Source organism: Schistocerca piceifrons, chromosome 1, assembly GCF_021461385.2.
Source record: "Schistocerca piceifrons isolate TAMUIC-IGC-003096 chromosome 1, iqSchPice1.1, whole genome shotgun sequence".
Taxonomy (NCBI): Eukaryota; Metazoa; Arthropoda; class Insecta; order Orthoptera; family Acrididae; genus Schistocerca; species Schistocerca piceifrons.
In genome coordinates this window covers 993,016,881-993,593,596 of record NC_060138.1, presented here as the reverse complement: position 1 = coordinate 993,593,596, position 576,716 = coordinate 993,016,881, and the positions used below count along the sequence as shown (strand labels likewise).

Below are 576,716 nucleotides of genomic sequence, written 5' to 3'. Positions count from 1 at the left end.
GTTCTACTAACAGAATTTTTTTGGCAGCTTATACCATTTACATCCTCTTTGTATCTATTACTTCTCTCAATTCTATTAAAGTTTTTTTGTGTGTAGGGTCGAAAACTGTAGTTGTAAACCGAAGCTTAGCACTGTCTTCTCTTCAGCGTTCATCCATTCATTTGCTGTGCTTAGAATGCATTTAGCATAGCGGTATTATCAGAATGCCTACCATCAACGAATGCGTTTTGTTGATGGCAAGTGTCCATACCAGTCGCAAAAACTTTCTGGATGGTGGAACTGTTGCCAGACATACTTGCTAGTGTTATCACTGCAAATAAAACATGATACGCAACCTTGTTTAAATCAACAACTTATCAAGAATATGACAGCATTAAATCGGTTGCCGAGTCGATTTCTGTATAGTTTATCGCTCTACCAAAACAAAATGATCGTTAAACGTACTTATTCAACTCGGTAATGAAAATAAAGACGGTAAACCTACATATCGCGATGCATAGTTGTTCTCCAATGATTCTATTTTATAACATTAATCGAGTATTAGTGATTTTGGTTACAGTTTCATTGTCATCCATGATGAAATGACTCTGGATATATATTTTAAAGTATTATGGAGAAAAATGTCTTGGATTGAGACAAATGCTTTTTCTAGTTTTAACATAATACAAAAGTCACCTTTGCTGGAGTCTGTATTAACAAAGATGGTCAACACCACACCTGTGAGTAATCTTTTTCAGGTAGAGTAGTGATTAAGAGACTACATCCTGCCATTGACCAATATTCCGTTGAAATTACAGTCATATACATTCATACATTGCGTACCCTTACTGGTAGGAAACGTGGCACAGCATTAAACGTCTGAGGAAGTTGCGTGTTAAGAAGGCTGACCTCTTAAAACCGGTTCTTCTCTTCGCCCATTGTGAACACTACTAGTTCACCAACTTAAAGACTAGCGTAATATCTGCCCAATCTCCTTATGCTGCATATGGGTCGCTATGTGCATCACATCAAAAACACTGCCGCTTTTATCAACTGAATTAAACATCTGCGTCTTGGGCAAAGTGACACAAAGGTCAGTTTTGGTGGGCTCTCCCTATTTACGGGCATTCCTGTCAAATACTGTCTAGATCTCCTATCCCAGTTATTCTATAGTACGGTTGTGGGATCGTTTAAGCACACGTTAACATCATCATATTTCCTATATGGCGGCCAGTATTTCGACCAGCTGGACGCCTTGGCGACGAGAAGTCCGTTAGCTCCATCCATAGCCAGACTTTTTATGGAGAAATTTGATGACATTGCTTTGGGCACGGCTCCAGGTAAGCAAAGTTGCTTTTATTGTTATCCCTTATCATCTGGGCCCACGAACGTGAAAAACTGGGAAAATTCTTATAACATCTGGACGACAATCACGATCAAATTAGGTTTACGATGGAAGCAGAGATACATGGCACTTTGCCCTTCCTTCACGTCCTCGTTAGCCAGAAAACCAATGGACACCTCAGCCAAAAGACGTACAGGATACCTACACGCTCTTAGCCACCACCATCCCGCACAAAAACGGGGCATTCTGAACATCCTCGTCCACCGTGTTAAAGTCATCTCAGACGCTGAAAATATGCCACCAGAACTATGTCACCATCGAAAAATCTTCCGGGGAAACGGCTACAATCATCGCCAGGTATAACAGGCTATTTCTGGTGAGAAAAACGGGAAAACACCACCGAAGAAGAGACACATCATGTCATCAGTGTTCAGGCCTCAGCAAAAATGCGACAGGTCATGAGGCCTGTGAAGGGCGATCTAGAGCTTAGAACGCCTGGAGTGTACAAAATACCATGTTAGGGTGGCCAAACAATGCGCACTGTGGAGCAACGCCGGACAGAACACGAGAGGTGCTTACGCCAACGCTATCCTGAAAAATCTGCAGAACACGCTTTAGGATATCGACACCTAATTCTATTCGAAGCAACATCTGTCATTAAGGGGAAATGGAGATTTGAAAACACCATCAACAAAGACGGCGGTTTGCAGGTCAGCACAGCTTTGGCCATTGCGATGTTGAAGCGGACGCGATACATGCGAGACGAAAACATTACCATATTGGGCGAGGAAGAGAGCACCAGCGTCTTGACGGCCAGCAACGTGGCTATGTAGCAGCCAAGCCACGACGACACGGCATGGAGTGACAATGGCCGAGGAGAGATCAGACGAAAGCTCGTGGGATTTTAGCCGTCTGACATGGCTGGAAGCCTGAGAAGATTTTATTAATCCCACACTGATTTTGGAATGTAATTGGCTTATGACGAAAAGCGAGCCCTCCAGCAGAGTAATGTAATCAGATGCAAATGTTAAAACCCTAGGGCAAGCACTAACTGACTGGCTGTTAAGATTTCATTGTTGCTCTGACGTGAGACACATTAAGTGCATGGTAGCATTGGCAGTTTGGTTGATTTGGGAGAGGGGACCAAAGAGTAAGATCATTAGTACCACCGGATTAGGGAAGGATGGGGAAGAAAGTAGACCTTGCCCTTTTAGAGGAACCATCCAAACATTTACCTGAAGCAATTTAGAAAAATCATGGAAAACCTGAATCAGGATAGCTGGACGCGGGTTGAACCATCGTACTCCCGAATGCGAGTCCAGTTTGCCAACCACTGCGTCACCTCGCTTGGTAGCATTGGCAGTCTGACATACCACACACACTGGTGGAATTCACGCAGTGGAGACATGCCTGCGCCATTAGATGTCTCCGAGGAGTCTACAGAATCTACGAAAGCATTACTCTAATCAAATGTAAACCATGCAGAGTATCCAAGACACTAGCTTATCTTCTATGCCCGAAGTATGATGTAAAGACATAAAATAACATATCGTATTGGGGTAGAGGGGGGGGGGGGCTGTAAGGGCCTTAGAAGGCCGCTTGCACTGACAAGTATCTGCAACTGCTGATGTAGGTCGATGCGAGGGTGCTAGAATTACAAACATCACTTGGAAGTGATTCGTTCTGCCTGCCAATATGACAGCATTATGACAGATGTTAGAGATGTTCTGGGTGAAGAATTTTACAATGGATGGAATGAGACCCACTACACGTTCGATACCACCTCTCAAAACTATAAAACTATATTCTTGTAGCGCCTGACTTCTCTAAGGCATCATATTAGTGACATCATTATTTTTAACATAATAATGTTATTTTTATGCCAGTGGAGAGGGTTATTGTTTTTTTAGTGAGACTTTAGTGATGATGTGCTCATTCTTATTTATAAGTCTATTGTATGGGATCTCATCATCATGGTCACTCTTCAGTCACATCACACAATGATAAAGTGTAGAGAATGTAAACTTGGTACTCAGCAAATGCATATTTCATCTTAAATAAAGAAATTGTCAAACATTCAGGCATCTCGTACTTACACTCTGTTTTTGGAATACTATGTGGTGGTCAGGCTTTGGAGTGCTTACAGGAATGCCACGACATCATGTCATTATATTGTAGCATTTCTGCCAATAGGACAATGCATCCATTTTAACACACACATACACACACACACACACACACACACACACACACACACACACACACACACACACAGACATACTCACTTTGAGTCACATACTACTAATGTGAGGCTGGTCAGATTTGATATGTAGCAAGAGTTCGTTTGTTTAAATATCGCAGTGTGGTATTTGTTTAACATTTAAATTGTCAGCAAGAGTTTATACTGTGGTATTTATTTAACATTTAAAGTCTCTATAGGAGCGAGTTTGTTGTTAAATAATACACTGTGGAGATTGTTCGACACATTATATTGGCATAATTTGTTAAATGATATAATCGATAACTGTTTAACGTCATGTTTACATATATCTTAAGATGGAGATTTGGGTATTTGGAAAATTGATAATATTGTAACAAATTACCTAGAAATTGTACATGGCAATTAACTGTGAGAGGATGGGTTAATTGTACTTTCATATCTTCATACTCTTTCTATTCTGCTTGAATGGGGGGGGGGGGGGGGAGGCTGGTCTCTGCTAGCACTCCATGACGATCCTTCCACTACAGCGCACAGGCTTCAAATAACAAGGCTCATGGAATACCAGGGACAATTACGAAAAATAGAAGAAAAGAAAATGAACACTGTGAATACAACACTGACTGTGTGATACGACAAGTAGCAAGAAGTATCCGAATCCGTAAGTCGTGTGTAAGTTCAAGACGTATGCTTAAATCGAAGCTGCTGATTGGATATTATCCACAGCCAAGCGACGCAATCTTCAGTGAAGTCAAGAGGCTTCGCTATGTTCTCCTGGTGTAGCTAATGCTTGGCATTTTTACTCCGCACTCGTACAGTATTTATTCGTCCATAAAATAATCTACTCCAGAATTTTGAGTCATTGCGGATACTGATTCGCCGAATAGCGCCGAAACCCGTTCGAAATGTCAGCATGCCTTGTGTTTCCTGTGCGGCACGCGGCACACATCGTTGGAACTGGTCGCGCAACAGACGGTGGCTTTCTCATACATGCTGTGAAGAGACGGGAATCGGCGCAGCGGAATCTGACGAGGTGAGGAGGCCTAGCTGTTACTCCTACCCCTCCCCCAGCCCCACGACTCTCTCTCTTTCTCTCTCTCTTGCTCGCTCGCTCAATGTCACCGCGATTCTCCGCTCCGTAAGTCGTTGTTCACTTCGCTGTTCATCACTGGCTTTGTGAGACTCAGATAGCTTTCTAAATGGTTCTAATTAATCTGAGCACTATGGGACTTAACATCTGAGGTCATCAGTCCCCTAGAACTTAGAACTGCTTCGGGCATGGATGTGTGTGATGTCCTTAGGTTAGTTAGGTTTAAGTAGTTCTAAGTTCTAGGGGACTGATGACCTCAGATGCTAAGTCCCATAGTGCTCAGAGCCATTTGAACCATTTGTAAGGCTGGCCTCCCAGATCGACTTGCGTCTTGTGTTCGAATCACGACCAGCACGAAACTTGGCGCACCATTCCACAAACGTGGTTTTCGACAGATATGCTGCCACATAGACATTTTTCATTCTGCGATGGATATCTACCGTTGGTCCTGTTAGGCACATTTGGTAATAACATCGCCATAGTTCACATTTCACCATTAGCCTTACGCACGTCGGAAAAACACAAATGCTACGCTAATTCCTTTACTACATGTCAGTGCCTAAATACCCGTATTGGATTATCGCTGCGTTGCATATACGCCGCAGCAACGCCCTCAAACAGAAACTTTATAAATCGTTGACTACAAGCCAAGAGATGATCATACGGAATATCTTCGCAAATATGCCATTGCCTCGAGAAATATTTGGTTAATAGATGCCACTGCGTTATTCTGTGCGGCGTATGTTCTACAGAAACAAAATTAACATCGGATGTATCATATGGATGAGTAGTGGGACCTCTAATGCTTCCAGTGTACGTAAACTGTTTCCCATGTATGGTCAGCAGCGCTGACGATGCTGTTGTCTAGCGGAAAGTATCGTCGTTGGTCGGCAGCAATGAAGTGCAGAAAAACTTGCACAAAATTTCTACCGGTATAATGAATGGCAGCGCTATTTAAATGCGAATAAATGCAAGACAGTGCCTATAACAAAGAGAAAAACGTTTATTATTGGATTACGAGGCTAGTGGCGAACATCTTGAGCATGTCGAGTATTATAAGAATTTAGGGGTAATGCTAATAAACTATATGAAATGGGATCATCATGAAAAATTATTAATGGGGACGGTGAATGTTGCAAGGTTTCTGGGAAGATCCAGCGCATGAGTTAAGAAAATCACATATACTATGCCAATGTGACTAATCCTGGAACATTGTTCCAGTGTGGTGTCCGTGGCATTGGCGTAATGTTATGCATCGAATGATTTCAGAGAGCACATGTCGGTACAACCCATACACCTCACTAGAGGTCCGCATGGGGTGTTGCAACTCATATGGCGGCATGGGGTCTACTCGAATATTTGAAGGAGAAAAATGTGTGTGTGATTTTTCTTTATGAACAGCGCTGCTTCGACTTATATTAATGTTGAACACAGTAATCCTTCTCTTACATACTGTCCAATAAGAATTACTTACCAATACTTACTGAATAAATTGACTGTCTTATTTTACGAGGGTGATTTGAAAAGTTATCGGAATCACCACGAGAGGTCAGCGCTAGCCCAAGGAGTTGTTCACGTGATATTCATGGGACTGTTGCCTGTAAATACACTGGGCGGACTCTGCTCCTTCAAATTCAACTGTTTCCAAGTGGACAAATGAATTTAAATTTGGTCGGGAGAGCTTAGATGATGATCTGCGCAGTGGTCGACCAAGAAATCATTGCAAAAGTGCACAAAATGGTCATCGAGGATCGCCAATTGAAAGTGCGTGAAATTGCTCACGCTTACCAGATGTTATCTGAAAGGGTATATCAAATTTTAACTGAAGAATTAGAAATGAAAAAATTATCTGCAAGATGATTGCCGCGACTCTTGACGCTGGGTCAAAAACGAATGACAATGGACATATGGGAACAATGTTTGGCCCGTTTTAGAAGAAACGAACAAGATTTTTTGCGCCAGTTTGTGGTAGCAGATGAAACTTGAGTGCACTGCTATCCCCGAGAGAACAGTCAAAGCAGTGCAAACATGCTGATCCTCCGCCACCAAAGGCAATTCGTTCGGCAGGAAAGGTCATGGCATCAGTATTCTGGGATTCGAAGGACATTCTGTTTGTAGATTATCTCCCCACTGGGCAAAGAACGACTGTAGAGTACTATGTTCACCTCCTGGACAAGTTGCGGACAATACGCGGAAAAAGGCCAGGTTTAGCAAGGAAGGAAGTCATCTTCCATCATGGCAATGGGCGCCAGCCCACATGTGCCGTCGCCATGGCAAAATTACACGTAGTAAGGTATGAATTGTTGCCACACCCGCCTTGTTCACCTGATATTGCTCCGTCAGACTTCCATATCCTCCCAAAACTGAAAATTTTTCTTGGTGAACGAAGATTCACTTCAAACTAAGAATTGATAGCCGGAGTTGGCAACTATTTTGCAGGTCTAGAAGAAACTCATTTTCGAGATGGGATCAAGGCACTGGAACATCGTTGGACCAAGTGCATTAATCTACAATGAAACTACTTTGAAAAATAAAAAAAAACGTTTCAGTGATGTAAGTACTTCGTATCTAAGAACAAAAATTTATTCAATTTTTACCAGCATTGTCGTCTTGATCCGTGGTCAGGTCATCTTGCCCCAATAAATTACATGTCGTATTGCGCTGTCGGAGTAGAAGTGCTGTAAACGTTTACGCAATCAATTACGTAGCAGCAACGGCTAAAGCTTATTTTTACTAAGAATGAATTTAATAAAAATGAGTTTGCTTGGGTCCTGTTAACTACTATATAACTTTTGAGAAGGAGTTTCATTCATAAAGTTTCTTTAAAACTCCGGAATCATCATGAAGAAATATTAATAATGACAATGACAAATGACATATGTGTCAATAATGGCTGAGTGCCAGATTAAAAATTATTTCAGTTTCAAAATTGCATTAACATTTAGTAACCACAGCATATTATTTAGATGTGGAGAATAATTATTATTATTTGGAGGATAAGGAGGCTTCTTTCACTGACAAGCTATGCTTGCGAATTTTACCTTGAATTCCATCTTCAAGCGCAGCTAAGCCATCTAAACGTCTTCTGGCTATATAAATGAAACGCTATGTTTGCGAATTTAACCTTGAATTCCATCTTCAAGCGCAGCTAAGCCATCTAAATCTCTCCTGGATATATAAATGAAATCAGGCCTTGTGTGCAGTAGGATCTGCCATCACCAACGTGAGGGCAGCGTGACACGTCTTGTGTCTCAGAGCTCTCGACCGACACTACTCTTCCACCCTCGCAGACAGATCTCGTCCCACAACAATACTTAGAATCGTGCTCCCATGTTTCACCGTCAGATTGTTACTATCGACATCTGAGTGTTTACTCAACGGAAATGGAAGAGGTTGTAGATGAAGATGAAATGGGAGATCTGATACTGCATGAAGAGTTTGACACAGCCCTGAAAGGCCTAAGTCGAAACAAGGCCCTGGGAGTAGACAACATTCCACTAGACCTACTGATGGCCTTGGGAGAGCCATAACTGACAAAACACTACCATCTGGTGAGCAAGATACACGAGACAGGCGAAATACACTCAGACTTCAAGAACAATATAATAATATCAATCCCAAAGAAAGCAGGTGTTGACAGGTTAAAAATGACGTAACTATCAGTTTAATAAGTCACGGCTGCAAAATACTAACACGAATTCTTTACAGACAAATGGAAAACTGGTAGAGGCCGACCTCGGGGAAGAGCAGTTTAGATTCCACAGAAATGTTGGAACACGTGAGGCAATACTGACCCTACGACTTATCTTAGAAGATTGATTAAGAAAAGGCAAACCTACGTTTCTAGCGTCTGTAGACTTAAAGAAAGCTTTTGACAGGTGGCAGGGGTAAAATACAGAGAGTGAAAGGCTATTTACAATTTGTACATAAACCAGATGGCAGTTATAAGAGTCGAGGGGCAGGAAAGGGAAGCAGTGGTTGGGAAGGGAGTGAGACAGGGTTATAGCCTATCCCCGATGTTATTCAATCTGTATATTGAGCAAGCAATAAAAGAAACAAGAGAAAAATTTGGAGTAGGAATTAAAATCCATGGAGAAGAAACAAACACTTAGAAGTCGCCGATGACGTTGCAATACTGTCAGAGACAGCAAAAGACCTGGAAGGACAGTTGAACGGAATGGACAGTGTCTTGAAAGGAGGATATAAGATGAACATCAACAAAAGCAAAACAAGGATAATAGAATGTAGTCGAATTAAATCAGATGATGCTGAGGGAATTAGATTTGGAAATGAGCTATTTGCTATTTGGGGAGAAAAATAACTGATGAAGGTCGAAATGGAGAGGATATAATATGTCGACTGGCAATGGCAAGGAAAGCGTTTCTGAAGAAGAGAAATTTGTTAACATCGAGTATAGATTTAAGTGTCAGGAAGTCGATTTTGAAAGTATTTGTATGGAGTGTAGCCATGTATGGAAGTGAAACATGGAAGATAAATAGTTTAGACAAGAAGAGAATAGAAGCTTTCGAAATGTGGTGCTACAGAAGGATGTTGAAAATTAGATGGGTAGATCACATAACTAATGAGGAGGTATCGAATAGAATTGGAGAGAAGAGAAAATTGTGGCCCAACTTGACTAGAAGAAGGGATCGGTTGGTAGGACATGTTCTGAGGCATCAAGGGATCACCAATTTAGTATTGGAGGGTAAAAATCATAGAGGGTGACCAAGAGATGAATACACGAAGCAGATTCAGAAGGATGTAGGTTGCAGTAGGTACTGGGAGATGAAGAAGCTTGCACAGGATGGAGTAGCGTGGAGAGCTGCATAAAACCTGTCTCTGGACTGAAGACCACAACACCAACAACAACACAATGGAAAGAATAGCTTTAAGTTGGATATATTGTTTTATGTAATGGAGAGTTATGACGCACTCTCTACAGTGCCAAGGGCTGGGTCAGCCACTAACTGGAAAAGGATTTTATTCCTCCGCGCACATTGGCCGCTTTTCTTGCGGGCATGAGAGAGTTGTGTCGTATGCGCAGTTGTGGAGTGTAGGTGAGTGTAATGGATGCGTGCATAGTGTATAATTATGTTTGTGTTGAACGATGATGACGAGAGAAGGGAGAGGATGAAACCCGGTCCCGGCACACAACCTACTGTTCTCGGATAGCAGCAAGGGGGTCGCCAAGCTTAATGGCCTCTTCAACGGACGGGTTACCATCAACAGTGTCCCATGCGCTCACTACATGAGACGCAGCAGAAAGGTTTTTGTATTTAAACCAGGACACTGACGCAGAATCTGGCGATCAGGAACTTTACGTCACGACTCCTCTTTCCCTTGCTGCCAAGTACTGGTGTAAGTAGGCTGTTTATGTTTTCTCTATGTAAGTAGGCTGTTTATGTTTTCTTATTGGCAACGTTACGTAGCGCTCAATATGAAAATCACTGGCTGTGCTGTGTGCAGTCTGTGGCTAGTTTACATTGTTGTCTGCCATTGTAGTGTTGGGCAGCGGCAGCTGGATGTGAACAGCGCGTAGCGTTGCGCAGTTGGAGGTGAGCCGCCAGCAGTGGTGGATGTGGGGAGAGAGATGGCGGAGTTTTGAAATTTGTCATGAACTGCTATATTTATATATGATGATATCAAGGTAAATACATTGTTTGTTCTCTATTAATATCTTTCATTTGCTAACTATCCCTATCAGTAGTTAGTGCCTTCCATAGTTTGAATCTTTTATTTAGCTGGCAGTAGTGGCGCTCGCTGTATTGCAGTAGCTTGAGCAGCGAAGATTTTTGTGAGGTAAGTGATTTGTGAAAAGTATAGTTTAATGTTGGTCAGGGCCATTCTTTTGTAGGGAATTTTGAAAGTCAGATTGCGTTGCGCTAACAAAATATTGTGTGTCAGTTTAAGGACAGTCGTGTAAGAATTGTTCAAAAGGGGACGTTTCATATGTCGACCCTTAGCCGAGGATACCTCACTGGAATCTTCTGATTTTTTTCTTGTAGTTTGTGTAATTAGTGTAGATTCTGTTCATTGCTAGCGCGTAATTATAGAGAGAATTTCCTTTGTAGTTGCAGTCTTTCATTGTTGTACAGTAAAACAGTTGTGGCATGCATGTAGATTTGCACCAAGTATTTCGCAGCTGCGCTTGCAATTAACTAGATATTATTTTCAGTGCTATGTTAATGTGTTCTCTTATTTTTGATCTTCAAATTGTGTTTTTCTGTGTTGTCATGTGAAATATTGTGACAATTATGGCGTGTGAAAAACGTAATACTAGGCTCCAAAGTAAACTGAGAAATGACAGTGAAGACGAAGGCAGTGTGTTAGCGCCGCAGAGTAATGAATTAACTAATGTTCAAAGTAGTAATTTGGTAATTGCGCATAGGGAAATGGAGCGGGCGGCAAACAATGGTGTAGACAGTGAAACAGGTAGTGAACAGGGAAGCGTTACCGATCGATTGGTCGGCAACAGCTCGCCTCAGGAATCGGGAATGACAGAACACAATATTGCAAATACTGCAGACTCAGGTTTTGGGTTCTCACCGTTTTCTCAAATGAGTCAAGACACATTTTCCGCTTTTCAAAATGTGAATGGTGCCGGTGCAACTTCACTGCCGAAAAGCACTGAGGAACATGTTTCAGACACCAGTGCATTGTTATTACAATTAATGCAACAAATGGGACAAAAGCTTGAAAAGTTAGACACAATGGAACAACACCAGAGACAAACACAGCAACAGTTAGACACAGTGGAACAAAATCTCAAAAAGTTAGACACAATGGAACAAAATCAGAGACAAACACAGCAAAAGTTAGACACAGTGGAACAAAATCTTAAAAAGTTAGACTCATTGGAACAAACTCTTGAACAAACACGTGAAGATTTAACTACTGAGTTACATAACATTGAATCGAAATGTCAAAAAGTCTGTAATGACGTAAAAACTCAAATTTGTGAGCATTTTCAACCTATTTTTTCGCGGCATGAAAATGCATTACAGAATCACGAAGCAGCCATAAAAGAACTGCAAACTATTGTTCATGAAAATCATGAGACCTTGCAAGCTAAATTTGACTCAGTTGCATCTACCGATTCGGTTACGCAACTTGCAAAAACTCAGGAAAACTTAAAGGACACAGTAGATACTCTAAAACTTGGTTCAGAAAAACACACTGAGGAAATAAGTACACTATCGGATAAAGTAGCCGAACTTTCAGATCAGTTCACTAACTTATCTACAAAGGTAGATGATGATCTGAATGACACAACACCTGTAGCCTTCACAGACACAGAAGAGTATGAACAAATTAGGAAATTCAAACAAAATCAGAATCAAATTAATACGCAACACCAAAGAGAAATCCGGGAAGTACAAGATCAGCTGACACAGGTAATACAAGAATTACGTATTTCAGAGGACACTCGCGCCCCAACACGGGAAGAGGGACTTAGAAATACGGAAAAGACGCAAAATAATAACACAGGGCATTTCGGAAGTTATGAAAGAAACTGGCAATGTGCACCGAATTTCGAGATGGAACGGCCGACACGACCTAACAATGACCGATATGCGACTCGCCGACATGACGATTTTGACTATAAGCTGTTCATGACTACACGTAAATTCAAAACATTTAAGAATTCAGGCAACGACATTCATCCACAAGCATGGCTCCATCAATTCTCTCATTGTTTTCCTCCCAACTGGTCGTTAGAACACAGATTAGAATTTATGTGAGGCTACTTAGAGAATGAACCAGCTGTAAGAATGCGATCGGTCATTCACGATTGTCGCAGTGAAGGAGAATTTTATCATGCCTTCCTCTCAGCATATTGGTCTCAAGCCACACAAGACCGAGTAAAACATAGCATCATAATGATGAAACATTTCGAACAATGTGAATTTTCCAGTCTTGTCAAATATTTTGAAGACATGTTACATAAGAATCAGTATCTTTCAAACCCATACAGCCCCTCAGAACTCATCCGCATTTGCTTAATCAAACTGCCTGAACATTTACGACATATTATTTTGGCAGGACGTTGCAAAGACGACATTGAAGCATTTCAGGGACTCTTACAAGAATTAGAAATTGACACTGACAATCGCGGAACGCGAAACCAGGAACACAACAATTACAGGTCACATCCGTCGCAAATCCGCGATGAAAGAAGTAATAACTGGACACGACAAGGCTATTCTCACAACACAAATCGTGACCAAAACAGACACCACCCGTATGACAACCGTTGGCAGAGTATTAATAATTATAGGGAAAGATCACCTCTCCGTGGTAATGACTATCACAGAGACAATCAGAGAAACAGACAATATGGGAACCAAAATAAATATTATCAGGGGAGACAGAATAACTTTAGACGCAACGGTCCAGCGTGCAGTTTCGATTCAGGGAGAAATTCTCCACCACGTGACCGACAAGACAGAAATTATGGCATCTACCGACATGACGACAGACGATATGATCGTAACGATAGACCTGAACTGCATCAGAACTGGCGGGATTCAAACAGAGCAGGGCCCTCTCGTCACGGTGAATTTGTAGAAGTTAGGTCTCCAAATCCCAATAACGACGCGCGCCAACAAAGAGACAATAGGCAATGACTCACACCGATGACAGCCACAAAACGTACTTATGACACTAACGACGCAGCTGCCGTAGCTAGTAATTACGTAAAAATGGAAGACATTAGGGACATCTTACTCCAAGAACACGACGTAAAACATAACAATATTGCATATCCTGTGATTCACATTACAGTAAATGACGTAAAATTTACGGCAGTACTTGACTCTGGCAGTCCCATTTCAGTAATTAGTGAAACAGCCTTTAGCAAATGTAACAAATCGAACGATTGCCCTACACTTCCGTTACGTAAGATTAAATTACAAGGTGCAATCTTTGGAAAAAGTGTAGATGTACGCCAGCAAACCAATTTAGAATTCTTTTGTCAAAGCCACAGCTTCTCTATGAACTTTCTTATTGTTCCATTATTGTCGACGGAAATTATATTGGGAGTAGACTTTTTGAATGAATACAAAGCAATCTTAAACTTTCACGATGCTGAAATAAGTTTAGAGAAAGAAGGTAAGTCAATAGCTTTGAAATTTGAAGATTGGCTCTCAAACCATGACGAGGAAATTAATCGGCTTTACCTTCTGTTAGACAACAGTTCGGAATTTTCTACAGAACTAGACACTAGCAATCACTCTGCAAGTACTGACAGGGATGATATCGACGGCGCATTTGACATTAATAAGTTAATTCAGAATAAAATTCAAACAATTGAGAATTGTAATGACACTGATAGGCAGGACCTTTTTGAGATTTTACAAGCACATTCCACAGTTTTTACTCATAAAACAGGAACAATCAAGGGATTTCAATACCAATTTCGTGTTCGTGAGCATACTAAATTTTGTGTTAGACCATATGTAATTCCAGCACATTATAGGGACCGTGTTAGAACAGAAATACAATCTATGCTTGACGAGGGCATTATTGAGCCTGCAGTAAGCTCATACAACAATCCATTACATGTTGTTGAAAAGAAAAATGGATCGATCAGACTTGTCTTAGATTCGAGACAAATCAATACTATCATTATTCCTGAAACAGACAGGCCGCAAACGTTGGAAGAACTTCTTCAAAATTTTAATGGTGTAAAAGTGTTGTCTTCCATTGATCTCAGATCCAGCTTTTATCAGATCGAACTTCATCCAGAATGTAGAAAATACACAGCTTTCCTTTGTTTCGGCGTTTGTTATCAGTTTCAGAAACTTCCCTTTGGTTTGAACATTTCTTCAGCAGCATTTATTCGCGGGCTAAATTCCATATTACCTGAGTTCTTAAAACGTCACATCACCTTATATGTGGACGATATTCTAATAGCGGAAGCTTCATGGGAACAACATAATCGCATCCTCAACAGTCTGTTACGTATTTTTGCAGAATCTGGAATTACAGTTAACTTGGAAAAGTCTGAATTCGGTAGGTCAAAGGTGAGGTTTTTGGGACATATTATTTCTTCTGAAGGCATTCAGCCGGATGCTGAAAAGTTAGAAGCAATCAGAGCCATTCCAGTTCCATCCACAAAAAGACAAGTTCGCAGTTTTCTAGGTCTCGTAAATTTTTACCGTCGTTTTCTGAATATGCAAATTCTTGTTACACCAAAACTTTGTTCTCTCACTGGAAAAAACACTATTTGGAACTGGGACGAACAAGCACAGATGGAATTCAATTCTTTGAAAGAATCGCTACTTAACGCGCCAATACTAGCTCATCCAGATCTGTCACAAGATTTCTGCCTTAGCACGGATTCTTCTAAAGTCGGACTTGGTGCCCATTTATTTCAAGAAGCCACAGAAAATGACACTACTGTTCAGAAAACCATTGCTTTTGCTAGCCGAGTGCTAACCAAATCTGAAAAAAATTATTCCGTTACTGAATTAGAAGCTTTAGCTATCGTTTGGGCATTTAACAAATTCCGTTTCTTTCTTTCTGGTAAGCACGTAAAAGTATACAGTGATCATCGTGCATTACAATTTCTTATGTCTTCAAAATTAAATCATGACAGGTTAAAACGCTGGGCATTGTTTCTGCAAGAATTCCACTTCACAATAGTCTACATTCCCGGCAAGGAGAACATTGTTGCGGACGCACTGTCACGCGCACCGGCTGGGCTTGAGAAAAGTAACACAGAAGGCAACCTCGAGAAAAATTTCAGTATTCTTTACATTCAGAAAGTCGCCTTTGAAAACTTCATCACCACATCTTTAAAGGACATTGCTCATGAACAAGATAAAGATCCGATTTGGAAAGACATCAAAAGCAAATGGCATGAAAAGACACACACACAGATTCGGCATTATTATCTGGTTAGAAACAACATACTGTTCAAACGCTGCGCTGTTGATGACAAGCTATGGGTACTTTGCATTCCTGACGATTTTGTTAATAAGCTCATTTGGTACATTCATTTCAGCTATGCACATTTTGGCCCAAGAAAATGTTATCATATTCTTCGAACGACTTGTTATTTTAACAATATGGAAAAGAGAATTCGAAGAGTCTTGTCTATTTGTAAACTTTGTCAAAAGGCGAAACCATCTACTATCTCCCATCGTGCTCCGCTGTTTCCTATCATTCCTTCTAAATTAAAAGAATTTGCTGCTGTTGATCTCTTGGGACCGCTTGTCAGAACATCTAATGGATTTTCGTACGTTCTAGTCGCTGTTGAACTTACTTCAAAATTTGTTTCTTTCACACCGTTACGTAAAGCCACTGGACGGTCTGTATCCAACGCCTTTGTTAAAAATTTCTTACGTGAAGTTGGACACGTTAGTAAAGTCATTTCAGATAACGGACCGCAATTCAGATCTGCTGTTTGGTCACGCATGCTTTGGAATCATAAAATAAAACCTGTTTTTATTTCATTGTACTCACCACATTGTAACCCGTCTGAACGGATTATGAAAGAAATCAATAAGCTTTGCAGACTTTATTGTCACAGGAAGCATCAGCATTGGGACAGATATTTACACTTATTTCAAAACGTGCTGAATGAAATGCCTCACGACTCCACTGCTTTACCACCTACTCTTGTACTGAAGAATGAAGAACCACCGAACAGAATCAGAGAGCTTGTACCTTTCCCGAATACACGTAAACTTCGACACAAAGACATAATTGATTTGGCTCTTAAAAATATAAAATCTGCAGCAGACAAAAGGAGAAAACTACACGGTAAATCAAATGCAAAGAAATTGTATATTGGTCAGAAAGTTCTCATTAAAGCTCATTCATTGTCACATAAGAAGAAACACTTGAGTCACAAATTCTTTCTAGTTTACAATGGACCTTACAGAATCCGACGTATACCACATGATAATTGCGTTGAAATTGAAACTCTGCGTACTAGGAAGAGTAAAGGTTTACACCACATTTCACATGTAAAACCGTTTATTGAAAGATAATCTGCTTTTTAACTTTGTCTTTGCCATATAACTTTTCACTTTACATTGCTAGTAAGCGTTGTCAGACTTAGAATCTGTTAACATACAACAATGTTTGAAGTTAAATATCCAATCAAGAACCAAGAGAACTTATTTAAACAGAAATGACGAATGCATTGTTATAGTGAACAGACGACACAGTGTTGTATTTGTACATTCTTGCTTGTTAGTTGCACGATTACGTAACGACTATCAGGCTTACATACTTGGAACCTATACTGGTACTGCTAATGAGATTTTAATGCAACATTTTGGTTTACGTGAAAATACATTCTGGGTTTAAAGTACTTTCTGTGAGATACCAGACGACACAGTGGTTAGTTTATGTGACAACTACACGGTTTTATCACGACGCTACTAATGAGTGACAATTTACAATGTGGCTTTTGCGGTGTATCTGTTTTATATCTGCACAGTTTTCTGTTTTATTCTGGAAAGAAAAACATGTTTTAGTAGTAACTTTTGTGGTATAGCAATAATGAGACAGCCTTTTTCGTGGCACAACAATACGTTACTGTACAGTACTTTCTTCATCACGCCAATAAGCATAATAACTACGATATCTATACGCAAAGCATTTCACTTTTGTTTATCATGAGGTAAGTACATTGACTTCAGCAGAACTTAGCTTTCAGAGGACGATAACTACGACACTTCCACAGAACTATCTTACAGCAAGACGCACATTTAGCGCTACAGTACACGTATTTGAGTGATCAATTTTATACTTAAAACATTTATTTTTAAAGATTTTTGAATTACAAAGAAAGTTTTCCGTGATATATTTCATTCCATTGGTGTAATCTGTAACACCTGAGGGTATAATTACATTAATCCTCAGGGGAGTACACGCTTACTTTGTGTACCATGTGTGTGGCAACCACAAGGAACCCTAGCTAATATGGTATTTCCTTATACAACTTTACACATCGGTACCATATTTCTCTAACACACAAATTACACAGCTATCTGATCATTTAACTGAGAAATAAACTTTTTTTATTACATCAGTGACACATGTTTACGCAATTACACAGTTGGGTAACTTCACACTTATGAAACTGTATTTTGTCTGTACTTTGTAAACTGATCATATTTTTTCGGACACATTGTGATGCTATGAGAGCTTTGAATGATGTATTTGGTGTGAGATCATGATTTTTAAAGTACGTTTGAGGTAGATGACACTATTGAAATGAGCAGAGAATTTTTTTAGGTTTTGAAATTATTGGAGGAAGCTACGACGATTTTGAGAGTTGACTGAGGTGTTATGATGTTATTATTACGACGACAATGTGTATTATGCTGTTGAGATATGTTTATGATCAACAAGATGATGCTATATGAGGAATTTGGTTATGCTATGTATTTATTATGATGAAATATTGAAGTGTCGTCGCAAGATTGACGTGTCGACGAATATATATATGTGTAATAAGGTAAGGAGTAATGAGTAGTGGGTAGGGACTCTTGACTTGTGAAACAGGATGTTGGAAACCAAGAATCGTACTTTAAGAGTTATGAAATGTGTGTATATGCGTGAATGTATCACAATGCTGGCGAAAATTTTTTGAACACTGTTATATTTACAGGATTTTTTTTCTACACATTTGTTACGCAAATTTTCGACCTGTGAAATGTTTATATGAGACTGTCACTGTAGCGGAAACTGCTGTCATAAATATGTCGGTAAGAAAGGTAAGTGACCGTGACGTAATGCGTTGCGAGCGGCCAGGTGTGCCAGTTGCCTGGAGGAAAAGCCATTATTGCGAGCCCTTTTCAGCGGCACAGGTAAAAAAAAAAAATAATAAAAAAAAAGACGCCATTAACCTCGCTTCTGACATTCCTTTGTAGAAAGCATCGCAAAAACGACACGGTCGAACTTGAAAACATGTGATTACACTGGATGCCTAATGAAATGACGAGAAATATTTTTATGTCTATACACCTGATTATGACTACTGTCTCTCTAGTTGAGAGATTTTTCTACTAACTTATGAAATGCCACATGGCTACTGAACGATGTTCTTATGCTTTGCTGTGTACATAGTTGCTTATTTCATTTGATATCTAGTTTCTAGCTGCACTGCTGCATTGGTTCAAATAAAATTTTATAGATGTACTAATATAAATATTTTCTGTCTACAGATCCAGTAAATAATAGTTTTGTGATATATTTAAAAAAAATGAGGGAGCACAAAAAGATATTTCCCTTCACAGGAACTGCATACATAATTTTCTTTACAATATTTGGTAATTTATTTCATAGAGTAAGTTATCGTGATGCATCACCTTAGTGTTAAGATGTGACATAGGTATTAGACATGGCCATTTTTAGTGTAATATTTTTTCTGCTTGAGCTTTGTCATGTTTAGGTATATCATTTTCTGCTGCTGTTTGCCAGGCATAGTGTTGCTGAATTTTAATTTGTGTTACTCTGCTAAGCCAGATTTTTTTTTTTTTTTTGCGCATTGCCTCATATTAGTTGTAATGTTGAATTGCTTGGTAATTTAGATTTACTGTAGCTTGCTTTGCAACTTTCCATTTTTTTGTCATTGCTGTTTGTGTTAATTGTTTTGTGCTGCTGCATTGCCTCGTCCCTTAGTTTAATATCTGAGCTCAGTAGATTTAAGTTAGCTTATGAGGGGGTAGACTATATAAGAACCTAACTATGGAGAATAGGGAAATAATGCTTTGAAAGTTATATGAAAACGATTTGGGCCTAAATGAGTATTGTACAATGAGCCATATTTATTTTGAAAGAAATATGGTTAGAATACAGAAAAGAGGTACAGATAGGACTTTTTGGGAATAATGATGAACGAAGGGAGATCTCCAAGAACAAAAAAGGTTTTGTTCGCAAAATACTGCAGTACCAAATGTTACACTGAAAACAAACCCTGTCCTTTTCTCCTGTGTTATTCTGGTATGTGTATATGTACCCTTGTGTATTTGTCTTTTTCCTGTCTTTATGTGTTTAGCTAATAAGATTTATGTTGTAGAATTTTTCAAATACTATGTTATTTTCTTTGTAAAGATGTTTAGACATTATTTATTCTGTTCTGATTTAATGCTCATGTGTGAAATTAATGTTTTGAAAACTATTCTCATTATTTTATGTATTCACTTATGTCATAATTCCTGTAACACTGATGTATATGTTATTTCGATTCTTTTGTAAAGTTTGTTACTACAAATGTTATCTGAATTGTTATGTTCTTTAATGATGTATTTTGTACCTTTGTAATTGTATTCTTATGTTATAAAATTGTAATTGACACCAGTTCATCATATTATTAACTTGTAAGTTCCATTTCACTGCACACGTTTCTGTTGGTCATAGTATATGGACAATATGTGAGAAGTTGGGACTGTTAGTGTTTGCACGTGTGTTACTAATTCAGCAAGGGACTGGATAACAGCATTGCTGGTTCTAAGGACAGTTCCGAAAACTTTGTGAGTGCACAAGTGGTGGTTTATGGACTTGCTATATTATCCGCAAGACTCTGCAATGGTGATTGTGCACCTGCACAGTCACAACAGATGGCTGCTGGCTATCTCTACAAGGACTACAGTGGGTCTGCATCTATGATGACCCACCAACGCCATTATTTCTACAAGGACTACAGTGGGTCTGCATCTTTGATGACCCACCAATACCATTATCTCTACAAGGACTACAGTGGGTCTGCACCTCTGGTGGCCCACCAATACCATACTCTCTACCAGGACTACAGTGGGTCTGCTCTGTGATGACCTACCTACCAATATTCTTCCAAACTACGACTGACTCTGCTGTGGGTTTGCTCTGTTGTGGCCCATTATCTGTCAGCATGTCAAGAGTCAGCACTGTCTTTCCGTTGGAAGGACAACGCTACTTCAAGACTGCATGGAAATCCACTACTTCCGTGTGCATTTTCTTTTACTGCTCAGACTTTGAGAAAAACACTGCTATTCTACTGTTATGTGCGATTAGGACTGTCTTTATGGACTGTGAGAAAATTTGAGCTTTTGACCAACGTTGTATCAATAAGTGTGTGCATTTGATATCTTTGTTATTGTAATTATGAAAAAATTTTTCAAATCTGTATTGGGCACTGCCCAAACCAATTTGTAAAATTTTTTGTGGGGAGCATGGGGGCTATGTAAGTAGGCTGTTTATGTTTTCTCTATGTAAGTAGGCTGTTTATGTTTTCTTATTGGCAACGTTACGTAGCGCTCAATATGAAAATCACTGGCTGTGCTGTGTGCAGTCTGTGGCTAGTTTACATTGTTGTCTGCCATTGTAGTGTTGGGCAGCGGGAGCTGGATGTGAACAGCGCGTAGCGTTGCGCAGTTGGAGGTGAGCCGCCAGCAGTGGTGGATGTGGGGAGAGAGATGGCGGAGTTTTGAAATTTGTCATGAACTGCTATATTTATATATGATGATATCAAGGTAAATACATTGTTTGTTCTCTATTAATATCTTTCATTTGCTAACTATCCCTATCAGTAGTTAGTGCCTTCCATAGTTTGAATCTTTTATTTAGCTGGCAGTAGTGGCGCTCGCTGTATTGCAGTAGCTTGAGCAGCGAAGATTTTTGTGAGGTAAGTGATTTGTGAAAAGTATAGTTTAATGTTGGTCAGGGCCATTCTTTTGTAGGGAATTTTGAAAGTCAGATTGCGTTGCGCTAACAAAATATTGTGTGTCAGTTTAAGGACAGTCGTGTAAGAATTGTTCAAAAGGGGACGTTTCACTGGTAGTGAAAATTCCATCTCCCACCAGGATATGAACCAGCTTATCTCCGAGTCGAGCGCCACTGCACTTCTATGCGTTAATCACGCTTCGGAGGCGAATATCATGCCCTAGTAATGAGGCATGACGATTCTTTTACATTAGTATTTAAAAATATGAAAATACCGTAATTGTATAGAAACAGATTTGTATAACTTGGCTCATTGCAATAAAACGCTATTCTATCTCCAAAACCGAATTTACGAAAAACTGTTAACCATTAAACCTGTAACTGTAACATAAAAGAAACAGCTCGTAACAGAATTTAGTATCAAACTTACAGAAAAAGTTATACTAACCATTTTTCCTAGCACGATGCCATCAACCCCGAAAGTGACGAGTTGCTGATTTACGGGGGGAAAAGAAGCTGAAGCCATCCATCACTGAATCTTATAACGTACCGCTGTATACTCTACAGTTTCATTAAGGAGTATCAATAACGTAAGTTTATTTTTAGATACTCCGTAGATTAGTTTCAGGAATTGATCTGTAATTAGAAAGGCTGGTTAGCCAATCTAGCAGACGAATCAAAGCAGCAGCTAATTTATCGTACGTCCTACGAAAAATGTTGTTTCAAAACACCAGCACACTGAGGACATGTCAAAAATGCATCAGCGCTGGTAAAATTCGTTCTAATAAAATGACGATAAATGTAAATAGGTGGTTAAAGATGTCCTTTAATTGAAGACGTTATTCTACGGGAAAGAAGTTTCCTAAAAGAACTGACTTGTAAACTTTCTTTTATGCTTTATAGGTGGCTGGGACTAAATAGCAAATGTGTCACTTTTTTCGGTGCTTTTTATTGTGAGTAGCTAATTGTTTTACGTAGGCGGTAACGCTCCCGCTGCGCTACGGAGGCGGACTTTACCATATTATCAACAAGTTTTGCATATTTATTTCCATTTGCGTGTGACAACTCACTTCTGCGGGACAGACAGAGAGAGAGAGTGCGCACTTTTATATATACATAACATCGTATATTACGGAACGTACTTCTGTTAAATTAATAAATAAGTCCCAGGGTCTTTTAGAAACGCGAAGGCGAAAAAAAAAAGTTTTTGGACACGGAGGACGCGGATCACCCACTCAACTACTGTACTGCGTTAACTCCACGCATTTATCGCTATAACGCAGTAAACTTACAGAATTTCGCCCTTTGTGCTGTAACTTAAATATTATGAGGGCTTTAATCGCCGATATGTCTTTATGTGACGATTAATTATGACGTGTCGTACCAAGAACGACGTGTTTTTTTTATAAACCTTCAATGTGACGTTACCTTGAAACAGCAACGGCAGCATCAGCTTGTTCCAGTCTCCTCCCTTTCCACCAATTCAGTCAAACTTGGCCGAAATTCATAAAAGCCGTGCATTTCACAGACAGTAAATTTGTGTATCTAGCTCATAAATTCCTCCGATTCCAGCGGTCAGGATAAAAGAAGGTGTATTTGGCATCGCACAAAAGAAAAGAGATAACTGGTATGATTAATTAATGTAACAGAAAGTTTCCTTGCAACAAGGGAGAGATACAAAGCGATGGTAAATAATATGATCGAATCAGAACGACAATGAGAATGTAACCTGTTTCTGAAGGAATAGTTGATGGACAACAATCTGGACTACACCACATAAAGTTGTAAAGACGTATTGGAAGAAAATGGTAACAGAGTATGAAGTGGTTACCTTCTTAGAAAACCTCCATGTTAGCGGATTATCGTTAGTGTATGCTATCAGAAGAACTACATTCAGTACAACAGAAAAAGGTAAGGTACATTTTTTGTTGCCTACAAAGATTCGGAGCTAGTGCTATGAGACTGCTGTTTCATGTGTCAACTTTCGACTTCCCTGCATACTGTTAAAGGAACAGCTCAGCGTGTCTTGAAATATAAAGAGATATGATATTGTTCCCACTCTTAAATTATTTTTGATAGAAAACACTGAAAGCTTTGACGTTAGTGCTCAGAGGACAGCTAGGATAATTTTGTTGTAACCCATGAAATACAAGTAAATATTTTTTTGTAGATTAGTGTAACTGATTCCAGTGCATAATCATTGACGTTAGTTTTATAGCAAATAAGGTCTTTTAAGGCCAGTGTGTACAATTTGTGACTTGGAGCCCGTTTTCAAGCAATACAAGCAATGTAAAAGATAGGTACGTCAAAAGAACTCACTACACATTTATCGCTTGAAAACTGTCCAGTCGTTGTGTATTAATAAATTTAGGCTACCTTTCAGGTGGAACCACCGTTTTAAATCTTTTTAACTTTTAACAAGCTCATAACGTCTATGGGAACCTACGTGGAGGAACTGATTGACTTTCTCTACTGAGCATGCGCTGCATGAGTATGCTGTTCCCACATACAGTCTAACGTGACAGCGGCCAGCTAAGACTATTTCGGTGACGCTCGCACGGGGTGAATCGTATCCGAAGCTCATTCCAGAAAATTCGTCTCGCTATGAATCATACCACGTACCCTGCCATTATGTAACAATAAGACAGCAGAAATTCACAAGACCGTGTATGACGGAAATGAGCCACAGAGTCCAAAAGCTTGTCCCTTACTACTTGCCTTTTGTACCTAATATGCTCCAAAACGCCGCGCATAAAAGTGGACTATTCCGGTGCTCATACCTCGGGTTTTATTGGTAATTAAGAGGTAGTCAACTGTATTGGATAGCCCCTGGGCCAGGGACCAGTTGTATACCCAACAGAAGGATCGTCTGTCACTATCCTAGAGTACAGGACTAAAGTATGAATATTACACACTTCCTCCTGCTTAGGCAAATGGAGTAAATCGGTCGGTTCTTCTTCTTTTTGCTTTTGATATGGTCTACGGTGGGCGTCTCCTCAGGAAACCCCCAAAGAGGATTTATTTGCTATATTTTCGCCGTCCCAAACGGACCAAAACCTAGCCGAGGATTCCATGACGTCTATGGTCAGCAATTGTCTGAAGTTCTTACGGTATATTCCTAAGTTCCCAATCTGTAACTACCTGGAAAATTTTCTTGATATTTTTATCCGTTTCCAAGAATCAGAGGTTCAAAGCCGCCTTACTTCTACACGTAAAATCTGGTTTGAGGCGAAATCTACATAATAAATAATAGCAACAAATTGCTCAAATTTCAACGGTGTATTCCCTAGGTATTTTTCTAGAAGAGAGCCATCTCCCCGTTTTAAAAAATCCTTCATCGAGAAACGCCCCAAAAACGTGTTTTTTGGGTACCAAAACCCAGCCGCGAATTTCAAGGCAGCTAGGCACAGAAAATGGCTGTAATTTTTACGATCTGTCCCTCAGGGGGGAAGGGGGGATCAGATAGTGGTACAATAAGTACCCTCCGCCACACACCGTAAGGTGGCTCGCGGAGTATAGATGTAGATGTAGATGTAGATCCCGATCTCGAACAATCTTGAAAATTTTCTTCCTATCTTCATGCGTTTCCGAAATACCGAGATTCAAAGTTATCCTTTTTGTACACGTAAAATACGAACATAAAATCCGGTGTAAAGCAAAAATGCAGTTTGTAAAGTGTCATAGCACGGAGAACTACACTGAAAGTGTCTCTCCGTTATCGTCTGGAAAGCCCATATTGCAGTACTGAAGCACGTGAAAAAGATTTTTTACACGTAGAATCCGATCTGAAGTATAAAATTAGTTTTGCGTTATTTCAGTGTCACATAAGTAAACTATATAAGTTTCACTGACCAATACATTTTTTTTCAGATGAGTGATATGCCCTGGTGGAGCAGGGAAAAGAAGGGAACCAGCGAAAAATGCTCATGTCGGGGCACAAAAAATGCGGATATGTTCCTCTTTAGCTGCGCGGAGTGTCCGCGCGGTTAAGGGCACCATGGCAAGGATTGCGCGGCACCTCCCCCCGGAGGTCGAGTCTTCCCTCGGGCCTGGGTGTGTGTGTGTTGCTCTTAGCATTAGTTAGTGTAAGTTAGTTTAAGTAGCGTGTAAGTCTAGGGACCGATGACCGCAGCAGTTTGGTCCCTTAGGAATTCACACACACTTGAATAATTTTTGCTCCTCTTTATTTAAAAGGCTCTGAAAAGGGTGGTACTAGCTTTCTTATTGTATCATTCTCGGGCCTTTATAAAAGTTTCCCAAAAATTTTGGCATACGAACATATTTGCGCTTTTTTATGCTGAGAGAGAAGAAGACAGTGGCATGGCTCTGAGCACTATGGGACTCAACTTCTAAGGTCATCAGTCCCCTAGAACTTAGAACTACTTAAACCTAACTAACCTAAGGACATCACACACATCCATGCCCGAGGCAGGATTCGAACCTGCGACCGTAGCGGTCACGCGGTTCCAGACTGTAGCGCGTTTAACCGCTTGGCCACACCGGCCGGAGTGGCATGGCAAAGAGACGGAAAAGTAATAAATACCGGAAGATAGTAGACTGTGGTTGCGTTATAGAGGGAGCGAAGGGGACAACGGGAGTGTGAAAGGAGGAAAAGGACAGAGTAATAGTAGAGAATAGGTGACACTGTCAAAACAGTATGAGGCAAGGAGGAAGGAGACAGCGGCGGGGGTAGAGCACTTGTCCGCGGAAGGCAAAGGTCCGGAGCTGGAGTCTTGGTCCGGCACACAATTCTAATCTTCCAGGAAGCTTCAAATTTCGCGATATTAGCATAAATATCAGAGAAACATTCTCAACTACGAGAAAGAGGCTCTCTGCAATCTGAAGTATTCTGAGACATTATTGGGACGAGGGGAAGAAGTGTAGCAGCTGATGGCGAGGACTGACATCTACAGGGTGTTACAAAAAGGTACGGCCAAACTTTCAAGAAACATTCCTCACACACAAATAAAGAAAAGATGCTATGTGGACATGTGTCCGGAAACGCTTAATTTCCATTTTAGAGCTCATTTTAGTTTCATCACCTACGCTTCCACCTACGCTCAATGGAGCACGTTATCATGATTTCATACGGGATACTCTACCTGTGCTGCTAGAACATGTGCCTTTACAAGTACGACACAACATGTGGTTCATGCACGATGGAGCTCCTGCACATTTCAGTCGAAGTGTTTGTACGCTTCTCAATAACAGATTCGGTGACCTATGGATTGGTAGAGGCGGACCAATTCCATGGCCTCCATGCTCTCCTGACCACAACCCTCCTGACTTTCATTTATGGGGGCATTTGAAAGCTCTTGTCTACGCAACCCCGGTACCAAATGTAGAGACTCTTCGTGCTCGTATTGTGGACGGCTGTGATACAATACGTCATGCTCCAGGGCTGCATCAGCGCATCAGGGATTCCATGCGAGGGAGGGTGGATGCATGTATCCTCGCTAACGGAGGACATTTTGAACATTTCCTGTAACAAAGTGTTTGAAGTCACGCTGGTACGTTCTGTTGCTGTGTGTTTCCATTCCATGATTAATGTGATTTGAAGAGAAGTAATAAAATGAGCTCTAAAATGGAAAGTAAGCGTTTCCGGACCCATGTCCACATAACATATTTTCTTTATTTGTGTGTGAGGAATGTTTCCTGAAAGTTTGGCCGTACCTTTTTGTAACACCCTGTATATGGAAAGATAGAAATTTATTTAAACACTAAGACGTGTAAAAGTCAGCTTAAATGTAATTAAATGTTAGTAAAAGCTACAAGAAGATTAAAAGTTCGTTAAAAGGTAAGCTATTTTTCATTCACAACGAACTTTACTGGAATGTGTTAGTGTTCACATGTCACAGTCGTCTCCCCATGAAGGAGTGCCGGTTCGAATCTGCATACGGTCCAGTTCCATCAGAATAGGTCTCCTTTCATAGGTACTATTTTAATTTTACCCGTAATTTTCCCTCAGTCTGACTCCAGCATTCAAAAATCATAGGAATGTACTACTGCACATAGCCCGTAGTCACGTCTCTCAATAGTGGAGCCGTAGACATATAGAACATTACAGAGAATGATTGAGTCTGACGACATCAGAGGCACGGAACAGAAGAGGGCTGCAGTGTTCGAGCGCAATTCTCTTTCGCATTAAGACGACTGGGAAAATTCAAGTAATGTAGAAATACTTTCAAAACTTGCTAGGTAGACTCTGTCCTGATGAAGGATACTTGGGCGTTCAAAAGGCTACACAGACTTTGTAGTATTACACATTCCACATAACAGAAATATTTAAAGTTTATTAATTTATGAGTAGTAAGTAAACGTACAAAACATTAAATGCGGTAGTGACTTCAACCACCAACAGATATCGCAGAAAATCTCTGGGAAGAGATCCACAAGCAGAATACGCACAAGAAACACAGTAAATATCTTGCATTTTTGTCATCCAGAATAATATGTTTTGGCAGAGCCGGAAGACATATATGTGACATAAAATATGTCTTCAGGACCGAGTAAAATTACATGACTAATGTGGCCAGAGAAGCACGATGCAGGAGTTACAATTCTCGGTGTGTATACGATATCGCCTGAGTGTCGATACTATTGCATCAGGTAACAGTGTGAACTGCACAGCAACGCTCGGTAGAAGACGAGAAGCGTTTTCGCCTATGCTTTCGAGAGAAATCAGCTGCATCAGAAAATGCTTCATAAATGGACACCGAATTATATTCAGTGACATCTTTGTTATCAGAGGCGAAAGCGACTGGCGCGGAATGAGCGTTTTACATTACTTGGCTATGGTCAGAGCTCCAGTGATGTTACTTCTGTTAATGCGGATGAGTCATGAACCATACTCGTATGTGAGTGATATATTAGTTGACAAGGACCAAAGATTACCCGGCTGGAAGATCGTAGAAATTTAATCAGTCAATGTGCCTGGAAGCTCAAGAATTTATTCATCATATCTGTTGTTTGTAAATGAGCTCTTTACAAATTGAACTTACTTCTGTAAAACTACTAAAATTCTTGTTTTCGGTAGCAAATACATTTATTATTTTGACAGGGAGCATCGTCTGTAGTCTACGAATTACACAGCGATGAAAAAAAAAAATGTACGAGCGTTTGAATGGCGTTGCTATACAAGAACTTTGAGTATTAGATGAATAAGTCCAGTTCAAATGGCTCTGAGTACTATGGCAACATCTGAGGTCATCAGTCCCGTAGAACTTAGAACTACTTAAACCTAACTAACCTAAGGACATCACACACATCCATGCCCGAGGCAGGATTTGAACCTGCGACCGTAGCGATCGCGCAGTTCCAGACTGAAGCGCCTAGAACCGCTCGGCCACTCCGACCGGCCAATAAATCCAGGAATTAATGGGAACTGAACTGGGGAAAAAGCAGTACTGGGCACAACTTCATTACAAGAAGGGGTCAGTTGATAGGACACGTCTTGTAGCAGGAAGCTCTTCTCAATTTGCCAACAGACGGAAGGGGAGGAGGAACTCGTAGAGAACGCGAAGAGAAGAATACAGCAGACAGCTTCAAATAGATGTAGGCTGTAGTAGTTATTTGGAAAGTAAGAGACTTGAAGAGGATAGAACAGCTATATCAAACCAGTCTCCGGACTGAAAACCACAACAAAAATAACTACGTTGTAAAAGCCTTACAAAGAGAGATAACCACAATATGTGTACGTTGGTGGTCTACTGCTAAAATGCGTATGTGGATATCCAAAGGTCCCGGGATCTAACTCTGGTCTGAGTCCGGAATTTTTTCAGCCTGCCGCCCGGAGTGGCCGAGCGGTTGTAGGCGCTACAGTCTGGAACCGCGCGTCCGCTACGAACGCAGGTTCGAATCCTACCTCAGGCATGGTTGTGTGTGATGTCCTTAGGTTAGTTAGGTTTAAGTAGTTCTAAGTTCTAGGGGACTGATGACCTCAGAAGTTAAGTTCCATAGTGCTCAGAGTCATTTGAACCATTTTTTTTTTCAGCCTGCCTTTAACCTAGTCTTCCCCTCTCAATGGTGTGATGATTCACCAGGAGCGACAACTGGGTCGGATTTCACGTCTGCATAACTACTCTTGTAAGTAGGCTGTTTAGGGTTTTATATTGGTAACGCCACGTAGCGCTCTGTATGAAAATCACTGGCTGTGCTGTGAGCAGTCTGTGGCTGGTTTGCATTGTTGTTGGCCACTGTAGTGTTGGTCAGTCGGCTGTTAACAGCGCGTAGCGTTGCGCAGTTGGAGGTGAGCCGCCAGCAGTGGTGGATGTGGGGAGAGAGATGGCGGAAATTTGAGAGCCGATGATCTTTACGTGTGTCCATCAGAGACAGTACATTTGTAAGACTGGATGTCATGAACTGCTATATATACTATGACTTTTGAACAATATTAAGGTAAATACATTTTTTGTTCTCTATCAAAATCTTTCTTTTGCTAACTGTGCCTATCAGTAGTTAGTGCCTTCCGTAGTTTGAATCTTTTATTTAGCTGGCAGTAGTGGCGCTCGCTGTATTGCAGTAGTTCGAGTAACCAAGATTTTTGTGAGGTAAGTGATTTGTGAAACGTATAGGTTAATGTTAGTCAGGATTGTAGGGATTTTTGAAAGTCAGATTGCGTTGCGCTAAAAATATTGTGTGTCAGTTTAGTGTTGATCAGAATAAGTAAAGAGAGTAATGTCTGAGAACGTTTAGTTTTGCTCAGCTGTTTGAAAAGCAAATAACGTAAGAAGTTTATCAGCACAGTAATTCATTAATTTTTCTAAGGGGACGTTTCATATGGCGACCCTTAGCCGAGGATACCTCACTGGAATCTTCTGATTTTTTCTTGTAGTTTGTGCAATTAGTGCAGCCTTTGTTTATTGCTAGCGCGTAATTGTAGAGAAAATTTCCTTTGTAGTTGTAGTTTTTCATTCTTGTACAGTAAAACAGTTGTGGCATGCATGTAGATTTGCACCAAGTATTTCGCAGCTGCGCTTGCAATTAACGAGATGTTATTTTCAATGCTATGTTAATGTGTTTTCTTATTTTGCTCTTCAAATTGTGCTTTTCTGTGTTGTCGTGTGTAATATTGTGACAATAATGGCGTGTGAAAAACGTAATACTAGGCTTCAAAGTAAACTGAGAAATGACAGTGAAGACGAAAGCAGTGTGTTAGCGCCACCGTGTAATGAATTAACTAATGTTCAAAGTAGTAATTTGGTAATTGTGCAGGGGGAAATGGAGCGGGCTGCAAATAATGGTGTAGGCAGTGAAACAATTAGTGAACAGGGAAGCATTATCGATCGATCGGTCGGCAACAGCTTGCCTCAGGAATCCGAAATGACAGGACACAATCTTGCAAATACTGTAGATTCAGGTTTTGCGTTCTCGCCGTTTTCTCAAATAAGTCAAGACACATTTTCTACTTTTCAAAATGCGAATATTGCCGGTTCAAATGCATTGCCGAATAGCACTGTGGAACATGTTTCAGACACCAGTGCATTGTTATTACAATTAATGCAAAAAATGGGACAAAAGCTTCAAAAGTTAGACACAATGGAACAAAATCTTCAAAAGTCAGACACAATGGAGCAACACCAGAGACAAACACAGCAACAGTTAGACACAATGGAACAAAATCAGAGACAAACACAGGAAAAGCTTCAAAAGTTAGACACCACACTTGAACAAACGCGTGAAGATTTAACTACTGAGTTACATAACATTGAATCGAAATGTCAAAAAGTCTGTAATGACGTAAAAACACAAATTTGTGAGCATTTTCAACCTATTTTTTTGCGGCATGAAAATGCATTACAGAATCACGAAGCAGCCATGAAAGAACTGCAAAACATTGTTCACGAAAATCATGAGACCTTGTGGGCTAAAATTAACTCAGTTGCATCTACCGATTCGGTTACGCTACTTGCAAAAACTAAGGAAAACTTAAAGAACACAGTAGATACGATTTCAACACAAACAGACACTCTGAAACTTGGTTCAGAAAAACATACTGAGGAAATAAGTACACTATCGGAGAAGGTAGCCGAACTTTCGGATCAGTTCACTAACTTATCTGCAGAGGTAGATGATGATCTGAATGACACAAGACCTGTAGCCATCACTGACACAGAAGAGTATGAACAAATTAGGAAATTCAAACAAAATCAGAATCAAATTAACATGCAACACCAAAGAGAAATCTGGGAAGTACAAGATCAATTGACAAAGGTAATATAAGAATTACATATTTCAGAGGACACTCGCGCTCCAATACGGGAAGAGGGACATAGAAATACGGAACAGCCACAAAATAATAATACAGGGCACTTCGGAAATTATGAAAGAAATTGGAAAGCTACACCGAATTTTGAGATGGAACCGCCGAAACGACGTAATAATGACCGACATGCGACTCGCTGACATGATGATTTTGACTATAAGCTGTTCATTACTACACCTAAATTCAAAACATTTAAGAATTCTGGCAACGACATTCATCCACAAGCGTGGCTCCATCAATTCTCTCATTGTTTTCCTCCCAACTGGTTATTAGAGCACAGATTAGAATTTATGTGTGGCTATTTAGAGAATGAACCAACTGTAAGAATGCGATCGGTCATTCACGATTGCCACAGTGAAGGAGAATTTTATCATGCCTTCCTCTCAGCATATTGGTCTCAAGCTACACAAGACTGAGTAAAGCATAGCATCATAATGATGAAACATTTCGAACAATCTGAATTTTCCAGTCTTGTGAAATATTTTGAAGACATGTTACATAAGAATCAGTATCTTTCAAACCCATACAGCCCCTCAGAACTCATCCGCATTTGCTTAATCAAACTGCCTGAACATTTACGACATATTATTTTGGCAGGACGTTGCAAAGACGACATTGAAGCTTTTCAGGGACTCTTGCAAGAATTAGAAATTGACACTGACAATCGCGGAACGCGAAAACAGGAGCACAACAATTACAGGTCACATCCGTCACAGTTCCGAGATGACAGAAATAATAAATGGACACGACAAGGCTATTCTTACAACGTAAATCGTGACCAAAACAGACACCACCCATATGACAACCATTGGCAGAGTAGTAATAATTATAGGGAAAGATCACCTCTCCGTGGTAATGAGTATCACAGAGACAATCAGAGAAACAGACAATTTTGGAACCAAAATAATTATTATCAAGAGAGACAGAATAACTTCAGAAACAACAGTTCAGCGCGCAGTTACGATTCAGGGAGAAATTCTCCACCACGTGACCGACAAGACAGAAATTATGGAATCTACCGACATGACGACAGACGATATAATCGTAACGACAGACCTGAATTCCATCAGAACTGGCGGGATTCAAACAGAGCAGGGCCCTGTCGACAAGGTGAATTTGTAGAAGTTAGGTCTCTAAGTCCCAATAACGACGCGCGCCAACAAAGAGACAGACAATGACTCACACCGCAGGCAGCCACGTGCGCCGGCTGGCTCACAGAAAAATAACATAGACGCTAACCTTGAGAAAAATTCCAGTATTCTTTACCGATGTGTACCGCATGATAATTGCGTTCAAGTTGGAACTCTGCGTACTAGGAAGAGTAAAGGATTGCACCACATTTCACATGTAAAACCGTTTATTGAAAGATAATGTGCTTTTTAACTTGGTCTTCGCTATAAAATTTTTCACTTCACATTACTAGTACGCTTCGTCAGACTTAGCAACTGTTAACATGCAACTATGTTTTAAAGTTAACTATCCAGTCTAGAACCTAGGGAACATATTTAGACAGTAATTACGAATGCATTGTTATAGTGAACAGATGACACAGTGTTATTGTGTGTGTACATTCTTGCTTGTTAGTTGTATGATTACATAACGACTATAAGGCTCACATACTTAGAGCATATACCAGTACAGCTGACGAGATTTTAATGCAACATTTTGGTTTACTTGAGAATACATTCTGGATTTGAAGTACTTTCTGTGAGATTAAACATGACTTAGCATTTGGTTTCTTTGACTTCTACACGATTATATCACGACGCTACTAATGTGTGACACAATTTACATTATTGCTTTTGCGGTGTGTCTGTATTATATCTACACAGTTAATTCTGTATTATTCTGGAAAGTAAAACATGTTTTAGTAGTAACTTTTGTGGTATAGCTACAATGAGACAGCCTTTTCTGTAGAACAACAATACGTTACAGCACAGTACTTTCTGGGTCATGGTACTGTACGTAATAACTACCATATCTCTATGCATAGCATTTCAAAATCTTTCTTTTGCTAACAGTGCCTATCAGTAGTTAGTGCCTTCCGTAGTTTGAATCTTTTATTTAGCTGGCAGTAGTGGCGCTCGCTGTATTGCAGTAGTTCGAGTAACCAAGATTTTTGTGAGGTAAGTGATTTGTGAAACGTATAGGTTAATGTTAGTCAGGATTGTAGGGATTTTTGAAAGTCAGATTGCGTTGCGCTAAAAATATTGTGTGTCAGTTTATGCACAGTCATGTATAATTTTTCTAAGGGGACGTTTCACTCTGCAATTCACAATTAAATGCCTGGCAGAGGGAACGTCGAATCATCTTCAAGCTATTTCTCTTTCATTGTTGACAGCGTGCGTGAAAAACAAAGACAAATCTTTTTGTGCGAGGTCTCACTGCTGTTATTTTGTTACGATTATCAGTTCATCCTGTGTAGGTGGGCGCCAGCGAAAGCATTCTGGGGAGAAAGTTGGTGACTGAAATTTTGTGAAAAGGTCCTGATGCAACGAAAAACACCTTTGTTTTAATGACTGGCACTCCGACTAGCGTATCCTATCCGAGCTACTCTCCCCCCAGTTTTGGGTTAATGCAAAAATTCCTTGAATTTTTGGAATGTCCTCCATAAATTCTGTCTGACGCGAACCCCACACCGTGGCAGCAGTGCTCCACAAGAGGACGGACAAGCGTAGTGTAAGCAGTCCGTTTAGTGGACATGTATCTTTTAAGTGTTCTGCCAGTAAATAGTATTCTTTGGTTAGTTATGCCCACAACATTATCTATTTGATCGTTCCAATTTACGTTATTCCGTACAGTAATCCGAAAGTATTTAGTTGAATTCACAGACTTTAGATTTGTGTGGTTTATGGTGTAATCGGAAATTAGCGGATTCCTATTAGTGCTCATGTGCATGACGTCACACGTTCCATTATTTAGAGTCAATTGCTACTATTCACACCATGCAGGTATCTTGTCTAAATCGTTTTGCAATCGGTTTTGATAATTTGAAGACTTTAATAGATGGTTAATTACAGCACCATACGTAAACGGTCCGCAGCTCATGGTCGTGCGGTAGCGTTCTCGCTTCCCACGCCCGGGTTCCCGGATTCGATTCCCGGCGGGGTCAGGGATTTTCTCTGGCTCGTGATGACTGGGTGTTGTGTGATGTCCTTAGGTTTAATTAGGTTTAAGTAGTTCTAAGTTCTAGGGGACTAACGACCGTAGATGTTAAGTCACATAGTGCTCAGAGCCATACGTAAACAAATTAAGAGGGGTGCTCAGATTGTCTCCTGAATCGTTTATATTGGTTATCAGAGGGCATATAAAATTCTTGTTTTCGATAGCAAATACATCTATTGTTTTGACAGGGAGCATCGTCTGTAGTCTAGGAATTACACAGTGATGGAAAAAAAATTGCAACACCATGAAAGAGTTTTGTGGCATAAACGCAAGTTGGTAGGCTGGCAGCTGTGGTCACAAGAAGACCAGACTCCAGACGGCCATGTAGCATAACCGAAACGGAAGTCCCATCGTGTTCGGCGTATAGTTCCAGCGCATCGTACTGCATCTGCAGCAGCATTTTGAGCAGCTGTTGGCGCTACAGTGACACAACGAACTGTTATAAATCAGCTCAGAGATAGACGCCCTGTAGCGTGCATTTCACTGATCCCAAACCACCATCATTTGCGACTTCAGCGGTGTCAAGCGAGAGCTGATTGGAGGACAGGGTGGAGGTTTGTTTTGCTTTGTGATGAAAAGTTGGTTCTGCCTCGGTGCCAGCGATGGCCACGTATTGCTTAGAATAAGGCCAGCTGAAGACCTGCAACAAACCTGTCTGTAGACACACTGGAGCTACACCTGGACTTATGGTTTGAGGTGCGATGTCGTGTGACTGCCGGAGTTCTCCTGTTGCAAAAGACCGCTGGAATGTTGTTCATGAACGGCAACCCATGGATTTCCCTAACGACTTATTGCCGTAAGCACTAGCGGTAAACGTTCGTCCACATACCGCTATTGTAACACAACGTGCTCTACAGAATGTCGACGTGTTGCCGAGGCCTGCTCGATCATCAGATCTATCTTCTGTCGAGGACATGTGGGACATCTTCGGACGACGACTCCAGCGTCATCTGCAAATAGCATTAACCGTCTCTGTATTGACAAACGGGGTGCAGTAGGCGTGGTACTTCATCACACAAACTGACATCCGAGACCTGTACGACATTGTGCACCCACATTTGCATGCTTGCATTCAACATTCTGACGGTTAAAATGATTGTTAGTTTACCACCATTTCACATTTGCAATGGTTTTCTCGCGCTTACATTAACCCGTGATCTTGCAGTGTAAATCACATAACTATGTCATCTAGACAAATGTACTTCGAAATTTCATTACTCTACTTTAATCAGCATTCGGTGCTGCGATTTTTTTTCGTCAGTGTATGAGCACAGAGGCGAAACAAATACTTACAAAAAGTCTATGTCCCTATAAGATTTTCGTAAAAGCAAAGCAAAATTCACGTAGTTGTTACACGAACCGCAGAAAATGTTGCGACACTTCTCTCGTGTATGGGGGAAATTCGAAATAGCTTACACTGCATCCCATGGATTTCCCTAACGACTTATTGCCGTAAGCACTAGCGGTAAATGAAAGTGACGACTGTCGCATTCCCAACATGCCGTGTACTGGACAAAAGTTTAACCTGCCACATCTATGACAGACAAGGTGAGTCAGAAAAGTTTTGATACAATTTTTATAAAAGTAATACAACAAGCTGGTTACAGGGTTTGTTATATTTTGTCATGTGTGTCAAATTTCTACGACACATTAGGTACTGACATGCGCATAAACAGGAGTAATAAGTCTTAACGTCGAATCGTTAGAGATGGAACACTAGCTCGGATAGGACAAAGGAAATATTGCGGCTTTGGCGTATATCGATTTTGGAAAATAGTGAAAAATCTAAGTATCAATGACGGAACGAGGATTTCAATCCCGCGGTTTCTATTTGTTGTATCCTCTTTGGTGTCCTGCTTCGGAACAGTGGTAGGAAAGTGACGATTCACGGAAAACAATGCTACGTTTCTATATTGTAGGCATGTGCAGCAATTAAGGTCTGAAATACAGTCTTTTATAAACGTTGATCTAGCTTAACTAAATGTTTCCTACGTAATTATTAGCTCTCTGATTTGAAATTTCTCTCCAGGAGAGGGTGAAAGAAAGGGGGGGGGGGGGCACTTTGACTAGTAATCAAAACGTCCAGGGTTCCGGGTTCGATCCCAGGCACTGTTCAAATTTTGATGAAAGTGATCAGGAATGGCGGCCAAAGACTTCCGGCAGAAGACGTCGCCCTCACTCTGCCAACGGATTTGTCGAAGAGGGGCGGACAGAGTTCAGGCCACCCTCTTGCCTTTGTGTTGGGAAGACTTAGCAATGATCAACGACATGAGGACTCAGGAGGCAATGGAACTACCTGCTTTAAAGACGTACAATGTGTATCCACAGAACAAGTGGTCTGTAACCGAAAATGTGTCATGATGGTCACTCCATTGGCAAAAGATTCCGGATTAGTGCCCATTCAGATCTCCATGAGGTCCTGCCAGGGGGTTCAAATGGTTCAAATGGCTCTGAGCACTATGGAACTTAACTTCTGTGGTCATCAGTCCGCTAGAACTTAGAACTATGTAAACCTAACTAATCCTAAGGACATCACACACATCCATGCCCGATGCAGGATTCGAACCTGCGACCGTAGCGGTCGTGCGGTTCCAGACTGAAGCGCCTAGAACTGCTCGGCCACTGCGGCTGGCGACCTGCCAGGGGGGAGGTGGCCATGAGAAAAAAGATGGAATAACCAAGATCAGGACAACAGTCTAAGATTCGGAGCATAAAGTGTCAGAATTTAAACGTAATAGGAAAGCTAGAAAATGTGAATAGGGAAATGCAAATGACAGTGAATCATAGACTGAAGGAAAATCTAAACTGAAGAGAATCGAAGTTTCTGAGACGTGGTGCTGCAGAAGAATGTTGCAAATTAGGTGACTGGTAAGGTAAAGAATTAGGTTGGCCTCCTCAGAATCGAAGAAGAAACAAACATATGGAAAACACTGATGAAAGGAGGAACAGGATGACGGATGTATTAAGACGTCAGGGAATAACTCCCATTGAATTAGATGGAGCTACAGAGGGTATATCTAACTAGTAATTGAGCGTGTAGTGTGCAAGTGCTACTCCGAGATGAAGAGCCACAGGAAAGGAATTAGTTGCTGGCGCCATGAAACCAGTCAGAAGACTGGTGACTCAAAAAAAAAAAAAAATGGTGGTGTTCCATGGGTCCATGTTTACTCTGAAAGGTCATATTACCGCCAAGAATTATGTGATAACTGTGGCTGATCGAGTCCATCCCCTGACATAACATTTGTTCTGTAATGGTGATGCTGTGTTCGAAGACAGCAGGGCTCCTATTCACACAGCTCAAATTGTCTAGAACGGGTTTTGCGAGCACAAGGATGTATTTTCACAACTCCCCTGGTCACCACAGTCACCAGATCCCAACATTATTGAGCCTTTGTGGCGTAATGTGGAGTTAATTGTGCGTGAGCGGTGTCTACCTCCATCGTCATTATCTGACCGTCCCACAATTTTGCAGGAAGAGTGGTAATAAATTCTCTTGAGAACCACACAGAAGCTATATTCATTCATTCCAAGACGACTGAAAGCGGTTTTGAACGTCAACGGTTTTCTTACACAGTATTGGGCACGTTAATGTGTTGTGCTTTAGCATTTCCGTATTTTTGTCCATCCTCTGTACGAGCTTTTGAATGGCGTTGCTATACAAGAATTTTGAGTATTAGATGAATAAATCCAGTAATTAATGGGAACTGAGCTGGGGAAAAAAGCAGTATTGGGCACGACTACAAGAAGGGATCAGCTGATAGGACATGTCTTGTAGCAGGAAGCTCTTCTCAATTTGGTAACAGACGGAAATCGGAAGGGCAGAGGGAACTTGTAGAGAACGCTAAGAAAAGAACACAGCAGACAGCTTCAAATAGATGTAGGTTGTAGTAGTTATTTGGAAAGCAAGAGACTTGAAGAGGATAGAACAGCGTGGAGAGCTATATCAAACCAGTCTCCTGACTGAAGACCACAACAACAAAAGTAACTACATGGTAAAAGCCTTACAAAGAGGGATAAGCACAATATGTGTACGTTGGTGGTCTACTGGTAAAATGCGCATGTGGATATCTGAAGGTCCCAGGATCTAAATATGGTCTGAGTCCGGATTTTTTTCAGCCTGCCTTTAACCTAGTCTTCACCGTTCAATGATGTGATGATTCACCAGGAGCGACAACTGGGTCGGATTTCACGTCTGCATAACTACTCTGCAATTTACAATTAAACGCCTGGCAGAGGGTACATCGAACCATCTTCGAGCTATTTCTCTTTCATTGTTGACAGCGTGCGTGAAAAACAAAGACAAATCCTTTTGTGCGAGGTCTCACTGCTGTTATTTTCTTACGATTATCCTAAGCAGGTGGGCGCCAGCGAAAGCATTCAGGAAAGAAAGTTGGTGACTGAAATTTTGTGAAAAGGTCCTGCTGCAACGAAAAACACCTTTGTTTTAATAATTGCCACTCTAACTAGCGTATCCTATCCGTGCTACTCTCCCCTTGATTTCGATTTAATGCAAAAATTCCTTGAATTTTTGGAATATCCTCCGTAAATCCTGTCTGATGCGGATCCCACACCGGGCAGCAGCGCTCCACAAGAGGACGGACAAGCGTAGTGTAAGCAGTGTGTTTAGTAGACCTGTTGTATCTTTTAAGTGTTCTGGCAGTAAATAGTATTCTTTGGTTAGTTTTAGCCACATTATTATCTATTTGATCGTTCCAATTTAAGGTATTCGGTACAGTAATCCATAGGTATTTAGTTGAATTCACAGCCTTTAGATTTTAGTGATTTATGGTGTAATCGCAAATTAGCGGATTCCTATTAGTGCTCATGTGGATGACGTCACACGTTTCATTATTTAGAGTCAATTGCTACTATTCACACATCTTGTCTAAATCGTTTTGCAATTGGTTTTGATAATTTGATGACTTTACAAGATGGTAAATGACAGCATCATATGAAAACAATTTAAAAGGGCTGCTCAGATTGTCTCCTAAATCGTTTATATTAGCTAGGAGAGGACATATAACATCCCCGAGGTAAATGTCAGATATTACTTCTCTTTGACTCGATGACTTTCCGCCCATTACCACGAACTGTGTCCTTTTTGACAGGAAATGACGAATCCAGTCACACAACTAAGATGATGCTCCGTAGGCACGTTCTTTGATTAGAAGACGTTTATGAGTAACAGTGTCAAAAGCGTTCTGGAAATCCAGAAATATGGAATCAACTTAAGATCCACTGCCGATAGCACTTACTATTTCATGTAAATAAAGAGCTAGATGTGTTTCTAAGATCAATATAATATGATTCTGTTCTATCTATTTGTTATTAGATCGTTTTCTTCTATATAAATCACAACGTTCGATTACAGTATGTGCCCAAAATCCCATTGCAAATAGATGTTACTGATACGAGTCTGTAATTCAGCGGATTACTCCTATTTTCTTTCTTCAATATTGGTTCTATCTGTGCAACATACCAGACACTAGGTACGGATCTGTTGTTGAGTGAATGGTTCTGTATGGCAGCTAAGTAAGGAGCAATTAGGTGAGCATGCTCTGAGGGGAACATAATTTTTGTACAGTCTGAACTGGACGGCCTGCCTTTACTAAGTGCTTTAAGCTGCTTTGCTACACCGAGGATATTTATATCGAAGTCCTGATATTGGCAGCTGTTCCTTATTTGAATTCTGCAATATCTAGTTTATGTTCTCTAGTGAAGGAATTTCTGAAAAACGTATTTAGTAACTCCGCTGTAGTTGCTCTGCTCTCCGTAACATTACCATTGCAATTGCGCAGCGAAGGTATTGATTGTGTGTTGCCGCTGGTGTACTTTACGTACGACCAGAATCTCTTTGGATTTTCTGCCAGATTTCGAGACAGAGACTTCAACAGCATTTCGCTTTTCCGCACAGGATGGAGGTTTTTAGTAAGGAACTTTTGGCTTGTTTCCTGCTTATTCGAGGCAAATTCTTCCGTGGCTGTGTTTATCTGGTGAGGGCGGCTTGCGCGCTGAAAGGCTCGCGCCGCCTGCCTTGCCCGCGCGTGATTCCCGCCTACGTCAGCCGTGCTCGGCTGCGCTTGCCGCTGACTCGCCAGCCCTGCGGCCGTTATCGCTGTCGCCGCCTCTGTGGGCGCAGCCGCCGGCCTCCCAGAAAAGCAGCGATTGCTCTCTCTTAGACTAGCTACGGCCCAACCTGCTGCCCCTAGCGCGCCTTGTGGTCCGTCTGTCTTTCTGATATAAGCTCTTTCTTCCTATGACCTCTGCAGCATTTACGCTGCTTTTCATAGACTTTTCCTTAAGCCGTCGGCACACGGACCGTGCATCCGAAACGGTAACGTTTGACAGCACGGTCCGTGTGCCGACGGCTTTATGCAAGTCACGATACCGTGAAACATACACTGAAGAGCCAAGAAACTGGTACACCTTCCTAATATCCTGTAGGGTCCCCACGAGCTCGCGGAAGTGCCGCAATACGACATGGCATGGACTCGACTAATATCTGAAGTAATGCTAGACGGAATTGACAGCATGGTTCCTGCAGGGCTGTCCATAAGTACGAAAGAGTACGAGGGGATGGAGATCTCACGTTGCAAGGCATCCTAGATATGCTCAATAATATTTACGCCTGGGAAGTTTGGTGGCCAGCGGAAGTGTTTAAGCTCAGAAGAGTGTTTCTGGGGCCACTCTGTAGCAATTCATGACGTGTGGGTTGTCACGTTGTCATGCTGGAATTTCCTAAGTCCGTCGGAATGCACAATGGACATCTATGGATACAGGTGATCATACAGGACACTTCCGTATATGTCACCTGTCAGAGTAGTATCTAGACGTATCAGGGGTCCCATATCGCTCCAACTGCACAAGCCCCAGACCATTACAGAGCCTCCACAAGCTTGAACAATCCCCTGGTGACATACAGGGTCCATGGATTCACGAGGTTGTCTCCATACCCGTACGTGTCCATCCGCTCGATACAATTTGAAACGGGACTCGCCCGCCCCGCGGGATTAGCCAAGCGATCTTCTGCGCTGCAGTCATGGACTGTGCGGCTGGTCCCGGCGAAGGTTCGAGTCCTCCCTCGGGCATGTCCTTAGGATAATTTAGGTTAAGTCGTGTGTAAGCTTAGGGACTGATGACCATAGCAGTCAAGTCCCATACGATTTCACACACATCTGAACATCTGAGACTCGCCCGACCAGGCAACATTTTTGCATTCATCAACAGTCCAATGTCGGCGTTGACGGGCCCAGGCGAGGCGTAAAGCTTTGTATGAATGTGTGACTAGGGCCTCCCGTCGGGTAGACCGTTCGCCGGGTACAAATCTTTCGATTTGACGCCACTTCGACGACATGCGCGTCGATGGGGATGAAATGATGATGATTAGGACAACACAACACCCACTACCTGAGCGGAGAAAATCTCCGACCCAGCCAGGAATCGAACCCGGGCCCTTAGGATTGACATTCTGTCGCGCTGACCACTCAGCTACCGGTGGCGGACGTAAAGCTTTGTGTCGTGCACTCATCAAGAGTACACGAGTGGGCCTTCGGCTCCGAAAGCCCATGTCGATGATGTTTTGTTGAAAGGTTCGTACGCTGACACTTGTTGATGGCCCAACATTGAAATCTGCAGCAATTTGCGGAAGGGTTGCACTTCTGTAACGTTGAACGATTCTCTTCAGCCGTCATTGCTCCCGTTCTTGTAGGATATTTTTCCGGCCGCAGCGACGTCGGAGATTTGATGTTTTACCAGATTCCTGATATTCACGCTTCACTCGAGAAATGGTCGTACGGGAAAATCGCCACTTCGTCGCTACCTCGAAGATGCCGTGTCCCATCGCTCGTGCGCGGACTATAACACCATGTTCAAGCTCACTTAAATCTTGATAACCTGCTATTTCAGCACCAGTAACCGGTCTAACAACTGCTCCAGATATTTGTTGTCTTATGTAGGCGTTGACGACAGCAGCGCCGTATTTTACCTGTTTATATATCTCTGTTCAAATGGCTCTGCGCACTATGGGACTTAACTTCTGTGGTCATCAGTCCCCTAGAACTTAGAACTACTTAAACCTAAGTAATCTAAGGACATCACACACATCCATGCCCGAATCAGGATTCGAACCTGCGACTGTAGCGGTCACGCGGCTCCAGACTGTAGCGACTAGAACCGCTCGGCCACCCCGGCCGGCCCCTGTATTTGGATACGCATTGCCTACACTAGTTTTTTTGGCGCTTCAGTGTATAATTGTACTCTTTTCCCGGTATCTGCCGCTCGAAAAACCACACTGTTACGACTGAAAACAGCTCTAAATACAACATTAAACTCTTCTAACTCTGCATTTATACCTGCTTTGTGCGGCTTCACTGAACTACTAATCGTTAGCAAATTGAAGCAAGTAGCACACCTTATGCATTTTATAACGACACTGTACAAGAATACTTGTTTTCTTATTCGTAAACCAGTCAAAATTCGTAAGAAGGTATTATGTTTACGATAATCTATATCTGTTCTTTGCATGAGGGTCTCGAAAAGAAGATGAAAGAGGGTAGCTGCGCGGCCTTGAAAAGTAGCCAAAAAATTCGACTGCTACAACACAGCACCGTTAAAGATACATACCACACTGCCAGGAAAGCGTCACAGATGTCAACAACTCGTATCCCACTTGGCCCCAAAAACACGGAAGTTCGATCCCTGATCACTGCTTCGTCATCTTGTTCTCGTAGTTCATTCGTATTCCACTTGGCGCTAAAACTGCAAAGGTTCGACCTATGTACAATAACTGCCAGGAGCAGAGCTATCAAACCTGGCAAGAAAAGTATTCGTAAGCTTTCTGTGAGCAAGAATTATTACTCGCAGCTTCTCACTTAATTTTGGCGACACATTCGTGGAGAAAATGTGGCAGGTTAGGTAGACCACTCCACTACTGCAGATCGCGAAATCGAAAGTACACGAAGTAAGATCGATACGTTGCGGATTTTGCTGAGTTATCGTATAAACGTATTGAAAATGCAACTCTGAAAAGTTACGCTTGTCACATCGCTTATCACGCCCGTCAAAACGCAGAGCTCACTTAAAATGACGACCGCCAGCGTCTCCATAGGATCAACGGGTATTCGGTGTAACTCGATTGGCTCTCTGAATTTTATCCATGGTGTTGAACTCCGTGACTGTTCCTTTATAGGGTGTAGAAAAATTTCCGCTACCAGTCACAAAAGATTATTTATTCGTCACACGGAAGGTTTCAGCCTAATGCCTATCCTCAGGTGTTTATACATTCATGTACATGTTTATATTGCTAGTTTATATCATGAGCGCAATAGTGAAATATGCAGCTGAATTTTATAAAACTGGAACATGGATTTCTTCCTGATTCTCTCACATTAAGAAAGGACTACGTCGGATGAAGCTACGAAAAAACAGTGCAACAAATCAGACAACGGGTAGCTAATAAAACAATATTGATATCATCTGATGAAACCACAGACTCTGTGGAAAAATATATTCTTACATTGTCATTGTGGGAACTTTAAAATAAGATGGCCCTGGAGAAAAGTTTCTAATAATGTGTGAGCGTTCAGAAAAATTAATTCTTAACAGCATGGGTAAACTGTTCGACTTATCTTCGTTGTCGTACAGCCCAGAGGTGTGAAGTATGACTATGCACTACTCTTAATAACGGATGCTTATGCTGTGGAAAGTTTACTATTCACTAAGAGTGTTATACAGTAAAACGTTGCATGTGATCTGTCAAGCTCATGTCTAAACCAGAACTGAGAAGAGATGCGTTGTGAATTCACTGATGGAAAATTTACTGGGTGTATCAAAAAGGTATTTTTGAAAGACCCTTCACGTGTTGCAGCATTTCATTTGTTAGATCTAGATATTTCCTTACTACCACTTCCCATTTTGACAATACAGCAACTGCTACTTGCTGTGCAATGAAACCGCTACAATTGAATTAGCCCAAGAATTAATGTCTAATGCTGAAATTCCAGCCAAAATTTCGTACATAAAATCAAATTCTGGGTTTATTTCTGTTGCCGTACCTACTTTGGAGCAATCAGAAGTGCCACTAGTGAGGCAGATGAGACAAGTGGAAAAATTGTGAAAAACTCAGATGTTTGGGCTAAAATGGGAAAAGAAATATCAGAAAAAATGAAAAAAAACGAGTTCAAAAAGAAGTAACTTTTCAAGCACTGTGTTCCATTTATATTATTTTGTTGGGCGAAAAGTTTTCTCTTAATCATTTGGATTTAGTTCCAAAAGAAATTGTTCGATTTAAATATGCTCCTCTTGTGTCATCTGAAGCAGAAAGAAGTTTTTCGAAGTACTAGGCTTTGTTGGATGACAATAGCAAATCTTATTCTTTGAAAATATGTACAAGGTGCTCATTTTATAAACACGGTTGTTCCTCTTATTACAGAAGTTTATTGGCCCAGATCGCATAAAAACACACTATTTTTCGTAAGTCAAATACGCACAAAAAACCGCCAACACTGCTACACTGTGAATCCGATATACGACCTTTCTGACACTAAACGATGATGAACCCAACTGTTACAGGCTACTGTTACTGACCGCGAAGCCAACACCGGTACACACATCCAGCCGCCGGGTAACACCGCTGCACAACGTCAAAGGTATCCGTCTGCATGATACCCACTACTAACAAAGCTCACCCTTGCATGACCTGACCCAGGCAGCAAGAAAATCACTGCTACTCTTACAACCCGACCGAACTATCGCAGAGGTTTTTTCCCTTGGCTCTTGCCAAGGCACATTTTTTCCTCTGCCCTTCAAACCTCTACCCTTCGTTCAACTTTCGACCCAATCTATCTTCAGATGTGCGCGTATTAATGATTTTTTTTCTATTTTTTCTTATGGGACTTAACTGCTAAGGTCATCAGTCTCTAAGCTTACACACTACTTAACCTAAATCATCCTAAGTACAAACACACACACCCACGCCCGAGGGAGGACTCGAACCTCCGCCGGGACCAGCCGCACAGACCATGACTGCAGCGCCCTAGACCGCTCGGCTAATCCCGCGCTATTAATGATTAATCACAGCCATACGTACGCAAACATCGCAGTACCCACATCCTGCGAGACATCACTTAGTGAAAACTAACCAATATACTGAGATGGCAGTAGACCTTTTGTGTTGGCCACAATGCCGGTGTGGGCGTGGAGGGGCTGTAAACCTGCAATAAACTTTATATTGGGCAGACATGGCGTTCATTCTCAACTAGACTCAGAGAGTATAAAACAGCATTTCGATTACACAAGAAGAATACGAAAAGTAAAATCATAGATATCCAACAAAATATGAGAGTGTTGCATAGTGTCCCGAAAGGGAGAAGATTATATATGTTAGAGAACCTACAGATTTATTATAGCAACGAAAGATTGCCCGACAGAATATCAAATGATCAACTAGAAGTCAATCAAAACAGTTTTTTCCATATTTTCGATCACGTAACAAAATGTCACTTTGCCAGTTATATGTCATTACAGCAAGCACTGGACATTTTGTAACACGAAACGAGGTTGTCTGCCAGCTACTCCGTTCATGTCCATAAATGCCAGTTGCTACATATTTTAATAATGTCGATATACGACGGTTGGAACTTAAACAGTGGCAACTATTTATTCACAACTGATACAAGAGAGTCACATGTTTGCACCTGTTACTGTCCTTCAAAGTAGTCACCAGCATTGTGTAGGACCCGTTGCCAGCGATGTGGAAGGCGTAGTATACCGTTAGCAGAGCCTGTTCTGTTCATGGTGAGAATGGAGTGGTCTACTGTCGAATCTCTGGAACAGTTCTGAAGCGAATGCCACGAAGTGGTTCCCTCATCTTCGGAATCAAATCAAAGTCACAAGGACTTAAGTATGGTGGATGGTACAGTTCTTCCCAGTCCCATAGACCGAACAGAGCAGCCACAGCTTGCGCTGTATGCGCCTGCGCATTGTCGTGCAAAATGATGGGTGGGTTGCGCAGAAAGTGTCGCTGCTTCTTTCGAAAAGCTGGTCGCAGGTGGTGCTCCAAAAACGAACAGTAATACTGTGCACTGACGGTCTGCCGTGGAGGAACGTAGAGCGTTAGGATAACACCATCACAGTCGTACACGAGAATCATCATAACTTTCACCATACTGCAGCTCTGACGCACTTGTTGTTCCTATACGGCAGACCGTCAATGCACAGTATTACTTTTAGTTTTTGGCGCATCACCTGCTACCAGCTTTTCGAAAGAAGCAGCGACACTTTCTGCGCAACCCACCCATCATTTTGCACTACAATGCGCAGGTGGTAATAATACATGCTCTACATCCTCGGCGAAGATCGGACTTTGGAATTTAGTGAGCAGCCCCTTCCCTTTAGCGCGTCGTCTATCTGCAAGTGTGTTCCACTTCAAACTTTCTATGGGAATTGTAATGCTCTCGCGATGGCTAAATGTACCAGTCACGAATCGTGCCGGTCTTCTTTGGACCTTCTTAATCTCTTGACTCAGACCCAACTGGCAAGGGTCCCATACAGACGAACAATACTCTTAAGACTGGACGAACTAAACTATTGTAAGCAATTTGCTTTGTTGAAGGACTGCATCGCTTCAGGAGTCTACCAATAACCGCAATCTAGAGTTCGCCTTACCCGTTATTTGTGTAATCTGATCGCTCCATGTGAGATCGTTTCGATTAGTCACACCCACGTACTTGACGGATGTTACCGTTTCCAAAGACTGGGCATTTATTTTGTACTCTTACATTAATGGAGATTTTCGCTTTGTTATACGTGTGAGGTTACACTTACTGATATTGAGAGATAACTGCACCACGCATTTATTTTCTGCAAATTCTCATTGATTTGTTCACAACTTTCGTGTGATACTACTTTACTGTAGACTACAGCATCATCGACAAACAGTCTAATTCCGCCGTCAATACCATCAAACAGACCGTTTACGTAAATCGTAAAAAGCAGCGGATCTATTACGCTGCCTTGGGGCACACCTGATGTTACGCTTGTTTCCGTTGAAGTTTCCCCATTCAGGAAGACATACTGCTCTCTGTCTTTTAGAAAACTTCTATCCAACCGCATATGTCATTAGACAGACCGTAAGCGCACTCTTTTTGGAGCAAGTGGCATTGCGCAACTGAGTCGAATGCTTTTCGAAAGTCGAGGAATATGGCATCAACCTAGGAGCCGGTATCTAGAGCCTGTTGTATATCATGCACAAAGAGGGCCAACTGTGTCTCGCACGACCGCTGTTTCCTAAAACCGTTCTGGTTTCTGTAGATGAGCTTCTCAGAGTCTAGGAAGGTCATTATGTCTGAACACAAAATATGTTACATGATTCTACAACAAATCGATGTCAGTGAAATTGGCCTGTAATTATGTGAATCCGATTCTCTACCTTTTTTATAGATTGCTATGATCTGGGCCTTCTTCCAGTCCCGTGGAACTTTCCCCTGTTCCAATAATATCTGATAGATGATCGATAAGAATGTTGCTATATGTGTAGCACAGACATCTTACGGGAATACCGTCTAGGCCAGATGCCTTCCTGGCGTCTAAGGATCTTAACTGTTTTACAATCCCAGTTACACTAAACACAATGTCAGCCATCCTTGCGTTTGTTCGATAATTGAAAGGGGAATGGTGCTGCAGTTCTCTGCCATAAACGAGTTTTTGAAAGCTAGGTTTAGAATTTCGGCCTTCTATTTATCATTTATCATCATCCGTTACATTACCCGTACTGTCAGGAAGAGAAGGTACTGAATTATTTGAAGCGTTCATAGATTTTACGTACGACCAAAATTTTTTGTGATAACTTTTAGAATCTGCAGATAAAATATTGCTTTCAAATTCGTTAAGAGAATCTCTCACTGACCTTTTGACAGCTGCTTTCATTTCAAATTATTTCTGTTTGTCATTGAGGCAGTGACTACGTTTAAAACGACTGTGCAAAATTCTGTGCTTTCTCAGCAACTTTCTAATATGGAGTAGGTGGCAGCACAATGCACCTAATATGAAAAACGTATATTTTTGGGGGTGTCCGGATACCTTTGATCACACAGTGTATAAGAAAAACTAATGGAAGCTAAAATCAGAAATGTGAATGAAGAAAAATATCCTCATTATGACCGGAAAGTAATTTGGCAAAATATCAGTGCCTATAACTCACCAACAAACGCGAAAGCGTCATGGTACAAGGCAATAAACAGGAAGATCGCAACAAAACCGAGACTTCACGCCATCCACCGTCGCCAACAAGTGAGTAGTGTGGCGTCATAGATAGCGAAGAACATAGATTTGTGTGCACCACAGTGAAGGAAATATGCCAACTCATCACGCAAATTTTAGCCAGGACAAAGCGGTCATCACCCAACAATATCATGACTGCAGACTTTTTGAATGCCAGTAATGTGCCCTACCCATATATTAAAAGGAATGCTGTAAACTGGGTAAAAGGCGGATTGGTACATTACTTCCTGCCCGAAGAAAATTAAGCAGAGAAGATTTCCAGCTATATCTTGGCCTTCGGCATCACAATCTGATGAAGACAAAAGTTTTAAGAAACACTTTGCCAACTTTTTAAAAATTATATTAAACTTAGTAGCCATTAGATCGAAACACCAGACCTAAATAGTAAACCTTTGTCGATTTATTTCTTCTTATATATCGATTTTTTATGGTGTCTGGAAAGGTAATAGACATTACCTATGAAATACTCCGTTCAGAAGGTTTTTAATTTCGTTTTGTAGCTTTCTTAGGGAAAAACTTTGTCCTCACGACAGAAGTCATCAAAATTTTTTTCTGTTCTTATTTTAATTGTGCAAACTTTTCCATCAACCACAATACGTGGTTAACTTAATTTCTACTGTTCTACGATATATTCATTGTCATCCGGAGCAGCACAAATGGTGGTACGGAGCTTTCGGCGAGTGGCGTGCTCAGATTTAAGAGAAGCTAATTTTGTCAAAGAAACCTTGGGAAACCGATGCACCGGATGAGTTACGAACTCATTCTGGAATAAACTGGTAAATAATTCTCCGCGGAGAGGAAATTTGAAGCTATCGCTGAGCCAAGGCTGTTTCCGTGCAGTGACGGTCATCTGGACGAGGCTGACAAACGAAAAAGAGATACGCTTTATTTACCGCACTACCAGGACTGTAAGTTCAACACAAATTAAGAAAACGGCGTCGAAGGTAGGCCGAGAAGGAACGTCTGGCGAGCGAAAGGATGAGTACAAGGCAAGGAAGGAGACCCGGCTCTAATAAATAAAAGAAGAAAATATGGCCAAGTGCAAGTAGGATTCGTGCTCTTAGGGCTCCGCCTTTTTTTTTCTTTCTTTATTGTATTTCAATTCCCGATCGGGGTGGGCTGGCAGCAGCATATGCGCTGCTCTTCAGCCGAAAGACATAGAACAAACAATAGAAGACATTTAAAAAGAACAAAGGAGAGAATATGGTGAACATAGATATAAAAAAGGGGAACATCATGGAAGGCAATAGACAAAAAACTGGGTGACCGTAAAATGGAGATAAAAAACTGTTAAAACTGTTTAAAAGTAGCACACACTGCGACAATTAAAAGAACACAAGGCACAATATGACTGGAGCATAAAAGGTATCGACAGATGGTGCAGCACATAACAAACACTGACGGCGAACCTCAAGGCAGTACACAATTAAAATCACACCTCTTGACGCACAGGAGAAACAGCACTGAACACAACACTGATGTGGCACACTGACGATGATCAATACAGAGGATCTTCCAGGTGCAAGGAGATGAGGGAGACTGGAAGAAGCGAGGGAGGGGAAGAGATGGGGGAGATGAGCGGGGGGCGTGCTGAAGAGGGCCAGGTAGGGAGGGATGTTGGAAGGAAAGAGGCAAGTTTGGGGTTCAGGGTCTCAGGGGAGGGGAGGGGAAGGAGGAAAATCCGCTCTGGGAGGAGGGAAGAGGAAAAAAGGGGGCCCTGGGGAGGGGGGGGGAACAAGGCCAGGTTATAGTTGGAAGGAAGGGTAGATGTCACGGCGAAGTTCGTCATCCGGGAGGGGGAGGCGTTGGAAATTGCCCTGATGAAGGAGATGGAGGGTGTGGAGGTGGAGAGAGGGAGGGATACAGCGATAGAGGCGCGGCAATGGGCGGGAGGTGGAGAGGAAGGAGGAAACCAGAGGGTGGGGGGATCAAGCCTGCAGACAATGTAAAGGACGCAGAGATGGAGGAACAGGAGAAGGTGGGGGAAGGGGATCAGTTCATACAGGAGCCGTATGGGGGAAGGAAGGCAGATATGGAAGGCAAGGCGGAGCGCATGGCGTTCAAGGATTTGGAGGGCCTTGTAAAAGCGGGTGGGGGCGGAGATCCAGGCAATGCTGGCATAACATAGGATAGGATGGATGAGGGATTTGTAGATGTGGAGGATGGTAGAAGAATGCAATCCCCATGTCCGGCCAGACAGGAGTTTCAGAAGGTAGAGGCGGGAATGGGCTTTCTGCTGGACGGTCTGGAGATGAGGGGTCCAGGTGAGGTGTCGGTCGAGGGTGAGGCCAAGGTATTTCAGGGTGGGGGTGAGCTGGATGGGACGACCATAAAGGGTGAGGTAGAGATCATGGAGGCGAAAGGAGCGAGTGGTGCGGCCTATGATGATTGCCTGGTTTTTGGAGGGGTTGAGACGGAGGAACCACTGGTTACACTGAGTGGTGAACTGGTTAAGGTGGGTTTGGAGGGTATGTTGAGACCGTTGAAGGGTAGGATAGAGAACCAGGAAGGCGGTGTCATCAGCATACTGGAGAAGGAGGACTGGTGGTGGTGGCCTGGGCATATCAACTGTGTACAAGAGATAAAGGAGAGGGGAGAGGACAGAACCCTGGGGGACGCCAGCCGTGGGATAAAAGATACGGGAGTTGGTGTTGTGGAGGGTGACATAGGAAGGACGGTGCGAGAGGAAGGAAGCGACCAGACAGACAAAATTGATAGGTAGGGCGTAGGTTTGGAGTTTAAAGAGGAGACCGGGATGCCATACACGGTCATAGGCATTTTGGAGGACAAGGGAAACAACAATGGCGGAGCGACAGGAGTTGAGCTGGAGGGACAGAAGGTGAACAAGGTTGAGGAGTTGGTCTTCAGCAGAGAAGGAGGGTCGGAAGCCACACTGGGTAAGGGGGTGGAGGTGGTGTTGAGCAGGGTGCTGATGGATACGGTGGGAGAGGATGGACTCAAGGACCTTACTGAAGACGGAGGTGAGGCAGATGGGATGATAGGAAGAGGTGGCAGAAGGGGGTTCGTTGGGTTTGAGGAATAAGAGGACATGGGAGGTCTTCCACAGGTCAGGGTAGAAGCCAGTAGAGAGGATAACATTATAGAGATGGGCGAGGACAGTCAGGAAGGAGTAGGGGCTTTCTCGAAGGTGATGGTAGGTGACACAGTCGTGACCAGGGGCCGTGTTGCATTTGGACCAGAGGATAAGTTTAATGTCTTGTGCTGTGATGGGAGTGTTTATGTTGGAGGGGGTCAACTGCCCAAGTACTGGAGACTAGGAGCAAGTGGAGCGACTGAGGTATCGGCACATTCCATGACGGTGGGGAAAAGAGAATAATCAAAGTGGGGATCATCAGGGATGGAGAAGATCTCGGAAAGGTGGGAAGCAATGTGGTTGGCCTTACTGAGGTTGTCAGGAAGGGGGCGATCGTTATGGAGAAGGGGGTAGTGGGGAGTGGAAAGGGAACCAGTAAGGCGATGGATGGCGGACCAGTACTTGGAGGAGTTGATAGGGAGGGTGGTGTTGAGTCGTGTGCAGGTCTGGCGCCAGTCTCCGCATTTCGTTGCTGTAATAAGGTTCCGTACGGGTCGCTGTATTTGCCAGTGGCGTTGGAATGTATCCCTGTCACGAGTGCACAGGAAGGAGCGATAGAGGCGGTGGGATTCACAGAGGAGGAGGACAGCCCGTGGAGGGAGAGTGGGACGGTGTGGGTGGATGGTTTTAGTAGGAACATGGGCCTCCACGGTGTCAGTAATTACCTTCTGAAGGAAGGACAAGGCATGGATGATGTCGTCAGGATGGCGATAGGTAAGAGGGTGGCTTTTGACCTGGGTGGAGATGGAGTCCTGGTAGGCATCCCAGTTGGCACGGTGATAGTTATGGACGACCTTGGGAGGGGGTGCAGGGTGCAGAGCCGGAGGAGGGCAGTGAGCCGATGTTATGGTGAGAAGGACAGGGAGGTGATTGCTACCTGTGGGGTCAAGGACGGCGACAGCGATATGCCCAAGGAGATTGGCGGAGGCAATGACAACATCGGGGGTGGTGTCACTTTCGGGTCGGGTGTGCTGGGGAAGGGGAACAAGGTCACCTTGGATTGTGGATAGGAACTGATGCCACCGCCGAAGGGCAGCAGGAGTGCGGCTATGGATGTTGAGGTCGGCGGCAATCACATAGGTGGAGAAGGTGCGGTCAATGTGCGAGATGAAGTCATAAGGAAGAGGAGCAGTGGAGCGGACACAGATGGTGGCACAGGTAATGGTGAGGGAGGGAAAGAAGACGCTAAAGATAAGGTGTTCAGTGGGGTCATTGAGGAGAGGTTGTGGCTGGACGGGGATATACTTAAGGTGGTCAATCGCGACTCCACCCTGTGCACGAGGACCAGGAGTGTCAGTGTGGTGGAGGATATAGGGAAAGGTGCAGATAGAATCGTGAGGCTGGAGAAAGGTTTCGTTCAAGAGGAAGGTGTCGACCTGGTGGTGGGAGAAGGTGTGCATGAGGAGGTATTTGTTGGAGTGGAAGGAGCGAATGTTCTGGAAGAGGATGCGATACTCGTGCTGTGCCATGGTGGGATGGAGGGGGGGAAGAGAGGGAAGGGAAGAGACTTAAACTAGGGTGTCGAGGCGGGTGAAGGTGAAGTGTGCTTGGTTGTAGGAGTAGGTGGCGAAGGTGTTCAGGTGGAAAATGGAGCGAGTGGCAAGGGAGATTTGTTGGAAGGTGTGGGGGCGCTGAAAAGGGTGAATGTTTTGGAGTACAATGGTAAGGAACTGCATGATGTCCTCGGCCGTGGGGGGTGGACGGAGGGAATTGTTGGGATGGACAGGGGGATCGACGGGACGAATTGGGACTGTAAGCTCAGGGGTGGCTAGAGGGGGTTTAGCTTTACACTTGTGGGAGTAGGTGGGATGGGGGCCATTGCAGGTATTACAGGAAGGAGGAGCAGCGAGGTTGGGGCAGTTCTTAAGAAAGTGAGAGGCCTTGCAATGGGGACAGGTGGGGGGGTTTTTGCAGTTGGGAGTCAGGTGGTCATTGTACATCAGGCACCGCTGGCAATGGTAGGATTGGGGAGGGGATTTGGAGGATTCGACAGGGTGGCGACGGTGGTATATCAGGGCACCCTGGGTGAGGAGATGGTCAATGGATGGGGTGGACTCAGAGAACACCCGCATGAGATAGGTGGGACCAGAGGCATTGTGGATACGGTGGGCAGAGCGGATTTCCAAGTCCGAGTAGGAGTTCAGTTCTGCCAACACTTCATCCTCTGTGATCACCGGGCTGAGCTTGGTGATCACGACGGTGTAGGTGGGGGGGGGGGGGGGGGCGACGGGGAGGCTGGGGCTGACGAGGAGTGGAAGTGGAAAGGAAGGGTGTCAGAGAGGCGTGGGGGCCAAACATAACTCGTGGGAGTTTTCGCAGGAGGTCTGTGTGAAAGGATTGGAACGGGGACTTGATAAGGACTGAGTCCCTGCAGGGGAATGAGTTGGGAAATGGGAGCACCAGGTAAGTACTTTCGTATCTCCATGGTGAGGAACTTACGATCGGGAGTTGACAGGACAAAGGTGTGGAGGGTGGGGGCTGAGGTATGGGTGGCAGGAGGAGGGGTGGTGTCCATGGAGATGGCAGGGGGAGGGGGAGGTGGTGTTGACTTTTTGTGGGAAATGGCGGGAGCAAAGTCGGAAATGACGCGCTTTTGGGGTTTTTTGGAGGCTGGGTGGAGGGGGAGGAACGGGGAGGAGGGGGAGGTGGCGGGTGGCAGATCCCTGTGGTGTAGTGGTGGCACTGGGAGAAGCAGCCGGTTCAGTGGTGGCGATGGTGGCTCGGCGCGACGTGATGCGTGTGGGAGATGCAGATGACAAAGTGACGGGGTGTGTGAGAGAGGGGAAGCCGACCACCTGAGGGGTGGCAGCAGAGGCGGCAACAGAAGCGTACGTGAGGGCGCGGGTAGTAGTGCGAGCTGTTGAGGGTGTGGAGGCTAGAGGAAGGGTGTAGAGGTGTGGGTATACTGCAGGGGAGGAGATAGGGGGATGGGTAAGTGAGGGAAGGGGAGGGGAGGTGTGAGGAGGCAGGCCAGGGGCGGCACTCCAGGAAGTGACTCTGGGAGAGGGGGAGGGGGAGGTGTAGATGACAGTGGAGGTGGGAGTACTCATTGCAGACGAATGGCGAAGGACAGACGGACGGGCAGCAGGCGGCGGCGGCGTCGGCGGCGGCGGCGGCGATGGTCGGTGACGAACAGATGGACGGACAGCAGACAGTAGCGGAGGCGGCGGCAGCGGTTACGGCGACGGCGATGGACAGCGAGCAAGCAGGCGGACGGACGAACAGCTACAGCAGCAAGCGGCGGGCGGGCGGACAGACAGACAGACAGGCAGACACAATCTTCGAAGACAGAGATTCCACCCTGAGAGTAGCCCAGGCTTTGCAATCTGACGCTTTCGAAGGAGGGGATCCAACCCTCTAGATGAGGGTTCCACACAAACTTATTTACTATGTACATACTTCATCCATCTGGGTAACCGAGAATCTCTGCGATTTTTGCCTGTTATCGATATCGATACTGGCAAGATAGTGGTTCCGGTAATTCCAAGACCATATCAAAACCTCTACTGTACTTCTTGAGACTAGCCCGGACACACAAAAAGAAGAGAAGAGGCGACTTCAGCATACATACCGGGTGATCAAAAATTATAAATTTGAAAACCACGGAATAATGTGGATAGAGAGGTAAAAATTGACACACGTGCTTGGAATGACATGGGGTTTTATTAGAACAAAAAAAAAAAAACAAAGATCACAGAATGTCCGACAGATGGCGCTGGACAGCAAAACGTCAGTGACTGCGCATGACAATCGTGTATAAAAGGAGATGTAATGAGAGAGAGAATCAGTGATTTAGTGAAGCGAAGGGCATTTGCGATGTGGACGTTTCAAAAGATGGCGGAAGATGATTGATTGAGTAGCGTGATGTGGACCGACGAAGCTCATTTCACGCTCCGAGGGTCTGTCAACACCCACAACTGCAGAATTTGGGCTACCGAAAATCCTAGAACTGTCTTGGAAACTAGAAAGTCACGGTATGGGTTGGATTTACCACATCTACCTTTATCGGGCCTTTTTCCTTCGAGGAAATGCGTGATTCTGGTTTTGTAACTGCTATCGTGAGGTACGCCGATATGTTACGGAATCGCATCATCCCCAGCCTGGCTGATAAACACATGCAGGAACGTACGATGTTTATGCAGGATGGCGCTCCACCCCATATTGCTAGACGCGTGAAAGATCTCTTGCGCGCGTCGTTTGGTGATGATCGTGTGCTCAGCCGCCACTTTCGTCATGCTTGGCCTCCCAGGTCCGCAGATCTCAGTCCGTGCGATTATTGGCTTTGGGGTTACCTGAAGTCGCAAGTGTATCGTGATCGACCGACATCTCTAGGGATGCTGAAAACAACATCCGACGCCAATGCCTCACCATAACTCCGGACATGCTTTACAGTGTTGTTCACATTATTCCTCGACTACAGCTATTGTTGAGGAACGATAGTGGACATATTGAGCATTTCCTGTAGAGAACATCATCTTTGCTTTGTCTTACTTTGTTATGATAATTATTGCTATTCTGATCAGATGAAGCGCCATCTGTGGGACTTTCTTTGAACTTTTGTAATTTTTTGGTTCTAATAAAACCCCATGTCATTCCAAGCATGTGTGTCAATTTGTACCTCTCTATCTACATTATTCCGTGATTAATTCAGTTTTCAAATTTATACTGACTTTTCGATCACCCGGTATATAGGTAGAGAGGCAAGGAAGGAATATTGGGTTTAACGCCCCGTCGACGGAGACGGAGCACAAGCTCGGATTGTGTCAAGGATGGGGAAGGAAATCCGCCGAGTTCTTTCAAAGCAGCCATCCTGACACTGGCCTGGGGCGATATAGGGAAATAATGGAATACATATGTCTGGATTGCCGGAGGCGGGTTGAACCATCGTCCTCCCGAAGGGGACTCCAGTGTTCTAACCATTGCACCACTTCGCTCGGTAGATCTAATAAAATGTAGTTTATTTTCCTACTGCAACATAAATGCAGCTTACATTTTATGTTTGCATCTAGTAATAATTTTCTTCCGTGCTTTTGACAGATGATAATTAATGTAAGTTCTAATGGCAAAAATATATTTTTATGAGATATAATTACAATTTAATAATTTTCAGATTTTTTTCCCCTTTAGTTGTACTGTGAAAACTTGCTTCTTGCAAAATTTCGTTGTTCTGTGTCAACGGGATCCACCCTATATGTTTTGATGAATGACTTTGCGAGTGTCAAATTATATGACATAAATAGTCTTTTATTTTAATTACATTGTCTTAGAAGATTAAATTTTATACCCCTTGTAGGGACCATAGATCTTAGCATGCGACACAGATTTGATCTTCATGCATCAACTCGTTCCTCGGGAAAATGGGTCTTAACAGACGAACAGACATTCGGATAACAACTGACAAAAAATTTTCTTTGCGTGATATGATTACAGATTAACAATTTCCGGATTTTTTCGTTTACTTGTACTGCGAAACCTTGCTTCTTGCCAGATTTCATGATTCTAGGTAGTAGGAAGTACCCTATAAGTTTTAATGAGTGAGTTTGCGAGTATGAAAACATGTAACGTTAATTGCCGTATTTTTTAATGGCATCGACGTAGAAGCTTATTTCTTTTATTCTACGAAGGGAGTACAGACTTCAGTATATGATATAAATTTAGGTTTGGTAAGTCTACTACTTCCTGAGGAAAAAAAAAAAATCTTAGCAGACTGAGAAACTGACAGACGGATAAAAAATGACAAAAGTATTTTTTAGTTTGACATAATTACAAATTAACAATTTATGGATATTTTTCCGTTACTTGTACTGTGAAACCTTGCTTCTTGCCAAATTTCATGATTTTAGGTCAGTGGGAAATATCGTATAGTTTTTGGTGAGTTTGTTGGCGAAATTTAAAATTGTGACATAAATAGCCGCATCTTTTGGCTGCAGTGATTTAGAAGCTTAAACTTGTTACACCGCCAGATTACCGTATACTTTAGTTGCTACTACCTAGAATCATGAAATTTGGCAAGAAGCAAGGTTTCGCAGTACAAGTAAACGAAAAAATCCGGAAATTGTTAATCTGTAATCATATCACGCAAAGAAAATTTTTGTCAGTTGTTATCCGTTTTAACGGAACCCTGAAAAATTAAAGATGAGCAGTTGCGATAGGCAGAAAATCCGGGTTCGAGTCCCGGTCCGGTACAGATTTTCGTACGCCACAACTGAATAATATTGCAGCTGATGTCACGAAATTCGCATTTAGAGAATAATTTGGAATAAAATCTTCATTATTGAATCACTGATTAACGGCAGAGTTGCGCTCAGGTGGTAGGTCGTTGTCGGGATGTTGATCGATGGCTGTTCATGGAAGCATAATTATTAATCAGACATTTTATTACTCAGTGGTTTACACGATAGTGACGGTACTCGGGCATACCCTCGCCCGCCAGGACGCAGGCTGTTTACGGCGGCAGAGGTGCACCGTCAGGAGATTGCACCGCGGCTACACGCCGCCCAGACGGAAGAGTATCGCTAGCAACAGCACCAAGGCAGCTCATAAGTGTGGACGGGAGACAGACAACCTGGCTGCCCAGAACGAACAGCGCTGGGGTTCCTAGAATGACGCCGATGACGCAACGCAGGGAGAAGGCTTTCAGCTACAATGCCTGCATACGCAAGCAGCAGCGAGCAGCGTCGATGTTTGCCCTGCCCTGGGCCCGAACTGTAGGCCGCCTGTGTAGGAAACCAGCTGCGTCTGATGACTGACCTATTGACAAGGGATTTCAGATCGATTCCGTATTCCTGGATTTCCGGAAGGCTTTTGACACTGTACCACACAAGCGGCTCGTAGTGAAATTGCGTGCTTATGGAATATCATCTCAGTTATGCGACTGAATATGCGATTTCCTCTCAGAGAGGTTACAGTTAGTAGTAATTGACGGAAAGTCATCGAGTAAAACAAAAGTGATTTCAGGCGTTCCCCAAGGTAGTGTTTTAGGCCCTTTGCTGTTCCTTATCTATATAAACCATTTGGGAGACAATCTGAGCAGCCGTCTTCGGTTGTTTCCAGATAACGCTGTCGTTTATCGACTAACAAAGTCATCAGAAGATCAAAAGCAAATTGCAAAACGATTTAGAAAAAATAACTGAATGGTACGAAAAGTGGCAGTTGATCCTAAATAACAAAAAGTGTGAGGTCATCCACATGAGTGCTATAACGAACTCGCTAAACTTCGGTTACACGATAAATCAGTCTAATCTAAAAGCCGTAAATTCAACTAAATACCTAGGCATTACAATTACGAACAACGTAAATCGGAAAGAACACATAGAAAATGTTGTGGGGAAGGCTAACCAAAGACTGCGTTTTATTGGCAGGACACTTAGAAAATTTAACAGATCTAGTAAGGAGACTGCCTGCACTACTCTTGTCCGTCCTCTTCTAGAACACTGCTGCGCGCTGTGGGATCCTTACCAGGTAGGACTGACGGAGTACATCGAAAAAGTTCAAAGAAAGGCAGCACGTGTTGTATTATCGCTAAATATGGGAGAGAATGTCACAGAAATGATATGGGATTTGGGCTGGAAATCATTAAAAGAAAGGCATTTTTCGTTGCGACGGAATCTTCTCACGAAATTCCAATCACCAACTTTCTCCTCCGACTGCGAAAATATTTTGTTGACATCGACCTACATAGGGCGGAACTATCACCACGATAAAATAAAGCAAATCAGAGCTCGTACGGAAAGATGTAAGTGTTCATTCTTTCCACGCGCTATACGAGATTGGAATAATAGAGAATTGTGAAGCTGGTTCGATGAACCCTCTGCCAGGAACTTAAATGTGATTTGCAGAGTATCCATGTAGATGTAGATGTAGATGCAGGAGGCCCACTGCTCAGAAGGCGACAGGTCAGCAAAACTGGACTTGTCACAGCTAGAAGGCCAGCTGATAATGCGAGGGGCGTTCAATACATAGTGCCACACTTTTTTTTCTCGGCCAGTTTCGGTTAAAAAATGCGGGATTTGTTGTGAGACATCGTGGAATATTTCCACTTCGGCCCCTGGAATTTTATGAAGTGGCGGTAATATATGTAGCTTTCCAAAAGGGCTTCTGTAACAGAGGTGCGTTCAAGGCTGAGACCTGTACTGAGTTTCTTTTGGCGGAAAACTAGAGCATCGCATATATTCATATGCATTCGCAGAGTAACACAAACTCCCACGTGCCGGACGGTTCCACATAGCTGTGACGCCTGCAATCATGGAAACTGTGGACGCTCTCATTCGAGGTGATCCGACGGATCTCAATCAAACAACTTGCTGCGTAACTGGACGTCTCTCTTGGCAGTGCCGACACACTCGTCCACCAGTTGGGGTACTCAAAGGTATCTGCCCGCTGGACTCCTCGCCGCCTAGCAGAAGACCATAAACATTAACAATGGACCATATGTGCAGAGTTGCTTACGCATTACGAGGTTGATCGCGACAATTTTTTGTCGAATATCATCACAGACGATGCAATATTGGTTCATCACTTCGAACTACAAAGAAAACGGCAATCCACCAATTGGCACCACTTACCTCTCCTCTGAAGAAAATGTTCAAAACCGCATCCTCAGCCGGTAATGTTATGGTGACGATCTTCTGGTACTCTGAAGGGGTTATTTTGTTTGATGTCTTCCCTTATGGTGCAACAAAAAAATGGTTCAAATGTATCTATGCACTATGCGACTTAACATCTGAGGTCATCAGTCCCTTAGGCTTAGAACTACGTAAACCTGACTAACCTAAGGACATCACACACATCCATGCCCGAGGCAGGATTCGAACCTGCGACCGTAGCAGCAGCGCGGTTCCGGACTGAAGCGCTTAGAACCGCTCGGCCACAGTGGCCGGCTATGGTGCAACGATCCATTCTGGACTGTACTGTGTTACCCTAAGGAGACTGAAGAAAGGGCTTCAGCTTTAATTGTTTTGTAAATAAAACCACCTTTTCTTGCTGCAACTTAATTTATTTTTCCCAGACGCGTTTCGCCTTTTTCTTGCTCTAAGGCATCATCAATGGGATCTGTCCGTTGTTGGGGCCTTATGGTAAATTTCAAACAAATGCTTATTGATTTGTTTTTTGATTGTTGTATCCAGAAAGTTAATTTGGTAATTCCGTTCTCTTTCAATTGCGAATTTTATATTCTTATGTACCTTGTTGATGTCAGTATGTACTTTTTCAATTTTTTTTATGGTTCATATATTAAGCAAAGGAAGTCGTCCATATACCTGAACCAATATAATATATTGTATTCTTTTGCTACTATTTTTATGAAAATCATCTGTTCAATCTGGTTTACAAAAATATTTGCTGAGGCTCCTGAAACTGGGAACTCCATTGGTAATCCATATTCTTGTAAATAAAATCCGTTAATGAATTGGAAGTAATTTTTTTCTGGTATGAGCTTTATTAATGTGCATATTTCCTTAATCTGTTTATTAGGGAGTTGACTATAAGTTCTCAGGTTCTTATCCATGATTTCTATTGTTTCTGATACTGGTATGCTGGAATGCTTGCTTTCTATACCAAATGAGATGAGTGTTGCTGTGCCTGAGATTTTTTTTTAAATCTTTTATTTGTTGTATTAGCTGTGTAGTGTTTTTAGCGGTTCTTTCTTCTTGTACTTTGAAATTTTCAGATCGTAATTTTAACGTGAACCCTGCGAGCTTGTAAGTGGGGAATTTTCTTGAATCCAGTGTTGGTCTCACAGGAAGATTCGGTTTGTGAGTCTTTGGTTGGCTTCGGAAAACGGGTGCAGTGGGATTAATCTGGGTCAAATTGCTTTTCTCCGTGTTATTCAGTACGATGTCTATATTTTTCAGAGTGTTCTTTACTTTTGTCTGCAATCTATTTGTTGGGTCTGATTTTAATTTTGTAATGTTATTTTGTGAGATGAATTCTTGTGTTTTTTCAATGTATTGTTCTGTCTGTGTCAGTACTACTGTGTTCCCCTTGTCTGCTTTTGAAATGACAACATTTTCTTTTTGAAGTTATCTCCTCAGTTTTCTGAGTGTTGCAGATTCTGTGTTTTCGTTGTTTTTGTATTGTTGCGTTTTTATACTGGTTACTATATTATGGATTTCTTTTTTACTAGTTCTCTAGTTAGTCCAATGTTGACATTGCTGTTTTCATTCCTATCTTCGCTTGCCAAAACACTTTCTTCTTCTGTGTAATCTTCATCTATTTCTGGATTTACATTGTATTTTAATCCTTTTTTTCCAACAGTTGTTTTTCCTTACTGTTTAACTGTGTGTCTGTAACGTTCGCTAATCTTGGGTACAATTTGTGTGTTTGTGTTTCTTGGTTGTGTGTTGTGACTGGAGTTTTCTTGAGTTGGTTGATATTTCTTGTATGAAATGTTTCCGTTGTTTTGTGTGCTTTCTTCAGCTTGTTCGTCGCCACAAAATTGCAAGCGAACTACTTCTTCTCCACGACAATGCAAAGTTTCACACAGGACTGCACATCCGAGAGGAGCCTACAAAATTTCATTGGACTGTTCTTCCTCACCCACCCTACAACCTGGATCTAGCACCGTCCGACTTCCATCTGTTTGGCCCAATGAAGTATGCACTCCGCGGGAAGCAATAAGTGGATGATGGGGAGGTTATTGATGCAGCCGCATGTTGATTCCGACGTCCACCAGTAGTGTAGAATCATCGAGACAAACATGACCTCGCAGCGCTGTGGCGTAAGGCTATCGCATTCAACGATTATGTTGAAAAATTGGCTTTGTAGACAAAAGAGTGGGTAAAAATATGGTGTTTTGGACTCCTGAAGAAAACCAACCTCCTTTCAGAAAGATAAATGTATTGCATTGTTTATTGAACGCACGTCGCGGGTTTAGAGTCTGTCAGTGGCAGTTTACAGGCACATGTCGCCTCGTAGGTTGCCATAGCTCTCTCTTCGTAGATGGGGGCGTCATTATAATTAAAGTACCCGTTTCAGAACGCTGTAAGAAAAGAACTACTGCTCAGAATGACCACAAATTTGAACGGAATATTATCGAAATGGGAAAACGTTATGGAAATACAAAATGTATTGAGAATTTTCTCACTAGATGGCGCTGTAAGCCTCATAACGTAAATGGGTTCGACTACAAATGACAGATGTTTTGCAGTACGGTGGCTATAGAGTGAGTTGCACTTTGAACTAACCGAAACATGCATTGTGCATGCCCGCACATGTTTGGCATTAACTAACCGAAACATGCATTGTGCATGCCCGCACAAGTTTGGCATTCAACAGTTGCGTCACTGTTAGTTAGGTAAGCCCATCCACTACGAAAGGTCGTGTCACAATGGATGGGAAAAATCGGTTTTTAATTGTTCTGAGATGAAAAACCACATAAAAAGCAATAATGATATCGGTTTTTAACTGTCGCGAGACTGGTGCAAGACATGTTCAGTATGCTGTCCACATTTTCCGCCACAACCTGCAATCGAGAAACAGCGTCTTCAACAACAGATCGGAGTGTCTCTGGGGACGCGTTCAGAAAGCGCTGCGCAGTGCATGCCTTCTGTTCGGTTACGTTTGTAATCGGAGCCTAAACACATCATCTTCCAGATAACTCGACAGCCAGAAGTCACACGGAGTAACATCAGGTGATCTGGACGGCCAGGCTGCATAGAAATAATAACCTGTATTTTCCAGCTTTTTCAAAATGCCTCTGCAACAGCTGCTTCACTGGCTATTCAATGTGTGCAAAATGTGGAGGAGCGCCATCCTGCATAAAAGTGGTCCTACCCACACATCCACGCTGTTGAATATTTGGAATGATATTGGTGCGCGGAAGACTCTCATAACGTTTACCAGTGAAAGGTACAGGTAACGGGACCTGCAGCACCTATCTCCTAGAAAAAATGTGGCCCTGCGATAAACCATGTCACAAACCGCACCACACATTTACCTTTGCAAAATTTACCGTTTGATGGGCGAGAGGATTTTCCGTTGCCCATAGTGCGCAATTCTGTGTACTGGCTTGTGCTTGGAGATGGAAACTGGCTTCATCTGTCAATAGAATATTCCGTGGCCATTCATTGTCCGCTTCCATGCGAGCAAGAAATTGTAGAAACTTGCATTTGGCCGTCACATGGACGAAGCTGGAAGGAGGGCAGGGCAGAGACTGAGGAGCAGTTACAAGATGCAGACGGACTGTCTAAAACCATGTTGGAGTTTTAATGTAGCAGACAAGTTCGGAAAAGGTGACTCGCTTCACGATATGAGAGTGGCATGAATATGAATTACCAGTTGCTGTAATCATTAAAAGACGTCTCCATATGATCCAAGGCAAGTATGTGGTTGAATGGAGAGAACTGATTTCAAATCGCAGACGGCATTTCTACCAGAATGTGTAACACTGTCAGCGACTTTTGTGTGTGCCTTTAGAACCAAGACCGCTTTTTATGCAGGGTGACAGTAACGTAGTCGTTGTGATCGTGTTTTTAATAGCGCAGTCCTTACGCGAAATGTATGTTGCCGGCGGTAAATCTTTCTGTGGTCAGCTGTAAATGTCGGTTCTCAATAGTGTTCTTCGAAAATATCATCGTCTTCCCCCCATGGATTCCTATTTGAATTACCTGGTGAGTGTAATGCGACTACTGAAAAGGAAAAATTACCCGCTATGCAAAGTGACTCTCATGATCAATTAATTAGCCTGTCATCTTTATATCAGTGTCGTGTCGCCTGGCAGGTGGAAGCGATGGCCAGCACACCACGGATATAATTCTTGACGTGAGGTTTTCTCGTTGTGGCGACATCTTTTAACGATATTTCAGTCTCCCACCTACACTGGGAGAGACAACCATTGTAATAAATTCAGATGTTATAATGAAGTAAGATAAACCTGATCTTTACAACTTCTCTGTGCTGTTACCTTAAGGGGCTCCGGAACGCCCTATACTTGCAATGTTAAAATGACGCTTATAAATTACATCTTTCCTCACAAAGTATTTGAGGTAGGAAGTTGAACTTTTTACAGATTATTTATTGGAATATGGGCTACAACTTAACACAGGGATTTTACAAAATTTTAGTTCAGTTATTAAAGATGATTTTTTTTCAATTGTAATGAAAATTCACAACATTTTTTGCAATTTTTTATTTATATATTCAAAAATATACAGTTTTTTGGAAAAAGGCTGTGTTAAATTATGCAGAAGGTACTGTGTAACATTAACTGAAAGTTTGAAACAAATATGTTTGGAAGATCCTTAGAAAACATGTAATTAGTATGAGAAAATAAAAGTTTTGGGAATCGAGCGACAAAGATTGGATTAACTTTTTAGTGCATTCCAGGTCCATAGGATGGATTATCTTCATCCTCTGCAAACTCCTCCTCCAGCTTCCTCTTGTTCCTCCTCCTGTTTACTCTTGCTTGTATTTCTAGACTCTTTACAGCCCTGTCTGCAGCCCGAACGCGTTCCTTGTCTAAAGCAAGCATCGCTCGTACCATGTTAGAACCTATCTTCATTCCCATATTTCTAAATACCTTGCACCATACAATGTTGCCATCATTGAAAGTCGCAACAGCATCATACACACCAAAGTGAAGTGTTTCTATTCCAACAAATACAGTCTTGGGGATTCTCTACCATATAACACTATTTACACTTTCATTGGGGTTTTGAGTTTTTCCGTGAATACACTTTTTCAACAGTTCAGGTGCTGCTAAGTCTCTGAAAATAGGTTTTATCACCTCCATTATTGCATGAGGCAGACTAAAATGTACCTGATGAACACGGACGTTAATAATAACTCCATTTGACAGCAGTTTAACAGCGCCACAGTGGGTCACGCCCATGTAGAACACATTTCAAAAAAAATTTAAAAATAGTTGTAGTCTTCGGAATTTAATAAATTATATATCTATTAAAAGGTAATAGTCTGCAGATTCAGAAAACACAAAAAAGTAAAAATTGAACTTTCATGATTTTGAGCCTTTCTGGAGCCCCTTAAGAGACTTCCTTTGTGGCGATGCATTTGGTTACCTTATAATAGAGTTAGAAAGTGAGGACGCATCGTGTAACAGTGGTAGATCTTAGCACGCCGGCCGGTGTGGCCGAGTGGTTCTAGGCGCTTCAGTCTGGAACCGCGCGACTGCTACGGTCGCAGGTTCGAATCCTGCCTCGGGCATGGATGTGTGTGATGTCCTTAGGCTAGTTAGGTTTAAGTAGTTCTAAGTTCTAGGGGACTGATGACCTCAGATGTTGAGTCTCATAGTGCTCAGAGCCATTTGAACCATCTTAGCACTCCATCATGGACCGAAAGTGACTTTGATGGTCTAGTCCTGTGATACATGATGTAACACATACGAAAAGATTTTTTTCCTAACTGATGAGAGAATGCTTAGAGGAAATGTAGCCTATGGCATACTGTTACAGGATTTTCACAACAAGAAATGATACCTCAAGCGGTGTGAAAAAGCGTGTATGCCTCGATTTCTTCTGTCTTAAAAAATGATTTGCATTTCCTGTGAGAAATTCGAGGTTTATGGTCAACAACATCGCTGTCTCGGATTGGGTAAAGTGGATTTTGTAAACTGGGGAGGAGGGTCTATGTCGGTGTGGAATTGGTTAGAAGTGCTTTATACATCCAGGCTGCAGCGGCTTGTTTCACAGTGCGCCGTGGCTGCCTGCAAGGGCGGTCATGAGGAGTTGGCGACAGGAAGTAAAGGACTAGCTCAGCCTGTGACAGGTACAAGGAATGCGCCCAACTACCTGATGCTGCCCCAGGCAGGGAGGGCTGGCGAAGTGACCATTGTGCTGAGTGAGCGTGACAGAAGCGGACGTGTGTGCTGCGTGAGAGAAGATTCAAAACGATGGTATTTTTCGCTGGAGGTATTGATAACATCCGAATCCCTACCACTCCAGTCATCTCCTGATGCCCTCCATGGCCGGGGATGCGAAGCAGTTCTGTTTACACGCAGACCGAAACTACTGCGCAAACTTCAACACAGTAGACAGAGAACACTACATACACGCCCAATACGTTTCCGAGAGAAAGTCAGATACCTAGGTGTCTGTCTGGACTGGAAACTCACCCTCAAGGAAGTATCCACAAAACACGCCACACGACTATACAGCAACTCGAGACACTCGAACAATCCATTCATCCTCACTCTGGGAAACTACGATCACAACCATAGGTAGAAGCACAAGCGGCCAAAGACACTACCAGCTAGAGCATAGCCACCTATGGTAAACTAACATACACCAACAAGTGACAAACGTCGGCAAGCCCCAGCATATCAGCAACACTGACTGCCAATTACCAGCTGCTACTAGAGCCGACCAACAGGCCACGGCAGGGACACTGACGAGCTCCGCCACTAACGCACAAACAATTCGCCAACATCACCCTGCACTGTGTATCCGATATATGACCTATTGGACACAGAAACGATGATAAACCTAACTGTTGCAGTTTGCTGAAGCTGAACGAGAGCCCAACACCGGCACCCAGCGGCAGCCTCCGAGCAACATCACCGCACAACGCTTAAGGTATAGACATGCATGATACCCACTACTAACAAAGCCTACCTTTGCACGACCTATCGCAGGCAGAAAGACATCCGCTACTGCTCTTTACCACCCGACATAACTATCGCAGAGGTTTTTTTCCTATGGCTCTTGCCTTGGCACTTTTCTTCCTCTACCCTTCAAACCACTGCCCTTCGTTCGACTTCGACCCAATTTATCTCCAGATGAGCGCGTATTAATGGTTAATCTTAACCAGACGTACGCAGACATCGCAGTACCCACATCCTGCGACACCTCACTTTAGTGAAAACTGACCCATATGCAGAGATGGCAGTAGACCTATTGAGTTGGCCATCATGCCAGTGTGGGCGTGGAGGGGCTCCAACTCTGAAAAAAAAGGGGGTGGAATACTCTGGCATACATGTGTGTCCACAACCGCGGCTGCTATCGCGGCAATAGTTTTGACTGACCCCTAAGCGTTGGCGCTGTACTGCAGCATGGTGCGTGTGGACCTCGGGATCTGAGCGCACGAGATGTGAGAGTGTTTCAACGATCTCCGACATCTACCCATGGCAACTACTGCTGCAGACTGGATCGTGGTGTTTGCTGTTGTCTCTATTCTATCACGCAGTAGAACCTTTCTCCTCCTCCCCCTTCCGGGTGTAGTGGAGAGAAGCAGCTTAGGGACTATATTGTGCTTTAAAAACCGACTCGCGACGTCAAATTTCCGATTGATACGATCTCTGACATCTAGCCATGAACAACTTATTACTGCGGATTAGATCGTCGTGTTTAGTGTTTCTCAATACGTCACAGTGGTATTTGCTGTTGTCTCTATTACGCAGTAGAATCTTCCTCCCCCCTTCCCAATGTAGCGGAGAAAACAAATTTAGGAATTCTGTAGTACTTTTAAAAACTCAATCACGTTTCCAATGGTTGTACAGCGTGCACGCATGCGGTTGATACATGCAGGCATGGCGTACGCGGGTGTGGCTGTCTCCCCCGTCCGGTGCGGACGGAGGATACCCTGGACACTGCGAACGGCGCGCGCATCGCGATCGCTGGTTTGTGTGATCGGCAGGATTTTTTTTTCACCAGATATGTTTAATGGAACGTTATGGTGAAGGAGGTTGTTTATGCTCTCGAACGTTGGTGCTTCCAAGACCTCGGATATATTTGGCACTACGATCTACTTGTGGTGGAAATATCATTACTTGACTTGAGTAATCTTTGTGTGTGGTGCTCAAACGTTGAAAATATGTTTTCTAAAAAGACTTGCAATACGGCGGCCGACCCCTGAAGCGGATATCCCGACCAATAAACGCCATATGATCATTTCATCGTAAGGTGGAGGCGAGTGTTATAAACGATCTGTTTGACTCCTATAAACTGTTAAACAACTATTTTGGTAGGGTAGTGCAAATTTTTGATATCGAAATTGCGCCAGCTCTAATTTGGGTCCAGCATTAGCCAATAGGAACACTGTACTCTGAGGAGAGATGAAAACCACCGTTTGCATGTTTCGCACACAGAAAGACAGAGACTGGAAGCGAGCCTGGAATTTCCCGATCAACAGAATGCCGCCACTTGATGCTTTGTTTGGGGCCGAGACATCAAAGCAGGCCGATATGCGGTCCGTGATCGGTGGCATTTAGTAACTTCATCTGTAATTAGGACAGCGGGTGGTTTTGACAATCGTGGTGGTGCCCTGACGGTAGACACACGCACGGGAGACCTCAAACGGCAGCTACTACACCGCACTTCATTCCATTCATGATCTGTAGTCACCTTCTATAGGGTTTAACTGTCAGTGCAATATGTATGTATGTTTCTCGATCTGTACAAAATATTTTGCTGCTGAAATTCTCGTAATTTGTCCGTTTGCAGAAAGTGGCGGTGGGTTTCGAAATATGTCATGAACTTTTAGATATGTCCTGATTTTTGCCATCTGTGTGGGGAAAATAAAAAAAAATGCAACAGCCTTAACATCCCTGACTCTGGCAGCGTAAACAGTATTGCTTTTACTACAGATAATTCTGGAAAAAATTCTTTAACCAAATAAGGAAACTACATTTCTACACTCCTGGAAATTGAAATAAGAACACCGTGAATTCATTGTCCCAGGAAGGGGAAACTTTATTGACACATTCCTGGGGTCAGATACATCACATGATCACACTGACAGAACCACAGGCACATAGACACAGGCAACAGAGCATGCACAATGTCGGCACTAGTACAGTGTATATCCACCTTCCGCAGCAATGCAGGCTGCTATTCTCCCATGGAGACGATCGTAGAGATGCTGGATGTAGTCCTGTGGAACGGCTTGCCATGCCATTTCCACCTGGCGCCTCAGTTGGACCAGCGTTCGTGCTGGACGTGCAGACCGCGTGAGACGGCGCTTCATCCAGTCCCAAACATGCTCAATGGGGGACAGATCCGGAGATCTTGCTGGCCAGGGTAGCAGGGTAGTTGACTTACACCTTCTAGAGCACGTTGGGTGGCACGGGATACATGCGGACGTGCATTGTCCTGTTGGAACAGCAAGTTCCCTTGCCGGTCTAGGAATGGTAGAACGATGGGTTCGATGACGGTTTGGATGTACCGTGCACTATTCAGTGTCCCCTCGACGATCACCAGTGGTGTACGGCCAGTGTAGGAGATCGCTCCCCACACCATGATGCCAGGTGTTGGCCCTGTGTGCCTCGGTCGTATGCAGTCCTGATTGTGGCGCTCACCTGCACGGCGCCAAACACGCATACGACCATCATTGGCACCAAGGCAGAAGCGACTCTCATCGCTGAAGACGACACGTCTCCATTCGTCCCTCCATTCACGCCTGTCGCGACACCACTGGAGGCGGGCTGCACGATGTTGGGGCGTGAGCGGAAGACGGCCTAACGGTGTGCGGGACCGTAGCCCAGCTTCATGGAGACGGTTGCGAATGGTCCTCGCCGATACCCCAGGAGCAACAGTGTCCCTAATTTGCTGGGAAGTGGCGGTGCGGTCCCCTACGGCACTGCGTAGGATCCTACGGTCTTGGCGTGCATCCGTGCGTCGCTGCGGTCCGGTCCCTGGTCGACGGGCACGTGCACCTTCCGCCGACCACTGGCGACAACATCGATGTACTGTGGAGACCTCACGCCCCACGTGTTGAGCAATTCGGCGGTACGTCCACCCGGCCTCCCGCATGCCCACTATACGCCCTCGCTCAAAGTCCGTCAACTGCACATACGGTTCACGTCCACGCTGTCGCGGCATGCTACCAGTGTTAAAGACTGCGATGGAGCTCCGTATGCCACGGCAAACTGGCTGACACTGACGGCGGCGGTGCACAAATGCTGCGCAGCTAGCGCCATTCGACGGCCAACACCGCGGTTCCTGGTGTGTCCGCTGTGCCGTGCGTGTGATCATTGCTTGTACAGCCCTCTCGCAGTGTCCGGAGCAAGTATGGTGGGTCTGACACACCGGTGTCAATGTGTTCTTTTTTCCATTTCCAGGAGTGTATCACTGGCTTGTAGCCCGTAAGTTGTTTAAATAAGCAATATCCTACATATTATCTGAACTGTTTAAGCAATATTCCAAACTCTGCATTCGATTTCCCACCCAATTCTTTAAATAAATAAATAAATTATATTCCATACATTGCCTTGTATCACATAAATAAACAATAATCCACACATTGTCTAAATTGTTTAAAGAAACTCCATACACTGCAATCAATTTCCTGCCAAATGGCCAATCAACTGAGTCTTTTCCCCACAAATTTTGATTTACGTAAAGTGCTTCGAACTCCATCCGTCTGGAGCTCCATCATGCATAAAAATCACTCGTTTCTTGTTCTTCTTAACCGTCTACTATTACATTACAACACTTTCAAATCTGTTACTGTACACTGATAAGAGCTGCTAACCGCCTCGACATGGGTGCATCTGGAGAAATCTTGCGTGCTTGGATGGGCGAGGACTTAGCTATCTCCATTCATTCACGAGACGTGGAATGTAACGGTCTACTTCTGGTAGGTTGCGGATTGAGTCGGTAATGGTGCTGCAAGGCGGGTTGGTCAATGACAGTGTGAGGGGTCTGTTGTGACTTGGCAAGACAGCAAAGCCACTATGAGATAGCCAAAAGGCACGCGTTTAAGCTCACGCAGGCTGGCGCGAGGTCTGGAACAGTTAAAGGAGTTGAGTCTAGTAAAAAAAGTACGGAGCTTCTGGAATACTTAACTTTAATCCATAATTGGTGAACATCGGTCTGACGGTACATGCATCACAAGATAAATAGCAAATAATAATGGCGCCTTGCTAGGTCGTAGCAAATGACGTAGCTGAAGGCTATGCTAACTATCGTCTCGGCAAATGAGAGCGTAATTTGTCAGTGAACCATCGCTAGCAAAGTCGGCTGTACAACTGGGGCGAGTGCTAGGAAGTGTCTCTAGACCTGCAGTGTGGCGGCGCTCGGTCTGCAATCACTGATAGTGGCGACACGCGGGTCCGACGTATACTTACGGACCGCGGCCGATTTAAAGGCTACCACCTAGCAAGTGTGGTGTCTGGCGGTGACACCACATTCCTCCCCCGCAAATCGGCGTACGGTTGTGTTATAAGGCTTCCGCCCGCCGTGGGGAGGACCCCATGTTGACGTATGCGACGAGGTGGGGAGCCCAACAACAGGCGAGGCTGTGCCACCCGCACCCTGCCATTCGGTCCGAGGGGAGCTGGGAAACGCCTGAAAACCTAGTCCAGGGTGCACGCCAACATGCGGTGTATGCGCCCGTAGAGAGACAGGAGGGACCGAAGGGTCGACCTCCATCGGGTCGGGGCACCCGACGGGCGAAGACGACACATGGTTCGGAGCGGGCAAGAAGTCCATGGTGGAGGACAACTGGTCACGGGAAGCGATCGGCGGCGCGTGACCCAGGGAGGCGCCCGGCGGTTGCAGCGACGCGTCCACGGCGGGCGTCGCCGGCGGGAGAACTGGCGGCGGCGCGTCGCCATGGGGCAAAATGGAAGGCAGCGTCGGTAACACCTGGGGATGAGGCGAGCCAGTAGATGGGTCCCCAGGGCGCTGACCGGACGACACCGTCACTGAAAGCAGACGGGGAGCGGCAGAACCCGTGCGACTACAGAGGCGCAGCTGATTGAGATGCCGACGCACCTCACCAGAGGCCCCCAAAACCAGATACATAGCGCGGCCGAGGCAGCGAAGAATGCGCCCTTCGAGCCAACGCCGTGAACCTCGATAGTTACGATAGTAGACAACGTCGCCTGGGGCAAAAGCAGGTGTCTGCCGCTGCACAGGAACCTGATGCGGCGGATGTAGCAAAGACATCAAGGTGCGATGAGGGCGACCGTGAAGCAACTCAGCCGGCGTGCAACCATCTGGAGGCTGAGAGCGATACGAGGACAAAAAGAGCAATAACGCGTCCTCCCGAGAATGCGACTCTTTAAACTTGAACATCTGGGACTTGAAAGTCCTGACCAAACGTTCAGCGGCACCATTTGACTGTGGCGAAAACGGCGCGGACGTCAGATGTTGAATACCATTGGCCTTGCAGAATGACTGAAATTCTGCGGACATGAATTGTGAGCCATTGTCGGAAACAATAGTCTGTGGAAGACCTTCAATGAAAAAGGTAGCCGATAACGCTTGGATGGTGGCAGAAGACGTCGTGGAAGACATCCGGACAACAAAAGGAAACTTACTGAAGGAATCGACAACAACCAACCATCGAGCATTCCAGAATGGACCAGCAAAATCGATGTGTAAGCGTTGCCAAGGGGAAGTGACTTTTGACCATGCAAAGAATTTCCACGGTGGTGCGGATTGTTGTTCGGCACACGCCATGCAAGAAAAGCACATATGCGTAATCGCAGCATCGATTCCGAACCAAGTACAGTGCTGACGAGCAAGTTGTTTCTTTCGCACCATAGCCCAATGTCCTTGGTGGAGAAGCCGTAAGACAGAGGACTGTAACGAACGTGGGACCACGACCCTGGACTGATCATTATCAGAACGCAACAGCAAAACACCACGTCGAACAAAAAGTCTCTCCTTGTGAGCAAAAAATCGGCGAACCAACGGATCCTCGATCCGTGACTTTGACAAGGGCCATTGCGTAGCAACAAAACGCAGAACGGTAGCAAGGACAGGGTCAGCAGCTGTGGCTATAGCTACACGACGAAAATCAATCGGAAACGATTCGACCACGTCATCGGTTTCCGAATCAATGAACATGCAAGCAAGTTCGGAAGAATCGAATGCTCTATCCTCAGCAACAGGCAAACGGGACAACGCATCGGCGTTTCCGTGCTTAGCAGTGGACCGATACAAGATATCGTAGCGGTACTGCGAGAGGAAAATAGACCAGCGAATGAATTTCTGCGCTGTACGTGGAGGTACAGGCTTGTTCGGATGAAAAAGCGATGTCAAAGGTTTGTGGTCTGTGATGATGGTAAAGTGACGACCATACAATAAATCATGAAACTTAGTAACACCAAATACGAGAGCCAAAGCTTCCTTCTCGATCTGTGAATAATTTCTTTGTGCAGACGAGAGCAATTTGGACGCAAAGGCAATAGGACGATCGTGCGAACCATCTTTGTGCGCAAGCACAGCACCGATCCCGAAATCCGATGCATCCACCATCAACAAAAGGGGCTTCCGGGTATCGAATGCGTAAGGCAAGTATTGGAAAGCAACGCCTATTTCAACTGGCGAAAGGCGCGTTCGCATTCCGTCTTCCAGACGAACGGAACACCTTTACGGCGTAAGCGATGAAGCGGAGCTGAAATGGAAGAGGCGTGGCGCACATAGCGACGATAATAATTGATTTTTCCCAGCACACTCTGTAGCTGCTTCAAATTCTGCGGCGAATGCAAGTCTTGTATGGCACGGAGGTGCTCTGGACTGGGATGTATGCCTTGCGCATTGAGTACATGGCCCAGATAGGGTAAGTCACGAGCAAAAAAAACACACATTTTTCCTTCTGCAAGCGAAGACCATTTTGCCGCAAGACCTGAAATAATGTTCTGAGGTTGGCTAAATGTTCTTCTTCTGTCTTTCCGGAGATCACAGTATCGTCCAGATAGTTTGCTGCAGTAGGGACCGACGCACAAACTGTTTGCAGATATTGCTGAAACAATGCAGGGGCGGATGCACACCCGAATGGCAGTCGTTTGAATTGATACAAACCAAGATGCGTGTTAACCATCAAAACGCGCTGGGATTCTTCGTCCACCGGTATTTGCAAGTACGCATCTGCTAGGTCCAACTTCGAAAAATATTTACCCGGGCACAGTTTGTCAAAAAGATCTTCCGGGCGGGGTAAAGGAAAAGTTGCAGTCACTAGTTGGGGATTCACTGTTGCCTTGAAGTCCACACAAAGTCTCAATTTTCCGGAAGGTTTTTGCAAAATTACTAAGGGTGATGCCCAGAGAGAAGCCTGCACACGTTCAATCACACCTTGTGATTCCAAATCGTGTAATGTTCTTGTGACCTCATCACGCAATGCGTGGGGAACATTGCGCGCTCTGAAAAATTTCGGTTGTGCGTTTACTTTCAGTTCCAAATGTGCTTTATAGTTCTTAGCGCAACCAAAACCCGGTGCAAAAATGTCTGCAAATTCTTCACATAAACGAGAAACACTGTCTGAAGGCACAGTCTGGTTCACTGATAGGACCTGATTGACTATAGACAAGTTAAACAACTGAAACAAATCGAAACCAAACAAGTTCACTGCAGAAGAAGAACGAAGGACGTACAATGACACAAGTTTTGTTTGGCCCTTGTATGTTGCAAGAAGGCTGCACTGTCCTAACACAGGGATTGCTTGTCCTGAATAACTACGTAACTTAACATTTGCGGCACGCAACGGAGGGGTGCCCACCTCTTTGTACATGTCGTGATTGATCACTGAAACTGCAGCTCCGGTATCGAGCTGGAATGGTATCACGTTGCCATTAAGGTCCAAGTCTACAAAAAGTTTATTGTCCTGCTGACGACAAGAGCGACTGTCTCGTGCAACGTGAACTGACACTGGTACAGAATCACTTGCGACTTTACGGGATTTCCGGCGATGTCGAAGCACACTATTTGTGGGACGAACACAGTCACTGTTAGAGAGAGTGGCACTGGGCGGAGTGGAATGAACTACATGAATTCCCATGGGCGACGGTTCACGAGCCTGAGGATTCTTGGTTCGATTCCGATTCTGGCGCGAAGCAAAGGGCCTGGAATGGTTGTGAGTGTCCGTTCTGAGCTTTTTCTGGCAAACACTTTGAACATGTCCTTTTTTATTACAGAAAAAGCAAATAGCCTGGCGTGACGGACAATTCTCACGCGAATCTCTAGTAGCACACCGCGGGCATGATTTTAGCACTGCATTTGCTTGCTTGCGCGGCAGCTGCGCGGACGGGCGCGAGGGCTGTTTACTGTTCCGTGCAGCGCGCCCGGCGGGCCGGTGAATGTGACACACGGCTGGTGAAGTTTCAAATGATTCCTGAGCAAAGTCAAGTGTGTCCTGCTGATCCAATATGTCCAGCACTTGTTGAAGGGAGGGATTGACTAGTTTCAAAATCTGTTCCCATATACGAACATCAGAAACGTTCTGTGCAATTGCATCACGTACCATAGTATCTGAATAAGGAAGTCCACATTGACACTCAAAAGCACAATCCCTAGTAAGACCTTGCAAGGTTGCAACCCACTCTCTATTAGTCTGACCGGCCGTATGTTTTGTATGAAAGAGGGTATACCTTTTTGCAACTACATTGACTGATTCTTTGAAATAAGCATCTAATGTAGACAAAATTTCTTCGTAGGACAGAGTTGTTACGTCACGTCGGGGAAACAATTTGACTATCACACGGTATGTCTTGACGCCTACGGATGCTAACAAAAAAGGCTGCCGCTCATTACCTTGAATTCTGTAGGCGGCGAGATGGAATCCAAATTGGCGTGACCACTCCGTCCAGCTTTCCAGTGCCGCATCAAAAGGACGAAAAGGTGGAGCAACTGCGTGTTGTGGCTGCGGGAGCGGCGGCGGCCGCATCGTTTTGCATTGCACGTTGACCCTGGACGAGCTGTCCAAGGGCATCCAGTAAGGCCTGCGTCTGCTGATTGTGTAAGCGATAAAATTCGGACAGTACATCTGGAGATGGTGGCGAAGCCATTACACAAGTAAATCAGGGCAGAAGGGGTACAAACGCGATTTAGCTCGTCGCCAATCCTCGGCGCCAAACTGTTGTGACTCTTGGCAAGACAGCAAAGCCACTATGAAATAGCCGAAAGGCACGCGTTTAAGCTCACACAGGCTGGCGTGAGGTCTGGAACAGTTAAAGGAGTTGAGTCTAGTAAAAAAAAGTACGGAGCTTCTGGAATACTTAACTTAAATCCATAATTGGTGAACATCGGTCTGACGGTACATGCATCACAAGATAAATAGCAAATGATAATGGCGCCTTGCTAGGTCGTAGCAAATGACGTAGCTGAAGGCTATGCTAACTATCGTCTCGGCAAATGAGAGCGTAATTTGTCAGTGAACCATCGCTAGCAAAGTCGGCTGTACAACTGGGGCGAGTGCTAGGAAGTGTCTCTAGACCTGCCGTGTGGCGGCGCTCGGTCTGCAATCACTGACAGTGGCGACACGCGGGTCCGACGTATACTAACGGACCGCGGCTGATTTAAAGGCTACCACCTAGCAAGTGTGGTGTCTGGCGGTGACACCACAGGGTCTTTCAGTCTCTAATTTTACCCTAAGACTGTGAGAATTTTCTGTGACCCCCATCAGCATAGAGATTGATTGTAAATTAAGCACTATGCTGGAGGTGTTAGAAAAATGTGGAGTGCTGTCGAGTATACTTTTATGATGTATGTGTTCAACAATTAACAATGAATGGTCGTACTGACAGTCATCTATCTACATTCGCGATGATACTCGCAAGAGGGGGGACAGCTTAGCTATGATATTGAAATTGGAAAACATGCTGTCGTAGCACTGCCTGGTGCTGAATTTACAGCAAAATTGTTAAAATTGTTCACACTATCAACTGTGATGCCTATTATTAGAGTAAATTGATGGTGTCTTTTCCACCACATCCGTCCACTGGTACGATGTTGGTTACCACATAATGACTGACTGACATCGCTTGTTTGGGTTGGAGAAAGAGTTTTGGTGGAGGGACAACACTTTCTGGGGATGGATAGCACCGAAACAGCGATCGCGTACATGACTGCCATGTGAGTAATCAGTCGAAACAGAACGAAGAGCCATCATGTATTTTTCTCTGGTGGATGGAATAGAATGTTGAGGTGATAGACGTGAATGGACCCTGAGGGACGTGGCTCTAGAGTACCTGCTTGTAGTTTGGAGAAGCATCACAATGCAGCAGCACAATCCACGTCCTTCCCCCAGTTCCCATGCGAGGTGCCATGGTGGAGAAGAGTTTGTTCCTCTTTAATTCAGACGAATCTTGCATGAGGACGAGACATGCACTCGACCCCTCCTTATCTACCAGCTAATTAATTATGAGCACAACGGTAACGGAAGGAAATGATGGTGGACCCTGCTAGTTGGTAAAATAAGGAGTGCACACTCACAATAATTTAATAAACATCGTAATCTACTCAAAAAAAGAGAACTTTATCATAATAAACAACAGGAAATGGGATTCTGCCTATATCTACGAAATGATGTGCGAATTAAATATTACAATGAGATTTATTATACATCAGGACATAAATGCACATGATCGTCTACACACACAGTAAGTTAAAGGGTAGGGTATACTGAAATATTATGAGAATAACAGTTGGCTCGAGAACAAAGTGCTCCTACTCTCTGGGATGCAATAGATTGACGATAATGACAGGAGGTCCTAATGAATCAAATATTAATCTCCCGATTACATAGCAGTATCGCAATTAGCAGTGAGAGCTCAAATGGGATCACATGGAGAAACAAGCAAGTTGGACTTGTAGGAAAGCGAACGCGCGTGCTGCTGAGGGATTCAGTATAAAATTGATAAGGTCCTATAATGCCGGAGCCGCAAAATACTGAACCAGTACTGAAATCTGCAGCACGTCGTCGGTAGGCAGCGTCCTGATGATGTAGGCGCCGACTTCTGCCGTGCAGCAACTCTGTGTCAAACCGTGGCCGCGAAGGCTGTCCGAGAATTCTAAGTTCTTCCGAAAACGAGCGACCAAGTCGCAAGACCATCCGACTCCGAGGAAGATCAGATCAGATCGCAAATCCTACTCTGTGATGCGAAGCAAGCAGCAAAGCCAGCATTGCTCAACTTCCTACTCTCCTCAAAAACTGCAAATCAGCTTTCAGTTCTGATTCCAAAATTCCCCCACACTGTCTCAGAACATCATTTGCGCCAATAGCGACCGTTCCCCCCAATTTCGAGCAGGGCTTTATGACGTCAACTAGCCTCAGTTTTAAGTTGACCAATCATGCCTCTGCTATTCAGCTGAGGGCACTGAACTTGCCATTTGCCTGACAACAAAAACAACCTGCCTAGACCACCGGCCATCCAGTGCCAGACAGTTGCAACCAGCAGAGCACAGTCCACAAGTATTCTCAGAATCATGAGGACAATGCAGTCAGTCGGTGCCAGGAATCTTCGTTCCGGACACGCTGGAACGGTGAACACATAAATTGCGGCGACACTCAGACGTCTCGCAGGTCGTTTCGCCCTGCATGCAATAGGCGAAACTCGACCGACGTCAGTCGTTCCGCCAGGCGCTTAAGCCTATAGTACGAACCCCTCAGAATTCAGGGAAGTGCAGCTCCCAATCGCCCAGGCCACCCACGGAAGTAAAACAACATGTTTAGGAATCAAGTGAAAAGTATTTTTTGAGCCCTCAGTACAAATACTCTCATTACAATAACCTTTTCGGTCTGTTACTACCGTGCAATGACATAGAACATTAATAAAATTGATAAAAATGAGAGGAGACATACAAAAGAGGGCATGGAACCTCCCACCCATACTGTCTTTTATACTATCTCGTGTTGCAGGAGCAGGCTTTGTTTCTGTCGAATGGTCAAAACACAGTTCTGTCACAGTAACTCAGCTCTGCGTGTTTCTACACAGGGTGCTGAAGGTGGTAGATATAGTTTCCTCCAACCCCTACTCACTTCCGACTTACATTGGAACAATGACATGCGCAAAGCTGAAGTTATCGTAGAGCAGAGTCCGAGGGGCTACTTAAAATGAGGCGGGAAGTTTACTGTAGCAGATAGGTTCGAGAAAGATGACTTGTTTCCAGGTATGAAAGTACCATAAACATGATTCACTAGTGGCTGTAATAATTAAAAGGCTTTTTCATAGCATCCAACACAGGTATGTGCTTGAATGGATGGGGGGGGGGGGGGGGCATTTCTAGTGGCTAGCGTAGCACTAGAGATCTGAAAAGCTAGTGCACATTTCTTACGACCTCAATCATCTCACCATCTACTACTGTTTGTGATCCTTCTCAATAAACCATTGCCTATAGCCCAGTGGATATATCACAGAACCTCTGACATGGTATCAAGACAGAATGCGTTACAAATACTGGAGAAATATCTAGTGGCGACGGCATGGGGGAGATGGAAATACCAGTTTCATACCACATTCCTTAGTCGAATCACTTTCAAAACTAAGCGAGTTTATGATGAGGTTGCATCGTGGGTTATGCGTAACGGGACTGCCAGTCTGATAATATATGCTCCAGCGAACACCATCTCGGTATTTGTCTAGAAAACCACGTGATTCGTAGGTAATCCCATATTTGGATTTATAAAGCAGGTACAGCTTTTAACATGAATACTTGTGTGCACATGCAGAACCAAGACTGCTTGTGATAGTAACATGAAGTAGTTTTTGCGACCGGCTTTTTAACATATGAGATGGTTATGCCTATCTTTCTAAGACACAGTGGTATCACTCACAAGAAAAACTTAGGAGACATTCACACCAATCGTTGATTTTCGGTCAGTATTAATTCGTATCGCCAGTGAACAGTTATTGACGAAGTATTATACTTAGTAGTAGTAGGGGATGTGTTATAGGTTCACCTTGAACATCAGGCTAATAAGTATGTGTTTGTGTTCAGACATTTGCAAAGGAAGGTATGGATTTGACGTCGAGTACTGAGATAGCAAAGGGAAGAGTATGTCAAGCCATGAGAACGGTACAGATATTTCTATTTCCAGAGCCACAGCCATCAACAGGGTGTATTTCCGATAGATCGCTCATTGTCGAATGTCGTTCAACTGAGACTGCGATCGTACGATTTAGTTGTAAGTACAGGGATAAAATATATATGTGACCAATTTCTTAGGATGATGATTCTACCTGTGCATGCTTGGCCTGCAGCGCCGGTGACCTGTACTGCGGTGATTCACATTTCCTGTTAACAGTAGGAGCTGTCAGAATGGAGAGGCCTGTTGGTGTGTAGGAATGTAGATGAATTAACCGTGTTGTTCTCTAGACAACCGAATAGCGAACTAATACTTAGTATGGGTTGGATAGCTATCATGATGGCGTGGAAGTTTGAGAAGGTTGAATATGGAGGTGCATTTACACTGGACCGTTATTCCCTCCCATGTAAATTGTTCAGTTGACTGCTTCTGCACATTTCGCGCCTTTATTTAGTTGAGAGAAGATCATTGTGGTGTGTGCATCTAGACATGAGAAACACCTTAGTTGAACTTGTAAATTATAGGGATGATTTGGAATCTGCTATATCACCGATATCGGAATTCGCGAGTGGAAATATCAGGTTTCTCTATTTTTGCGAGTTTCCGAGTAAATGTCTTAAAAAATGGCTCTGAGCATTATGGGACTTAACTTCTAAGGTCATCAGTCCCCTAGGACTTAGAACTACTTAAACCTAACTAACCTAAGGACATCACACACATCCATGCCCGAGGCAGGATTCGAACCTGCGACCGTAGCGGTCGCGCGGTTCCAGACTGTAGCGCCTAGAACCACTAAGCCATCCCGCCTGGGTAAATGTCGTCACAGAGGTGACAAGTTTCTAGTTAGTCAGTGGTTTACAGCACGCCTCACCTAGCTTAAGTTTAGGGTTTCTAGAGAAATAATTTCTAGTCTATATCTCCGTAATTATATCACGTGAGCGGTACTGCTATGCAGGCGATATTGATATGTGTTTGATATCGAGAAGTACCACGAAATGGTATGATATTCTAGCAAGCCAAGAGAAATTAGACATGTTCTTGTAATCCCAGAGTCTGGAGATGGGTGTAGAAAAGCAAGTAAGCAAGCAAGCAGGTCCAGACCAGAAACAGTAACACGTTAGAGCTGAGGGGGAAACGAGGCCGAATTTGTAGAACAGTTCTGAGAGTGACTTCGATCCACTGAGGGCGCTCTGGCCCCGTGTTGGGGGTGGATGCCCACCCGACCTCGCGGTAAATGTCTAGTGCCGCTAGTATACGTACTGTGCTGTCTGTCTTCGCATTATAAGTATGAATGATGGAAAAGTGCTGACTTTGTATGGTGCAGGATACGAATTGCATGTTTACCTGATCGATACGGTATGTGGTGACATATTGATGGGTCAGAGATCGGTTTCACGATCATCATATTCTAGCTCCTGTCCTTGGTGGGAGAGCAATGTAATTGAGTAGGAGTCTTTCCCTATTTGAGGATATGTAGGGTACGCCATGATATATTGATGGGTCGCAGGTCAGTGTCAATTTGTAATATTCAAGCAGTGTAATTGAGTAAGAGTCTTTCCATATTTGACCATATGTAGGGCACTTTACAAGGTTTAGTTGTCATTGCAATATGGCGATTGTGTAAAATAACCGCTGAAAGTCTGGTCTGCAGAAATAAAAGAAAAGGTGGGCAGTGCTTCCATGCTGGCGGCATCAGTAATTCAGAGGGTAAATTCAATAAGAGCCACTCATAATACCCCATTCATTCACAAGACATCCTTTGTGCTGGGATATAGGAGTCTCTACATAGCGGTGAGAACATTTGTGTATGTTGAAAGCAGGTAGGGTAACGCATTAGGATCGTGAGGAAGATCGAATTCGCATTTTCCTTGTTGTTATATCCATAGTTATGATGAGTACAGTACATCAACCTGCGTCGGTGATGTCTTTCCAAGCATTATGTCCACGAGTGCTAGACGTCTGTCCTTCGTAACACTTGTTTGAGAGAATCTTGGCAGAATGCAACACTTTCCAGAAGCACTGATTGTAAGACTATGTCAGATAATTTTCTAGGACTGAGGAGAATTGAGACACATAGCCATAGTGAGTGTAGGCATACCATAATTTTTTCGGGTGCTGTACAGGTATAAAAGATAACTGCACTGTTTGTATAAAATGTGTATATATTGCAGTGTAAGGTTACTGTGGCTTATGTTGTGGCACGACCAGAGAAGGTGAGTGTGCGTCCTATCGTGAAGGACATATATATTCAACACACTGATAACCGTGAGGGTATGAGTGAGACTTTTTACATGGAAAATTATGTGCACTATAGATACTGAGATTCGTTCCAGGACCACAGCTGTCAAGAAGAGATGGAAATCGATAGGTGTCAGACTGTAGCAGCAATCGTAATATTTAACTGTAGTTACACTGGTAAATATGTTCCTGGCTTCCAACATTCTTGTGAGTCTTGTATGTACTTTTTGATCTGTAGACAACTTTTGCCGGTTTAACTGTCAGTGCAATTTAGCGATATGTGCAAAATAATTTTACTAATGAATGTCCCATCCGCAGAAAACAATGGCGAATGGTGCTCCCACTGGACCCACACAGCAGCTAAGCGTCTTTGCACCAGCAACAGTAAAGACATATGCACGCAGTCCAGGGAATGACTTGGTGCTTATTTAGATAGACATGTGACATTTGTATAACAATGGATGAACTTTCACATGCCATCGGCAGCTGAGTGAGAGTGCTAGCTCATGCTGGCTGGCATCCAATGGTGGCTCGCAACATCGATGCACTCTGCAAATAGGTCTTCACTCCCGTCCAGTGGCGTCAGCAACGGTGCCTAGGTGAACACGTATTTCGAGAGGAATTTCTCATGTACCAAGTATGAAAGAGATGTCGCCGCCACATGCTTGTGGGACCCGAATGGGCATTTGTGCATCACTTCACAGGGGGTGCCAGTGCATTCTGACTTCTGGGAGTGTATGCTGTAGGCTCCTGTATGACCCAATGGACAGAGGGTGGGGGGTGGTGCCTGTGCTGTGCATGTTGTTTGTGTATCTGTTGCATTATTTTGCTAGCAGGTCTGTTGGCTATGCTATGAGTTATTTGGACGGTTTAAGAGTTGATTTCTTGTCTGAAGATCAGTGAACTGTATTATTTAGGAGGAGTTTGCATGTTTGTACTGATATTATTTCACTAATTTAGGAGTTGTTTGCATGTCTTTAGTGCATTATTTAGGTGTAGTTTACATGTGTGTGGGCTGTGTGGTGTGACCCCAAACATGTCAGAGCGTGTGTTTTGTATCAGTGTGATAAATATACTATCTTTCAAAATGCATCCATAAATAAGTTGTTCCAAAATAAATAAAGTACACTCCTTCCTCTCTCTAGCAGCCCACTGCAGGCTGAGTCATTTTCCCCTCCAGACAGTCATCTTGGTTTATGTCACAGAATGGACGACAGTGCCCTCTGGTGGCAGTACTGTGTACTAGGTCCAGACCTTCTCGCGACTACACTGTTTCCCTCAATTTAAGGCCCCTGTCATGGGGTATGTGACGGAATGGACGACAGTGCTACCTGGTGTCAGTACTGTGTACTAGATCCAGACCTCGTTCGTGAACACACTGTTTCCGCCATCTTGGATAACGCTAATTGCGTCATCAACTGGCGTCATGGCAGCCATCTTGGATTTCGTCACAGAACGGACGATTGCGCCCTCTGGTGGTACTGTATACTAGATTAGTTGGAGTCTGGACCTCATGGTGAACATACTGTATGGGTGTACTGCATAAAAAGGTTTAAATAAATAGTGCTTGCAAAAAGTAAAGACTTATGTCTAGCACAGGTAGATTCCTCTCCCAGCCATTTCCTAGGACGAGGTGGTGGTCGGGTATCTTAGGTTAGTGGAGGTAGCCCAAGTGCCCTTTGTTTCCCACCATTTTCTTAGGTTAGTAGAGCTAGCCTAATTGACCTATCTTCCCACCAAAATTCAGACTTCCCACCAATCCCTAGGAAGAGGTGGCAGTGGGATGATTTAGGTTTGTGGAGGTAGCGTAATTGACCTATCTTCCCCCAACATTTAAAGTTCCTGCGAAAATCAGACATCTTGGATGACATCACAGCTGCCATCTTGGATGACGTCATGGCCGCCATCTTGGATGACGTCGTCGCCGCCGTCTTGGATAATGGTACTTTGTGCCAGAACCGCTGTTGTCGCAATACTCGTGTACTGACAAACAGCTGACTGATGAGATTGCACCACATTGGGAGACAATAATTAATTGATTTCAATGACTAAATGAAATCAAACACAAAGGGTACAAAATTAGGTGGTTCATGTATGAATATAAAAGATAGCTAATATGATCAAAACATGATGTAAATGTATTTATTTTTGTGCTGTTTTCACAACCCAAAACAAAATTCTAAATCTCAGGGGCAATTTGACTCGGCATCAACACGACTCAGTTAGTAAGGGGAAGGAGGACGGAATGAATCGTCTCACCATTCTTTGTTATCGTCCGTTGTATACTGCTGTCAGCGGCAGGCATGCATTGGTACGGTGCTTTGCCTCGGAGCTGTGCTGTGCGAGTCGGCTGCCCTCACCGGGAATCGCGGTGTTGCAGTGGGGCCCAGGTGCAATCTCCGCATCGTCTGTCACGTGTTGGTCGCGAGGCCGAAGCTGTGCTATCACAGTGTCAGGAGGTGGATGTTGACGATGGATAGAGGAGCGCCCATGTCCTTCCGCTTCTGAGGTGCCTCTATGACTACCTTTCTCGCTTCTCCCCCACCTCTCGGCTCAACTCCTCTTCGAAATATTCTTCTTTTCGGCGTTGTCACTGGAGGACGAAATTTTCAGTGCAGCCCAATGACAGATGGCCTTTTCATCGCCACGCCTCTCTGTGCAGGGTAGAAATTTCCTATGTGGCGTGGGCTGGCGTGTGTCTCGCGAATTGGCATCTTTCTCACGATTTAATATTTTTAATATTTTTCCCTGCATTCCGAGGCTTTTGGGATAGCAGCTACACAACACTTCTTGATAACCACTCCCTCTGCCTGAGCCCTGGACAGACATGTTGGGGCTTTCTTTCAAAATGTGCCGGCGTCCGTGGTTTATAAAAAAAATGGTTCAAATGGCTCTGAGCACTATGGGACTTAACTTCTGAGGTCATCAGTCCCCTAGAACTTAGAACTACTTAAACCTAACTAACCTAAGGACATCACACACATCCATGCCCGAGGCAGGATTCGAACCTGCGGCCGTAGCAGTTGCGCGGTTCCAGACAGCAGCGCCTAGAACCGCTCGGACACTCCGGCGGGCGTGATTTATAAGGAATGTCCTCGTTGTTGAGAAAAACATCTTCTTAAGAACGCCGCCTTCTTTCACACACCTCACTGCACCAATTCCCCATGCTTTGTGTACATCCTCGCTGCGCCTATGGGGTGTTGGAAATGTTGGCACATTTCTGCTTTCTAATGCAGGTAAAATGACTGCCACCAGGCCTTAAGAACTCAGATGCTTTCATATGTACATTCTTGGCGTTTCGTCCTAATGGCTGCAGGTGTCCATCAGTCCAACAGTACGCTTCTCGTTGTCAGACAGGCCCTTCGCAACGTGTTCCTCCTTGAGCGAGCCGCGGGCGTACGGCCCGGCTTCCTGCTGTGTCCTTCCAGAATGACTGCAGTGTTCTTTCATCGGGGGCGCATTGGCGAAAGTGGCTGCGGTCGGATGTATTACAATGCCAAACTCTTGATTCTAGGCCAACGAGAAATTCCCTGTTGGTTTCGATGAGTGATTTTGCGAGTATCCAAATATTTGAGTAAATAACCGTATCTTTTGATTTCATTGACTTAGAAGGTTAAATTTCTTACACCACCAAGGGACCATAGACCTCAGTATCTGACATCAATCTGAACTCGATATATCTACCTGTCCTGGGAAAAACGGATGCTAACGGACTGACAGACAAACAGTCGAACAACAAAATAATAACAAAAAATATTTTTTCGTTTGATATAATTACAAATTATCGACTTTCAGGTTTTTTCCTTTACCTGTAGAGTGAAACCTTGTTTCTTGCAAAATTTCGTGTCAACGGGAAATAACATGGTTCAAATGGCTCTGAGCACAATGCGACTCAACAGCTATGGTCATCAGTCCCCTAGAACTTAGAACTATTTAAACCTAACTAACCTAAGGACATCACACAACACCCAGTCATCACGAGGCAGAGAAAAGCCCTGACCCCGCCGGGAATCGAACCCGGGAGCCCGGGCGCGGGAAGCGAGAACGCTACCACACGACCACGAGCTGCGGACACAACGGGAAATACCCTACTGGTTTTGACAAGCGATTTTGTGAGTATCCAAATATGTGAGGTAGATGGCCGTATCTTTTCATTTCCATTTACTTATAAGCTTACATTTATTACACAGCCAAAGGACTATAGACCTCAGTATGATGAACACATTTAAACTCGGTACGTCTACCCGTTCCTGAGAAAAAGGATTTATAACAGTCGGACAGACAGACTGACAGACAACAAAGTGATCGTATAACAGTTCAATTTTTACTGACTGACATACGGAACTCTAACAACATTGTAATTGAATGTTGTCTAAGCAAATCAGGTGCAGCTAATGAAATTAGATTAGTAAATTACATAGTAAAAATCATAGATGAAATTTATGTTTGACAGTAAAATAATTGACGATAGATGAAACAGAGAGGATATAAAATCTAAACTGGAAATAACAAGAACATTTCTGAAAACTATTAATTAGTTAACACAGAATATCAATTCAAATGTTAGGACGAATTTTTGAAGGTATTTGTACGGAACATAACATTGTACGGAAGCAAATGTAGACATCAAACAGTTTAAACAGGAAGAGAAAAAAGCCTTTAAATGTCGTGCTACCGAGAATGCTGAAGGTATTTTGGTAGATTGGATAACTAGTGAAGAGTTTTTGAATAGAACTTGACCTAAAAGAAAGGGTTGCTTGATAGAACACATCCTGAGACATCAAAGAATCATCAGTTTGGTGGTGGAGGTAAGGGTGACAGGTAAAATTTGTAGAGGGAGACTTAAGCTTGACTACAGCAAGCAGGTTCAAATGGACGTAGGTTGCAGTCGATTAGTAAATTACACAGTAAAAGTGATAGATAACTTTTATGTTTGACGACAAATAACTGAAGATAGATGAAATAGAGAGGATATAAAATGGAAAGTGGCGACAACAACAAGAACATTTCTCGAAAATATTAAAGAGGCAGACGCTTGCACAAGATAGACTAGCAGTGAGAGCTGCAAGCTGCCATTCCCTGAACCACTCTGAAACCCGAATATTTGCCCACCTTTTTAAGGCAGTATTTCATTATAATAACTGTACACCTGTAAAATATGTGAGGTTACTATTGATATTATCTGTCAAGTAGCTAATGTACAACAAACACAGCAGGGGCCCCATCATACTTTCCCGGGCACATCCGAACCTACATCTACATCAATCAATTATTCTCCATTCGAGATTAAACGCTGCGTCCTCTCTATCAGTAAATCCTCAGTCCAGTCACAGATTTCGTTTTATATCATATATGAACGTACTTCCGTTAATAAGCGTCGTTGTGGTACTGAGTCAAACGAATTTCGTAAACCAAGATGTACTGAATCTACCAACTGCCTCGCCGTTGATTTTCAGGATAGCACGTGAGAAAAGCGTTGTTGAATTTCGCATGACCGATGTTTCTCGAATCCATACTTGTTACCGTGGCGGATGTCGTTCTGTTCGAGATATCTCGTTATGTTTGAGTTTTCGGAACATGTTCAGGAGTTCTACAATAACTGGACAGCTATGACACTGGACAATAGTTTAGTGGATTTTTTCTAATACGCTTCTTGTAGACGGGTGTGACCTGTACTTCCTTTCAACCACTACGCAAAAATATCTACGGTATATCTTGATTAAAAGAGGGACTAAGTTGTATATTCTGTGTAGAGCCTCATAGGAACTGCATCGGGCTCTGGGGCTTTGTTCAATTTTAGTCATTTCAACTGTTTCTCAGCTCCACTGACATTACTATCTATGTGAGTCGTCTTGGCAGTGGTGCGATAATTAAACAGCAGAAGTACTTCTGACTTTTCCTTTGTAATGGAATAATTGAGAATGGAGTTTATCATTTCTGAATTAGTGTTGTGCCATCGATTTCACTCCCTGTGTCACCCGTTAGTGTCTGGACGCTATCTTTGTGCCACTGACACATTTGCATATGACCAGATGTTCTTTGGGATATGTGAGAAATCTTTCGATACAATTCGGCTACAGTTAACAGTGAAGCTTCGCAAATTGCTCTTTTCATGTCCAGGCTAGTTTCTTTTAGTATCTCTGTATCTATAGGCCTACCTAAACTTGAGCTTCGTTCTTCTACTCTCCTCTGCAGAGAGTTAAATCTATTAAGAGCCTCCTGCAGATATGACACTACGGCTTCTTTGTCTAGTTAACAGAATGTGCAGGCCTCTTCTTGTTTTAGCTGCCTTTTGTAGTTAAGTAACCTTTATTGCTACGATGATTACACGGAATAGCAGGATGAGTCAAGCAAGTATGATTTCTGTTTGTGTTTGAAGTTCATTTTACTATCGATAACACTGGGCAAGAGGTCAATTATCTTTACTAAATCCCTCACAGCTTTCTGTGCCCCACTGACAATGAATGATGAATAGTTTAGGTCATTTTTCCTTCTAGTATGACTAACGAAAGTTACTTTTGTCTTCGACCTGTGGTTAACCATTGACAACGGACGTCATAAAGAAGTAAATGTACAGTGACACTATTGTGACCAATGAAATTCAAAAAGTTTAATGAAGCTTGTCCATTATGGATACTATAGAATCCAGTGACTCTATATTGAATGATATGTAAATACAGAGAGTTGCGATCAGTCACTAATGAAATATTTCTTTATTTCCATTTTCCAGGCACATCTTCAGATGAGGCATACAAAACTATAAACTTCTGCAAGCCTCATCTGATGACACAATGCAATGCGGGACTTTAGAATCCCCGAGAAGCTTGTGAGAGTGGTGCAAGCTTGTATGGAGGGGTCAAATTTAGCAGCACGTTTCCGAGGAGCCATATCAGAAACATTCGAGATTGAGACAGGCCTCAGACAAGGGGATGCTCTATCATGTGTTCTGTTCAATGTCATCTTAGAGAAAGTAATAAAAGAGTGTAGGCAACAGGAGGGGGCTGGAGTAGAGATGGACAGTAACTTCAATTGTCTCGCATCTGCAGATGACATAGTACTATTAAGTGAATCAAAGCACAAGTTGAAAGAAATGTACCAGAAAATGGACAATAATGCACAGAAGATAGAGTTCAAAGTGAATCGAGACAAAATAGAGTTCATGCAATTAGGAAGAAGACAAGAGCAGGTAGAATTTCTTGAGACAGATGGCAGGAGGTTCAAGAGAGTAGACCAGTTCAAATACCTGGGATCTTGGTTTACCACAGACAACAATATAAAAATGGACATCAAGGAAATAATAGCAGTGGGAATGAAATGCATGCATTCCCTCAGAGAGACGCTTGGTTCTAAATCTATCCTAGTGTACACTAAGATGAAAATCTACAACGCAGTGATATGCCCAGCAGTAATGTACGGTTCAGAAGAATGGAGCATGGCTAAGCGAGAAAGGGAAAAACTATTAATATTTGAAAGAAGAGTAGTGAGGAAGATATAGGGACCGGTTTTAGTTAACGGAGAATGGAGGAGGAGGAAAAAACGAGGAAATCTACCTTCTGATGCGATAACCAACTATCCTACAGAAGATAAAGAGCAAAAGAATACAATGGGTGGGCCATGTAGCCCGTATGCCAGATGGAAGACAGACAGGGAAACCAAACACAAAAACGCCCCATTGGACGACCAAGACAGCGCTGGATGGACGACCTGGCGAAGGACCTAGCAGGCCTGGAAACTGAAGACACCTGGAGGAACCGGGCATAAAACAGGAAGGGATGGAGGCAGTTTGTGAAAGTAGCGCGTGGTCTGCAGGACCTGTGATCGCTGAATATCTAACTATCTATCATCTGGTCATGTGCCCGAAAAGGATCTGCAACTAGCCCATAGAAATAAAGAAATATTTCATAAGTGATTTGTCGCAGCTATCTGTGTTTACACTTCATCTGAAAATTTATGAGAACAGCTAGGAAACAAATACGTTGGTCAGAGTGTGATCGAGCTATTTTCGGGTTGCAGTAACCAGCGACCCCAGCCGTAAGCTGTACAGTGTTCGTTTTATGAGAGTGTGTTACTGTGCTGCTGCGCTAGCGAACAATATTATCGCGAGGGGATAGCAGCGGCGGAAATCGTATATGAAGGTCACCGTCTCATATGCCACAGCCAGTGGATGAGTTCTCCGTCTGTGGCCTCGGCAACCGGTTCACACCTTCTGGCTCCCGGTACACATTTCGCGTGTACTTGTCTGCTATGCGCTCCCAGAGGCGTTTGAACTGATAATGACGTGATGAGAATGCGTTTTTTAATTATCCGTTGTCCACAAATATCGGTACAACATGTATTAATATGAGATTGTGGGTCCCCCTTGATGCAAAACACTGTTGTTTATTTTCTTCCCCAAACTAGTTTCAGCAAAATGCCGCCATCATCACTGGGCTTTTTCATTCTTCAACAAGCAAAAAGTAGCATCGTTACTAAACATTGCGAAAAAAAGTTAGTAGATATGTACAGTTTGGTTCCAGATACTGTGTCGTGTGATACAGATACTGTATCGCTTTCAAATCTTCTCGCGATGTCGATACATCTGAATGACAAGTTTTTCTGTGTTTTTAGAGGAATAAAAAGCAGACGAACTAACGCGAGTACATGACACGATACTTTATAACCTAGTGTCCATCAAAACTGTATTCACAACTCTACCGCAAATCCCAACAGTAATAACACTGGCATTTGTAAGTTCACATTTCGATATTCGTTATTAAGAGCCGCTCCTGCCTTTCAGAAGTAAGCCGAAATAAAAAACGGCAACAAGCAGAGAAATTATGAAAAGGATATAAAGTAAAAAATGTATTATAAAACTTTTTACACAATACAAATCTGAAACCAAACAGTATACATGTAATAACGTTTTTCGTAATGTTTTGTAACGATGCTAAATTTTGCGTATCCTGGAATAAGAAACCAACTGATGATTGAGATATCTCGCTGAAACTGGTTTTGAGAAGAAAAAAAATAGTGTTTTGCATCTTGTTTTACTCAAACAGAGACCATCAGAAGAATTTCTCAAGTTAAAATGACATTTCTTTTATTTATTTTAAAGCATAATCGTCAGGGACAGTAATAATTATGTTTTTACCTACACTTTGACAGAAACACAAAGCAGTTCATCCGAGTAATTTTAATCTTTGGTGTCCTTGCTGTTAATGATTTCTCATGCACCGCCTAGCATTAACGTCCTTTTATCTACATGATTACTCTGTAATTCACATTTAAGTGCCTAGCAGAGGGTTCATCGAATTATTTTCATGCAATTTTTTTTTACCGTTCCACTCTTGAACGGTGCGCGGGAAAAACGGGCATTTCAATCTTTCCGTGCGAGCTCTGATTTCTCTTATTTTATTATGATGACCATTTATCCCTATGCAGGTGGGCACCCACCAACAAAATATTTTCGCAGTCTGAGGAGAAAGTTGGTGATTGAAATTTCATGAGAAGATCTTGCAGTAACGAAAAATGCCATTGTTTTTTAGTGATTGCCCCCGCGCCCCCTCAATTCGCTTATCGTATTCGTGACCCTCTCTCCCCAATTTCGCCATAATACAAAACGAGCTGCCCTTCTTTGGACTTTTTCGAGGCCTTCGTCCGTCCCATCTAATGCGGCTCCCACACCGCACAACAGTTCTCCAGAAGAGGATAGACCAAGGGTGGTGTAGAAGTCTCTTTAGTAGACCTGTTGCTAGTATATGACAAGTTTACAGGAAAACAAGCATATTCACAAAAGGCTTGTAGGCAACAGCAACAAAGCAAACAAGTTTCCAGTGATAAAAAAAGGAAAGAACCCACATGCATTCACATGGCAAATATAATTGAACTATAAGTTAATATTCTCTCTCTTTCGTTATCTCTCTCTCTCTCTCTCTCCGTCTGAAATGGTCTCGGAAGGCCCAACGGCACCGACCGACCGTCGTGTCAGCCTCAACGACAAGCGTCACTGAATGTGGTCACCATATCGCTCTCCTGGTCGTTCTCAGTTCTCGTGATCGGAACCGCTACCTATCAGTGAAGTTACTCCTCAGTTGGCTTCGCAAGGGCTGAGTGCACCCCACTTGCCAACAGCGCTCGGCAGACCCCAACGGTCATCCATCCAAGTGCTAGCCAAGCTCGACAGTGCTTACCTTCGGTGGTCTTATGGGAACCGTTGTTACCACTGCGGCAAGACGGTTGGTATTAACATAAGTTTAGGACCCTTTACATTCCTGGTCAAAACGGTGGTCAAGTACTTACGGCTTTATGTCGGTCATAAGCTTATGAAGTCACAACACATTAAGTATGTAAGTCAAAAATTCGTAGGTGCCAGAGATATCCTTTGGATACCTTTTGTTGGGGAGCAGACCTCAGGATCTACATTAACATATATCGCGCTTTAATAAGTTTTTATATAGATTACGGCTGCGTCTGCTACGGTTCAGCCAAATAAATTAGCCTAGAGAAGACAGGTAAATGCCAATATAAAGCCTCCAGAGTCTGCACTGGTGCACTCCAAGAAACCCACTGATGATGGTGGTATTTCGCTGAAACTAGTTTGGGGATGAAAACAAACAATAATGGTTTTGCATCAAGGTGGGCGCACAGTTCCAATTTTTTTGCACAGGCAGGAACCAACAGAAGAGTTTTTCAAGTTACAGTTAACTGCTGGTAGTAGCAAATTAAATGGCATTAGAACTCCTCAGGACACACATTATGGCCCAAATTCCTTTCGAAACGTTTGCATGAAAGTTGAAACGTCCCCTTTGCAAATTTAGAAATGACTGAGCTGGTAAACCTCTTACGTCATTTGATTTTCAAACAGCTGAGCAAAACTGAACGTACTCAGACATTCTCCCTTTACTTATTCTGATCATCACTAAACTAACACACAATATTTTTTTTAGCGCAACGCAATCTGACTTTCAATAATCCCTACAAAAGAATGGCCCTGACTAACAATAACCTATACTTTTCATGAATCACTTACCTCACAAAAATCTTCGTTACTCGAACTACTGCAATACAGTGAGCGCCAATACTGCCAGCTAAATAAAAGATTCTAACTACTGAAGGCACTAACTACTGATAGGCACAGTTAGCAAATGAAATATTTTGATAGAGAACAAACAATGTATTTACCTTAATAGTGTTCAAAAGTCATCATATATATATATATATATATATATATATATATATATATATATATATATATATCAATTCATGGCATCCATCTTTACAAATTTCCTTTTTCTGGCGGACACACCACATAAACAACTGCTGGCGACTCACCTCCAACTGCGCAACGCTACGCGCTGTTCATATCCAACTGCCCAACACTACAATAGCGAATATTCCAACAATGCCAACCAGCCACAGACTGCACACAGCACAGTCAGTGATTTTCATACAGAGCGCTACGTGGCGTTACCAACATAAAAACCTAAACAGCCTACTTACGAAGTATATTGACAAAGATTAGAGAACTCATTGCAAAATGCTCTAGTGACAGACGTTGGTTGAAGGACAAACTACCGCCCTTAGCAGATTTTTACTTTGATGCTTTACCTTTGCGTGAATACAGCGTTTCTTCAGTATGCCCTATGCAAACACCTTAGCGAGGCTGAACATTAAGATGAACCTTCCAGTCATCCAAGGCACAGAACATTCCCAGCTCAGTTTTGTCTTCATTCCTCATTTGATTCCACAGACTACAGCCTTTCGTGCGTTTCATAAATTTCGCTTCATTGGCCTGTATACGTGTTCCGTGCCGCGCGGTGTGGCCGTGCGGTTTGAGACGCCATGTCACGGATTGCGCTGCCCCTCCTGCCAGAGGTTCGAGTCCTTCCTCGGGCATGGGTGTAGGTGTTGTTCTTAGTATAAGTTAGTTTAAGTAATGTGTAAGTCTAGGGAACGATGACATCATCAGTTTGGTCCCTTAGGAATAAATACACATTTGAACATTTTTGAACGTGCTCCGCCTTGCTTTCCTACTGTCAAGGACTCTGAGCCATATGTCAAAACAGGTGTAGTTATGTATGTTTCTTTCCGCATTTTCTTTTTTTGGACTCTGTGTAATATACCACTCATAATATTTATTTCATATATTCTGTTTATAGTTTTCAAGCTGATAGTTTACGTCACAACCTAAGAAATTAAAACGTGAAAATTGGTCTGGAATTTGTCTATCCAGAAGTGTTCTGGAACGTACCCAGCCGTTTCCTTTAAGACCGATAATCTTAGTCTTCCTGTGATAGATATCAAAACTGCATTCCTTGCTTGTTTGCATTAACAACACAATATTGATCCTCAAAACTTGTCCCTTTCAAATACTGTGACATGGATACAGGTTTGTTAAGATTCAGTAGTAAGAGAAATCAAATGCCAGTTTCAAAGTTTTTGTAGGACCGTTCTTTTCGATGTTCCTACCCATTCTTTTTTTTTATGAACATACAAAGCTGTCTTTTAGTTGTCCAACATATGCGATTAGCAAATAAAATGTCTACAACTACATCTACATCCATACTCTGCAAACCACTGAAGATCATAGCAGAGTGAACTTCCTACTGTAACAGTTATTAGGACTTCTTCCTGTTTCATTCACTTACGAAGCGCGAAAAGAATGACTGTTTAAAAGCCAGTGTGAACGGCATAATTAATCTTATCTTGTCCTCACGATATCGACTGGATCGATACGTAGCAGGTTGTAGCACACTCGTAGTTTCGCTATATAAAGCTCATTGTCGAACTTTGCAAATAGGCTTTTTCAGGATAGTAAGGCTCTATCTTCAAGTGTCTGCCAGCTGAGCTGCTTCAGCATCTCCGTGACCCTCTCACACGTGTCAAATGAACCTGCGACCATTCGCGCTATCCTTCTCTGGATGTGTTCAACGTTCCCTGTATACGAAATTCGTAATGGTGTAGCAATCGCTGAGGTAATCAGGTTTTGTATGAAATCGAGGTAAGGAATGCCACTCACGTTCTTCCACAGAGAAAGAGGTCCGCCCACGATCCTCGAATGTAATGGCAAGGGGGATATGGTACTCTGTATATTCTCCGGCACATACAATACACTGAATTTCGGAATACATATTGCCGGCTGCGGTGGCCGTGCGGTTCTAGGCGCTACAGTCAGGAACCGCAGGACCGCTACGTTCGCAGATTCGAATCCTGCCTCGGGCATGGATGTGTGTGATGTCCTTAGGTTAGTTAGGTTTAAGTAGTTCTAAGTTCTATGGAACTGATGACCTCAGAAGTTAAGTCCCATAGTGCTCAGAGCCATTTGAACCATTTGAAAAAATGGTTCAAATGGCTCTGAGCACTATGGGACTTAACATCTATGATCATCAGTCCCCTAGAACTTAGAACTACTTAAACCTAACTAACCTAAGGACATCACACAACACCCAGTCATCACGAGGCAGAGAAAACCATTTTTTGAATACGTATGTTGATGTAGATATGTGTGATCCATATTGAGGGTTATGTATTTTGATGTCAATGTCGAAGGTGTTTATTATTTATTTGAATGATTTACGTTTCTAGATTGCATTACCCACTAGCGATGCGCCATTAAGATCACTCTGTAAATTTAGACATATTTCAATGTCGCATGAAATTCAATATATCAAACACATTATCTGTTTCAGTCACTGTTATTATCAAAAATAGTTTGCCACAAAGCGTTTCGGCAGTACACTGTCATCTTCAGAAATATTGTGGTACGTCATTCTCTGTGATACACACTACTCTGAACCTTGCCAACGGCTGTGTCGCGGTGGATACAATACTTCACATCAGATCACCGAAGTTAAGCTGTGTTGAGCGCGACAAATACTTGGATGAATGACCAGCCGGGTACGCCTTCATGACAGAAGGGACAGCAAGGGGGTTGACGCCAAGTACCTGATTACCAGTGTTGTCGCTAATGGCCAGGATTAAATTCCAAACCTTTCCGTAGTATTCCATGAAGTGAGGGCTTGCGACACCTTTGACTGCGAACCGTCAGTCGAATGGGGACGTAGAGAGGTGAAGGCTAGTTTAAAACACAGACTGAAAAGTCCATGGTTCGAATGGGATTCGATCCTGGAAACGCTATTTCCGGGAACGCGCTTTACGGCTTTGTTATTTGTCATCTTTCTTTCGAGCTACTTCTTCCTAGTTTTCTCCGTCAGTGGATCTGCCCAGGTATCGCATGACATACACTACTGGCCATTAAAATTGCTACATCACGAAGATGACGTGCTACAGACGCGAAATTTAACCGACAGGAAGAAGATGCTGCAATATGCAAATGATTAGCTTTTCAGAGCGTTCATACAAGGTTGGCGCCGGTGGCGACACCTACAACGTGCTGACATGAGGAAAGTTTCCAACCGATTTCTCATACACGAACAGCAGTTGACCGACGTTGCCTGGTGAAACGTTGTTGTGATGCCTCGTGTAAGGAGGAGAAATGCGTACCATCACGTTTCCGACTTTGATAAAGGTCGGATTGAAGCCTATCGCGATTGCGGTTTATCGTATCGCGACATTGCTGCTCGCGTTGGTCGAGATCCAATGACTGTTAGCAGAACATGGGGAATCGGTGGGTTCAGGAGGGTAATACGGAACACCGTGCTGGATCCCAACGGCCTCGCATCACTAGCAGTCGAGATGACAGGCATCTTATCCGCATGGCTGTAACGGATCGTGCAGCCACGTCTCGATCCCTGAGTCAACAGATGGGGACGTTTTGCAAGACAACAACTATCTGCACGAACAGTTCGACGACGTTTGCAGCAGCATGGGCTATCAGCTCGGAGACCATGGCTGCGGTTACCCTTGACGCTGCATCACAGACAGGAGTGCCTGCGATGGTGTACTCAACGACGAACCCGGGTGCAGGAATGGCAAAACGTCATCTTTCGGATGAATCCAGGTTCTGTTTACAGCATCATGATGGTCGCATCCGTGTTTGGCGACATCGCGGTGAACGCACATTGGAAGCGTGTATTCGTCATCGCCATACTGGCGTATCACCCGTCGTGATGGTATGGGGTGCCATTGGTTACGTGTCTCGGTCACCTCTTGTTCGCATTGACGGCACTTTGAACAGTGGACGTTACGTTTCAGATGTGTTACGACTAGTGGCTGTACCCTTCATTCGATCCCTGCGAAACTCTACATTTCAGCAGGATAATGTACGACCGCATGTTGCAGGTCCTGTACGGGCCTTTCTGGGTATAGAAAATGTTCGACTGCTGCCCTAGCCAGCACATTCTCCGGATCTCTCACCAACTGAAAACGTCTGGTCAATGGTGGCCGAGCAACTGGCTCGTCACAATTCGCCAGTCACTACTCTTGATGAACTGTGGTATCATGTTGAAGCTGCGTGGGCAGCTGTACCTGTACAAGCCATCCAAGCTCTGTTTGACTCAGTGCCCATGCGTATCACGGCCGTTATTACGGCCAGAGGTGGTTGTTCTGGGTACTGATTTCTCAGGATGTATGCACCCAAATTGCGTGAAAATGTAATCACATGTCAGTTCTAGTATAATATATTCGTCCAATGAATACCCGTTTATGATCTGCAATTCTTCTTGGTGTAGCAATTTTAATGGCCAGTAGTGTATTTCAAATTCCATCTTCGAGAACTTCTCTCAGTTATTAAAGGTGGCCAGTCCCCTGACTGAACACACTGAGCTGCCATGACGGCGCCTCTACACTACCAGACCGGCAAGTAATCACGATAATGACCACACATGGCTCTCATTCTGAAGAGTGAGATTCATACACACGTGCTGTTCGAGAGGAGCAGGCTACTTGGCGGCACTGGATTTCACCGTCTCCCTTCTCTCATCGTTATCCAATTTATACATAACACCACACTACACACACAGCCATTACATTAACCTAAACTTACTAGTTACACTCAAACAAAACACAACGCTCACACTTCGCGATGGAAAGGTACCTACGTGTGCGAAGGATAGAAAACACCTACCTTATTCCAGGCGGCTGTACCTGCCCTTTTGGGGTTTTCCAGTCATTCGTATCATACGACTTTAATTTATGACTCTGAATCGCTATATTCTAATCAGTGTGATAAATTAGATTTCGAAACATTGTAGTGAGGCAACTGTTTCGCCGTACAATCTACCTACGAAAATGCTAAAAAAAAAAAAATCGTTACTGTGAGAGGCACCCACATGCCTTGCTCATACTGTGGCATCAAGCAGTCAGGCCTGCAAGATGAGTGGTCTGCCAAGCGAGTGGACTCATTCTTATTTATCGAGTAACATGAACTCTAGCACTCACAATTAAGTTACAAGTTATTCTCCTGTTTGAATATTACGCAACGGGTACGGAAACGCACATCTGACTATTAGTAATTTACACAACTCTGACTGTTCACTACACACTGGCAATACCACATTTTCTTTCTTATTTAACGGCTTTGATCAACATGTGGCCATCGCACTGAATATGAATGGCGCACACATTATAAATTCTGGGTATCGTGACAACATACTATTCGAAGGAAAAGGCCACCAATCTTTTTCTTTTCACTATCTTATTTATTCCGATAAATTCTATTACCTAAACACACAAATTCTATAACCTACAACAACAACACATGAGAAATTCCGCCCAGCGGGCATGGCTTTACATTGGTGATTCTCTATCTTATGGTCTCGTAATTATTTAACGTTACAGTGCACTTTGTGGATAGGATGGTGGATCTTTTGCTATATCTCACACCCATCATTACGAAAATTTCCTCCAGACCGAGCGGTACAAAAAGGAACATGCATAACCCACTGCCTCTGAAACTAACTTGTTACTCTCCCATGCCAACCACACATACTTAAATTTCATGAAATACATCACACTGGCAACATATAATACAAAGAATAGTCACAACGTTATAATCACATCACTTTCAGCTTTCCCACTTCAATTAGTATTTATCCCAGTTTCACACGACACTGCCCCACTTCGTAATTCTTCTTTCCTACTATGAACTCTGGAGGATATATGCACGTCTTCCTGTGCAATGCAAGCCAAGTGGCGTTGCTGGATAGACGGCTGACTCACCTTGTTTCTCTCTCAGAGTATTATAGTTTGAATCAAGCGTCACACGGAAACATAACACGCAAAGTAATATTAAGAACATATTCATCACACACGCGAGTCCTCAACTGATACCATGGACGAGTACTTCTCTTTATCCTTTGTCTCATACACAGATTGAGACTCACACAGTACTCACCACGTGGAAGTACTCGTCTCTAATTTCAAGTCCTGCACACGCCATTTCTTAAATATTTTCAACTTATAGTACACACGCTAGTAATTCAGTTTAACTTAAGCACTCGGAAGAATTTCAACTTATTGCTACACGTGGTTTCATTGTGACCGTTGGTCACTTCCGAAGATTACTACGATCCCCTTAATATTACCTGCCTGACATTTAATTCTCCCCACAAAAGTTCCTGAAATAGAGAAATTATTATTCCAAACTACTCTTAAGTACTTCACGTGCATACCATGTCTCCACTCTTTTGTCTTTACGGAGCACACCTAAGACAGGTCTTACCAACACTAGATCCAGCGGCAGAGTGCTGAAACATGGCCGTTCTTCAGGTCATCTCGCACCTCCGTCGAGGTGGGGGAAGACCATGCTACCCATTGGTCAACCACATTTCAGGCGCTCAAAGCTCCGGTAAATTTCATCTCTTTGATTCCACCAAAGATGACCAAAAGATCGTCTCAAAGATGATCATATGTTCACATTCACTATCTGTGGTTAGCAGACGACCATACATTCATTCATTTCGCAGATCTCACCAAATTGGATGTAGGGACTTATTTTGTGGGAGTGCACATGTGATCAATTAAATAAATAAATTGTCATTCTTGCCTACACTGGTATCCGGCTTCGGTGTATTAGGTGAAATTGAGTTATTATTAGAAAAATGTGTTGTAGTGACAAGAATAACGACGAATGTTGTACCTATTTTCAATGTCGGGCGGTACTGTACCCTTTCAACTGAAAGAAGTTCGAGCTGCACAGCTTGATGTAGCAACACCACAATATGGCAACGTGATACTGAAACGCGTCTTCCCGAACTCTTTATTGCGGTCAAATTGGCAAATGTACGTAATTTTATAAATACTATCTATTTTTTTCTTGTTTTTATTTCTGTTTTCCTCTAACACCGAGCAGCGGCCAATAAGAGCATGGTGCTGAATACTAGCGGCCGACAAATAGGGGATTAGCCGAAGTTGTTTCTGAGGACTGTGTGCCTAAGATTTCGCAACTGTAAGGCGGCATCCTGCGTCTCCAGAGCCGCACCAGGCTGCATCATGGTTCTTGATAGCTGGAAGGCTTTATCGACTTACCATGACACTTATATAGAATATCATACCCCAAGAGACAACTGATACGTACTAAAAGGCAACTATACAAGCCACGAGAGAAGAAAAACATTGCTACCAACGACACAGATAAGAAAAGTGGTAGTAGCAAACATTTTTAAACATCATCAGGTCATGACCGTTTCCGCGATGCGTCAATGCAAACCAGTCTTCAGGGGTTTCTTGCCATACAAGATCGCACTGTGAGTGCGATGTTTCTGGAAGGTGTAAGGACACAGATGTCGATACAGTTGCTATGTATCACATCTATTCCTTACTCATCTCTGTCGGACCAGCGCAGCACAGGTGACGCAGGGGTGCCCAAAACTATCTGATGAAAACTATCTGCACACCTCTATGCAGCGAGAAATAGATCCCTAGATATCACAAGAGGCGGACCTACCAGTATGAAAGGAGGCGAGATGTGGACTCTTATGTTGTCAGTAAAGAAACGGAAATATCAGAATGGAGTGGTCGGGAGAGCTCAGTGACCTTGAAGTGGATTAGCCGTTGGACGTCACCTGTTTTAAAAATGCCCTAGTCGACTGTTGGTGATGTGACTGCCAAAGAACAACAATAGCTAAACCAAGACCAGACAGACCTCATGTGCAGACGGACAGGTGTTGTATTGCGATGTTTTTTGGAAACCTGATTGGTATTCGTCTGGAAGATTGTTTGTCGTTAAGCAGTTCGTTGGCTGGTCGTGGACTACGTATTCTAAGGCCTTGAATGGTGCCGTACTTTATTTCGGAATGGTTTAATATTCATTGGTATAAGTAGATTTTATTTGTTGTTGAAAGTGTAGTTGTGTGACTGATCACGATAATAATAATAACAGTTTCGTATGGCTCAATGGCCTTGTGCAACTCTTTCAACTGGACGCTACTTCGATGACTTGTGGGTCCCTAACCTTCGCTGTTTTCCAGTGGGGTCAGGGGCTTAACAGTTTAACGTGCAATCCAAACCACGGGTCGTTTCTGGTGATTCCTCGTATCGTTGAGAGGTGAAGGCTAAGTTAAAACACAGACTGAAAAATCCGTGGTTCGAATAGGATTCGATCCTCTATACTCTCAGTTTCTAGACACGCCTTTACCGCTTATTTTATTTTTCATCTTTCTTTCGATCTATTTCTTCGTCGTTTTCTTCGTCATTGGATCTGTGCCGATATTGCATGGCATCTTACAAGTTCCATTTTCGAGAACTTCGCTCAGTCTTTTTTTTTTCTTAGACAGGTGGCCAGTCCCCTGCCCCAACACACTAAGCTACCATGACGGCGCTTCTACGCCACCAGACTCGACACTCATCACGTTTATGACTATACATCGCTCGCATTCGGAAGAGTGGCGATTCATATGCACGTCCGACCATCGTGAGTTGTGTTTTCTATTGTTTCTTTGATGGAGCTCTCCATGCTACTCTACCCTCCGCAAGCCTGTTCATCTCCAAGTAACTACTGCAACCTACATCCTTCTGAATCTGCTTAGTGTATTCATCTCTTGGTCTCCCTCTACGATTTTTACCCTCAACGCTGCCCTCCAATACTATATTGGTGATCCCTTGATGCCTCAGAACATGTCCTGCCAATCGATCCCTTCTTCTAGTAAAGTTGTGCCACAAATTCCTCGTCTCCAGGTGGAATATTCATCCGCATGATCGATGTGATATACTGGTCTCTTGCAACAGGCGTCTTGTTGTATGTGGGCACTCTTTGGAATGTTAGAATATTTCTTGCCTACTTCAAAACAGATCCTGTCTGACGCCATTTTTGGAGTAAGTGTTGCATGGCACTCTTTGCTGGCACATTGACACCATTAAACTTCTCAGCAAACAACTGACCACGCCGTTTTCACGACTCTGTTGTCACGCAACTTTCTCAACAAACATGTGCTGCTCCATCGTGAATACTATAGTCCCCTTTACATTGCTCAACTCACACCCACACAGCCCTCACCTCTACATCAGTGTAGATCACAAGGCAGGTATACATGTGGTGTGCACATCATGGGGTGTGGTTATTGTTGTGGTGAACTTAGGATATATTTTTATAGCAAGAACACAACACTTTTAGGAACAGTGATCCTGAAACTTCCTGGCAGATTAAAACTGTGTGCCGGACCGAGACTCGAACTCGGGACCTTTGCCTTTCGCGGGCAAGCGCTCTACCGACTGAGCTACCCAAGCACGACTCACGCCCCATCCTCCAATCTTTAATTCCGCCAGTACCTCGTCTCTCACCTTCCAAACTTCACACAAGCTCCCCTGCGAACCATGCAGAACTAGCACTCCTAGAAGAAAGGATATTGCGGAGATATGGCTTAGTCACAGCCTGGAGGATGTTTCCAGAAAGAAATTTTCACTCTGCAGCGGAGTGTGCACTGATATGAAACTCCTTTCTCCCAGTGCTAGTTCTGCATGGTTCGCAGGAGAGCTTCTGTGAAGTTTGGAGGTGGGAGACGAGGTACTGTCGGAATTAAAGCTGTGAGGACGGGACGTGAGTCGTGCTTGGGTAGCTCAGTCGGTAGAGCGCTTGCCCGCGAAAGGCAAAGGTCCCGAGTTCGAGTCTCGGTCCGGCACACAGTTTTAATCTGCCAGGAAGTTTCGTATCAGCACACACTCCGCTGCAGAGTGAACATCTCACTCTAGAAACAGTGATCTTCTCACTTTAATATCTAGAAAGATGATACGTAGCAACAAAACTTCATAGTGTAAAAGCATGAAAACGAAACTCTTAGAAGAAAAGAATTTCACACAACATAAAACCAATCACCACCATAGGAGAGGACTGGAAACACACAGTTCTTATTGATTTATTTTAACACTTCTCCCTAATTCAAACTGTGGTGAGCAAAACAACTTTTAAATTAAAAATAAGGGCTCAAAACGCATTAGTTATGATGTCCTATCTTGGTACATCTGTTTGGTTTTAAAAGCTCTGTAAACATATGACCAATCAGATTTTGAGAACGTACATATTCTAAATTGATATCCTCATTTTGATATAGGTCCCGCACAAAATAATATCATAATTAAATGTGCTTAGAGCGTTTGTGGAACTCTGCATTTTTGACTAATTTAATGGCATTTGCTTTGTTGATGAAGGGCATAGGCGTGTTTCTTTCTCCACTCATCACCAACAGCAGTCTGTTAAGCCATACTAATTCCTTGGCTCCTTCACTTGCAGCGACGAACTCCACTTTAGTGGTTAAATAGTGCAATTAATTTCTGCAGCTGAGACGTCCACGATACAGAAATGTCGCCGATCATTGAAACAAAATCATTTGTTGATTGTTCTGTTTTAGTGTTGCCAGTTAAGTCAGCATCAGCATAGGAACAAAGTTAACTGCCAGATTAAGTACAGAAGAGATCCAACTCTGGAGTAGCACGAAAATATCTGAAAATGCGTTTTACAGAGTTCCAATCAGAACAAGTGGGTTTAGCATAGATCGAGCAACTTCTGAAACAGCATAAGCGAGATCTGGACGAGCAGAATATGCCAGTTACATTAATGATCCCGCAGTCGAAAAATAAGGAATATTGCTTGCTGTCCACAGTATTGCTATATTCATTATCATAGGGAGTTTTCAGTGGTTTCGAATCAGTCATGTTAAAATTATGTAGAATCTTCTCTGTATATGTTTGCTGTGAAATAAACAAGGCAGACACTAGTTGCTCTATTTGCATGCCTAAAGATGAGTTTAAAGATCCCACTGTTACTTTGAATTCTGCCTTTAACGTGTCTAGAAATGAATTTAGAGCGCTTTGACTTGTTCCTGCGATAAGCCCATCATCGACATAAAACGCATTCAGCTATTTTTGTGCTTCGCTTCGTCGAATGTAGACGCAAGGATTTGCTATGGAACAAATAAAGCCATTATGTCATGAATGAGTGAAACTTGTTATTCCAGCAACGAGGTGATAGCTTAAGTTCATAGAATGATTTCTTGGGGCGACAAACATAATCTGACCCGTTTTTAAACCCTCTCGTTGAGTTATGTATATTTCTGTATCCAAGTCACCATACAAAAAAGCAAATCTAACGTCTAATTGACCAACTGTTAAAATTTGTTCTGCTGCAATCCCTATTACATCATAATCAAGCCCGGCATGTTGAAACATACCGCTCACAATCAAGTGAGCTCAGTATCGATCAATCGATTCATCAGATCTGTATTTAATACGAAGTACCTGTCGATTATTGATAACATGTTTACCTTTAGGCAGTTCTGCCAAGTCCCAGCTATCATTCTCTTCAAACACCTTTATTTCTTCTTACATCCCATTAAACCATTTATTGGAGTTACTGCTTTACATAGCTTCGCTGAAGCTTGTTGGTGCAAGCTCTTCATGGATTGCTTTTGTCAGGCAAACTAGTGAATTTGCTTCTTGAGACTGGTGACACTGGTGTCCTATTTTGTATCACTAAATTTCATTGCAGGACGCATTTCACGAAGTGGACGTCGATTTGGTAACTCAGACGAATGTTCTTGATCACTAGTCTCAATTTGATCAGCAGTAGATTCACTTTTCTGTCCTACTTTTTCAGGTATGGAATTAAATTCCAGCTCAGTAGAGTTTCCAGTTGTACATAGCTTTTCTGGTTGAAAATCGACATTGCGTGATTTCATCAAGCGATGTTTTGATATAATCCACACTTTCTAACCATCTTTGTCATTGATGTACCCAATAAATGGCCAGATATGTCTTTATCATCGAACTTGGAATGGAATTCGTTAGCAAATAAACACAGATTTTGATTAAAAAATGCATAGATACCTGAAACTATCCGCATATCCTGCCAGTCCACAATACGGAAGGTTTTATACCTTTAACACTTGACTTCCCAGTACGATTGTGTACAAAAACGGCTGTGTCACGTGCATGAGCTCAAAATAATTTAGGTAACTGGCTAGATATTAATACTGAGAGAGTTAATTCAACTATATCTCGATTTGCTTATTAAGCAACATCATTTTGCTCAGAAATGTCTGGACATGTAAGACGAAACTCAGTACCACAGTTTCATAACAGCTACCATGTAACAATTAAACTCTACTCCACTGTCAGGCCGAAACACTTTTAACCTATGACCAACAGCATCACGCTCCTTCAAAATTTTTTTCAAGTTGTCAGCCACTTCAGATTTATTGCACATGAAATATGTCCAAACGAAACAAGAATAATCAGCTTCGAAAATCGCATAGTAATGAAAACCATTTATAGAGTCCACAGACATTGGTCCATTAACATCTGTATTGATCAACTTACTGACAGTTTGTGGACGATCTCTGCGACACCTAAATGGTTTACAGTGGGATCTGTCAATACCACATCCATCACAAATAGATGTGGTATAAGGCACTTACCTGATATACCAAAATAAGGGAGCAAATCTCATGCAGGACATTTATCTTGATGACTGAGTCTCTCATGCCAAGATTGTAGTTGTTCTTCTAAAGTTGCTAACTTCAGCATTGCTTGTGAATCTGGAGGACAATTTCGCATGTTCATAACATACTGAACCAATTAGTCTTCCTGCTGTGACTATTTCACTATGTCGCCAAATGATAACACCTTTGTTGTCATAAGTCACAACATATCCACATTGTGTAGCTTGATGGAGAGAGAAAAGTTGACGTCTGACATCAGGTATATACCAGCCATTTTCAAGCAAAACAGGTGTCCACCTTTCGTTTATGAATATTTCAGTATGAATACTGACAGTCCAAGGTATAAAAATAACTTCGTTGCCAGCTACCTGAAACTTTTCGAAGATAGCGATATGCCATTCTTTTGTTTTTGGTGAAATATGATGTGTTGTATCACAACCCAAAATCCAAGAATCTGCACTATCAAAATTAACATGAAACAACAAGCTAATGGCTAGATATGTATTTGGTTTCCTGCTCACTTTTATACTGGAACTCGCTTTATTGTTGTTGTTAGCTGTCGTTTTTACTTCTTCTGCTGCCATGTGCTTCGACAGTTTGTGATATGTCCAGCTTTCTTGCATTACAAACGTTTATGACTTTCTTTTTTATTCGACTTGTATTCCGCTCTATTATAAATTTCTTCTGTTTTTGATGTTGCTCATCCGATTTTAATTTTCTGTGGAAAGCACCAGCTGCCTGTGTAGTCAGTGAATTCTCAATCGGACACAAATTCTCAATAAGAAGCTTTGTTGTCTGCTCAGATTCAGGAACATGATACCAGGTCGACGTGTAAAACTGGTGTTCAGGTCATAATATTTTGAAAATACGATGGTGAATCAGTGAACGGGGGAAAGTTGCATTTGGATTAATTTTATTCAGTTCAGTGCATAATTCATCGAAAATATCCGCAAGTAGCGATGTGTGTTTTGTCATAGATTTGATGTCATCTTTTTATGTTTTGAAAGAATCTAACAATGTATAAAGCCGCTGCATTGAAATTGTTCATATACTGACGTAGGGTATCCCAAATTTTTCATCAGCCTTCTTTCCTACATGAAAAGTAGGTTCCTCTTCAAGTGCCATTTCAATGATATGTGCTGCCCATTGGTGAACAAATATCATAATCCTCACAATCTTTAGCGTTGAAACCTGGACACATAATCTGTTGTGGTGAACTTAGGATATATATTTATAGCAAGAACGCAACGCTTTTGGGAATAGTTGTCTTTTCCCTTTATTACCTAAACAGTTGATACACAGCGACCAAACTTCATAGAGTTGAAGCATGAAAAAGAAACTCCTAGGAGCAAAGAATTTCACAAGACACAACAAGCACCACCGTGGCAGAGGTCAGGAAAAACACACTTCTGATTTATTCACTTTAACCGTTATATGCATACGAGCACATTAACGTCCAATTATATCCACTTGTCTGTGGCACTTTTTTTGCCCCACCCTGTATAACAGGTAAGTTTTACTTCTTGTATTGTGGTAGTGAATCTCACAGTTCACCTCTAAATCACTCTTGTCAGGAAACACCTAATATGTTAGGAAGTAAGTGAACTGTAATAATAACTATGTCCCTGAATGTACTGATCCAAGATCTTCCACTATCAGCTTAGCACTCTTCTTTAGAACGAATAGGACCTACTTTTCACTTTGCTACGCTGTCACATAAGATTATGGCATAGGACAGTACTGAATGAAAGTATGCTAGCGCCCCCCTGGCACCAGGTCGAACAGATACGTTACTTTGCTTAGCTCTTTGCGGTAAACGTTCCACAACGCATTATTTTTATTACATACCATTTCCCTGTTTGCCAGAGGGTCTCTGTATAAGAATTATAAGCAGCTGCCTTCTGTCCCTATAGCTGTATTCCAAGCTTTCAATTTTCCATGAACATGTATGACTCCTACACATTTCGATAAATTCGCCAATGAACTCTCTGTAACACTGCTAGGTATCTGCCATATTAAAATTCACTATGTACACATGGACAAAAGCCCCTGAGCTGACTCAAACATGTCTTAGCGCCAAATTTGTAGCAATCTCCTGTCCACATACTCCAACTTGTCTGCACAGGTATGATTTTAATTCACAGATTTGAGCTATTTTGCTCAAGCCTCTAACTCCAGCTTCAAAGTTTGTACACATCTCATACCTGCACAAATCTTCTGTTCATATGCAACGATCTGTCTATGCTGATTTCATGTACACAGATATTTGCACAGACAGCACATTGCGTGTAGATGGTCCTTTTCACTGTGTATAAATGAGAACATAACTGATGAAACAATTTTTATTAGAAACCTTCTATTAAGCGAAAAAGTCAGCTTTATTGAAGGTGGCAAATGAAGTTGTTTATGGCGTTATTCGCTATGTAGGGAAAAACAGGTAAGTGTAACATTGTTTAATGTGTTTGTAAGTGCACATTTATGCTGGAAAATAAATGTCGATATTTTGAAATGTAGTTTCACTTCTTTGCAATTTTTCATGCAAAACTGATCAGTACCATTCCTTACGTAACGCTTTAACATATTTTTCTTCTTTAATGTCTGGAGTGTTTGCAGTTTTTCAGTCTGCTGTTTACCATACGATCATTTTGTACTTGTCTAGTGCTATGTTCATGATTTTCTGTATTATGACATGTATATTTCTTAGCTTCTACAGCTAGTACTATTGTTTCAAACATGTATGTAGAATAGATAGTATCTTTTCTGCCTAATATTCTCAAAGCTCTTTTCTGCAGTTTAATTGCTTGATTACTTGAGTTTTGGAAGCCACACCCCATAATACAGGACCAAATGCAAGAAAGGTATGCTGTATACCGAATTACATCTTCCTCACTGCTTGGGTGTTGACATATGGAGCTATTCTTCATGAAACATGTAAGTTAGATGTTGCCAATTTGTTGTGCCCATAATAGTCTGCTACTTATGCATATACCTAAGAATTTACACTCACTGCAGATTTTTCGCCAGCTGTAGTGGCCAGGCGGTTCTAGGTGCTACAGTCTGGAACCGCGCCACTGCTATGGTCGCAGTTTCGAATCCTGCCTAGGGCATGGATGTGTGTGATGTCCTTATGTTAGTTAGGTTTAAGTAGATCTAAGTTCTACGGGATTGATGACCTCAGAAGTTAAGTCCCATAGTGCTCAAAGCCATTTTTTGCAGATTTTTCCTAATGTGTTACTATCTTGAGAATCAATACAATGTTGCAAGTCATCAACATTGATGGAAATTATGTTTGATTTTTGTAAGCTGACCTTTAGACTGTCATTTTCAAACTTTGACTTTGTTATATTTACAATTTTTTACCTCTGTGCCTAGATTAAACATGTAATTTCCTCAACAAATGCCTGACGTATCTTCTGAATACATTGTAATGAAGGTATCATTTTTAAATGCATTTGGGAAGTCATTGACATAGCATATAAACAGGAAGGGACCCATTATCGATACTTGAGGCACACTGAATTTAATATTCCTGACGACTGATGTCTAACTCTTTAAGGTTTCTCCAGTATTGTGTGTGATGGTGTTACACTGTCTTTTTTTTTTTTTTTAAAAAAAAAAAAAGAGGACGTTGTGTAAAAGTTTTCCACTGATGTTATCTCTGATCAGTTTTGATAGGGGTATCTCATGATCAACCCTAAAATAGCCTGTGATAGATCTAGAAAAACTCTAGCTACCTGCATGCCTTCATCAATCTTGTCAAGAACTTCCAGCATAAATTGTAGTGTTGCCGTCATGGTGCTGCGACCACTCCTAAAACCATGCTAAACAATCTTCCAAGAGTCACTGCATATTATAATGTTCTAACACATATTTCAGAATTATTTCTTTCACTTAACTTACTAAAAATGGAAGTTAAAGAGATTGGTCTGTAATTTTCTGCTAGTCATTTATCACCTTTTTTTACAAAGGTTCAACAATGGGTAATTTTAATATATCAGGGACCACTCCTTCTTTTAAGACACTATTTATCAGATGCATCAAATGATATTCTAGATTATGTTGCCATTGTTTAACTAGAAATCGAGAAATTTCATCCCAGTTAGGAGAGTTTTTGTTTTTACATTCTCTGGTGAGCTGCAAAATATCATTGAGTTCAACTTCTAAAAGTTGATCAGGATCAGAGTTGACCTCAGCATGATTTAGCACAAAAGTCAGACTCTAAAAATCTAAGACAGAGTCATTAAAAACGTTGCATATCTCCTGAGGATTGGTGACACTAATGTTATTAGATTTCTGTATGTTGATGTTATTTTTTAGTTTTGTTTTATTGTCTCTTACTATGGACCAGCCTGTCTTTGAGATACAGTCTGAGTGTTGTACTTTCAAGTTATCTTTTCAGCCCTGTTGCAGAACGGATTCTTACATTGTTAGTATTTATCCTGTCCTCTTCGTTTTCATCTCTCTTTATATCATATGCATTTCTTCCATTTTCTCATTCAATTGTCTTGTAAAATTATCAAGTTCTACAGGTCTTAACTGTAGTGCCTTATTTTTATTTATATTTATCTTCCTGATAGGAATAGTCTGATTTAGATTGAAAGATGAAGAAACTAGGAAGGCATCCTTTTATTATTTACTCCTTGGGCTTGTAATACTAAATATTAAGATTCCTGACTAAGGCTGTCTCCCAGCTTAGCAGTGTTGATAACACAGAGAGTTCTTTTGCATTCAAATATTTTCTTTGGTTTTACCAGTATCTCCCTTCAGTCTTAAAAGTTGGCCTAGGAGGTACAGATGTGATCATTTACAGTAGTAGTTGAAATATATCAATGGGACACTAATGTACACAGAGAAACACTGTTGGTGAAACACCAGATTGTCAAATCGTAATTTCTTTCGGTTGACACACTTCCCGGTATGTGTCGATGTATAAGTCAAGCTGTCAAAGTTTTTGTAAGCCTTTGACAGCAACCTGGGTGTAGGGACAGAAGATCTTGGTGCCATCAGGTGAGCCAGTCGGTAGCATCGGCTGACTTCAGGTCTGCAGCTTGTAGCGCTTTATGTTGGCAGACTGCGAAAGCTTACAGACAGTAGTCTTCTGTGTTCTGTTGGCGTGATTTGATTATTGTGCGTTTTTCTGTGTTAAGATAGCTTGCATTTGAAATACGGAAAAATATAGTTTCAGTCTGTGCCCCACAAAATGTGGCATTAATAAAAGCTTATACACTCATGGAAATGGAAAAAAGAACACATTGACACCGGTGTGTCAGACCCACCATACTTGCTCCGGACACTGCGAGAGGGCTGTACAAGCAATGATCACACGCACGGCACAGCGGACACACCAGGAACCGCGGTGTTGGCCGTCGAATGGCGCTAGCTGCGCAGCATTTGTGCACCGCCGCCGTCAGTGTCAGCCAGTTTGCCGTGGCATACGGAGCTCCATGGCAGTCTTTAACACTGGTAGCATGCCGCGACAGCGTGGACGTGAACCGTATGTGCAGTTGACGGACTTTGAGCGAGGGCGTATAGTGGGCATGCGGGAGGCCGGGTGGACGTACCGCCGAATTGCTCAACACGTGGGGCGTGAGGTCTCCACAGTACATCGATGTTGTCGCCAGTGGTCGGCGGAAGGTGCACGTGCCCGTCGACCTGGGACCGGACCGCAGCGACGCACGGATGCACGCCAAGACCGTAGGATCCTACGCAGTGCTGTAGGGGACCGCACCGCCACTTCCCAGCAAATTAGGGACACTGTTGCTCCTGGGGTATCGGCGAGGACCATTCGCAACCGTCTCCATGAAGCTGGGCTACGGTCCCGCACACCATTAGGCCGTCTTCCGCTCACGCCCCAACATCGTGCAGCCCGCCTCCAGTGGTGTCGCGACAGGCGTGAATGGAGGGACGAATGGAGACGTGTCGTCTTCAGCGATGAGAGTCGCTTCTGCCTTGGTGCCAATGATGGTCGTATGCGTGTTTGGCGCCGTGCAGGTGAGCGCCACAATCAGGACTGCATACGACCGAGGCACACAGGGCCAACACCCGGCATCATGGTGTGGGGAGCGATCTCCTACATTGGCCGTACACCACTGGTGATCGTCGAGGGGACACTGAATAGTGCACTGTACATTCAAACCCTCATCGAACCCATCGTTCTACCATTCCTAGACCGGCAAGGGAACTTGCTGTTTCAACAGGACAATGCACGTCCGCATGTATCCAATGCCACCCAACGTGCTCTAGAAGGTGTAAGTCAACTACCCTGGCCAGCAAGATCTCCGGATCTGTCCCGCATTGAGCATGTTTGGGACTGGATGAAGCGTCGTCTCACGCGGTCTGCACGTCCAGCACGAACGCTGGTCCAACTGAGGCGCCAGGTGGAAATGGCATGGCAAGCCGTTCCACAGGACTACATCCAGCATCTCTACGATTGTCTCCATGGGAGAATAGCAGCCTGCATTGCTGCGAAAGGTGGATATACACTGTACTAGTGCCGACATTGTGCATGCTCTGTTGCCTGTGTCTATGTGCCTGTGGTTCTGTCAGTGTGATCATGTGATGTATCTGACCCCAGGAATGTGTCAATAAAGTTTCCCCTTCCTGGGACAATGAATTCACGGTGTTCTTATTTCAATTTCCAGGAGTGTATCAACAAACTGCCCAAGGTAAAGGGATGGTAATCAAAATTTTCGTAATGAATTTTAATCTTGCTAACAGAAATGGAAATGAGTGTTTGGCGTCATTGGGCGGGAGGCCCCTTGCGGGGCAGGTCCGGCCGCCTTGGTGCAGGTCTTACTCCATTCGACGCCACATTGGGCGACCTGTGAGGCGGATGGGGATGAAATGATGATGAAGATAGCATAACACCCAGTCCCTGAGCGAAGAAAATCCCCGACCCAGCTGGGAATCGAACGTGGGCCCATAGATGGCAATCCGTCACACTGACCACTCAGCTATCGGGGCGGACATCTTGCTAACAATAAAATTATGGGAAATACGCTGGTGCGACGACGCCATCCTACTTTCATCCCAAATATTACGCTTCTCGTATATGTAATTTATACCAAATTTCATCAAAATCGAAATATGAAATAAAAATGCTGTGCATTTATTTCAGAAATCTGATATAGAAGTCTCATTTGCCACATGTGCAGTTTAAATCTAATTTCTGAGACATTTGTAAGTTTACAAATTGCACCAAAGAAACATGTTTTCATGTACTTTGTCCTGGTTCTCACCATAAAAGATTTGCTTTTACAATTTGCTTTACCTTTTTATCTCATTGTCATTAGCAGAGACAATTTTGTTTGCTTTTTATCAGCAAAACACTAATCGCAATCAGGCACAACAGGCAGTTTTTATTCAAAACTCACACTATTGTGCAGTACTAAAGTAGTCTTTATAATCAATAATCATGAATATCTGCAGCACAATTTGCACCTACTAGCAACGTCTTCATCCAAAACATCTTTAGAGAGAAAATTTCCAAGGTCAGTACCACTGTGGGAAACGCCATTGCTAGGTGTTTTGCCATCTCAAGCAAAAACTGAAAAATCAGACTCCTTCTTTTTTACTACCATTGGTCTTCTCAACTTCCCACATTCTCTCCTCCATACCAGCAACATCCAGTGGCACAAAAATGCAAATATTCTGTTATATTTCTAATCATTAAATTAAGGCGGCAAGACATCCTCGTTTTCTGGGGACAGCCCTCAATTTTCATGCTTTGTCCTCAATTCCCTTAAAACTGAAGTCCACAATTTCTTATTTCTTGTCCTCAATTTTTGATATTGTTCAAAATAACTGAAATAGGAATAATGTACTGAACGTTTTAAACTAGCATTCAACTAAATATACCAGTGCAACCAAATTGGCATCAATTACTAATTTTATTTTGTTTGATGAAAATGGAAAGATAACTATTTTCTGGTGCAAATGACTTTTTCCTTGGATTTAGAATTATGCTATACTGATGGGAGACATGCTGAAGCATCAAACTAGGTCATCTGGATAATAGTGATGTTATTTCGTTTCTGTTTTACTTGAAATATTTTTAGAATGAGGTATAAATCTCAACTTTTTCAGCCTCTACTTTTTTACGATTAAATAAAAACATGACAACTTGTTTGCATTTACCACTAAGTGTTCTACAACTATAAGAGGCGTTCAAAAAGAAACGAGCCAGATTCTGGAATGCGCAAACCGGTGACAAGAGGGTAATATCGTGACATGTGGAACGAGGTGTGGTTCCAACTAGGTCCTGGAAGTTCACAGCCCATCGCTAGAGGACACGCATGCACGTCATGTGACTATACAGAGCTAGCAGCAGCATGCATCAATCGTCAACGCTGCCAGTCAAATGGCCAACTCTCTTGCTCATCTGCAGCACTATGCTCAGGAAGGGAATGCGTTCCTGGCACAAGTGGTGGTTGGAGATGAGTCATGGTGTCATCGCTTCGAACCAGAATCAAAACGACAAAATCTCCAGTGGAAGCCTCCAGTGTCACCACCGTCAAAAATAGCCAAGGCCACCCACACGAGTTCTTCATTGACCAAGATAGCACCCTTCTGATTCACTTCCTGCAGCACGGTGTCACGAACCCGCTCTACTGTGCAGAAAAAGTTATCTCCATAAGGACACCGTTACGATGTGGCTAATGGCTGTATAGTACTTTCGTAGAGCTGGCCATGATGTCTCCTTTGTTGATGCTGCTGAGTCTGCGTTGTCCAAGTGGCTTCTCGTTGTCAAGGCGATGATTCCTTTGCTGCTCTGGGTCCAAGAAAAGGTGCGGGTTTTTTATTATCGCTGGACTATCGAAATCATGGCGCAGTATTCCACAGTTTCTTTGTATCAAAAACACACTTTTATTGTCAAAACTAGATACACAACTACACTCAACCGCGGCCAACACTCAAGTGGCCGAAATCCCGTTGTAGGCCAAAGATCACGGTCATAAGCTACAAAGAACATACAATTCCAATATCGATTATTGATCGCAACACCTAACTTAGTATTATCTTAAGCAAAAGCTTTTTTAACACGAATTTAGTGTATAATACAATAAACCGATGTCTATTTGTCAGTTCCATTACAACGGGACAACAGTGAATGCCCAGCGCTACTCACAAACCTTAACGACCCTTTGCCAAGCGGTCAAATCAAAACGACCAGCCAGTCTTACTCATGGGGTCATTCTGTATACGGCCAACACAGTCATGGCATTCCTGCAGAAATTCAAATGGGACGTTCTCGGCCACCCTCCATACAGTCAGGACCTCTCTCCCTGTGATTACGCCATTTTTGGTCACCTTAAAGAGGCTCTGAGGGGCAAACGATTCACCTCGGACAACGACGTCCAGCTGTACGTGCGGAACTGGTTAACATTGCAGCCCCGGTAATTTTATAAGACAGCCATTCACCACCTTGTGTCATAGTGGGACAAGTGTCACGACAGCCAGGGTCAATACTTCTAACATAGAGGTATTGGTTTCTGTAATTATGCGTCCAATTCGTTTCTTTTTGAACGCCCTTTATATTATCAGCCGCATTGGTGGCACAGTTGTCTAAGCAATTTCTGTTTCATACTCACAAGGGAACATCGCCATCGCACCCCCCTCAGATTTAGTTGTAAGTTGGCACAGGGGATAGGCCTTGAAAAACTGAACACAGATCAATCGAGAAAACAGGAAGAAGTTGTGTGCAACTATGAAAAAAAGTAAGCAAAATATACAAACTGAGTAGTTCATGTGCAAGATAGGCAACAACAAGGAGCGTCTGAGCTCAGGAGCGCCGTGGTCCCGTGGTTAGCGTGAGCATCTGTGGAATGAGAGGTCCTTGGTTCAAGTCTTCCGTCGAGAAGAAAGTTTACTTTTTTATTTTCGCAAAGTTATGGTCTGTCCGTTCGTTCATAGACGTCTCTGTTCACTGTAATAAGTTTAGTGTCTGTGTTTTGCGACCGCACCGCAAGACCGTGCGATTAGTAGACGAAAGGACTTGCCCCTCCAATGGGAAGCGAAAGCATTTGATCGCAAGGTCATAGGTCAACCGATTCTTCCACAGGAAAACACGTCTGCTATATTCTATACAACACTGGTGACGGCATGTGCGTCACTTGACAGGAATTTGTTGTCGACCCACCTAACTTGTACACTTGGCGAATGGGTAATGACGTCGTGTGTTTCAATGTTCGTTTAGGTGTAGCGTCCCCATACTATGGCGCAGTTACCTCCAATCGGACGGACGGACGGACAGATAATAATGGTCTGAATATAAAAAATTGAAATTTTCACCCAAGGGAAGACTTGAACCAAGGACCTCTCGTTCCGCAGCTGCTCACGCTAACCAAAGGACCACGGCGCTCCTGAGTTCACCGTATCATTGATGCTTGCCTGTCTTGCGCACGGACTGCTCAGTTTGTATATTTTGCTTGTTTTTTTCATAGTTGCACACAACTTCTTCCTGTTTTCTCAATTGATCTGTGTTCAGTTTTTCAAGGCCTATCCACTGTGCCAACTTATAACTAAATCTGAGGGGGGTGCGATGGGGAGGTTCCCTTGTCAGTAGTGGCTGCTTTAGTTTTGAATTAGGTAGAAGCAACGTATTTAATTTTATCAAAGTAAGTAAAGACTTAAGTACCTGAAATAAATCGTTGCAGTTCCTTCGTAAGTTGCATTTTATTTCTTGATGTTGACTAGTTTCGGACACATGTGTCCATTTTCAAACCACTCATATCGTAAGTGTGACAATACAGGTAAAAGCCTGTGTACAAAAATTGCACCTGCACTGACGATCAAAGCGGCACTACGGCGCCGGCCGCGGTGACCGAGCGGTTCTAGGCACTTCAGTCCGGAACCGCGCGATAGCCACGGTCTCAGGTTCGAATCCTGCCTCGGGCATGGATCGGTGTGATGTCCTTGGGTTAGTTAGGTTTAAGTAGTTCTAAGTTCTAGGGGACTAATGACCTCAGATGTTAAGTCCCATAGTGCTCAGACCTATTTTGGCACTACGGCCGACTCAACAACAATAGACAGACCAAACAGGACAGAGGGCGGAGATTTTTCATTTGCAGCATGCTGCAAGTTCGTACTTCGTAAATAATTTGGACAGTGTTTTAATTTTTCTTCGTTTCCTGTTTTCTCCTCATTTGCTCAGTTTTTTTCGCTGCCTGATTTAAAATTATTTCTTTCTGTCCTTTGCCGCCCCTAAAATTTTGCCGTCCCAGGCGGCTGCCTAGTCTTGCCTAACGTTAAAATGGCCCTGACTGAGAACACTATGGAGACAGTTCGACCAATTTTCAAAATGTTTCATACTCTGACAAATACTACATAAATCACTGGTATCGCATAGATCATCCTCTAGTAAAGCCTGTCAGCTGTTTGATTCTCCAGTCCAGTGCAATATAGCAATAAATACCTTTGCACCTCCAGATTTGTGAAATATAATTACAAGTCTTTGTGTTATTGGTAAATTCAATTCACTGAAAGCAATGTTACATAAAAGTACAAAGCTGCTCATAAACTGCTGTAGCTGGATACGAACTTCTCGCAAAAAGTTAATTAAAGGTCAAATTCAGCTACAGGTTAACTAAATAAACACTTGTCCATGACCTTCGTGTAACCATCGGCTATAAACAGAGGGATTCGAACCAACCTATCTGTGTTGACATCTGTAGCCTGGAAGTATAGTGTTAGTCAGTTAAGATAATAGGAACTGAAAGCTTTTCCCGTGAAAAATTACTCGTAGTATATTTTTATTTGTGGGGCATATTTTCGAGACTTTTTTTGTGAAGTCCTTCATTACCGTAAACTATATGTCCTAAACACTGCGTTAATATTCTTGAGGGTATTTTTGTTCTGTCATTGCATCTACAAAAATGCATGATTTTTTTCACCAGACGCGTTTCGCTTTATTAAGGTAAAGCATCATCAGTGGTCTGTAATTCAGTTATTTACATTTTGATTTGCTTTAAGATCGAAAAACAGTTCCTTAAAAATATGTTGATTTGTATTTACGATGATTTTCACTTGATTTCTGTATCACATCGGAAAATGCCGTCTGCTAGCACTTCGTTGACGTTTTTCTCGTTAGACACTGATAATTTTGGTCTAATTTTTAGCTGTTCTGCAGCACTATGCATTTCTTATGGTTTTCCCAGCACACTGTTACACACTTTACTGTTTTCTGTTTCTTTTTGTACTTCTAAGTGCATCAACGATGTGCTATCATACGGCATTTACCGATGTTAGCGACAAATCAAGCGAAATCAGTGTCTAACGCAGGAAAACATCAAAGATGTGCTAACATACGGCATTTCCCGATGTAAGCGAGAAATCAAGTGAAAATCACCGTAAGTACAAATCAACATATTCTTAACGAACTGTTTTGCGATCTTACAGCAAATGAAAACGTAAATAACTTAATTACAGACCACTGATGATGCTACCCCAATAAAGCGAAACGTGTCTGGTGAAAAAAAATTACGCATTTTTGTAGTTGCAACGACAGAACAAATACGAGGGCCGTTCAGAAAGTAACCTCCGGTTGATTTAAAAAAATACACCAAGTTAAATAAAAATATTTTAATATATACATCTTACAACTACATCTTTGCACTATTTTTCTACATAGTCTCCATAGCGATTGAGGCACTTATCGTATCTCTTCACAAGCTTTGAAATTCCTTCTGCATAAAAATCACCCGCTTGTGCCTGGAGCCAGCCTGTGACCGCATCTTTGAGCTCTTCGTCGTCATCAAACCGCTGTGACCCGAGCCATTTCTTCAAATGCATGAAGAGGTGATAATCACTTGGCGCCAGGTCTGGGCTGTAAGGTGGATGGTTGATAACGTCCCACTTGAAGGACTCAAGAAGGGCCGTTGTTCTGCGAGCAGAGTGAGGACGGGCGTTATCGTGCAAAAAAACGATACTGGAAGTCAGCATACCACGGCGTTTGTTCTGTATAGCCCGTCGTAACTTTTTTATTGTTTCACAGTACACGTCTTGATTAATGGTCGTACCACGTTCCATGAATTCAACCAACAACACCCCTTTGGCATCCCAAAACACCGTTGCCATCAGTTTTCTGGCAGAAAAATCTTGCGAGGCTTTTCTTGGTTTGGTAGGCGAATTTGAATGTGCCCACATCTTTGACTGTTCTTTTGTCTCAGGGTTCACATACTTAATCCAGGTTTCGTCACCGGTCACGATTCTGTTTAACAATGGTTCTCCTTCGTCGTCATAACGTGACAGAAAGTCTAATGCAGAGGCCATTCTTTGAGTTTTGTGGTGGTCGGTAAGAATTTTGGGCACCCATCGGTAACCCAATCTTGCTGTCACTATCTCGTACAAGAGAGTCTTAGAAATCTGTGGAAAACCAGTAGACAACTCCGACATTGAGAAACGTCGATTTTCACGAACTTTTGCATCAACTGTCTGAACGAGTTCGTCAGTCACCAATGATGGTCTACCACTCCTCTCTTCATCATGAACGTTTTCTCGTCCATTTTTAAATAAACGTACCCATACACGGACAACTCCTTCACTCATAACTCTTGGTCCGTACACGGCACAAAGCTCACGATGAATAGCTGCTGCAGAATATCCTTTGGCTGTAAAAAACCTTATGACAGCACGCACTTCACATTTGGCGGGGTTTTCTATTGCGGCACACACTTCAAACTGCCACAAAAACTAAACTAGCGCAGGTACGACGTTCACTCGACCACGGCTTGATGCCGACTGACCTGTTGAGTGCGTGAACGCACAGATGGCGTCGCTACTCCCCCCACAACCCGCACTGTGACCAATCGGAGGTTACTTTCTGAACCGCCCTCGTTAACCCTCAAGAATTGTAAAGCAATCACTGAAAATATGGCCATACAAATGAAGAATTTAACTGCGTAAGTAACCTAGGCACTTCGACACATTGTGGCGTGAAGACTGTGATAACGTACATGAGATTAAAAACTTCAGTAACTAACATACAATTTCGCTCCTTGTCCTAAAGGCGAATGTTAAGCTATTCGTTTGAGCAGTTGCCAGCAGGCTCGTGCGCATGCGCACAGCTGAATTCGCGTATGAGCAGTGCCTTCCATTCGCTTCTGGCTACCTGAAGCGTGGCTGTTTGCCGTACGAACAGTAGCAGCAAATAGCCAGATGCTGTAGTCTGTCGGTAAACTGAAGAGCAAGCGAGCGAGTCCCCACTCTGCCAACCCATCTACGTCACAAGACACTTCCACAGGCTGTTTCACAACATAAAATGCATTAAGACCATAAGGAACACAAAAAAAAGATAGCTTCTTCCGAAACACAACATTATAGGGTAAATAATATTAACGTAAGAACGGAAGTCAGGATTCTACTAAAAACATACAACAAATGCCTGTTCATGTGAATGTATGTTCCTCTATTGCTATTCGTAAAACGAACCCCATATAATGCAATCAGTCTGTAGAATTTAAGGCTTGTTCTTATTTTGTGTTTCTACTAAAAGGTAAACTGCATTGAAACTTAACAGTTATTGCAACACAAAGAGTGTTCAAAAACTAAGCAGAAATTTATAGTTTTTGTGTTGTATTAGTCCAATTTGCACTACTTTTTTGTCACTGTCTTCGTAAACATGCCTCAAAAGTATGTGTTCAATGTTATGCGTATTGGATACTTACTCTGTTGTCAGCTGTCAGAAAGGTTACATGTATTTTGGTAGCATCTATCATTATTTGTTTTGTATAAAAATAAATTAGAGGATCTGTATTAAATTTTGTTATAAGAATGGAATAAAGTGTATGACATTTTTAGAAATGGTAAATATTGCTTTTGGTGAGCCTGTTATGAGTAAACCAAGGGCAGACAAGTGGTATAAACATTTCAAAGGATAGCGGTTTTACAAGCATGGATGAGATTAAAAATGCACAGTTAAAGAAACCTATAAACTATCCCGAAGAAACAGTTCCTAAAGTGTTTCGAGTACTGGAAAAAGCACTGGCACAAGTGTATAGTATGTAATGGGGAATATTTTGAAGAGGGTAACATTGCTGTAGATTAACAAATAAAGTTCTTGCCAAAAATTAAATATTTATTTGTGAACGCACCTCTTATATCAAGCTTTTTGCTTAGAAGTCCAGAATCGGTGTAAATGTTTCGAAGGAAATTTCAGCAGTGTTTAGAACAGCTATGGCGCGCATGTTTTAAGCAATATGTCTTAGAATCAGGTGAACAGTGACCGAGATAGAGATTTATATTTCCATAAGCATCCAAGGTTTTACGTGATTTTGAAACTGTCTGTAACGATAGGTTTCCTCCAAAAATTATTAGTTTTTCTTCGTGGCGATTCCAGTAAACCAATGCGACTTATTTTTCCTTACTTATGCGTCCTATTAGGTGAGGCTGACGTTTGCGTAAATTGCAGCCCTTTCATTGGGACTGGTAATACTAGCCAACAGTTATTTTTGGGTCGCGTCTTTAATACACGCTGTGATAACATTAGAGACGTTCAAACGCTCGTTATTCCCCAAATACCTCCTCTTCCTCGTATTCTGCACATTTTCTTGCAATGCTAGACGATTATCCATCACTTCCGGATATCGAAGTACATCAGTAAGTATACAAAGTTTTACTGACTCTGGCAACTAAGATCCCACGAACAGAAACGACGTATACCACTGCACGCCGATCTACACCGCTAGACGGATAACGGGCAACAGATTTTGGGTGCCCCTGTAGGCCTGTGGCAGCGTTCTTCCGGGAAAGGCCACTTCCCCCACCAAAAGCGCTGCTCGCTCTTGAGTTTACAGAAGTTTCGTATGAACAGTTGACAGCGGGCTCGTGCGCATGCGCAGAGCTGAATTCGCGTATGAGCAGTGCCTTCCTCCCGCTTCTGGCAACTTGAAGCGTGGCTGCTGTATCAGCAGTAGCAGCAAGTAGCCAGATGCCACCCGGAAAAATTTTTCTGGCGCGCCCAAGCTGCCAGATTCGCGCATGCGCAGAGCAAGCTGAATTATAGGGGGGTCCTCGTCCACGTGACCCTTGTATATGTTTCGTCATTCGTGATATTGCTGGTCTCTTCGTTTACATCTCCCACGTCAAATGAAAACAAAACAGATTTCTGTGGCCGGGAGCCATCAAGTAAATTAATATACATTCTCATAATCATGAAAGACCAAAATAAGTTAGTGGTTTCAATTTTCTTATTTTATATTATTTCCACGTTAATAGCAATCAACCATTGTCTTAATGAAGCTATTTCTGGCTGTTTTGTAGAGAAATTTGCTTTTATTAATTTTTTCCTCTGAGGCAGGTAGTTTATTTGAAACAAAGTGTTTCATTCCGCACTATTGGCTACATTCAACTTCGTTCAATTTCAAGCGCAAATTTTCATTTTCTGGGACGAATGACATTATACCATAATAAAGAACCAGACATGAGAATACAGTACTGGACCTCCAAGAAAACTGGTATCACGAAAACCACATAGAAAAGCTGAATATCATGTACTTCAGAGTGCACCTGGACATAGAAATGTGCAATTAGAGCGGAATGAAACATTTTAGTATGGTTTATGAAATTCCGATGCTGCTGGAGTAGTCTCTGATGTCCTGTTCCTTTTATGACACTGTAAGATCTCTTAATGCTATATACGTACGAACATACGTAAACATTGACTTGAAGCTGACTAACAAGAGGAGGCCGCCAATTGTGAAATTCAGATTCGATTCATACTGCGCATAATAAAAGCTCATGGACAGAGGTGTAATGTGGCAAAGCACCAAGATGCACTTCTCAGCCGTTGTCGAGAAAATCGACAGTTAAAAGAAACCGTTGCGGTGAAATCCTCTCGACGATTAGTAACTTTCTACAGCGTCGTGGCGCAGCGGTAAGCGCTGGGGTTCGTAATCCGAAGGTCGCCGGATCGAATCTCGCGCCATGCAATTTTCTTTTTATTATTAGTTTTTTGTAATTCAATATATATATATATATATATATATATATATATATATATATATATATATATATATATATATATATAAAGGGGTCAAGGTGGTTGGTAGAGGTAGCACCTTTGCTTGGGGTTGACTCAGTACTGGTCCTCACCACCCCAGGGATGAACTGAGGAGGTATGCAAGGCCTTTGCCTCTGAGGAAGCTACGTCCAAGACCGTCCGTGCGTGGTGAAGAGCCACATCCTACACGAGGTGACCCTGTTAACGCAGAACACGGCGGATCTATAGGAGAAAACCTTGAAAAAAAATCTCACATTCCAAATCCTCAATGCGTCTGTACTCGAGTCGAGCGGCAGCGAGGTCAGCGTATGTCCATCTAGTAGGTGCGGCTGTATTATATGCTCCAGGGACTGACAATCCCTGGTTCTAAACACCCAGTGGAAACACTAGACCAAAACTTACAAGCTATAATGATTCGTGTGAGTAATGACAGGATTACCCCAGGTGGTAACCAATCCACTCGTCGACAGACGACAACTGGGTTTTCGGATTCTGGGGAACCCGGGCCATCACGATCAGAGTTCTCAAGCAAACTTCGTCCCAAGGTTCCCATGTACATTGGTACCTTTAACATTCAGACTCTAATTCAACCTGGAAAATTACACAACTTAGTAACAGAGCTACACCAACAAAAAATTAAGATCTTAGCGTTACAAGAAACTAGACTCACGGATGAAAATACACTCCTGGAAATGGAAAAAAGAACACATTGACACCGGTGTGTCAGACCCACCATACTTGCTCCGGATACTGCGAGAGGGCTGTACAGGCAATGATCACACGCACGGCACAGCGGACACACCAGGAACCGCGGTGTTGGCCGTCGAATGGCGCTAGCTGCGCAGCATTTGTGCACAGCCGCCGTCAGTGTCAGCCAGTTTGCCGTGGCATACGGAGCTCCATCGCAGTCTTTAACACTGGTAGCATGCCGCGACAGCGTGGACGTGAACTGTATGTGCAGTTGACGGACTTTGAGCGAGGTCGTATAGTGGGCATGCGGGAGGCCGGGTGGACGTACCGCCGAATTGCTCAACACGTGGGGCGTGAGGTCTCCACAGTACATCGATGTTGTCGCCAGTGGTCGGCGGAAGGTGCACGTGCCCGTCGACCTGGGACCGGACCGCAGCGACGCACGGATGCACGCCAAGACCGTAGGATCCTACGCAGTGCCGTAGGGGACCGCATCGCCACTTCCCAGCAAATTAGGGACACTGTTGCTCCTGGGGTATCGGCGAGGACCATTCGCAACCGTCTCCATGAAGCTGGGCTACGGTCCCGCACACCGTTAGGCCGTCTTCCGCTCACGCCCCAACATCGTGCAGCCCGCCTCCAGTGGTGTCGCGACAGGCGTGAATGGAGGGACGAATGGAGACGTGTCGTCTTCAGCGATGAGAGTCGCTTCTGCCTTGGTGCCAATGATGGTCGTATGCGTGTTTGGCGCCGTGCAGGTGAGCGCCACAATCAGGACTGCATACGACCGAGGCACACAGGGCCAACACCCGGCATCATGGTGTGGGGAGCGATCTCCTACACTGGCTGTACACCACTGGTGATCGGCGAGGGGACACTGAATAGTGCACGGTACATCCAAACCGTCATCGAACCCATCGTTCTACCATTCCTAGACCGGCAAGGGAACTTGCTGTTCCAACAGGACAATGCACGTCCGCATGTATCCCGTGCCACCCAACGTGCTCTAGAAGGTGTAAGTCAACTACCCTGGCCAGCAAGATCTCCGGATCTGTCCCCCATTGAGCATGTTTGGGACTGGATGAAGCATCGTCTCACGCGGTCTGCACGTCCAGCACGAACGCTGGTCCAACTGAGGCGCCAGGTGGAAATGGCATAGCAAGCCGTTCCACAGGACTACATCCAGCATCTCTACGATCGTCTCCATGGGAGAATAGCAGCCTGCATTGCTGCAAAAGGTGGATATACACTGTACTAGTGCCGACATTGTGCATGCTCTGTTGCCTGTGTCTATGTGCCTGTGGTTCTGTCAGTGTGATCATGTGATGTATCTGACCCCAGGAATGTGTCAATAAAGTTTCCCCTTCCTGGGACAATGAATTCACAGTGTTCTTATTTCAATTTCCAGGAGTGTACAACAGACTATGGAAACTATCGCATCTTCAAGAGCGAGACTGACAAACGAATTGCCAATGGTACGCCACTCCTGGGCATGGCATTTGCGGTGCTCAGAAATATATTAGGCTCAATTAGAGAGGTCTCTTCCATAAATAATCGCCTCATGACCATGCGTATCCAGTGCGCCAACAAGAAATACACATTGATAAATGTTCATGCACCCACAAACATAGACAACAAAAAACGCCAACTACAAACTGAAAAATTCTGGACTAAACTTGAAGATATCATGGCCAAATTCCCCGGGATGATATCAAAATCTTAATGGGAGATTTCAATGCACAAATTGGCAGAGAGAAAGAACACCAAAAAACTGTAGGAAAATATCCAGCACACAGATTCACCAACAGAAACGGACTGAGATTTATTGAACTATGCCAACAAAATAATCTAAAAATAATGTCTACATCTTTGAGAAAAAAACCTAGAAAACAAAAGACCTGGAGGTCCCCCATACAAGAGATCGGCGAATATCAGATTGACCACATTGCCATCTCCTATTTCGTACAGAAAGAGATCCATGATGTCCAAGTCCGCAGAGGGGCGAACATTGACTCAGACCACTACTTAACACGCATTAAAGTGAAATTCACCCCAAAAAAATTCTATCCGAAGAAAACACACATGATGAAATTTGACACACGAACAATCAAAGAAACCAATCTGAAGGAGGAGTGGGAAAAGGAACCAGCTGACTCTTGGGAAAAATTTCGAACAAAAATTACAAAGAAGGCAAAAGAACTGATCCCATTGAAAAAGAACGCAAAACACCCCTGGTGGGACTCTGGATGTGAAAAAGCACTGGAAGAAAGAAAGAAAGCCTTTCTGAAGTATAACAGTAAAAAATCCCCAGAAAATCTAGATCACTTCCACAACACCAGAAGACAAGTGGCAAAAACAATCAGACAAGTCAAGAGGAAGTACCTCAAGGAATAGTGTGAGTCTATTGAAGAAAATTTCCGTAACTATAATGTACGAGACTTCTATAAGACCTTTGCTGGGAGAATCAATGGATACGGCTCACGAAATCTATGTTTCAGAAAACCAGATGGAAAAATAGCGCTCACAAATCGGGAAAATTGTGAGGAGCTGGCAAGATACTTTTCCAGACTCCTCAATTGCCCTGAACCTTCTTCAAGATTCCCTCAAGAAACTGCTATCTACACAAATCCAGAATCCCCACCACCTACACTAGAGGAGATCCAAAGACATATTCATAGACTGAAAAACAACAAGGCATCCGGAGAAGATAATATCACTGCAGAACTACTTAAAAATCTTGGACCAAATTCCCTCAAAGAACTCACTCAAATCATCACAGACATTTGGCAGGCAGAAAAACTACCAGAAGATTGGAAATGCGCCCTAATTCATCCACTGCATAAAAAGGGAGATATGGCAGATGTAAACAACTATCGAGGAATCTCCCTTCTCCAAGTCACTTATAAAATCCTCTCAGCTTGTCTTCTTCAACGAACACAAGAACAACTCGAACACAGTATTGGTGAATACCAAGCTGGCTTTCGCCCTCACCGATCCTGTGCAGAACAAATTTTCAATTTGAAGACAACACTAAAATACAAAGCAGTCAGAAACAGTCCGATCATTTCTTCCTTTGTTGATTTCGCAAAGGCTTATGATTCAATCGATAGGCAATCTCTCTTTATTATCCTTGAGGAGCTAGGACTCGATCCGAAAACCCTAAACCTTATCAAAGAAACGCTCACAAACACAACTTCTAAGATAAAATTCCTGGGTGAAATATCAGAGCCCTTCCTGATCAAAACCGGCGTCAGACAAGGTGACGGCTTGTCTCCACTCCTCTTCAACCTTGTCTTAGACAAAGTCATCCGAGAATGGGAAAAAGAACTGAAGAATCAAAATTACTGGAAGCCTATACAACTAGGAAGATCTAAAGATGGTATTAATATTTCATGCTTGGCATTTGCAGATGACGTGGCCATTCTAGCAGAAAACGAGACCACAGCAATTAAACAGATAGACATTCTCAAAGAATGCGCCGAAAAAGTTGGGCTACAAATTTCCTTCCAAAAAACCAAATTCATCTTCTCAAAATTTGAAACTCAAAAACTGACTACAAAATATGGACAAATTGAGAGAGTTCCGTTCTTTAAATACTTAGGCGAGGTCCTAGAACCCAGAGGGGGAGAGAAAACTGCACAAAAAGTTCGACTGCAAAAACTGAAAAGAGCATACTGGAAAACCCACAACATCTACAATAAAAAGTGTCTCTCCATTCACTCAAAAATACGACACACAATACAGTAATCAAGCCCGAAGCACTATATGCCAGCGAAACACTCACACTCCATAGAAAAGGCGACCTGGAAGGCATCCTGAAAGAGGAACCCAAAATTATCAGAAAGATTCTTGGCCCAAAAAGAACGGAAGATGGATACAGGTTACAGTCTCGGAAAACTACAGAAAAATTATCTAACCTCGCCGCAGACATCCGGAAAAGAAGACTAAAATTTTACGGTCATATCCACAGACTCCCAACACCCAGACTCTCCCACAAAATTTTAATATACATTGAAAAATTGAAAACCATACCCTGGATACAAGAAACCAAAACAGATCTAGCAAATGCACAAATAAATTCTTCAGAAGTTATAAACAGAAATGTATACAGGCAAAAAATCGATAGTTGGAAAGTACAACCCGAGAATGAAGTTTGCAAGAGACAGGGGACAAAATGGACAGAGGAAAGAAAGAGAATTCATGGGGAAAGAATGAGAGAAGTTTGGAGAATTAAAAAATTGAATCGGAAAAGCTTTGCGTGATCCGTATGGGTCCAATCGCACATAATAAATAAATAAATAAATAAATATATATAAAGTATTAATGAATTGCTTATGCATGTTGGTGAAGGCGGATCGCTCTCCAATTGTACTGCCTCCATTTTTCCGTTTTTTTTTTTAGCAGGGTGTACCAAAGCTGTCCCGTCCGCACTGATTTTCGACAATGTTGTAAGTTGCGCTAGGGACCGCATCTACCTTCTTTCGAAGTTAGCAGGCAACTACGCTGTTATGCGGCGGCTCGTTTCGGCCCATTCAACATCTGTCATTCAAGTGTAACAAGCGAGTAACGGAGTTTATATTTCATACCTGCTACAGCAACTTTGTGTTCGTGGTGTCTCTATTCTAATTCGAACGTTTGACTTACGCTATACGTATTCGTTTCGGAATATCGTTTCTACGTCTTCCGTTAACTATGCGTGGTTAACGTTATGAAGACAATTAATAACATTTGTGAAATACAACTTTGTTTGCGGAAAACATAATGATGTTCGAAGTCGCCAGTTTTTCCACGACAAACGACTTTCAACAACTTATTATATGCATAATTGTTGCAACTGATATATATATATATATATATATATATATATATATATATATATATTTATATTTATATATATATTTGAATTATAAAAAACAAATATAAAAAAAAGTTGCATAGCGCGAGATTCGATCCGGCGACCGTCGGATTACGAACCAGAGCGCTTACCGATGCGCCACAACGTTGTAAAGAATTAGTGATCGTAGAGAGTATTTCACTGCAACGGTTTCTTTTAACTGTCGATTTTCTCGACAACGGCTGAGAAGTGCATCTTGGTGCTTTGCCACATTACACCTCTGGCCATGAGCTTTTATTATGCGCAGTATGAATCGAATCTGAATTTCGCAATTGGCGGCCTCCCCTTGTAAGTAAGAAAATTTGGTTAGTAGTTTTGGACCAAATATTTTGTTTCAAATATATTGACAGGTGCAACAGAATTTTACAAATCTGCCTTCTGTGAAACAGTGTTATTCGATCACAAGGCACTTGTCTAGTACTTCCTCTAGGCCAGAAGTTATTTCTTAATTTGTGATTACATCTTAAATTTATAGAATGCCATTCTATGCTTAATTGTAGACTGACAGCATACCGTGTTTTATCGTTTTAACTCCCCACATGGCTTTATATTTATTCCTAGAGTAGAATATAAACTGTCATTTGTACAGTTTCTTTGCCTCACAGACAACCTTGTTAATTTTTTGCACTTTTTGAAATAGTCATGAAATTTATTGTCCTTTATTGTGTTGTAAGCTACACAAGAAACTGCTTCTTTTTTTTCTTTTTGCAAGAAATTTGTATTCCATCCTACCAGTTTTTTGCAGTGCTGTGTAGATGGAAACCTGATTGGAAATGCTACATAACAATATTTTTGAGCACGAATTAAAAAAAAAAAAAAAAAAGTCTGTCAAAGTCACCCCATAGCAAAATCTTATGGTACTTTGACCTATGGAGTCTAATTTCGAAATGATATTATGCCAAGAACTGCTTCCTTATTTGCATCCTTCATCTGGGTGGGATATGGTAAAACAATTTCTGTAAGTACAACTCTGTATGTCCTCTCAACATGCCGCAGGTCTGCACATGGTCACGTGATGCCCCACCACGAAAGTCTCCCACCATGAAGCGCTACGAACTGACCCGATAGTCCCCCACCATGAAGCGCTACGAACTGACCCGAAGTCAGCCGAGCGCAACCGGCTGTCCCGAGACATAAGTAAGACAACATGCATCTTTGGTTTGATTTGAAAGTCGGAGGAAGTTTTGGAAACACCAATCATTTTCCTTGTGGTGGTGTTTGAATGCGTGTGAACAATGTTGTGCTGTGAGTTCCTACTACTGGCTTATGAGGACAAAATCTGATGTAGAGGTGTTAAATATCTGGACCTCAGCGTGTTTCGCTTGTTATATTGTCAACAGGCATTCGGATAATCTGCAAAGGTAATCATGTAAGGAAATTCGTAAATTTTGTGGAATGTTTATTGTAAATAGTAAGTACAGCATTCGTGTAATTGCGTGTTTTGTTCATTGTCTTTATACCTAGTAGTCATGTTTAATATACGGTAACTCTGCAGTTGTCTGTGTGTGTAGCTGTACACTATAAATACACTTTAGCAGGCTATGTATCTTGTGATTTCTGATGATGGAAATGCAAGGAGACAAACGATGGCTTATTTACTGACCATAAATTCCCGTGGTACATATTGTAGTGAAGGCTGAATTGATAGCGTAAGCTGCAGGATTCAAACGTATTACTTTCTGCGGGGTCGTTCAGGACGTAGAAAACGGAACAACTTGGCAGATCTAATTGTGAACAAATTGCGAAAGCTTTATATATTGTAACAGAAAAGAGTGTCCCGTGTACGAGCCAGAATCCGGCTTTCAGTCTTATAGCTTCAGTCATCTGTTTGGTACTACTGTTCATGCTGTGATGTAAATTTGCGGTAACTGCATCCGCGTGGAAACAGTAAAGATGAAGATGATTGCCGCACACTTATCATTTTATAGCTGTTGACGGATTTTGGAAGTCATTTAAGCATAAGTAATTACCTTTTTATGCCGTGAAAACAAAACGTGCACCTGCATATGTTTCTTTTTGCAATATCTGTTTGGAAGGTTATCTCAGTCTGAATGGCTTTTGTTGTCTTTGCTTTTGTCAGTTTAAGATATTTTTTCTAAATTTGTTGTCAAAGTAATTTACACATCCACGTCAATATTATTTTTCTGTTCAACCTACATGTCAATTCAGCAGTCGTAAAAATGTATGTGTGGGTCAGTTTATACTTCGCTTCATTCAATTGTGGTTGACAGTTGAGAACTGCAATGAGCTCCATAGTGGTCAAGTTTAGGTTTCGTGAGAGTTGGAACTCTATGTCCATTTCAGTTTGGAACACCATTTTGTGTAATTTACTTGTTTGTTTTTCAATATGATGGGATAGCTTATTTTGTTTCAGGTAGAAAATATTTATATCATTAATCTGCATGCAAAATGACTTGTTTATAGTTGATAAAACAGTGTGTGCATCATTAGTTAGCCTGTACTTGTGTCACAGAAATTGCATAAAGAATAATAAGGAAGGGGATAACTTACATTAAAAGGTGATATAATTGTGCCTCTTGTTGGTGTGTGCTGTGCTCAGAGTTTTTACCTATGTATAAATGATACTTTTATACCTAGAAGTGTGTCCTTAGACATAGTGACTGCGTAACCTAGTACACCTACCCACAGAAGACTATATAACATGAAGTATTTCAAATTGTGACAAACATTTGACCAAAGAATCATTCTCTGTGATAAACTGTTGGGGTGTGCTATGTATCAGCAACTTATTACCATTTTGTACACGGTACCTGAAAAGATATTCATTTAATTTCTTTTAATTGTATTGTTTGAAATTAATTTTGAAAGACATAGTTGTCACACTGTTTCTTCTGAGAGTTCAAAATTGGGATCAGCTTGAACTGATTGGTGCAATTCGTATGTGTTGAAAGGTTTGAACTTCCGCCACTGGAACACCAAACAACAAAACTTTCATAATATTCTGTATAGTAATAAATTTACAGCTTTCCTCCATGAGCCACCTTGTGATGTGTGGCAGATGGTATTTCATGTATTACTGTCACTTCCCCCTTTTCAAATTCCATTCAGCAACAGTGTAGGAGGCTGCCTACTGGAATTGGATGAGCAGTTCAGTGACTCTCTTGTGCTCACTAATAATTGTCATTCATTTTTGGTGACCGTGGTGATTGAATGTTAACATTCCGAACAAAAGTGTACATAATCATTTATTTACATATGGAATCAAAATATTTTGTAACCACAGCCGAACTATGGACAGACAGTACACCAACTTCATAACGCCTCAGTCTGTTAGTACAGTGCCATGACACAGTCCCAGGTCTTTATCACATCGCCTGATACTGAATAGTTTACCCTTAAAATATAAACGTTATATTTTGCACTTTTTAGTCAGATGTGGAATCAGAATGTTGTTACTTGTAGGCGAGATGGTGTGATGTTACCCTCCCATGGTCGAGGTCTCTGGCTGGTGGGTTGGGCTGATCCACTTTCTTGGGTTTTTTTTCCCCCCTTTTACATCCATCATTATTATAATCTAAAAATGTTACCTCATTTAATCCAATCATTTTATTAAGCTGACCATCTCATTAGGCTTTTATAATGATCAATGGCCTGCCACTTTAATGAACGATTTAGGCCTCTATGCCTTCCTCCACTTGACTGTCTCTGGAGGGCCTTCTGCAGTTTTCAACCACTTACTTTCCCCTCATAATGGTACTTACCATCACTTGAAAGCTGGTTTCATCCTTCCCTTCTACCTTTTTCATTCCAGACAAACATAATAATAGTGCTTTGGCTCTCTATCTCACTCTTTTTAGATTTCTTATTGATTTGATGCTCCCAGGATGGAGAAATTGATGATCTAATAGTTTGGTCTCTTAGAATCGTTAGTCCAATCCAATGAGTGCCAATGAAGAAACTCATATTGTTTGACACTGGTGATAATGGCACTCTCATCTGAAAGAACTGAATGACATATTGGATGTCTCCATCCCCTCCTTATGCTCCAGGAGAAAAAGTGGTTCACCAGACAAGGGAGTCGGATAATCAGCATAGTTCTTGCATGTGTACCAGGACAGGCAGTGCACCTTTCATGGTTACTAAATCTTTATTCTTTGTAGAATAGATGAAGGCGAATTTAGAGTAGGCTAGTTGCTTTGATAGATAAAACACGAAGTAGATCTATATTGACCAAAGCAGCATACGCCACTCAGTCATAGCTGCTATGCTCCTGCATTAAACTGGATGACATTCCTCTTTTAATCACCATACCTCATTGGGGCCTTAATATTGTTCAAGAACTTTATTTCCTGCAGTTACATACTTCAGACTTATGTTGATTTACATGCAGATGTAGAAAGACGAGTTGTCCGTTCTGTCAGCTGTATCCCGTATCTACCAAAAGTTATCCGGATCATTTATTTTGACCTTTAAAGGTGACTTGTTGCAAGAAAAAGTGAAAAATAATGCTATATGAATGTAAAGTGAACGCTTAAATACCGCTCTCATGAGATGATTCGGGTGCGTATGTTTTGGCTGTATGTCATGCATCCACAAATGATCCAATTTGTGGAGACTGCAGGTGGCCACCACATGAAAATACCCCAAACAAACAGTCACCAATTTGCATAAATTGCAAGGATCATTTCTCCCATTGTCTCTTCCCTCTCAACACTAAGCCCTGTCTACCATCCAAGTGCCAGTAGACCTGCTCATGGGTTGCCGAATGATGGTAGCAGATTCCTACTCCGATATTTCTCAACTTGCGTTCAAACTGCACAAGGAGAAAAGCAAAACACAGGGCAAGAAAATAAAATAGGTGAAGGTAGAGCCACTTGCTGTGATCTCTGCCAGAGATATTATGCACACGAGGGCAAAAGAAATTGCAACCAGTATTTCCTTATGAATTTTGATTTTTGTTTGACACACTTGTAACAGATTTTGGCACACGACATCCACTTTCAGATACTGTAGACGTCTGGTGAGCAAGCGTTCACGTGTTTTTTGACAAATCCAAGTTGGTTCTGCAATAGCATTGGACAGGGTTTGTATTTTGGTTCTTGAGACCAATTTTTAGGGAACAGGTGCTGCGTACTATAGTGCTGGAAGTAGAGCCCACATGCGTGGGCACAGAAGTCACTCTTTGAAATTTCTGTTTTACTTATGAGGGGTAGCTGACATTGTTCTACATCTACATATAATCTCTGCTAGCCACCAAGCGGTGTGTGGCGGAGGGCACAATTTGCGTCAGTCATATCCCCACCCCCTCTGTTCCACTCACGGATCGCGTGAGGGAAAAAGGACTGTCTGAACACCTCAGTACAAGCTCTTATTTCCTTTCTCTTTGAATGGTGATCATTGCGCGATTTGAAAGTTGGTGGTAATAATATATGCTCTACATCCTCGGTGAAGATTGGATTTCGGAATTTAGTGAGCAGCCCCTACTGTTTAGCTCGTCGTCTCTCTGCAAGTGTGTCCCACTTCAAACTTTCTATGAGATTTGTAACACTTTTGCGATGGCTAAATGTACCAGTCACAAATCTTGCTGCTCTTCTTTGGACCTTCTCAATCTCTTGAATCAGACCCAACTGGTAAGGGTCCCATACAGAGGAACAATACTCTAAGACTGGACGAACTAACGTATTGTAAGTTATTTCCTTTGTTGAAGGACTGCATCGCTTCAGGATTCTACCAATAATCTGCAATCTAGAGCTCGCCTTACCCATTACGTGTGTAACCTGATCATTCCATTTGAGATCGTTTCGAATAGTCACACCCAGATACTTGACTGATGTTACCACTTCCAAAGACTGAACATTTATTTTGTACTCATACAATAATGGGGATTTTCGCCTTGTTATACACAGTAGGTTACACTTACTAATATTGAGAGATAACTGCCAGTCATTACACCACGCATTTATTTTCTGCAAATCCACGTTGATTTGTTCACAACTTTCATGTGATACTACTTTCCTGTAGACTACAGCATCATCGGCAAACAGTCTAAGGTCGCTGTCAGTACAATCAACCAGATCGTTTATGTAAATCGTAAAAAGCAGAGAACCTATTACGCTGCCTTGGGGCACACCTGATGTCACTCTTGTTACTGTAACTACCCCATTCAGCATGACATACTGCTCCCTGTCTGTTAGAAAACTTTCTATCCAACCACATATATCATTGGATAGACCGTAAACACGCACTTTTTGTAGCAAGCGACAGTGCGGAACTGAGTCGAAGGTCTTTCAAAAGTCGAGAAATATGGCATCAACCTGGGAGCCAGTATCTAGAGCCTGTTGTATATCATGCACAAAGAGGGCCAGCTGTGTCTCGCATGACCAGTTTCCTAAAACCGTGCTGGTTTCTGCAGATGAACAGCTGAGGCTACTGATATGATTTCCCATCAACCTAACATTTCTGTCTTGAAAGCGTTCATGAGGCACTTCATAGGCTACTAACAGTCAGTTCTCTCCAGCTGTCGTCCTGGACTGGAACGTATGTGACATCTTACATGTTAGTATTAATTTTCCAGTTGTGTTGTCCTTACTATACCGATATATGACTGGACTTTTCCAACTGGATTTCCAAGAATGCTGATTGACGCACCTTTTGCACTTCTGCGGAATTTTACATTCCTCTTCATGCAACAATTTACAGTGCCCTCCAGGACACAGCATTTCAGTATTAGATGTGGCAGAATCAGCAGTTCTTCTTTCCATGGGACTATTTCATTGAAACTGGTCCTCTGGTGGGACCAAGAAATCACAAAACACACAGTATGCAGTCATTTCAGTTACATAAGATTCACCTGTCCAAACACACACACACACACACACACACCTCCCAAAGGCGTGTTAGCTTGGGTCCGTTACTTCATTAAATTATGCAAGAAGGGAAGGGTACAGAACTATCATAGAGGGCTCATGCTTCTTCTTCAAACGTATAGGCCTTGGTGGCATCCAGTTGGTGACTGATGTCCTCTTTATCTGCCTGGATGGTGTAGTCCAATAAGACCTGTAAGCCAGTCTGACACCACCATTATTGCTGAACAACTAATACTAGACATGCTGCAGGTCCCACAATAAAGAAACTAATACTGTATTTTGCCCAAGATTTGGCATGTGCCAGAAACCCTCCCACCTTCTAGCTACCCTAAGTGTGCAGAGAGTGTCAGTTTACCCTATGATATACAGTGCCTGCCTGTACCTCCTTCAGTATGTGGGAGTTTTCCTACGTACTATTTCTGTGCCTAGGCAGCACCAGGTCACAATATTAATGCATACAAAAGCGAAGGCATTACAGAAATGTCTGATTCCGCCCGTCTGCTTCAACCCATGACATCATCAGTATGGCAGAAACAGCTAGTTCCAGCATATACAATATGGCGACAGTGTCCTCACTACACACATACGCCAACAACGCCTAACATAAAAGTGACACAATAACATCTCACTCCAACAAGAAAATGAGGCTAATGGAACATCTGCAGAAAATTGGAGGTTTAGGGTGGGGAAAAGGTAAATATACAATAATAAAGAAACACCGCACCATCCTGAAACAATTAATATCCAAAAAAGAAATTTAAATTACAACTTTCCGTTAAAAACCATCAGTAACTCACTGAAAACAAACACTTCCACAACCCATGTTACCGCACTAGCTACCTAAACTCGAAACCGTGTTACCACAATGATAACTAAAACTCAAATGAACCCAATGTCACGTTAAACTCAGCATGTCCACATCAATCACAAGTGGGCACCATCAAATACAACACAACATCTACAAACACAACCAACTCAAAAACACTGTACTGTAGTTATGTCACACACTACATCATTACATCACGAGATAAAGCAGACAGGTGGAATCAGACGCTTCCGTTGACTGAAAGAGAGTACGAAGAAAAGAGTCTTGCCGCGTGCTAGTAGCGATGGCAGGAATGTAGATCAGATGATACAGGAAAAACTAGCGACAGCGTACTGGGTCACAATTGTGAAGCCAAATGACACAAGGGAAAGGGAATTTGTTTAAAGATTTTGACAGAGTATCAGTTTACCATAGTGGTGGAGCAGGGAACATCCTGGATAAAGAAAAATTACTGCGTTAGGGATGATGTGGTTGAAATAGGATTAACGGATACATACAAAAGTGTCAATTTTGTGGAGGTCCTGCAGAGCCGTGACTGGCCCTGCTGTGAGCCATGTAAACAAGGATTTAAGCAGGCTGCTGCTGGCTAAACAGAAATCTCGTATGAGTGCAGTACCTGTCGTTACAATTGGGAGATGATATATGAGATATGCTGTACACCTAAATAGGGGATTGAAAGAGAGGTTGGCCGAGCTTCTTGCAGAGAATGACATTAGGGAAAAATATTTGTTTTGATGTCCCCTACAACCTCCCAGAGTTTGTTGGTTTAAATACTTCTCACCCTGTATATGGAACTTTGAAATTTCCATAGCTCTGACAGTCAGCAGAGTTTTGTGAAAGCATAGCAGGTGAGGCAGTAGTGCAGACTATTGTCCAGTGATTCCCATCTGTTATCTTCGCGAATCTTCCCAAGAGATCAATTCGAAGTAAGTGGAATAAGACTTTTACATATGGGATTGGTATCAGGTGGCCTGGATGTAATTACAGCAAATGCTTCTGTCACTGGCACTCCTTATAGTGGCTCAAATAAGGTCAAACAGATTGGTAGAAGTCTGGCCAGTGATACATGCATCTGATTCTGGCTAGAAGTTTCACATGCCCAGGTGACCAGATGCTGGAGTCACTGTCATACAAAGCACGATATCTGTGATCGCTACTGTCAGTGGGATATGTGTTTTATATTCAGGCATCCTGTTTTGAAAGAAGTTACAGTATCAGAAGAACATCACAAAATGTTTAAAAATGTGCAGGAAAGTAAGATTAGCTTATTTCATCAAATAGTTTGTGGACTGTGTAGTTACACAGAAAAGCTTCTTGTCTGTTTGCAAAATTTAGAGAGCTCTGGAAAGATAGACACCGTGTGTCTATCTGAGTACCACATAATCATCGGGTTAGAGAAGTTCATATAAAAGATTACACTCCAGCAACATACTCGCATACAACTAATGTGGCAAAAAGAGGAGTTGTGACTTATATTAAGACAGAACACAAGTTCAAAAACACTGAGGCAAATAAATTTTATAGTGGTCAGCACATAGAAGTGTGTGCTGGTGAACTGATATTGAAGAATAGTTTAGTTTCAATTGTGTCTATAGATCCCCACTGGGAAATTTTAAACTGTTTATGAGAAATATGTAGTCCTTACTATGGTGACAGACAGCAGCAAGCAGTCAGGACTTTCGATATTACCTAACCCTGTGGTCATTTCATTGTAGGTTTTAAGAAGGATTCTCATAGGAAAAATGATCTGGAAACTTATTAAGAAATTTTTTTTAAAACATTGAGGAACATCCGCATTGTCAGTAATTCGGACAAGACCTACAGCTACAGGGAATGTAGTGAAACAAGACACAGGACAACAGGCCACAGAAAAGGAAAACATCACCATTGCATTAAATGGAAGGTCTATAAATGGTCAGTCATGTAATGGGTTCTACAACAGTATCTCATCAGAGCCACAATAATATCTTTAGTAAATTGTAGTCTGAATTTAGGGAAAGTTTCTAAACTGAGAATGCCATTTACACATTCATTCAAATTTTACAAGCATTAAATAACAAAATAGCACTGGTTGGTATTTTCTGTGACGTGTCTTACGGCATTTGGCTGCTTGAAACACAATATTCTCCTAGGTAAATTGAGGTTTTATGCAATTGATGGTGTAAGCAGCCAATGGATAATGTGTTCTGAATCGCTCTCACTTCCTAATTATCAGGTCTTATGATATTACCTACTCCAGAGAGAGCATAATAAAAGATGTAAGATTTAATTTGAGGACCAGCAGAATATGGGCATATTTTATATGCCACTCTGTCTTGGTCATTGGTCTTTAGGGCCTTATATGCTCGCATTGCAAAGCCAAATCTAGTTTTTAGGTGGTTAAGAACATAGTCTTTCCAACGAAAATGGTTTAAAAGGGTTTTTAGAAGATTAATTTTCTGCGAAAGTGTATTAATAATAACCATTTTTGGCATTTTTACAAAAATCCTCAACATTGCGCTAAGTTTGTACACTACTGGAAAGCAGTAGGACAATGAAATTTTATATTCTAAAACCTTATATTGATAAGTTACGACGTGCAAAGTTTCAGGTCTATGCTGCAGTTATGTCCAGAGGTACAAAAAGCTAAACTTCACAGTTCTCTCAAGTATTTATTGTTTTGGCTGACTTTGCTTCAGATTATCCATATGAAGATTGGTGAAGAGATCTTTATTATTTCACTTAATAGAACACGAAAAGTTGTACAAGATGTAGTAGTTTTTCTTCTTTGAAGAAAATATTGGCGAGATATCATGACACAAATTTCCCGAAAACTCGGGTGCATTTTCAATAGTTGTATTATGGGGTCACACAAATGACTATTTCTGTGGAAGTATTGTATTGATGAAAGAAAAACATTTACCAGTGTCCATTGGGAACATGTATGAATGTGTACACTAAAATCCAGCAAACTTCATGATGATCATGCGGGAACTTTTTCCAAAATTAGACAACTTGGCATGGAATGCCCTGCCATTGTCACATCTGTTCCATATTAGATGAGTCTTTCTTAATAGTTGTAGGCTAAACTCACTGCTATCCTCAGTACCCATTAGTGCTGACTAGGCCTATCTCTATGATCTCTTAGAAAGTCAATCATACTCGTCCTGAACTTAGGTCTCATAGGTATTCAGGGGAATTAAGTTGCAGAACACTAAACTGAGAAAACTACCAAGGACACTTTGAAAATATCAGACTCTACTTGTGGATGATTCTGTATTATTGACTCCAGGGAACTAGGGGCTTAATTTTGCTGCTGTTTGGTAACCATGAAACTAGCTAGCAACAGCCAAGTGTTGAGAAAGATCTTGGGATTTATTCAGTTGCTTAAGTATGATTTGTAAACTTTTGAGTTATTTCCTGTGTGGTCGGCTTGGCTATTGGATAGGGCAGTTGGGTGTCTCCTGCCACATTATCGTACAGAGTGGGTTGCAGACTGATGAACCAGTGTGACTGCTGACCTGTGCAGTCTTTTTAAGCCTTTGCATTTCTCATTATTTTAATATGTGGGTGTTTTGTACTTCTTTCTTTACTTCATGTAATTGATTTGACTGTCTTATCCATGTTTCCCATGATTGAGATGTAGGGGTACATGTTGGAGACGTGAAAGGTCTGCCTATCATCTTACAGCCTTGGGGTTCTCCACCTGCTTTCAGCTATGTAACCTCATCCACTCCATGGTGTCTACAACATCTCTTTACAGTGTCAAAAATCTATTACAAAGGCAAATGACAAAATATCTTAGTAAGATTAGCGTTGTGGTCTGGGTGGTTATCAAAATTTAAAATGTCATTGCATTTGAGTGCTATATGTATCCTGTTGATGCACAGAATATTGAGAGATTAACCCAATAGAAAGTGGCTTCTCCTTGAGAGAAATTGCAGTATCATGGTTTATTGAAACAAAATTGGATGTGCAGACTTAGTGAAATTTCAGAAATAAGTAGGGAAGAGATTCATCACCACATCCATCAATTCTCGCATAGTACAAGAAATTTATGGAGATGGGGACAGTGTTCAGTAAAGCGAGGAGTGGATGACTAATAACTTCTGAGGAAAACATTGATTCTGTAAGAAAAGCCTTAGATCTTTCTCCCAGAAAGTCTATCTGTACTGCTTACAGGCATTTACAATTACCACATTCAATAGTGCACAATGTCGTACACCACAAATTACAATTGTTACAGGCATAGGTTCAAATGTTAAGCAAAGCAGCTCACATTCTGGATTGAATATATCAGATGAAACGTTCCTCACCCTAGAGTTTGTTTCAATGATGAAGCAACTTTTCATTTTTCGAGGAAACTGAACTCTCACAATGTGGGATAAGGGAATCCTGTGGGACGTGAGAACTTCAATTAAATGGACCAAAGCTGGAAGTGTGGTGTTGTATCACATGTAATAACATTATTGGTCCTTTTCTCCTCAGTGAGACATCAGTAAGTACAAATGTGTGCCTTATAACAGGGCATCTTCTTCTAGCATTACTTTTCCCCAACAGTAGATGTCAATACGAGTATTATTTTTCAAATTTTTGATAGGTCAGTATTATCTCAGCTGCTTTTTTGAGAACTTTCATATAATTTTATACACAGTATGTTATATTTCAAGCTAAAATTTATGATTAGAAACATTTGAAATTACGAGTTATGTGGCATACTTAAAATTTCTATTATTAATTACCCAATCTAGTACTGTTTACTGTGTTTATTACTGTATTCATTTGCGAAATAATAATTGAAGTTAATAGAAATTCATTTGTCAAGAAGAATTGTAAACCCTTTGGAATATGGTTATTACCACAGAGTGAAGTAGTAGCACAGTCTAACATAACAGTCGCGACACTTCGCCTCGATTTTGTTGCCTACAGCGCCAGCAGCGCCCCAAGCGGCTGGTAGGTTGAACTGTGAGTTCGGCGCGATAGTGAAAGCGAATAGTGATTGATTATTTTGATTTATACAATGGTTTATACCATCGGGAGCGTTTGTAGCGCAATAAATTGCAGCAACAACAGGAAGAAGACACCACAGCTCTCCTGAGACGTATATACCATCATGTTACTAAACTGTATCGTCAGGATTCACTTGCAAACTATATGTGTATAAATGATGAATGTATCGTTTTAGGAGCAGAAAATGGCTTGTTAATAGCAGACGAGAAGACCTTATGAAGAAAGACCCGGTTTACCCGCATAATAATATTAGGTTTTGTCCACTACATTTCGAAGAAAACCAGTTCATGAACGCAGACAATAACAAACTCGTGTGGAATGCAGTACCCACACTGTTTGACATCCTAAATAAGCCACCGCAACTGACGATGAAGAGGAAACTGCCACAAAGATTCGACAGTCAATCTAAAGCTGTAAAACAGTCGTATGACACAGAAACAGCCAGTTCAGCTCTCCATGTATCAGTGCCAGATTCGTGCGAATCGTCACCACAGACGTGCTTTGACGATAAAGTGGTTAGATTAAGTGCAGCTGTTCATGTCTTAAAAAAGCGTGTGAAGTGTCAGAATGTGCAGATCGAGCGAAACTATTACGGGGCAAGGAAAGTGCCAACAGACAGATTGTTTGAAAATTATTCAAATATTTGGTTTTTGTGAAATGTAATGTAATCAGCTCATTATAATGTTTTCAGCATATTTCTGCCACTATTTGGCAGTTGCTTTACCCACTTTGAATAATATAAAGATTAAGGTCGTACTTGTGGCAACAGGCAACAGTGACACACACAGTAGGCCTACAGAACGATAAACGAGCTGTCGATCGCTTTTGCATGTAGAGGTACATGTCTGTGCTTCTTACATGTGAATCTGTGTGTTTATATTCTTTTGATATCAACGTGGTAAGCTGCAATTCTGTCCAATGTCACAAGTGTTTCTTCACGAATGTGTTGTAGCTTGCCACTCTATTCATGGTTTTTGTCCATACTTGCGCTTATTTTAGAATCATTAATAGAAACATATATGACTTGCGATACTAAACAAACTCTTGGAGGCAAGAAAATAACTCGAATAATTAGGAAATTACGTAGGAAATGGATGTAAACAAACATTATGCTTACAACGCGTCTGACGTTCACCTTACCTGCCGCTTGGAGCGCTAGTGTCGCTCTATCTGTCAAACGGCAACAACTTTTACAGCAGTGAGTGTCGCGACTGTTATGTTAGTGTGTGGTAGTAGTAAGCATGCCTCTGATCGGACGTATTTTTGTATTTTGGGTCAACAATGTAATTTAGACTTTGTTAATGTGAAAATTCAAAAGGTTGTATGATATACTAAAATGTGACAAAATATATTAATGCAACAACAAAAATTCTGCAACAACCATATTCAAACTTGGTTACATCACTTCAAACATGAGAACCTAAAATGTGAGAATTTCAGCTTCAAGAATCGGACCACTAGACAAGAACAACTGGAGCCAACTCTACATGAAAAACTAAGTAAACTAGGAAGTTTATTGTAAGCTTGGTTCCTCTGAAATTTCTCGTGAAAGACTTTGCTTATTGTGGACAATATCTGGAATTAGGAAGGAAGGGGAGATTAGATTAAAACATGGACCTTTTGATGGAATATGTGGCACCACAACATGACCTGCAACCAACCATCATTTTCCAGCTCAATAGTGCACCACCACATTTGGGACCAAATGTTTGTGAGTTTCTAAATGAAATATTTCCAGAAAAGGTGGATCAAATTCCCGGATCATCTTCTTCACCAGATGTCACTGCAACTTATTTCTATAGGGTTTTGTTAAAGATGTTATGTATCAGACAATTGTATGAGGCATCACTGATCTCAGGCAGAGGATTGTTGATGACACTGCCATCATTGATAAGGTTTTGCTGCATGTGAAACATATATTTGAATGTGGGGGGGGGGGGGGGTTGTTTTTCCCCTCACAAAGCCATCTATCAAGATGGTTATTTTATTGGTACAAACGACTGCGTGCCAGTTACATTTGGATTGTTCATTGTGAGGTGCCTGGTTTGATCCACTTAATCCATAGTAGATTGTAATTTCAGAGCGGCCTTCCCCAGGTAACCCTTGCAATATCGGTGTGGGGGAGGAGAGAGTAGTTTATGCCCACCTTTTGAAAATATTTGATCCATCATATAGATGTGGATGCATGACTGCAGCTGGTCAGTAACTCAGAAAAAGGATATCAGCAGCCATAATTCTTCCTGTTTTTATTATTATTTAAGCAACCATTTATGGCATGTCAGTAGCATCAAAACTAGTTGCTTAAATAATATAATTTTTAGGAAGAATTATGGCTGTTTGTAACCTTTTTCTACTGGTTTTGAAAATACTGTGTTTTAAATTTTTCAGTTAAACTTAACCCAAAAATTTAAGGCTTGGCAGTAGCTGTCACTTTCCACAGTGAATATCATATTCTGGGTTTTCAAGTTCAGGGCCTCACTTACACATCAGTATCTTTTTAAAAAATTTTTTGTTAGATTTACGAAATTTGCATTTTTAAATTTTTTGTGGTGGCCATAAAACCACCCCAGCTTGGTAATACCTTAGGCTATTGCAAAAGCATTGATATTGCAAAAAGTGTGCTAAAAGATATTTTCAGATTCTGGACCTTACATACAAACCAGTACACCTTTAAAAAATTAATATGTCGACAAGTAATGGTTTTTTTTTTTTAGAGTGGGCATAAAGCTTTTCCTCCTTTAGCCTGTAATGCACGTTACGGAAAATGCGTTGATATTGCTATAGTTAATGAAGTACTTACGCAAAAGTTTCTTCTCTGGGATGTGTGTTTTCTACTGATAATTTGGGGTATTCAGTTAGATTTTCTAAGCACAAATTGAGTGTAAATGGTTAGAATTATTGTGATTCATAAAATAGCTTTTAGAAACAGTGTAATAGTTGCTTCTATTTATTAATGCATGCCTTGACTTGTTTCAAGTTTCCGAAGATTCCCCATATTGATGAAGATTTGTAACATAATGTATGTGTGAGTGAATGAATGAGATGCTGAACCATAGCATTTCTGAGAACAACCTGCATGTGGATTCATGTTACATAGTTTACAGCAATTGCTTCTAGAGAAGAATGATTACCAGAGAGAACCAGAAAGAGACAGTGTTAATAGGAACATCAGACTGGAACGAAAGCTAGGCAACTCAAGGTATAACGACCACTTCATATCAAAAACATATGAACTTATAAACAGTGTAACACCACTATCAAACAACAAAAAGTGCTTCACACACACACACACACACACACACACACCTGCAATCAACCAATTACCATATTTAACACTGAAAGGAAATGCAGAGATAAGTATCAAAAATGCAGTGTGGAGGGAAATTTTGTGCAGTGAGATTAACTGTAGCTGGCAGATTTTATCTAAACTAATAAAATTGATAAACAGCGTATTTGGACCTTTGTGATCCAAAAAGTACCCTCTATGAATATTTTAATGATATTCCACTGTCAGGTGGAAAGTGTTTTTATTTCCTTGCATATCACTACTGGCCACTGTGCGTTGTTAGTTGATATGAAAAAAGGCAGAGTTGCACCATGGTTCAGAATCCACCTTAAACTGGAGGTCCTCATAAAACTGATTGGTTAAGTCAATTTATAGGAAGGCAACAGCATACAACCTCCAACAGGACCATGCCTGTTAGAGCATTGTGGTGTTCAGAACACTTTTTTAAATTGATGTTTACTCTTCTTTTTGGTATTGTCTAAGGTTGATACCATTGACTAGAAATTAAAACTCCTTGGATTTTTTATTAAAAAACATTACCTAACAAGCCCAAAGACATTTGGTATAAGGAGTCACCCTCCTGCTGCTAATAGCTTTGTCGAAGAGAGTGGAGAGCCGGATAGAAATTCAGGGCACTCTCTTACTCTCGGGATGGGAGAGTATTACCAGAGGTAGAAGAATTGGCAGTGATCAATGGCATGAGGATGCAGAAGGCAGTGGAAATCACTGCAGTAAAGCCTAACATATATTCACAGGAAATGTAGCCTGTAATTGGAAAAGTGTCATCTCCCCCCCCCCAATCGCGCCCCTCTCCTCCCCCCTCTACCTCTCTCTGTAAAAGATTTTGGACTGATCCCATACATAGATTGCAGGGAGAGGCTAACCAAAGGGAGGTGATGATGGAAAAAAGGTAATTAAAATCAGTGAAAGGGTAGCAGTGTATGAATCAGGAATGGCAGAAGTTTGAATGTAGTGGGGGAGCTAGAAAATCTGAAAAGGGAAATGCAAATGATTAATCTAGATATACTAGGAGTCACTGAAGCGAAATGGAAAGAAGATTAGGATTTGTAGTCAGACAAATATAGGGTAATATCAACAGCACCAGAAAATGAAATAATGGAAGTAGGATTTGTTGTGTGTAAGAAGGTTTAGCAAAGAGTGGGTTGCTGTGAACAGTAATTAGCAAGAATCAAGAGGAGGTGGTATCCTTGGAACATGCTTAAACACATGGAAAGTACCAGCTGTATTACATCATGGTGAGGCTGAAATTGCGAAAGCAGGTATTGGATTGTTAGATGTAATTGAGAGTTGTTGATGTTGACTCAGATCACAATTTAATATTTGTGAGGATTAGACTGAAGTTTTAAGAGAATTGTCAGGAAAAATCATAGTGTAGAGAAATAGGATACTGAAGTAGTGAGCCATGATTATGTGCATTCGAAGTTTTCTTAAGCTGTAAGTATTCTGATACTGAATACCACTGTAGGCAGTCCAGTTGAAGAGGAATGGACATCGCTTAAAGGACAATCACTGATATTGGACGGCAATCACTGATGTTGGACAGAAAAATAAACAATACAGTATTGCAGTGCTTGTGTAATTATTCCAAACTATGAAGCAGTGTTCCTTTCTATGTGCATGCATGTCCAAAGGAACACTGCATCTTCATTCGGAATAACACATGCATTCCAATATCGTATATGTCCGCCGACACTGGGCGAGCAACTTTCATGTAAAATGTCTTCCCTGTATGGGAATACACATAATGGATGTAAGAGTACAAGTTACAGACAAATGATTGACGATGTACGGAAGTGTTTGAGTCATGCTTGGATGCCAAATTTTAAGGCGACTGTGTGCATTGGAAAATCTGTGTTCGATTCCTGGTTCGGCACAAATTTTCATTGTTGTAATTCCGTTATACAGCTGAAGGTCATCCATATTTGCAACTGCAAATACATTTCATGCATAGAAAAATATTAGTTCCAGGAAGAGAACCGAGAGAAACATCAGGTAAAGAAGAAATACTCAAATTGCTTGACAAAAGAAGGAAAATGCAGAATGTTCACGAAGAGGAAACAGTAGAGCAACTTGCATAATTTAAGGATAAAATCAGGTGGAAGTGCATTTGAGCTGATGTGAAATGGATACAGGAAGAAGAAGAAAAAATAAACAAGGAAATGTTCACCACAAAAACAGTTGTAGCATGTAGAGAATTTAAATAACATTGATGAAACTAAAAGCAAAGGCATCAATGTTAAGAGTGCAAAATGAATACTCTCTTTGCCTGTGCCAGTCTGCTTCTTCTTCGTTTTATCCATCAAGGATTATGTTGATTCCAAGATAGCAGAATTGTTCACTTTGTCTCTGATGTGGTCCTCAATTTATTGGTAGTCTTGTTTCTGCTGCTGCTTATTACGTTCATCTTCCTTTGGTTTACTCTCAGTCCACATCCCATTCAACAGGCCCCACAATTATTCCTTAATTTCTATGAGTATAGCAGTGTCATGAGCAAATCTTATAGTTGATATACTTTCACCATGAATATTGATTCCAAGATAGCAGAATTGTTCACTTTGTCTCTGATGTGGTCCTCAATTTATTGGTAGTCTTGTTTCTGCTGCTGCTTATTACGTTCATCTTCCTTTGGTTTACTCTCAGTCCACATCCCATTCAACAGGCCCCACAATTATTCCTTAATTTCTATGAGTATAGCAGTGTCATGAGCAAATCTTATAGTTGATATACTTTCACCATGAATATTAATCCCACTCCTTAACCATTCCTTTTTTTTCTTTTTTATCTTATTTTATTGTTAAGTTCCATCATTGCTTTTCTGTTGTACAAGTTGAACAGTTGAGGAAAAAGATTGCTTCCATGCCTTATGCCCATTTTAATCCAAGCACCTTCAATTTTTTATTGTTCCATTTTGGATCTTGAAAACATTCTGTATTGCACATCTTTCCCAGTTGCTTAGACATGTTTTTCTGAGAGTTCTGAGCAATTTGCACCATTTTAGAGTGCTGAACATTTTTTTGAGTTGACAAATCGTATAAAGGTGCCTTGACTTCCCTTCACTCTTGCCTCCATTGTGAAGTGCAATGTCAGAACTGCCTCTCTGGTGCCTTTCCCATTCCTAAAGCCAGACTGATAAACATCCAGTAGATTCTCAGTTCTCTTTTCCATTCTTTTGTGTATCATTCTTGACAGCAATTAGAATTCGCGATCTGCTAACCTGATTGTGTGATAATTATCACAGGTATCTACCTTTGTATATTCAGGATTGTGTGTCTGACATTTTTCTGAAAGGCTGATGATGGTATGTCTCCAGTCTTATGGAATCCACACACTAACGGAAGGACATAACATACATAAATACTTGTTCCATAGATCATGAATATGACATTTCGTAGTTACCTGGAACATGTCACTTTAACATAAGTTTTCTTTATACAAAATAATTAATTAAAATCTTTTTTACAGCTACTACTTCATATCTGAAAATGCATCTAATGAGTAGAAGGAGTTGTCATTCAGAAATTCTTTTAATTTGCTTTTAAATGTTGCTTGGCTATCTGTCAGACTTTTAATGCTATTCGGCAAAAGACACAAAGATCTTTGTGTCAGTATCATTCACTCCTTTCTGTGGCAACGTCATATTTAATCCAGAACAGTGAAGATCATCCTTTCATTTAGTGTTGTAGCTGTGCACTTCGCTGTTATTTTTGAATGGGGATGGGTTGTTAATAACAAATTTCATAACTGGATATATGTATTGCGAAGGTACTGTGAATATACCAAGTTCCTTAAATAAATGGCATATAGGCAGTCATTTTTCCCTCATTCTGTTTGGGAGTGGAACAGGGAGAGAAATGCTAGTTGTGGTACGAGATACCCTCCGCCACACACCGTATGGTGGATTGTGGAGTATGTATGTAGATGTAGAAATGTCTGCAATGTGATCTTGGGTGGGCTGCAGCTCTTATTCTGGATACACACTTTCGTGCAGTGAATACTTTCTCTCTGAATGATGAATTGCCCCAAAATATGATGCCATATGAAAGCAGTGAATGAAAATAGGCATAGTAGGCTAATTTACTGACATGTTTATCACCAAAATTTGCAATAACCCTAATAGCATAAGTAGCTGAACCTAATCATTTCAGCAGATCATGGATGTGTTTCTTCCAATTAAATTTCTCATCAATGCACACACCCAGAAATTTTGAATATTCTGCCTTAGCGACAGACTTGTGTTCATTGTCTATATTTATCTATAATGTTATGCCATTTACTGTACAGAATTGTATAAACTGTGTTTTCTCAAAATTTAGTGAAAGCCGACTTGCAGAGAACCACTTAATAATTTCCTGAAAGGCATTATTTAAAACTTCCTCTGCTGATTCTTGTTTGTTGGGGTGTGATTACTATACTTGTATCATCAGCAAAAGGAACTAGCTTTGCATCTTCATGAATATAGAATGGCAAGTTATTAATATACCTTAAGAACAATAAGGGATCCAAGATTGAACCCTGTGGGACACCATTCTTGATACCTTCCTAGTTAGAGGAATCTGCTAATTTTTGCAGACTACCAGTACTGTTAATTTCAACTTTCTGCATTCTTCCAGTTAAATATAAATTACCGAGCGAGGTGGCGTAGTGGTTAGACACTGGACTCGCATTCGGGAGGACGACGGTTCAATCCCGCGTCCGGCCATCCTGATTTAGGTTTTCCGTGATTTCCCTAAATCGCTCCAGGCAAATGCCGGGATGGTTCCTTTGCAAGGGCACGGCCGACTTCCTTCCCCATCCTTCCCTAATCCGATGAGACCGATGACTTCGCTGTCTGGTCTCCTTCCCCAAAAAACAACAACAACAACAAATATAAATTAAACCGTTTGTGCACTGTCCCAGTCACCACAATACTTATCTAGAAGAATTTCATGATTCACACAATCTATAGCCTTTGAGAGATCACAAACTATACCAATGGGTGATGTTCGGTTATTCATTGCTTTTAATATTTGGTCATTGAAAGCATATATAGCATTTTCTGTTGAAAAGCCTTTCTGAAAACCAAATTCACATTTTCTTAGTACTTCATTTTTACAAATATGTGATACTTCTCTTGAATGCATTACTTTTTCATGAATTTTGGGTAAAGCTGTCAGAAGTGAGATTTTTTATGCAACGGTTTAACAATACTGTACTTCAGTCTATCTGGAAAAATACCCTGTTTCAATGAGCTACTACGTATGTGGCTGAGAATCCTACTTATTTGTTGGGAACAAGCTTTTAGTACTCTGTTGGAAATGCCATCAATTCTGTGAGAGCTTTTACATTTGAGTGAATTTATTATTTTTCTAATTTCTGTTGAAGATGTCGGTTGAATTTCAGTTTTATCAAATTGCATAGGTATTGCCTCTTCCATACACTGGCCTGCATTTTCTAATGAATAGTTGGGTCCTATTTTCTCTACAACACTTGAAAACTGATTATTAAAAATATTTTCTACTTCTGACTGTCTTAAGACATCAGGTAATAAGTAATTTTTGAGAACATTTCTTGTGGAGAACAGCAGTTTTTCTTACAAGGGAACCTCCCCATCGCACCCCTCTCAGATTTAGTTGTAAGTTGGCACAGTGGATAGGCCTTGAAAAACTGAACACAGATCAATCGAGAAAACAGGAAGAAGTTGTGTGGAACTATGAAAAAAATAAGCAAAATATACAAACTGAGTAGTCCATGTGCAAGATAGGCAACATCAAGGATAGTGTGAGCTCAGGAGCGCTGGGGTCCCGTGGTTAGCGTGAGCAGCTGCGGAATGAGAGGTCCTTGGTTCAGGTCTTCCCTCGAGGGAAAAGTTTACTTTCTTTATTTTCACAAATTTATGATCTGTCCGTTCGTTCAATGATGTCTCTGTTCACTGTAATAAGTTTAGTGTCTGTGTTTTGTGACCGCACCGCAAAACCGTGCGATTAGTAGATGAAAGGACTTGCCTCTCCAATGGAAACCGAAAACATTTGATCGCAAGGTCATAGGTCAACCGATTTCTTCACAGGAAAACACGTCTGATATTTTCTATATGACACTGGTGAGGGCCTGTGCGTCACATGACAGGAATATGTTGTCAACCCACCTAACTTGTGCACTTGGCGAATGGGTAAAAAGATTCTTCTACCTTGCCCGATTTAGGTTTTCTTGTGGATGTGATAATCATTCCAAAAAAAGTGATGAAAACATAAGAGTTTGTCACATAAACTGCAACAAATGAATGCAACACTTTCACAGTTTTCCCTGTGCTCTGAGAACGTATGATTTTAAAGTTTTCAAATTTTTCCATGTGTAGACCATCAAATCCTGCATATGTCCAAGCAAATCTGAACATGTCCTGGAATTTTGGAGAGTGAAGTTGATTATGTGTGTGTGTGCCTGAACTTTGATAATTGTCTGAAAATAAAAAATTAAACTTTTGACTCAAGGGAAGATTTGAACCAATGACATCTCGTTCCACAGCTCCTCACGCTAACCACGGGACCACGGCGCTCCTGTGCTCATACTATCCTTAATGTTCCCTGTTTTGCACATGGACTACTCAGTTTGTATATTTTGCTTATTTTTTTCATAGTTCCACTCAACTTCTTCCTGTTTTCTTGATAGAACTGTGTTCAGTTTTTCAAGGCCTATCCACTGTGCCAACTTATAACTAAATCTGAGGGGGGTTGCGAAGGGGAGGTTCCCTTGTTAGTACTTTAAAATGAACATAAAAAGTCTCGGCCACAAGAAAATTTTATTTTTGTGATTACCGGTTTTGGTCAATTACTGACCATCTTCAGACCTCATACAAATATGAACATAGAATGGATTAAGAGGAATGTGTGCAAATTGTAGTAACCTATGCAATACATCTTGTAAAACAAATAATAAAAGAAAAAAATATACCCATGTTGGTAGGCATTGGCGGTGAATGGAGCAGGCATTACAAACTCCATGAACGTCAACTGCTAAGGAGGGCAGTGCAGCTGTTTCTTAAATATGTGGTGCTGAGCCAACTGCACACTGAATTAAATCAGTGAGAGCCAGTCAGGTATGATGGATGTAAAACAATTGTTACAGTAATGTGTATACAGAATGATTACATGAAAACTAATAACAAATGAAGAAATAGGTGCCTTGCATAAAATAACTGCTATAATCTGTGATAAAAAATATGTATAAGAACAGTGATAACCAATCATAACCTGTCATGAGAACACCGATAGCCATCTGTGGGGATTTATCATAAAATCGTAGGTTGTATGGCAGCAAAGATGGTGGTTAAGCGGTGCTAATAGTTCCCAAGGAGATGGCTTGGTTGTATTAGTATGTGACATCCAGTAGAAGAAGGTTTCAGAATTGCAACTGTGACTCAATATCAAATATGTACTGGCATACAAATCGACATGTAGAAATAATGGATGCCAGGTGTTGAGTATTGCTCCTAGATTGTAGTGGCAGTGGAAATATTGCTTGAGCAATGTTGTTGTTTACCATTGAAGTAGCGTGGGGGTGTCAGTGTGCACATTTCACAGTTGATTTCAAATTTGTTACAAAATACTGGCGTGCAAGTAAGATGACTGTCGTGTTGTGTGTCAGATCCCCTAGATGACATTGACCAAGTAACCAAAAAGATAAAAAGTAAAGTAGGGTTCATGATACCTAAAGAATAAAAAAAAATAGCAGTTGTATCAAAAGAACTATGGCACAAAATCTCATTGATCCATCGAGATAGTCAAAGACTTAAAACAGCAAACATAAGAAAACTGAAGTTTAAAAGAACTGTGAACATAGTTGTTTACAGTTATTCCATGAAATAGATGTACACAATATCTGATGTCTAGGTATAATACACCAAGGATCCATCTAAGCAATAATAAGTGTAAAACAATGCATAAGTATTCAAAAGTTAAGACTGTAGTTGTCTGTAATCACAAAAAGTCTGTAAAATTGCAGTGAGCATCATATTACAATTACTATTTAGAGAAATAAGAGGAGTAAATGCTAACAGAAGTAAAATAGCATTCTTTAGTTAGCATAGATCAAAATCATCATAATGCATGAAAGAAGGCGCTGCAAGCAAACTGAGCCTATGCAGACAGTCACAAATAAAAAATAAGAAGATAAGCAGTTAAAAGTTTAAAATAAAGTGCGCAAAAGTTCATTATAAACATTAAACCATGCCACAAAAATAAAAAAAGAATAAAGGAGAAATGGAACAGTAGGAACATTCTATGGTAAGTCTTCAAAAAAATCACAGAAATATTTGTCTGAAGTCTAATTGCTCATGGAGTATGGATAAGATTTTATTTTTGTAGTGAGGTAGACAATTCACTACTTGTTTTAAGGAACAAACCTTATAAATCTCGTAATAAATCAGTATTGGGTCAACACCAACACATCACAATCGCTCAGAAGGATGTATGAGGAGTAACTTATTAAGTTCTTTACAATGCACCTAAAGGATTTTACGTAACACCTTAGAAGAGAGAGAAAATTTACGCTCACTGCAAAAATGAGTTCAGAGGAATATATTTCTGAGATCTTTTGAAGACTTACTGTAGAATATTCCCAGTGTTCCATTCCTCTTTTTATTCTCTCTTTTATATTATATGGTATGGTTTCATGTTTGCAAAAAAAAAAAAAAAAAAAAAAAGGCACAACAACTTGCGCGCCCCCTGCTGGTTCGGGGGTAAGAATAGGTCCGTGGTATTCCTGCCTGTCGTAAGAGGTGACTAAAAGGAGTCTCAAATATTTCGGCCTTAATGTGCTGGTCCCCTTTTGGGTTTGACCTCCATTTTTCCAAATTTCCGTTGTTAGTGCGTGCCATTTGGGGAAGGACGCCTTACGTGGTGTTTTTCTATTGGTCCATCATGCACCACCATCTTGCATGCTACCTATTGTCACGTGGCGGGATTTCCACCCAACGTCTTCTGGGTTGCCTCCTTCTCGTCTTGTGCGCAATCTCCTTCTTAGCGCCCCCGACAACTGTGGCCCCTTTCAACACCTAAAATCCTGCACGGTAGCCAGTCCGTTGTGGTGGGGTCGTCATGTACCCTCTTGGTGGTAGCCCCCTGACCACACAGGGATCGCACTATAGATGCCAGAGCTGTTTCCTCCCCATGCATGCCAAGGAGTATGTGCTCATCTTGTGTGGGGCACTGGGTCTCCAGGCAACGGGATATCGGCCAGGTACCCGTTGATTTGGCTGGGTGGCACCCTTGGGGAGAGCCCTCGTTCGGAGTAGGTGGCATTTGGGCGGATGTGGCGCAATGAAGCGCAATAAATCACACCAAGCTGGTGGTCGCACGGCCACCAGCGTCTCTAAGCGAGGCAGGGTTGACTTTGATGCTGCGCAATATGACCCTCAGTCGTTCCCCTCGTTGTCTGCGCCATGGGAGGGACGCAGATCTAGTGCCAAGCAGGAGCCTTACGTCCCATACGTCCCACAATACCTTGTCTGCAGCAGGGCTGATGGTGACTCCTTTCTTACGACGAAGCCTCTGTTTTTTGTGGAACACCTGGAGGATAAGTTTGGGGAAGTGGCGGGGTTGTCAAAAATGAGGAATGGGTCCATCCTCCTCAAGACGTCCTCCCCAGTTCAGTCACGAGCGTTGCTCTTGTGTGATAAGCTCGGTGACGTCCCTGTTACCGTCACTCCTCACAGTAGCTTAAATATGGTCCAGGGGATTATTTACCATCGTGACCTATTGTTACAATCCGATGACGAGCTGAGAGCCGACTTGGAACGACGTGATGTCCATTTTGTCCGTCGTGTACATAGAGGACCCAAGACTAACAGGGTGGCCACCGGTGCCTTTATCTTGGCCTTCGAGGGTGATGTCTTGCCCGAGAAGGTCAAGGTAATGGTTTACCGTTGTGACGTCAAGCACTACGTCCGTCTCCCGATGCGGTGCTTCCAGTGCTGGAAGTTTGGGCACATGTCCTCCCGTTGCCCATCCTGCGCCACATGTCGAGATTGCGGACGCCCCTCTCATCCCGATTCTCCATGTGCGCCTCCGCCTGTATGTGTCAACTGTGGGGAGCACCACTCTCCATGCCCGCCGGATTGCCCCGTTCTTCATAAGGAGAGGAAGATAATGGAATTTAAGACCCTGGACCGGCTTACTTATTGAGAGGCAAAACTGAAATTTGAAAGGTTGTATCCTGCTTCCCTTCGAACATCTTATGCTGCAGCCACGTTATCGTCGCCCTCGCGAGCGGCGGTTGTCACCTCCTCTGTGCCGTCTTCAGTGGGCCCTCGGGGCCGTGCATCTCTGTCTGCCCCCCTCGTGTCTGGGGGCAAGCCTTCCTCTGTTGCCCCCTTAGCAGTTGGGGGCAAACCCTCTTCTATCACTCCCCCCACGCTTACTTCGGGAGTGACATCTGCTCCACAACCAGGGGGCTCGATCCCTCCCCCTCCTCCTCCACTGGCGTTGCTTCTGCCAGTTCCTCTCTCGCGGAAGGGGTACTTCGGGGCTCTCCTTTCCTCCGTTTCTTCTCCTACCCAGCCGGACGTCAGCCAGTGGCTGAAGGTTCCGCCACCTGCTGGTCGTAGGACTTCTGCGTCGTCGTCAGCCTCCGACACTCCTTCAGAGAAGCTCTCCCAGCCCTCTCACCCTAAGGGCCGACGCGAGAAGAAGGAACGGAATGTGTCCAAGAAGAAGGACGTTCCGGCGGTTTCAGTACCGCCTGCTGTACATAGTCCTGGCTCCGGGGATGAGGTGGAGATCCTTGCCTCTGCCGTGGATCTCGCCCTCATGGAACTCTTGGGGGCCTTTCCTATGGACACAGCTGACTCTCCCCCGGTGGCGGCAGTTGGCTCTGAGGCGCCGTCTGCCTCTTAGTCACATTCACGCCCTCCCAGTCCCTTCCTGCTTCCATTCTCCAGTGGAACTGCGGCGGTTATTTCCGGGACCTGCCTGAGCTCCGGATGCTTCTGAGTGTTTCCCCTGTTCTCTGCATTGCTCTGCAGGAAACTTGGTTTCCAGCAATGCGGACCCCCGCCCTTCGCGGTTATCGGGGATACTATAAGAACCGTGCTGCCTGTCAATGAGCGTCAGGTGGGGTATGCTTCTTTGTTCAGCACTCTGTCTGTAGCTCGCCAGTACCCCTTCTGACGCCTTTAGAGGCAGTCGCTGCCAGGGTTGAGCTCTCGCCGGCTATTACTGTTTGCTCTGTTTACATTCCTCCGGATGGGGAGCTCCCCCGACATGTTTTGGCTGCACTGCTGGCTCAACTCCCGCCACCATTGCTGCTTCTGGGCGATTTCAATGCCCACAACCCTCTATGGGGTGGGACTGACTGTCTCCGATGACCGCGGTCGGGCCGTGGAGCATGTGTTGGCTCAGCTCGACCTTAGCCTCTTGAATACCGGTGCTCCCACATATTTCAGTATGGCCCATGGCTCGTTCTCGGCCATCGATCTCTCTCTTTGCAGCCCCGGACTTGTCCCATCCCTCCACTGGAGAGTGCATCCTGACCTGTGTGGTAGTGACCATTTTCCCATCTATTTGTCACTGCCCCAGTTTTCATTCTTCTGGGCGCCTGCCCCGCTGGGCTCTCAGCAGGGCTGACTGGCCGCTTTTACTTTTGCTGCAACCATTGAGTCTCCCCCACAGGGTGACATTGACGAGGTGGTCCGTGTCTTAACCATGTCAATCATTTCGGCGGCCGAGGCTGCCATCCCCCACTCTTCTGGACTCCCTCGGAGGAAGGCTGTACCCTGGTGGTCGCCGGAGATTGCTGAGGCTATTCGCGACCGTAGGCGGGCTCTCCAGCGTCATAGGCGGCACCCGTCTCTAGAGACCCTCATCGCTTTTAAGAGGTTTCCGTGCCTTGGCCCGTCGTCTTATTGCACGGCGTAAGCAGGAGTGCTGGGAGAGGTATGTCTCATCCTTGGGCTTCCGTGTCTCCCCCTCGCTCGTGTGGTCCCGGATCTGGCGGATTTATGGATACCAGACCCCTATGGGTGTCCCTGGGATCTCCTTGGACGGCGCTGTCTGCACGGACGCTGCCGCCATTGCTGAACACCTTGCCGCACACTTTGCTAAGAGCTCTGCGACTGCCACTTACCCCCCCGCCTTTCGCTCTCTAAAGGAGCGAGCCGAGCAGACGCTGTTATCATTCCACACGCGTCGTTCTGAAAAATACAATGCTCCTTTCAGCGAGAGGGAATTCCTCGCTGCCCTTGCTGATTGCCCTGATACAGCACCAGGACCGGACTGCATCCACGCGCAGATGCTGAAGCATCTCTCCAGGGACTGCCAGAGACACGTCCTCACCATCTTTAACCGCATTTGGAGCGATGGCGTGTTCCTGTCGCAATGGCGAGAGGGTGTTATTGTCCCTACCTTGAAGCCCGGTGCGGACCCACTGGCGGTGGACAGCTATCGTCCCATTACCCTCACCAACGTTTTGTGCAAATTGCTCGAACGTATGGTGGGGCGGCGTTTGTGTTGGGTTCTTGAGTCGCGCGGTCTCCTCGCTCCATCCCAGGGTGGCTTCTGTCGGGGCCGGTCTGCTACGGACAATTTGGTGCGGCTGGAATCTACTATCCATATGGCCTTTGCCCGACGTCAGCATCTCGCTGCTGTATTTTTTGATCTGCGGAAGGCGTATGACACCACATGGAGGCATCACATCCTTGCTACATTGCATGAGTGGGGTCTTCGTGGTCGGCCCCCGGCTTTTCTTCAAACCTTTTTATTGTGCCGCTCTTTCCGGATGCAAGTCGGTGTCGCCTCTAGTTCATCTTATACACTGGAAAATGGGGTCCCGCAGGGCTCGGTGTTGAGCGTCTCCTTATTTCTAGTGTCCATTAATGGTCTGGCTGCAGCAGTGGGGTCATTGGTGTCTCCTTCTTTGTATGCTGATGACTTCTGCATCTCCTTTAGCTCCACGACTACAGGAGTTGCTGAACGCAGGCTGCAAGTAGCCGTTCGCAAGGCAGCATCATGGGCTCTGACTCACGGTTTTCAGTTCTCTGGAGCCAAGACTCGAGTTATGCACTTCTGCAGGCGTCGGACGGTCCACCCTCATCCTGAACTTTACCTCGAGGGCCACCTGCTTGAAGTGGTGGACACTTGCCACTTCTTAGGACTCGTCTTTGATGCCCGGCTCACATGGGTTCCTCATATTACTCAGCTGAAGCAAAAATGCTGGCGGCACCTCAACGCCCTCCGCTGCCTGAGCCACACGTCTTGGGGTGCAGATCGCTGCACGCTGTTGCGATTGTACAGAGCCCTTGTGCAGTCCCGGCTTGATTATGGGAGCCTGGCCTATGGGTCTGCATCACCCTCAGTGTTGACGATGTTAGACCCCATACACCACTGTGGGGTTCGGCTTGCAACTGACGCTTTCCGTACAAGCCCCGTGGATAGTCTACTGATGGAGGCTGGGGTTCCCCCACTGCGGATTCGCCGCCATCAACTGCTCGCCGACTATGCTGTCCACGTGCATTGCTCGCCGGGCCATTCCAAGCATCGCCTGCTTTTCCCTGCCATGGTCCTCCATCTGCCCGAACGGCGACCTCGGTCTGGGCTTTCCATAGCTGTCCGCGTCCAGTCCCTGCTGTCGGAACTGGGGTCATTCCCTCTTCTGCCTCCCTTCCGGGTCCGTGCACCTACGCCTCCCTGGTGTTTGCCCCGGCCGTCCGTCCATCCGTCTGGACTTGGCACAGGGACCCAAGGACTCGGTTCCGCCTGTGGCCCTCCGTCGCCGTTTTCTTGCGCTCCTCGCCTCATTTTCGGGCTGTGAGACTGTCTACACTGATGGTTCCCTGGTTGATGGTCACACTGCCTACGCTTTTGCTCATGCTGCCCATGTTGAACATCGCTCCTTGCCGGCTGGCTGCAGTATTTTTACTGCAGAGCTGGTGGCCATATTGCGCGCTCTTGAGCATATGCGTTCCTGCTCAGGTACGTCCATAGTCATCTCCAGTGACTCCTTGAGCAGCCTCCAGGCCATCGACCGCTGCTATCCCTCTTCTCCTCTGGTATTCTCTATTCAGGAGTCTGTTTCTGCCATTACCCACTCTGGTCGTTCGGTGGTCTTTGTTTGGACGCCAGTTCACATTGGCATCCCGGGGAACGAACGTGTCGACAGGCTGGCCAAAGGGGCGATCGACGCCCCAGATTTGGAGATCGGCCTCCCAGCTCGAGATCAGCAGTTGGTGTTTCGCCGTAAGGTGCTTGGGATGTGGGCTGCTGAGTGGCGTGGCCTGACATCCCCGAATAAACTGCGGGCTGTTAGAGAGACGACCGATGTGTGGCGGTCCTCCCTGCGGGCTTCTCGCAGGGACTCTGTAATCCTGTGTCGGCTCCGCATGGGCCATACCTACCTGACGCACGGCCATCTTTTGCATCAGGAGGATCCCCCCCTGTGTCAGTGTGGGTCCCGGCTGACGGTTGCCCACATTTGATTGGAGTGTCCCCGACTGCGCACCCTCCGGCAATCTTTTAATCTCCCGGGCACTTTGCCTTTGGTTTTATGCGACGATGCCTCCATGGCTGACGACGTTTTAAATTTTATCCATGGTAGTCCTTTTAATGGTTCCATTTAGGGAGGTCCTGCACCTTTCCCTTTCTGTGTCTCTTGTCCTCGAGTCTCTCATATTTGGTTGCAGATTTTAGTGTGTCGTAAGATGGTTGACTCTTTCCCTTTTTTTGTTCTCGTGGTCAGTCAACCAGTCTCCGGCCATCTTCTTTTCTTCTGTTTCTTTCTGTCTGGTGTTCATCTGTACTCTTCTTGTCTGTAGTGTTCGTTGCCTAATTTGTGTTCTTTCAGTGCCTGGGGGGGGGGGGGAGTCTCCTTCCCCTTGGGGTTTTACCTGCTCCGCGAATTTATGTCTCGCCTGTTTTTGGAATGGGGGACTGATGACCTTAGCTGTTTAGTCCCCCTTAAACATCCCAACAACCACCACCAACAACAACTTGCGCACTTTATTTTAAGCTCTTGGATGCCGACATTCTTATTTTTTGTTCATGACTGTCTTAATAGAACCAGTTTGTGTACAGTGCCTCTCTTCATGCAGTATGATTATTTTGCCTTAGGCTAGCTAAATAATGCTATTTTACTTCTGTTTGCATTTATTCCTCCTTTATTTCTGTCACAAAATGTATAAGTTTCCAATAAATCCTCACAAATGGTGATTGATGTTCTCACAACTGACCATTGGTTCTATCCGTTTATATACACATATTTATCACAGGTTGAGGAAATGCTGTTCATAGCAATTACTTTACATAATATAAGGCAGCTATTTCTTCATTTGTTATTAGCTTTTGTGTAATCATTCAGTAGATACCTTATTGTAGCAACTGTCCTGTATGCCTGATTGCCTATCACTCTTGTAATGTGGTGTGTGGTGGGCAGAATTTTGTGTATTTAAGCAAAAGCTGCATTGCTCTCCTTAGCTGCTGACTTCATGCAGTTCTTAATGCCTGCTCTGCTCACTGTCTACCAACATGGGTATAATTTCTGCTTTTGTGATCTGTTATATAAGATGTATTTTGTATGTTACTATTATTTGTACAGATCCCTCTTAATCCATTCTGTGTTCATATTTCAGTATGAGCTGTGCTAATGGTCAGCAACCATGAAAATAATGGTTTCTTGTGGTCAAGACTGTTTATGTTCTGAGGGCAAAAACTATAAGGATAGACATTACACACACACACACACACACACACACACACAGTATGAGCTGTGCTAATGATCAGCAACCACAAAAATAATGGTTTCTTGTGGTCAAGACTGTTTATGTTCTGAGGGCAAAAACTATAAGGATAGATATTACACACACACACACACACACACACACACACACACACACACACACTGGCTGAAAGCTTATATGTAATAGTCTTTTTCATTGTGCCTGCAGACAACTCAAATGTGTTATCTTTATGTTGAGTAGCACTCTATCCTTTTCATAATATTGTTAAACAATCGATTAAGTTAGGTTTAAGTGCTACTGTGAGATGAAGAAGTGGGTACAAAATGTATAATTGTGGCAAGTTGCATCAAATCTGTCAGAATACCAATGGTGGTGGATGAGGCTCATTGTTCTTCGGGTTTAACTACCATATTTTCCAAAAATGAATTAATATTGTGAAAGAGAATTCAAAAACCAACATTTACATTTAAAATTGACCATGTGAATTAACACAGCACCACAGTAAAGACACCTGCTAAAACATATAGTGTTTTTAGTATGGCATTGATGCTTTCATTGTAATTTGCAGTGAACGTTACTGCTTGATTTGATTATGAACATGGTCTTCACGTTTTTCTGAAGATTGAAACATCAACTGAAGAAGGAAGCTGGGTACGAAATATGAACATGGTACCTGATACTCTGTTATTTTTTATCTATCTCGCTTTCTTGTATTTTTAACCCTATTACAGTTTGTGGCACATATTTCCATTCACAAATGGGAAAGGGCAGCTGACTGCTCTGTTTGTGCTCATTTCTTTATGAGCACAGCATTATCTAACTTTAACGACAAAATTGAATATGAGAAATACAAACCAAAATAATAAAATGTAGAATCAGATAATAATGTCACTTAATTGAACATTGACCAAGCTCACATGCAATAGTTAAATATCCAGCAAATATTGGACAAATGCAACCAAGAAAACACAGTGAAATATCTGTTAATTATAGTTATTATTTTTTAAATGCATTTCATCTGTGTGTGTGTGTGTGTGTGTGTGTGTGTGTGTGTGGGGGGGGGGGGGCTGTTTTGGTCTAAGTTGCAGTAGGCCTAATTCACATAGTGAACTTCATATAATTTCATTTTACTCTGTGCACTGTGGTGTAGTGGTTGTAGTCACAGCAATTTATCATTCAACATTGGTGATTCTTCAATTTCTCCTGGTGTGCTAGTTGATTGAACAGTTCGTGGTTATACCGCTGGATCATTATTCCAGTGGACATATTTATTTTGGGGATCAGACACGTCTCCCCGGTGAAGTGTGCCCTTGACAATAGTGTTCTGTCTGGTTGCTGAGATATTGTGCCTGCTGAACAGTATGAACTGGTAGTACCACTATGTACTGTTTGATTGTTTAGTAATGGTGATTTCTGAAAGTTGTTGTTGTTTTTTATCATCATCATCATCATCATTCACAAGCTCCATTAAATAGAGTAAGTAATATTACATGAATTGGCCCTGATTATGACAAAGATATTTTAAATACAGGGTGTCCCACATAAAATGAGTACACCTCACATCCGAGCTTCAGGTAACAATGAACTATCTTAAAAACACAGATAGTGGTTAAAAAACATGTAGTTATCAATTTATGAGATGCTGGAAGTGCTGACCAGGGGCATCCACTTCCAGCATCTCTTATAAACAAGTGACTACATGTTTTTTTAAGATTACCATTATCTGTGTTTTTTTTTTTTTTTTTTAGATAGTTCATTGTTACTTGAAGCTTGGGTTTGAGGTGTACTGTTTGTGTGATGCCATTACCAGCAACACACTGTAATTTAGCAGGTGTAATGTTATTAATTTCTCTAGTAATGCTCCATTTAAGATTGCCAATTGTGTGAGAAATGTCATCATGCAACCTCCTTACTGACTTGCAGGAACTTCTTATATCGTCCATGTGAATTCTGTCTATAGTTTCAGGGGTGCTCACTGTCAGTCATCTGGTCCTCTTCACATTCTGAACAGATCTTGAATAATACTGGTCATGGGGAGTTTCCTACCAGGATACTTCGCATGAAACATTTCTGTACATTCCTTGATTCAGCCTGTTCTTATGTGACACTGCACAATATCAATTCTTTGTTCTTATACAAACTGCTGTGTTTCTGTAACAACTCGCTATCATGAGCTCGCAACAGCTGACACAAGAGCACACTGGTGCACTCAACTTTCCAATAAAATGCAGGGTAGCCAACTCTCAGGACAGTGTTGCCACTTCACGAGCAATTCGACTAGAGATGATTAATTGGTACATGAGACACCCTGTATTACATAATTTCTCTTACAGTGGTTACTGCTTTAAAATTAACGCAGATTTTGTTTTGCAGTTGGTGACTGAAATTCATACATTTGGAAATTTGACTGAAGTGCAGAATTTATACAAGTCCCTTTTAAGAATTGTATTAGTTCATTCTTGCTAGTTGACCAATTTCTGCTGTTCATTATTACAGTTTTCAGTAGTATGTTTCTTTGTCTGTCCAAGTTGCTACATGCCAGTAACGTGCGGCCCTTGGTGTAGTTACCTCAAATGCTTGGACACAGGGCATCGTTGCTTATTTTGAAATTGAGGATAGTAAGCATTCAGTTTCCTGAGGCCCTTTAAAATCTCTGTGAAGTTAGGAGAGACTGATAACCTTATTGCCAGTCTTTGGTGCACCACTGTCGATTTCTTTTGTTGTCTGTTGCCATTCTTTTTTCCAGTCTTCTAGAGTAACCTTTCACAATGGTTGTTTCACACAAGTTTCAGGACATTTGGCACAAGTAACTTCCTCGTTTGGTCACAATGCCTCTTTTGACATCTGGTCTGTAAGTTCATTTTTATCTTTCTTGTTTCTTCAATTTGGCTGTTGTTGTAGTTGGAATTCCTCAAAGAATGTAATGTTGTTTTACTATCTGTATTACTGTCTTCTTTATAAGCCATCTCATGTCTTTAGTTTTTGAAGAGTATTTTAAAATGGCAAAGTGCTTTACTTGGTGCATTCATTTCCCATTGTATATTTCCCCAGGTATGTTGGCTTTTTTGTTGATGAAAATTGCTGGGCATGATCCTACTCCTCCAGTTTTATCCATATCAGTGAAAAATTGTACCAAGTACTGCATCTCATTATTTCTTTCATCAAGAAGCACAGTATCAGTCAGATGAGGAACAACAACAGTGTTTTAATGTTTTTTTTAGTATCTCCAATTTTAATAATACTGGTGCTAGGCTTGACTCAATACACAGTGCTGTGACAAGAGAAGCACAGCATGTGACAGTATTACAATAGAAACAAAGTAGTATGCTGTACTTGAATTTATGGAGAAAAAGCTACTGCCTCCATTCATTAGTCATAGAATAAACATAGCCATATGGCGTACTCATGTATGTCTCTTCTTCTTCTTCTTCTTCTTCTTCTTCTTCCATCATGATCTAGGCCTTAAGCCTGTTCTGTCCTCTAGGTATCCAGCCCTCTCTTTCCTTCTTCTTCTTCCATCATGATCTAGGCCTTAAGCCTGTTCTGTCCTCTAGGTATCCAGCCCTCTCTTTCTTGGTCTTCCTACAGATTTTGTACCGAAAACTGTAAAATTTGAGACCTATTTTGGCAGTCTCAAATCTGGCATTCTTTTTAGATATTCTAGCAAGCTCTGTTGATTAGACTTGATCTTCTCATTTATAACGTATATCCCACACTCTGCCCTTATGTATTCTTTTCTTAGTCTGTATAATCTTGTACAGCCCTTAACCCCTCTTAGAAATTTCATTATGGCTGCTTGCGTTGTACTTTCTTGCTTTTTAGTAGCAGTTCAGATTTTGCTTCCAAATAATAATGTTGGGGTAGACATTATGTTATAAAACTTGATTTTTGTGTTTTTTCTCATTTTATTTCACGACGCTATATTTATTGTTCTGTGTATCATTTGATATTTCTGCAGTTTGTTGTCAGCGTCAAGTTCACTCTCCTAGCTTATAATATTTCCAAGGTAATTAAAGTGGCTAACTTGTTCACTGGTTTTTTTTCCTATTTCAATCTTAGTTCTCAGTGGTTTTGTCCCTTCGAAAGCCGTGATTATTGTTTTTGGAATTGATATTTTCATATTACATTCTTTAGAAATTTGGTTCAGTATATAGATGAATCTTTTTAGTGAAGTTTTGCTATACTGTACAATTGCAAGGTTGACTGAAAAGCATCATATTCAAAAATATGTTGTGTGGTAATCTCAAACACAGATAAATTTGTTGTTTCCTATTTCAGTCATATCATCGATGTATGTACTAAAAAGTGTAGGTGATAGCTACACCCTTGCCAGACCTCTTGATTTATTGATACATCTTCTGATATAGCATGGTCACTATTCATTCTTATCTTATATAGGCTTCCTATCACCTTCATTATTTGCTGAGGATATATATTCGTGTGTAATATGCTCCATAAGATTTTCCTACCTACACGGTCAAAGGCTTTGCCTATGTGATGTGTATTTCCCCGTTGAACTCTTTGTTTTTCTATAATTTTTTTCAATGAGAAAACATTATCAGTACAGCATCTTGCTTTTCTGAAATCATTTTGTTCCTCAGATAATAGATTTTTTCAATAATTTGTAGGCATTGGTTAATTATCTTGGCATAAAACTTATATGTTGTGTCTGCTAATGTTATATTGCGAAATTTATTGCATTCCTTTCGTTTACCTTTTTTAAAGATTGAAATGGTTTTTTCTATTTGGAGTCTTTGCCTACACAAATTGTATAAATGAAGAAGTCATAAGTTTTAAAATCAATTCTGCATATTTAAATAACACAGTGCTTACGCCACTGCAGCCTGTTGCTTTCCGATTTTGTGTTTTACTTGGGGCCTTGTTTTGTTCTTGGACCATTATGAGATCTGTGTTATGTGGTTCATCCATTTCAGGGGGTCCTCCTCTAAGGCTTAATTTGCATTACACTAGATAATGTGCAGTCCATTTATATCCTGGTATTGTATTTAAGTTCGTAAGTTTGTTGTCTCTTTTTCAGTTTCTTTTCAATGCTTTATCATGTTCAATTCTGCTCACAAAATTATTCCATGACTCTTCATTTGTATCTGATATGCTGGTTTCTGGGAGATGAAGAAGCTTGCACAGGATAGAGTAGCATGGAGAGCTGCATCAAACCAGTCTCAGGACTGAAGACAACAACAACAACAACAACAACAACAACAACAACGGTTTCTATTCCTTGAATCTTTTGCAATATCTTCATTCCATACTATTAGTCCCTTCTTACTTCTTTTCTCATTCTTTTTTCGTACTGACTCATTCACGGCCTGTTCAGTACAGTGCTTTTAATTTGCCCATTTGGTTTCTAAACTATCACTTGTGTCTGTCTGGCTTAGGCAAAGATTCAACCTGTTTTGGTATAGATGTTTTATGCTATCACACTGTGATAGTAAGACCTTAAAATCTTCTTCCCTTCTTGTCACAACTCTTTTTGTCTTCTTTCATGTAGTGAGCATAGCTATGCTACTACTAGGTAGTGATCCGAGTAAATGTCAGTAGCTCTAAATACACAAATATCCTGAACTTATTTGCTTATATTACTGTTGGCGATCACATAATCTATTATTGACCTCTGTCCCTTCACGCTACAAGTGTATTTGTGTATATATTTATATCTTTCTCCCTAAAAAAAAAAAAAAATGTATGTAGTATTTTTCAGTTGATTACTTGAGGCAAAATGTCTAAGGCAGCGTCCATTATCATTTGTGTGTTGTCACCAAAAGTTCCCACTGTTAGAGGCACTGGATTATTTCCTATTTTGGCATTTAAATCTCTGCATATTAATCAGTGGTCCATTTTGTTGTATTTATCTACTTCTATTTATAGGGTTTCATAAAAATCCTCAGTCTTTTCTTTTGTTTTCCATCTTTGGGAGGTATACCCCAGTCACTGTTGGATGCCTGCAGTCTGTTTGCAAGAACCCACCACTCGGACTAAACGTTGAGAAATGTCTCAATTTAGCCAGTGAGTCCATAGATGGTGGTATAAGGGGCATACTGTATAACTGGCCACACTTCCCCACCCAAGTCTTGCAATAATTAAGCCAGTCCGTCCTTGAACTGACTTAGTGAGCTGCCAAGTAGGAATTCTTCCTACCCGTTATGTGGAGATGCTCTGTAGTTTTATGTCCCCTTGCAGAGCCATAGCAGCACTGTTGGATTCTGAAAGTGCAATACTACTGTCTCTGTTTTACATCTCCATCTATACTCTCCAAACTACTGTGAGGAGCATGTCAGAGGATACATCCCATTGTACCAGTTACTAGGGTTTCTTCCTGTTTCATTCACATATGAAGCATGGGAAGAATGGTTGTTTGAATGCCTCTGCACCTCCAGTAATTATTCTAATGCTATCCTCACAATCTCGGTGTAAGCAATACTTAGGGGGTTGTAGTATATCCCTAGAGTAATCTTTCAAAGCTGGTTCTTGAAATTTTGTTAGCAGACTTTCTCAGGATAGTTTATGTTTGTCTTCAAGAGTCTGCCAGTTCAGCTCCTTCAGTATCTCTGCGACACTCTCACATGAATTAAACAAACCTGTGATCATTCGTGCTGCCCTTTTCTATATATGTTCAGAATCCCCCGTCAGTTCTATATGGTATGGGTCCCACACATTTGAGCATTCTAGAACTGCTCACACGAGTGCTTTGTAAGCAATCTCTTTTGTAGACTGATTGCACAGCTCCAGCATTCTACCAATAAACCGAAGTCTACCACCTGCTTTATCCTTGACTGAACCTATATGATCATCCCATTTCATACCTCTACAGTGTTACACCAGGTATTTGTATGAGTTGGCAGATTCCAACAGTGGCCGATTAACGTTATAGGTTACTAAGTTTTTTGTTTTGTTTTGTTTTGGGAAGCGCAAAATTTTACATTTCTGAACGTTTAGAGCAAGTTCTAATCTCTGCACATGTTGAAATCTTATCAGTATCTGACAATATTTTTGCAGCTTCTCTCAGATAGTACTTCATTATAGATAACTGCATCATCTGCAAAGAGCCTGATTTTACTTTTAATGTTGTCTGCAATGTCATTAATATACAATTTGAACAGCAAGGGTGCCAACACATTTTGCTCGGATACACCCGATGTTACTTCTAATCTGACAGTGACTCTCCAGCTAAGATAAAACACTGTGTCCTCCTTTCCAAAAAGCCCTCAAGCCAGTCAAAAATTTCACTTGATACCCCATATGATCATATTTTTGACAATAAGCGTGGGTGTGGTACTGAGACAAATGCTTTTCAGAAATCTAGAAAACTGCATCTAACGGGTTGCCTTGATCGAAAGCTTTCAGTACGTTGTGTGAGAAAAGTGCAAGTTGGTTTTCAAATGAGCAATGTTTTCGGAATCCATGCTGGTTGTCATTGAGGAGGTCATTCTGTTCAACATACCACATTATGTTTGAGATCAAAATGTGTTCTAAGATTCTACAACAAATTAATGTCAATGATACTGACACTAATAGTTATTTCATTCATCTTAGTGGTATGAGGATTAAATTGTGGTAATTCTCCTAGATTTTTCTTTGTAAAGGAACATTTGAAAACAGAGTTAAGCATTTCAGCTTTTGCTTTGCTACTCTCAATTTCAGTTCCAATCTCATTCACTTGGGACTGGACATGAACTTTGCTGCCACTAACAGCCTTTACATACAACAAGAATCTATTTGGATTTTGTGAAATGTCATTTGAGTATGTTCTGCTGCAGTAGTCATTAATGGCTTCAAGCATTACTCTCTTGACAGCGAAACACGCTTCATTCAGCATCTACTTCTATAGCCCTGCACTTTGTTTTACACCTATTATCCTGTAGTCTCTGTTTCTTTAGAAGTTTCTTTACAGTGACTTTATACCATGGAGGTCCCCTCCCATTATGAACTGTTCCACTGGGTACATGTCTATCAAGTGCATGGTCAACTATTCTTGTAAACTTGAACCATAGTTTCTCTACATGCTCCTGACCTGTGCTGAAAGTTTCAAGTTCCTTATTGAGATATGACACTATTGTTTATTATATAGTTTACTTTAGTTGCCAGTTGTACTTTGGTAATCATTGTTACCACAGTTGCATCATGGTCACTGATACCGGTTTCGATGTGGACACCGTCAAAGACTTCAGGTCTGTTTGTTGTCATTAGATCCAACATGTTTCCATCGTGAGTGGGTTTCCTAACTATCTCATCTAGGTAGTTTTCACAGGAGACATTTGGCAAAGTTTCACAGCATTTCTTATCATGCCCACCATTAACAAAACTGTAATTTTCCCATTTAATTGTTGGATGATTAAAGTCTCCACCAAAGTTCTCGGTTGCATCGGGAGATGAGTCTGATGGGCAATAGAAGGATCTAATTATCATTTTATGCCCACCCCTCATACTGAGTCCTGCTCAAACAATCTCACATGCAGCATCAATTTCTATCTCGATTGATTTGAGTTTCTTGTCTGCTGCGACAAATACACCACCTCCATTTCCCATTAGCCTATACTTTTGATATACACTTAAATTTTCCCCAAAAATTTCACTGCTATCAATGTCGGGTATCGACCACCTTTCTGTACCTAGTGTTGTGTGAACTTCACTGCTTTTCATGTGCACTTCAGACTCTGGCACTTTGTTGCAAATGCTTTGGCAGTTTACCATTAAGATTTTAATACTCCCATCTGTGAGAGGCACTTCTTTCAATTGTACGCTGATACCTCTGGGTTATCTACAGTTGTCATTATCTGGATTGATGGTAGAGTCGCCTAATCTAAAAACCCCTTGTGTACACTTCACACACAATCAGCTGCCTGAGTAGCAGCCTCTGATGTGTGGTGCACACCTGATCTATTTAGGGGGACCCTACAGTTCTCAACCCTGTGGCACAAATCCAGGAAGTTGCAGTCTAGCTTGTCACAGAACCTTCGAAGTCTCTGGTTCAGTCCTTCCACTCAACTCAGAACCAAAGGGCCTTGATCAGTTCTGCGAAAAATGCTGCAGATTGAGAGCTTCGCTGAAACTCCAAGAGCAAGGCTGGTCTTCTCAAACTTCTCTGCCAGTCACTGGGATGACCCAAGAGTGACCTCTGAGCTCAGATGACATGCATCATTTGTTCCAACATGTGCCACAGTCTGCAGTTGGTTACACCCTGCTCCCTCAATTGCTGCCAGAATAGTTGCTTCAACATGTTGAATGAGGCCCCCAGGCATACACACTGAATGCATTTGGTGTCATTTCCTGTCCCTTGCTGCCTAAGGGGTGTCATCATTCACCATATGTCTGAACTGGTGACGGTTAATAGACTCCTACCCTTTTGTGTTTGCCTCGACCTGACACCAGACGAAAGAGGTTTCCCCAAAACAGGTGAAGTAAGTTGCACTGGCTCAGTTTGTTTTAGTGAGAGTCAGCATCTCAAACTTGTTGATTGGGGGGATCAGTAAAACACCCTGAGTCCTCCCTGGTCCCTGCCCACTCTGTATAGAAAACCTACATCTACCAGTGACAATCCATTCACAGTCAGCTCGATGCATCATGACAGATCGTGTACATTCTGCAGAGGAGACAGGATCCGCAAGAGAGGAATAGTACTTAAGGAGGTACCTTTGGTACAGGTGTCGCAGGTACCCTACTCTCGGCGGCTCTTCAACACACTGATTTCCAGCAGTTCCCAATCATTTGACTGTAGTCAAGATGATTTCCAGCTGCTTACGAAGATCAACCAGCTCATCCCGTGTTTGAGAACAGCATTCATAGTGGGGCTGCATTTTGGCTGGTGCAATGCATTACAAAATAGTGAACAAATGACTTTAAATTAAACTCATTGATTATCTTTTAATCTGTTGAGCTAAAAAGTTGCTAATTACTTAGAAGAATTCAAGCAGATACACAAAACAAGTTTTCTATTAAGGCAACGCAAAAACCTGCAGTAAAAATTAAAAGTTTGCTAAAACATTTTGATGTTAACTATAGTTGTTACCAAACTCAAAAACAGAGCTAATTTACGATAAATGCTGACAATATAGGACTACTCCCCTTTAAAGAAAGACTAGATGTAACATAATAAGTGTATTGAAGTGGGAAGCAGCTTTCTGTACAAATAATTTTACGAGGAATGCCATTATGGTGCATTTATTTAAGGAATGCCGTAAAATGAATTTGTTCACACTGATTATAATTTACAGTATGAGAACATGGTCTTCCGCATGGCTAGATCAAGAGGCATCCTGTCAATGACTGCTGACTGTGGTGCACAGTCTGTAAGTTGAGAGTACAGTCGATGTGTTTCGTATAAGATCGTACATCTTTGATTATGCCAAAGTTATTAATTTATTTATTAATATTAACTTTTCCTGGGGTTATAAAATTACTGAAAGACAGTATTTATGACACGTAGACTCCTCCTAATGTCTGCTTGCCAAAAAGCAACTTCTGTTAGCAAATATTCATTTATAACAATTACTTGATTCATGCCAGAATAAATGTAATTTCCTTATGTATCCCTTTGCTGAAGTCACGAGTGATTTCTGCTTCGGCACCTGGCTCCGAAAGCACCAAATTGCCAACTGCATCTGCTAGCCAGTGTGGGAACCTACTGCTCTCTCCTTACTTCGTGCGTGCTGCAGTGCTGAGACATTCACTTCATGTATTTGAAGTAGCAAAACTGGAAATAAAGTAAAATGTGCTCTTATCTTCAAGTAAGGAGTACCTTACATGTTCTGAATCTTGATGTTATGATTCTATCATGGATGTAAGTATGATCTTCTATTTGAGATTCCTCTTTAGTATCACGAACATAGCTACTTCACTACTTGGTCTTTTGTCACTTTCTACACTGCTGTAGATCATCAGGTGTCCATCTAAATTTTCTTTCCTTCTGTAATTGTGCCAATGGTAATGTGTAATTGTGCCAATGGTAATGTTTCTTTGTTTCAGTTCTTTACATAGCTCTGTTTCTTTTAAGTGTAGGTTTCTCACAATCCAAGTTGCAATGTTGAGCTTTTCCAGTATTTCAATTTGTTTTTTCCTTTTTTGCTTGGGTCGTCTTCTATTTAATTCATTCGGTTGATTTCTTTTAAGGTTATGAGTAAATTTAAAGTCCCCAGTTATGGGATTCCTTTTCGTAACTGGCGTAGACATGTGGTGGGGCTGTCACATTTTGGCCACAGGACTTGCCAGTCCTTTTTCATCGAGGTTAACTTTATTTAAATGCAAGGCAGCAGCTGTTTAATTTTGTTTTTCCTCTGGGCTTATTTTCCCTAGGAAGGTTGACTTCACCACATCTGAGAGCTCTTCATACCACTTGTCTGAGCCCTCCCAGAGGCCACATAACATGAGGCCTTCTGAAGCTTCATTCTTGGGTAAAGAATAGTTTTCATGTACAGTAATATGGCATAGTGTACTTGTAGAAGATATTTAGCTAAACACCTTATTTTTAAATAGTGATAAAAGAATTTTGAACAACAAAAGTAAGATGTATGCTATCACAAATATTTCAGAACATTCCTTTCCATTACAAATAATTGTTGGCTAAGAATAATGGTTTTCTGTATCAGTGTGTTGTGGAGTAAATGAAGACGGTATGTGAAGAAATATTCTTAAAATTGCAAGTAAATAAGTACGTGTGTGCATGTGCATAATGTTGTGTAATAGTGTAGTGGAAGAGATATTAGTAGACCACAAAATTATTCCACCTGGGAGTGAGAGCACTTTGGTCGGCTAATGCTGAGTTATCATCATTAATATATTATGAGGATACAATGAAACACCTGATGGTATACGCACAACTGTCTTGAAATTGTTCATAGTGGAGTGTGTTTACCTTAGTTACAACTGTACTTGTTTACTGTAACATCACCGCATATTTCCAATAACGGTGATAGGAGACCAAGTGCACTAACATCATCGTTCGATATTACACTATATGAGTGATATTTTATAAAACATTCTGTATTTATATTGAGAAAGCAAGAGCTGGTTATTCAATGTTATTCTGGCATTCTCTGAACTCTTAATTTGGCAATTATAAAAATTTAATTAAAGGCATAATATTGGTTGAGTATGGGTCTCATGTCACCTATTTTGGGGAAATCTGTTTCGTCCAGTATTAAGTGGTAGTGAACATAAAATGGTAGGGAGTCTATTAATTGTCAGCAGTTCAAACTTTTGTCGAATGATAGTATCTCTTAGAGAGAAATGACAACAAGGGACAGGAAACAACACCAGGTACACTCAGTTTGTATGTCTGGGGGGCCTCATTCAACATGCTTTAGAGGCTATTCTGGCACACATTGAGAGAACAGAGTGCAAAAACTGCAGATGGTGGTCCACGTTGGAGCAAATGCTGCCAGTCATCTCAGATTCGAGGTCATACTTGGATCATTCCTGTGACTGGCAGAGAAGTTTGAGAAGACCAGACTTGTGAATGGAGCTGCAACAAAGCTCACAATTTGCAGCATTGCCCTCAGAACTGATGATGCCACTTTGGTTCTGAGTTGAGTGGAAGGACTGAACCAGAGATTTTGAAGGTTCTGTGACAAGCAACATTGCCACTTCCTGGACTTGCGCCATAGGGTTGAGAACTGCAGGGTCACCCTACATGGGTCAGGTGTGCATTATCCATCAGAGGCTGCCACCAAGTCTCTGGCTGTGTGTAGGGTACACACAAGAGTTTTTTAGATTGGCCATCTCTCCATCCACTCCAGAAATTGATAGCTGTAGAAAACCCAGAACTATTAGTATAAGGTCGAAAGAAATGCCTCCCATGGGTGAGAGTATTTAAAGCATAGTGGTTAACAGCTGAAACATTATCAACAAAGTGCTAGAGTTTGAAATGCTCCTGAAAAACAGTGAAGCTCACATAATACTGTGTACAGAAATTTGGTTGACCCCTCAAATTGATAGCAGTGAAAACTTTTGGGGAAAATTTAAGTGTATATCGAAAGGATAGGCTACTGGGAAATGGAGGTGGTGTGTTTCTTGCAGTAGACAAGAAACGCAAATTTGCTGAGATAGAAATTGAAGCTGCATGAGAGATTGTTTGGGCAAGACTCAGTATCAGGGGTAGGCATAAAACTGATAATTGGATCCTTATTCAAAAAGATTTCAGCTTGCAGCTGGTCGTCGTTAGGTTCCATCCATGATATTTTGACTGGACAACTGCCAGCCATCCTCAGGTGAGCCATCGAAGACTGATGAAGACGCCCTCCGTTCCGCAATATATAGCATTCAGCTAGTATTCCACGTATGCGTCAAAATCATATTGACAGACGAAGCACACCGCCCACCAGCAGTGCCCTCACTGGTGGAACTACAGAACTCGGCTGTCTTCGGCATTGTTAATCGCCGCGGCCACCAGAGTACTCTGACATCTTCGTCTGGAGCAGATCTTAGAGATGACGGGGTTCCACGCATTATCTAGCTGGTAGTCATTGTCACGGTTCTTAAGATTGTCTGTCATGTGAATTTCCACTGATTCTTTTATGACGGAGTCCCAAAAGGATGTTGCTGTGGCCAAAATTGTCTTGTCATACTCCATCGAGTGTCCTGTGGAAATGCAATGCTCAGCAATTGAAGACTTGCTAGGTTGCAAAAGGCGAGTACTGCGTTGATGTTCAGTGCAGCGTTCTTCTACCATTCGCAATGTTTGTCCTATATATGACATGCCACACTGACAAGGTATTTTATAAATTCCCGCCTTCCACAATACCAGATCGTCTTTCATTGATCCCAGCAGGTCGGAAATCTTCGATGGTGGATGGAAAATCACTTTCACTTTGAAACCGTGGAGGATTCTTGCAATATTGAAGAAAATGTTGCCAACAAAGGGAAGAAAAGCTAAAGACTTAGTAGGCGTGCTCTCTTCTTTCTCCACTCCCTGTTTCTTTGGCTTAATTGCAAGTGCCATGCTAATTTGCTGGGTAGAATATCCACTCTCTTTGAAAACCCTCTTCAGGTGGGCAAGCTCTTCAGGCAAACTATCTGCATCTGACACTACATGAGCTCTGTATACAAGTATTTTGTACACTCATTGTTTGCGATGGGTGATGGCAGCTGGACGAATTTAAATACAAATCAGTATGTGTGGGCTTTCGATAAACTGAATGCCCCAGAGAGCCATCACTCTTCCGTCTAACTAGCACATACAAGAAAGGGAGGCAACCATTTTTCTCTAATTCCATGGTAAACCGAATGTTCTCATGAATGGAGTTGAGGTGATCTAAAAACTCCATTAATTTATCTTCTCCTTGAGGCCACACTACGAAAGTATCGTCCACATACCTCCAAAAAAACAGTTGGTTTGAGGGCTGCTGATTCAAGTGCTCTCTCCTCAAAATCCTCCATAAAAAGGTTGGCCACCAAGGGAGACAAGGGGCTACCCATGGTGACGCCGTCAACCTGTTCAAAATATTCTTGGTTGAACATAAAATATGTTGAGGAGAGAGCGTGGCGAAACAAAGCAGTGATTCCCACCTGAAACTTATTGTCAATCAGTGACAAGGAGTCTGTGAGGGGTACCTTTGTAAAAAGAGACACCACGTCAAAACTAACTAAAAGATCAGAAGTACTTAGGCGGAGAGCCCCCAGTCTGTTGATAAAACCGGCAGAGTTTCGTATGTCATGTGGACATTTGCCCACAAATGGCCTAAGCAAGGATGCAAGATGTTTAGCTAAATCATAAGTGGGGGGGCCCCAGTATTGCTCACTATTGGCTGTAAGGGTAGTCTCTGGAGGCAATGAAGAAGAATTCGGGAGTGTAGATATCTTCCGTTGCACACGTCCTGTGGGATCGTTATCAGTCTTCCTGTTGGCTGAATCACATAGTAGACCATACATCTTATCCACATACAAACTGCGAGGTAACAGTACAGTTAAATTGCCTTTATCGGCCTTCAGTACCACAACGTCCGGATCTTGTTGGAGATTTCGCAGTGCAGCCCTTTCTGCGGAGGTTATGTTACTGCGTTGAGGAGAAGCTTTCAGAAGAGCACGCAAGTTTCCCTCCTTAATTCTTCTGCAGTTTCCATAGGAAGGTGTCGTACGGCTTCTTCAAAACCACTCACAATACTTATCAAAGGTGGTGCTCTAGGTGTAGGTGCAAAATTCAAACCCTTACTTAATACAGACAGCGTCGCGATGTCCAAATTCTTGTCTGTGATGGTTTAGGCGCATGCATGGAATATTCGCTAAACGCTATATATTGCGGAACGGAGGGCGTCTTCGTCAGTCTTCGATGGCTCACCTGAGGATGGCTGGCAGTTGTCCGGTTGAAATATTGTGGATGGAAGCTAACGATGACCAGCTGCAAGCCCGAAATCTTTTTGAATATTTAGTTCGCTGGGAAAATTTTAAATTTCACAATTGGATCCTTCTTTTGTCCACCAGACTCATTTCCTGATGTAACTGAAAACTTTAGAGAGAACCTCAGTTCATTTATAGGTGTGTTTTCAAATCATACTGTAATCATCGGTGGAGGCTGTAATCATCCAGCAATCAATTGGGAAAATTAGTGTTTGTTAGTGGTGGCCATGATAAGACAACCTGTGAAACAATACTAAATGCCTTCTCTGAGAGCTACCTACAGCAGATAGTTTGGAACCCCACTAATGATCAGCTGTATTGGATCTAATGGCAACAAACGGACCTGATCTCTTTGAGGATGTTGATATTGAAACTGGTGTCACTAACTAAGGCACAGTTGGGACAGCAATGATTACCAAATTACAAAGGACAACTAAACCAAGCAGAAAGATATATGTATTCAGTAAACTAGATAAAGAATCAGTAGTATCATATCTCAGTGAGGAACTTGGGAAACTTTCAGCACAGAGCAGGAGTGTTTAGAGGAACTATGGTACAAATTTAAAAGAATAGTTGATCGTGCACTGGATAGATGTATATGCAGTAGAACAGTTCATAATGGGAAGGACTTTCCTTCGTATTCAGTCACTGTAAAGAAACTTCTAAAGAAACATAGATCACTGGATAATAGGTTTAAAAAAAATCCTAGGGCTGTAGATAGAGAAATGCCAAATGGAGCATGTTTGACTGTCAAGAGAGCAACATGTGAAGCCTTCAGTAATTACCATAGCTGAATATTGTCAAATGGTGCTTTACAAAACTCAAAGAAATCTGGGTGTGTGTAAAGGCTGTTAGTGTCACCAAAATTAGTGTCCAGTCCCTAGCGACTGAGACAGGAACTGACAGCGAGGGTAGCAAAGCAAAAGCTGAAATGTTTAACTCCATTTCCAAATGTTGCTTTACAAAGGAAGACCCAGGAGAATTGCCGCAGTTTAATCCTTGAACTACTGAAAATATGAGTGAAACCAGTTTTCGTGTCAGCATTTTGAGAAACAGCTGAAATTGTTAAATCAAATGAAGCTCCAGGCCCTGATGGAATCCCTGTCAGAGTCTATACTGAAATTGCGACTGAGTTAGCCCCTTTTCTGGCTAAAGTCTATTGTAGATCCTTCGAACAAAAAAAAAAAAAAAAAACTTTGCCTAGTTTTTGGAAGAAATCAGAGGTCACACCTGTCTACAAGAAGGGTAGTAGAAGTGAAGCACAAACCACTCTCCAATAACCTTGCTATCAGTTTATTGTAGAAACTTGAAACATATTCTGAACTCAAACATAATGAGATATCTTGAACAGAATGACCCCATCCAAGCCAACCAGCATGGTTTTCGAAAACATCCATCATGCGAAACCCAACTTTGACTTTTCTCACATGACGTACTGAAAGCTTTGGGTCAAGCCCATCAGGTAAATGCAGTAATTCTTGATTTACAAAAAGTGTTTGGCTCAGTACCACACCTATGCTCATTGTGAAAAGTATGTTTATATGGGGTATCAAATGAGATTTGTGACTGGGTTGAGGACTTCAGTTAGGAAGGATGCAGCATATGATCTTGGATGGATCGTTGTCAGATGTAGAAGTAACTTTGGGTGTGCCCCAGGAAAGTGTGTTGGGACCCTTGTTATTCTTGTTGTATGTTAATGAACTTGTGGATAATATTAAAAGTAACCTCAGACTTTTTGCAGATGATGCAGTTATATATAATGAAATACTATCTGAAAGAAGCTGCATAGATATTCAGTCAGATCTCGATAAGATTTCAACCTGTTGCAGAGATTGGCAACTTGCTCTAAATGTTCAGAAAGGTAAAATTGTCCACTTAACAATACAAAGAAAGGTAGTATCCTATGGCTATAATATCAATGTGTCACTCTTGGTATCAGCCAACTTGTACAAATCCCCAGGTGAAACACTTCGTTGGGATATGAAATGGAATGTTCACCTAGGTTCAGTTGTGGGTAAAGCAGATGGTAGACTTTGGTTTGTTGGTAGAATACTGGGGAAGTGCAATCAGTCTACAAGGGAGATTGCGTATGAACCACCCTTGCGACCTGTTCTAGAATATTGTTAAAGTGTGTGGGACCTGTACCACATAGGTCTAATGAACTTGTACAGAGATGGGCAGCACCTATGGTCACGTGTGTTTAACCCATGGGAGAGTGTCACAGAGATACTGAAGGAACTGAAGAGAGAGACTCTTCTAGATAGACAAGAACTATCCTGAGAAAGTCTTCTAACAAAGTTTCAAGAATTGGCTTTTAATGATGACTCTAGGATTGTACAACCACCCCCTAGTTATCACTCACATAAGGGTCATGAGGACAAGATTAGAATGATTACAGCATGCGCAGAGAAATTCAAACATTCTTTCTGTTCTCTATATGTGAATGCAATAGGAAGAAATCCTAAAAACCGGTACAATGGGATGTACACTCTGCCATGAACTTATCGGTGATGTGATGAATATAGATGTAGATGTAGTTTATAAAAGGACAACAACAGTGCCCATTGGCCATAGTTTTATCTAAGCCAATCAGGAAAGGGCAAGGCCTGTAACAATTGTGCTTCATTTAGGATGTGATTAAAATTTTTTCAATTTTGTTTTCTTGGCAAATGATAGCACTAAGTAGTGGCATTGTAACCTAATCTCCATTGTGGCGGATGCAGGTAGGACGGCAATTAGAAAATACAGTTTCAGAGAATATAAAAAGGGCTTATAAAAAACAAACCAGAAAATAAATTAAAGAGAGACTGTCAGATAATGCAGTTTATGTGAAGTGTACAACTTCCACCATCATAACCTAATGAAAGATCTTGCCAAGAATCTGAGCAAATTCTGGTTCTACACAAAAATCACTAAGTGTGTCGTGGCGTCTATCCAGTCTCTCATAGACCAGTCTGATGCAGCATTAGAAGGCAGTGAAAGGAAAGCTGAAGTTTTAAATTTCACATTCAAAAAATCATTCACATTTGAGGATCAGTTGACTGTCCCTCAGACTACGAATGGAGGACATAATAATAGGTGTCATTGGTGCAGATAAGCAACTGAAGGAGTTGAAAACAAAGAAGTCAGCATGTCCAGGTGGAATCTCGATTTGTTTGAAGTTGGCGTGTAATTAATTTCCTTCAGGCAGAAAAGCTTCTGTCCACAAATCAGCACAGATTCAGAAAACATTAGTTAGCTTGCACTTCACTCACATGATAGCCTTGTTAACCTTGTATGGAATTCCTCTGACACATTGCATATTCTTAGATTTCTGCAAAGTGTTTAACACAGTGCCCCAATCTCAACTGTTAATGAGGATCCATGCGTGAAAAGGTGAAGGTGATGGTATACCAGTGTGTCATGAAACTGTATGTTATGACACCCCCCCCCACCCCCCCCCCCCCCCCCCATTTCTACGCATTGAAATGTGAGCCCAGCCTGTCAGGACTGTGGACGACTGTACGACTGTTGCACACGAACGTTTCATGTGCTTTTCCTCGTAATTGCATCACTGTGGAGAGCATCATTCTCTGTGCTCACGAGACTGCAATTTTTTTTTTTTTTTTTTTTTTTTTTTTTTTTTTTTTTTTTTTTTTTTTTTTTTTTTTTTTTTTTCCCAGGGAGAAAAAATACTGGAGTATAAGGCTCAAGACAGACTGATATACCAAGAGCCCAAGAAAAATTAAGAACGCGTCTAATCCTTCATGCATGACTATGTCATATGCTACAGCTGTGACCATGTTGCTGCCGGTGGCATACTCCTCTATTATGCACCCTACAGCAAGTCATCAGAGCTTCTTGACCACGCTTGCCCCTCCGATAGATGGGGGCTCTCGTCTTGCTGCTTCCATCACACCCAGTGGGGGAGCAGTGGCTCCCAACCCTCAGGGGAAGCTGATCTCCATACCCCAGCCGGAGATGCATCACTCTCATCCGGCTTCTAACACCAGGAAGGGGTTGCTCGGGATACTCCCTTCAAGAGCCAGTGGCTGAAGGAGCCATAGGCTGCTATTTGTAGGGCTTCATGGTCTTCTTCTGTCCCTGAAATTAACCCAAGAAAGTTGTCCAAACCCACCAAGGAGAAGAAAGACAAAAAAATTAGATGAAGGAAATTCAGCTGGTCTTCACACCACAGGATACCACAAATGATGCTGCTGCTGTGGCTGCAGCAGCAGCAGCAGCAGCAGCAGCAGCAGCAATCCTGATGGTCTCTGAGGCCCCAGATTGCACCACACATTTCTCAGGTCCCATGTGTGTGGCCATCACCACATCTCAGCTCGTGGCCGCAAGTGACACTACCTGTTTGGCCCTTTGATGTTCTCCCAGTTTAACAACAGCACGAGTCTACAGTGGAACTGTAGTGGATTTTTCCACCACCTTGTTGAGCTGCAACTTCCTTTAAGGTCCTCCCCTGCTTTCTGCATTGCCCTTGAGGAAACGGTTTCCAGCAATGTAGACCCCTGTCCTTTGTGGCTGCTGGGGATATTTTAAGAATCATGCCGATTATGACGGTGTATGAGGTGGAGTTTGCACATATGTTCTAAACTCTATATATAGTGTACTTGGGCCACTTGGTGAAACTTTGGAGGCTGTGACGTTCGGGCAGGAGTATTTCAGGATCTTATCTCCCTCCCTATGTCAGTGGTAAAGACATTGAAAACTTCCTGGCAGGTCTCTACTCTCTGTCCTGAATACTGGTGCCTCCATATACTTCAGTGTGGGATGTGGAACTTACTCGGCCATTGATCTTTCTATTTGCAGCTCTGGTCTTCTCTAATCCAACCACTGGAGGGTCCTCTACGACCTGTGTGGTAGTGAGAGCACTTACCAACCTTCCTGTCCCCCCCTCACCACTGTTTTCCTTGACTCCCATCTATATAGGCTCTCCATAGTGCTGACTGGGATGCTTTGACCTTCACTGTTGTACTGACCCCCCCCCACTAAATGGAGGCTTTGACAAGGCTCTCCAGAACGAAACGCAACAGCAGCCATTCTATTGGCAGCCGACTTAGCGACCCCATCTTATTTGGAATCCTCCCGTCAGTAAATAGTACCTTGGTGGACCTTGAAAAATAGATCATGGCACAAGTGGCATTCATCGATTGAATACCTCATTGCCTTTAAACATGTCAGTGCCCAAGGCTGCCACTTAATATAACGATGGAAACAAGAATGCTGGGAACGGTATGTTCCAACCATTGGGTCACGTGTGCCTCCTTCACCAGGTTGGATGAAGATCAGACGCCTCTGTGGATGGATACCGGTCCTCTGCAGGTGTATTTGGTATTTTGTGAATTGTGCTGTTTTCAGTGACCCAGATGTTGTAGCCAAAACATTTTTCTCTCCTTTATGCTCGAGCCTCCACACTGAGAACTATCAACCTGCCTTTTGTGTCCTTTTCACTACACGCCACCTGGAGCCCTATAATGCTCCACCCAGTGAGTGGAAATTCTTCAGTGCCTGAGCCCTTCACCCTGGTACAGCCTCAGGACCAGACCACATCCTCAACGAAATGCTCAAACACCAATCAATGGATTGTCAGCATCATCTCCTTACTATCTACAGCTGTATTTGGAGCAAGGGTGAGCTCCCATCTTAATGGTGCGAGAGCATCATTGTCCCAGTACTGAAATGGATAAGCAACCCCTAGAGATGGACAGCTATCACCCAATTAGTCTCACAAGTGTTTTCTGTAAGTTGCTTGAACGCATGGTGAGCTGGTGGCTGTGGTGGTTTCTTGAGTCTTGGGGCCTTTTGGCTCCGTCCCAGGGTGGTTCTTACCAAGGCTGTTCCACTTCCAATAATCTCATTTGCCTGGAATCTGTAATCCGGACAGGTTTTGACCAACATCAAACACCTTATTACTGTCTTCTTCAACCTACAAAAGACTTATGACATCACTTGGTAACACTGCATCCTCACTGCCTTACATGAGTATCATCTCCAGGACTCACTTCTGATTTGTCTCCAGAACTTCTTGTTGCACCATACTTTGCACATTTGAGTTAGTGCTTTCCACAGTATCTCGAGTATCCAAGAGAATGGGGTCTTGCAGGGCTCTGTATTAAGTGTCCCTGTCTTCTTAGTGGGCATCGATGCTCTAGCAGCAACTGTGGGTCTTCAGTATCACCCTCCTTCTATGCCGACAATTTTTGCTTTCACTATTGCTCCTTCAGTGTGGGTGTTGCTGAACAGTGACTGCAGGGCACCATGGAAAAGTGCAGTCATGGGCTCTCACTCATGGTGTTCAGTTTTCCACCACGAAGACACATGACATGCGCTTTTGTTGCCGTCATACTGTTTATCCACAACCACAACCTTACCTCGAAGGCCAATTACTCAATGTGGTAGAGACTTATCAATGTTTGGAGTGGTCTTTGACGCCTGGCTGACATGACTTCAATATCTTTGTCAACTTAAGCAGAGGTACGGCTATACTGTAATACTCTTTGCTGCCTCAGTAACACCATCTGGGGTGCAGACCGCACTACTCTTCTGCACCTTTATAAAGCTGTGATACTATCCCATCTTGATTATCAGAGTCTGGCGTATGGTTTGGCACCACCCTTAGCATTGTGGTCTCTGGACCCGGGCCGGCCGCGGTGGTCTCGCAGTTCTAGGCGCGCAGTCTGGAACTCTGCGACTGCTACGGTCGCAGGTTTGAATCCTGCCTCGGGCATGGATGTGTGTGATGTCCTTAGGTTAGTTAGGTTTAAGTAGTTCTAAGTTCTAGGGGACTGATGGCCACAGCAGTTGAGTCCCATAGTGCTCAGAGCCACCTCCCACCACCTCTGGACCCGATACATTACTGTGGAGTCCAACTTTCAAGAGGAGCCTTTTGATCTAACCCTGTGAACAGCTTACTCGTGGATGCTGAGGTCCCTTCACTACAGATCAGGTGCCAAAAACAGCTATTCAGTTATGCTATACATGTTTGCCGCTCACCTCAACATGCAAACAACTGTGACCTTTTTCATAGTAGGTAGGTCCACCTCCTACAGCAGAGACTTGGAACTGGAGTCACCATTGCAGTTTGACTACAGTGTCTCTGCTGTGAACTCCAATGTCCTCCACTGTTGCCTGTTGTCAGGGACCAGTCGTGTACATCCCCATGGCGTGTACCCTGATCTTGATCTGTCTTGATTTATGCTTGGGACCGAAAGAGTCAGTGTGTTTCACGATCTGTTCCTGGCTGTCCTCGATGCATTCTAGGTTCAGAAGTGCTGTACACTGATGGCGCAATGATTAATTAATGAACATACACAAATGCAAGGGGCAGTGAACTACATTCCTTGCTGAATGGATGCAGTGTCTCTGCTGAATTGGTGGTCATCAAACGAGCCCTTATCCATGCTCATTTTTGCGCTTGCAGGGCGCTTGTAATCTGTAGCGACTCTCTGAGCAGCCTTCAGGCCATAGACCAGTGCTATCCTCGTCACTCATTAGTCATGACTATCCAGGAGCTACTTTCTAACATCCATTGAGCTGGACGGCCAGTCTTTGTTGTTTGGATCCCTGGATATGTTGGGATCTCAGGGAATGAATATGCTGACCACTTGGTGCAAAGGTGGCTACCAGGATGCTGATTTTGGAAGTGGGGGGGGGGGGGGGGGGGTCCGAGGACTAGGCCTTTGGTCCACTAGACACCATCAGTTGTTGAATTTCTGGAACTCGGAATGGTTCGCCTTGGACTTCCCAAACAAACTGAGGGCAACGAAGGAGACCACAATCATGTGGCAGTCTTCCCTTTGCACTTCTCACAGTTTCTAATTGGAAGATAGTTGATTTGATATGGCTGCTAGCTGTTAGAGAGATGTTTAATTCACGTGAACTAAAGATTAAGAGAGATTAACAATTGCATAGAGAACTGTAGATTATAAAAGTATGCGTCTGTATTTCAGTATGAAAATATAATACCATTAATTTTCAAATTGCTTTCCTCATGTAACTGGTGAATCTGGATGTGAAGGTAGAAACAAGCTTATAGTAGATTAACAGTCTATAGAGGCCAGGTTAGGGACATGTGCAGTACATTGTTTTTATGGATTTTTGTGAATGAGTTATGTTGTATGTTTCCCTAGACCAGGTAATGAATTTTCATGCTTTCTGAGGTATCTGAGCTACGAGAGAAACTAAACCACACTGCTGCAGTAGGATACGCAATTTCATAAGTTTTCAAACAGGATATAATCTTGATAGTGTTGAGCACCATAGCTGATACTAATTTTAAAGATTGATGAAGCTGTATTATCACACTTTTATTGTCGTACAACCAGTTTCATTCGTAGACCATATTCAGGCTGCTGAGTTGTGTTACAGTAGTGATGTAGGTGGTCTGGTTGTTGTATGTAATATTACAGACCAAATCCAGCAACAATGATCACAAATATTTTGCCAACCACCTGGTGGAAGTACAGTGAACAGGCATGGCATGCTATGTATAGTTAAACTGCATACAGTTTACTATATGCAGTGTGCCATACCTACTCACCACACTTCCTTAAGGCAATTGATGCATGTTTGTGATAATTGTTTTTGGACTTCGTCCTTAACATTGCATGTTGTTGTTGTTGTTGTTGTTGTCGTCGTCGTCGTCTTCAGTCCAGAGACTGGTTTGATGCAGCTCTCCATGCAACTCTATCCTGTGCAAGGTCTCCCAGTACCTACTACAACCTACATCCTTCTGAATCTGTTTAGTGTACTCATCTCTTGGTCTCCCTCTGCGATTTTTACCCTCCACGCTGCCCGCCAATACTAAATTGGTGATCCCTTGATGCCTCAGAATATGCCCTACCAACAGATTCCTTCTTCCAGTTAAGTTGTGCCACAAATTTCTCTTCTCTCCAATTCTATTCAATACCTCCTCATTAGTTATGTGATCTACCCATCTAATCTTCAGCATTCTTCTGTAGCACCACATTTTGAAAGCTTCTATTCTCTTCTTGTCTAAACTATTTATCGTCCATGTTTCACTTCCATACATGGGTACACTCCATACAAATACTACTTTCAGAAACGACTTCCTAACACTTAAATCTATACTCGATGTTAACAAATTTCTCTTCTTCAGAAACACTTTCCTTGCCATTGCCAGTCTACATTTTATATCCTCTCTACTTCAACCATAATCAGTTATTTTGCTCCCCAAATAGCAATACTCATTTACTAGTTATTAGGAAAGCAAAAAGTCTGTGGTATGCAGATAGAATAGCTAAGTCTCAGGATAAAATTAAAACCATATGATCAGTCGTAAAGGAAGTGGCTGGTCTGCAGAGACAGGTCGAGGATATAGAATCAGTGCGTGGTGGGAATGTCCGTGTTACTGATAAGTCACATATATGTACAGTATTTAATAATCACTTTCTGAATATAGCAGGTGAACTAAATAGAAACCTAGTCCCAACAGGGAATCATATAGCGCTCGTAGAAAAAAGTGTTCACAGACTGTTACCGGAAATGCTCCTCCATGATACTGACAATAGGGAGATTGAGTTAATAATTAAATCACTAAAGACCAAGAACTCTCATGGATATGATGGGGTATCTAGCAGAATACTGTTCCATGTATGTTAGCCCAGTACTTACAAGGGAACCTCCCCATCACACCCCCCCTCAGATTTAGTTGTAAGTTGGCACAGTGGATAGGCCTTTAAAAACTGAACACAGATCAATCGAGAAAACAGGAAGAAGTTGTGTGGAACTATGAAAAAATTAAGTAAAATATACAAACCGAGTAGTCCATGAGCAAGATAGGCCACATCTAGGAAAATGTGAAATCAGGAGCGCCGTGGTCCCGTGGTTAGCGTGAGTAGCTGCGGAAGAAGAGGTCCTTGGTTCAATTTTTCCCTCGACTGAAAATTTTACTTTCTTTATTTTCGCAAAGTTACGATTTGTCCGTTCGTTCATTGACGTCTCTGTTCACTGCAATAAGTTTGGTGTCTGTCTTTTGCGACCGCACCACAAAACCGTGCGATTAGTAGACGAAAGGACGTGACTCTCCAATGAGAACCGAAAGCATTTGATCGCAAGGTCATAGGTCAACCTATTCCTCCACAGCAAAACACGTCTGATATATTCTATACGACACTGGTGACGGCATGTGCGTCACATGACAGGAATATGTTGTCGACTCACCTAACTCGTACACTTAGCGAATGGGTAAAAAGATTCTTCTACCTTGCCCGATTTAGGTTTTCTTGTGGATGTGACAATCACTCCCAAAAAAGTGATGAAAACATAAGAGTTTGTCACATAAACTGAAAATAAAAAATTAAACTTTTCACTCGAGGGAAGACTTGAACCCAGGACCTCTCGTTCCGTAACTGCTCTTGCTAACCACGGGACCACGGCGCTACTTGACCTACATTGTCCTTGATGTTGCCTATGTTGAACATGGACTACTCAGTTTGTATATTTTACTAATTTTTTTTTATAGTTCCACACAACTTCTTCCTGTTTTCTCGATTGATCTGTGTTCAGTTTTTCAAGGCCTATCCACTGTGCCAACTTATAACTAAATCTGAGGGGGGTGCGATGGGGTGGTTCCCTTGTTAGCCATAGCTGTAACTTTTCCTTTAGGAGTGGTCGGTTTCCTGACCGATTAAAGTACTTGGTAGTGAAGCCACTTTATAAAAAGGGAGACAGGGATAATGTTGATAATTATAGATCTATTTCTATGCCATTGGTGTTGGCTAAAGTTATCGAGAGGGTTGTATATACAAGGTTACTGCAGCATTTAAATTCACATAATTTGCTGTCAAATGTACAGTTTGGTTTTAGAAATGGCTTAACAACTGAAAATGCTATAGTCTCTTTTCTCTGTGAGGTTTTGGACGGATTAAATAAAAGGTTGCGAATGTTAGGTGTTTTCTTTGATTTAACGAAGGCTTTGACTGTGTTGACCACAAAATATTACTGCAGAAGTTGGAACATTATGGAGTAAGGGGAGTAGCTTACAATTGGTTCGCCTCTTACTTTAAGAACAGAAAGCAGAAGGTAATTCTCCGCAATATTGAGAGTGGTAATGATGTTCAGTCCCAGTGGGGCACTGTTAAATTGGGCGTTCCCCAAGGATCGGTGCTGGGGCCACTGCTGTTTCTTATTTATATAAATGATATGCCTTCTAGTATTACATGTGATTCAAAAATATTTCTGTTTGCTGATGACACCAGCTTGGTAGTGAAGGATCTTGTGTGTAATATTGAAACATTATCGAATAATGTAGTTAATGAAATACGTTCGTGGCTTGTGGAAAATAATTTGATGCTAAAGCACAGTAAGACTCAGTTTTTACAGTTTCTAACTCACAATTCAACAAGAACTGATATTTTAATCAGACAGAATGGGCATGTTATAAGCGAGATGGAACAGTTAAAGTTCCTAGGCGTACGGATAGATAGTAAGCTGTTGTGGAAAGCCCATGCTCAGGAGCTTGTTCAGAAACTAAATGCCGCTTTATTTACCATTAGAACAGTATCTGAAATAAGTGACATTTCAACACTGAAAGTAGTCTACTTCGCATATTTTCATACGCTTATGTCATGTGGTATTATTTTATGGAGTAATTCTTCTAATTCAAAAAGGGTATTTTCGTCTCAAAAACGGGCTGTTCGAGCTATGTGTGGCGTAAGTTCGAAAACCTCTTGTCGACCCCTATTCAATAGTCTAGGAATTTTGACATTGCCCTCACAGTATATATTTTCTTTAATGTAGTTTGTTGTTAGCAATATTAGCTTATTCCTAAGAGTTAGCAACTTTCACTCAGTTAATACTAGGCAGAAATCAAATCTGCATGTGGAATGCACTTCCTTGACTCTTGTGCAGAAAGGAGTGCAGTATTCTGCTGCATCCATTTTCAATAAGCTACCACAAGAACTCAAAAATCTTAGCAGTAGCCCAAACGCTTTTAAGTCTAAACTGAAGAGTTTCCTCATGGCTCACTCCTATTCTGTCGAGGAGCTCCTAGAAGAGCTAAAAAATTAAGCAAATTCCAGTGTTACATTCTTGATTTTCTTTATTTAAACTAACGACGTGTCGCCTGAATATGTTTCTTATATTTCATTTTATCTGTTTCTACAATCTACAACTGAATATGTTTCTTATATTTCATTTTATCTGTTTCTACAATCGTGTTACAATTTCATGTATTGACTCGTTCCATGACCATGGAGACTTCTCCTTAATGTGGTCCTATGGAACAATAAATAAATAAATAAATAAATAAATACTACTTTAAATGTCTCATTTCCTAATCTAATTTCTGCAGCATCACCCACTTTAATTAGACTACATTCCATTATTCTCGTTTTGCTTTTGTTGATGTTCATCTTATATCCTCCTTTCAAGATACTGTCCATTCCATTCAACTGCTCTTCCAGGTCCTTTGCTGTCTCTGACAGGATTACAATGTCATCGGCGAACCTCAACATTTTTATTTCTTCTCCATGGATTTTAATTCCTACTCCAAATTTTTCTTTTGTTTTCTTTACTGCTTGCTCAATATACAGATTGAATAACATCGGGGAGAGGCTACGACCCTGTCTCAATGACAACAAAACCATTTACATCATGAAACAACATCGCAACCTGAAGACGTTGTAAAGAATGAAACCGGTTGTAGTACAATAAGTGTGTCATAATACAGCTGAGGTAGTTTTCATTAATCATTAACATTTTTGAAAAGCATTTGTTTTGTATCAAGGAGTTCATTAGCTACGACAGACAAACTTCATAAGATATGAGGATAAACAGGCGGTGAGATGTGTATTTACACAGTAAAAATATGTTTTGTGCAGATAAAATTTGTTTTGTTTTCTTTGTTGCAGAAATCAACAAAATGGCAGAAGCGTTTTTACTTCAGCAAGGACACACAAGGGAAAAATTGATGGAAGAAGCCATGCATATTCAAAGAATCATTCCAGAGAGAAATATTGATGAGATATATTCATCACTTGAAACTTTCTTTGATGATCCAAAGAGGGTACAGAGAGTTGTGCTCAAATTTTTAGACCATGTAAGGGAAGACAAAGACACTGCTGGTGAGGCCACTGAAGAGTTACCTAAGAGAGCTAGGAAAAGAAACTATGATGCTGATCGTAATCAACCATCTACATCAGGAATTCCACCAAAAAAGCCTTCTAAAATTCATGTTAAGAGTGATGCAAATGAAGACAACAAGACTGAGAATGTTGGTGTGTCAACACACAGTGATTCTCGTCCAGCAGAGAGTGACAAAGTTACCATAGCAGATGGGCTGGATGTAGTTTTAGATCAGTGTAATTTGGTGAATAGAAGTGATTCAGTTAGTGATGTTAGTTCAGAAAGTGACAAGTTTAATGAAATTAAGGAATATTTGTGGGAAAATGAAGGATTTGCATTCTCATCTGAAGACGAACCTGAACTTTCTGATCCAGATGTGATGGATCCTAGTTCTGAACCAGTTAAGAATGTCAATGCAAGACAGAGGGATGAAGTAAGTAATGAACCATCAACCTCTTTTTGGGACCCTACAGTTCCAAGACATACTGGAAATGGAAATCATAAGAACACACTTGACAGGAACCTTCCAGTTGATTTGACACTGCCTGGACCATCTACTGCAAACTATGATGATTTACTTGCTCCTCCTCAACTTGATGACAGCGATATTGTATGCATTGACATTAATGGGGTGGATGATGAAAAGAAACAAGCATATTACAATTCTCTCATTGAAATTTTCCCTGATGCTCAGAAGGATTTTCTGAGAGCCATATGCGATAAATGTTCACAAGATGCCGACTGGTTAAGTAATGCTATATCAGGTTTATTGGAAAATGGTTACCCAAAAGCTGCAGATAGCAGTGAACAAGAAGGGGAGCAAGCAGCAAACCAGAAACTTTCTGGAAGAACAGAAGAAGAAAAGAAAATGATAATAGATGAAAATTATACTAATCTGCTTGCTATATTTCCAAATGCTGATCCAACTTATATAAGAGAGACCTGTGAACAGATTGCAGATGATGAAGATGCAATGAAAAAATTTGTTAGTGACACTTTAGAAAGTGGCAAGTATCCAACATTAGCAGAGTATGAGGAACGAATGAAAGTAATGGAAATTAGAGAGAAGTATCTCAAGAATTTCAAAATTGAAGAGTTTCTGGAAATTTTTCCTGATCCTTTTAAGTACTTCTTTGAAGAAAAAAAAAATGATGAAAAAGAGTCTGAGTTAAGTTTAAATTACCTAAAATCCCGTTACAGAAAAATACGTATAGTAGTTTTGCAAGAATATTTGATGAAAAATAAATACAGTCTCACTAAAGCATGTGCAGAGTTAGACAAATGCCGAAATTTTATGAAATCAAAGCGTGGTGAACATGAAATACAGTACAATGAAAAAGACATGAAGAATATTCCATTTATGCAGGAGGTAAGTGTTCTGTATTATTATTCAAATATTATTAATTTTGAAATTTCTGTGGATATAATTTTATGTAAGAGTATTCTGGTGTACGTATTATTTTGTATGATAGAATTATTCCCTTACTGGCTCGGCTCATAATTAAAGGCTCTGAGGTGGAGCCGCCCCAAAATATATGTTAAAGTAAATTTCGCAAGAACGTATTACATAATTTAAATGATCAGGACAAATTTCGCATATTTCCCATTCAGATTAAAATAACGACGGTCAACATGTTTGGAACTGTTTGTATTGATCGATGTTTTCCAAACGGTTAGTAGTGTTTAGGCTGCGCCTTGGAACGTCCATAAGCTGCATGTAGTAGCGGTTTGGGGGCGTGGCTTCTACATAGTACTGCTCTTTATGGGCGACCCGAAGGCTCAGAGCTTGCAACCTAAGGGTTTCATACCAACCACCACACGTTTTTCACATTCCACTATCTATGTAATAAAGGAATTTAGAGCGGCCGAAACTTCGCTATCCAATTTCTGTCTCTGCACATGTCTACTATGCTTCAATGCGTCATTAATTGACGTTTAGTATTATTGTTTTGATAATGTTTCACGTAGTTGTTTTGTTTCTGCCATTGGCTATTTTATCCATATTTAGAATAAGTTTGCAAATAGCTCGCCAGAATGCACTAGACTACAGTAACATAACAGTACTGCCATCTAGCGAGAGTTTCATAAGTGATTAGAGGACAAAGTGCGCGAAATTTGTCCCATTACTTTACTTTCCTTGCTTGCTGATGCTGACTGCTTTTGTTGATACTGTGTGATATTAGCAAGTTTCTTTTTCGGAGTGTATTTTGCAAGATTTTAGTAAGTTTTACTTGCTTGTGAATATCTGCGACATACTGCGAGTGTGAAACCAGTGCAATATGAATTCAATGTGCAATTTAATAGGTAAAAACTTGGAACACGGCCATAGGATGAAAGTGAAAGAACTTGGTGCACCCAGACCCGATCTAATGATCAATCAAGAACAGAAACAGTGCAAATCTAGGCAAGGATACAAACACAGTTTTAATAGAGCAATGTACGATGCAGCTGAGTGGTTGTGTGGTTGTGCATTTTTCTGTTTCACCTGTCTTCTTACAAATAGTACTGATAGTGCCTGGACTGAAACTGGTATCACTGACTTAAAGAATTTTCGCGCAAAGGTGAAAAAACAGCGAAAAATGTTTAAATGGTTTCATTGAGTTTTCAGTGCTAGGGAAAGTGGATATTATTTGCCAATTAGACAGTGCTTACCGCCGTAATATAAAGATTATAATGAAAATGTATCAAAAAATCGGTATATTCTGGGTAAACTTGATAGACTGTATTAAATTTTGCATCAAATTCGAGCTTGCCTTAAGGGGCCACGATGAAACAGAGGATTCCAAAAACCCAGGAATTTTTCGAGGATTAGTCAGTCTTATGGCAGAACTGGACTGCGTCTTGAAGCAGCTCATTGAGAAATCAGAAAACCGTGTTTTCTTAGGCCTATTGAAGATAATTCAAAATGAACTCCTGGAATCAATTTATGAGGTATGCCTCAATCTCATCAGGAGTGAACTGTCAAAGGCAAACTTTCTCGCAATAGAAGTTGATGAAACTACTGACTGTGCAAATTTGTCACAATTGGTCCTAATAATTTGCTATGAGCTACTGGGACAAATAAATGAAAGATTTATTTCCTTTGTACGCCCAAAAAGTCACAGTGCAGATGATGTAACTGCGGCTGTTCTCTGCGAGCTAGAGAAAATGAATGTACATGAAACACTTGAAAAACTGATAGCTCAGTGTTATGATGGTGCTCCTGTTATGAGTGGCCATAAAAGTGGAGTTCAAACTAGAATTAGAGAAATGTACAGGAATGCTCACTTTGTTCGCTGTTACGCCCATCAGTTAAATTTAATTGTTGAACGTTGTGTGACGGGCAATAAACAAGTGCGGATCTTCTTTAGCAACTTGGAAGGAATTTCCACCTTCTTTTCCCGGTCTTCTAGCCGTACAGCCATTCTTGACGAAGTAGTGATTAAGTGTATTCCTACCTGTCCTCAGTCCATCAGTTGTTGTTGTTGTGGTCTTCAGTCCTGAGACTGGTTTGATGCAGCTCTCCATGCTACTCTATCCTGTGCAAGCTTCTTCATCTCCCAGTACCTACTGCAATCTACATCCTTCTGAATCTGCTTAGTGTATTCATCTCTTGGTCTCCCTCTACGATTTTTACCCTCCACGCTGCCCTCCAGTACTAAATTGGTGATCCCTTGATGCCTCAGAACATGTCCTACCAACCGATCCCGTCTTCTGGTCGAGTTGTGCCACAAACTTCTCTTCTCCCCAATCCTGTTCAATACTTCCTCATTAGTTATGTGATCTACCCATCTAATCTTCAGCATTCTTCTGTAGCACCACATTTCGAATGCTTCTATTCTCTTCTTGTCCAAACTATTCCATCAGATGGAATTTTAAATCACAGGGCGTAACCACTGTGTACAAATACCAAAAGGAAATTGTTAAGTGCCTAGAAAGAATTATTGATGATGATGCCAGTGATTACAAGACAATAAACAAGGCCATGGGACTGAAGGGTTTCCTGCAAGACGAAGATTTCCTCTTCTGGTTAAATTTTTTTAATACAGTCATGCCTCATTGTGACATTCTCTTTAATCAACTGCAGCAGAGGAATATTGATGCAGTGAAAACTGCTGAATATGTATCGCACTTTGCAGATTCTATCCAGCAAATTAGGGCCTCACTTGCACAGAACACCAATATCTCACTTGAAACTGACGATTGCTGGGAACAGGTAGTACCAACTGCAAAACGGGGACGTTTCACAGAATCAAGATTAGTGTGTGCACGAAACATTTGCAATCTCATCACAACTCAGGTCAGAGAACGATTCAGTTTCAATGATCATTTATCCATTGCACAGCTGTTTGATCCATCGTTGTTTGCAAAACATGAAGCTATTTTTCGGAAAAAGAGCTTAAAATAGCTGTTAATTTGTTCAATTTACAGTCTTCAGATCTACGTCATGAACTGAACGTGTTATACAGCCGAAAAGATTTTATGGAGGCGTCAGGTGCTTTGACCTTGTTGAACTTTCTTTACGATAACAATCTGGCTAAAGCTTTTCCTGAAAGTGTAAAACTTCTGCAAATAATAGTAACCTTTCCTATGACGACCGGAGAGGCAGAAAGCTGCTTCTCTACGTTAAAGCGAGTGAAAACATTCATGCGCAACACTATGAATGAGGACAGACTTTGTATGCTTGTAATGTGTTCCCTAGAAAAAGAATTACTGAATCAGCCAAATTTGAATGAAATGGTCATAGACCATTTTGCTGCGCAGAAGGGGAGACAAGCTGAGTTCGTCTATAAACAAATGAATTGAGGTAAGCAAAAGTGCATTCATAATTGATAAGAGTTATTTCTTTATATTAAGTCCTACTGAGCCTATTAAGTGAAATGAGTAAAAAAAGGATAGTGTCATGTTTAGCCAGTCATAAACGTGATGACATTTTCCGAAACAAATCACTTTTGGTATCGGTACAGTGTGTTGCGCTACAGTGTCACATTTTGTGTACTTTAGCACAACAAACCATACTAAAAATGACATATTTTGGAGAGATCTTTAATGCGTTACTTCACATAAATGGGTATTTTCATAATACGCAATAAATACCAACATGCTTGCTTCTCGGACATGTGAATTAATATGGCAGTTGCATGGATTGCTCATGCCACCCAGTCACAGCACAAGACCTGTAACATCACCAAAACATCACAGTATCGTCATGCAAATTCATAAACTTCGAGCTTTGGAGGTAAACCACAATAAACGCCTTAAGTTTAGAACTGAAAACACCAAAAATATTAAGCAGCCACAAAGTTAACATTCATCGCATTAAAGATCTCTCCGAAACGCGTCTTTTCATATGATTTGCTGCAAAGTGTCAGAAAATGTAATGATGACATATAAAAACACTAACCAAAGATTTTAACTCAAAGTTAGCTTCTAATGATATTTAATACCTGATTATAGAAGATACAGTATGTAAAATTATGGGTAGAGAGTGATGTGCCCACCCCCCTCCCCCTGAATTCGTAGTCGTTTATGTCAGACTAATCTGTAGCGTAACCCGAGGTCTATGTTGGCTCCGATCGATAAATACCGCAGCCTTCCCCAGTATATAAACCACAAGCCGCACCTGTTCCCTTATGTAGTGCAATATTATGGTCATGGATATTTCAGCATGGCAATAATAAACAAAAATGAGGAAAGGCAACCACTCACCCATTACTAATTGATGTGCAACATATAGATACATGTAACAGTGCAGGTTTTGCATTTTTTGAGTTACTACTCTTTTTCTGGTTTAAACACACACGAGTACACAGATACAAAACAATCTACTCACTTATGGTCATAACAACACTACTTATGAGTTGGTCCTCAGGCTGACAGGAGTGAGAGGAAAGGGAACTAGTGTTTCTGGCAACTGGGTGGAGGGCTAGATTTGCCTGGCAAGGGGATTGAGTAAATAGGCAGGAGAAGAGAAGATAGCTGGCTCACAGTGGCAGTTTTAAAATGACTGCAATATGTGATGGTTGCCACAACAAAGGGGGTGCGGTGGGGAAATTGGACAATAGATAAGACGATTTGGACATGAAGGGAATAGTGTGGGAAAGGTAAGGATAAAGAATGGAAAGTCGACTAGGGAGAGTTTTGGCTAGAGGGATTTTGAGAATAAATGATATGTTAGTGAGTGAGATACAAATGGTTCAGTTACTGAAAAAAACTGCTGAAATCTTTGGTGTTGTGGTTTTCCAAAGCCAAACCAATACAGTGCTAACACTCACTGTTGTGAAAATTGTTACTGTCTGACCATTGGAGCAACACTAGTGTACTTAGCGGTAAGAAAACAGTCTTAGGATTAACGTTCATTTCTTATTACTTATCTACTTATTTAATGAAACAGTTATGGTAGTTTTACCTTCTGAGCATTAGTAAATTATTGAAACACATGAATGATTGTGAAATAAATGTGAAACAGCCGAATCTCACTGATTCTGGATCATATGCTAAAACTTATTCATGAGGAAATTCTTTCATATGTGTGTATAATTGCAGCTTGTACTGCTGAAATTGAGAGATTATAAACACTTAAAATGTAAGCATACATTTCTATTGTTGTCTGTTCTTACAAGGCACATTCAGTAAGTAATATTTTGTTCTGAAAGCAGATTCTTTTTATTCAAGTTTCCAATACACCATATTGTTTACAAAACCCCATTCTTCAGTACAGTCTGTTTTCAAAACAACATCCTTATGCCACCTTACTGGAGGGCCTATATGCGTGCATGGTACCACTCTACTGATCAACATTGAAGCTGGAAGGTGAGAGATCTGGGCTCTAGGGCGGACGAAAGAGAACAATCCAGTGAATATTTGTGAGCTCCTTTGGGGTGTGCAGACTTGTGTGAGGCCTCATGTTGTCACGAAGAAGGAGAAGTTTGTTTGCGTTTTTGTGGCAGCGAACACTCTGAAGCCGTTTCTTCAATTTCCTGAGAGCGGCACAGTAAACTTCACAATTTGCTGTTGCACCATGAGGGAGGATATCAAACAGAGTAACCCCTTCAGAGTTCCAGAAGACCGTCGCCATGACTTTACTGCTGAGGATGCGACTGTAAACTTTTTCTTTGAAGGGGAGGTGGTGTGGCACCACATCCTGGATTGCCATTTTGCTTCCTATTCAAGGTGGTGAACCCATGTTTCATTGCCTGTGACAATGTTCAACAAAAGATTGTCACAGTCAGCCTAGTAACTTGCAAGCAATTCCACACAGATAGCCTTTCATTGCTCTTCGTGGTCTTCTGTTAGCCAGTGAGGAACCCCCTTTGAGTACCCCATTTGGTGGACGAGTGTGTCGGCACTACCAACATTTATGTCCAGTTGTGCAACAAGGTGTCTGATTGTGATCTGCAGATCACCTCGAACGAGAGTGTCCGGACATTACAACATTGCAGGGGCCACTACTGTGTGCAGCTGGCCAGCACACAGGAGATCGAACAAGTTTGCTCGACTTCGTTGCGATGGTGACAGACACCTCACACAATGGGTCACCGTGCTTTTTTGTCATTGCCAGGCCTCTGCAGACATTCTACAATTGCATATGAATATCAGCGATGCACTGGTTTTCCACCAAAAGAAATTAAGTGATGGCTCTCTGCTTTAAATGCCTCTCCATAACAGACACCATTTTGGAGGCTACGTGTAGTGCCATCACCTGTTGGAACTTCGTGAAACTGTAGGAGATAAAGCGGGAATATTCCAGTGTCTCACAACAAATTATGCATTTGTAACCGAAATTGGCCAAGGGAAAACAAAGTGTTGCATTACTTATTGAACGTCCTTTGTATTATGGTAGGTACTTTCCTTGGCAGTTAATACTTTTGTATGGAGTCAAATGATTTGCATGTCTTTACACTTGACTTTCCAGTGCACAAATGTTTATGTGAATGTAACTACCTTTGATTTAAAAAAAGTGTTGGAAAGTCTTGCCATTTGTGGCTCAGATGTAGCAATAATAGTGGAATTGGTTTCTTTCATATTGGGAAACAGTTTTCTTATTTTGGACATTTTATCATCACATTTATGTGTGGTTGTCCCTTCGGGTACAGTTGTGTTTGCTTATTTGATATGTTAAATAATGTAGATATTGCATTCCTTACAAGTTTCCTATGTCCACATTCACTGGTTTAACTGGGAGAGTATTCAACAGAACTTCAGTTGTTGAGTAGGAGTAGGAAACATCTTTCTGCAAAAGGACAGGTTTTTTACTATTTACCAGCCTTATTTTTATTCTGAACAGAAAAGTCATTCTTCAATAAATACATGTAGGTTACATGACAGTTGTATACAAGCAGGTCTGTAATGTACCTTCTTAGGCTCGTGAAGAAAGATAAATGGGTGTCACGTTTTAGTTACTCCCCATTTTTATGGCACTATGTATTATTCCCATTGTGAACAGTATGCTACAAATCAATATAAATTATACTATTTGCACTCATCTGATATCATTTTCAAAAGTGTAACTTGCTGGCCACTTGGAATGCTGCCGGCACAGAGTATAATAAAAATGAGCAGGAGTGTCATGATCGTAGGTGTTAGACTGTGTGTTTACAGTATACCCTTTATGGTTTGCCATTGCATGGTGGTGGGCATTCATGCATGTTGATAGCTGGTTAGGTTTCATCCCCTCTTTGAATGCTGTGTAGTAATTGTAGCACAGTGGTTATATAATGTGGCTGTCTGCACACATGACACTACCTAATAGAAAATGCCTGTGACTTCGACAGCACTATGTCCATCGGTTGGACAGAATTGTTCACATGGAAATGACATAGAGTTGTAAACTGAGACCATAATTGGTGTAAAGATGGCCAACAATATTTTGTAGGTTTGAGTGGATGATGGAATTCTGCTTTGATAGATAGGACATGATTTTGGGAAAGATATATATCATCTCAAAGCATAGCAAAAAGTGGTGGAAGCCACAGTTGTAGACTGTATTGAGTTTCTTTAAGGTACAGCTGATAAGGAAGACACTGGTCACTGACAAGTTCACAATAGTAATGGATTTGGTAGTATAAGTGGCACAAAAAATGTGTTACTGGACTAATTTAGAGAATTTTGTCGGCCTGTAACGGCTTTGGTGAGGTTACTATCATGTTTGGATTACTCCAGCTTGGCACTCAGGGCGGCAACAGTTCTATCAGGAGATAGTGGTAATACAGAATGAGAGAAAGCTTCAAAATATAGGTACTGTTGGTGGTTGCTAGTTTGACTGCACAGAGTCAGCTGAGATGTGGTAATCAACAAGTTGCTCCCTGAGTTGAGAAGATCCAGATAAACTGGATTCAAGTGCTGAAGTTGAGATTCATTGAGATAGAGTGGAGGCGGTCCTTGCCATGAATCCAGATAATTAGATACATTTTATTGTAATTTTCCCTCTATTTAATGGAGAGATGGCTGTGAAAATGGCGGCTTGCATTTTACAGTGGTTAATGTTGCATATTGCTTTGTCATCAGTTCTGTGATTTTGTTCTGTCAGATATCGTCATAAGAAAACAAAAATAAAAAACATAAAGACTTTTCTACTTGATAAACAAATCAAAACCTTACAAAAGATTCAACTGCAAACACTACTGTTTCTTCCCACTGTCATCATGCATAACACATTGCTTATGAAACAATTTGCGCTTCTCATAACTGGAGACACTTTTGAATGTGATTAATCATACTCCTTACCAAACTGTCCAGATAAGCCTGTGGGATATTGTCAGATTCCTCCACAGTAGCCTCCAAGATGCCCTGTAAGGTCTCTGGTGGGACAGGACGATTGCAGACTGCAAGTTTTAATATGGCCCTGCATTCTCAATGCAAGTGAGAGCTGGAGAATGTGGAGGCCATTCAGTCTGACTAATTCTGTGCTCCACTAAAAGGTGTTCACAAGATTGTGGCAGTGGATGCATCTGTTGCCATCCATCAGCATGAATCCTGCTCAGTATGTTCATCAAATGGAGCATCAATGCATGCTATGTTGTCATCCTTATACTTCACACTAGTCATTCTCCCATGTATTCACACAAGGGGTGTTCTGCAGTCTCACACAATTCCAACTGAAAATGTGACTGAATCACCTTGATAAGTAAGGGTGGGGTGTATGATACAGTCAGGATGTAAATGCCACCGTTGTTGCTGCCATGTGACAGGAGCCCCTCTGTGAGCCCAATTTAGAAGAGAAGCCTTGAGAGGTCTTCTGGCATGTAATTGCTGCTCTTGTAGACTATTTTGCACCATTTGTGTTGATACTTGCACTCCTATAGCTGTTGGAACAGCTGCTGTAGGTGCGTACTGTTGCATTGAGGGTCTCTACTTCCTGCTATCCCCCGATATCAGTCATGCAGACCTGTTGTTTCTTCTTCCACACCCACTGCTGTTATCACCCTCAGCTAATCCTGTCACTAGAAACCTGTTCCAGATTCTAGAGACACCACTTTGGCTCACAGCGACATTCACTGCAACATCCACCTACCTCACTCCCTGCCGCGTTAGTAACTATAAGGAGCCTTTGATCGCATGTGTTGTTGTTTGAACAATACTGAAGCAACATAACTCTCATAATGACACACATCACAAGTTCTCCAATGTTTACAGGTGACGTGGTTGACATAGACTCAACATAATGCCCCCTCACAATACAAGTATGGACTGTTTGCCCTAGAATTTTGACTGATTCCATAGTCACGGGTTTCACACTGAACTGTGTAGATTAACTATAAAATAATTTTAAAATATCCTATATTAAAGGTTCCTCTTTCAGTATATATAATTTAAAAGGAAATTGATTAGATTATTAAGTCTGAATATAATGATACAGATACTTAAGCTGTAGATACAACCATGTTGTAGGACTTCATTCCAGATTACTGTATATCATCCTTAAGAGGGGCAGCAGCTTTTTACTAGTTGTAGGGCAAAAATCTGGATGATTGACTGATCCTTGTAACAACAGTCAATACAACATTTCTGCGTTGGTAATGCGGTACACTTGAAATTGAGGGGAAACTACAGCTGTTGCTTACTTTGAGGACCTGCAGTTCAGTGTGTGGTGTAATGACTCGGGACATCCCAGGGGAAACCCATCAGAAGAAAAATCAGAGCTAGCAATCTAAGGGTTGGAGCACAGAATGTTATAGTATGATTAAAATAGCTTGCAATTTCTGATAATTCTGTGTGGAGCGAATGAGGGGTACATTGTTTCCAGCACAAGCCAGTCATGCTGTGTGCTTTCAGCAGGTAATGGTTAATCAGTCATGAATAAGAACTTTGTTGAATAACAGACATCTGGCACAATACCATTGAATATTGTATAAATACTCAGAAATAAAGTGTAAGTGGTGTGACCCCAAAGGAAGAATTATAGCTATCCTCTTCCTCGGAACTGTATGTAGTGCTGGAGCTGACAAATTACCAATCTCCGATTTGTGCATTCTGAAATCCTTCACTAATCTAATTTTCCTCAACTACCTCCTCAGTGTACTCACAACTTGCGACCAGTCCTGTGGTGTAAGTTTTGCAATCGTTTTTTGTGTTAGCATTTCCACTTCAGTGAGAATAAACTTTTTATTAATTTCTTGACACTTTTGAAGTGTCAGTTGGATTTAAATGACCATGATATGGAGGTAGCCTGATAAAACTAGGCCCATTTGTCACAGACAATTCATCAACCCATTAGCTTTGAGTATTTGGTTTCCTGCAGCATGAAAAATTCATTTAAATCAGTCTTATTCTTATCTTCTTATCAGGTTCGGTTTTCTCTAATGGAATCTGTCGCTTTACTCGGAGAAAAATATCCACTTCCCTACACTGCACTGTCAGAGTGTTGTCTAACACAGTGGAGTGATATGGCTGATGTCAATGATTGTTGTTGACTTCAGGGGGAATATTTTATAGCAGAAAATTAGAAAACCATTCTGTGAAACTGTGATGTTTGTTTCCTCAGATAGTCATGTTGCTTCTTGGAATGCACAGTTACTCTATTACCCTTTTGATTGGTACTTCCTTATTCATTCTCCTGTGGGGTCAGTCTTGCCATTTGTCAGTATGTCACAGTAACCCACCTCTTCTAAAGTTACACAGCTCTCCTGTGAACCTTGCAGAACTAGCACTCCTGAAAGAAAGGATATTGCAGAAACATTGCTTAGCCACAGCCTGGGGGATGTTTCCAGAATGAGATTTTCACTCCGCAGGGGTGCTGGTTCTGCAAGCTTTGCAGGAGAGCTTCTGTAAAGTTTGGAAGGTAGGAGATGAGGTACTGGCAGAAGTAAAGCTGTGAGGACGGGGTGTGAGTCGTGCTTGGGTACTCAGATGGTAGAGCACTTGCCCGTGAAAGGCAAAGGTCCCGAGTTCGAGTCTCGGTACGGCACACAGTTTTAATCTGCCAGGAAGTTTCATATCAGCACACACTCTGCTGCAGAGTGAAAATCTCTTTCTACACATTGTTGTCAAATGTAATGCTCCTGGCAGCATGCTGTTACTGCCATTTACAGGCAACTGTATCAATCCTGTGGGTGATAAACTTGCGAGAGAAAAACTTTTTGTGCAGGAAAGCAAGCTCCTGAAGACAATTTTGAAGAAACTCCTCTTATTTGAATCTGAAAAGAAACTTGTTTAATGTAGAGTTATCCGAATGTTAATGATAACTGTACACATGTCTGCATATTGCATGTTACTGGAATGCATCCATCCTGATTACCCTTCTGTTGTAATTTCTTTTCTTGACCAATGTTTCCTAAGGGACTGACTTCGAGATGCCTCACCATTCTCATCTTCCTTTATTTCCTCCTGCCTTCCAATTCTCAGCACTATAAATTTATGGCTGTTCTACTCACTACTCTTGAAATGTTTAAAATCGGATCCTCACTGTCGTACTCCCATTTACAGTACAGAGCACACAAATTCGCAGCATTGTCCAGGGATTGAAGTTCCTCGTCTGTACTTTGATACCATTGAAGCCAGTGAGTGTGCTCTCAGGTGACCTCTTTCATGACTCACCTCAGAGATTGGTAAAAATAATCAATTTTTGAAAACATAGTGTAATTGAATTGATACAAAATCTACTCATGAAGCAGCAGCAGCAACAGCAGCAGAAGATGTATGCAAAGATTAAAGAAATGTGCACGTTTTTGGAGTCAGTGGCTCTTTCTTCTGGCAAAAGGATTAGAGGGGATGGGAGAGAGGTGAGGAAAAAGAACTAGTGAGGCTTAGAAAATGGGGAGTGTTTGGAAAATTCACTCAGAACCATGGGCCAGGGTTTCATTCTCATCCCATCCAGTAAGTCTTCCCTGATACAGAGTTCTGAGTGACTTCGAACGTCTCAATTTCCTTCACCTCTATTCCTTCCCCTTCAACCCACTGCCAGAAGAAGGAGCAATTGACTTAAAGAGCGTGCACTTTTCTTTAACTTTCCTGCAGTGCTTGGTGAGTAGATTTTTTATCTATCCAAGTACATTATAACCTCATTTTGAGACACACCACTGTGCCATGAAAACAATGATAATACAATAACACTAGTTCACTGCAGCAGCTGATAAGTACATCACACAACACTCAGAAACACTAAACTTCACAATGAGAGCTGATGGACGTACAAAATACTGATGCTCAATATCACAAACTACTTTTTACCAGTCTTGTGTCAACAACTTGTTGGTGGCACTTGAAGTGAAGCTGTGTGATGGTATCAGGTCACTGCCACTGGGCTGAACTGTAAAAAGTCACAAGTTATTTTGTGTTACTATAGGTTATCTGTCTTGAGCTGACTGCAATATAATTAAAAAGAATTATATCAGATGTGTTTCGCTTTTATTTACAAAGTATCTTCTGTGGAATTCTGTAAATTGGATACATATGTTTGTACATTTATTTTTTGATTCTTTTAGGTTAAAAACAGTGTTTTCTTTAGTTTAGTTCAGTTTAATTTTCTTTAGTTTAGTCTGTAAGCTACTTAGTGTTTCTTTACATAGTCTGCACCTTCCTCTCTTGCTAGCAATGGTTGATGTCGACAGGCTTCATTTTACATCTGCAGTTTTTGGCATTTTGCGTTATTTCTTGCACTGCACTATTTATCATTGACTTTCTTAACTGTTTTTCATTCATCTCTGCTACATCTACAACTACATCTACATTTATACTCTGCAAGCCACCCAATGTGACTTTCTTAACTGTTTTTCATTCATCACTGCTACATCTACAACTACATCTACATTTATACTCTGCAAGCCACCCAACGGTGTGTGGCGGAGGGCACTTTACGTGCCATTGTCATTACCTTCCTTTTGTGTTCCAGTCGCGTATGGTTCGCGGGAAGAACGACTGTCTGAAAGCCTCCGTGCACGCTCGAATCTCTCTTATTTTACATTCGTGATGTCCTCGGGAGGTATAAGTAGGGGGAAGCAATATATTCAATACCTCATCCAGAAACGAACCCTCTCGAAACCTGGCGAGCAAGTTACACCGCGATGCAGAGCGCCTCTCCTGCAGAGTCTGCCACTCGAGTTTGCTAAACATCTCCGTAACGCTATCACGGTTACCAAATAACCCTGTGACGAAACACGCCGCTCTTCTTTGGATCTTCTCTATCTCCTCCGTCAACCCGATCTGGTACGGATCCCACAATGATGAGCAATACTCAAGTACAGGTCGAACGAGTGTTTTCTAAGCCACTTCCTTTGTTGATGGACTACATTTTCTAAGGACTCTCCCAATGAATCTCAACCTGGTACGCGCCTTACCAACAATTAATTTTATATGATCATTCCACTTCAAATCGTTCCGCACGCATACTCCCAGATATTTTACAGAAGTAACTGCTACCAGTGTTTGTTCCGCTATCATATAATCATACAATAAAGGATCCTTCTTTCTATGTATTCGCAATACATTACATTTGTCTATGTTAAGGGTCAGTTGCCACTCCCTGCACCAAGTGCCTATCCGCTGCAGATCTTCCTGCATTTCGCTACAATTTTCTAATGCTGCAACTTCTCTGTATACTACAGCATCATCCGCGAAAAGCCGCATGGAACTTCCGACACTATCTACCAGGTCATTTATATATATTGTACAGTGCTTATGCCTATTCGTTGGTGTGTGTGTGTGTGTGTGCGTGTGTGTGTGTGTGTGTGTGTGTGTGGGAGAGAGAGAGAGAGAGAGAGAGAGAGAGAGAGAGAGAGAGAGAGAGAGAGAGAGAGAGAGTGTGTTAGTGAAGCTGTCTTGTATGTAGATAGAGACATAAGAGGGGTGGTTTTTTGTCCTCCCCTGGGGGGGTTGGAGGTGGAGAACGACAGGGATGGCCTGGACTGTGACTATGGGATAGATCTGGAAGAAAATGGTAGTGGTAAATGGAGCTTGTGGTTACATTTGTACTTTTAATGTTATATTAAGTGGTCAATCAGTTTAAAGAGTGTGTGGTTTGCCAAGTTGATCTGATCATTTGAGTTGTTTCTTTTCAGTTATGGTTTTTTGGATGTGATAGTTTTCTTGTAGGGTGAGGAGATTTTTTTTTTTTTTTTTTTTTTTTTTTTTTTTTTTTTTTTTTTTTTTTTTTTATTTCCATGTCTGTGTCACTGGTTGTAATTTTATGTTCTTGTTGGTGTAAGCGTTCTGCAAAAGTTGAATGTTTTGTCCTATACTTCCATGCTCTTAAGTGTTCTTTGTATATGGTGTCAAATGTCCTCCTGGTTTGACATATGTCTCTTCCATCACATGTATTACATTTAAGTTTGTATATTCCTGATTTCTGATATGGATCAGTTTTTCCTATTGTGTTTGGGAAGTATTTATGAATTGTCTGATTTGATCCATTATAAATGGTTTTTGAAAGCCTGCGACTGTAGATACAATAGGTTTGTTTATAAATAAATAAATCTTCTGCTACCAGTCACGATTTTCTTTATTTTACTATTTGCACGACGCGTTTCGAGAAATAATTCCCATTTTCAAGTGCGTTTTTATGATGTGTGTTAAGCCATTTCTTTTGATGTTGTCAGTGTGTGTGAGTCTGCTTCACTTTGTTGACTTTTACTGTAATACATAAGAAACGCGATTTTTAGTTGGGTGTCAATATTTTCTGTGAGGTTAGTGGCTAAAGTTTGAGAACAATTTGTACTTACAATTTTCTAATGGTCCATTTGTGTAGAGAGTCACACACACTTAACATCACACACAACTTGTACATTTTACACATCGAAAATATCTGATATAAACAAAACAGTTGCAAAGATCTTCTTATAGGTAGTTCACAGAGATAACATTATAGGTCTTCCACAGATTATGATATGCTTTTGTACAGAGGTTAATTTATCTTTACAATTTGGCTCATGAATTACTTATACTGATTTTACATTTGTGCTTATTTCTATGTTTTACTATTTTTGTTTAAGTATATTATCAAAACATCTGAAGAAATTCACTGATTCATTTTCAAGTTTTTCATTTAATATTTTATCTTCATATTTTCTATAATGTGAATATATCTCCAGTTCTTCAAGCAAATCCATTTTATGTCCTTTATCTAGTCGGTGGAGTACTTTGACATTTTGCTCTATTTTTCCAAATGGGTGTCCTGTATTATGTATGTGTGTTGCTATTGCTGATGTAGCGTGTTTGTTGTGGGTGTATGCTCTAATGTGCTCTGTGTACCTGGTGTTGATATTTCGGCCTGTTTGTCCTATGTAGAACTTGGAGCATTCCTGGCATGTTACCTTGTATATTCCAGAGTCTGAATATGGATCATGATTACACTTTATATTATGTATTAGTTTTTGGTGTAGTTTATTGGATGTAGAAAACCCAATTTTTACTCTGTGATTTTTGAAAATATTTGCAATCTTCTGTGATATATTGCCTATGTATGGAATGCTAGATATATATTTGTTTTTCTCTTTTTCTTCTGTGGTGCAGTTTGTACCTGGGTTTCTCTTCATTTTGTCTAAGATTGTGTCAACCATGGAAGCATTGTAACCATTGGCAACTGCAATCTTCTTCACTGTGTTTATTTCTTGTTGCATATTTTCTTGGTTCAATGGTATTTTTGTTGCCCTATGCAGCATTGACCTGTAAGCTGCCTGTTTATGAATATTTGGGTGACATGAGGTTGCAGGGATTGTGGTGTCAGTCATTGTGTTTTTCCTATAAATTTTGAATGTGCATGTGTTGTTGTGTCTTGTAATATTTAGGTCCAGAAAGTTGATATTTTTATTTTGCTCATGTTCCACTGTAAATTTGATTTTCTCATTTAGATTATTGAAATGATTAAGAATGTCTGTGATGTCTTTGGTATCTCCTTTCACTAACAGTAGTGTGTCATCTACATATCTCCTATAAAATTCTATTTTCTTTAGGCAGGGTTCTTGGCTGTCAAATAATTTTTGTTCTAAGTGATTTAAGTATATGTCAGCTATGGTACCGGATATACATGATCCCATTGCTAGGCCATCTGGTTGCTTATAAATGTTGTCATTAAAGGTAAAGTAGTTGTAACTTAGGGTTAGCTGAAGGAGTTCCATAAATTCTACAATCTCTGTGTATGAAAGTTTCTTGTGTTGCATAAGGTTCTTTTGTATTACTGTTAGAGCTTCTTGTATGGGTATGTTTGAATAAAGGTTGGTGATGTCAAGTGATATAAACTGTGCATCTTGGGGGAGCTTTCTGGTTCTTAGTTCTTTGGCTAGAATCATGCTGTTTTTTATGGCATATGTTGTTTCATATGTATAATTTTTCACCAGTATGTTGTTCAGTTTTTGAGACAGTTTGTATGCTGGGCTGTTTATAGAGTTGACCACAGGACGTATCGGGTATCCATTTTTGTGTATTTTTGGTTGTGCTCTTAGGCGTGGTGCTTTTGGATTCATACATGTAAGGTATTTCTTTTCATTTTCTGTCAACAGGAAATGTGTGTTCTTATGTATTACAGTAAAAGTCAACAAAGTGAAGCAGACTCACACACACTGACAACATCAAAAGAAATGGCTTAACACACATCATAAAAACGCACTTGAAAATGGGAATTATTTCTCGAAACGCGTCGTGCAAATAGTAAAATAAAGAAAATCGTGACTGGTAGCAGAAGATTTATTTATTTATTTATTTATGAATTGAGTTGTTGGTTTGCTGTGCTCTTTTTTTTCCCAATATTGGGTATTCTGTGTGTGTATTTGTGGTTGTGTCATTGTGTGCCATCTTTTACTTTCTGTTTCTTTTACACTTCGTGCTGTTTCTATTCTTGTATTTTGTGTATTTCTTTGTGTGTGATTTTGTCCTTGTGTTGGTGACAGTTAGGTGTTTGTTCTTTTCTGTTTCTTGATTTTATTGTTGAGCTTTGTTACTAAGTTCTCTTTGTATCCATTGTTTGTAACTATTTGTATTATAGTATTCATTTCTTTTTTGTAATTGTTTGTATCTAATGGTGCTGTGTTTAGTCTGTGGAGCATGTATCTAAGTGTTGCCTGCTTTTGAGAATTGGGATGTTGTGATGTCTCATGTATAATTGTGTCTGTTGTTGTCGGTTTTCGGTATGTGGCAAATGTGTGTTGGTTGTTTTGAATCTTTATGGTGATGTCCCAGAAATTTAACTGTCTTATTTTGCTCTTTCTCTATTGTAAAATGTATCTTATCATGAACAAAATTTGTCTCTCTGTGAAACTGGTCAATTTTATTGTTTGGTTCATCTATCAGGCACAAGATATCATCCATATATCTAATCCAGTATAGGATGTTGTACATATTTGGCACTATTTTGTTAAATATAATCTGTTCTACATGGTTCACAAGTATGTTTGCTATGGTTCCGAACACTGGAGATCCCATTGGTAAGCCTTCACTTTGTAAATAGAATTCATTATTGAACTGAAAATAATTCTGTTCTGTTATTAGCTCTAGAAGCTTGACTGTGTCTTTGATGTATTCATGTGGAAGTGTACTGTGTGTCTTAAGATTTTGTTGTATAATGTTTACTGTTTCAGTTATTGGTATATTGGAATACATATTCTCTACGTCAAATGACAGGACGGTGGCTGTGTCTGGAACTTGTATGTTTTTTATGTATTGACTCAATTGTGTGTTGTTTCTAATAGTCCTGCCTTCTTGTAATTTGTAGTTTTCTGATAAGATTTTCAACAGATATCTTGCAAGTTGGTAAGTGGGAGCATTTCTATAATTCACAATAGCTCTGACGGGGAGATCATTCTTGTGTAGCTTTAGTTGGCATCGGAGGGAAGGTGCACTGGGATGTTTGTATCAGTTTTCCTTTTTCATTGTTTTCTATTGTATGTTCAATGTCTTTTAGAGTCTTTCTCAGCTTTGTTTGGAATATTTTGCATCTGATTTTAATTTTATAATTTTATTTTTTGTGATGAACTCTTGCGTCTTACTGATGTATTGCTCTTTATCCTAGAGAACCACTGTTTCCTTTATTTGCCTTCATGATGGTGGTGTTGTGTTCCTGTAGTTTCTTTCTAAGTATTTTCGGTGTTATAGAATCTGTATTGTTTGGTTTTCTTCTGTTTTCTTTCATCTGTGCTGTTACGTTTTTGATTTCATTACTGACTACCTCACTCATCAGACCATTGTTTTTACCTCACTTGTTTTGTTTCTGTTTTCCTGTGTGAGAATGCTTTATGATTCAACTATGAGATTTTCTATGTATTTTTCATCTCTCTCTGTGCTGACATTGTGTTTCAGACCTTTTTCAAGTAGTTTTATTTCTTCTGTATGCAAAATAGGGCTAGTGAGGTTGACCAGTCTTGGATAGAACTGGTGTTTTTCGTTAGTCTGGGTGTCATTTGTGGGGTGTTTGTTTAGCTTTTAAATTTGCAATCTTTCTTTTGAGAGTTTTTTCATTTTTTTCTGTCACTGCATATGTACGATCTTCAACCTTGCTAACAAGATGGGAGAAAACGGCAGTATTATTCAGAACACTCATAAGATTAAGATGTACTTTATATAGTTCCCAATTTAGGGTTTGTTTTTTGGCATAAAAGAGACTTGATTTCGTTGTTTAGCCAAATTTTTTGAGCTATTTGTTTCGTTTTTTGTGCACTGGCAGAACTGTTTTTAACCTGTACATTAAGATATTTAAGTATAATATTATTTGATCTACAAGTATAGTTAAATTTTATATGTTGGATAGTTTTATGCATATTGAGATGTATCCTCCTTAACTTCATGTAGAGGCCACTTGGAAATGCCTGACAAGGCATCCATAATACGTTTGTTTGTATGGCTATCTCCACAGCAGCTGTTACCATCTGTTGTTATTAGCAAGAGGGGAAGCTGCAGACTACGTAAAGAAACACCATAAGTAGCTTACAGACTAACTTCATAAAGAAAATGCTGTTTTTAGCCTAAAAGAATCAAAAAATAAATGTACAAACATATGTATCCAATTTACAGAATACCACAGAAGATGCTTTATAAATAAAAGGGAAATGCGTCTGGTGTAATTCTTTTTAATTACATTACAGTCAGCTCAAGACAGATAACCTATAATAACAGATATTAAGAGCTGCTGCGGAAGATGGCCATACAAACAAACATATTACAATTTATTTTAATTGCACACTACATTTCATGGGTTAGTGAATAACCTGAAAAGAGAGAAACATTGCTTGAAGTGAGATATAAAGCAGTGTCAGGAACAAAAGGATTTCTGGTCAGATGAGTGCAGGGCTATCAAATACGGTGCAGAAGCAGTTGTGTTAATGAATAGGAAAATAGGAATGTGGGTGAACTACTATGAACAGTGTACTGAATAGGTTATTATACAGATACAAATCCACAACCCTCCACAATAGTATATGTGCACATGCCTGCTAGGTCAGAAGATGATGACAAATTGAAATAGCGATAATGAGACAAAAGATATTACTCAGTATGTTAAGGGGGGAATCGCGTATGAGTAGCACCTTCTCCCGCTTCTGGCTACAGAAGTGTGGCAGTTAGCTGTATCATCAATAGCAGCAAGCAGCCAAATGCTACCTGGGAAAAATTTTACTGGCGCGCCTAATCTGTCAGATTCACGCATGCGGAACAGGCCTGGATATAGGGGGCTGGGAGCAAACCTGGGTATCTGCCCCTGCCGGCAATTTCTGGGGTGGGGAACCTTGTTTCAAAAAGCGCGTAGCATCCAGTGCATGTCGGTCTATCAATTATTCATATGATATTGAAACCCATCCTTGTTGAATAACAGGTAAGAAAGATTATGTATTACCTTCTCAGTGTATCCAAGACAGTGAAATTTTCGCTGAAAATTTTTTACCAGAATGCTACACTGGTAAGGGCCACTTGTACAGTCCCCGGCTAGCAGTCGCTAAAGTTCTATTCTGGGAGTAGTGCGGAAAACCCGTTGTATCAACACATAATAACATGTACCGTAACCGGAGAATAAACGCGGGATAGCTAAAACGATGATTGTGGCAGGTGTAGTCAAGTCAACTGGAGAATAAATTTTAACACTGGCAGGAATAGTTACAGAATTAGTGATGACAAGCTTGTTAGAACCAGGAAGGAGAAGGAACGGGGACATTACACAAATTATGGAAGGATATGACGATTCCAAATTTGTGTGAAAATTTCGTACTATTGCTTTTTGATCTCGTGCATAAAAATGACCATTTGTGCCAAAACAGTGTTGTTTATTCGGTGTGTGTTAAAATTCCAGGTCTGACGAGGCTGAGCCATTTATGTTAGCTTAGTTTCCATGCAGTGGCTAGTGTAGCAGAAAAATTACATGCCCCTACGCAGAAACTTCTTTATTTTCAATTTTTACATTACTTAGGCTGCACATAAACCAAAATAAACCTTAGTATGTTGTATTTCTTAATATGTTCATAAAGGTAAATGAAAATTTAGGATAGCATATAAATTTCTGGGAAATGATTGTACTTACAGTATCCATGAGGACTCTGCAAATAACTTTCCAAGAAAAGATAGTAATTAAACCATACAGAACTTCGTATTCCATTAGTTTCAGTTTGACCTTCAAGTAGCATTAAACATGATATGCTAACAAGCTGTGTCAATGAGAGAGGATGGTTTATGAATGTAAATGAAGTTTGTTTCTATGTAGAAACAGAAAAGTGTAATTATAAAAAATGTGGCACTTAGAATACATCCCTAGGAAGTGTAAATCAACAACTGAAAAACAATAAAAGGACCTAATTTTATATAAAAAACATTCTTGTGTATGCCTTACAATATTTTCCTGGAAATTTATTTGCAGAGTTCTTGTGAATGCCATATACATACAATCCTTTCTTGGAAATTTATTTGCTATCCCAAAATTTCCTTTACCTTTCAATTTTAATTATTTTCATGAAATCATGATTATATTGAGAAGAAAACAAGGTTCTTCATAGGGTCATGACCCCACGACCCTCACATAACCATTCTCTAATCTTTTTGCTGTGCCAACCGCTGCCCATGCATCGTCTCTCCTTCGTTCGACTTGCTGCTTTTTCTAAACGCATGGCCATTTGGAACTCCTGCTTCAGTCACTTTCATTTCAGGCCAAGCCCGGCATACGTGATAAATTTGGACGTAATCGGCGATATCAAGTAGGCACAGCCCTCTTTTCAAGGTAATCTCAGTGCCTTAGAAGGAAGATGCAGACAGATTAAAGTATTACTGAACTGTCATATTTGAAATTAGTAGCAATAATTATCTACAGAAAAATGGAATAACTGATAGAAGCTGATCTGAGGAAGATTAGTTTGGATTTTAAAGAAATGTAGGAACAAGCCAGGTAAAACTTATCTTAGAAGGTAAGTCTGAGGAAAGACAATCAAACATTTAAAGCATTTGTATATTTCATAAAATTTTTTCCCACTGTTGACAGGAAGTCATCAGGGATAAAATACGTTTGGGGGGGGGGGGGGGTGTTTAGAAACTAACTATAACTTGCACAGAACCGGACTGCATTTATAATATTTGTAGGATATGACAAGAAGACTAGATCAAAGAGGAGCAAGATGTGGCAACCTGTTCCCCGTTGTACTCAACTTGTCGACAGTGTGAGCAGAAAAAGAAAGTAAAGAGAAATTTGGCAAAAGAGTTCAAGGAGAACGTATAGCAACTTTGTTTCCTATTGACCTTGTAATTCTGCCAGATACAGCAAATTACTTGGATGAGCAGTCGAACATAAGGGTTCATATTTTGGAAAGAGGTTAGTAGGTGAACGTCAGTAAAACTGAAAGAAGGGTAATGGAGTGTTCAGAGTTACACATGAGAAGCTGAAAGTAGTCTTTTTCTGGTCAGAAAACGAAGAAAATATAAAATGTAGACTGGCAGTAGCAAGAAAAGCTTTTCTGGAAAAAAGAAAAATGTTAACATCAAATATAAATCTAGTAGTTAATCTCTTATGAAAATGTTTGACTGGATTGTCGCCTTAAATGGATGTGAAGTGCGGGTGCTTAATGGAACAGACAAGAAGAGAATTGAGAATTTTGAAATATGGTGTATAGGTGAATCTGATCAGATTGGAAGATAGGATAGTTACTGAAAAGGTGCTGAATCAAACTGAGGCTAAAATAAACTTGAGACGCAAGGATAAGTCGATAGGGCACATGCAGAGGCCTCAAGGAACAGTGAATTTGGTAATGAATGGAACTGAGGGTGAAAATTGTGATTGGACCAGGGCTTGACTACAGTGAGCAGGTTCAAATGGATGTAAGTTACAGCAGCTGTGCAGATAGCATGGAGAGCTCCATGAAACCAATAATGTGACTGACTCCATCAACAACAGGGTTGAGCCAATAATTTTTGCTGTTGCCATCTATCTTCCCCACAGTTTGACTTGTGTGTTAATTCTACTGTAAATTGCTATGGGTCAGGTACTGTTAGATACCTGATGGATGTGACTGATTCCTGTAAATTATCACTAACATTGCAGTCAAAATAATTTTGTTCTTGTTTTTTCTTACAAGCCTTACATTACATTTACTTATGGTAAGGGAAGTTCCAAGTTTTTTCTCTGAGTACTGATGCTCTGTGTGGCTTCCTGCATTTTGTAACAATTTTCTTATTGGGTGTGAGAGGGAGGAGGGTGGAAGGTGTCTTCCCTCCAGGGATTCCCATTTGAGTTCCCATAGCGTCTCCGTACCACTTGCGTGTTCCATGAACCTGCCAGTAACAAGTCTAGCAGCTCGCCTCTGAACTGTTTTGATGTCTTAACCCTTTAACTGCTCTGGACGTGTTAACGCGTACGCCTTTGTACCTGTCCCTGTATGCTCTGAATGTGTTTATGTGCACCACCAGTCCTTCTACCTGGTACTCTGAACGTGTCTACATGCACATAAACACATTCAGAGCACACAGGGACAGGTACAAAGGTGCGCACATTAACATGTCCAGAGCAGTTAAAGGGTTAAGACATCAAAGCAGTTCAGAGGCGAGCTGATAGACTTGTTACTGGCAGGTTCAAAGAACATGCAAGTAGTATTGGTTCCGTTCATGTACCCTTCTTGTGTACAGGAGTCACATGTGCTGTTTTCCAGTCCCTTGGTACTTTGTGCTGAGCAAGAGATTTGTAATTGATTCAAGCTAATCTTTGTAAAACTGAAATGGGATTCCATCCGGACCAGCCGATTTCCTTTTTTTTTTTTTTTTTTTTTTTTTTTTTTTTTTTTTTTTTGTGTGTGTGTCAGGGACGCTTATTACTATGCTGTCCATTTGGGAGTGTCTGATTGTCTAACAATGTGTAAGTTTTTATGATTCTCCTGTGTGAACAATCTCTTAAACACGAAATTTAATACTTTGACTTTTGTTTTGCTATCTTCACCTGCCATACCAAACTGGTCAAGGACTGACTGGATGGAAACCTTAGATGCACTTAGCAATTTTACGTAGGACCAGAATTCTCTCAGGTTCTCGGCCAGATCTTTTGCTAAGGCATGACTGTGGTTATTGTCGTATGCTTCATGTATAGATCTTTTTCACAGATGCCCAAATCTCTGCTATCCTTTAACTGTAGTGATTTGGGCATTCTGTTTTGAACCGAGATTGCTTCCTCAGTATTTTCTGAATTTTGTTGTCAAATCACAGTGGGTCTTTTCAGTCCTTAATGCACTTATTACTCACATGCTTCTCCAGATCACAATGCACAATCTTTTTAAACTTTGTTCATAGTTCTTCTACATCCATCATAATGGAACTAGGCTATGTCAGTTCATCTTCTAAGTGAAATGTTAACAACTGCTTATCTGTGCTCGTACTAACAGAAACACACTCCTAGCCTTCTTAACTGATTTATTAACAGTAACTATAGTTACTGTAGTTTATGACTTGGGCATCGACAATGATATGGGCAGGAGTAATGTGGTATTCCAGGGGCTGCATGGTTACTCTGCAAGGTCGCATTACTGCCGAGGGTTGTGTGACCATTTTGGCTTATAATGTCCATTGCAAGGTACAATGTGTCTTCCTCAATGGTGATGCTGTGTTCCAAGACGAAAGGTCTCCTGCTCACACAGCTCGCATCATCCAGGACTGGTTTTGTGAGCACGAGGATGAATTGTTGGGTCTCCCTTGGCCACCACAGTTACCAGATCTACCAGATCTCATTAATATTGAGTCTTTGTGGTCTACTTTGGAGAGAAGGGTGCATGATCACTATCGGTGTCCATCATCGTTACCTAAATTGGCCACTATTTTGTGTGAAGAACAGTATAAAATTCCCTTGAAAACCACACAAGGCCTACATTTATCCATTCCAAGAAGACTGGAAGGTGTTTTCAATGCCAACAGGTTTCCTACACCGTGTTAGGCAAGGTAATGTGCAGAATCGAAAACCCAAGAATACCTGAGCTGTGCTGCCTGCCCCCCCCCCCCCCCTCCCCCTCCCCGAACTACTAAAATTACTGTCATTCTATCTTCCAATCTGTACCATCCTGCAAGAAGTAACTCATCTTTCTGGTAATTACCATCCTAAACTCAATCTCTACAACACTAACTGTAGGAGCCATACCAACCCCAACAGCGCATCCAGAGGGGCTGAACTTATGTTCATACAATTTTGGATGCTACTGCAAGCCAGATGCTGGTTGTGCCAACACAGTAGACGACTCTCGTCACCATTTGCAATATGTAAATGCAGCCAGACAGGGAAATATGGTACCCTGAGCTGCTTATCCCGATACAGCAACTCTTTCCCATACTACTTCATCCTTAGGAGCTTTCGTGTGCGTAACCCCCTTTGCGGTAGTTCCATACAATCTGTTGTGTGTCCCCTCATCAAACAATTGCTTTATGGTTTTGAATTGTGTTATCTCAATGATGGGTTTTCTAGTCATTTCACCACAGCACATTTTCAGCCATTGAATCTACATTTTGCTCACCTAACTAAGTCACATTAAAATTGGTTGTATATAATGCTCCCTACAACACTGACTAGTTCCCAGTCGTCCTACTGCTCCTATTCCACCTACCTACAAACCTACCAGCCCATCACAGATTGACAGACTTGTCCCTCAAATGTCTCTTTTGCTGTTTATCCATTTGAATGTATAGGCAATATTTCATAGAGACCTAACAACAGCAATTACCAATGTTGCTGACATGGCAATCCCACTCTCGAAAAGGGCCCCCCACCCTCTCCCAGTTACCGGCTGCCTGTTCATAAAGACTGTGTAAATTGTTTTGACAGTTAGAGACTGCAGGCGAACTCTTCAATGAGCCAAAAGACACTTCTCAGTACTCAGTCCCATAATCTTCTAGCTGCTTTGTTCAGGAGCTTTTTTAATGAAACACTAGTAGCTATTGGCAGAATGCTCTATTTTATATTAAAGAGAGACCACAACCAATTTACGACACGAAGTGATTCATTGAGCAGTGTTTAGGCCTCTTGCGTGGCTCCCTTTCCTGTTTAGAAAGTGCCGCGTACCATTGTGGAGCTGTGAGGCTTTGTGCGAGCGATGTGCGATTTGAGAAGTAAAGTTTGATAAGAAATTCCCGTATGTCACTCACACTGAAAATGTACCCAAGGGCCAGTTTAAAACAGAGTTTGAAGAATATTACAAGGGGGGGAATATAAGTAGTATGTTAATGTCTGCCTCGACTGTTCTGTCCACACGACGACAAATCGAACACGGTTGGCTCTGTGTAAAAACTTGGCACATAGAAAGTAAATGATTGAGGTTGTCCAACTACCAAAGCAAACGCAAATTTAGAGTAATTGACACTATAATTATGAGCTTGGATTTAACATACATACAACATGTTAACACTTGCGTCAATAACAGTGACAGAGCCTGAGTGGTTTGAAAAGTTTAGATATCACATAGAAATGTCCGTTCATTAATCACTCTGCATTTTTCACACATACTAGTCCCACATGCAGCAAAATGACAGTATATCTCTGTAAGTTTTAACAAATTACAAATCTTATAATGACGCCTATGTATGGTGTGTCCGTATCATACGGGAGATAAAAAGAGAGTGATATCGTCCGGCAGTGGGTGATGGGTTGCGCACTTAATATTGATGTTTTTACATGCGCGTTGAATTAGTCTATAGTTTCTTAGGTGCATCAGTGGTGCTGGATTCATTTCTCCTTGGAAATCACCAAAATACATCATTACAATGCTTTGTTAAATATTATACATTGACAAATAAATGGCTCTTGGCCTCTTTCAGTACTCAAATCAGTGGTTTATGTGACAAGATGTGGCGATGTGAAAATACATCATCTTGGCTATTAGCCAATACCACCCTCACCACCCAATAGTGTCCACTGTCCATGATATTTTACATTATCTCAGGCACACTGGTAATGCAGTTGTCTGCCTTAGGGTCCTAAGTTGTCGGGGTTGGCTAATTGCCTAGTCCGGACAGTGATCTTGGAACTGACTCTGGTAATGGAGATACCTAACCTCATCTACAAACACATTTTGACAGATGGTCAACTGCAGCAGTAACAGTGAATGGGGGAGGGGGGGGGGGGGGCTACCCTGTTAACAAATAGTATATGCCACTGCTGTGTAGCATTCCTCCTTCCATTCATATCAGTGGTAGCTGGCAATTTTATGCAGGCTATGTGTTGCTCACAATCTGAGTCTCACATCATCCTGCATAGTGAGACCCAACACCCTACCACCACCACCAACCGGGAGAGCAATGTGCTGACCCCATACCCCTCCATGTCTGCATCCAGTGATGCCTAAGGGCTGAGGATGACACAGCGGCCGGTCGGTACCGTTGGACCTTCAAGGCTTGTTCGGACAGTGTTTGTTTGTTTATATCTGAAGGTCCCAGGCTATGGTGTATGTAGTATCATTTTCATGATGAGCAATTTAGGAATGAAAGAAAATTCCTTCCCTTCCAGGAAGATAAATTGTAAAAACTTTTACACATTGTCTGACATACGCACAATACGTCCACCCAGAATCATGGGTGGGAAGAGACCGAGAGTTGAAGAGCGAAAAGTGTGATATCAACTTAAAGAAACATTAGAATATAGGTATATGTTCCTCTTTCCTTTCCTTCGTCTTTCCTTTCATACATATCTCTTTTTAGTGTGGGCATGTTTCTATTGCATCTTTGCCCCATACAGTGTTCCAACAATTATTAAACGGCATGTACTTTATGGCTAAACCAGAATAAGATCTATCACAAAGCTTTATCCTTGATGCTGGTAGCCAAAGAAAGAAGAGTCAAGCAGGTTTTATGCTTTTGCCAAGTGACTGGATTTTATTCCTGATATTGTTTACATACTAGATGCGAATGGGTTTGTTATGGCAGGGGTGCCTCCTGCCAAATGCTGAGCCCCAGGAGACATTCAGCTGTATCTGCCACACCTTTTAGACCTCATTCTTTTTTTACCCTTTACCGTGTTTTATTTTCATTGTTTCTTTCTGTTATTGACTTTCCCTCCCACCAGTTTAGAGGGGGGGGGGGGTGTTCTTTACATCTTCATACTTGCACACCTTGGAGTGGTCGGTCATGGGGGTGCCTCATACTGCAGTTGAACCCTTAGGAACCCCCATTTGCTTCTCGGCATACAACCCAACCCAACCCTACATTCGCTCATCTCGTGAAATTCCTCCGACCCCGAGCAGTGTTTCTGCACCATATAGAGCAATTTTACTATTATTGCAAGCAATGGCAATTTGACCAGTTGGCCATTGCCACTAGTAAATAAAATTACCCTTTTAGGGCTTTTTTTTATTAATGAGGGATTGATGACTTCATATTTTGTACACTCAGCCTCCCTGCAACTAACAAGCTGGAACTACGAGAAATATAGCTTTAACAAGGGCTTCACTGTGTGCACATTCTTTTTAGATCTCACGTATATAATCAAGCAAAGTGGTGCAGTGGTTAAGTACTGGACTAGCCTTTGGAAGAATGGGGCTGAAATCCCCATCCAACTGTCCGGATTTAGATATTTCATAATTTTCCCGAATTAGTTAATGTTGATGCCAGTATGTTTCCTGTGAAAAGGACACAGTTACCTTCACCATAATTGTATTATTCCAGCTTGAGCTGCTCCTCTGATGGCATCCAATTGATGGGATTTCAAACCATAATATTCTTTCTTTGTTCCAGTTATACAAATGAACGCGTCCACTGGAATTCAAGTCTGTTACATGAACTTTATTAAAGAATGGAATGACCTGTTAATTTTCACCATTTATGCCGGACACGCTGCTTTTGTAGTGACCTTTGTAAATGATCGAAGAGAGAACATATTAATAGATACTTTAACACATAAGTGGCCTTTCCTCTTTTAAGTGACAGTTTTTAATTTTACTTTCTCTTGATTCAGTACTGGTCACTTCTGCATCCATTCAGTGCTCAAAAGTAGGAATTACAATGTGAGCTTATTGAGATAAGTAATTTCCAAAGGCAGAATTTGGCATAGCTTCCTCATGTTATCTTCCAGTTTGATGCTTTCATAGTCATTTATCATATGACTTTCATTCAGTGGTTGCTTTTTATAGGACCACACTGCTTGAGATTGTTTGAGAACTTGGCTGGTTAAGAACTTGCTTTTGAGTTAGTTGAACATTTTCACTTGCTGATTGGACTATGTTCAAGTTTTGCCATCTTGGTGTCCTATTTGTTTGAATATACCAAGGAGCTCTTTCTGCTTCTGTAGTTAGTTTTCAATATTGTTACTAAATCGTGGGGGCTGCTTCCCATCTCTGATCATCACCAAAAGAACATTTGGCGTCTAATATGAAAATGCAGCACAAGCTAAAGGAGTTCCCAAGAATTTATTTGAAGAGGCAGAAATTTTTTTGCAAACGTGGTTACATGCCATGTTAAAGTCTCAAATGAGGAGACTGACTCACAGAACGCAAAATAATTCAGTGTAATCTAAAGTTGTTTTGAGTTGTGCCCAGTACTCTTTAAAAATTTATACCTTATTCCTTGTCTGTTGTAGCAGTCAGCATTTGGTTATATTATGTACATTAACTGATTTTAGTTTCCATATGTGTCTACTGTTAATACATTTCAAACAAGTCTGTCACCCTTCGAGGGAAACTTTACTTCCACACATGCATAGCTCTTTGCGTTTTTCAACAATGGAAAGTCCACAGTGGAATATCAACAGTGTTATGAAACGGGTAGATTACTACTCACTGTAAAGTTGACACATTGAGTTTTAGACAGGCACAACAGAAAGACAGTTATTCATTGAACTGTTTGCCAAAACCTTCTTAGGAAAAGAAAATGCACACACATTCACACAAGCAAAGGAAACAAGCATGTGCATGTGCGCTCTCTCTCTCTCTCTCTCTCTCTCTCTCTCTCTCTCTCTCTCACACACACACACACACACACACACACACACACACACACACACACACACAAAAACTGCTGTCTCTGGCCAGAATGCGACAGAAACACATTGGATAGGAGCAACAGTCCGGAGCAGGGCGGGGACTGGGTAGGGATAGCAGAATATGGGTGAGGGAAGAAGAATCAATGCTACCTGGTGGAGCATGTAGGAACTAGATGTGGCAGTACAGGGCTGCCAGGCACAGTGTTGGGAGGCTGTGGGGCAGGGTGTGGGGTTGGGGGGGGGGGGGCAGTGAGCAGCAAAGAAGGGGAAAGGACTGTGGTGTGCTGGTAAAGAGCAGCATACACTGATGATGAGGGGAGGCAAATTGTGAGGAGGTGACAGGACAGATGGGTGGGAATAGTTGGGTGGAGGGTGTGGGGACAATAGGTTACTCTAGGTTGAGGCTGGAATGATTCTGGGAGCAGTCAGCATGTGTTGTAAGGTAGCTTTCATCTACACAGTTCAGAAATGCTCGTGTTGGGAGGGTGGGATCCAGAAGGCCTGGATTGTGAAACAGCCATTGAAATAAAGCATTTTATGTATGCTGTGCCACAGGGTGGTCCACTTTACTTCTGGCCTCAGTTCTGCAGTGGCCATTCATCTTTGTGTTTTCAGTTGTTTTATCCCTACTGTATGTCAGATATTTTCATTGCTATCATTCCTTAATTATAGGTTAATCGTATCATTTACTCTTGCACATTGACATGGGTCATGAAACTTGAGTGGTAATAAATAACTGTAATCAAAAAGTTGTTCCACATAAAGATACATGGTTTTTTACATAGTTTTAATACTTACCTGTTAGCCTTTAACTGTGCATGTGGGTATACCTTTCCTGTGCCATAGTGAAGATTATGTTGTTTGAACGTCCATCGCTAGTTAGATTCAGATGCTTCTTTAACTTTTACCTATACATCTTTGTTTTGTAATACTTCAACATTAAAGTCATTGGACCAGTTTGAGATTGTAGTCACGTTTTGGTAAAGTCTGTTATGGTATAATTATGTTGTTATTTGACACAGTGTAAATGACAGTGGGAAAAAGTTAGTAAAAATTCATGCGTCTGTAAAAAGATCGATGTGCAAAGCATACTGCTACTACCACCGTCATGCCTTAGCTAAAGATCTTGCCAAGAACCCGAGAAAATTCTGGCCTGACGTAAAATCACTAAGGCTTCTGTCCATTCGCTCGTTGATGCATCTGGATGTGACAATAGAAGTAGTTTTCAGTTTTGCATTTAAGAAACAATTACTGCAGGAGGAGCATACAAACATACCATACCATTCATTGAAAGTTGCACAGACTTCTGCATAGAATTCATTGACAGTTGCGCAGACTTCCGCATAGAGTACCTAGAAATAGGCACCCCTGGCTGAGAGAAGCAACTGAAAGAGTTGAAAACGAATTAGTCGCAAAGTCTGGATGGAATCCCAGTTTAGTTTCACGAAGACTACTCTATGGCATTGGCCCCTTACTTAGCTTGCGTTTATTGCAAATCTCTCACCCAGCAAGAAGTTCCAGACGACTAGAAAAAGTGCAGGTGACCCCTATGTATAAAAAGTGTAAAAGTACGGACCTACAAAATTAAAGGCCAATATCGTTAACATAGATTGTTGCAGAATTCTTGAAAATATTCTCATTTTGAATATAATAAATTTCCTTGTCACAGAAAAGCTTTTGTCTGCATATCAGCAAGGATTTAGAAAGTATCGCTCCAGTGAAATTCAGCTTGCCCTTTTCTCATGTGATATCCTGCAGACCATGACTGAAGGGCAACAGGCAAATTCCATATTCCTAGATTTCCAGAAATCATTTGACTTAGTGCCCCACAGCCCAGTGTTAATGAAGCTACAAGCATATGGAATAGGTTCTCGTCAGGTATGTGAATGACTTGGAGACTTCTAAGAACCCAGTACATTGTTCTCAATGCCTAGTGTTCATCAGAGACAATAATACCATCAGGAATGACCCAGAAAAGTGTGATAGGACTATTCTTATTCTCTAGATACATAAACGATGTGACAAGACAGGGTGAGCAGCAATCTGGAGAGCTGTGTGCTGATTGATGATGTCGTGGTGCACTGAAAGGTGTCGTCCTTTAGTGATGGTAGTTGGATACAAGATGACTTTGACAAAATATCTAGTTGGTTTGTGAATGGCAGCTTGTTCTAAATGTAGAAAAATGTAAGTTAATACAGATGAGTAGGAAAAACAATCCTGTAATGTTCTAATATAGCATTAGTAGAATCCTGCTTGACACAGTCACATCGATTAAATGTCTAGGTGTAACGTTGCAAAGCGATATGAATGGAATGAGTGTGTAAGGATGGTGAATGGTTTATGGGGAGAATTTTAGGAAAGTATGATTCATCTGTAAAGGAGACCACATATAGAACACTAGTGCAACCTGTTCTTAAGTACTGCTCGAATATCTGTGATCCACACAAGGTTGGATTAAAGGAAGACATCAGAGCAATTCAGAAGCGAGTCACTAGATTTATTGCCGGTTAGATTCAATCATCATGCGAATTTTGTGGAAATGCTTCATGAACTCAAATGGAAATCCCTGGAGGGAAGACCACTTCTTTTTTGCGGAACACTGTTGAGAAAATTTAGAGAATTGGCATTTGAAGGTAACTGCAGAAAGCTTCTGCTGTGGCTAACATAAATTTCATTTAAGAAAAATGAAGGTAGGATGAGAGAAATTAGGGCTTTTACAGAGCATACAGGCAAGTGGAACATGAAAGGAAATGCCATGCACCGTACAGTGGCTGTGTGAGTACTTATTTAGATATATAATTATTTCAAAGTGTTTACTGCCGAGGTTATATCTTTGGTATGTACTTTCTTTGGTCGTCCATCTTTCACACCTGTGTTGATTGTAGCTGAAGTATTAACATCCAGCTTTTCCCCTGCCAATGAATTGGCCACATTTTTCATTTGCAGAAATTTTGTTTTGTGGAATTATAAGTCTGATTGTTCTCTTATGTGGAATCATGTAAGACATTTGAAGCCTGTGTTATTATTGTTTTTTGTTTCTTTTTTTTTTTTAAAGTAACACAAAATGAATAGTTGGTTAATGTGGTCTTGCTGTTTGTTGTTCCTGCATTGTGTTTTCTTTTTTTTATGTTGATATAGTTATCTGGATCATAGTTGAAATCTGGAACTGGTTGTAATAAATGAGAAATACAGTTCAGCAATGTGTTACGCATTTCTCGAACTACAATATTTCTGATTTTCTGCCATTGATCTTTTCTTCTTCTCCGCAGAACTGGATGTTGACGTTGCAACTTTGGGGATATCTTGCCCCAGGTTAGGCAGAATGTGTTACTATCCTTCCCCCCCCCCCCCCCCCCCCCCCCCCCACACACACACCCCATGGCTAGTGACCAGTGATGCTGTAATATCCTAGCATCCTAGAGACTGCCAGTCGATACACAGCAAGGGAAGTCAGACACTTTGACTGTTAAAATTTTATCACTAAATTGTCGAAGTATTCGTAACAAAGTTCCTGAATTTAATGCCCTCCAGGAAACTTCTCATGCTCGAATTATCTTTGAACCAAGAGCTGGCTGAAATTTGAAGTGGAGAGCTCTGAGATATTTGGCGAGTCATGGGAGTGTATATCGGAAAGACATATTAGAGGCTGTAGCATGGGGAGTGGTCATTGCAGTTGACAAAAATATTCTCTCTATTGAGGTCAAAGTTGAGTGTGTCAGTGAAGTTATCTGGTTGCGTATAACAGATGTAGGTGAAACCAAGTTAATTGTTGGATGTTTTTACTGGCCATTGATTCCACTGTGACAGCTCTAGAGTCATTCAAAGTTAAGTCTACTGTCAGTAGTGGGTAAATGCCTATCATATCCAACAGTTGTTGGAGGGGACTTTAACCTACCAAGTACAGACTGGTATGTCTATTGATTCATTGCTGGGGATACATACAGACAATTGTGTGAAGCACTTTTGGAACTGAAAACTGTCTTGAGCAGCTAGCTCAGCAGCCCACACACAGTGGAAGTATTTTAAACCTTGGAGTTACAAATAAGCTGGACCTTATCAACAATGTCAGTATAGAAATGGAAATTAGTGATCATATCATCATCATAGCAACTATGGTTACGAAAGTTTATAAATCAATCAAGAAGGCTAGTAGAGTGTTTGTGCTAGAAATAGCAGATAATCTGTTGTTAGCATCTCATTTAGTGAAATGACATCACTTAATTCCAGTAAGATGGACGTATATAGGAATTATGTGCAAAGTTTATGCAGACTGTAAATTGTGGTCTGGAGAGTTATGTGCATATTATGTAGGATGGAAAAGACCTGCCATGATTTAATAATGAAATTTGAAAAATGCTGAGGAGCCAGAGGCTGTTGCAGTCTCAATTCAAAAGAGAATGCACAAATGATGACAAGCAAAGGCTGGTAGAGATTCGTGTGTATGTGACAAGATATATGCGCGAAGCATGCAGCTACTACCACTGTCATATCTCAGCAAAAGATCTTTCAGAGAAACCGAGAAAATTCTGGTCCTATGTAAAAACACTAAGCAGGCTTCCATCCAGTTCCTTTTTTACCAGTCTGGTGTGACAGTTGAAGATAGAAAAACAAAAGCCGAAGCTTTAAATTTCATATTCAAGAAATTGTTCATATAGGAGAATTGTACAAACTTACTGTCATTTGATCATTGGACAGACTTCCGTATGGATGACACAGTAATAAGCATCCCTGGCATAGAGAAAAAACTGAAAGATTTGGCAGTAGATATGTCACCAGGTCCAGATGAAATCCCAATTCACTTTTACAAAGAGTACTCTACAGCGTTGGGCCTTTACCTAACTTGCATTTATCGCGAATCTCTCGCCCAGCACAAGTGACTCCTGTGTATAAGAAGAGTAAAAAAAAGGACCCGTAGGATTACAGACATAACTTAGGTTTGGTGCAGAATCCTTGAGCATATTTTCAGTTCGAAAAAAATAAATTTTCTTGAGACCAAGAATGATTTCTAGAAATGCATGGCTAATGCAAAATTCAACTTGCCCTTTTCTCACATGAGGAATTGTGAGCTATGGATGGAGGGCAATAGGCAGATCCCATATTTCTAGATTTCTATGAAGCATTTGACATGGTGCTCCATTGCAGGCTGCTAATGAAGGTGTGGAAGGTGTGGAATAGGTTCACAGATATGCGAGTACCTCGAAGACTTTCTAAGTCATAGAAGCCCGTGTGTTGCCTTCAATGGGGAGTGTTCATCAGAGACAGGGGTATCATCAGGAATGCCCCAGGGAAGTATGATAGGACTGCTGTTTTTCTCTATAAATTATTTGGTGGTCAGGGTGGGTAGCAGTCTAGTTATTTGCTGATGATGCTGTGGTGTAGGGGGTAAGGTGTCAAAGTTGAGTGACTGCAGGAGAGTACAGGATGACTTAGACAAAATTTCTAGTTGGTGAGATGAGTGGTGGTTAGCTCTAAATCTAGAAAAGTGTTAGGTAATGCAGATGAGTAGGAAAAACAGACGTGCAATGTTTGTATACAGCATTAGTAGTGTCCTGCTTGATACAGCCATGTCATTTAAATATCGGGTCATAACAGTGCAAAGCGATATGAAATAGAATGATATGAGGACTGTGATAGGGAAGTGGAATGGTCAGCTTTGATTTATTCAGAAAATTTTCGGAAAGTGTTGTTCATCTGTAAAGAAGACTCCATACAGGATGCTGGTGTGAACTATTCTCGGCTAGACCTGTAACTGGTAGGTTCGAAGAACACGTAAGTGTTACAGAGGTGCTTTGGGAACTCAAATTAAAACCCCTAAAGGGAAGACAATATTCTTTTTGAGGAACACTAGTGAGAAAATTTAGAGAACCAGCATTTGAAACTGACTGTCGAGCGATTCTACTGCCACCAACATATGTTGCCCGTAAGGACCATGAAGATAAGATACGAGAAATTAGGGCTCATACAGAGGCATCTAGACAATCATTTTTCCCTCGTTCTGTCTGTGAGTGGAAGAGGAAAGGAAGTGACTAATAGTAGTAGTAGTAGTAGTAGTAGTAGTACAGGGTACCCTCTGCCACGCACCATTTGGTGGGTTTTGGAGTACCCATGTAGATGTATACTTTCCTCTACCTTCTCACCTGCAGATCATGTTTGTAACATGTACTATCTCATAAGAATCTTTGCTTCTGGCATTTGTTCTAAATGCATGTGCCCCCTGTCTATTTCTCGCAAACTGCAACTAACCATATGACTATAATATGAATAGGGCGTATTTGTGCATATGATATTTTCTCAGCATTCTATGAAGTAGTAGCTTTATGCCCATGAAACTTAGATTTTGGAAAATCAAGGATGATGCAAGTCAGTGTTGTCACCCCTTGCCCGTTTTTTTCCCAGTTCAAGCAAAACAACTGAATTTAGTATTCTAATTGTTAGCATTCAGTATCAGATCTCTTACAAATGCAGAATAATAGAACTTACTTTTTGTTACAGGTAGCCTTTATTGAAAACAAAGAAAAGATAAAAAAATATCTAAATGAAAAGGAATTGAAGAGAGTTAAATCATTCAAAAAGGTAGGTAAAGTTTTCATAATGTACTGCATTAACAGGGCTATTGTATTTACTTGATTTGAATCATTTTGTACAGTGGAAAGGGACATATCATTTTGTAAAGTGGTATGGGAGGTACTGCCCCACATCTCACCTCTCCACCATCCCACTCATTCCAATATTCCCACCCCCCCCCCTTCCATGTCTCCCTCCCTCCCTCTCCCTTCCCCTCTCTGCCCTCTTCCCACCTTGTCTCTCCCTCCTCCCATCCTCACCCTCCTGTTCCTCCTCAATACTTGAGTTTCACAGAATTTTGTGCTCATGTTGTAAGGAAGTACTCTGATTCTACTGATTTATGGCTGTTGCTTTAAGTATGTTGTCAGTAAATTACACTTTCGAGGGGCATGAGTAGGGAGATGGGATGCACCACAAAGGAATGATTCAAATAAAGCTGCTCCTTTGTAGTTGGTGGGACATTGTAAGTAAATGAACTTCCTAGATCTCTTAGAATAACTGGATGACAGAGAAAAAAATTACTTATTTGAAATGAACATGAAAAAATTTCACTAGATTCATATACACTAAACTCTCATTAATCCAGCCAACATCAGCCTCTAGTTGCTCAAGCATAAGTGACACAAACAACAATGAATTACCATGTGCGACAGTGTTAAACTATGCTCTACATATTTGGAGTTGTGGCTTTCTTTGCCGCTTAGTGTCATGGTTTTTAAAAGGAAACACATTGCGGTAACCTGAAGCAGAAACTTGAAATTATATTTATGTGAAAGAGTGAGAATGAAGAAATGAGATAGCTGTTTGTAGATGGTTGATACACCAATGAGGTAAAGGAATTTGTGTCAGTAGCATGGTAATAAAGGAAAAAGAAGTTGCATTTAGGAACAACTTTGCTGCAGAATCTTGTTTGCAGCAAGCAAGAGTTGGCCATCAGACTAGAAAAATGACATGGAATGCTGACAGTCATCGAGGAAAGTCGCTTGGCTAAAGAAAAAGATGTATAAGTATTTGTTAACAAGATATGGAAGGTAATAGAAAAAGATGATTTAACTGCTGATGCCTTGTACAGTGCTAGTGAAACTGACCTCTTCCTTAAGGAAAACCAGGAATTAGCTGTTAAGTATGAAAAGGAAGCTCGTAGGTACAAACAACAGAAGCAGCCCATAAAATTAGTGGCATATTGTAATGCAAATGGGTATCATAAACTACCCACTCAGTGACTGGGAATTCCCAACATCCCACCCCGCAGTGTCGGGGGGGCTAGAATGGACCCTTGACCATTGCTTGTCTGTCTGAAGAGGCAACTCATGGAAGTTTTTTTTTTCTCTCCAATTTTATGACTGTCGTGTCTCAGTCCACACCTCACATGATGACATGGTATCGCATGACACCACCTGATTAGATTAGATTAGATTAATACTAGTTCCATGGATCATGAATACGATATTTCGTAATGATGTGGAACGAGTCGAATTTTCCAATACATGACATTATTAGGTTAATTTAACAACATACTTAAGTTAATATAACAACTTTATTTTTTTTTTGTGTTTTTTTGTTTTTCTTTATTTTTTATTTTTATTTATTTTTTTTAAATATTTTTGTGTTGTTTTTTCTTTTTTTTTCTTAATTTATATCTAAAAATTCCTCTATGGAGTAGAAGGAGTTGTCATTCAGAAATTCTTTTAATTTCTTCTTAAATACTTGTTGGTTATCTGTCAGACTTTTGATACTATTTGGTAAGTGACCAAAGACTTTAGTGCCATTATAATTCACCCCTTTCTGTGCCAAAGTTAGATTTAATCTTGAATAGTGAAGATCATCCTTTCTCCTAGTATTGTAGTTATGCACACTGCTATTACTTTTGAATTGGGTTTGGCTGTTAATAACAAATTTCATAAGAGAGTATATATACTGAGAAGCTACTGTGAATATCCCTAGATCCTTAAATAAATGTCTGCAGGATGATCTTGGGTGGACTCCAGCTATTATTCTGATTACACGCTTTTGTGCAATAAATACTTTATTCCTCAGTGATGAATTACCCCAAAATATGATGCCATATGAAAGCAATGAGTGAAAATAGGCATAGTAAGCTAATTTACTAAGATGTTTATCACCAAAATTTGCAATGACCCTTATTGCATAAGTAGCTGAACTCAAACGTTTCAGCAGATCGTCAATGTGTTTCTTCCAATTTAATCTCTCATCAATGGACATACCTAAAAATTTTGAATATTCTACCTGAGCTATATGCTTCTGATTAAGGTCTATATTTATTAATCACGTCATACCATTCACTGTACGGAACTGTATGTACTGTGTCTTATCAAAATTCAGTGAGAGTCCGTTTACAAGGAACCACTTAGTAATTTTCTGAAAGACAGTATTGACAATTTCATCAGTTAATTCTTGTTTCTCAGGTGTGATTACTATACTTGTATCATCAGCAAAGAGAACTAACTTTGCCTCTTCATGAATATAGAATGGCAAGTCATTAATATATAATAAGAACAACAAAGGACCCAAGACTGACCCTTGTGGAACCCCATTCTTGATAGTTCCCCAGTTTGAGGAATGTGCTGATCTTTGCATGTTACGAGAACTACTTATTTCAACTTTCCGCACTCTTCCAGTTAGGTACGAATTAAACTATTTGTGCACTGTCCCACTCATTCCACAATACTTGAGCTTGTCTAGCAGAATTTCATGATTTACACAATCAAAAGCCTTTGAGAGATCACAAAAAATCCCAATGGGTGGTGTTTGGTTATTCAGATCATTCAAAATTTGACTGGTGAAAGCATATATGGCATTTTCTGTTGAAAAACCTTTCTGGAAACCAAACTGACATTTTGTTAGTACTTCATTTTTACAGATATGTGAAGCTACTCTTGAATACATTACTTTCTCAAAAATTTTGGATAAAGCTGTTAGAAGGGAGATTGGACGGTAATTGTTGACATCAGATCTATCCCCCTTTTTATGCAAAGGTATAACAATAGCATATTTCAGTCTATCAGGGAAAATGCCCTGTTCCAGAGAGCTATTACACAGGTGGCTGAGAATCTTACTTATCTGATGAGAACAAGCTTTTAGTATTTTGCTGGAAATGCCATCAATTCCATGTGAGTTTTTGCTTTTAAGCAAGTTTATTATTTTCCTAATTTCAGAGGGAGAAGTGGGCGAGATTTCAATTGTATCAAATTGCATAGGTATGGCCTCTTCCATTAACAGCCTAGCATCTTCTAATGAACACCTGGATCCTACTATATCCACAACATTTAGAAAATGATTATTAAAAATATTTTCAACTTCTGACTTTTTGTTCGTAAAGTTTTCATTCAATTTGATGGTAATACTGTCTTCCTCTGCTCTTGGTTGACCTGTTTCTCTTTTAATAATATTCCAAATTGTTTTAATTTTATTATCAGAGTTGCTGATTTCAGACATGATACACATACTCCTGGATTTTTTAATAACTTTTCTTAATATAACATAGTAGTTTTTATAATTTTTGATAGTTTCTGGGTCACTACTCTTTCTTGCTGTCAGATACATTTCCCTTTTCCAGTTACAAGATATTTTTATACCCTTAGTAAGCCATGGTTTGTTACAAGGTTTCTTACGAGTATATTTAACTATTTTTCTTGGGGAAGCAGTTTTCAAATGCACTTACAAAAATGTCATGAAATAAATTATATTTTAAATTGGCATCAGGTTCACGGTACACCTCATCCCAGTCTAACTGCTGTAGGCTTTCCCTGAAATTTGCAATTGTTAAATCGTTGACTGAACATACTACTTTGGAGGACAGTTTAGTATTGCTGAATGGAGCTATGTCATATATTGTAACTAGCTGTACACCATGATCAGAAAGACCATTCTCAACAGGCTGAGCATTTATCTGGTTAAACTTATCTTGGTCTATAAAGAAGTTATCTATCAGTGAGCTGCTATCGTTAACCACCCGAGTAGGAAAATCAATAACGGGTGTCAAATTGAAAGAACCGAGTAATACTTCAAGGTCATTTTTCCTATTACCCTCTTTCAGAGAATCTACATTGAAGTCCCCACAAATAATAATTTGCTTCCCCCTGTCTGACAGATAGCACAACAAGGAGTCCAAATTTTTCAGAAATAGATGAAAATTTCCTGATGGGGACCTATATACAGTTACAATTATAAATGTACCTTTCTTTAATTTAAGCTCACAGGCACATGCTTCTATGTGTTTCTCTACACAAAACTTTTTTGTTTCTATACTTTTTGCACAATGATAACTTTTGACATATATGGCAACTCCTCCTTTCTCCATATTTTCTCTCATTACATGTGCAGAGAGCTTATATCCACTTACATTTACCTTATCCATATCAGTAACAATGTGATGCTCAGACAGGCATAGTATGTCTATTTCATTCTCAGCTTCTAAATCTTCTAAACAAACCAGAAGCTCATCTACTTTATTCTTTAAACTCCCAATATTTTGATGAAATATACTTACATTATTTTTAATTATACTTGTATGAGAACCTTTCCTTATTCTGACATTTGCAGTACTCTCCTGTCTGAGTTTCTCATTGTGCTTAGGCCTAGTTCCTATACCGGTGGTCACATGGTGTTCAGAGAGGCAGATTATGTCAACTGTGTTGGGTGACTTTAATTCATCAATGCAATTACCTAGGACTGAGATACAACTTGGTGGAGATAAAATTTCTGGTGATTGGTGAAAATTTATAATTGATAGCTGTGATTGGTGATCCAATGTGCTAGAATTGTGCTGTTTAATTTCTTTCCTAAACTGAAGATTTGTTTCAATCCTGACCTCTCGTAGAACTTGACATCTTTCTGTCTTACCTATCCTAAAAAAGGTGCTGCTCCAACACCTGTAACCACTGGTATTTTACCATTCATGGTAGTGCCTCCCCCCCTTAAATTTCCTGCTATTACCCCAGCCAGTTTCCCCTTCCCTTTCCTGTTGAGATGTAGGCCGTGCCTGGTATAGTCCCACCTACTGAGATAATCGACAGGAACCACACCAACATGAGCCCCAGCACCCGACCCAAGCAGCCGTTCCAACTCCAAATTAACTCTCCCAACAGAAGAGTTCAAATGAGGCCGGTCATGGCGTCTCAGGACAGATACAAATTCAACATTGGTGTGTCTCGATGTTGACGCAATCTTTACCAGGTCACACTCTATACTGTACCCAGGATCTCTGTCTATGCTGTTCCCTGGCCCTCCCACAATAACCACGGTGTCTTCCCTGGTAAATCCTTTACAGAGTGAACCTAAATCCTCTGTCACCTGATCCAGACTAGCACTTGGTTTGAAAAAATTTGTGACCTGGTATTCTGGTCCTAATTCCTCCTGCAGAAGTTGGCCTAGACCTCTGGCATGAGAACTGCCTAACAACAAAACTTTCTTCCTTTTCGATGACTTTCCTACATTCTTTTTCAATTTCCTATTGAAAGTTTGTTGTGTTCTGTCTACACCTACCTCTGCTTGAGGCTCATCAGTTTCTAACTGAAGCAACAGGTCAAACTTATTTTTGACATTCACCACAAAACTGTCAGACTTGGTTCTAGGCCTGGTCCTTCTGCTACCTGTTGCCATTTCCCACCTCTCTTTGCCCTTCTCCCTCCTTAACCTGTCCAGATCTTCCCTAGCCTGATCTAGCTCGGCCTGAAGGGCAGCAATTTTCCCCTCCTGTTCCACTATCTTCCTGGCCCTGTTCATATTCCAGCCGCAGTCTTAGCAGGATAGGATAAGCAGAAAGATAAGATACTTTCTGAGGCTTCAGATGTTATGCTCCCCAGCTGTGCAGTGGTCGAACCTATGCACATGGACATTGGACCACACAGTCGGGTGGACCATGACATGGTTGCGAAGTATTCATACCCATCTTTTCCATTCGTCACTTTCTCAGACCTGACTCAAACACTCCTTCAATGGTTCAATGGAACTGTAATGGCTACGGACTCGCCAACTCGCATAGCGCTTCAGGAACCTCCATACACTCTGATATTTTCAGTGAGCAGTTGCCCCTTACGACTGCACTAGAGGCCATGGCCGTTAATGTCTAACTCTCAGTTCGAATGACATTATACAATGTTTATCTACCCCCCAGACAGACCTTTCCATTATCACAAGCTATTAGAGTTAGTGGCACAGCTCCCTGGCCACTTTCTTTTATTTTGGAACTTCAATGACCATAATCCTCTGTTAGATGGTGACACTATCTCTCACAGAGGCTGAGTACTAAAAATCCTCCTTTCAGAATTGGACATATGCATACTCAACAAGGGAGCTGCAACCCATTTCATTGTGGGCCACAGAACATTTTCAGCTTTTGATCTCACAGTTTGCAGCTCGAGTATCTTACTCCTGATTCAGTGGCGAGCCCTAGGCGATTTTTGTGACAGTGACATTTTTCCTAATACTCTCTCCCTCTCCACTCGCAGACACCTAGAATATGCCCCATGTTGGTCGCTTTGGAAAGCTGATTGGTAGGCTTTCTTCTCTGCGGCCACTTTTGCAGCCAGTTGTGTGTCAGATATTGACAAACTGGTGCAGAATACTATTGATACTATTACTCGTGCTGCAGCAGCAATGATGCCCAACTCCTCCGGCTCATCTTGATGACGGCCAGTACCAGGGTGGTCTGAAGATATAGCCACAGCTATCAGGGAATACCACAGTGTGCTTCAAAGGCACAAGTGATATAATGGATAATTTAATAGCATTAAAAATATTCTGGACGAAAGTGCGGTTTTTAATAAAGAAAAGGAATCAGGAGTGTTCGTAGCAATATGTCGCAACCATGTGATCCTACACCTCATAGTCCCAAGTATGGGCTAAACTCTGCCACATTTGCAACCATCCACCACCCACGGCAGTTCCATGCATTCTTGTCAATGGTCACATCTACACTGATCCTGCGGTACTTGCGATTTTTTTTGCGGCGCACTTCGCTGAAGTGTCTGCTTGCAGTGATCACCATTCTCATTTCTTGACCCAGAAACACCTCATTCAGTGATGCCCAGTATCTTTCTGTGCATACAACTCTCTATCGTATAATGTCCCTTTTAGTGATTGGGAGCTTCGCAGCACTTGGGCAGAGTGCCAAGATATGGTTCCTGGACCTGACAAAATCCATAACCAAATGCTCAAACATTTTCGTGCAGACAGTTGGAATGTATCCTTGGGCTTCTTAATTGCGATTGGTGAGAGTGAGTGTTTCCCTCTCACTGGCAGGAAGGTATTATTATTCCTGTCCTGAAACCATGAATAGACCCACTTGTGCAGACCTGGGCCTATGTAAATTGGGTGTTTACAAAATTCCGTGTGAATGCTGCAAATCATATATAGGGCAAACAACATGAACTGTGCAGGAACGCATTGTGGAACACCAACGGCATACTTGCCTTCTCCAACCCACCAAGTCCGCAGTCGCCGAACATTGTATTTCCACAGACCATTCCAGGAATTAAGACGACACAAAAATTTCGACACAAAAATTTTGGCCCATACATCAAACTTTTGGAGCTCGATTATCAATGAATCTGTGGAAATAAGATTGTCTGACAATGAGACTCTCATCAGTCGAGATAGCAGTTATCAGCTAAACCCTGCTTGGAATCCTGTTATAGAGAAACTTCGTAGTCGACATAGTTATCTGCATAAAGATGAAAATCAACCTGATATCGATACGACAAGCTTTCACCATGGAGGGCACGAGGTGCAGCACACGGAGTTGTTATGAAAGCACACGCTGACCAGTGCATGCACAAGGTCATCTGAGTATGGCTTTAAATAGCAGAGCTGAGCGCATACTCGCCAGTACTACTACAGTGGTACTCACCTGAAGATGGCCAGAAGACTCTGTGCGAAATATCGTGGCAAGACGTTACTGATATCCAGCAGTTCTCCCGTGTTCTTATGGAACATAGACACACTTATTTAACTACCAGCCAATCTTTCTGACAAATGGGCTGTGTAAGCTATTCGAACGAATGGTCAACCACCGTCTTTGTTGGTGGCTTGAAGCTGGAGGGCATACATCAAGAATCCAAAGTGGCTTTTGGGCTTTCAAGGCCCACCATAGAATTTCTGGTTCATTTGGAATCCGCAGTGCACAATGCTTTTGCGCATTGCCAACATCTGATTGCTGTGTTCTTTAACCTACAGAAGGTGTATGATACCACCAGGTGACATCACATCCTGCATGAGTGGGGTTTCTGGGAAAATTTACCCATTTTTATCCAGAATTTCCTATCTCTCAGGTTTTTTTCGGGTTTGGATAGGTTCGACTTTCAACTACCAATATATACAGGAAACTGGAGTCCCTGAGAGATCGGTTCTGAGCGTAACACTGTTTACTATTGCCATCAATGGTATTGTAAATGCAGTGGGCCCCACAGTCTCTCCGTCACTGTACGTGGAAGATCTTTGCCTGTACTTTGTCTCTGCATCACTACTCATTGCTGAGCATCAACTTCAGGGGCTGTATGGAGAGTCCATGACTGGGCCTTGAATCACAGCTATCAATTTTCTCCTGCAAAATCACGAGTTGCGCATTTTTATTGACTCCAGGCTGTACACCTGCAGCCAGAAATTTATCTTGGTGACCAGTTACTTGAAGTCATTGAAACTTTCCAATTCTTAGGTACTTTATTTGACCAAAAGCTAACTTGGCTGCCACATATCTGTTGGCTCAAGGAAACTTACATGAAGAAGCTGAATGCTCTGTTTTCTTAGCCTCTCTTCCTAGGGCGTGGGCCTTACAGTTCTTCGGAGATTTTACAAAGTGCTGATTTTTTTCCCGTTTGGACTATTGATCCACTGCCTATGGGTCGGCAGCACTGTCCATACTGAGCTTGCTGGACGCAGTTCACCACACTGGTGTGCGGTCAGCAACAGGAGCCTTCCATACAAGCTTTGCTGACAGTCTCTTGGCAGAAGCCGGTGTCCCACCACTGTGGGTTAGATGACAGCAGCTTCTGGAAAGTTAAGCTGTCACAGTCAGTCAGAAGTCTGCCCATCCATGCCACTCAACTCTGTTCCCCAACCAGCAGTTCGGCTTGTTTGTACATCACCCAAAACTGGGAAGACCTCTGGGATCCGACTTGCTACTCTACTGAAGGACCTCAAAGAGCCTCCATTAGCCTGTGTCCCTAGAGCTCTGTCTCGGCACCCCCATGGCCGCCCCCCCCCCCCCCTCCCCTCCCATGTGCTGTACCCTGTCCTGTGATATGGATGGACCTCTTTTGTGGCCACAAGAAGGATGCTGATCATATTATTCTCTAACACCTGTTTCTTTCAGTCCTCCACAATTATTCTAATTCATTATGCATCTACACTGATGGATCGAAAGCCAGTGACAGGGCTGATTACGCTTTTGCACGTGCAAGGAGACGAGACACAAGAAGCACTCTCTTCTGAGAGCCTGCAGTGTATACGCTGCAGAGTTGTTCCCATCTCTCAGACTTTGCGGTACGTCAAATCCCAGGCCACGATGAGCTTTCTGATTTGTAGCAATTCCATGTGTTGCTTAAAAGATATAACCTCGTGCTATCCCAAAAATCTTTTGGTCACCAGCATCCAGGACCTATTAGCTGACCTCTACAGCTCTGGAAAGACAGTGACTTTCATCTGGACACATAGGCATTCCAGGAAATGAACATGCCAAACGTTTAGCTAAAGACACAGCTACAGGGGATCAACTTGACTTTGGGATACAAGACACAGACTTAAGATTACAACTTCAATGCAATATTTTGAGGTTCTGGGTATTGGAATATCAGGCTACTATGACCCAAAACATGTTGAAAGTGATTACAGGGCCCACTAAGTTGTGGTATACATCTTTCCAGGTGTCTTGGAAAGATTCCATTGTGTTGTGCCAACTGCAAATTGGCCATACAACTCACCTACAAGTTCCTTCTATATCAGGAGGATCCTTCTCACTGCAGCTGTGGTAGTCTACCGATGATAATGCATGTTGTTGTGGGGTGCGCCCTGCTGGCCAATCTGCAGTACACTCTCAGCTTGCCTACCTCACTACCTCAGATGCTTGCGGATGATGTGACAGCGAGTACCAAAGTGTTGCATGTCCTGAGATAGAGTGGATTTTACTTTAACTTATAATACTTTCCTGGTTCTGGGGGCAAGAGCTTTCCAGTGTGGCGGGTACCTCCAAGCAACCGCAGGTTACTATCTTCCTCTGTCACCTTGTTATGCCTATTTGAGCAGCCAACAGCCAAGTTGCTACCCCCCCCCCCCCCCCCCCCCCCCCGGGATAAGAAGGGACTGATAACCCAGTAGTTTAGTCCCTTTAAACACATAGTCGTCGTCATCATCGAAAAATTTGTACCAGCTTCAACATAATAGCTGAAGAAGAAAAAGCTTCCACTGAAAGCTATCCTTTTAACTGACAATGGTCCCAGTCATCCTTCCAGTGTGACTCTTTAGAGTTCAGTGGTATACAAGCACTCTTTCTTCCACCTTTGTGACAGCCCCAATGTAGCCTGTGGACCAGGGAATTTTGGAATCAATGAAATGTCATTATTGACATGCACTTCTTGTCTCGTTGAATGAATGTGAAAATTACTCTACTGAGGCTATGTTGAAGGTGTGGAAAGCAACCAATGTATGTGACATTTTCCCAAACAGCAGAAGCATGGGATAAAATGGAGAAACTACCATAATGAAGAGCTGGAGGAAAGTTCATACTTCTCCATCCATTCATGCAGATTGGAGGGTATGCGCTAATCAATTTGGAATCATCAGTTGCTGACAGATTGCATATTGACATGTTCCACAAGCTTCAAGGATGAGGAGTAATTGTGAAGACGATGTTGAAAAGTGGCTAAATGAGTAAAACAGTGGGACAGACCAAATTTTAGCATATGAAGAAATAACTAAGAGGTGCAGGAAAGTAACAATGAAATGATGAAGAGGGCATAGGAGGAGAGTGCGTGAAGATTTCTCACACTGCTGGTACTGCAGATGCAGACATTTTTCTGGAGTACATTACATAACCACCATGTATGTGAAGTACTGATGTTAAAGCTTGTAAAACAGTTGTGTGATAAAGAAGGCCACCATCATGTACTGTCATTGCAACTACTAAAAATTCGGGACATGTTTCATAGTGAGTTATACTACTGCATATATACATTCTCAAGGACTAAGTTTCCTATGAAAATGAATGTTTCTGTGAATTTAATACAGAATAGTCCCTGTGGGTTTAAACTAAATTTTAAACACACTCAATAATTTAGAACTTTTGCTAATCTGGCACCCATTTGTGCAGGGAATGGCCAGATTAGCAAGTGTCTAGTGTACTATTGTTCTTGTGGCCAGATAAAATATTGTTTTTGTACTGCAAAAGTACCCAAAGAGGTACGGAGTGATCATGTAAGGTATCTAACCACAGGCTAAGGTAGCAAAAGAATTCAAAGTATGAGACAGAGAGCAAGTTACAATGTCTAAATCATAAAATTAAAGCTTGTAGCATTGGCATTTGGTACTACTTTTTACAATAAAGATGCTGAGAATCTCTGTATTTGTTCAATTTATTTCTTAATAGCTTTTTTTCCCCCCATAGGCTAAGGAAAATAATGAGTTGCTGGAGTGTGGTTGTTGCTATGATGATGAAGTTCTAGCAGAAGACACTGTCACATGTATTGAAGGTCATATATTCTGCAAAACCTGCTTGCAAAAGTAAGTACTGACTTGGTTAAGTTAGTTATAAAATGTATATGTCTATGTTTAACCCTCTCCCACTATCACTACACATCCCTCCTCCATCCTTCTTTTGCCTGAATCCCCCCCCCCAATTAGTCTTATCAATACCTCCCTTTATTTCCTCTCTACACCATGATCTCTCTTCTCCCCCTCCACTTCCCTTCCTATGCCATCCCGTCTTCCCCTCTCTTGTCTTTTACCATTGCTCTCTCCCTCCCCCCTCTCTCCCTCCCCCCTCTCTCCCTCCCCCCTCTCTCCCTCCCCCCTCTCTCCCTCTCCCCTCTCTCCCTCCCCCCTCTCTCCCTCCCCCCTCTCTCCCTCTCCCCTCTCTCCCTCCCCCCTCTCTCCCTCCCCCCTCTCTCCCTCCCCCCTCTCTCCCTCCCCCTCCCTCCCTCCCCCCTCTCTCCCTCCCCCTCCCTCCCTCCCCCCTCTCTCCCTCCCCCTCCCTCCCTCCCCCCTCTCTCCCTCCCCCCTCTCTCCCTCCCCCCTCTCTCCCTCCCCCCTCTCTCCCTCCCCCCTCTCTCCCTCCCCCCTCTCTCCCTCCCCCCTCTCTCCCTCCCCCCTCTCTCCCTCCCCCCTCTCTCCCTCCCCCCTCTCTCCCTCCCCCCTCTCTCCCTCCCCCCTCTCTCCCTCCCCCCTCTCTCCCTCCCCCCTCTCTCCCTCCCCCCTCTCTCCCTCCCCCCTCTCTCCCTCCCCCCTCTCTCCCTCCCCCCTCTCTCCCTCCCCCCTCTCTCCCTCCCCCCTCTCTCCCTCCCCCCTCTCTCGCTCCCCCCTCTCTCGCTCCCCCCTCTCTCGCTCCCCCCTCTCTCGCTCCCCCCTCTCTCGCTCCCCCCTCTCTCGCTCCCCCCCTCTCTCGCTCCCCCCCTCTCTCGCTCCCCCCCTCTCTCGCTCCCCCCCTCTCTCGCTCCCCCCCTCTCTCGCTCCCCCCCTCTCTCGCTCCCCCCCTCTCTCGCTCCCCCCCTCTCTCGCTCCCCCCCTCTCTCGCTCCCCCCCTCTCTCGCTCCCCCCCTCTCTCGCTCCCCCCCCCTCTCGCTCCCCCCCCTCTCGCTCCCCCCCTCTCGCTCCCCCCTCTCTCGCTCCCCCCTCTCTCGCTCCCCCCCTCTCTCGCTCCCCCCCTCTCTCGCTCCCCCCCTCTCTCGCTCCCCCCCTCTCTCGCTCCCCCCCCCTCTCGCTCCCCCCCCCTCTCGCTCCCCCCCTCTCGCTCCCCCCCCTCTCGCTCCCCCCCCTCTCGCTCCCCCCCTCTCGCTCCCCCCCTCTCGCTCCCCCCTCTCTCGCTCCCCCCCTCTCTCGCTCCCCCCTCTCTCCCTCCCCCCTCTCTCCCTCCCCCTCTCTCCCCACCCCACCCCACCCCTCTCTCCCCACCCCACCCCTCTCTCCCCACCCCACCCCACCCCTCTCTCCCCACCCCACCCCACCCCTCTCTCCCCACCCCACCCCTCTCTCTCCCCCCACTCTCTTCCTTCCCTCCCCCATTCTCCCACCCTCTCCCCCCATTCTCCCACCTCTCCCCCCTCTCTCTCCCCCCCTCTCTCTCCCCCTCTCTCTCTCCCCCTCTCTCTCTCCCCCTCTCTCTCTCCCCCCTCTCCTCCCCCCTCTCCTCCCCCCCTCTCTCCCCCTCTCACCTCTCCCCCCTCTCACCTCTCCCCCCTCTCACCTCTCCCCCCTCTCACCTCTCCCCCATCTCACCTCTCCCCCATCTCACCTCTCCCCCATCTCACCTCTCCCCCATCTCACCTCTCCCCCATCTCACCTCTCCCCCATCTCACCTCTCCCCCATCTCACCTCTCCCCCATCTCACCTCTCCCCCCTCTCACCTCTCCCCCCTCTCACCTCTCCCCCCTCTCACCTCTCCCCCCTCTCACCTCTCCCCCCTCTCTCCCTACCTCTACCCTCTCTCTCCCCCCTCTCTCTCCCCCCTCTCTCTCCCCCCTCTCTCTCCCCCCTCTCTCTCCCCCCTCTCTCTCCCCCCTCTCTCTCCCCCCTCTCTCTCCCCCCTCTCTCTCCCCCCTCTCTCACCCCCCTCTCTCACCCCCCTCTCTCCCCCCTCTCTCTCCCTCTCCCCATCTCCCCACCTTGCCCCCCTCTCCCCCTACCTCTACCCTCTCTCTCCCTCTCCCCATCTCTTTCCCCCCCATCTCCCCCTCTCCCCCCTCTCTCTCCCCCTCTCCCTACCTCTACCCTCTCCCCCCTCCTCTCCCACTCTCCCCCTTTCCCCCCTCTCCACCGTCTCCACCCTCTCCCTCCAGAATTTCCTCTCTAACCTCAACTCCTTTGGTTCCATCAGATTCACCTGGTCCTACTCCAAATCCCATGCCACTTTCCTTGATGTTGACCTCCACCTGTCCAATGGCCAGCTTCACACGTCTGTCCACATCAAACCCACCAACAAGCCACAGTACCTCCATTATGACAGCTGCCACCCATTCCACATCAAACGGTCCCTTCCCTACAGTCTAGGTCTTCGTGGCAAACGAACCTGCTCCAGTCCGGAATCCCTGAACCATTACACCAACAACCTGAAAACAGCTTTCGCATCCCGCAACTACCCTTCCGACCTGGTACAGAAGCAAATAATCAGAGCGACTTCCTCATCCCCTCAAACCCAGAACCTCCCACAGTAGAACCCCAAAAGTGCCCCACTTGTGACAGGATACTTTCCAGGACTGGATCAGACTCTGAATGTGGCTCTCCAGCAGGGATACGACTTCCTCAAATCCTGCCCTGAAATGAGATCCATCCTTCATGAAATCCTCCCCACTCCACCAAGAGTGTCTTTCTGCCGTCCACCTAACCTTCGTAACCTCTTAGTTCATCCCTATGAAATCCCCAAACCACCTTCCCTACCCTCTGGCTCCTACCCTTGTAACCGCCCCCGGTGTAAAACCTGTCCCATGCACCCTCCCACCACCACCTACTCCAGTCCTGTAACCCGGAAGGTGTACACGATCAAAGGCAGAGCCACGTGTGAAAGCACCCACGTGATTTACCAACTGACCTGCCTACACTGTGCCATTCGCATGAATGGACACAGGCAGACAGTGTTTGTTGGTAATAAGGATCACCCTGTGGCTAAACATGCCTTGGTGCATGGCCAACACATCTTGGCACAGTGTTACACCGTCCGGGTTATCTGGATACTTCCCACTAACACCAACTTATCAGAACTCTGGAGATGGGAACTTGCCCTTCAGTATATCCTCTCTTCTCGTTATCCGCCAGGCCTCAACCTCCGCTAATTTCAAGTTGCCGCCGCTCATACCTCACCTGTCTTTCAACAACATCTTTGCTTCTGTACTTCCGCCTCGACTGACATCTCTGCCCAAACTCTTTGCCTTTACAAATGTCTGCTTGTGCGTGTGCGTGCGCGTGCGCGTGTGCGCGCGCCCCTTTCTCCCCCTAAGGTAAGTCTTTCCGCTCCCGGGATTGGAATGACTCCTTACCCTCTCTCTTAAAACCCACATCCTTTCGTCTTTCCCTCTCCTTCCCACATTCCTGATGAAGCAACCGTCGGTTGCGGAAGCTTGAATTTTGTGTGTGTGTTTATCAACCTGCCAGGGCTTTCGTTTGTCGCAGGTTCGAATCCTGCTTCAGGCATGGGTGTGTGTGATGTCCTTAGGTTAGTTACGTTTAAGTAGTTCTAAGTTCTAGGGGACTGATGACCTCAGAGCCATTTGAACCATTTTTTTGCTTTCGTTTGGTAAGTCACATCATCTTTGTTTAAAATATATTTTCCCCAAGTGGCATGTTTCCCACTATATATATAATAGAGGGAAACATTCCACGTGGGAAAAATATATCTAAAAACAAAGATGATGTGACTTACCAAACATAAGCGCTGGCAGGTTGATAGACACACAAACATACACACAAAATTCGAGCTTTCGCAACCAACGGTTGCTTCATCAGGAAAGAGGGAAGGAGAGGGAAAGACAAAAGGATGTGGGTTTTAAGGGAGAGGGTGAGGAGTCATTCCAATCCCGGGAGCGGAAAGACTTACCTTAGGGGGAAAAAAGGACAGGTATACACTCACGCGCACACACACAGATATCCATCCGCACGCGCGCGCGCACACACACACACACACACACACACACACACACACACACACACACACAATGGTCAAAGTTTCAAGATCTTTTCAAGGTACTTTATGTGCTTTTACCGTGCATTAGCCACAGATGAAATGGTTGTTCAGTGGTTGGTGTCCCGGTATCTTAATTTTGCGCACATGTTAAAAACCTGGTTGTTGTTGTTGTTGTTGTTGTTGTTGTTGTTATTGTTGTTTTTTATTTATATATCCATGTCTGTAGATGATTACTAAATGGGTGTTTTCCAATGTATAGTAATATAAAGTTGTCATTCATCTACTAAGTGTATTTCAGATGAGTGAATTGAGAGAGAGAGAGAGAGAGAGAGAGAGAGAGAGAGAGAGAGAGAGAGAGAGAGATTTATTTGAAATTTTTTTCGGTGAAATTCCCACAGTGCACCTTGATTCATAATCAACCGCAAGCACCAGTTTTCGAAAAAGCGATCCATTATGCATGGTTTGCAGGGAAATTATTGCCAATGTGCAAAATCTACACCAACATTAACACAGTTTCTTTCCCAAGTGAGTTTAATGTGAAGAAAAGTCACTGTGGCAAATCTGCCTTTGCGTGGTGCTCATAGTGTTCGGAATATCTGTGTTTCGAATGGTTCTACAATCGACATCTTCTAATGTGAATGCACCAAATCTTCCTGAAGAATTAACATATGAATAAAATATGAGAATAAAATATCAGAATATGAGAATTTAAAAAGAGTATAACCCCCTCAACATACGACACACACACACACACACACACACACACACACACACACATTTTACATAATAAATTTGTGACACTTGTAGTGAAACCCAGTTGTAAATTTTACAATTAATATAACATCCTTGTGCCTCATAATTAGATAAGAAACATTCATGTATTCACTTTCTGTGCAAGTGGGTAGATTAATGAAAACATTAAAAATAATAATTGGATTTCGAACGGGGGGCACAGAATAAAGAAGCTGTGATGCTGATCACTGAACTCCCATTTCATCTGAGGGTATAGTGCAGTAAAAGACATGTAAAGTATCTCAAAAAATCTGAAAAATTTTGACTGTCAGCTTTTCTGAAATGGCTGAGTATCTGTAGGTAAGCCAAGACACGTGTTTGACTTCTCTTCCAGTGAGCGAAGTTCCTAGGAAATCGGGCAATGATACGTGCTGTGTTCTCTTTGTAAGTACTGTACATATTGTATTCCTGAGTTCACATTTAAGGGGTTTTGCGGGGAGAGGACAAGGACCACATTTTTAACTTCAGCTGGGAGCAGTGATGTGGCACAGTGTTTTGTGCAGTACTGACAACTTAGTTTTTGTGCCAATGATCTGTTGTTGTAAAATTATCACATCGAACTAAAACAATTGGTGAAAGTGCCTTTAAAAGATGATTACGTTGACATGTGATACAAAATGGCTTCAACACAACTCGTGTGCAAGACTTTGCACCATAGTTACTAGAATGCATTTCAGTTTAGTTATGTCATGTTCCGTAGATCATTTTCACAATTATTTTACTGATAGGATGTGGAACTAGTCAGATACACACGAGTAGTGCTAATATTAATGTTACTGAAATTTTTCGTTCTGCACATGCAACTGGATATAGTGAGGTTTTTTTTCAAAATTAAAGGAGAGTCCATTTTACGAGAACCAATTAATAATTCTTAGAAAGGCATCCTGAACAATATCTTCAGCTGCTTTTTCTGGAATGGGATTTATTACAACACTCGTGTGATCTGCAAAAAGTACTAGTTCTTGTTGCTGAAAGTTAAGTGAGAGGTCACTCACATGAATAAGGAACAGCAAGGACCCAAAATTGAACCCTGTGGGACTCCCTGTGTGATAACTCCCCATTCACTAGAATTTACCACCATTCCAACATTATTTGTGTTATTCAGCACAACGTTTTGCTTTCTGTTCGTTAATTATGATTCAAACCAACTGTGTATATAGCCTTCAGTTCCATAAAACCTGAGTTTTTCTAAGAGTGTGACATGATACACACAGTCAAATGCCTTGGGGAGATCACAGAAAATACCAACTGGTGATAATTTTTTATTTAGGGGTTGTACTATTTGATGGGTAAATGTGTAACTAACATTCTCAGTCAAATAATCCTTCCGAAATCCGAACTGTGACATGCTGAGTAAATTATTTTCACTTAAATGGGAGACTACTCTTGAATACACAACTTTTTCGAATATTTTAGAAAATGGAAGTAAGCAATGAGATTGGTCTATAATTATTTAAGTCACTCTTGTCCCCTTTCTTATGAAGAGGTTTGACAATTGCGTATTTCAGTGTGTCTGGAAAAATTCCCTATCCCAGCAAAGCATTACATATATCCCTAAGGACTCCACTTATTAAATTAGAACAACACTTCAAAATTCTGTTAGAGACTCCATTAACACCACATGAGCTCTTGTTTTTCAGTATATTTATAATTCCCTTAATTTCTGTGGGGGATGTTGGTGCTATTTCTAAGGCCTAAAGTCCTGGGAATGACTTTTTTAATTATTTTTTTTTTGCTTCTTCAACTGAACCCTTTATGCCTATTTTTGCTGCTACATTCAGAAAGTGATTGTTGAAAAGACCTGCAATTTGTGAATTATCACTCACAACAACATCATCATTGAGCTTTATTGCTATGGTATGCAGTGCACTGACAGGCTGCACCGTCTCCCTTTTGACAATATTTCGTATAGTTTTAATCTTATTATCCACATTATTAATTTCTGTCAGAACACATAAGCTTCTCGACTTCTTAATGGCTTTCCTTAAAATACTGCAGTATCTTTTGTAGTAAGCAAGTAACGTCGGGTCCTGACTTATTCTGGCCTGTCCATATATTTCCCTCTTCCTCTTAAACAAATCTTAATTCCGTTAGTAATCCAAGGCTTGCTTGCCTTTGTAATGGCTTTTTTGGATAATGTTTCATGAAAGCAACTCTCAAATATTGAGACAAATTTACAGTGGAATAAATTGAATTTGTCATCATCATCATTTTGTGTGTGTAATTCATTCCATTCTACCTCTTCTAGGCTGCTCTCAAAACTGTGTACCCTGTTCGCACCAATAAACCTTCCTGCCTAGTATGAACCTGCCTGAAACCTGTAAGGTGCTATATGTGTCATTTCCATTTACTGTGCATCATGATCAGATAGCCCATTAACAACTGGGTATACATTGTTTCTGCCTGAGCACTGTGTATGAAAATGTTATCGACAAGTGACCTACTCTCCTGCTGCACACGAGTTGGAAAATTTACAATAGATACTAGATTGAAACGACCAAACAAAGATTCTAGCTCATTTTTCCTGTCTGTAGCTTTTAAGAAATCTACATTAACATCACCACAAACCACTAAGTCCTTCTTATTGTCTGACAGGTAGCTCAATAATGCCTCTAGATTTTTCATGAATAGCTGAAGGTTACCTTGAGGGGATCTGTAGATTGTTACAATTTTTATAGACGTATATTGCAGTAGCAACTCACAAGCACATACTTCAAGGATATGATCTACACAAAATCTATTTGTTTCAATATTTTTGACTTTGTGTCCAGTTTTTATATAAGTAGCAACTCCTCCTTTTTCCATGTTGACTCTGCATGAATAAGATGCTGATCTGTAATCCCTTAAATTTAACTTCTCCATCCCTGCGGTTACATGGTGTTCAGAGAGACACAAAACATAAAATACCTTCAGAATTTACCCCATTTTCTAGGCGCACAAGAAGCTCATCTGTCTTATTTTCTGATCCTATAATGTTCTGATGAAACGCACAAATTTTATTTCTTTGGATACTGTCAAACGAGGTGATTTTGGACGGTTTTGTTGTTATTTTTGATTGTAACTTTCATATATATTGTTAGATTAAATTGATTGTTATGGAAGTGGTAGGGTATATGTGTAACAAATAAAATATTCCAGAACCAGAAAGTGTATGTGAAGGTATATTTATCTGAGGCAGTTAAGTAAAGTATCCGAAGTCACCCCATGGATTGGGGTGATTTCGGACACATGTGTTTTTTAAATCTCTGTCCGAAGTTACAGTATATAGAGTGTGAATTTGGACAGTTACTGCCTTTTTAAGGTAGCCCTTCGTTACAAATAAGTAATATGGAATGATATAATGAATTTTATATATTACAGATAAGTTCTGCATGAGCTCATTTAATATTTTCGCTTAAGCGAACAGAAAGACCTTCTGACTGTTGTTCGAGGAATAAATGCACCTATTCTTCTCCTGGCAAATTATTACGAAATTGCTTCTCTTTTCAGCCAGATTTATCAAGTTAGCCTTTAACTAAATATCTAATATCCAATTTAGTGATGGGAAATCCCCAATGTGCAGGCCTCAAGATACCTTGCTTCAGCATTTCTTCTTCTTCTTTATTTAGCACTGTCTGTCCTACCTTTTTTTTTCTCCCCACCCCCTCTCTTTCCCCCAGATGTGCTTTCTGTACTTTATTTTGTAGGGTTGATTTAGGTATACCATACAAATCTCACGCTTTTCTGTATGATAATTTACCACTCTGAATATTACGAACAGCTTTATCTAAAAGTTCCGGGTCATAATTACACCGTACTGTAGCACCTCTCCTGCTCTTATTCGTTCTTGGCATTGTCCGAAATCACCCCACACAGTACACAGTCTTACAAAAAGCGTCGTTATTTTATAACCTTGCACAAGAAACTCGACAAACTTGTACAGAAATTGTCTCAGTCCTCATAGCTACTGAGCGCATCAACAATTACCGTTACAATAACTGCCCACTTGGCGCAACAATGGGAAGTTTCCACTTCACGATAATGCATGGATTTTTAACACTGAGACTGTTCGTCAATTATTCCTCTCCCAGGCTGTGGCTAAGCCATGTCTCCGCAATATCCTTTCTTTCAGGAGTGCTAGTCCTGCAAGGTTCGCAGGAGAGCTTATGTAAAGTTTGGAAGGTAGAAGACAAGGTACTGGCGGAAGTGAAGCTATGAGGACGGGGCGTGAGTCATGCTGGGGTAGCTCAGTTGGTGGAGCACTTGCCTGCGAAAGGCAAAGGTCCCAAGTTCGAGTCTCGGTATGGCACGCAGTTTTCATCTGCCAGGAAGTTTCATATCAGCGCACACTCCGCTGCAGAGTGAAATTCTCATTCTGAAGTAACTCTTTGTTTCTTTGCAGTGGCAAAGAGCAAATAAGCCATACTGTCCGAATTCGCCCCGGTTTCCAAAATCACCCCGTTTGATGGTACTGCTACAGACATCATGGCACTGTTCTGTTTTAATCTCTTTCAATACTCTCTGTCTGTAACCTGATTCTAACCTTAAAAATGTGTCCCTCTGACTCCAGTAATCACAGGTATTTTGTTTTGTGTACAAGTGGCCCCTTTTACATTTTAACATTCAGTGACTGTGTTTTGAAGCAAACAATAGATCACTAGAATTGGCAGCAGTGAGAGAAGGCGTAAAGTAGAGCAGTCTTTCCCAAGTGGATCTAGGATGCTTGACTTAATCAGGATTCCCTCAAAATCATCATTGCTTGTCACCTGGTTTGATCACTGTTATTTTGATAGTGCTTTATAAAAGAGTTGAAAATATCTTCTAAAAAACTAGTACAATAATTTGTAACAAAGAATACCAAATATTTGCGATTAAAGAGAAATGTTCTCTTCTTCTGAAACTGGATAAAAGTAAATGAAACAGCCAGCTCAGTGCCTGTCTGAATACTAGGGGTGTATACAGAACCCTTGGAGTACGAGTCTTAGTCTCACTTCTCTAGGTTTTTTTGTACCTTTATCTCACTGTGACTATCAGTGCCCTTTTCTTTACTGGTGTGTGGTATGGTAAATTTTTTTGGAGTGTGCCATTGAATGCAATGGACGTAGTAAATACAACTAATAGTGTAACAGAAAAATCTCTGTATTTTTAAAGCTGAAAGAGCCTGTGATGGTTCGCCTTCTTTATCTCTTCGTTGAGTGTCCTTGGTGTCGATGTACTGCGTTGCTACATTGGCTGATAAATGGAGTATGGAAGTATAACACTGACTGCTTTAAATGATGTAGCTGACAGGTGCACAGTTGCGTTTCACAATTCTTTACTTTCACTGTTCACAACCCCCAATAATACACAGTTATATGGCCAGTGCACTATTGTTTAACTTTCGATAATCCTCATTAATAGGTTGCAGGCAAACCTCCACATACTGCTACAATAGTTTACCGTTGAACACCTACGAGCAGTAAAACCTAACCACAAAGTTCACAGGTCTTGAAGGATAGAAAGATACATATGGAGCAGACACTGTCATTGTTTTAAAACATGGCCTAATTGTGTAACACTTATTTCACAGTTAAGTTGAAGCATTGTTGTTATTCTAACCAACATAGATTTTTTTCTCTGAAACTTGGTCGTGGACTGTCTCATGACCAAAAACCGGGCCCTTATATATCCTCACAATAATAGGTGCTGAAACCACACATTGTTCGAAGTTAAATTTACAAAAATTACAATTAAAACTTAACTCATTCGATTAACTGAATACATCGAAAAATTAGTTCTTTTTAACAGTTTCTTCTACTACAAGAGTTAAGCCGAATTATTTGTTTAAATCATGAAATTAACGTATATAGTTATGCAAACAATACTTTTGACAAAACTGTTAATTCCTTTGGAATTAATCGAGGGCTGGCTTTGCTAACATGTTTTCGAATAGAGCCAAATATATACTTTAAGATTATAATTAGTGCAGAATTTATATTTGTTTATAAGTCAGCAATAGAATTTAAGTTATGAAACAATCACGGAGTTCACCCTAAAATGAAATTATCAACTATGAATAGTCAAAATCAATTAGGAAATCAATTACATACATAAAAGTAAGCACAAAATTAGATCTTGTGTTATATTCTTTAAAACTGAGGGTCAATCTTTCTCTTTTATGGAAATGCAGATTATACTCACATATGCCAATAGTAATTAGGTAAGAGTGAAAAAACTAATTTAAGGAGGCAGATGGCAAAACAAGAGGGGAAGTAAAAATATCCCAGCTTGCATTGTCACAAGCCACACGAGATTTATAGAGTATTCAGAATACCGTTATGCAGGAGCTATTTTATTTAACCTTACTAACTCTTGAATACCACTAAAATAAACTGAAGCTGTTCTTCCAAAAAGTTATATAGGCCTACAGTTTGTTGTAATAAGTGACTGTGTTACAAATAAATGAAACTTTATAGTCAGTCTATCACTGTCTCCTCAAATGAAATGTCATCTTTTCCAAAATATATATACTCTGGTGCTCGGTCTCAACAGATCCTTTTATAATCAATTGCCTGTAACTGTTAAGTTGTATTATTGTGTTACTAAAACTGTAGTAAAATCATCAGTAAGGTGCTAATACAGGTAATAAATACAGCTGCAAAACTCTCATGATTTAAATTTGTTTACAGATACGCTGAAACCCAAATTGGAGATGGAAAAACTATCTTTACATGTTTAAGCAATTGTGATGCAGAGTTCAGTCTCAAGATGTTGCAGGTGATTGATCATTAATGCATGATTGAATAATATTGCAGTGATTCAGACCTGTTCATTAATTAAAAGTGTAATAATTTTGCTTGTAGTTAATGCCACTATTGATTTCTTTGTTGAAATTATTTGAGATAATGGTGAGATTGAGTAGTGTGTTTCCAATATGAGAGATCCTGTCTTTTGTTGTGTGAAACAGCAACCAATTTTGTCTATGATATGATGTGAGTTCAAAAAGTAAGGCGACCTTAAATTTTTATGAAAAAATATTTATTTATTCATCAATATTCATGTTGTAAGTAAGTAATCCCCCTCAGATAAAATTCACTTGTGCCAATGCTTTTCCAATCGTTGAAGCACTTCTGAAAAGGACTTTTTGGTACAGCCTTGAATACTTCCAGCAATGCAGGTTTTTATTTCCTCAATCGTTGAAACTCTTCATCCTTTCATAGGTCTCTTCAGTTTTGGGAACAGGAAAAAGTAAAAAGGGGCCAAATCTGGTGAGTCATGATTGTCAGGTTTTTTTTGGCCAAAAAATCTCTCACAAATAACGATGAATGGGAAGTTGCATTGTCGTGTTGCAAAAGCTATGCATTGCTTTTCCACAATTCCGCATGTTTTTTGCGTATTGCTTCTCACAAACGTTGCATAATGTCAAGGTAATACTCCTTACTGACCATAAAACCTTGAGGCAGAAATTCATGACACACTACGCCATGGTCATTTGGGGGGGGGGAGAAAGTGAGCAAAACTCTGATATTTGAGTGAACTTGGCATGCTTTCTTGGTCTTGGCTCTCCGGGATGGTTCCATTGGTACAATTGGGCTTTGGTTTCAACGTCATAACTGTAAATCCATGTTTCGTCACCAGTTATGACCCTTTTGAGCAAATCAGGATCTCCATTGATGTCATTCAAGAGCTCCTGAGTGATACTTATGCAACGGTTCTTCTGATCAAAATTGAAAAGTTTTGGAACAAAACATCTCGAGCCCAAGGCATCCGAAAAAATTGCATGACACGAGCTGACCGATATGCCAACATCCTCAGCAACTTCTCTTAAGGTAATTCGACAATTTCCAAAACAAGTTTTTTCACAGCTTTGATGTTATGATCTGTTGTTGATGTGCTGGAGCTTCCAGAGTGAGATTCGTCATTGGCATCTTCTCAGCCATCTTGGAAGAGCTTGTACCACTTGTAAACTTTATTTTTACCTAGAGCAGACTCAATGTATGCCACTGTCAACATTTCAAGTGTTTTACAGCACTTGATTCCATTTTCCACACAAAATTCGATGCATATTCTTTGCTCCTTTTTTTATAATAATCGAAAATCGCTGAGCACACTAAAAAATGTCTATCCTGTCTATCTGTCAAAAACTAATGAAGTATGCTGTACACTTGAAACTGTGAACATATGTTCGGAACATGTGTACCAACGTAACACAAAAAAGATCGATAATCGAATTCACATTGCCCGTGCAATTTAAAAGTCATCTTACATTTTGAACAGCCGTTGTATACTATAACTGCTTAGTTTTCTTCTTCTTCTTCTTCTTCTTCTTCTCCTCCTCCTCCTCCTCCTCCTCCTCTTCCTCCTCCTCATTTCTCTTTTTAGATGTTTAAGATCAGTTTTGTATGATTGGGATTTCTTCAGTTAGAGTAACAATTCTGACAGTGCCCTCAAAACATATGTGAAGACAACCTTATAAAAAACCAACTATGTATACAAAAATTGTAGATCATGTGCAAATGTCTATGCAGTAAGTATTTGTAAATGCAATGTCATAGAAGAACATGGTCTACTGTTTTAATATCTTATAGCAGGTATTGGTAAGTTGCAACCTGCAGTATTCTTCCTTGGGAGTTGCTACACTGTCAAATCTATCTTAAGAGCGTTAAGTAAAATTAGAACAGAAACAAAGGATTGAACAAAGTGACACTAACACATTTATTTCATATAAGAGCTTTTTGACGAAGAACAATATGGAAAATAACATACGAGGGTCACTCTGAAAGAAATGCACACTATTTTTTTTAAAATCCATCTTTTATTCTACACGTTTGAAAATTTTACAGCGTGTAGATACATCCTTCAGGAACAATATTTTCATTCTCCACAAAATTTCCATCCCTGTCTACTGCCTTACACCATCTTGGAACCAGCGCCTGTATACCCGCACGGTAAAATTCTGGATCAACCTGTTGGAGCCACTGTTTGGCAGCGTGCACAAGGGGGTCATCATCTTCAAACCTTGTTCCACGAAGAGAGTCTTTCAGTTTTGCAAAGAGATGACAGTCACATGGAGCCAGGTCAGGACTGTAAGGCGGGTGTTTCAGTGTTATCAATCCGAGTTTTGTGATCGCTTCCATGGTTTTTTTGACTCACGTGTGGCCGTGCATTGTCGTGCAACAGCAGAACATCCTGCTTTTGCCGAAGTGGTCGAGCTTGAAGTTTCTTCAGTGTCGTCACATATGCATCAGAATTTATGGTGGTACTTGGCAGTGTGCAGTACGAGGCCTACCTCTGCGAGGACAGTCCTCAATATTGGCGTGCCCACTTTCATTTTGTAACCTGCTTGCCCACGACTAACTGTACAGTGATCGACAGCAGCATCTCTTCTGGATGTTTCCCACTGTCTCGTTTTCACAGCACAGGAATTCTATGACAGCACAGGAATTCTATGACAGCACATTGCTTCTGATGAACGTCAAATGTAGCAGCCATCTTGAAGACATGCTGTGACGGCGCCACTCACGTGAACAGGTTGAACTAAGTTTGAAAACAAGCACGAAGGATGTATCTACACACTGTAAAACTTTCACATGTGCAGAATGAAAACTGGATTTTTACAAAAATAGTGTGCTTTTCTTTTGGAGTGACCCTTTGTATATAGTGATAATGAGTACTAGGACTACCTAAGAAGTAACTGTGAAATCAAGGGTCTGCAGAATACTATCAATTTCTTTTGTTAATTCTACGAAGCTATGTAAATCACTGTTTTGCTTGTCACTGAATGTGTATACGAACTGCCTATAGTCGCGTCACTACTGGTAAATTATTCATATTCTTTGATTTGATTATTGCAGCAATTGCACTAAAGGGCAATATAGTTTATTGGCGTCAAATGAGATAGTTCGTCTACTATTTTGCTTGGTGAGATAATAGATGAAAATATACGCTGTTGGGCCATAATGTTATGACCACTGCCCACCACGAGATCAAATGCTGCCTGACAGTGTTGCAGGCATGTTACATGGCAAGGAAAGTACATAAGTAGAGCAGAGAAGAATGGAAAATAATTCTAGCAATAATACAGGCTGCAAATTTGGTAATACACTGTTATGACCGATTTTGACACAGGGCAGATTGTTGTTGGCTAGCACCAGGGAACAAGCATATGGAAAGTGGTTGAAGGACAACAAAACCACAAATAGGCAACAATGTGTTAGATGCCTGCACCTCATCACAGAATGTGGTCAGGAGCTTGCCCACTCTGTAAAGCAGGAAAGTTAGATTTGATGTCGGAGTATGATATTGGTGCAGGCATAAGTGTTCTAGAGCATACTGTTTAGCACATGTAGAACATGGAGCTCCACAACAGAAGACATCCCCTATGTATTCCCAAGTTAGCCTTCTGCTGCCGAGCAGTGTCTCAGCAGTGCACAAGTAGCAGCAAGTAGCTTATTTAGTGTTCATATATGTGTTGTAGTGAAACTGAAAATTTGTTTGAGTGTTCTTAGCGCACTTGTTTAGTTAAATCCGCCAAATCATTGTGTAGTTTCATATTTAGCAGGGACAGATTTGCATTTTAATATCTGTAATGTGTAAAGTCACGTACTCCTTGTTTATTTCTTTCAAATAGTCTTTGTACATTACTAACAGTACAGTTAGCCTTCTGCCGCCGAGCAGTGTGCAAGTAGCAGCATTACTGCATTTACTAGGCAGTCTTGTATTTTAATAACCGTTTAAATTTTGTGTCAAATTGTTTGTACTCTCTGTAGATGTGTTCAGACGTTCTTTGCACAACAGTATTTAGCATGGATAGGGACTGTGACTGCTGTGTTCGGATGCGGGCTGAGTTGGCATTCCTTCGCTCCCAGCTTCAGGCAGTGTTGGCTTTGGTCACACAGCTTGAGGCTGTTGCCAATGGGCACCACTGTGGGGGGGTCCGGACAGGGGTTTGTCGAGGACAGCCAGCTCGTCCCACACATCCCCCGATCGGACTACGGCTTTAGCTGCCCGGGATACTGCCCACATTGAGGCTGACCCCTCACCCATGGTAGAGTGGGAGGTCGTCTCAAGGTGTGGCAGGGGGCAAAAGACATTCCGGAGGGCTGAATGGAAGGCCTCTCCAGTTTGTCTGAAACCTCAGGCTCTGTCTCCGGCTGATATTGATCTTCTGCCAGACATGGCTGCTTGTCCTGCTCCAGAGGTTGCCCCTCAGTCTGCAAGCTCTGGGCAGTCGCAGAGGGTGGGCTTACTGGTAGTTGGGAGTTCCAACGTCAGGCGCGTAATGGGGCTCCTTAATGATATGGCTGCAAGGGAGGGGAAGAAAACTAATGTGCACTCCGTGTGCATACCGGGGGGAAGTCATTCCAGATGTGGAAAGGTTCCTTCCGGATGCCATGAAGGGTACAGGGTGCACCCATCTGCAGGTGGTCTCTCATGTCGGCACCAATGATATGTGTCGCTATGGATCGGAGGAAATCCTCTCTGGCTTCCGGCGGCTATCTGATTTGGTGAAGACTGCCAGTCTCGCTAGCGGGATGAAAGCAGAGTTCACCATCTGCAGCATCGTTGACAGGACTGACTGCGGACCTTTGGTACAGAGCCGAGTGGAGGGTCTGAATCAGAGGCTGAGACGGTTCTGCAACCGTGTGGGCTGCAGATTCCTCGACTTGCACCATAAGGTGGTGGGGTTTCGGGTTCCGCTGGATAGGTCAGGAGTCCACTACACACAGCAGGCGGCTACACTGGTAGCAGGGGTTGTGTGGCGTGGACTGGGCGTATTTTTAGGTTAGCTGGCCTTGGACAAGTACAGAAAGGGCAACAGCCTCAAATGGTGCGGGGCAAAGTCAGGACATGCGGGGACCAAGCAGCAATCGGTATTGTAATTGTAAACTGTCGAACCTGCTTTGGTAAAGTATCGGAACTTCAAGCGCTGATAGAAAGCGCCGAAGATGAAATCGTCATCGGTACGGAAAGCTGGCTGAAGCCAGAGATAAATTCTGCCACAATTTTTGCAAAAGCACAGACGGTGTTTAGAAAGGATAGATTGCATGCAACCGGTGGTGGCATGTTTGTTGCAGTTAGTAGTAGTTTATCCTGTAGTGAAATAGAAGTGGATAGTTCCTGTGAATTATTATGGGTGGAGGTTATACTCAACAACCAAGCTAGGTTAATAATTGGCTCCTTTTCCCAACCTCCCGACTCAGCAGCATTAGTGGCAGAGCAACTGAGAGAAAATCTGGAATACAGTTCACATAAATTTCCTCAGCATGTTATAGTCTTAGGTGGAGATTTCAATTTACCAGATATAGACTGGGACACTCAGATGTTTAGGACGGGTGGTAGGGACAGAGCATCAAGCGACATACTGAGTGCACTATCCGAAAATTACCTTGAGCAATTAAACAGAGAACCAACTCATGGAGACAACATCTTGGACCTACTGATAACAAACAGACCTGAACTTTTCGACTCTGTAAGCGCAGAACAGGGAATCAGTGATCGTAAGGCCATTGCAGCATCCCTGAATATGGAAGTAAATGGGAATATAAAAAAAACTTTCCTCCCTTATCTGTTTAGCAAGAGTAATAGAAGGCAGATTTCAGACTACCTAACAGATCAAAACGAAAATTTCTGTTCTGACACTGACAATGTTGAGTGTTTCTGGAAAAAGTTCAAGGCAGTCATAAAATGCGTCTTAGACAGGTACATGCCGAGTAAAACTGTGAGGGATGGGAAAAACCTACCGTGGTTCAACAACAAAGTTAGGAAACTACTGCGGAAGCAAAGAGAGCTTCACTGCAAGTTCAAACACAGCCAAAGACACTCAGACAAACAGAAGCTAAACGATGTCAAAGTTAGCGTAAGGAGGGCTATGCGTGAAGCGTTAAGTGAATTCGAAAGTAAAATTCTATGTACCGACTTGACAGAAAATCCTAGGAAGTTCTGGTCTTACGTTAAATCAATAAGTGGATCGAAACAGCATACCCAGACACTTTGAGATGATAATGGCATTGAAACAGAGGATGACACGCGTAAAGCTGAAATACTAAACACCTTTTTCCTAAGCTGTTTCACAGAGGAAGACCGCACTGCAGTTCCTTCTCTAAATCCTTGCACGAATGAAAAAATGGCTGACATCGAAATAAGTGTCGAAGGAATAGAAAAGCAACTGAAATCACTCAACAGAGGAAAGTCCACTGGACCTGACAGGATACCAATTCGATTCTACACAGAGTACGCGAAAGAACTTGCCCCCTCTTCTAACAGCCGTGTACCGCAAGTCTCTAGAGGAACTGAAGGTTCCAAATGATTGGTAAAGAGCACAGGTAGTCCCAGTCTTCAAGAAGGGTCGTCGAGCAGATGCACAAAACTATAGACCTATATCTCTGACGTCGATCTGTTGTAGAATTTTAGAACATGTTTTTTGCTCGCGTATCATGGTATTTCTGGAAACCCAGAATTTACTCTGTAGGAATCAACATCAATTCCTGAAACAGCGATCGTATGAGACCCAACTCGCTTTATTTGTTCACGAGACCCAGAAAATATTAGATACAGGCTCCCAGGTAGATGCCATTTTCCTTGACTTCCAGAAGGCGTTCGATACAGTTCCACACTGTTGCCTGATAAAGTAAGAGCCTGCGGAATATCAGACCAGCTGTGTGGCTGGATTGAAGAGTTTTTAGCAAACAGCATGTTGTTTTCAATGGAGAGACGTCTACAGACGTTAAAGTAACCTCTGGCGTGTTACAGGGGAGTGTTATGGGACCATTGCTTTTCACAATATATATAAATGACCTAGTAGATAGCGTCAGAAGTTCCAGGCGGCTTTTAGCGGATGATGCTGTACTGTACAGAGAAGTTGCAGCATTTGAAAATTGCAGTGAAATGCAGGAAGATCTGCAGCGGATAGGCACTTGGTGCAGGGAGTGACTACATAGAAAGGAGGATCCTTTATTGTATGATTATATGATAGCAGAACAAACACTGGTAGCAGTTACTTCTGTAAAATATCTCGGAGTATACGTACAGAACGATTTGAAGTGGAATGATCATATAAAATTAATTGTTGGTAAGGCGGATGCCAGGTTGAGATTCATTGGGAGAGTCCTTAGAAAATGTAGTCCATCAACAAAGGAGGTGGCTTAAAAAACACTCATTCCACGTATACTTGAGTATTGCTCATCAGGGATCCGTATCAGGAATGAGTCATGTTTCTTGTTAAACCAGGTTGATGATACGTGTCCAGATACACCATCATTCAGAACAGCAGCTGTTCAAAACTTGCATCTCACCATGGATGCAGTCCATTGAGGACAGTATTATGCTGTGAGGGCATTTGCCTGGGATTACATGGAACCTGTGCTAGTATAATCAAATGCACCATGACAACTGTAGATGATGTGACTTACCAAACGAAAGCGCTGGCAGGTCGATACACACACAAACAAACACAAACATACACACAGAATTCAAGCTTTCGCAACCAACGGTTGCTTCATCAGGAAAGAGGGAAGGAGAGGGAAAGACAAAAGGATGTGGGTTTTAAGGGAGAGGGTAAGGCGTCATTCCAATCCCGGGAGCGGACAGACTTACCTTAGGGGGGAAAAAAGGACAGGTATACACTCGCACGCACACCCATATCCAACCGCACATACACAGACACAAGCAGACATTTGACCTCAATCTCAAGGTGTGCTGCATGCTGATGGGATGCATGGCTGTTGAGGTGGAACAGTCGTTAGCAGGCAACCTCTGGGGAACCTGCCCCACCGATAGCTACAGTCTTGAACCAGGGGTGCCTCCTAACGACACCCAGAGACATTGCTCAGACGCTGGCAGAGCATTTTGCACAAACTACTGCCAATGCAAGCCAGGATCCAGTGTTTTGTCGCTACCGTGAGATTGTCGAAAGAGCAAAATTGGACTTTCGGTCAAGCAGTTCTGAGGCCTCCAACTCCCCTTTCTCCACGTGGGAGCTCGAATTGGCACTGACTGAGACTTCTGACACTGCACCAGGTCACAACCACATCCGGTACTCCATGCTTCGACATCTGCCAGCGGCGTCAAAGGAAATCCTCCTTGAATGTTTTAATCTAGTATGGCAGACATGCGTGTTCCCCACCTCGTGGAGGGAGTCAATTCCCATCCCTATTCTCATATGAGGAAAGGACCGCACATGTCCCAATAGTTATTAGAGTATCGACTTGACGAGCTGGGAAAGACCCTGGAATGGATGCTAAACTTTCGCCTGGTCTGGCTTTTAGAGACCAGGCAACTCCGTAGTTGCTCCCAGTGTGGATTCCGAAAATTTCGGTCCATGGTTGACAACTCGACCCTCCTAGAGGCGGCTATTCAGCAGGCTTTCCTCCGTCAGCATCACTGTATCAGCATATTCTTTGATATTAGTAAGGCATACGATACTACTTGGAGACACTGTATGCTCTCACAACTGCATCAATGGGGCTTTCGTGGCCATCTCCCCATTTTCATTCGGTCTTTCCCGTCTCGGCAGTTTTCTCAGACCCGAGTTGGTGACACACTGTCTGATCAATTTGAACAGGAGAATGGTATCCACCAGGGCACTCTTTGCCATAGCCATCAACAGTATAACGTCTATGGCAGGGAGTCCAGTACAGTGCTCCTTGTTTGTGGACAACTTTGCTGTTTTCTGTTCCTCCTCCAGTGTTGCAACGGTGAGCCAGTGATGGAACAATGTACATCTGATAACTGTCATTCCAGTTTCAAAAATGCATAGCTGAGATAGGTGTTGGACCTGATGATAGTCTGCTTCTAGACTGAAATCGATCATATCTAGTCGGATGTTCTGTTACAGCTGTGTATTGCATAATGCAGTTCTGAACTTTCATTAAAGCTATACACCACCACCACCTTTATAAAATACTTATGTCTCACTCGCCAGTATTATGAAAAGAAAGATTGCTACTCACCATATAGTGGAGATGTTGAGCCACTGACAGGCACAACAGAAAGACTGCTAAACAAGAGAGCTTTTTGGCACACACATTCTCTCTCTCTCTCTCTCTCTCTCTCTCTCTTTCTCTCTCTCTCTCTCTCACACACACACACACACACACACACACACACACACACACACACACACACCCTGCGGGTCCGGGGATTAGAATAGGCCCAAGGTATTCCTACCTGTCGTAAGAGGCGACTAAAAGGAGTCCCACCCCCTCAAGGGGGTCGTTAGCGCCTGCGTCCGGAGACGGACGGTTCCACGACCTCTATTTGCGGTCTTTTGCTTTTTCACTTCTCGTTTCTTCCTTCCTTTGGTTGGTTCCTTTCTTTGCTCTTTTCCACCTCACTGTCTTCCTTACTCCTTCCCTTGTCTTCTTCTCCTTGCCTTCTTCTCCTTGCCTTCTTCTCCTTGCTTCTTCTCCTTGCTTCTTCTCCTTGCCTTCTTCTCCTTGCCTTCTTCTCCTTGCCTTCTTCTCCTTGCCTTCTTCTCCTTGCCTTCTTCTCCTTGCCTTCTTCTCCTTGCCTTCTTCTCCTTGCCTTCTTCTCCTTGCCTTCTTCTCCTTGCCTTCTTCCCCCCTTGCCTTCTTCCCCCCTTGCCTTCTTCCCCCCTTGCCTTCTTCCCCCCTTGCCTTCTTCCCCCCTTGCCTTCTTCCCCCCTTGCCTTCTTCCCCCCTTGCCTTCTTCCCCCCTTGCCTTCTTCCCCCCTTGCCTTCTTCCCCCCTTGCCTTCTTCCCCCCTTGCCTTCTTCCCCCCTTGCCTTCTTCCCCCCTTGCCTTCTTCCCCCCTTGCCTTCTTCCCCCCTTGCCTTCTTCCCCCCTTGCCTTCTTCCCCCCTTGCCTTCTTCCCCCCTTGCCTTCTTCCCCCCTTGCCTTCTTCCCCCCTTGCCTTCTTCCCCCCTTGCCTTCTTCCCCCCTTGCCTTCTTCCCCCCTTGCCTTCTTCCCCCCTTGCCTTCTTCCCCCCTTGCCTTCTTCCCCCCTTGCCTTCTTCCCCCCTTGCCTTCTTCCCCCCTTGCCTTCTTCCCCCCTTGCCTTCTTCCCCCCTTGCCTTCTTGCCCCCTTGCCTTCTTGCCCCCTTGCCTTCTTGCCCCCTTGCCTTCTTGCCCCCTTGCCTTCTTGCCCCCTTGCCTTCTTGCCCCCTTGCCTTCTTGCCCCCTTGCCTTCTTGCCCCCTTGCCTTCTTGCCCCCTTGCCTTCTTGCCCCCTTGCCTTCTTGCCCCCTTGCCTTCTTGCCCCCTTGCCTTCTTCCCCCCTTGCCTTCTTCCCCCCTTGCCTTCTTCCCCCCTTGCCTTCTCCCCCCCTTGCCTTCTCCCCCCCTTGCCTTCTTCCCCCCCTTGCCTTCTCCCCCCCTTGCCTTCTCCCCCCCTTGCCTTCTCCCCCCCTTGCCTTCTCCCCCCCTTGCCTTCTCCCCCCCTTGCCTTCTCCCCCCCTTGCCTTCTCACCCCCTTGCCTTCTCCCCCCTTGCCTTCTCATTACCTTCTTCTCCTTGCCTTCTCTGGTCTCCGCCTCGGCGTTTGAGACAGTCTGTCCTCTCTCTCCCTCTCTCTCTTCTTTCTCCTCTTCTTCCTTCCTCCCTGTGCGTGCCTGAAGGCCGACCCACGCGTTCGCACGCGTAGCCGGTGACGGGGTAACGCGTAATTCCCCGCCCTGGGTAGACATGTAAGGCACGCGCGTACCCCCTGGTAAAGGCCAGGCCCGGGGAGGGGTGATTGCCTGAGCTGATACCTTCTGACCATGCCGATTGGTCCCTCCGTCTGTTTCTCGGGAGGTGTGACCTGAGGTGTAAACATTCACCTAAGGTGGGAGTGCCCTCTGAGAGGGTCCCCACAAGGAAGGAGCGCGCCATCAGAGACGCTGGCAATCATGGGGGATTCCTCCGCAATGGATTTCACTCCGTCTGTCTCGACTTCTGCCCAAAAACGGAAACGTGACCAGCCACCAGTGACAAAAGTACTACCGCCTGCCCCACAGTTCCTCGTCGTTTCTCGATCTGAGGACGGAAAGGATTTTTCCTCTGTCAACCCTTTCGTTATCCAGAAGGGTGTAGATGCCATAGCCGGATCTGTCAAATCTTGTACCAGGTTGCGTAACGGTACCTTATTACTAGAAACTGAGAGCGCCTTTCAGGCGCAAAAACTGCTTCGGGCCACACTCCTGTACACGTTCCCTCTGCGGGTGGAGGCTCACCGAACTTTGAATTCGTCTCGTGGTGTGGTCTATACTAGCTCCCTCGACGGATTGACTGACGAGGAGATTCAATCATTCCTCGCTGAGCAGGGCGTGATGGCTGTCCATAGGGTCATGAAAAAGGTCAACAATGACCTTGTACCGACCCGGACACTTTTCTTGACCTTCGATAGTGTTAAGCTGCCATCGCGCATAAAGGCGGGCTACGAGGTTATTTCTGTTCGCCCCTATGTCCCGACACCTACGCGCTGCTACCAGTGTCAGCGTTTCAATCACACTCGACAGTCTTGTTCTAATGCGGCTAAATGTGTCACTTGTGGCAGGGATGCCCATGAGGGTGACTGTCCACCTCCGTCTCCTCGTTGTGTGAACTGTCAGGGTGACCATGCCGCATCCTCCCGCAACTGTCCTGTCTATAAGGAAGAACGCTGTATCCAAGAAATTCGGGTCAAAGAGAAAGTGTCCACCTCGGCTGCTCGCAAGCTATTGGCTAGTAGGAAGCCCACGCTGCTCCCAGCGGGGAAATACAGTACTGTCCTCGCCTCTCCTCGGACTACCAGGGAGGTGGCAACCCAGACATGCGATCTGACCTTCAGCACCACGGTCGTCCGTTCGGCCAGTGCTAAGATCGCCCGGTCGACGTCTCCTCTTCCTCCCGTCACTCCTCAGACACAAGCACCTTCATCAGCTTCTGCCAAGACGAAGACCCAGAAGTCAGATGCACGGGCCTTCAAGAAGGAACCGTCCCGTGCAGACTTCCTACGTACCTCGACCTCCCAGCCTTCAACCGGTACTTCCACCAAACGTCCTTCCAAGAAGGCTCATAGGAAGCACAGTTCTCCTTCTCCGCCACGGCGCATTTCTTCTCCTGCGCCACCCAGCGGTTGCCGCCCCAGGCCGTCATCCGTTTCGCCTGGCCGCACCGCTGGTAGCCAAACATCTGGCCGTTCACCGGCGGAGGAAGCTCCCCCTCCCGGCCATCTTCCCAAGATGGCCGATGAACCTATAGACCCAATGGACGATGACTGTCCGCCTACTGATAGCGGCGGCAGTGCTCGCTCGAAGCCAGGCCCTCAGCGGCCTTCGAGGTGACCCCTTCTGTCATCTTCCTTTTCTTCTTACGATGGCGCTTAATCACTGGAATATTCGCAGCATTCGCTCCAACCGAGAGGACTTGAAGTTGCTGCTCCGCTTGCACCGTCCGCTCGTCGTAGCCCTCCAGGAAACGAAGCTACGTCCATGCGATCAAATTGCCTTGGCACACTACACCTCTGTGCGTTTTGACCTACCCCCTGTGGTAGGTATCCCGGCTCATGGAGGGGTTATGTTGCTGGTCCGGGATGATATTTACTACGATCCCATCACGTTGCACACCGGCCTGCAGGCAATTGCCATCCGCATTACTCTCCCCACTTTTACATTTTCCATTTGTACTGTTTACACTCTATCGTCATCTGCCGTTACCAGGGCAGACATGATTTCACTTATTGCTCAGCTACCTGCACCATTTTTGTTAACTGGAGACTTCAATGCCCACCATCCCCTTTGGGGCTCTCCAGCATCCTGCCCGAGGGGCTCCCTGTTAGCAGACCTTTTCAACCAGCTCAATCTTGTCTGCCTCAATACTGGCGCCCCTACTTTTCTTTCGGACACATCTCACACCTATTCCCATTTAGACCTCTCAATATGTACTCCCCAACTTGCACGCCGGTTTGAGTGGTATGCACTTTCTGATACATATTCGAGCGACCACTTCCCGTGTGTTATCTATCTCCTGCAGCATACCCCCTCTCCGTGCTCCTCTAGTTGGACCATCTCCAAGGCAGACTGGGGGCTCTTCTCTTCCAGGGCGACCTTTCAGGATCAAACCTTCACCAGCTGCGATCGTCAGGTCGCACACCTCACGGAAGTCATTCTCGCTGCTGCTGAATATTCCATCCCTCACCCTATTTCTTCTCCACGTCGCGTACCGGTCCCCTGGTGGACTGCAGCATGTAGAGACGCTTTACGTGCTCGTCGACGTGCTTTACGCACCTTTAAACGCCACCCTACAGTGGCGAATTGTATCAATTATAAACGATTACGTGCTCAGTGTCGTCGTATTATTAAAGAAAGCAAGAAAGCCAGCTGGGCTGCTTTCACAAGCACCTTCAACAGTTTTACTCCTTCTTCTGTTGTCTGGGGTAGCCTGCACCGGCTTTCTGGCACTAAGGTCCACTCACCAGTTTCTGGCTTGACGGTCGCGAATGACGTCCTTGTGGCCCCTGAGGATGTCTCCAATGCCTTCGGCCGCTTTTTCGCCGAGGTTTCGAGCTCCGCTCATTACCACCCTGCCTTCCTCCCCCGCAAACAGGCAGAGGAGGCTAGGCCACCTAACTTCCGCTCCTCGAATCGTGAAAGTTATAATTCCCCATTCACCATGCGGGAACTCGAAAATGCACTTGGCCGTTCACGGTCCTCCGCTCCAGGGCCTGATTCTATTCATATTCATATGCTGAAGAACCTTTCTCCTGCAGGTAAAGGTTTTCTTCTTCGTACTTACAGTCGCATCTGGATTGAGGGACATGTTCCCGCATGCTGGCGCGAGTCTATTGTTGTCCCGATTCCTAAGCCGGGGAAGGACAAGCACTTGCCTTCCAGTTATCGACCCATCTCGCTTACCAGCTGTGTTTGTAAAGTGATGGAACAAATGGTTAACTCTCGATTGGTTTGGCTGCTCGAGTCTCTACGCCTACTTACCAATGTACAATGTGGATTTCGTAGGCGCCGCTCTGCTGTTGACCATCTGGTTACCTTGTTGACCTTCATTGTGAATAACTTCTTGCGGAAGCGCCCGATCGCGGCTGTGTTCTTTGATTTGGAGAAGGCTTACGACACCTGTTGGAGGGCGGGCATTCTCCGCACCATGCATACATGGGGCCTTCGCGGTCGCCTCCCTCTTTTTATTCGTTCTTTTTTAATGGATCAACAGTTCAGGGTACGTGTGGGTTCTGTCCTGTCAGACACCTTTCGCCAGGAGAATGGGGTGCCACAGGGCTCAGTTTCGAGCGTCGCTCTCTTCGCCATCGCGATCAATCCAATAATGGATTGCCTCCCAGCTGATGTATCAGGCTCCCTTTTCGTGGACGATTTTACCATCTATTGCAGCGCGCAGTGTACACGTGTCCTGGAGCGCTGTCTTCAGCGTTCTCTTGACCGTCTTTACTCCTGGAGTGTCGCCAATGGCTTCCGTTTTTCTGCCGAGAAGACGGTCTGTATTAACTTCTGACGCTACAAAGAGTTTCTCCCACCGTCCTTACGACTCGGTCCCGTTGCTCTCCCAGTCGTGGAGACAACAAAATTTTTAGGTCTTACATTTGACAGGAAACTTAGCTGGTCTCCACATGTGTCATATTTGGCTGCCCGTTGTACCCGTTCTTTAAATGTCCTCCGCGTTCTCAGTGGTATGCCGTGGGGAGCGGATCGAACCGTCCTGCTTCGTCTATATCGGTCGATCGTCCGTTCCAAGCTGGATTATGGGAGCTTCATATACTCCTCTGCACGGCCATCCATCTTACGCCGCCTCAACTCCGTACAACATCGAGGTTTACGACTTGCGATTGGAGCGTTTTATACTAGTCCCGTAGAGAGCCTTCATGCTGACGCTGGCGAATTGCCACTCACCTACCGGCGCGATATACTGCTTTGTCGGTATGCGTGTCGGCTACTGTCAATGCCCGACCACCCGTCTTATCGTTCCTTTTTTGACGACTCTCTCGACCGTCAATACGGGTTGTATGTCTCTGCCCTGCTACCCCCTGGAGTTCGCTTTCGTCGCCTCCTTCAACACCTTAATTTTTCACTCCCTGCAACCTTTCGAGTGGGCGAGAGCCACACGCCACCTTGGCTCCAGGCTCAGGTCCGCGTTCACCTTGACCTCAGCTCGCTCCCAAAAGAGGTTACCCCCGGTTCGGTCTACCACTCCCGTTTCGTTGAACTTCGTTCAAAGTTCATCAATATGACCTTCATTTATACAGATGGCTCAAAGACCAATGACGGGGTCGGGTGTTCTTTTATTGTCGGGGCACAAAGTTTCAAATACCGGCTCCATGGCCATTGTTCGGTCTTCACAGCTGAGCTCTTTGCCCTCTACCAGGCTGTTCTTTACATCTGCCGCCACCGACATTCTGCTTATGTCATCTGCTCCGATTCCCTGAGCGCCATCCAGAGCCTCAGTGATCCGTACCCAGTTCACCCTTTCGTGCACCGGATCCAACGCTCTCTTCAGCAGCTGGTGGACGTTGGTTCTCTGGTTAGCTTTATATGGGTCCCTGGCCTTGTCGGTATCCCTGGGAACGAAGCTGCAGATGCCGCGGCCAAGGCTGCGGTCCTCCAGCCTCGGACAGCTTCTTGTTGTGTCCCTTCATCGGACTGTAGCAGGGTAATTTGTCGGCGCATTTTATCGCTGTGGCATGCCGATTGGGCTGCACTTACAGGCAACAAGCTTCGGGCCTTGAAACCTCTTCCCGTGGCTTGGACGTCCTCCTCCCGCCCTTCTCGGCGGGAGGAGGTCGTTTTGGCCCGGTTACGCATTGGACACTGCCGGTTCAGCCATCGCCATCTGCTGACGGCTGCGCCGGCGCCGTTCTGCCCATGTGGGCAATTGCTGACGGTCCGCCACATTTTAATGTCCTGTCCGGATTTTAACACACTGCGTCTAGATCTTAACCTGCCATGTACTCTAGATGCCATTTTAGCGGATGACCCACGAGCAGCTGCTCGTGTTCTTCGTTTTATCAATTTGACAAACCTCTCTAAGGACATTTGATGATGCTGTTTTTTCATCCTATGCCTGTCAGTCTGTCTTTTATCGTGTTTTCCCTTTTAGTTGTTGTTTTAAACTTGTGCCTCGCGGTGCATTCTTAACGTAGTCAGGGCGCTAATGACCATTGAAGTTGTGCACCCTAAAACCACAAAAAACACACACACACACACACACACACACACACACACACACTCATATACACATATGCAAGTACAGCTCACATGCACGACCACTGTCTGGGTGTCAACATCTCCTCTGTATTCTGTACTCATTAGACTGTTCATCCCATTCATCGTCAACTCTTGTAATTCTTCTTCACTTTCACTGAGAATAGCAGTGTCAATGAATCTTATCATTGGTATGCTTTCATCCTGAATTTTAATTCACTCTGGGACCTTTTTTAATTTTTATTTATTTATTTATTTATTTTTTCTTCTGGTATTGCTTCTTCGATGATTTAGACTCAACAGTAGGGCCAAAAGACTGTATTCCTGTCGTACACTCTTTTTAATCCACTTCGGTCTTGGTTTCCCATTCTTATTGTTCCCTCTTCTTTTTGCACATTGTCTGTATCACCCACACCTCCAGAGCTTACTCCTATTTTTCTCAAAATTTTGAACATTTTGCATCATTTCACATTTCAAAGGCTTTTTCTAACTCGCTATGTTTATAAATATGTCTTCATTTTTCTTAAGTTTTGTTTCCATTATCAGTTACAACATCAGAACTGCATCTTTGGTGTCTTTACCTTTCCTAAAGACAAATTAACCATCGAATTAACAGGTCCTTCCATTCTTCGGTGTATTATTGCCAGCAGCTTGAGTGAACAAGCTGTTAAGCCGATTGTGCAATAGTTCTCGCACTTGTCTGCCCTTGTTACCTTGGGGATTGTGTGGATATCTGTCAGAAAGTGTCATGATATATTTCCAGTCTCATAGATTCTGTACACCAACTTTTGAATAGTAATGTGATTTATAAAGTCTGAAGATATATTATTTATTCCTTCTGCCTTATTTGATTGCTAGTCTTCCAAAGCGCTGTTAAACTGTAACTCTAATACTGGACCTCCTATATCTATCATATTGAGCCCTATTTCTTCATCTTTTATGTCCCCCCTCTATACGACAGATGGAAAAAAATATTTTCTGCCCACCGTGCAGCAAGGTGGCTAGTTGATATGCGCTCATGCTTCGTATTTGCCTAACACTTCGGTCTTTTTTTATTTTTTTTATATCGCTATCCCTGTTAATACCAAATACTCTTTATAGGTGTTTTATTATTCATATGTAAAAATAGATCACGGATCTTTAGGTTAAAACCTATTTTTTTTCCTAAGCTCCAATTTGCATATAAGTTGGAACTTATGGGTTTCATGACTAACTAAACTGAATACCGTTAGTTCTATAGGACCTAAAATTGCATTTTTTGACGTTGACGCCTAATTTTGCCTATTTCGGCATCAAAATCCTAAAAAGTGCCTATTTCGTTAATCTGACATAGAGTTCTTGTGTTTTCAAAGATTAAAAAAAAGGAAGTAAACTTAGGGCTTTACGTCTCGTCGAAGGCGAAGGTCGTTAGAGACGGTTTACAATTCCTTTGCTTGCCTTACTACTAACAGCACTCGGCACAGTTGAATGGCCATCCATCCAAGTACGCACCGAGCGCGACAGTACTTAACTTCGGTGAGCAAATGGGAACCAGTCAAAGATTTGAGTTACACATTAGAATCGAACGTGGGAGTACTAAATGTTATATTTAAATATTTCGGTCGTAGGACTCTGGCCAGCTGCGTATTTTCGCAAAGAAACGGTTTCATAGGCCTTAAGCTGAGCACGGATTAAAAAACCACAATGTTAATCGTAGACGCCCTCTATAGCTAAATTACTGCCCTTCGTTGTATAATAATCTTTTGTTTGCTTGTAGACACGGCTGCAGTCGTGGTACAGATTGAAATCCACTTGAGGCATTATTTTAACACACCCTTAAGCCAAAACAAAATGGTATAGCTCACTGATAAAATGGAAATGGGCTGTGCCATTTTGTAGGCTTTGTACAATGAGTACAGTGGTAACTCTGTACTTAAAAGAAGAGTCAATTTCATTCACGTAAGAGACAAAAAAATTTTCTTTTTGTTGCAGGGTGTTCTCAGACCTTCAGTTTTTTCAAAAATGTTACAAAGGAAGCAAATAGAAGAGGTTAAATCAGCAGCTATTCCTGGCTTAGAAGTATGCCCATTCTGTGATTTTGCTTCCATTCCCCCAGAAGAAGATAAAATATTTCGCTGTCTAAATCCTGAATGCATGAAAGAATCTTGCAGGTGAGTGATAGTTCTTCATCAGAGTTTCTCATTCTGCTGCATTGAGAAGACAGAACTACTGCGTAGGTTATTGTAAATTTGCCTTGCACAAACATGCAGAGATTGAGATATATTATTAGAAGACACAAAACTTTACTACTAGTGGAACATTTGGATATTAACTAGAGATATGGTGCATAGTATTATTATTATTATTATTATTATTTTATTTTATTTTTTTCTAAAATGGCTGCGTTGTCAGCAGCAGTTACAAGGTAAAATTAAAACCATTACAGCCCTTGGTCACAAGATAAAGTATTCATCTTGCAACCGAGGGCAGTAATTGTTTTAATTTTATTATTATTATCTATACACATTATAAAAGGTGTGTGTGTGTGTGTGTGTGTGTGTGTGTGTGTGTGTGTGTGTGTGTGTGTGTGTGTGTGTGTGTTTTTCCACATCTCCTCCTAAACCACTGGACTGATTTCAACCAAAAGTCATTGTCGTATATCTTACTGTCAGGCAACAATTGCTGTGGGATTAGGAAACACCTACCTATCATAGTTCAGGAGATATGTTGCCATAAACAATGAGATGCATGAAAATCAGCTGCATCATGCATGGGGTTCAAATGTGTTATTTTTGTGGTGCTAACTGTGTTCATAATAAACTCGCAGGTATTATCCAAATATGCTGCTAAATGCACCTACAAAAATATGTCATTATGTCACACACAGTTCAGGAGATATGACATCATTAACACTGAGATGCATGAAAAACTAACCCATTGTGGATAACATTTAAATTTATTACTTCTTTGCCACTAAATCTATTTGCAACACATATTGTAGACAGTATCCACATATACTGCTGAACCATTGAATGTACCTGCAAAATTGTACCATTGTATGACTCATAGATCAGGAGGTATGGCATAATTAAACACTGACCTCCTTCTTCTTCTTCTTTTTCTTTTTTCCTTCTTCTTTTTTCCTTCTTTTTTTCCTAAATACATTTCTACGTAAGTACCTAAGCTGAAATTTATCTGCTGCTCCTACTTTCATTATATTGTTAATCATTTAATGTAAAATTGGAATTTTTTTATGCCAGGAATTTATATTTCAGCATTAAAGTTCATTGTAATTTTAAAACCTTTGTTATTGAATAACTTAACATAATCTCACCTGAATGAGGCTGCATTTCACGCGCACACTCGTCCCCTTTTCTTCTGAAACCTTCTTGGATGAGCTGCTTATTGAATTCATCTCTATTTAATTGTCACTGTGGTCATTCATTTCCATCATGGCACATCACCCCTTCCATGCTCCTTGCCAACAACTAAACACACCAGATTTCTGCAGCTGCTCAGCTAAATGGGATTTCTCGCACTCTGTCTGCCAGTCACTGAGTCTGAATGCTACAATCTTCCACTGGACCTTGCTCTCACTCATGGTAAAGCCCCATCCCTGTCGTGGTTCACCTTTTGAGTCCAGCCCAGTGTTGCCGGCATGCCCCTTCAGCTATAAAATACTTGTGCACTGTTGCACTCCTTTTCCTATAACAAAAAGAGGCATGCGTAGGGATAAGGGTTGGCCAGGGAAGTATAATACAGCCATCTTGTTCTCTGTTTAGATAAATGATCTGAGAAACAGGGTGAGCAGCAGTCTGCAACTATCCGCTGATGAAACTGTAGTATAGAGAAAAATGTCATCGTCGAGTGACTGTAGGAGCATACAGGATGACATAAACAGAAGTACTGTTTGTTGTGATGAATGGTAACTTCCTCCAAACATATAGTTTGCTTAAGGACTGTGAAGACAAGGTGAGAAAAATTATGGCCTGTGTAAAGCTGTGTAGACAGGGATTTTTGCCTCACACCATTTACTAGGGGAACAGGGTAGGGAATGACTATAGTCTGAATAAAATCATTTGTAAGTTGATGTCTGTGTCTGGCTCACCACTACAATGCTACCACATTGGCTGCTGGCTGCCTCTCGGTTGTAGGTGACACACAAACGCATTTAGTTATTTCACAGGCACTGTTACTTACATCTAATATGGAGCAATGTTGGCAGTGGCCACCATGAGGTACGACAGGAATGTGAGATGCTCTGTTTACAGCTGATTTTAAATGACCAATGACTAAACTGCAGCAGATGACGTGTTTTGTAGCCCTGAATTTAAACACATGTCCTAACCTTACCACCACCTTGTGATGTGCTGTGTATCCGAGAAAATAGTCGTCAACAAGTATCAGTCACTCTTGCTTTGTTCATAGCAATTCTTGCTAATCTCTATGAGAAAGTTCAAGGCAGAAAAATTTCAGTGTCAGCACTAAAAGCAAACTGTAATTTCTCTTTTATTACATACCGGAGATTATCCTCATACTGGCTGCACAAGCTGACTTGTACCAACAGCAGTTCTGGTTGGCACTTGGTTACACGTTATTGGTGACAGACAGATCCTAAACAAAAACTGAATGATAAAAAAAAAGATTAAATAAAAAAGTTGATAAGTTGATGAAAATGAAGTGGCAAAGGATTAGAAATTTTAGAAAATACATCTAAACCAATTGATTGATAAAGATTTAAAAATAAAAAATTTCAGAGAATCCGACAAGGTTCGAACCCAAGACCTTCTATACATCAGTAATGTATCTTAACCAGTCTGCTGTGCCAGCATTCTACATTAAACGACTATGTTTATGACTCTGCAGAACCAGTCGCAACAATGATTTGTTGCCCTGAAACATTTCAGCCCCACACAATATCTTATGAAGCTTATCTTGTGTAGGCCAATCCCTGTGATGATGACAATTGTGTATGTGATGCCAAGTCATGTCTTGTGCAAAATGATCCTTATAGCAAGACAAGGAACTGCAAGTGAAGTGAATATTTGCTGTAGCACTTTGGCAGCATCAAATGGTTTGGATGTGACATTGAGCATTCTGATCAGAGGAAGTGTCAACCAACAAGTAATTTTAATCAGACTGTAATAGTGCTACAAAGCACCCTCTGCCATGCACTGAGTGGTGGCTTGCGGATTATGTATGGTACTATAGATACAGATGTGTGAGTAGCAGTTTAAAGTTCTGATACATCTTTGGATTAATGACAATGAGCACTCGGAACGGGAGAAAATTTATTCTTATTGTTGAGAAGTGCTGATTTTAGTCTAACTTTGTTGGAATCTGTGAACAAGTGCCACTCATTTACACAGGAATGGTGGACCCAGTATCATTAAAAAAGTCATCTTCAGTCAAGAAATATTCAGAAAAGAAACACAGTAAACAGTTGCTTTCTTATACCAAAGAAGAACATTCCGTCCTTTTCATCATGAAAGTAAAAGCCCAGCCTGTTGCTTCTATGAATTTAAAGATTGTTGAGGTCCCCAGTGATGATGTAGTGTTTGGTCAGCATGCATCTTTCTTTCACTCTCTTCTTCATGTTCCTCACTGTATTTGTCTTGAATCGGTCAGATCCTCAGGAGGCAGTGGTATTTGCGGGTTTTCACCATGACACACAGGGCATATAGCAGATGGTAAATTAGGAATTTGGCAAGTGTGTACGAGGGGTGGGGAGGCAGCAGGCAGCAGTTCTTGTACTGTTTGCCAACCTTACACCCGAAAAAATTTCAAAACATAACTTCACAAGAGGAATCAGTTTCAATTTTTGTAATTTCAGTGTCATGTATCCACAGATGTAACAAAAATAACTTGTGCTACATACACAGGTATGTAGTGTTTCCTTTTTCTGGATTAACACTAAACATAAACTTGGTGGCTTGAATGATTGCAAGAATTGTTGATTGAAAATGGGCCAGCAATTGTAAAACTAGTTAGAGATAAGTAAATCAAATAATAGCAGTGCAATGTCTGTTTCCAAAGCAAAACAAAAATTATAATATGTCTTTATTACCTGCTCACGAGTTATAAAATGATGGTAGTTAATACTGGTAGCTGTGTGTGACTGTTCCTGTATAGTACTGTGCCCAATAACTTGGATACTGTCATATATGAAATCTCCTGTGTCTCGGGATGCCGAGCATTGAAGTCGGCAGCAGTCACTCTGGTACTTCATCCACCATTTATTAACACAGTTCCAGTTAATTCCTGCTGTGTAAGTGCCATTGTGGTCACATGCAACAATAAACAGAATTGATCACCTCCTAGTAATTTCAAACTTTAACAGCTCATAACGCCTACACAAATAAAGATATCTTAAAACAAATTTCACATATGCATTCCTGAGAAAGATTGCCTTATAACCCCCTTCCCATTTGAAACAAGTAATCCAAATTCAGGATTGCGGATTTCAAGATGGCCGCAACTGCCGCCATGGCACCTAAAAGGTGTGCCCCCCTACATGCACCCCATACCGGACACCCTTATGACTCCTCACACCATTCAAGTTTTAGAGGGGTGTATCCAAACTTTTTCCTCATCCCCAATATAACTATTTTTGAACCCCAAATCAAAGTTTGAAATTTCTTTATGCTCCAGAGTGTGGCAAGAAGTTTCTTCTCTGTGGCTGTATAATTCATTTCGTGCTTCTTAAACTACAATTTGTGAATGCAGTTGTTCTGTGTTCTATTTCATGGTCACATTCTCCTTGGAATAATTCTGGAAGGTTCATGCATCACAGGATGCTTCAAAATAGCTGCGCTCACAAACACCTGTTTGGTATTACAAAATGCTTCTGCTGTACCTTCATTCCACAATTAATTTGCTTTCTGTTTCAACAAACTTAACGTGAGTGGGTCATTCATAACATTCCACGAATATAAGTGATAAAACCTTGCTAGTCCTAGGAAAGAACGTAACTACCTAACATCCTGTGGCTCTGGAAATCTTTACAGTTCTTATCCTATTGGGATCTGGCTTTATACCATTTACTCCCACTAAATGTCCCAAAAATTATGTTATTCTCTACCAAAATGAGATTTTGCTAACCTAATCACGATACCTTTTTCATAAAACTTTTGCAGGGTTTTAATCAACAGTGTACAATGTGCTTCCCATGTTTTCAACACCAACAGAATGTCATCAGTATGTCTAAGTAACTCCTGAAGTACTTTTCTTCCTAATCCTTGATCTAGAGCTGAAATAAAACTCGTAGAGATATTCAAACCAAAAGGTAAGATCCAGAAGTGATAATATTTTCAATCAGATAAGAAAGCATTGTATTTCTTGGAGTTTTCGTGCAGTCTTACATGCCAATAACTGGCCACTAAATCGACTGAGCTAAAATACTGGCCTGCTCAAATTTTCCTAACAGTTCGTCAATACTTACAGATCTAACCCTTTCCATTTCTGTGTGCTTATTAAGTGTACATGCATCTAAAACTAAATTAACATCTTCTGTGGCTTTTTTAACCACTAACAGTGGTTTGTTATATACACTAATACTTCATTCAATCACCTGATGATCAACCACCTTGTTAATTTTGTCCTTTACCACAAATCTTAAACTTAAAGGCACAGGCTAAGATTTACAAAAGAATGGGTTACTGTCTTTGATCTTAAATTGGCAAATGTAATATCCTATAACTCCTAGCTTATCGGAGTACACAATTTGTCATTTGATGGAATATGATACAGTGCCATTTTCTGATTGTCCGTTAAAGCTTAGATTCATAAGCTTATATATATGAGCGCAACTTACAGGCACTATGACGATAGTTTGTGTGGGGGTAGTGTATTTGTTTCTTCCTTGCTTAGTACTTTGACATTTGCTACTAACCTTATTACTATATTATGTGTAACACATGATTTATTTTTAAAGGTACTAATACAGGCTTAGCATCAACTTTACACGACAGATTAGCCATATGAAAGTCTAAAACCACTTTGTAGTTTAGTAGTCGGTCTATCCCTAACAATAAATGTAAATAGACATTTGAAACAACTAATGAAGATTGCATACATTGAAACTGATCCAATTTCATGGAGACTCTCATCTCAGACTTAACTGGCTTACCTTTTGTTCCAGTCATACTTACAATATACACTCCAGTAACTGGTAATATAGGAACTAATTGTTTCTGTTTCATGGGTGGAACTAATTCTCCCAATATCACTAACTGAATAATGTGTATATTTACTGTATGGCCATACAGTTCTCCTAACACAACAAGTTTTGGGATATACCTTGGGTTTCACCTTCCTCCTTCGGTAATATCCATGGGTATAGGCCGTTAATTGTTGTATATATGAGCCAACTGTGGACTGGTTGCATCCTGCATTCTGGCCTGCAATCCTGGATGTTGTGTGTTTTCTGTCATTATTACCAGAGAGAAGTGTGTTATTACATCTTTATTTAACTCCAAAGTGTTACCTGCATTATCATTCACATTATTATTTTGGGTAGGTACTAATACTTGAGACTGTATATTATTATTGTTAATTGTTCTCAGCTTATTAAATCTATTGTTGATGCGAGAATATCATCTCTCTTTCCCTTAAAAATGAATTCGGAAATCATTACGTTGGTTGGGGAGAGCGATATGTGCAGTAATTATAGATAAGCCACATCAAAAATTGTCTTCCCAGAAAACCACGCAGGCATAGATGCATTCTACAACATTAGATAAATGTTAATCTCGTAGTTTTGATGTGCGGCTTGGTAATTTACCTTTTCTTCCCAAGGATGTACAATAGTGCCTGTGTTGCTGCAATGGCTATTCTCTCTTTGTTAATAACTTCATCTCCGAATGTGTCCGTTCAAAGATGCAAGTTGCTGTCGCATCAGAAGAAGGAATTTAGGACATAACTCGGTAGTAGAATGAAAAGTTGCAACTTCCACATATTAGAACTTTTACTTAACAAAATATTGAGCCGGCCAGTGTGGCCGAGCAGTTCTAGGAACTTCAGTCTGGAACCGCGCGACTGCTACGGTCGCAGGTTCGAATCCTGCCTCGGACATGGATGTGTGTGCTGTCCTTAGGTTAGTTAGGTTTAAGTAGTTCTAAGTTCTAGGGGACTGATGACCTCAGAGGTTAAGTCCCATAGTGCTCAGAGCTATTTGAACTTCACAGAATACTGAGAATCAATGACATGTGTCTGTCTCACACGAACTCAGAAGACTGGCAGACACAGAGATCGGTGGAAAAAATACAAATGAACTACATGAAATAATTGCTGTTTTTGTTCTTCAATTTTCTGTCAGCATAGATATAATCATACATCCCTACGATATCCTTGCCGTACGGATATGGTGCGAATATTTATGGGAGGGCCATTTAAAGAACCTACACAATTGCCCCTCCACCCCACTGTATACTTGCGTGAGCCACATCACTGGACGGGACTGTTGGCATACTACACTGTTTGCATCTTTTTATTATTATTATTATTATTATTATTATTATTATTATTATTATTATTGTTATACTTTTTTTTTAGTTTACATTGTTGGCCTGTCAGGGTGCTGAGACCTATATTTGTGGCCAAGTTTACCTCATTTAATCCTGGAAAGTGTCATTACATAATACAGATATGTACTTTTTGTTTAATTTGCACTATGCTATTTACAAAAAGTTTTAAAGGTTGCATCAACGGGCACATTTGAATTCAGAGTCTGTAGTTCGATTATTGGAATTTAACAGCTGCTATTGCGGCATTGTCCAGCAGGCGCATCCGAGTTTGTTAACATATCAGTTAAGTGGCACTGTACTGGAGTGTGCTACAGTTTTACTTGTTAACCAAAGTCAATAAAGATGTTCATCCCATTGCTGTAACGTATTGTGCTGAGGCTTGAGCAAACCCTCGTATACCATTGCGAGGAAGTTCATTGTTTATGCCCCAGGCATTTGTTCCTGTTGTAACCTACATATTTCGTGGTTGAACCAGGCTCATGCTACTCAACATCCCGGACACACTTAAAAGGGTTCAAGGTAAGTCTCCAATGCCTTTATTTGTTTCCGTATGCTCTCTGTGGTAAAATATCTTGTCGATACCAGAGTCCACCAATGATATAAACGTTCATTACTGCTTTGCACTTGCATATGTTTTTCACTAGAACGCAGGAATTAACTGGTTTCAAACATTCACAAAATGTTCGTATACAGTTATTATTTCACACACGCAGTCCTGGAAAACATAATCAGCTTTATAAAGTCTTTAAATTTCATCGTTATGATAACATAAGTATTTACATTTTAAAATATAATGACACGCCGGGTTTGCGTATTTCTTGCTCCAGACATATATATTTTCATAATGCGTTTATATTTTTTTTACATAAATGTTATACAAAAATTACATAAACACTACGTAAATTATACATACAAGACAGTTAATATTTTGTACATTTCTTGTAACTTCTTTCAGTTTGTACATTTTCATTTTTATCACATTTTGCTCTTTTGCATTAACTTTTTGAATGTTTGTTTGTGGCAACATATATTCGTAGTCTCATCTCACTTTTAATATTACAGAGGTTGTCATTTTTTCAATCTCATTTTCCGGTATTAACAAAATATTCACATGCAACATTATCACATGATGTGCATAAGTTTTGCACTCGTACATCATATTGGGCGTGAGTATCCATCATTACAGGGGCAGAGGAAGAAGAGCTTCATAACACGAAATCATGATAAGCCTACATAACTAGGCTTATCTATGCCTCTGACAAGTTTACGAGGATGTGTTCACTGATCTACAGAAAATGTTATGGGCAGGAATAAGCATTCAGTTTTTACCCTACTACTGCAATCCTTCATTCATCACTGGAAAATTATTGAGTACATCATTTCATGACTCTCGTACAAAAAAAGTTAATCCACTTGCTTCCTGTTCACTGTCTACTGATACATGCTGACCATACAGTATTGTGTTACAGAAGTGTCATCTCAACTGTAAACAGTCTGCTTATTTGTTGGTGATTTACATCTCATATTCTGCAGGATATGACTCTTGTGTACTCTGTTGTGTATGAATGTGTCCCTACAAGAGTTGTCCCGATGAACAAGTGTAAAACAATGTTGAAACAACTTGTGTTCATGTGCAAATGTATTGTAATAACTCTGCTTGGCACTCTCATCAGTCACATGGACTTATAATGCATGATCAGACCAGTTTTCATTCGGTAGCACGAGACCTTAAGTTCAATCCTTTTATTCATCTGATGTACTGTAGCTTTTTTCACACACACACACACACACACACACACACAGATTCACACTATCACACTCTCACACATTTGTCTACATATAATTATCGGTGTGTCTTTTGTGCTTTGGTACCAAACACCTAACTATTATGTTCCCTATTTTACCCAGGACATAACTCTGCATCATTCGCTGGAATGACACCTAAATATTAACTTAAAATTAAGTGCATAATTGCTACATGCTGCTAATATATCGTACTTCCAGTATTCGTATTGTCAACTGCGGTTGACATTTTGACCTACCTTTATGCACGTAAATAGAAAAGTGTTGTTTCAGGCTGGACACAATCCTACCTCCCGTAGTATACTCAAGATTTAATTTATATTCCTTCGTACCTCACATAGATATCCCCTTTCGGGTAGCACATAAATAGCCACTTGTATAAATGTAAATAACTTGTATGTAATATCATAGTGTGTAACAAGTTTTCTGTAGATAGCGTTTACTTCGTCCTGTGTCTCTGTCTCTGTCTCTGTGTGTGTGTGTGTGTGTGTGTGTGTGTGTGTGTGTGTGTGTGTGTGTGTGTGCGTGTGTGTGTGTGTGTGTGTGTGTGTGTGTAGTGCAGTGTACTAATTTCTTAATCTTAGTTTAGTTCTGTAGTGTAGAGGTTTTATTTCCTTAATAGTCAACTCATATTCTAAGTTTTCCCTGAATGTAGATTGTTTGGCGTTTCTTTTAAGCTAGCTATACTTTGTTCATCATAAGAATAAACCTTATGCAAATATTACAACATGCATTCTTTCGCATTTGCTTGAATCTCATTGGCTTTCATTTCATGTGGAGCAGAAGTCAAGCCGCATCCAGTACAGTCAGGTACAATCACAAGTTTTATGCTGTGTTACACAAATGTAGATTGAGCTATAATGCGGGACAACCGCTTTTGTGGCACATTTAACAGGGACAGCACTGGCCAGCCAGCTGGTCCAACTAACCTAAAATGATGTGAGCAATTGCAACTCAGACGTACAAAGAGATGAGCAGTACAAAGAGATGAGCAGACAAACAATATAGCTTCAAATGTTATGTAATTTTTAAAGAGAATGAAATAATATTCGACAAAACTTCAATACCACTGTACGCATCTTAGGTGACCATACGGAAAGCATAAAATATAGTATTCTAATTACAAAGAGTGATGAAAATTCCTAACTTAAACAAAGGGTGATTTTTCTGAGTGATCTGTGTGTATCCAAAAGTATACTGCAGGGATTTCACCATATTGTTGAATACTGAAGCCACTGAAGGTATTAATTACTGTCAGTCAGTCAGTTTGTTACTTTCTTAGCTCCTTCCTTATCTGAATCCAAAAAATACAGTTCAGTTCTGGAACTGTCATCTGCTACGTTGATCAAAAACAGAATCCATGAAGCTACCGAGGCACCGTATTTTCTCCTCTTCTTTTATGATATGTCATTCTATATCCCTTGACGTATCATTCTATATCCCGCCAGTGTTCGGCAGTGACGTGTGAAAAACCTGTGCGCATTAGTTCCAGTATGTCTGGCAGCTTAATCATCTTGTTATTTCTTGCGACAAATCTCTTAACTTGACTCTACATCAGTTCTGTTGCGTTCATATTTTAATGGTACAATGGCAAATGAAAAATACAGCATTTGTATGGAGTGCTCAATGCTGTGAAAATGATTGTTTTTCGTGTTTCTATGGTGCTTATTACACTGGTTCATGTGAGACTACATCTGTGGTATAAAATAATGGACATAGTCCAAATTAAGAGTATTTGGGTTTTCATTTTTGTACTAAAAAATTAAACTGTTATGTTTTCTTAATTTAAGCAACCTTTGTTAACAATCTTCCATAAAATATTGATAATTAAGAATTTATATTTGAATTGAAAATGGGAATTTTGCGTGCAATTTTTAACAATAAACAAGGAGACATGCATTATTCTTTAAAAACATTAGGATTAATTTTACAGTTATTAGATATAGGTAATACAAATTGGACGAAAAAAAGTTGACCAAGCTGAGACTTGAACCAGCGATCCATGAACTGCACCTGATCATCAGTCTAGTATGCTATTGATTTCGCTATATATCTAGTGCACATTTATATTCCAACTGTATCAAATACAGTCCCTTCAAAAACTTTAAAGCTGATTTTTTTTTTTTTTTTTTGTAAATTTATGAAAAACATTAAGAACAACCTATTTCTTGTCACTTTTTAACCATGTTCCACATGTGTGTTTCACTATGGAGCAGGAAGCAGCATCAGTCATTTTCATACTGCGTATTATCAGCGCCCAGGTCGGAGCACAACAGTACAGAGACTGGGACTGTACACGATTTTTTAGTTAAAAACTACATACCTAAAGTGTGATTAAGAGAAAAGTTGATGGCTGTTAATACATTAGAATATCTTAAAGCAATAATGTAAAGAAAATTTTGTTTGAGAATAATGAATTAATTAGGAATAAAGGAAACGACTCACTGAAAGGCAAAACTGCTGTGTCATTGACAGGTGCAAAAACAAATAGTACAGAGCTTTGCTTTACTAGCTTTTGGAATAAAATTCCTTTCTCAATCTGTAGGAGAAAAGGGGAGCTATCCATACAGCACATCCTTCACTCCTGTAACCTCCCTGGCCTAAACCTAAGGTAATTCACTGTCCCCACCCAATAGAGAGAGAGAGAGAGAGAGAGAGAGAGAGAGAGAGAGAGAGAGTGTGTGTGTGTGTGTGTGTGTGTGTGTGTGTGGGCGGGCGCGCGCGCACACACCCCATCCAGTACCCCTGCACAATACGTGCCAGCTAGTTGTGTGCTGCCCTCTCACACCCTAGTTTGTGAAATCATGCGCACAGCCATCTGCCCCCTCCACCTGCACCCCTAACTAGCCCACAGATGGCTCCCCACTCTCATATGAGCCACTAGACACTTCCCCCTGACCCCCTCCCTATCTCCCACCCTCTCAATCCCTCACCCTGCACCACCACTTCAGCCCAGTACACTTACTGTGGCCCAGGAAAGAGCTGGCAGTCGACTGAGCACTAGAGGTGAGCCAGACAGTTATTTTGGAGTAATCGTTATCAGGGTTACAGTTATTTTTTTATAATCGTTATTTTTAATTGTTACAAACAACTGTCATTACCGAATAGGATTATGGTGAAATAACATAGTTGAATCCATCAGTTTAGTTATCAATATAATTATAACTGCAAGTAGTGCAAAGTGGCAGGAATGTTGTATGAATCGTGTGACGACCTTAGATAATTAACTGTCCAGTACATTTCAGTTGCTGTTTGGACTGTTATTGGTGTTTCATATTATACGTATGTAAGTTATCGGTCACTATAGGAATATTATCCTCGTAGCTGCAACAGAAAGTAAGCGGAACTTCGCCACAGTACTGTCCAAGTGAAATGTTAAAAATGTGCTTTTAAGTTTGAAGTAATACGTAAGCTGAATTCTGTCGGTAAAATTCTGAGCTTAATTTCTTGAGCTGTTCACTCAATAGATTATGTGTATGGCCTTGTAATACAACACAAAAATATACGTAATGTGATAGATTTGTTTCTCTTGTACATGGTAGTCCATTGGAGGAAAGTGTGATTACACTAATCCAAGTTTTATGTTAAATTTGGAAAACTGCTTGATTTCTTCAGCTACTGTGAGGGTCTTAATTTTTTGGTGGGAGAATTACTAACTGCATTTCTTCGAGCCTTCAGTTTGTTGTGTATCTCTTAGGTTTGGCGTTATTGTACACGGAATTCCAGTGGATGATTGGATGTGTTAACCCTGTAAGTGTAACAGATTTAAATGCCTCGAGCATCATTACAATATCTTTTTACTGTGTTGATCTAATTCTTCTTTTGGTATCCAGATTGTGAAAGTCTGAATTAATAGTATTGATGTGGGGGATAAAAATGTGCTGTAAGTTTTCAGACATTTCTCAATAACAAAATTTCCTGTCCTGAGGAATACTTTACCTGTCAATTCCATGCTTTACTCTTCTTTTTGCTTCTGTCACACATATTAGGCAATAATAAACACTTCATCTGTCAATGCCACCTGCCTGCTTTGAATTTTTTTCCCTTTTTACAATTTAATATCATGACAGTTAACTATATGAATATGTAACGGACTAATTCATGAACGAGACAGATGAGTGCCCAAAATGAAGAGCTAAGTTTTGCATATAACAGTACCACAGCATAGCAATGAGTGAGTGCACCTGGCAAAGTTTTTCAGTGTTGCTTAACATAATAGAAAATAAACTGACTTGAGCTCTCTGAAAACAAAAAAGCCCATATTATTCAGAAGCGTTCATGTAGTACGCACAAGTACTAGTAGGCCCTAATATAAGTAAATCTATTCTTTTATTTAAATACCACTGACAAACTATATAACCTCATTACTGTTGTAAGCATACCTGTATTCGTTCCAAATATGGGCCCATCAACTGGTAAATTTGCCGTACATGTGTCTGAAGTGTGAATATTCCATTGTACAATTTTCCTGCAAAAAATTGATGTAGAAAATGTTTCAAAGTCAGCGGCCAAAAACTAATTAAATAAAAAAAGCCTATTTCCAATGGATGTGTACAAACTGAGAAAACTCATTTTTCTCTTAGTAAAAAGCTACGTTTCACCAAATTACACAAGTCTCTTTTTACTCAAGTTGATAAGATACAGTTTAATGACATTGATCTGGTTCAGTACCAGCACTTTTTCATCATAATGATGCCACTAAGCATAAGGGATATGGTATACTTTGAGAAGATACTCAACTATTTTCCATTTTTAGATCACCTACAATACTCAAATGTTTCGGTAAGTGTAAAATCCCTAGAAAATATTAACATGTTGCATACTCTTTGCAATATTTCATAGCTTTCCATACTATGTAAAAGACTATTGCTAGTGCTATTAGCCTATTAGCAACAACACAGAGAAAAACAAGACCACAAAACGAAAGTCAATACCCTCTAATGCATCCTAAGGCCAGAAAGAGAGTGACATCTATTTCGGAACTACAAGAAGTGGAGAGAAAAGAATCCCTTTGTCAACTCTCTGGAACCCCTGAAGACCAGCAGTTATTTCCATAGCAGTATGAAAATGTTTTGTTCACTCTAGTAACTATCCTCTCAGGAAATATCATCGGTTTATAAGACCTTAAACTGGAGTCAAGAACACAGTTACCAACTTCCACATTACCTGTAGTGGTAGCCCATTAACTGCCAGAGAACAAGAACTGTGAGTGAATATGATAACTACCAGAAAAATATACCAACCTCTGACAGTTATTTCCATAGTCGCTCGAATTCCTTATGGTAACTATCTGTACTACCTGCCTAAACTAAGTTGACGAACAGAGCGGTGACTCAAGGGAACGACCGTATATGTGCTGTGCCTTTATGGTTGCCCTATCAGCCACCGCTGTGACATTAACTGTATTTAATTTTTTGTCCTGAAAGTAAAAAGAGCACACAAAATAGTACACAATTCTACCAACAGATGGTGTGCAGTCTCATAGTTATTTCCATGACCTATAGAACACCTACCAGAGGATCTATCCCTCCCCATCATAGCCAGATCTCAGATGAGTTGACACTAAAGCGTAGTACAGTCCTCGGTAAACAGATGGTGCAAAGCACTGTTGGCAGTTATTGAAGTAACTGCTAGTATCAAATGAGAGGTTATCACAGTAACTGCTACTTTCAATAACCGGCTATTTCTATCAGTTCACATTATTTTTTGCCACCTCTAGTGAGCACAGTGTAGGGAGACAGGTGTGTGTGTGTGTGTGTGTGTGTGTGTGTGTGTGTGTGTGTGTGTGTGTGTGGGCGCGCGCGCGTATTTTTCTCCTACAACTTGAGAAAGGAATTTCATTATGAAAATTAGCATAGCAAATCTCTGTACCTTGTGTTTGTCAGTATCTTAAAGTTTCATTTAACAAATCTAAGTAATAAGGTATCTAATACATAAGTAGGACCTACTTCTAAGAGCGTAACACAACCAGTGTGTGTGCACGCTATGGCTTGTGCACAGTCATTGCATTTGTGTTTGTTTACATGAGGTTTATTCTTATGATCAATTGAGTATAATGCATGTGTGCAGTTCTGTCCTCACTCCCACTTAACCACTTACATGCGCTGCGTCGTAATCGCACGCCTACAGTGTGTTTAAACAGTACAGTGTCAAAGAATTTTTGTGCTCAGTGAGGGTAATGTTTTCTGAGCTGCTCTGGCCTGGAAACATACAATAAAAATCTTTCATAACTAAAACATATGTCCTAATAAGGCGACACACATGAAATAAGCAAAACTCAAATCTTTCCTTAATACTAAAAATCAGTCGTAATAAGTATTTCAACTAGACCATGAGTCATCTCTTATGTAAACTTATACACATTCCTCCAAGCCGTGGTTGACCATTGTTAAATTCTGTTTAGTACACAAATTCACATAAATATTTGTGTGGGTAGAGCCCCTTTTCCTTACCACTGTTGAAGTATATGAACTTAAAGGCTCCTGGATAAGGACTTTTTGATATAACAAGTGTCAGTTTCCATTTGCGATTCAACTTACCCTGCTTTTTGGATGGGTCCTAAGGAGTACTTGTTGTCCCACATGGTACTCCACAGTGCGTTCTAATTTCTTGTCATACAACTGTTTTCTGTACTCAGCCTTTTCTTCAGTGCTGACCAGTGCCCGACGGATTTTCTCCTTTTGCGATATTTCCTACCTAGGGACCTTGGGTAGAGGTTTTTCCCAATCTTTTACTTGGCGTTTGCTAAACACTAATTCTGTAGTTGTAAAGCCGGTTGAGCTAGGTGAGAGATTGTTGACAGCTTGCTGGAATGGAGTAATGTATTCGATCCACCTTGGGTGTTTCTGAGGGGTGTAAGTCCAGGTAAATCTGTTAAATTCCTTAAACACCCTCTCTATGGGACTTGGTTCTGGGTAAAACCCGATTAAAAGTATATGTTTAATGTTGTGAGTGTTCATTAACTCTTTCCAACAGTTGCCTGTAAAGTATGACACATTGTCTTGTCAGCAGTATTTCTGGTGGCTTGCTTATTCTGAGTAGATATTCCATTGTAATTCTTCTGATGATGGAGCTGGCAGTCACTGACCACACAGCATATAATTTGACCTAGTTGGAGAAAATGTCATATAGCACAACAACATATCGCACACTTCCTTTCCATCGGGTACAGTCCAGCTGCATCCAAGGAAACTAAATGTAAAGTTCTTTTGGGCAATATCGGGTGTAGTTCAATTAGTTTTGACTTACTTGTGTGCTTATCCTTCTGACACTCAACACTTTTCCATATTACCTGCAGAACTTTTCGCCTTAAACTTGGATAGTAACAGTAACTGCTTATCTTAGAAGGCATTTGGAGACACCATAGTGTCCCCAAACTTTGTGAGTGTATAATATAAAGTTCTTAACATGATCGTCTGGTAAACAAACACGCCACTGGCTCTGCTCTGAGTGGTGTTGGTGAAACAATACACATTGGTAAATTATACAAAATTTTTCCAGCCTGTCATCATTTTCTGCAGCAGTTTTAGCCTTACCTTTTGCCACCTGGGATCCTTCTGCTGTAGTTGCTCCATGCTTCTACACACTCGAACATAGTATGGCTGTTGGGTTTTATCTTTCATCAACAGAATCCTGATTTCTGAATTGTTCTCCACGAATTCCAAGAATTTGTCTAGACCTAGAGGAATCCTTGATAAGGCAACAGCAGTTACATTTTGATTACCTTTTATATATATACAATTTTGAAAACAAATTCCTGTAGATACAGACACCTCCTAGTGATCCTCCTGTGTAAGAGTTTAAAAGTGAGAAGGAAGGACGAAGATTGATGGTCGCAATACACCTTGCTATGCTTTCCCCAAAGCTAGAATTTGAACTTTTTGAAAGCCTACTAACAAAACTATTTACCTTGGGGGTAAGCCCCCCTGTTCATGTCAGTGATTTGGAACAAACAAGTCCCCAGCCTTTGTGAGGACACGTCTGTACACAGACAAAAATAGTGAGTCATGTTAGGATGATGTAAGATATTGGCATTCAAAAGAGCTTCTGTAATGTTGTCAAAATCAGTTTGGCATTGCCTGGTCCATAACCAGGGGTGGTTCTTCCGTAGAAGATTCAACAGTGCATCACTATTTAAAAGCTGCTGTGGTATAAATTTTCCGAAGAAAGATACCAAATCAAGATATCCCTTCAACTGTTTCTTATTTTGAGGTACAGGGCAGTGTCTGATAACATTGATCTTCTCAGGCTATGGAAGAATGCCTTGAGGTGATATTGTGTGCTCAAAGAATGTAACCCTTCACTTACCGAAATGTGATTTCGTTAGGTTGGCTGTGATTCCATATCCTGAAAACCTATATAAGTCCCAAGACTCAATCTAAAGCATAAATAAATACAACTGCACTGATGTTTAAACCAAAAGGGAGAACACAGAACTCATAGCCTCTGCCCCCACATACAAAACCATTGTACTTACACCTATCTTCATGTATTGCAATTTGCCAGTACGATGACATGGATCTATAATGCTGAGGTACTTAACATTATGGAATTTTAGAAGTTGTTGTTCTTCTGGCTTGTCGGGCCACGTCCTGACAGGAGAGACAATAATTTTATTTATTCCTCATACATTGAGCATGAGGCGGACATTACCATCTGATGTGCTAAAGACCAAAATGTGGCTACAGTATGGAGATACGGATAGTTGTATTATTTCTCCATTTATCATTCTATTGATCTCTTCCCTTACAGCCTCCTCCTTGGTCCGTGGAATGGGGTAAGACAAAAAGGAGAAGGTTTCATGCGGATACACCTCCATTTTGTATTTGTATCCTTTGATTATGCCAGGGCGTTGTTCAAAAATGTGAGCAACATGCATTAAAAGCTCCTGCAGTTTTTCCTCCTGTAAGACACGCTGACTCACTTACCTTGGAGTGCGTGATCTCGAGGCATATTTCCTCTTTCTATGAATGCTCAATTCCCTGTTTGTAAACAAACATGATGGTGGGATAGGAGAATTGTATTTGAACCTCAGCAGTGCGTTTTGGATTGCTTTCTCTGGCATTTGACTTGACTGGTTCTACTAAATATTGTTGGTCATTCACAATGAAATGACACTTCCCCTTACCAAAGTCAATTTGTGCTTGGTACTTCCTAAAGGTATCCATGCCGATAAGGCAGTTTACTATTAGCCTTTCAACCACAAGAAAAATGCATTGTAAAGAGAAGCTATCAATTTGAATCGGAATCCATACGTGCAATATTATGCCTTTAGACTTTTACCTCCTACAGCTGTTTACAGTTTTGGACTGGAAGCATCGGTATGTGTCCTTGTTTTTGTAATTGGTGAAACAGACCCCGTGAAATTATATTAGTGGTAGCTCCAGTGTTCGGTACTAGGTATTTGTGAATTTGATTGCTGCCTGTACTGTGTCTTCGTTTCCATCTACACAGTTGGTAATATCCTCCTGACATAGGTCATCTTTGATATCACCACAGTTGTCATACCTAAGAAAACAGCTTTCAACTAGTTCCAAGGCCCCACACCTATTACAGGTCATTGAATAGGGGCCCATCAAGACCAGTTAGAGTTTTCCGAATTACCCTGAGCACAAACCTCCTTGTCAGGGTAATCGCAACTACGTGCACATTATGCACCTAGTTTCGTCAGTTAGTATCTTGCACAGTTCTGGATTTGAAATTTCGCAGATTATTTTGTCTCCTGGTTGCGTTCTGCACCTGCCAGTTTCTCACCGTATGTTAGCTGTTGGTCAGCTTTTCAAGATTTTTAGGACATCTATGTGTGATATCAGGTTTACTCAGTAACAAGTTATATAGAGATACTTCTCGAAGTATCGTCTGAGCCCTCGGTGTTTACAGCTGAATGGTGCTGGGTCAAATACTTCACACCTCAGTCTCTCTTGTACTTTGATGGATCAGAATATCGTAGGTGTGAAATTTTCCTGCCATGTCGGTGACCCACAGCAAGACATCACCCTGTGTATAACCTACCACAGAGCATATCTTCTGTGCTTCTGTCCATTTCCTTGGGAAAACATTCTGGAAGGCTCTTATGAACATGACTGGGTTTCTCTGATTTGGAGGGGGGGGGGGGGGGGGGGGGGAGAAGAAGACTGAAATTGCCTGTGTTGTAATAAGCCTTCACCCATAAACAAAGTAGAAAGTCGTGCAGTACTGACAGTTGGGGGCCTGTCATTGTTTTTATGCATTGGATCATATTCCAGATACCTCTGTGTGGCAAGGACAGAAGTTGGCAAAGTGTGCTGCATGTTATAGTTGCGATCTATTTCACCTGACTGGTTAAGGGTTCAACTGTGGCTAGATGTTAGGATTATCTATTCTGTCTATTGTCACCTGATAGCTTATGGTTAAATATTCCCTTTCCTTTTCAGTGTTACTAATGATGTTAGTCCGTAATTTTTCCTCCACTGCTTTCAACCTCTGATCTATTTCAGCTCTCAGTTCTGCCTTATCTACCTTCATTGCTGCCTCGATTACGTCTACATCTATATCTGGACTACCTTCTGTGCCGGGATACTGCCTTGGTCAAGGATACCAGCCTCAGCTCTATCCTTTATTTCTTTATTGTCTTTATCTGCCCTTTCTGGCCCCTTTCTCATGAAATGAGTATTTAAACTTATGCTACATAGTAGCAGTGACAGGTCTTGCACCTGTTCAGGTATATCTTTGTACGCTGTTTGTAACCCATCATCGGTACCTGAGAGTGTGTTTATATTCTGGCAAAATTGTGACTGCTCCTGCTGCATTTTTTGTCTGAGCCTCAGACTCTTCCTTCACCGTTTCCAGAAACTGTTCTTATGTCTTGCCTACTGATGACGCTTTCTGGTGTAAATTATCTACACTCCTGGAAATTGAAATAAGAACACCGTGAATTCATTGTCCCAGGATGGGGAAACTTTATTGACACATTCCTGGGGTCAGATACATCACATGATCACACTGACAGAACCACAGGCACATAGACACAGGCAACAGAGCATGCACAATGTCGGCACTAGTACAGTGTATATCCACCTTTCGCAGCAATGCAGGCTGCTATTCTCCCATGGAGACGATCGTAGAGATGCTGGATGTAGTCCTGTGGAACGGCTTGCCATGCCATTTCCACCTGGCGCCTCAGTTGGACCAGCGTTCGTGCTGGACGTGCAGACCGCGTGAGACGACGCTTCATCCAGTCCCAAACATGCTCAATGGGGGACAGATCCGGAGATCTTGCTGGCCAGGGTAGTTGACTTACACCTTCTAGAGCACGTTGGGTGGTTCGGGATACATGCGGACGTGCATTGTCCTGTTGGAACAGCAAGTTCCCTTGCCGGTCTAGGAATGGTAGAACGATGGGTTCGATGACGGTTTGGATGTACCGTGCACTATTCAGTGTCCCCTCGACGATCACCAGTGGTGTACGGCCAGTGTAGGAGATCGCTCCCCACACCATGATGCCGGGTGTTGGCCCTGTGTGCCTCGGTCGTATGCAGTCCTGATTGTGGCGCTCACCTGCACGGCGCCAAACACGCATACGACCATCATTGGCACCAAGGCAGAAGCGACTCTCATCGCTGAAGACGACACGTCTCCATTCGTCCCTCCATTCACGCCTGTCGCGACACCACTGGAGGCGGGCTGCACGATGTTGGGGCGTGAGCGGAAGACGGCCTAACGGTGTGCGGGACCGTAGCCCAGCTTCATGGAGACGGTTGCGAATGGTCCTCGCCGATACCCCAGGAGCAACAGTGTCCCTAATTTGCTGGGAAGTGGCGGTGCGGTCCCCTACGGCACTGCGTAGGATCCTACGGTCTTGGCGTGCATCCGTGCGTCGCTGCGGTCCGGTCCCAGGTCGACGGGCACGTGCACCTTCCGCCGACCACTGGCGACAACATCGATGTACTGTGGAGACCTCACGCCCCACGTGTTGAGCAATTCGGCGGTTCGTCCACCCGGCCTCCCGCATGCCCACTATACGCCCTCTCTCAAAGTCCGTCAACTGCACATACGGTTCACGTCCACGCTGTCGCGGCATGCTACCAGTGTTAAAGACTGCGATGGAGCTCCGTATGCCACGGCAAACTGGCTGACACTGACGGCGGCGGTGCACAAATGCTGCGCAGCTAGCGCCATTCGACGGCCAACACCGCGGTTCCTGGTGTGTCCGCTGTGCCGTGCGTGTGATCATTGCTTGTACAGCCCTCTCGCAGTGTCCGGAGCAAGTATGGTGGGTCTGACACACCGGTGTCAATGTGTTCTTTTTTCCATTTCCAGGAGTGTATATCTTGCATCAAATCACTGAACAGTTGTGCTTTTAGGTCTTTCCACATACTAACAAGCTTATCCCACAATTCATTTGAAAGATCAGCAAGCAAATCTTTTGCCAAGTCATTGATCTGTTGTGTTATGTCGGTTTTTAAAAATCATTAAAGATTTCGTTTTGTCGTTTTGATAAATAATTAAATTTTTTATCAGTACTTTGTTTGAGTGTTTGTTTTTGCTCCTCCTTAAACTCATCCTTAAAATTATTGAAGCTTTGTTTAAATCACTGTTGTAACATTTGCACCATGATCAGGGGTTCCGGTGTGCGCAATGCGCTGTGTCCAATCACATTTGCATTAGTTGTAAGTGTGGCAGGCAAAGAATGATTTAACAAGTCCGCACTGTCGCACGTTAAATTTTCACCAGGGGAAAAAATACTCCTTGGGGAAAATTGTGACCCTGTCTCATCTATTGCCATCATTGTATCATTTCGAATGATATTACTACTATCGTCTGTGCCCATATTAATTGAAAAATATAATTTGTCATTGTCAGTGCAACCGACATTTTCAGTTTTGATTTCATTTGTTGCCGCATCCATTTTGGCGACATGTTGTGCCATGGCAATGGATTGGCAACAATGTGCCTATTGTGGGGAAACATTCCACATGGGAAAAATATATCTAAAAACAAAGATGATGTGACTTACCGAACGAAAGCGCTGGCAGGTCGATAGACACACAAACAAACACAAACCGGAGATGGGAACTTGCTCTTCAATACCCTAACTCCGGAGATGGGAACTTGCTCTTCAATACCCGAACTCCGGAGATGGGAACTTGCTCTTCAATACCCGAACTCCGGAGATGGGGACTTGCTCTTCAATACCCGAACTCCGGAGATGGGGACTTGCTCTTCAATACCCGAACTCCGGAGATGGGGACTGGCTCTTCAATATCCGAACTCCGGAGATGGGGACTTGCTCTTCAATATCCGAACTCCGGAGATGGGGACTGGCTCTTCAATATCCGAACTCCGGAGATGGGGACTGGCTCTTCAATATCCGAACTCCGGAGATGGGGACCGGCTCTTCAATATCCGAACTCCGGAGATGGGGACCGGCTCTTCAATATCCGAACTCCGGAGATGGGGACCGGCTCTTCAATATCCGAACTCCGGAGATGGGGACCTGCTCTTCAATATCCGAACTCCGGAGATGGGGACCTGCTCTTCAATATCCGAACTCCGGAGATGGGGACCTGCTCTTCAATATCCGAACTCCGGAGATGGGGACCTGCTCTTCAATATATCCTCTCTTCCCGTTATCCACCAGGCCTCAATCTCCGCTAATTTCAAGTTGCCACCACTCATACCTCACCTGTCATTCAACAACATCTTTGCCTCTGCACTTCTGCCTCGACTGACATCTCTGCCCAAACTCTTTGTCTTTAAATATGTCTGCTTGTGTCTGTATGTGTGTGGATGGATATGTGTGTGCGTGCGAGTGTATACCCGTCCTTTTTTCTCCCTAAGGTAAGTCTTTCTGCTCCCGGGATTGGAATGACTCCTTACCCTTGCCCTTAAAACCCACATCCTTTCGTCTTTTCCCTCTCCTTCCCTCTTTCCTGATGAGGCAACAGTTTGTTGCGAAAGCTGAATTTTGTGTGTATGTTTGTGTGTCTGTCGACCTGCCAGCACTTTCATTTGGTAAGTCACACCATCTTTGTTTATATATATATAATTTTACAAAATGAAAAAGTAAATGAATACTTTTGAAAATGAAATATTGTGTTTGTAATAGTGATGACACCACCGAAAACTATTCAGTGGTGCCTCGTTACAATGTATCAAAATACTTTGTCAATGTAACTCAGTTGTATGCGCACATTTCTCTCCCTAAATTTAATTTTCTGTCCAAATGTCTACGTATTTTACAAGAATTCTTCAATTTTGGAATTGGATTAGGAAAGGTACTACGATTACTAACGACAGAGACACTACTAAGCGCAATCATGCCCACAATGAATTATGAATTTTCCTTCCTTTTTGTTGGGTTTCTCGCCCCTTGCAGAATAATTCTCCAATTTACTGTGTTTAATCCTTTACACATCATGTGATCTCCATCCTCATTCCAATAACAAGTTATCCCATTCATGAAACAGAGAAAGACAATGATTGGTATAATAGAAAATTTTTAAAATTATATGATTATTTTAAATTATTGCAAAGTGACACACTCTCATAAGTTCTGATGTTGATTCTTGAGTTTCCCTGGCAGCCGAGTATTCCTTCCATATAATTATCAAAAAATTTTTACAAAAATTCACCTTTCTAGCATCACACAATTTTCTCATCCTTCAGTAAGGTCACCAAATGTGCATGGTCCAGCTACTCCATACCATGGCTGTGCACAACTTATTCTTCTCAACTTCGTCTCCGGGCAAGTTGAAACTGTAAGTGTGTGTCATTATTTCCAGCTACTAAATGATGAACACGTCTTCAATGATAATCTGTCGTATTTTTTCACCTATTTACATCAGATGACAGAGGACAAATCCACTTATCAGTAATTCATAACTTTGTATACATTATTCAGTATATCTGACCAGACCCAACTCAATATCTAAGATTTTACAATCTCCATTGTCTCGAGTGTTCACGTTGTAGTATTTCCATTTTCTTATGTTGTAGGTGTTTGACACCTTCGATGGTGTCGCCAAGGAATAAATGTCGGTGTCCAGCTAGTTTTACCATGCTCACTGTGACTTGCCCCTGCTGTGTTAAGCCACAGTATACACACCATCTGCACAGATCACAGATCGAAGTGTGCACAATATAATTTTTACATTACATAAGATGTTTATAAAAGCCACAACCATCTTTCACCAGCGTGGGCTTCGTTAGTAGAACATAGTTCGTTGTCACGCTTAACATCATGTTATGCTACAACCTAAGAAAGGAAACAAGAGTAATCTAATGAATTACAGACCCATATTACTAATGTCAATTTGCAGTAGGATTTTTGGAACATATACTGTGTATGAACATTATGAATTATCTCAAAGAAAACGATTTATTAACAAATACCCAACATTGATTCAGAATATTTCATTTTTGTGAAACAGAACTAGCTCTTTATTCTCACTAAGTAATGAGTGCTGTAGACATGAAATGTCAAATTGATTCCGTGTTTTTAGATTTCCAGAAGACTTTTTGACACCGTTCCTCACAAGATACTTGTAATCAAATTGTTTGGCTACGGAATACGGTTTGTGTATTGTGTGACTAGATTCATGATTACCTGTCAGAAAGGTCACAGTTCGTAATAATTGATGGAAAGTCATAAAATAAAACAGAAGTAATGCATGGTGTTCCCTGGGAAGTGTTGCAGGCCCTCTGCTGTTCCTGATCTATAGAAACGATTTAATGGACAATCTGAGCAACCCTCTTGGGTTACTATCTTGTAAAGTCATCAGGTGATTGGAACCAATTGCAAAATAGTTTAGACAAGATATCTGTATGGTGCAAAAAGTGGCGATTGACTCTAAATAATAAAAAGTGTGAGTCATCCACATGAGTAATAAAAGGAAGCTGCTAAATTTCGGCTACACTTTAAATCCCACAAGTCTGAAGGCTGTAAACTCAACTAAATATGTGGGATTGAAGTGAACATAATGTTGTGAGGAAAGCAAACCAAAGACTGTGGGTTATTGGCAAACACTTAGGAAATGTAATAGGTCTACTACTCAAGAGACTGCGTACACTATGCTTACCTGCCCTCTTCCGCAGTATTCCTGTCAGTGTGGGACCTGCATCAGATAGGATTGATGGAAGACACTGAAATATTTCAGAGAAGGGCAGCTCATTTTGTACTATCACATATTAAGGGGGAGAGTGCCATGGATGTGATACAGGAATTAGAGTGGCAATCACTAAAACAGGCGTTTCTCGTTGTGGCATGATCTTCTCATGAAATTTCAATCAGCTACTTTCTCCTCAGAGTGTGAAAATATTTTTTCGGTGCCCACCTACATAGGGAGAAATGATTGTGATAGTAAAATAAGAGATATCAGAGCTCACACAGACAGGTTTCAGTGTTTGTTTTTCCCACACACTGTTCGAGAGTGGAACAGTAGAGTAGCAGTTTGAAGGTGATTTGCTGAACCCTCTGCCAGGCACTTAATTGTGAATTGCAGAGTAATCATGTAGATGTAATCACACACAAATAGGTGGAATGGCCGTTATTCTTTGGTTACACTATTGGCGAGCAAACACTAAAAATATTACCAATCATTAAATATCTAGGTATGTGGAACCAGAGCAGTTTATAAAGTGGAATCGCTACATAAAACTAACTGTTGGAAAATATTTGCCAGTCGGACATTAATTGGAACCATAAAGGGCGCTGCATGAAAAACTGGCTCCGAGTAGAGACTGCTCGCCAATTACTCACGAACTGTTGCACGTCACAAGCGTTACAACAACAAATTGGTAAACATGTTATAATTTGATGATGATGATGATGATGATGATGATAATAATAAGGCCCGGGAAAAGAATCGGCCTCCGGTATGTTCTGCCAGTCGTAAAAGGCGACGAAAAGAACAAACCACTAATAGGGCTAACCCCCCTTTTAGTGTGATTAGTTGGTTCAGGACAGAACTAAAGAAGCCTCGGACAAGCGCCGTCATGGTCGGGGACGACGCTTGAACCCTATGCCCGCCCACAATGGTAACGACACTGCTAGCCAACTGGAAAATGATGTAAATCCAAATAGAAGTGTTTTGCAGGATATGCTTCCTGCAACCACCCTAGAAGGAAAACAAAGACAGAGGATGAGATGGTCAGATGAAGTTAATCGACACCTCATGTTCTGTTATTACCAAGCAACAAACCTAGGAACCGACACAACTGGATACAGATCACAAGTATACACAACATTTATTACCAGATACCCAGAATTAAAATTTTTAACAGAACAACGATTAGCTGATCAGATCCGTGTAATAATAAAAAATAACAGGATACCCCAGTCAGAATTAGAAAACATCAAACAACAAGTACAACAAATACTGGAACAAAATAATGTGCAATCAGAAGAAGAAGAAAATACAGTAATGGACTCAAACATCCCAGAGCAAACAAACAAAGAACAACATGCACCAATTAAACAATCAGAGGAAAACGAAATCTTAAGACAGCCACCAGAACAAGCACAAATAGAACACGAAGTGACACAGATGTTAGATATAGAAGAAAAATTTCAGCTAACATATATAGAATACAAAGACACAAATACAGACATTAGACCATTCTTGCATAGACCACCAAATAACCCACAAGTCGAAACAACAATAAAAACTGTCAACACAATCATACACAACAAAATAAATGAAAACACAACTATGGAAGAGTTACAACTACTGGTTTATATAGGAGCACTCACTACACTAAATATACACACTAGGCAGAGATCAGAACCACCCAACACACAGAAGAAACCCACAAAACCAGCATGGCAACACAGGCTACAGATCAAAATAGAAAAACTGAGAAAAGACATCGGACAGCTAACACAATTTATAAGAAATGAAATCTCGGGAAAAAAAAACGAAAAAAGTTAGGTAAAATCTCACAACAAGAAGCGACAGAGCAATTAGACGAAAAGAAGCAGAAATTACAAGCATTAGCCAAACGACTCAGAAGATACAAAAAAAGTGAAAATAGAAGGAAACAAAACCAAACATTCAACACAAACCAAAAGAAATTTTACCAGACAATAGATAACACACACATTAAAATAAACAATCCACCAAACATAACAGACATGGAACACTTCTGGAGCAACATATGGTCAAACCCGGTACAACATAACAGGCATGCACGGTGGATACAAGCAGAAACAGACACATACAAGATGATACCACAAATGCCTGAAGTGATAATTTTGCAACATGAAGTCACCCAAGCAATTAATTCTACTCACAATTGGAAAGCCCCTGGAAATGACAAAATAGCAAATTTCTGGTTAAAGAAGTTCACCTCAACACATTCACATCTAACTAAATTATTTAACAGTTACATTGCAGACACATACACATACACATTCCCTGATACACTTACACACGGAATAACATATCTGAAACCTAAAGATCAAGCAGACACAGCGAACCCAGCTAAATATCGCCCCATAACATGCCTACCGACAATATACAAAATATTAACTTCAGTCATTAAACAGAAATTAATGACACATACAACACAAAACAAAATTATAAATGAAGAACAAAAAGGCTGTTGCAAAGGAGCACAAGGATGTAAAGAGCAACTGATAATAGATGCAGAGGTGACATATCAAGCTAAAACTAAACAAAGGTCGCTACACTACGCATACATTGATTACCAAAAAGCTTTTGATAGTGTACCCCACTCATGGTTACTACAAATATTGGAAATATACAAAGTAGATCCTAAATTGATACAGTTCCTAAACATAGTAATGAAAAATTGGAAAACCACACTTAATATCCAAACAAATTCAAATAATATCACATCACAGCCAATACAGATTAAGCGTGGAATATACCAAGGAGACTCATTAAGTCCTTTCTGGTTCTGCCTTGCTCTGAACCCACTATCCAACATACTAAATAATACAAATTATGGATACAATATTACTGGAACATACCCACACAAAATCACACATTTGCTATACATGGATGATCTAAAACTACTGGCAGCAACAAATCAACAACTCAACCAATTACTAAAGATAACAGAAGGATTCAGCAATGATATAAGTATGGCTTTTGGAACAGACAAATGTAAGAAAAATAGCATAGTCAAGGGAAAACATACTAAACAAGAAGATTACATATTGGATAACCACAGCGACTGCATGGAAGCGATGGAAAAAACAGATGCCTATAAATATCTAGGATACAGACAAAAAATAGGAATAGATAATACAAATATCAAAGAAGAACTAAAAGAAAAATATAGACAAAGACTAACAAAAATACTGAAAACAGAATTGACAGCAAGAAACAAGACAAAAGCTATAAATACCTATGCTATACCAATATTGACCTACTCATTTGGAGTAGTGAAATGGAGTAACACAGACCTAGAAGCACTCAATACACTTACACGATCACAATGCCACAAATATAGAATACATCACATACATTCAGCAACAGAAAGATTCACATTAAGCAGAAAGGAAGGAGGAAGGGGATTTATCGACATAAAAAACCTACATTATGGACAGGTAGACAATTTAAGAAAATTCTTTCTAGAACGAGCAGAAACTAGCAAAATACACAAGGCAATCACTCATATAAATACATCGGCTACACCACTGCAATTTCATAACCACTTCTACAACCCTTTAGATCACATAACATCAACAGACATGAAGAAAGTAAATTGGAAAAAGAAAACACTACATGGCAAGCACCCGTATCATCTAACACAGCCACACATCGATCAAGACGCATCCAACACATGGCTAAGAAAAGGCAATATATACAGTGAGACAGAAGGATTCATGATTGCAATACAGGATCAAACAATAAACTCCAGGTATTACAGCAAGCATATTATTAAAGATCCCAATACCACAACGGATAAATGCAGACTTTGTAAACAACAAATAGAAACAGTAGATCACATCACAAGCGGATGTACAATACTAGCAAATACAGAATACCCCAGAAGACATGACAATGTCGCAAAAATAATACATCAACAGCTTGCCTTACAACATAAACTTTTAAAACAACACGTTCCTACATACAAGTATACACCACAAAATGTACTGGAGAATGATGAATACAAATTATACTGGAACAGAACCATTATAACAGATAAAACAACGCCACATAACAAACCTGACATCATACTCACTAATAAAAAGAAGAAATTAACACAACTAATCGAAATATCCATACCCAATACAACAAATATACAAAAGAAAACAGGAGAAAAAATTGAAAAATACATCCAACTGGCTGAGGAAGTCAAAGACATGTGGCATCAGGATAAAGTTGACATCATACCAATTATACTATCAACTACAGGAGTCATACCACACAATATCCACCAGTACATCAATGCAATACAGCTACATCCAAACATATATATACAGCTACAGAAATCAGTAATTATTGATACATATTCAATTACTCGAAAGTTCCTAAATGCAATATAACACATACCGTACAGTTAAAAGGAAGTGACGCTTGATCAAGGTCCGCGTCACTCCATTTTTAACCGGACTTAACGTCTGAGAAAGTGAAGACAATAATAATAATAATAATAATAAAATAAATAAATAAATAAATAATAGTAATGAACAAGTAAGCTAATGCAAAGATCTATATTTACTGATTTGATTTTGACTTTTACATTACATTTTGTGCTGAAAATGCCCACCTCATGCTTCAATGCACATTTACGTTTGACCTAACATGTTAATATAAATTTTGTGCAATTCTCCACGTAAAGTCTCAAAATTTCATTACGAACATTATCCTTCATGTTTTCTAATTTTATTGGATTGTATGTGTACACTTTTCCCTGGTGAACACAGCAGTGACAATCCTTTGCTGACAATCCTATCTTCCATGAATTCGTGAGACTGACATGCCTGAAGCATGGCAAGCTGCCCCAACCTGTTGAAAGACAGCATACTTTCATTCATAGAGCATTCAACTGTATGTAAAATTCATCAAAGATTTGCGTATACACAGCAGTGTCTACTGTTGCTTCAAGAAATATGGGATCCACAAACAGATTTGCTGACATGGCACACCACACAGCGATTTGTTCCCCATGAAGAGGTTCCTCATTAATTAAATAGTAATTGTTTGTTGACCAGTATCTGGTGTTCTCGGAGTTCACATGTCCTGTTAGGGTGGAACAAGGCTTCATCACTCAAGAAATGCAGCAACGGATCCAACATTCCACTCTCAGTTGCTTGACATAACCAAGTACTATAATTCCTGTGTTTTGCCTTGTCCCCCTCCATCAGTTCTTGGACAAATGTCATTTTGTAGGCCTTAATGCCTGTATGGCGTAAAATTTGTTGATGAGAACTATGTGAAACATTCACTTATTGCAACAGTGTATGTGTTGACTTCTTTGGACTTTGGATCATTCCTACTTGAAGATCCACGATCACAGCAGTTGTACAAACTGGCAGGGCTAGATTCCTTTTTGCGTTTGCAACTGACCCTCTAGTATACCACTTCGTCAACCAATCTTGCTCTTTGCTGGTATGGAAACACCAGGAAACATCTTTTGCAAAAATGTCTCACATTTCCTTAAGTGAACCAGCAGACATGTACATCTCCACCATTGCTATTCTTTCTTAAAGAGGATACATCTCACTGAGATATTTATTTCACACGTCTTAACAAAGTCGCAACAGCTTTGAAATAATATAGACGACAATTGGTGGGCGACAGTGAGCAATCTGCTACTTGGGATTGATTTTCCGTGCATCACGCTATGCTAAGATAATGTAAAGCTGTGGAGGAGGTAGCTTAAGATACCCTCTTTTAATAAATTCTTGAATATGACTTGTTAATTTGCGTATCTTACCTGATAAGATTAATAGAGGGTGTAGAGAGGATTCAAAGAGGAGCTATGCATTTTGTTACAAGTGTGATTAGTAGGCAAAAGTATTTCACAGACATGCTCATAAAGACATTACAAAAGAGGCATTAAACATCACAGTGTGGTTTACTGTTTTTGGGTGTTCATTTCAAGAAGAATTGAGCAGCGTGTCACTACTTCTTACTTCAAGTTGCAAAATGATCAGGTCAATAAGATTTTCTGTAATTTTCCTGTCACCATTCCCCTGCACCATTTGCAATTTGGAGAGGTGGGAGGGCTTATAGAGAAATTCTGCTTATGAATAGCAGCACATCAGGTTGAATCACCAGACTCTTGTACAATTTTGTAGTTAGGGCACATGGGATAACCATGAGAGTGCTGCTGTCATACTCAATCATACTAGACCATAACTCCAGGTGTAGGTCCACACAGGCAGTTTGTTGCAGGTACTCAACTGGCCTCCTCCTAACCAACACATGGCCATTACTGGCATTGAGACAGCACCAGCTTTCATCAGAAAACACAATAGACCTCCACCCTTCCCTCCAGTGAGCTTCCACTTGACACCATTGAAGTCACGAATGGCGGTGATTTGGGGTCAGTGGAATACTTGCTACAGTGTGTCTGGCTCAGAGCTGTCCTTGTAACAGTTCTTTGTGACACTATGGTGCCAATTGCGACTCTAATTGCTGCTGTGGATGGAGTACAATGTGCCAGAGCCATATGCTGAACTTGATGGTCTTTCCTCTCGGTTGTGTAACATAGCTGTCCAGAGCCCGGTCTTCTTGCAGCCATGCATTCTCGTGACCACCGCTGCCAGCAGTCATTTGCAGTGGCTACATTCCTGCCGAATCTTTCTGCAGTATCACAGAAGGAACATCCAACTTCTCGTAGCCCTGTTACACGACCAAACTTGGTGAGGTGAGGTGTTGATAATGTTGTCTTTGTCACTTTAAAGGCTTTCTTGACTAACACAACTTACCACATCCAGTCTCAAAGTTAATTAGTGCTCATAACCATTACAGCGTGTATTTAAAGCAAACCTGATTTGCATTCACATAAAGGTCCTACTAATGCCTCTCTTAAGTGACTGGTGTGAAATTTGAATAGACGTCACATTTCAGCTGTCAAAACGCACTTATAAAAACATACCAGCTTTCATTTATGTCCCACAACTCCTTCTGTGGGTTGTGGTTTTACTTTTCTTCTTTTTCTGCCGTTAGTGTATTTATACTATCAGTTACATTCATATAAGAGTAATGTCATGATCCAGCACCTCCTCAAAAAAAGAAAGCCTTTGTCTTTAATATCATCCTATCTATTCAGTAAAGGGACCCAGAGGTCACAAATTCATGAAGAAATTGATTCAAGCACTCCGACAATTTATAGAATACAACATTTCCTCTTTGGAAAACTGTAATTGTGTGATTGGTAACTTGTATCTGAGTGCTTTCAAATGAATTCAAAACAAAGTGATGTCTGTTTATTTACATGGCCATTTTCCGCAGCAGATATTATGCATCAGTTCCAAACCCCCACCTCCCTCACATCCTAAGCTTAGTGCAATTTAAGAGAAGCTTGTCAGCAAACGCGTTTCACATATATTTATAAAGTATCTTCTGTGATCATTGCTATCTTTTCCTCTTGTTTACATGTTTTAAAGTCCACTGCTTTTCCCCTTCATTGTTAGTGGAGCTTGGAGTCAGGAAAAAAGAAACATGTTTGCACAAGTGCTGAGTGTGAAGCTTATGAAATTACAGTTCAGTTTCTGTGAAAACAATTTTTTTGAAATTTACATAGGTGAAGTGCAAAAATTACCAAAGCCACGAAACAAAAAACAAGTTCGTAAAAGCTGAGAAATTGTGAAAGTTAAATATGCTAATGTCTTTTTTTTTTTTCCAACTCCAACCCCTGATAACAGTGCATGTAAAAGCAGTGAACTTCAAAACATAAACAGGAGGAAAAATGCCAGTGAACACAGAAGATGCTCTGTAAATATAAGTAAAACACATCTGATGAAAACCTTTTAAATTGCAATCGATTTAAGATGGGAAAGAACAATAAATTGCAAATGATGAAGCTATTATTCTTCATAGTTCATACAGCCTCCTCTACAAAACACATTTCCATTCAAATATCCCACTTATTCAAGATGGGTATGTCCATTGTGACAGATTTCATAAATTTCATCAAATTAGCTTTTGTCTGTAAGCTAACTGTATAACAGTCAATACCGTACCTTCAAATGTTATCATGCATCAAATTACTAGTAATCAATGAAATTTTTACTGCTCTAGCTCGTATAGCTATGAAGAGAGAATGTGTTTTTGTTCTTGATGTCCAAACTGTGAAAGGAATGTAAATAATGAATACATTTGTAATGTATGGTTAGCTTACATCTAATATTTGGATGCAGACAACGTTCATTCATTGTCTTCTTCATTATTGAAACATTTTTCACACCAGAGGTGGGCATGTAATCATGTTTCTCTTACCAATCAGTCTGTTTTCATTATAACAACTTTCTAGCATCTGGCTGTGATTTCAGTCACAACTAGGTCATAAGTATCTACTAAAAGTAGCATTTAAGCATTATAATATTCAGTGCAGTGTGCCATTTGTTGCCCAACATTCGTAGTCCATTATAATAACTTTGTGTCTCATGTTGTGAATGTACAACCTACCTATGTTCAAAGAAATTAACCAAGAAGCAAATTTGCAGCAAGAAAATTTTTACTCTTGGTGTTTTACCTGCCAGTAGGACTCATGATCATTTTTTGTAAGCCAGTGCAAAATGAAAGTCGGCCTGTTGATATGTATGTAGACAGGAAAAATTGCAATTGCAAATTACTGGTTTATTTCTCACTCTGTACCAAATACATACAGGAAATTTCTTAAATAGAACGTCTTTCATTGCTACACATTTAATTAAGATAAATAGAAACTAAAAGTTTCATATATAACTGGAACCTTAAATTAAAAAATTATGTTGAAATATTTGCAGTTTTCACTGGGTATTCTTCAAATTTTGCAATGTGGTGGACTCTCATCATTTTTGAGGACTGGTCTTTGATGTCCAGTTGACATGACTTCCACATATTTGTCAACTGAAGCAGACATATTGGTCACTTCGATGCCTCAGCAATACCACTGGGGCCTGCACTGCTCTACTCTGCTACAGCTCTACAAAGCATTGGTCCAGTCCAGCCTAGATTACGGGAGTCTCACATACGGCTTGGCAGCACAGTCTGTTACAGATGGTGGACCTGATACATCATTGTGGGGTGCGACTGGCAACTAGCACATTTTAGACTAAACCCCGTCTCCAGCCTCCTAGTGGAGGCAGGGGTCCCACCATCACACGCTCTGTGCCAAAAACAGATGATCCCTTATGCATTACGCATCTGCTGCTCTCCACAGCACCGAACTACCGTCTCTTCTTTCCACATACAGAGATCTGCCTCCCACAATGGCAGTCCAGGTCTGGGGTTACAAACACCATGCCGTCAGGGTCTCAGCTTTTATTTGCTGGGTAAGGGCTTGGCGACCCCCAAGTTACTGAACTGGGGACTGGTAAGCGCCACCAGTCCTTTGTCATCGTAAGCTGTGGGCATGCTTCAGCAATCACTATCTGGTGTGGCAGTGGAATGTTGCATGTCACAGGAAATGGGGATCTCGCCTTGACCACCTGGATTGTGAAGGTGGTAAAAACCTCTGTAAAAAGCTCCTCAATCCCAACATGTGCTTGTGTGCCATGGCTCTCTCATTGTTTACTGACCTACAAGCAATAACTGTTGCAGTTCCTGTTGGTCAGAAGATCACTAACTGGTCCCTGCACTTACCTCTGCAGGATTTAATAGACTCTGAAGCTCTCGCAGGGCTAATTTAACAACTCCCCACACACGTCCCCTACAATGTGATTTCAATGCCCATAATGTATTATGAGGCTCAAATTATTCTTGCACCATGGGTTGGGTCTTGTTGAAGAACCTCATAATGTAACAGGAGCTGTGCATCCTGAATGCGAGCAGTCCCGCTGAATTCTTGGCTGCTGCTGGTTTTTCCTCAGCCATTGACGTCTCTTCCTGCTCTCCAGTCCCTGCAGACTCAGCACAGTTGGAAACAACTGGTGACCTTCATTCCAGTGACCACTTCCCACTGTGGATCCACTACTCGATGGAGGATTGGTTGAAAAGAAGTCACCAAAATGGATGGTCAGCAGGGCTAACCAGATGCTGTTTAGCCAGCTAGTTGTGTTTGAACACTACGACAGCTTACAGAAATGGGTGAATCACCTGAGTGATCCATCATGCTACAGACCTATTGGTACCAAAGTCCTTAGGTCGTCTTAGGTGGTGACCTATACCTTGATGGACCAATGAGTGCTGTTCAGCATTCCAAGGCAGGCGGCGTCTCTTCGGAAATCTAAATGCCCCCCCCAACAGCAGTCTGCTCGACGCATAATTAAAGAGAGAGCAAGAAAAGGTCATGGCAAGTGTTCCTGTACTTCGACGTCCTACATACGCTACTAAAGAATGGGAAACCTGCCAGAGGATTACCAGTAAACACAGTGAGTCTTCAAACTACCCTTTCTCCATGTGAGAGCTGAAATTGACACTGTCTGAGACTGATTGATATTGCACCTAGACACAACCAAATCCGGTATTACATGCTTAGACATTTACTAGAAGTGTCAAGGAAATCCTCCTTCAATGTTTTAAACTTATATGGCACATAGGCCAATTTCCCACCTCATGTAGAGACTCAATTCTAATACTGCTTCTCATACCAAGATAGTTACCGGAGCATCACATTAATGAGCTATGTAGGAAAGGCCCTGGAGCGCATTGTTTACCATCACCTGTCTGGTTGTTGAGACCAGACAATTCTCTAGCCACTCTGTGTGGATTCTGGAGATTTCTGTCCGCTGTCGACAACTTGACCCTACTAGGGGCAGCTATTCAGCAGCCTTTCCTACATAAACATCATCGTCTTGCTATATTCTTCGATATCAGTAAGACGTACGACACTATTTGGAGACACAATATTCTTGTGTAACTCCATTAGTGTTGCCTTGCCACCTCACCATTTTCACAAAATCCGTCCTGTCTAATTGTTTTTCTAAGTTCTCAAGTTGGTGGTGATGTGCTGTCAGATCGCTTTGAGGAGGTGAATGATGTTCCTCAGGGCAATGTATTAAGTGGTACCCTCTATTGCATAGCCATAGAAATTTTCACACCTACAGTAAGGAGTTTATACAATGCTCCTTATTTGTGGATGATTTTGCTTTTTTCTGTTCCACCTCCAGTGTTAGACAGCAACCAGTCAGTTAAAACTTAAAGTGCAGAGGTGAAGGACTGGGCTGCAAAAATGGGTTTTCAGTTTTTTGCAGGTGTGTGTGTGTGTGTGTGTGTGTGTGTGTGTGTGTGTGTGTGTGTGTGTGTACATTTTAATCATTCTCATCATATTTTTAATTTACCTGACTTGCATATGAGGAAAACCATTCCACGTTTTAAAGACTTAGTGTCGTTTCTATGCTTAATTTTTGACACCAAACTATTGTGGTTGCAACACCTAAGGCACCTGAGAAGATTATTGACACTACCCACCATGAGGGGATTAGGCTAGGCTGGGCACAGGTGTTTACACAACCAGCTGCACACCCAGTCTCTGTGCTGAGGGTGGGGAACTGCCACTCGCCATCCAGCGGCAGCTCCTCATATAACGTGAGGCACATAAGTTACTCGCAGCTCTGATTTAACCTTCATACCACACTGTTGCTCATCTGCCTCTGGAATGCCTTTTCTCATATCATCAAAGAGCAACAATGTCATTTGGGATCCACATGCAGCGTGTGCTGGAGTCAAGTGGTGTGGAGCATGTACAACCCCAAATCCAGGATTTCAGCTGCCAGCCACCATGGTTACTGCAGCAGCCCAGTGTCATTTTGGATTTGGTGCAATATTTTCTGCCATTTCAAGTGAGCACCACGACTATGTAGCTGTCTTTACTGATTGGTCCAAACAGGGAAACTCCATTGGTCGCTCTGTTAGTTTCCCCAATCATGATATGAAGGTCCGACTACCCCTAGACTGTACTGTCTTCAGTGTGGAGCACATGAGATGTTCTTAAAGTGCTAAATTACGTGTATTCAGATTCTCTGAGTGCCAGTCACTCTCTACAATGCTTGTACCCAGAATATAAAGTAGTTCAGAATATCAAGCATGCTCTCCTCCAATGACAAAAGCTGTTGAAGATGTTATCTTTCTGCTTGGTACCAGGGCACACATATATTGCAGTGAACTAAAGGGTGGATCTAGCAGCCAAGGAGACAGGCATGTGATCCTTAGTTATTTCAGTGTGCCATCCCCCTGCACGCTATTAGCCTCACTGTTGAAGTACGGTGTCTTGCATCAAAAGGAAGATGAGTGGGTGGAAGTGACAAGACAATAAGCTCTGTCTAGTAAAGTCCACAACGCATCTGTGGCATACCTCCTTCCGGCCACGTTGACAGGATGAGGTCTTCCTTACTAGTCTTTGCACAGGCCACAGCCCTATGACAGATGACTTACTGCTCCATTGTGTGGTACTTTTGTACAGATCACTGTATGCCATATTTTATTAGACTCTCTTGTATTCTACGACCAGAAGGCAGTGTAAGGTTTGTCAAAAGATATGCCCCCTACTTTCAGTAAGGTTCAAGCGAATGTAGTGAGTTTTAAGGTCCTGCGATATGTCCAACTTGTTTCCTAAAGTTTTATGGCTATGTTCTTAATGTGTTCACAGGGTGACTGGCTCACCCAGTTTTTTGTAAGTGGTCTACCAGTCACATTGCCCTGTGCCTTTCTTGTAGCTCTTCTGCAGTTTCACTTCTGTTTTAACCCCATGTATAGGACCTTTCACCCCATCTCCATTGTCTTAAGGCAAGTGAGATAGAGTGGGTGTGTAGGTTTCTTTTAGGTTTTGTAAAGGTCACAATAACCTCAGTTTTTTGAGCGCGCACACACACACACACACACACACACACACACACACACACACACACACACACACACACACACAAAGACCGCCAACAATAACAAGCCCCGGGGTTTTTTTTTTTTTTTTTTTTCTCTCTCTCAGAACTCCCGCTTTCCCCTCGTATCACATCTTCTCCGGGGCTGCTCCTGTACAACTCCGTGGTGCACACCCCCTCCCCCTCCCATCCACAGCTCTGTCTTGACCTACAACTAGGTCCGAAAGACTTGGCACTGCCTGAGGCCTTTAGCCACCAATTCTTCTCCATTCTCAGCGTGTTCAAGATTCACAAGTAGTCTGTACTGATGGCTTGATGGTTGCCAGTCACACTGGCCTTGCTTACGTCATGTGGAATATAATGAACTCCGTGCCTTGCCGAATGACTACAGTGTTTTCTCTGCAGAGTTGGTAGCCATCTCATGTGCTCTTGAGCGTATCCATTCCTGCACTAGTGAGTCTTTCTTCACCTATAGAGACTCCTTGAATAGTTTACAAGCTCTTCACATGTTACCCTCGCCATCCCTTGGTTCTGACTATCCAGGATTCCATTTTTGCCCTTGAACAGCATGGATGCTCAGTGGTCTTTGTCTGGACCCCTGGTCACATTGGGATCCCAGGGAATGAACTCACTGACAGGCTGGCCAAATTGGCTACTGGCAAGCTGCCTCTTGATATTGGTATTCCAGCGCTGGACCTTTGATCAGTATCCCGCCATCAAGTACTAAGAATTTGGAATACAGAATGGCATACCCTTGACTTCACTGAACAAACTATGGATGATAAAGGAGACCGTGAATTTGTGGAGGTACTCTATGCAGTCCTCTTGCAAGGATTCCATTGTCCTTCGCCAGCTCTTCATTGGCTATACTTGGCTGACTAATGGTAATCTCCTCCATTGCAAGGATCTGCCCCAGTGTCGTTGTGATGCCCATTTGACAGTGGTCCACATTTGGCTGGACTGTCCTAACCTCACCACCCTACAGTGGACTCTTTAATCTTCCTGACTCGCTACCCCTGGTGTTAGCAGACGATGCCTGAGTGACTGACCTGGTTTTAAGGTTTATTCATGAAAGGTGTTTATAATCACTCCCTGTAAGGGAGAATGTCTCGGCCTTTTCAGCCCACTCAGGGGTTGGCAGGTTACCCTGTTGAATTCTCTGCCCCAACCAGACAATGGCTGACTATCTGGGTTGGTGGTCTGCCCTAGTCCTCAACCTGCCCATTCTTGTGTTCCTCTTCCCTTTCTTGCTTCTTCTGTGTGACTTGGTGTTCTTCGTCTGTTTTCTTGTGCTTTCCTTGCCCTGTCCTTACTGCTTTACAGCGTATTGTTGGGTGAGGTGCCTCTGGAGGTGGAGGAGGAGGAGGGAAGGGGTCATCCTCCATTGCAGTTTCTGCCACTGAGGGCTTCCTGCTGCTCCCTGGACGGAGCACCTGGCCCGCCTATCTTCCTTTTCCCCTTTTCTTCTTCCTTGTACCTTTGTCTAGGCTCCGTTGAACTTTGATAGACCTTGTGGGTTTTGCCCACTAGGATCTTCTCTGGTGTATAGTTTTATTGCCTTGCCTGTTCCAAGTAGAATTGTATAGTATTGTATATTTATTCTCATTTGAATCATATGTTATACACGGGTACATAATGATATAGGACAAGTCAAATAATTGAAATAAATTTTGAACAGAAACTGTTGTACGATTTACAGTATATAGCAATATAAGCCTTATATAAGAGAAAAACAGTCCACGAATGTATATCTGTTAGTCCACACAAAAATAGAATACAAAGATAAATTTATACATACACATTTCCTATTTTGACCTTAACTGTATAAACTATTTAAATTTTCTCACATATTTACATAGTAGATAAAATCCATCAACACTATAGTAACAGTTCTGTAGTAGGTAGTCACTCACTGCAGTTTTGAATTTATGCAAGCCAGTTATAGCCTTAATTTTTTATTTATTTATTTATTTATTTTTTTTTTTTTTTTGTATGCTATATATGGAAACTGCACATGTAAATCTTGATTATTCCATGTTTGTATGAATGGACATTTTGGTTTTTTGGAACAGTCTTGCTGTTGTTATCTAAAATTTTCCTTTTTTTGTTTTGCTGTTGTTATCTAAGATTTTCCTTTTGTTTCAAGACTTTTGCCCAACAGTTCTATGGTTGCAGCTAAGAGGCTGTTTATTCTGCAGTGTGTATACAGTAGATGCATAGTGTTCGTTTTCTGTGTTTTTATTGTTTAGTTGTTCATTGGGAACCATTCTGATATATGTGAAGTGCTCTATTGTATTTCATTTTGGAGCTTTTCGGGGGTCTTTCCTTTGATAAGAATATTTGTATTATCAGCATATTTAATGTACTTATAGGTAGGGCTGGATGGTTCAAAGTCATTTACAAACAGCAAGAACAAGATTGATCCCAGTACAGAATCCCTTGGCACACTGTATTTAACATAGTGTTTTTATGAGTGATAGGGAATTAAATTTTTGCCTTCTTTGTACAAGACTTCAATTATTTGTTGTCTGTTGTGTAGGTATGACTTCACCCACTCATACACTGGGCCTCTTGACACCAGCATTTTCTAGATTTCTACATAGTAGATCATGATAAATGATGTCAAATGCTTTTGAAAGATCCAGGAATATTGCTGCCATGGTTTTTTAATTTTTTGTTATTTTTTTATTTTGTGTGTGTGTGTGTGTGTGTGTGTGTGTGTGTGTGTGTGTGTGTGTTCAAAGCTTCATTTAGGAAATCGATAATAGCAGACTTGGTGGATATGTTGTTGTTGTGGTCTTCAGTCCTGAGACTGGTTTGATGCAGCTCTCCATGTTACTCTATCCTGTGTAAGCTTCTTCATTTCCCAGTACCTACTGCAACCTACATCCTTCTGAATCTGCTTAGTGTATTCATCTCTTGGTCTCCCTCTACAATTTTTACCTTCCACGCTGCCCTCCAATGCTAAATTTGTGATCCCTTGATGCCTCCCCCTACCAACCGATCCCTTCTTCTAGTCAAGTTGTGCCACAAACTTCTCCCCAATCCTATTCAACACCTCCTCATTAGTTATGTGATCTACCCATCTAATCTTCAGCATTCTTTTGTAGCACCACATTTCGAAAGCTTCTATTCTCTTTTTGTCCTAACTATTTATCGTCCATGTTTCACCTTCCATACATGGCTACACTCCATACAGATACTTCCAAAAAACGACTTCCTAACACTTAAATCTATACTCGATGTTAACAAATTTCTCTTCTTCAGAAACACTTTGCTTGCCATTGCCAGTCTACATTTTATATCCTCTCTACTTCGACCATCATCAGTTATTTTTCTCCCCAAATAGCAAAACTCCTTTACTACTTTAAGTGTCTCATTTCCTAATCTAATTCCCTCAGCATCACCCAACTTAATTAGACTACATTACCTTATCCTGGTTTTGCTTTTGTTGATGTTCATCTTATATCCTCCTTTCAAGACTCTGTCCATTCCGTTCAACTCCTCTTCCAAGTCCTTTGCTGTCTCTGACAGAATTACAATGTCATCGGCAAACCTCAAAGTTTTTATTTCTTCTCCATGGATTTTAATACCTACTCTGAATCTTTCTTTTGTTTCCTTTAATGCTTGCTCAATATACAGATTGAATAGCATCGCGGAGAGGCTACAACCCTGTCTCACTCCCTTCCCAACCACTGCTTCCCTTTCATGTCCCTCGACTCTTATAACTGCCATCTGGTTTCTGTACAAATTGTAAATAGCCATTCGCTCCCTGTATTTTACCCCTGCCACCTTCAGAATTTGAAAGAGAGTATTCCAGTCAACATTGTCAAAAGCTTTCACTAAGTCTACAAATGCTAGAAACATAGGTTTGCCTTTCCTTAATCTTTCTTCTAAGATAAGTTGTAAGGTCAGTATTGCCTCACGTGTTCCAGTGTTTCTACAGAATCCAAACTGATCTTCCCCGAGGTTGGCTTCTACCAGTTTTTCCATTCGTCTGTAAAGAACACGCGTTAGTATTTTGCAGCTGTGACTTATTAAGCTGATAGTTAGGTAATTTTCACATATGTCAACACCTGCTTTCTTTGGGATTGGAATTATTATATTCTTCTTGAAGTCTGAGGGTATTTCGCCTGTCTCTACATTTTGCTCACCAGATGGTAGAGTTTTGTCAGGACTGGCTCTCCCAAGGCCGTCAGTAGTTCTAATGGAATGTTGTCTACTCCCAGGGCCTTGTTTCGACTCAGGTCTTTCAGTGCTCTGTCAAACTCTTCACGCAGTATTGTATCTCCCATTTCATCTTCATCTACATCCTCTTCCCTTTCCATAATATTGTCCTCAAGTACATCACCCTTGTATAGACCTTCTATATACTCCTTCCACCTTTCTGCTTTCCCTTCGTTGCTTAGAATTAGGTTTCCATCTGAGATTTTGATATTTGAGGATATGCCTTTTTGGAAACCATGCTGTGTGGTCGAGAAAAGTAATAATTCAGTGAAACCTATAGGTCTTTTTGTAAAAGGTTTTTCAGTTACTTTAGAAAGAAACAGATAGTAGAGAGACTGGCCTATAATTTGTCATATCTGTTTTTTCACCTTTTTCGTACAATGGCTTCACTTTAGCTATTTTAACTTTTCTGGGAATATTCCATTAAAAGTGAGCTATTGCATATGTCAATAATGGGCCTAACTACTAAGGGTGCACATTTTTTAAAGATATGGCCTGCTACGTTGTTAGTACCAAAGGCAGATTCTGATTTTAGCTCCCTTACTGTTTTTAGTATTTCCCGTTCGTGTGTTGGGTATAGGAAGAGAGACTTGTTACTAAGGATAGTTTTAATCTGATTTGCAGTGGGAGCGTATTGAAAGTTTAGCTTCCAGAATCACAGCTGCTTCGGTGAAATATGAGTTAAAATGATTTGCTATCTGCTTGGAACCAGATATTACAGATGAATTTTCTTTCCATTTGATGTTGTACTATTTCCTCTGTGTTTCTCCTGTTTCCTGTCTTGGTGTCCCATGTGGTTTTCATTTTATTTGATGTGTTTGGTATGAAGACATTATTTGCCATTCTTTTTGCTTCTTTTATGGCTTTAGTTTTTTGTAATTCTTAAAATAGGAATAAAATTCTGGAGATGCGATGTGCTGTCTAGATATTTCATGAAGTAAACTTTTTTCCCTTGCAGATATTTTTTTGTATCCCTGCTGTGATTATCTTTTTATGAAGTGGAAAGCAAAGTTCAAAATAATAGCTAGAACTGTTCAAGAATTTGTTGAACTTACCCTTCGTATTTTTACATTCATAGATCTTTTTCCAAGTTCCTTTACTCAGACAGTGAAGGAAATTTATGTTTTGCTCATTATACTTCCTCGATGTAGTTTTAGGCATTTGGCTGAAACAAGCTGTTTTCCTAGTCTTATATTAATTTCGTGGGCTGTGTGATCCCCAAAACCTATATTGAAGGTTTGTGTTGAATATTTCAAGTGCCCATTCACAATTATTTAATCAACGATTGTGGCTGAGGTTTTTGTAATGTGTGTTGGTGTTTCTGTATTAGCCTTTAAAGGTGCTAAGAAACTCAGTAAAACAGCTTTTTGCTTGGACTCGCTTGCAGACTCAGTATTGAAATCCCCACATATAATTACTTTTCCGTTATTTGTGTAGTCTTGAGTAAAATATTAGAGGCCCTTTAACATGATGTTAATATTACCCATTGGTGCCATGTATAGACAAATAATAGCAATTTTTTCATCAGTGATTTCAAATACATTACCCTCAAATTATTTCTCTATGGATAATTTTTCTATATCAGGTATACATTTAAAATTTATGCCATTTTTAATATAAATGCAATTACCACCATGTTTATACAGTTTCCCACAAAAATAACTACCCAATACAAAATCTGGAACGGATACCATGTGAAGTTTCTCTCTGTCAAGTCAATGTCCAGTAAAATGTAATACAGGAGTGTTTTTCGTGTCATTTTCTTACAAAATATGATATTGATTTAATTTGTTGGATAGCAATTATACATTTTGATAAAATACCATCAGGTTTGGAGTTGAGTTCTGAAGCACACTGTCCTTAATACTTACATTAATATCGAAATTTCTGCCTGGGAGATATTTGTATTTTCATTGTCACTTTTGAAATTTCACCCCCTTCACATGACATCAGTTCTTAATGATTTTACAGATGTCTCTTATCATTTTACTAAAATTCATTGAGCCTAGTCTGTTTAAATCCACACCATCCTTTCGCAAGCATTTGTCACTTAAAATTTGTTAAGATCAGTGCTGGTTTTCTGGGGGAACGATAGGGTATGTGTACCCCAAAGATTTATTTCACGGACACAAATTTTTTATTTCATTTTCTCGTATTGGTAATTGCAATACGAACGATACCAGTGCAGTTTTTGGTGGGAAAAGCAATGTCATTGACTGTTTCAAGCATTTCGAAGCTGCGGCAACTGTTCTCGACAACTGAATCGCTGGCAACCAGTTCGACAAGCATGTAATGCCCTCTCCTGCTAATAGTGAGTGATGGTAGAGCTAAACGAATATGCATACGCTCAAACACCGAGCTACCGAAAGATGTATCTACGTTCCTGCCACCACTATCCTTCACGATTCATTGTCGTCTTTGTTTTGTTGTTCTTTATTCGTTTCCATTTGCTGTTCCATTCTTGTCGGTTGTTTGAAGTTTTACAGTGTGTCCTGTCTTTCGTTGCAACTTGTAAGTTAAGTTGGAGGTGAGAGATGAGCAGAAAACTAACAAACTATTTTACTTGTTCTTCTGCATATAAAAAACCAAAAACTGTCAACAATTCGTGTGCGAGTGAAAAGCCAGGAAGTTCAATATCAGTGGATGACGAAAGTGAGACTGTAAACCTTCATTTGAGCTGTAGTAAAGTCAACTGAAGAGTCCGAAACTACTTTTCTTTAAATTTTTTTTTATTTTTAAGTTAGACTTGTAGATTGTCATGGCTAAAAACAGATGAGTGCTATCCCATGCTTCAGCTATAAGTAATTTTCGCTGCAATATATCCAATGCCGGAGTACCCTCAAACTTTTTTTTTTTTTTTTTCGGGGGGAAAAAAAAACTGTTTAAGATGAATGAAAATTGTTCAGAGTTTGCCACACTGTTCTCTGATTTTGTTTATGGAAGAACTGCTTACTGATGTTCTGTGTAGAATTCCACTTTTAACCAGTCTTGAGTTTGTGAACAATGCTTTGGCTGAGTGAATAATGTTTGGAGGGACTGATGACCTCAGTTTGTTCCCTTGAATCCTTAAACCAATCAACCTACCTTCCTTTGTGGAATTCAAAACAATCTTTTATTGAAAAATATTTTCTTTATACTATGACCTGTTTCGGACTATGACATAAATCATTGGATCAGTAGTTAATCATCATCAAAAGAAGTAAAAACATAATACATTGTTCCATCTGGTTTTTACATCCTTTTGACTGTGCGTATCTTGGCTACATGCATTTTTTTGCGTCCTGTTTACTAGTTTAGGAAGATAGAGGCTTATGATGTTGATCTTATTGATTGAAACCAGTTACAAAATAAAGTTTTACGCCCAAGGAATGTTTTGAATTCCACTAACTTTAAACATTTTGTCACAATCTACTTCAACAATTTTGATACTAATGAAAATATTGTGAGCAATTTGAAGCCTGCACCTCCTCATTTAGTAAAGAACATAAATACATCGCATAATACATTGGAAGTGTTTATTTTAAATGTCAAATTATGATTCAGGTACATCATATTTTGGAAGGTCCTTGACAGTACATTATCTGTCACATCCAGAAATTCTTCATTGGTTAACACCATAAAAAATACAATTTGATTTTGCTGAATGTCTCCCAAAAAAGAAGTAGAGGTTCTAATCTTAACTGGATTGGTGTCACAGTACTTGACATAGCTAGTCATAGATATTCTGATAACTTTTTGGTGATATAAGCAATAGTAAGGCAGCATGTTTCATATTTACAGGAAATGTAAAGAGCTCAGTCACATACCTCTGCGATGTGAAGAAGTTGAGAAGCCTGAAGAAGTGAAGATAAGAACTTACATTGAAGACCGGATGACACAGGCATTAATAAGGTATGGCTGTTAACATTCAGAGTTAATTTTGTGTATTTTTCTTCTCTCATTGTCATCATTTTTAGCTTGAGGAACCTGCCTAATCAGTCCTTCATTGAGAACAGTAAATGTAATGTTTCTTTTAAGGAATTTTTTTCTGATTTCCTTTGGTTTTGGTCTAATACCTATTATTAATGGACCAGATGTCAGAAGTAGCCTGTTTATTATGTCCACATTGCATTCTTCTTCTAAGAATTTCCTGGCAAACATTTGTCTGTACAGATGAAAGTACTTACTGTGGGCCTCGGCTGCTTATTCTGGTAAACTACATATGGGTAAGAGGGCATGTTCAATGACAGTTGAACCATGCAGCAAAATCTTGCATTCAGTGGGAGACATAGGGTGCCATGGATAAAAATCAATATACAGTCTTAATGTTTGAACAGTACAAGCAGAAAAGTCATCTATGCCTGTCTTACATCCATTGGAAATAACTTCTAGAGTAGCCCTGAATCTGTATGTGTTGCAGCTCTACACCTATTATTTTTGCTGATGTTTTCAAGGTTTGTAAAAAATCTTCTACTGATATTTCCATCATTGCTATTTCTATAGCCTTGCTTGGGAACATGGACAATTAATCACAATCGATTTCTAAACTTTTATTGGGTGACTTTTTTTTCTCTGTTGAGCAAGTACCTTTTTCTCTTTTGAATAAATTCACCACATCTTGAATTTTATTTTATAGGACAAATGCAACAAAAATTTGGAAAATCTAATTCGGCATTCCCTACAGATGGGCCAAACTGAATAGCTCTTGCATTTGTTATGTTGGGTTTTGACAAGTCATTGAAGTCCTTTGAGGTAGCCTTGCAAACGTAGCATCTCATTGTCGATGCTGGCCCTTTTGCTGTATTGCAGACCTATGTATACATCATAGTCATCAGCAGTGTGTGTTTCACATTCTCTGTTCTTGCAATTTTTGTTTCGTGTAATTTTTCGCCTGGTGCTATACCAACTTTTTCTGCTGTTTCATGAATACATCTTATTCTTATTGTTCTGTGATGATCCTAGAAAATGTTAATAATTTTAATTACATATCAGATCATAACATAAGAAGTGAGCCGGGTTTCGTATGCAAGACAGCCCGTGTGTGTGATCGGGGGAAATTAAACTGGATATCAGGGGCATATAATGCGTCTCAAAGCAGCTGGACACTATTTGCTTCTTTGAGGCTGTCCAAACAAGCCGGCAAGCAGTACACTCACCTCACCAGCAGGGCCAAGGGACAAGATCAGTGGAATGATAGGGAACTTTCCAACGCATGTAATGGAGGAAACTCTAGCATAAATTTGAGTGACTGTCAAACATTAAGATGATCAAATGTCGAAGAAAGCTTTCAAGAGAGTGTTCCCAACAGATATCACAAAAGGCTGTGTGCACCAAGAATCAGTGTAGAACGAAGTAAAAGCTCAGAGAGGGGCACATTAAACAAGAGAGATATCAGAAATAGCAACAGTGGTAGCAGAGAGGAGATTTGGCGAAAAATCCTAGCAGCCGAAGTACAGTGATGCTTTGTAGCAACACCTGATGGAGCTGTGGACACTTCAGCTATGATGACGATGATGATAGAATCTGGTGGTCAAACAGCAACTGCAAGCTAAGTAGCAGTTTTCAGTGTTCATTGGAATAGCATTGAATAGTGACTGCATATCAATGTCTCAAAGAATCAAGGTAGAGGAATTTCAGTGAATATTAGGAACAAGCTACTGTTTTGGTACTTGACTCTTGTACTATATGGCAAGAGGCTCTTGACTAATAGTGAGTTACTTCAAAGTGTTGTTGATTTGTGATTTAGGCCAAGTGGCTAATAATTAGCAGAATGAATGGCACTGAAAGCACTCATTTCTGATAAAAGTCCTTCCAATTGGTTACTGAAGGCATTTGGCTTTCTATTAAGGGGTTTTGATCTGACTCTTCAATAAACAAATTGACTAAATGTAATAACTTGCTACTTCAGTAGATCACTCCTGCCAATTCCTTGAAAATTACCAGCCGGTTGTAACTAAGTACCCATTCCAACCAAGGAGATTTCGTCCTTCTCATGTGCATTATAAACGTTGACAAACAAGCTAACTAAAGCCATATTGTTGTTAGCGGCCTGATTGCACCATCCAGATAACACCAAAAACCGAAAGGAAAAAAAAAATGCTTTAGGGAAAGAGTGCCAGGCCGCAACAGGTCTGCACTAGTGAGAAGATGATGGTTTAGGATTTTTCCAAACAATTAGGTCTTTACTTGTGCAATTAAAAGTAGAGGGGCACTAAGGATGACTGAAATATGTTCACATCACAATCGCAGTTCTTTTAAAATTTTTGTTTGAACTGAATTTTCTGTGAACTATCACAGCCTCATTTATAGATAAGTCCCAATGCATTGTCGTCATTTTGAAAATCATTTAAAACCCCTTCCAAATACAATATTAATTGCTTGCATCTATGATTAAGCAAGACGTGAAGTTGAAGCTCTGTCCATGTGGAAGTCATCTGAGAGGATTCAGTTATGGTTTAGCACAGCTTTTTAGCTCTTTGAAGGATACTGTAACAGGGATAGACCTTGTTATTAGCTGTTCAGATTATTGCGTGCTGTTTCCTAGTCTTTCCTTCGAGAAAGTTGATAAGGTTTGGATACGTGAAAGTCGACTTTTTGCTTGTAAGTCTTTACAACTTCAATCTAGTGCTTGTTTGTATTTAGATATCTTTAACCATTTTGGGACCCTCAACATTTCCAGATTCTCGGAGCATTATTTGACTGGTGTATGTTGACAATGTGGCTCCACAACCGTTTCTTAGTAGCTGTGCAGTACGCTTTTTACTGTCTGCTAACTAGAGTTTTGTAACATTGAAATTCAGTGGTACTTTGCAGCCAGTTATGGTTAGTTTTTGAGGAGGTACTTTCAGCTTTGTGTGAAGCAATCCATCATTTCTTTAATTGTGACTTTATATATGACAGCTAATGTTTAAGACCTTTTCTTTTTTTTTTCATCGCAGAAGTTAGGCTCTGATAGTATGCAATTGTCCTTAAAGTCCAATCTTTTTACAAACTCCTTTTCAGAAAATCTCTTCGTAAGATGTTAGAGGCCTTTCCTTGTCATAATTTTGGCTTTTGAAGGACGTAGGATAAAAACAGAATGCTTTCAAAATTAATTTCAGAGATGATGTTTTTTTATAGCTAACAACTAATTAATATAAAACAGCTCTACAAAATCAAACTGCAGTATTCAGCAGGTACTGTTTTAAATTTCCAGTAGAGAAATGATCCACACCTGGAAATGGAAAAAAGAACACATTGACACCGGTGTGTCAGACCCACCATACTTGCTCCGGACACTGCGAGAGAGCTGTACAAGCAATGATCACACGCACGGCACAGCGGACACACCAGGAACCGCGGTGTTGGCCGTCAAATGGCGCTAGCTGCGCAGCATTTGTGCACCGCCGCCGTCAGTGTCAGCCAGTTTGCCGTGGCATACCGAGCTCCATCGCAGTCTTTAACACTGGTAGCATGCCGCGACAGCGTGGACGTGAACCGTATGTGCAGTTGACGGACTTTGAGCGAGGGCGTATAGTGGGCATGCGGGAGGCCGGGTGGACGTACCGCCGAATTGCTCAACACGTGGGGCGTGAGGTCTCCACAGTACATCGATGTTGTCGCCAGTGGTCGGCGGAAGGTGCACGTGCCCGTCGACCTGGGACCGGACCGCAGCGATGCACGGATGCACGCCAAGACCGTAGGATCCTACGCAGTGCCGTAGGGGACCGCTCCGCCACTTCCCAGCAAATTAGGGACACTGTTGCTCCTGGGGTATTGGCGAGGACCATTCGCAACCGTCTCCATGAAGCTGGGCTATGGTCCCGCACACCGTTAGGCCGTCTTCCGCTCACGCCCCAACATCGTGCAGCCCGCCTCCAGTGGTGTCGCGACAGGTGTGAATGGAGGGACGAATGGAGACGTGTCGTCTTCAGCGCTGAGAGTCGCTTCTGCCTTGGTGCCAATGATGGTCGTATGCGTGTTTGGCACCGTGCAGGTGAGCGCCACAATCAGGACTGCATACGACCGAGGCACACAGGGCCAACACCCGGCATCATGGTGTGGGGAGCGATCTCCTACACTGGCCGTACACCACTGGTGATCGTCGAGGGGACACTGAATAGTGCACGGTACATCCAAACCGTCATCGAACCCATCGTTCTACCATTCCTACACCGGCAAGGGAACTTGCTGTTCCAACAGGACAATGCACGTACGCATGTATCCCGTGCCACCCAACGTGCTCTAGAAGGTGTAAGTCAACTACCCTGGCCAGCAAGATCTCCAGATCTGTCCCCCATTGAGCATGTTTGGGACTGGATGAAGCGTCGTCTCACGCGGTCTGCACGTCCAGCACGAACGCTGGTCCAACTGAGGCGCCAGGTGGAAATGGCATGGCAAGCCGTTCCACAGGACTACATCCAGCATCTCTACGATCGTCTCCATGGGAGAATAGCAGCCTGCATTGCTGCGAAAGGTGGATATACACTGTACTAGTGCCGACATTGTGCATGCTCTGTTGCCTGTGTCTATGTGCCTGTGGTTCTGTCAGTGTGATCATGTGATGTATCTGACTTCAGGAATGTGTCAATAAAGTTTCCCCTTCCTGGGACAATGAATTCACGGTGTTCTTATTTCAATTTCCAAGAGTGTATTTCTGTAACACTGCAGTAACAAGTATGCAGGGAAATGACCAGAACTATGACAAAAAGGACGATTACTAATAAAAGTAGTAAATAATATGAATGAAAATAATTATAAATGGCGACACATACCTGGATCTTTGGACAAGTAAAAACACACTTTTAACACATTCAGCAGTGCCCCATCAAACTATCACAAGAAGTTACGCATTCCAGGAATTACTTGCATTTGAGAAGTGGACTTTTGGCCAGCTGTTAGGGCAAAATACACTTACTTGGTGCTTTTGAGTAACTTAAACATACTTTCATTGCACCTTAGCAGTTAAAATTTTGACTGAGAATTTCTTTCGGTGTATTCCTCCTGTGAGAAAATTTTCAGGGTAGGTTTTGAAATGTTGGATTGGACCGTTCCCGTGTTAGTAAATCCATATACAAGTAATCACAGTGAAACTTATGTATTTGTGATCCTGGATACTTTAACCAAGAGCACAGAAGGAATATACTTTTGGAAATTATGCTTTTAAAATGTTTGTAGCAGCTTGTACAGATACACCAGCATAACAAGCAGTGCATAGACAAACTAGTTTCACTGTATGATTAAAATTTCTTGCCTTGCTTCTTGATCACGTGGTTTTATAATATTCCTTACTATTTCACTACCTTCACGAAGACTTGTCTGTCCCTTCTTGCAATCTAAAGATATTGTAGAGGCAGAAGATATAATCCCAGTGGCTAAAGGCTCACCAGTCATTAATCTGTGCATTGTTCTTGCCAATATAAAAACAATAATGAAACAAAAAAAGTAGTTACAGAAATGTGTGCTGCCATGCCGTGCCATGCTACACGTTCTGCCGCGTCAGTTTGTGCCTAACCTTGTATTTTGGTCCATGTTATTGCAGTCATTATTGTTGTTCCTAAATCTTAATCTGCATTATTTTGTCCATAGTGAATTAAGAATTTGTTTTAAATGTTTGTATGACAATTACCACCCAAACAACAAGCATCTTGCGACAAAAAATAAGTTGTTGATACAATTGCACAGCCATTATGTATAAATTGTTTTGTCGTTTGTTTTTCCCTCCTACCTTTTGCCTCATCTCTAATGATCCAACTGTCAGTCATTCGTTAAATCGTGATAACTCTTTCCATTCTTGCTTCATACATATTTTTTTTAAGTATTGACATACAGCAAAACTGTCTCAAAATGTCATGAAATTTCACAATACCTTCATCATTTCATTGTACAAGGTTGTCTGTAGCAAGACTTGCATCATTGACGCCATTCATCATGCACATCAGTATGGTCAGCTTTAAATTTTCACCATCATTCACACACAGCAACATCACTCATAAAATTTTCTCCATGTACTTTGCTCATTCTTCGATGAATGTGTGCTGCATTATTCCCTTTGACTTGCCACAAACAAATAATGCTTTGCAATTTGCACACGGTAGCAAAATCAGTTGAGGTGGCTCTTTTTATGTGACTGCAGCTCCACACAGTCTGGTCTTGAACTCGGCAGTGACAGATAGGGTGGTGCAGGAGATGCACAATCACTTTCTGTGAACACAACCTGCTTGTTGCATGTCTGGCATTTATGCTGTGCTATGAGAACTTTAAAAAAATTACCCTCATACACATGCATCATTTATATAAGAAACATCACCAACACTTAGTATGTTGTACAGGATGGCAAAGTGGTCATTTTTCAGGAGGGAATCCCCGTCCAGAAATGCAAATTTTGGCCCTGCAGTGCACCTGAGTTTGAGAAATGTGGCATGAAAATTTCTTCTAATGTGTTTCATATCCAATTAGTTATACATTCCATTAACCACCAGTCTGAGGTAAAGCAACGTCTGTGCTTCATAGCCTTCCTGCACGTGCACCCCAGCTTTCCAAAGTCCTTTGTTCTCATCCTAGTGTTGTTCAGATATGTGATATAATCACATCAGCAGAAATACCCCACATAATTCATCATTCAGATCAGTTGAGAAAGTTTATTTGGAGCAAAAACACGCCCTTGGACAGCTTCTGGTGATGCTTTGTTAAAGCTTCCCAGTAACCCTGCATTTCTCCATGATGGTTAGGCAGCTTAGAATGTCATCTGGAATGACTCAACATGGCTGCAACATTTCTGTTGTCAAAGATGTTGGATACTGAGCCATGACTGACTTCCAATTTTTACACTATTGCCTCAGTTGTGACACACAGGTCTTCAAACACTAGGTCCTCCGTGTTTCTTGAATTACCAGTGCTTTGCAGGGAGATGATTTCCTATTTCATTTTTTGTCATTTAGACTTGTTTGTCTTCATTGGAAACATCTGTGCCACCTAACCACTCTGTCGTATGATGGTGCATTGTTGCCATACACTTCCATCAACCCAGCATGGATTATTGCAGCAGTGTTCCCCTACAAATGAAGAAAATAAGTTACCGTGTGATAGTCCACAAGAGGCTACATCATTTTGTTTTGTCTCTTCAAGTGTTGTGGTGCAGTACTGTGGTGTGGGGATTTCAGTGTTTATCATACTGCAGACATGTATGTACAAACAGAAGTGGTGATTAAATATTTGAGCACCCCTCCCAGTTGTGATCCAACATTAGTTGTAAATGTGGCAAAGCCTTCTCCTTCTGTGCATATCTTTCCTCTCTACATGTTCATGTTCCATAATGTTCACAATAAATGACAGTGACTCAATGTTCATTCCAACAAATCTTTATTTTATGTAATAAAATGGTACACCTGCAGCTGTTCTTCTGCTGTTATTTATTATGTAGCTATCAGTTCCGGTGACTGAATACACCATCTTCAGGTCTCAATCGACACTGAGGACTTAACTCCAATCATACACATGATCCCATCAGTGGCCAACATCTGTGAACTGATTGCCGTAGACTACTGTAACAGTAACTTTGTGTCTGCAACCATCAACGAACAAATGAGCCACTTGGTAGTTGATGGTTGCAAACACAACATTGCTGTTATAGTAATCTATGGAAATCAGTTCGTAGATGTTGGCCACAGATGGGATGTTATATACAACTGGAGTTTACCCCATCAGCGTCAGTTAAGGACTGAAGATGGTGTATTCAGTCACCGAAACTGGTAGCTATATAATAAATAACATCAAAAGGCTGGCTCTCACTATACCGTAAACAATCGGTTCATCTGCCTGTAGAGTTTTCATGTTGCCTGTCCCTTGACTCCCTGATGGTAGATACTGATTTAGACAACAAAAGCAATGTTGATGAAAATTCGACTAGATACCTACCACACAAAGGCCACAAAGCTCCAGTCCATTGGCAGTAGCTGAAAGTTAGTTAAACTATCGAGTGTACAGGATTCCTGCATGATTCATTTGAAAAAAGTCTAAACTTTCCTTTAAGTTAGTTTATTGTTTTTAAAACATGGAAATTGGCTATCAAGTCCATATGTAATATCTCAACATGAATTATGCTATGTTACTGACTGTCTCTGTTATAAGTTCACACCCGAAAGCAGGCAGAAGATCTTTAATCGAACCCGATATTCTGAATGTTCTAAACAATCACTGACCCACAGCTACATGCAAGTTAAAACATGCAGTTGTTCAGGAAGCTTCTTATAAAAAAGTGCTCACCATAACGTCTCATAGTCTGCACAAAACACAGCACGCAGAGTTTATGTACAACATGAACTGTTCACAAGCAAATATCTCCTAAAACTAAAATAAACCACTAACAAAGCCCAAACTTTCACAAAATACTCAGTTCTGTCATTGCTTTTCGTCAACAACATGAGAACCAATCAAAGGTGCGAATGACTTCATTTTGGTACAAATTTGATCAGTACAGTTTATAATAGGCGTTCACCAGAAGACAGCTCCTGTGAGACTATCTCAACTCGTAGAGCTGAGGCACAATGCCCTACTCAAATGCATGGGAAATGCTGAATTCCTATTGGCTATTATGTTAAGCAACCAGTTGGATCATCTTCAGCGCTTGTATATTCATGGTATTTCTAATGTCAGCCAATCAGATTACCACAAGTAACTTAGACTAGAAATCTCCTAATTTCAAAACTAAATAAAATTTAATGAAAACAAAATAAGATTCCTTTCCACAAATTATAATACTAATAAATTTAATACTCAGCACCCCTTCTGGCTGCCTTTCACAAAATCATTTTACTAAAATATTACATTCTCGCTTTATGTATGTCCCATTTGCGCTCTCTCTCTCTCTCTCTCTCTCTCTCTCTCTAAAACTCCCACACAACCAAAATAAATGAAATATTTTAATTTTCCACATTACTTTTAATTGTCAGAAATCTATGGTAATGAAACTACAGAAAATTCCAGAAAATTAGGTTACATTGACCTATCCTCTTGGTTGTAGTTTCAAGTGATACTATAGATGAATGCATTACACTGCCTAACTCAGTTTCACAATGCCAGAACGGTTATTATATGTTTTAGGTAAAAATTTATATCTCTGAAAGTATTGAAGTTATTGATTTGAAATTTAACAGTATGGTTGTTTTATCCATAGAATTTCGAATACTAAGTATGAAAAAATCGAGTAATATTATAACAGTACTTCTTCAGATTCCTAGAGAGTATGTGTAACGTATTGCACGCAGCGTTAGATAAGTATATGGCTCACTCAGCCCTGTAGCCAGTGTCAGCTGTGACAGCTTGAGAACCAAAATCTCCTCTCCTCCCGGCTCAATGGCAAGCTACGCCTTCAGTGCAAGATGACAACTCATAACAACTTGCTGCATTACAAAGTGTACCATTTTATTACATAAGTGAATGGCCAAAGTCCCTCAAACCTTCAATCAGAAAGAAAATGTACGAAAAAAATCTATATTTTGGCCCCAGTAGGTTCAGATATTGTTTTTCAAGTATTAAAACAGCTTCATGTGCATTATCAAACATTCGTTCTGATTCAGCACAGGTATTTATCTTAACTCATCAAACCAACTGATGTCAAATCAGGCAAAAGGGATGGCAGTGTTTTATCCTAAAATTACTTTGACATTGTTTGCTAGTACTTAATTGCTTCACATTTTGTTACTATTAACGTGTTGACAATCCTTCCTGTACATTATGCCAGACACCAATGCCAGGAAGCTATCACACTCAACATTGACGCCTTTGTTGTGGTCCCCATCTGATGCACTCATACACACTCCACTGTAGCCACAGAATGTATCAGAGCGATGCAACAGTACAAATTAACAAGTACAGGGTATATACATACATATGAATATAATAGAGGGAAACATTCCACGTGGGAAAAATATATCCAAAAACAAAGATGATGTGACTTACCAAACGAAAGTGCTGGCAGGTCGATAGACACACAAACACAAACATACACACAAAATTCAAGCTTTTGCACCCAATGGTTGCTTCGTCAGGAAATACCTTAGCCAGCTTCATCCTGACCCACAACTTCTTCACTTTCGAAGGCCAGACATACCAACAATTAAAGGGAACAGCCATGGGTACCAGGATGGCCCTCTCGTACGCCAACCTATTTATGGGTCGCTTAGAGGAAGCCTTCTTGGTTACCCAGGCCTGCCAACCCAAAGTTTGGTACAGATTTATTGATGACATCTTCATGATCTGGACTCACAGTGATGAACAACTCCAGAATTTCCTCTCCAACCTCAACTCCTTTGGTTCCATCAGATTCACCTGGTCCTACTCCAAATCCCATGCCACCTTCCTTGACGTTGACCACCATCTGTCCAATGGCCAGCCTCACACGTCCATCCACATTAAACCCACCAACAAGCAACAGTACCTCCATTATGACAGCTGCCACCCATTCCACATCAAACGGTCCCTTCCCTACAGCCTAGGTCTTCGTGGCAAACGAACCTGCTCCAGTCCGGAATCCCTGAACCATTACACCAACAACCTTGAAAACAGCTTTCGCATCCCGCAACTACCCTCCCGACCTGGTACAGAAGCAAATAACCAGAGCCACTTCCTCATCTCCTCAAACCCAGAACCTCCCACAGAAGAACCCCAAAAGTGCCCCACTTGTGACAGGATACTTTCCAGGACTGGATCAGACTCTGAATGTGGCTCTCCAGCAGGGATACGACTTCCTCAAATCCTGCCCTGAAATGAGATCCATCCTCCATGAAATCCTCCCCACTCCACCAAGAGTGTCTTTCTGCCGTCCACCTAACCTTCGTAACCTCTTAGTTCATCCCTATGAAATCCCCAAACCACCTTCCCTACCCTCTGGCTCCCTACCCTTGTAACCGCCCCCAGTGTAAAACCTGTCCCATGCACCCTCCCACCACCACCTACTCCAGTCCTGTAACCCGGAAGGTGTACACAATCAAAGGCAGAGCCACGTGTGAAAGCACCCACGTGATTTACCAACCGACCTGCCTACAGTTTGAATGTGGGAATGACCAGCAACAAACTGTCCATTCGCATGAATGGACACAGGCAGAAAGTGTTTGTTGGTAATGAGGATCACCCTGTGGCTAAACATGCCTTGGTGCACGGCCAGCACATCTTGGCACAGTGTTACACTGTCTGGGTTATCTGGATACTTCCCACTAACACCAACCTGTCAGAACTCTGGAGATGGGAACTTGCCCTTCAGTATATCCTCTCTTCTCGTTATCCGCCAGACAAGCCTGAGAAAATAGAATATGGGAGTGTAATCTGGCTCAGGCTTGTCTGACATTTGGCATCACCCCCAAAGGCCTTACACTTAAAGTTCCCATCTCTGGCTGCAACCCTTCCTTCCATCAGTCCCTATACCAGTTCCAAACTGAACAATCCATTGCCCTCACCCACCTAATCCTTCACCTACACATCAACTCAGCCAATGAACACACCCGTCAACTCCTATCCTTAATAAAAGTCCTTAATCTTTCCTCTCCCACATCCACACCGGCTGTCCAGAGCATCCTCCTACAGGCCAACCGTAAATTAGAACAGCATGCCACCCTCCACCTCAAAAAACTATCCAATCTCCTGGTTTCCCACCTCCGGAAAGGCAACTCACTCACCCTTCACAACCTTTCCAGCAAACCTCAACCTCCTCTCATTGCACACAAACCCAGTCTCTCCCATCTACTCAATCTCCCACTTCCAGCTCCACTCCCTCCAAAACCTCAAAATTCCGATCAACACAATCTGGAACCACAACACCCTAATTCAGTAGTTAACCTTTCCTCCAAACCTCTCTCCCAATCCGAAACCTCTGTCCTATCCAAAGGCCTCACCTTCAGCCCCACTCCCAGATTCAACCAAACAGCCCTCGTCAAAGATTTACTGTCCTACACTCGTACTCTCTGCTGGAAGTATCACTTTGCCACGAAGAAAAATGATCCTAATCCTACTCCTAATGATCCGACTCCTCAAGACACCATCCAAATTGAACCCTGCCTGGAACAGTTCCGTCCTCCGTCACAGCGGGACCCACCTCCTCTTCCTCAAAATCACCCTCTCCAAACCTTCCAGGAATATCTGACTTCCAGCCTTGCATCTCAATCCTTCTTAAAAAACCTTAATCCTACACCCAACATCACCACTGCTGAAGCCCAGGCTATCCGTGATCTGAAGGCTGACCGATCCATCATCATTCTTCCGGCAGACAAGGGTTCCACGACCGTGGTACTTGATCGTCGGGAGTATGTGGCTGAGGGACTGCGTCAGCTTTCAGACAACACCACATACAAAGTTTGCCAAGGTAACCCCATTCCCGATGTCCAGGCGGAGCTTCAAGGAATCCTCAGAACCTTAGGCCCCCTGCAAAACCTTTCACCTGATTCCATCAACCTCCTGACCCCACCGACACCCCGCACCCCTACCTTCTACCTTCTTCCTAAAATCCACAAACCCAATCATCCCGGCCGCCCCATTGTAGCTGGTTACCAAGCCCCCACAGAACGTATCTCTGCCTACGTAGATCAACACCTTCAACCCATTACATGCAGTCTCCCATCCTTCATCAAGGACACCAACCACTTCCTTGAACGCCTGGAATCCTTACCCAATCTGTTACCCCCGGAAACCATCCTTGTAACCATTGATGCCACGTCCTTATACACAAATATTCCGCACGTCCAGGGCCTCGCTGCGATGGAGCATTTCCTTTCACGCCGATCACCTGCCACCCTACCTAAAACCTCTTTCCTCATCACCTTAGCCAGCTTCATCCTGACCCACAACTTCTTCACTTTTGAAGGCCAGACATACCAACAATTAAAGGGAACAGCCATGGGTACCAGGATGGCCCCCTCGTACGCCAACCTATTCATGGGTCGCTTAGAGGAAGCCTTCTTGGTTACCCAAGTCTGCCAACCCAAAGTTTGGTACAGATTTATTGATGACATCTTCATGATCTGGACTCACAGTGAAGAAGAACTCCAGAATTTCCTCTCCAACCTCAACTCCTTTGGTTCCATCAGTTTCACCTGGTCCTACTCCAAATCCCATGCCACTTTCCTTGACGTTGACCTCCACCTGTCCAATGGCCAACTTCACACGTCCGTCCACATCAAACCCACCAACAAGCAACAGTACCTCCATTATGACAGCTGCCACCCATTCCACATCAAACGGTCCCTTCCCTACAGCCTAGGTCTTCGTGGCAAACGAATCTGCTCCAGTCCGGAATCCCTGAATCATTACACCAACAACCTGAAAACAGCTTTCGCATCCCGCAACTACCCTCCCGACCTGGTACAGAAGCAAATAACCAGAGCCACTTCCTCGTCCCCTCAAACCCAGAATCCCCCACAGAAGAACCACAAAAGTGCCCCACTTGTGACAGGATACTTTCCGGGACTGGACCAGACTCTGAATGTGGCTCTCCAGCAGGGATACGACTTCCTCAAATCCTGCCCTGAAATGAGATCCATCCTTCATGAAATCCTCCCCACTCCGCCAAGAGTGTCTTTCCGCCGTCCACCTAACCTTCGTAACCTGTTAGTTCATCCCCATGAAATCCCCAAACCACCTTCCCTACCCTCTGGCTCCTATCCTTGTAACCGCCCCCGATGCAAAACCTGTCCCATGCACCCTCCCACCACCACCTACTCCAGTCCTGTAACCCGGAAGGTGTACACGATCAAAGGCAGAGCCACGTGTGAAAACACCCACGTGATTTACCAACTGACCTGTCTACACTGTGACGCATTCTATGTGGGAATGACCAGCAACAAACTGTCCATTCGCATGAATGGACACAGGCAGACAGTGTTTGTTGGTAATGAGGATCACCCTGTGGCTAAACATGCCTTGGTGCACGGCCAGCACATCTTGGCACAGTGTTACACCGTCCGGGTTATCTGGATACTTCCCACCAACACCAACCTATCCGAACTCCGGAGATGGGAACTTGCCCTTCAGTATATCCTCTCTTCTCGTCATCCGCCAGGCCTCAATCTCCGCTAATTTCAAGTTGCCGCCACTCATACCTCACCTGTCTTTCAACAACTTCTTTGCCTCTACACTTCTGCCTCAACTGACATCTCTGCCCAAACTCTTTGTCTTTAAATATGTGTGCTTGTGTCTGTATGTGTGGATGGATATGTGCGTGTGTGCGAGTGTATACCTGTCCTTTTTTCCCCCTAAGGTAAGTCTTTCCGCTCCCGGGATTGGAATGACTCCTTACCCTCTCCTTTAAAACCCACTTCCTTTCGTCTTCCCCTCTCCTTCCCTCTTTCCTGATGAGGCAACAATTTGTTGCGAAAGCTTGAATTTTGTGTGTATGTTTGTGTTTGTTTGTGTGTCTATCGACCTGCCAGCGTTTTTGTTCGGTAAGTCACCTCATCTTTGTATTTATATATAATTCATCTTTGTTTTTAGATATACATACATACATACATTAATCCTTGTTCCATAGATCATGAATACGACATTTCGTATCTATACAATCAAAAGCCTTTTGAGAGACCACAAAATATCCCAATGGGGTGATGTTTGGTTATACAATGCATTTAATATTTGATCAGTGAAAGCATATATAGCATTTTCTGTTGGAAAACCTTTCTGAAAAACAAATTGGCTTTTTGTTAGTACTTCGTTTTTACAAATATTTAATGCTAACCTTGAATACATTACTTTTTCAAGAATTTTGGATGAAGCTGTCAGAAGTAGATTGGGCAGTAGTTGTTAGCATCAGACCTATCCCCTTTTTTATGCAATGGTTTAAAAATAGCATGTTTTAGTCTACCTGGAAGAATACCCTGTTTCAGTGAGCTACTACATATGTGGCTGAGAATCCTACTTATTTTTTGGGAAAAAGCTTTTAGTACTCTATTGGAAGTGCCATCAATTCCATGTGAGCTTTTACTTTTGAATGAATTTATTATTTTCGTAGTTTCAGTAGGAGAGGTGATTTGAATTTCAGTTTTATCAAATTGCGTAGGTACTGTCTTTTCAATATATTGCCTTGCATTTTCTAATGAATAACTAGATACTATTTTCTCTACAGCTCTTTAAAAATGATTATTAAAAATGTTTTCTGCTTTTGACTTCTTGTTAACAAACTTTTCATTGTTTGATAGAAATAGTGTTCCTGTGCTCTCAGTTGCTCTGTTTCCCTTTTAACAGTATTCCAAATTGTTTTAATTTTATTATCAGATGTGCTAATCTCAGACATAATGCACATATGTCTGAACTTTTTAATAACTTTTCTTAATACAGTGCAGTAGTTTTTATAATGTTCCTTTGTTTCGGGATCATTACTTCTCCTAGCGGTAAGATACATTTCCCTTTTCTGTTTCCAAGATATTTTTATCCCTTTAGTAAGCCATGGATTTTTATGTGGTTTCTTACAATTATATTTCACTGTTTTCTTAGGGAAACTGTTTTCAAATACTCTCGCAAAGGTACCATGAATAGGTTAAATTTTAAATTAGCATTATGTTCCCTGTTCACCTCATCCCAGTCTAACTGTTACAAGCTTTCCCTAAAATTTTGAATTGTTAAATCGTTAATTGAACGCACTATTTTGGAGGACTGTTTTGCATTATTGTATGGAGCTATATCATATACTGTAACTAGCTATGGATTATGATCAGACAGACTATTCTTAACAGGAAAAGTTTTTATTTGATCAAATTTATTTTGGTCTTAGAAAACATTATCTATCTGTGTGCTGCTTTCCTGTACCACTTGAGTTGGAAAATCAATAACTGATGTCAAATTGAAAGAACCAAGTTGTACTTCAAGATCAAGCTTTCTATCAGATTCTTTCAGAAAATCTACATTGAAATGTCCACAAACAATAATTTGCTTTCTTCTGTCTGGCAGCTAGCACAACAAAGATTTTAAAAATAGTTGAAAATTTCCCAAAGGGGACTTATACATGGCTACAATTATAAAAGTGCCATTATTTAGTTCAAGCTCACACGCACATGCTTCTACAGGGTGGTCCATCTGAAGTTTCGGATGAGATTATCTCGAAAACTATATATTGGGTAAAAATAGTGGGTAAGAAATGTTCGTGAGCTAAAATAGGGACCTCAAATGATACTACACATGACCTCCAGCCCCCACCCCCTTGGGTGGGGTGGGGGGCAACTTTTAAATCTTAAATGTAAACCCCCATTTTTTATTGCAGATTTGGATTCTCCATAAAAAAGTAATCAAATTTTGTCTCAAACATTTTTTAAAAACCATCTGAATTTCGAATAATGTTTTCGCTTGTATGTCGTCTGTTTGGGAAACAATCCGCATACAGATGCGCAGCTGCAGTGTAATTGTTATGGCGTTCACCGAAAATTAACATCATATCAACATTCTCTGTAGAAGGATAGTGAGCCATGTTTCACTAAAGAATAATTTACTTTTGTCATTTGATGTTTACGGTTCACAATCTAAAAGTGAACTGACGTCTAATCACATTGCACCGACCTTTTTACTGAACCATAGTTCGCAGTTTGGCCACGGTAGCGCCACAGTCGGGTGAGTAAAGCAATTGTGAAGAGATCCCTAATGAGATTTTAATGCCATTCCACCTCCCTCCATCAAAAACTGTGGTGGGTATGATACATTCAGACAAAACTTGATTACATTTTTATGGAGAATCCGAATCTGCAATAAAAAATGGGAGTTTCCATTTGAGATTTAAAAGTTGCCCCATCCAAGAGGGCGGGGGCTGGTGGTCACTTGTAGTATCATTTGATCTCCCCCTTTGAGCTTATGAACTTTTCTTACCCACTACTTTTACCCGATGTATAGTTTTCGAGATAATCTCATCCGAAACTTCAGATGGACCACCCTGTGTATGTTGCTCTAAGCAAATTTTTTTAGTTGCCAGATTTTTCACACTGCGACAGATTTTAACGTATATGGCAACTCCTCCTCTCTCCATAGTGTCTCTACATGTGCTGAAAGCATATATCCACCTACATTTACCATTCCATACCTGTGACTATGACATTGTTCATGGCTAGTTGGCTTTCATGATGTTACGATGCAAGTTACTAGATATGGGTGTAACATAATTACGGCATACCTAAATGTGTGGTGTAGGAAATGTGTAAACCAAGAAATTCTGCAAAGTGATACAGAGATGCTTAAAACATCTGAACAAGTGCAGATTGATAGCGGAGTGACAACTGGTCAGCGAAGGACAGTATAACGGCTCTGTCCCTCCAGAAGGTCAGTCACTTCTACTTACAAGCTCAAATTGTCCATAATTTGGTGATGTAATTTTAGTTACTTATTCTTTATTTGACCGCCTCTTATAATTCATCATCTATCAAAATGCTCATTGCAAAAGTGCTAAAATATTGACACCATGTTTATTATGGTAACATGCTTTAAAATACATTTTATACACAACACAATATTTTCTTGGTTACCCTAGCACTGCCTCTTCTGATTGAGTCAATTCATCCAAACCGCATAGTTCCTCACATTTTCTATAGTGAGCCTTCATCCTATCAGAACTTGTTCAGCAAGAGCTTTCTAGAAGCCTCCACATCATGGTTACATGTCACCCAAAACGTCCTTACTTTGTGTCTTGTGCCTTTGTGTAATTAGCTGTAAAATTGAGCGTTAATTGACAATCAGTAGTTGGCATTCAAGATTAAATTTAAACTTAGTGGGCTTAATTAATGGCACAGATTAATGGTGTGCTTTCAGATGTTCTGCCGAGTTGTTTCCATTTTATGAAAAATACCCAGACGCACACCATTAATCAGTCAAGCTGAGAAAGGCTGAGAGATCAAATAACACAGACCATTGTAATACAAATAATCACTTTGAGAAAGTGGGTATTGCTTACACAGATCTGTTAAAAGTGCTTATCTTCAGTTGTACCATTGTACAATAGAATTCTGTGTGTTTTTAATCTGCTCGGAGAATCCACAAGTATTAACTGAGGATATGTGCTTATACTGTAGAGCTAGAGTCTTCAGTGCTAAAACTGGTACTGTGGAGAATAAGTGACAGCCACTGACATTAAACAGCTTACTTTTACTGAGCCTCCTTGTTGCAAACAGGTGCTCTAAACACCCAACCACAAATAAGAATTTTATTGTAATGTCCAGCTTATGATGAATTCTGTTGACTGCAGTGTCCACTTTGATATATACAAATGAAATGCTGTACCAACTTTTCCACTAAATATAACAAAACACATTTTAGTTGACAGGTAACTGAACATTTACCCAAATATGTAAACACTTGTATTTTGTCTGTGCATTCCTTTGGTGTTGTCAGTGTCACGTGAAAGGGCCATAAATCCTTTTGGCTTTTATTGCAGGCAGTTCTGTGAAAATTTTTATTGTGGTTTCATTAATGATCTATTGATCATGAATTTGATCCGATTTTAACATACTTTGTCCCAAGCACAGAAATAGTGACTCGGTGTTTCTGAAAACATTCTGTTTTTAGTGAAAACAGACATGCTTTCAAACAGTCTGCTTTTTTGAAAGGAAAAAAGAATGTATGGGACATAAGTTTCTTTGGCAGATCAACTAATGAAGAAATTGCATTTAAAAGTGAAAATTTTTTCCTTTTCTTTCATTTCCGGTCAGACTTTTAGCTGTTACAGGTAAGTTAAGGTGAAAAGAAAAATAATTTTTGTATCGTACTACATATACAGCTATAAATCAAACCATGTGATCAGATGATTACAGTGTGTCCAAGCTGGAAGACAGTGAAGTTGGATGCACGAAGTGCTGCTGGATGTAATTCCCATTTTGACCCACCATTTTCAAGAAAAATATTGATTTACCAGATGTTACTGATTTTTAATTGTTGGAAAACAATGAGGTAGACTTGTTGACCTTCACAGGTATTTAAATCCACACAGGAGGCAATTATTAAAACATTTTCTTTAGTAGGTCTCATGGCTCCCTTGGTGAGAATGAGTCGACAGGACAGCACTGCATGCCTGTCAAGAAGGTAAGACCTAAATTTTTTGGTCATTCAGACTCCACACTGGCTCTGCAAAATTTCCATTGAAGTCCATGATAGTGGTCTGGGGTTGATGTCTGATATTTGATTAAACTATCAGGGAGTGATTCAGATTACAAATTTTTGAAATATACAACTTGTAATGTAAAATTAAGACTCCAAAATGGTATATTATTTACAAGCTATGCTGTATTTTTGACTACACTGTACAGAACAGTAATTCTACAAGTGTGTCCTAGCAAAACACACTTACCTGCAAGTGTTTCCTAGCAAAGCACACTAAACCTCCGTGAAAACAGTAGAATATTAAAAAGTTTTCGATGGTGCTGAGCCTCAGTCACACAGTATTTTTTGGAAGAATACACCACCATGTGATTGTGTATTACAGTATTTTTATTCTGTACAATCTAGATTTCAGATTTTATCCCATCATTGAGTACAGTGTACTTAGTCCACAACACACTATATCAGGTAATGTCAACCCAAAGCTGATTTGATGTGCTACCGTCTTTAATCTTATCGCCATTGCTTTCAACTTGTTTTAGTCTACCCACACTTCTAATATTGTAACTTGACATCACTGTTCATTGCTTTTTAGATCTATGACCTGCTTGTTAACTTCCATTTCAGCACAGTTTGTAATTTTTTTTATGTATGTATTTTTTGCTGATTGATATTTTTTATATTTGTTCGCATTTAATACTGTGCCATGTTCTGTACATACACTATGTGATCAAACATATCCAGACACCTGGCTGAAAATGACTTACAAGTTCGTGGTGCCCTCCATCGGTAATTGCTGGGATTCAATATGGTGTTGGCCCAGCCTTAGCCTTGATGACAGCTTCCACTCCCGCAGGCATACATTCAGTCAGGTGCTGGAAGGTTTCTTGGGGAGTGGCAGCCCATTCTTCACGGAGTGCTGCACTGATGAGAGGTATCAATGTCAGTCAGTGAGGCCTGGGATGAAGTCGACGTTTCAAAACATCCCAAAGGTGTTCTATAGGACTCAGGTCAGGACTCTGTGCAGGCCAGTCCATTACAGGGATGTTATTGTTGTGTAACCACTCTGCACAGGCTGTGCATTATGAACAGGTGCTCGATAGTGTTGAAAGATGCAATCGCCATCCCTGAATTGCTCTTCAACACTGGGAAACAAGAAGATGCTTAAAACATAAATGTAGGCCTGTGCTGTGATAGTGCCATGCAAAACAAGAAGGGGAGCAAGCCCCCTCCATGAAAAACACGACCGCACCATAACACCACTGCCTCCAAATTTTAATGTTGGCACTACATATGCTGGCAGATGACGTTCACTGGGCATTCACCATACCCACGCCCTGCCATTGGATCGCCACATTGTGTACTACGATTCGTCACTCCATACAGCATTTTTCCACTGTTCAGTTGTCCAATGTTTACGCTCTTTACACCAAGTTAGGCGCAGTTTGCCATTTACTGGCGTGATGTGTGGCTTATGAGCAACTGCTCAACCATGAAATTCAAGTTTTCTCACCTCCCCCCTAACTGTCATAGTACTTGCAGTGGATACTGATGCAGTTTGGAATTCCTGTGTGATGGTCTGGATAGATGTCTGCCTATTACGCATTACGACCCTCTTCAACTGTCGGCAGTGTCTGTCAGTCAACAGACAAGGTTGTCCTGTACACCTTCTAGTTTCCACTTCACTATTACATCAGAAACAGAGGACATAATAATGTTTAGGAGTGCGGAAATCTCACGTACGGACATATGACACAAGTGACACCCAGTCACCTGACCACGTTCGAAGTCCATGACTTCCACAGAGCGCCCCATTCTGCTCTCTCACGATATCTAATGACTACTGAGGTGACTGATATGGAGTACCTGGCAATAGGTGACAGCATAAAGGACCTAATATGAAAAACATGTGTGTCTGGGGGTGTCCGGATACTTTTGATCGCATACTGTAAGTGTCATTGTTGACAAGAAAATGTCATGAAAAAAATTCTAGTACTATGGCAGAAAAAAATTGAGTTCCAAGAAGTCAAAATATAATACACTGTAAAAATATTCATTTACAGAACATGTTGGCGATGTGAAAAAAAATTTATCAAGATTGATGGTTGCAATAAGATGACATGCACCTGTGGGGCTCTAATGTGCTACATTTGCCGCAAACCTGTAAAAGATTACACACATTTCAATGGAGAAGGCGGTACAGAGTACCATAAGTAAGTATATACTGTCAGTTTGAATTCCTTGTCATAAAAGGGGGAAAATATCTGTGTAGTTTATTAAATGACTTAAACATATGTATGAATTATTTTTTAGTATTTTTTTATATAAATTTATAATGCATGTATGTTCTGTCAACAACCTTTCTTGGGTGGCTTCTGTAATTCCAGCTTTTCAGTACTTTCTAATAGACCCTCTTCTATCTTCCATTCTCACACTATCAGAGATATTAACTACTCTCCAATATCCTTGACATCCATTATATGAAACCAAACTCGTGCTTTTCTCATATGACATCCTGTAAACTGTATATCAAAGCAGTGAAGCAGATACAGTATTCTTCACTTTTGAAAAGCATTTGACTCGTTATCTCACATATGCTTATAAACGATAGTACAGTCATTTGGGTTATTAAGTGAAATTTGTGACTCGATTGGTTAATTGGTGGGGAGGATGCAGCCAGCATGATACGAGGGCTATTCAGAAAGTAGGTATTTTGTCATTAAGAAAAAATTAAGTACAACATATATATGTTATTATATACATCTGAAAGAGCGATTGACATAGTCACCAGATACATTGAGGCACTTATCGTAGCCGTGGACAAGCTTTGAAAGACCTTCGTCGTAAAATTCTGCCACCTGAGACTTCAGCCAGTGAGTCACGCCCACCAGGAGTTCCGCGTTGTCATCAAAACACTGCGTTGCAAGCCAGTTCTTCATCTTGAAAAACAAATGGAAGTTGCTTGGTTCAAGATTGGGGCTGTAGGGCAAATGAGGGAAAATTTTCTATTGAATGAATTAAGTAGTTCTTTAGTGCGATTTGCTGTGTGAGGTTGGGCTTTGTCATGTAAAAACAAAATTTTGGACGTCAGCTTTCTTCGGCGTTCGTTTTGAATTGCTCTTCTGAGGCTGTGCAAAGTTTGACAGTACCAGGCAGAATTTATGGTTGCTCCACATTAAGAATCGCACCTTGCCTATCTCAAAGCCCTGTCATCATCAACTTCCTTGTGGACGAGGTTTTCAAACATTTTCTCAGTTTTCTTTTCTCTCTCTCTCTTTTTTTTTGGGGGGGGGGGGGGGGGGCTGTAATTTTGTCTCGCAGTTGACCAGTTGACGTGTTTTACCCAACTCTCGTCACCTGTTAAGATTCGATCCAGTAATGAATCACCATGTTTGTGGTAGGCCTCCAGAAATGTCAACATTGCCCCCATTTGCTGTTCTTTATGGTGCTCTGTAAGCATATTGTGCACCCATCATGCACAAAATTTGTGGTAGCGTAGCTTTCGAGTGACAATTTCAAACAACAAAGTCCATATAAACTTGTGGAAAAGAAAGCAACAGCTCTGTTATTGTGAAGCGATGGTTTCACGAATCGTTTCATCAACTTTAGCGACAAGATTGACAGTCACAATGCTCAGGCATCCACTCGTTTCTTCTTCATGAACGTTGATTCAGCCATTTTCAAACCGAATGCCTCATTTCCATATGGTACATTCACTCATTACGTTGTTTCCGTACACTTCGCATAGTTCATGATAAATTTCTATGTGTTTTAGGTTTTTTGCCAACTAAAACTATATCACATATTGCACCTCACAACTGGCAGTATTTTCGATTGCAGTGCACATTTCAAATTCAAATATCGAAAAAACCAGATGTGCAGGGACTTTCCCGCTGTCACGAATGGATGCCTGCTGAGCTGCTGAGCATGCACATACCAAAATATACGCGATCAGCACGCGCCTAGAGGCATCAGATGGAAACGTTCCCTACTTTCTGAATAGCCCTCGCATTTTGGATGCAGAGTCCTTGACCGATATAGAATAACTTCAGGTGTGTCCCAGGGATGTGTGTTGTGACACTTTCAGTTTATGTTTTACATTAATGACCTTGCAGACAGTATTAAAATTAAGCTCGGAGACAATATTAATAGTAACCTAAGACCTTTCACAGGTGATAACAGCTATATATAGTGAAGTACTGTCTGAGAACAGCAGCAGAAATATTCAGTTGGATCCTGATAAGATTTCAGGGTGGTGCAAAGATTTGGCAACTGGCTTTAAATATTCAAAAACATAAAATTTTACACTTCACAGATAGAAAAAAGATGTAGTTTTCTCTGACTAAAATATCAGTTACTAATAACAAGAGGCCATTCAGATTGAGAATCAGTATACAATATCACTGAGTCACAGCTGTAATTGGTCAGTTCATTCAAATATACGGGTGTGACAATTTGTAGAAATAAGAAATGGAACAATCACATAGGCTCAGTCGTAGGAAGAGCAGCTGGCAGATGTTGGTTCAATGGGAGACTACTAGAGAAAAGCAATCAGTCTGCAAAGGAGAGTGCATAAAAAGCACTCGTGCAACCCACCTTAGAATGTTGCTCAAGTTTGTGGGGTTCATGCTGAATAGGACTTACTGGAAAGAACAGTTCAAATGGTCACAGGTTTGTTTGACCCATGGGAGTGCATTTGTTGAAAAATCTAGACTGGAAAACTCTGGAAGACAGACACAAACTATTCCATGGAAACCTTTCTAGTAAGTTTCAATAACCAACTTGTCGTGAATCTTGGATTATACTACAATATCCTGCGTGTTGTTCCAGTAGGGATCGTGAAGAAAAGAGCAGGCATTTAAGCAATCATTCCTCTTGCACTCCATATGTGAACGGAATGGGGAAAAAGCCCTAATAACTGGTGCAGTGGGAAATACCTTATACCATGTACTTCACAGTGGTTTTGTAGCGTGTGACTGTAGACATTATTTTTGTTTCCATAGTTTGCTTAATTGGGTTGCAATAGATGCCCAACGATGCTGTAAGACAGAAATATTCAACAAATCTTTGTAGACCAGCATACGTCTGCGACGGCGATATCCAAAACGGCGACCCATTGTAGAATGATGCTATTCATATAATGAATGCGCGAAGTTGCATCAGCAGCTATTTATAGCTCATGACATAAGATAACAGAACTGGGCCGCTTACGTCAGCGTGCGCTTGCGTCATGAGCTATAAATAGCTGCTGATGCAACTTCGCGCATTCATTATATGAATAGCATCATTCTACAATGGGTCGCCGTTTTGGATATCGCCGTCGCAGACGTATGCTGGTCTACAAAGATTTGTTGAATATTTCTGGCACTTATGGTTCCGTTCCAGTGCCTGGTACCAGTAAGAAGGTCACCAATCTGAAGAAGATTGCTAGTATATCTGTACAATGGACAAACTTTTTCAACTTATAGTTTCATATTTTAAGCACAAACCTTCAATTCCTTTCAAAGTACTCTCCACTTGCACTAATACACTTGCCTAATCTTACATTCCATTTTTGAAAACATTTTTTAAATTCATCTTTTGTGTACTTCACAGTGCCTTCGTTGATTTTTTTTTTTTTTTTTTTTTTCTTCACCTCGTCAAAATCAGCAAAAATTTTCCTTTCTTGTCTCTTCCCTTTCTAGGAAACAAAACAAGTCACTTGGGGCAAGGTCAGGTGAGTATGGGAGGGTTTGATTTCGCATGATGTACTTTCTTGGTGCGAGGCGAACCCGAAGATTTCTCCACTAATTTGATTATTGCCTTGACTCAGGATCCTAAGCAACATTGGGATCTTTCTTTCAAAGCACAACATGCTTCCAGATGACCTTGTTTTTGTTCAGCATTCGTGGCACAAATTTGGCAGCCACCTTTTCATTCCCAAATCTTCTGACACAATTTGCTACACTGAACTAAGTCACACTCAACAGTGCCACAATCTCTTAAATGGTCAATCATCAATCTTCGTTGATGATTGCATGAATGCTTTCAACATTTTCAGGTTTTGGGCCATGGAAGGCTGACCAGAATGAGGTTTGTCATCAACTGACATTTCACCATTTTTGAAACGGGAAAATCACTATAGCACTTGTAGCACTTGAGATTTCTCCATAGCATTGTCCTTGTATGCTGTTTTTAACATTTCAAGAATTTTTGTCTCCACTTTTTCATAGCAAAAAGCATAATTTCCCTACTGCATGCACTTCATGAAAATCAGCCATTGTAAAAATGACGGTCGTACAGAACAGTTGTCACTATAAACTCTGCTGAAACTAGTCCTTGACCACCTTTGGTGACTGCAGTTGGCTTGCTGATCTGAGAATGTTTGCTCTATGTGCTCCTAGTGACAAAACACAGTACTAAAAAAGCTCTGACCACCAACAAATTAGTATGGATTCGTTTGGGTACCCCCTCATCTGTAGCAAATTTGTGTGAGAATAACTTTCTCTCATACTTTTAGTGGTATTTATGTAAGTTGCTTCTGTAATACTTCCATATTAACTGGATTGGCCAATTTTTACTATATCAACAGTTGTGATTTCATTGTATTTATTATAGTTTGATTTGCTGTGCTAGGCTCTGAAGGCACCACTATTGGGTACTAAATAATTAACTGCTGCTTGTCGCGTGGGAGGTAGCACCTTGTGTGAGAGAAGGGTGAAAAATTGTTGACTCAGTAGAGAAATGGTGCTGATATCAACAGAATGTTATTTTTGTTTCGTTGGCATACTCCGTGCAGTAATGTATATCAACTGTTGACTTCACAGGCAGAACTGTTTTGTTCATGCTAATTTTTAAGGTAATAATGTTATGTCTGATTTTGCTCGCCCCTTTCTGTCAGATTTGTAAGCTGGAAAACTGTGCCTAGGTAAAAAAAAAAATTCTTTGTTTTCAATGGTTTGTAACATTTGGAACAAATGGAAATTCATTCAAAGTTGGATTAGGTTTATAAGGAGTCCCTTCATTTTCAACAGTAGATAGATGTGTGTCTTGTGTGAGATGTGGCTCCACCCTTCTTGAAGATAATACAAATGAAGTACTTCCCAAAGCTGCAACCACAGATGAAGTCTTGCAAAAAGTTAACTGTTGGATTTGTTGGAAGCTGACCAGAAGCCTGTTTGAAAACAGCTGTATTTGGACCACTTTATAGCCACAAACAGGTTTTGTGCTCAGATTTGTTGCTGTAGGTCCAACACTTCATATCGGAAACAAAACAGAAGGTGAATACCACTATTCTTGTACCAAAAGAGGCAAAGTTTATTATGGACTGTGTGCTATAGTATGCTAACAGGGTGTATATTACCCGGGGCAACCGGGGAAAAACCCGGGAATTTTTTAGTATTCCGGGAATTTTTCATTGTTTTAGTTTTCTGTTAAATTTTTGTCATTTTGACTGGTAAGAACCGATACTGTAACAAGATAATACTTCAACAATAAAACCTAAACTACAGAAAAAAATGAAAATAACTTAAATTGCAGAGGAAATGTGCCATGTACGACGACGACACACAGTGCTCATGCGAGCCTCTGCCAACAGCAAAATGTGTCAAAGGCTTTTGGAAGACAATCAATGCTTCATAGCAACAAATTGCCTCCGATGAGCGTGATGTCACAAATGTTTACATTAGATTCGTTTTAGCAGTTACGATCGGACTCATGCATGCACAGTTGAATCGCGTTTGAGTAGTAGATTCTCCCGCTTCTGGCTACAGGAATGTGACTGTTGCCTGTGCAAGCAGTCGCAGCAAGCAGCTAGATGCTGGGGAAAGGGGGCACCAAATTCATATTCTTGACCAAAAAAAAAAAAACTTGTTTCACAAAGGGCACCAAATTCATATTCTTGACCAAAAAAAAAAAACTTGTTTCACAAAGCTCTAGCATCCAGCGCACGTTGGTCTATAGATTGTTCATATGATTTTGAAATGCATCCCTGTTGGTTTCTAAAAATTTTTGAACATATTTTAAGTTGATTTCTGAGTGAATCATAAGTTGATTTTTGAATGTGGGCATAGTGTACATGATGTCTCTGTCAAGAGAATCCTCGTCGCATCTAGAAATAAACTTTCCTCAGACAAAAGGGGACGGGGCTATACGAGCTGAGCGGAGTAAAGCCGAACGGATGAATGCCAATCACGGTCTGATTTTGTGGTTGATTGGGTTTGCGAGTGATAAGTGCTGTTATAATTACCAGAGAAATCCATAGATTCAGACTACCAGAATGGAAATAAATGACTAACAGGAATAACAGGTGAGAAAGATTATGTATTATCATCTCGGTGTATCCAAGAAATGGAATTTTGACAGAAAATTTTCGGCCCAAACACTTCACTAATAAGGACCAGTTGTACAGTTCCCGGCTAGCAGCCGTTTAAGTTCTATTCTGGAAGTAATGCGGAAAACATGTTGTACGAACATGTAACAATGCCTAACCGGAGAATAATCGCAGGATAACTGAACCTGTGATTCTGGCAGGGTTAGTGAAGTTAATCGGCAAACAAATTTTGACAATGGCAGGAATAGCTACAGAATTGGTGATGACAAGATTGTTTGTTAGAACAAGGAAGGAGAAGCAACGAGGACATCACACAAATTATGGAAGAGTAAGGCGATTCCAGATTTATAAAAATTTCTTAATACTACTACTCAATCTCATGCTTGAGAAACTGGTGCGTATGAATGAAATGTGAAATCATTTCCTACAAAGCTTTTTGCTTGTAGTAGGCCTTATAGCCATTTGATATTGGTACTTTGTAAATTATATTGTCATATTATATAAATGACCATTTGTGCCAAAACAGTCTTGATTATTTAGTGTGTGTTACAAAATGACAAAACAGATGTAATCAGATTGAGAAATCACACCAGTCTTGGGTATTATTTGTATTTACAGCTTTTTCAGTATTATATATCGACATTTCAATTTTTCATGTAGCAAAACGTTTGACGAACTCTGATGAGGTAATAGATTCTTCCGCAGAAAGGAAAGCACGCCATGGAAAGCTGTAACAAGATTAGAGAGAAGAAAATGCTAGGAGCTAAGGATTGAAGAAATGTGTACTTTCTTGCGTGTCTCTTGTCTTTAACGGTTTTATGTATCCTATATTTAATTTTATGTCGCACAAGACAGCAAGTTATTAGCTAATAGGCAATAAAGAGTGCAGATTTTCTGAAGAGTCCTTGTTCTCCTGATTACAAATAATCCCATCCGCTATTAATTGCGAGATTTTTTGTAAGAGGGGGCAGACTGTCAAACCGGCCGACTGGGAGCAGGAGAGGCACCACAGGTCATTTCAATTTCCACTGGCCTGAATATAGTTTGATGGCTACCATTACAAAATATATACATTTCAATTCCACAGAGCGAAATACAGTGACATGCGATAGAAGAACGCTGTATGAAGAGGCGTGGCACTGCACTTGGGCATACTTACGACCAAATAACATGTCTTATATTCCCTCGAACACATATGTTTTATGTGTCAGACTTTTCAGAAAGATGTGCGCTACAAGATGACCATTATTATTATTATTATTATTATTATTATTATTATTATTATTATTATTATTATTGACCCAGTTAGCAAATATCATAGATCTGGGGCTTATGCACAGAGCAGTCTGAGTTATAGTGGGTAGTCTCCATGTGATCCGTGTTTACATTTAGTGATTTTGCTGTTTCCCCTTCATTTACTCTCACGTCAAATGAAAACGAAATGGATATCTTTGGGGGGGGGGGGCTATCAAGTGACTTAAAATACATTCACATAATTACGGAAATTTTATTTTATTTCCACCTTTCTGACAGTCATAATCGCCTTGCAGAACATTGAAGTTATTTTTGTCTGTTTGCTAAGAAATTTGACTTTTATTAACCTTTTCCGCAGAGGCAGTCAATGTATTTGAAACAAAATGTTTAATTCCATAGTACTGGCTAGTTTCAACTGTTCGCTGCATTTCAGGTGCACATTTTCATCCTCTAGTACGCATGGCATTATTCTGTAATAAAGAACCAAACATGATATAATACAGTACTGTTGCTCCAAGAAAATTTACATCCTGAATACCACACTGAGAAGCTTAATATCAGGTCGAGGTCTACTCCATTGGGAATCTGGACATAAGAATGTACACAGTTTAGTATGGTTCCTGAAATTCCAATGCTCTTGAAGTATCCTCTGATGACTTGTTTCTTTTATGACATAATGTATGATCTTTCAATATTTTACACATACATACATACGGGCTTCCTACGTCATGGTAGCTGGGCAAGTACGGTGTCGCCTGTTATCTGCACTCTCTGGCAACTGCTGAAATGAACCTGTTTCTAACAAGCCATGAGAAAATATTGCGAATGATAGTTCGAAAAGCATTACTTTCAAAGTAAACATCCTTATACACTTGAACTATGTGCGAGAATGTACCATGAATTTCATAAATCGCAGATCATTTGACTCCTATTTAAAAATCGACTCTTTGATGACAAGCCATTTAGATGAATTTTGAACCCTGAAGATCAGACATTTATGTCATTATTAAAAATTTTACTGGCACATTTGTGTGATATATCTTAAAGTGTAACACATGCAGAAAAGATCAACATTGTAAGCGAAAGCTTAGCTTCTCTTGCAGCTTATTAACCTTAGAGACCAAAATTATATGTGAAAGCTTTGCTTTTCTTGTAAAAACACTACGTATATTACTCTAAGCTAAATTTCCCTGTTTGTGTGTTCATGCTACTTAAGTGATGTTGCTGTTTGCTGACTACATCACGTGTCCTATGCTCAGAATATTTGCTGTCATCGGTGGGCTAGATAACATGACATGAGCTATAACTGGCTTACAAAAGTGCATCGCAATCTCGATTTCAATGATTCGGAAAGTAACATACGGTGTCTGGCGGAATGCCAGTGTATACTTTCGTAATACGAAAATACGCAGCGCACATGTTGTTGCACATTAAAGATATTTCCAAAACGTGTCTTTTTCCGTAAGTTTCGTTTTCTAAAGTGCCGGGAAATTCTACGCCCATGTATAAAACCATAACCATTCAAAGAATTGATAAGTTTTGCAGTTTTGAGGGAAAATATACTGTCACTTAACACAGAAAAAGTGTTTTTTCACCCGGGAGAAAGTGTATTTTTAACCTGGAAAAATCTGGGATCCCCCCCCCCCCCCTCACATACCCTGGCTAAAGAAATTATTCATATTGATAACCTTGCAATGAGGGAGATATCTGTATGGCAAAGGGGGGCAAAAATCGTCGCCAATCAGGACAGTGAAAAATGTTTTGCTCTCATATAGGTCCTACACAGCACAGCTGTTGGTGTACCTGTGTGCTGTTACGTGTAACTATATACACAGTGGGATGAGGAACAGTAACACCCTGTATAGGGGAGACCTTGAGCAGTGAGCAAGCATATAAATGCATGAACAAAATAACTCGGTTTACAAACTTAATTTGTTGTTCAGTTTTCTGTAACATTGCTCAAATTCTCTGAACAGCATGCAAATTAATCAAATGTAATGTATAAAAAAAAATCTACTCACCAAGCGGCAGCAGTGGAAAAAACACACCCACCCAAGGGTTTAACTTTTACAAGCTTTCAGAGCCAGTGGTGAAGGGAAAGGACTGGTGAGAGTTAGGGAAAGTGGTACAGTTCATAAAAGCCACCCAGAACCCCGGGTCAGGGGAGACTTACCGAATGGGCTGAGAAGGAAAAAAATCATTAAAATACAAATTAATGAGTATTTGTACCCAACAGAAGGATTTCTATCTAATCCTGTAAAACAGGAAAATGAAGTTTCATTTTTATAGTGGCAGCAAACAAAAGGATTCAGCAGTATGAGATAGGTCTGCTTGTTGCTGAGAAATGCCAGTGTAAATATATTTTAAGCTTAAAGACTTATTGAATACAATCATAGTAAGAAAGTAGGCCCTGTCATAGTGACAGAGAGATGATTATGGAACAAGCTGTGGAAAAAAAAGTGCCAAATATTGCTTGACATGTGGCCTTGCAGAGTTACTACTTAGTATATTTGTTCAATAACAATTTAGTATAGTTGCCAATGAGAACTATCCTTTACCTGAAGCTGCAAAGTTTATCCAGTTTGATACAGTGCCGAATGTGCTGCAGAAACAGAATGTGCTGCAGAAACAGAATGCTAGATTAGCTGCAGTGGCCGTATTCTTAATCGTTAGTTAAATCCCAAATGTTCGTCCATTTGCACAGGTGTTCAGGGTATGTTTAAAAATACTGATGTGGGGTCCTCTACTTACTGTAGCCCAGTGTTAAATGTGTCATGTAGCATGTCTACAACTTTGATGACTGCTAATGCAGTTCAGTTTTATGTCACTGTGTTATGGACAGCTGTGAAAGAATCAGGAATGGAGAGAATGAGGCCTGGCATTGGCACATAGCCTACTTCTCCTAAATAAAGCCATAGACTTCATTTGACAGACAAATTGTCATGGAAAGTGCCATGTGCCTTGGCTCAATGAAATATTTCAGAGACGATATTAGTGTAAAGTTTGGTGATAATAAGCTGTTAATCTTTGAACCATGCCAGTGTAATTATGGTAGACTTCATTGCCGATGCAGTCTTGGTTATGCTGGAATCTACAAGTTTCAACCAATACAGAGTATCTGTTAATGAATACAAAGTGTTTCTTCTCTAACTAACTTCATAGATATTATCTCCCAAGACACAGTGACTTCTAATATACAAATTTTACAATATATGTAACATTAATTGAATGAACATCTGAAGTTCATTTATAAGACTGATATTATCTCAAACACTCTCTTCTGTCTTGCCTGGACGTTATACTGCATGTTATGTCACATGCTTTTACTTGGTGGTACACTGTGCTGCTCCAGCCTGGGGTGTGAACTCCAGGAGAATATGCAAAGCCCGTGCAAGTACTGCAACTTGTGGTCGTAATGCAATCAACATGGCTGCCTTGTGAAGACTCACTGCGTCACTTTGGACACTTGCCACATGCGAAACACGTAACAAAAACCTCCAAATACCCTGTTATATCATTAAATGATCATGGCCACAATTCGTCAGTTGGCTGGAGATAGTGCTACACATCACTCTACAGGAGTGATATATGGCACCGCACTTGGTGTTATAATATTCTTTATTTTGAGCAGTTTATCACCATCAAAAATTCACTCAAAGCTTATACATTTTCAAATGTTATGAAATTTATAGCTATACTACTCTTGTAAAAAATGTACATGAATGTTGTCCCAAAGCTTCGAGCACAGAAAGTGTACAGTAGCATACTGAACAGTTTACAAGCAATGCTGTATGGAGTAGTTGACGTCATATTGGAAGAAACAATATGGTGCATACTAATTAAAGAATTAACTGTGAGAAAGCTTTGCTTTGGACAGTAGGAACTACAGTATGAAATAACTAAAAGCATGAATTGCTACTCACCACATTGAGGAGACGTTAATTTGCAGACAGGCACAAGAAGAAGACTGCTGTACACTTAAGCTTTCAGCCAAAGACCCGCTTCTGAATTAGAAACACACACACACACACACACACACACACACACACACACACACACACACACACACACACACTGTGGACTGCATCAGCAGGGGGAGGTGTAGTGCTGCTTGTGGGAGCGTGTGGGCACATGATGGGGACAGGGATGCTAGGTGCAGTCATGATGTTCGGGGATGGGGGTTGCAAAAGAGGAAAAAGACTGGTGGGTGCATTGGTGGAATAGAAAGTTGTGCCGTACTGGAGTGAGAGCGCAAGTAAGAGGATAAATAGGTAAAGGACAAGGACTAGTAAAGGTCGAGGCCAGGTGGAGCTATGGCAATGAAGGATGTATTACAGGGAGAGTTCCCATCTGTGCAATTCAGAAAAGCTGGTGTTGGTAGAAAGGATCCAGATGCTGCAGGCTGTGAAGCAGTCATTGAAGTGAAGCATATTGTGTTGGGCAGCATGACCAGCAACTGGGTGGTCCAGCTATATTTTGGCCAGTTTGGCAGTGATCATTCAACTGGACAGACACCTTGTGGGTTGTCATGATCACATAGAAAGCAGCACATTGGTTACAACTTAGTTCGTAGATCATCTGACTGGTTTCACCGGTAGCCCTGCCTTTGATGGGATAGAAGATGCCTGTGATCGGATTGAAGTAGGTGGTGGTGGGATGATATATGGGACAACTTCAGCATCTAGGTCCATCGCAGGGGTACGAGCCATGAGACAAGGAATTGGCTGCCGGGGTGGAGTAGCGATGGACAGGGATGCTGCGTAATTTCAGTGTGCTGCAGAATGCCACTGTGGGAGTGGTGGGAAGGATGTGGGTAGGAAGTTGTATTAGGTTGATATTGTGTTTTGTGATTTCCAAAGCCAATTACAAACAAGAATTTCTTAGCAATGTTTGGGTTGTCTTAAAAAGAATTCAACTGATTTTATGCATTGATTAGTTGCTATGGATGAGGCGATGGTTCACTACTTTATGTCGGAAACGAGACGGTGATGAAAGTAGTGACAGTAGGCAGGCACCAAAAAGGCAGAGTCAGTATGATATGCCCAAACAGTTACAATCACTTTTTTTTCTTTAAGTCAATAGGGATTCTTCTTGTAGATTATCTTATAAAGGTTAAACCATTAAATGTAGAATATTGTGGGGCTGAGCACAATGCACCTGCCAACAAAGGTGCTTTGGCAGTAGGTAAGTTGTGAGGAATTTGAGTCTGTTCTGTGACATATAACATTAGCACAGCATGTGGAATAGCTTTACACTGAATTTATGTGATGTTAGCCGAGTAGTCAGCACATCTGACTGCCATGCAGTGGGCCCGGGATTGATTCCCAGCCAGATAAGAGACAGGGACTGGGTGTTGTCATCATTGTTGTCATCATCATCATCATCATCAAAAATGCGCTGTTAATATTGCAGTCTGCGATGATATCATTTGACTATGTCAATGGTTCCCTGATGTGAAATTTGAAAAATTGGAGAAGTTGCTGAGGATGAAATTAATCCCAAATGTTTCCCAAACTCAGAATTAGTGACTGATTATTCTTCTTGTGCCCACATTAATTATTCTATCTCTGGCTTTATATTTTCCAAAAGAGGAAATGATTAACGACCTTTCATGAAGCCGTATTCTGTTTTGCAATGTTATCTGCACACCAGAACTTTGCTTCCTTAATCAACGTTCAAAACTTTATTAACTAGTACTCACCTTTCCAGAAGTGGGAACTGGAATTGTTAAATCAACTCCTTCCCATCCAAATTTAAGCACAGTTGAACTCATTTGAGATGCATTGAAAGGAAATTGATGAAAGAAGAATATTACATTTATATTGAATGATGCAATTAAAATGTAGGAGGAAAATTCCATACAGTATGTAAAGTAGACGATATTACAATCATGTTCACAAATACAGAGATCTTCCAGTGGAACAAATTACTGATACAAGAAGCTTTATCAGTTGTGGCACTGATAAGAGTGGAATAGTCCCATATGACAGGTACCACTTAATACACTAATATTGTTTAAGTGGGCAATAACGGGGAGGGAGTCACCTTCCCCCATGTATGCAGTTCCCCTTATGCTGCTGCTTTCATTCCCTGATATTCAACTGTTAACACTCTAGCTACGCACATTATTGAAATACTGACATGTTAACCCACATCTAAAGAGATATGTGGCTAGAGTCCAATGATATGGTTATAGCAGTGTTGGATGGGTATTTAGCTGAATCGTGTAATGGAATGGAATCCAGTCATTGGGACAACATTGGACATCATTACATTGTTGTAAAAGGAGACTACCTCAAAAAATAAAACTATTTTCATGCATAAAACAGAGTTTCATTCCTACATCAATAAATTTTTACATTACCATATCCGGAAAAAACTCTACATGAATTTTAACCTTATGCTAACATGCTGGGCAATGCATTCTGTAGCAAGTTGAGGAGATAATTTTTTTTTATACCATCCATTATGAATTTATAGGGTTTAGTTAATGTTTTTATCAATATGTGTTCTGAATGTCTGATCTGCTTGTATAATAGTTTCATGCACTCATTTAGGCAAATGTTCTGTTGGTCCCCGATCTTCATCTCATAAAATACAAGAACGCACAAAGCAAAGTTTTCAGCATTCGAAGTCAGAAACTGCATGTTTTCCCTCCCTTAAATTAACTGGTGACAGGAAGCATGTTCAGCCAAAATTTAAAATAAACTAAGTTTGCCAAATCAGGGAGCAGCAGATCCTATATGACTGGATAAATGCTAGTAAAGAGGCTTTTTGAATATTTGGCATAGAAATGGACACTCTGGTCTTATTTAGCACCGTGGTCTAGCATATGCCTAAACTGTGTCTTCTGAAAATACCTTACAGGTAGAAATCACAATGCAGTTTTGAGTACTAACCATCACACAGATGCAGAAATGACAAATACGGAAATAAGTAAATCACTAGATAGAGGAACAGCTATTGACCTAGTTGGGTGCCTGTTAGATGCTATAATGAAACAAAAGTATGTTTTGACCACTATATTTATTGTTGTGATTACCAGTATCAATTACATTGTGATAAACAGATCACCTTCAGATCAAAAGCTAGTGTTGTAAATCAGTTAATCTGAGAGGCAGGGGATAGAATATTAAATTACAACACTAGATGCGTATGTTGAATATGAAGAAAAATGCCTCCCAGCAACAACAATAGTTGACTGTAACAATGAAATTTGCAACAAAATTGGAAGAAACTGACCGTCGTTCTGATCTATAAGAGGCGACAGGACCAACACACAGAAACAGAAACCTACCTCACTGGTACCAGAGTCGTGGGTTTCAGCCCAAAGACATACGATGCAGCTCTCCATGCTAGTGTATCTTGTGTAAGCCTTTTCATCCCCTTGCAACTGCTGCAGCTGAGGTCCATTTGAACTTACTTGCTATAGTCAAGCCTTGCTACCTCTCTGCAATTTGTGCCCCTCATAATTCGCTCTGTTACAAACAGATGATTATTTGATGCCCCCCCCCCCATGAACCATGGACCTTGGCGCTGGTGGGGAGGCTTGCGTGCCTCAGCGATACAGATGGTCTTACCGTAGGTGCAACCACAATGGAGGGGTATCTGTTGAGAGGCCAGACAAACGTGTGGTTCCTGAAGAGGGGCAGCAGCCTTATCAGTAGTTGCAGGGGCAACAGTCTGGATGATTGACTGATCTGGCCTTGTAACAATAACCAAAACGGCCTTGCTGTGCTGGTACTGCGAACGGCTGAAAGCAATGGGAAACTACAGCTGTAATGAAACTACAGCTGTAATGAAACTTTCTACAGCCCTAATTTTTCCCAAGGGCATGCAGCTTTACTGTATGGTTAATGATGATGGCGTCCTCTTGGGTAAAATATTCCGGAGGTAAAATAGTCCCCCATTTGGATCTCCGGGCGGGGACTACTCAAGAGGACGTCGTTATCAGGAGAAAGAAAACTGGTGGTCTGAGGATCGGAGCATGGAATATCAAATCCCTTAATCGAGCAGGTAGGTTAGAAAATTTAAAAAGGGAAACGGATAGGTTAAAGTTAGATATAGTGGGAATTAGTGAAGTTCGGTGGCAGGAGGAACAAGACTTTTGGTCAGGTGATTACAGGGTTATAAATACAAAATCAAATAGGGGTAATGCAGGAGTAGGTTTAATAATGAATAAAAAAATAGGAGTGTGGGTTAGCTACTACAAACAGCATAGTGAACGCATTATTGTGGCCAAGATACACAAAGCCCATGCCTACTACAGTAGTACAAGTTTATATGCCAACTAGCTCTGCAGATGAAGAAATTGATGAAATGTATAATGAGATAAAAGAAATTATTCAGATTGTGAAGGGAGACGAAAATTTAATAGTCATGGGTGACTGGAATTTGAGTGTAGGAAAAGGGAGAGAAGGAAACATAGTAGGTGAATATGGATTGGGGGTAAGAAATGAAAGAGGAAGCCGTCTGTTAGAATTTAGCACAGAGCATAACTTAATCATAGCTAACACTTGGTTCAAGAATCATAAAAGAAGGTTGTATACATGGAAGAATCCCGGAGATACTAAAAGGTATCAGATAGATTGTATAATGGTAAGGCAGAGATTTAGGAACCAGGTTTTAAATTGTAAGACATTTCCAGGGGCAGATGTGGACTCTGACCACAATCTATTGGTTATGAACTGCAGATTAAAATTGAAGAAACTACAAAAAGGTGGGAATTTAAGGAGATGGGATGTGGATAAACTGACTAAACCAGAGGTTGTGCAGAGTTTCAGCAAGAGCATAAGGGAACAACTGACAGCAGTGGGGGAAAGAAGTACAGTAGAAGAAGAATGGGTAGCTCTGAGGGATGAAGTAGTGAAGGCAGCAGAGGATCAAGTAGGTAAAAAGACGAGGGCTAGTAGAAATCCTTAGGTAACAGAAGAAATATTGAATTTAATTGATGAAAGGAGGAAACATAAAACGCAGTAAATGAAGCAGGCAAAAAGGAATACAAACGTCTCAAAAATGAGATCGACAGGAAGTGCAAAATGGCTAAGCAGGGATGGCTAGAGGACAAACGTAAGGATGTAGAGGCGTATCTCACTAGGAGTAAGATAGATACTGCCTACAGGAAAATTAGAGAGACCTTTGGAGAAAAGAGAACCACTTGTATGAACATCAAGAGCTCAGATGGAAACCCAGTCCTAACCAAAGAAGGGAAAGCAGAAAGGTGGAAGGAGTATATAGAGGGTCTATACAAGGGCGATGTACTTGAGGACAATATTATAGAAATGGAATTGAATGTAGATGAAGATGAAATGGGAGATATGATACTGCGTGAAGAGTTTGACAGAGCACTGAAAGACCTGAGCCGAAACAAGGCCCCGGGAGTGGACAACATTCCATTAGAACTACTGACGGCCTTGGGAGAGCCAGTCCTGACAAAACTCTACCATCTGGTGAGCAAGATGTATGAGACAGGCGAAATACCCTCAGACTTAAAGAAGAATATAATAATTCCAATCCCAAAGAAAGCAGGTGTTGATAGATGTGAAAATTACTGAACTATCAGTTTAATAAGTCACAGCTGCAAAATACTAACGCGAATTCTTTACAGATGAATGGAAAAACTGGTAGAAGCCGACCTCGGGGAAGATCAGTTTGGATTCCGTAGAAATATTGGAACACGTGAGGCAATACTGACCCTACGACTTATCTTAGAAGCTAGATTAATGAAAGGCAAACCTACGTTTCTAGCATTTGTAGACTTAGAGAAAGCTTTTGACAATGTTGACTGGAATACTCTCTTTCAAATTTGAAAGGTGCTAGGGGTAAAATACAGGGAGTGAACGGCTATTTACAATTTGTACAGAAACCAGATGGCAGTTATAAGAGTCGAGGGACATGAAAGGGAAGCAGTGGTTGGGAGGGAGTGAGACAGGGTTGTAGCCTCTCCCCAATGTTATTGAATCTGTATGTTGAGCAAGCAATAAAAGAAACAAAAGAAAAATTCGGAGTAGGCATTAAAATCCATGGAGAAGAAATAAAAACTTTGAGGTTCGCCGATAACATTGTAATGCTGTCAGAGACAGCAAAGGACTTAGAAGAGCAGTTGAACGGAATGGACAGTGTCTTGAAAGGAGGATATAAGATGAACATCAACTAAAGCAAAACAAGGATAATGGAATGTAGTCGAATTAAGTTGGGTGATGCTGCGGGAATGAGATTAGGAAATGAGACGCTTAATGTAGTAAAGGAGTTTTGCTATTTGGGGAGCAAAATAACTGATGATGGTCGAAGTAGAGAAGATATAAAATGTAGACGGGCAATGGCAAGGAAAGCATTTCTGAAGAAGAGAAATTTGTTAACATCGAGTATAGATTTAAGTGTCAGGAAGTCATTTCTGAAAGTGTGTGGAGTGTAGCCATGTATGGAAGTGAAACATGGACAATAAATAGTTTGGACAGGAAGAGAATAGAAGCTTTCGAAATGTGGTGCTACAGAAGAATGCTGAAGATTAGATGGGTAGATCACTTAACTAATGAGGAGGTATTGAATAGAATTGGGGAGAAGAGGAGTTTGTGGCACAACTTAACGAGAAGAAGGGACCGGTTGGTAGGACATGTTCTGATGCATCAAGGGGTCACAAATTTAGCATTGGAGGGCAGTGTGGAGGGTAAAAATCGTAGAGGGAGACCAAGAGATGAATACACTAAGCAGATTCAGGAGGATGTAGGTTGCAGTAGGTACTGGGAGATGAAGAAACTTGCACAGGCTAGGGTAGCATGGAGAGCTGCATCAAACCAGTCTCAGGACTGAAGACCACAACAACAACAACAACAAGAATGTGTTGCATCAACTGGTCCTTTCATTTAATCAAGTTTCACCATAAATATATTTTCTCCCTGATTTGATTAAGTACCTCATCATCAGTTATGCGATCTACACATCAAATCTTCAACATTATTCACCACATTTCAAGAGCTTCTACTCTCTTCTTATCTGAAATGCTCACTGTGCACATTTCACTTTTGTGCAAGGCAGTGCTCAAGACAAATGCCTTCAGAAAATTCTCCTAACATGTAAATTTATTTATTCTTCACACTTGCAGCCTATTGTCTATGAAGGTAACATAGGCCAACCAGTTACATTTTTGATGGTAATAAATGTATGTATTAATTATTTATTCCTAGCACTTAAAACATTATGAAGGAAAAAGAAGAGTAAAAAAGTTAATTCTACAAAAATACTAATATGACAACTACTTTTTACCACTAGAAAACTACAATAAAAAGTTTTAACCATTTCCCCAACTAACGCAATAATATATATATTATACTAAAGATTATGTTTTGTTTATGTTCATTTATTGGTGTGAACTGTAGATTGTTGTTTTTGCTACTAAATCCACTATCATACTGCCCTGATCAACTGTATTTCTTTGGTATAGGGCTGGATATCGGCTGCATTTCCACTGTAGCAAGTGATTCCACGATTCACTGTACCACCTTAAAATCCACACTTCTGTCATCACTTGCACCAGCACAATGTAAATTCGTGAAAAACTGTTTCATTTGTTGGTCACCAATCTCAGTTGCCTTCTCTCCCTATATAGAGTATATTTCTGGCTGGGTTGGCAGCAAGCTGTCATATGGTTGAATGCCTTGTGAAGTCTTCATTGGCCATCCTGGATACTGCGGCTGCTGCCATGTTGTCCATGATGCATCCAGGTTGACTCGTTTCTAGATGCTATTTTAGGGTCTAGCATCCTTAGTGCCTGAGAGCCATTACCGCTGTCCTTTCAGAGGTCACAGTCTCAGAGTGTGTGCTCTGGAGTGCCCACACTTTCACAGATACAACCAGCATTCATCTGTTGTTTGATTTTGTGTAATTAAGTAGTGCATGGGCCATGACTGGTCAGGTATGTATCAGTACACTTGACGGATGAAGAAATCTCGTTTTTAGTCTAATATTCGAAAGAAAGTCATATGTTCTCCTGGCTGGTCCTCTAAAAATCCCGTTTCTTTTCACCACAGCTGTAATATGTGATATTGTATTAACTTTTTCGTATTGGCCTCAATTCCAAGTATCCTTCATACTTCCATTTCATTGTCTTTCTTCAAATTATAATCTCATTCAGCTCTTCTGACTAAAGAAGCTGACTTCATAATCTGCAATCAGTTAACCCAAATGCTCACATCATATCCTACAAATGATGCTAATATATACTGATGATATGCTCTGATTGTTTTGAAAGGGTCAGAATTGCCTATTTGCAATGGTTATGATTTTGTGCATCACATTTTTATCTTTACTGTGTGCCTTCTGTATATGACAAGCAAAATTGTGATGGTTGTTCAGGAATGCTCAGAGATATCTCATCACTGCGCTTCTTCTGATTCTCACATTGTTTAATTGTATCTTAGGATTTCTTGCTAGGTTCCCTTTCAGCTGCCTTTCAGCTGGAGGTACATAGTTTTGTATAGTGTTAGTAATAATTTGATACTTAGTCAAAGTCCTTCAAGTTCATGCAGCACTGCACTCCATTTATGTTCTTTAATTCTCTGGAGTCACCATGTACAATGAACAAAATGTCGTCTGCAAATCCTACCAGTCCACTCATGTTACTGCTGTCATGTAACTTTTATAGCATGTGTTCAATGCTACAACTCAAAACTCTGTACCACACACTGAACCCTGTTGACAGATTTTTGTTATGGTCTTCATTATTTCAGAATGAGTATCAGTCACTGGGAAGATCACCTCATTGTGTCTTCAGTTGAATTGTCTCTTCTAAACCATACTGGTGGGGCCTCATCCTTTTTGTGTGTTTTGTGTGTGTAAGTGTAATATTGTGATTGATTGATTGATTTATTTGAGTCTGAGCTCTTGATTTTTAGCTTATCTTCCATACTTACTCAATGAAAGTGTTTTTTTAACAAACAGTCTACTTTATTCATTTTAAAATTATTCTAAGAATACACAAGTTTGAACCACACAACTCTAAAATATGGGACACTACTAATAAATGTCCACATTTGCTGTGTTCTAAACATTTGCCATTGACGAATGGCTTGGGGGGGGGGGGGGGGGTATGGAAGAAATGCAGGACCGAACATGCTTCATTTGGGTTATGTGTTGGCAGTGTGCTTAACTCATACAGCAGCTGTCTACACGGTTGGTCAGTTACAGCAGATCTCTCAGTGGCTCAGGATCATCTCAATACCGGGTGTATACGACCCAGGAGATCCAGGAAAAACCCGGGAATTGTTTAGAATTCCGGGAAGTTTTCATTGTTTTAGTTTTCAGTTAAATTTTTGTGATTTTGACTGGTAAGAACCAATACTCTAACAAAGGATATTACTGTATCCCACTACTGCAGAATAATACTGCAGCAACAAAACGTGGACGAGAGGGGAAAAAAAACGAAAATAAAACTTAAGTTTCAAAGGAAATGCACCGTATACAACAACAAAACAGTGCTCATACAAGCGTCTGCCAACAGCAAAATGTGTCAAAGGCTTTAGGAAGACTATGCAATGCTTTGTAACAACGAATTGCCTCTGATAAGCGTGGTGTGACAACTGTTTAAATTAGATTCATTTTAGCAGTTGCGGGCGGGCTCTTGCACATGCGCAGTTGAGTCGCGTATGAGTAGTACCTTCTCCCGCTTCTTGTTAAAGAAGTGTGGCTGGGCGCCACTACTTAATATGGCCCCGGTTCAGAAATTAGTAAATCTAGGGCTGATGCACAGAGCAGTTTGCATGACCTGTGTTTACGTTTAGTGATTTTGTTGTTTTCTCTTCGTGTATTGCTCTCACGTTAAATGATAACAAAACAGATTTTTGTGGCCGGGAGCTATCAAATGAATTAAAATACGTTCGCATTATTACGGAAGGCTAAAATATGTTACTAGTTTTAGATTTTATTTTCACCTTTCTGTCACTCAAACATTGATCGCGTTGCAGAACAATGAAGTTATTTTTGCCGGTTTGCTAAAGAGATTTGGCTTTTATAAATCTATTCTGTTGAGACAGTCAATTTATGTGAAACTAAGTGTTTAATTTCACACTATTGGCTAGTTTCAACTGTTCACTGCATTTCAAGTGCACATATGGCATTATGCCATAATAAAGAACCAAACATGAGATAATACAGTACTGGTACTCCAAAAAAATTTACATACGAATGTGCATTTTAAGCCGAATTATGCGTTTTAGTATGGTTCACAAAATTCTGACGCTCTTGAAGTATCCCCTGGTGTTGTGTTTCTTTTATGACATAATGTAACATCTTTTAATTTTTTACACTTACGAACATATGGGCTTCCTGCGTCATCGTAGCTGCGCAAGCACAGTGACGCTTGTTATCTGGTGCTCTCTTGCAACTGCAGAAACAAACCTATTTCTAACAGGTCGCAGGAAAATATTAGGAATGGTGGTTTGAAAAGCGTTACATTCAAAGCAGATTTTCTTTTACCTAAGATGAGCTATGTGCGTGAATGTACGATGAATTTCTTAAATCACAAAGCGTTTGACTCTCATTTAAAAATCAACTCTTTGAGGACGACCATTTAGAAGAATTTCGAGCCCAGAAGATCAGACATTTACGTCGTTGTTAAAAATTTTACTGGCACATTTGTGTGATGTATCTTAAAGTGTAACAAGAGCAAAAAAGATCAACATTATATGTAGAAACTTAGCTTCTCTTCCAGCTTCTTAATCTTCGAGACCAATATTATATGTGAATGCTATGTATATTAATTTAAACCATCAACTCTTCTTATTTGTGTGATCGCGCTAGTTAAGAGTGATCTTGCTATTTGCTGACTACATCACATGTCCTATGCTGTCATCAGTTGGCAAGATCACGTGACATTAACTACGACGGGCTTACAAAAGCGCATCGCAATCTCGATTTCAGTGCTTCGGAAAGTGACATGTAGTGTTTGGTGAATCTGAATTTACACTTTCGTAATACGAAAATATGCAGCGTACATGTTGCTGCACATCGAAGGTCTTTAAAAACGTGTTTTCCCCCCCTGAATTTCGTTTTTTAAAGTGGCGGGAAATTCTACTCTGGTATATAAAACCATAAACATTCAAAGGATTGATGAGTTTTACAGTGACGAATAAGAGTATACTGTCATTTAACACAAAAAAAAGTGTATCTTCACCCGGGAGAAACTGTATTTTTAACCGGGAAATCTGGGAATTTTTTTTCCTTGTCCTCGTATACGCCATGCAATATGGCTGTGGCTAAAAGGGCCCAAGCCAGCGGACTCAAACAATGTGTTGAAGAGTAGACAGATGGGCAAGGAGGGGAGACAGGCAGCAGAGTTCACTGGGGTGCGGGACAAGGGGTTGGACCTGCACGAACAGGTATTACCATATGCTAAGGTAAGGGTTGAAGCAGAGTAAGGGAAACTGCTTTGTCATGTCACTGCAGCAGTAGTTTTCCGAACCAGGGGTGTGGAGGGTATACAGGTGCTGGTCACTGGTACTAGACAAATTGGGGTGGGGAAAGGAAAACAGGTTCGGCACTACGGAAGGATAAGCTGAGGGGAGGGATGACAGAGGGGTAATGGTGAGGCCTCAGTCAGCTACCTACAGCTCAGAGTAACATCGTGTCACTGCAATGGAGCAGTGGATATGGGTTCTGATTATCTTTGGTCTCTGTCACTTTATCACATCAAAGCCATGACATATTCATGTTGTTAGATAAAACAGTGGAAAATCCAGGATGGAATGTAACAATATTATGAAAGGGAAAGTTGTTACTCACCATATAGCAGAGATGCTGAGTCACAAATATGCGCAACAAAAAGACTATCACAAATAAAGCTTTCAGCCATTAACTTTGTGTCAACAATGGACCACACACACACACACACACACACACACACACACACACACACACACGACTGGTTTCACAGGTAGCGCTGCCTTGGTGGGATAAGTGATGTTAGTGACCGAACTGGAGTAGGTGGTGGTGGTGGTGGTGGTAGGATGTAAGGGACAGGTTTTGCATCTAGGTGTATTACATGGGTATGGGCCATGGGGTAAGGGATTGGGAGCACAGGTTGTGTAAGGATGGATGGGTATATTGTGTAGGTTCAGTGGACAGCAGAATGCTACTGTGGGTGGGGTAGGAAGGATACTGGGCATGACATTTCTCATTTCAGGGCACAAGGAGAGGTAGTCGAAACCCTGGCAGGGAATGTAATTCAGTTGCTCCAGTCTTGGGTGGTACTGAGTTACGAGGGGAATTATCCTCTGTGGCCAGATGGTGGGACTTTGGGAGGTGGTGGGAGACTGGAAAGATATGGCAAGGGATATTTGTTATTGTACAAGGTTGGGAGGATAGTTGTGGTCTGTGAAGGCTTCCGTGAGACCCTCGGTATATGTTGAGAGGGAATTGTGAATTGTGTTTTATTCATCTCATGACGTATATTTACAATCCAAGAATATTTATTGGAATATGTAACACATTGTATCTGGCTCAAATTTCCAGTTTGTCCTGTATGAATTCATCCTCTGAGTAGTAACACTTCAGTGTCAGTACCTCATATAGCTTTCTGTTAAGTGAAATGAAATTCATCTACATCAACTTGTTCCTTTTTAATTTATAACAAAATTTCATTCCCATGTATTGAGGTCCTTGGGCATACAGTCTGAGGTGGTGGGTGGGGATCATAAAATTTTCTTTGTTTTTAGTATCATGTGAATGGACAGAATGGTTTCCCTCAAATAAGGATGGCAGAGTTAATATTTTATGTTTTCTAATTATGGTTGACATGGTTCTTTGTGATTTGCAGTACACATATTTCAAACGATTTTTTTCAGTATTTTTAGTATCTGCACTATGTTTGTCGAGTTACCCCAAAAAACAATACCATACCTAATAATGGATTCAAAGTAGCTTGTATGTGCTACTTTTCATGTTTCCATATCAGTTGAAGTTGATAATATTTGCATTGCAAATGCAAAGCTGCTCAGCTTTTTGCCAGGTATTCAATGTGTGCCTGCCAGCTCAAATTTTTATCTATATTTAAACCTAAGAATTTGACTGAGTCGACTTCTTATATATCTTGGTTGTTGTGTACAATCTTAATGTGCTCACATTTTGACTGCTTGATTTTGAACTGCATCACATGAGTCCTAGATATGTTTAGATTCAACCCATTTAGCTGAAACCAAGTTTCTAAGGTACTGAGGGTACTGATCACAGATTTGGGAATTTATTCCGAATCCTGATCTTCAACTAAGACAGAAGTATCATTTGCAAACAGAACTGATGGGGAGCTGATATTTAATGGTAAGTCATTAACATAGAAGAGAACTAGAACTGGGCCTAATTTTTTTCCAGTCAGAAAAATAATATCCACGGTTTGAAGAGATGTTAACTCTTAGCTTTCTGTTGGATAATTAGGATTTAAGCCACTGTAGGGCACTGCCGTACTTTCCAAGTTTGTAAACAAGCAATGCACGGTTTACAGAATGGAACGCCTTTGTGTGGTCGCAGAAAATTCCTGCCATCTTATTTCTCTTGTCTAATGATGTACTTACTTTCTCATTGAAGCTGTTTACTGCATCTATGGTGTTTTTCCCTGCTGAAAACCAAATTGATTGTTTAGAGTAACAGAATATTTTGCAATGAAGTTTTGGATTTGTGCAACAGCAAGCTTTTCAGATATTTTAGATAGGACAGGGAGAATCGAGGTAGGATGATAATTTCCCATGATATTTCTTGATCCCTTCTTGGAGAGTGGTTTGACTTCAGCATATTTGAGTACCTCTGGGAAACAGCCCTCTTCAAAACATTGATTTATTATTTGAGCTAGTGGGATTTGCAATTCTGTTGTGTACCACTTTAATAACTTTGGTGGGTATTCCATCCCAACCTGCAGATTTTTTTGTTTCTTATTGTTAGAATAGCATTTTCTAAATCCTCCAGAGAAACTTTTAAGAATTTTGTAAAGTTTTCGGCTAGGCCAAAGGGATTTACTTTGTTGTGATAATCTGTTACATCTGAATCAGACTTTGCTACATTTATAAAGAATTCATTAAAGTATTCTGGTATTTGTGTTGGATTTACAATAGTATTTCCTTCAATGTTAATTTCTGAAATTTCTTGGTTACAGGCTTTAACACCTAGCTCAGATTTAATGACTGACCACACAGCCTTTGTCTTATGTTTATGATTTAAAATTAGCCTGTTATTTGCCAGTTGTTTTGCTGCCCTGACAACTCTTTTAGATATGGTTTTATAGAGTGTAACACATTTAATGAAATCAATGTCTTTATTATATTTTAGTTCTGTGTGCATAATTAGTTAGAACATTGTCAATACATGTTGCTGATTGCCCATTGTCTCTGGTAGATTCAAAGAAATTAAATTTAAAACCATATTTCTTTACTAAGTCAGTGAATCTTGAAGTGTGGCTACTATCATATGTGATATCAATATTAAAATCAGCAGCTATTACAATTTTTTTTCTGTTTTGCTCTACAAAGGTTTTCTAGCATAATTTGAAGCTTAGATAAGAATAGTTCTGTTGTTGACGTCCCTGGAATTCTGTATATTAAGATTATTATAACTCTACACAACAGCTCTCAAACACAAATTCTTCATTTAAGTAATTAAAACAGTTTCTGGCATCATAATTTATATCACTGTGTAGAAGTATGCATGAGCCTCACAGGACTTGTTTCTTCTGCAAAAGCTACTTGCTAATCTAGAGTTTCCTATTTTGTTTAGAATTCTAATTGTGTCCTCAGTAAACCAGTGCTCGTTTAATTGCACATTATGACAGAATGATTTCCAATTCATCTGTTTTGGAGCTTTCATTGTTTGAAGCATCAGTGTTCAAACCATTTATATTCCAGTGGATAACATACCTACTTTGACTCTTAGTTATGGGCTTTAGTGCATTTCCTGCCAGAAAATGATTTAGTTTTCTTTTTCTTTATGCTACAAGAGTTTTTTCACCCCCATCACTACTTACCAGTTTCCCTTATTTTTTATGACCTGGCAAGTATCTACACTACTGGCCATTAAAATTGCTACACCAAGAAAAAATGCAGATGATAAACGGGTATTCATTGGACAAATATGTTATACTAGAACTGACATTTGAGTACATTTTCACGCAATTTGGGTGCATAGATCCTGAGAAATCAGTACCCAGAACAACCACCTCTGGCCGTAATAATGGCCTTGATACACCTGGGCATTGAGTCAAACAGAGCTTGGATGGTGTGTACAGGTGCAGCTGCCCATGCAGCTTCAACACGATACCACAGTTCATCAAGAGTAGTGACTGGCGTATTGTGACAAGCCAGTTGCTCGGCCACCATTGACCAGACATTTTCAATTGATGAGAGATCTGGAGAATGTGCTGGCCAGGGCAGCAGTCGAACATTTTCTGTATCCAGAAAGGCCCGTACAGGACCTGCAACATGTGGTCGTGCATTATCCTGCTGAAATGTAGGGTTTCATAGGGATCAAATGAAGGGTAGAGCCACGCGTCGTAACACATCTGAAATGTAACGTCCACTGTTCAAAGTGCCGTCAATGTGAACAAGAGGTGACCGAGACGTGTAACCAATGGCACGCCATACCATCATGCCCGGTGATACGGTAGTATGGCGATGATGAATACGCGCTTCCAATGTGCGTTCACCGCGATGTCACCAAACACGGATGCGACCATCATGATGTTGTAAACAGAACCTGGATTCATCCGGAAAAAAAAATGACGTTTTGCAATTCGTGCACCCATGTTCGTCGTTGAGTACACCATCGCAGGCACTCCAGTCTGTGATGCAGCATCAAGGGTAACCGCAGCCATGGCCTCCGAGCTGATAGTACGTGCTGCTGTGAATGTCGTTGAGCTGTTCATGCAGATGGTTGTTGTCTTGCAAACGTGCCCATCTGTTGATTCAGGGATTGAGATGTGGCTACACGATCCATTACAGCCTTGCAGAGAAAGTGGCTGTAATCTCGACTGCTAGTGATACGAGGCCATTGGGATCCAGCACGGCGTTCCATATTACCCTCCTGAACCCACCGATTAATATTCTGCTAACAGACATTGGATCTAGACCAATGCAAGCAGCACTGTCGTGATACGATAAACCGCAATTGCGATAGGCTACAATCCGACCTTCATCAAAGTATCTCCTCCTTACGCGAGGCATCACAACGTTTCACCAGGCAACACCGGTCAACTGCTGTTTGTGTATGAGAAATCGGTTGTAAACTTTCCTCATGTCAGGACGTTGTAGGTGTCGCCACCAGTGCCAACCTTGTGTGAATGCTCTGAAAAGCTAATCGTTTGCATATCACAGCATCTTCTTCCTGTCGGTTGAATTTTGCGTCTGTAACATGTCATCATCGTGGTGTAGCAATTTTAATGGCTAGTAGTGTATGAACGTCTTACTGAATATTTTTTAGCACAACCTATTCAGATATAGACCATCTTTGGCAAAACACTTTGCACTTAGAAATTTGTTGGGATCAATGAAAACTACTACTGGTTTATTGCACTGTTAAATATTGCCATCTATTCTCTGTCACTCACCAATCTCCTGTACACAATGCCACTTATTATTATTATTCTGCAATTAGAGTAGAGTCTTTTGGCCATTCGGACGAGGTTTCATGTGCGGTTTACAATTCCTTCCTCGCTGTTGTTTCTAAGCGAATTTGTTCCCATGTGGATAAAAATACCTTTTTGGATTTCTGATATGCTTATCTGCTGAGTTCACTCTTGAGTTAAAGACGTTGTTTAGGTGTGTATACAATTGATGCGTCCTGATTAAAGATCAAACGTCGATTTCAGAGTTTGGAATGACTATGTTTTTCAACAATGAGTCACCTATAATAAAGAATTCGCTTTCTGTTTTATTATAATGCTTCTTCCTGTCTTTTTTGTACGTTGCACTGGTCCACTTATATTTATTTGGTTCATCCGTATCTTCATCTTCTATTTCTTCCATAATGGCAGCTGAATTTTTTCGTGGTTTGTCAGTTGTATCACTCCGCATATTTGCCGAAGTAGGTCCATCTAATACTGTGATTTTTTTCACATATACAACACTTTTAACGTTTCAATGCAACATTTTCTTGCTTTAGCAATGTTAGATCTGCATTCAGAGCATCAATGTCACTTTGAAGGACACACATAATTTCGTCTTTACAACTTAGTGCGGAAGTTAATTGTGCATTTTCGTCACTTATACAGTAGAGGGATGTCCACTGAATAATGTGATTTATAAATTTCACACACACATTTGCGCACTTCTCATGTAACCAAAAGTTGCACTTAATGCTCCGAATTCCTTTGACTACACGTTTTTTACACTTTTGTGCACGAAGAACCATTTAATTTCAACTGATTTTGGAGCATCCTGTCACCACACAACCCTACCGGCGTCGTCTTGACCACTAGTCACTGCAGATGCAACAACCCTGGGTGACTAGGCTGTACGGAAGGGACTTCTTGACATGGAACAGGTAGCACCTGTTGAAGTGGATGTATTGCTGGTGGTTAGTAGGTTTGATATGGACGGAAGTACTGATGTAGCCATCTTTAAGGTGGAGGTCAACATCTAGGAAGGTGGCTTCTTGGGCTGAGTAGGACCAGGTGGAGCAAATGGGGGAGAAGTTGTTGAGGTTCGGGAGGAATGTGGATAGGGTGCCCTCACCCTTAACACAGATCACAAAGATGTCACCAATGAATCTGAACCAGGTGAGGGGTTTAACCGGAACTTACCCTCCCATATAAAAGATGCCAACCATTTCCTCCACAGTTCTTGTCCCTTTACCGCACAGTGCCCTGCTCGTCATTATTGATGCCACTTCCCTTTGCACTAACATTCCTAATGCCCGTGGCCTACTTTCTCAATTCCCCAAGGACTCCAAACCACCTTCCTAGTTGCCATGACCAACTATATCCTCAGCCACAATTACTTCTCCTTCGAAGAAATTACCTACAAACAAACAGGGGTACAGCTATGGGCACCCACATGGTGCCATCCTATGCCAACCTATTCATGGGCCACCTAGAAGAATCTTTCCTAAAAACACAGAATCCTAAACACCTCACCTGGAAAAATTGGAAATTTGTGGTAAGGTCTTATGGGACCGAACTACTGAGGTCATCGGTCCCTAAGCTTACACACTATTTAATCTAACGCACGCGCGCGTTAGATTCACTATGGCCTAATAAACTACATTAATGTTGTTGCCTCACTTCTGATACTATACTCCAACCTTTTATATCGTAGATGGCATCTCATAACCTCACTTTTATCGTTCAGCGCTGGTCTTCAGTAAATTGACAGACTTGATGTCCAGTGCGAATATACCGTGACATGACATGACGGTGTGTTGATGTCCAGTGTGAATTAGCCTTTAAGGACCATATGGTTCATGTTTATGGTGGTAATTCTGGAGGGTGATTAACTTTAGGAATTGACAGGGATGTTTTTGTTCCAAGAGACGATTAGGCATTCCTTAGCTTTTAATATTAGTTTCAATTAGGGAGTGAAGCAGAAAACACAGGTCAACTACTTCCCACGAGTAACACTGGTACACATGCCAGCTCAGGCATTGCATGCCCATTAGCTGTTCTGCCTCATATTGAAACATTATTAAGAAGGGAGATGAAAGGGATTAGAGAGAGAGAGGGAGCAGCAGGTATAGCAATTTATTGCTGTTTAATTGTCCTATTCTGAGGACTGAATAACAGAGTCATTAAAAGTGATGACAGTGCTTACAACAAACTTTATAGCAGCTCAAAATTGAAATCATTTTCTCTTATAGCAGTTTCTTCCTTCTTTTTATTTGAATTAGGAATTTACTCCTTTTTTCTTGAATGATCAGTGGCATTATCCATAACAGAAACAAAAGCTCTTCTGAACTATGTAATAAATCTAAAACCAATGTTTAAATACATCACTCTTCATGACGGTCACTGGATTTGCAGGATGTATATTGGCCATCAAACCAGTCTCAGGACTGAAGACCACAACAACAACATATATTGGCTTTGCAATTTTGATAAAGCGATGCCCAGATGATCTTTTTTGACAGAAAGTAAGTCTGCTTACGTTGCCATACTTTCAAATGCCCACTGCCCTTCGAATAATGCCAGATGTGCTTTCTGGAGTGATTTTGATTCAGCCGTGTCTCACTAAGGCAAATAACAGGACACCAATGATTTTCCTTTCTGATATTTTGCATTTTTCTCAGAAAAGTTGCCCTAACTGTTACAGCATTAGATCTTTCCATCAGTCTGTGTTTTCCATTGTTCCATTTTCTGTAACTGAAATCCAAAGACTAGAATTCTTCCACTCAAATGGCAACCCCCTGCGAAAACAGTTTTGTCGTGTAAAACATTGCTACCTTTTGGCTTGTATGATATTCACCATGGTCATAAATTTCCTATACAGTACAATGAAAAAGTCTTGATGGAAATAGTCCATATCAGTGACAGTTCTTCTTCCACTAATATCTTTCCTTGGAGAATAAAACTTCTGACCACAGGTTTCCATTGCCCAGACTTCTGCACATATTCTCTGTATAGTTCCTAATCAAATACTACCACATGCCTTTGCTGTATAAAGCTGCAGTGCTAATAAAATTGTGACTTTCTGTCATTGTCTTAAAGATCACAAAGAAATTTGTATATCTTGTATATGACTCCCTTTGGCTGTGTGTGTCTTGAAATTTGGTCATCTTACTTTGTAAACAAAAATAGAAATAAACTGTGATGAAAATCATGTCTCTCCTGGCAGATATGTGGCATTTTCACACAGGAAACACATAAGTGAATGCTGGGTAGTATGGTCCCTGCTATAAACTTAATCCTATCAAATGGTGCATCCATTGCAATGCGTATTGTGTGAAGTAGCATAAATGGTGTTTGTAATCTTTTAAGGAAGTGCAAAGAACTTACTTATTACATTTTTCCCATGACCATCTTTTCTCTTATATTGCATTACAATGTGAAAAATTGGAAGAAAAGGACCCCAATTGATGGTCCATGATTGACTCAGAGTTTAGTATTGCAGAAACTTGTGCAGTTTATTGTTGTGATAAATCAGGGATAATGGAGTGCATGTTTGCCAAATTATTTTATTATTTTTGTAACAGACTCTACTTGTAGGGCTATTATTGCTTCTTAGAAACAGTATACAATAGAAACCTGAACTGTACATGAGAGGAAATTTTAAAATATCAAGAGAAAAAAGTGCTACAGCGATTTTATTTCAATTCACGGTGTTTTCTAATTGGAATAATATTTAAAAAGAGTCAGTCCTTGGAGTATTATCTGCTGTGTGTTACAGTTTGTTGTCACCAAAAATGCTCTGATGGTTCCAGTTAATTTACTTTCCTCATTTTTCTCCCTTAAGGTGTCCACTGTTCAGTAAAAATGATGACCTACATGTCAAGGCTGTGGAAGAAGAAGCAGCAAAGGCTAGAAATGAGGCTCTAGCTAAGAATCCCAATATACAATTGAAACATGATCCAACACACATACTTCCAGAACGGACTCAGCCAGATGTTCCTGATCGACATAATGTCCATTTTGTGCCATATAATGGAAGATATCCAGTTCATGTGAATTTACACTTGCCAGGTTTGCTTCATTTGCAAGTAAATATTAATCCTTTTTACAATGAAAATCCAGACCACATTGCTCAATTGCCTAACTATGCAGCAGGTGCAGCGGAAATTTTGCCAGCCCGCCGTCATCACAATGTACACCCTCCGCCAGGTGGTGCAGCAGAGCTGAATTGGCTGAATCCAGTAATTGCTGTAGGTCAGCAACGTTTCATGGTAGCCCAGGGTCCTCATATTGTGGTGGAAGGACCCAGGCACGGTGCCAGGCTAATAGTTCCCCCTGGAATCGACAATGGGCCAGAAGCACAAGGACAACAGGACAGGCCTGCTGTGAGGCTAATAGTTCCCCCCAGATTCGACAACGGGCCAGAAGCACAAGGACAACGGGACAGGCCTGTGGAACGGGTTCAGCTGGCCAGGCCGGCAGTGGGACAGGGTCAGCAGGTCGTGGCAATGGCGCAGGCGGTAGTGGCAGCAGCTGTGCACCAGCAGCACGCCAGGGTGATAGAATTGGCGCACGGTCAGCGTGCCAGGGCAGCCGAAGCGGCGCACGGTCAGCGTGCCAGGGCAGCAGAAGCGGCGCACGGTCAGCGTGCCAGGGCAGCAGAAGTGGCGCACGGTCAGCGTGCCAGGGCAGCAGAAGCGGCGCACGGTCAACGAGCCAGGGCAGCAGAAGCGGCGCACGGTCAACGGGCCAGGGTGGCAGAAGCAGCGCACGGTCAACGAGACAGGGTGGCAGAAGCGGCACATGGTCAGCGACCCAAAGGAGCAACACAGCGTCATCAGGTTAGGCTGGTGGCATCAACAGGAGGGGCTCAGGCTCTGCAGGCCAGGCAAGGTGCTCAGGGACAGCAGGTGAGGTTGGCAGCAGCACAGGGGCAGCAGGCAATGCCAGCAGCAGCACAGGGGCAACAGGCAATGCCAACAGCAGCACAGGAGCAGCAGGCAATGCCGGCGGCAGCACAGGGACAGCAGGCCCGACCTGTGGTGCCGCACCGTCTGGTTAGGCGAGCAGTGGAGGCTCAGAGAGGCAGTCCCGTGGCACACCTCCTGTTAGCAAGAGTTCAGCGGCAGCTGCCACCACCTGCAGAAGGTCAGCCTGCAGCTCAGCTGGAAGTTCCTCTAGTCAACCATCCTCCACTGGCAGCTGATGACTTTGTTGCCCAGTGGTTAGCTGCAATTCCACCCCAGCTGGAAATACCAGTCGCTCAGGATCAACAAAGACCCCAGGAACCTTTGCCACATTAGAGAGGACAAATTGTCTTCTTAAAAAACTACATTTTTAGTATCTGATAGGTGAATAATTTCAGACAATTTGTGCCAATTGTGTGTGAAGTTTTCATCACATGTTGTTGTTCAGAATCCTATTGCTTTATTATCTGTGTCCCCCTAAAGGTTATGTGCTGTAAACCTGGAATAACATCGTGTTATTGGATGAGAGTGTTACTGAATAAACAAGTGTTTACTTACCTAGTATGTTTCCTATGTGGAACCAGTGCAACCTATACGGGCTGAAATGGACCCGAGTCGACTGTAAAAATATTGTATACCATCAGTAGCAGCTGTTTACACAACCCATTTAAGCAAAAAAGTTTAACATTTTTCTGTGAATTCTCTCTCTACATATACAGCAAAGAATGTTAAATTATGTGCTGTGTGATTTTGTGTCTCTCTCTCTCTCTCTCTCTCTCTCTCTCTATCTGTCTGTGTGTGTGTGTGTGTGTGTGTGTGTGTGTGTGTGAGCTTAGCTGAAAGAGCTAAACACATTAATATGTTTTTCTGAGAATATATAAAAATATTGTAAATCGGCAGGGGTCTCTCAGTTTCTCGAATAAATAAAAAACTTTGTGTCTCTTTTAAATAAACATCCTGTAAAGCTTTTAATGTGTGACTTCACTGTTACCAATTCATATATATGTATATCCCCTATTATTAAGTTGAAAGTTAAAAGATACTGAGCAAAAGTCTATAGAAATCATATAGTATGATTTTGTATATAATATTCCATAATTTAATGCTTATTTGAAAATGGTTCATTCGGAAATTTAAATTGTCATTTTAAGAATGATTTAGCAGAGTTAACTGGGGATCCTCTGGTATATATTTTTCAAATGTAGCACAACATGTGAAGGTGTCTTGCCAAAGAAAAACTTGTACAGTGTATATTTAAGGAAAAAATACGCTTAGATTGTATTTTATGTCCTGTGTATGTGCGTGTCCCCCCCCCCCCCCCCCCCCCCAAATCAAACTGTTACAGAGAGCATAGACTGATAAAAACAGGCTCCATGGTGTGTGCAAAAATAGCCAGCTAGTTATCACAACAAACGCTTCTTAAGAGTTGAAGACACCTCAAAACAGTACTCCGCATATTATGCTTAATAATTTATGTAACATTCATTCTATCTTTTGGTGTGTTCTCTATTCATGTGAAGCAATTTTTAATATTCTGAACACTTTACAATTTGCAGTCTAAAACCGATACTGAGTAAAAATGATTCAGTGGTAAACTGTCAATCCTGAGCAAGTAGAGGCCAGTTAAATGATAGTGTCTTGATGAGACAGGAAAACACTGAAATACACACACTCAGGAGGAACAAGGAAATAATGGGAGATGTTTTTAAGCTTTGTTTCATAGTGGTAAGAAAATTTGAGGTGATGACATATCACTCTCAAATTCAGAGGCAGCTGTGCTAACATATGAAGCTGGTTGTATGCAGATACTTTGTAATCTATAGAATGTATACTGTTTCAGGGTTGTCATATACTTACCTTGTTTGTTTACATCATGGAATCATTTCTATTTATGTAACCTCTATATTTTCATTATATCGTAAAAGGCAAAGGCTAATCAATGGTTCTTACCATTGTTGCATGCATTTGAATCTGTTAAATACTTTTTATGGACTATCAGTAGAATCGAGGATTTCATAACTTTCTTTAAAATCATTGTAATGACCTTACTGAGGGATGTTGTTCTGTAATCTAGTAGTATGTGACACAACTACTGTTGTGGAACGTGGCACAAGTAAAAGAATTTTAAGAATGAAGGTCTTGTATTGATCAGGAGATTCCGTTGGTGTTGTAGAAGTGAGATAGTGATGAGACTTGTAAGCAAAAAACATGGTGTCAGCAGCTGTGCTTGAAGTGAGTTACTAGGTCGAAGCAAACACCATTTGTCCTTTGTCTAACATGGTATTTGCACATTAAATGATCAATAAAAGTTTGCTTAGAGAGAATGGGGATTAAGTTGCAGAGGAAGATAAAACATATGGCAAATTTTAATTTACTGACATTGAACTATCTCTACTTTAAACTGTCATTTACACAAGGAGCCTGACAGCTGATTTTCTGCATTTGCAGTATTGTTTATTTATATACTTATTCATTACTCCTAGTACTGTAGCAACAAAATTACAACTAAACCGTAGAGTGAGTACTACATAAGACATTATTTGGCAATTTACACATATGTGTTTTGCATGCACAGAGTACAGTGGTACTTCATCTGTCCCCCTCTTGAGTATCCCTTCTGCTTTCTCTCTTCAGCACTGTAAAAGTGTTTGTTGAGCTTGTATTATTTCATTTTGTATATGTTTACGAGTTTGGACATCCAAGTGTGTGATTTTTATATTTCTGCTGTTGTATTTATTTATAAGAGTTTTTAACATAATCTTTTATAATTTTATACATTATTGTAAATAATCATATGGTTCCTTTTAACTATATTCCATAGTGTTATATCTCAAAAATCAATGTTGAGCAGTTTGAATGTGATGACATTGAATATGAATATATTGTTGTGATTTTATGACAGTATTTTACACGAACTGAAACTATAGTTTTGTATATTCTTGTGTTAAATTCTATTTTCAATAAAATTATTTTATTAAGAAGAAATTCGAAGTATCTTTCTCAGCCTCAGTCCTGTCAAGATTTCAGGGGACCAGTGTTATAACTAGGTGAAGGACCTACAGATTAAAATCTATTCTTCTCCTGAATTCCTAGTTGCAAATAAACTTCTACTTCCACATTTCATACCTAGTTAAACTTGAAATTGTTACTTTTACAACACCTATGACAGCCTATTTTTATGTTAATGCCTATTATCTTTAAAATCCTAAAATTTACCAATTTCCTTTAAAGTGAAATTTTTTGTTTTCAAAGGATTACAGTTGCTTACAAGAATTGGGGGTTGGAAGATGGAAGGCGGTATTTGAAAATCTGTAGCTCATAAAATCCTGCAAGATTTGAGTCGCAACAAAAATCTTGTTCAGTGACAGGATGGTTGGAAAACTAATTGCTAAACTTTATTGTACTTTTTTTAAATACAAGTATCCCGTAACAATACGAAGTACTTGTTATATGCATTTGTGTAGCATCTTGTTTCTTTCTTGTGTTGGGTTTCGAGTGAAAAAGCCCCACTTAGATCGACATGCAGATGGAGTGCTACATAAGTAGGGTGTGTACGACCCGGGACAAGTGGGAGATCAAAGAAAAACCCGGGAATTTTTTAGAATTCCAGAAATTTTTCATTGTTTTAGTTTCCAGTAAAAATTTTGTAATTTTGGCTGGTAAGAATCGATATTCTAAGAAAGGATATTACTGTATCCTGCTACAGCAGAATAATACTGCAACAATAAAACATGAACGAGGGGAAAAAACGAAAATAATTCTTCAGTTGCAAATAAAATGCGCCACAAACAACAAAACACACTGCTCATACAAGTGTCTGCAAACAGCAAAATGTGTCAAAGGCTTTTAGGAAGACTATGCAATGCTTCATAACAACAAATTGCCATCAATGAGCGTGATGTCATAACTATTTACATTAAATTCGTTCAAGCAGTTGCGAGCGAGCTCATGCGCATGCGCAATTGAATCACATATGAGTAGTACCTTCTCCCGCTTCTGGCTACAGATGTGTGGCTGTTATCTGTATAAGCAGTAGCAGAAAGCAGCCAGACACTACATAGAAAATTTTACTGGCGCACCCAAGCTGCCAGATCCACGCATGCCCAGCAGGCGCAGATCTGTGGGCCGTGGATGGGGGGGTGGGGGGAACTGGGGTGTCTGCCCCGGGCGGTTTTTTCATGAGAGGTGGTGCCAGATTCGTATTCTTGAGGAAAAAAAACCTTGTTTCACAAAGCGCCTAGCATCCAGTGCACATTGGAATAGCGATTATTCATATGATTTTGAAATGCACCCATTTTGATTTTTGAACACATTCCTTGTTGATTTCTGAATAAATCATAAGTTGATTTTTGAATAGGTGCATACTGTACATGATGCCTCTGCCAGAGGAATCACGGGTGCATATAGAAATAAACTTTCGAGCAGACAAGGGGACGGGGCTGTACAAGCTAAACGGAGTGAAGCCGAATGGGTGAATGCCAATCGCTGTTTGTTATATGGCTGACTGGGTTTGCGAATGATCACCTTGTTATAATTACTAGCGAAATACACAGATTCGGACTACCAGAGTAGAAATAAATGACAAACAGGAATAATAGATAAGAAAGATCATATTATCTTCTCGGTGTCTCCAAGTGAGTTTGCCGTTTTCTCTTTTTACTGCTCTCACGTCAAATGGAAACGAAACAATTTTCTGTTGCTGGGAGCTATCAAGTGAATTAAAATACATTCACATAATTATGAAGGGCTAAAATGTTAGTTTCAGATCTTATTTTATTTCCACATTTCTGGCGGTCAAGCATTAATTGCCTTGCAGAATGGTGAAGTTATTTTTGTCGGTCTGCTGAAGAAATTTGACTTTTATTAATCTTTTCCACTGTGAGAGTCAATTTATTTGAAACAAAGTGTTTAATTTCACACTATTGTTTAGTTTCAACTGTTCACTGCATTTAAAGTGCATGTTTGCATCTTCTAGCACGTATAGTAGTATGCCATAATAACCAAACATGAGATAATACAATACTGGTACTCCAAGAAAATTTACATCCCAAAAACCACACTGAAAATCTTAATATCAGGTTATAACGATCTTATGCGTTATTTTACTTATAGCTAGCAATCTGTCGCAGCAGAAGTTCTAAATTCTCAGTCACTGTAAAAATTCCAACATCAGAAAAGTTAAAATTAAAAATCAATCTTGTATTGTGTTTTAGCTGAATATTTATTACAATTTCAAAGTAATTAAAAGCATCTTGACAAATCTGAAATAAGTTGTAACATACTTACAATAATGAAATAAATCATGGTCAACAAGCTATATGCTTTCTGTCCAACATCACACAAAGTACTGACTCCCTTTGCCAACATGGCTGTAACTATTTATACTTCCTTAACAATCCTCCGCATTGTTTAGAATCATTTTTTGATTAATTAACAATTAAAATTTACATTGAAAAATTGAAAATACTTATCTGATGGTATATTTACTCCAGAACAGCTAGTACACTATGATATTAGTACATGTCTGTTGTTATACTAGAGAATAAATTCTCGAATAAGAAATTACAATAATACATTTACATTTTTTATTGATTACTAGAGGCTCCCCTCATGGGAATTGTTCCCTTCATTTACAGAGCTTCTACACTTTTAAGTGAAAGAGATTAAACAGTTATTTTTTCAGTTTTTTTTTTTTTTTTTTTTTTTTTTCCTAGACGAGTTACATATTTTGTTTACATGTGCGATTCTGAATTAGACTGGAAAATGTTCATATTAAGTGGGTCTTAATGGGCTATTACGTTTCAACACCCCCAAAAGGATTTGTGAATCTGAAAGTTGAACAAAACCTTTTCTGACAGATCTATGTAACAGTACACATTTTGCAATAAACTGGAGGAACCAGCATTTTTCTTATGATATGAGATAAATCTTATGTTTGATTAAAAATGTACATTAATTATGGAGCATTATGCAAAACTATTACTCAATAGTACAAGGCAAGAAGCTAACGTGTAACTTAGAGTTTCAAACTACTACAAAATTCCTAAGTGTAAATGCACTAATCTGTACTTTACATAAATGTAAATAATCTTGACATGTGTAGTACGCAGACTGCTTTGTGGATAATCTTGAAGTTTGCAGTACGCAGACTGCTTTATAGGATGAAATGTCTGACCAATGACCAGTCTTACTATTTTTCATTTGTCAAGACACTTCTGATGCTTCACTCCTGTCCTTTACAATCATTCATACATTAATTAACAGAATTATACGTAGGAGTGCAGTTACATATTACTCTGAGTGGCAATATAAGTTACTAATACATCATATTGGTTATTTTTTATAATTAATTGAAACAGCACCAACAACTATGTGTTTGGGTCTTATATACAGGTATGTGTTCACCAATTGGGTGTGAATACACAATAAATGAATCGTAAATGATTGGTACATCATGACAAAACACGGTTAGGCATTATACACTAGTAAGTGTTCACCACTTACGCGTGAATACACAATAAATGAATCATAAATGACTGGTACATCATGACAATAATATGAATAGGTTTTATACATTGGTAAGTTGGTTTGAGCATTATATGTTGGTAAATTGGTACGTAAGTGACAGATACATCATGACAATTACATGGTTGAGCATTATACATTGGTAATTGGTTCATAAGTGGTAGATACATCATGACAATAATATGAATAGGTTTCGTAAATTGGTAAGTTGGTTTTAGCATTATATATCACCTATAAAATTATTTAAAACTTATTTAATGACAAGTATTGATATGGTAAATTAGAATGATCTCGGCAATAGAGGTATATGCATGTGGACAGGGGGAAGAATAGCTTTGTACTCTGAAGTAAGAAATTAAATAGGAAATTTGGAGTGTTGGAGTTGAAAAGATGATACACCCCACAGATTAGAACAGCATTACACATGAAACAAAATTATGTGTCAGAGAATAGTATAAGCAAGTCATTCCTCACGACAATATACTGACAAAGCATACTTGCATATGAGTGAGTGTTCACAACTTTGAGCGCTGGTATAAGAAAAAGAAAATACATACAACAAACTTAGACATTGATAAATACTTACACAGTGAGACATTCCTCATGATATTTACCAAACATTAGTAAGTGAGCCATTCCTCACGATATTTAACAAACATTATGCATGGTAGTACAGTGTGTAGTAGGTGAGTCATTCTCCTTGCGATAATATATTAACAGAGCATATTTGTTTATAAGTGCTGGTATTTAGGAAAAGGAAATACATAAGTAAATGTTTACTAATTGGGTGACAACACACAACAAAATCAGACATAAACAAATAATATAGTATGACAGAGCATAGTTACATCTAATAACACAGAAATGCTAGCTTGTTCCCCGGATCCTCCTATAAAATAGGTTTTAGTCGCTTAGTAAAACTGACATGGTAGACTAGAAGGGTCTCAGCAACAGAAACAAATGCATTTGGACAGAGGGAAGGATAGCTTGGCACTCTAATAAGAAGTAAGAAATGAAACAGAAGGTTCGGAGTGTTGGGGATGAAGAAGAAAAGACGACAGACCCCAAAGACAGGAAACACCCTACCCAGGGGCCCCACTGTTCCAGCACTTCATTGTGGCACCAGAGGGAGAAGAGTGTTTGGCATCCCCTGTAGAACGGACTTGACACAGCTTCACCTTCCCAGTCCCCAAAAATTAACCCCAACACTCCCTATTGACTAATCAATGAAGGGTGAACAAGTAGCTTTCTGCAGGACAGAGTAAATGACATATGTAATGCTGTATTGCCCAACCCAAGTAACAAATGTTAGATCCTACCAGCTGACTTACAAGTAGTCCCTCTAGTATCCGGGTTTGATCAAACATAATCAATTACTTAAACATGAGATAGTGAAACCTGTGACATATCTGAGAAATAAACATGAAAATACTAAAGCGAGGTACAGAATTACTGTATTCCTCTGATATCTGTTGCTGCTCAAACATAAATTAGTACATAAATATAATAATATAGAAATAAGGTACCCAAATTCATCGAAATACAGCATATCTCATATCAATTAATAAACAAAGTCAACTGCCTCATTGGGCAGATCATCCAAGTGTTACAATGTTCACATTATGTGAAATATTTGATTATGCATCAATATATTTACTAAACCCCACAGAGATAAGTGTGATAATGACAAAAAGAATTTTTTTTTTACTCTTTCAAAATTAAGCACGAGGCAGGTCAGAGATATGAAATTAAAGTTACTGGAATCTCAGCCAAGTGATATATAAGTCCCCTTTCCAATTGACACGGCATATATAAGTCTTACACATATTTCAAGACATATTCCATGTGTTTATAATGTTACAAAATTTTATATAAGACAAAGATAAAAGATATTCAAGTGGCACTATGTATAAATAAACAGTCATTAGCAGAGTGATAGAATCAATTATAGTTATGATATTGCTGTTAATAATAACTGGAGTAGGCTCTTATGTCGCAAGAAAGCAGTTTACCCCTTAGACAATGAATGATTACAGAGAATTAGGTTGCATGTGACAGCACACCACAGTATAATATATGTCAATACATCAGTAGTTCTAATTTTGTGCCTGTAAGTTGTAGATTAATTAAAGTAAGTATATTTCTTTTGAAAGGAATAGGACATTAATAATAAGTGGTTACTGAGAACCATGTTGCATGTAACAGTATGTCATTGTATTAAGTATACCGTAGGCAGAAAATATTTCAAACAGCAGTGCGTACAGATAAACTTGAGAATACAATGACAATGGGTGATTACGAGAATTATATTGCATGTAACACAGTATATCATTGTATTAAATCTAGATTAAACAGATGATTATAGTATGCATTGTATCATGTAAAGGTAGCTGTCAAGCAATTTACAAGAAACAGTCATTGTTAGCCTTTCAGACATCTATTTTCATGGAAAAATTATTTCAGTTTTCAACTGTTGAAATGCACATAGACATAATGACTGTACCACTTGTAGGATCAAACGTCCTCATTTCTTTACAAGTCAAACTCAAACTTTAGAGCAACTGAACCAACATGAACATGAACAATTCATGTCAGGAAACCACAAGGATGGATAAAGGGATTTGCCCACAATAACTGTCAAAGACACCTTGTTCTCGTAGCATAGATGTAGTCATTCCAAATTTTTCAGCATCTTCTTGTAGAAACTGAGAGCCACCATGGCCACATGCCACCACAGAATCAGATTTACATTGGTAATTATCTGCAGGGTACTTCCCGAATATATACAGCTCAATAACCAATTGAAAGACTTCTCGTTGATCGTCACCACATTAGACATGATGTAGCAACATCAGACCAGACAGTAAATAAAATGGGGCACAGATAAGGTAAATTCAAAAATAGGTTATGGCAAAGGGTAAAGTACCAGTGGTTAAATATGAATGGGTTAATATTAGGAGTAAAATGGTTAGTTCAGCCATTCTAAAGGTATGATAAATATATCATATTTTAAACCCTCCCAAAGTTTGTACTCATATCCAGATAACCAGAAAAGGGGAGCTGGCTTTGTATAAAATATGTGCATCAATTCCTTTCAGCACCCAATCTCTAAGTATTTGTCTGAAACATAAAGTGGAAGAGGATGAGTTTGTACAGAAAAGTAAGAGAGGATGTGACTTGAAAAGCAAAGAGTCACACCAGCTCAGAGCCTTGGGTTCGTCCACCCCCAAATTGCAAAAAGAGCTTGCAACCTCCTGGGGAAAGACAATTCTTGTGATGTTATATGAGTAATGAAGGCTGTTTGTATAATTTCAGGTGCATAATATTCCTGAGTCCAAATAACAACAAATTCAAATGGTCCTACATAAAAATCAAACAACCCCCAATCTACGCCGGGTAAAAGCATACACAAATGTTCAAATATACCCTTTTCAACCCCCACTCTATGAATAGATAAATATAGATAAAAATATGCAAAAATTCACACATAAAAGAAATATGAATATAAACTACAAAAAATATTTTACAGTATTAGCTTCAAATGTGTTAAGTTATCCAATTTCTCACTTCTCAGTGTTTGAATTTGCAAAAAGCAGTGGACATTAATTGAGCTTTTTATGAGTTGTAATTTTCTTTCAATTAGTATTTTCATGACTACTGGATCAAAATATTCATAGCATGGCATGACAAGGTGTACAACACGGATTTGTCTGTGTGGTAAAAAGTATAAATTCTTCAGCACAGGTTTACTATTTGCTGGGTGTTTATTTGGTTTTGTGAAACTTTCATTAACTAGGTAATTGTTTTTGCTAACGTTCCTCAAATCTGTCTGCAAGCTACTGATTTCAACATACACACTCCCTTCCTTCACTACTTGTACACATTCGCTAATCATATTACTACCAGGAGAGTGTTCCATATTTTTCTTCGCAATTTTATCATCTGAGTACACACTTTGACAAATTTCACTTACGACCTTACACTTTTGATCACCATATACTGACATTTGCTACTATAGTCATTTGACTACATTTAGTATTCTGTCACTAATTAGATCTTCTTTTCCATTTTCACAAACACATTCAGACAGAACATCACTAACATCAACTGGTAACATTAATCTATCAGGCACTGCTCTGTTAGTTTCTAACTCGTTACTCGAGCACACACAATTTCCAGAATCATTCAGCATCAAATCATCAACTTTAACTTTTACATATACCATTCCATCTAATTCTGTAGGCAACATATTATCATCAACATCATTATCATCATCATCATCTGAAACATTCTCATCAGAAACATTAGCGTCACACTTAGGCCTAATATTATTTTCAATACCAAACTCATTTCTCTCTTCACACACTTCTTCAACAACCTCAACACTGTGACTACTCTGTTCTACCACATCCTCATTTTCCTGTCTATTATCTACTGCAATCTCATTAGGAATTACTCTATCATTCTCATTTCCAATGCCAAGCACATGAACATCAGCTTCCACAAATACAGCACCAGTATCAGCTTTTTCACTCATTTCACATTCACGCAACATTCTCACTAAACCATACTCATCAGATCTGTTCTCATCACTATCAACAACTACTACTGCATTTCTACTGTTAAAGAATGTTGTCAAAGTGTTTTCTTCTAATTCAAATTTTCTACTTTTTGTTCATCTTTGTTTTCAGATAAAAAATTTCCTAAATTCCCAATCTAACTTCATTCTACTAACTACAGGTTGTATTCTGGGTACAAAATTTTGGTACGTTCTATTTGTTCTGCCCCTTCCCCTTCTGAAATTACTACAATGTGCCTGATTGTAATTCCCATTTATATGTGCCCCATTTCGCCAGGCTCCGAAAGAGGCAGGTCTTAGTTTACCGGACCATTTCTTCTGTTCCCAAAATTGTTAATATTGTTCCCCTGATTTTGCCCCCACTGCCTATTTCTTGGTTCAAAATTCCTGTTCTTTGATCTCTGCCTATCACTCCTCTCCCCATCTCTTCTGTTGTCATTTCTGAATACACTATTAAAATAATCATTGAAAGCGCTGTTATTGTTATTCCTGCTATCCTCAGGTTTGTCATTACATCTGTCATTTCTCTCCCATGCTAAGTCCAATTTGTCTATATATCTAACAAATTGTTGAATTGTATCATCAGGTGCGTAGAACCTGTTTGGCAATCTACGTTTTAATGCATCTATCTGGATCATCTCGTCCAGTGGTTTATCAAGATGCACCAAAGTTCGTAATTGTTGTTCACAAAAGATTTTCATACGTCCACTACCTGGTTTGAAATTTGCCCCATTCAAAAACTCTGACTTAATTCTGGTTTGTTTAGTTTCTGAACAGAATTTGTTGATGAAAGCTCGTTCTACACCATTAAACGATAATTCGGGTTTGATTGATTGGTTCGCCCATGACAAAGCATCCCCATCTAAAAACTTTTTAAAAAAATTAATTTTCAAACTGTCGCTCATTATCTGGTACATGAAATCAACTGGATGTATATTGCCCTCCCCTGAAAATGTTTTTATGTTAACATTGTTCCACAATGGACTGCAACTACAGAAAGATTTCACAGCAACGGAATCTTCGATTTCTTGAAATTTAGATTTGAAGTTCGAAATTTCGACTAAACAAGTGCCTACATCTTTTAACTCTGCGAAATTCTCATTTGCAATTATAGTGAAATTTTGTATATTTTGGTCTGTTTCTGTGAATTTCTTTACGAAATCTTTGTTGAGCTTTTTTAATTGTAACACTTAAACAGTAGCAACTTTTTCGAAATTTTCCACGGAATCTAGTCTCTCTTCGTATTTTGGTATTCCTGTTTCAAGGTGACAGTTTCCCCTTCTATAGTCGACACATGTCTGGAATTTTCGTCTACTTTTTCCCAGCATTTTTATAAACTCTGTGATTCTATGTTCGTCAATTGACCGTTTTTGTTCATTCATCGATCATTTTCGTTCTTCCACCGATCGTTTTTATTCTTCCGTAAGTTGAAGTAACCTATCCAAGGCTGATACATTAGGTTCAAATCCACGAAAGGGTGAACATACACTATTGTGATCACTATCCTCTCCGACTTCATTGCCTCGATTATTAACTACATTATTATCAGTAATATATACGCTATTTTGCATGTTTCCATTAACCTCCCCATTATCGTTAACATCCCTATTGTTCTCAACCTCCCTATTGTCCTCCATAATGACAATACAGATTAGTGGTGGGCAGGAAATCGCGTATCTGTTAGAAATCACAGTGATTGAGAAGTCACAGATATCACAATAACAACTTTACAAAATCTAACTGCGATTTCAGTCACAGTTAGCAGTCGGAAGTAGCATTTCACATTCAACGCCGTGAGCCATCTGTGGGCCGAATTTCATACTCCTTTCTGCGATTTCAGTGACAAGTCGCGGCTAGAAGTAGCAAGTGGCAACTAAAAAGCGCAATTAACAGTGGCATCTGTTGGACAAAGTTTGTACTACACTCTTCTCTGCGGCACGCTATCGAGTCCAACTGCGATTTCTGTGACTAGTAAGGAGATGTAGGTAGTAAGGCCCGTCCACACGTAACGATCTGTCTGCGCACATCACATCTGCGCAGACAGATCGTTGCGTGTGAACAGAAGATTTGCACCAACCTGAGGTGTGTGCAAACCTGGAAGTTGGAGTTGGAGGTTTGAGCGAAACCTCTCAAATCTGTCGGTTCAAACCACATCTGCGCAGACAAGTTGGAGCGTATGGACAGGAGATCGTCGCAAATCTGGCGCGAAACAGCTGTTTGCTCAGTCTAGTGTTTGTATTTGTGTGCACAGGGCATTAAAATGGCTGATACTCGTCAGTGTTCTCGAGAGTTTGTAAGTGAATTCATTGAAATATACAGAAACCACCCATGTTTGTGGAAGATTAAAAGTAAAGAATATAGTGACCGAGACAAAAAGACAGCAGCATACAATGCTCTAATTGAAAAATTGCGGGCAGTTGGCGCCTCGGCAAACAGAGAAACGGTAATAAAAAAATAATTTCGTTGCGAACTGGCGAAATTATTTGCGGATGGATGTCGAAACTTATAATTATCTCTTAAAGCATGTAACCCCTCATATTATGAGAAAAATACTTGTATGAGAAGGGAAATTTCTCCTCATGAACGCCTGGCAGTAACATTAAGATTCCTAGCAACAGGAAGGAGCTACAATGATTTGGAATTTTCATCTGCAATATCGAAACAAGCATTGAGTGAAATAATACCCAACACATGTGAAGCTATTTACGCTTTCCTGAAAGATGAGTTCATGAAGGCAAGTCAAGTAAATTAGTCTGTCAGCGAACTGTTTACCGAAAAGAGTTATCCAAAGTTCAGAAATCTAGAAGATCTGGTGTAGGAGTAGATCAAGTATACCAGCCAACGTTATGGTATTTTGATCTACTTGGCTTTCTTAGTGATCAAGAAACGCCAAGACCAAGCAGGAGTACAATTGAAGATGAAATTGGAGTGCCAATGTGCGAGGAAATGGAACACGAGGTTATGTAAAACAAAACAGGTTCGCCCTGCAACTCTCGCAGTAAATTTACGTGACAAAACTGCTTTCGCTTTAGCAGCCACTGTCTGCACCATTTTGACCGCTTTCTCTGTTTCCTGTGGTTGGTCTGAATGTTTTTTGCAACACAAGTTGTGAACACAGACCACAACAGAACTTCCTCCATTTCTATTTTTCAAAATAACTGAATTAAATTTTGACGTTTTCGGGGAGCGTAGTCGCTTGCCACTGATATTTCTTTTCTACACCGACAGATGGCGGGCGAGTAGTAGATTGGGGTTTGTGTCGTGTGAACACACCACATTTGCAGCGATCTTTTGCATGTACAGACATCTGCGTCGATGTCTGCGCAGACAGATCGTTGCGTGTGGACCGGGCTTAAGAGTTGCAAGCATGGAGGTAAGAATAGAGGGAGACGCCGTGACGTCACAGCTGCGAAGCTATTTGAAGCCGAGGGTAGCCATCTCAGTCCGACCAAAACATTGCTGCTGTAAGCTTGTGTGCATAGGCTTGTCGCTTGCTTTTGGAAGGATTTTGCGCTATTATGGTGACTTGTGTGGTGTGCGGATGTACGAATCGTTCTGATTGTGATGCGAAATCGAAGGGAATAACATTTCATGTGTAAGTTGTCTCGTTAAGTGTGATTTTACAACTTCATTGTGAATGAACGTGTGCTACATTGGTACTTGTACTATAGCGTGTTTTTCTCTTGTATGATTTTAGATTTCCTAAAAATGAAAGTCGGAAAGCTCTGTGGGAGAATGCCGTGAGGAGGAAGAATTGGCGTGCGTCTAAATGGAGCACTATATGTTCTCAGCATTTCCGAGAAGAGGGCATAGACCGAACTTCCCTTTCAACAGTAAGGCTCCGAGAAAATGGTGTACCATCAGTTTTCCCTACACACCCAAAACATTTGCAAAAGGTATATTAATTCAAAGAATTAAATTCTTAGTTTTCCAGTTCACGTTTCAGTATAATACGTACATATCGTCGATAATCGAAGTGTTGAGTAACTCACTTTGTCTTCATCATGTACAAAATTAAAAGCTAACACTACATTAACTGGCGTAAAGTATAGGCCTAAACAGGACACTGTGTAGATTTGCCATTCTATGTACCGTGTTTCAGTAAATATTGGTGGTAGTGAACAGTGTTTCCCAGTAGTGTAACGTAACTGAAATGTCCCAGTACGTATTACAAACAAGATGTATTTATGGGGCTTTGGAGGGAGGGTATAGCTAACTTAGTTTTCAGTTTCTATTATTTAGCTCTAACTCCGAAAGTAATGGAATACACGTGTGAAGTAAATTGTATCAGTTATGTGAATATTTAAGGCAGTAGTTTGTGAACATCTCACTTTGTCTGGACTACTGTGTTGTACAGCATTTTTATTGCACTGTCTTAGCTAGTTAATGGCAGTTATGTTTTAGGAGTAATTGATACAGCTCTAGTTTTACTTATGTATGTTGATTTTGGGAGGATTCCTTCAGGTCATTTGAATACATTAATTTCACTTTCCACCTGATTAGGTCCTCACACATAGCTTTTGCCTAGGAATGATTCCATGCTGTATATAGAATTTAAGAGGGGAGGTGTTGGAACACTGAAGTGTTTCTGCAGCTACACATTATGTTATAAAGAGATAATCTGGTTCTCCACATTGTCATGTAGAAACAAATTTATGAAACTCCTTTTTGATGAGCATCAGCCTCTGCACACAAGAGAATATTTGAGAAGAAAATTCAGGTTCGCTGTTTAGATTATGAGACTACTGAAGCTAACAAGTTTGTCTGGTATAATTATTTAGTGAAGTCACAGAAATTAACACTTGGGCTGTGTTAGATATAACTCTGTATTTGGGTTAAGCACAGCAAATGAACATTTCTTTTGTTTGATGCACTATTCATTGACTTTCTCCATTGAAAGATATCATTGATTAAAAAGCTTTGGCAGTACCTTCTTGGTAACATTATCCACTACTGTGGAACATTGAATATGCACCAACCACTAATGCAAAATCAGATATAACACACAATTTTATATCATTAACTGTTGGACCAGTTGTATTGAGAACTTGTTAACTGACAGCACCCATAGCGATAAAGTGTGATAGTTAAACAACACACCCCAGCAGAAATATTTTACATGTTCAAAGCTTATATTTTTTCAATAAGTGTGTATTAATTGTAGCTTCGCACATGGGAGGCATTTCAAGTTGTCTGCTGAACACAACAACGGTTTTTGTTAGAGTAATGAGTATTTTATGAACAAGATAAATAGTTGCTGGAAAAATAGAATTTATATTTCTGGAAAAGACTAAGAATAGGAGTAATTAGTGGGCTGTAACATGCTGTTCATGACAAAGACTGTAACACCTTCAACCATCTGTTAAAAACAGTTCTTAATGTTTTCCATCCGTTTATTTCATTTAGGGAGACAAGAAGAGAAAGCCACCATTGCGGAAGGAGAGCTCTTCCTTTCCATATTCAGTTTTGGCTGCCGTCAGCAGAGTGCAGGATGAAGTAGTTCCTGCTCTTGTTCCTGAGTACACTGCAGGACCACCAGAACGTAGTCAGACATCCTCTGAAAGTGAGGAACTGAAGACGAAGTGTGAACACCTCATAAGAAAAACTGATCAGTACAAAAACAAATTAAAACTCTTCAGCAGTCTAAGCGACGACTTAAGAAGAAAGTGGCTAACACTTTGGAACGGTGGCAGTTACTAAGCACGGAAAATAGTGCAGCGACAACTGACAACGACCACGATTACTTTGCTACTGGAATTTCTCTCTGAAGTGGCAGTCCATATTGTAGTATATATAGCTGGATTTGTGGTGCGTCACTTAGAGAAAACCTTAAAAATGTGAACCATGTTTATCTGTGTTGAGAGGGGATGGTAGCCATGTTGCTTATTCTCTCATTCATAGAAAGAGTAGGGGATGGTCGGTTTTACCATCGAATGATGTTGTTGACATCTGTGTGTGTGTGTGTGCAGAAAAAGTGTTCAGGTGCTATACTACAGGTAATTCTAAAGTTCCTTTGAAAAATCAGTTTTCCAAATGTGTGTCTGAGGTGCTTAGTGAATTAATATTCAAGCCATTGTTTAAGGAGTTAGCAGACCACATGAAAAATCAGCATCCCTTGGACAATCATATGATACTGCTGATTAAAGCAATTGCCACACGATACCTCCTGACACAGCAAAAACATGCAGCCAAGAGAATAAGTGATGCATTGCATGAAAATAAAATCAGGACAACCTATACTAATCTGGTACACTTTAAAGGTCTGTAACTGATATTTGTACACAGAGGTCTAGTGTGTGAGGCATCTTGTATAAAGCACTGATTATATTGAGGCAAACCGGGAATGTAATCTTATTGTAATCAATAAATGATGCACATTCTTCCTTTTCCGTTATGTCTATGTTGTTATAACCAGCTACAAAATGTTTGTGATGTCTGTATCTTAAAACTATTAGTACTAGCATATTCAAGGTATCTATGAAAATTTGTTCCTGGTGTGTGATGGTCAGACAATTATAATTTTATGTGTGTGTGTAATACCTTTCAAATATATCTTCCTCAAACCATCATTTGGAACTACATTATATGTAGTGTTTCCAAGTGATTGATACTCCACCATACCAGTATGCAGTACTAGGTCTGCAATAGCTTGTGATCTGTGTGCTTCCAAATGGGACATACATTTCTTTTTGAAATATTTAGCCATTGTTTGGCAGAGTATGCTGTAGTATGTTCTAGCCAGTGTTGTTAATTAAGTTTCCACGAGTGACAACATATTAATGAGAAATAGAATTGCCTCATTTCTGGCACATTGAAATACATTCCCATCATTGTGTGGTATGTTATGGTTTTTGCTTGTGTGTCATTACAAATTATATTTTTTTGTGATGTAGTCCAACAGTGGTTTACCCTCAAAAAATGAGATAGTAGTGTTTGCAGGTGAGCGTTATTGGTTTTTCACTACTTCATTGGGCACTAAATTTTCTAGCAGTGTCTCCCCTAATCCATTGAAATGTAACCCATGTGTTGTACAGAAACTACAGCCCACAACATTTATATCTGTAGTAAGACATATTTTATAAATGATTGCATATTTTCTTATGTTTGTTTGCTTGACTACTTTCCTGGTTTATGCAAGACCACTGTGATAAATCGTATGTATGTGGAATGGTAAATAGTATTACATTTGTATCAGTCAGGAGACTGAGACATTTCTTTCATTTGCAACAAGCAATGATGTGGACTTTGTTACAATTTCATATAATTTCTTTTTACATAGAACTGTTATTTTTAAATTCCAGAATCTTGTGAAAAAGGCAGTTAACTGAAAAGTCGCATTGTAATATTTCTGTATACCTGTAACAAGCAGTTCAACAAAGTGGATAACAACAGATCAAGAAAAGCTTTTTTGCTGGAATAAAATTCTGAATATAGTACCTAATATTTATGCTTTATTTCATTCCCAATTCCCATACTTTTTATGAATGAATAAGGAATATATAGCCTATGTTTTTATTAGGACAATGATTTCAAAAGCAAATCCTACTTTCAATGTTAGTTAAACTTTGTCATTGGCAGGCAATGAAGCTTCTGCTTATTGATTGAGACATTCCACACTTCTCAAACTATGATGTAAAGTTTTGCTCCATGATCTGTCTCAATCCCTTCATTTCATTTTGTACCACTGTAAATACCTGTCAGCTTGACAAGAAAGGTTTCATTTAAAAGAATGAAAATTATAAAATAGGGAATGACATAAACAAAGCTCAATGTAGAATGGTTTATGCCTAAGCTACCTAAAAACACTGGGACATTGTTGCCCTGTTAAGAAATCTCTTCCATACCAAAATAAGAAATTGGAACCTAAGGTAAGTAAGCAATAAGTAGAACTCCTTACTAATATTAAAATGAGTCCCATAGCAGATGAAAATTGGAACACTGTTATACTGCCTTGGCTAACAGGCATGTCATTTAAGTGCTGCTACTGCAGTTGATTTGTTAGTTACTAAAAAAAGTGCCCTAGTCTCATATTAGAGCTGCTGCATATCACTTAAGAGAAGAAATGTGGGTATGTATTGAAGTGTGTATGAACTGTATGGCAAAGTGTTTTGTTTTCTTCCTCAGGGTCAATGTTATCCAAACTGAAAGTACCTGTTTTGTGTATAACAAACACCTAATTTATATTTCTTGGGATTCTCCGCAGTTATATTCCACTTGACAACAGAATGAAGTTGTGCACAATGTGACAGGTTGTTGGCTAAACATTAACTCACATTATTTTATCAGACTTATCTGCTGCTTCATTGTTTAAATCATTAATAACAAAGACAGATCATTTGGTTACCTCTTCAGATATAGGTGGTGGTCAGAACTGCAAACAGTCTGTTACACATTAGTAAATAGCTGCTACAATACATCATTCTGAACTCAAACAACTGAAAAGTTTTGGTTTGTATGTCACGAAAATCGGAAAAGACGTCGTCACTTTTCGTAAATCTGGCATTGCGTCGTCCAATCAGATGATCGTAAGAATAAGTAAAGAAAGAACCCTAGTTTGTGATACATGTTGATTACTGAATTAACAAAATTGTGTCGTTTACATTGAAGACTAGCTATTCGTAATATTACATTAAAAACTATTTTTAATCAGAAGAAACGCGGAATTTCGCCTTTACGAGATTTTATTTTAAACAAAAACTTCGAAACAACCAATCTGATGACGTTACATGCGTATATGGTGCATTTAGCGACTTTAATACACGCAGCGCTATAGCACACTGGCAATGTTTTGGTCAGAGTGTCATGGCAGCGAGCCACGCTTCAAAACGTAGTACGGCTGGGATACGTAGCGCCATCTCCCCTTATTCTTACCTCCATGGTCGCAAGTAGCAACTAAAAAGCGCAGTTACCAGTGCCATCTGTAGGCCAAAGTTCGTACTACGCTCATCTCTGCGACACGCTGTCGAGTCCAACTGCGATTTCTGTGACAAGTCGCAACTAAGAGTCGCAAGTAGCAACTAAAAAGAGCAGTTAACTGTGCCATCTGTAGGCCAAAGTTCGTACTACGCTCATCTCTGCGACACGCTATCGAATCAAACTGCGATTTCCGTGACAAGTCGCAACTAAGAGTCGCAAGTAGCAACTAAAAAGCGCAGTTAGCGCTGCCATCTGTTGAGCAAAGTTCATACTACGCTATTCGCTACCGAATCAAACTGCGATTTCTGTGAGAAATCGCAACTGAGTCGCAAGTAGCAGCTAAAAAGCGCAGTGAACATATACTTTTCCTAGTGCCATCTGTTGACCGACGTACGTACTTCGTTATGAGAGCCTTGTGCCTCACGAGTAGAGATGGGTCGAACTCGTTCATTCCCGTGAACTACTTCATTCGTTTCACTCTTTGCCGTGAAGCGTTCAAATGAAGTAGTTCATTCATGAAGTAGGGAAGCCTGGCGAAGTTGTCCAGTTCGCCGCTCAGCTGCGGCAACGCTCGCTTCGCCTCGCTCGCACAATAAAGCTTCATAATACGTCATAATTTTACCAACAGATGGCCGAACTATGCAGTAACGTGCACGCAACGTTTTGCGCTCTTATAGCGTCTGAGTTACATAGAGCATGGTCGAAGGGGACAAAGGAAAGATAAACAGAGAAGCCTGTCACATATAAAGAAAGTATTACATTTAATTTTGCTCGACATTTTCTCATGAAGCGCTCAAGAAAGTCTTTATCTGCCAAATGAAACATTATTTGTTGTATTCATGGACTGAAAACTAGGACTACCAACGAAATGCAGTCCAATTTTATGTTCCTTTTAAAATTTAATCCAAAGTAGAATGAGTATGTTTACCACTGTCATAAAGTCTATATAACTACGTTAAGTAATTATTCAAAAGTTTTCCTGTAGATTTTATTTTTGTTGAGAATAATAACCCTCCAGATTCAAAACATAAACTGTCACCTGTAGTCATTGGTACGATTTCAGGTAAAATCCCTCTTTCAGTGTTATTAACAAAGATTTATTTGCATGTTGGCTGTGCGTGCTCACACAGCCAGCCTCTTCGTTTGTATCTTTAATATTCATTTGTCTGCAAGCGCTGCCAACGGTAGGCTACCAGTAGACGCGCCGATGTAGTGGGAGAGGGAGAGGGGAAGAGAGTGAGTGAACAAGAAAAAAGTGTGGAGTGTGCTGTCTGTGAAGAGTTTGAAGTACCAGTTCATTGAAATTGAGTGGCTAGTTCACACTTCACTGGAGTGAAGCGTTCATTTGAACGACTCATTCACGAGCTCCCCATCACTACTCACGAGGTCGATGTGCTGTGTGTGCATATGAAGGGATTATTTCAATAGTGGTACAAGTCCATTTTTGTTCATTTTGAGATAGAGTCGTAAAGTTAAATCAGCGCTGAAAAATCTGCAGTTGAGATACCATAAATATTCAAGCATATGGCTTCTTGCTAGAGATGAACCTTTATTTATGTTTGTTTGGATCATTAATTTCAGAAGCATTATAGACAGAAAAGTGGAGGTAATGGACTTGTACCACTATTGAAATAAGTCCTTCATATTATATGACGACATGCACATTCAGCATCAGTTATGATTGGTCAAATACTGCTGTGACTCTGAATGTATTATATTAATAAGAAGCAACATTGTCTTTTTCTCCTGAAAACATCAAGTAACGTAACAACTGTGTTTGATTCTGCTTCCAATATGACAGTTTTGGTTACTACTCCACATGCCTACAGGACTTTGCAATGTTAACACAGCAGAACTCAGACATCTGTATAAGTGTAGTGAAATGAAAACAGTCATATGAATGCCTCACTTTTGTTCCAACACAGTTCAAGACTCGGGAGAAAAGTTTTACACCTGGTGTTGTACATGGCAACTTTACACACAAGAACTTTTTGCCAACACTACTACCACCTACATAAGTACGCTTTTCCTGTGTTACTTTCAAGTAATGCACTTAAGCTATTCCTGATTTAACTGGAAGATCTGTACTTCCCACTTTCATATCAACAGCCTCAAAATGCATATTGTAGACTTCGGGATATGTTACAGGTCTGTGTCACACCAAGATTATGGAGAAGGGGGGGGGGGGCGGCATGTCACTCTCCAACAAGTTTTTACCAATAAGTAAGTGGCGGAAAATTACGGGTATTGGACGGCTTAACATGTGGAAATTGAGATTTTTATTATTCACTCACTGTATTTAACATTTATTATTCCTTTAAAATCGCACAACTACTTCAATAAAACACAGTTTAATCACTCATCAGCACACTTATTTCACAATTATGTCACTTTTAAACTGCAAATCCTCTAAGAGCTGTCTTGAATCTTCACGAGTCTCTCTCAACTGCCTTGATGTGGATAGATACGTACAGCAACCGTAATCAGAGTCAGAATTGCGTCTGCAAAAACACAAGGATTATTAAACAATTTTTGCTGTCACTAATTACTAGCAATATAATTGACAGAGTAGATTGCTAATATTTGCTATAAGGAATATCACATTTGCAAGAACGATCTCACTGAAGTAATTAAGTCCATCAAAACACTTAGAAACTAACCTCTCGTCTGACTAAAGCGGTTTAAAGACGCAGAGGCAATTTCTTCAGATCTGTTGACAATGATATTTTGAGTTATCACTTTACTGAGTGACTGAAATGTATTTCAGGTACCTGTGAACATAACAATATGTTAGAATTCATTTTCTAAACACGAACTATTATGGTACTGTACGGCTACTTACATATTAATTACACTATTAATATTTTCACAGTTGTTTCTTTAATGCAAAATTAAAGCCAACTGAAGAAAAAACGTAAAACATACTTACCAATGACAGGTTTGTTGAGATGCAATTTTCTGTGTGGACAGATGTAACTTTTTCATACGGTGGTAAGTCGCAGAAGTCACAGAAATCGCAGAAATAGCAGTGGCGGAGGGATACACGACCTATGTTCCTTAACTGCGACAAATCATAGTTATGAATAACAGATACTGAAAAGTAGCATTCACAGAAATCACTGATATCGGAAAATCGCAGTTTAGCCTATCACTAATACAGATGAAAAAACAATTTCCAAAAGTAAAAATTCAAATAAATTTTGTACTTACAGTTGAATCTCCAAGTTGCGTTTTCACATAAGTATCATTACTTCCTTCGTAGTGCTACTCACTTTCTTCGTTGTTCTGTTCTCGAAAAAAATGGAATATTATTTCAACAAGCAGGTTAACTCTGAAACAAAATACAAGATTAGTTTACAGAATTACACTGCACCCCAGCTCCATACACCAATTGTAATGTGCTTATGCCTTATTTTACTTATCTGTCGCAGCAGAGGTCCTAAATTCTCAGTCACTGTAAAAATTCCAACGTCGGAAAAGTTAAAATTAAAAGTCAATCGCGTATTGTGTTTTAGCTGAATATTTATTATAATTTCAAAGTAACTAAAAGCATCTTGACAAATCTGAAATAAGTTGTAATATACTTACAAAAATCGTGATCAACAAGCTACATGCTTTCTGTCCAATATCACACAAAGTACTGACTCCCTTTGCCAACATGGCTGTAACTATTTATACTTTCTTAACAATCCCGAACAATCCTCGGCATTGTTTAGAATCATTTTTTGATTAATTAACAATTAAAATTTACATTGAAAAATTGAAAATACATATCTGATTGTATATTTACTCCAGAACAGCTAGTACACTACGATATTAGTACATATCTGTTATTTTATTCGAGAATAAATTCTCGAATAAGAAATTACAATAATACATTTACATTTTTTATTAATTACTAGAGGCTCCCTTCATGGGAATTGTTCCCTTCAATTACAGAGCTTCTACCCTTTGAAGTGAAAGAGATTAAACAGTTATTTTTACAGTTATAATTTTTTCTAGACGAGTTACATATTTTGTTTACATGTGCGATTCTGATCAGACTGGAAAATGTTCGTTTTAAGTGGGTCTTAATGGGCTGTTACGTTTCAAGGTCGAGGCCTACTACATTGGGAATCTGGACATATGAATGTGCACTGTAAGACGAATTATGCATTTGAGTATGGCTCTCGAAATTCCGATGCTTTTGGAGTATCCTCTGCTGTCTTTTTTTCTTTTACGAAATAAAGTAAGATCTTTAATGAACGAACATACGGACTTCCTACGTCATCGTAGCTGCGCAAGCGCAGTGACGCCTATTATCTGGAGCTCTCTGCCAACTGCTGAAACGAACCTATTTCTAACAGGTCGCGGGAAAATATTGCAAATGGTGGTTTGCAAGGGGTTAAGCCTAGTGTATAAGACGACATTGGGTTGCGCCACTCGTTGCGCGGAATGAGTTGCACGCAAATAGTTCCATATATGATTGTAGACCCGGCGACACCAGTACACATTTCAGTTTCGTCGTTTTGTAGGCTCCTGAGTCGTGTCTGAAATGAAAGTTTTGGCAGCTGCACGTCGCATGAGTTGTGATGTAGTTAAAGCTTATTGTGTGGAATCGCTGCATAAGCAAAAAATAAGAAACGTGTTTCGATTCGTGTCTGGATGAGGAAAAGACGTGAGCTCGGTTGCTCAGCAAACTTGCTACAATAATTTATAATGGAAGATCCAAGAAGGTCTTTTAACTATCTGTCACCAGAAATGTTCACGTTTCTTCTAAATAGAGTTAATTATGTGATAAGGAATAAATACTGTAATACACGAAGCCCTGTTGCCGGAACTCAAATTACAAGGGTCCACCAAAAGAAATGCACACTATTTTTGTAAAAATACTGTTTTTATTCTGCATGTGTGAAAGTTTTACAGTGTGTAGATACATCCTTCCCGCTTGTTTTCAAATTTAGTTCAACCTGTTCCCGCGAGTGGCGCCGCCACAGCATGTCTTCAAGATGGCTACTACACTTGACGATGGTCAGAAGCAACTTGCTGTCATAGAATTTCTGTGCTGTGAAAACGAGACAGTGGGAAACATCCACAAGAGGTTGAAAAAGGTGTATGGAGATGATGCTGTCGGTCGCACTACAGTTAGTCGGTGGGCAAGCAGGTTACGTGATGAAAGCGGGCACGGCAATATTGAGGATTGTCCTCGCAGTGGCAGGCCTCGTACTGCACACTGCCAAGTATCACCATAAATTCTGATGCATATGTGACGACACTGAAGAAACTTCAAGCTCGACTGAGTCGTGTTCGACCACATCGGCAAAAGCAGGATGTTTTGCTGTTACACAACAATGCATGGCCACATGTCAGTCAAAAAACCATGGAAGCGATCAAAACTTGGATGGACAACACTGAAACACCCGCCTTACAGTCCTGACCTGGCTCCATGTGACTATCATCTCTTTGGGAAACTGAAAGACTCTCTTTGTGGAACAAAGTTTGAAGATGATGACTCCCTTGTGCACACTGCCAAACAGTGGCTCCAACAGGTTGGTCCAGAATTTTACCATGCGGATATACAGGCTCTGGTTCCAAGATGGCGTAAGGCAGTTGAGAGGGATGGAAATTATGTGGAGAAATGAAAATATTGTTTCTAAAGGATGTATCTACATACTGTACAACTTTCAAACATGTAGAATAAAAGATGGATTTAAAAAAAATAGTGTGCATTTCTTTTGTAGTGACTCCCGTGTATATCACATTGCGTGCATTACAATCGAGAACTCTCGGCATGCTAGAAGATGCAGTTTTAGTTGGTGATGACATTTTTTCATTAACTCCAATAATTATTAACATTAACTAAGAATTATTAACATTAACAGCAGTAGCTGTTCGAAGCAGGCCGCATTAAGAAGAGAATGGTTTGCAAACTGCTGTCTTGGAGATAGATCTGTACAGTGGCATTATTTCAAAATTCAAACTTATGTGAATGGGGAGCACTGCTGCGACATTTTAAATAGATGAATACTGAATAAAGAATGCAGCATCTTGTTTTGTGTACCCTTACCTCCTGTCGACAATATTCCTTAAAAAATATTCGGCCAACTCGAACGATGGGATTTTAGTCTTGCAGACGAGATCATTTCCACTGCCAGATTTGTACTTGCTTGTATTTTTCTTAGTTCAATTGTATATTTGCTCCTAATTCAATAAATTTTGCACTGCAGCTCACATGTTGTCAAATCATTTGTGTTCTGATCGCACATGACGGTCTCAGGAGCAGCAATATGCTGTTTATTTTTGTAATCAGCATCATTGAAACCCCACAAACACCTATGCAAACTATAGATATCCAAAAAGCGAACATTATTCTCCATTCCCCACTTCATATTTCAGTTTGTCCACGCACTATGAACACACGTAACCTCAAAACTCTTGTAACTAGTGTCTCCAAAGTTGGAACACGCCGAAAGCATTCAATTTCGCCAACGACTTGGGCAAACGCGCGGCCGGCATTCGCAGTGGCCGGTAGCGCAGTTGCCTGCAATCTAGTGTCGTTGTGTAAACTAGGGTTTACTTTCAAAGTAAATTTCCTTTTGCGCAAGATGAACTATGTGCAATGTATCTTAAAGTGTAACACTAGGAAAAAAATCAACATTATATGTGAAAGCTTAGCTTCAATTGTAGTTTATTAATCTGTAGGTAGTGGAGAGCGGGCGTGGTAATTACGACGATAAATAGTCACTCACACTTCCGTCAGTTACAGTGAATACTTTTACTCTCGCAGCGTATACCCTATACGTGTAGTATAGAGCGCGTACTGCAGAGAACTAATATGGCAAAGTTACGATTGTTCCTGCTGCCCTAGGATAGCGATAGTATAGGGGGGTGAGCCAGTGGTTCTACGTCCCCACAAATCTTAGTGATTAATATTATATGTGAAAGCGTTGCTTTTCTTGTAGCAACACTACGTATATTAATTTAAACCATGAACGTTTCCTATGACGGCCGCTGTGGCCGAGCGGTTTTAGGCGCTTCAGTCCGGAACCGTGCTGCTGCTACAGTCGCAGGTTCGAATCTTGCGTCTGGCATGGTTGTGTGTGTTGTCCTTAGGTTAGTTAGGTTTAAGTAATTCTAAGTCTAGGGAACTGATGACCTCAGATGTTGTGGTGTCACCGCCAGACACCACACTTGCTAGGTGGTAGCCTTTAAATCGGCCGCGGTCCGTTAGTATACGTCGGACCCGCGTGTCGCCACTATCAGTGATTGCAGACCGAGCGCCGTCACACGGCAGGTCTAGAGAGACTTCCTAGCACTCGCCCCAGTTGTACAACCGACTTTGCTAGCGATGGTTCACTGACAAAATGCGCTCTCATTTGCCAAGACGATAGTTAGCATAGCCTTCAGCTACGTCATTTGCTACGACCTAGCAAGGCGCCATTACCAGTTACTATTGATGCTGTAAATACTGTACCGTCAAGAGCGACGTTCACCATTAATGAATTAAAGTTAAGTATTCCACCAGCTACGTCCGTTTTTTCTAAAGTCTAATTTCCTTGTCTTGTTCCAGACCTCACACCAGCCTGCGTGAGCTAAAACGCGTGAGTTTCGGCTTCCGCTAGTAACACGGTGTTGGCTCTCCTGCCAACCACAACAGATGTTAAGTCCCATAGTGCTTAGAGTCATTTGAACTTTAACTATTTGTGTGTTCGCGCTACTTAACAGTGGTTGAAATTGGCTGACAATATCACGTATCTTATACCCTATATATCTGTTGTCATCGGCTGGCGAGATCACGTGACATGAGCTGTGATGCTTACAAGACCGCATCGCAATCTCGATTTCAATGCTGCAGATAGTAACATGCGGTATTTGGTGGAATTCGCAATTATACTTTCGTAATACGAAAATATGCAGCGTACATATTGCTGCACATCAAAGATCTTTCCAAAACGTGTTCTCCCCCACCCCCCCCCACCCCTCAAGTTTCGTTTTCTAAAGTACTGAGACATTCTACGCCGGTGTATAAAACCATAGTCATTCAAAGGACTGATAGCTTTTACAGTTTGAGGGAAAGTATAATGTCACTTAACATGGAGAAAGTGTATTTTCATGTGGGAGAAAATATATGTTTAACCAGGAAATCCAGGAATTTTTTTTTCCTTGTCCACATATACACCCTGATAAGGCAAATATTAAACGAAACTGAAGCAAACAGTGTGAACAGAGACATCTGATGAATCCACCAAAAAGAGCCAGTTGTGCAGTGACTTGTGACATGCTATTGTAGCAGCAAACCTTCCTTTTCGAAAACTAGTAAACCTGTTTTCAAAGGTTTTATTAAGAAACACTGCCATCAGACTGCTCCTGCAGAGTCAACATTGCATAAAAATTTGTGGATACAACTTACACTGACGCTTTGAAAAAACCCAAGTGGATATTGGGGAGTCTTGGATACGGATTTCTGTTAATGCACCTATTGACATTTTTAATTGGTACAGTGCAAGTCAGTCTGTTGGCAAGTTGGACCCAGACGCACCATCTGGGACTTACTTGATTTGTTCAAAACAACTTCCAAAGACTAACCAGCAAACAGGTGCACAGTTTGTCAACAATGGGCTGAAGGTGCTATATTCAAATGGCATTGATTAAAGAAGATGCTCTGGACCTCCACAGAAGCTGCTGCACACATCGTTGCAGTATTTCAAGTGTTCTACCCTTTCTACATCTACATCTACATTTATACTCCGCAAGCCACATAACGGTGTGTGGCGGAGGGCACTTTACGTGCCACTGTCATTACCTCCCTTTCCCGTTCCATTCACGTATGGTTCGCGGGAAGAACCAACGTAAAGTCCCGAGCGACTGGAAAAAAGCATAGGTGACGCCTGTATATAAGAAGGGTAGAAGAACGGATCCTCAAAATTACAGACCAATATCCTTAACATCGGTTTGTTGCAGGATTCTCAAACATATTATACATAATATAATGAATTTCCTTGAGACAGAGAAGTTGCCGTCCATGCATCAGCACGGCTTTAGAAAGCATTGCTCCTGCGAAACACAACTCGCCCTTTTTTCGCATGATATCTTACGAACCATGGATGAAGGGTATCAGACGGATGCCATATTCCTTGACGTCCGGAAAGAGTTTGACTCGGTGTGCCACTGCAGCCTCCTAAGGTATGAGCATATGGGATTGGTTCCCAAATATGTGATTGGCTTGAAGACTTCTTAAGTAACAGAAACCAGTACGTTGTCCTCGATGGTGAGTGTTCATCGAAGGTGAGGGTATCATTTGGAGTGCCCCAGGGAAGTATGGTAGGTCCGCTGTTGTTTTCTATCTACATAAATGATCTTTTGGATAGGGTGGATAGCAATGTGCGGCTGTTTGCTGATGATGCTGTGGTGTACAGGAAGGTGTCGTCATTGAGTGACTGTAGGACGATACAAGATGACTTGGACAGGATTTGTCATTGGTGTAAAGAATGGCAGCTAACTCTAAATATATCTAAATGTAAATTAATGCAGATGAATAGGAAAAAGAATCCCATAATGTTTGAATACTCCATCAGTAGTGTAGCACTTGACACAGTCACGCCGATTAAATATTTGGGTGTAACTTTGCAGGACGATATGAAGTGGGACAAGCATGTAGTGGCAGTTGTGGGGAAGGTGGATAGTCGTCTTCGGTTCATTGGTAGAATTTTGGGAAGATGTGGTTCATCTGTAAAGGAGACCGCTTATAAAACACTAATACGACCTATTCTTGAATACTGCTGGAGCGTTTGGGATCCCTATCAGGTCGGATTGAGGGAAGACATAGAAACAATTCAGAGGTGGACTGCTAGATTTGTTACTGGTAGGTTTGATCATCACGCGAGCGTTACGGGAATGCTTCAGGAACACGGGTGGGAGTCTCTGAAGGAAAGGAAGCGTTCTTTTCGTGAATCGCTACTGCGGAAATTTAGAGAACCAGCATTTGAGGCTGACTGCAGTACAATTTTACGGCCGTCAACTTTTTTTTCGCGGAACGATCACAAAGATAAGATAAGAGAGATTAGGGCTCGTACAGAGGCATATAGGCAGTCATTTTTCCCTCGTTCTGTTTGGGAGTGGAACAGGGAGAGAAGATGCTAGTTGTGGTACCAGGTACCCTCCGCCACGCATCGTATGATGGATTGCGGAGTATGTATGTAGATGTAGATGTAAGAAAGACTGCGGAAAAGACTATGTGCGCGCTCGAATCTCTCTAATTTTACATTCGTGATCTCCTCAGGAGGTATAAGTTGGGGGAAGCAATATATTCGATACCTCATCCAGAAACGCACCCTCTCGAAACCTGGACAGCAAGCTACACCACGGTGCAGAGTGCCTCTCTTGCAGAGTCTGCCACTTGAGTTTGCTAAACATCTCCGTAACACTCTCACGCTTACCAAATAACCCTGTGACGAAACGTGCCACTCTTCTATGGATCTTCTCTATCTCGTCTGTCAACCCAGCCTGGTACGGATCCCACACTGATGAACAATACTCAAGTATAGGTCGAACGAGTGTTTTGTAAGCCACCTCCTTTGTTGATGGACTACATTTTCTAAGAACTCTCCCAATTAATCTCAACCTGGCACCTTCCTTACCAACAATTAATTTTGTATGATCATTCCACTTCAAATCGTTCCGTAGGCATACTCCCAGATATTTAACAGAAGTAACTGCTACCAGTGTTTGTTCCGCTATCATACAATCATACAATAAAGGATCCTCCTTTCTATGTATTCGCAATACATTACATTTGTCTATGTTAAGGGTCAGTTGCCACTCCCTGCACCAAGTGCCTATCAGCTGCAGATCTTCCTGCATTTCGCTGCAATTTTCTTATGCTGCAACTTCTCTGTACAGTACAGCATCATCCGCAAAAAGCCGCATGGACCTTCCGACACTATCTGCTAGGTCATTTATATACACTCCTGGAAATTGAAATAAGAACACCGTGAATTCATTGTCCCAGGAAGGGGAAACTTTATTGACACATTCCTGGGGTCAGATACATCACATGATCACACTGACAGAACCACAGGCACATAGACACAGGCAACAGAGCATGCACAATGTCGGCTCTAGTACAGTGTATATCCACCTTTCGCAGCAATGCAGGCTGCTATTCTCCCATGGAGACGATCGTAGAGATGCTGGATGTAGTCCTGTGGAATGGCTTGCCATGCCATTTCCACCTGGCGCCTCAGTTGGACCAGCGTTCGTGCTGGACATGCAGACCGCGTGAGACGACACTTCATCCAGTCCCAAACATGCTCAATGGGGGACAGATCCGGAGATCTTGCTGGCCAGGGTAGTTGACTTACACCTTCTAGAGCACGTTGGGTGGCACGGGATACATGCGGACGTGCATTGTCCTGTTGGAACAGCAAGTTCCCTTGCCGGTGTAGGAATGGTAGAACGATGGGTTCGATGACGGTTTGGATGTACCGTGCACTATTCAGTGTCCCCTCGACGATCACCAGTGGTGTACGGCCAGTGTAGGAGATCGCTCCCCACACCATGATGCCGGGTGTTGGCCCTGTGTGCCTCGGTCGTATGCAGTCCTGATTGTGGCGCTCACCTGCACGGCGCCAAACACGCATACGACCATCATTGGCACCAAGGCAGAAGCGACTCTCATCGCTGAAGACGACACGTCTCCATTCGTCCCTCCATTCACGCCTGTCGCGACACCACTGGAGGCGGGCTTCACGATGTTGGGGCGTGAGCGGAAGACGGCCTAACGGTGTGCGGGACCGTAGCCCAGCTTCATGGAGACGGTTGCGAATGGTCCTCGCCGATACCCCAGGAGCAACAGTGTCCCTAATTTGCTGGGAAGTGGCGGTGCGGTCCCCTACGGCACTGCGTAGGATCCCACGGTCTTGGCGTGCATCCGTGCGTCGCTGCGGTCCGGTCCCAGGTCGACGGGCACGTGCACCATCCGCCGACCACTGGCGACAACATCAATGTACTGTGGAGACCTCACGCCCCACGTGTTGAGGAATTCGGCGGTACGTCCACCCGGCCTCCCGCATGCCCACTATACGCCCTCGCTCAAAGTCCGTCAACTGCACATACAGTTCACGTCCACGCTGTCGCGGCATGCTACCAGTGTTAAAGACTGCGATGGAGCTCCGTATGCCACGGCAAACTGGCTGACACTGACGGCGGCGGTGCACAAATGCTGCGCAGCTAGCGCCATTCGACGGCCAACACCGCGGTTCCTGGTGTGTCCGCTGTGCCGTGCGTGTGATCATTGCTTGTACAGCCCTCTCGCAGTGTCCGGAGCAAGTATGGTGGGTCTGACACACCGTTGTCAATGTGTTCTTTTTTCCATTTCCAGGAGTGTATATTGTGAAAAGCAATGGTCCCATAACACTCCCCTGTAACACGCCAGATGTTACTTTAACGTCTGTAGACGTCTCTCCATTGAGAACAACATGCTGTGTTCTGTTTGCTAAAAACTCTTCAATCCAGCCACACAGCTGGTCTGATATTCCGCAGGCTCTTACTTTATCAGGCGACAGTGTGGAACTGTATCGAACGCCTTCTGGAAGTCAAGGAAAATGGCATCTACCTGGGAGCCTGTATCTAATATTTTCTGGGTCTCGTGAACAAATAAAGCGAGTTGGGTCTCATACGATCGCTGTTTCAGGAATCGATGTTGATTCCTACAGAGTAAATTCTGGGTTTCCAGAAATGCCATGATACGCGAGCAAAAAACAGGTTCTAAAATTCTGCAACAGATCGACGTCAGAGATATAGGTCTATAGTTTTGCGCATCTGCTCGACGACCCTTCTTGAAGACTGGGACTACCTGTGCTCTTTACCAATCATTTGGAACCTTCAGTTCCTCTAGAGACTTGCGGTACACGGCTGTTAGAAGGGGGGCAAGTTCTTTCGCGTACTCTGTGTAGAATCGAATTGGTATCCTGTCAGGTCCAGTGGACTTTCCTCTGTTGAGTGATTTCAGTTGCTTTTCTATTCCTTCGACACTTATTTCGATGTCAGCCATTTTTCATTTGTGCGAGGATTTAGAGAAGGAACTGCAGTACGGTCTTCCTCTGTGAAATAGCTTAGGAAAAAGGTGTTTAGTATTTTAGCTTTAAGCGTGCCATCCTCTGTTTCAATGCCATTATCATCCCAAAGTGTCTGGATATGCTGTTTCGATCCACTTACAGATTTAACATAAGACCAGAACTTCCTAGGATTTTCTGTCAAGTCGCTACATAGAATTTTAGTTTCGAATTTACTGAACGCTTCACGCATAAAACCTATCCTAATCTAACCTAATCTAATCAAGCCTTCCTTACGCTAACTTTGACATCGCTTAGCTTCTGTTTGTCTGAGAGGTTTTGGCTGCGTTTAAATTTGCATTGAAGTTCCCTTTGCTTTTGCAGTAGTTTCCTAACTTTGTTGTTGAACCACGCTGGGTTTTCCCGTCCCTCACAGTTTTACTCGGCACGTACCTGTCTCAAACGCATTTTACGATTGCCTTGAACTTTTTCCATTGTCAGTGTTGGAACAGAAATTTTCGTTTTGATGTGTTAGGTAGTCTGAAATCTGCGTCCTATTACTCTTGCTAAACAGATAAACCTTCCTCCCTTTTTTTATACTCAGGGATGCTGCAACGGCTTTATGATCACTGATTCCCTGTTCTGCGCTTACAGAGTCGAAAAGTTCGGGTCTTTTTGTTATCAGTAGGTCCAAGATGTTGTCTCCACGAGTCGGTTCTCTTGCTCGAGTTAATTTTCGGATGCTGCACGTAACGTATCACGTGGTATCAATCTAATAGCATATCACATAAGGCAAGAATTCCGCGAGGTAAATAAATTGATTTCCATAGTAAAGAAAGTTGTTGTAAGACATCATCAAGGATACAGGCATTCAAAGAACAAATTCCAGATATCCCATTACCACCTGAACTTGTTACCCACTGGGGCACATGGGTAGCAGAACTGGGCTACAGTAACCATCTCTCAGCAGTCCAGAAGCTAACTGAAAAGTTCACCAAAGGATACCATCTTTGTAACTTCAGCAAGACAATTACTCAAAGAATCCTTCAATCCAATGGGGTTTGGCTTATATTACAGCCGACTATACATTAATGCAAGAATTATTTCCCTATTAGGAGGCTCAAGGAGACCCATCTCACAAGCACATTTCTTTACTGGTGGAAATTAAAAATAAAATTAATGAAGCAACATGTGAAGTGGGAGGACAAGTACGAGCAAAAATGCATAAAGTTTGGTGAACAACACCACCCTGAAGGACTTGGGGACAACAGCATAGATGCTTAGCAGAAAACCAGTTACCCAATTGCAACATTGCTGTCCAACATGTGTTGAAAGTGAAGTTTACCCCTTTCACATCCATTGATGTAGCACATTACTTTTTCGGCATATAAATTAATACTGACAAGCGCCATAGTTTTTCCCTGGAAAATCTAGAAAAGGTTTGTTATTTACTATGAAGCCAACTATGATCTGAATGTTTTAAAACACTGGTATGTCTGGCATTTAATATCATACATTACATATTACAAGTTGGTTGGTTGTTTTGGGGAAGCAGACCAGACAGCGAGGTCATCGGTCTCATCGGATTAGGGAAGGATGGGGAAGGAAGTCGGCCGTGCCCTTTCAGAGGAACCATCCCAGCATTTACCTGGAGTGATTTAGGGAAATCACGGAAAACCTAAATCAGGATGGCCGTACGCGGGATTGAACCGTCGTCCTCCCGAATGCGAGTCCAGTGTCTAACCACTGCGCCACCTCGCTCGGTACATATTACAAGTATTTTGGCATATGGTTATAATTGTTTCGTACTATATCTTTATCTTGGCAAAACTAGGATGGTTTGTGATTAGTATAAAGGGCATTCAAAAAGAAACAAGCTGAAAGCATAATTACAAAAACCAGTACCTGTATGATAGAAGTATTGACCGTGGCTGTTGAGACACTTACCCCACTGTGACAAGGCGGTGAAAGGCGACTCATAAAATTCCCACTGCTCTGATGTCAACCACTTCCACACGTACAACTGGACGTCGTCGTCCGAGGTGAATCGAAAAGGTTACGGTGACGTTCTTTTTTAACCAAGATGGCCCCCTTCTGATTCAATTCCTCCAGCACGGGACAAAAGTGAATGCCCAGCGTTACTAGAAACCTTGACCGCCCTTCATCAAGCGATCAAATCAAAACCACCATGTCATCTCACCCTGCGGGGTCATTCTGCTCCACAACAATACAAAGCCTCATACGGCCAATACAATCGCAGCAGTCCTGCAGAAATTCAAATGGGAAGTTCTTGGCCATCCTCCATACAGTCTGGACTTCTCTCCCTGTGATCACGCTATTTTTGGTCCCCTTAAAAAGGCTCTGAGGGGCAAACGATTCACCTTGGACGACAACGTCCAGCTGTACATGCAGAACTGGTTAACATTGCAGCCCAGGGAATGTTATGAGACAGCCAATCACCACCTTGGGTCACAGTGGGACAAGTGTCTCAACAGCCAGGGTCAATACTTCTACCATACAGATACTGGTTTCTGCAAATATGTCCCCGGCTCATTTCTTTTTGAACTCCCCTTATATAACATGCTCATTTGTCAACCCTGTCTATTTTACATTACATTTAATTTTCTGCATAATACTGTTGGGACCTATTTTAGGTTTTATGTAGCCTAAATGTGGTACTGAAAGAGCCTGTTTAAGGCACCTAAAATTCATTTTTTATTACCTATAAATCCATGGCCTAATTGTAACTGTGTAGGTCAGTGAAAGGTTTATAGTCAAAGCAAACACTAGGTGTCATTCCTGTTGCTATAAAAAGCACTATCTGCACCCGTATGTTGTCAAAATTTATGAAACATGACACTGAGTACACTAAACTCTCGCTAATACAGCCCTCAGTAGTCCAGCCTCTCAGTAATCCAGCACACTTCCAGCTTCTAGTCGTTCAACCTGAAATGACGCCCACAATAATGAAATATCGTTTGCAACGTTCTTAATTAATTATAATGTTCAGCATTCCTGTACACTTTGAAATTGTGGCTTTCCTTACGGATCATTATCATGGCTTCTAAAGGGAAACACGTTATGCTAGACCTCAAGCAGAAAATCTAAATTACGTATAAACTGATCTGAAGTTCTTCAAAAAAAACCATTGTTGCTCGCAGCAGTGTTGGACGAGCAACTATTTATGACCAAACTTCAGCATAAAAGAGGTAATCATAAACTCATAGGAAAGTTACGATGAAATTGATGAAGAAGAGGACATAGGAGGAGAGAACATGAGGATATCTCAAACTGCTGGTACTGAAGCTAGAGACGTCTCCCTGGAGTACATTATGCAACAATCAGACACATGGCAGTACCTACGAAATGCTTCTAACGCCTTTGTGTGATAAAGCATACTACCATCACGTATCATCATGGTGACAACTAAAACTTTGGGACATGTTTCATAGTGAATGTCGATTGATACTACTATGCATCAGGAACCCCATGAAGTCTATATTGCTCTTGAGAAGTAATGAAGAAAGGTATTTAATAATGTGAAATGCCATGAAGTAAAGTTATGGTGGCGGTTGGGAACTAGAAGCCCGTACGTTTATGATTTGTTAGCTAAGCACAATCAAATATTAAATACGTTCTCCAATAATGTGATATTAGAAACTGAAATGACAATACAAATGATTTTTGCCTGGCAGGAATTTGAAACCGGCACCTTTTGCTATTGTCTGATAACTACGAATAGACATGGAATATTTATCATTTCTTCACCAGTAGCAAGATGTCCACATATTCGTCTAGAGGTAAAACAACGAATAGTTCTGTGCTGCCTGAGAGCCCAACTCTATGCATATCATCGTTGTTGACCGCACACCAACAGGTCTCAGCTATCAAATTTTGTAGTTAGGATCGCGCCGTTCATAGGGAACTGGAGGAGTCTGGCATCGTGGGGAAACAACGAAATGATGGGACATTTTAATCTCGAAGTGCTCAAAACTAAAGAAAAATTGGAGTAGGAACTCGAATCGGACCAATATTTTCAAAATCTCAAGGTCGCGTAAAATAAGAATTGCAGAACCTATGACGTTACATGACGATTGGTTTGTGAATTAAAGTAACATTACTAGAGTAAGAAAGCCTTCTAGAGACAGAATTTCTGCAAGCAGTGACTTCCACCTCTGACAGTCAAAACTAATCTAACTCTGTTCCAGTCAGCAGTGAATGAACATGTGTAATGTTGATTTGGAACCACAGCACAGTCCTGCGTTCTTTACTTTGCATTATTGGAGGTGCAGATGGTATGTTTGTAGCTGTTAAAAAATGATACCTCCAGCATGAATCGAACGCACATCTTAGCCATTATAAGCTAGCCTCAGTTCAATCAACCACCGAATTTCACATGTGTTGGTATCATGTTTTTGCCATAATGGGGTGCGCAGCACACGGTGCGAGAAATATAGACTTCTACTTGAGCTGTTGTGAATAACCTCTTCGTGGTCTTGTATTCAACATCATGCAGTTCCAACGCAAAGACGTGATATCAAACCCATTCTTTTCCTTCCTTTTTTAAGCCGTATTCCATATTTCTGCTAATAGCATCAGTGAGACAGAAGGTAAGAGCCGGTTTTGTTCATTCTATAACCAGCAATTAATAGAAAATCTTGCGCAAACATTTTTGAGAAAGGGCTCTTGGGTGTCTGTCACAGTAATGCCAATTTCGGCGCCATCAGCCAGCGGCCCGACATCTGGCCAAGTGATCGTAATGCGTTGAACATGGAGCCGGTGATCTCCAGCGGACTTTTCTGCGCTCAAATTAGCAAGTATAACATTATGTAACGTTGCGTTTGTGGTATAGCTCGTGCCATGACAACTTGAATACTTCTCATTTTTGACATTATGAGGAGCGTCATTTATGCATTAGAAACGGAGTCTAAAACAGAGTGAATCTAACATTGGGACATATATTCCATTTGTGTTTAATTTAAAGGGCGAAAGTAATGGAGGCAATTCGAAACACCTGTGCCCAGTATTGACTGAATGTTGTGGAGAAAGTCAAGTTCTATCATTTCAAGTACGATCATTTTGAGATAAATAATCACCACAGTCAGATAAACAGGCGTCGATGAAGGACGTTTCTGCGATTTACTACTATGGTCGATGACACATGTATTCGGTAACTGGCTAGTGTGACACTTGCCTTCATTAGTCACATTGAAGTTGAAAGAAAGGAACGAGGAATATGGTCTCCAACGTCTCGTCGAAAACGAGATTAGACACGAAGCAGTAAAGATGAGGAGGGAAGTCATCTGTGTGCTTTCAAAGGATTGATCTTGGCATTTGCCGTGATAGATTTGAGGAGGTAAACCTAAATCAGTGCAGCGTGATGGCGATTTGAAGTACCGTATGATAACTTCATAAGGAAAAAAGAGTGGGTAAGCCATAACAAACATTATGTCAAACTATGGCCTGTACATGTCCACAAAATGTATTTTTATTGATATACGTTTGGTGGCACTTGTTACGAACTGCCACACAGGGGTGTGTCCTTCGCAGTTGACATTTGTTGCCAACAAATGAGATGCCTTGCAGTTGCAAAGCAACAAATGCGAGCTGGAGACAACGGCAAGGAACTTGATTGGCAAATGCGCCTACGGCATGTCTTCTAATCAGGCACCCGCATGTGTTTACCTTTCTAGCCTCTTATCGTTCATCCACCAAGAAAGTTAGTTTATGTTTTCTTTCGTCTGTTTTGTTTTGGCGAATGTGCTTTAAATTTGGCTTAACTGAGAATCAGCAAGTCGCTACATGTGTGGGATTGAAAGACGACCTGCAATAACGTTGAATGTATTGTTGACATTTCCTCTGATATTTGTCATTCTTTTGTTCAATAATCTAACGGGAAAAGCAATTAATTTGGACTACACTAATGCTACTAGTGTCTCATGGTAATACCATACAATGAATGGCTATCGCAATTAAATGTGAATTCTTTCGTCATTTTGTTTCTTACCACTAGATCTACTGGTTTCTGAACATAGCAAGACGTCTTGTTGTTCTTGTGGTCTTCAGTCCTGAGACTGGTTTGATGTAGCTCTCCATGCTACTCTATCCTGTGCAAGCCTCTTCATCTCCCAGTACCTGCTGCAGCCTACATCCTTCTGAATCTGCTTAGTGTATTCATCTCTTGGTCTCCCTCTACGATTTTTACCCTCCACGCTGCCCTACAATACTAAATTGGTGATCCCTCGATGTCTCAGAACATGTCCTACTGAAACGTCCCCTTAGAAAAATTATTATCCCTTACGTTAGTTGATTTTCAAACAGCTGAGCAGAACTGAACCTACTCAGACATTTCGCTCTTTACATATTCTGATCAACACTAAACTGACACACAATATTTTTAGCAGAACGTAATCTGACTTTCAAAAATCCCTACAAAAGAATGGTCCTGACTGACATTAACCTATACCTTTCACAAATCACTTACCTCACAAAACAAAAATCTTCATTACTCGAACTACTGCAATACAGCGAGCGCCATTACTGCCAGCTAAATAAAAAGATTCAAACTACTGAAGGCACTAACTACTGATAGGCATAGTTAGCAAATGAAAGATTTTGATAGAGAACAAACAATGTATTTACCTTAATAGTTTTCAAAAGTCATAATATATATAGCAGTTCATGACATCCATTCTTACAAATGTACTGTTTCTGAGGGACACATGACCAGATCATCTGCTCTCAAAAATTCGCCATCTCACTTCCCCACATGCACCACTGCTGGTGGCTCACCTCCAACTGTGCAACGCTACGCGCTGTTAAGAGCCAACAGCCCAACACTACAATAGCCAACAACAATGCAAACCAGCCACAGACTGCACACAGCACAGTCAGTGATTTTCATATAGAGCACTACGTGGCGTTACCAACAAAAGAACCTAAACATCCTACTTACGTAGCCCCCATGCTCCCCACAAAAAATTTTACAAATTGTTTTGGGCAGTGGCCAATACAGATTTGAAAATTTTTTTCATAATTACAATAACAATGAAATCAAATGCACACACTTATCGATACAATGTTGGTCAAAAGCTAAAATTTTCTCACAGTCCATGAAGACTGTCTTGATCGTTCATCAGAGTAAAATAGCACTGTTTTTTTTTCTTTCTCAAAGTCTGAGCAGTACAAGAGAATGCACACAGAAGTAGTGGATTTCCATGCAGACTTGAACAAGTAGTGTTGTCCTTCCAACAGAAAGACAGTGCTGACTCTTGACATGCAGACAAGTAATGGGCCACAACAGAGCAAGCTCACCGCAGAGTCAGTCGAAGTTTTGAAGAATATTGGTAGGTAGGTCATCACAGAGCAGACCCACTGTAGTCCTGGTAGAGATTACGGTATTGGTGGGCCATCAAAGATTCCGACCCACTGCAGTCCTTGTAGAGATGGCCAGCAGCCATCTGTTGCGACTGTGCAGGTGCACACGCACCATCGAAGAGTCTTGCGGACAATATAGCAAGTCCATAAACCACCACTTGTGCACTCACAAAGTTTTTGGAATTGTCCTTAGAACCAGCAATGCTGTTAACCAGTCCTTTGCTGAATTATTAACACACATGCAAACACTAACAGTCGCAACTTCTCATCTATTGAGCGTATACTATAACCAACAGAGACGCGTGCAGGGAAATGTATGCTTACAAGGTACTTAATTTGATCAACTGGTGTCCATTACTATTTTATAACATGAGAGTACAATCACAAAGGTACAGAAAACATCATTACAGAACATAATAGTACAGATAACATTTGTAGTAATATGGGCTTTACAAAAGAATAGAAATAGACATATACATCAGTGTTACAGAAATTCTGACATAAGTAAATGTATAAAATAATGAGAATAGTTTTCGAAACATTAATTTCACACATGAGCATTGAAACAGAACAGAATTAATAATGTCTATAAACATCTTTACAAAGAAAATAGCATATTATTAATGCAAATTATATTTGAGGATAACAGTATTCCTCATCATAGTGAATGTAGCTTAGTACTAGAAAAATTCTACAACATAAATCGTATTAGCTAAACACATAAAGACACGAAAAACACAAATACACAAGAGAACACAAACACATAGCAGAATAACACAGGAGGAAAGGACAGGGTTTGTTTTCAGTGTAACATTTGGTACTGCAGTCCAACCCAAAACTTCATTCTATAGACCTTTCGTCTTATTTCAGTATTTGTTTCCTTCAAAAAAATCATATCCAAGCATGCTTCCTGCATTTATATGTTCACATATTTCTTACCTCATTATTTATTTTCCATTATCTTACCTCATCATTTATTTCCAAGAAAATCCTACATAAACCTGCTGTCCCTAAACCGTAATTTTTGTTCATATCCTCTTTCAAAATCCTTTTTTGGCCAAACCATTTTCTTATAGCTTCTCAATGCATTTCATCCAATTCATCACAACTCGTTCTCGTGTATAGCCTACCCCATCTTAAGCTAACTTAAATCTACTGAGCTCAGATGCTAAACTAAGGGACGAGGCAATGCAGCAGCACAAAACAATTAACACAAACAGCAATGACAAGAAATACAAATTGGCAAAACTAGCAGCAGTAAATCTAAATTGGCAAAGCAATTGCAATATTACAACTAATATAAGGCACTGTGCAGCAAACAAGAAAAATAAATCAGTAGTAAAACTGGCTTAACAGAGTAATACAAAGTGAAATTCAGTAGCACTATGCCTGGCAAACAGCAGCAGCAAATGTAATAACTTATATCTAAACATGACAAACCAACAAGCAGAAAAAATAGTACACTAAAGACAACAATGCAGATAAGGGAAATGTATATTCACATCTTAATGTCTATGTAATTAAAGTGGTGCACCACAAAAACTTATTCTACAAAAAATTACCAAGTACTTGAAAAGAAAATTATGTATGCAGTTACTGTTATTAGTCCCTTCTTATTGTTCTTTCCTTTCCAAGTGCTCCTTTCTCGAAGAATGTGGATCGTAAAATTATTATTTAATAGATCTGTTGACAGAAAGTGTTCACATTAGCAAATGCATTTAATTTTATTTTATAAAACCAATGTTGCAACACAGCTGGAAAACAGATATCAAATGAAATAAGCAACTATGTACAAAGCATAAAAATATCGTTCAATAGTCATGTGGCATTTCATAAGTTAGTAGAAATTCTCTCAATTCTCGTAGAAAGACACTTGTCACAATCAGGTGTGCAGATGTAAGAATATTTCCCATCAATTCATAAGAATTTCAGTAAGTAGCACAAAGTACATGCTCCACAGTATAATCATATGTTTCCAAGTAATAGCATGTCATATTTGCGATGCTTTCTACAAAGGAATGTCAATAGCGAGGTTAATGGTCTCTTTCCTCTCCACCTAATGGCTTTTTCTCAAGGCGGCTGGCACACCTGGCCGCTCACAACGCATTACGTCACGGTCACTTACCTTTCTTACCGAAATATTTACGACAACAGTTTCCGCTACAGTGACAGTCTCATATAAAAATTTCACAGGTCGAGAATTTGCGTTACAAATGTGTAGAAACAAAATCCTATAAATATAACAGTGTCCAAAAATTTTCGTCGGCATTGTGACACATTCACACATTTCCACACATTTCATAACTCTTAAATACGATTCTTGGTTTCCAACATCCTTTTTCACAAGTCAGAGTCCCTAACCACTACTCATTATTCCTTACCTTATTACACATATACATATTCGTCGACACTTCTTCAATATTTCATCATAATAAATACATAGTATAATCAAATTCCTCATATAGCATCAGCTCATTGATCATAAACGTAACTCAACAGCATAATACACATCGTCGTCGTAATAATAACATCATAGCACCTCAGTCAAATCTCAAAATCGTCGTAGCTTCTTCCAATAATGTCAAAACCTAAAAAAAAATTCTCTGCTCATTTCAATAGTGTCATCTACCTCAAACGTACTTTAAAAATCATGATCCCATACCAAATACATCATTCAAAGCTCTCATATTATCACAATGGTTCCGAAAAACTGTGAAGAGTTCACAAAGTACGTACAAAATACAGTTTCATAAGTGTGAAGTTATCCAATTGTGTAATTGCGTAAACATCTATCACTGACGTAGTAAAAAAAATGTTTGTTTCTCTGTTAAATAATCAGGTAGCTGTGTGATTCTGTGTTGGAGAAATATGCTACCGATGTGTAAAGTTGTATAAGCAAATACCATATTAGCTAGGGCTCCTTGTGCTTGCCACAGACATGGTACACAAAGTAAGCGTGTACCCCCCTGATGATTAATGTAATTATACCCTCAGGTGTTACAGATTACAGCAATGGAATGAAATGTATCACGGAAAACTTTCTTTGTAATTCAAAAATCTTTAAAAATAAATGTTTTAAGTACAAAATTAATCACTCAAATGCGTGTCCTGTAGCGCTAAATGTGCGTCTTGCTGTAAGATAATTCTGTGGAAGTGTCGTAGTTATCGTCCTCTGTAAGCAAAGTTCTGCTGAAGTCAATGTACTCACCTCATCATAAACAAAAGTGAAATGCTTTGCGTATAGATATCTTAGTTATTATAGTCCGTGAGACGAGTGACTGGTAGTGACAGTTCCGGCGGGCAGACGGCGCTGTTGCCGAACGTGGCTCACAGCACACAGCGCCCTGTCTGCTACACGCATTCTCTAGCAGCAGAAATAAAAGCGAGACAAAATACAAGTCGTATTGGTACGCGTGAATTTATTTAAAGTTGATGCTTGAAATACATTAACTCGAAAACTGATAAGAGCTATTTAGTACAAGTATCTAAGATGCTGAAACATAATAAAGTTATTTGTTAAACTTCACAACTGAAATGAAAACTATTTTCGCAAGTTGTTGAACATTAGCAGTTTTGGTTTCCATTGTTAAGTAGGGTATTAGCATTATTAATTTGTTCTACTACAAGCTACAGAATAATTGGTCAGTGTATTAAGAGTTATAATCTGAAGAAAGTACTCACAATATGATGATCTGGTTGTAGATCGATAGCAAACTCCTTCCTTACATTCCTGAATACGTTGTAGTTACTGTAATGGAAAAACACCACTCACATCACTGTCAGAATCTGATTTGACATTGTGTTCCTCAGCACTACTGGAACTATCACTGCTCTCTCCCAGATGCATAATTAAATTTTCGATGCATTCTTCCACAACCCCTTCGGTTTTGGCCGCCTCTCTGATGGCACTTGCAGTGCTGTTTACAATTTTAGCCCACGTCTCGCTTGTCACTTTATTGATAGCTGCTGGAAGGAGAGTTTCCATTTCAGAGATCGTGAATTTTTTATTGTTCGCAGCAATGTAATTTTTTATCTGCGCCCACACTCCTTCAATTGCATTGAAGTGACAGTGGCATGGAGGAAACCAAACGATTTCATGCCTGTGCCTTTTAGCAATCTCGTCAATTACATATGTTGGAAATTGGGGTTTCTTTTGTGCCACAATTTCGAGCAGTTTCGCCTTCCTTAAATCTTCTCTGAAATCTACTTTTCGCCGTTTCAACCACTGAATGATATCGCCTTTTTTTGTTGCCAAGGTTGGTGCCTTATCGTGAACAACGGAATGATAAGGCGCATTGTCCATAACAATCACTGATGGACTTGTCAGATTCGTCATAAGCGATGTCTCGGACCATTCTTGAAATGCTGCACTGTTCATTTCTTCATGGTAATCTTCCGCCTTTTTTGACCGAAACATTTTCAAGCAGTTTGGCACAAAACCTTTCGATGTTTCTGCATGTAAGACAATAATACGCCCTCCTTTGCCAACAGGCACTGCCATTGTCCCCTCGGGCGTTCCATCATTCCAGCCTCTACGTAAAGAATGGCTGGCATTGACCCAAGTTTCATCTAACCACACTATACTTTCGAATTCCACACCCATGATCCTGCGCAGAAATCTGCACCGCCATGCAACTACATCTGTCCTTTCCATTAATATTTTGCGTCCGTTAAACAGTGAATAGCTGAAGCCTATGTCTTTCAACACTGTACGCAATGAAAATTTGCTCCCTTCAAAAAGATCGTCTTTCTGAAGTGACACCTGTAATTTAGATAGAGTGGGATGTTCCCTTCTCTTATAATAGCTGTATATATGACGACGAATAGCGTCTTTCTGAAAATCGTCCAAAGCTGTCACCTGCTTATTTCTCGGTCGCTTCTTTCCTGGTGTGTGCAGCTTTGTTGTGCCACTCTCGTCACAATCTACACTATACTGTTCTTTCCCTATCTTTACAACAGTGTTCTTACTTATTTTCAATGCTGCTGCAGTTCTCTTCACAACCTGAACAGGAATTAAGGGCCCACTTTTGTCCTTTTCTTTCTCAAAGTAATCCCTCACAGAGCACACGAATTCACGGGCCTGGGTGTGTAGGACACTTTTCTTCCTCCGTTTCACTTCTTGTGTTGGGCTGGTACTACCCGCCGCACTAGACATTGTTTACAACGAAACATAAACAAACAATAAAAACAACAAAAACGAAATAAACTGCGAATTCAACTTCAGACAAACGACGAACGACCGTACCGCCTGCACGCGAGACGCTGGTAAGTTTCATAAGCGCGCGCGACCGGGTTTCAGAGCGGCAACGTGGCCCTTGCTACCCGCTCAAAGTCAGGCCGTCATTGGCTGCCTGCCTGCGGTCGCTAGGCAACGGAAAGACGCTACCGAGCTGTCAATACCAAAGACTCGTCTCCCAGACTATACGCTTATTGCTGTGATAAAGAAAGTACTGTACTGTAACGTATTGTTGTGCTACGGAAAAGGCTGTCTCATTGTAGCTATACCACAAAAGTTACTACTAAAACATGTTTTACTTTCCAGAATAATACAGAAAAACTGTGCAGATATAAAACAGATACACCGCAAAGCAACAATGTAAATTGTGTCACACATTAGTAGCGTCGTGATATAGTCGTGTAGCTGTCAAATAAACTAACCACTGTGTCATCTGGTATCTCTCAGAAAGCACTTTAAATCCATAATGTATTTTCAGGTAAACCAAAATGTTGCAGTAAAATCTCATTAGCAGTACTGTTATATGTTCAAAGTATGTAAGACTGATAGTCGTTACGTAATCGTGCAACTAACAAGCAAGAATGTACAAATAACAACACTGTGTCGCCTGTTCACTATAACAATGCATTCGTAATTTCTGTTTAAATAAGTTCTCTTGGTTCTTGACTGGATATTTAACTTCAAATATTGTTGCATGTTAACAGTTTCTAAGTCTGACAAAGCATACTAGAAATGTTAAGTGAAAAGTTTTATGGCAAAGACAAAGTTAAAAACCAGATTATCTTTCAATAGACGGTTTCACATGTGAAATGGGGTGTAAACGTTTACTCTTCCTAGTACGCAGAGTTTCAACTTCAACGCAATTACTATGTGGTATACGTCGGTAAGCAATGCTAAAATTTTTCTGAAGGTTAGCGTCTATGTTATTTTTCTGTGAGCCAGCCGGCGCACGTAGCTGCCTGCGGTGCGAGTCATTATCTGTCTCTTTGTTGGCGCGTGTCGTTATTAGGATTAGGAGACCTAACTTCTACAAATTCACCTTGCCGAGAGTGCCCTGTTCTGTTTGAATCCCGCCAGTTCTGATGCAATTCAGGTCTGTCGTTACGTTTATATCGTCTGTCGTCATGTCGGTAATTTCTGTAATTAATTTCTTGTCAGTCACGTGGTGGAGAACTTCTCCCTGAGTCGTTGTGTCTGACGTTACTCTGTCTCCCTTGATTATAATTGTTTTAGTTCCCATATTGTCTGTTTCTATGGTTGTCTCTGTCACATTAATTACTATGGAAATGCAATCTTTCTCTGTAATTATTACAACTCCGCCAACGGTTGTCATACGGGTGGTTACTGTTTTGGTCACGATGTGCGTTGTAAGAGTAGCCTTGTCGTGTCCAGTTATTATTTCTGTCATCGTGGAATTGTGACGGATGTGACCTGTAATTGTTGTGTTCCTGTTTTCGCGTCCCGCGATTGTCAGTGTCAATTTCTAATTCTTGTAAGAGTCCCTGAAAAGCTTCAATGTCGTCTTTGCAATGTCCTGCGAAAATAATATGTCGTAAATGTTCAGATAATTTGATTAAGCAAATGCTGATGATCTGAGGGGCTGTATGGGTTTGACAGGTACTGATTCTTGTGCAACAAAATATTTCACAAGACTGAAAAATTCAGATTGTTCGAAATGTTTCATCATTATGATGCTATGTTTTACTCGGTCTTGCGTAGCTTGAGACCAATATGCTGAGAGGAAGGCATGATAAAATTCTCTCCTTAACTGTGACAATCGTGAATGACCGATCGTATTCTTACAGCTGGTTCATTCTCTAAATATCCACACATAAATTCTAATCTGTGCTCTAATGACCAGTTGGGAGGAAAACAATGGGAGAATTGATGGAGCCACGCTTGTGGATGAATGTCGTTGCCAGAATTCTTAAATGTTTTGAATTTACGTGTAGTAATGAACAGTTTATAGTCAAAATCATCAAGTCGGCGAGTCGCATATTGGTCATTGTTACGTCGTGTCGGCGGTTCCATCTCCAAATTCGGTGCTCCTTGCCAATTTCTTTCATAATTTCCGAAATGCCCTGTGTTATTATTTTGTTGCTTTTCCGTATTTCTAAGTCCCTCTTCCCGTGTTGGAGCGCGAGTGTCCTCTGAAATGTGTAATTTTTGAATTACTTGTGCCAACTGATCTTGTACTTTCCGGATTTCTCTTTTGTGTTGCGTATTAATTTGATTCTGATTTTGTTTGAATTTCTTAATTTGTCATACTCTTCTGTGTTAGTGATGGCTACAGGTCTTGTGTCATTCAGATCATCGTCTACCTTTGTAGATAAGTTAGTGAACTGATCCGAAAGTTCGGCTACTTTCTCCGATAGTGACCTTATTTCCTGAGTGTGTTTTTCTGAATCAAGTTAAAGAGTGTCAATTTGTGTTGAAATCGTATCTACTGTGTCCTTTAAGTTTTCCCGAGTTTTTGCAAGTTGCGTAACCGAATCGGTAGATGCAACTGAGTCAATTTAAGCTTGCATGGTGTCGTGATTTTCATGAACAATAGTTTGCAGTTCCTTTATGGCTGCTTCGTGATTCTATAATACATTTTCACGACGCGAAAAAATAGGTTGGAAAAACTCACAAATTTGTGTTTTTACGTCATTACAGACTTTGTACCTGCCACAAATCTAACAGAAATTTTCTAATTGTCTGCTAAATGGTTTATACACTCCTGGAAATGGAAAAAAGAACACATTGACACCGGTGTGTCAGACCCACCATACTTGCTCCGGACACTGCGAGAGGGCTGTACAAGCAGTGATCACACGCACGGCACAGCGGACACACCAGGAACCGCGGTGTTGGCCGTCGAATGGCGCTAGCTGCGCAGCATTTGTGCACCGCCGCCGTCAGTGTCAGCCAGTTTGCCGTGGCATACGGAGCTCCATCGCAGTCTTTAACACTGGTAGCATGCCGCGACAGCGTGGACGTGAACCGTGTGCGCAGTTGACGGACTTTGAGCGAGGGCGTATAGTGGGCATGCGGGAGGCCGGGTGGACGTACCGCCGAATTGCTCAACACGTGGGGCGTGAGGTTTCCACAGTACATTGATGTTGTCGCCAGTGGTCGGCGGAAGGTGCACGTGCCCGTCGACCTGGTATAAAGGCACATTTGCATGCCGAGCATGAGTTTCCTCGGAAACGCGAAATATTAATTAAATAAATAATCAGTGACAAATAAATAAAGCCTATGGCACACAACTGCAGCGCTGTGTCGCTGATAAAACAAAAGCACAATTACGTTACTCTTATGTTTGATTAAGAAAGGGAGAGCTCTGGTTGAAGTGGTGCGAGAAGCACGTATTTTATTTTATTGTCTGGCACACCGCCATATTTCATGTTATAGAAGAATACTGCGAGTTGCAACCACACTAGGCACTCGATTCTGTAAAGAATTTATATTTATAAAAGTAAGTAGGATTATGAACTGTAGGCTTATTCATTGAATATATCTGATTTAACTAACTGTGTAACTTTCTTCTGTTTAGTAGACAATCACCTCTGTACGACGTATTGGCATGGCTGGCAAATTATTGTAATATTGAGATTTAGATTATGAGTCCGCACCTACCGCAGCAGTCTTTGGAAACGATTTAATTACGAAGTCTGATTATTCAGTTTTATTTCACGGTCAACTACGAGTAACATTGCCTTTACGAAAAAGCCATTGTCAAGCGTCTGATACCGAATAATTAAACGTCCACGTTCCAGATAAGCAAATACAATTGCAATCACAATCACCATCATACAGATAGAATAATTAACATAATTAAAATAACATTTTTTATTTATTTTATTTATTTTATATTGGCGACTGCGTGTCGGACTTGTTATTTTGTCATTTGTTACATTGTTCTCTTTGTTTCATGTAAAAAATCAACTTTCTGGACCTGGACGTCAATGTATGAGAGATAACAAAATCTGAAGATATTTTCCAATTCTGAAATTTTGCGGGAACACGCAATGAAACTTCCAGCAAAATAAGGTAAGACACAGCATCTTTGCATTGGTAGGCTTGACCAGACGTATAATTCAGTGTATTAGCTTTTCAGTAAATTCTGTAGTGTTTCTTTTCTGCATAACAGTTTCAGTGATAAATTTCATTCTCAGTACTTTTCCCTAAACAATAACGTATGCAACAATACCAATACACGAGTGTACAATATGGCCGACTTCTGTACGATATCATGTAACATGGCCAGCAGCCATTACCAATAATCTCAAATTCAGTTTATATTTTTAAATTAACAGACAGCCATTGTTGCTACGAGCGATTCATGCTCAACTACATTTTATTTTAAAATCAGTGTCAAAAATTTTCTTGAAACATATATCACGTGTGGCATGGTAATAACTAGAAAACAATACGCAAAAATGGAACAGCAAGGACGTATTATTCAGACGCAATCCGACTCGGACGTGAGACAAGTGTTAGAAAATGACTTTACGACAGCAACCGGTAGTGACGATTCATCAAACATTGACGCAAGTGTTGATGAAAATTTTGACAATAGGCCGTCCACTACAAAAATTTCAAAATCTCAATCAGAGCCCATGTTAATGCATGACGTCACGTCTAATGACGCGGCGGGGGCAGAGACCTTGCAAACGGTAAACATTGCCGACATGTTACAAATGCTAATGAAACAAAACGCCGAAAACATGGCAACCTTAAAGGCACAATTAGAGACACAAAATGAACAGTTAAAAACACAAAATGACGAAATCAAATCTGATCTCATAGCAATCAAGATAGGTAATGACACTTTATGTAAGCGTGTGGAACTTATAGACGCCACACTGACCAAACAGATGACCGAACTCAGTACTAAATTTTCCCAGCTCAATACGAGACAAGAAAAGACTACAAATGACGTAGCACTTTTACAGACACAAGTAAAAAACCTTAATGTCACGTGTGAAGTTCTCACTGAACAAATTCAAACATATCCTTCAGTACATGACAATCTTGAAAAACGAATTACTGACGTACAGAATAAATTTGACAATGTTGAACAACACCTGACTGACATCTTACAATCAGATGCCACAGCTCATTTTCAAAATATTAATAAAGAATTTCATGATTGGGTTGAGAACAAAGACAAACATTTTGATAGATGCTTACGTGAAAATTTACCAACAATTGTGCACGACTCCGTAGCGCAATACATTACTAATAACAAACAGCTGATCAGTGACGCAGTACAATCCGTCACTGCACCCATGAGACAATTCACCGATCAACTACAGTCTGAATGTAACGAAAATATCAGTCAAAATGTACAGTTCAGAAACCAATATACATTCGAGTATGATACACACATTCCGCACACGACAAATACACAAGAACAAAACACACCACGACTACAACACATACCACGATGTGGAAACACAAACACAAGCTATTATCATGGTAAACCACAGCAACATTATCGTAATTACTCGCCAGCTGAACATACCAGTAATTACAGTGGAATAAATCCATATCACAATGCGAAGGAAGATGAAAGCTTAATGAAACACAGGCAATTTCAGATTTTTATCCCAGAAAAACGAACCATTCATCCGGTGATTTTTCTTAAATCTTTTAGTAACGCATTTCCACGCACTTGGAGTGACCGGAAAAAGATTTCATATATTGTCGGTTACATCCAAGGCGATGCAGCTGTCTGGGCATACAGTCAAGCTGACGTATGTACCACGTACAGTGAGTTTGAGCGTGCTTTTCTGAACAAATTCTGGTCGCAATCCGTCCAGGAGCGACTCAGAAGACAAATTTTAGAACCTGAAACTTTTAACAGTAAAAATGGTAACTTACGCAGATATTTTGAAAAATACTTGAACATGGGACACTTTTTAGACGAACCAGTCGCAACGCGTGATATACTCCGAGCGTTGAAGGCCAAATTGCCTTTCAACATTAAGGAAAAACTTCTACATATCCCGGATGACGATTCAGATTATTTTTTAACAGCTTTAGATTCGGTTGACATGTTACTTGAAGATCAGCGCTTCGCGCGGCAAAACAGCAGCCACAATGTTTACACTAGTGGTATGCAAAACATGCAGGCTTGCCAACACAATTCTGGCGGGCCCACAGTTGGATACGCGGTACAACAAAAACAGCAAACTCACATGCCGTCTCAGTACGGAAATCAAAATCAACACGCGTATTCCAATACAAACAATAGTTACAACAGTAATAACATTTCATGCGACAATCCATACAAAAGGCACCGCGGTAATAACTACAATGGTAACAACGGATACAAAGGTAATAACAAAAACACAAACAGAAATAGAAATAATATTAACTACGTGCCAGGTCAGCATCAAGGTTGGACTCGTAACGATCAGTACTTTCATTCAAACTCTGCTTTACCACAGCAGCCACCAGGTCAAAATTGGAGCATACCTTACGACCGACAGGTAAGTTATAATGCGCAACAGCAACAACAACCGCAAAAGTTTGGAGATCATAATAGGCAATATCCGAATGTGAATATAATAGAAATGACACCTGATGCACAACCTCAATCTGTGTCAGTACCTAGTACAAATGATAATCCAACAAACTAGAAACAGTCACTACTTTGCCCCAGGTCGTGGCTGAAGAATTCTTGGGGGGCGACTTCAATGTTAATCAGTTATTTGACACCACACTTGAACAACAGAATAATGATATGCCGAGTAATTCTAAACAAAAACTACCTGTTTTATTTATAAGATACAACCACAATAACAATATATCAGATGAACTTTTACAAGACAGTACACAATGTCGTTTAAACGCAAATGAAATTGTTTTAGCATCTACTACTGGTGTAGTAGGTGGGATTTCAACTACTATTATCCTAGATACAGGTGCAGCTGTGAGCGTTTTGTCTTTTAATTTCTATAAAAAGATGTGTGAATTGGAACCTGTGCCTGAGTTTCCTGCCCAAAACTGTAAAATAACTACTGCACTAGGTAATAAGTCATGTAGGGTTACGAAGCAAGTTTTTGTAAACGTTAAAATAGGAAATGGAACTGTACAATGGCCATTCCTGGTTGTACAAAACCTTGTGACAAATTGCATATTAGGAATAGATATTATGAGCGAGAAGGACTGCATTATAGACTTCTCCCAAGGTAAATGTATTTTAAATGATAAAGGCAGTGTAATTATTATTGATTTAGACAGGAGAACTCTAAAGCATGACAAACACTGTACAGGGTACAAGGTTCAGTTAGTACTTGACAATGACATTCAAGACATGCAAACACACTCATCTGACACAGAGCTAATGGACTTGAAAACATTGCTTGATCATAAGATAAGTGAAGCTACAGCTCTCAGTGTACATGAACGTATAAAACTACAGGAAGTATTATCCAAATATTTACAAGTTTTTACCAAACGATTAGGTGTTATCAACACGTATGTGTACAAGATTGAAGTTAAGCCTCACAAGATCTTCTACCATAAGACATATAACGTACCGTTATCTCAACGACCTGCTGTGTGGCAAGAATTAAAACAAATGTTAGACTGGAAGGTCATTGAACCATCCACCTCACCTTATTGTAGTCCTCTACTTGTTGTCAAAAAATCAAATGGAAGCATTAGGTTAGTGTTAGACGCACGAGCTATTAATGAAATAATTTTACCGGTTCACACAAAACCTGAAAATTTAGAAGAGCAATTACAGAAATTTCTAGATGCAAAATATTTTTCCACAATAGATCTCGCTAATTCGTTTTGGCAGGTGGGTATCACTCCTGATTCTCGGAAATATACTGCATTTATGTTCGGGGGGCGAACCTATCAGTTTTGTGTTCTACCCTTCGGACTGAATGTCAGCTCTGGGGTATTCATTACAGCCCTGGATACTGTGCTTGGCGACGATTTAGTTGAGACAGTCACACACTATGTAGATGATATACTGATAGCTACACAATCTTGGAATGAACACGTTGACACTCTTCAAAGAATTTTAGAAAAATTTGCACAAGCTGGAGTCACAGGCAACCTAAGAAAATCAAAATTTGGTTGCAGTGAGATAAAGTATTTAGGACGTATCATTAATTCACAGGGCATACGTCCGGATCCCAGTAAATTAGATGCTATCAGAAACTTTCCTAGCCCTCGAACTAAAAAGCAGTTAAAATCATTCCTTGGGCTATGTTCATTTTTCAGACGTTTTTTGCCACAACCACTTTTGAACAGTAAACATCTGCTAAATCTACTCAGAAAGAATCAAGTTTGGATCTGGTCGGAACAGTGCCAGAATGACTTTAATACAATTAAACATGCTTTAGTGAATGCTAACATATTGAGCCATCCAGATTTCAATTTAGATTTTTGTATGACTTGTGACGCTTCACGTACTGGCTTGGGCTGTTGCTTATTTCAAGTTGTAAAGAATAAAGAGGAGGAACAGATAAGAATTATTGGGTTTGCGAGTCGCACTCTAACTGAATGTGAGCGTACATACTCCACTACTGAGTTAGAAACACTTTCCATAGTATGGGCATTCAAGAGATTCAATTATTATTTATTTGGAAAACATACGGTAATTTACACCGATCACCAGGCCCTGACATTTTTGTTAACTTGTAAACTTGTACATCCTAGACTATCACGATGGGCAGTTACACTTCAGAACTACTCTTTTGAAATTAAGTACATAAGAGGTAAGGACAACACCATTGCAGACACTTTGTCTAGACTTCCACAAGGTATGAATGATACCAACAGTGACTTAGAAAATATAAATGACTACAGGATTCTCTTAATGCAAGACAAGCAGTATCACCAATATTATATTGATATGTGCAGAAACATGGCTGAATTACAAAAATCTGATCCTCACTGGTATAAGATAATAACATTACTGGTAGAAAAACACAATCATCCTTTGACTAAGTATTACAAGTTACACAATGATGTGTTATTTTACTGCCGACATCCAAATGCTACTAACTGGTGTGTATGCATTCCCAAAGAGTCTGAACGTAATCTAATTTGGCACACACACTTAGTTTGGGGTCATTATGGGACGAAAAAGTGTTTGGCAAAGCTCAGTACATACTGTTATTTTAGCAATATGAGAAGAAAAATTTACAGGGAACTAAAAACATGTGTCATATGTCAAAAATCAAAACCTCAGAATTTATCCACAAAAACAGATTTACATTCTATTTTACCTAGTAAACCCCTGGAAATTCTGTGTACTGACATCAGTGGACCGCATCCAGCAAGCTCTGGAGGCGTCAAATATATCTTAGCTTTTTACGATATATTTTCTAAACATGTAAAACTTTATGCTTTAAAATCCGCCACTGCAAATGCTATAATACGAAGATTCTCAAGTGATTACGTGACGCACGTGGGAAAACCTAAAGCAATTCTATCAGATAATGCAGCATACTACTCTGGTTACAAATGGAGAAATTTCTTGAAGGACAATAACATTAAAAGTATATTTATTTCGAGGTTTAGTCCACAATGTAACGCGACCGAGAGACTTTTCCGAGAATTAAATCGTTTCATGAGGACCTATATTTCATCAAAACATACTAATTGGGTGTCCTACCTAAGTCTTTTCGAAGACGTACACAATAACTTAAATATTTACGATACAAATTACACACCTAACGAGATCATGTTCAATTGCAAACAGAACGATCAGTGGATAGAACCATTACCTAAGTTGTCAGACAAGGAAATCACACCTGAACAGAAAATAAAAGAAGTATTGACTACATTGACACATCACGCACAAATACGAAACAAACATCACAGAAACATAATAAAAAGAAAACAAAAATTCGAGGTAGGAATGCTTGTACTACTTCGTACTCATCATAAATCTGTAGCACTCAAACGACGCAACGCTAAGTGGCGTCTGCTATATGAAGGACCTTATATAATTGTTAACATATCGCATCCTGGTGCGTATCTGTTACAACATCCTAGAACTAACAAAATTATTGGGCTATACGCACACCGAGATCTTAGAGCATTTCATGCTGAATAATGTCAAAGTCATACCCATCAAAATATTGCTAAGCAACTCGAAAAACTCTGTTGTTACAACACAGATAATAAGTAGTATAGAAATTTTCATTTCAGCGGTTCCAGTGACGCAGTTGAAGACAGAAGAACTCTTCTTTCAGCGCGCGCCTCCACCTGAAAGACGGAATATTAAAGTAAAATTTATGATTACGTAGCAGTGGATGACATATTAATTTTTCACGGAACATTTGTTACTGAGGGTACCACTGACTTGGTGTGACACCTGACGAACTGACAGACGTCATCTGTGAAGCGATCTTTTACTTTGAGAAATAGATTAGACGCACATCTCTCAACACGAAAAGCATCTATCAGTAGTCAAGGCCACACAGACACTCTACACACACGCACAAAACGCGAGGAATCGAACATTTTCTCTCTCTTACTATTTTGAATATTTATTGAGTAGTGAAAACGCCTGGTCTTGCCTACTGATGTAATGAATGTTGTGTCTAACTTATCTTAATTTCAGATGACATCACAAAAAACATCGATAATATCCCAGCAAAACCGCTAAAGAGGATGTAAATATCTGCAATTCATGTAATCAAATGTGACACAATGTAATAACCTATAGCGATGTAATGATGATGTAAACATGTTTATGTGCAACTATATTATGTTTATGCTAAGAAAATATGTGACGTGTGTATGTATAATTACTTATTTTTTTAACTGATGTATAGTGTAACTGTTACTATGTAAAAATTTGAACAAAACGAGTGCCAAAAAGACATTGCATAGTGAACCTCTGTTCACGGACATTAACGAACATTACTAACTCTGCAACTACGCGGAAACCTATGTGAAAGAAACTGTTAATGCCATTCATTATGCAGCGTATCTATGTGAACGCGATGAACGATTTCCTTGATTAATAACTACGAACATTTAGGTGAGCTATATTCAGCAAAAAAACTGAAAATGTGAAGTGCATAATTCGTGCATCGTCTAGTGATATTACTACAGTACCCAACTTCAAGATGTTAACTGGATTAAATGGACACAAAGTGCCTGTCCAGAAAACAACACGACGGGTGGAAGAATTTTGGTTGGAACTTCAGGGAATGAAATGTTCTCGAAATGTGACGGACACTCTTACCTGGACTGTCCAAGGATCGACGCCAGCTATGTGCTGTCCGAGGTTCTGCAACCAAGCTTCCACGGAATGTAAAAAACGAACTGCACGTGGACCAATTACTCGACGGGTCACGTCTGATCTGTAATAAGCAATGCTTTTAGTCACAACGAACTGCATCACTACGACTATAATGGAAATGAGAAATGGACACGCTTATGTATTAATCACGTTGTTATACAACGATGTTACTGTGATCAAAAAACTTTACCACGACGATACTAACCTGTAAAAAATTATTGTGCAGCGGATGAATATGAACTGTAATAACGACACGATGTGTATAGGTCAACGCACCTGAAAAATACGAACATTTTTCTTTGAAGTATTTCAAAACAATACTATGTAACTAAGAACATTCAACAATCTAAGTTGTATTGTGTTATAACAAATATTGTAAATTTAAAACTAAGTTACCTGTCATAGAATGTAGTCTTCATATGTAATCTTGGTTGAATATTTTCTTTGTGCAACGACTGAAAAACGCGCGCACACGAACAATATGATCTGCAATACTGTGCCGCGTGATCTAACTGTACGATATAACGGCAGTGCCGCAGTTACACAAACGCTTCTGCGCATGCGCGCACTCTATCTGCCAACATTAGAACTTTTACGGCGCACCCGCGTCATTCAAATTTTGTATATAATGTGTAATGTAAGTCATGTAAATAGTTGTAGATAACTTAGATTTTCTTGTGCCTTTAGGTGAATTGCTCGCCTGCAGGTGTGTCCTTTCGCCTCGCAATTCAGGGGGCAATATAAAGGCACATTTGCATGCCGAGCATGAGTTTCCTCGGAAACGCGAAATATTAATTAAATAAATAATCAGTGACAAATAAATAAAGCCTATGGCACACAACTGCAGCGCTGTGTCGCTGATAAAACAAAAGCACAATTACGTTACTCTTATGTTTGATTAAGAAAGGGAGAGCTCTGGTTGAAGTGGTGCGAGAAGCACGTATTTTATTTTATTGTCTGGCACACCGCCATATTTCATGTTATAGAAGAATACTGCGAGTTGCAACCACACTAGGCACTCGATTCTGTAAAGAATTTATATTTATAAAAGTAAGTAGGATTATGAACTGTAGGCTTATTCATTGAATATATCTGATTTAACTAACTGTGTAATTATTTTGTTTAGTAGACAATCACCTCTGTACGACGTATTGGCATGGCTGGCAAATTATTGTAATATTGAGATTTAGATTATGAGTCCGCACCTACCGCAGCAGTCTTTGGAAACGATTTAATTACGAAGTCCGATTATTCAGTTTTATTTCACGGTCAACTACGAGTAACATTGCCTTTACGAAAAAGCCATTGTCAAGCGTCTGATACCGAATAATTAAACGTCCACGTTCCAGATAAGCAAATACAATTGCAATCACAATCACCATCATACAGATAGAATAATTAACATAATTAAAATAACATTTTTTATTTATTTTATTTATTTTATATTGGCGACTGCGTGTCGGACTTGTTATTTTGTCATTTGTTACATTGTTCTCTTTGTTTCATGTAAAAAATCAACTTTCTGGACCTGGACGTCAATGTATGAGAGATAACAAAATCTGAAGATATTTTCCAATTCTGAAATTTTGCGGGAACACGCAATGAAACTTCCAGCAAAATAAGGTAAGACACAGCATCTTTGCATTGGTAGGCTTGACCAGACGTATAATTCAGTGTATTAGCTTTTCAGTAAATTCTGTAGTGTTTCTTTTCTGCATAACAGTTTCAGTGATAAATTTCATTCTCAGTACTTTTCCCTAAACAATAACGTATGCAACAATACCAATACACGAGTGTACAATATGGCTGACTTCTGTACGATATCATGTAACATGGCCAGCAGCCATTACCAATAATCTCAAATTCAGTTTATATTTTTAAATTAACAGACAGCCATTGTTGCTACGAGCGATTCATGCTCAACTACATTTTATTTTAAAATCAGTGTCAAAAATTTTCTTGAAACATATATCACGTGTGGCATGGTAATAACTAGAAAACAATACGCAAAAATGGAACAGCAAGGACGTATTATTCAGACGCAATCCGACTCGGACGTGAGACAAGTGTTAGAAAATGACTTTACGACAGCAACCGGTAGTGACGATTCATCAAACATTGACGCAAGTGTTGATGAAAATTTTGACAATAGGCCGTCCACTACAAAAATTTCAAAATCTCAATCAGAGCCCATGTTAATGCATGACGTCACGTCTAATGACGCGGCGGGGGCAGAGACCTTGCAAACGGTAAACATTGCCGACATGTTACAAATGCTAATGAAACAAAACGCCGAAAACATGGCAACCTTAAAGGCACAATTAGAGACACAAAATGAACAGTTAAAAACACAAAATGACGAAATCAAATCTGATCTCATAGCAATCAAGATAGGTAATGACACTTTATGTAAGCGTGTGGAACTTATAGACGCCACACTGACCAAACAGATGACCGAACTCAGTACTAAATTTTCCCAGCTCAATACGAGACAAGAAAAGACTACAAATGACGTAGCACTTTTACAGACACAAGTAAAAAACCTTAATGTCACGTGTGAAGTTCTCACTGAACAAATTCAAACATATCCTTCAGTACATGACAATCTTGAAAAACGAATTACTGACGTACAGAATAAATTTGACAATGTTGAACAACACCTGACTGACATCTTACAATCAGATGCCACAGCTCATTTTCAAAATATTAATAAAGAATTTCATGATTGGGTTGAGAACAAAGACAAACATTTTGATAGATGCTTACGTGAAAATTTACCAACAATTGTGCACGACTCCGTAGCGCAATACATTACTAATAACAAACAGCTGATCAGTGACGCAGTACAATCCGTCACTGCACCCATGAGACAATTCACCGATCAACTACAGTCTGAATGTAACGAAAATATCAGTCAAAATGTACAGTTCAGAAACCAATATACATTCGAGTATGATACACACATTCCGCACACGACAAATACACAAGAACAAAACACACCACGACTACAACACATACCACGATGTGGAAACACAAACACAAGCTATTATCATGGTAAACCACAGCAACATTATCGTAATTACTCGCCAGCTGAACATACCAGTAATTACAGTGGAATAAATCCATATCACAATGCGAAGGAAGATGAAAGCTTAATGAAACACAGGCAATTTCAGATTTTTATCCCAGAAAAACGAACCATTCATCCGGTGATTTTTCTTAAATCTTTTAGTAACGCATTTCCACGCACTTGGAGTGACCGGAAAAAGATTTCATATATTGTCGGTTACATCCAAGGCGATGCAGCTGTCTGGGCATACAGTCAAGCTGACGTATGTACCACGTACAGTGAGTTTGAGCGTGCTTTTCTGAACAAATTCTGGTCGCAATCCGTCCAGGAGCGACTCAGAAGACAAATTTTAGAACCTGAAACTTTTAACAGTAAAAATGGTAACTTACGCAGATATTTTGAAAAATACTTGAACATGGGACACTTTTTAGACGAACCAGTCGCAACGCGTGATATACTCCGAGCGTTGAAGGCCAAATTGCCTTTCAACATTAAGGAAAAACTTCTACATATCCCGGATGACGATTCAGATTATTTTTTAACAGCTTTAGATTCGGTTGACATGTTACTTGAAGATCAGCGCTTCGCGCGGCAAAACAGCAGCCACAATGTTTACACTAGTGGTATGCAAAACATGCAGGCTTGCCAACACAATTCTGGCGGGCCCACAGTTGGATACGCGGTACAACAAAAACAGCAAACTCACATGCCGTCTCAGTACGGAAATCAAAATCAACACGCGTATTCCAATACAAACAATAGTTACAACAGTAATAACATTTCATGCGACAATCCATACAAAAGGCACCGCGGTAATAACTACAATGGTAACAACGGATACAAAGGTAATAACAAAAACACAAACAGAAATAGAAATAATATTAACTACGTGCCAGGTCAGCATCAAGGTTGGACTCGTAACGATCAGTACTTTCATTCAAACTCTGCTTTACCACAGCAGCCACCAGGTCAAAATTGGAGCATACCTTACGACCGACAGGTAAGTTATAATGCGCAACAGCAACAACAACCGCAAAAGTTTGGAGATCATAATAGGCAATATCCGAATGTGAATATAATAGAAATGACACCTGATGCACAACCTCAATCTGTGTCAGTACCTAGTACAAATGATAATCCAACAAACTAGAAACAGTCACTACTTTGCCCCAGGTCGTGGCTGAAGAATTCTTGGGGGGCGACTTCAATGTTAATCAGTTATTTGACACCACACTTGAACAACAGAATAATGATATGCCGAGTAATTCTAAACAAAAACTACCTGTTTTATTTATAAGATACAACCACAATAACAATATATCAGATGAACTTTTACAAGACAGTACACAATGTCGTTTAAACGCAAATGAAATTGTTTTAGCATCTACTACTGGTGTAGTAGGTGGGATTTCAACTACTATTATCCTAGATACAGGTGCAGCTGTGAGCGTTTTGTCTTTTAATTTCTATAAAAAGATGTGTGAATTGGAACCTGTGCCTGAGTTTCCTGCCCAAAACTGTAAAATAACTACTGCACTAGGTAATAAGTCATGTAGGGTTACGAAGCAAGTTTTTGTAAACGTTAAAATAGGAAATGGAACTGTACAATGGCCATTCCTGGTTGTACAAAACCTTGTGACAAATTGCATATTAGGAATAGATATTATGAGCGAGAAGGACTGCATTATAGACTTCTCCCAAGGTAAATGTATTTTAAATGATAAAGGCAGTGTAATTATTATTGATTTAGACAGGAGAACTCTAAAGCATGACAAACACTGTACAGGGTACAAGGTTCAGTTAGTACTTGACAATGACATTCAAGACATGCAAACACACTCATCTGACACAGAGCTAATGGACTTGAAAACATTGCTTGATCATAAGATAAGTGAAGCTACAGCTCTCAGTGTACATGAACGTATAAAACTACAGGAAGTGTTATCCAAATATTTACAAGTTTTTACCAAACGATTAGGTGTTATCAACACGTATGTGTACAAGATTGAAGTTAAGCCTCACAAGATCTTCTACCATAAGACATATAACGTACCGTTATCTCAACGACCTGCTGTGTGGCAAGAATTAAAACAAATGTTAGACTGGAAGGTCATTGAACCATCCACCTCACCTTATTGTAGTCCTCTACTTGTTGTCAAAAAATCAAATGGAAGCATTAGGTTAGTGTTAGACGCACGAGCTATTAATGAAATAATTTTACCGGTTCACACAAAACCTGAAAATTTAGAAGAGCAATTACAGAAATTTCTAGATGCAAAATATTTTTCCACAATAGATCTCGCTAATTCGTTTTGGCAGGTGGGTATCACTCCTGATTCTCGGAAATATACTGCATTTATGTTCGGGGGGCGAACCTATCAGTTTTGTGTTCTACCCTTCGGACTGAATGTCAGCTCTGGGGTATTCATTACAGCCCTGGATACTGTGCTTGGCGACGATTTAGTTGAGACAGTCACACACTATGTAGATGATATACTGATAGCTACACAATCTTGGAATGAACACGTTGACACTCTTCAAAGAATTTTAGAAAAATTTGCACAAGCTGGAGTCACAGGCAACCTAAGAAAATCAAAATTTGGTTGCAGTGAGATAAAGTATTTAGGACGTATCATTAATTCACAGGGCATACGTCCGGATCCCAGTAAATTAGATGCTATCAGAAACTTTCCTAGCCCTCGAACTAAAAAGCAGTTAAAATCATTCCTTGGGCTATGTTCATTTTTCAGACGTTTTTTGCCACAACCACTTTTGAACAGTAAACATCTGCTAAATCTACTCAGAAAGAATCAAGTTTGGATCTGGTCGGAACAGTGCCAGAATGACTTTAATACAATTAAACATGCTTTAGTGAATGCTAACATATTGAGCCATCCAGATTTCAATTTAGATTTTTGTATGACTTGTGACGCTTCACGTACTGGCTTGGGCTGTTGCTTATTTCAAGTTGTAAAGAATAAAGAGGAGGAACAGATAAGAATTATTGGGTTTGCGAGTCGCACTCTAACTGAATGTGAGCGTACATACTCCACTACTGAGTTAGAAACACTTTCCATAGTATGGGCATTCAAGAGATTCAATTATTATTTATTTGGAAAACATACGGTAATTTACACCGATCACCAGGCCCTGACATTTTTGTTAACTTGTAAACTTGTACATCCTAGACTATCACGATGGGCAGTTACACTTCAGAACTACTCTTTTGAAATTAAGTACATAAGAGGTAAGGACAACACCATTGCAGACACTTTGTCTAGACTTCCACAAGGTATGAATGATACCAACAGTGACTTAGAAAATATAAATGACTACAGGATTCTCTTAATGCAAGACAAGCAGTATCACCAATATTATATTGATATGTGCAGAAACATGGCTGAATTACAAAAATCTGATCCTCACTGGTATAAGATAATAACATTACTGGTAGAAAAACACAATCATCCTTTGACTAAGTATTACAAGTTACACAATGATGTGTTATTTTACTGCCGACATCCAAATGCTACTAACTGGTGTGTATGCATTCCCAAAGAGTCTGAACGTAATCTAATTTGGCACACACACTTAGTTTGGGGTCATTATGGGACGAAAAAGTGTTTGGCAAAGCTCAGTACATACTGTTATTTTAGCAATATGAGAAGAAAAATTTACAGGGAACTAAAAACATGTGTCATATGTCAAAAATCAAAACCTCAGAATTTATCCACAAAAACAGATTTACATTCTATTTTACCTAGTAAACCCCTGGAAATTCTGTGTACTGACATCAGTGGACCGAGTGGACCGCATCCAGCAAGCTCTGGAGGCGTCAAATATATCTTAGCTTTTTACGATATATTTTCTAAACATGTAAAACTTTATGCTTTAAAATCCGCCACTGCAAATGCTATAATACGAAGATTCTCAAGTGATTACGTGACGCACGTGGGAAAACCTAAAGCAATTCTATCAGATAATGCAGCATACTACTCTGGTTACAAATGGAGAAATTTCTTGAAGGACAATAACATTAAAAGTATATTTATTTCGAGGTTTAGTCCACAATGTAACGCGACCGAGAGACTTTTCCGAGAATTAAATCGTTTCATGAGGACCTATATTTCATCAAAACATACTAATTGGGTGTCCTACCTAAGTCTTTTCGAAGACGTACACAATAACTTAAATATTTACGATACAAATTACACACCTAACGAGATCATGTTCAATTGCAAACAGAACGATCAGTGGATAGAACCATTACCTAAGTTGTCAGACAAGGAAATCACACCTGAACAGAAAATAAAAGAGGTATTGACTACATTGACACATCACGCACAAATACGAAACAAACATCACAGAAACATAATAAAAAGAAAACAAAAATTCGAGGTAGGAATGCTTGTACTACTTCGTACTCATCATAAATCTGTAGCACTCAAACGACGCAACGCTAAGTGGCGTCTGCTATATGAAGGACCTTATATAATTGTTAACATATCGCATCCTGGTGCGTATCTGTTACAACATCCTAGAACTAACAAAATTATTGGGCTATACGCACACCGAGATCTTAGAGCATTTCATGCTGAATAATGTCAAAGTCATACCCATCAAAATATTGCTAAGCAACTCGAAAAACTCTGTTGTTACAACACAGATAATAAGTAGTATAGAAATTTTCATTTCAGCGGTTCCAGTGACGCAGTTGAAGACAGAAGAACTCTTCTTTCAGCGCGCGCCTCCACCTGAAAGACGGAATATTAAAGTAAAATTTATGATTACGTAGCAGTGGATGACATATTAATTTCTCACGGAACATTTGTTACTGAGGGTACCACTGACTTGGTGTGACACCTGACGAACTGACAGACGTCATCTGTGAAGCGATCTTTTACTTTGAGAAATAGATTAGACGCACATCTCTCAACACGAAAAGCATCTATCAGTAGTCAAGGCCACACAGACACTCTACACACACGCACAAAACGCGAGGAATCGAACATTTTCTCTCTCTTACTATTTTGAATATTTATTGAGTAGTGAAAACGCCTGGTCTTGCCTACTGATGTAATGAATGTTGTGTCTAACTTATCTTAATTTCAGATGACATCACAAAAAACATCGATAATATCCCAGCAAAACCGCTAAAGAGGATGTAAATATCTGCAATTCATGTAATCAAATGTGACACAATGTAATAACCTATAGCGATGTAATGATGATGTAAACATGTTTATGTGCAACTATATTATGTTTATGCTAAGAAAATATGTGACGTGTGTATGTATAATTACTTATTTTTTTAACTGATGTATAGTGTAACTGTTACTATGTAAAAATTTGAACAAAACGAGTGCCAAAAAGACATTGCATAGTGAACCTCTGTTCACGGACATTAACGAACATTACTAACTCTGCAACTACGCGGAAACCTATGTGAAAGAAACTGTTAATGCCATTCATTATGCAGCGTATCTATGTGAACGCGATGAACGATTTCCTTGATTAATAACTACGAACATTTAGGTGAGCTATATTCAGCAAAAAAACTGAAAATGTGAAGTGCATAATTCGTGCATCGTCTAGTGATATTACTACAGTACCCAACTTCAAGATGTTAACTGGATTAAATGGACACAAAGTGCCTGTCCAGAAAACAACACGACGGGTGGAAGAATTTTGGTTGGAACTTCAGGGAATGAAATGTTCTCGAAATGTGACGGACACTCTTACCTGGACTGTCCAAGGATCGACGCCAGCTATGTGCCGTCCGAGGTTCTGCAACCAAGCTTCCACGGAATGTAAAAAACGAACTGCACGTGGACCAATTACTCGACGGGTCACGTCTGATCTGTAATAAGCAATGCTTTTAGTCACAACGAACTGCATCACTACGACTATAATGGAAATGAGAAATGGACACGCTTATGTATTAATCACGTTGTTATACAACGATGTTACTGTGATCAAAAAACTTTACCACGACGATACTAACCTGTAAAAAATTATTGTGCAGCGGATGAATATGAACTGTAATAACGAAACGATGTGTATAGGTCAACGCACCTGAAAAATACGGACATTTTTCTTTGAAGTATTTCAAAACAATACTATGTAACTAAGAACATTCAACAATCTAAGTTGTATTGTGTTATAACAAATATTGTAAATTTAAAACTAAGTTACCTGTCATAGAATGTAGTCTTCATATGTAATCTTGGTTGAATATTTTCTTTGTGCAACGACTGAAAAACGCGCGCACACGAACAATATGATCTGCAATACTGTGCCGCGTGATCTAACTGTACGATATAACGGCAGTGCCGCAGTTACACAAACGCTTCTGCGCATGCGCGCACTCTATCTCCCAACATTAGAACTTTTACGGCGCACCCGCGTCATTCAAATTTTGTATATAATGTGTATAATGTGTAATGTAAGTCATGTAAATAGTTGTAGATAACTTAGATTTTCTTGTGCCTTTAGGTGAATTGCTCGCCTGCAGGTGTGTCCTTTCGCCTCGCAATTCAGGGGGCAATATAAAGGCACATTTGCATGCCGAGCATGAGTTTCCTCGGAAACGCGAAATATTAATTAAATAAATAATCAGTGACAAATAAATAAAGCCTATGGCACACAACTGCAGCGCTGTGTCGCTGATAAAACAAAAGCACAATTACGTTACTCTTATGTTTGATTAAGAAAGGGAGAGCTCTGGTTGAAGTGGTGCGAGAAGCACGTATTTTATTTTATTGTCTGGCACACCGCCATATTTCATGTTATAGAAGAATACTGCGAGTTGCAACCACACTAGGCACTCGATTCTGTAAAGAATTTATATTTATAAAAGTAAGTAGGATTATGAACTGTAGGCTTATTCATTGAATATATCTGATTTAACTAACTGTGTAATTATTTTGTTTAGTAGACAATCACCTCTGTACGACGTATTGGCATGGCTGGCAAATTATTGTAATATTGAGATTTAGATTATGAGTCCGCACCTACCGCAGCAGTCTTTGGAAACGATTTAATTACGAAGTCCGATTATTCAGTTTTATTTCACGGTCAACTACGAGTAACATTGCCTTTACGAAAAAGCCATTGTCAAGCGTCTGATACCGAATAATTAAACGTCCACGTTCCAGATAAGCAAATACAATTGCAATCACAATCACCATCATACAGATAGAATAATTAACATAATTAAAATAACATTTTTTATTTATTTTATTTATTTTATATTGGCGACTGCGTGTCGGACTTGTTATTTTGTCATTTGTTACATTGTTCTCTTTGTTTCATGTAAAAAATCAACTTTCTGGACCTGGACGTCAATGTATGAGAGATAACAAAATCTGAAGATATTTTCCAATTCTGAAATTTTGCGGGAACACGCAATGAAACTTCCAGCAAAATAAGGTAAGACGCAGCATCTTTGCATTGGTAGGCTTGACCAGACGTATAATTCAGTGTATTAGCTTTTCAGTAAATTCTGTAGTGTTTCTTTTCTGCATAACAGTTTCAGTGATAAATTTCATTCTCAGTACTTTTCCCTAAACAATAACGTATGCAACAATACCAATACACGAGTGTACAATATGGCCGACTTCTGTACGATATCATGTAACATGGCCAGCAGCCATTACCAATAATCTCAAATTCAGTTTATATTTTTAAATTAACAGACAGCCATTGTTGCTACGAGCGATTCATGCTCAACTACATTTTATTTTAAAATCAGTGTCAAAAATTTTCTTGAAACATATATCACGTGTGGCATGGTAATAACTAGAAAACAATACGCAAAAATGGAACAGCAAGGACGTACTATTCAGACGCAATCCGACTCGGACGTGAGACAAGTGTTAGAAAATGACTTTACGACAGCAACCGGTAGTGACGATTCATCAAACATTGACGCAAGTGTTGATGAAAATTTTGACAATAGGCCGTCCACTACAAAAATTTCAAAATCTCAATCAGAGCCCATGTTAATGCATGACGTCACGTCTAATGACGCGGCGGGGGCAGAGACCTTGCAAACGGTAAACATTGCCGACATGTTACAAATGCTAATGAAACAAAACGCCGAAAACATGGCAACCTTAAAGGCACAATTAGAGACACAAAATGAACAGTTAAAAACACAAAATGACGAAATCAAATCTGATCTCATAGCAATCAAGATAGGTAATGACACTTTATGTAAGCGTGTGGAACTTATAGACGCCACACTGACCAAACAGATGACCGAACTCAGTACTAAATTTTCCCAGCTCAATACGAGACAAGAAAAGACTACAAATGACGTAGCACTTTTACAGACACAAGTAAAAAACCTTAATGTCACGTGTGAAGTTCTCACTGAACAAATTCAAACATATCCTTCAGTACATGACAATCTTGAAAAACGAATTACTGACGTACAGAATAAATTTGACAATGTTGAACAACACCTGGCTGACATCTTACAATCAGATGCCACAGCTCATTTTCAAAATATTAATAAAGAATTTCATGATTGGGTTGAGAACAAAGACAAACATTTTGATAGATGCTTACGTGAAAATTTACCAACAATTGTGCACGACTCCGTAGCGCAATACATTACTAATAACAAACAGCTGATCAGTGACGCAGTACAATCCGTCACTGCACCCATGAGACAATTCACCGATCAACTACAGTCTGAATGTAACGAAAATATCAATCAAAATGTACAGTTCAGAAACCAATATACATTCGAGTATGATACACACATTCCGCACACGACAAATACACAAGAACAAAACACACCACGACTACAACACATACCACGATGTGGAAACACAAACACAAGCTATTATCATGGTAAACCACAGCAACATTATCGTAATTACTCGCCAGCTGAACATACCAGTAATTACAGTGGAATAAATCCATATCACAATGCGAAGGAAGATGAAAGCTTAATGAAACACAGGCAATTTCAGATTTTTATCCCAGAAAAACGAACCATTCATCCGGTGATTTTTCTTAAATCTTTTAGTAACGCATTTCCACGCACTTGGAGTGACTGGAAAAAGATTTCATATATTGTCGGTTACATCCAAGGCGATGCAGCTGTCTGGGCATACAGTCAAGCTGACGTATGTACCACGTACAGTGAGTTTGAGCGTGCTTTTCTGAACAAATTCTGGTCGCAATCCGTCCAGGAGCGACTCAGAAGACAAATTTTAGAACCTGAAACTTTTAACAGTAAAAATGGTAACTTACGCAGATATTTTGAAAAATACTTGAACATGGGACACTTTTTAGACGAACCAGTCGCAACGCGTGATATACTCCGAGCGTTGAAGGCCAAATTGCCTTTCAACATTAAGGAAAAACTTCTACATATCCCGGATGACGATTCAGATTATTTTTTAACAGCTTTAGATTCGGTTGACATGTTACTTGAAGATCAGCGCTTCGCGCGGCAAAACAGCAGCCACAATGTTTACACTAGTGGTATGCAAAACATGCAGGCTTGCCAACACAATTCTGGCGGGCCCACAGTTGGATACGCGGTACAACAAAAACAGCAAACTCACATGCTGTCTCAGTACGGAAATCAAAATCAACACGCGTATTCCAATACAAACAATAGTTACAACAGTAATAACATTTCATGCGACAATCCATACAAAAGGCACCGCGGTAATAACTACAATGGTAACAACGGATACAAAGGTAATAACAAAAACACAAACAGAAATAGAAATTATATTAACTACGTGCCAGGTCAGCATCAAGGTTGGACTCGTAACGATCAGTACTTTCATTCAAACTCTGCTTTACCACAGCAGCCACCAGGTCAAAATTGGAGCATACCTTACGACCGACAGGTAAGTTATAATGCGCAACAGCAACAACAACCGCAAAAGTTTGGAGATCATAATAGGCAATATCCGAATGTGAATATAATAGAAATGACACCTGATGCACAACCTCAATCTGTGTCAGTACCTAGTACAAATGATAATCCAACAAACTAGAAACAGTCACTACTTTGCCCCAGGTCGTGGCTGAAGAATTCTTGGGGGGCGACTTCAATGTTAATCAGTTATTTGACACCACACTTGAACAACAGAATAATGATATGCCGAGTAATTCTAAACAAAAACTACCTGTTTTATTTATAAGATACAACCACAATAACAATATATCAGATGAACTTTTACAAGACAGTACACAATGTCGTTTAAACGCAAATGAAATTGTTTTAGCATCTACTACTGGTGTAGTAGGTGGGATTTCAACTACTATTATCCTAGATACAGGTGCAGCTGTGAGCGTTTTGTCTTTTAATTTCTATAAAAAGATGTGTGAATTGGAACCTGTGCCTGAGTTTCCTGCCCAAAACTGTAAAATAACTACTGCACTAGGTAATAAGTCATGTAGGGTTATGAAGCAAGTTTTTGTAAACGTTAAAATAGGAAATGGAACTGTACAATGGCCATTCCTGGTTGTACAAAACCTTGTGACAAATTGCATATTAGGAATAGATATTATGAGCGAGAAGGACTGCATTATAGACTTCTCCCAAGGTAAATGTATTTTAAATGATAAAGGCAGTGTAATTATTATTGATTTAGACAGGAGAACTCTAAAGCATGACAAACACTGTACAGGGTACAAGGTTCAGTTAGTACTTGACAATGACATTCAAGACATGCAAACACACTCATCTGACACAGAGCTAATGGACTTGAAAACATTGCTTGATCATAAGATAAGTGAAGCTACAGCTCTCAGTGTACATGAACGTATAAAACTACAGGAAGTGTTATCCAAATATTTACAAGTTTTTACCAAACGATTAGGTGTTATCAACACGTATGTGTACAAGATTGAAGTTAAGCCTCACAAGATCTTCTACCATAAGACATATAACGTACCGTTATCTCAACGACCTGCTGTGTGGCAAGAATTAAAACAAATGTTAGACTGGAAGGTCATTGAACCATCCACCTCACCTTATTGTAGTCCTCTACTTGTTGTCAAAAAATCAAATGGAAGCATTAGGTTAGTGTTAGACGCACGAGCTATTAATGAAATAATTTTACCGGTTCACACAAAACCTGAAAATTTAGAAGAGCAATTACAGAAATTTCTAGATGCAAAATATTTTTCCACAATAGATCTCGCTAATTCGTTTTGGCAGGTGGGTATCACTCCTGATTCTCGGAAATATACTGCATTTATGTTCGGGGGGCGAACCTATCAGTTTTGTGTTCTACCCTTCGGACTGAATGTCAGCTCTGGGGTATTCATTACAGCCCTGGATACTGTGCTTGGCGACGATTTAGTTGAGACAGTCACACACTATGTAGATGATATACTGATAGCTACACAATCTTGGAATGAACACGTTGACACTCTTCAAAGAATTTTAGAAAAATTTGCACAAGCTGGAGTCACAGGCAACCTAAGAAAATCAAAATTTGGTTGCAGTGAGATAAAGTATTTAGGACGTATCATTAATTCACAGGGCATACGTCCGGATCCCAGTAAATTAGATGCTATCAGAAACTTTCCTAGCCCTCGAACTAAAAAGCAGTTAAAATCATTCCTTGGGCTATGTTCATTTTTCAGACGTTTTTTGCCACAACCACTTTTGAACAGTAAACATCTGCTAAATCTACTCAGAAAGAATCAAGTTTGGATCTGGTCGGAACAGTGCCAGAATGACTTTAATACAATTAAACATGCTTTAGTGAATGCTAACATATTGAGCCATCCAGATTTCAATTTAGATTTTTGTATGACTTGTGACGCTTCACGTACTGGCTTGGGCTGTTGCTTATTTCAAGTTGTAAAGAATAAAGAGGAGGAACAGATAAGAATTATTGGGTTTGCGAGTCGCACTCTAACTGAATGTGAGCGTACATACTCCACTACTGAGTTAGAAACACTTTCCATAGTATGGGCATTCAAGAGATTCAATTATTATTTATTTGGAAAACATACGGTAATTTACACCGATCACCAGGCCCTGACATTTTTGTTAACTTGTAAACTTGTACATCCTAGACTATCACGATGGGCAGTTACACTTCAGAACTACTCTTTTGAAATTAAGTACATAAGAGGTAAGGACAACACCATTGCAGACACTTTGTCTAGACTTCCACAAGGTATGAATGATACCAACAGTGACTTAGAAAATATAAATGACTACAGGATTCTCTTAATGCAAGACAAGCAGTATCACCAATATTATATTGATATGTGCAGAAACATGGCTGAATTACAAAAATCTGATCCTCACTGGTATAAGATAATAACATTACTGGTAGAAAAACACAATCATCCTTTGACTAAGTATTACAAGTTACACAATGATGTGTTATTTTACTGCCGACATCCAAATGCTACTAACTGGTGTGTATGCATTCCCAAAGAGTCTGAACGTAATCTAATTTGGCACACACACTTAGTTTGGGGTCATTATGGGACGAAAAAGTGTTTGGCAAAGCTCAGTACATACTGTTATTTTAGCAATATGAGAAGAAAAATTTACAGGGAACTAAAAACATGTGTCATATGTCAAAAATCAAAACCTCAGAATTTATCCACAAAAACAGATTTACATTCTATTTTACCTAGTAAACCCCTGGAAATTCTGTGTACTGACATCAGTGGACCGCATCCAGCAAGCTCTGGAGGCGTCAAATATATCTTAGCTTTTTACGATATATTTTCTAAACATGTAAAACTTTATGCTTTAAAATCCGCCACTGCAAATGCTATAATACGAAGATTCTCAAGTGATTACGTGACGCACGTGGGAAAACCTAAAGCAATTCTATCAGATAATGCAGCATACTACTCTGGTTACAAATGGAGAAATTTCTTGAAGGACAATAACATTAAAAGTATATTTATTTCGAGGTTTAGTCCACAATGTAACGCGACCGAGAGACTTTTCCGAGAATTAAATCGTTTCATGAGGACCTATATTTCATCAAAACATACTAATTGGGTGTCCTACCTAAGTCTTTTCGAAGACGTACACAATAACTTAAATATTTACGATACAAATTACACACCTAACGAGATCATGTTCAATTGCAAACAGAACGATCAGTGGATAGAACCATTACCTAAGTTGTCAGACAAGGAAATCACACCTGAACAGAAAATAAAAGAAGTATTGACTACATTGACACATCACGCACAAATACGAAACAAACATCACAGAAACATAATAAAAAGAAAACAAAAATTCGAGGTAGGAATGCTTGTACTACTTCGTACTCATCATAAATCTGTAGCACTCAAACGACGCAACGCTAAGTGGCGTCTGCTATATGAAGGACCTTATATAATTGTTAACATATCGCATCCTGGTGCGTATCTGTTACAACATCCTAGAACTAACAAAATTATTGGGCTATACGCACACCGAGATCTTAGAGCATTTCATGCTGAATAATGTCAAAGTCATACCCATCAAAATATTGCTAAGCAACTCGAAAAACTCTGTTGTTACAACACAGATAATAAGTAGTATAGAAATTTTCATTTCAGCGGTTCCAGTGACGCAGTTGAAGACAGAAGAACTCTTCTTTCAGCGCGCGCCTCCACCTGAAAGACGGAATATTAAAGTAAAATTTATGATTACGTAGCAGTGGATGACATATTAATTTTTCACGGAACATTTGTTACTGAGGGTACCACTGACTTGGTGTGACACCTGACGAACTGACAGACGTCATCTGTGAAGCGATCTTTTACTTTGAGAAATAGATTAGACGCACATCTCTCAACACGAAAAGCATCTATCAGTAGTCAAGGCCACACAGACACTCTACACACACGCACAAAACGCGAGGAATCGAACATTTTCTCTCTCTTACTATTTTGAATATTTATTGAGTAGTGAAAACGCCTGGTCTTGCCTACTGATGTAATGAATGTTGTGTCTAACTTATCTTAATTTCAGATGACATCACAAAAAACATCGATAATATCCCAGCAAAACCGCTAAAGAGGATGTAAATATCTGCAATTCATGTAATCAAATGTGACACAATGTAATAACCTATAGCGATGTAATGATGATGTAAACATGTTTATGTGCAACTATATTATGTTTATGCTAAGAAAATATGTGACGTGTGTATGTATAATTACTTATTTTTTTAACTGATGTATAGTGTAACTGTTACTATGTAAAAATTTGAACAAAACGAGTGCCAAAAAGACATTGCATAGTGAACCTCTGTTCACGGACATTAACGAACATTACTAACTCTGCAACTACGCGGAAACCTATGTGAAAGAAACTGTTAATGCCATTCATTATGCAGCGTATCTATGTGAACGCGACGAACGATTTCCTTGATTAATAACTACGAACATTTAGGTGAGCTATATTCAGCAAAAAAACTGAAAATGTGAAGTGCATAATTCGTGCATCGTCTAGTGATATTACTACAGTACCCAACTTCAAGATGTTAACTGGATTAAATGGACACAAAGTGCCTGTCCAGAAAACAACACGACGGGTGGAAGAATTTTGGTTGGAACTTCAGGGAATGAAATGTTCTCGAAATGTGACGGACACTCTTACCTGGACTGTCCAAGGATCGACGCCAGCTATGTGCCGTCCGAGGTTCTGCAACCAAGCTTCCACGGAATGTAAAAAACGAACTGGACGTGGACCAATTACTCGACGGGTCACGTCTGATCTGTAATAAGCAATGCTTTTAGTCACAACGAACTGCATCACTACGACTATAATGGAAATGAGAAATGGACACGCTTATGTATTAATCACGTTGTTATACAACGATGTTACTGTGATCAAAAAACTTTACGATGACGATACTAACCTGTAAAAAATTATTGTGCAGCGGATGAATATGAACTGTAATAACGACACGATGTGTATAGGTCAACGCACCTGAAAAATACGGACATTTTTCTTTGAAGTATTTCAAAACAATACTATGTAACTAAGAACATTCAACAATCTAAGTTGTATTGTGTTATAACAAATATTGTAAATTTAAAACTAAGTTACCTGTCATAGAATGTAGTCTTCATATGTAATCTTGGTTGAATATTTTCTTTGTGCAACGACTGAAAAACGCGCGCACACGAACAATATGATCTGCAATACTGTGCCGCGTGATCTAACTGTACGATATAACGGCAGTGCCGCAGTTACACAAACGCTTCTGCGCATGCGCGCACTCTATCTGCCAACATTAGAACTTTTACGGCGCACCCGCGTCATTCAAATTTTGTATATAATGTGTATAATGTGTAATGTAAGTCATGTAAATAGTTGTAGATAACTTAGATTTTCTTGTGCCTTTAGGTGAATTGCTCGCCTGCAGGTGTGTCCTTTCGCCTCGCAATTCAGGGGGCAATATAAAGGCACATTTGCATGCCGAGCATGAGTTTCCTCGGAAACGCGAAATATTAATTAAATAAATAATCAGTGACAAATAAATAAAGCCTATGGCACACAACTGCAGCGCTGTGTCGCTGATAAAACAAAAGCACAATTACGTTACTCTTATGTTTGATTAAGAAAGGGAGAGCTCTGGTTGAAGTGGTGCGAGAAGCACGTATTTTATTTTATTGTCTGGCACACCGCCATATTTCATGTTATAGAAGAATACTGCGAGTTGCAACCACACTAGGCACTCGATTCTGTAAAGAATTTATATTTATAAAAGTAAGTAGGATTATGAACTGTAGGCTTATTCATTGAATATATCTGATTTAACTAACTGTGTAATTATTTTGTTTAGTAGACAATCACCTCTGTACGACGTATTGGCATGGCTGGCAAATTATTGTAATATTGAGATTTAGATTATGAGTCCGCACCTACCGCAGCAGTCTTTGGAAACGATTTAATTACGAAGTCCGATTATTCAGTTTTATTTCACGGTCAACTACGAGTAACATTGCCTTTACGAAAAAGCCATTGTCAAGCGTCTGATACCGAATAATTAAACGTCCACGTTCCAGATAAGCAAATACAATTGCAATCACAATCACCATCATACAGATAGAATAATTAACATAATTAAAATAACATTTTTTATTTATTTTATTTATTTTATATTGGCGACTGCGTGTCGGACTTGTTATTTTGTCATTTGTTACATTGTTCTCTTTGTTTCATGTAAAAAATCAACTTTCTGGACCTGGACGTCAATGTATGAGAGATAACAAAATCTGAAGATATTTTCCAATTCTGAAATTTTGCGGGAACACGCAATGAAACTTCCAGCAAAATAAGGTAAGACGCAGCATCTTTGCATTGGTAGGCTTGACCAGACGTATAATTCAGTGTATTAGCTTTTCAGTAAATTCTGTAGTGTTTCTTTTCTGCATAACAGTTTCAGTGATAAATTTCATTCTCAGTACTTTTCCCTAAACAATAACGTATGCAACAATACCAATACACGAGTGTACAATATGGCCGACTTCTGTACGATATCATGTAACATGGCCAGCAGCCATTACCAATAATCTCAAATTCAGTTTATATTTTTAAATTAACAGACAGCCATTGTTGCTACGAGCGATTCATGCTCAACTACATTTTATTTTAAAATCAGTGTCAAAAATTTTCTTGAAACATATATCACGTGTGGCATGGTAATAACTAGAAAACAATACGCAAAAATGGAACAGCAAGGACGTATTATTCAGACGCAATCCGACTCGGACGTGAGACAAGTGTTAGAAAATGACTTTACGACAGCAACCGGTAGTGACGATTCATCAAACATTGACGCAAGTGTTGATGAAAATTTTGACAATAGGCCGTCCACTACAAAAATTTCAAAATCTCAATCAGAGCCCATGTTAATGCATGACGTCACGTCTAATGACGCGGCGGGGGCAGAGACCTTGCAAACGGTAAACATTGCCGACATGTTACAAATGCTAATGAAACAAAACGCCGAAAACATGGCAACCTTAAAGGCACAATTAGAGACACAAAATGAACAGTTAAAAACACAAAATGACGAAATCAAATCTGATCTCATAGCAATCAAGATAGGTAATGACACTTTATGTAAGCGTGTGGAACTTATAGACGCCACACTGACCAAACAGATGACCGAACTCAGTACTAAATTTTCCCAGCTCAATACGAGACAAGAAAAGACTACAAATGACGTAGCACTTTTACAGACACAAGTAAAAAACCTTAATGTCACGTGTGAAGTTCTCACTGAACAAATTCAAACATATCCTTCAGTACATGACAATCTTGAAAAACGAATTACTGACGTACAGAATAAATTTGACAATGTTGAACAACACCTGGCTGACATCTTACAATCAGATGCCACAGCTCATTTTCAAAATATTAATAAAGAATTTCATGATTGGGTTGAGAACAAAGACAAACATTTTGATAGATGCTTACGTGAAAATTTACCAACAATTGTGCACGACTCCGTAGCGCAATACATTACTAATAACAAACAGCTGATCAGTGACGCAGTACAATCCGTCACTGCACCCATGAGACAATTCACCGATCAACTACAGTCTGAATGTAACGAAAATATCAATCAAAATGTACAGTTCAGAAACCAATATACATTCGAGTATGATACACACATTCCGCACACGACAAATACACAAGAACAAAACACACCACGACTACAACACATACCACGATGTGGAAACACAAACACAAGCTATTATCATGGTAAACCACAGCAACATTATCGTAATTACTCGCCAGCTGAACATACCAGTAATTACAGTGGAATAAATCCATATCACAATGCGAAGGAAGATGAAAGCTTAATGAAACACAGGCAATTTCAGATTTTTATCCCAGAAAAACGAACCATTCATCCGGTGATTTTTCTTAAATCTTTTAGTAACGCATTTCCACGCACTTGGAGTGACTGGAAAAAGATTTCATATATTGTCGGTTACATCCAAGGCGATGCAGCTGTCTGGGCATACAGTCAAGCTGACGTATGTACCACGTACAGTGAGTTTGAGCGTGCTTTTCTGAACAAATTCTGGTCGCAATCCGTCCAGGAGCGACTCAGAAGACAAATTTTAGAACCTGAAACTTTTAACAGTAAAAATGGTAACTTACGCAGATATTTTGAAAAATACTTGAACATGGGACACTTTTTAGACGAACCAGTCGCAACGCGTGATATACTCCGAGCGTTGAAGGCCAAATTGCCTTTCAACATTAAGGAAAAACTTCTACATATCCCGGATGACGATTCAGATTATTTTTTAACAGCTTTAGATTCGGTTGACATGTTACTTGAAGATCAGCGCTTCGCGCGGCAAAACAGCAGCCACAATGTTTACACTAGTGGTATGCAAAACATGCAGGCTTGCCAACACAATTCTGGCGGGCCCACAGTTGGATACGCGGTACAACAAAAACAGCAAACTCACATGCCGTCTCAGTACGGAAATCAAAATCAACACGCGTATTCCAATACAAACAATAGTTACAACAGTAATAACATTTCATGCGACAATCCATACAAAAGGCACCGCGGTAATAACTACAATGGTAACAACGGATACAAAGGTAATAACAAAAACACAAACAGAAATAGAAATAATATTAACTACGTGCCAGGTCAGCATCAAGGTTGGACTCGTAACGATCAGTACTTTCATTCAAACTCTGCTTTACCACAGCAGCCACCAGGTCAAAATTGGAGCATACCTTACGACCGACAGGTAAGTTATAATGCGCAACAGCAACAACAACCGCAAAAGTTTGGAGATCATAATAGGCAATATCCGAATGTGAATATAATAGAAATGACACCTGATGCACAACCTCAATCTGTGTCAGTACCTAGTACAAATGATAATCCAACAAACTAGAAACAGTCACTACTTTGCCCCAGGTCGTGGCTGAAGAATTCTTGGGGGGCGACTTCAATGTTAATCAGTTATTTGACACCACACTTGAACAACAGAATAATGATATGCCGAGTAATTCTAAACAAAAACTACCTGTTTTATTTATAAGATACAACCACAATAACAATATATCAGATGAACTTTTACAAGACAGTACACAATGTCGTTTAAACGCAAATGAAATTGTTTTAGCATCTACTACTGGTGTAGTAGGTGGGATTTCAACTACTATTATCCTAGATACAGGTGCAGCTGTGAGCGTTTTGTCTTTTAATTTCTATAAAAAGATGTGTGAATTGGAACCTGTGCCTGAGTTTCCTGCCCAAAACTGTAAAATAACTACTGCACTAGGTAATAAGTCATGTAGGGTTACGAAGCAAGTTTTTGTAAACGTTAAAATAGGAAATGGAACTGTACAATGGCCATTCCTGGTTGTACAAAACCTTGTGACAAATTGCATATTAGGAATAGATATTATGAGCGAGAAGGACTGCATTATAGACTTCTCCCAAGGTAAATGTATTTTAAATGATAAAGGCAGTGTAATTATTATTGATTTAGACAGGAGAACTCTAAAGCATGACAAACACTGTACAGGGTACAAGGTTCAGTTAGTACTTGACAATGACATTCAAGACATGCAAACACACTCATCTGACACAGAGCTAATGGACTTGAAAACATTGCTTGATCATAAGATAAGTGAAGCTACAGCTCTCAGTGTACATGAACGTATAAAACTACAGGAAGTGTTATCCAAATATTTACAAGTTTTTACCAAACGATTAGGTGTTATCAACACGTATGTGTACAAGATTGAAGTTAAGCCTCACAAGATCTTCTACCATAAGACATATAACGTACCGTTATCTCAACGACCTGCTGTGTGGCAAGAATTAAAACAAATGTTAGACTGGAAGGTCATTGAACCATCCACCTCACCTTATTGTAGTCCTCTACTTGTTGTCAAAAAATCAAATGGAAGCATTAGGTTAGTGTTAGACGCACGAGCTATTAATGAAATAATTTTACCGGTTCACACAAAACCTGAAAATTTAGAAGAGCAATTACAGAAATTTCTAGATGCAAAATATTTTTCCACAATAGATCTCGCTAATTCGTTTTGGCAGGTGGGTATCACTCCTGATTCTCGGAAATATACTGCATTTATGTTCGGGGGGCGAACCTATCAGTTTTGTGTTCTACCCTTCGGACTGAATGTCAGCTCTGGGGTATTCATTACAGCCCTGGATACTGTGCTTGGCGACGATTTAGTTGAGACAGTCACACACTATGTAGATGATATACTGATAGCTACACAATCTTGGAATGAACACGTTGACACTCTTCAAAGAATTTTAGAAAAATTTGCACAAGCTGGAGTCACAGGCAACCTAAGAAAATCAAAATTTGGTTGCAGTGAGATAAAGTATTTAGGACGTATCATTAATTCACAGGGCATACGTCCGGATCCCAGTAAATTAGATGCTATCAGAAACTTTCCTAGCCCTCGAACTAAAAAGCAGTTAAAATCATTCCTTGGGCTATGTTCATTTTTCAGACGTTTTTTGCCACAACCACTTTTGAACAGTAAACATCTGCTAAATCTACTCAGAAAGAATCAAGTTTGGATCTGGTCGGAACAGTGCGAGAATGACTTTAATACAATTAAACATGCTTTAGTGAATGCTAACATATTGAGCCATCCAGATTTCAATTTAGATTTTTGTATGACTTGTGACGCTTCACGTACTGGCTTGGGCTGTTGCTTATTTCAAGTTGTAAAGAATAAAGAGGAGGAACAGATAAGAATTATTGGGTTTGCGAGTCGCACTCTAACTGAATGTGAGCGTACATACTCCACTACTGAGTTAGAAACACTTTCCATAGTATGGGCATTCAAGAGATTCAATTATTATTTATTTGGAAAACATACGGTAATTTACACCGATCACCAGGCCCTGACATTTTTGTTAACTTGTAAACTTGTACATCCTAGACTATCACGATGGGCAGTTACACTTCAGAACTACTCTTTTGAAATTAAGTACATAAGAGGTAAGGACAACACCATTGCAGACACTTTGTCTAGACTTCCACAAGGTATGAATGATACCAACAGTGACTTAGAAAATATAAATGACTACAGGATTCTCTTAATGCAAGACAAGCAGTATCACCAATATTATATTGATATGTGCAGAAACATGGCTGAATTACAAAAATCTGATCCTCACTGGTATAAGATAATAACATTACTGGTAGAAAAACACAATCATCCTTTGACTAAGTATTACAAGTTACACAATGATGTGTTATTTTACTGCCGACATCCAAATGCTACTAACTGGTGTGTATGCATTCCCAAAGAGTCTGAACGTAATCTAATTTGGCACACACACTTAGTTTGGGGTCATTATGGGACGAAAAAGTGTTTGGCAAAGCTCAGTACATACTGTTATTTTAGCAATATGAGAAGAAAAATTTACAGGGAACTAAAAACATGTGTCATATGTCAAAAATCAAAACCTCAGAATTTATCCACAAAAACAGATTTACATTCTATTTTACCTAGTAAACCCCTGGAAATTCTGTGTACTGACATCAGTGGACCGCATCCAGCAAGCTCTGGAGGCGTCAAATATATCTTAGCTTTTTACGATATATTTTCTAAACATGTAAAACTTTATGCTTTAAAATCCGCCACTGCAAATGCTATAATACGAAGATTCTCAAGTGATTACGTGACGCACGTGGGAAAACCTAAAGCAATTCTATCAGATAATGCAGCATACTACTCTGGTTACAAATGGAGAAATTTCTTGAAGGACAATAACATTAAAAGTATATTTATTTCGAGGTTTAGTCCACAATGTAACGCGACCGAGAGACTTTTCCGAGAATTAAATCGTTTCATGAGGACCTATATTTCATCAAAACATACTAATTGGGTGTCCTACCTAAGTCTTTTCGAAGACGTACACAATAACTTAAATATTTACGATACAAATTACACACCTAACGAGATCATGTTCAATTGCAAACAGAACGATCAGTGGATAGAACCATTACCTAAGTTGTCAGACAAGGAAATCACACCTGAACAGAAAATAAAAGAAGTATTGACTACATTGACACATCACGCACAAATACGAAACAAACATCACAGAAACATAATAAAAAGAAAACAAAAATTCGAGGTAGGAATGCTTGTACTACTTCGTACTCATCATAAATCTGTAGCACTCAAACGACGCAACGCTAAGTGGCGTCTGCTATATGAAGGACCTTATATAATTGTTAACATATCGCATCCTGGTGCGTATCTGTTACAACATCCTAGAACTAACAAAATTATTGGGCTATACGCACACCGAGATCTTAGAGCATTTCATGCTGAATAATGTCAAAGTCATACCCATCAAAATATTGCTAAGCAACTCGAAAAACTCTGTTGTTACAACACAGATAATAAGTAGTATAGAAATTTTCATTTCAGCGGTTCCAGTGACGCAGTTGAAGACAGAAGAACTCTTCTTTCAGCGCGCGCCTCCACCTGAAAGACGGAATATTAAAGTAAAATTTATGATTACGTAGCAGTGGATGACATATTAATTTTTCACGGAACATTTGTTACTGAGGGTACCACTGACTTGGTGTGACACCTGACGAACTGACAGACGTCATCTGTGAAGCGATCTTTTACTTTGAGAAATAGATTAGACGCACATCTCTCAACACGAAAAGCATCTATCAGTAGTCAAGGCCACACAGACACTCTACACACACGCACAAAACGCGAGGAATCGAACATTTTCTCTCTCTTACTATTTTGAATATTTATTGAGTAGTGAAAACGCCTGGTCTTGCCTACTGATGTAATGAATGTTGTGTCTAACTTATCTTAATTTCAGATGACATCACAAAAAACATCGATAATATCCCAGCAAAACCGCTAAAGAGGATGTAAATATCTGCAATTCATGTAATCAAATGTGACACAATGTAATAACCTATAGCGATGTAATGATGATGTAAACATGTTTATGTGCAACTATATTATGTTTATGCTAAGAAAATATGTGACGTGTGTATGTATAATTACTTATTTTTTTAACTGATGTATAGTGTAACTGTTACTATGTAAAAATTTGAACAAAACGAGTGCCAAAAAGACATTGCATAGTGAACCTCTGTTCACGGACATTAACGAACATTACTAACTCTGCAACTACGCGGAAACCTATGTGAAAGAAACTGTTAATGCCATTCATTATGCAGCGTATCTATGTGAACGCGATGAACGATTTCCTTGATTAATAACTACGAACATTTAGGTGAGCTATATTCAGCAAAAAAACTGAAAATGTGAAGTGCATAATTCGTGCATCGTCTAGTGATATTACTACAGTACCCAACTTCAAGATGTTAACTGGATTAAATGGACACAAAGTGCCTGTCCAGAAAACAACACGACGGGTGGAAGAATTTTGGTTGGAACTTCAGGGAATGAAATGTTCTCGAAATGTGACGGACACTCTTACCTGGACTGTCCAAGGATCGACGCCAGCTATGTGCCGTCCGAGGTTCTGCAACCAAGCTTCCACGGAATGTAAAAAACGAACTGCACGTGGACCAATTACTCGACGGGTCACGTCTGATCTGTAATAAGCAATGCTTTTAGTCACAACGAACTGCATCACTACGACTATAATGGAAATGAGAAATGGACACGCTTATGTATTAATCACGTTGTTATACAACGATGTTACTGTGATCAAAAAACTTTACCACGACGATACTAACCTGTAAAAAATTATTGTGCAGCGGATGAATATGAACTGTAATAACGACACGATGTGTATAGGTCAACGCACCTGAAAAATACGGACATTTTTCTTTGAAGTATTTCAAAACAATACTATGTAACTAAGAACATTCAACAATCTAAGTTGTATTGTGTTATAACAAATATTGTAAATTTAAAACTAAGTTACCTGTCATAGAATGTAGTCTTCATATGTAATCTTGGTTGAATATTTTCTTTGTGCAACGACTGAAAAACGCGCGCACACGAACAATATGATCTGCAATACTGTGCCGCGTGATCTAACTGTACGATATAACGGCAGTGCCGCAGTTACACAAACGCTTCTGCGCATGCGCGCACTCTATCTGCCAACATTAGAACTTTTACGGCGCACCCGCGTCATTCAAATTTTGTATATAATGTGTATAATGTGTAATGTAAGTCATGTAAATAGTTGTAGATAACTTAGATTTTCTTGTGCCTTTAGGTGAATTGCTCGCCTGCAGGTGTGTCCTTTCGCCTCGCAATTCAGGGGGCAATATAAAGGCACATTTGCATGCCGAGCATGAGTTTCCTCGGAAACGCGAAATATTAATTAAATAAATAATCAGTGACAAATAAATAAAGCCTATGGCACACAACTGCAGCGCTGTGTCGCTGATAAAACAAAAGCACAATTACGTTACTCTTATGTTTGATTAAGAAAGGGAGAGCTCTGGTTGAAGTGGTGCGAGAAGCACGTATTTTATTTTATTGTCTGGCACACCGCCATATTTCATGTTATAGAAGAATACTGCGAGTTGCAACCACACTAGGCACTCGATTCTGTAAAGAATTTATATTTATAAAAGTAAGTAGGATTATGAACTGTAGGCTTATTCATTGAATATATCTGATTTAACTAACTGTGTAATTATTTTGTTTAGTAGACAATCACCTCTGTACGACGTATTGGCATGGCTGGCAAATTATTGTAATATTGAGATTTAGATTATGAGTCCACACCTACCGCAGCAGTCTTTGGAAACGATTTAATTACGAAGTCCGATTATTCAGTTTTATTTCACGGTCAACTACGAGTAACATTGCCTTTACGAAAAAGCCATTGTCAAGCGTCTGATACCGAATAATTAAACGTCCACGTTCCAGATAAGCAAATACAACTGCAATCACAATCACCATCATACAGATAGAATAATTAACATAATTAAAATAACATTTTTTATTTATTTTATTTATTTTATATTGGCGACTGCGTGTCGGACTTGTTATTTTGTCATTTGTTACATTGTTCTCTTTGTTTCATGTAAAAAATCAACTTTCTGGACCTGGACGTCAATGTATGAGAGATAACAAAATCTGAAGATATTTTCCAATTCTGAAATTTTGCGGGAACACGCAATGAAACTTCCAGCAAAATAAGGTAAGACGCAGCATCTTTGCATTGGTAGGCTTGACCAGACGTATAATTCAGTGTATTAGCTTTTCAGTAAATTCTGTAGTGTTTCTTTTCTGCATAACAGTTTCAGTGATAAATTTCATTCTCAGTACTTTTCCCTAAACAATAACGTATGCAACAATACCAATACACGAGTGTACAATATGGCCGACTTCTGTACGATATCATGTAACATGGCCAGCAGCCATTACCAATAATCTCAAATTCAGTTTATATTTTTAAATTAACAGACAGCCATTGTTGCTACGAGCGATTCATGCTCAACTACATTTTATTTTAAAATCAGTGTCAAAAATTTTCTTGAAACATATATCACGTGTGGCATGGTAATAACTAGAAAACAATACGCAAAAATGGAACAGCAAGGACGTACTATTCAGACGCAATCCGACTCGGACGTGAGACAAGTGTTAGAAAATGACTTTACGACAGCAACCGGTAGTGACGATTCATCAAACATTGACGCAAGTGTTGATGAAAATTTTGACAATAGGCCGTCCACTACAAAAATTTCAAAATCTCAATCAGAGCCCATGTTAATGCATGACGTCACGTCTAATGACGCGGCGGGGGCAGAGACCTTGCAAACGGTAAACATTGCCGACATGTTACAAATGCTAATGAAACAAAACGCCGAAAACATGGCAACCTTAAAGGCACAATTAGAGACACAAAATGAACAGTTAAAAACACAAAATGACGAAATCAAATCTGATCTCATAGCAATCAAGATAGGTAATGACACTTTATGTAAGCGTGTGGAACTTATAGACGCCACACTGACCAAACAGATGACCGAACTCAGTACTAAATTTTCCCAGCTCAATACGAGACAAGAAAAGACTACAAATGACGTAGCACTTTTACAGACACAAGTAAAAAACCTTAATGTCACGTGTGAAGTTCTCACTGAACAAATTCAAACATATCCTTCAGTACATGACAATCTTGAAAAACGAATTACTGACGTACAGAATAAATTTGACAATGTTGAACAACACCTGACTGACATCTTACAATCAGATGCCACAGCTCATTTTCAAAATATTAATAAAGAATTTCATGATTGGGTTGAGAACAAAGACAAACATTTTGATAGATGCTTACGTGAAAATTTACCAACAATTGTGCACGACTCCGTAGCGCAATACATTACTAATAACAAACAGCTGATCAGTGACGCAGTACAATCCGTCACTGCACCCATGAGACAATTCACCGATCAACTACAGTCTGAATGTAACGAAAATATCAGTCAAAATGTACAGTTCAGAAACCAATATACATTCGAGTATGATACACACATTCCGCACACGACAAATACACAAGAACAAAACACACCACGACTACAACACATACCACGATGTGGAAACACAAACACAAGCTATTATCATGGTAAACCACAGCAACATTATCGTAATTACTCGCCAGCTGAACATACCAGTAATTACAGTGGAATAAATCCATATCACAATGCGAAGGAAGATGAAAGCTTAATGAAACACAGGCAATTTCAGATTTTTATCCCAGAAAAACGAACCATTCATCCGGTGATTTTTCTTAAATCTTTTAGTAACGCATTTCCACGCACTTGGAGTGACCGGAAAAAGATTTCATATATTGTCGGTTACATCCAAGGCGATGCAGCTGTCTGGGCATACAGTCAAGCTGACGTATGTACCACGTACAGTGAGTTTGAGCGTGCTTTTCTGAACAAATTCTGGTCGCAATCCGTCCAGGAGCGACTCAGAAGACAAATTTTAGAACCTGAAACTTTTAACAGTAAAAATGGTAACTTACGCAGATATTTTGAAAAATACTTGAACATGGGACACTTTTTAGACGAACCAGTCGCAACGCGTGATATACTCCGAGCGTTGAAGGCCAAATTGCCTTTCAACATTAAGGAAAAACTTCTACATATCCCGGATGACGATTCAGATTATTTTTTAACAGCTTTAGATTCGGTTGACATGTTACTTGAAGATCAGCGCTTCGCGCGGCAAAACAGCAGCCACAATGTTTACACTAGTGGTATGCAAAACATGCAGGCTTGCCAACACAATTCTGGCGGGCCCACAGTTGGATACGCGGTACAACAAAAACAGCAAACTCACATGCCGTCTCAGTACGGAAATCAAAATCAACACGCGTATTCCAATACAAACAATAGTTACAACAGTAATAACATTTCATGCGACAATCCATACAAAAGGCACCGCGGTAATAACTACAATGGTAACAACGGATACAAAGGTAATAACAAAAACACAAACAGAAATAGAAATAATATTAACTACGTGCCAGGTCAGCATCAAGGTTGGACTCGTAACGATCAGTACTTTCATTCAAACTCTGCTTTACCACAGCAGCCACCAGGTCAAAATTGGAGCATACCTTACGACCGACAGGTAAGTTATAATGCGCAACAGCAACAACAACCGCAAAAGTTTGGAGATCATAATAGGCAATATCCGAATGTGAATATAATAGAAATGACACCTGATGCACAACCTCAATCTGTGTCAGTACCTAGTACAAATGATAATCCAACAAACTAGAAACAGTCACTACTTTGCCCCAGGTCGTGGCTGAAGAATTCTTGGGGGGCGACTTCAATGTTAATCAGTTATTTGACACCACACTTGAACAACAGAATAATGATATGCCGAGTAATTCTAAACAAAAACTACCTGTTTTATTTATAAGATACAACCACAATAACAATATATCAGATGAACTTTTACAAGACAGTACACAATGTCGTTTAAACGCAAATGAAATTGTTTTAGCATCTACTACTGGTGTAGTAGGTGGGATTTCAACTACTATTATCCTAGATACAGGTGCAGCTGTGAGCGTTTTGTCTTTTAATTTCTATAAAAAGATGTGTGAATTGGAACCTGTGCCTGAGTTTCCTGCCCAAAACTGTAAAATAACTACTGCACTAGGTAATAAGTCATGTAGGGTTACGAAGCAAGTTTTTGTAAACGTTAAAATAGGAAATGGAACTGTACAATGGCCATTCCTGGTTGTACAAAACCTTGTGACAAATTGCATATTAGGAATAGATATTATGAGCGAGAAGGACTGCATTATAGACTTCTCCCAAGGTAAATGTATTTTAAATGATAAAGGCAGTGTAATTATTATTGATTTAGACAGGAGAACTCTAAAGCATGACAAACACTGTACAGGGTACAAGGTTCAGTTAGTACTTGACAATGACATTCAAGACATGCAAACACACTCATCTGACACAGAGCTAATGGACTTGAAAACATTGCTTGATCATAAGATAAGTGAAGCTACAGCTCTCAGTGTACATGAACGTATAAAACTACAGGAAGTGTTATCCAAATATTTACAAGTTTTTACCAAACGATTAGGTGTTATCAACACGTATGTGTACAAGATTGAAGTTAAGCCTCACAAGATCTTCTACCATAAGACATATAACGTACCGTTATCTCAACGACCTGCTGTGTGGCAAGAATTAAAACAAATGTTAGACTGGAAGGTCATTGAACCATCCACCTCACCTTATTGTAGTCCTCTACTTGTTGTCAAAAAATCAAATGGAAGCATTAGGTTAGTGTTAGACGCACGAGCTATTAATGAAATAATTTTACCGGTTCACACAAAACCTGAAAATTTAGAAGAGCAATTACAGAAATTTCTAGATGCAAAATATTTTTCCACAATAGATCTCGCTAATTCGTTTTGGCAGGTGGGTATCACTCCTGATTCTCGGAAATATACTGCATTTATGTTCGGGGGGCGAACCTATCAGTTTTGTGTTCTACCCTTCGGACTGAATGTCAGCTCTGGGGTATTCATTACAGCCCTGGATACTGTGCTTGGCGACGATTTAGTTGAGACAGTCACACACTATGTAGATGATATACTGATAGCTACACAATCTTGGAATGAACACGTTGACACTCTTCAAAGAATTTTAGAAAAATTTGCACAAGCTGGAGTCACAGGCAACCTAAGAAAATCAAAATTTGGTTGCAGTGAGATAAAGTATTTAGGACGTATCATTAATTCACAGGGCATACGTCCGGATCCCAGTAAATTAGATGCTATCAGAAACTTTCCTAGCCCTCGAACTAAAAAGCAGTTAAAATCATTCCTTGGGCTATGTTCATTTTTCAGACGTTTTTTGCCACAACCACTTTTGAACAGTAAACATCTGCTAAATCTACTCAGAAAGAATCAAGTTTGGATCTGGTCGGAACAGTGCCAGAATGACTTTAATACAATTAAACATGCTTTAGTGAATGCTAACATATTGAGCCATCCAGATTTCAATTTAGATTTTTGTATGACTTGTGACGCTTCACGTACTGGCTTGGGCTGTTGCTTATTTCAAGTTGTAAAGAATAAAGAGGAGGAACAGATAAGAATTATTGGGTTTGCGAGTCGCACTCTAACTGAATGTGAGCGTACATACTCCACTACTGAGTTAGAAACACTTTCCATAGTATGGGCATTCAAGAGATTCAATTATTATTTATTTGGAAAACATACGGTAATTTACACCGATCACCAGGCCCTGACATTTTTGTTAACTTGTAAACTTGTACATCCTAGACTATCACGATGGGCAGTTACACTTCAGAACTACTCTTTTGAAATTAAGTACATAAGAGGTAAGGACAACACCATTGCAGACACTTTGTCTAGACTTCCACAAGGTATGAATGATACCAACAGTGACTTAGAAAATATAAATGACTACAGGATTCTCTTAATGCAAGACAAGCAGTATCACCAATATTATATTGATATGTGCAGAAACATGGCTGAATTACAAAAATCTGATCCTCACTGGTATAAGATAATAACATTACTGGTAGAAAAACACAATCATCCTTTGACTAAGTATTACAAGTTACACAATGATGTGTTATTTTACTGCCGACATCCAAATGCTACTAACTGGTGTGTATGCATTCCCAAAGAGTCTGAACGTAATCTAATTTGGCACACACACTTAGTTTGGGGTCATTATGGGACGAAAAAGTGTTTGGCAAAGCTCAGTACATACTGTTATTTTAGCAATATGAGAAGAAAAATTTACAGGGAACTAAAAACATGTGTCATATGTCAAAAATCAAAACCTCAGAATTTATCCACAAAAACAGATTTACATTCTATTTTACCTAGTAAACCCCTGGAAATTCTGTGTACTGACATCAGTGGACCGCATCCAGCAAGCTCTGGAGGCGTCAAATATATCTTAGCTTTTTACGATATATTTTCTAAACATGTAAAACTTTATGCTTTAAAATCCGCCACTGCAAATGCTATAATACGAAGATTCTCAAGTGATTACGTGACGCACGTGGGAAAACCTAAAGCAATTCTATCAGATAATGCAGCATACTACTCTGGTTACAAATGGAGAAATTTCTTGAAGGACAATAACATTAAAAGTATATTTATTTCGAGGTTTAGTCCACAATGTAACGCGACCGAGAGACTTTTCCGAGAATTAAATCGTTTCATGAGGACCTATATTTCATCAAAACATACTAATTGGGTGTCCTACCTAAGTCTTTTCGAAGACGTACACAATAACTTAAATATTTACGATACAAATTACACACCTAACGAGATCATGTTCAATTGCAAACAGAACGATCAGTGGATAGAACCATTACCTAAGTTGTCAGACAAGGAAATCACACCTGAACAGAAAATAAAAGAAGTATTGACTACATTGACACATCACGCACAAATACGAAACAAACATCACAGAAACATAATAAAAAGAAAACAAAAATTCGAGGTAGGAATGCTTGTACTACTTCGTACTCATCATAAATCTGTAGCACTCAAACGACGCAACGCTAAGTGGCGTCTGCTATATGAAGGACCTTATATAATTGTTAACATATCGCATCCTGGTGCGTATCTGTTACAACATCCTAGAACTAACAAAATTATTGGGCTATACGCACACCGAGATCTTAGAGCATTTCATGCTGAATAATGTCAAAGTCATACCCATCAAAATATTGCTAAGCAACTCGAAAAACTCTGTTGTTACAACACAGATAATAAGTAGTATAGAAATTTTCATTTCAGCGGTTCCAGTGACGCAGTTGAAGACAGAAGAACTCTTCTTTCAGCGCGCGCCTCCACCTGAAAGACGGAATATTAAAGTAAAATTTATGATTACGTAGCAGTGGATGACATATTAATTTTTCACGGAACATTTGTTACTGAGGGTACCACTGACTTGGTGTGACACCTGACGAACTGACAGACGTCATCTGTGAAGCGATCTTTTACTTTGAGAAATAGATTAGACGCACATCTCTCAACACGAAAAGCATCTATCAGTAGTCAAGGCCACACAGACACTCTACACACACGCACAAAACGCGAGGAATCGAACATTTTCTCTCTCTTACTATTTTGAATATTTATTGAGTAGTGAAAACGCCTGGTCTTGCCTACTGATGTAATGAATGTTGTGTCTAACTTATCTTAATTTCAGATGACATCACAAAAAACATCGATAATATCCCAGCAAAACCGCTAAAGAGGATGTAAATATCTGCAATTCATGTAATCAAATGTGACACAATGTAATAACCTATAGCGATGTAATGATGATGTAAACATGTTTATGTGCAACTATATTATGTTTATGCTAAGAAAATATGTGACGTGTGTATGTATAATTACTTATTTTTTTAACTGATGTATAGTGTAACTGTTACTATGTAAAAATTTGAACAAAACGAGTGCCAAAAAGACATTGCATAGTGAACCTCTGTTCACGGACATTAACGAACATTACTAACTCTGCAACTACGCGGAAACCTATGTGAAAGAAACTGTTAATGCCATTCATTATGCAGCGTATCTATGTGAACGCGATGAACGATTTCCTTGATTAATAACTACGAACATTTAGGTGAGCTATATTCAGCAAAAAAACTGAAAATGTGAAGTGCATAATTCGTGCATCGTCTAGTGATATTACTACAGTACCCAACTTCAAGATGTTAACTGGATTAAATGGACACAAAGTGCCTGTCCAGAAAACAACACGACGGGTGGAAGAATTTTGGTTGGAACTTCAGGGAATGAAATGTTCTCGAAATGTGACGGACACTCTTACCTGGACTGTCCAAGGATCGACGCCAGCTATGTGCCGTCCGAGGTTCTGCAACCAAGCTTCCACGGAATGTAAAAAACGAACTGCACGTGGACCAATTACTCGACGGGTCACGTCTGATCTGTAATAAGCAATGCTTTTAGTCACAACGAACTGCATCACTACGACTATAATGGAAATGAGAAATGGACACGCTTATGTATTAATCACGTTGTTATACAACGATGTTACTGTGATCAAAAAACTTTACCACGACGATACTAACCTGTAAAAAATTATTGTGCAGCGGATGAATATGAACTGTAATAACGACACGATGTGTATAGGTCAACGCACCTGAAAAATACGGACATTTTTCTTTGAAGTATTTCAAAACAATACTATGTAACTAAGAACATTCAACAATCTAAGTTGTATTGTGTTATAACAAATATTGTAAATTTAAAACTAAGTTACCTGTCATAGAATGTAGTCTTCATATGTAATCTTGGTTGAATATTTTCTTTGTGCAACGACTGAAAAACGCGCGCACACGAACAATATGATCTGCAATACTGTGCCGCGTGATCTAACTGTACGATATAACGGCAGTGCCGCAGTTACACAAACGCTTCTGCACATGCGCGCACTCTATCTGCCAACATTAGAACTTTTACGGCGCACCCGCGTCATTCAAATTTTGTATATAATGTGTATAATGTGTAATGTAAGTCATGTAAATAGTTGTAGATAACTTAGATTTTCTTGTGCCTTTAGGTGAATTGCTCGCCTGCAGGTGTGTCCTTTCGCCTCGCAATTCAGGGGGCAATATAAAGGCACATTTGCATGCCGAGCATGAGTTTCCTCGGAAACGCGAAATATTAATTAAATAAATAATCAGTGACAAATAAATAAAGCCTATGGCACACAACTGCAGCGCTGTGTCGCTGATAAAACAAAAGCACAATTACGTTACTCTTATGTTTGATTAAGAAAGGGAGAGCTCTGGTTGAAGTGGTGCGAGAAGCACGTATTTTATTTTATTGTCTGGCACACCGCCATATTTCATGTTATAGAAGAATACTGCGAGTTGCAACCACACTAGGCACTCGATTCTGTAAAGAATTTATATTTATAAAAGTAAGTAGGATTATGAACTGTAGGCTTATTCATTGAATATATCTGATTTAACTAACTGTGTAATTATTTTGTTTAGTAGACAATCACCTCTGTACGACGTATTGGCATGGCTGGCAAATTATTGTAATATTGAGATTTAGATTATGAGTCCGCACCTACCGCAGCAGTCTTTGGAAACGATTTAATTATGAAGTCCGATTATTCAGTTTTATTTCACGGTCAACTACGAGTAACATTGCCTTTACGAAAAAGCCATTGTCAAGCGTCTGATACCGAATAATTAAACGTCCACGTTCCAGATAAGCAAATACAATTGCAATCACAATCACCATCATACAGATAGAATAATTAATATTTAAATAACAATATATTTTTTTATTTATTTTATACTGGGACCGGACCGCAGCGACGCACGGATGCACGCCAAGACCGTAGGATCCTACCCAGTGCCGTAGGGGACCGCACCGCCACTTCCCAGCAAATTAGGGACACTGTTGCTCCTGGGGTATCGGCGAGGACCATTCGCAACCGTCTCCATGAAGCTGGGCTACGGTCCCGCACACCGTTAGGCCGTCTTCCGCTCACGCCCCAACATCGTGCAGCCCGCCTCCAGTGGTGTCGCGACAGGCGTGAATGGAGGGACGAATGGAGACGTGTCGTCATCAGCGACGAGAGTCGCTTCTGCCTTGGTGCCAATGATGGTCGTATGCGCGTTTGGCGCCGTGCAGGTGAGCGCCACAATCAGGACTGCATACGACCGAGGCACACAGGGCCAACACCCGGCATCATGGTGTGGGGAGCGATCTCCTACACTGGCCGTACACCACTGGTGATCGTCGAGAGGACACTGAATAGTGCACGGTACATCCAAACCGTCATCGAACCCATCGTTCTACCATTCCTAGACCGGCAAGGGAACTTGCTGTTCCAACAGGACAATGCACGTCCGCATGTATCCCGTGCCACCCAACGTGCTCTAGAAGGTGTAAGTCAACTACCCTGGCCAGCAAGATCTCCGGATCTGTCCCCCATTGAGCATGTTTGGGACTGGATGAAGCGTCGTCTCAAGCGGTCTGCACGTCCAGCACGAACGGTGGTCCAACTGAGGCGCCAGGTGGAAATGGCATGGCAAGCCGTTCCACAGGACTACATCCAGCATCTCTACGATCGTCTCCATGGGAGAATAGCAGCCTGCATTGCTGCGAAAGGTGGATATACACTGTACTAGTGCCGACATTGTGCATGCTCTGTTGCCTGTGTCTATGTGCCTGTGGTTCTGTCAGTGTGATCATGTGATGTATCTGACCCCAGGAATGTGTCAATAAAGTTTCCCCTTCCTGGGACAATGAATTCACGGTGTTCTTATTTCAATTTCCAGGAGTGTATATATTAGAAATAGCAAAAGGTTTGCATTACTTCACTTGTGGAACCACACTAGTGACACGTTCCACATCATTACGAAACGTCGTATTCATGATCTATGAACAAGGATTAATGTATGTATGTATGATTCCGTTTCACTAGTTGACATCCCGTCAGTTACCGCGAACTTTGATCTTTCAGACTGGAAATCATGAATCCAGTCACACAATCAAGACAATAGTCCATAGGAAAGTAATGTGGTTGTAAGCCGCTTATGAGGAATGATATCAAATGCCTTTTTGGAACTCTATAAATACGGAAATCAATTTGAGAGCCCCTGTATGCAATACATCGTGCAAATAAAAGTGCCAGCTGGGCTTCACAAGAGTGATACTTTCCAAATGCACGCTAGTTTGGTCAATAGGAAATATATTTCGGGGTATTTCATGACGTCGGAACAAAGTATTTGTTCACACACCCTGCTAGATGTCTATGTCAATGAAATGGATCTCTACCTCAGAGGTTTACATTTATTTTCTTTTGTATGTATTGCATTGGTCTATGGAACTTTCTATTCTTCTCCCTCGCCATAAATAATACTAGAATACTCCGCATGACATAGTAGGAAAAGTAAGTAAGCCGCTGCATCACTGATGCACTTCCAAATTGTTAGCCCACTCAAGAAAAAAAAATGGCTCTGAGCACTATGGGACTTAACATCTGAGGTCATCAGTCCCCTAGAACTGAGAACTACTTAAACCTAACTAACCTAAGGACATCACACATCCATGCCCGAGGCAGGATTCGAACTTGCGACCGTAGCAGTCGCGCGGTTCCGAACTGAAGCGCCTGGAACCGCTCGGCCACCGCAGCCGGACACTCAAGAAAGAAATTGAATGTAGAAACATAACTCTCCTATTATGACTATGTCTTGGTCATGACAACATAGTGCAACATGTCTGGTGAAGCTGTGGTAGTTTTATTACTTCCTGGAATGACTGAGGATTAACTTTTTTGTGGTATACCAACCAAGCAAAGATTCTGAATGAATTCCACTTTGGTGTGTCATCGACTTATCAAATTAGTGTTTGCAGATAGAGGAGATTACTTTCACACAGCGACTACAACTAATCCCATTGTCTATATTGCGAATTATCTGTATTAGCAATCACAGTTGATCGCTTCCACCACGAAAATGTTGACGCACTCTGTAGAGGAAGATGACGATGTTGTTTGGTTTGCGGGGCGCTCAGCTGCGCGGTTTATCAGCGCCCGTACAAGTTCCCAACTTTTGCTCAGTCCAATCTCGCCACTTTGATGAATGATGATGAAATGAAATGATGAGGACAGCACAAACACCCAGGCATCTCGAGGCAGGAGAAAACTCCTGACCCCGCCGGGAATCGAACCCTGGACCCTGTGCTCGAGAAGCGAGAACGCGACCGCGAGACCACGAGCTGCGGACTAAACAGGAAGAGGAAGAGGCAGTGGCTCTCAGTTCCAAACTGGCGTGAGAATAACTTCTTACCTCATCTGTGACAGAGCTACAAACAGTTATTTCGATCTGAGAACAACATCTTTAGAAATTTTCTCATCATAAGACGTCATAAGAAACTTTCGAAATGTGGTGCTACAGAAGAATGCTGAAGATTAGATGGGTAGATTACATAACTAATGAGGAGGTATTGAATAGAATTGGGGAGAAGAGAAGTTTGTGGCACAACCTGACTAGAAGAAAGGATCGGTTGGTAGTGTAAGTAGGCTGTTTAGGTTTTTTTGTTGGTAACGCCACGTAGCGCTCTATATGAAAATCACTGACTGTGCTGTGTGCAGTCTGTGGCTGGTTTGCATTGTTGTTGGCTATTGTAGTGTTGGGCTGTTGGCTCTTAACAGCGCGTAGCGTTGCGCAGTTGGAGGTGAGCCACCAGCAGTAGTGGATGTGGGGAAGTGAGATGGCGAATTTTTGAGAGCGGATGATCTGGACGTGTGTCCATCAGAACCAGTACATTCGTAAGAATGGATGTCATGAACTGCTATATATATTATGACTTTTGAACACTTTTAAGGTAAATACATTGTTTGTTATCTATCAAAATCTTTCATTTGCTAACTATGCCTATCAGTAGTTAGTGCCTTCAGTAGTTTGAATCTTTTATTTAGCTGGCAATAGTGGCGCTCGCTGTATTGCAGTAGTTCGAGTAATGAAGATTTTTGTTTTGTGAGGTAAGTGATTTGTGAGAGGTATAGGTTAATGTCAGTCAGGGCCATTCTTTTGTAGGGATTTTTGAAAGTCAGATTGCGTTGTGCTAAAAATATTGTGTGTCAGTTTAGTGTTGATCAGAATAGGTAAAGAGCGAAATGTCTGAGTACGTTCAGTTCTGCTCAGCTGTTTGAAAATCAAATAACGTAAGGGATTTATCAGCACAGTAATTCAATAGTTTTTCTAAGGGGACATTGCATATGGCGACCATGCCAGGATACCTCACTGGAATCTTCTGATTTTTTTCTTGTAGTTTGTGTAATTGGTGTAGCTATTGTTTATTGTTAGTGCATAATCATAGAGAGAATTTCCTTTGTAGCTGTAGTTTTTCATTGTTGTACAGTAAAACAGTTGTGGCATGCGTGTAGATTTGCACCAGCTATTTCGCAGATGCGCTTGCAATTAACTAGATATTATTTTCAGTGCTATGTTAATGTGTTTTCTTATTTTGCTCTTCAAATTGTGCTTTTCTGTGTTGTCGTGTGTAATATTGTGACAATAATGGCGTGTGAAAAACGTAACACTAGGCTTCAAAGTAAACTGAGAAATAATAGTGACGACAAGCGTGGGTTATCAGCACCACTGTGTAATGAATTAACAGACATTCAGAGTGGTAATTTGGTAATTGAGCATAGGGAAATGGAGTGAGTGGCAAATAATGGCATAGACAGTGAAACAATTAGCGAACAGGAAAGCATTATTGATCGATCGGTCGGCAACAGCTCGCATCAGGAATCCGAAATGACAGGACACAATCTCGCAAATACTGTTGATTAAGGTTTTGGGTCCTCACCATTTTGTCAAATAAGTCAAGACACATTTTCTGATTGTCAAAATGTGAATGTTGCCGGTGCAAATTCACTGCCGAAAAGCACTGAGGAACATGTTTCAGACACCAGTGCATTGTTATTACAATTAATACAACAAATGGGAAAAACACAGCAAAATCTTCAAAAGTTAGACACAATGGAACAAAATCTTCAAAAGTTAGACACAATGGAACAGAATCTTCAAAGGTTAGACACCACGCTTGAACAAACACGTGAAGATTTAACAGGTACTGCCATCTAGTAAACTCGTCAGAAGAGCAAAGCGAATTGCAAAATGATGTTGGAAATATACCTTCACGGTGCAAAATGTGACAATTAACCCTAAGCAATAAAATGTGAGAGGTTCACCACTTGATTACTAGGAATATTTCGTCAAGTTTCGAGAGATAAATAAGTAAAACAAATTTGAGGGTTGTAGATCCAACGATAGTTCTAAGGACTACAAATATAAACAACCAAACTGGTGAACATCACATGCTGTGGCGAAGGTGAAACAAATGTTGCGTTATTGACACAACTCTTAGAAGACTCAAGAAGTCTACTAAGGAGACTGCCAGCACTACGATTGTTCGATCTCTTCTGGAATATTGCTGAGCACTGTGCGATCGTTACCTGAGGGGATTGACGGAGTAAGTGTTCAGAATGTGAATGATATCCTACATGTACACAATTATTTGGCAAGGTTGCCACCAAAAATGTTTACCTTTACAATCCGCTTAATTATCTTGGTAGAATACATATTTTCTTAAGGCGAGATCTACATCTGCATAGATACTCCGCAAGCCACCGCATGTTTCTACGTACACTACTGGCCATTAAAATTGCTACACCATGAAGATGACGTGCTACAGACGCGAAATTTAACCGACAGGAAGAAGATGCTGTTATATGCAAATGATTAACTTTTCAGAGAATTCACACAAGGTTGGCGCCGGTGGCGACACCTACAACGTGCTGACATGAGGAAAGTTTCCAACCGATTTCTCATACACAAACAGCAGTTGACCGGCGTTGCCTGGTGAAACGTTGTTGTGATGCCTCGTGTAAGGAGGAGAAATGCGTACCATCACGTTTCTGACTTTGATAAAGGTCGGATTGTAACCTATCACGATTGCGGTTTATCGTATAGCGACATTGCTGCTCGCGTTGGTCGAGATACAATGACTGTTAGCAGAATATGGAATCGGTGGGTTCAGGAGGGTAATACGGAACGCCGTGCTGGATCCCAATCGCCTCGTATCACTAGCAGTCGAGATGACAGGCATCTTATCTGCATGGCTGTAACGGATTGTGCACCCACGCCTCGATCCCTGAGTCAACAGATGCGGACGTTTGCAAGACAACAACCGTCTGCACGAACAGTTCGACGACGTTTGCAGCAGCATGGACTATCAGCTCGGAGACCATGGCTGCGGTTACCCTTGACGCTACATCACAGACAGGAGCGCCTGCGATGGTGTACTCGACGACGAACCTGGGTGCACGAATGGCAAAATGTCATTTTTTCGGATGAATCGAGGCTCTGTTTACAGCATCATGATGGTCGTATCTGTGTTTGGCGACATCGCGGTGAACGCACATTGGAAGCGTGTATTCGTCATCGCCATACTAGCGTATCACCGGCATGATGGTGTGGGGTGCCATTGGTTACACGTCTCGGTCACCTCTTGTTCGCATTGACGGCACTGTGAACAGTGGACGTTACGTTTCAGATGTGTTACGACCCGTAGCTCTACCCTTCATTTGATCCCTGCGAAACCCTACATTTTAGCAGGATAATGCACGAGCGCATGTTGCAGGTCCTGTACAGGCCTTTCTGGATACTGAAAATGTTCGACTGCTGCCCTGGCCAGCACATTCTCCAGATCTCTTACCAACTGAAAACGTCAGGTCAATGGTGGCTGAGCAACTGGCTCGTCACAATACGCCAGTCACTACTCTTGTGAACTGTGGTATCGTGTTGAAGATGCATGGGCAGCTGTACCTGTATACGCCATCCGAGCTCTGTTTGACTCAATGTCCCGTCGTATCAAGGCCGTTATTAAGGCCAGAGGAGGTTGTTCTGGGTACTGATTTCTCAGGATCTATGCACCCAAATTGCGTGAAAATGTAATCACATGTCAGTTCTAGTATAATACATTTGTCCAATGAATACTCGTTAATCATCTGCATTTCTTCTTGGTATAGCAATTTTAATAACCAGTAGTATAGATCTAATGCAGGGCGCTTACAGGAAAGAATAGTTTCATGCGTCGTACGACGGCTAGCTAGTTGAAATATTATGGGGTAGCTACATTTATCATGAATGTGTTCTTTAACTTAATGTTCGTTAAAAATTTGAATGAAACGGCAAACGTAGATGTGACTGCTCATGATATAGCAAAATAGCTCTGGCTGCATTAGTTTATACTACAGTGCTGCCCGCTGTGGCCGAGCGGTTCTAAGCGCTTCAGTCCGGAACTGAGCTGCTGCTATGGTCGCAGTTTCGAATCCTGCCTCGGCCATGAATGTGTGTGATGTCCTTAGGCTTAAGTAGTTCTAAGTCTAGGGGACTGATGACCTCAGGTGTTTAGTCCCACAGTGCTTAGTGCCATTTGAAACACAGACTTGGGTAGGATAGATCCTTCAAGGCATGAGCCAGCTTTGCAGCGTGGGCCTGTCTAGCCATGGCTTGCGAGCTACGGGCCAACCAGGCTGGACGGCTGATGGGCTGGCCAGCCGGCTACAGCCTGGTGCCGAAGCGAGACCGAACTGAGTGACTCGGTAGTGGCGGGATGGGGTAGCACGGTCGCAGCACATGGCTCTGCCCCTGCCGCTCCTTTGACGTAAATATGTTTACTTGCTCTCCTGGTATCAGTATAAGAGAAGCAAGCAGAAATACACATCAGGCCGTCTGCTACAGTGGCTCACTGGGAGAGATCAACTCGAGATAAAGTAGGCGCTCTTATTGGAGAAGGTGGATGTTTCATCAGAGAAGCTGCAGAAGATACGGCGTACCACATACCACTGCAACGAGATGATGGAGGAACTACCTTGAAAGACGCACTACCGACAGAGCTCCTGGCTCAGGCAGCAAGAGAGTGAGCTCACAGGAATTCTCTAATAGCAAAGAAAACCCCTTTCTGGACGTGAAGCAGTTGTGGTGGCAAACAAATTTCCCCTGCTCCAGTGAAACAATACGTCAAAGGCTGAGTGATACTGGACTGCACGCAAGACGGTCCACCATGAAAAAACAGTCAGCGAAGACAGTGTTTTATACTGGCTGGCATTTGTAGGCCTCCATCTAAGTGCGTCAAGGGAAAACGTCATTTTCACTGACAAGAAGGTATTTTCCACGAGTACAACGGCTCAAGAGTCGTTCACAGGCCGCAAGGGACTCGTCATTGACCTGAATATGTAACCATGACGAGAAGAAGTGGGCGGCTATCTGTTTCATCCTGGGGATGGATTTCTGCGAGAGGAGCAGGAATTCTTCACAGGATAGAAAGAACTCTCGACCGCGAAGCAGTTCACCCATATATTGGAAAATATGATGCTTCCGTCAGTGTGAATGCTGTACAGAGAAGGGGACTTGCAAGAGGGCCATTCTCCTGTTCATAAGTCTGCTTTCGTTGAGCAGTAGCTCTCCACAATTGCCGTTAACGTTATGAACTGGCCGCCTCGGACTGCTGATATGAGTCTTATGGGAAACATGTTGGCTGAGGGAGCCAGAACGCTGACAAAGAACTGCCCACGAAACCAACCAACTACACCTTACACTCTTTGGGACTGTGTTCTTGAAGTCTGGGAGGAAGTTCCTTCTTCAGGCTGTTACATGCAACGGCTTATACATACTACGCCAAGACGCATGACAGAAGTACAAAATAATGAGGGATTCTAAAAAAGATATTAGAGTCCTTAAAACATATTGTTATGTCGTCTTTTTCTTCATTTTTCTCATTGAGAGCCACTGGAAGATCACTTTGCAACAGATAAATTAAAATTTGAGTTAGTTTTCCTTTGAGTTGCTTTTCTAATTGTGGTGTGTTTGTTTTGACTATACAGTTTTTTAAATATTCTATTTTTATTTCATTTTTATCCTGTCTAGATATTATACCCCCCCCCCCCTTAACCATGTACCTTGCCGTTGGTGGGGAGGCTTGCGTGCCTCAGCGATACAGATAGCCGTACCGTAGGTGCAACCACAACGCAGGGGTATCTGTTGAGAGGCCAGACAAACGCGTGGTTCCTGAAGAGGGGCAGCAGCTTTTTCAGTAGTTGCAGGGGCAACAGTCTGGATGATTGACTGATCTGGCCTTGTAACAATAACCAAAACGGCCTTGCTGTGCTGGTACTGCGAACGGCTGAAAGCAAGGGGAAACTACAGCTGTAATGAAACTTTCTACAGCCGTAATTTTTCCCGAGGGCATGCAGCTTTACTGTATGGTTAATGATGAGGGCGTCCTCTTGGGTAAAATATTCCGGAGATAAAATAGTCCCCCATTTGGATCTCTGGGCGGGAACTACTCAAGAGGACGTCGTTATCAGGAGAAAGAAAACTAGCGGTCTGAGGATCGGAGCGTGGAATGTCAGATCCCTTAATTGGGCATGTAGTTTAGAAAATTTAAAAAGGGAAATGGATAGGTTAAAGTTAGATATAGTGGGAATTAGTGAAGTTCAGTGGCAGGAGGAACAAGACTTTTGGTCAGGCGAATACAGGGTTGTAAATACAAAATCAAATAGGGGTAATGCAGGAGTAGATTTAATAATGAATAAAAAAAATAGGAATGCGAGTAAGCTACTACAAACACCATAGTGAACGCATTATTGTGGCCAAGATAGACACGAAGCCCACGCCTACTACAGTAGTACAAGTTTATATGCCAACTAGCTCTGCAGATGACGAAGAAATTGAAGAAATGTATGATGAAATAAAAGAAATTATTCAGATAGTGAAGGAAGATGAAAATTTAATAGTCATGGGTGACCGGAATTCAGTAATAGGAAAAGGGAGAGAAGGAAACGTAGTAGGTGAATATGGATTGGGGGTAAGAAATGAAAGAGGAAGCCGTCTGGTAGAATTTTGCACAGAGCATAACTTAATCCCCACGCCTGGGTTCCCGGGTTCGATTCCCGGCGGGGTCAGGGATTTTCTCTGCCTCGTGATGACTGGGTGTTGTGTGACGTCCTTAGGTTAGTTAGGTTTAAGTAGTTCTAAGTTCTAGGGGACTGATGACCATAAATGTTAAGTCCCATAGTGCTCAGAGCCATAACTTAATCATAGCTAACACTTGGTTCAAGAATCATGAAAGAAGGTTGTATACATGGAAGAACCCTGGAGATACTAAAAGGTATCAGATAGATTATATAATAGTAAGACAGAGATTTAGGAACCGGGTTTTAAATTGTAAGACATTTCCAGGAGCAGATGTGGACTCTGACCACAATCTATTGGTTATGAACTGTAGATTAAAATTGAAGAAACTGCAAAAAGGTGGGAATTTAAGGAGATGGGACCTGGATAAACTGACTAAACCAGAGGTTGTACAGAGTTACAGGGAGAGCATAAGGGAACAATTGACAGGAATGGGGGAAAGAAATACAGTAAAAGAAGAATGGGTAGCTCTGGGGAATGAAGTAGTGATGGCAGCAGAGGATCAAGTAGGTAAAAAGACGAGGGCTAGTAGAAATCCTTGGGTAACAGAAGAAATATTGAATTTAATTGATGATAGGAGAAAATATAAAAATGCATTAAATGAAGCAGGCAAAAAGGAATACAAACGTCTCAAAAATGAGATCGAAGGGAAGTGCAAAATGACTAAGCAGGGATGGCTAGAGGACAAATGTAAGGATTTGGAGGCTTATCTCACTAGGGGTAAGATAGATACTGACTACAGAAAAATTAAAGAGACCTTTGGAGAAAAGAGAACCGCTTGTATGAATATCAAGTGCTCAGATGGAAACCCAGTTCTAAGCAAAGAAGGGAAAGCAGAAATGTGGAAGGAGTATATAGAGGGTCTATACAAGGGCGACGTACTTGAGGACAATATTATGGAAATGGAAGAGGATGTAGATGAAGATGAAATGGGAGATATGATACTGCGTGAAGAGTTCGACAGAGCACTGAAAGACCCTAGTCGAAACAAGGCCCCAGGAGTAGACAACATTCCATTAGAATTGTAAGGTGTCAGGCAAATCCAACACCTTCCATGAAAACCCTGACATGATAAGCAAATCCAGTAGTATGTCATATAGCTCCGAATAAATTGTGACATTAAATTAACCAAAGTGATACGAGTAACGAGTGAGCAAATGGAATACCACAGACTAACACAAGAATGCCTAAATGCATGTCATACCTTCCCACTGTGAAACAGACGCGGTTCCGAGGGGAGAAACGAGAACAGAAGCCGAGAGCAGTACCGTGTTCAGCTAGAAGGCCCTACGATAAGGGACGGACACCCACGTCGCCAGCTAACCGCTAGGACCACCCCCCAGCCCATGTTAAAAGCTAGAGCCCTCCAGAAGAACAGTATAGATCTTAGGATAACACTAAAAGGACCACACCAGCTGCAAGTTTTAGCGTGAGACTTTTTCGCGTCTCTCTTACGTTGCAAACTTTAAAAACATTGCCCCACCACGAAAGCCTAGATTATAGATGTGATATGGCATAGGTCATCCTTCGATCCATTGTAGAACTTGGAAACCCACTCAGGGAATATTCGTTCACATTTTTGTTGAACGCAGTTGGGTTTTATCATCCTGTATTAAAACATTTCCTTTTATCAATAGTGCAATTTATAAACGATGTTTTGTGAGTAGAATAAAATTTCCAGTGGTAAACTTAACTGCTTTTTCGACGTTATTTTACCAGCTGACTAAAAATAGGAAAGCCTTGAACCCCTTCCACTAAATTTAGTTAGTATTAAGATTCCTTTACAGGGAGTGCAGTGGAGCTGACGCTGAAATCATTAAGTATTTGGTTATATCATCGCTAGTCTCACTGAACTCTTCTGAATTCTACATGTCATGTGTGGTCTGACGTCTCCTTACCAGCAACAGGTCCCAGGTTCAAACTAGTCAATTCCCTAAAAAAAACACGCTTAGAGTGTCGTTGCGCGAAAGTGGTAGGGAGACTCGATATAGAACAAACAGACACCACGCAGAATGTTAGAAAATGGCGACCCTGCCAGGATGGTAAAATACCATGATTGAAAGTCGACCACATGCCTAACTAGGTCAGAAAAATATCCTGTTAAAAAAAATTTTCGTAATAAAAAAAATTTTTTTTGAAAGGCATAAATAGTTGAAAACACGAGCTGCAGCGATAGATAGTAAGAAAGTATTCAATAGAAAGTGAGACATTCTAGCAGAGACAATAGCATAATTAAGTTATGAATTTTAAAAATTGTTAGAATTAAGTTTTCTCCTCAATGCAAACGCACAGGTGGCGGATACATCGTTGACAAGTTGGTTCTGACCCAACAAGTAAGTGAATGGGTTGTCAGCCTTGGGTATAATAAGTGTCAAGTCGTGTGAACAAAAAGTTTATGAAACGCGTGAGATCGTATGAGCGCATGTTGACTCGAAGTAGGGCGCGTGAATTGCTTTTAAAACAGAAAATAAGTGATTCGGAAAGATTAGCAATGGCAAATCGAGACCTTGACCGAATTGAGGTACAGACCCAGCATGAAAATGGACAGAGAATAGAGGACAGTACAACAGACGATACAGTATCGCGAGAAATAGGACATATAACGCACCAGAACGAGGATAATGTACGTCAAGGCATAGAAAACGTAAGTCAGCATACGACAGAGGAGCAGGAAAGTAGAGAGACAGTCGATGAGGATTCTAACTTGCGTCTTGAATACGTAGAACCCTTAGTACAAGTAATCAGAGCTCCCTCACCACAGAGTACAAGGAATGCGAGCAGAAACGTGTCACAGTACAGTTCAATGCAATCGGTTGCGAACCAACACTTGGGCGAAAACACAGAGCGTAGGACGTCGGAAGAAAACGCAGTAGGACCCACCAATCTGGCAGAATTATTACAACAAATTACGGAAACCATGACAAGGCAAAATAAAGACATAGCGAACCAAATTCAAATTCGGAATGCAGAAACCACGAGACAAATGCGTGTGATTAAAGAACAAAACAAAAAAATTCAGTTACACCGAAGTCATATTGAAGACGAGGCAAAAGAATCTCGAGAAGTGATAGGAAACTTAATAACAGGTCACAATCAATTCAGAACAGACATTGACAATGTACAAGCGGACGTACAAACATTGCGTAATGACATTCAGGACGAGATCAAAACATTGCGTAACAACACCCAGGGAGAAGTCAAGAAACTAGAGAGACAGATAAACGAAATTACTAGACAAGCAGCAGGTACAGCGCGTGAAGTTGTTGAAAACAGTGTGCTACACAAACGTATCACAAAAGCAGCGCTGAAAAGATATGATAACCGCTTATTCAAAATAGAAGCGCAAACGAAGCGATAATTTTAGAAATTGCGAACAGAGTTGTTGGAAACCATTGAAGAGCGTAGCGAACAGGATCGAACAAGCACAGAGTCTGCAACCACATCCGTAATCTGTAACAGCACCGGAAAAACAAGCAATTAACGAAGATATTACGCATTTGCGATTCCAATCACAGGCGGAAAGTAACATACGTGAAATCAGACAGCCTGCACAGCAACAAACACGTTTCGAAATTCTTGATGAACAAACGTCATCGCAAACACATGCAGAACCACAAATGTATGTTGCAAGACAGTTTGGATCGTGCAATGAAGCAGCAAGGTTAGCCAGACAAGATACCGAACCAATACCTGACAATGGAAAGCCAGGTCGCAAAGAGTACAGTGCAATGCATTCAGCTACACGTTCACAACCGATGGAAGAAAATTATTGCGTACCACTCCAACGATACTACGCAAGGGTAGGTGAAAGTTACAGTGGACAATATCCAATGGATCTACCACAACCGGAAAGAACGACGGGAGAAATGATCAGAAACAAAAGTAGCGGAGAATCGCGAATTTCATATGGAACTATGACGAAGTACGACAACGATCATTTCCTCACAGTCAGACAATTTCAACACTTTCGAGAAGGAAACTCATTACATCCACGAACTTTTATTGATCAATTCCGAGTAGGATTACCAGAACACTGGACTCTAGCACACAAATTAGACTTTATATGTCCACACATGGCAGGAACAGTCGCAGAAACCATGCAGAATGTTGCAGCGACATGCCGATCGTATGAAGATTTCAGAGAGAAGTTTCTCTCACGATTTTGGTCCAGCGAAGCACAGAACAGAGTGAAGTACGAATTATTACAGAACCCATATTTTGAAAATTCAGGAGAGAAGAGTCCCGTGAAATTTTTCGAATTAATGGCAAAGAAAAACCAATGCTTAGATGTCCCATACAGTGACAGAGAGTTGATTAAATTATGGGCGATGAAGCTACCATTGAAATACCAGCAATCATTAGTAGGTCGCGCAGGCAATGACGTCGAAGCATTTAAAGGTATTCTAAGGGAACTAGAGTTCATATTTTCGGAAGATGACGCAAGAAAAAGACGAAGCACGTGAAAACGAAAGCAAAAAGCAGTGGAATCCACAAGACACAGTACGAAGAAACAATAATTAAGAACCATGTGATAACTTCGCACCAAGAAACGACAATAGATTTCAACAAAGAACCGGTTATGGATTTAGAAGAGAATATGGCAATAACTATAATTCACCCAGGAACGGCAACAACTATTACAGAGGGAATAACGACAACCGGAACGGGTACTGGAGAACCAATAGACCGACAAATTATCAACAAAGAAACCACTATCAACAAGCTGAACAAGAAAAGAGAATACAGATAGAAGAGGTGGAGGTAAGACCACCAAACCCCGATAAACGTTCGAATTGACAGATAAGCACCCATGCCAAAGAGAATGACGCACCGACCCAGGACAATTGCAGCACCTTGAACAGAGAAGTAAAAATCTTATCACAAGAAGAGAAGAAGGAAGAAACAAATCCGCAGGGACCAGATGAAAACGAAGACAAGAAAATAACAATATCGTGTTGGGACGAAATTAATTGGGAGAATACTGACGACGAAGATGAATTACCAGAGGCATGCACAACGAATGTAGGAGGAAAGGACGAAGTAATGAGTATTGCAGAGCTATTTGAGATGGAAACCAGGGAAAGCGAATTCAATGAGGATAATGCGCAGTCGACAGAAGTTGAAAATAAGTTACGAGTGGGCACACAACCCAACGTATATAATGAAGGAAGTTATGAAACGATAATTAGAGCATTTAGATGCGATTGTGTGGAAGTAGCGACGAAGAAGGAGAAGATAGACGAGGATGAGGAAAAAGTAGAGGATGTTGAAGAAAGCGTAAATGAAGGAAGGAATAGAGAAGAGGAAATAAAAGAGAGAAGTAGCAGTCCAAGCTTATTCTACAGAAAGTTCGAATTCACAAGGGGAATTCCTAAAATTCCTAAAAAGACTCAAGTATGATTCAGTGGAGGATTCGTTGATGCAAGAAGAAGAAGAACAGAACCAACCCTTTCAAATTCAACCAATTGTGAAGGCCATGGTAAAGCATATCCCAGTCAATATTGTAATTGATAGCAGAAGTGAACTGACTGCGATCTCAGAAAATTTATTCATGCAGTGTAATGCCAATGAGGAATTGCCAGTTCTGAAAACACGTAAGATTAAAGTAAGAGGTCCTATTAGAAGCAATGCTGCGAAAGTTACGAGACAAACAAGGTTAACTCTTTCGTGTCAAGGTCAAAAGCCAACTTCGTGATTATACCTAAACTAACTGTAGATTTGATTATAGGTGCAGATTTTTTAAATGAGAGACGAGCGACAATAGATATGGGGAAAGGTAGCGTAACATTCGGGAATGTCACACTTCTCTTTGAGCAAAAGCTAAAATTAGAAGAAATACCAGTTATAAACAAACAATTAAGAATGACGTGAGATAAAGAGGATGAAGAATTAGAATGGTATGCACAAAAGGGGGAATCGCCTCAACTCATGTTAGAAGTCCATAAAGAAATCGACGAAAAACTGCAAGAAGTTCAAGGTATTTCGGAACACAGTAAAAGAGAATTAGAGGGTATTTTACGAGATAAAGCAGAGGTATTTTTATCTAAGACTGGCAGTATTTAACACTTTCAGTACAAGTTTGAAGTAAAACAGCACAAACCATTTAGAGTGCCACCCTATACAATCCCATTAAGCTACAGAAATAAAGTATTCCAGGAGATATCTAAAATGTTAGATGACGATATTATTGAACCAACTACCTTCACATATAACAGCCCGCTTCATATTGTACAAAAACGAGATGGGAGCATCAGGTTAGTGCTTGATTCCAGACAGATCAACACAATCATAATCACTGAGACAGATCGCCCAGAAAAATTAGAGGAATTGATACAAAACTTCCACAGTGCTAAGATATTTTCATCAATTGATTTACAGAGTAGTTTCTGGCAAATAGAATTGGCCCCAGAATGTAGAAAATTTACAACATTTATCGTATTCGGTAGATGTTGCCAGTTTAAACGATTGCTATTTGGTTTAAACATATCATCAGCAGCGTTTATTAGGGGACTTAATACTATACTCAGTCCTGAAATTTTACAAAAATTTACTTCTTATGTTGATGATGTGATTATAGCAGAACCCTCTTGGGAACATCACAACGACACATTAAATCAATTTTTACAGATCACGAAAGAGCATGGGGTCACAGTATATATAACAAAATACAAATTTGGAAGGCGAGAGGTCAAATTTCTAGGACACATGATTTGCGAGAAAGGGGTAATGCCCGACCCAGAAAAACTAACGGCAATCAAAGAATTCTGTACTCCACATATAAGAAAACTCTCAGAGGATTTCTAGGTCTCACCGGATTCTATAAAAAATTTATTTGGATCGACTCTCTCGCAACACCACGCCTATGTGTACTGACTGGAAAAAACACGCCATGGGTATGGGATCAACAAGCCAATGAAGAATTTTTAAAAGTGAAAAACGCACTAACAACAGCACCGATTTTAGCACATCCTGATCTAACACAAACTTTTTGTATGGCCACTGATAGCGTGAAAACAGGTTTAGGAGTTGTTTTATTCCAAGAATACGAACAGGCAGGGCTAAGATCATATAGAACAATTGCATTTGCCAGTCGGATACTCACAAAAAGCGAGAAAAACTATTCAGTCACGGAGCTGGAAGCATTGGCCATTGTATGGGGCTTCCAACGTTTTCGATACTTCCTATCCGAAAGAAAAACAAAAGTATACACTGACCACAAAGCATTAGAATTTCTGTTATCCGCCAAACTAACTCATGGGAGGTTAGCCAGATGGATGTTAATACTACAAGAATTTGACTTCACTATTACACACATACCAAGACCAGCGAATGTATTAGCAGATGCTTTATCACGATGTCCACAGGGTGCATCCAATAACATAGGTTTGGAAGCAGCAGAAGACCAGTTTACAATGTACTATATGAAACAAGTACCTTTCGAAAACTACATTACGACAGCATTGAAAAACATAGGCAAAGAACAGGACAAGAATCCCGAAATGCTAGGAATCAAACACAAGTGGAGAAGTAAGGATTTTCCAGACATTCGACAGCACTATCTCGTAAAAAAGAATTTTTTATTTTTTAGACGAAATGTTGCAACGAATGAATGGTTAATGTATATCCCAGATGAACTAATTAATAAGTACATATGGTATACACATTTAAGTAATGGCCACTTTGGACCAAAGAAATGCTTTTTAAAAATAAAACAAACAAGCCATTTTCCTAATATGGAAAGACGAATTAGACCAGTATTAGTCAAATGCAAACCACCTATATTTCCAATAATCCCTAAAACATTAAAACAAATAGCTGCACAAAAAATGGATATATTTTCATATTTGTCGTTTTGAAACTTACTTCTAAATATGTTACCTTGACACCATTAAAATGGGCAACAGGTCTTACTATAAGTAAAGCATTTAGACAAGATTTTCTCAGACAAGTAGGTCGAGTGGAACGAATAATTTCGGATAATGGCCCACAATACAAATCAGTGCAATGGCAGAACACGTTAAAACAACACAAAATAAAACCCATCTACATATCTAAGTACAAACCTAGCGTAAATCCAGCAGAACGATCTATGAAGGACATAGGCACTTTATGCCGATTATATGCAGGCAAAAGACAACGCTTGGGATATATACCTTAAAGATTTTCAAGAAGTAATAAATGAAATGCCACATAGCACTACACTACTACCTCCAGTTACTGTACCTAAAAATAATGAACCCCCAAACATAACCAGAGGAAATGTTATATTTCCTATTGTACCACGTAGACAGCACAAACAAGTCATAGCAACAGCACTCTCCAACATCAGAAAGGCAGCCATTAAAAGAAAAGAAGGAGGAGATAGAACAGCAATTAAAAGAACATTCTCAGTGGGCCAAAAAGTATTTGTAAAAACACACCATCTCTACAGCAAACAGAAACACAAAATACATAAGTTTTACAATGCATACAAAGGACCTGTCATAATTAGCCGAATTGCTCATGATAATGCTGTGGAACTAATGAACCCAAAAACAGGCAAAACCTTAGGACTTCACCATGTGAGCCATATCAAAAAGTTTGAAGATTAATTTTATTACTGGTAAATAATCAGCACAATATTTCAAGATTATGTTGCAGATAAGATCGTCAGGAGAAAGAAGAATGAAGAGAGAGGAAGGTGGGAAAAAGAAAGTAGTTTCAATAAAAACAAAAACAAAAATAACGCCAGTAGTACCACAGATTAAGGTGAAGGGATAAAGCGTAGATAGTCTAACAGCATGAAATATTAAAATGCTATACACCATGACACTACACAAAAATAAAAAACGAATTTGAGGATTCTTGTAGACGTTAAGACTCAAAATATCTTAGAATTGAAACATGGAAAGGGCGCCGAAATTTGTAAAGCTTTTAAGAAGGCGTAAAACAATGTAGGTACTAGACATCTGTTAGATGATTATAAGTAAAACTTTTTGTAAGAACCATTGTAAAAACTCCAGCAAGGTCGAGATGCAACGACCCACAAGTTGCAATGCGAGAAGTATCAAGAAAGGAAAGGATGTAATTAGCAAGACATGATTCCTAGGAGGCAAAAGCGTCGAGAGAAGAGAAAGGACAGCGAGACCAACAGAAGGCCCTTGTAGCCGAAGTGGGCAGTAAATAAATCTGCTGCCAAACTGAACCACAGGGTGGCGGAACCCTGCTGGGACAGAACACGAAACCACACAGAGGCGGAACCCTGCAGAGACACGACAGGACACCGAACGACAGAAGGGTCTCCGAACGCCCCGCCCCGACTCAGCGGAGCAAGCAAAAAACGGCCCGACGAGAAGACCGCTTGGGCAAGCCACCACTGGTAAAAAAATATGTGTAAAAGTCACACTACTGCTACTAAACAGCACGCTGATGCACGAAACTGAAGAAAACTTCCACAAAGTAAAAATGACACGCCCAAACAATTTATCAAACTGTTACTAAGAGGAGAACTTCAAAGCGACTAGTTATCAATAAATGTTTCCATATCCTGCCCAGAGAAGAACCAAGAAGCAAGTAAGAAGCAGAGAAAAAGCAGGAAGAACAGAAGTTGAAGATTCGCAAGATTGAGACCAAGAAAGAAGATGGGTGAAGAATAGACAACATACCTTCCCAAATCCCTATCCTATCGTAAACTAGTCGTCTGCGAAGTATTACAACGAAAAACGACCGCTTTCAGCGATACATAACGATGACTTTCACGCATACAAAGCCAGTAAACCACGAGATTCTGCACTCACAGCTTCATTCCATTATGGGACCTCCACAACAGCAACACACACTTGCAAAGCCAACAAGGAACGACGAACGAAGCTGTACATCAAATTGCCCACATCCATCTCGCACAAAGTCCATCACCCATGTGCAAAAAACATTCGCCAACCTCATGCTCAAACATTCATAGGATTGTGTGAATGTGTGAAATCAAATTATGTGTTGTAGGAATTGTGCAAAAGAAACGTGTGAAAAACTAAATAAGTTAAGCACACCAGACAGCTAATAAACTATAAAATAACAGTCATTGACTATGGACTTAAGTAAAAAATAGACTATCGATAAAAATAAGTCATTAGTTCTGAAATGGACAGTATATAAAGAACAAAAGTAAGGCATAATAAACACTAAAACTATATGCCACTTATTTTTTCCTCATAAAAATAAAAGAATAACTATATTTTATTTATTTTCTCCTTATAAAAAAAAGAATAAAAAATTATCTTGTTGGATGTTTTCCCTTTTTTTAACATTTGTACCATTTGTTAGCATAATATCTCAATACTTGTGTATGTGTATTTCTCTGTTAAAGCAATTCTTGGAAATAATTCTTATTTGTTAGTGTAACAATGTTGAAATGAGTGTCTAGAAACAAAAACATTTTACTTGTACATGATATTTAGGAAATGTGTTAGGGATAGATATTACTTAATTACTACATTTATAAAAACAATATTTCTTAGAAAATCGATGTGAAAGACTCCTCACTTTCGATAACAAACTTCTTAAAAAACAAACTTCACAATTAAATAAAGATAGAAAATAATTAAAATAATAATAATAATAATAGAATAAAAATATTCTTCCCTTGTCAATATAAACATATTTTTGATAATAATGTGGAAGAATATAAAAATATAAATTAGTAATACAAACTAGCATAGAACAGAATAACATGGCTGAACAGTAGGCAACAAAATTTAGATAACAGAATAATTTTTGACTGGCTTAGACAACGATTCAATCATTGCCTAACTTCAGGGCAAAAATTAAGTTCGAAGGGTGGTGATATGTAACGTGTCAGGCAAATCCAACACCTTCCATGAAAACCCTGACATGATAAGCAAATCCAGTAGTATGTCACATAGCTCCGAATAAATCGTAACATTAAATTAACCAAAGTAATATGAGTAACGAGTGAACAAATGGAATACCACAGACTAACACAAGAATGCCTAAATGCATGTCATACCTTCCCACCGTGAGACAGACGCAGTTCCGAGGGGAGAAACGAGAACAGAAGCCGAGAGCAGTACCGTGTTAAGCTAGAAGGCCCTACGATAAGGGATGGACACCCACGTCGCCAGCTAACAGCTAGGACCACCCCCCAGCCCATGTTAAAAGCTAGAGCCCTCCAGAAGAACAGTATAGATCTTAGGATAACACTAAAAGGACCACACCAGCTGCAAGTTTTAGCGTGAGACTTTTTCGCGTCTCTGTTACGTTGCAAACTTTAAAAACATTGCCCCACCATGAAAAGTATAACGTTTCTCATTGGATAGACAGAATTTTTGTAGGTGGAGCTTAAGGTTAACATTGAGACCCTGATTGGTCAGATGAATACACAGCCAGATAGTTTTTTTTAAACCAATTTCGGTAAACTGTAGTAAGGAGAAGTTAGGAGAGAGCTGCTTCCAAGACGGCGAGGTGAGCGGACCTGTGCTGACCGCCGCCCCCTGACGAACACCGACAAGGTAATGAACGCATGCAATGCCGCATAACAGCGCATAAAGGTTCACTCAGAACTGCAGAAGTCTCATCTGTTTTACCCCCTTTTTGCGTAATACTAGTGTCGATCGTCAATTAAAGCTCATGGTGTTCACATTTGCCAATTGAAGTAAAAATCTGAAACGCGATAATTTTTATGTTATATAGTTATTGAGAAGCCCCATCAGCCATTGTAATTTACGACAAGTTAGATAAGTAATTAACGATAATTGAGGGTCACTGTAGACCATTTTGATAGTTTTCTCTCTTGTGAAACTTAACTTTAAACCTAGATTATAAATGTGATATGGCATAGGTCATCCTTCGATCCATTGTAGAACTTGGAAACCCACTCAGGGAATATTCGTTCACATTTTTGTTGAACGCAGTTGGGTTTTATCATCCTGTATTAAAACATTTCCTTTTATCAATAGTGCAATTTATAAACGATGTTTTGTGAGTAGAATAAAATTTCCAATGGTAAACTTAACTGCTTTTTCGACGTTATTTTACCGGCTAACTAAAAATAGGAAAGCCTTGAACCCCTTCCACTAAATTTAGTTAGTATTAAGATTCTTTTACAGGGAGAGCAGTGGAGCTGACGCTGAAATCATTAAGTATTTGGTTATATCATCGCTAGTCTCACTGAACTCTTCTGAACTCTACATGTCATGTGTGGTCTGGCGTCTCCTTACCAGCAACGGGTCCCAGGTTCAAACTAATCAATTCCCTAAAAAACACGCTCAGAGCGTCGTTGCGCGAAAGTGGTAGGGAGACACGATATAGAACAAACAGACACCGCGCAGAATGTTAGATAACTACTGACGGCCTTGGGGGAGCCAGTCCAGACAAAACTCTACCATATGGTGAGCAAGATGTATGAGACAGGCGAAATGCCCTCAGACTTCAAGAAGAATATAATAATCCCAATCCCAAAGAAAGCAGGCGTTGACAGATGTGAAAATTACCGAACTATCAATTTAATAAGTCACGGCTGCAAAATACTAGCTCGAATTCTTTACAGACGAATGGAAAAACTAGCAGAAGCCGACCTTGGGGAAGATCAGTTTGGATTCCGTAGAAATATTGGAACACATGATGCAATACTGATCCTACAGCTTATCTTAGAAGCTAGATTAAGGAAAGGCAAACCTACGTTTCTAGCATTTGTAGACTTAGAGAAAGCTTTTGACAATGTTGACTGGAATACTCTCTTTCAAATTCTGAAGGCGGCAGGGGTAAAATACATGGAGCGAAAGGCTATTTACAATTTGTATAGAAACCAGATGGCAGTTATAAGAGTTGAGGGGCATGAAAGGGAAGCAGTGGTTGGGAAGGGAGTGAGACAGGGGTGTAGCCTCTCCCCGATGTTATTCAATCTGTATATCGAGCATGCAGTGAAGGAAACAAAAGAAAAATTCGGAGTGGGTATTAAAATCCATGGAGAAGAAATAAAAACTTTGAGGTTTGTCGATGATACTGTAATTCTGTCAGAGACAGCAAAGGACTTGGAAGAGCAGTTGAACGGAATGGATGGTGTCTTGAAGGGAGGATATAAGATGAACATCAACAAAAGCAAAATGAGGATAATGGAATGTAGTCGAATTAAGTCTGGTGATGTTGAGGGTATTAGATTAGGAAATGAAACACTTAAAGTAGCAAAGGAGTTTTGCTGTTTGAGGAGCAAAATAACTGATGATGGTCGAAGTAGAGAGGATATAAAATCTAGACTGGGAATGGGAGGGAAAGCGTTTCTGAACAAGAGAAATTTGGTAACATCGAGTATTGATTTAAGTGTTAGGAAGTCGTTTCTGAAAGTATTTGTATGGAGTGTAGCCATGTATGGAAGTGAAACACGGACGATAAATAGTTTAGACAAGAAGAGAATAGAAGCTTTCGAAATGTGGTGCTACAAAAGAATGCTGAAGATTAGGTAGGTAGATCACATAACTAATGAGGAGGTGTTGAATAGGATTGGGGAGAAGAGAAGTTTGTGGCACAACTTGACTAGAAGAAGGGATCGGTTGGTAGGACGTGTTCTGAGGCATCAAGGGATCACCAATTTAGTATTGGAGGGCAGTGTGGAGGGTAAAAATCGTAGAGGGAGACCAAGAGATGAATACACCAAGCAGATTCAGAAGGATGTAGGTTGCAGTAGGTACTGGGAGATGAAGAAGACCACAACAACAACAACAGATATTTATAAAATAATTAGATTAGATGGACGTTTTGAAAGCAGTTTGTGTTATTTTAAATACATCTCCCTCTTCCCCTCCATCCATTATTACACTCTCAGTACTTCAGAAATTATGTAAACGATTTCATCTTACATTTATCCATTGTTAATTTCTACTTCATTCTCTCTCTCTCTCTCTCTCTCTCACACACTCTCTCTCTTACATTATCACCTAAGTTGCCCTTTTAATCCATTCTCCGATTCGTTGCACACAAATGTAGCAGTTTACATTGAAACTATATATCCTCCTTTAATTTCTGCCTTTTTTTTACTGTCCTCTACCATTCCTCTCAGAACATATTAAACCGCATTCTTTTAATATTCTTAATAACCAGGCCTTCTTTGAACTTTTTCGATACCTTTCGTCAGTCTTACCTCGTACGGGTCCCATACCGCGCAGGAATGCTCACGAAGAGAACAGATAAGTGCATTGTAGATGGTCACTTTAATTGATTTGTTGCATCATCTACGTATTCTAACAATAAAATGCGTTCTGTGGGTTTCCTTCCCCACAATATTTTCCATGTGGCAGCTCCAGTTTAAGTTGTTCATCATCGTAGAAGCTAGATATTTAGTTGAATCGACAACTTTTAAACGTGACTGACTTATAGTGTCAGAAATAGCAGAAGTTCTATAATCCGTTCATCATAAGAATAAACCTGATGTAATCATTAAGTCATGTATTTTTCCGCGTTTGCTTGAATCTCATTGGATTTTGTTTCACGTGGAGCTGAAGCCAGACTATTACCAGTACAGTCAAGTACGATCATAACGATACGTTTTATGCTGTGTTACATGCACATACACTAAGCGATAATGCGGGACAACAGCTTTACCGGCGCATTAAACTTGGACAGCACTGGCCAGCCAGCGGTTCAATTGACCTGCAGTGATGTGGGCCGTTGCAATTTACACGTAAAACGAGACGATCAAAGAAACGATATAGCTTCGAATGTAATTTAATTTTTAAAGAGGATGAAATAATATTCGGAGAAACTCCAGCACATCCGCTCGCTTCTTGGGTGACCAGACGGAAAGCATAAAATGCACTCGTTCTCATCTGACATAGTATTCTAATTAAAAACAAGAGGGATGAAAATTTCTACTTAAACATAGCATACTGTAGGTATTACACCGTACTGTTGAATATTGAAGCCAGTCATCTGGTAATCTCTTAGCTCCTTCGTTATCTGAATCTGAGAAATATGTTTCACTTCTAGAAGTATCACCTCCTACGTTGATAACGAGCCTATCAACAACAGAGTCCAAGAAGCCAACCAGGCGCCGCATTTTCTGTTCTTTTATGAAGAGCCGTTCTATATCCCACCAGCGTTCGGCAATGACATGTGAAAAAGCTTCTTGCGTTAGTTCCAGTACGTCTGGCAGATTGGCAGTCTTGTTACTTCTCGGGCCAAATACCGCAACTTGGCTCCAGATCAGCTCTGTTGGGTTGATATTGTAAAGGTACAGTAGCAAACGTAAAAATGCAGCATTTGTATGATGTGCTCGATGCTGTGAAAATGATTTTTTTTCGGGTTTTACGATACTCTGTGGTATAAAACTATGGACATAGTCCAAACACAGAGCATCTGGTTTTTCATTTTTGCCTTAAAAATAAAATTTTCGTGTTTTCTTAATTTAAGCAACTTTTATGAACAGTCTTTCATAAAACATCGATAATTAAGAATTTGTATTTGGAATGAAAACAGGAATTTCGCGTCCAATATTTTAATTAGAAACAAGAAAATAAAAAAAATTAGGAGTTTTATAATTAATAGATATTATGTATCTGAAACTGAACGAGGAAAAAAATGAATGATACTGGTGGTGATTTGATGAATACGTAAATATGGTTACCATGAAATCACGCCACCAACTGCGCTACACGAAAACGCACCGTTAGAGTGTCAACTGGGACAACTTCAAAGCCGATTATCTCCGTAAATTTGTGAAAAACATTCAGAACAGCATATTTCTTGGTGCTTTTTAACCGTATTTCACACGCGTGTTTCACTACGGAACAGAAACCAGTCTCAGCCATTTTCATATTGCACATTAACTGCGCGACAATCAGAGCACAACGCTGCTGAGGCTGTGACCATACACGATTTTTGAGATAAAAACTGCATAGCTAAAGCGTGAGTAAGAAAAACGTTGATAGCTGTTAATACATTTGAATATCTTAAAGTTTCATTTAACGTAACTTAGTAATAATATATCTAATACATAAGCAGGACCTGTTTCCAAGAGCGTAACAATACCAGTGTACGTGTGCTACGACTTCTGACCAATCATCGCGTTTGTGTTTGTTTACATCAGATTTATTCTTATGATAAACAGATTATATATCACTTTACTTGCAAAATCACATTCATTACTGTTGGAATTATGTAATACATTTATATCGGATATGAGAAAGTTCCAGAACATCGTTCTACAATAAGTTATATCGAGTATGTTCGAGAAGTATCGATTGTGGTGACAGCTATGTTTGTGTATATATACGTGAGTGATGAGGCGCAATAGATAGTCTTCGTGTGTCTTTTGTAAAGTGAACATATGTATATTTTAATAAAGTATTTTATAAGTAAAAGTGTGAACGTGATTCAAAGCATGGTAGCAGAGCGTGGTTATTGAAAAGAAAAGTAGAAGTTAAATATTATATTGTGGCCGTCGCGTGTTATTCAGAAAGTTTGACGTGGCTTATATAGCTATTCCTGTATTTGATGGCGAGGACTATGGGAACTGGAAGCAGCGGATAATCATGTACCTAAAAATGAAGACTGTGACTACGAGGGCAAAAGTGAGCTCAGACAACGAAACGTGGGATGAAGAGGACTTGAAGGCTATCAACTATATTTATGGTGCAATCACAAATAAGCAACTGGAATTCATGAGTGACAGAGAAAGTGCTTTCGAGATCATGAAGAAATTTGATGAATTATATTCGAAAGAGTCTACAGCCCTTCAAATATTATGCAGAAACAAGTTGGACAAATTGAGGTTAAGTGATTACAGTGATACGGGGACATTTTTCAGTGCATTTGAAAAAACTGTAAATGAGCTGAAATCTGCAGGCGCTGAAGTAACGGAAAAGGAGAAGTTAAATTATATGCTGCGAACGTTACCAGAGTCAATGAGCTATATTGGGGACTTAGTGGACGTCTTGAAGGAAGAGGACCAGACAGTTGAATACGTTAAAAGTAAGATTCAATTATTGAATGCAAAAACTGGAAATGAAGAGGTAAAATCAAATGCATTTCACACAGAAAGAAAATTGAATTCAAGAAATCAGGAGCAAGTATGTTATCGATGCGGCAAAGCAGGTCACTTCAAACGTGATTGTAACCAGGGAAGAACAAGTAACGGAGGCACATGGCATCGTGGAGTACATTTTCAAAGTAGCGACAGAGGTAATGGAAATATGCAGCGTGGAGGCTATAGCAATGTACAGCGTGGAAATTACGGCAACATGCAGTGTGGAGGTTATGGCAGCAGGCAACGTGGTCGAGGAGAGCAGCATGGTTTTAGCAGCGGTCGGCATCACAGCAAGCAAGGTTACCATCAGAGTGATCATGGTATGAGTAGTTCTATAACAGAGGTTAATTATATGATAGGTCAAAATAGAACAGTAGAGTCAAGTAACAACAATCAAATTCAAATCAATTGGTTATTAGACAGTGGCTGTACTGATCATGTTATTAATAATGAGGAATATTTTTCTAAGGGTATAACTTTAAAACAACCTATAAATGTAAAAATTTTGCAAGCTACTAAAGTTGGTAATGTAATTAGTAATTTTCCTGTCTATGATCAAATGGTTCCAATTAATATGCGAGATGTTTTCTTTGTAAAAGACGTAGACAAAAACTTGATCAGTTATGCCAAAATTACAGATAATCACAAAATTGTATCGGTAGGGAATAATGCTAAAATTTTTGATAAAGCTAATGGATTGATTGCGATTGCATGGAAAGAGAGTCGGTTGTATAAAATGAGTAGTACTATTAATAAAGGAGAAGTTAATGTTAACATTATGAGTAAAGACAATAATATGACAACAAAGGAAAAATGACACCGCATTTTGGGACATGTTAATTTCAATTATCTAAATACTTTATGTAAACATCAATTGTTAGATGGGGTTCCTTCAGAACTGGAATCAGAATTTATGAAATGTAAAATCTGTATCGAAAACAAAATGCATAATGTTCCTTTTAAAAATAATAGAACCAAAGCAAAAGAAATCTTAGAAATTGTTCACACAGATCTAAATGGGCCTCACTCAACTACTGGAATGCATGGGGAAAGATATTTTCTTTCTTTCATTGATGATTACAGTAAGGCAGCTCGTGTTTACACCATAAAATCTAAAGATCAAGTATACAATTGTTTTGTAGAGTATATTAATGAAGTTGAGAATCTCACTGGGAAAACTGTTAAAAAGATAAGATGTGACAATGGGAAGGAATATTTAAATGAAAATGTCTATGAATTTGTGAGACAAAAAGGAATTGTATTGAATACTTGTCACCTTATGTGCATGAGCTTAATGGTACTGCTGAAAGGTATAACAGATCCATCATGGACATGTCTCGGTGTCTGCTAGCCGAAGCGCGAGTAGACACAAGATTTTGGCCTGAAGTGGTTTGTGCAGCAGCATCCCTCAAAAACAGAACTTTAGCTAACACCATTGAAAAGAAAACTCCTTATGAGATATTACTGGGGAAAAGACCTAATGTTAATCATTTGAAGTTGTATGGGAGGAGAGTTTTTGTAAGAGTACCTGAGCAACTGAGGAAGTCGAAATGGGATAGGAAAGCCGATTTGGGGGTTTTAATGGGTTATTGTGAAGTAGGCTACAGAGTGCTAATAAATAATAAGATAGTTGTTGCTTGACATGTGGACATTGTTGAAAGTGGTGTTAAATGTATTGGGTTTAAAGATTATGATTCAGTAAGTGAATATTCTAGTGATTCTGAACACGAAAGTATAGAAAATGAAACTGAACTAATAGAAAAACAGAAGGAAATTGAGAAAAATGAAAAACTTTCTGATAATCATGAACCAGAGAAAGTACTTGAGTTGAGGAGATCATCTAGAGAAAGAAAACCAAAATTATTAAATGATTATGTTTACAGCAATTTTATTTATGTAAACTTTTGCAGTGCAAATAGTCCGGAAAGCTTTGAGGAGGCGATTAACAGCGCCGAATCAAATTATTGGGAAAAAGCGATGTATAAGGAAATTGATTGTTTGAACAAAAACAAAACATGGGAATTAGTAGATAAACCAGTTGATAAAGAAGCCATTGATGTAAAGTGGGTTTTCACAAAGAAATCAGAAAGTGTTTACAAAGCAAGATTAGTTGTCAGGGGGTTTCAACAAAAAGAAGCCGTTGAGGATATTTATTCTCCAGTAACCAATATGCAAACATTAAAGATTTTGTTGTCATACTGTTGTCAAGAAGGTTTGGTTATAGAACAAATGGACATAGAGACTGCGTTTCTAAATTGTAAAGTTTTATCTGAAGTTTATGTAAAGCAGCCAAGAGGATATGATGATGGTACGGATAGAGTCTGTAAATTGTATAAAGCATTGTACGGTTTGCGAGAAAGCTCACGAGCTTGATACAATTGTCTTGACGAGTTTTTAAGAAGTTTAGGTTTTAAAAGGAGTAAATATGATTATTGTCTTTATGTATTGTGAGATGGAGATGTCTTGATTTATTTGATTATTTTTGTCGACGATTTGCTCATTTGCTGTCTGAGAAAAGAAAAAAATTGTTAAGATTAAGAACTTATTGTCAAAACGATTTAATATGAAAGATTTAGGTGAGGTAAAAAGATATCTTGGCATCGATATTAATTATGATTGTGAAACAAGAGTTATGAGTTTGAGTCAAGAAAAATATATTGATTCGTTAGCTGCGAAATATAAAATTGAAGATTCGATCTTGTACAAAACTCCAATGGAAGTAAATTTAAAGTTAGAACCAGTGTATGAAGATTGTAATGACGTTAGATATAGAAACTTGATAGGTGCACTCTTGTACGTATGTTCGGGTACTAGACCAGATATTAGCTATAGTGTGAATTAATTGAGCAGATTCCAAAGTTGTTACAGTAGTACTCATTTTAAATATGCTTTGAGAATTTTGAAATATTTATATTTAACTAAAAATTTGAAATTAAACTATTGTAGGAATGAAAGTGCTGAGATATTAGATTGTTTTGTGGATTCAGATTGGGCAGGTGATAGTGTGGATAGAAAGTCAACTTCTGGTTATGTAATTAGATTATTTGGTAATGTTGTATTTTGGAAGTCAAGAAAACAAGCGAGTGTTACAAAGGCTTCAACTTTCGCAGAATATGTAGCATTGTCTGAAGCTGTAAGCGAGGTGAAACTTGTACATGATATTTTAGACATTTTTAATGTTAAATTTGAAAAACCTATTGTCATATATGAAGATAATTCAGGAGCATTAAATATAGCAAAGTTTGGTAATTTTACAAAGAATTCAAAATACATAGAAGTCCATTACCATTTTGTGAATGAATATTATTTACAGGGACTCATTGATATTGTTAAAGTAGATTCAAATGAAAATGTTGCAGATATATTCACAAAGTCGTTATGTATAGAAAAATTCATTAAAATTAGGAATATGTTAAACATCGCGATATAAATGTAAGGAGGTGTGTTGGAATTATGTAATACATTTATATCGGATATGAGAAAGTTCCAGAACATCGTTCTAGAATAAGTTATATCGAGTATGTTAGAGAAGTATCGATTGTGGTGACAGCTATGTTTGTGTATATATGCGTGAGTGATGAGGCACAATAGATAGTCTTCGTGTGTCTTTTGTAAAGTGAACATATGTATATTTTAATAAAGTATTTTATAAGTAAAAGTGTGAACGTGATTCAAAACAATTACTTCCGCTTCACTAGGTGACGTCCCGTCAGTTACTGCGAACTTTGACATTTCAGACAGAATTCAGCACACAACCGAGACAACAGTCCACAGCAAAGCAAAGTGATTGGAAGCCGCTCACGAGGAATGACATCAAAAGCCTTTTTGGAATTCTATAAATACGGAATTAGTTGAGGACTTTGTGCGAAAAATGTGTCAGCTGAGTCTCACAGGAGTGATGCTTTCCAATGCTGTGCTGGTTTTACTTCAATAGGTAATATATTTCGGAGTTTTCCATGACGCTGGAACAAAGTATTTGTTCACGCGGCCTGTTACATGTCGATGTCGGTGAAATGAATCTGTAGCTCAGAGGATTACGTTTATTTTCTTTTGTATGCGTTGCGGTGGTCTCTGGAACTTTACATTCTTCAACCTCACCATAAACACTAGAACACTCCTTGTTGTAACTGACAATTCGAACTTTTTTACAACACAACTTTTATTTACGTGAGTCTACATGAAAATGACCGAATAACAATGAAAAGTCAGTAAGAATTTCCTTCAAGAGGCGACAAAAGATAACTTCTAAGTTTCCCACAAGAGTCCGTTGTAACACACATACACTTAATCCCAAGTTCTATTCGATGGCGAAGATGTAGTCTTCCAAGGAGACGTCCTTGAGGTCGGTATTCGGCTTGAACTGACGTCCGGTGTTTTTTTTTTTCTTTATTGTGATTTTATTCCCCTGCCCCATATGGGCAGGGAAGGGCTGTCATCGGCACAATTCACTGCTCTTCAGCCGAGTGACATGAACTTAAAATAAGAATAAAATGGTACAGACATAAGGCGATAAAGGGGAACTTAAAACAGAATAATGGGAGAAAATGGAGGTAAAAAATATAGACTAACAGGGAGACGTTCATGGAGGACAGTAAAAAAAATGTCACCAGAAAGTTAAAAAACACAGTTGGCAATTCTTCAAAACTCAGAGAAGACACTGAATGGACACGCACACGTTAAAAGTCGGCCACAGTAGTAAAAACACTCCGGGAAAAACCCACTTAAAACCCACTTGGAGCACACATGACGAAGAAGAAAACTGCCAGGCGGGACCTGCCAAGGGAAAGGGCAGAGAGGATGGAAAAAGAGGGGAGAGCAAGGGGCAGCAGGGGAAACGGCGGGATGAAGAGAGGAGGGGCACCCGTGGGTACACAAAGAGGCAGGAGACATATGGGGTGGGAGAAGAAGAGGGAAGACAAGGCAGGAGGGAGTGCAGAGACACTGAAAAGAGGTACAAGAGATGGAGGGGAGTAGGAGGGGGAAGCCACTCAGGAGGAGGGAGGGGGAGGAGAGGGAGCCCTGAGGAGGAGGCAGGAAGCTGGGGTTAGAGATGGTAGGAAGGGTAGATGTCAGGGCGAAGCTCATCATCTGGGAGGGGTAAACGGTGGAGTTGCGTTGGGAAAGGAGATGGAGGGTGTGGAGATAGAGAGAGGGTGGGACACAACGGTAAAGGCATGGCAACTGGTTGGGGGTGGAGAGGAAGGGAGACACCAGAGGGTGAGTGGGATCAAGGTGATGGACCATATATAGTGTGCGGATGTGTTCAAGGAAAAGCAGAAGGTGGGGGAAGGGAATGAGGTCATAGAGGATGCGCGCGGTGGACGGAAGGCGGATGCAGAAGGCGAGGCGGAGCGCATGGGGTTCAAGGATTTGCAGCGCATTATAGAACCGGTGAGGTGCGGAAATCCAAGCTACGCTGGCATAACAGAGGATAGGGCGGATCAAGGATTTGTAGGTGTGAAGGATGGTGGAAGGATGCAGACCCCACGTCCGGTCGCACAGGAGTTTCAGGAGGCGGAGGAGGTTGTGAGCTTTGTTTTGGATGGTAAGGATATGGGGAGTCCAGGTGAGGTGGCGGTCGAGTGTGAGGCCAAGGTATTTGAGGATAGGAGTGAGGTGGATAGCACGGCCATAAATGGTGAGGTAGAAATCATGGAGGCGGAAGGAGTGGGTGGTGCGGCCTATGATGATCGCCTGGGTCTTGGAGGGATTAACACAGAGAACCACTGGTTGCAGCAAGCAGTGAATTGGTCAAGGTGTGTTTGGAGGGTACATTGGGACCACTGAAGGGTAGGATAAAGGGCTAGGAAGGTGGTGTCATCAGCGAACTGGAGAAGATGAACAGGAGGGGGAGGTTTGGGCATATCAGCAGTGTACAGGAGACAGAGGAGAGGGGAAAGGACAGAACCTTGGGGCACGCCGGCAGAGGGATAAAAAGTACGGGAGTTGGAATTGTGGATAGTCACATAGGAGGGACGATGGGAGAGGAAGGAAGCAACGAGATGGACGAAGTTGATGGGGAGAGCATAGGTCTGGAGTTTGAAGAGGAGCCCAGGATACCAGACACGGTCATAGGCGTTCTGGAGATCAAGGGAAACAAAGATAGCGGAGCGACAGGAGTAAAGTTGGAGGGAAAGAAGATTGGTAAGGTTAAGGAGCTGGTCGTCAGTGGAAAAGGAAGGCCAGAAGCCACATTGGATAAGAGGAAGAAGGCGGCGCTGGTTAAGGTGGCGGTGAATACGGTGAGAGAAGATGGCCTCGAAGACCTTACTGAACACGGAGGTGAGGCAGATGGGACGATAGGAAGAGGTATCAGAGGGGGGTTTGTTAGGTTTAGGGAACAGCAGGACACGGGATGTCTTCCACAGGTCGGGGTAAAATCCAGTGGAGAGGAGGACATTGTACAGGGTAGCAAGGACTGACAGGAAGGATGGAGGGGATTCCTTGAGGTGACAGTAGGTGACGCCATCATGACCAGCGGCGGTGTTGCGTTTGGAACGGAGGACGAGTGCGATGTCTTGTGCGGTGATGGGAGTGTTGATGTCTGAGGGAGGTAACCGATCCAAGTACTGGAAGCTGGGGGCGAGTGGGGGGACAGAGGTGTCAGTGCGGTCAAGGACGGTGCGGAAGAGGGAGTAATCAAAATGGGGATCGTCAGGAATAGAGAAGACCTTGGATAGGTGGGAAGCAAAATGGTTAGCCTTACTGAGGTTGTAAGGAAAGGGTTGATCGTGGATGGGGTAATGCGGGGTGGGATGGCAACCAGTAAGGCGGTGGAAGGCTGACCAGTACTTGGAGGAGTTGACAGGCAGGGTGGAGTTGAGCTGTGTGCATGTCTGGCGCCAGTCCCGGCGTTTCTTTGCTGTAAGGAGGTTCTGGATATGTCGCTGTAATTGCTGGTGGCAAGTGAGAGTGTCCCGGTGACGAGTGCGGAGGAAGGAGCGGTAGAGCCTGCGGGATTCACGCAGAAGAAGGACGGCCTGTAGAGGAAGCGTAGGGCAGTGAGGGTGGATGACTTTGGTAGAGACATGAGCCTTCACAGCGTCAGTGATGGTCTTCTGAAAGAAGGAAGAGGCATAGGTGATGTCATCAGGGTGGTGAAAGGTGAAGGTGGAGGCATTACTTTTCAGTCAACCCTCGTACTAATGTCGTTGTCCACATTGCCAGTTGTCTGTATTAGGCATCTCAGGAGCAACGAGGGGGCTATGAACACTGCAGTTGGTCGCTTGCTCCATGAAAATGTCGACAGACTGTAAAGAGGAAGAGGCAGTAGCTCTCGGTTTCAAACTGGCTTGAGAGTAACATTTCACCTCCTCTGTGGCAGAGCTACAAACAGCTACATCGATCTCAGAACGACGTCATTAGAAATTTTGTCGTTCTAAGACGTCTTGCGATGTTCAGTAACCCGAAGATCTACAGGTAAGAAACGTAAAATATTGCGGAACCGCTACTGAAAATACACAAATCTGTTATTGAAACATTATTTTATTTTTGTTACAGTCTGGTGAAGTTACTTGAATATGACAAAAGACTTCACGTTTAATTACGATAGCCATTCGTTGTACGTTGTAATAGTATAGTGCCTATTAATACTGCTTCTTCTTAGGTTATTGAACAAAACAATGCATGTCGCGATTTTCTGATTTTGATTTAAGTCGCGTTTAAAGAGCACTCGCCAAAACAAAACAAACAAAACAAAACAAGAACTAACCTTCTTGGTAGTATATCAATAACAGCACATTTTGTGGACATATACAGGCCATAGTTTGAGATAATGTTTGTTATGGCTAACTCACTATTTTTTTCTTCTGAAATTACCATACGGTACTTCAAATCGCCGTCAGGTCGCACTGATTTAGGTTTACCGTGACCTCCTTAAATCTATTACGGCAAATGCCAGAATTAATCCTCACAAAGGGCACAGAGGACATCCTTCCCCACCCTTCCCTGTCGATATTCTACTTCGCGTCTAATCTCGTTGTTGACGCGATGTTGTACCATAACCCTCCTTCCTTTCTTTTAACCTCAATATGACTGCTGAAGGCAAGTGTTACACGAAGATTGTCATCAAACTTGCCAATTATCAGATACACTATCATTGACTGTAGTAGTGTTATTGTTGTTTTCAGTCCAGAGACTGGTTTGATGCAGCTCTCCATGCCACTCTATTCTCTGCAAGCTTCTCCATCTTCGAGGAGCTACTGCAACCTACATCCTTCTGAATCTGTTTAGTGTATTCATGCCTTGGTCCCCCTCTACGATTTTTACCCTCCGCGCTTCCCTCCAATACTAAATTGATGATCTCTTGATGCCTCAAACGTGTCCTACCAGCCGATACCTTCTTCTAGTCAAATTGTGCTACGAATTCCTCTTCTCCCTAATTCTATTCAGTACCTCCTCATTAGTTAGTGTTGTGCGTGAATGGTGCCGAAAGTTTAGCAGTTTTCTTTTCTCTTCTGCAAAATTTTTTTACAAGCAGACACCCCCATCCCACACAATCACACACACACACACACACACACACACACACACACACACACACAAACACAAACATACACAAATGGAGTGGAGAGAGAAAGAAAGAGAGAGAGAGAGAGAGAGAGAGAGAGAGAGAGAACTACTATTTTTTGCCATTTACTACTCTATGCGACATATTCCAGAGCATTTATTCTAGTAACATGGTGGCGAGTTGTCTGAGAAATCAAGAATTCTTAGAACTTGTGAGCAAGTTGAAATGTTCATTAAGGGAAGAAAATGTACCAAATCATTTTGTTACAAATCTCACTGAGGTTCTGCTTCAGATTTACATAAGAAGGTTGAAGAAATGCAATGAATTGTTGTAATGCTTGTTATTCAGCCATAGCTACCTGCAGTACACTCATTGACGTCGAAAGTATTTGTCATTTTCCGTGAACTTCAGGTTCCAGGTTTGTTTCTCACAGCATGATTATGTAATAGGTGCATAAGAGTTTGCCATGTGCGTGTAAATTCATCATTTGTACAAAAGCGAAGATGGATCTTGCACTTTTTGAAAATATAAATATGCATTCATATTTGAACATGTAAGTTTCGTAGATAAGTGTTGAACATTCAGTCTTGTTTTTTTTTTTTTTTTTACTAATTTCATTCCAAAGTAGTGTTTTGTTGCTATTATCACAGTCTCCTGCTTCAGGTCAACAAAGACCATAGTGTGGAGGCCACCCACTTTGAAATATGATACGTCAATACTATCAAAGTATACTGATTCATGTGGCAATCTGAAGAATGCTCCTGTGAGTTCTTCTCGTATACTTGAAGTTATCTTACGATGTTACAATGATATGGCACCTCACGGAATGGTGATGGATCATAGTAATAATGAAAGGTCGAGGGCAGCCATAGCTTATGGCTTCCAGAACTAAAATGTGTGTTGTAGTTTCTTTTCCCTACTGTTTCTTCTAATGTCATTAGTTTCGTCAGCTGGACTATAAAAAATCCTACAGCAGGTTTAGGAGCGGCCACTACATATGTTGAGAACTGTATGACACACAGCTTTGTTTCCTATTGTTGCTGCATGTTTCTAAGCACATAATCCGTTATTTTGGCGTATTCATTCCGAAAATTTCATATGGTCCTTTATTTGGCTGTAAATGTTTGTTTTGTTTTCTTCTGCTATACAATGAACAGAGTTATCCATCAGTACATTTATTGCCTGTGGCTTTACAGTTGCTTCTTTTCGTAGTCTAACAAGAAAAACATTAATATCATATTGAGAACTGTTTGGAACAAACAAGTAACTTTAAAGTTACAAGTGGACTAAATTACCAGCGAGTATGGCTGCCTAATTTAAACCACCACATGGGACAACTGATGATCTCCAGTCGAATCTGGCCCCAGCTATGGATGGTTTACACCTTATGCACTTCTTTATTACATTATTGAGAGGAAGACATTGCTGATGTAGCTGTGTTACAAATTATTAAATTTGAACATTATTTATTGAACATTAATAAAATCATCAGTTTCGCATATGTCTTGTTTTCAGTCCTAGCTGAACTCTGAACAACCAAACGTGACAACTCAGAAATTAGTAAGGTAACACTTCCTCTTGCATACAGAAAAAATGGTTCAGTGAAATGTGGAATTTAAACATGAAAGTCTCAGGGAAATATTTTGATGAAACAAAGACTGGAGGCAGAAGCAACCTTTGCAGCCTACTTCTACAAGATATTGTTCACTTAAGACCTTGCTGTTGTATGCCGACACCAACACAGCATCATTGTCATTTGAATATATGCTAGCAACCAATTATAACCAACACTTGTTTACTCACATAATTAATTATGGGAATTACTTCTTTATTACTTGCTTTAATGCAGAATGTAAGTAGCTATTTTTTAAAGAAAAACCACTGCTCTTCCCATTATGCAACTTAGCTGCTGTTTTTTAATTGCTACTTCATATTAAGTATTTATGTTTCAAGGAACACTATCTATGTACTAGATAAGTTAAAGCCTAGTTAATATGAATATTACTTTAACCAGAAGTTATATTTTGAATCTAAATATTGTGGTACATTATAGGAATTCTTATGCATTATAAGGAATTCCTTCACTCCATCGTTTAGTGTCTTGGATTTTTCTGTAACCTGTCTCATGCTTGCCAGCAGTCAAGGACCTATGCAGTGGCGTGTAAAACTCACTTTGTTGATATCAAAATAATTTTTACTTATATTATTGCAGTTAGGTATTTTACAGTTCACACTAAATTCACTCTAACCATAAGTGTGTGTGTATGTGTGTGTGTGTGTGTGTGCCTGTGTGTGCGTGTGTGAGTGTGTGTGTGTGTGTGTGTGTGTGTGTGTGTGTGTGTGTGTGTGTGTGTGTGCATGTGTGTGTGTGTGTGTGTAAACTATTCTGGTATGTGATACATATTTTTCTTGGGTATGGTCAATATTTGTTTCAGTAAGGATTTCTGTCTCTCTCTCTCTCTCTTTTCTTGAGACTTTGGTAACAAATGCACATAGTGTTGTAAACCTCTTAAACAAGTACGTCATTTCTGTTACTGACAGCTTGGGGTTATCAGGTCCAGTGAACAGTGCAATGGAGTATCTGAGACCAGTCTTTAAAAATAACTTCAGTAAAATGGAAATGACGCTCACGTTTCCCAGAGAAGTAGCATCCATCATAAAATCCTTAAAATCTAAGTATTCCAGTGAGTATGATAACATATCAACAAAGTTAATTAAAGAATGCTCATGCAAGTTGAGTTCTTTCTTAAGTTATTTGTGTAATCAATCTCTTATTAGCAGTACATTTCCAGACTGGCTAAAATATGGTGAAGTCAAGCGTCTTTACAAGAAGGGGGATAAAGAGATACCATCAAACTATCGACCAATATCACTTTTGCCAGCTTTCTCAAAAATATTTGAAAAGGTTGTGTTCAAGTGTCTCCTTAAGCATCTGCCTGCAAATAATATATTGTCCAAGTCACAGTTTGGATTTCTGAATGGTTCTGATATTGAGAAAGCTATTTACACTTACAGTGAGAATGTACTTAATTCATTAGATAATAAATTAGAGGCTACTGGGATTTTGAGTGACCTGTCAAAAACCTTTGACTGTGTGAACCACAGCATTCTTTTAAGTAAATTAGAATATTATGATGTCACTGGCAATACTACGAAATGGTTTGAGTCTTATCTATCTAACAGGAAACAAAGGGTGTCATTGCGAAATACCTGTGCAGTAAGCAGTTAGTCTTCATCTGACTGGGAATTAATTACATGTTGTGTTCCTCAGGGTTCCATCTTGGATCCATTGCTTTTTCTTGTGTACATTGATGACCTTTCATCTTTTACATTGCCAGATGCTAAGTTTGTTTTTTTGCAGATGATACAAACATTGCAATAAGTAGCAAGTCAAGTACAGATTTAGAAATAGCTGCTAATCAAATTTTCACAGACATTAATAAGTGGTTTAAAGCTAATTCACTGTCATTAAACTTTGAGAAGACCCACTATATGCAGTTCAGAACCTGTAAGAGATTTCCTTCCAGCATGATTATAACATATGAAGACATGCAGATCGAAGAGGTTGACAGTGTTAAATTTCTGGGATTACTACTCGATAATAAATTCAGTTGGGAAGGGCATATGGCAGAATTGCTTAAGTGCCTAAACAAGTCTGTATTTGCCATGAGAATGTCAGATGTAGGAGATATAATTATAAAAAACTTGCATACTTTGCTTACTTTCATTCTATTATGTCATATGGAATCATATTCTGGGGCAGCTCATCAAACTGAGCAAAAGTTTTTAGGGTGCAAAAGTGTGTGATGGGAATAATTTCCGGTGTAAATTCAAGAACATCTTGTAGAAACCTGTTCAAGGAACTTTGTATTCTAACCACTACTTCTCAGTATATTTATTCCTTAATGAAATTTGTTGCAAGTAATACATCTCCGTTTCCAACCAATATCTCAATACATAGTATTAATACTAGGAATAAGAACAATCTACATAAAGACCTAAAATCACTTACCTTGATCTAAAAAGGGGTTCAATATTTAGGAATACACATTTTCAATGAATTGCCAGCAACCATTAAAAACTGAGTTTCAGTTAAACCGCGGTTTAAACAGAGTTTGAAAGACTTTTTGATAGGCAACCCCTTCTACTCCATAGATAAATATATTAACAGAGACTGTTAAGCCAGCTTAAGTAAAAATATCTGTTAGAATTCAGTTTTGACAACACTTGGTCACAACAGTCAAGATTAGGTGGTTTGTGTATGATAAATTTATTAATAGTGCATAACAATGTTTCATTCTGACAGTGTGTTAATTCTGTAAATATTAGCTGCTCCAGTTTACTGCATAGTATTAACCTATTTCTACTATCTCCTGACAAATGATCGGGGTAGTAAGTATTATATTCAAATGTTTTATGTTTTTATGTCTTACTTACTGCCATGTTCCACACCCACGAGAATCATCTAATTTTTTCTGTCTGTGGAACGAAAACTGGATGTAATCTCTCTCTCCTTCTCTCTCTCTCTCTCTCTCTCTCTCTCTCTCTCTCTCTCTGTGTGTGTGTGTGTGTGTGTGTGTGTGTGTGTGTGTGTGTGTCTGTCTGTCTGTCTCTCTGCTATTCACACAATCACACACACACACACACACACACACACACACACACGAAATATATCAGCAGCAACTAGAATTTTTCCTAATTAACACATGCTGGAATAACTAGGATTGGGGTACCTCAGACCAAAAGTTTTGTAAAACCTACTGCCTTGGCCAAGTAATAGAGGATATTGAGACACATACGAGGGATCTGAGTGAAAAGGAACAGGTGTTGACAATTAGGGAAGCAGGCAACAACCTTGGCAAGAACAGAAAATATGATATCTAGTGGCCTAGATAAGCTAGATACAGCAACCTCATCTACATCTACATCTATATTTATACTCCGCAAGCCACCGAACGGTGTGTGGCGGAGGGCACTTTACGTGCCACTGTCATTACCTCCCTTTCCTGTTCCAGTCGCGTATGGTTCGCGGGAAGAACGACTGTCTGAAAGCCTCCGTGCGCGCTCTAATCTCTCTAATTTTACATTCGTGATCTCCTCGGGAGGTATAAGTAGGGGGAAGCAATATATTCGATACCTCATCCAGAAACGCTCCCTCTCGAAACCTGGCGAGCAAGCTACACCGCGATGCAGAGCGCCTCTCTTGCAGAGTCTGCCACTTGAGCTTGTTAAACATCTCCGTAACGCTATCACGATTACCAAATAACCCTGTGACGAATCGCGCCGCTCTTCTTTGGATCTTCTCTATCTCCTCCGTCAACCCGATCTGGTACGGATCCCACACTGATGAGCAATACTCAAGTATAGATCCCAGTCAAATGAGGGCTTTTCTGAGTTTCCGTGCATGCACGGGAGGTATAAGTAGGGGGAAGCAATATATTCGATACCTCATCCAGAAACGCTCCCTCTCGAAACCTGGCGAGCAAGCTACACCGCGATGCAGAGCGCCTCTCTTGCAGAGTCTGCCACTTGAGCTTGTTAAACATCTCCGTAACGCTATCACGATTACCAAATAACCCTGTGACGAATCGCGCCGCTCTTCTTTGGATCTTCTCTATCTCCTCCGTCAACCCGATCTGGTACGGATCCCACACTGATGAGCAATACTCAAGTATAGATCCCAGTCAAATGAGGGCTTTTCTGAGTTTCCGTGCATGCACGATAGGCCCAGGACAAACGAAGCTGTCAGGTGAGTCAGCTGGGTTTCTGCTGACATTGTTGTGTCAGTTGCTGCTACTGGGAGATGGAGATGCACAAGACACAGCATATATCTTCATAGGAGGAGAAAGATGGATCAGCTGAGCTGATTAATTAAACCGATCAATTAATTAACTCATCGCCATCTGGGAAGTGCCCCAGCCCTCCTGTCCCATCCCCCACTTCCCCTCCCTGACCCCATCTGGAAATTGCCAGTAAAAGGACTCTGTGCTGGAGATGAAGGATCTCAGGATACGAAATTGAAGTCATTGTCAATTATGTAGCAGACATACTGCTTATTTATAAAAATCCATTTTCAGAGGTTGAATCTCTTTATTTGGTGGGAAGAATTCACATCTAGAAACTACATGTCTTAATCATGTAATTACACTGTTGCAGATTGGAGATGTTGTCTTGTTGGAAAATTTTCGTGTGTGTGCTCACCTTGAGGTGCAGGGATCAACTGAGCTAGTGTACAATGCCACCACCAGGCGATGTCCAACACAAACCCCTCGACCCCTCCCCCCTCCCCCCCAACACTCCTCCCAGAAAAAATTGGCAAGACGAAGACTCACCCTGTGCTGGAGAGGAGAGGAAGGATCTCACAACACGAAATTCGAATCAATGTCATTAATATATGGATACCTACTCTTTATTTAATCAGACTGCAGGAGACAGGTTTCCCCCACTTAGGTAGGGCTCATGTCTGTACCCCACCCCATCTCCTGTTCCCATGGCGTAATAAGCACCTACAAATGGAAAGAAGAGCAGTATAGTAGACACACTTTGGGGTCTCATGTGTGTGTGTCTATCGTCCAGGTGCTGCGAAGGAGGTCAAAAACCGCCCAATGTCCTAATTACAGGTCATGATACTAAATACCACCAAGCAGAGACGGATATGGGTCTCCCTTCATCTTGTGGCCCAAACAAAGGATCAAATGGCGGCATTTCGTTGATAGGGAAATTCCAGACTCGCTCCTTGTGTCTGCCTTTCTCAAGAGGATACTTCCTGTTTGTGTGTGTGAACCAACATCTCCAAACATGGAGACAGATGTCTTCATCTCTCCCGAAAATACTGTGTCCCTGTTGGCAAATGTCAGGGACAAAGGGAGAGCTGATGCGTTTTCGAAGTCAAAAATAGAGGGAAATAGTACATTTGGACTACACTATCAAATTAATTATTTAACAATTTACAGGTTGTATACATGGAAGAAGCCTGGAGATACTGACAGGTTTCAGATAGATTATATAATGGTAAGACAGAGATTTAGGAACCAGGTTTTAAATTGTAAGACATTTCCAGGGGCAGATGTGGACTCTGACCACAATCTATTGGTTATGAACTGCAGATTAAAACTGAAGAAACTGCAAAAAGGTGGGAATTTAAGGAGATGGGACCTGGATAAACTGACTAAACCAGAGGTTGTACAGAGTTTCAGGGAGAGCATAAGGGAACAATTGACAGGAATGGGGGAAAGAAATACAGTATAAGACGAATGGGTAGCTCTGAGGGATGAAGTAGTGAAGGCAGCAGAGGCTCAAGTAGGTAAAAAGAAGAGGGCTAGTAGAAATCCTTGGGTGACAGAAGAAATATTGAATTTAATTGACGAAAGGAGAAAATATAAAAATGCAGTAAACGAAGCAGGCAAAAAGGAATACAAACGTCTCAAAAATGAGATCGAAGGGAAGTGCAAAATGGCTAAGCAGGTATGGCTAGAAGACAAATGTAAGGATGTACAGGCTTATCTCACGAGGGGTAAGATAGATACTGCATACAGGAAAATTAAAGAGACCTTTGGAGAAAAGAAAACCACTTGTATCAAAATCAAGAGCCCAGATGGAAACCCAGTTCTAAGCAAAGAAGGGAAAGCAGAAAAGTGGAAGGAGTATATAGAGGGTCTATACAAGAGCGATGTACTTGAGGACAATATTATGGAAACGGAATAGGATGTAGATGAAGATGAAATGGGAGATATGATACTGCGTGAAGAGTTTGACAGAGCGCTGAAAGACCTAAGTCGAAACAAGACCCCAGGAGTAGACAACATTCTATTAGAACTACTGACAGCCTTGGCAGAGCCAGTCCTGACAAAACTCTACCATCTGGCGAGCAAGATGTATGAGACCGGCGAAATACCGTCAGACTTCAAGAAGAATATAATAATTCCAATCCCAAAGAAAGCAGGTGTTGAACTATCAGTTTAATAAGTCACAGCTGCAAAATACTAACACGAATTCTTTACAGACGAATGGAAAAACTAGTAGAAGCCAACCTCGGGGAAGATCAGTTTGGATTCCGTAGAAATATGGGAACACGTGAGGCAATACTGACCCTACGACTTATTTTAGAAGCTAGATTAAGAAAAGGTAAACCTACGTTTCTAGCATTTTTAGACTTAGAGAAAGCTTTTGACAATGTTGACTGGAATACTCTCTTTCAATTTCTGAAGGTGGCAGGTGTAAAATACAGGGAGGGAAAGGCTATTTACAATTTGTACGGAAAACAGATGGAGTTATAAGAGTCGAGGGACATGAAAGGGAAGCAGGGGTTGGGAAGGGAGTGAGACAGAGTTGTAGCCTCTCCCCAATGTTGTTCAATCTGTATATTGAGCAAGCAGTAAAAGAAACAAAAGAAAAATTCGGAGTAGGCGTTAAAATCCATGGAGAAGAAATTAAAACTTTGAGGTTCGCCGATGACATTGTAATTCTATCAGAGACAGCAAAGGACTTGGAAGAGCAGTTGAACGGAATGGACAGTGTTTTGATAGGAGGATATAAGATGAACATCAACAAAAGCAAAACGATGATAATGGAATGTATTCGAATTAAGTTGGGTGATGCTGAGGGAATTAGATTAGGAAATGAGACACTTAAAGTAGTAAAGGAGTTTTGCTATTTGGGGAGCAAAATAAGTGATGATGGTCGAAGTAGAGAGGATACAAAATGTAGACTGGGAATGGGAAGGAATGCGTTTCTGAAGAAGAGAAATTTTGTTAACATCAAGTATAGATTTAAGTGTCAGGAAGTCGTTTCTGAAAGTATTTGTATGGAGTGTAGCCATGTATGGAAGTGAAACATGGACGATAAATACTTTAGACAAGAAGAGAATAGAAGCTTTCGAAATGTGGTGCTACAAAAGAATGCTGAAGATTAGATGGGTAGAGCACATAACTAATGAGGAGTTGTTGAATAGGATTGGGGAGAAGAGAAGTTTGTGGCACAACTTGACTAGAAGAAGGGATCGGTTGGTAGGACTTGTTCTGAGGCATCAAGGGATCACCAATTTAGTATTGGAGGGCAGTGTGGAGGGTAAAAATCGTAGAGGGAGACCAAGAGATGAATACACCAAGCAGATTCAGAAGGATGTAGGTTGCAGTAGGTACTGGGAGATGAAGAAGCTTGCACAGGATAGAGTAGCATGGAGAGCTGCATCAAACCAGTCTCAGGACTGAAGACCACAACAACAACAACAACAGGAGTGAAATAGGTGACCTCAAAGACTCACCACCACCTTACGATGATTATTCTTCATAATAAAAACGTATTTTCAACGTCTGAGTATCACATGCAAACATAATGCTAATCAAGCAATTAAATTTCCGCCACAAATAGATCGTAGCGCTAAATACAGAGGGGTCCAACAAAATCTAACCACTGTTTAAAAGTCCATAACTGGCAAACTAATTGACGGAGCTATCTCATCTTTGGTAGTTTAATTGTTTGTAGTTCCGGCAATCGCCACAGAAGCGTTGCATTGCGTTGTTTTGTTTTAACAGATGACAGACACCAGATAGTCAGCGTTTTGTTCTTAATTGCACCTAGTCACTCGAGTAACCATGGCTGGCGCAAGGCTTACATTCGATGAAAGGAAGTCAGTTTTGAAGTGGTATTTTAAGTATGAAAACATTAATGAGGTTCAGCGTCAATGGCGAAATGAGTATCGAACAGAGCCACTGACACGTTTAACGATTCGTCGCATTCGAGACAAATTTGAAGCCGAAGGCTGTGTTAAAGATGTACACAAACAACGATCTGGACGACCTGTAACAGTAACAAGTCCAGCAAACTCCCGTCGTGTGTTACAACAATTCACTCCCTCACCACAGAAGTTTGTGAGACAGTGTGCCCGTGAAACTGGAGTGAGTCGCTCAAGTGTTCGGCGAATTCTGAAGACAGTAAAGTGGAAGTGCTACATCCCACGATTGTTACACGCAATGAACGAGGACGACCCGGATCGTTGAATGGAGTACTGCGAGTGGTTTACGAACATGGTGCGCAGCGATGCAGAGATGATTGTGTGGTCTGATGAGGCACAGTTCAAGTCAATGGTACAGTAAATCGCCACAATTGCATCTACTGGGCCGTCGAAAATCCGAACGTCCAATGCAGACAAAGCCGTGAATTTGCCAGGAGTAAATGTGTGGTGTGGTTTGTCTTACCGGGGCCTTATTGGGCCATTCTTCTTTGACAGCACAGTTGCCGGTGAAGTTATAGCGTCCCCAGCGAAATAATAATTATAAAGGACTTAAAAGACAGTATTTATAAAGAAGAGACATTTAAAAATTGGATAATATACATTTTGTCATTTATCCGTATTATAATAATTTCTCTGTGTAAGTTTGGAGGGCAAAGAAATATAACAAAATGATCTAAAGAGACGACAAGATACGCTCTTTTGTTAATTTTTTAGTCATCTTCACTTTTCCTCTTGTCTTGATTGCGTGTAGACGGACATCTTGCGAGTGCTGGCAAATGTAAGCATATTTGTACTAATTAAGCAGATAATATATCGATTTAATATCGTTGTTCACTTTTAATTTGTAAGAGGTGATCCCGATTTCATGTCCGCCTTCCTTGAATTAACCTGCATTCGAGTAATTTACAGTTCAACAATCGCAGCGGCCGATGCAGCCAACGACGCCATTACGTGGCGATATTAACTTATAAAAAATGAGCGGAAGCGAAAAACTCGCCCGCTGTTAACATAATATACATTTTTCTCCACAGCCGCCAGACGTTGCAGAAAATATGTAGCTTTAAGATTCTTATTTTCAGTACAACAGCTGAGAGCCAGAGCCAGGACTCCGACTACAATGCAATGGTTAACGGAGGTAAGAAAAAATACTCTCGCGCGTGTGTGGGCCGCAATTGTAATTAATAACTAAAGATTTTTCGCTTTAAAGTGAACTGACTAGCCGAGGAAATTAATATGAAAAGTTTATTCCATTGTTCAACTTATATGTTCATGCTTTAAGATTCAGTGAGTCTAACATTCATTAACGTAAAAAATAATTTATACTGAAGATTAAATTGTTAAAAAAGGAGAACTTTACAAAAGTATTTAATTATATATCAAAATAAAATGAAATATTCTTATTAAGGTCCACAACGTAAGTCGGCAACAATCAACATAATAATAATAATAATATACTAAATTATGACGGCCGACGGACGCAAGAAGGTGTACTTTCAGAAGCTTCAGACATCCATTTTACCTTCCATTCGAGACTTATATGGAGACGGAAGAGTTTACTTTCAATAAGATGGTGCCCCAGCCCACTACCAAAATCGTGTTAGGGCGTATCTTGACGAAACTCTGCCAGGAACATGGATAGGCCGTAGAGGTGCTGTGGAGTATCCACCAGGTTCCCCAGACCTAACTCCTCTGGACTTTTATCTGTGGGGAACACTAAAGGACGTCGTTTATCGACAAAAGCCACGCACATTGGATGAACTTCGAGGATCCATCGTACATTCATGCGCAAATATCCAACTGAGCACGTTGTAGTCAGTAGTTCGTGCTGCAGTTCGGCGGCATAGTTTGTGTGTGGATGTTAATGTTGAACATTTCGAACACCTACAGTGATATCTTTAAGTTGGACTTACAGCTACACTTTCACCAAAAATGAGTGAACTCCGTCAATTACTCTGCAATTTATGGACTTTTAAACTGTGGATAAATTTTTTTGGACCCCTCTGTAAATCTGAGGTCTTGTAAGCATAGAAATTTGAGAACACAAGCACGTTCCTTCACCGCAACGTTTCCACTGACCATATCTGGTGAAAAGACCAACTGATCACACACCCTCGCTAGTGCAAAGAGCGCACTGTCAGTTGACTGTCGCGAGCCTCGGACGCGCCGTCCGTCGCCAGCAGGGAGATCGTTTCATCTCGCGGGCGCCAGTCAGGAGAGAGCTGCATACGCATCGGCTATGCCGGCAACTGCACACTTATCCTCCGCAACCACACACCAGCCGTACCTAACACTCAGAGGTCAGAGAGAGACTGCCACCAAGATGTCAGCCGTTCAATTTACATGGAGGGAATAATCGTCCAGCGCAAGCACCCGGCATATTGAACCTCACCACGCAACCCACACATCCGCTTCTGTCGCCGTTCACCCAACACTCTGGTCACTTCGATAACTCCTACTGCTGCGGGCTAGAGCAGACAGATAGCCACATTCTTTGTACCTAACCGCCAGTCACAGGCTGAACTAATCCACGACTTCCAGTCTCCAACTCCTTGTGACCACTCCTGCCGCCGGCCGCGGCACACTGCGAGAGAAGCAGCAGCTGATTGGATGTATCCATTAGGTCTAAAACATTCCACCCTGACATAGATGCCCCAGTTTAAAAAATCCACTTCACCCTATACTTCGAAATTCTCACGTGAAATGTAGCTTTCTCCCTTTTATTCGAGTTATTTTCCAAGGCAGAAGAAATCGGGACATACACGCGTTTTCACATTGCTAAAGTATCGTTACTTGTTGCGAAAATTCTGTAACAGTATGAAAATCTATGTTTTTTCTACGTATTCACTCATCAGGTAAAAAAGTCGGTTCCTATCTGTCACGTCCTGCATCACAGAACTAAAATATTAAACTGATTTTTGGCTCATGATAGATGCTAACAGAATGCTCTACCTCTGTCACAGGATGCCTCCTCACTTTCGAACTCTCTTGTTGTTGTTGTTGTTGTTGTTGTGGTCTTCAGTCCTGAGACTGGTTTGATGCAGCTCTCCATGCTACTCTATCCTGTGCAAGCTTCATCTCCCAGTACTTACTACAACCTACATCCTTCTGAATCTGCTTAGTGTATTCACTTCTTGGTCTCCCTCTACGATTTTTACCCTTCACGCTGCCCTCCTATGCTAAATTTTGATCCCCTGTTGCCTCAGAACTACCAACCGGTCCCTTCTTCTTGTCAGGTTTTGCCACAAACTCCTCTTCTCCCCAATTCTATTCGATACCTCCTCATTAGTTATGTTATCTACTCATCTAATCTTCACCATTCTTCTGTAGCACCACATTTTGAAAGCTTCTATTCTTATCTTTTCCAAACTATTTATCGTCCATGTTTCACTTCCATACATGGCTACACTCCAAACAAATACTTTCAGAAAACGACTTCCTGACACTTAAATCTACACTCGATGTTAACAAATTTCTCTTCTTTAGAAACGCTTTCCTTGCCATTGCCAGTCTACATTTTATATCTTCTCTACGTCGACCATCATCAGTTATTTTGCTCCCCAAATAGCAAAACTCCTTTACTACTTTAAGTGTCTCATTTCCTAATCTAATTCCCTCAGCATCGCCCGACTTAATTCGACTACATTCCATTATCATCGTTTTGCTTTTGTTGATGTTCATCTTATATCCTCCTTTCAAGACACTGTCCATTCCGTTCAACTGCTCTTCCAAGTCCTTTGCTGTCTCTGACAAAATTACAATGTCGTCGGCGAACCTCAAAGTTTTAATTTCTTCTCCATGGATTTTAATACCCACTCCGAATTTTTCCTTTGTTTCCTTTACTGCTTGCTCAATAACAAGATTGAATAACATCGGGGAGAAGCTACAACCCTGTCTCACTCCCTTCCCAATCTCTGCTTCCCTTTCATGGCCCTCAACTCTTATAACTGCCATCTGGTTTCTGTACAAATATTAAAGTAAACAAATGTCTCGTCACTTACGACATCTCTCAAGGTAGCAGTACAGAGAAGTTGTAAATATCATGTTTATAATAGTATCACTTTGTATATTCAATAATATAGCTGATTTTGTTAGGATGATCGTATCTCTCTGTGTAGATGGGAGATTGAAATTTCATTAAAAGATCTCGTCACAAAGAAAGAACGCATGATTACCGCTCCAAATCTCGAGTCATGTCCATGGTGCCCTAGACCTCGCTTACACTCGCCAGGTGTCTCATCATTGATACCAAATTGATAGGCTAATTAATTAAATTGTTCATGAGAGTCACTTTGCCTGGCGAGTAATTTCCTTTTTCAGCAGTCGGATTACACTTTGTGCGTCCATCCCAGACCTGGTGAGTGCTGTCTTGTAGAGTGCATCGTCCAAGACACGCTGGCTCCAACCCCGGCGCTATGGCCTGGGGTGCAAAAAGTTACAACTCTCGTTTCTGAAGGGGCGCGCTAACCAGCACGTGGTACAAGGGTCACTCCAAAAGAAATACACACTATTTTTTTAAAATCCATCGTTTATTCTACATGTTTGAAAGTTTTACAGTGTGTAGATACATCCTTTAGGAACCATATTTTCATTTCTCCACATAATTTCCATCCCTTTCAACTGCCTTAGACCATCTGGGAACCAGTGCCTGTATACCCGCACGATAAAATTCTGGACCAACCTGTTGGAGCCACTGTTTGGCAGCGTGCACAAGGGAGTCATCATCGTCAAACCTTGTTCCACGAAGAGAGTCTTTCAGTTTCCCAATGAGATGATATTCACGTGGAGCCAGGTCAGGACTGTAAGGCGGGTGTTTCAGTGTTGTCCATCCGAGTTTTGTGATCGCTTCCATGGTTTTTTGACTGACATGTGGCCGTGCATTGTCGTGCAACAGCAAAACATCTTGCTTTTGCCGATGCGGTCGAGCACAACTCAGTCGAGCTTGAACTTTCTTCAGTGTCGTCACATATGCATCAGAATTTATGGTGGTTCCACTTGGCATGATGTCCACAAGCAAGAGTCCTTCAGAATCGAAAAACACTGTAGCCATAACTTTTCCAGCAGAAGGTGTGGTTTTGAATTTTTTTTTTCCTTGGGTGAATTTGCATGATGTCACTCGATTGATTGCCTCTTCGCCTCTGGTGAAAAATGATGGAGCCATGTTTCATCACCTGTCACAATTCTTCCAAGAAATTCATCTCCACCGTTCTCGTACTGTTCGAAAAGTTCGCTGCATACCGTTTTTCTTGTTTCTTTGTGAGCCACTGTCAACATCCTGGGAACCCACCTGGCAGAAACTTTTTTTAACGCCAACGCTTTCAGAATTCTGCAAACACTTCCTTCCCCTATCCCCACGTAGCATGACAATTCGTTCACTGTGATGCGTCTGTCAGCAGTCACCAATTCGTTAACTCTCTGCACATTGTCTGGAGTCTGTGTAGTACGAGGCCCTGCCGCTGCGAGGACAGTACCCAATATTGCCATGCCCACTTTCATCACGTAACCTACTTGCCCACCGACTAACTGTACGGCGATCGACAGCAGCATCTCCATACACCTTTTCAACCTCTTGTGGATGTTTCCCACTGTGTCGTTTTCACAGCACAGAAATTCTATGACAGCAAGTAGCTTCTGACGAACGTCAAGTGTAGCAGCCATCTTGAAGACATGCTGTGACGGCGCCACTCACGGGAACAGGATGAACTAAGTATGAAAACAAGCGGGAAGGATGTATCTACACACTGTAAAACTTTCACACATGCAGAATGAAAACTGTATTTTTACAAAAATAGTGTGCACTTCTTTTGGAGTGATCCTCGTACTTACAGAATGCTGTGAGACACGTTCTTTTGCCATTCCTGCAACGGGACGGTTATGTGTCGTTCCGACAGGAAAATTCTCGCCCAGACGCTACTTGTGAAAACTCAACGTCCTGTGCAAGACGTGCAGCAACTTCCCTGGCCAGCACGAACTCCAAACTAGTCTCCAAGAGAGCACGTGCGGGATGTGATGGGCAAGAAGTGACTCGTGCGACTCACCATCCCAGAACTTTTACAGAACTACATGAACAGGTTGAGCTGGCGTGGCATGACGTATCTGAGAACAGTATTCGTCACCTGTAGGATCAACTGGATACCGATGTCAGCAACTGTACCGCCAGCCATAGAGGATACACCACATAGTAAAATGAGTGTTTCTGCATGTCTCGATACAAGGTACCTCAGAATTGCTTGTGCTACTTACTTGTAAATGTAATCATATGAACTGTTGCAACAATAATTCTTGAGTGAACTGGAAATCTATAAAGTGGTGTACTAATTTTTTCCAGCAGTGTAGAAATGGAGAATTTTTCAAAAAATATTACGTAAATGAGCAATATTGATGAAAAGTTAGTTCAAACTCCAATGGCTCTTAGCACTATGGGACTTAACATCTGAGGTCATCAGTCCACTAGAACTTAGAACTACTTAAACCTAACTAACCTAAGTACATCACACACATCCACGCCCAAGGCAGGATTCGAACCTGCGACCGTAGCAGTCGCGCGGTTCCGGACTGAAGCGCCTAGAACCGCTCGGCCACAGCGGCCGGCTATTAAATGTAGTATTGTAGTAAATAATAAACTGACTTGCTTGTACAGACTAACCTGCACGGTGCTAGGTTGTGAGAAAGGGAGATAAGCCAGATCCTGATCGAATCCGTATGGCAGATTAACTGGTACGCCAGACAGCTTGAAAATGGTTTTTAGGTGGTTTCCCACACCAATTTGAGCAAATACTGGGCTTGTTCCCAAATTACACCTCAAAGAGTACTATACACAAATAGCTATAATACGATGACACAAGGAACAAAGTTTACACAAGTCACACACAGATGGTGCACACGACTTCCTTCCTTCGGGTCAGCTTGGCAACCAGGCCACAGAGTTAAACAATGGAATAAAATTACCATATCCTGTAACGAACGGGCGCTCTACTAGGCTGGGTAAACGCTGTAGTGTTAATGTTGCACTGTTTACCAGTCAGTTGTTTTAGGCTTCCCTTGCAGACTGAAAGAACAATGAAAAATTTTGAGCAAAGATTTTTATACACTGCCAACATTTGTATGGGTTGTCGTTTCTGGTGTAATTATAGGTGGTGATTTCTTCTGGAAATAGTTGAGATCGAAGTTTTGCCTCTTCATTGTATGCTCACCTAGTTCTGTAATTTAACCGCGGTTCAGCAAAGCGAATCTTGTGTTGTTCCCGTGTAGCCTGGATTCGGCAGTCGGAGTAGCCTACTTTTTCGTCTCGCCGTCCTTCGTCTTCCTTCCACTAGAAATCCGTTTCTAGTGTCATGTAGATAAAGAAATCAGTTGAATGACTTTGTTTTCATAATGACTCGTATATTTTCCTTTAAAGCGGAGTTTTTACTAGAGAGCGTTAATATATATGGCTCATTCGCTCAACATACTTCAGCAATGACTCAAATAGACAAAAAAGCTAGTTAAAAAAATTAATGTAACTCAAACTCCAACTTACGTTCATGACTTCAGAGATGTTATGTTTTCTTAGTTCCCATTACTATGTACAGTTTACAGTAAGTGTTTAAAAAGTAATGAAATATGTCGTTAAAAAGCTGCTTTTTCTCTCATACTTCCTAGGTACATTACATATTCCCCTACTGGATACTGACATCGATCATTTCGGTTCCTTCGGTTACAGTATGCAGCAGAGTTATTGTAACATTGCACGTATGAAAGTCACGTTTTATGTTTATGCCATCTTCATTACAAAAATATTATCGTATTGAAGGAGAAAAATATTTTTCAGGTCAAACAAGATTATTTCTACATTCTCCCTTTCATATGTAATCAGAATTATAAATTAGTCCAGATGTAATGTTTCCAAGTAGAGAAGGCATTATCATATTTCATCAACATATATGAGGTATTAGAGATAAAGTTAGTGAACTGCTTATAAATGTCGATTCTGAAATTATTGGTATATCTGAGCACCACTTAAATAATTTGACAATTCAGAGGCTTCCTTTACCAGGCTACAGATCAGCAGGCTGTTTCTCATGGAGTTCTTATCGGTGTGGGGGTAGTGGCTCTGTACATAAAAACAGTATTCCATTGAGTCCATAGACATATCACGACACTGCACTGAACAGATATTTGAATGTTGTGCAGCATTAGTTGAATCTAGTTATAAAATTAATAAAATAAAATAAAATAAAAATATTAATTATTTTATCTGTATGATTGTCTCTCCTATGAGTCGTCAGGTTTTAATTATTCGGTATCAGACGCTTGACAATGGCTTTTTCGTAAAGGCAATGTTCTCGTAGTTGACCGTGAAATAAAACTGAAATAATCGGACTTCGTAATTAAATCGTTTCCAAAGACTGCTGCGGTAGGTGCGGACTCATAATCTAAATCTCAATATTACAATAATTTGCCAGCCATGCCAAAACGTCGTACAGAGGTGATTGTCTACTAAACAGAAGAAAGTTACACAGTTAGTTAAATCAGATGTATTCAATGAATAAGCCTACAGTTCATAATCCTACTTACTTTTATAAATATAAATTCTTTACAGAATCGAGTGCCTAGTGTGGTTGCAACTCGCAGTAATTTTCTATAACATGAAATATGGCGGTGTGCCAGACAATAAGATAAAATACGTGCTTCTCGCACCACTTCAACCAGAGCTCTCCTTCTTAAACAAACATACGAGTAACGTAATTGTGCTTTTGTTTTATCAGCGACACAGCGCTGCAGTTGTGTGCCATAGGCTTTATTTATTTGTCACTGATTATTTATTTAATTAATATCTCGCGTTTCCGAGGAAACGCACGCTCGGCATGCAAATGTGCCTTTATATTGCCCCCTGAATTGCGAGGCGAAAGGACACACCTGCAGGCGAGCAATTCACCTAAAGGCACAAGAAAATCTAAGTTATCTACAACTATTTACATGACCTACATTATACACATTATATACAAACTTTGAATGACGCGGGTGCGCCGTAAAAGTTCTTATGTTGGCAGATAGAGTGCGCGCATGTGCAGAAGCGTCTGTGTGACTGCCGTTATGTCGTACAGTTAGATCACGCGGCACAGTATTGCAGATCATATTGTTCGTGTGCGCGCGTTTCTCAGTCGTTGCACAAAGAAAATATTCAACCAAGATTACATATGAAGACTACATTCTATGACAGGTAACTTAGTTTTATATTTACAATATTCGTTATAACACAATACAACTTAGATTGTTGAATGTTCTTAGTTACATAGTATTGTTTTGAAATACTTCAAAGAAAAATGTCCGTATGTTTCAGGTGCGTTGACCTATACACATCGTGTCGTTATCACAGTTCATATTCATCTGCTGCACAATAATTTTTTACAGGTTAGTATCGTCGTGGTAAAGTTTTTTGATCACAGTAACATCGTTGTATAACAACGTGATTAATACATAAGCGTGTCCATTTCCTATTTCCATTATAGTCGTTGTGATGCAGTTCGTTGTGAGTAAAAGCATTGCTTATTACAGATCAGACGTGACCCGTCGAGTAATTGGTCCACGTGCACTTCGTTTTTTACATTCCGTGGAAGCTTGGTTGCAGAACCTCGGACGGCAAGTAGCTGGCGTCGATCCTTGGACAGTCCAGGTAAGAGTGTCCGTCACATTTCGAGAACATTTCATTCCCTGAAGTTCCAACCAAAATTCTTCCACCCGTCGTGTTGTTTTCTGGACAGGCACTTTGTGTCCATTTAATCCAGTTAACATCTTGAAGTTGGGTACTGTAGTAATGTCACTAGACGATGCACCAATTATGCACTTCACATTTTCAGTTTTTGCTGAATATAGCTCACCTAAATGTTCGTAGTTATTAATCAAGGAAATCGTTCATCGCGTTTACATAGGTACGATGCATAATGAATGGCATTAACCGTTTCCTTCACATAGGTTTCTGCATAGTTGCAGAGTTAGTAATGTTCGTTAATGTCCGTGAACAGAGGTTCACTATGCAATGTCTTTTTGGCACTCGTTTTGTTCAAATTTTTACATGATACATCAGTTTAAAAAAAATAAGTAATTATACATACACACGTCACATATTTTCTTAGTATAAACATAATACAGTTGCACATAAACATGTTTACATCATCATTACATCGCTATAGGTTATTACATTGTGTCACATTTGATTACATGAATTGCAGATATTTACATCCTCTTTAGCGGTTTTGCTGGGATATTATCGATGTTTTTTGTGATGTCATCTGAAATTAAGATAGGTTAGACACAACATTCATTACATCAGTAGGCAAGACCAGGCGTTTTCACTACTCAATAAATATTCAAAATAGTAAGAGAGAGAAAATGTTCGATTCCTCGCGTTTTGTGCGTGTGTGTAGAGCGTCTGTGTGGCCTTGACTACTGATAGATGCTTTTCGTGTTGAGAGATGTGCGTCTAATCTATTTCTCAAAGTAAAAGATCGCTTCACAGATGACGTCTGTCAGTTCGTCAGGTGTCATACCAAGTCAGTGGTACCTACAATAACAAATGTTCCGTGAAAAATTAATATGTCATTGACTGCTACGTAATCATAAATTTTACTGTAATATTCAGTCTTCTCGGTGGAGCCGCGGCGTTGAAAGAAAAGTTCTTCTGTCTTCAACTGCGACTCTGGAACGCTGAAATGAAAATTTCTATACTACTTATTATCTGTGTTGTAGCAACAGAGTTTTTCGAGTTGCTTAGCAATATTTTGATGGGTATGACTTTGACATTATTCAGCATGAAATGCTCTAAGATCTCGGTGTGCGTATAGCCCAATAATTTTGTTAGTTCTACGATGTTGTAACAGATACGCACCAGGGTGTGGTATGTTAACAATTATATAAGGTCCTTCATATAGCAGACGCCACTTAGCGTTGCGTCGTTTGAGTGCAACAAATTTATGATGAGTACGAAGTAGTACAAGCATTCCTACCTCGAATTTTTGTTTTCTTTTTATTATGTTTCTGTGATGTTTGTTTCGTATTTGTGCGTGATGTGTCAATGTAGTCAATACTTCTTTTATTTTCTGTTCAGGTGTGATTTCCTTGTCTGACAACTTAGGTAATGGTTCTATCCACTGATCGTTCTGTTTGCAATTGAACATGATCTCGTTAGGTGTGTAATTTGTATCGTAAATATTTAAGTTATTGTGTACGTCTTCGAAAAGACTTAGGTAGGACACCCAATTAGTATGTTTTGATGAAATATAGGTCCTCATGAAACGATTTAATTCTCGGAAAAGTCTCTCGGTCGCGTTACATTGTGGACTAAACCTCGAAATAAATATACTTTTAATGTTATTGTCTTTCAAGAAATTTCTCCATTTGTATCCAGAGTAGTATGCTGCATTATCTGATAGAATTGCTTTAGGTTTTCCCACGTGCGTCAGGTAATCACTTGAGAATCTTCGTATTATAGCACTTGCAGTGGCGGATTTTAAAGCATAAAGTTTAACATGTTTAGAAAATATATCGTAAAAAGCTAAGATATATTTGACGCCTCCAGAGCTTGCTGGATGCAGTCCACTGATGTCAGTACACAGAATTTCCAGGGGTTTACTAGGTAAAATAGAATGTAAATCTGTTTTTGTGGATAAATTCTGAGGTTTTGATTTTTGACATATGACACATGTTTTCAGTTCCCTGTAAATTTTTCTTCTCATATTGCTAAAATAACAGTATGTACTGAGCTTCGCTAAACACTTTTTTGTCCCATAATGACCCCAAACTAAGTGTGTGTGCCAAATTAAATTACGTTCAGACTCTTTGGGAATGCATACACACCAGTTAGTAGCATTTGGATGTCGGCGGTAAAATAGCACATCATTGTGTAACTTGTAATACTTAGTCGAAGGATGATTGTGTTTTTCTACCAGTAATGTTATTATTTTATACCAGTGAGGATCAGATTTTTGTAATTCAGCCATGTTTCTGCACATATCAATATAATATTGGTGATACTGCTTGTCTTGCATTAAGAGAATCCTGTAGTCATTTATATTTTCTAAGTCACTGTTGGTATCATTCATACCTTGTGGAAGTCTAGACAAAGTGTCTGCAATGGTGTTGTCCTTACCTCTTATGTACTTAATTTCAAAAGAGTAGTTCTGAAGTGTAACTGCCCATCGTGATAGTCTAGGATGTACAAGTTTACAAGTTAACAAAAATGTCAGGGCCTGGTGATCGGTGTAAATTACTGTATGTTTTCCAAATAAATAATAATTGAATCTCTTGAATGCCCATACTATGGAAAGTGTTTCTAACTCAGTAGTGGAGTATGTACGCTCACATTCAGTTAGAGTGCGACTCGCAAACCCAATAATTCTTATCTGTTCCTCCTCTTTATTCTTTACAACTTGAAATAAGCAACAGCCCAAGCCAGTACGTGAAGCGTCACAAGTCATACAAAAATCTAAATTGAAATCTGGATGGCTCAATATGTTAGCATTCACTAAAGCATGTTTAATTGTATTAAAGTCATTCTGGCACTGTTCCGACCAGATCCAAACTTGATTCTTTCTGAGTAGATTTAGCAGATGTTTACTGTTCAAAAGTGGTTGTGGCAAAAAACGTCTGAAAAATGAACATAGCCCAAGGAATGATTTCAACTGCTTTTTAGTTCGAGGGCTAGGAAAGTTTCTGATAGCATCTAATTTACTGGGATCCGGACGTATGCCCTGTGAATTAATGATATGTCCTAAATATTTTATCTCACTGCAACCAAACTTTGATTTTCTAAGATTGGCTGTGATTCCAGCTTGTGCAAATTTTTCTAAAATTCTTTGAAGTGTGTCAACGTGTTCCTTCCAAGACTGTGTAGCTATCAGTATATCATCTACATAGTGTGTGACTGTCTCAACTAAATCGTCGCCAAGCACGGTATCCAGGGCTGTAATGAATACCCCAGAGCTGACATTCAGTCCGAAGGGTAGAACACAAAACTGATAGGTTTGCCCCCCGAACATAAATGCAGTATATTTCCGAGAATCAGGAGTGATACCCACCTGCCAAAACGAATTAGCGAGATCTATTGTGGAAAAATATTTTGCATCTAGAAATTTCTGTAATTGCTCTTCTAAATTTTCAGGTTTTGTGTGAACCGGTAAAATTATTTCATTAATAGCTCGTGCGTCTAACACTAACCTAATGCTTCCATTTGATTTTTTGACAACAAGTAGAGGACTACAGTAAGGTGAGGTGGATGGTTCAATGACCTTCCAGTCTAACATTTGTTTTAATTCTTGCCACACAGCAGGTCGTTGGGATAACGGTACGTTATATGTCTTATGGTAGAAGATCTTGTGAGGCTTAACTTCAATCTTGTACACATACGTGTTGATAACACCTAATCGTTTGGTAAAAACTTGTAAATATTTGGATAACACTTCCTGTAGTTTTATACGTTCATGTACACTGAGAGCTGTAGCTTCACTTATCTTATGATCAAGCAATGTTTTCAAGTCCATTAGCTCTGCGTCAGATGAGTGTGTTTGCATGTCTTGAATGTCTTTGGCAAGTACTAACTGAACCTTGTACCCTGTACAGTGTTTGTCATGCTTTAGAGTTCTCCTGTCCAAATCAATAGTAATTACCCTGCTTTTATCATTTAAAATACATTTACCTTTGGAGAAGTCTATAATGCAGTCCTTCTCGCTCATAATATCTATTCCTAATATGCAATTATTCACAAGGTTTTGTACAACCAGGAATGGCCATTGTACGGTTCCATTACCTATTTTAACGTTTACAAAAACTTGCTTCGTAACCCTACATGACTTATTACCTAGTGCAGTAGTTATTTTACAGTTTTGGGCAGGAAACTCAGGCACAGGTTCCAATTCACACATCTTTTTATAGAAATTAAAAGATAAAACGCTCACAGCTGCACCTGTATCTAGGATGATAGTAGTTGGAATCCCACCTACTACACCAGTAGTGGATGCTTAAACAATTTCATTTGTGTTTAAACGACATTGTGTACTGTCTTGTAAAAGTTCATCTGATATATTGTTATTGTGGTTGTATCTTATAAATAAAACAGGTAGTTTTTGTTTAGAATTACTCGGCATATCATTATTCTGTTGTTCAAGTGTGGTGTCAAATAACTGATTAACATTGAAGCCGCCCCCCAAGGATTCTTCAGCCACGACCTGGGGCAAAGTAGTGACTGTTTCTAGTTTGTTGGATTAGCATTTGTACTAGGTACTGACACAGATTGAGGTTGTGCATCAGGTGTCATTTCTATTATATTCACATTCGGATATTGCCTATTATGATCTCCAAACTTTTGCGGTTGTTGTTGCTGTTGCGCATTATAACTTACCTGTCGGTCGTAAGGTATGCTCCAATTTTGACCTGGTGGCTGCTGTGGTAAAGCAGAGTTTGAATGAAAGTACTGATCGTTACGAGTCCAACCATGATGCTGTCTTGGCTCGTAGTTATTATTATTTCTATTTCTGTTTGTGTTTTTGTTATTACCTTTGTATCCGTTGTTACCGTTGTAGTTATTACCGCGGTGCCTTTTGTATGGATTGCCGCATGAAATGTTATTACTGTTGTAACTATTGTTTGTATTGGAATACGCGTGTTGATTTTGATTTCCGTACTGAGACGGCATGTGAGTTTGCTGTTTTTGTTGTACCGCGTATCCAACTGTGGGCGCGCCAGAATTGTGTTGGCAAGCCTGCATGTTTTGCATACCATTAGTGTAAACATTGTGGCTGCTGTTTTGCCGCGCGAAGCGCTGATCTTCAAGTAACATGTCAACCGAATCTAAAGCTGTTAAAAAATAATCTGAATCGTCATCCGGGATATGTAGGAGTTTTTCTTTAATGTTGAAAGGCAATTTGGCCTTCAACGCACGGAATATATCTCGCGTTGCGACTGGTTCGTCTAAAAAGTGTCCCATGTTCAAGTATTTTTCAAAGTATCTGCGTAAGTTACCATTTTTACTGTTAAAAGTTTCAGGTTCTAAAATTTGTCTTCTGAGTCGCTCCTGAACGGATTGCGACCAGAATTTGTTCAGAAAAGCACGCTCAAACTCACTGTACGTGGTACATACGTCAGCTTGACTGTATGCCCAGACAGCTGCATCGCCTTGGATGTAACCGACAATATATGAAATCTTTTTCCGGTCACTCCAAGTGCGTGGAAATGCGTTACTAAAAGATTTGAGAAAAATCACCGGATGAATGGTTCGTTTTTCTGGGATAAAAATCTGAAATTGCCTGTGTTTCATTAAGCTTTCGTCTTCCTTTGCATTATGATATGGATTTGTCCCACTGTAATTACTGCTATGTCCAGCTGGCGAGTAATTACGATAATGTTGCTGTGGTTTACCATGATAATAGCTTGTGTTTGTGTTTGCACATCGTGGTATGTGTTGTAGTCGTGGTGTGTTTTGTTCTTGTGTGTTTGTCGTGTGCGGTATGTGTGTGTCATACTCGAATGTATATTGGTTCCTGAACTGTGCATTTTGACTGATATTTTCGTTACATTCAGACTGTGGTCGATCGGTGAATTGTCTCATGGGTGCAGTGACGGATTGTACTGCGTCACTGATCAGCTGTTTGTTATTAGTAATGTATTGCGCTACGGAGTCGTGCACAATTGTTGGTAAATTTTCACGTAAGCATCTATCAAAATGTTTGTCTTTGTTGACTACCCAATCACGAAATTCTTTATTAATATTTTGAAAATGAGCTGTGGCATCAGATTGTAAGATGTCAGTCAGGTGTTGTTCAACATTGTCAAATTTATTCTGTACGTCAGTAATTCGTTTTTCAAGGTTGTCATGTACTGAAGAATATGTTTGAATTTGTTCAGTAAGAACTTCACACGTGACATTAAGGTTTTTTACTTGTGTCTGTAAAAGTGCTACGTCAGTTGTAGTCTTTTCTTGTCTCGTATTAAGCTGGGAAAATTTAGCACTGAGTTCAGTCATCTGTTTGGTCAGTGTGGCGTCTATAAGTTCCACACGCTTACATAAAGTGTCATTAGCTGCCTTGAGTGCTATGAGATCAGATTTGATTCCGTCATTTTGTGTCTTTAACTGTTCATTTTGCGTCTGTAAGGTTGCCATGTTTTCGGCGTTTTGTTTCATTAGCATTTGTAACATGTCGGCAATGTTTACCGTTTGCAAGGTCTCTGCCCCCGCCGCGTCATTAGACGTGACGTCATGCATTAACATGGGCTCTGATTGAGACTTTGAAATTTTTGTGGTGGAAGGCCTATTGTCAAAATTTTCGTCAACACTTGCGTCAATGTTTGATGAATCGTCACTACCGGTTGCTATCGTAAAGTCATTTTCTAACATTTGTCTCTCGTCCGAGTCGGATTGCGTCTGAATAGTACGTCTTTGCTGTTCCATTTTTGCGTATTGTTTTCAAGTTATTACCATGCCACACGTGATATATGTTTCAAGAAAATATTTGACACTGATTTTAAAATAAAATGCAGTTGAGCATGAATCGGTCGTAGCAACAATGGCTGTCTGTTAATTTAAAAATATAAACTGAATTTGAGATTATTGGTAATGGCTGCTGGCCATGTTACATGATATCGTACAGAAGTCGGCCATATTGTACACTCGTGTATTGGTATTGTTGCATACGTTATTGTTTAGGGAAAAGTACTGAGAATGAAATTTATCACTGAAACTGTTATGCGGAAAAGAAACACTACAGAATTTTACTGAAAAGCTAATACACTGAATTATACGTCTGGTCAAGCCTGCTAATGCAAAGATGCTGCGTCTTACCTTATTTTGCTGGAAGCTTCTTTGCGTCTTCCCGCAAAATTTTATAATTGGCAAATATCTTCTGATTTTTGTTATTTCTCATATAGTCAAGTCCAGGTCCAGAAAGTTGATTTTTCACATGAAACAAAGAGAACAATGTAACAAATGACAAAATAACAAGTCCGACACGCAGTCGCCAATATAAAATTAATAAAATAAAATAAAATAAAAATATTAATTATTTTATCTGTATGATTGTCTCTCCTATGAGTCGTCAGGTTTTAATTATTCGGTATCAGACGCTTGACAATGGCTTTTTCGTAAAGGCAATGTTCTCGTAGTTGACCGTGAAATAAAATTGAAATAATCGGACTTCGTAATTAAATCGTTTCCAAAGACTGCTGCGGTAGGTGCGGACTCATAATCTAAATCTCAATATTACAATAATTTGCCAGCCATGCCAAAACGTCGTACAGAGGTGATTGTCTACTAAACAAAATAATTACACAGTTAGTTAAATCAGATATATTCAATGAATAAGCCTACAGTTCATAATCCTACTTACTTTTATAAATATAAATTCTTTGCAGAATCGAGTGCCTAGTGTGGTTGCAACTCGCAGTAATTTTCTATAACATGAAATATGGCGGTGTGCCAGACAATAAGATAAAATACGCGCTTCTCGCACCACTTCAACCAGAGCTCTCCTTCTTAAACAAACATACGAGTAACGTAATTGTGCTTTTGTTTTATCAGCGACACAGCGCTGCAGTTGTGTGCCATAGGCTTTATTTATTTGTCACTGATTATTTATTTAATTAATATCTCGCGTTTCCGAGGAAACTCACGCTCGGCATGCAAATGTGCCTTTATATAGTGAAACTAAAATTCTAATTCTAACTCCAACTTCAGGGCATTTCTGCTCAAGTTAGAGAGATTCATTCTTCATTACTAGATGGGCATTCTGTTAGTAAAAGCGTGAATGGCCTTTCAGAAAATGATGCACAAATTTTAACACTAAAAGGCTTTTGTACTCAAACCAATGTCATATTTAATTACAAACTATGTAGGAAAGTTAATCCAACAGCAATAGAGAGTTTTTTCAAACTTGTCAAGGAACAAGAGTGGCAGGATGTTTATAGTGTCGATAACATAGATGATATATACAATGGTTTCCTTAACACATTTCTCATGCTCTTTGAGAGTCGCTTTCCATTAGAAGATTCTAAACGGGGTACTATCACTAATGGGCAGCCCGGGTGGTTGGCTGGTGGGATAAGGATATCATGTAGAACAAAGCGGGAATTATATCAAAATGTTAGAAGTGGCCACAATCAAGGTACAAACATGGTTCTAATGGTTCTGAGCACTATGAGACTTAACTGCTGAGGTCATCAGTCCCCTAGAACTTAGAACTACTTAAAGCTAACTAACGTAAGGACATCACACACATCCATGCGCGAGGCAGGATTCGAACCTGCGACCGAAGTGGTCACGCGGTTCTAGACTGTAGCGCCTAGAACCACTCGGCCACTCCGGCCGGCCCAATCAAGCTACAGTAGCCCATTACAAACCGTATTGTAAGGTGCTTAAAAATGTTATTAGGAAGGCAAAGAGTATGTGGTATGCAAATAGAATAGCTAATTCACGGGATAAAATTAAAACCATGTGGTCAGTTGTGAAGGAAGTGTATGGTCAGCAGCACAAGGTCGACGATATAAAGTCAGTTCGCAGTAAAAATATTTCTCTTACTGATAAATCAGATATGTGTACAATATTTAACAATCATTTTCTGAGCATTGCTGGTGAATTAAATAAAAATTTAGTTTCTACAGGAAATCATACAACTTTCTTGGCAAATGCCTTTCCGAGATTGATATCTGAAATACTCCTCTGTGATACAGATAAGAGTGAGGTTGAGTAAATAATTAAATCACTGAAGACTACGGACTCTCATGGTTATGATGGAGTGTCTAGCAGAATATTAAAGTACTGTGCTGCACATGTTAGCCCTGTATTTAGCCATATTTGTAATTTTTTTTTTAGAATGGTCAGTTTCCTGAGCGATTAAAGTACTCAGTAGTAAAGCCGCTTTATAAAAAGGGAGAAAGGGATAATGTAGATAATTTTAGAGCTATTTCTATGCCATCAGTGTTTGCAAAAGTTATGAAAAAGGCTGTGTTTGTAAGAATAATTGATCATTTTATATCATACGATTTGCTATCAAATGTACAGTTCGGCTTTAGAAGTCGTTTAACAACTGAAAATGCTATATCCTCTTTCCTCTTTGAGGTACTGGATGGGCTAAACAAAAAGTTTCGAACGCTTGGCGTATTTCTTAAGTAAGGCATTTGATTTTGTTGATCACAAAATATTGCTCCAGAAGTTGGACCATTATGGAATATGGGGAGTAGCTCACAATTGGTTCACCTCTTACTTTAGCAACAGGCAGCAAAAGGTCATTATTCACAATGTTGATAACGGCTGTTATGTGGGATCTGAGTGGGGTACTATGAAATGGGGGGGGGGGGGGGGAGGTGCCCCAGGGATCAGTGTTGGGGTCACTCCTGTTCCTTATTTATATAAATGATATGCCCTCTAGTATTATGGGTAACTCTAAAATATTTCTGTTTGCTGATGACACTAGCTTGGTAGTAAAGGATGTTGTGTGCAACATTGGCTCGGTTTCAAATAGTGCAGTACATGACCTGAGTTCATGGCTTATAGAAAATAAACTAACGTTAAATCACAGTAAGACTCAGTTTCTACAGTTTCTAACACACAATTCAACAAAACCTAACGTTTTAATTTCACAGAACTGGCAGATGATTAGTGAAACTGAACAGTTCGAATTTCTACGTATTGAGATAGATAGTAAGCTGTCGTGGAAAGCCCACGTTCAGGATCTTGTTCAAAGACTTAATACTGCTATTTTTACTATTCGAACGGCATCAGAAGTGAGTAATTAATCTACTTTGCTTATTTTCATTCGCTTATGTCTTATGGTATTATATTTTGGGGTAACTCTTCCCATTCTACAAGGATACTTTTGGCTCAGAGACACGCGATTCGGGCAATAAGTGGCCTGAGTTCACGAACCTCTTGTAGACCTCTGTTCACGAGCCTGGGCATTTTGACATTGGCCTCTCAATATGTATATTCCTTATTGTCGTTTCTTGTTACCAATATTAGTTTATTCCCAAGAATAGGCAGCTTTCACTCGGTAAATACTCGAAAGAAATCAAACCTGCATTTGGATCGGACTTCCTTAACTCGAATAAAAAGGTGTGCAGTATACTGTTGCATCCATTTTCAATAAGCTACCACTCGAATTCAAAAGTATTAGCAGTAACCCACGCGCTTTCAAATCGAAACTGAAGAGCTTCCTCATGGTTCACTCCTTCTGTTCTCTCGAGGAGTTCCTTGAAAAATTAAAGTGATTGTTATTGTATTGCTGATAGTGTTTACTTAAACTTATGGACCGACTTCTTTCAGGTTCATGAACATTTATTTTTATCTGTTATTACTTTTATGTTGTAATTTCATGTACTGACACGTTCCATGACCTTGGAGATTTGCTCCTCAGTTTGGTCCTACGGAACTTGACGTGTAAATAAAAATAAAAATAAAATATTCCTTTGTTATTGGCCCAGTTGATGACAATAGGTTCTTAGAGTCCATTTTCTCGGTGGATACAGGTTAGCTCTTTTTGATAATTACGAGTTAAATCATAAGATTATTATTTTACAAATCACATTTATACATTTCATAATTACATAAAGTTGACTCGCGTTTAGTATCACATTTACAAGTTTGGTAATTACATGAGATTGTCGCCCATTTTGTTAAGCCAGGTCACACACTCAACAAAAGTGTTGCCACTGATTGTGACATACTGCAGTTGTAACGAAATTGCATGTGAGAACTCCAAATTTTCAGTGGAGCAGTTTATGAGACGCAACTTTTGTCTTGCCACAAAAAATTCAACCTGTTCGTACGTTTGTTTGTTACGCCGCTTTCATTGCACAATTTCTTCCTGGTGGCTAAGTTTCGAATCACAAGCACTCTGTCATAGTGATAGTGCAAGTAGTTGTTGCTGCACTCCATTCGTGTTTTCTTTTTGTTGCTGAAAAAAGTAAAAAAAGTGATCGGCAGGTATTCTTTCGCAGCTTCTGGAACCACAACAAACAACAAAAAAAGTGATCGGCAGGTATTCTTTCGCAGCTTCTGGAACCACAAGAAACAACCTATCTTCCGTTTTTGGTGGCAGTGTGTGTGTGTGTGTGTGTGCAAAGCCACGCTATAGGCCTATCCCCCAATCTTGAAATATTTTTGGATGAATGATTAAATAAACTTAGCAAGTAACCAAAAAGGCAAGCCGTATAAACTTCGTATTTTTGAGACAAAGCACTGCGTACATTTGTGGATTATATGCGGCAAATAGCCCCCGAGTGTGATGTGGCAGCTGTTAAACTAAAAATTGTTTATTCGAGAGAGCTAGATCGACGAGCAAGATAACATTTTAAAATCTTCGCAGTGTGACGTGTCTGCAGGTGATATTTATACATACTAGCTATTGGCTAATTTGCCACAGCAGGCAGCATTTTCGTCCGCGAGTGTTACGGGTTTTGCAAATGTGTTGGTGGTTCCTGATTTATGTACCTGCGAGAAATCTATTTTCGGATAACATTTGGGTTTCGTCTCCATTGCATTTAACTTTTGTCATACACTAATACCAGCCCATATGATTTCAGTTGACGCCATGTTGAACGCTATTCAACTACGTAGAATTTGTTGTTGTTTGTGCACGGTAGCTCACGGCGCGACTACAAAAAGCCCCACTATGTGGCGTGACGTTTGTTGGTGTGTGAACCCGGCATTATGTAGGCATTATTATACGTAATGTATCGTCCATCTTTAACATATAAAAGTTTTTATCACGTATTTGTCAGCACCAGAGGTACAGGGTTGTTTTTGGCACTGCACACCTATTGTTCGACTTTCCTTTCAGTTAAGTCGAATTGTTTCATCCAGCCGCCAAAACCACATTGTTGTCAGCGCGTCGGCTAACAGTGTTTGCAGCGTTAGTCCGTCCGGTTGTAAGCCTGCAGTTCTTCCGTCCAGTAACCAGTTCTTCAGGAATAAGGCGGGTCATCTGTGGCGGAACGATCCGACGAAGACACCAGACCTCGTACAGACATCCGAAACCTTAGTGAGGTAGGTCTGCTACGTGATTACTAGTAGTTTTTTGAAGTGATAGTTCGCCTTCTCACAACGACAGGATTCTCATTACCGTGCAGGACGCAGTTCGTCTACGACTTTGCTGGTCGTATTACTGAAGTCTCCTCCGTAATTTAAATTATTTAACACTTCAAGTACGATAACCACAAATGCACGTTGCAAATCATGCCGCTCTTTCGATTTATTATTCCCGTTTTTTCAGTTAGTGTTTCTTGCGGAGGAGTAAGAATCGCGTCAATTTTTTTCGCGCACCCTTACATAAATTTAACATAAAAACATAATAAAATAAAACTTTCGTTACATCTTTATTATAAAAAAAACTGCCATACACAATTTATGACATGAATATATTGAAACGAACAGTTTTAAAGAAAGAGAGGACTTACCGCATGCCAGTCTTCTTTACGTCATTTTAAGGGTACAAATCTGAAAGTTCATTTGGGTAATTCGTGGTTCTTTTCAATTTCAGGCGAATTAAAAAATGTTATATGGTCAATTCTCTGCTGAACATCACGACTTTTATCAGAATTCTATCATACCTGTGTCTGTAACTACATTCAATTACATCTAAAGGAAGATTTCTACAGTACGTGCTTAGAAGCTGCGTCAAACTTACAGGGATCAGAGTGCATATTACTGTGAACAGTGGGATTACACTTCAATAAAAACATCATAAACAGACAAAGGAAAAAAATAATACTATGCAACTTAATTTTGAGTTACTCTGTATTGTTTACTTATTTGCGTGGACAAGCTCGACTAAGATTCGGCATTGTGCCTTGCTTCAGTTTTGTCGAAGTCTCGTTTTTTCTCTTTACGAAGTGATATAATTCAAATCGTTTCAGTTTCATTGTTTCTCGTGTATATGCTCTAATATTTATCATTACTATTTATGCTGATGCACGTGTATATTTGAGTTGAGTCAGTTTTTCCTTAATTATTCTCATCACTACAAATATTTAGAGAGTTATTGCCATTGCTTTTATGGTAAGTTGCCATCACTAAAGGAAATCTCCAATTCATTTTCGTGCAGAATGTGTGTTTGAGTATCCCACCGTGATAACATTTACATATACTGACAGTATACTATATTTGAAATCGCATAATGTAACAAACAGTGCAAGACAAGTATGTATGTGATGTAATTCGTTCAACTTTCATACGTGATTTTTGTAGTGCATTACGTAAGTTTGCTAGTCGCCAGTCTGTGTGAGGGGAGACAGAATTGGCATTGCTCTGTATAATAAAATATTTTCTACTCTGACCTGAGAAACGAACGTTACCAAATGACTTGTAGCTCAATGTTTTGACGACCTACTGTGTGTATCACTTCTTACTTCACTCGTTTCTCACCCATGGTAACCACTGCTACTACATTGTACGCGGTAGTGAGTATACGCACGCACTTCACTTTTCCACTTTGCATAAATTTTTACACACAACTATTTTTCTTGTCAGTGGGGCCCTACCGCAGAGCCTCTACTTATTTTTTCCTCAATTAATGGGGACGTACACTTGCATCATTGTCTTAAACTCTTTGTTTGTAAATAAAACAACTCGTTGCTTTACTACCCGTGAGTTAGCCAGCGTAACATGCATACTTCAAACATTTTTAGCAGAGAAGCATATGACATTTCTTATACTCGTAGAATATTGCTCTTGCTTCGCAGAGCCCACCAGTACTAAAACTATACTTTTTCCATTAAAGTTTATGCTAATGAGTTCACGCATGGATGTTCGTGTTGTAACTTTATATTGCCCAACGTATTATATCCTTCATTACTAAACTTATCTTCTGATGATTTTATTCGGCAAGTTAAATCACTTGCCATTTGTGGTATTACACGAGTTGTTGTGTTCATAGTGGTCAGTGTCTCCCCTTCTCTACACTAGTCGTGTCTTGCCATGATACTTCTTGTTACATTCGTTTTCTATAAGGCTTTTGTAAATGTTTGTGTATAGTGTGTATTTAGTTAGCTAGAAATATAGCGTAGTCATGGCGGGATCTGGGGCGGATGGGGGGGGGGGGGGGCCAAAAACCGGGGTATCTGTCCCGGGCGGCAATATCAAAGGGCGCCAAATTCATATTCTTGTAGAAAACAACCTTATGTCACAATGCGCCTAGCATCCAGCGCACGTTGGTCTATCGATTATTCATGTGACTTTGAAACGCATACCTCTTGGGTTCTGAACCTTTTTTGAACACATTCTAAGTTGATTTCTGAACGAATCGTGAGTTGATTTTTGAATGGTTTGTAATTGTACGTGATGCTTCTGCCAGGGGAATCCCCGTCGCACCTAGAAATAATAAACTTCCCCGTAGACAAAAGGGGACAGGGCTATACGGGTGCCAGTCGCTGTTCGTTTATGTGGTTGGGTGTGCGAATCATCAGCGTTGTTATAATTATTAGCGAAGTCCATAAATTAAGACTACCCGAGTGGAAATAAATGGCTAACAGGAACAAAAGTTAAGAAAGATTACATATTATCTTCCCGGTGTATCCAAGAAAATGAAAGTTCGACCACTAAGGACCAGTTGTACGGTCCCAGCCTAGCAGCCGCTTAAGTTCAGTTCTCAGAATGGCGCAGGAAACGTGTTGTTCGAACACGTAATAACGTCTAACCGGAGAATAAACACGGGATAACTGAACCGGTGATTCCAGCAGGTTTCAGAAATGGCTCTGAGCACTATGGGACTTAACTTCTGAGGTCATCAGTCCCCTAGAACTTAGAACTACTTAAACCTAACCAACCTAAAGACATCACACACATCCATGACCGTAGCGGTCGCGCGGTTCCGGACTGTAGCGCCTAGAACCGCTCGGCCACTCCGGCCGGGTTTGTGAAGTTAACCAGAGAATAAGTTTTAACAACGGCAGGAACAATTACAGAATTAGTGATGACAAAATTGTTTATTGGGACGAGGAAGGAGAAGGAAAGGGGACATCACACAACTTTATGGAACAGTATGACTATTCCAAATTTATATCAAAATTTCGTACTACTGCTTTTCAGTCTCATGCATGAGAAACTGGAGCGCATGGATGAAATGTGAAACTATTTCCTAACATAAAACTTTTTGCTTGAAGTAGGCCTAATAGGGTTCATATGTTTATTAAAAATGATTAATTTTTCATATTGTTTCAATAGAAGTCCTTATGAAGAGCTTGTTTTGCGCGTTTCTTTAATTATGGTCCTTATAAGCCCTTATTTTTTCTGGGCCATTGCATTCAAACTTAAAAGTCGATGAATTTGTCGAAGTTAAAAGTGAAAAAAGATTACATGTATAGGTCGTAGGCCAAAGCAGTTATGAGGGCCACTCAGTTGCGTGACGTGTAGGGTGAGAAGGGTAAAGCTGTCCCAGCCTCAGGCATGTAGAATAGCGAGCGGGTACGATTACACGCAATACTGGCAACTGCCACAGATTGCTGTATGTAAACTCATTACTGCAGTGCCGGTAGTGGAGATACTATACGTTGGCAGCAATGGCAAGAGGAGCGGAAACTTTAATTAGATAGAACACCTGTGACAAGAAAATATCTGTGGCAAAGTAACAATCTGTGATTTATCAGCCATCCCTACTTATACCACGTTTGGTGGAAACACCGCAGGACACGTGTTTTTTTTTTTTTTTTTTTTTTTTTTAATTATGGCTAAGATGCCTGGAAAGTGCGCGTTTAGCCAACTGTGGCCTCGACAAGATGAATATAAAAAACGGCTTGGGTCATCGAAAGAGGTTGACAAAGGAATGTGTAAGATTTGCGTATGGACACTGATACAGCGACCATGGAAGAAACGGCATTAAAATCCCATACGGGAGTTGTTATTTCATGTTATAAGTAACTTGATTAGAATTACTTGACTTGATGACCTCAATTTACTGGAGTAACACACTAAATCGTGAATGAGTTGTTGATACCCTTCATCTCTACCCGCTCGGATGATAATTGTTTAGTATATGAGGAAGCGAGTGTCAAAATTTATCAGAAAGGCGAGCTATAAATGTAATAAACGATTAAAGATAAAACAAACTGTGGAAGAGTAGTGTGCAAACACGATCACTCGAAATTGTGAAAATTACCAGGGAGATGAGATACTTTCCAATCGAAAGAATAACAATAAAAGTAACAAAGATACAGGCAAATTACTTGTGCGCTGCAGTAAACTGCGTTCTACACCCACAAATTATATCCAGGGTGTATACGACCCGGGAGATCCGGGAAAAACCCGGGAATATTTTCATCCCGGAAAACTCCGGGAATTTTTTAGAATTCCGGGATTTTTTCATTGTTTTTGTTTTCAGTTAAATTTTTGTAAGTTTGGCTGGTAAGAACCGATTCTCTAACAAAGGATATTACTGTATCCCGCTACTGCAGAATAATACTGCAGCAATAAAACATGAATGAGAGAAAAAACGAATATAAAACTTACGTTGCAAAGGAAATGTGCCATATACAGCTACAAAGCACAGCGCTCATGCAAGCGTCTGACAACAGCAAAATGTGTTAAAGGCTTTAGGAAGACTGCAATGCTTCGTAACAACAAATTGCCTCCGATGAGCGTGACGTCACAAGTGTTTACATTAGATTCGTTTTAGCAGTTACGAGCTAGAGATGGGCAAACTCGTTCATCCTTGGGAACTAGTTCGCTGGTGATCGCTCTTTCTTGGGAACCGTTCATTTTTACTCGTTCACCGTTCATTTGTGCTCAGCATACCGTTCTTATGAAAAATTGAAAATTAGTAGCATAGGTGACTGAAGATGGAAGGCGCCAAGAGGGGGCACTTGCTTCCGCCCTGGCGTACAGAGTTTTTATTCGTTACAAAATTCTCACACACTTGTAATTTTCGTGATTCTGCAAAACCCCTCGTTTAGCCAACTGTAGCATTATGTGGCTGATCGCAGTGAAATAATATAAGGTGGCGCACGAAAAGCCGGCCCCACAATTACGCAGAATTTGTTGACCGCTACCAGCAAAATAGATAAACATGTAATAATTAGGCAGTGAAGAAATAACAAATAAGCCAATGCAAACAACAACTTCAAAACAACAGATGACGATTCCTATGCATGTGTAGTAAAAAAAATCTTGCCTTTTTACAAGTATTTCTTCTGGTGTTTATCGAAATAGTGAAGTAAGCTGATATGCCGTTTTGTCACCTGAAAAGAGGTATCTATTACATACCAAGTAATTTTATGTAATTTACCTAATTATAAAATACATTTTAATTGCCGCTCATGAACGCTGTATAGAATACGAAAAGAACCAGAGTTCAAAAAAGATATGAAACAGATATAGAATGGACGTGCGCAGCGAATGAAACGAACAACTCTGTATTGAACTAACTTGAGCAGTCGGCAGTGGAACTGCCTTACGAGTGGTCACGCGGGGAAAGACGAGTCCGACCGAGCGAGACCGAGACCGACAGGAACGAACGAGCACTACGGGACTTAACTGCTGAGGTCATCAGTCCCCTAGAACTTAGAACTACTTAAACCTAAAGACATCACACACATCCTTGCCCGAGTCAGGATTCGAACCTGCGACCGAAGGTCGCGCGGTTCCAGACTGTAGCGCCTAGAACCGCTCGGCCACTCCGGCCGGCCCAATCAAGCTACAGTAGCCCATTACAAACCGTATTGTAAGGTGCTTAAAAATGTTATTAGGACGGCAAAGAGCATGTGGTATGCAAATAGAATAGCTAATTCACAGGATAAAATTAAAACAGCAGCACAAGGTCGACGATATAAAGTCAGTTTGCAGTAAAAATATTTCTCTTAATGATAAATCAGATATATGTACAGTATTTAACAATCATTTTCTGAGCATTGCTGGTGAATTAAATAAAAATTTAGTTTCTACAGGAAATCATACAACTTTCTTGGCAAGTGCCTTTCCGAGATTGATTTCTGAAATACTCAAAAAATGGTTCAAATGGCTCTGAGCACTATGGGACTGAGGTCATCAGTCCCCTAGAACTTAGAACTACTTAAACCTAAGGCTAAGGACATCACACACATCCATGCCCGAGGCAGGATTCGAAACTGCGATCGTAGCAGTCGCGCGGTTCCAGACTGAAGCGCCTAGAATCGCTCGCCCACAGCGGCCGGCTTGCATTAACAGCTTTTTCAGTGTTAAACAACGACATTTCGATTTTTAATGTAGCAAAACGCTTGACGAACTTTGATGAGGTAAAAGATTCTTTTGCAGAAAGGAAAGCACGCCATGTCAAGCTGTAGCAAGATTGGAGAGAAAAAAACATTCTAGGTGCTAAGGATTGAAGAAATGTGTATTGTCTTGCTTGTCTCATGTCTTTACTGGGTTTATCTATCCTATATTTAATTTTATGTCACACAAAGCAGCAAGTTGTTAGCTGATTTGGAATAAAGTGTATACATTTTCTGAAGAGGATATATATATATATAGCTGGCAGGAGAGGCACCACAGGAAATTTTAATTTCCACTGTCCTGAATATGGTTTGATGGCATCCATTACAAAATATACACTTTTCAATTCCACTAAGCGAAATACAGTGATGTGCGATAGGAGAATGCTGTGTGAAGAGGTGTGGCACTGCACTTTGGCACACTTATGACCAAATAACATGTCTTACATTTCCTCGAACACATGTTTTATGCATCAAACTCTTCAGAAAGATGTGCGCTACAAAATGAACAATTTTTGAAAATTCGATTTTTAAAAAATTTTTGACGTCCTGCCTCAAACGCTGGAGGGAGTGGTGGGGTATTGCTCCGGTTCGGAAATATCGTAGATCGGGGGCTGATGCGCAGAGCAGTCTGAGTTATAGTGAGGAAGTGGGTAGTCTGCACGTAACCCATGTTTACATTTACTGATTTTGTTGTTTCCTCTTCGTTTACTGCTCTCACGTCAAGTGAAAACAAAACATATTTCTGTGGCCGGGAGCTATCAAGAAATTAAAATACATTCACATAATTACGGAAGACTAAAATGTGTTATTAGTTGCAGATTTTATTTTATTTCCACCTTTCTGATAGTCAGACATTAAGTGCCTTGCAGAACAATGAAGTTATTTTTGTCGGTTTCCTAAAGAAATTTTCTTTTATTTATCTTTTCCGCTGAGGCAGACAATATATTTGAAACGAAGTGCTTAATTCTACACTCTGGTCGTTGCATTTCAAGTGCACGTTTTCAACCTCTAGCTCGTTTGGCATTATGCCATAATAAAGAACTAAACATGAGATGACACAATACTGGTACTCCAAGAAAATTTACATCCCGAAAACCACATTGAAAAGCTTAATATCAGGTCGTGGCCTACTTCACTGAGAATCTGGACATACGAATGTACACTTTTAATATGCGCTTTAAATGTGCACATTTTAGTATGGGTCACGAAATTCCGATGCTCTTGGAGTATTCTCTGATGTTTTGTTTCTTTCATGACATAATTTAAGATGTTTTAATGTTTTACAAGTACGAACATACGGGCTCCCTACGACATTGTAGCTGCGCAAGCGCGGTGACGCTTGTCATCTGGCGCTCTCTGGCAACTGCAGAAACGAACCTATTTCTAACAGGTCGTGGGAAAATGTTCAGAATGGTGGTTTGAAAAGCGTTACCAGCAAAGTAAATTTCCTTTTACGCAAGTTGAACTATGTGCAAGAATGTACGATGAAATTCGTAAATCACAGAGCGTTTGACTCTCATTTAAAAATCAACTCTTTGATGACGAGTCATATAGATGAATTCCGAGCCCAGAAGATCAGACTTTTATGTCGTTATCAAAAAAATTTTACTGGCACATTTATGTGATATATCTTACATTATAACACACGCATAAACGACCAGCATTATATGTGAAAGCTTAGCTTCTCTTGTAGCACATTAATCTTACAGACCAATGCGTTTCGTGTAGCAACACTATGTATATTAATTTAAACCATTAACTTCTTCTGTTTGTGTGTTCGTGCTACTTAACAGTGATGTTGCTATTGGGTGACTACATCACATGTGCTAAGCTCTGAATACTCGCTGTCATCGGCTAGTGAGATCACGTGACATGAGCTATGACTGGCTTACAAAAGCGCATCGTAATCTCGATTTCAATGCTTCAGAAAGTAACATGCTGTGTTTGGTTCAATTTGAATTTATACTTTCGTAATACGAAAATATGCAGCTTACATGGCGCTGCACATCAAAGATCTTTCCAAAACGTGTTTTTTCCCCTGTGTTAAGTTTTGTAAAGCTCCGGGAAATTCTATGCCCGTGTACAAACTATAATCATTCGAAGTACTGATAAGTTATACAGTTCCAAGAGAAAATATACTGTCAGTTAACAGGGAAATCTGGGGGAAATTTGGGAATTTTTTTCCTTGTCCGCGTGTAGACCCTCTATATCGCAAAACTTGTACGATCACTTTAATTATGTAAGTGACACAAGGACGTAGAATTCTCATAGCAAGATAATCTCAGCTTAAAAGTGTGAATTACGGACCGAATCATTCAAATTCAATATGCAATATGCTGGATCGTTTCTTGGCAGCTATCAAGACCCAGTGAGGATGGAGCTAGGTCACATGACGGGAGAACTGCGCCGCCAGCAGGTCAAACACGAAACTGGAATGTTACAGGACACAAACATTTAATAACATTACAGGGCTCATCTAGCAGACTGAACAGAAGACATGATAATACTGGAATTACCTTTACATCATGCGATGTTTATCTTATTCTGGACCTCTCGACAGCATTGAGTGCAACTATGTCAAGAAAGATAAGGTGCTTGAAAGTCCTTAATTTTCAATTTTTTAAATTCATTACGAAGCCTGTAGGCATTTGATACTGGTACTAAGGGAATTATATTCTGTAGTGTTATTTATGTAAATGAGGTACATAAAAATGGCCATTTGTGCCAGAACAGCCTCGCTTATTTGGCGTTTGTTACAATTGCTGCAATATTTCAAAGACCTCTTTCATTTTATGTAGCAGACAGTGACAAAATAGACGTAATCAAATCGAGAAGTGACACCATTCTTGGGTACTATACGTATTAACAGCTTTTTTAGTATTACACAACGCCATTTTGATTTTTCACGTAGCAAAACGTTTGACGGACATTGATGAGGTAATAGGTCCTTTCGTATAAAGGACAGCACGGCTTCTAAAGCAGTAGCAAGGTTGGAGAGAAAAAAATGTTTGGACGTAAGAATTGAAGAAATGTGCAGTCTTGCTTGTCTCTTGACTTTGCCGGATTTATGTTTCCTATATTAAATTTTATTTCACACAAAAGAGAAAGTTCTTAGCTAATTGACAGCAAAGACTTTTTATTCTTCCGCTTGCAAATAATCCCAGCCAGTATTAAGCGTGAGTTTTTTTTAACGGGGGTAGGATGTCAGATCACCCGACTGGGAGCAGGAGAGGCACAGCAGAACATTTTGAACATTTTAATTTCCCATGTCCTGAATATAGGTTTGTTGGCTTCCATCACAAAATATACTTGTCTGAATTTCAGAGAGCGAAATACAGTAACGTGCGATAGAAGAATGTTGCAGTTAGGCACACGTAAGATCGAATAACATGTCTTACACCTCCTCGAACATACATGTTTTATATATCAAACTCTTCGAATATATTTTCAAAAAATCGATTTTTTTTACTGTAGATCCGGGGCTGAGCGTAGTTCGAATTTGGTGTGGAGTAGTTCTTTTGTAAACCGTTATGATAAGAGTCTAGCGTAGTTCGGGTTAATTGTACACTCCTGGAAATGGAAAAAAGAACACATTGACACCGGTGTGTCAGACCCACCATACTTGCTCCGGACACTGCGAGAGGGCTGTACAAGCAATGATCACACGCACGGCACAGCGGACACACCAGGAACCGCGGTGTTGGCCGTCGAATGGCGCTAGCTGCGCAGCATTTGTGCACCGCCGCCGTCAGTGTCAGCCAGTTTGCCGTGGCATACGGAGCTCCATCGCAGTCTTTAACACTGGTAGCATGCCGCGACAGCGTGGACGTGAACCGTATGTGCAGTTGACGGACTTTGAGCGAGGGCGTATAGTGGGCATGCGGGAGGCCGGGTGGACGTACCGCCGAATTGCTCAACACGTGGGGCGTGAGGTCTCCACAGTACATCGATGTTGTCGCCAGTGGTCGCCAGAAGGTGCACGTGCCCGTCGACCTGGGATCGGACCGCAGCGACACACGGATGCACGCCAAGACCGTAGGATCCTACGCAGTGCCGTAGGGGACCGCACCGCCACTTCCCAGCAAATTAGGGACACTGTTGCTCCTGGGGTATCGGCGAGGACCATTTGCAACCGTCTCCATGAAGCTGGGCTACGGTCCCGCACACCGTTAGGCCGTCTTCCGCTCACGCCCCAACATCGTGCAGCCCGCCTCCAGTGGTGTCGCGACAGGCGTGAATGGAGGGACGAATGGAGACGTGTCGTCTTCAGCGATGAGAGTCGCTTCTGCCTTGGTGCCAATGATGGTCATATGCGTGTTTGGCGCCGTGCAGGTGAGCGCCACAATCAGGACTGCATACGACCGAGGCACACAGGGCCAACACCCGGCATCATGGTGTGGGGAGCGATCTCCTACACTGGCCGTACACCACTGGTGATCGTCGAGGAGACACTGAATAGTGCACGGTACATCCAAACCGTCATCGAACCCATCGTTCTACCATTCCTAGACCGGCAAGGGAACTTGCTGTTCCAACAGGACAATGCACGTCCGCATGTATCCCGTGCCACCCAACGTGCTCTAGAAGGTGTAAGTCAACTACTCTGGCCAGCAAGATCTCCGGATCTGTCCCCCATTGAGCATGTTTGGGACTGGATGAAGCGTCGTCTCACGCGGTCTGCACGTCCAGCACGAACGGTGGTCCAACTGAGGCGCCAGGTGGAAATGGCATGGCAAGCCGTTCCACAGGACTACATCCAGCATCTCTACGATCGTCTCCATGGGAGAATAGCAGCCTGCATTGCTGCGAAAGGTGGATATACACTGTACTAGTGCCGACATTGTGCATGCTCTGTCGCCTGTGTCTATGTGCCTGTGGTTCTGTCAGTGTGATCATGTGATGTATCTGACTTCAGGAATGTGTCAATAAAGTTTCCCCTTCCTGGGACAATGAATTCACGGTGTTCTTATTTCAATTTCCAGGAGTGTATAATAGCTCATTTGTAAATAGTCACACTTTGTACTTGGTAAATGTGATTAGTTCTTTTAAGCATTATCGTAACGTAAAAATACTTGTTTTACTGTTGCGTGCCCCCATTATCCCCTTCGCTTGTCTTCACGGGGCCTAACGCGGGCAGTAGTTCAAATGTGAGTGAATTCCTAAGGGACCAAACTGCTGAGGTCATCGGTCCCTACACTTACATACTACTTAAACTAACTTATGCTAAGAACAACACACACACCCATGCCGGAGGGAGGCCTCGAACATCCGGTGGGAATGGCCGCGCAATCCATGACATGCGGCCAGTTGTTTCCGGTGGCGGCATTGGAATGGCACCGTTATTGTCCACCTCTCTACCTCTGCGACTATATTCACTGCGTGCTCTGTGTTATGCCAGTTCGTTCCCTGGTTATTACGTAAACCCTGTTCTCCTTGCGCAGTTTCTCTACCATGTACTGGACCAGCATTTACTGGTCTTTACTCATTACAGTTCACGTTATTTGGTCTCCTGTGGTCTGTGGCATTTTGCCAGTCGTTATACCTGCCTCTGTTATTCGGATATAGCGAGTTCCGGTGGTCTGGCCCATACTCACGGCCACATCTCTTTTGATAAACATTGTTCCCGCGATATTCGAAATTTCTGTGCCTATTATCCAGCGGTGGCACGTACGGGTGCCAGGAATGGATGTTGTTGTTATTACCAGGTTGGTTGCTTCCATTGCTTTGATCATTTCACTGCCCATTCTAATTGACCCCTTGACCTCGGCCATCCTCTTATATGAGAGTTATAGAGTCCACTACCGAAAGAAACTACTTAACGTCTGGCTCAGGGATTAGCGACCAACTTCTCTCGCAAGTCTGGAGGCAAATCGCTTTATGTATATATTTCTCGAAATATTTTCGCGTCTCCCCTTGTTTAATGTGATTGTACCTGAACACCGATAGACCAAAATTGTGTGTAAAATCTTGTTCAAACTGAAGATATGTTTGACTGTACGTTACGGACCGCACTTGTAAAAATTACTGGTAAACCTTTTTTGATCCTGCAGAAAACACCTGAATTGACGATACATTGAGAGGCTATCATCTACCAGTTTTGATGGAAGGCAGGGCCCTGTTCCCAGTGAGTGTAGTACTGTCTCCGCAGCAATGGGGGTAATTTATCTGGTTTGTCATTCGGGTCGGCGGTTGATTATACGTTCCGAAACTTCATTCGCAGGCATCGTAAATCTGCTGAGGTGAAAAAGTATTTTCTCATTCTTGCGCTGAACACTCCTGCTCGTTTCCCGCGTTAACAGTAGTCGTTTCGTTCGAACTAACTTTGCCAGTGGACAGTTCAGAACGAATTTGTTGACGGCAGCTTTGATGTCCACAATCACTAAGGTAACGATGTTCCGGTCCTTTTAGAACATAAATTTTTCGATTTGCTCTGTATACGTCGGATGCTGCGGTACAAACTTTTCCGCGAGTGTGGAGTCATTGTCGAAAACACCCCCTCCCTCCCTGGTCGTTCAACTTCTTTACGTCAGTCTCAGCACTTTTTTGTTCTAGTTTCACAAGCCCAATCTCTTCCGACAGCGTTTTCACTTCGTCAGGGAGTTCATTGCAAACTGTGGTTGTGAAACGTCTCTCTTTATTGTAGATACTGTCTGAGCTAACTCGTCACGCGCAGTTTGCAAATTGCTTTGCTCGTCTAACCTAGATGACCTTTTTTGGTCTTCGAGTAGCTGAAAATTTCTTGTCAAAATCTATCGACATATTTGCCGACCTTTGATCAAAATTGTTCGATATATTTGTAAATTTTTGATCAAAATTATTCGACATATATGTACTCGTACATTTTTTATCAAAATTGTTCGATATATTGTAAATCTTTGATGAAGTTTCCAGTCTAAACTCGTATATTTTGGATCAAAATTGTTCGATGTATTTGTAAACCTTTGATGAAGTTTCCAATCGAAATTATTCGACATCTCGTTAAAGATATTTGTTAAAAACTGCAGCATGGCGTTCATATTACTTGGCGCAGATGAGGTAGTGTTTCTTGTGTTTGTGGTATTCTGTTGCCCATAAACATTTTTTGTTCTCGCGACACTGGACGGAGAAAAATTTCAAGTCAGCTACAATGATTCTTATGAAATTACTGGGTGAAAAAGCACTATCTGATAACAGTTGTATCGGCAGTTCATGTATTGTCTGCATTGAAATATTTCCTAATGAAGTGTTTCCGTCTGCAGTTTTTGTTAAATATAAATCATGGCTATCCTTCATGTCATATTGTTGCTTCGTTGCGTTAGTCATTTCAGTTTGCTCATTCAAATTATTTCCTGTTCTTGGCTACAAAAAATATTTCCATTCATTTCGTTGTTTCCTTTTGATTCCCTATTGTTTAATATATATATTTCCCCTAGAGTAACTATTGTTTATACTACTGATAGTTGTACACATTTTCATCGAAAATTCTAGTATGCTAACTGCCTGCAACAAGATGGCTGCGCTTCCCTGAGCCCAAATTAAATGGCGCGGAAGTCATTCCCTATTTGAATGTTAGTTTTCACACAAGTAGTGCTACGAAAAAAATATTAATTAAAAAAACTGCTTAAAGGAAAGAAATCAAGGATCTATTGTGAACCTGGCTAAAGAGTGCTAATGATTACGCTAATTCATAATACTTGAACCTATCTTGACGTCCGCTAATTTCCTCTTTTCCTTCCGGGCTTTTGTTTCCCTCCTTCATTTTGTTATTGTCACTTCCTTGACGAACTGGTATCGTGCGACGAAGAGAATGTACATCGTTATTACACTATGTGATCAAAAGTATCGGGACACCTGGCTTGAAATGACTTACAGTTCGTGGTACCCTCCATCGGTAATGCTGTAATTCAGTATGGTGTTGGCCCACCCTTGATGATAGCTTTTACCCTAGCAGGCATACGTTCAATCATGTGCTGGAAGATTTCTTGGGGAATGGTAGCCCATTCTTCACGAAGTGCTGCACTGAGGGGAGGTATCGATGTCGGTCGGTGAGGCCTAGCACGAAGTCGGCGTTCCAAAACATCCCAGAGGTGTTCTATAGGGTTCAGATCAGGACTCTGTGCTGGCTAGTCCATTACAGGGATGTTATCGTCGTGTAACCACTCTCGCCACAGGCCGTGCATTATGAGCAGGTGCTCGATCGTGTTGAAAGATACAGTCGCCATCCCCGAATTGCTCTTCAACAGTAGGAAGCAAGGAGGTGCTTGAAACATCAATGTAGGCCTGTGCTGTGATAGTGCCACCCAGAACAACAAGTGGTGCAAGCCCCCTCCATGAAAACCACGACCACACCATAACATCACCGCCTGCGACTCGTGTATTTACCCTATAAAGGGGAGCATTTATTACAAAGCGTTAATATGGCTTATTCGCTCAACACGTTCCAGCAACGACTCACATGGACAGAAGAAGCTAATTAAAAAAAATGGGATGTAGCCCGATCTCCTACTTTCGTTCATGATTTCAGAAATAGTATGTTTTCTTAATTCCTATTATTATGTACAATTTGCCGTAACCGGTTACAGAAATACGGATTGTTTTAAAAAAGCCGGCGCGGTGGTCTCGCGGTTCTAGGCGCGCAGTCCGGAACCGCGCGACTGCTACGGTCGCAGGTTCGAATCCTGCCTCGGGTATGGATGTGTGTGATGTCCTTAGGTTAGTTAGGTTTAAGTAGTTCTAAGTTCTAGGGGACTGATGACCACAGCTGTTAAGTCCCATAGTGCTCAGAGCCATTTTTTTTTTTTTTAAGTTTCTTCTCTCATCATTCCTAGACACAGTAGAACACTAGTGCGAAGATAAGATGACTGTAGTAAATAAATTACAAATTGTACAAACTTTCTAAAAATGTGAATCAGCACACAATCTGTATCTTATTGTTACGGCAGCTATTGTACTTTGATTTTAGCAGTATGTATAATAAAGAACAGATTTTATTTTTTTCCCATAGATTATTAATAATGCACAGCCTATTTATTAGAAGTAAAAGAAAAAGGGCTATAATTCAGAGACGAGAAAAATTCATTTTTCAGAAAACATATTTTCGCTATAATTTACATTTCCTTGTTATATTAGGCACCAAAATCATCTGCACAGCTTTGAAGATTTCCTGGCTAGAAACGACATTGGGGAAGACGACGGTTCAATCCCGCGTCCGATCATCTTGATTTAGGTTTTCCGTGATTGCTCTAAATCGCTCCAGGCAAATGTCGGAATGGTTCCTTTGACAGGGCACGGCCGACTTTCTTCCCCATCCTTCCCTAAACCGATGAGACCGATGACCTCGCTGTTTGGTGTCTTCCTCCCAAATCAACCCAACCACGGCTAGAAACGAAAGAAAGACGAAATAGTGTGAGATACGAGACATCTGTTTTAAACTTTCTAGCTCAGAGAGTTTCTCCAAGTGTGTGTAGCATTTAGACATCTCTTCAGCCATTCTCTTCAACAATCTCAACGTTTCAACATCGAAACCTCTTCATGTCTTCATGTAGATATGAATTCTTAAGCATCTCTGGCTTTGGATGTGAATTTTGGCACTCCTTCTTCACGCAGCTGTGCAATATTTTTCACCAAACAGAAAACTCGATGATACATCAAAATACCTTATATATAAGGTCTTCTTCCAGTGGTCTTATTTCATCATACGCTTGAGCAGTGCAGCCGATGGCAGTGGCAGAGTATACGTTTTTTTACGCAGTGTACATAGCAGTGTAGACTCACAACAACTAACAACCCTAGAAATATTATTAATCAGCCAAAGAAAGCTTATCACGAATAATTTTATTTACGTAATTTGAGTGCAGCAAAAGCATTGAAGAAGCAACTAAATTAGTAAGCCTCGAAATTTTTGGGTTCCTTACCCAACCGTCGCCTCTCACTCGCCCTCGGCTGGCAAAAATAGGAAGCCTTCGGTAAAGTAACATATTCTTGCCACGCTATGTACGGCCCTGGAGAAAGGCGTGATTATGTGGACATATACACTGACGGAAAAAGAATCGCAACACCAAGGAGGAGGTGTGTGACACGAATGAAAGTTGGTAGGCGTGTTTCCACATCTGAAAGACGATGTCTTAGCGCCACTAAGGCACAAATCAAGTTTGCTTTAAATACACGCTGTAACGGTCGTGAAAGTTAGTTACCTATTAGATTGGACGTGGTGAATTGATACTAGTCAAGAATGCCTGTCAGAGGACAAAGACGCCATTATCAACAGCTTACTGAGTTTGAATGACGTCGTGTAATAGGGCTGCGAGGAGCTGAATGTTACTTTTGCGATACTGCAGAAAGATTTGGCAGGTACGTAGCCATTGTACATGATTGCTGACACGGGAATGTATGGTCGCAAGGAGACCGGGCTCCAGACGGCCACGTGGCAATATGAGAGCGAAAACTGTCGTGTTCGGGACATGCGTCCGGCGCATCGTACTGCATCTGCAGCCACAATTTGAGTACCAGGTGGCACCAGTGACACAACGCACTGTTACAAATCGGTTACTTCAAGGACAGCTCTGTGTCAGATGCCGTGTAGCGTTCATTCCACTGACCCCAAATTACCACCATTTGAGCTGATGAAAGCTGGTTGTGCCTAGGTGTCACTGATGGGCGTGTGTTGGTTAGGAAGATGTCAGTTGAGGGCCTGCAACCAACCTTTCTGCAGACTTAGACCTGTAGTGGTTATTCCATGAACGCTGACTGAAAATTTGTACGTCAATCTGATGATTCGACCTGTTGTGCTGGCATTCATGAACAGCATTCCACGGGATGTTTTCCAACAGGATAACGCTCGCCGACAAACCGCTGTTGTAGCCCGACATGCTTTGCAGAGTGTCGACATGTTACCTTGGCCTACTTGATCACAAGATCCGTATCCATTCGAGCCCGTATGAGACATTGGGACTTGATCGGACGACAATCCCAGCGACATCCACAAACAGCAATAACCCTCGCTGAATTAACCGACAAGAAACTCCATCCCACAAACTGTCTTCCAACACCTGTAAAACGCAATGCATGCACGTTTGGATGCTTGCATTCAACATTCTGACGTTTACACCGGTTATTAATGTATCAGTATTTCACATTTGCAATGGCTTATCTGGCGCTTACATTAGCCTGTGATATTGCAATGTTAATCACTTAAAATGTTACCTAGACAAACGTACCAGGTGATCAAAACGTCAGTATAAATTTGAAAAGTGAATAAATCACGGAATAATATAGACAGAGAGGTACAAATTGACACGCATGCTTGGAATGACATGGGGTTTTATTAGAACCAAAAAATACAGAAGTTCAAAAAATGTCCGACAGATGGCGCTTCATCTGATCAGAATAGCAGTAATTAGCATAACAAAGTAAGACAAAGCAAAGATGATGTTCTTTACAGCAAATGCTCAATATGTCCACTATCATTCCTCAACAATAGCTGTAGTCGAGGAATAATGTTGTGAACAGCACTGTAAAGCATGTCCGGAGTTATGGTGAGGCATTGGCGTCGGATGTTGTCTTTCAGCATCCCTAGAGATGTCGGTCGATCACGATACCCAAAGCCAATAATCGCACAGACTGAGGTCTGGGGACCTGGGAGGCCAAGCATGACGAAAGTGGCGGCTAAGCACACGATCATCACCAAACGACGGGCGCAAGAGATCTTACATGCGTCTAGCAATATGGGGTGGAGCACCATCCTGCATAAACATCGTACGTTCTAGCAGGTGTTTATCAGCCAGGCTGGGGATGATGCGATTCTGTACCACATCGGCGTACCTATCACCCGTCACAGTAGCAGTTACAAAACCAGAATCACGCATTTCCTCGAAGAAAAAAAGGCCCGATAACGGTAGATCTGGTAAATCCAACCCATACTGTGACTTTCTCGTCGTGCAATCGAGTTTCCACGACAGTTCTAGGATTTTCGGTTGCCCAAATTCTGCAGCTGTGGGCATTGCTGGGGTCTCGGAGCGTGAAATGAGCTTCGTCGGTCCACAACACTTTACGCAACCAATCGTCATCTTCCGCCATCTTTTGATACGCCCACACCGCAAATGCCCTCCGCTTCACTAAATCGCCAGGTAACAGTTCATGATGCCGATGGGTTTTGTAAGGATAGCATCGGAGGGTACGCCTCAGTGCCAACCGAACAGTAGTGTATGGAATGCCGGTGCGACGTGCGACTGCACGAGCGCTGACTTCCCCGTGCATAAACGAACCCGCTACAGTCTCCATTTCTTCCTGAACTGTCTCAGCAGCATTACGCCTTGTGCTCGGTCGGCCACTACGGGGTCTATCGTCTAAACAACTCGTGGCTTCGAACTTTGAAATCATTCTCACCACAGCTGCATTTGTCAAGGAACCTTGACCCGCTCGAATCCCCTTCCTATGGCGATAGGATCGTAACGCTGAACTAGCACATTCCCCATTATGATAGTACAGCTTCACTAAAAGCGCCTTTTCAGGTAGCGTCAACATGTTGCGAGTGCTGGCGCATATGATTCTCTCTCTCATTACAGCTCCTTTTATACACGATTGTCATGCGCAGTCACTGACGTTTTGCTGTCCAGCGCCATCTGTTGGACATTTTGTGAACTTTGTTTTTTTTTTTTTCTAATAAAACCCCATGTCATTCGAAGCATGTGTGTCAATTTTTACCTCTCTATCTACATTATTATTCCGTGGTTTATTAAGTTTTCAAATTTATACTGACTTTTTGATCACCTGGTACTTCCGAAATTTCATTACTCTACATTAATTATTTTTGATTGCGCATTTTTCTCCTTTCAACGTAGTTAGATATATGTTACATTCATTTAACAAAATTTCTGGACAAATGGGGTAGGTCTCTTTGCAATAGCGACCAGCCAGAATAGCCGTGCGTGTTAAACCGGCGCTTTCGGATCAAATCCGTTCGGAGGATTAACGATCAGTCGGTGTAGGGATCACACTAGATGTGGTTTCCAGATTGTTTCCCACTAGATGAACAGCAGGCTGGTACGCAGGTCACGCCTCTGTTACCCAGCATTCGCAAACATCTTGAAAACTTTCGCTTATGAATAAAACTGAATGTAATCAGTTGAGGTACACATGTTCCATCTCGGGGGCTGGTAAAAGGGTGTGGACAGGAAGTACATCACTTAAACTAACCATGCCACATCCGTTCATAACCACGCCGACCCTGCGCCGACGTGGGACAAGTGTACTACTCGTAAGTGTTAGAATATTAAAGCCGAAATTTTTTTAAAACTATTATTATTTATTATTTATTTGCGGTCTCCAAAATGGGCACGCACGAAAAGTGTCAGTAAAATGTAATAACAATCAACTAACAACAACTTTGTGCTGAGCAGAATATATACAGGGTGTCGCGAAATAATATTACAAAGGTTTGTCTCCTTCAACAAAATATGGAGTGATAGATTGTTGTTATCATGTTTATGTCATAGCACAACTGAAATTTGATAGAAAATGTTTTCAAAGTAATTTCCTGCCGCAGCACTGAATGTGTAGGTCCTGAACTGAATTCTGTGATGAACTACTGAAGACCACCATAGTCGATTGCACCTATCTGCAGCTACGGAGGCTGTGTGCTTTATATCATCCCAGAAGAAATAATCATACAGGTTCAGATCAGTACTGTAAAGGGGCCATTCCATACAATGTCCAGAAACTTGAATGTGAGGATTTACAGGACCCTGGGCTAGCCAGTTCTGTTTCTTGACGTCCCCATGGAGATGGAAGTGTTTTACATCACCAAACCTGAACCTTAACGACTGTTACATTTTCAGAGGGCTCAGTCATATCGTTTGCAAAAGAATATCTACATCTACATGGTTACTCTGCAACTCACACTTAAGTGCCTGGCAGAGGGTTTATCGAACCATTTTCATACTACTTCTGTACCATTCCACTCTCGAATGATCTTTCCGTTCGAGCTCTGATTTCTTTTATTTCATTACGATGATCGTTTCTCCCTACGTAGGTGGGTGACAACAAAATATTTTCGCATTCGGAAGAGAAAGGTGGTGATTGAAATTTCGTAAACAGGTCTCGCCGCAAAGAAAACCGCCTTTGTTTCAGTGACTGCCACCCCAACTCGCGTATCATATCAGTGACACTCTCACCCCTATTGCGCGATAATACGAAACGAGCTGCCCTTCTTTGCACTTTTTCGATGTCCTCCGTCAATCCTACCTAGTAAGAATCCCATACCGCGCAGCAATATTCCAGCAGAGGACGGACAAGTGTAATGTAGGCCGTCTATTTAGTGGGTTCGTCGCATCTTCTAAGTGTTCTGTCAACAAAGCGCAGTCTTTGTTTCGCCTTCCCCACAATATTATCTATGTGGTCTTTCCAATTTAAGTTGCTCGTAATTGTAATTCCTAGGTATTTAGTCGAATTGACAGCCCTTAGATTTGTGCGATTTATCGTACACCCAAAATTTATCGGATTTTTTTTAGTACCCATGAGGATGACGTCGCACTTTTCTTTGTTTAGTGGCAATTGCCACTTTTCGCACCATACAGAAATTCTCTCTAGATCATTTTGTAATTGGAATTGATCGTCTGATGATTTTACTAGACGGTAAATTACAGCGGCATCTGCAAACAATCTAAGTGGGCTGCTCAGATTATCATCTAGACCATTTAGTTAAATCAGGGACAGCAGAGGGCCTATGACACTACCTTGCGGAACGCCAGATATCACTACTATTCTACTCGATGTCTTACCGTCTCTGTGACCTCTATGAGAGGAAATCACGAATCCAGTCACACAACTGAGACGATACTCCATATGCACGCGATTTGATTAATAGTCGCTTGTGAGGAACGGTATCAAAAGCCTTCTGGAAATCTAGGAATGTGGAATAGATCTGAGATCCCTTGTCGACAGCACTCATTACTTCATAGGAATAAAGAGCTAGCTATGTTGCATAAGAACGATATTTTCTGAATCCGTGTTGGTTATGTATATCGGTGCTCCACATTAGTGTCCTTCAAAGGCTCAGGTGAATTCTGTAAGGGAAACGGTTATGCTTATGCTTCGTTATCCTCAGGAAAGGCTGTCGTGAATTCCTCAAGTTGCTGTGCTGAATGTCTTTCCGATGCAGTGGGCTCCTCAATGAATAGGGTTTGCACTCGTTCCACATTCTCCAGGGTTTCAAAAACAGAAAACGTTTCACAAAATCCGAGTCAGAGGTTACTTAAATTTTGTCAGCGCATTTGGACTTCCTTTCAGCACTGTAGTTTCATGGTCAAGTGGTAATGTGTGTGTGTGTGTGTGTGTGTGTGTGTGTGTGTGTGTGTGTGTTGTTGTCCTTAACGTAAGTTAGATTAGGCAGTGTGTAAGTCTAGGAACCGATGACCTCAGCTGTTTGGTCCCATAGGAACTCCACCACCTCTGAAAGGACCCATGATCACATAAGCGCCCAATAAAGCCTTGAAATGTCGTGTGATGTGGTTGATATCTATGAGGGTACTTATTTTGTTATAGCTGTGCTATTTCTCAACCGTTCCTATCTGCTTGGCCGTACGCAAACACCCTCTCGGCTTGTTTCCGACATGAGTACTAGACCATTCTGCTGCTTTACGTTGCCGTCAATCACGCAGCCTGCAACACACAAGAAACACGGGAAACAGTCAAGAGGAACTTTCATTCATCATCACCATCTACTGTGGCTACGATGCTTTTCCGGAAGCATGTTCGTATGACCTTTTTTCCTCAATTTCCAATCAGGAACCCGTCCGTGCAGTTAGTAGGCTTCATTAATGTTCTCTCTGTATAATAGACTGACTCTTCATTCTCTAAGTCTGTTGTGTTTCCCACATTGGCCGATGCTAGTGAAATATCCTGAGTACGGTTCCTGCTGACGAGTGTCGCGGGGACGGCGTCATCCCCTCGTTGGTGGTACTGCACTCCCCCCAGTAGTGTAGGACGGCCCTATTTATGCGGCTTCTTTTGCACACTGCTCTTCTGGAAGGTTCGATGATGATACGCTGCGCATGACTGATCAAGCGATTAGTGCGTGATGCCAGCCATATTTGGCTCTTCTGGAATGTGCCCTCGTTGCTACGCTGAAAGCTACTGGGAGCTTTAGTCACGTCGGTCGCTGTTGCATGTCACAAGAGTGGCAGAGCTAGCGTCCATTATCGAGTCCAAATACTGGTTCGCCGCTTCTGGCACTGAAACAGCTTGCCCAATGCCTTGACCAATATTTGCTTTCTAAGCTGTATTAATGAACTGGTCGGAATATTTTATTCGCGACACCTCCCTTCCCCCAAGGAAAATTTTTTAAGGTCGGACCCCTGAGGTTATAAAATTTTCGTTTCCTACTCACACGTGCCAGTAGACTTTTCCTCTGCTTTATTTCCGAACAGAACATATTTACTTATGATAAAGTTCATCAAAACAAGTTCATCAGTCTACCTGGAAGGTAGTTTCAGCATAATAAAATCTTTTCATATAATACCAACTTCCATGAATGGGATTATTGCTACAAGTACAGAATTAGTTTTCACGCGTATACAGCCTGTAATATAGCAAGACACATTATTTTGAATATAAGTTACAGTTTTACCTAATACAAAACTCATATTAATGAATCATTGATATATTTACAGAGCTACAATTTTCATGATTACAACCATGTAATACAAGAGCACACATTATTTTAGGTATAGTTACATTTTTACACAGCAAATAGCTCATATTAATGGAATTATTTATGTCACCATAGAGTTACAATTTTAATGATTTCACACCACATAATACATTAGCACACATTATTTTGAATATAGGTTACATTTCACGTAATACATAATTCACATTGATGGAACCATTGATATAAGTATATAATTACAATTTTCATGTTTACAGGCTATATAAGATTTTGTGTTAGCAGAAGAGCCAACACCGTTTTACGAGTGCAGGCCGAAATGCACGCGTTTTAGCTCACGCAGGCTGGCGTGAGGAAGGAAGAATTATACTGACGTGAGGTCTGGAACACGACAAGGAATGAGAATTCAGAAAGCGGACATAATTAGTTTGATACTTAATTTAAATCCATTAATGATGAACGTCGCTCTTGACGGTACATGATTCACAATATTATATGTTCAGAATACATTCTTGAAGTAATTATAGTAACTGAATATGGCGCCTTGCTAGGTCGTAGCAAATGACGTAGCTGAAGGCTACGCTAAACAGTCGTCTCTGCAAATGAGAGCGTATGTAGACAGTGAACCATCGCTAGCAAAGTCGGCTGTACAACTGGGGCGAGTGCTAGGGAGTCTCTCTAGACTAGACCTGCCGTGTGGCGGCGCTCGGTCTGCAATCACTGATAGTGGCGACACGCGGGTCCGACGTATATTGACGGACCGCGGCCGATTTAAAGGCTACCACCTAGCAAGTTGGGTGTCTGGCGGTGACACCACATAAGACGTATTGTCTATGTACCGTTTGTCATCCTATCTTTTGTCAGCACTCAACTTGGGCGACTATAACATGGGCGTGTCAGCTCCCATCTTTCTAGTAGGTCGTGGCATCTGACTTCTTTCTTTACACAACATTCTGTCGAGAAGGGGGATAAGTTGAACGGCCCTAGTGTACACTCGACTAACTCCTCACCATACTGTTCACATGGAGGAGAATTGTATACCTTACTATGTCCTTCAGAGTGCTGCTAGTCACCACTGTATTAGTAACAACACATTTCTCCTACTTCACAAATCCGTTTGCCACATCACCTGCAGCATTTATAATAAATATATAAACAACAGGCACAATTACAGCACGGAATTACCGAATCATCACAGCCCCCGAGGAGTGCTCACGTGTCGACAAACATGTGGAGGTCGAACGTTGTTGGTAATCTATTTCATCTTGTAGGACCTCTGCTTTATGTCCATCGACCTTGAAGTCATCTAAATGCCTTAATTATATGCTCCATCGATAAGAGTTTGGGGATCTGAGACACTTCCCGTTTGTCTTCTTCTACTAAGCAACAGTGTATGCATCTATTTAGATGAGGAACTACGTTGTATTGGTGCGTATGGTACGGTCAGACTGCAACATAATCTATGCAGCATATCCCTTGCATTTTACTTAAAAAGCGTAGCTTTGCCGTGCCTCGCACAATGAGATTGGTGGGAGGTAGGTTGTTACACAGTGTAGTCAAACCTTCGTCCTTTAGAGCGACATACGATCATGCCGTGCCTCGCACAATGAGATTGGTGGGAGGTAGGTTGTTACACAGTGTAGTCAAACCTTCGTCCTTTAGAGCGACATACGATCATTCGTTGTTTTGTATCTGCATCCAGATACTTTCGTTCGACACTATATATTTAACACTGCTATCTTTTGGAATTTCTTTTACTGATCGCAGCAAGTGAGGTTCACATCTTTCGTGATCGTAAGTGGACATCAGTAAGAAATTGTGTTTACATATCTGATGTCTCAGGGTGACCGTTTTATTCTGCAGTTGGTCAGTAGACAGTTGGCGCGTACTGACGCTTCTATTCTTCTATGATCAAAAACTCCTTTTCTGGTGCAGTATAAGTGCATAATCGCTTAGTCTTATTAAATTCAGCTGTTAAGGGCCAAACCTTATATAGAGATCAAATTAATCAAAGTTAAGTCTACGGCTCATTATTGCCAACTATATTACTGTCGACTTAGGTACATTCAACACATTACCGAGTATCTGCTAAAAATATGTCTAAATCTAGTAACTATACCCTTGGTCCTCCGTAAGTTCAATAGGGAATTTTTAATCTGACAAAGCCTCCCTAAGTAGCTCAAGATACTTAACAACCTGAACAGGATTTACCAAGTGTGGCTCTAATAGACCCTTCTGCGCGTTCACTATGGCAGAAATCGACAAGTCATATTCGCTTTCTAATTCACTGAACATGACCATAAGTTGCACTAGTTGCTCTGTTATGTTTATTAGAATCATGGCGTTATGCATCTTCTTGCTCATACTGTTTTCGCGTCCTTTCACAATCGTGCTCAGCATTCTAATCCCTTTGGCAATAATTTGCTCATTCTTGGTTATCGCATTTATCATTTTATCATCTCCGTTAGTGAAGCTCTTACTATAGTTACTTGCTCTTTAGACAGTCGCAACAGTTCTTAGACAGTTGCAACAGTTCTCACTGTTGCTCTTCAAACACATCTTTCGCCTTAAAGAATAATGAATCGTCTTCGTGTAGTGTACCTAACAATATCTCACCAGCCTCGCCAATAAAGTTTAATATTCCTCACTTAGACCATGTTTCTTTCGTATCAGTTCAAAAGCCCAACTAATTCTTTTGCTTCCGTAATCTTCCCAAAGTGCCATTTTCTAGTCAGCTGCGCGTTTTCGCTCTCACCTGTGCTTACCTTAACCTAATGCAGTTTGGTAAGGCAACGTGTTACTGCCCTGATGGCTATCTGTGGCGTTTGGTCAAAATTCTCACATAGTCCTCTTAGGTTGATATAGCTAACAGTTCTTCGAGTTGTATAGATTGATTATACCGTGGTTGTCGTAATATAATCACGGTGTAGACTGGTACTGTTGTATTCGTGTATCTTGTGTTGGTGTTCCTCGTTCCGCGAATCCTGATTGTACTCTTATAATTCTTGCTAGTTAAAATTAGGTCACTCTGGTAAACAGCACTTCGTTTCTCCTACAGTAATCCAATATCGAATGTCTCCCTGTTGTTTCTCTTATTGTTCCCTGTACTTCTTTAGTAGCACGTCTATAAAAGCTCTGACTATGATTTATTAACAGTCGGAACATAGCCACAGAATTTTATGTAGTCTATGACAGTTCAGTTTTTTATGATCAAATTAATTGAAGTTCTGTCTAGGGCTCGTCATTATCACCCACATTTACGTTAAACCCATTTGAGAAAGTAGTTAAGTTTTTTCAAAAAAATTCCCATTAAGATTTCGGCGATTGTATTTCGGAAGTATCTGCTGCCTCTTTATGTCTGAGTCCATGTATATTTGACAGGAATTGTACTTTTTTTATCCACTATTGGAATGAAAGTATGGAAAACGTTTAATACATATATTTTCAATTAACACAACATTACAGATCTTTAGAACATCTCTTGCTCACAGCTAGCTTCTTTCATTCATTCAGAAATCCAGTCATAACATATCTACATCTACATCTACATCCATACTCCGCAAGCCACCTGACGGTGTGTGGCGGAGGGTACCTTGAGTACCTCTATCGGTTCTCCCTTCTATTCCAGTCTCGTATTGTTCGTTGAAAGAAGGATTGTCGGTATGCCTCTGTGTGGGCTCTAATCTCTCTGATTTTATCCTCATGGTCTCTTCGCGAGATATACGTAGGAGGGAGCAATATACTGCTTGACTCTTCGGTGAAGGTATGTTCTCGAAACTTTGACAAAAGCCCGTACCGAGCTACTGATCGTCTCTCCTGCAGAGTCTTCCACTAGAGTTTATCTATCATCTCCGTAACGCTTTCGCGATTACTAAATGATCCTGTAACGAAGCGCGCTGCTCTCCGTTGGATCTTCTCTATATCTTCTATCAACCCTATCTGGTACGGATCCCACACTGCTGAGCAGTATTCAAGCAGTGGGCGAACAAGCGTACTGTAACCTACTTCCTTTGTTTTCGGATTGCATTTCCTTAGGATTCTTCCAATGAATCTCAGTCTGGCATCTGCTTTACCGACGATCAACATTATATGATCATTCCATTTTAAATCACTCCTAATGCGTACTCCCAGATAATTTATGGAATTAACTGCTTCCAGTTGCTGACCTGCTATTTTGTAGCTAAATGATAAAGGATCTATCTTTCTGTGTATTCGCAGCACATTACACTTGTCTATATTGAGATTCAATTGCCATTCCCTGCACCATGCGTCAATTCGCTGCAGATCCTCCTGCATTTCAGTACAATTTTCCATTGTTACAACCTCTCGATACACCACAGCATCATCTGCAAAAAGCCTCAGTGAACTTCCGATGTCATCCACAAGGTCATTTATGTATATTGTGAATAGCAACGGTCCTATGACACTCCCCTGCGGCACACCTGAAATCACTCTTACTTCGGAAGACTTCTCTCCATTGAGAATGACATGCTGCGTCCTGTTATCTAGGAACTCCTCAATCCAATCACACAATTGGTCTGATAGTCCATATGCTCTTACTTTGTTCATTAAACGACTGTGGGGAACTGTATCGAACGCCTTGCGGAAGTCAAGAAACACGGCATCTACCTGTGAACCCGTGTCTATGGCCCTCTGAGTCTCGTGGACGAATAGCGCGAGCTGGGTTTCACAAGACCGTCTTTTTCGAAACCCATGCTGATTCCTACAGAGTAGATTTCTAGTCTCCAGAAAAGTCATTATACTCGAACACAATACGTGTTCCAAAATTCTACAACTGATCGACGTTAGAGATATAGGTCTATAGTTCTGCACATCTGCTCGACGTCCCTTCTTGAAAACGGGGATGACCTGTGCCCTTTTCCAATCCTTTGGAACGCTACGCTCTTCTAGAGACCTACGGTACACCGCTGCAAGAAGGGGGGCAAGTTCCTTCGTGTACTCTGTGTAAAATTGAACTGGTATCCCATCAGGTCCAGAGGCCTTTCCTCTTTTGAGCGATTTTAATTGTTTCTCTATCCCTCTGTCGTCTATTTCGATATCTACCATTTTGTCATCTGTGCGACAATCTAGAGAAGGAACTACAGTGCAATCTTCCTCTGTGAAACAACTTTGGAAAAAGACATTTAGTATTTCGACCTTTAGTCTGTCATCCTCTGTTTCAGTACCATTTTGGTCACAGAGTGTCTGGACATTTTGTTTTGATCCACCTACCGCTTTGACATAAGACCAAAATTTCTTAGGATTTTCTGCCAAGTCAGTACATAGAACTTTACTTTTGAATTCATTGAACGCCTCTCGCATAGCCCTCCTCACACTACATTTCGCTTCGCGTAATTTTTGTTTGTCTGCAAGGCTTTGGCTATGTTTATGTTTGCTGTGAAGTTCCCTTTGCTTCCGCAGCAGTTTTCTAACTCGGTTGTTGTACCACGGTGGCTCTTTTCCATCTCTTACGATCTTGCTTGGCACATACTCATCTAACGCATAATGTACGACGGTTTTGAACTTGTCCACTGATCCTCAACACTATCTGTACTTGAGACAAAACTTTTGTGTTGAGCCAACAGGTACTCTGAAATCTGCTTTTTCTCACTTTTTCTAAACAGAAAAATCTTCCTACCCTTTTTAATATTCCTATTTACGGCTGAAATCATCGATGCCGTAACATAAGCGAAGTAGTAGCAGCAGTAGTAATAATAATAAAGCATGCACGCATTAAAATCTCTTATTATATTTGAAACAGTGTGCCATTGTGATGATAACATTTATATCATTGACATATATTGCTCTCTCTGGTAGGCACTTTATGAACTCTTTACATAAAGTCACACGGTTTTATCAGATTACGAGACGTGAAAAAGAGTCATTTTTCTGTATAGGATGTACACTACACTCGTTTATGTAGTTATATTTACGAATAATAAAAAGATATGCTACAGCTACTACAACTTCGGTAATGTTTACACAAAAACTCACTGTGGACTCGCTTGCTGGAAACAGGATTGTAGCTCAAGGATGTCACATGGAGAGTCCTGACCTTCTGCTTTACCTAAGTACAACTGCATCTCACACATGTTGGTAACCATATGCACTACCTATGTGGGGCAGATGGTTAAACTCTCGCTCTGACAATGTTTTAATTCGGTTAGCGGCATCACCGCATGACTAACACCATCTTCTGTAATCAGCCGTACCTCCTCTTGTCTTTAATTGGACGAACTTCCCCATACCTAAGTACAACTGCATCTCACACATGTTGGTACCCATATGCACGACCTATGTGGGGCAGATGGTTAAACTCTCGCTCTGACAATGTTTTAATTCGGTTAGCGGCATCACCGCATGACTAACACCATCTTCTGTAATCAGCTGTACCTCCTCTTGTCTTTAATTGGACGAACTTCCCCAATGTTCCCCACTTTAACAAGTATGCACTTATGGTGTAACATTTCGGCCTTGTCGCTCATTGCTGATCAGAAATCCTATTTCCAGTAGCTGTACCCGCAGTACTCCAACTCCATTCCTGATGATGGGGTGCAACACTGCCAAGATACTGACTCCCCTCATCTTTATTTCGACCCTTGGCAACCTGGGAACAGGGAACTCCAACCACTCCCCTCTCTGGGAGGTCTGCCACCTCACAGACACACAAAAAGAAAACCCAATCCTAAAATACCTAGCTAACACACAGATGAATACAGAAGTGTAAGATTACAATGACATGAACAAAACCCTCCCTCTGATCCTCACCCTCCACTGGCATGCCAATTACTTATGTAACTAAATAACACTTTCCCCAACTTAGCTTTCAACCGTATACACCCTAACACAAAATGTAAACTGTCCTCTCCTACTTCTTTGATCTTAATCCAAAGAGAATCTCCCGTACAGGTCGTGCTAGGTATTCATGTTTCCCCTTCTTCGTACTACCCATAGCTGTACCCTCGTTGGATGACAACACTTAAGTCAGTGTTTCTGGGGCACCATGAAATGGCTTCAGACGCCCAACATGAACGACAGTTTATAAGTCGGTAATTGAAGCTTTTCAATAGATGTAGAAGTCGGTAATTGTAGCTTTTCATTTACAGCAATGTTCTTTCAATTACCTGATATGCCCTTTGATATCGTGTTACAAATTTCTTGGCCTCACCTTTTGGAATGTAAGGGTTCGATAACATTATCTACTGACGGACTTTATACTGTGGTAATCTGCCCACACGATTCCCCACTCGTTCTTGGCGTTCCAGGGCTTTGGTGTTTGCTCACTGAACGTGTTACCAAATTTCCCTCACTGTTTTAGCAAAATCCTTGGTTGACTCCCCATCCTTTCCAAATCTTCACCTTATTTTGGCAAATGGTAACATTTCACATAATGACTCAGTATCCTTCTGACTGCAATGAATTCTCTACAGCCTGCCATTATCCTAAAGTTTGTCCCTTGATGTGTAATAATAATTTCTGCTACTTCAAATTTGAGCACCCAGCTGCTGACCAATACTTGTGCTATCGTTGCTGCCTGCTGGTTTGGGATTGCAGCCATTTCCACATCTAGGAAAATGATCAACAACAGTCAGCACAAAACGATTCCCAGCTAGTGTCTTGTTGAATGGCCCAAGGGCATCCAAACCAATCATTTTAAATGGTTCAGTCACTTCCAGCAACCTCTGCAAAAGTATTAACTTATGTCCCATATCTCTCTGTTGCATGCAATGTGCACAACCCCACATGTACTGATCATTGTACTATAGCCCCCATGCCTGACAATATGTGGTCATGTGCTTCTTTCAGCACTTCATCTTTGGACTCCGCTAGCACTACTACCCACGGACCCCAAAAAACATGTGACACTCAGTGAATTGCAGCTGCAATGCACACTTTTTACATTTTTTGTTAGCTCATTATGCTGCTTGCCATTGTGCAAGGTTGTGACCCAGTGTTCGTCTCCATGCTACTTTTTGGCATGATCTCTTCACTTTCATATCTTCCTCACAAAGCTTGTGTATGATTTCATACTCGAATTTGCTTAACCTCAAAGCCCATTTAATCAGTCTACTAGAAGCGTTCTTAAGGCCCAACCACCATCTTAAGAACTGCATTGTCAGTTTAAACTTCTTCCTATCCAAATAACATTGGAAATATGTGATCTCATATATCACACCAATATCTTTTTCGCTGTTGTGGAGTAGTTCTTATCTGCTCTGTTAAACTGCCTCGAGGCATACTCTACCAGATGCCCCTCTTCGTTTGCTACTTGTCTGAGAACACACCCTATAGCTTGATTGGAAGTGTCAGTTGCCAAGATAAACTCTTTCTTGTGGTCCAGAAAAATTAGTACTGAACTTTGTCAGTCCTCTCTTTAACTCCTCAAACACATCTTAGCGTACCTTTGTCCATTTGAACTTAACATCCTTCTTTAACAGTTGCATAAGTGGCCCTCCTACATCTGCAAACCTTTTATGAATTTTCTTTAATAATTTGCTAACCCAAGGAAAGATTGCAACTCCTTGGCATTACTAGGAACTGGACATTCCCATACTGACTACGTCAACCTCAGATCCATCTCAACATCTTCATTTCTAATAACATGCCCTAAATACATGACTTTTTCCAATATAGAGTGACATTTCTCCATGCTTAATGTTAAATTTGGGGCTCGTAAACTTCCAAAAACCTCTTCCAAACATCGCATATGCTCTGCCACATCCTTTGTGAAAACAGTTATAGCATCTAGTTATGCCATACACTTGTGAAGTTTCATTCCCCTTAGCACTACATCCAGCGAACGCTGAAACGTTTCCAGAGCGTTCTCTAACTCTAAATACCTGAAATACTAAAAATGGCCCCAGGGGATCATTAATGCTGTTTCTGGAATGTCCTCCAGGGATACTCCTATCTGATTATTCACATTCCTCAGATCTAATGTACTTTCACTGTCCCAAATTGTCAATGGTTTTAGTGATATTCGGGCTGCATATGCATTGGTACAGTTTCACTGTTCTGTAGTAACTACAGAATCTATATATTTTAGTCCCATCTGGTGACTTCTCTGGTACAACCACCATGGTTGCACTCAATGGGCTAGTACTTTTCCGTATTATCCCATCCACTAGCTGTCGATCAATGAATTCTTCTAATATTAGTTGCAAATATTCTGGTATGCAGTAAGGTCTGCAATATACTGACAACTCAGTTCCTGTAGAGGTATGATGCTGGTAAAGGTCCTCGAGGAAAAAACAAATCCTCAATTTCAAACAATAATTTCTCCATTTCCAATCTATCTGTACCTCCAAGATGTTCCAACGTTCTACTCAATGCAATTTCATTGGTGGTTCGCACATTACCCAGGTGCACACTGACTGAGTCCTTACTCACATCATCCAGAACATCAAAAAGTGAGGTTTATTTGATGTGTGCCTGGACGCTAGTGGGTCTGGGGCTCAGAGCGGACTGCAGTGGCCACTCAAGGCCAACTAGGTGCAGAGTCGAGCAAAGGGCTGGATGTGGGGAAAATCCCAGTACAGGGAATTTTGACAACGTTCGGTCGCTTAATAGGCCAGAAAATGCTCCAACAGATGGCGGAGTATCAGAGAATCTTCAAAATGGCCATGTTACAACTCTTTGAGAGTCGATAATAATTCACAGTCAAGTACGAAAGCAAATCTGGATACGTCTGCGACATCAGATAAATGAGGTGTATCCAATGACACAACAATATTTCAGTGTATCTTTAATACTACAAAAGTTAATATTTCGTATTGAGCAAGCAGTTTCACAAGGAATCTCTGAATCAATAACTTTTAAATGCTTCATGTGACATCAACATGCAATGTGCCAAATGATAGGATTGCACTGTAGCTATTATCCCTGAAAGCTACTTAATCTGTATCTGTTTTATTTATTGATTTATGACATCTTTTATATCCTTTTATTTCGCACATGTTTGTTAGAACATCGTATTCCCCGCAATTACACGGCAAATGCAGCATGAATATCTCATATATTGTCGCAATTGGATAGTTATTTAGCGAACAGTTCACTATTTTGCCAGTAACTTTATCTGAATGTTGATTGTAAGTGCTACTAAAAAACTGTTGAAAAGAGAACCAAAAGACGCTTCTGTCAATAAGGCATAAATAATTGTTTAAAAAAAATTAACGACAGTTAGTTGTCATTTAACGTGAGCACACTGGCACAAGAATACTAGCTTATTTATTTATGAGCAAACCTTTATTTGTAATCATTGTACATTGTGTGAGTGTGACCGAATGCTTACAACTTTTTTTTATTTAAATCTTGTTGTAATGTATTAGTTTAATGCGGGAAAGTAGTCAAGGTAAGTCGGTTCATGCCTGTAGCACACAAGAACAATATATTTTTGGTGGGGATGGCCTTCAGCCAATGGAAAACCAGACAGTACCGGAACACTACGGGAGCCAAGTGGAGACTTTCTGAGTGATGAGCTCAAGGGTACGATTCTGGACTCTTTATGTGGGTACCCTGTGACCCAATGGAGGGTCTTGGCGTCGCGTCCTCGTAGTGCCTGGCTGTGTTGACGTTTCAGACCGGAAATCAGTATCACGTGACTGGCTGCTGTACATGCCTGGCTATAATGACAGAAGAATAGTTGACGTAGAACTCCATACTCGAGTGGAATATGGTTGGATATTTGTAGGTTTAAAATTCATATACTTTTCCTCATTTTGACCCCTCAGTTATCTACATGCTGTAAACAAATTAGCGAATATACTAAAATCGCTGACTACTATTAAAGGGAAAAATATTGTGCCAGTTACATTTCAGATATGCTTAAGAATTTTCACCTGTCGTGTTGCTTTTCACGCAGGTATCACTAGAAGACTCATTGAGATTACTAGGAAGCCACTTTGACCAAGACACCGTGGAATTGTTCCGCTTCACTACTACCTACTTCCAGTGTGTTGGAAAGTTCTGCCAACAGTTAGATGGAGTCGGCACGGGACCCTCCCTAGCGCCAGGCGTCACAAATCTATATAAGAAGCACTAAGAAGAAACGGCTCGTGCCGGGCGTTGTGGCCGAGCGGTTCTAGGCGCTTCAGTCTGGAACCGCGCGACCGCTACGGTCGCAGGTTCGAATCCTGCCTCGGGCATGGATGTGTGTGATGTCCTTAGGTTAGTTAGGTTTAAGTAGTTCTAAGTTCTAGGGGACTGATGGCGTCAGATGTTAAGTCCCATAGTGCTCAGAGCCATTTGAACCAAACGGCTCGTGAAACCGTGCACCCAAAACCAAAGGCACTCTAGCAATGTGTGGTCAACACATTCGCCATGCGGCCTCCTGGCGCGAAAACCTGAAAGAATTTTTTTACCACCTTAACAGAATAGATACCAATATAAAGTTCACTATGGAGGTAGGAGAAAACGGATGCTTACTTTCCCTCGATTTCCTGATAAAGAAGAAAGCTGATGACACGTTGGGATATTCTGTCTACAGAAGAAAGATGCACACAGACCTGTACCTAAGCGCCAGTAGGTGCCACCATCCACCACAAGGGAAATCCGAGCTCACCACTTCCTTGTGCGAAGCATGAGACATATACAATAAGGGGAGTCTATCCACTGAATTGCAGCTTCTTCAGGAAACCTTTCGCAGGAACGGCTTCTCAGAGACACAGATAAGACGTGCTCTCCAGCCAAACACGAAGAATAAAGAAGTCTCTCTGGAAGAAGACACAAAGCATCTGGCTTTCCTTCTGTACAGTGGACCACCCAAGGCCAAGACTGCCAGTATTTTGAAGAAAAATAGCACCAGAACCATTTTCCGTTCATCTACATCTACATCTATACTCCGCGAGCCACCTTACGGTGTGTGGCGGAGGGTACTTATTGTACCACTATCTGATCCCCCCTTCCCTGTTCCATTCACGAATTGTGCGTGGGAAGAACGACTGCTTGTAAGTGCTAAAATCGGCTAAAATCAAAATTATACTTGGCACAGTGAAAGACAAATTAAGACTACAGACACCTGGAGGCTATAGCACCATTTGCGAATGTGGCACACAGGACATCGGCTAGATGCATTGGTGTATTTATAGCGCAGCTCAGAAAATGTAAGAAGCGTTCGCCTCGGCCAGACAGACAAACCTGTAGTTGCAGAGCACAGCCTCAGTGAAAAGTCATATATTTAACTGTAAACAGACCAAGGTGCCGTGCAAAGCTAAAAGGTTGTGGGATTCGATCATCAAAGAACCACTGGAGATGTTGGTCCATGATGATCTTGTCAACTGAGGTAGCGATTTCCTGCTGCTCTCTGCATGGGATGTGGTGGTTGCAAGAATACACCAAGAGCGCTCTGGTGTGAAGGCGACAAAGGCAGCAGATGGAATAAACAGGCAGCGCCCAGGACCCGATGTCCAGAGTGTCACAGGTTTCCTCGCATTACCGTCCACGGCTCTCGCCACCACCGTCTACGACGATCTCCTGGAGGTGCATGATTGCGAAAGTCGTTGCAGACGAGGCAGAGGAGCCTGTGGCCCAGCGGCTGTAAAGACACACAATGGACGCGAACCCTACACTTCACCTGGAGATAACGAGTAGGAAACTTGTCGAAACATTGCCTCACAACGACGCCTTGGCATGGCTATAACCCGAGAAACCTGCATCAATGCTTGAACTGAACCTCCCCTCCGCCCCTCGACTAGCGACAACCTGTGTTTGACACTCTGACATAGTGGAACCTTAATCTCCAATAGACACGAAGGAACACAATATACGCCCACTTAAGGATGTATGGCACAATGCACACTTACATGTCTTATCATCGTCCATCTTGATTCTGCCCACTGAGTAGCCCCATATGGCCATATCGATGACAATTAACACAAACTATTGGTACTAACACCTTGTAAGGTTCAGAAGACTCTAGCAAATTACACTGATCACAACTCAAATGTCGTAAATAATACTCCTTTGTATTAACTTGGAATTGTGAGAGATCAATCACTTCCTCTGCCTGCACAAACAAATGGCTCAAATCCCTGTGCATCGTTCACTTCGACTCCATGCCCTCTACACATAAAACAGGGGGAAAAAATCAATAGTCTGCTCACTCACCCCACTTTACGACAAAACTTAAGTCCTGTGGTAGCAGAGTCGTGTTGTGTGGAGGTGCCTGTGCTGTCATCAGCTGCCAGATAATGTTCACTGATACCAAAATACTTCTGACACCACTTTGTAGTGACCAGGGGTTAGTGGGGTTGTTACTGTGTAGGGGGAGTTTAGTGACGTTCTATAGGCGGTGGTATTGGTCAGGGGTGGCTAGGAATACCCAGCTGCAAGATATAACATAGTGTATTTTATTTAGTCTTGAGCTACAATGTTTAAATGTCCCCAGATATGCCCTCCGCAGGCACCTGGTCTACCAGCGGTACAGTCGATGTCAGGTCATAACAGTGCGATGGCCATTTGATGACCGTGTTCTGCTTTGCTGAAACTTTGTGTCCAATCAGCAGCGTATACCTATCAGTGAGTGAACAGTGCCAGTGATGTGACGAACCGCAGAATTCTCAGGGGCGTTCGCCGTTACTGGATTAGAAACTCCCCTGGTGTGGATGAATGGCAGCAGTGCCACCACAACTGTGAACTTCTGTTCTCCGAGGCAGGAGTTCGGTTGCTACCGACTTAGAACCGTGAACTAGTCTGGTGGAGATGGCTACCCAGTATAGTATCGTCCGCTGGCTGGCCCATAATGTCGCGGAGACTTGGCATGGATTCGATGTCGTGGAGAGTGTTGTCATATTACGAATAACTGACCTAGAATCGGAGGGTATTCACGGTCATTAATAGCGCTCTTGTTGTGCTGATAGTTTGCTTCCAGGCACATGCAGACCCACCTTCGAGTCTCAGTGGGGTAGAAGTACCCTGGAGGTAGGTCTGTAGTTCCATGGCCTTTCTGTAATGCCACCACGATGGCGCAGCTCGGCCAGGCAACTTGTGGTGTACAAGGAAGCTGACTTGTGAAATTACACATCAGCGCCTTCACGCTTGGCTGCTTGGGTCACATACGGTGCCAATGGTGCTGCTTCTTACCCATTAACACCCAGAATTAACGACCGTCTTACACCACCACCATTTCAGTGTCCAGCTGCAGAATTATATAGGCGGCTGGCTTGCATACCCCTTGGTTGGTTGTGACAGTCTGTCTGAGGTCGATGACGCTACAAAATATTGCAAAATGTTTTTATAGTTTATGAAATGGGTTACATTGGTATTTAGAGCAGGTGTCTCCAAAGTTTTTGGGCCGCGGGCCACATTGACTCCTCCACGAAGTCATAAGGGCCAAGATCTACCTAGTGGGATTAAAGCACCCTAGCTCTCTATGATCACCGTAATGTAAGGCCAAAGGAAAGATGAAATCGCAAAAATCTTAAGGTTGTGGGAATAGCTAGCATTGAAACGAACTACGATTTTTATTTAATTACATAATTTTGATTGGTGAACGTACCTGACCGAAATTCTGGCGTATTTTATTCTGACGAATTTCACCGACAAAAGAGTATATCACTGCACATTCTATATGTGTTTTACAACGTAATCAAAAGAAAGTGAAACCTCGCTTAAGAAGCATCTTCCATAATGATTGATTACTAAGGCTAGTCGCCGAAGTGGCGTCCATTTGAAAGACTTGCACCAGACTCGTGAGTAGAATAAAATGCAAAGAATTTATTTACTTTAAATGTTTTCGCCAAACTAGCCTGTTAACCGTTCTTTTTTTTCCCACCATCACACGGAGAATGGTCTGTCTGTTTATTGTGGATAGCCACAAGTTTAACCATGACCTTCCGCTTTGTAAAGATAGAGCTCCGACAATGTCGTGGTGTATTGGTCGCGATAGACCTCGAAACTCAATTGTTGGCAGTATAGATACCACCTCAAATATTTTGAGGGCCGGATACCGGGGGTGTCCGGCCAGCTAACGCGGGCCGGTTTCGGCCCGCGGGCTGTAGTTTGGAGACCCCTGATTTAGAGAATACAGATATACCTACAAAAGGCGTATGTGCGGTAACTAAGTGTACTTACATCTACATCGACACCTACATGCATACTCCGCAAGCGACCGAACGATGTATGGTGGAGGATCTACCCACTAAATTGCAGCATCTTCGCGAAACGTTCGTAGGAACGGGTACTCGAAGATACAGATAAGACATGCTCTCCAGCCGAACAAGAAGAATAAAGAAGACGACCTGGAAGAAGACAAAAAGCATCTGACTTTCCTTCTGTACAATGGACCAACCACGGGAAAGATTACCAGACATAGTACTAGTAGTCATTTCCCTTCCTGTTCTACTCGTAAATAGAGCGAAATAGTACCTCGTGAAAAAGTGTCGTCTTCGCGCTAGGGATTCCGCTTTCAATTCAGCAAGCATTTCTGTAGTACTTGCGTGCTGATCGAATCTACCAGTAACAAATTTAACAGCAAGCCTCTGAATTACTTCAATGCCTTCATTTAATGCGACCTGCTGGCGATCCCAAACACCCAAGTAATACTAAACAATGTCACACTAATGTTCTGTATGCCGTCTCCTTCATAAATGAACTACACTTTCCTAATATGGTCCCAATAAAACGATGTTGAGCATTTTACGAACCTGACGTGCACCTTCCGTTTTGTATCGCTTTGCAACATTAGGCCTAGCTATTTAATAGATATGTCTGTATTAAGCAAGACTCTTCTAATACTGTATTTGAACATTGCAGAATTATTTTTCCTAATCATTTGCGGCTGCAATTCATCACACCAACTAGAAATTCTCTCTTAGTCACCTTCTGTCCCCATACAGTCACTCAAGGACGACACCTTTCTGTATACTGTAACCTCTTCCTTCCTAATCGACCTACTAGATTGCGATATCTCACCGTTTTGTATAGACCTAATGAAATTTTGCAGTGAGTAAGGCTGTCGTTACAGAAAGAAAATAACACCGGTTAGTTGGAGGAAAGTGTACAACAGACCCTTTTGAAGGAACAATCTGTTCTAAACTTAAGCTAAATACTGATGATAATTTTGAAATCGGTGGAGTATAGCGCAATCGCTCATAAACCACACAGGGGGTGGGGGGAGGGGTACAATGTAATGTTTACTAAAACAATTACTGATAAATACAAAGAAAACACTGATTAGCTAAAAAGGGAACAATTAAACGGTCGCCAGCCCGCTAGGGCAATGAATCTCCAGAATCTTGAGAAAATTAATGGCAAAGAAATTCAAGCGAATAATCACTGGCGTGGCAACAGAAGGATGACACGCTTTTCCACAACGGAACAGTTCACGAGAAAATAAATGAATGAGAAAGCAATCAGTTTGTAGTTGCTTATTCTGAAATACTAAATTTTGAAAGTAAAGTGAATGAAGTTACTGGATAAATATATGGCCTGACGTAAACTTTGTTATTTAAAAAAATGACTTTCAATAACCTCAGTGTAACGTAAAGCAAAATTTCGGAAAGAGCGGGCAATTTACTTTTGATTATTGAAAGATTGAACTGAATTTACTTTAAGCAATTGAGCAGCTGATTTTACTTTTAAAATAAGAACAATAAAATAGCTACCAAACCAGCAGAAGTCACTCGCTAAGCCGGCCGAGGTGTCGGAGCGGTTCTAGGCGCTACTGTCTGGAACCACGCGACCGTTACGGTCGCAGGTTCGAATCCTGCCTCGGGCATGGATGTGTGTGATGTCCTTAGGTTAGTTAGGTTTAAGTAGTTCTAAGTTATATAGGGAACTGATGACCTCCGAAGTTAAGTCCCATAGTTCTCAGAGCCGTTTCCGTTTTTCACTCGCTAAGCTAAATACAGAATAAATAAAATAGCGCACTCTTAGTTTGTGTAGTATCTTGAGTTGTTAATTTTGACAGTGAAATTTTACGTTAATTTCAAATTGCAAATTAGTTAAGCCCCTATTATGAAATACAAGAATGAATAGTTACTGAGGCACAGAATTTAGACTGAGACTGGTCATTAGCAACGACACAAAACTGGCAGTAAATAGTCAATCAATTTTCATATTCTTACGACACTCGGTGATTGCATGGAGAGGGACCCACCCTGATAATATGTCTGAAGACAAGGACAACACAGGTGCCCTACAAGTTTTAACCATTGCAAGTTATTATTCAGGTTAGTCATATTTTGTGAAAGAAAAGCAACTGGGTAAAGCCTCTACCTTATTATATCTTTCGTTACGATATTGTAGCTGTGCGGACGTCGAAGAATGTAGCCGACGACAATGGTGAGCTGCCGCTGTTCCTGCTGCTGCTGTTTGAGAAACCCGAGTCGTCTGTAGAGCCACGGATTATAATGATGCAGGCAATAGTTAGAACTGCAGCTTTCTACGCCTGTCCACTCCTGCCGTGCTCTCAATACTAGGCGGATTAACGAATCAGGTGCGCCTACACTGGCGTGTGCGGGAGCGGCCAACAAACACTCCCGCATTCTTTCATCACCGAAGCTGCTCTGCTTCCTCTCTGCTCGCAACTCGACAGGGACTCCATAAGCAAAGATAAACAACGGCAGAGCTGCTGTCATTTCGTCGCTACTATCGATACATTTAAATGAAGTTTCCTTGGCTATTACCCAGCAATTTACAATATTTTCATTATAATTACAATCAATTATATACAGTCAGAAATGAATACACTATTACATATATTACGTATTAAATATAGTTTCTGTAACAAAGCTGACAGATTCAGAATCAGAAATGCAGTACAAGTTATCAGTGGATATTAAACGGCGAAAATTTTGGATGGTGCAGAAGGTGTTGTATCTGTATTTTCGACGTTACAACACCACAGCGTCATCACCAAACACCCGTAAATTGCTGTTTACTCTGTCCATAAGATCATTTATGTATAAAGGGAATAAGAGCGGCCGTGCCTCACTTCACTGGGGCACTCCTGACTATACTCTTATCTCTGCTGAATACTTGTTGTCGAGGACAGTATACTGGCTTCTATTACTTGAAAAGTCTTCGAGCCACCCACATATCTGGGAACCTAACACGCATACTTGGACCTTCGTCAACGTCTGGAGTGCGGCACCGCAAATCTAGAAATATGCCATCTGCCTGCTACTCTCCATCCATTGTTTGCAGGATATCACGTGACAAAAGGACAAGAAGAGCTTCACATAAGCAATGCTTTCTACATTCGTGCTGATTTGCAGGAACGGCAGTCCTCGGCCCAGTCATGTTTGTGTCCGTCTGCTGCCAGCCTCAGTGATCTAGTCCGGAACCTTCCATATTATTTACTCTTCATAATCACAGCTTATTATCTGAAAAGCTAAAACAGACCACGCAAATCACATTTCCTTGGACAGAAATAAAGTTATACGCGTATATTAACTATTTAGTGCTGAAACTTCTTGTTGTGGTCTTCAGTCCAGAGACTGGTTTGATGCAGCTCTCCATGCTACTCTATGCTGTGCAAGCTTCTTCATCTCCCAGTACCTACTGCAACTTACATCCTTCTGAATCTGTTTAGTGCATTCATCTCTTGGTCTGCCTCGACGATTTTTACCCTCCACGCTGCCCTCCAATACTAAATTGGTTATTCCTTGATGTCTGAGAATATGTCCCACCAACCGATCCATTCTTCTAGTCAAGTTGTGCCACAAACTTCTCCCCAATTCTATTCATTACCTCCTCATTAGTTATGTGATCTACCCATCTAATTTTCAGCATTCTTCTGTAGCACCACATTTCAAAAGCTTCTATTCTCTTCTTGTCCAAACTATTTATCGTCCATGTTTCACATCCATACATGGCTACACTCCATACAAATACTTTCAGAAACGACTTCCTGACACTTAAATCTATACTCGATGTTAACAAATTTCTCTTCTTCAGAAACGTTTTCCTTGCCATTGCCAATCTACATTTTATATCCTCTCTACTTCGACCATCATCAGTTATTTTGCTCCCCAAATAGCAAAACTCTTTTACCACTTTAAGCGTCTCATTTCCTAATCTCATTTCCTCGGCATTACCCGATTTAATTCGACTACATTCCATTACCCTCGTTTTGTTTTTATTGATGTTCGTCTTATATCCTCCTTTGAAGACACTGTCCATTCTGTTCAGCTGCTCTTCCGGGTCCTTTGCTGCTTCTGATAGAATTACAATGTCATCGGCGAAGCTCAAAGTTTTAATTTCTTCTGCATGGATTTTAATTCCTACTCCGAATTTTTCTTTTGTTTCCTTTACTGAGTGCTCAATATACAGATTGAATAGCATCGGGGATAGGCTACAACACTGTCTCACTCCCTTCCCAACCACTGCTTCCCTTTCATGCCCATCGACTCTTGTAACTGTCATCTGGTTTCTGTACAAATTGTAAATAGGTCTCTGTACAAATTGTAAATATCCTTTCGCTCCCTGTATTTTATCCCTGCCACCTTCAGAATTTGAAAGAGAGTATTCCATTCAGCATTGTCAATAGCTTTCTCTAAGTCTACAAATGCTAGTAACGTAGGTTTGCCTTTCCTTAATCTATTTTCTAAGATAAGTCGTAGGTTCAGTATTGCCTCACGTGTTTCAGCATTTCTACGGAATCCAAACTGATCTTCCCCGAGGTCGGCTTCTACCAGTTTTTCCGTTCGTCTGTAAAGAATTCGCGTTAGTATTTTGCAGTCGTGACTTATTAAACTGATAGTTCGGTAATTTTCACATCTGTCAACACCTGCTTTCTTTGGGATAGTAATTATTACATTCTTCTTGAAGTCTGAGGGTATTTCGCCTGTCTCATACATTTTGCTCACCAGATGGTAGAGTTTTGTCAGGGCTGTCTCTCCCAAGGCTATCAATAGTTCTAATGGAATGTTGTCTATTCCAGGGGCCTTGTTTCGACATAATATTTTTAAAATACTACAACTACTTCTACCATTGCAAAACTACAATAAAACCCTTAGCCAGTTACCCAACACTAATACTACTATAAGCTGTACAGAATTTGTTCTCTGTTTGTTAATTAATTTTGGTGCTACTGGATCCTCCTTCATAGTACCCCGGTCAACGGCCATTGTCTGCTGAATTCCTTGGGCGTCGGGCGGTACATCAGCAGTTCGCACTATAGGAAGCAATTCCACCCATCACAGTTCTTTCGTCCGCAGCTCGTGGTCGTGCGGTAGCGTTCTCGCTTCCCGCGCCCAGGTTCGATTCCCGGCGGGACCACGGATTTTCTCTGCCTCGTGATGACTGGATGTTGTGTGATGTCCTTAGGTTAGTTAGATTTAAGTAGTTCTAAGTTCTTGGGGACTGATGACCATAGATGTTGAGTCCCATAGTGCTCAGAGCCATTTGAACTGTTCCTTCTTAAAGTCCACACTTCCATGATAACTTGCACCAACGCAATGTAGATTCTTGGAAGCTATTTCATTCGGTTGTCGCCGACCTGTTATCATCTCGCCATCTGCTGGGTATGTTGACTATCCTGGATGGCAGCATGCTGACTTACTGTTGAATGCCTCGTGAAGTCTTCCTTGGCCTTCCTGGATACTGTCGCTGCAGTATCGTGCAAGATGCACCAGGTCGACTCGCTCCTTAGTGCTGCTTTGGGATCCAACATCATTGATACCTGACGTCCATTAGCCATCGCATCTTCATAGAACGCGTAGTCTCACAATGTGTGTTCTGGTGAGCCCTCACTGCCGCAGGCGAAGCCATCATTTATTTGTCTTTTTATTTTGTATAGATATGTAACATACGAACTATGGCCAGTCAGGCATTGTATTAACCCAATCGACTGGTTAAGAAATCTCATTTTTAATATGTTCTCCTGTCTGTGTCTGAAATGCCCCACTCATTCTGCCACAGTTGTAATATGCGATCTTTTATTAGCTTTTTCGAATTGGTCTCAGCTCCAAGCACCTATCGTACTTAAATTTGATTGCCCTGCTTTAACCAGTAAAAGGCCTCCCTTTTCTAACCTTCCAGTTCCAGTGGCCTTATTCCTAGAATTACTAACAAAGCATCATTCGGGGCAGTGCAGCAGGCGGCCGTTTATCTTAGCAGCACTCCTCGTTGAACTAATGAGGCTGGCTTCACTAGTTGCAATCTATGAGCACAGACGCTCGCACGACATCCTACGGCTGATGCTAATATACACTCCTGGAAATTGAAATAAGAACACCGTGAATTCATTGTCCCAGGAAGGGGAAACTTTATTGACACATTCCTGGGGTCAGATACATCACATGATCACACTGACAGAACCACAGGCACATAGACACAGGCAACAGAGCATGCACAATGTCGGCACTAGTGCAGTGTATATCCACCTTTCGCAGCAATGCAGGCTGCTATTCTCCCATGGAGACGATCGTAGAGATGCTGGATGTAGTCCTGTGGAACGGCTTGCCATGCCATTTCCACCTGGCGCCTCAGTTGGACCAGCGTTCGTGCTGGACGTGCAGACCGCATGAGACGACGCTTCATCCAGTCCCAAACATGCTCAATGGGGGACAGATCCGGAGATCTTGCTGGCCAGGGTAGTTGACTTACACCTTCTAGAGCACGTTGGGTGGCACGGGATACATGCGGACGTGCATTGTCCTGTTGGAACAGCAAGTTCCCTTGCCGGTCTAGGAATGGTAGAACGATGGGTTCGATGACGGTTTGGATGTACCGTGCACTATTCAGTGTCCCCTCGACGATCACCAGTGGTGTACGGCCAGTGTAGGAGATCGCTCCCCACACCATGATGCCGGGTGTTGGCCCTGTGTGCCTCGGTCGTATGCAGTCCTGATTGTGGCGCTCACCTGCACGGCGCCAAACACGCATACGACCATCATTGGCACCAAGGCAGAAGCGACTCTCATCGCTGAAGACGACACGTCTCCATTCGTCCCTCCATTCACGCCTGTCGCGACACCACTGGAGGCGGGCTGCACGATGTTGGGGCGTGAGCGGAAGACGGCCTAACGGTGTGCGGGACCGTAGCCCAGCTTCATGGAGACGGTTGCAAATGGTCCTCGCCGATACCCCAGGAGCAACAGTGTCCCTAATTTGCTGGGAAGTGGCGGTGCGGTCCCCTACGGCACTGCGTAGGATCCTACGGTCTTGGCGTGCATCCGTGCGTCGCTGCGGTCCGATCCCAGGTCGACGGGCACGTGCACCTTCCGGCGACCACTGGCGACAACATCGATGTACTGTGGAGACCTCACGCCCCACGTGTTGAGCAATTCGGCGGTACGTCCACCCGGCCTCCCGCATGCCCACTATACGCCCTCGCTCAAAGTCCGTCAACTGCACATACGGTTCACGTCCACGCTGTCGCGGCATGCTACCAGTGTTAAAGACTGCGATGGAGCTCCGTATGCCACGGCAAACTGGCTGACACTGACGGCGGCGGTGCACAAATGCTGCGCAGCTAGCGCCATTCGACGGCCAACACCGCGGTTCCTGGTGTGTCCGCTGTGCCGTGCGTGTGATCATTGCTTGTACAGCCCTCTCGCAGTGTCCGGAGCAAGTATGGTGGGTCTGACACACCGGTGTCAATGTGTTCTTTTTTCCATTTCCAGGAGTGTAGATTGGTGGTATGCTGTGATTGTTCTCAATGGAAACAGAAATTGACTATTTGCAATTGTTTTAATTTTATTCATCACTATTGTGCCTTTCTGTGTACTTCCGCTATATGATGTCCAATCTACAACTTTTGTCCAGAAATACCCCTAGATATCTCGTTACTGCGTTTCTCCTAATCGTTACATTATTTATTTTTATTTTAAGGTTTCTCACTAGGCTCCCTTTCAGCAGGAGGTGCGTTGTTATGTGAGGTACAAGTGACAATTCAACACTTCGACACCAGTCATCAAGTTCGTGAGGTACAAGTGACAATTTAACACTTCGACACCAGTCATCAAGTTCGTGAAACGCCGCATTACATTTGTCTTCTATAATACTTCTGCAGTCACCAGTTACAACGAACAGCACATCATCTGTATATGCTACCAATCCTCTTTTGTTAACGCTATCATGTAACTTCTGTAGTACATCCCGAAACTCTTGTCCATACACTGGTCGCTGCGGACAGCCTCTTGTTACTGTCTTCGTTATTTTCTTTCTTGGGCATGTTAAAGAATCATTTCGCCCGCGGCAGTAACCTTTCATGCAATTGTACAGCGCTTATGGACACTCCAAATCCCTAAGGCGACCAAAGAAAGATGGCTACCATAAATTATAGAAAGCGCCAGCAATATCGATCATCATCGCTAGATCGCACGTAGAATGAATATCTGTCGCTAGTGAAATCGCCTTATTAACTGCCTCTTCAGTTGACTTGCCTCTTCTAAACCTGTACTGGTAAGGACTTATCCCGTGTAACAGTCTTATAATCTTTTGCATTATATTTTTCAATGCTGAGAACATTCAAAAGACAAATTGGTCTGTAGGATTTGGGTGTTGTTGGATCCTCAGCACTTCAGCATTCTTCCACGGTGCAGGGACCCTTCCTTGCAAGTGACATTCGTTGCACAGTTCGCGCAAATAACTAATTGCTCACACAGGGCTTGTATTTCTCCGGCAGGGATCCCGTCCGGTCCTGGAGATTTTTTTCGTTTTCAGTCTTAAAATTATTTGCCTAATTTCTTGTTGTGCGAAGGGTTTATTGTTTTTATAGTCTTCCTGTAACATTTTTCGTAACCTACGCTGATCATCTGTCTCGTCTTCCCCATCGTCAGGAAGTAGTGTTTCCATTAGCAGGACAGCTGACTGTTTCATCTTTCTGTTTCTGTACCGTCTGTCCATTTGGGCGTGGATAAGACTTTCTAACTTGGCCTCCACGCATTGCTTCCATCGTTCCATTTTGGTTTTCCATAACTTCCTTAAAATGTTGTATAACATACCTGTATCTATGCAACATTCGTACCTTTTCTTCTTAGGTCATGCTGCTCTGATAGCTTCTTAGGTCTTCTTGCTTCGCATCTTGATTTCTAAGGCGCCTTGATTCATATGCAAGGTACTCCCTTAGAATGAGCTCTGCTGACAGGTATCGATGTCTCCATTGCTCTATGTGTGGCCACTGTCAGTTCTTGCACTTTAGCAACTACATCATCATCCAGCGATGGCTTCCCGGACACTGAAACACTCTTCTTAGTTCTTCTCCGTTACCATCTTTGATAATGTGTTTGGGCCTTGTACAAACATTTTCTGTGGCGTACTGAATTTCCCTTCCAGTGATGGTACGGTATACGATATTGTGGTCACTCGATGTCATTCCACTCTCAGTCTTCCACCCTTTCACAAGGCGCCCCGCTACCGTATTTGCTAAAGTGACGTCAATAAGGTTGGCAGATCGCGAGGTGCATTCAGTATCTTTAGGTTGAGTTCCGTAATGGCTTCTTCTAGTTGTCTTCCACGGTCTTCCGCCAGGT

At 41.0% G+C, this 576,716-nt stretch overlaps 1 protein-coding gene across 1 annotated transcript; it reads left to right on the top strand.

Annotated features, from left to right (window-relative positions):
- Nucleotides 1-130,589: 130,589 nt before the first annotated feature.
- On the top strand, nucleotides 130,590-372,064 carry LOC124779919. The gene is made up of 10 exons (XM_047253747.1): nucleotides 130,590-130,781; nucleotides 189,278-190,860; nucleotides 226,786-226,866; nucleotides 238,475-238,590; nucleotides 250,138-250,225; nucleotides 268,561-268,739; nucleotides 314,824-314,934; nucleotides 336,111-336,260; nucleotides 368,026-368,252; nucleotides 368,334-372,064. Exons 2-10 carry the CDS (start codon nucleotides 189,289-189,291, stop codon nucleotides 369,482-369,484), a joined length of 3,675 nt encoding a protein of 1,224 aa, XP_047109703.1. The 5' UTR covers nucleotides 130,590-130,781; nucleotides 189,278-189,288; the 3' UTR covers nucleotides 369,485-372,064.
- Nucleotides 372,065-576,716: the final 204,652 nt, after the last annotated feature.

What these genes read in the sequence shown, in the direction of transcription:
- LOC124779919 (XM_047253747.1), top strand. Translation starts at nt 189,289, where the DNA reads ATGGCAGAAGCGTTTTTACTTCAGCAAGGACACACAAGGGAAAAATTG. An exon ending in ATATTCCATTTATGCAGGAG is followed by an intron (nt 190,861 to 226,785) that starts GTAAGTGTTCTG and finishes TTTTTGTTACAG; the next exon opens with GTAGCCTTTATTGAAAACAA. An exon ending in TCAGTCTCAAGATGTTGCAG is followed by an intron (nt 250,226 to 268,560) that starts GTGATTGATCAT and finishes TTTTTGTTGCAG; the next exon opens with GGTGTTCTCAGACCTTCAGT.